Source organism: Felis catus, chromosome D1 (genome assembly GCF_018350175.1).
Source record: "Felis catus isolate Fca126 chromosome D1, F.catus_Fca126_mat1.0, whole genome shotgun sequence".
NCBI classification, from domain to species: Eukaryota; Metazoa; Chordata; class Mammalia; order Carnivora; family Felidae; genus Felis; species Felis catus.
The window spans coordinates 25741741-26318456 of NC_058377.1; the positions used below are offsets into that span (position 1 = coordinate 25741741).

Consider the following 576716-nt stretch of genomic DNA (forward strand, 5'->3'; position numbering starts at 1 on the left):
TAATGCCCTTTACTGGATTCCAGGTGCACTTAGCAATGTTCCAATCATGATATGGCTTCCCATGTAGGTCTCTCCCTGTAGGGAGAAATTTGTTGACCATGCCGTCTGTGAGTTCTTGTTTCTGGTGTTCACTGTGAATTAATAAGTTAGCATTTTTGTCTAGACATTAGGAAGCTAGATTTTAATGGGTGCCCTTGGGAGATGGCTGTGTTTGCAATCAAGTGACTGAATTTGCAAGGACCTTGACAGATGTTCTAAGCTTTGTCATTTTTTGGGGTCTCTGGAAAGGCAGAGAGCTGTCCTCCTCAACGGAGACTCAACCTCACAGGAGACGCCCAACCATCACCATTAGCTGTGTTCTCTTTCCATATACGCTTGTATAACTATTTATTATTTATTTGTTACCATGAGGGTAGGCACCTCTGTAGGCAGAGAATATAGCCTCATTCATCACTGCACATCCAGAACTGGCACAGAGCCTTCTGCATAGCAAGGGGTCAGCAAATGTCTGCAGAATAGATGATTAAAAATGAATGCATGACTTAAGTATAAAGAGGGTGAATTAAAGAAATGCTTCTACTTTTGTTCTCCCCTGAAACCCCAATAAAATAACAATTTTAGAAAAGGCATTAACCCTCAAGGGTAAGAAGACTGGACAAGAGACAATAACAACAACATTTTTGAAAACTAGAAAACAGATGTGTTCTATGCTTGTATAGGAAAAAAAACAGGAACCAGCAAATTCACCCTTTAGAATCCCAAAAGATTTAGCTATCTATAACACTGTCTACCTCCAGAAGTTGGGGTAGGAGATGAACGAAGCAGCTCACACAAGGAGGGTTCATTGACGCTGTTCAGGAAAGACAGTAGTTAGATTTCTAGATCCCCTCCCTGCATAGGCCCAGGCAAAAACAAAAACAAAAACAAACATTTCTCCTGGCCTCTCTTGCACTGGTCTGGAGATTTATTCCCGGAAATGGTAAAGCAAATGGCCCCTAGACAGAGGGACACATGGCACCATTAAGGATGGGCTTATCATACCCTGAAAAAAAGAAGAACTAAGTAAACATATGCATAGTAGATAGTCTCCAGTTCTCTTCCCCAGCCTGACTTCAGAGGCTAGCAGTCAGTATCAGACACTCCAAACAGGAGATTGAAAGAGTTGCTCCTGAAAACTCAGATAATGTCCTAAAGAAAAAACTGCTATCAGGGGTTCCTGCAATGAAATGGCCCAGCCAGAGTTTGTCAACACCATCTTCTGTCCCAGAGCTTCCTCTTAGCAGGTTACCCGATATCCAAGGAGCTAAAACAGACAGACACGTAAAAGCCTCTTGGAGGAAGTGGGGGCCAGGCAGGAAGAAGAAAGCGTCAAGTAGAAAGAATGCTACCCTCAAGAAATGAACCTTAAGGGACACCTGGATGGCTCAGTTGGTTTGGCTCAGGTCATGATCTTACTGTCCGTGAGTTCGAGCTCCACGTCCGGCTCTGTGCTGTCAGCTCAGAGCCTGGAGCCTGCTTCAGATTCTCTGTCTCCCTTTCTCTGCCTCTCCCCTGCTCGTGCTCTCTCTCTCTCTCTTTCTCTCTCTTTCAAAAATAAATAAAGATTTAAAAAAAATTTTTAAAAAGAAAAAGAAATGAATCTTAAGAGAATAAAAATGGGGGGGGGGTCTTGGAAATTAAAATACAAGAGCAAAACCCAAAATCTCAATGGATAGTTCGAAAGACAAAGTTGAGGAAATCTTCCCGAACACAGAGCAAAAAACACAAAGAGATAAAATTGGAAGAGAAAAGATAAGGAAATATGAGGTTTCTGAGGTCCAATATCTAAGTGACAGAAATTTCAGAACAAGAGAATGGGGAAAACAGAAGAAGAAAATCATCAAAGAAGCATTGCAAGAAAATTTCCCAGAATGGAAGGCAATGATGGAACGGTCTGCCTAATGCCCAGGACAATGGATATAAATAGTCCCACCACAAGTCACATCATTGGGACACTTCAGAACACTACAGGCAAGGAGAAGGTCATGCTCATTTTCAGAAAGGAAAAAGAGGACATATAAAAGGATCAAAATGAATCTGGCTTTGGACATCTCAACATCATCAAAAGATGGAAGGAAAATTAAGACATTCCTGTAACATTCTGAAGGAAAATGGTTTCCTTTTTTTTAAGTTTATTTATTTATTTTGAGAGAGAGAAAGAGAGAGAGAGAGAGAGAGAGAGAATCCTAAGCAGGCTCCACATGGGGCTCAAACTCGTGAGCCTTGAGATCATAACCTGAACTGAAACCAAGAGTAAGATGCTGAACTGACTGAGCAACCACCCAGGGGCCCCTCAAGGAAAATGATTTCTGATTTAGAATGCCATACCTGGCCAAGCTGTCAATCGAACAGAATAGAGATATTTCAGATATGCAAAGTCTCCAAAAAAAATGTACCTCACGTGCTCTCTTTCCCAGGACAGAACTGTAGAATATTTTCCTCCAAAGTGAGAGAGTGAACCAAGAAATAAGCAAACAGGAGACTCAGGAAATGGGGTGCAGTAAGAGAGAGTGGAAGGGACAAGAGACACCCCCAGCAGAGAGGGCCACCCATGTAGACCAAAGGGAGCACAAGACTCCAGAGGAGAGTTCCCCAAGGGATGAAACCAACAGAACCTGATGTATCTGGACATTTGTTTTTTAATCTTTTAAAATTTTTTTTATTTTGGGACATCTTGAGAAGAGCTTGAAAGTGTAGGTGGAAATTTTTTCACCGAGGTTGGTGATAAGAGCCAACCAAGAAGAGTTAGTGATGCCAGGGAAACCCAAAACTTGTGCAAGATTGAAAAAGTAGTCTGACTGCATAGATCAGCTACAATCCAACCAGAATTTTATAGACATATGAGTATTAACATGGACTGTCTGATGGAAATTCTGACAAAACTCCACTGGGAAAATGGGAAATGAGAAGGGAGAACATATGTGGTAGAGGTGGGGGAGGAATGGGAGCTAAGTTCCATCTTAGTGTTCCATCCAACACTTCTGGGAAGTTGGAGAGACTCTAAAACAGAAGCATCTAGAAGTATTACTACAAGTGTGTCATTTAGAGATGTGTGGTGAAACCAAGGGGAAAAAATAGCAGAGATGAAAGTAGGAGTGTCTGCAGGTTGGGAGATGGGGGAGGAGGAGGGGGCGGCCTGGCTGTTCTCCTAACTATCCAGAACATATGCACATGTGCTTTGAACATACGCACATATTACTTTAATAAAACAAAACTAAAGATGAAAATGAATGAATGCCTAATTGTTCTAGAGAGAGAGAAAAAAATCTCTTCCAAACACTAGATGGTGCTATTGGCCACTTGTGAAACCGGCCTGGGAAGGGCCCCGCTGGTCAGGCATTTCTAGGGAGTTTTCCATAAAGCAGAATGAGATTTCATCAATAAAATTAGGGAAAAAAATTAAGTTGTTTATCTTCTTTCATCTTCAAATATCACCCTTCTTCATGGACCTGGATGAAAAAATCATTTGCCTTCGGTGGTGTGACAATTGAAAACGCAACGCTGGGGACAAAATCCAGAACCTTCTAGCTTGTTGAGTGCCCCACCTTCTAGGAGGACAGATGCTGATTCAATAAAATCAACTGTGCAGCCAATTGTGGTAAATGTCTCTCTCGGGCCCTGGGGCCTGGACTCATGGATAAGAGGAAATTCAGGAACTGGAAGCTTGTTTTAGGAAAGCCTAAGAGCCAGGTGGTGCTAATGTCAGAAATCAAAGAAATTCAAAGAAAACTGGAGTTGGGATCCTCCAGTGACAGCTGGGATACTTATCTATTCAGGAAGCAGAGACATAGGCATGGAAATCAGGCATGAAGAAAGGCCTATTTGATACATTCTGCAATTACTAATGACACCTTGATAGCCCAATTGATGTCGTTTCCCCCCCCCCTTAGTTCTGTTTCCCTTGTCTCTTCTGGATCCCTGGTCTGCAGGAACTGTGGGTACACATTTCTTACCCTCTGCTGTGCTTGAGCACAAGTCTTCCTAAGATAAGCACCACTAAAGAAATATTTTATTAATGAATGAACCTGATACACGAACCGCAATGTTTTCCTGCCCCTCATCCTTTCAGCGTGGTGCACCCCCCACCCCCACCCCCAGAGCTACCCTCCAGCCATCTTGTCCTGCTCTGGATCCTCCCCCTCCTCCTCCCTCAAGCCGGATGTGAGCCCAGTCACCAGCTCTGGCCTCTTTGTCCTCTCTGCAGATGACAGCCGGAAACCTGCACTTGGGTCCCTGACTCCTTCCTCAACTCAGGCCTTCAGTCCTTCCTCTTCTCAGACAATTTTCCTTAGGAGATTTGTCAGGCTTAAGTTAGCAGGCACCTCATCTACAATCAGACTCTGTGTCTCTTTTTCCCCGGGCCACCTGCGCCTTCCGATCTCCTGATTCCCTTCACGAGCCACACATACATCCAGTAAGCATTTGCTGAATAAAAGGCGTGACGCCGGACACTGGGAATGGAAGGATTTGAAACCCCAAGGTCCCCACCCCCAAGAAACTTGCAGATTGTAGGTAGAGGAAGAAGACAGATAAAGGAACTCCCAGCACCCCGCGATCAGGGCTTTAGCAGAGGGAAGCGGAAGGGGAACGGTGCGCTCGTGATCCCTGGGGAGTCCGGGAAGCCTACTTGGCACAGCTCAGCGACAAGCCATCCAGTTCCACCCTCTCTTCTCCCCGCTCCCCAGATGCTACCAGGCACTGGATCTGCTGAGTCTGCCTCAGCTGTGTTTTCTACCGCGTGTTCTCTCACCGACCCCAGCGCGCGTAGGCATCACTTAGGGATTTTGCTCGAGTGAAGCTGGTCTCTGAGCAAGACTGAGGTGGAGGCTAGAGTTCAGTAGTTCGTACAAGCTCCCCGGAGTGGGGCTCCTACCGCTGATCTGTGAACACCCTACGGGTCGTGGGGTTCTTTCTTGTGACCACCAAAGCCCAAGCGTGCACCCCTGCCTCTGACCCCTAGACAGTGCCATCCGGCAGCCCGCACTCCCCCCCCCCCCAACCATAGTGCCTATTTAAAAGAAATGAGATCAGATTTAAAAGTCATTTTGTGACTCGCAGTAGCCACGTTTCACATGTTCAACGACCACACGTGCCGTGTTATAGAAGAACAGATACGGAATGTTTCCTTCGTCGCAAAAGTTCCGTTGGGTGGCGCTGCTTACTCTCTGTGCACCTAGGCTGGTCACTGGCGGAACTAGTTACATACGGCCTGGTGCCCTCACCAGACCCTAAGCTCCTTGAAGACAAACTCTGTGTTTGTCTTGCCATTTTTCCTATCCCAGAACCTAGCCCGTAACCGTTTTCTCATTTGACAAAACTTGATTCGTCGCCTACTATGCACCAGCAGCTGGGACCTAGCGGAGCTCAGTGGTGAAAAGCACGAACACGACCTCTGCGCCAGCACAGGTCCCAAGATCTGTGCTCAGTCATCATTCGCTGAAACGAATACGCGAATCAGTTATGTACCAAACGCCTCGGGGAAAATCTTCGTGAGAAATGACTTTCCCCTATTTCTCCCCGGCTCAGAAATCTTCTCCGGTCACCTCCCCTCTGCCGAAGCAAGTCCACGCTCCGTGGCTTGGGACACAAGGCGCTTCCGAGAGGCACAGTTGCAGCCAGTATGGCTCGTGTGTTGGTGTGCTAGAACCGCGGTAGCAAAACACCACACACTGAGGGGCCTGAGCAGCAGATTTACTTCTCACGAGTCTGGAGGATGAAGTCCAAGATCATGGGGCCAGCACGGCTGGTTTCTCCTGAGGCCTCTCTCCTCGGCTTGCGGACAGCTGTCTTCTCTCTGCGTCCTCACGTGGCCGTTTCTCTGCGTGCACCCCACCCCCCGCCGGTGTCTGCGTGCCCCAATCTCCTCTTCTTATAAAGACGCCAGGCAGACTGGATCAGGGTCTATCCCAACAGCGTCATTTTAACCTAATCATCTCTTGAAAACATTGTCTCTAAATACAGCACCCCTGGGGGTATACTCGGGGTTCAGGCTCCAACATAGGAATCTGGGGAGTGGGGTGGGGAACACCATTCACCCATAACTGTTAGGAATATGATTTTGGAATCTCACAAAGCTGGGTTATGAAAGTCACTATTAATGACTGTGCCCATAAGAGGACACTTGACTTGTCTGAGCCTCAGTTTCCTCATCGGAGAAATGATGATGATGATACTACCTTCCCCTGGGGTCTTAAGATGAAAGCATCTGCTTATGTGGACCGCTTAGCTGAGCTCAGAGGTAATAGGCACTCAGCTCATTACAGTCACTTGACATCAACCCTCCCTCACACTTTCCCTGCCCTATCCCCTGACACCAGTCCCTCCCTCAGGTCCCTGACACACACACACACACACACACACACACACACACACGTAAGCCTTGCCTTCCCTCGCCTTTCTTCATACAAACCCTACTCCCCTCCATATTCAAAGCCTAGTCTTACTTCAGGGCTCACATCAGATGCTCCTTCAGTCCTTAGGCAGATGTCAGCTCTCAGCTCCAACTCTCCAAGCTTGGTTAGCATTACCCTCTGTTCTACACCATCATCCCATCCAATTAGCACCTATGAAGTAGAACCCAAGTTGTTAATTTGTCTGCTAACTTTTCCTGCATAGAGGCTGACCCTCCCAACTGAATGGTGAGACATCGTAGATCAAAGCCGCCATTATACTTATTAGCTTTTCTCACAGCACATATCAATGTGCTCAGAGGAGTTTATGAGTGCAAAAATACGGATATGTGGGCAATATTCACTGATTGAATAAGAGTGTGTCTGTGTGTGTGTGTGTGTGTGTGTGTGTGTGTGTGTGTGGTCTTAGCATAAAGAAATCATGAGAAAGAAAAACACCAAATTCAGGCTATTGATTCTCTCTTGAGGGATGAGGAGCTAATCCAGGGTGGGTTCACAATCTCGGCAATCTTGTGTTTTGCTGTTTAACTGGGTGGCATCTTCACAATTATCTGTGATACTATTCTCATACCATTTTGAATTCTTAACTATTTCAAGTTAATACTCATTAGTCGACACATGTCTGTTGTTGCTAGGTTGACTTATTAACATATCCAACTAATATGTGAGGAATTCTTCTGCCATGAGTGAAAATACTTACAATATTTGTCTTAGAAGAGTTTTAGTTAGGACTTCAGAGTAGAGCTCTTTTAATTAATATTTTAGCTGGCCGGAAATATTTATGAGACATTACCAGCCTCATAAATGCAAATCGAATTTCTATAAATAGGAGAAAAGATAATTTCCTGTGTGTCATATTCTAAAAAGAAAACTTTAATTGTGATTCACCTCCCGCTCAGTGAAGGCAGGTAAGAGAAGCTGATAAAGGTGGACGGAGGCAGTACTCTAATTAACAGTGATAACACCCTTGAATTCTCAGTGCTTTCAAGTACTGCCTCATCAATTTTTGGACACTGAAAGACGCACCCAGCATCTTCCAAGCCCCCAGAGCCATTCTTCAATTGCATCTCTTATCCTCAGATGTTGCCCGGGCTCTCTGGGAGACTTGGGCATATGGAAAAGTGAAGGCTCACCTAAATTTGCAAAAACCAGTCAGGACGAGAACCCCCATATCTCTGATTTTTCAGATCCAGGCCAAGAACTGGACCCAGGTTTTCTGTCCCCTGGCCCAAGGTCCCATCGCTGTGAGAATATTTACAGAGCAACATTTCCCAGACCACCCTATGTTTTGCCTCAAAGTCAGCCAGTCTCTCCCCATTTGGCAGAAGAAATCCCATAGTTTTTTATGCTGGATCCAAAAGCAACAGTTAGGCTCGTAGGCTCACAGGCTCTCATAGGCTCGGTAAATGTGTATAAAGGATGTCATCCAGGCCACAGGGCTATACAGTCAAGGCTTCTCCCAAGAGCTAGGAAATTAAGGAATTAAGAACTGTCTTCTCAGAGTGTTAAACTATTAGATCAACGTGTAATGAATGAGCAGGAAGACAGGCTAAATCCCCCAAGGGGACTTCGAGATTTCCTACTCAGTGAGGGTTAATTGCAGCCACACTGAATGACCCCGCTACAGACAGAAAGGAGGGGGACGTCCAGCATGTAAACCCCGGCAGGGACCCTCCGTGCTCTAACTCTGGGTAGTGGGCCGTGTGCACGCTGGCTGCTGTATGCCACAACAGGAGCCCCCCGGGGGGGGGGGGGGGTTGCCCTCATGGCTCCCAGTGCCATGTTGCTGTCACGTTGCTGTGCTCTCACTGGAGAGGAATGACTTGGTGCACCCCCCCCCGGCCCCCGCCCAGTCCCACTAACAACCGATTGTTTCCTTGTGATTTAATAAACCCGCTTTCCTGTTGTGCACAGTGTTCACTTGATACATATTCATTGAGCACTCGTGCTAGGTGCTGGGGACACAGCAGAGAACAAGTCAGTCACAGTCATTGCCCCAGCAGAGCCTACAGTCTCATGGACACCGGTCTCACACCCTTGATCAAGTGTGCCTGCTGGCAGAGAGGAGACACGCTCAGGGCCTGGAGCAGGTGTGCCGAACCCCATAGGCTGGGCTGCCCTGAATGGACGGTCCTCAGAGAAGCCTGCCGGCGCCTCCCCAGACAGCAGGCCTCTCTGCAGGGGATGGCCCATCTGCAGTTGCCTTTCCTGCAGCTCCCACTAATTAAAGAATAAACGCATGCAATCAGCCCTCTAGGCAGGGAGAAACCCCAAAGGGCAGGCAGTGGCTCTGCTCGGCCTAGGTGTGCATTCAGCTTGGGCTCTAAGTCGGTGGGAGACTTCTCTGAGCAGAGGGAGCATTTCCCCTTTCCCGCTATCCCTACCCAGGCCCAGGTCACATGTCCCGGGAAAGGCCGGTTAGACGGTGAGCAGAGAGCCCTGGGATCAGAGCAGACCTGTTTCCTGTCTCTGGACGGGACCACTGCCCTCACTGCGCCCACAGGAGCGGGAGGGCGAGGAAGCAACAGCAGCGAGGTGGCTGAGCAGCCCGTCCGGGGCTCTGATCCAAGATTTCTGCCCTTCTAGTTTCTTCCTTTCCTCTGCTCCACCGCACCCACTCAGCACGCGCGCGCTCACACACACGCACAGGCGCGCTCACACACAGGCACACGCGGCGCTCACACATGCACATGCAGGCTAGCTCACGCACATGCACACGCGGGAGGGCGCGCGCGCGCACACACACACACACACACACACACACAGGCTTGCACAAGATCTCCATCCTTTGCCTCTCTGCACGGCCAGAAGCACCCCCAGTACCACCAGCCCGGACGCGGCAGGGAGGGGGCGCGAGGGAGGGGACAGCTGCCCGCCCCCTCTCCTCGGGTGTTCTCCGCACCTCCCAGATCCGATTCATTCAGAACCGCTGCGCCCCGGGCCGCCCGGGAACCCCGCCCCACCCTCCCGCCCCTCCCGCCTTTGCCCGGGGCCCTTTAAGTCGGTTATTACACAATGTTACACAGAGTCCTCCGTCCTGGGGCAGAAGGGGAGGAGAAGCGGGGGAGAGAAGCGGGCGGAGGTAGGAGAGGGGGGAGAGACGGAGGGGAGGGGGGAGCGCGCGCGAGAGAGCGAGAGCGTGAGCAGAGCCTCCGGCTGGGCTGCCGGAGGAAGGGAGTGACTGAGGGGCTGGCGCGGGAAGGGACAGACAGGATGGCTTAGCCTCTGGCCACAGGACCCCACGCCAGGGAGAAGCTCTAGGCGGACTCCGAGGCTGTGGTAATGGCTGGGGCTGGAGAGTCCCCGCGAGGGCCCTGAGCGCCCCTGCACCCAGAAGTTAGCATCAGTGGGACTTGGAAGCTCCCATCTCAACAAGTAAGTTGCCTTCTTTTCCTTCTGCATTTTTAACCCCCGCCACTGGTTCTGGAAGGCGGGATGGGTACCCTCAAGGTGCCCCTTGCCCCTGGCAGTTAGCTTTTGCCAGGCATCTGCCACTTTGGGAGCCCATGGGGACAGTGGAGGGCTGAGGGCCGGTTTAAAGTTCAACCAGGAAATCCGAGCTCCCCAGAGCCGGCAGGTGCCCCAGGCATTGGGAGTTCAGTCTTCAGAGGGTTGTAAACATCTCAGTGCAGGTGCTGCAACAGGGTTACCTGGGGAGGGGGAGGGGGAGGGTCCCCAAACCCCCCCCCCTGCAGTGGAATGAGAAGCCAAGGCAGGGTGGGGGCATCATCTACCCCCCCACCCCCTCCCCGGGGTGAGGGTTCTGCCTTCATACCCGGGTGTAGAGGACTGGGGGGAGGCGGCCAGCTCCCTCAGCTTTTGACTCTCAGCTGACTCTTGCTTTCTTTTAAGTCTGGCCACATTGGAAACGTGGCCTTCCTTGCTCTTTCTGCCTTCCTTGCCGCCTGGTCACTTCCTGGAAGCTGGCAGGGATGGCTCCTGGGACCAGGTCTGGTCCCCAAAGTTCCAGGGCCTACCCTAAACACCAGGTCGGGGAAGGCTAGCCCAGCACCTGTTCTGAGAGCCCTCTGGAACACCAGAAGATCAACAGGCACATGACTGTTTGCTGTGTGTCAGAATGGGCCAAGCGCTTTGCTCTCTTTTGATCCTTTTAATGGAACCAATATTCACATCTGCCTTCTCCGGCTGAGAAGCTGCAGCTACGTGGGGCTGTGTAACTCGCGGGAGGTACCCAGCTCACAAGTGAGATTCTCACCTGGGCCTGACTCCAAAATGTACCTTTTTCTCACCGCTAAGCTAACCACATCATAGGGCTTTCTGGTTCACAAAGCACTTTTCCCAGTGGGAGAGAAGGAGTGAAAAAAAAAGCTAATATTTATGGAACCAAGTACTGAGCCAGACACATTCACATGAGTTCATCTGGATGCCTGTCCCGCGGGGTGGAGGTCATTTGCCGGCTTTACAGATGAGACCACAGCTTTAGAGTTCTGAGCGGGAATAATGGCAGAGCTATTATCCCCTAAACCCTTGTCCTCCGACTTCAAAGCCAGACTCTTTCCACTATTAAACAGTAACCCCGAAAGGTACGCTGGCCTTCCCAATCCGTACCTTTTCCTCAAAGCCGGGTGTAAATCCTGTCAGCTGGCTGATGAGGCTCTGGGGCGCCCTAGAATCTGGTGGAAGAACCAAGCAGGGTGTGGATGGTGTGGAAGTTAGGGGGAGGAGGCCTTCGTTTGGGCTCTGGCACGAAAAGCTTTGTCACCTTGCCTGGGATTTTAAACTATTGATCTGACCCTAGATGGCCTCACGCACTCAGGGTGCATGCTTCTTGGCTGTAATATTAAGGAATTGTCATTTATTGAACGCTGACTACGTGACACTGGGCATTTTGTGTATGCGATGGGGTTGTCTCTTCTTCCATCGGCTGTTTCTCCTACTTTCCCCTTCTCACCTCTTCCCATCCCCTGTACCATCCTGGACCCAGACAATCTGAAACGGAGTTCACAGAGTAGAGACTTACAGCCCGAGGCTGGAAAAAGACAACCTTTTTTTACCTTGGAAGGAGTATGTTGGGCCATTTGTTATGTGTTTATTACTTGTCAGGCTCTGCATATCAATTATGAGATTGATAATATGTTATTACAGCAGCCTAAATTATCAGAACAGCACCAGGGTCACCACCGAAGGGGGAAACATCACATAGAGAGCGTGTCTGCACATTCCACAGTCCTCCCTATCTCCCCGAGCCGTGTTCTAGATACACTATCTAGCTCTCTGGCTGAAAGGGGACCACTCACACAGACTTCTGTCCTCTCCAAAAGCCACTACAGTCTGCCAGTACTCCTCGCAGGCAACATGTCTTACTGAAGTAGCACGCCTGCATTAGACACGGGATGAATGAACTAACTCCATCCAGCAAGCAGTGGGGACAGGATAAGCGATAAGCGTGAGCAAAGAGAAGGGGCTGGTCCGAAAACTCTGCTGCCTTCTCTGGGGATGCAGGCAGATCTCAGCGGGATTCCCCAACATGGGCACCCCTGAGTCCGCGGGCACATGCTGAGCAGAGCCCAGCTCTCCCACTGTGGAAACATCAGCATGGCTCTGTCACAGACATTCTCTCTGCCCCAGTGTCCCCGGCCGGCTGAGTGACAGCATCCCTTTGGGGCTTCCTGCAAATGCCTGCCGGGGTTTCCTGTCCAGAAATTCAGGAGACTCCAACACTGCCGTAGTCCCCTGTGATGGAGTTAACCCCACAGCAGGGAAGAGACAACCAGATCGTCCATTCTCCACTTAGCATTTGCTCTGAAAGTGACCTAGTTCCCCATGCCTTCTGTGGGCAAAGCCACAAATAGGTGTGCTGGGCGCTCACGTACTTGAAAATGGCATCTACTTCAGCTTCTTGTTTTTAAATCAGTTCAACAAGCATTTATTTGATCACTTAGCATGTGCCAGGAACAATTAACCTTTGAGAGCCTTGGAACGTGGTCCTTCGGGCAGGGTTATGCCTTCCACGTCGGAGCATGAGAGCAAAATCTTGCATTTTCTGGGCAATACTGATTATTTTGGCTGGGGGTGGGAGTACCCTGGGGAGAAAGGAGGAGTCCATTCGGTGGTTTGAAGGAGCCATGTTTAGATTCAAATTTTCACTGTGTCTGAGCTACAGGCAGGCCATTGAGAGCTGGCAGCGTTTCTAAGAGAGGGGCCATCATCAGATGTCTCCCGAGATAGCTGTCAGCCATGGAGGAATTTTTCTCTTTTTCCTAAAGAAAAGATAAGAAGCATGGGAGATCAAACACAAAGGAGTGTAGTGAGGCATTTGAAACAAACAAACAAACAAACAAAACCACCTGAATGTATTTCTCTAAGAGACTTGTGGGTGGCTTTCTCTGGGATTATTTGGAAACGGAGGGGACGGCTCCCCCTTCCTGAGACCCTGGCTGCTGAGGAACGGGGCCATGTCCCTGCCAGTGCAGCAAGCTTATCTAGTTCCTCCTACCTTGACATTCTGATAAGTGAGCTATTCTAGTCAACAGAGCCCCGGATGGCAGCAAGCCTTGCCAAAAACCGTGTTAACTTAAATGTCAGAGCCAAACCTTTAACACATGACCCTGGAGATCCTGGCTGGTGCGCAAATGTTAAGCTCCGTTATCATTCCAGGCCAGAGCACGCTGAGGGGCAAAGGTCAGGGATAACCCGACCAGTTGGTCAGGTGGCAACAGCGCTTCCGGGTCACCGAGGGTCAACCCATATGGCGGCCAGAGAGGCTGGTGGCCGGGGGTGGAGAAATAAATGCAGAAGGAGGGAAGGAGAGCCCATGAAGAGCTTTCAAACTCTCATTCTCCCCAAACTCTCATCCTCAAACTTGGTTGTTTGAGGCTGGGTGTGCTGTCCGCCTCTTTGTCCTGTCCCACATCTCAGGCTTCTTCCTGTAATATGAGGTAGGCCCTAATGCCATCTTCCTACATTATTTCTTGCTGCTCAAAACGAACAGTGAGGAAGTAGGGCAGAGAAGTACCATCAGGGGGTTGAACCCGTGTCCTGTGTGTTTTGCCCTCCGAGTCTGTCCCTCCCAAGATCGTGCTGTTGAGCACTGGATGCCCAGAGTCTGTCCAGGAGGAGAGTCATAAGAGCAACAGAGACTAGGTCCCGCCTCCTTTCCAGGAAGCTGGCCATCCAGCAGCGATAACAGACCCCACAGGTGCCCAGGTTTATACGAGCCCCTTACGAACCAAAGTTATGCCAGTCAGCTAACCTGGACTATCACAGAGCAACCCCACTGGACAGTAAGGTATGTAGGCCTTACAGCGCCAGTCAGGGTGCCTGAGTCACTTTGGAAAGTGTCCTTTATTGGACGAACTTAAATGTCACTCACGTATTCCTTTAAAAATGCATATGGAGGGGCCCCTGGGTATCTCAGTCGGTGAAGCGTCCCACTCTTGGTTTCGGCTCAGGTCATGATCTCGCGGTTTCGTGAGTTTGAGCCCCATGTAGGGCTCTGTGCTGACAGTGCGGAGCCTGCTTGGGATTTTTTTCTCTCTCTCTCTCTCTCTTTCTCTCTCTCTCTGCCCTTCCCCTGCTCACTCTGTCTCTGTTTCTCTTAAACTAAATAAATAAACTTAAAAATATAATAAAGATATAAAAATAAAAATGTGTATGGAGCTCCTACCACAGGCCAGACCCTGTGTAGAAACCTTCGCTACAAGATTGGGTCATTGACACACCCTGCCTGCCCGACCTTGGAGTTCTCTCTGTTGACTACCCGAGGAAAGCAGACGTGTCCACGAATACCTCGCGGCATCAGAGCTAAGAGCCATCACAGTGAGGCAAAAGGGCAGAGGAAAGGCCAGGGAGAAGCAGGAAAGCTTTCCAAGGGGGCTCAAAAATTCAGTGAGGTGGAAGAGAGGAGGGAGCCCAAGGAAGGAGCCCAGTTCCAGAGGCCCTGAGACTGACCTGGAGGGGGGCAGGGTGGGGAGGGGCGGGGCTTGCACTTGCACTGGTCCTTCTTCTCATCCATTCAGATTCCCCCTGAATCTTTACCTTAAATGTTCACTCAACAAAACAACATTTCCCTCACAGCCAAGATCTCTCATGCTGCCCCTTTTTATAGCCACGCCTACTTCCCTCTGGTCCCACCTCTTCCTCACCCCCTGGCAGCCATTAACTTGCCCTCATTTCTAGTTTTTATCACCTCAAGAATGTTATATGAATTTAGTCATACGGTATATAGCCGTTTGGTTTTTCTTTTTTAAAATATTTTTTAATGTTTATTTATTTTTGAGAGAGAAAGAGACAGAGAGCACTAGAGCATGAGAGGGGGAGGGGCAGAGAGAGAGGAGGACAGAGGATCTGAAGCAGGCTCTGCCCTGACAGCAGGGCGCCTGATTCTGGACTTGAACCCATGAACTGCGAGATCATGACCTGAGCCGAAGTCAGATGCTTGACCAACTGAGCCACCCAGGTGACCCTACCTTTTGGCTTTTCAATCAGTATAATTCTCTGGAGATTGATCCAGGGATATGTGTGTGTGTGTGTGTGTGTGTGTGTGTGTGTGCATGAGTATATGGGCTGTGTCATATCTCAGTGTGGATGTGGAAGTCATTCAAACATTCACCCCTCGAAGGATATCTGGGTTGTTTCCAGTTTGAGGCTATTATGAATAAAGCTGCTATAAATATTTGTATACAGGTTTTTGCATGAACATAAGTTTACATTTCTTTGGGATAAGTGCCCAGAAGTGCAATTGATGGTTCACATGGTAATTATATGTTTAGTTTTTCAAGAAACTGTCAAATTGTTTTCCATAGTGGCTGTACCATTTTACATTCCCATCCACAGTGTAGGAGTGATCCGTTTTCTCCACATCCTTGCCACTATGTGGTGGTGTCACTATTTTTTATTTTAGCCATCCTCATAGGTGTGCGATGATATCTCACTGTGGTTTTGCATTTCCCTAATGGCTAATGATATTGGCCATCTCTTCATGTGTTTGTTTGCTCCCCATATGTTCTCTTTAGGAAAATGTCCTTTCGTGTCTTAGACCCATTTTCTAATTAGATTGTTTGCTTTACTGTTGGATCTCGAGAGTCCTGTATGCATGCCAGGTACTAACCCTTGCCATATACATGGTTTGCAAACATTTTCTCCTACTCTGGAGCGTGTCTTTTCATCTTAACAAGGTCTTTTTCAGCAAGACGTAAACTTTTTAATTCCGACAAGGTCCCATTTATAGGTGTTTCCTTTTATGGATGAGGTTTTCGGTGTCAAGTCGAAGAATTCTCTGCCTGCTGTAGATCTTGAAGGTTTCCGCAGGTTTTCTTTTGTTTCCTAAAAGTTGTACAGCTGTCTCGTTTATACTTTGTGCGTGATTCATTTTGAGTTACTTTCTGTATAAGGTCTGAGACTCAGTCACGTTCATCTTTCTGTCTGTGGCTATTGTTCTGATACCATTTGTTGTAAAGACAGTCTTTCCTCCATTGAATCCGGTTTGTGCTTTTGTCAAAAACCAGTGGGGTATATTTGTGAAGGTCTATTTCTGGGTTCCGGGTTCTGTTCTATTGATCTATGTGTCTGTCTCTCCTCCGGTTCCACTTAGACTTGATCACTTAGCTAGACAATAAGTTTTAAAATGCACTAGACTGATTTCTTCCACTTTATTCTTTTTCAAACTGTTTTACAAGAATAGTCTAGTTCCTTTAACTTCCAATGAAATTTTAGCATAATCTCTCTACCTATGAAAAATCTGGTGGGATTTTGATAGGAATTGCATTAAGCCTGCACATCAGTCTGGGGAGGATTGACATCTTTACTGTTATTGAGTCTTCCAGTCTATGAACACAGTATATTTCTTCCTTATTTAGATATTCCTTAATGTCTTTCATTGACACTTTTTTTAAAAGTTTATTTGAGAGAGACAGAGAGAAAGGAGAGCGAGGGAGGGGCAGAGAGAGGGAGAGACAGAATCCCAAGCAGGCTCTGTGCTGTCAGCACAGAGCCCGACACAGGGCTCAAACTCAAGGAACTGTGAGATTGTGACTTAAGCTGAAACCAAGAGGAAGGCGCTTAACTGACTGAGCCACCCAGGTGCCCCTCATTGATATTTTGTAATCAACAAAATGTCTGATCTCCCATAAACCAACTGTGTGACCTTGTGTATATCACTTCTCAGACCTTCACTTTGCCTTCTGTAAAATGGGTATAGTAACACCTACCTTGACATGGCATGGAAAAACAAGATAGCAAAGGAAAAGCATCAGACAATAAGCACTTGATGACTTATTCCCCTTGATTGATCATCTCTGTTCTTTCTTTTCTTCTTCTTGCCTGTATTCACTTTCACTGTGTTTTGTCTTTTCATCCTTTGTTTCTTAACCTACTTTCACTCTCAAGTCTTTTATTCTTAGGCTTTTATCTTTGTCATATTCTCGCTGACTTCTCCTGTCTATTCTCCCTTAATATTTGTCATTCCTTGCATTTGGGGCATTCCCTGTTTTTTGTCCTTGGACTCTGAGAATGAGCCTAGAGCCAGTTAGCCTGGGTTTCAGTCCACACAAACACTAGCTTTGGGGCAGTTGGCTTACCCTGCCTTGTGCCTCAGTTTCTTCATCTGTAAAATGGGGGAAACAGTATCTATCTCACACCTGTTCTGAAATGATTACGAGTTAACACATGTAAAGCATTTAGAGTCCAATGTGGGGTATGGTGAGCCCCCAGTAGGTTTCAACTATAATTTTTGGGATTTTACCTGTCATACTGTTTCTCTGGTCTTTTCTCCCCATTCACTTACCCGTCATCATCGTCCCTTCTTTTTCCCTCGTACATCAGTACGTTCATATTCACATGACTCTTTCTCGTGGTTGTCTTCTCTGCACCTCTCCTGCCTCCTAGTCTCTAATCATCATTGATAAATTGGCACCAGCCCAGGAAATCTGTCCCTTGGGCTGTAGACAGGAAACAAGTGGTTTTTCATTTTGATTTAATTATTAATCTCCTTTATTATTTAATGCAGAATGCATACAGTGCAGGGTTACGATGAGGAGAATGTATTATGACCGTGCTGCTCGCTTTCAAAGGGACAGCAGGCTTAAAAAGGAAAAGTACTGGATAGACAGATACAAATGTGGGGGAAATGGAAAATGAATTAATTTGATTTTCATGCCCTTTTATTCATGATTTTTCATACATCATCTGCAGGGGGCTGGGTGGGTGAATCTGCATTGTGGCCGGTAAGCCACGGCTAAGTATTAGGAAAAATAGACCGAAGGGCCCCTCGAGTGGCCCACAGCAGCCTGCCGAGAAAGGCAATGAGATATTCCATCTTAAGCAAATGAGGGCCAAGCGAGTTGGGAACCTCAGTCACAGGCTTCCAGGCCTGCTCCATAGAGGCACTGCTCGATAATTAGGGACATATGAAATGTTCAATTGCTTGAAAAGTACTCACACCGTGATTAAGACTTTCAAATCTATATTCCATACCTTGAAATAGGCAGAATATTGCCCTTTTAAAAATTGCCAGGTGTATTTGGACTCAAATCTACTCAAGGAAACCTTCTCAATACCATCAAAATGATCTTTTTGTCTCTGTATTTTCTCCAAAGAATTGAACTCCACCAGCAAGTGCCAGATCTGCCTGCTCCCGTTTCGGACAAGAACTGTGTCTTCCAAAAAAACAAAACAAAACAAAACAAAACAAAACAAAACAAAACAAAACCTTGAGTGAAACACCCTTTAATCCTCCTCTCCTTGCTTTTTATCTCTATGGTGAAGTGTCAGTATTTTTGTTTCTTTAATGACAAGTAACAGGGGATTAGTCCACAGCACTTCTCATAGAGCACATGTTTCTCTCCAGATACCATAAAATAACGCACAAGTTTTTATTACTTCCTTAGAATGTTGGTGCCGAAGTCTCCAAAGATGCAGTTTGAAAGACAGCTAATTATCTTCCCTTGTCTGGGCTGCCCACGGCTCCGAAGGCCCCAGACTCAACCTTCTGGTGCCCCTTGTGGCATTGACTGGCCCCCTTCACCAGAAGTGCAGCCAGAAGTCAAAGCCACCTGTTAAGCCTTTGTTACGTTTTTCAGTGTTTATACGACATAAAACTTCACACTCAGTGTTGCTGTGTCTACAGTGTCATCATCTTGGGAGGGAGTTAGCCAGCAGTTGTGTGCCCTGTGTAAGCCACAACTATGCAACTAGCAAGTGAGATTAATATTATAGGATTCTCATGAGCCAATCCAAGAGTTCTGAGAGACCCCCAACAGAGATGCCAATTACTATTATTATTCCATCCTGATGACATATACCGATAATACTGGTATTATTTCATAACTTCTTGCCTGCTCTTAGCCTGTAACAATTCAGGTTAGGGAACGAAGTATATTATACTATTATCTGGTGGTGTAGAATTTCCCTGAAACAATGGCAGCTATTTCATTACCATTATGATTCCCTTGGATATTTCCATTTCTTACATAGGAAAGAGACCCCAGATAGGGAGCTATGCAGTAATGTGTAATTCAGAGCCAGATATGCGGCCAGGAAAGTCAGGATTATAATTCAGAACCAAGATCGCACTCTGTTTAGTGCTCTGGACTTGGATGGGCTTCACGTGGGGGAGCAGGAGAGCACCAGCTCTGCAATTCGGCCACGGTCAGTTCAAAACCGGGTTCTGCTGTTTAGGAGCCACGTGACCATCGGCAACTTCTTTACCTTCTCTGACTCTCAGTCTCCTTGTTTGTCTAACAGACACAGTCCTTCGCTCTAAAATGTTGTTGGGATGGTTAAGTGAGCTGATTTACACAAGACACCTATTCGGAGTAGCATACGCATGCACATTTCACTTCGATGGCTGTTCTGCGAAGAAAAACAAGAAGTCAGCGTCACCAGCTACAGGAAATAAATCCAGCACATGTTTTAAACGATAGCAGAACGAGTGGAAAGGGCGGAGGGAAGGTGGGGCGCAGACAGAATAGATGCTCTGAGTGGAAACGAGGCACAGCTGAGTTATTCTAGGAGCAGCCTCAGACCTTGACTTGGCTCTAGATAATAATCACACTCGTGCCGAGGGGCCAGATTCAAGGGCTCCCCTTCCTTGGAAGGGAGAGAGGCTGCCCCAGGATGGAGGCCTGGGATGCCTGGGCAGGGGGAGATGTGTGAGTCTGTGACCGCTCTCCAGGAAGGGGCAGCCTGAGCCAGGCCGATGCCGTCGGGAGGTGGGGGGGCGGGGCCCTCGTCGTCTGAGGCCTCCTCACCTGCCTTCCACAGCGGCTCCCTCGCAGTGGCCTTGGCAGCCGAGCTATCAGGAACATGGCGTGCCAGAACATCCGCAGTGATGAAGTGTCCTGACACAGGCGGTTCCTCCCACCACATTGTCCCTGGCTCCGTGTTTCAGTGAAAGCCCTTCACTCTGCTCCTTCCACATGCAGCCCCCACCCACCCACAAAGCCATGGGAGACCTCTGCACTCCAGAGAGAGGGGTGCCCAAGTTCACTTTGGCAATGGCAGATCTTGGCAGAACCCCCTTTACTGGGCACTCTGCTCGGAGCAGAACCAACAGTAGGCGTTCCCCAAGCCCTTGCGGGCCCACGAGAGCGAGGAGCAGCCTGGGCCTAAGACCAGCACAGGTGGTCGAGCCCTACCCGCGTCAGAGCCTCGCAGTCCCATTGTTCTAGGGTTCTGTCATCGCTGGTGATCAGCATCCATCACCTGGGAGCCAGAAACGAGCTTGGGGGCTGACCTGCCCCATGCTCCTGTCCCTACAGCCCCCCTCTGGAGAGGGAGCTCCCTCCACCTTCTCTGAGGCATTTATAGACATTATAGAACTTTCTCCCCACTGAGAACCACGTCCACCGTGACTGAGATGGCGGCTGCGATGCTTGTCCAAGATTCTGCTCGTGACGGCGTACTTGCAAAGGGTGCAGTCGGAGAGGGAAAGGCAGCTAGACAGAAGATTCACTGTAGGAAGGCGGAGGGGTCGCGACAGTTGCCTGCACAATGGAGGAGACTGGGGAGGACAAGGCTGTCGGTGAGGAGACAGGGCTTGTTAGGACCATAGGAACCGGACCAGTGGGCAGGGAAGGACAACCCATTTACCCCTCTCCTTGCTGTGATGGGAGTCCCAGATGGGCCTTCTGGCTTCCCGTGTACCGAGGGCTGACAGGCCATGTTCACAGAAGACCTGTTAGGGAGAATTTTCTGGTGCCACCACAACTCTTAACACCATGCTCAGCATAACTCAAAGTACAATCCAACGCGCCCATGTGAGGAAAAAGCCTCTCTCCGACTCAGGAGCCCAGGAGTATAAATTGGCAGCTGACAGACTGAATCTGACTCACGGATCTATTTTCTTTGGTTAGCTTGCTGTTTCAAAAATGGTTGAATTCATTGTCAACGTTGAAAAAAAAAATCCCTGTTTAAAAGTCTTCATCTAAAAAAAAAAAGTCTTCATCTCTTGCTTTTCTGGAAAAAGAAAGAGGAAGGTCTTACGGCACCAGCTCCACAGTCTGGCATGGTAACAACCAGCAGCGGCTGAATAACAATTGTTCCCGTTAGGATTGTGTGTGTGTCCTCACCTCACTCCCCACCGCTCCGTATTGTGCTCCCGAAACCCAGAGCAAGTTTTGGTTGCACTTATGTATTCATATAATTGCTTTTCCCAGGATAAAGAGAATTAAATCTTTTAAAATCTTGTCTCTATCAAAAACATGAAAGTGAAGGCCTAAAGAGAGCTTCTATTCAAATGCAAAATGGCAGAAAGTATATTATCTGTACGTGGCCAGTGAGCGCGGAAAGAATTCAGCCGAGCACCTCCGCTCACTGAGCTCCGTGGGCCGCAGAGTCTGGCACCAGCCTCATGGGTTCTGGTTACCGCAGGCTGCACGCCCCACTCAGCTAAGAAATTCAGGAATGGCAAGGTATTCACCCCACTCCTGGCAGAAATAGACACACCTTAGAGGCAGGAGACTTACTCTTAGAGGAATCGGTGACTGCCGGGAAGTTGTGTCTTCCCTGTATGGGGCCATGTTGTGCAAACCCTGACATTTCTGGGAGTGGAAGGGGCGCTCGGTGATTATACCTGAACAGGTGTCAGCTGGGACACACGGACCCCCCCCCCCCCCCGTCTCTTTGGAACAGTTAGGGACCTGTGGGGGCAAGTGTTGCCGTTGTTAGAAAAAGTCAAGGAGCAGCTGTAAGCCTGAGCAGGGGGCCTCTGAGGGCAAGTAGGAGGGTGGATGGAAGGTACAGTCCCCTCGGGGGAAAAAGGAAGGCGGCTCCGGGCAGCCTGGGGACGTGGGGCTGCCCAGCAGCAGATCCTGAAGCGGTTGCATGGCACAGACCAGGCGCGTGTCCGTCTGGCAGTCTCCTGGGCCAGATATTTCAGGGTCGGGTCCCCCCTGAGGCTCAGAGCCACTGAGAGCCTGGTCAAACCCCGAGGGCCGAGGCCGAGTAACCTCAGAGGCAGCGGCAGCCGCTTTTAGAGGTTTTAGAATCAGACACATGCGGTCCAGCCACTTAATAGCTCAGTGACATTCAGCAAGTTACTAAATCATCTGTAAATTAAGGCAGGCTTAATAGATCTATTTGAATATTAAATGAGACAGTGTGTAAACATCACCTGGCACAGAGATGGCTCATGACAGGTGCTTAGCCCACCAGTGTCTCATGGCGAGCAGGCTCACTCCACCTCACTCGCTGGGTACCTTCCTCACCAAGTCGTTCCTGGCCCTTCCTCACTCACCTTGGCCAAGCCAAATTAAGACCTGTCTCTTGGTCTGGCCATCACTCTCTGCTACCCTGACTGTTTGCCATGTGTTCCCCAGCAGGCCGTGACTCCTAGAGGGCAGAAAAGACACTAGTGGTCCTCGATCTTGGTTGCTGTTAGAATCCCCTGGGGTCAGGTTCTCTGGGGGCGGGACGTAGGCATCAGCCTGGTGTCCAGCTCCGGGCTGATTACAATGCGCACCTGCAGGGAAGTCTTGCAACTCCAAGAGGACCAGCAGGGGGCGCATGGGTGGCTCAGCTGGGGAAGCGACCACCCAAGAGCAAGGGACTCTGGATACCCGCTTAGGTTAGGATCTCAGGGTTCCTGAGATCAAGCCGTGAGTCGGGCTCTGCGCTGACAGCATGGAGCTTTGCTTGGAATTCTCACTCTCTCTCACTCTCTCTGACCCTCGCTCACGTGCCCTCTCTCTCTCTCTCTCTCTCTCTCTCTCTCTCAAAATAAATAAACATTAAAAAAAAGAGAGAGAGAGGGGCGCCTGGGTGGCTCAGTCAGTTAAGCGTCCAACTTCAGCTCAGGTCATGATCTCACGGTTCATGAGTTCCAGCCCCATGCCGGGCTCTGTGCTGACAGCTCAGAACCTGGAGCCTGCATCGGATTCTGTTTCCCCTCTCTTTGTCCTTCCCCCGCTGACACTCTGTCTGTCTCTCTCTCTCTCAAAAATAAAATAAACATTAAAAAAAGTTTTTTTTAAAAAAAGAGAGGATCAGCAGCGTTAACATGACTGGAAGCTCGTTGATAAAATGCAGACTCTGGGAGCCCCAGACCAGCCGAATCAGAATCAGAATCTGCATTTTAACAAGATCTCTGGGACTAGAAAGCACAAGAAAGATGGTAAAGTGCTCTTCTACCTCCTCCTACCCCCAGGGCCCAGCACAGTTAAAGCCTGCAGGGGGGGTCAGTGGAGGTCTCACGGATTGGATGAATGACTGAATCTGTGCATTACAGTTTTCGATGGACTTGTACGCCTAGTCTCACACGTGCTATCACCCAGATCGTTTTGAACTTAGGTTCAAAAAATAAAACCATAACACACTAAATTAAAGAATAGGTTTCCATCTAAGTGAACAAGAACAAATAACTGCAAAATGATTGCACTTTAAAATAAAATACCTGATGGGTTTTTAAAGATGTATTACTACTGTGCTCTTTTGCCATTAAACCACAGAATGCGCTGAAGTTTTTCTTTCTTTTTTTTTTTTTCAACGTTTATTTATTATTTTTGGGACAGAGAGAGACAGAGCATGAACGGGGGAGGGGCAGAGAGAGAGGGAGACACAGAATCGGAAACAGGCTCCAGGCTCTGAGCCATCAACCCAGAGCCCGGCGCGGGGCTCGAACTCACAGACCGTGAGATCGTGACCTGGCTGAAGTCGGACGCTTAACCGACTGCGCCACCCAGGCGCCCCTCTTTTTTTTTTTTTTAAGGATGGTAATTTTGAAAGCTGGGAGAGCGGGACTGGCCCCTTGGCAGCAGCCAGCCCATCAGTGTGGTTTGGACACAGGCTCTGGGGGACCCCCTCCTTGGGGAAGCAGGGCTCAGACATGGATTTCTTGGGCCAGCCCCACCCATCCAGGGGACAGGGCCGGTCTTGCTCTCCCTTGCCCCCCGAGCTTCTCCAGCTGCTTGTGCGTCGGTCAGGAAGGGCAGGCCGGGGTGGCCCCGAGGGAGCTATAAAGGCAGAGGCCAGGACTGCAGTTTCCAACCTTTTGTCCTCTGGCAGCCTGCTGAGAAAAGAAGGGTCATGGAAAGCCCCCTGCGTCTCATTCCAAGAGACCAGCAACGGGAGAGTGGCCGGGGTCATGCTGGACACGCCAGGGGACCCCGACCCCATGCTCCAGGGCCCCCCTCTAGGGATTCCCAGATCCCCGCCATGCTCGTGCTTGGGGCTCCCCTGTCCTGGCCACCTTCCCTCCCCCTCTTCGTCCCGCTCTTGCCCCAGGAGGGCAGCTCATCGGGACCCAGGAAGAGAGGAGCAGAAGAGTGAGCCACCCATATCTGAGCCCCAGAACAGCCTCTGCGTCTACGTGCAAGGGCCATGGGCGAGAGAATTCTTAGAAAGTTCTTCAGGCCCAGCCGCTTGGGGACCCCAGAGAGACCAGAGCGAGGTCAGAGCTCCTTTCCAAGCAGCAATGACTCATCCAGCACAACTACTGTGGGTTCTAGAGAGCTTCTCCACAGTTGCTGTGTGACTGGGCAAGTTATTCACGCTCCCCCCCAGTGTCCCTCTTTGGAAAATAAAGACCGTGCTCCCTGTGGAGTGAAAGAAGCTGCTGGAAGCATGATGCTGACACCCAGTAGACACTAGGGGCTGTTGGCTCTTTCTTCTCCTGAATTGCTTGAAGCCCTCCTGCCCCACCCCCACAACTCTACCCTGGATGGAAAATAAGTACTGGCCTCAACCTTCATTCAGTCTTCACGGCAGCCCTCCCTGGTTGGTCCCCTCATCATCCCCATTTTGCAGAAAAAGTAACTGAGGCTCAGAGCAGTAACTTCCCCCAAAGTCCCTCAGCTCCAGGTGAGATCAGAAGCTGGGCAATCTGATGCCAGGGTCAGCTTTCCTAACGACTTATTACCTGGTTCCCCCTTCTAGTCTGTGTTAGTGGGTTTTTTTGGGTTTGTTTATTTTTGTTTTGTTTTGTTTTGTCTTATTTATTTCTGCACAACAAACGACTGTAGACTAAATGGCTTAAAACAACAGCCAGTTTTAGGCTTAGGGTTAAGTAAGAGGTCCAAGCATGACATGACTGTGTTCTTCGCTCTGAGTCTAAGAAGACTGAAATCCACGTGTCAGCAAGCTATGCACTCCTTTGGAACTCAAGCTCCTCTGGTTGTGGCAGAACTTAGTTCTTGATGGTTATTAGGACCGAGGTCCCTGTTTCTTTTTAAAAAAAAAATTTTTTTTTTCAACGTTTATTTATTTTTGGGACAGAGAGAGACAGAGCATGAACGGGGGAGGGGCAGAGAGAGAGGGAGACACAGAATCGGAAACAGGCTCCAGGCTCCGAGCCATCAGCCCAGAGCCGGATGCGGGGCTCGAACTCACGGACCGTGAGATCGTGACCTGGCTGAAGCCGGACGCTTAACCGACTGCGCCACCCAGGCGCCCCGAGGTCCCTGTTTCTTTTTTTTAAAAAAAATTTTTTTCAACGTTTATTTACTTTTGGGACAGAGAGAGACAGAGCATGAACGGGGGAGGGGCAGAGAGAGAGGGAGACACAGAATCGGAAACAGGCTCCAGGCTCTGAGCCATCAGCCCAGAGCCCGACGCGGGGCTCGAACTCACGGACCGCGAGATCGTGACCTGGCTGAAGCCGGACGCTTAACCGACTGCGCCACCCAGGCGCCCCGAGGTCCCTGTTTCTTTGCTGCCTGTCACCAGGGGCTGCTGTCAGCTCCCAGAGGTCACTACTTTCCTTGCCACTTGGCCCCCTCCATGTTCACAGCTAGCCAAGAGCCTCTCCCTCTCATCTAATTCCGCCCATGCCTCTAAGCTTCTGCTTCAGAAAAAGCCCCAGGCCCTTTACGGGCTTACCTGATTAGGTCTGGCTCACCCCAGGTGGTCTCCCTTTCTTAAAGTCAGCTGTGGCATGTCACGGGAGAGAGTATCCCTTCCCCAGATCTGGGGGAATTACAGGGAGTTTCTATGGGGGGGGCAGGAATAATGGGGGCATCTTAGAATTCTGCCCGCCTGCATGTGCCTTCTCTATACCCAGCACATACTCCATTGGTAACACCTTTAATGCTCCCTGCTAATCTTTCTCTCTTTTTTTGGATGTTTATTTATTTTTGAGAGAAAGAGAGACAGAGCACAAGTGGGGCAGGGGCAAAGAGAGATGTAGACACAGAATCTGAAGCAGGCCCCAGGCTCTGAGCGGTCAGCACAGAGCCCGACGTGGGGCTTGAACCCACGAACCTTGAGATTATGACCTGAGCTGAGGTCGACACTTAACCCACTGAGCCACCCAGGGCCCCTACTCCCTGCTAATCTTGAAGGTCCTCAAGAGCATTGGGACAGCCTATTCATCAACCATTTGGAGCATTTTCATATTTCAGTAATAGCCACAGGGATTCATGTAGAACAGTATACAAATATTTAGCCTGAAATAGGAGTATGTTCTTCATGACCCCTCCTCCAGCCTCATCCCATATCTCAAATCTCCGGGAAGACACTGACTCAGCATATGTAAGAGAGAAAGGAAGAAATCGTGAAGGATATCTGCTCTTCTCCTTTTCACAGTAGGGAACCAGTCTGAAACAAGACTCCCAGCCTAGTGCTCCCTTCCGGAAACCCTGCCGACTTCCAAGTGCAGCTTGTATCAAGGTACTGTGTCCGTGGCTCCTGACTTTGTAGAAAAAGCATCCCCATGACACAGGACTTTGTTTACCGTGTGTGTCCAGTGGGGGAGGGGTGGGGGAGAGGTGGGAATTCTTAATACAGAGGCCCCTTTAAAAGAATGTCAGATTCACTCAGGCATCATCTAAACTCACAGTTTGTGAGTTCGAGTCCTGCATTGGGCTCTGTGTTGACAGCTCGGAGCCTGGCGCCTGCTTCGGATTCTGTGTCTCTCCCTCTCTCTGCCCCTCCCCCACTCGCACTCTGTTTGTCTCTCAAAAATAAATGTTAAAAAAAAATTTTTTTTTAAGTACAACTTCCTTTGATTGTGCCTCCTTTCATTCTTTCTCCGTTTGTGCTTTTATATCAAAGAGTTTTCACCACTTTGCTGGACTTCAGGCTCTGTCTTTCCCAAGAGTTTTAATCATGTCTGGGCACAGCTTCCTACTCACAGACACAGGAAAGGATTACAGATGAGTAGCGGCACCAGGCCTGATGGGGTTTAATGGGATTTGCTCAAGTCAGTGCCTTTCCTGGTCCTGCAGAGAGCAGCTCTCTTATTGGCTTGCCTCCTCCAGTCCAAAGCCTCTCCCCAGCCCAGACCCCTGGGTTCAAAGGGGGCAGTGCTAGACTCTAAAGGGCATGGAGGCTGGGTCTGTATCACCTCATTCACTACTTACTCTCCAGCTCTTAGCACAAAAGCTGGACTGGTTCCTCCACTAACGCTTGCTGAATGGGTGCATGAGATCTTGAAAATCTGATTCAAAAGGCTCATCTCCATCGTCCCTAAAAATTCTTTTCATGTTATGGGCCCATAGCATTGGAGGCCAAGATTTCTAGAATGGGCATTTCACTTACTCTTAGGAAGAAATCTGGGTAGGAGAGGTTCCATACGTGTGAGCGTGGTGCCTTGCCCAGCAGATGGCCCACCAGGGCCCTTCAGTCCTTGACTTAGATGCTCTGTGTCTCTTTCTTCATCCTTCAAGTGGGGGTTAATGGGACATTGCATTAAATTTCAATTCAAGGAGCGTTTGTGGATCTATATTTACATTCACACTTCTGTTTGTTTTCATGTAGTCTTTCCCTAGATCCCCATAATGGCCCCCAGAGCTGGAATGGTGGAAAATATTATCTGGGGTTCATAGCAGAGTAAACTGAGGCAAAGAAAGTTAACACTGTTTTTCCTTGGGTCACAGAACAAGTTTCTTGGAAGCTGGGCTAGAACCCAGATCTCAACCTGGGCTGAGCAAGAAATGATTCCGGCAGATGATTTTAGTACACTTGGAGAATGGATGCCAATATCAAGTAAACCCTTTCCCTGTCTGCTGAGCACAACGAATTCTCAGATCTTGACTGAGGGGTCCTAGAAAATCTTTCTCTGTTTCTAGTACAGAGCAAGGCTTTCTCCTACAAGAACATACAAAAGTATGTTTAAAAGTAAAGAAGGAAACAGTGCAGAAAATCAGCAGAAAAGCTGTTTCTCCGGAAGAGCTGGGGCAGGAGAAGGTGCTTCCCCAGGTGCCCTAGCCAGTGACTCATTCTTGCCAGCACTGCACCTGCCCTTGCCCAGAGTCAGTGGCTTGGGGAGTCCATGGACAGCCCTCCTATTAGACCCTTCTCTGCGTTCCAATAGCTGGAGTCCCCAGGAGCACACAAGGCATTGGAATTAGCAGCAATTCTCATTGTTTCTGGGTATCTCTGAGTGAGTCGTCAGTAAACAGTCTCCTACCAAGGGGCAGAGTGACATCACGCTTGGGATTCTGCAAAGCAGCACCAAGCATTTCGCTCCTGGTTTCATTTATCTTTGTAACTGCCATGTGAGGGAGCAGGGAGCAGGTGGCCCTCTGCAGAATGGGAAATGGCCAACGGATGTCTGAGACAAACAGCCTTCCTGATGACCCTTCAATGTGATATTTTAAAGGTTACCTTGAAATTGCTGCAACCACCAAGGCAGCAGAGAAAAAGGTCTGCCAGGATCATCTGACTTTTTTGTGATGGGTGAACTCTTCCTCCATGGTTTATAGAACATGCATCTGGGATTTGCTACCAGGGACCCTGCTTCCTCGGAATGGGGGGGAGCACCTGTGAAATCAAGACAAGTTTACTTGTAAAGGTGAAGGGCTGAGTAACAGCATCTCCTGAGGTGAATTCCCCCAGGATCAGAAGCTCATAGAACTTTCCAGAATAGGCAGCTCATTAGTTGAAGCAGGAGCCATAGAACATCAATGTCTAGAAGCCATTGTATGGTAAGTCCTGTGAGACCCCAGGCTGGAGCTAAATAAACCAAGATTCAAATCCTAACAGCCACTTAACTGAGTTTCATTGTCCTTGCCTGAAAATTGGGAGAATAATAACAGTTCCTGTAATAGCTTTGTTGTGAGAAATGAGCTAATGGATGTAAATTTCTTAGCACATGGCCTGGTTCATGAATGCTCAGAAATTTAAGCTGTGATTATTAACTGTAGAGATTCTCATGGTCGTTCCTAGTTTCAGCAGAGTCTTAAAAGTAGTTGTTTTTTTTTAAGTTTATTTTTTTATTTTGAGAGAGAGAGAGGCAGAGAGAGAGACAGAGAGAGAGAGAAAGAGGGAGCTGGGGAGGAGCAGGGAGAGGGGGAAAGAGAATCCCAAGAAAGCTTCATGTCGTCAGCAACAGAGCCTGATGTGGGGCCCAAACTCACAAACCATGAGATCATGACCTGAGCCAAAACCAAGAGTCAGACGCTTAACTGTGCCACCCAGATGCCCCTTAAAGTATTTTAAATGCAAGGGGACAGAATATCCGAAAAATAGCGGACTATTACAGGTATCTAGATGTTTCTTTAAAGTATGGCATATCTTCCAAAAACATTTCACAGCCCTTTCTGAAAGTTATTTTTTGAGATATTTGAGTAAAATATTGAGATATTTTACTGAGATAATTGGCATGTAACATTGTATTCGTTTCAGGTGTATAACACAATGATTTGATAGATGCATACATTGCAAAACGATCACCACAATTACTTAACATCCATCACCACGTGTAGTTACAATTGTTTTTCTTGACAAAGACTTTGAAGACTCGCCCCCTTAGCATCTTTCTGTTAACTGTAACCGCCATGCTGTACATTACATCCCCAGGACTTATTTTCCGACCAGAAGTTTGTACCTTTTGACCGCCTCACCCATTTCGCTGCCCCTGTATCTGTTCTCTGTATCTGTGAGTTTGGTTTTCATGCATTCTTTTTTGATTCCACATAAAAGTTTGCATCCCTTTTGAAAACCTTAGGGGCATTAATGTCCTGTCCATTTCAGTTTTTTAGAGGCCACAGAATTACTGTGTCAAGATTTTTAATGGTGGGTCTACACTGCAATTTGTCATATTACTAAGTGCTCAGGCAGCACTCCCCACTCAGATGGGAGGAGTGACCACATGGTGAACCCGACACCCACTGCCTTTTCCTTTCTGTCTGCTGCTGAGATCTGAGACAAAAAGAGAGGAGACAGGGAGATAAAAAGAAAAAAACACAGACTTTGGGCCCAGTGATCAAGAATCCAGATTATCAGCTCCCCTACATATATGTTTGGTGGCCCAGGTAGCACTTAATCACTTACTGCTTTGGGACTCTATTTTCTTATTTATTTATTTATTCATTTATCCAATAAGTACTTTTTGAGGATACAGTATGTTCTGGGCTAGCCTCTGGGTATTTGGAATGTATGAGGGAACAAAACAGACACAACTGTGCCCATGCGGAGCTTACATTCTAATGGGGGGGGTACTATTAGAAATAAATAGACGCTTAAGCAAACAGTGAGACCCCACGCTCCAACTCCAACCAGTTGTCGTGATAACAAGTGATGGTCCATGTGTAATGCATGGACTGTAGCAGGCACTTAATAAATTGTTGTGATTTTATTTTTTAAATTGCTCCCACATATCTTTAAATCCCTTCAACACAATGTGCAGTTTGCACCTGCATACTTACTCATCCAACAAACAACTATTCCTTCCTCCCTCCCTCCCACTTCCCTCGCTTACTCCCTTCCTTCCTTCCGCAAGCAACTATTGAGCTGCTACTATATGCTAGAACCTGTAGTGGGCACCAGGGATACAAGCAGGTAATATAAGAAAACATGGTCCCTGCCCTTGAGAACGCCACAGTAGGGTCTACTGTATACCAGATGAGGGGCCTTTGAGAACCCAGAAGCAAGGGTGACCTTGAAGGCTTGTGTTTCTGTGAATCAGAACAGTCCACTTCACTGATGATGTCTTTTTTAACTCCACGCATCCCAGCTATGGCTGGCGATTCTAGGAATGCTATGAACCAGGATATGGAGATTGGAGTCACTCCCAGGGACCCTAAGAAGATTCCCAAACAGGCCCGGGATTACATCCCCATTGCCACAGACCGCACCCGTCTGCTGGCAGAAGGCAAGAAGCCCCGCCAGCGCTACATGGAAAAGAGTGGCAAGTGCAACGTCCACCATGGCAACGTCCAAGAAACCTATCGGTACCTGAGCGACCTCTTCACCACCCTGGTGGACCTCAAATGGCGCTTCAACCTGCTTGTCTTCACGATGGTCTACACCATCACTTGGCTGTTCTTCGGTTTCATTTGGTGGCTGATTGCCTATATCCGAGGTGATCTGGACCACGTTGGTGACCAAGATTGGATTCCTTGTGTTGAAAACCTCAGTGGCTTTGTGTCTGCCTTCCTGTTCTCCATTGAGACTGAAACCACCATCGGGTATGGCTTTCGGGTGATCACAGAGAAGTGTCCAGAGGGGATCATACTCCTCTTGGTCCAGGCCATCCTTGGCTCCATCGTCAATGCATTCATGGTGGGGTGCATGTTTGTCAAGATCAGTCAGCCAAAGAAGAGAGCAGAGACCCTCATGTTTTCCAACAACGCGGTCATCTCCATGCGGGACGAGAAGCTCTGCCTCATGTTCCGGGTGGGTGACCTTCGCAACTCCCACATTGTGGAGGCCTCCATCCGCGCCAAACTCATCAAGTCCCGGCAGACCAAAGAAGGGGAGTTCATCCCCCTGAACCAGACGGACATTAACGTGGGCTTCGACACTGGGGATGACCGTCTCTTCCTGGTGTCTCCGCTCATCATCTCCCACGAGATAAATGAGAAGAGCCCCTTCTGGGAGATGTCTCGGGCCCAGCTGGATCAGGAGGAGTTTGAAGTCGTGGTCATTCTAGAAGGGATGGTGGAGGCAACAGGTAAGACACTTTATCTTCCTCGGCCACGGAACCTTCCAACGTGCCTGGGAGCTTAGGTCACCAGGACTAGAAGGTGGAGGTTGGTGCCTAAGAATCCTGGGATGGCACACTCAGCCAGCCCAGTCTCTAACGGTGTGACCTGAGGGGTGTATTCAAGAGGGAGTATTCAAGAGGGAGTAGCAACAGCTAATGTTCACTGAACCCTCCGATTGCCCCACGCAGTTCTAAACTTTCAACGTATCATATTGCCTTTAATGCCCTCCCACCTCCTGTGAGATGATGGTCCTTAAGTTACAGATAAAGAAACAGAGGCACAGACAGGAAGGCCATTGGTCTACTTTTTGTCCAAGAGCCAGTCAAAGAGCCAGGATGCCTGTGAAGGCAGGGGGCCTCAAAGCTGGCCCTCGCTTTCAGCAGGCCACGCTGCCCCACCCCATCCTGGAGCACATGTCTACCCAAACAGAGTTCTGTGACCAGAGAACTTGAAGAAATACAGTCAAACAGGGTGCCCTGGCTTCTTTACAGCAGGACTTGACGGTGTCTCCCCGTGCTGCAGGTCACTCTGTGAGAAGAGGCTCCGGTGTGGCATTTCCCAAACACAAGGATTCCCAAAGTCACAGGATCCTGTTTTGGGAGAGAGGCCCATGCCCCAGAGCCATGGGAGCAGCTCTTCTGGCTGGCCCCCCTCTGGAGAAGCCTGTCCATAAGCTTCCCTGCGGAAGGCCAGCTGAGTGAACACGGGGCGAGCCGAAAACAGGGTATCTACACCCCACGCAAACGCCCTCTTCGTGGCCAGTCTGGCACCTCCCTGCTCAGCTGTGAACCCTCACAGGCAGCTGGTAGCCCTTCCTCAAAGGCCAAGGCCTCTGTGCGGGGGCTCCAGGGAGCACGAGCCCCCACTCCCACCACCCCTGCCACACCTCCTGGGGTGAGGAGCCCTCCGGCAGAACCCTGCACCCTGCTTCTTCTTTCTTTTCCTCTCCTTGCCTTCTTTTCTCTTCTTTTCACCCAGTAGACGAAGCACTCGGAGAAAACGCACTCAGGCTCGGAATGATAAGTAGTTTTCTAATTGTCGCCACAGCACCCCAGGGTCACTCCAGTCCCGTCTAAGCAGACATTGATGCTGCGTCACACAGCTTCGTGCAGACAGAAGGTGTTCATAGTCAGGTATTCCACTTACAGATCCAGAGTTTTGTCTGCCGCACCACATCGCCTCCCAGAATTTCAGCGGCCTGTCACAAAGATGGCCAGACAAGCCTTCCTCACCTTTCGGAGGCTGGTGGCTGGGTGGGAAACTCAGACGGGGCATTCACAAACCTTCCCATTTGGACGGAGCCTGGGGAAGCTGGCTGGGGGTGCAAACAGGCTCCAGGGACGGGCGCGGGGGGGGCTGCTCGGCCATCTGCTGGGGGCTGGAGCCTGGCCAGACAGCATATGGTGGCAGCCGAGGGAGCCCCTGGGGCCAAGGACAGTCAGGACGCAGGAAGCCTACAGCAGAGCAGGGGGAGGGGGGCTTACAGGCCACACTGCCCTCGGTGCTGGGTTGGGGATCCGAACAGGGGCTGAGCTTCTGGAGGAGGAGCTCCACTCTGGGACCACAAAGGAGGGGCCAGGTCAGAGAGGTGGGGACACATTGGACAGTTATGCCCTACACTGCCCTCATGCCTTTGCTCCCACCTGCCATGGAGGGATCAGGTGTCGACCCAGCCGAACTGGCTCTCCACCCCTCGGGTATCCTTCAGAATCAGTGGCCTGCAGGTGACCTGCCCGACCTGGTTGACCTCCTCCCCTCCCATGAGCACAGGGAGTCCCGGGGAGACCAGGGGAGGACAGCTCCCACCCACACCTGTTCTCCTCTCCGTGACTTTAACGTCTTAGTCGCCACACTCTCGGAGCCAGGCACGGGCCGTGGATTCAGGCGGGTTTTTGACTGGCACAGCTCTGCCACAACCAGCCTGCGTGAGTGTGGGCAAGTTGTTAACTTGTCAGCGAAACGAGTGCCATCCGTCTCACAGGGTGGCCGGGGGGGATGAAGCGATTACACGAGTGTCCTATGTACAGCACCGTGTCTGGCACCTAGAAGGGCGTCTTTTCCTTCCAGATCAGGGACACAGGTGGGCTCTCTAGCTGCAGGGTGGCCCCCCGCCACATCCCAAGGGGAGGGCCCCAGGAGATGCGGCCCAAAGGCCCCCGTGGATGTCCTGTACTGCTGTCTTCTCCAAGGCCCCCCGAGCCTGCGGACATCTGGCCCGGGTCTAGGCTGGTCAGTGCCCAGCTCAGGCCTCTGCCCCTCTTCTGGGCCGTGACAGGGGACGACAGAATGGAAAGGCCCGGCCCAGGCAGCACCCCGGGAGCAGAGAGCGGGCTGCAAGCCCACGGTGTGTGGGGTGCACTGAGGGTACCCAGCACTGGAGTACAAATGGGTGGGAAGCGGCCTTTCACTTGGGTTAGGTGTGCATGAGACCCCGTGAGCTGGAGAGGGCTTCTTCTTCAGTTAAGAGCGCAAGCCACCGGAAGATTAAATGTCAGAAAGCTGCTTTCCTGTGACCCCAAACACAGAGGCTTCCTCATCCATAAACAAAGCTGCTCTCCTCCCTGGAGAAAAAGCGACACCTAAAAATAACATAAGCATGCAAGGGCTGAGCAGACAGGGAATGGAGGCATTGGAGCATGCCAGTCGAGGAGCCAAGGTGTGTGTGTGTGTGTGTGTGTGTGTGTGTGTGTGTGTGCATGAGTGAGAGAGAGAGAGAGAGAGAGAGAGGCTTCTGCCCATATGTGTCTACCCCCAAACAATCCCTGTGTGTCCTACATGCCTGTCAGTCTCTCAACATTCACTCACTCTGTATTTATCTTTGTTCAGACGTTTTTCCTGCCTCTTTTGTAGCTCAGTCTTCTAGACCTTAATGCATGTCACTGGCTCTGTCTGTTCCAGCATTTTCTGCCCCAGTCTCTAGGAACCTACTCCAGAATCTCACATGTTGGTTTCTACTTTTCTGCCTCTACCCGCCCCCACCCGGGGAGCTCCCCCAAGGCGAGGGCTGTGCCTTCTTCGGCTTTACATCTCCAACGTGCTCAGCACAAGTAGAGGTGCACAAATGCTGGCTGGACGATGGATGATGGATGCGGCTAGTCCTCACACCTGTGCCCTCTTTCCCCCCAGGTATGACTTGCCAGGCACGGAGCTCCTACATGGATACAGAGGTGCTCTGGGGCCACCGATTCACACCAGTCCTCACCTTGGAAAAGGGCTTCTACGAGGTGGACTACAACACCTTCCATGACACCTACGAGACCAACACGCCCAGCTGCTGTGCCAAGGAGCTGGCAGAAATGAGGCGGGAAGGCCGGCTCCTCCAGTATCTCCCTAGCCCACCCCTGCCGGGGGGCTGTGCTGAAACGGAGCTCGATACAGAGGCCGAGCAGGAGGGAGAGGATGGGCCCGAGGGCCTGGGTGGGTCCCGGGAGAACACGGGTTCGGTGTGAGGACGGTACCGTCCCCACGACCTCCCCTCGCTGGCCTCTAGGGGCACAGCACCTGCCACGGAGCCGGGGGAGGAGGAGGAATGATGTGACTGTGCTGTTTGGGGGGCCCCGGGGCCATCAAGGCTCCATGGGGAGGAACAGTATGTCCAGGCCCGGCATCTCCCAGCTCAGGCCTTCCTGAGTAGGGGGCCTGTGGCCTGGGCCCCTGTGGCAATGCTGCCTCTTCCCTCCCGGCCTCTGCCAGCCCTGGCGGCAGGATGGGTTTCCCCACAATGATAGTTACAGAGGGCCCTCTGTCTTCACACACACTTCTCTCTGCCGGCTGGCCGGGATCACCCCCCTCTTTGGATCTCACAGACCACCCAGCAGCTCCCCTCGCCCCTCATCCCTACCACCCTGAGGCTTGTTGTGGATTCTGGGCGGGGAGATTCTGCCCCCCTGGAAGCTCACACCCCTGGTCGTGGGCTAGGTTCACAGACCTCATGGGTTAAGGTCCATCCACATCACGCAGGCGATTCCTTCCAACTCCCAGAGCAGTGTCCACCTTCTGAGAGCTACAGAGGACAAGGTCCTTGATGGTCTGTCCTCCTCTGTGTTTCCTCTGCTGTGTTCTGCGTGTCACATGTAGCCTCCCAGATACCTGGTCTCCTGGAAGTAACTCTCAGAAGCTGGCCTGGGCCACCCAGCACACCCACGAGCTCATGTACAGCTGTCACGGGCCACTTCCTGGCCATTCCCCATCGTACTGTGCCCCACAGCTCCCGCCCAAGGCAGAACCCAGTGGCTGGTTCTTTTCTCGCACTCTTGGCCCAAGAATCACAAAGTACCTATCACCTTCACTGTAGTTTTCTTTCACGGTCTCAGCCTGTGGTGAGATCCAGGGAGAGAGTGGAGTTTCCAGCGCAAGATGAGCCAGTCAGGACTGAAACCAGGAGCGGGGAGGAAAACCAGAGAGGCAAGCAATTAAAATTTTAAAATGAGAATCAGCGCCAATCACTGCCAAGACACTCTGACCTCGGGCTCAGCGCCCTTACCTGAGGGGAGGCAGTTGTGAAGCACAAAGAGGGGGAACCCGGGAGGCCTCACCTTCCAGCCCAGCTGAGAAGCCCCTGGGCCTCCTCCCCGTAGGCTGGGCCCAGAGAGCAGGAATGAGGCCCAGGGGGCAGACGGGAAGGGAAGGAAACGTGGGGCGAGGGCAATCAGTGGGAGAATCAGGGAGCCGGGGAACCTGAAGAGAGAAAACAGCAGAGAAGGGCCTTCAAAAGGACAACTTCCGGAGGTTTTCTTTTCCAGTTTAGCGGCACAGGAAGAGGGCGGGCAGACGGGGCAGATGGTCAGGTCCATGAAGCACAGCTGCTGACACGTGTCGAGGCAGACAAGCTCCTGAGAGGCTGCCCTGGACCTGGAGAGAGATTTCAAATGCTCCCTGGCTGCAGAATTATGATTTTCACAGCCCTCAGCTGCCCTTTGAGAATGGAAGCACGTTCCTGCCCACTCTGAGGCACCTTCCCTGGAAGAGAGAGGAGCGCCATGGTGAGGCAGAAAGTTAAGGCGGAGCAAAGGGAACGACTTCTGGGCTCTCAGGCCCACATCCCCTCAGGCTGGGCTGGTGTGCAAGGAGGAGGCAGGCAGCCTGGATGGGGAACTGCCTCTTGTGGGGCCGCCATACTCAGAGGCAGGGGATTCTTGTGCTTGGGTATGTGGACTCCATCTTGAGAGCAGGCACAGGGACAGGGCCGGCAAGGGGTTGGGGGAGTGGGGGGGTCTTCTTGCCAGGGGCATGGTGCCGAATCCCGGTTCCAAGCATTTTTCTGTGGTGAGGCAGGTCTTGGAGGGAATGGGGGAATGCACTAGAATCCTGCCCCCACGGAAAGGGGAAGCACCCCAGCAGGGAACTGCATGCTATCAGGAATCTAAGGCATGCAGTTCGTTACTAAGATGGGATGTCTTGACTCTCGGGTGGGCTCCAGGCCTCACCCCAGGCCTGTCAGGTCCAGGGCTTGCACAGCGGGGCTATTTCCTCAACCCCCCTCACCAGACCTAAAACTGGCCTTAGTCAATACCCATCAGTGCCTGCGTGTTAGAGCCCTCGGTGAGGCAGCTAAGAAGGGGGGCACCGCAGGTGAAGCTAACGCTGCAGCTGGACTGGAGGGGCCCGCTTCACACCTGCCTCCATCTCCAATTCTAAAACCTCCCCCACTGGGCCGAGTGAGCCAGTCTCCTGCTAGCTAACTCTGCATGGCCTCCATGAACCCGGGGCCGTATCATGTCTCAGCCAACTACAGAAGCCGTCGAGGCTGCAGAAGCCAATGAGATCAATGCGGTCCTCTTCCAAAGCTCCCCGATTAGTCAGATACCAATCCCAGTGTGCATATTCGCTGCCTTCTCTCATGAAGATTCAATTGCAGGAAGACTGACTGCCCTTCATATCTCAAGGAAATCCTTCTTCGTGACCACTCAGTACACCTAAGAAACATTCTTCAAATCATTTTCTGGAAGTTCTCGTGTAAGCGTGCACTTACTAAATGTCGAGTCTGGTGGGGGCCAGACCTTCGGTGGATTACTTTATAAACGTTGCACCTGCACACCAGCCATGTGTGGATCACAGCCCTTAGCTACACGGCTCCGAGCCTGCCCATCACTTCTGAAGGGCCACACAGCTGAGTTAAGCCAGTTTGTCAGGCACGCCCACTGGTAATTCCCATAGGCCTCAGCACCTCCCAAATCCCAGAGCGGTATCCCACAGGTCAGACCCTGAGGCATTGGGAGCTAACTTCTTGCCTTAGCTTCCATGACCTTCCTTTCTGAAATCACCCCTTATAAGGGAGGAGCCCCTGAGAACTCAGAGGACGCTACATTCCCACTAATTCTCCTCTCCCCATGAATCTGACACCTGATAGGTGTGGACAGCATTGCCCATTGACCCTGTTCTCAGGCCAGGTAGAATGGGTGTTGCCCGTGACCGTTCCCTGCAGATGCCACCCTTGTGCAGTCAAAGCCCACTTCCTGTCATTCCCTTCCGCTGTCTTTAGATCCTGGCCTGAGCAGTTGACCTGGCTGGAGAGGAAGAAGCCCTTGTCTTGCCTGGCAAGAGCCCTCCTTGCTCACCACCTATAACAACTGGGCACCTAGTTTCACCTTATTTATCCCGTGCCCTGCTTTCCAGCCTGCCTCAACCATGTGTCTCATGTGAGTTGAGAGCCACAGAAACTTGAAATTTTTGTACGGAAATTGCCAAAAGCAAAAACAAAACAAAACACACACAAAAACCATCTGCCTGTTGTCTTCTAAGAATATGCCCTGAACGCATCTCTGCACATACACCATTTACTGAGCACCTACTATGCGCCCAGTGGATGAGGCACTTCACCTGGATGATCGCACTTCATTTGCAAACACTGCAGAGAAGCTCTTAGTAACCCCTTGTTACCAATGAGACAAGTGAGGTGCTGACAGGTTAATTAGTTTGCTCAAGGCCGCAGATAATGATAGGCAGGGGCCTCTGAGCCAAGCCCTCCCAAATACAGAGAGGCCATCATGGTGCGCCTCACCCCCCTCCAGGGCGACTCCTGAGCTGTGGCCACGGCAACAGGAGCATCCCACCTCTTCAGATCACCACTTTTCTGTGCTGTGCTGTAGACCGTCCGCTTCCATCCACCAGCATCGTTCTCCTGTGGCAGGATAATTGGGAGACACCTTTTTCTGATGCCTAGAGAATTAATGAGCTGTGAAAAGAGACTAGACGGGGAATTATTGCTTTCTGGAAGAAGCCACTTAATTCTGCTCAGCTTGTTTTTTGCTAACAACATCTCCTTAAACTGCTGTGTCAAATCTCTTTCCCCCTGTGTAAGATTTGTCAATCTTCTTATTAAAGAGAACACCATTGCACAGCTAAAAATTCATCCAATAAAGTGGATTTGATCTTACAGAGCACTCTTTCCCATTTTAAATAGATGGCCACTGGTTTCCCATTCAAAGTGACTGCCGGTTTAAGCAAACTTGTCCTCTTGTTCTCATCAGTCTAAAAATGCAGCGTCAGTATCTAGCCCAGCGTTGAGGTGAGAATGTGGGCACAGGTGGGAAGGGCACTGGATTGAGGAGAGCCAGACCAGGAGTCAGGGCTGAGCCTGTAGGCAAAGTGCAGAGCAGGGAACCTAAGCAGCGTGGGTTCTCAGATCATTCATTCCCTCTCCCCAAATAATGTTCGCACCTGCTTTAATGTTAACTATTCAGACTCTGCATTACCTAAATAATGAGCATCTTTTATAATATCCACTTTAGGGGCATCTGAGTGGCTCGGTCTGTTAAGCGTTCAACTTCAACTCAGGTCATGATCTCATGATGCGTGAGTTCGAGCCCGGCGTCGGGCTCTGTGCTGACACCTCAGAGCCTGGAACCTGCTTCAGATTCTGTGTCTCCCTCTCCCTCTGCCACTTGCCTGCTCTCTCTCTCTCTTTCTCTCTCTCTCTCTCTCTCTCAAAACTAAATAAACATTAAAAGAAAAATAAGAGAACAAGAAGCAATATGTTCACTTGTGAAAGGCAATGCAGTCCTGGTATGTGTGGGAGCTTCTCCCATGTCTGGCTCAGTGGCTGGCCCATGATTAACCAGCTATGTCTTAGTCTGTCCAGGCTGCTATACCAAAAATAATAAAGACTGAGGCTTAAATAACAAACATTTATTTCTACCGTTCTGGAGTCTAGAAGGTCCAAGATCAAGGCTCTGGCAGATTTGGGGTGTCCTGTGAGGGTCCCATGTCCTAGTTCATAGATGCCTAATCACCTTCAAAGGCCCACCTCCTAACATGATCGCGTCCGGGGTTAGGATTTCAACATGTGAATTTTGGAAGGGACACAAACATTCGCTCTATAGCAAGGTATAAGAAGATCAGTGCGTGTGACTTAGGCCGAGGCAAGAGTGGGGCCTCTACATCAGCACAGGGCCAAAGCACCTGCCAATGTGGAGGGTGACATTGCCTTCGTGGTGGTGAGGGAAAATAAAAACCATGTGCAAAGGTCAGGACACTCTGAGAATGGCTGCCTGTTTGCCTGCAGGAATGCCTCCCGGCTGGGGATTGCACTACCCATACTGTTCAGTATCAGAAGGGAGACACAAGGTCCGGGGGGGAATTGGACCCCTCAATGGGCAATTTGCCATCCAAGCCTAGATGTCCATTTGGGGAAGGAGAACCATACACCCATTGCAGGGAAAAAGCAAAACTCTGAAGACCCACTTTGGCCCAGAAGGTCCAGTCTTGGCTTGTGCTAGGCGAAAGACCAACATGTGCCACATGTGTCCCTGACCATCCCTTTAGACCCTGTTAGATCCCAGCCATAAGGCATGTTGACTTCTCTCTGGCAAATAAGTGTCCAGGGAGGAGTTTCGGAAACAGGAACGTTGTTTGTTCTCTAAGAGGCTACTTACTTTTACTCAGAGGCTGCTACTAAAGTAACCTCGATTTCTCCCCAAATCACGGGGAGGAATTAATGAGAATTTGGGCGCACCAGCGTGTGCTTTGAGCTTCCCTCTTTACCAAGTGGCAATAGCGTAGGTGGAAAAATCTAGGGCGGAGCGGGGTAAGGCTGCTGGTAGTAAGAAAGGAGGTGGCATACACGCTGAATGTCATTGTCACGTTCCAAATCACGTCTTAAATAGACCTGTTCATGGGAGACACTGCAGTCGGACCTGGGGGATTTGAACCCTTGCATGGCAACTGCTTTGTCCCCTAACCCGCAGGAGCACTCAGCCATGGTCATTCAGGCATTCACCCGCCACCTGTTCCCCTCACGGAGGTCCACTGGGTGTGCACATGGAGACAGGAAAGAGAGGAAGGGTGTTAGTGGGACCCAGATTGCTCCCCGATGGATAGAAGCATGGGTGTCCAAGCCACCCCCACCCTCCTTCCTTTTCAGATTAAGCTTCAGACTAGAATTCTGCCCAATGCACACACCCCATCTTCAGGGCCCTCACAGTCTTTTCATATGCAAGGAGAAAATCCTGAGGGTTGGGCGGGAGGGATCTGTTCCTCTTTCTGTGGGTCCCAGAATCCCAGCGGGGCCACGTTGGCAGGAGAGCCTGGACCTTACTCCTGACCATCCCTTCCCTCCAGGCTCGGTGGAGAGCTGTTAGCCATTTTGACCGCCGTCTCGTGGCAGAAAACATGGGGCCGACTCTGCACAATGTCCAAAGGGTCTCTCACTTTCCATCGCTTCGATTTGCCTACACATCCCGTCACGCAACAAAAATTTATGGAGCACCTTCTGTGTGTCAGGAGCAGGAACAGGCACCATGGATTCAGCAGCAGTCAAGACGGACCTGATCCTCTACCCCGGGGAACTTACCATCTGGCAGGGAGCAAGAGAGAGACAGGAAGGGACACAAACAAAAGAAAGACTTAGCTTGCGGTAAGGAAAGAGCAAACTGAAGTCAAGCACAGCGCAGGTGCACCTGGGGAAGGATGCAGGGACCCACCTCCGAGGAGGCGTCCTGGAGCTGAGACTTGCATATGAGGAGGAATGAATTCATCAGGCAAAGTGGTGGGAGTGTCTGATTCTGGACAGAGGTTAGAGCATGTGCGTGAGTCCTGGAGTGGAAGAATCTGAGGGCAAAGACCAGGGAGGTTGTGGCACCGTGGGGGGGAGGGGGAGGAAGCAGAGGTCAGACCCTGCCGGCTGGGAGACAGGGCTGTGAGCGTGGGCTTTATTCCAAGGACAGTGGAGAAGAGCAGAAAGGGTTTTGTCAGAGGGGATACCCGACAGGAAGCGATTCTATTTCGAGATGGCGTGGGCTCGGTTGTGTGGGCTTTCGTTCCCCAGCGGGGCCTCAGGTTATCAGCCACAAGGGGCCGCTTTCTGAGCTGCTTCGTCTGGCTGTACTCAAAAGCCACAGCTGACTTGAAACACTTTATAAACATTTCCAGGTTGTAAATTCTGTGCTATTTCTGAGCTGTTCCGAACAAATTCATCCCAAATATTATTGCACATCCCCTGCGTGTGAGATGCTGATGGGATCGGGTCAGGGCCCCTTAATGCCACAAGCCACGCCCATGTCCACCTGCTGCATTTGCCACCTACGCTGGTTTTCAAGCCGCGTTCCAGCTACTTAAGGATATCGAGAAAGCCTTCCTACTGTATAGCACTGACCTTGACAGCTCATTCCACATTCACTTCAAGTAGATGGCAGGCTCTTTTCATTGCAACACTGCCAGGCAGCATCTGGAAGAGAAAACTGGTCGCTTTTCAAAGGCTTTAAAGTTTTCGCTTTAGAAAAAGGAAATTTCATTCTGTAAGGCACTATGCGTGTGTATGACATGTGTATAACATCTCGAAAATTGGTATTGCTTTGTGTGACACTCAAAGAAATCCAGTGCTCCTGCTGCTCCCAACCCCCTTGGCCCTTTATGACCCCTCTTCCCACCTTCAATCATGGACCCTTTGACTCTCTTGCTCCCACCCTGCCTCCCCCCGCCCACTCCACCTTCCACTGCAAGATGCCTTGTTGCTAGCCAAAGTTTCTCTGCACACACTCTTCCAAGGATATTGGCCCCCAGCCAGGTTCAACTTACCATTTCCTTCCCCCTCTGTATATGAAAATAAGATCGCTTTTAAAAACAAAACAAGTGGAGCCTGGGTGGCTCAGTTGGTGAAGCATCCAACTTAGGCTCAGATCACGATCCCACAATTCATAGGTTTGAGCCCCACATGGGCTCCCTGCAGTCAGCACAGAGCCCGCTTCAGATCCTCTGTCCACCCCCCCAACCGCCATACCTCCCCAGCTCATTCTCTCTCTCTCAGAAATAAACAGTTAACAAAACAAAACAAAAAACAAAATTCACAACATTTTTAAGTGGAAGGGTTCAGTGGAAGGATTTTTACAGAGGAATTAGGTTGTTCCAGAAGTCACTCTAGGCCATTCCTTTAGGCCAGGCTTAACTTGTAATCACTCACTCACATATTCAGCAAATTTCAATGAGCAACCTTCTGTGTTCTGAACATCCTGCCAGGAGCTGGGGGAAGAGAATCGAATGAGACACGGCCCCTGCCCACTGGGAGCCCACAGCCAAGTTGGACAAGGGTTTCAAACTGATGGCTCTGATTTGTCTCATTGACCAACCATCTTACTCTGCTTTATAGACACAGACAAATGCCCATGTTGTTGGTTACCAGAGGACCAGATAAAAATACAAGGATATTTTCATTAAAAAAATTAGTGAACGAAAAGACTCAAAATGCAGGTTTTGTCTATAAAGTCAATGATTTGCCATCGAATTGGTAGTAATGATTTATACATTTAAGATACACCGTTAAAAAACAATGACAATTCCAGGCAAAACCTTCAGACCCTCCACTTTCAACTCATTTGCAAACTCTTCGGCTTAATCTATGGAAAATGGGTCAACCAGCAAATAGTTATTCCAGTTTCCAGGATTTTTTTCATGCTCCACCTTAAAAAAAAAAAAAAAGGAACACAGCTGTTCATCATGGACTTGGAAAATTCTGCCCATCCTGACCCTGACAGGGCCCTGCAGGTCCCCCACGGCCCTCTCCTGTCCATGCAGGTGACCAGGGGGAGGCAGCATTTTCCAACTGGAAACTTGGTCCACAGAAGGAGATTCTGCGGAAGCTGCACTCCAGGCCTCCCATATACCCATCCCCGACCCACCACTGAGCAAACCTCAGCAGAGAGCCCTTGCCAGGGGGTGGGGACACGGTGGCCCTGGCACTGGACTTGGGATAGGAGTTTCAGCAACTGGCAAAAGAGATGTCTCTTGTCTTGGAGGAGCTTAGATTCCAGTGGGGAGGCAAGCATTGATGAAGTAAATTCACACATCGTGCAAACTTAGGCTTTGGCCAGCCATGTCAATGAGAGTTACATGAGGCAATGAAGAATCTACAAAGCACAGAACAGCAGATCTTACCTGGTCTGGAGTCGTGGCATTTGAGCTGAGGTCTGAAGCACGAGAAGGGCTTAGTCAGGAGACGGGGTGAAGAAAACCCTCCCAGTGTGGGCACTGCGGGCGAGGGAGAATGATGTTCTGGATGACAGAGAAATAGCCAGGCTGAGGGGGAAAGTGCCGGAGGCGGGGGCTGGAGGACAGCAGGGTGCCAGGGCTACCTTGGTGGCACAGATTTTGACTCTTAGCTTAAGAGCAATGGAGCACCACCAAAAGATGTACAGTCTTTAGAATACCTCTTTGGTTAAGAGTAGAGAATGGATGGGATGCTTGGGTGGCTCTGTCGGTTGCGTGTCCGACTCCGGCTTGGGTCCCGGTCTCGTGGTTCGTGAGTTCGAGCCCCTGCGTCGGGCTCTGTGCCGACAGTGCAGAGCCTGGAGCCTGTTTTGGGGTTCTGTGTCCTCCTCTTTCTCTGTTCTTCCACTGCTCGTGCTCTGTGTCTCTCTCAAAAATAAATAAGCATTAATAAAAACAAAAGATTCTCTCTCTCTCTCCAACCCCCTCTCCTCACTCTCTAAATAAATAAATAAAGAGTAGGGAATGGATTGGAAAGGGCCAGAGAATGCTTTGGGGAAGCTAGTTGGGTGAGAAATGTTGGTAACTTGGACTAAGGAGGCAGCAGTGGAGTTGAGGAGATGTAGGCAGGTTTGGGAAAATGCAAGATGAGTTTTAGCAGAATGATGGGATCCTGGGGGTGTCACAGAGGACATTCAGCCCTCTGGCTTCCAGAAGCAGACAGGCAGCTGGGTCATCGCCTGAGCCTCGCTGCACTGGAGCAGAGGCCAGTTTTGGTGGTGGGGGTAGAGAGGAGACTGGTACGGGTGTGGTTTCACCAAATCTCTGCATTTGCATGGTTGCGCGTGAGGTATGTCCGAGGACACTCAGTAGCCATTTGAACATAGAAGTCTGGGGCTCAGAGACTGAGAACAGGAAGAGTTCTGAGTTTGAGCGTCATCAGCGGACAAGTGGAAGATGGAGGTGAGTCTGCGGATGAGATCGTCCTTGAAGAAAGCATGGAGGGCGAAGCAGGGACAGGACTGCTTCTTCATTTGGTAGGCAGGCTGGATAGGAGGGGCCTGCGAAGGGGCTCACAAAGGCCCCCCTGCCTTCCAGGACTCTGCGGGATGCTACGTTCGGGGAGACCCTCCCAGAGACAAGCACAACGACTTCTCCTAGAGCCTCTGGGATCCTGAGGAGAGGCCGAACGAGGAGCCCGTGGAAGAGTCATGAGGTGAAAACAGCAGGACTGGGCAGCACGAGGCAGCACTCACTGACCTGCCCCAAGCAGAGCGCACCCTTCAAAGTCCCCCTGCACCAGCCGGCTCGCTTCCAAGCACCCCAGCCCCAAGATGGCCAAACAAGAGGGTCCATCCTCAAACAAGAGGGTTCGAGGGTTTCCCTCCAATAACCATCTCCTCTACCTCCTGAATGTGGCCTATTTTTCTCTCCTTCTCACATGCCACATGATCTACATTGCTCTGAATCTCTCTCCTAATTAGTTCTTTTGACTTTGTAGCTTCGCGCTGTCTTTTGACTTCCACTGCCCATCTAAACGCCTTACGTTCACTTCTGAAGCATTCTTTAAAGTTGATGTCATCTTGTTGGTTTCTATTGGGCTGTCTGACATGTAGCTAGCTTAAAAGAGTGAATTTCCATATTCTCCTTACAGATTTGCATTTTCATATCTGTTGGAGGAAAGGCAGTCGGCTCCTATGACACAGCTGGTGGGCAGAAAGGTATACGGAATGAAGCCACTGGCTTCTTGTCAATGTGAGGTCCCAGGGAGGAAAACTGAAGAAATTACCCAAGGGAGGAGAACTTTGTCACTAGTTAATAGAGTTGATGCCTCCATGACTGCCCCTCACGTCACCCCATCCCCGTGTAATCGATAGAACCTGTGCCTGGGATAGGCTCTTCTGAAAGATAATCCAGAAGCAGCCACCTCAGCTGCAATTCCAACGAAATGTCCTGGATGTTTCCACTGTATTCATTTTACTCACTTAAAGATGGTCTTCGTGTGTCATGAGTTAGTGCCTTTCATTCATTTGCAGGGTGTTTATCCAGCCCAACTGTTTCATTCTTAGGAAGCTATGCTTCAAGTTTCCACAGCAGAATCCTTCAGCCAAGACTCATGAAAAAAATCCAAAATATGGTAATGTTTTCACTCACACGTTTACATCACAAACATACAAGATACACACACCCCTCCAGGATCCGCACTGAGCATTAATTCATAATTCTGGGTTTTAGTTCCAGTAAGTTTTCTGGCCTTTTCTCTCTCTCTTCTTCTGGGACACCTATGCACTTGATGTCATGATATTCTTTTTTCTTCTTTTTCAATTGAAGTGTAATTACCATAGAGTGTTATATTAGTTTCAGGTGTACAAGATAGTGATTCAACAAGTCTCTTTTTTTAATTTTATTTTTTATTTTTTAAAGTGATTCAACAATTCTGTACATTACTTAGCGCTCATCATGATAAGTGTGGTCTGAATCCCCTTTACCTGTTTCACCCATTTCCTCACCCACCTCCTCTCTGGCAACCACCTGTTTGTTCTCTGTATTTAAGAGTGTTTTGGGGGGTTTTGCTCTTTTATTCTTTGTTTGTTCATTTGTTTTGTTTCTTAAATTACACATATGAGTGAAATCACATGGTATTTGTCTTTCTCTGACTTATTTCACTTAGTATTACACCCTATAGGCCCATCCTTGTTGTCACAAATGGCAAGATATCATTCTTTTTTATGGCTGAGTAATATTCCATTATACATACATATTTTTCCCCACGCCTTCTTTATCCATTCATCTATGGATGGACATTTGGGTTGCTTCCATACCTCCACATCTTTGGGTAAATAAATACCCAGTAGAGGAATTACTGGATCATATAGTAATCCCATTTTTAATTTTTTGGGGAAACTCCATACTGTTTCCACAGTGGCTATCTCTTTACTGACCTTTGAATTGGTCATAATAACCGTTGCCTTACCCACTAATTTACAACAAGAGTTATAAATTGAAAACCATGAGCAAACTTTAATGTCCCACAATTGACGTTTCACCATCATCTTCACCATTATCTACCCCACACAGGTAAAGAGCCACAAGTGCTAGTGCAAGAAGTAACTCCATCTGAACTTGGAGTATCCATAACCACCTTGGAAAGAGAAGAGCCCCTCGGTCAGAAAGACCCAGGTTCAACTTCTGAGTCTCTTTTTCTGCTGTAGAACAGTGATAACTACCTCATGGAATGTCATAAAATTAAATGGGATTTCATGGGAAAGCCCCATTCAAGGTGGCATCTCTGTAAATATGGCCTCCTCTCCCTTGTCTTGGCTAACAGGTGACTCCTGTGCACAGGAGGACAGATGAGAGAAAGGGAGTCAGGTGTCATGTGTCGGAAGTCATCGAGAGGCCAAGGTTCCACCAGATCACTCTGATCTTTTTGCCTGCTCAGCTGTCGCCATCTGTTGACCATGGCTGAGGGACAGGGACCCTGCCCTACTACACAGACAGGAAGGACATCAACTGGGCATAGGGTGCAGCCGCAGAACTGGAAACTCAGCTCTGGTCCAAAAGGGAGTGGCCAGGAGCAACATGGTGGCCTGGCTCTGGGAACACAGTGCACCTCTGGGGCAAGGGAGATGGGAAGATGGCACACAGGGGCTGCTGCAGCACTGGGGACCTGGACTCTTTTGAATTGACTGTGGCCACTGATATGAGCATAGGAATTGGGAAAGACCACACTGGGCTCACAGAGCTCTGACATGGTCCTGGTTCAGATGGCTTCTGGTTGCCCATTGCAGGTCCATTCTGGCGCTGACATCTCCTGTGGTTCTCGTCAACCATAGGAGTCAACCTGGCCCCTTTAGGCCATTGGCATTGTCCCAGGGGAAGCCAAGAACTCAAGTATATCCTAACTTCTGCCATTAACAAAAACCCAATCTCATTCTGGTTGCTCATCGTGCCCTCCAATCAAGCCCTGGATCCATAGCTTGCCTCGTGACCTAGTGCCCATTAGTCTCCTCTGCAAAGGTAGATAATGATTTCTCTTGGTGACACAGCCAGCCACAGGAATGCAATTGACTGACAGCCACCAGCAGCGGGTGACTTCGGGCTCTGCCTCAGCCTTCAAAAGCCATTTGTCTTTTACTCTCTATTAATCACATGTCTAACTATGTCTTAGCATATTCTTCCTGGAAGACCCAAATGGCTCACAATTGACCCACCAATGGAAGCTGGAGAATTTACATACCAACTCTTCCCTCCTCAGCTGAGGGTTGCCCTGGAGTTTTTAAATACCTCAAATTTCAGGGTTGAGCTGCCTTGAACACTGGCTGAGCAAGCTCTCACTGCACGGAGAAAAAGCTCTCAAGTGCATGAAGTGAGAACCTGTCAGCAGGATTGGGGACTGTCCACTGCCCCTGTGGGAAACTGAAAGGTAGGCCAAAGGGGTGGCATGCGACCCCAACATCATCTTCTATGAAGCACACCAAACTTGCACTTCTCGAACCCGGGTATTTACATTCCCAGAAGCACGTGGTGGTCATGACAGGAGGGCCCCATGGGCATTATGAGCTTGGAGCATCAGTTTTGTGTGTGTGCATTTTGTGGGGAAGCATGATTTCTATTTTTAGCAAATGGATATTAGAGCTTGGAATGCAGACTTCACATGAGTTTTTAAAAGACAACGTGAAATGTCAGAAAAATGCCATGCTTGACATTGGCTGCTTTGCGTAACCTCCTGGACCTCCTTCACTCAAGTGGAAAAGATTGACAAGCAGAGCTGTGGGCCACTTGGAGCCACTGAAGAGCTTTAAGAAAGTGAGACAGCCAGATTGGTGGCTCCGTGGGGGAAGCCAGCAGCAGGGAGGTTGGGGTGCTTGGGGAATTACTGAGGTCCCAGTGGGCACAGCACATGCCAGGGCACCACAGGCGCAGCAGATGAACAGAAACCCTCGTTCTGGGGTGCAGGGGGGAGGTACCTGAAAACTAATTCTACAATTAATGTTGAATTCGCATTTTGATATCTGCTCTGAACACAGTGCCCCCAAAGAGAACAAGAACTAGGTAAAGGTTTAGCAGAAAAATGTCCTAGACATAGGGAAGGGCTTGGGAAAAAGCCAGGAAGAGGGCATGAGCTTGGGGTGTGGGAGGAAGTGACAGGGCCCACGGGTGAGGGGTGAATGGGGTGGGGAGAAGATGACGTGGCATGTGCCTGGTGGGGTTTTCAGGAGTCAGTCCAGGTGGGCCCCCAGGCCACGGGAAGGACTCTGGTCTGCAGCAAAAAGAGGCTACCGGCAGGTTTTAAATAGAGCAACTGCAAAATGATATTTGCAATTTTCTAAAAAATCAATTTAGCTGCGATGTGGAGAATAAGATGGAAGAAGGTCAGGGACAGATGCGGGGAAACTGGTTAGAAGTGAGTTACTAGTCCGGGGAAGGGATGCTGGCAGCCTGGGCTAGGAGAGTAGAAGTAGATAGATGGTAGGTAGATAGATGAGAGAGAGAGAGAGAGAGAGAGAGAGAGAGAGAGAGAGGGAATAGATAGATAGATGATGGTACATAGTAGATAGATAGTAGATAGATAATAGATGATGGTAGATGGTAGATAGATAGATAGATAGAAGATAATAGATAATAGATACATATAGATGATAGATAAATGGTAGATGATATATATAGATAGATAGATAGAGAGAGATAATAGATAATAGAGAGTAGATAGATAGATAGATACATAATGATAGATAGATGATAGATAGATAGATAGGTGATGGTAAATAGATAGATATATAGATAATAGATGCTGGTAGATAGATGGCAGATAGATAAATATAGATGATAAATGGTAGATAGATAGTAGAGATATAGATAGTAGATAGATAATAGATAGATAGATAATAAATAGATGGTAAATAGATATATAAATAATAGATGATGGTAGATAGATGGTAGATAGATAAATAGTAGATAGATAATAGATAGATAGATAGATATAAATGATAGATAAGTAGTAGATGATAGATAGATAGATAGATATAGATGATAGATATATAATAGGTGATAGATGATGGTACATAGACGGTAGATAGATAGTAGATAGATAATAGATAGATAGATAGATAGATAGATAGATAGATAGATAGATAGATAATAGATGATGGTAGATAGATGATTGATAGATATAGTAGACAGATAGATAAATAATAGATAATAGATAGACATAGATGATAAATGGGAGATGATAGATAGATAGATAGATAGATAGATAGATGATAGATGATAGAGAGATAGATAGACAAATGATAGATGATAGATAGATAGATATAAATAATCAGGGATCTCTAGAGAAACAGAACTTGTAAGATAGATATAGATATATGTATATGTGAATGTGTATGTATGCATGTATACATTATATATAATATGTTGTATTTTATACATATATAAAAGAGAGAAAGAGAGAGATTTAGTATAGGAATTGTCTCACCCAACTACGGAGATGGAGAGGTCCCACAATGTGTCATCTGCGTGCTAGAGACCCAGGAAAGCCAGTGGTCTAATTTAGTCTGAGTCCAAACACTTGCAAACAGGGGGAGCCAGTGGTATAAATCCCAGTCTGAAAGTAGGAGGAAACGAGATGAGATGTTCAGCTCAACAGTGAGGTAGGAAAAAGAGGGGCAAATACCTCCTTCCTCTGCCTTTTGTTCCATTCAGGCCAGCCATGGATTGGATGATGCCCCCCCCCCCCCACCCACATTGGAGAAGCAACCTACTTTATGAAGTCCACTGATTCAAATGCTAACTTCACACCCAGAAACAACATGTCCTCTGAGCCAGTCGAGTTGACACACAAAATTCACTGGTGACATTCAAGAGGGAAAGTGAACAGGACCTGGTAATAGAAAAAGAATGAGGGAAGTGGACAGAGTATGTAAAAGGATATAAAGACTGAACCCCTTGTTTCGGGCTTAGGCAACTGGATATACGGTGATCCCATTGACGAAGACAAAGCTAGTGGAGAACGATCAGGATCGGAAAAAGAATGAGTTTTCTTTTTCACGTGTTGCACGTGAAGGGCCCATGATACGTGCAAGTGGGACGTGCCGGGTGGGAAAGAAGCCTGGATGGGACAGTCAGAAAGGGGACGAACCAGTAGTACCTGTCTGAGACCCCTGGGGACAAAGGCAAGGGCACTTCAACAAGAAGCGAGTGGTGAATACGGTCACATGCTGCTAAGAACCAGACAATAGTAAAGACTGACACAGTGTCCCTTAGCAAGAGCTGTCGCGGGAGACTGTGTGTGCAGAGGGAGGCCAGCTTGGAGGGACCGAGGGGCATGTGAGGCAGAAGACCTAGGCACACCTCCTTCTGGACTATTGGCTTTGAAGTGGAGAAGCAGGGTGGTGGGTGTCTGGAGGGACACTCTGTTAGAGCTTCGACTGTGCACTGTCATTTGAGGACACCGGAGGCTTAGCATGGTGAAATGTTGGTAGGAAATGCCTCCCAGAGAAGAGACAGCAGCAGGTGCACGACAGGGCTGGGGGCATCAGCAAATGATCCCCAAGAAAACGGGAGCAGTGGGATCCGGAGCATGCTGACAAGACCACAGTGGAGAACCCCCGCTCTGTGGGACGTTCCGCCCCTCCCTTGTTGTCCCCAGTGCCTTTCTTCTCCCTTCCCTTCGCTCTTTCAAAGTCCTATTTATTCTCGGGCGCCCGGGGGGCTCAGTCGGTTGAGCGTCCGATGCTTGGCTCAGGTCATGATCCCACAATTTCATGAGTTCAAATCCCACATTGGGCTCTACTCTGGCATCGCAGAGGCTGCTTGGGATTCTCTCTCTCCCTCTCTCTCTGCCCCTCCCCAACTCACACTGTCCCTGTCCCTCTCAAAATAAATATATAACTTTAAGGTTCTACTTATCCTTCATTACCCAGATGAAGTCAACACCCTTTTTTCCTTCTTAGCCAAACCAAGCCTCCGTGTTCCTTGTCCCCCCCGAATGCGCAGTCTTTATAGCACTCACTGCTCACACCAAATGATGACCCGTGTCCTCTAGATGTGCCATCTAGTCAATCAAGGTGACATCTTCTTTCTTTTAATGCGTCTCCCTCAGCACCAGCGCTGGCCTGACGTGAAAGAGAAAAGGGCTTTTACTACAAAGTTATCTCTATCAGGAGTCAGGGTGAGGACAGAGACCTTCCAGCAGCCCTGTGCTCACAGGACTTCAACCCTTGAGTGAACGCTCAGAGACAGACAGATGTCCTGCTAACGAGGTTCACATTTCTCCCGAGGATGGCAGGTCTGAGCTACTGGCAATTAACAAAAGGTGCAAAATGAGAGTGTAGGAGGGTGGATGTAGGAGAGCCTGGGGTGTTGACAGCATCCCTGGTTCCTGTGTGTCCTGTCCTCCTGTCCTCCCTGTCCTCATCAGACGTGTCAAACTAAGAGAGGAGATAATCTCAGAAGCAATTAGAAGGTGCTAAGAACTGATGAGATGTGAACACCACGGAGTGGGCATGTCCACCCCGAGCAGGAATTAATCAGTTGCTCAGTAAAAATAGCAGGGGAGAGGACTGGCAGGACCGCCCAGAGCCCTGGGGTGGGGGGCCAGCCCCAGCGATGTGGACACAGGCACGTCACACTTTCAAGTGACTTGTTTATCACATCTGTCTTCAGAAGGCTGGGGGATGGTTAGGATAGCGAGTTAATTTTTAAAAGTTAATATATGTAAAGTGCTTCGAACAGTGCCTGAAATACAGTACACCTAAGTCAAATACAATAAAACAATATCAACAACGATCATTCGGATCCTTGACAAGCAAGAGCTAATGACAAATGAAGCTGGATTTGAGTAATGCATCCACTAGTTGGTCAGAGATAGCTACTAATAAATCATTTAAATTCTGATTTTTGTTTCTTCATTTGAGAAATAAAGATATTCCTGCCTAATGTGCAGGGTTGTTGGGGGGATAGTAGAAGATACAATTGTAGGGTCTAGCCCAGACCATCAGAAATTCACAGTGGAGTGGGGGTGGTCTCCCCAAGGCAAGAACGGAACACCTTTACTCCAGGCATCTTCTCCATAAGTCACTGTGATGGTGAATTTTTGTGACAACTTAGTTGGGCCAAGATGCCCAGATATTCGGCCAAACATTATTTTGGATGTTTCTGTGACAGTATTTTGAATGGGATGAACATTTAAGTTAGTAGACTTTGAGTAAAGCAGATTGCCTGCCATAGTGTGGGTGGGCCTCACCTAGTCAGTTGAACACCTGCCTAGAACAAAAGATTGACCTCCCCTGAGCATGAAAGAATTCTGCAGCAAACGGTCTTACAGATTTGAACTGCGACACTAGCTCCCTCTTGAGTGTCCAGCCTGCTAACCTATTCTGTAGGTTTTGGACTGCTAATCATATAATTACATGAGTCAATTCTTTTTATATATGTAGTACTTATCCTCTCATCTCTGTTTCTCTGGAGAACTCTTACCAGTGAAGACATAAAACTCCCTCTGATTGTCAGCATGATGCAAAATGAGGCAATGTACCCACCCAACACTGAAAACCCAGCTAAAACATCTGGCTTGATGGCTAAGGAGAAGAAAATGAGATGATCACATATCTAGAATCTGCAGTTCTGGTCTGCATGACAGAACTTCTAGTCTGATCATAATTGAACCCACACTGATGATCACACTGGCAAACCTTTAAGCACTCTGATTCCAGGAGGGGAAGGCCTGGAGAGACACCTGGGAGGGCCAAGTGTCCAGAGAATGTGGTTTTTCCTAAAGTGTATGGAGTCCTCATTATTTACCAGATACTGTGCTGAAGACTGGAGATCATTACAACAACAATAATGAATTTAACTGAACCTAAAATACAATCTACCGTTGGGCACACCATATGTTATATACCAAGAAGATAGAAAAAAAATCTTCAGATTTCAGAGATGTGTTTCAGAATGAATAAAACGGGATAAGGATGGTAATAATAAGACTTCTAGAATTTATTATGGGTAGGTATTTTCTGGGCACTTTTCGTACATTCATTCAATACTCACTGCAAGTCTATGAGATAGAGTCTGTTATCATCCTATTTTATGGATGAGGACACTGAGACTCAGACAGGCAAAGTTCCCTGGTCAGGGTCACACAGCTCCGTCTGTAAGTGGCAGAGCTGGGATCTGAGCCAGGCATCCTGGCTCCAGAGTCTGTGCTCTCACCAGGAGACTGCTTACCCCAAATCTGTCTTCTTGTCCAGGGTCCTGCTGAGCGGGCCCCAGCCCATTCCAGAAAGTTCCATGGCTGTCAATCAGCTTGGCTGTAGGTGACTACTTGTAAGTGTACCATTAGCTTTTTGGAGAAGTTCAAATAAAATGCATCTAGAGCAATTCATGACTCCCTCATGAAGTCATTTTGTCAGGTGGCAAATCTGGGGAGAGGCCAGGACTCAAGGAGCCCTGTGTTGTTATCTGGATTTATTGAGAGGACATCACATTACTTCATGTGCCCGCAGCCACCCCGCTCATGAATCCCTCCGTAAATAATTATCACGCCAACCAGGCACAAGGCATTGCTGGGGACCAAAGATCCAGACGGAGTGGAACCGAGAGCCTCTTCCCCTGCAGCCTCCATGGGCTAACTTAACCCAAACTAAACTAAACACCTACAACCCAGGCGAAAGTGGAAGCAGATTGTAAGCAAGCACCCTTCACCCGTTGGGATGAACACTGGGCATTGTACGGAAACCAATTTGACAATAAATTATATATAAAAATAAAAATAATAAAAACCAAATATGGAAGCGCCCTGAAGGGTAATTTCTGAGATGGTTTATCCTTCTCTGCTAGTCTCTCCCCTAGGTGTTCCTGGCATCCTGGGGGCACAGCACCTCTGCCGAGAGATGAGGCTGCCACTCCGGTTCCCATGGAAACCGAACTGGGACAGGAGGAACAAAAGGTTCTTCAAGGTCATCAGAGCAAAGAGAGCGGAGACAGAGATGGCAAATAACGGGGCTCTGCCTCCCCTTCTCGTTGCCACAGCACGTGGCCTCCAGCAGCCTGACCAGCCCAGCCCCCACCCCGCGAGGTCTGTGCCCTCCCCACGCCCCCGGGGGACAGACCGGGGTGCGCCTGGCTCCTCGGCCGCCAAGGCCCCAGCCCTGCAGTCCGGCGCCCAGGAGACACGAATAAGGGGAAAGCCCGGTGTGCCCTTCCCCTGCTCGGAGCCGCAAAGCTTCCAAGTGCCTTGTGTCCTCCCCTGCCTGGGGAAAAGGCCTCCTGGAGTCAAGGACTGCTGCTCTGCGGGCCACCTGATCGCCAGCCGAGCTGTGACAGAGACCCGGCTCTGGGGACAGATGCAGAGCCCTTCCGCCTCCCCCCCCCCCCCCGCCCACGTTCTCCTGGGGGGCCCTCTCCCCATCGCCGCACTCCCCTGCACGTCCCTCCGTCTGCTGCGTAGGTTACCCCCCCCCCCCCCCCCCCCCCCCCCCCCCCCCCCCCGGGTAGCTCTTCCTTGCTCCGTGCCCAGCCATGAACTTCTTCCTTCCAAAAGCCCAGGCGGCTTCTCAAGAAAAGACCTTTGCACCTTGCAGCCACCCAGGTCTGAGAGGCGGGCCGGCCCTTCCTTGGAGCTGTTTATCCGGCCTGCCCTCTCTAGTCCCCAGAGCTGGAAACGGGTCACCCAAACCTCGAGGACCAGCGCCTGAGTCACAGCGAGGCTGGGAGTCCAGCTACGGGATTCAGGAACAGACCAACTTCCATGAGAACAAAGCCTCCTGCGAAGCTGGCGGGGACAAGTCGTCACAGTCTCTTCCGGTTTGATTAAGACCCACGACACGCGGGGCTTTCGTCCAGCCGGCAGGGGCACCTGGGGCCCTGCTCCTTCTGAGGTGTCCCCGCAGGGCTCTGGGTGTCCCGCCAGCCCAGGCCCTGCCTTCTGGACCCACTGTCGGAAGCTGGAGCACATCTGAGCTCACGGCTGCAGAGAGGCTGTCTGCGGAAAACGGGGAACTGGCTTGTTATTAGGGCCAGTGCTTAAGAGAATTAAAAAAAAAAAGTGCAGGATAGAAAACAAAAGTGGTAGCAGCAGCAGAACTGGAATGATAATAATAATAATAATAATATAAATTATAATAAATTATTATATAATAAATAATATTATATATAACAAATAATTACAATAAATTATGAAATAATAGATTATTATTATTATTGCCAGGATGTATTTATTCCTATTCTAGTTTTCCTGACATCACCAAAGGAGCGGTCTACCAACTCAGAGTGAAATAGTCGGGCTGGGCTATAATCACAACACCTTAGAGATGCTTTTACAAACTCAAACAGAAAGCCCGGGCGGGTGGGGAGGGGTGGGGGGAGGGACATCGTAAGCAACCAGTCATGTGACTCTGGGGAAGGCAACAAGCCCTCTGTTTCCACAACAGTCAAGTGTGGGACACGGAGCTTCTCCGAGGGGTGCGTCTAGCTGTAAGATCTACGGATTCTCCGGGAATAAAATCATGTTAATGACTACGTTCATTCATTCACCAGGGCCCGGACATTGAGCTGGGGGCTGCCTGCCTGACTCTGAACTCCCTGCACATCTGCCCGGAGACTAAGTGCCAGCTGCCCAAATGGAGGCCTTCTCCCCACCCCACCTCCTGGAGGTGAAGGCCTTGGTGGAGCTGGGTACAGAAGAGGCAAGCAGGGGGGCGAAGCAGAGCTGTAGTTCAGGTTCATTGAGCCAGGTCTTTGCCAACATTTGGCACATGCCCCCACATTTAGCTCCTGTAACAAGCCACGGAGGACATAACGTTATTGTGCCCATTTCACATGCAGGGAAAGTGAGGCTTGTGGAAGTGGCATCTTGTGCCCAGAGTCACAGCTGGGGGTGCGGGTGAAGACATGATTCTGATGCCAACAGTCTGGCTTCAGAGTCCATACTTCAAGGAGGGACTGGACCCAAGAAGCCCCTGCGAATTCTGGAGAAAGTTCACCCAGTTATTAGCCTTGGTCCCAGCTGGAAACAGATGGTACCTCCAAACAGGGCAATCGAGGGATTTTAATGTAAGACCCATTAGCAAAGGTGGGGGCTGATTTTAGGGGAAGCCACAGGGAGGACGCAGTCTCTGGGACTGAGGAGCCAAGGCGAAGGAAAATTACCTGAGCCGGGGAAGACAGCGAGATGGAGAGAGAAGTCCACCATCCAGGAGCTATGGCCTCTAGGGGACACAGCCCACCCAAGCCCACAAACAGGGAGCCCAGCAAACAACTACCATGATCTCATTCTACCCCTACCTTCTGGCCTCCTGCCGCTCCTCCCGCGGACCAGACCCCGCTGCTGCTGCCCTGTGTGAGGTCACGTCCTTGGGCACTGAGCTGGAAGAAGTCACCAGTCAGGCAGCTTCCCCAAAGAACTCCTCACGCGGGGGCATCCAGCCCTGCACCTGGCACCCTGCACCAGCGTGGGGTGCTCGCGAGGGGGAGCGGCTGATGTCTCTCCTTTTGGGAGCTCCACGGCGGGCCCAGCAGCAGCAGTGACAGGCGCCACGGGCGAAGTTAGGGGAGCCACGTGACAAGGAAGGGCATGCACAGTCCAAACTGTGCAAATCATTTGCTTGAAGACAGTCCCCCTGTCCCTAACACCAGGGCTGAAAACACTCCTTGAAGTCCAATAGCGCAGCCGCGCTCCCGGCCCTGCTTGTGCCTGCGTCCCCTGACCTCCAGAGGGCGCCCAGGAGCAAGCAGCGCTTCACAGGCAGACTGAGAGGAGAGTCCACCGAAGGCCAGCCGGTTGGACAAAAGCAGCTTCCAGCACAGAAGCTGAAATCAGTAGAATCAGACACCTCGGGTTCAAAAGAACATAGAGGTCATCACCTCCAACCCTCCCTGTTTCCCGTCAAATATGTCAATTCAGCCAATTTGGCGAACACTGCAAGCACTATGCATCTATTATTTCTTAAAATCCTTCCTGCAGTCTTCTGAAGTTCTTCCCCAGTTGTCTCAAGGAATAACCAAACTCACCAGAAGCTTATGCAATTCCACACGTCAGGAAAATGTGAGAGAGCAGGTGTTCGATGCTAGCACTGAGCTCTTTCCTCGAGGGTCCCTCTCCCTCCTGTTTTGGGGGGAGGTACAGCAGCTCTCAACAGTCCCTACACCCTGGGACTTCTGGAGCTCGGCAACCATAAGAAATTCACGTTCCAAAGAGGGCCAGGCCAGTGGCACCTGCCGCCAGGGCCTCACTCCCTGCCGAGGGTGGTGCAGCCACCCCCCCTCCCTGGGTCCACACAGAAGGCCCAGACTGGCCCACCATGATCTGCAGGATAGCAGCTGGGGAGCTAAGATTTTGAGCTGGTGCCTCCATCCCTAGCTTCCGACCACCGAGAACAAGAGTCTCCAGCGTTCATTTTGATTTGTCTGGTTCTCCTCCCGACATTTTGTCAGGTTTCAGCCCGCCAAGACGACCTGGCTCAGGGACCACCACCACCCCCCCTCCCCGCTGATGTGCTTCTTCAGCATCTGGACCCAACTTAGAGGATTCACTTTCCTATCCTGAACTGTCCAGTTCCCTAAGGGGTCCTGCCACAACCCATCCTGCTTCAAGAGGGACAATGAGTCAGACACCCAGGGTAACCTTTCGGACACACGATGCCTCAGTGCAGAGGAAAAGCACCTGCTTCTTTTCAGCCATTGGGCTGTTCTACCGAGAGCTGGGTGCACAGGTGGTTTCCAGCACCTACTCTCACGTACAAATTATAGCTCTTGTGTCAAAACAAGCTTTATTCTTCTATTTCCTGTTTGAAAAGTGAGATTACAGTTCAGAAGGAGGGGTCCCTGCTGTGCTGGTGGTGGGATTGGGCCACACTGGTTTCCCAGGAGATTTGCAGAGGCGCCACCTCTGTTTGTCATGTGTAGTTTATCAGGGTGCTCCTCCTCCCCTGTTCTGGACCTGCCCAGAGGATCCTCAAACATCTGGAGGGCAGTGAAATGATACCCATTTGCCATCCCTGGTCTACTATCATAACGAACCTTGGAGCCTTCTGGAAGGGAACTCATGCTTAACAGGGTGCAAGGGCTACATTTTGGTTAAGAACCTGAGCTGGTGTTGGAGGGAGATGTGACCCTGCTCCCAGGGCCAGGGAGAGCAAGCTGCTTAGGGTCCCCAGTCTCTGCTGCAGACATCAGCCCCTGCCTCAGGCAGAAGCAGCCCTGGACAGGGTGTCAGTGGACACCAGCACCTGCTCGGGCAACAATGGCGGCTACCTGCGGCGTGTTTGCACTGGGGCCCTAGACAGCAGGCCTCTGGAGCTTTGGCACAGCCCTCGTTGGGCACTTGCCGAGGTGGGGGTGCCTCTGGTGGGTGTGGCATTGGCAGCATCAGAAGATTCATCTACAATGAACTACAGCAAGAGAGGAGGGATGTAGTGGAACGAATCACCTCTTATGAAGCCCCTGATCTCATCCTAGAGACTCCAAAGACTACTGGGGAGAAATGTGAAAGAACGGCATTCTCAAAAGGAAGGAGGTGGAGCCAGGAGGGGGCGTGGCTAGAAGAGGTGGAGCTAGGAGGGGTGGGGCTAGAAGAGGTGGAGCTAGGAGGGGTGGGGCTAGAAGAGGTGGAGCTAGGAGGGGTGGGGCTAGAAGAGGTGGAACTAGGTGGGTGGGGCTAGAAGAGGTGGAGCTGGGAGGAGTGGGGCTAGAAGAGGTGGAGCTGGGAGGGGTGGGGCTAGGTGGAGCTAGGAGGGGTGGGGTTGGGGGCGGGACTAAGAGGGTGGGGTTGGGGCGGGGCTAGGGGGTGGGGTTGGGGCGGGGCTAGGAGGGGCAAGCCTAGGAGGAAAGGCAGGAAGTAGGGTGGAAAGCCAGAGGGTCTGTAGGGAGGGGAGATGGAGGAGGGCAGGTGACAAAAGGAGCTGCTCCCTCACATCCATTTTGGTTCAGGGAAGTGAAGTTCTTTGCTTAACTAGCATTTGCTCTTGGGAGGATGAAAAGCTCAATATCTGCCCTTCTCTCTACTCAATGGTTCCTTGGGAAAGTTCATGGTCTTCTCCCCCTATGTGCCTTCAGGAAAACAATTCTTTCTGCCTGCACTGCCTTTCCTGTCGGTCCTCCAGCGAATTTCCATGACGGAATGGAAAGTATTTCAAGGACAACTCCGCTAACCACCCACCGACGTGGGCGAATGCCTCTCTCAGGGCCACCATGCTTCTGGATTCCAAAAGGTCATTCACACTGTAGTTTAAGTTCGTGGATCCCTGGTGGGTACAGTTATCAATTTCTTGCTTCTCAATGCACCTTTCAATGCCTTACTTCCTGATAATGACACTGGACTCTGTGAACGTTTCTCCTTTGCCATCTGGCACGATGTTAAGCTTGTGTGGAGGGTATGGAAGAGACGCTGCAGGAGGAAGGGCCTCTCTCCCTGGTCTGTGCTTTTGTTTCTGCTTCCCCGTGGCTGCCTGGAGCACGTGTGCTGAACCCCCAGTAGTGCTTACCCTGCAGCACGTGTTGTTGCCAGTCCCAGCCTGGATTCCTGGCCCGCTGGCACCCCAGGAGGGTCTGCTGGTCCTGGCCCAGGATTCCCTGTCCACTGGACTTGGCCTACTTGTGACCCAGCGGGAAGCTTACAGCAGGTCCGTCCCCATCTGAGTTTCTTTGCTCTCCAACCATAGTCTCCACCTGTAGACCCACTGGGGCCCATAGCAGCCCAGTCAGCCCCCTCCCCATCCAGCGGGCCCCCTGGGACAAATTTACCACAGCCTTGGGATGTCCTTGAGAGTTGTTTTATTCTCTGAGTGTTTAATCTCCTAGAAATACTTAATACTATTTTAAATTAAACTGTCCCTGTAAAAACATGTGAGGTTTCTGCTTCTGATGGAACCCCAACTGGTATACCTCCAGTAGTTTTGCCCCAAAAGTAGAGCGGAGAGGAGGAGGCGGGGCTGTTTCTGTAATATGACCAGACCCCCTCACCCCAGAAGATGTGTGAAACAGAAGCCCTGCTTGCCTCTCTTCCAGATTCAGGTGGACCTGCACGCATCCCTCTGCCATGCACTTCTCCCAGATCGGTAGCTGTTTACTGTCTGGGACCCCACGAGACTGTGGACACCTCTGTTTCTCAAAGTGTGGACCCCGGACCACCAGCAGCAGCAGCACCTGAGAACGGGTTGGAAATGCAAATTCTTGAGCCCCATCCCAGATCCATTAAATCAGAAACTCAGCATTCTATGTGGTCACAATCCCTTCGGGGGAGTCTCATATATGCAAAGGTTCGAGAACCATTGATGAAGGGTAAAGTAACTTAACTTCTCCGAGCCTCATCTGCAAATGGTAGTAATTATATCTTCCTCACGTTAATTGTTGTGAGTATTTGATAAGACAGCACAAAGAGTGAAATAATGGTGGCTAGGGACAGATCTATTGATACAGAAATATAAGTTATAATAAAAAGCATCAGGGCTACTCCGTTCCCTTCTCTTCTCTCCTCTCCTTCCTAGAATTCGGGGGAACCATGGAACTAGCCTCTTGCACACTGCCCCCACTGGCTGGGGGTGCTAAATGTGCCAGGGTGACCAGGGTAGGTGACCAGGGTTCAGTGTCTCCAGAAATGACTTACAGGCTCTGGAACTCTCCCTAGAGGTGCCTGTGGGCCCTTCACCAAAATGGCCGAAAGCTGGCAGTGGTGGGGGCTGGCTTAGGCATGCAGGTCCCCCAGTCACAGTACTGTGGGGTGGGAGCAATGGTGGGTGAACAGGGAAAAGCATGTTCATTGGCAGGAGGTCTGAAGCCTCGGTCATTCCAGACCATCTGGGCCAGGTTTTCCTGATGCACACATGGTCTTCACGGGTATAATGGAAGTTTCTGGAGTTTCTCCAGAAACCTGATTTTAGCCTTCCTCCGTCTTCTTCCTTAGCTCGAGGGACAAGACGGCACTCCAAAAACTTAAGGCTCATGAAGGCACATGAAGACTAGGCAAGGCAGGTTTCCAATCAGCCTCTGGAATGTGCCTTTAACATATTTACTTGGCCAGTTGGATTTCCAAACTTTTCATTCTCTGCCTTAAACTCTGGCCTTCCTTGGGAGCTGATACCCACCTCTGGCACTCACCATGGGGTTGGTCTCACCCCAATCACCAGGCCTGGCCAAGAGCCACAACTCCCATCCCAGGTAAAATGAAACATGGAAAGATGGCACAATTAAAGGTGAAAAGAGTGTTCTCTGAGAATGGGCTGCCTTGCGTTCATCTGAAGTTTGGGTCGCCTTGAATGGACTTAATGGTTACTGGTGAGTGTCCAGCTTCTACCTGGAAGGGAGATAGGTCTGATTTTGAAGGAAGCGTTATGCACTAAAGATATTACCACAGGCAGAATTTGAATCTTTACCCCTATTCCACATTTCCAACTTTCAAATATATACCTCTTTTTCATACCTCCAAGTTCTCTGGAAGAATCTAGAGCTCTTTATTCCCAGGACTGGATAAATTTTCACTGGCTGCATTTTTATTTTAGAGAAAAGGAAATCTGATGTGATCAATGCTCCCTGAATAGGATTCCTGGGGCTCTTAATTAAGCCAGATAAGGTATCTCACACTGAGAAATACTCCCATTTGCTTCTTGAAAACTCATTTGTATTCTCTAAGAGATGTAATTTGTGTTTCCTTATCTCATTCCCGAATCAAAAGTTACAATTTTGCAAAGAATAATTTTTGCCCAAATATATTTTCTTTCTAGTATTCCAAAGAGTCCGTGATGGCAAGGGGTGTAGAGCTCTGTCCTTGAGTGGCTCTGACTCTGTCCTTCCTCCGGCAGTCCAGGAGCAACAAGTGTCCACTGTCTTTTCCCAGGCTTCCAGCCTCCACCCAACAGTCTACCTCCCAAGACCCCTCCCCTAAAATAAGGGAAGAGAAATTAGTCTCATTTTACAGTGAGCAGTTACTGTGGCTTAAAGATTGTTAGCCATGCATGGTACCTCTCTTAAATTTTGTCCTCCCATGAAATAAGCACACTTTTACCTCTGTCTCCTTAGACGGACTCCACCGACCCTTGTTCCCTGCTCCCAGGTCTCCTGCCTGGCCATAGACCAGCTGTTGATCATCAGTTGGGCAAGTGAACTCAGGCCTGGCTTTGTAGATGTGGACACTCTTGGTCCAAGGGCGGTGTCTTGCTTCCTTCTCTTTATCCTATGCTCAGCCATGTTTAGCATTCCAGTTTTTATAAGATGACCATGAACTCAAGGGTATCGGGCATAGTCTGAGCTATTAACAAGATGGCGTTTTTCTCACTTCTGTTATAGTCTGGGGGTAGACCTCCTTCAGGGAGATCTTCGAAGTAAACATGAGTGAGTGGCAGGTCAAGATGCAGGCATTCCCAGGCTCCTGGTCCTTGGCCTGCGTGCTGGATTTTAGGACACGAAGGGGGGAATAGACAGAGATGAGGTTAGAGAGGTGAGAACATGCCGAAAACCATGGGCATGTGTGCTATCCCCAGGGCGCCGAATTGTCCTGCAGTGCAGTCAATGGGATCCAGCTGCCCATGTCAGAGCTTTGACACGTTTCTTAAAAATGCTGATGCCTGGGGTGCTTGGGTGGCTCAGTTAGTTAAGTGTCCGACTCTTGATTTCAGCTCAGGTCATGATCTCACAGTTGTGAGATCAAGCCCCACATTGGGCTCCATGCTGAGCATGGGGCCAGCTTGGGATCCTCTCTCTCCTTCTCGCTCTGCCCCTCTCTTCCACTCACACACTCTCTCTCAAAATAAATAAATTAACATTTGAAAAACAATGTTGATTTTTGAGCTCCATTCCCAGATCTACTGAATCAGAATTTTTGTAGCCCAGGACCCTACAGATTTACAAGATGCCTGGGTAATGCTTATTCACCCTTTAGTTGGAAAATACTGGCACCATTGACTGAGAGGTTAATTCAAGAACCTAAGCAGAGATATAGCATAATCATATTGGTCACTTTGGTTGCACTTTATCGTTAGTTGCTTTAGACATATTGAGGTTGAGGCGTCTCTGGGATATCCAGATGGGAGCTGTCCAGGAGGAAGTTGGATCGATCTTCAGAACTGAGGACAAATTCTGTGCAAAAGATACAAAGTGGTAGGGAAGGAAATCCTTAACATGGATGTGATTTCAAAAAGAAATGGGAGAGCAAAGAAAAAGCCCTTAGGTCTTAAGAATACCAACATTAGGGGCACCTGAGTGGCTCAGTCTGTTGAGTGTCTGGCTTTTGATTTCAGCTCAGGTCATGCATGGACTCACAGTTTGTGGGTTCAAGCCTTGCATCAGGCTCTGCACTGGCAGCACAGAACTGCTTGGGATGATTCTCTCTCTCCCTCTCTCTCTGCCCCTCTCCCACTTGTGTGTGCATACGTGCTCTCTTTCTCAAAATAAATAAATGAACGTTATTTAAAAAAAGAAAAGAAGAATACAAAACATTAAAAGGCTATGAAGAAGAAAAGTTGTCCAATGAATGGGGCTTTTTATTAGAGAAAGTATATTTTTACTGTTTCAGGTCAATTTAAATTTTAACAAGACAGAATGTTCTCGTGGGTAGTAATTGGTAAATACAGTGCTATTCAAGTTGTCTCCCAGGCTTTTAAGAAATGTACTTGATAATCAAGATTATAGTAATGCAATAGCCAAAGTCAAAAAGTTTGATTTAGAGGCAAAGAGGAGAGAGGATTGAGTTGGGTAGGAGAACAGCTATATTATCAATGAGAGTGTAGGTAATGAGGACATAAGCGAACCGTCTTTACTGAGGCTCCGGTCCCTGCACAATGAGGAAGTAAATATTCTTTCAGTAAAATTGCCTCCAGTAAGAAAAGTCGCTAGCCAATTCTTTCAGGTGTGAGGATAAGAAAAATCAAAAAGATATTCTGGAAGGACAAAGTTAAAACTGCTTTTGTACCATACACATTTGAGAGGGAAAGGAAAGATATTTGTTTAAATGTTTCTTGGCTGGGAACAAAATGGATTTTCCCTTTTCCCTCTTGATTGTGGATGTTGTTCCTAATAATTCACAAAGTATTTTCTAAGTTATTCTTCAATTCCCCCAAGTAGATGTTTAACCATGATTGCACCTGAAGAAAAAAAAAAAAAAAGAATTTACATTGAGTATTTTCTCAGGCCCTACTACTTGTTCTAAGTGCAAGATTGATTTCAGCTCCTTTGTTCTGCACAAACATGTTACAAAGTAGGTGCCCTCATCCTTATTTTACAGAAGAGTAAACAGAGGGGGATGGAGGTTAAATGACCCCATCAAGGTCGCCCAACTCCTAAGAATTCACGCCCCTGCAGTCTAACTCCTGCATCTGCCCCCTTGCCTATTCTTTTATACTACTTTTTAGTGTATAAGTTTTAGGGGCTATTAACAAATGAAGCTTTTTAGATTACACAGGTATTTTTGAATTTCTCAGGGGAAGCCAAAAGTAGTCAACAACTATGAACTGCCATGAGGGTTTGTGATAAATGATCAGTGAAGCAGAATAATTCATAAATGTTCATTCTTGGAATTAGGTTCTGTAATATATGTACATTTCATTATAAGATCTTATGCATATTTATCACTTTAGATGGTTTTCACCTGTCTGGTTTTAGCTAGATTATACATTCTCCAAGGCTGAGAAGTGCATACTCCCAATGTTTGGGGCCCTAGCATAGGAAAACAGGGAAAGTCCAATGATGCATTTTAAATGAATGAGTCAGGTAATGATGGGGAGCTCAGAAGAGCTTCTTTAAGTCACAAAAATATTTTCCGGTTATTTTCCAAATTTCCTGAGATGGGAAATCTAAATCTAAAATACGTTTTAGGGTTTGGTATGTATTTCTTTTTTAGGCGATATTTTAAATATAGTTTTATAACTTCCAGAGAAACATATCTATATAGACATGATTCGTTTTGAAAGGATCCTATGGGTTCTACAGCATTAAGAGCTTTTTTTTTTTTAATTAAAGAAAAGAACAAAATATCTTGGCCAAGCCAATCTCTGAAACAAAGGGCTTCAAATGGAGGCTGACTGTGGTCCAAAATTAGCCCGCACTCTTATGCTACCGTATTATGTTTCTCTCTCTCTCTTTCTCTCTCTCTCCAAAGTTATTCTCAGATACAACTCCTGCTACTGGACAATGCCTGATATTAAATGTTAAAGAGTAACATGGTGGGCAGAGCCCCTCTGCTGAAGAGGACTTCTTGCTCTCGGTGATGGGAGTGCAGTAATTTAGAACAACCTTCCTCGGGGCACCTGGGTGGCTCAGTCAGTTGGGCATCCGACTTCTGCTCAGGTCATGATCTCGCTGTCCGTGAGTTCGAGCCCCGCATCCGGCTCTGTGCTAACAGCTCAGAGCCTGGAGCTTGCTTTGGATCCTGTGTCTCCCTCTTTCTCTGCCCCTTCCCTGCTCACATTCTCTCTCTCTCTCTCTCTCTCTCTCTCCTCAAAAATAATAAGCATTAAAAAAAAAGAACAATTTCCTGCTGAGAACAAATATTAAAAGTATATAAAATCTTTTAAAAACTTCTCTTGAAGGCATTGTTATGTCTTGATAGTGAACTAACAAGGTCATAAAGAATTACGGGAACGATCTAGAAGACAGACCAGAGGCCCAGAGAGGTAAGCCCAGTAGCTGGGCCATCCCTCCTCTGGGAGTGTGTGTTGACCCTAGAGAAGCCGGCTGAAAGGCTGAGCGGCACATTTGTAGGGCGTGGTGTGTCAGGAGAGGAGTGCAGAGCTCACTAACATAGCAGTGAGCTGGTGTACAGGGGTGGCCTGATGAACCCACTTCCTTTTGGGGTCACAGAAAGGCTGTACCCTAAAACTGAACAGCTGCAAATTGCTCTCAAGGAGGCTGCAATTCAGCTCGAAGCTCTCTCAGTGTCGAACCGGATCAGGTAACTCCAAGTGCTGGCAATCCTACATGCACAGCAGAAGCAAGCATATGTCCTATATGTTATTCTAGTCCTCAAATTCTTTCAGCAAACAATTTTTCAAAACTAATGTTCAGCACACGATAAGAAATAACAAGCACACAAGAAGAAAAGAAACTAAAAGAAAAAGTAGGCAACAGAAACAGACTTCCAGAGATTACAGAAGAGTTACTGCACATGAACTTTAAAATATTGATGCATGTGGGGCACCTGGGTGGCTCAGTCGGTTAAGCCTCTGACTTCAGCTCAGGTCATGGTCTCAGGGTGTGTGAGTTCAAGCCCCGCATCAGGCTCTGTGCTGACAGAGCCTGGAGCCTGCTTTGGTTTTTGTGTCTCCCTCTCTCTCTGCCCCTCCCCTGCTTGCTCTCTCTCTCTCAAAAAGAAATAAACATTAAAAAAAATTTAAAATATTGATGCATGTATGTTTAAGATGACCAAAACCAATATGAAGAATTTTGGCAGAGGAGAACTATTTTTTAAAAAAGAATATTCCAGAACTGAAAAATACAAAAGCCTGTTTTTAAAACTCAATGGATGTGATTAATAGTAGATTAAATTAGGGGCACCTGGGTGGCTCAGTTGGTGAGCCTCCAACTCTTGATTTTTGCTCAGGTCAGGATCTCACAGTTCATGAGTTAGAGTTCAGCGCTGGGCTCTGGGCTGACAGTGTGGTGCCTGCTTGGGATTCTCTCTCTCCCTCTCTATCTCTCTGTCTCTCTCAAAATAAGTAAGTAAACTTTTAAAAAAATAATAAATAATAGGGGCGCCTGGGTGGCTCAGTTGGTTAGTGTCTGACTTCAGCTCAGGTCATGATCTCACAGTCCATGAGTTCGAGCCCCGCGCCAGGCTCTGTGCTGACAGCTTGGAGCCCGGAGCCTGCTTTGGATTCTGTGTCTCCCTCTCTGTCTGCCCCTCCCCTGCTCATGCTCTGTCTCTCTCTGTCTCAAAAATAAAAATAAAAACATTTTTAAAAAATTAAAAAATAATAATAATTATTATTATTATATCTATTATAATAGATATAATAATATCAGCTGAGAACTTTACAAAAATCCTGAAAAATATTAAGCCCTAGATTTAAAACGTCCTACACCCATAAGCCAAATGCATTAAGAAATATTTGTGTTATATGCACTTTATATTTTTGTATATATGTGTGTTTCTATCTACACACACATCACGTCGACACCTAAGCACACTATAGTGGAAATACTTACAAAATAAATAAAGACAAAATGCAGATTTTTTTTGAGAGAGAGAGAGCTTGCACAAGCAAGGTGGGGGAGGGGCAGAGGGAGAGCTTGAGAGAGAGAGAGAAAGAGAGAGAGAGAGAGAGAGAGAGAGAGAGAGAGAGAGAGAATCTTAAGCAGGCTCTACGCCCAGCACAGATCTCACAATCTCGAGATCATGACCTGAGCCGAAATCAAGAGTCAAACTCTTACTTAACTGAGTGAGCCACCCACGTGCCCCAAAATGCAGATCTTAAATGCTGTCAGAAGGGGTGAAAAAACAGATTACCTTCTCAGGAGTAGCAATTGAACTTAAAGTGGATTTCTTCATAAAAAACAACAGAGTTAAGTAGTTAATAAAAAGAAAATAAAAGCCAGCCTATATCCAAGGAAAATGTCCTTTAAGAATGCAGGTGAAATGAAAATATTTTGAAATAAAAACTAAGAGAATTAATTAATTAAATAATTAAGAGAATTTATTAATTAATCCAGGCAGAAAAAAGATCCCACATGGAAGTCCAAAGATACAGAAAGAAATGAAGAACAATGAAAATGATAAATTTTAAGTGAATCCAATATCTAAACATTTGATTTATAAAAAATAGGGCATTGATTGACTTTAGGAAAAGGAAACTTCTCAGTAATTGGTGTCAATTAGATATCCACATGGGAAAATAACTAAACTTGATCTCATCTTAAACTACATGGAATAATCAATTCCAGGTAGATTGTAGACCAAAGTGTAAAAGATAAAACAAATGTGGGAATGCAGAGTGGTGCAACAACTGTGGGAAACAGCCAGGAGTTCCTCAAAAAGTTAAAAATAAAACCACCTTACAATCCAGCAATTACACAACTAGGTATTTATCCAAAGGATACTAATTCAAAGGGATACATGCTCCCCGATGTTTAATAGCAGCATTATCAACAATAGCCAAATTATGGAAAGAGCCCAAATGTCCAACTGATGACTAGACAAAGAAGATGCGGTGTATATACACAATGGAACATTACTCAGCCATAGAAAAAGAATGAAATCTTGCCATTTGCAATGACACGGATGGAGCTAGAATGTATTATGCCAAGCGACATAAGTCAGTCAGAGAAAGACACATACCATATGATCTCACTCAAATGTGAAATTTAAGAAACAAAACAAATGAACAAAAGGAAAAAGAGAAAGAGAGAGAAAGAGGCAAAACAAAACACAGACTCTTAATTGTAGAGAACAAACTGATGGTGACCAGAGGGGAGGTGGGTGAGGAGATGGGTGAAATAAGTGATGGGGACTAAGGAGGGCACTTGTGATGGGCACCAGGTGATGTATGGAAGTGCTACACTTTAGTGTACAATCACTAAATTGTACACACGAAACTAATATTTCACCTAAAACTAACATTATGTTAACTAACTGGAATTTATATAAAAACTTTAAAAGAAGAAAAAGAAGGTAAAACAATAACACTTCTATATTCATGACCTCATGGTAGGGAATGACTTTTTTTTTTTTTAATTTTTTTTTTCAATATTTATTTTTGGGACAGAGAGAGACAGAGCATGAACGGGGGAGGGGCAGAGAGAGAGGGAGACACAGAATCCGAAACAGGCTCCAGGCTCTGAGCCATCAGGCCAGAGCCCGACGCGGGGCTCGAACTCACGGACCGCGAGATCGTGACCTGGCCGAAGTCGGACGCTTAACCGACTGCGCCACCCAGGCGCCCCGGGAATGACTTTTTAAATAGGATATGAAATTCACCAAGTAGAAAAAAATGATAAATTGGCCTACAGTAGAATGAAGACTTTGCTTATCAAATGGTATCATGAAGAGAGTGAAAAGATGAGCCATGTAACATGGCCCTTGGCCGTGATCTAGCTGGGCTTGACCACCGCATCTCCACCCGAACTAGTATGAATAATTAAGGAGACTGCACACGGGTCAATTCTAAAATGTCCTTGCTTTTTCCTTCAGAGATAGGGGAGACCTGAGGCAAATCATGACAAAAAAAAAAAAAAAATAGTGGAAAAAGGAGCCAGGTGTGTTCAGGATTGGGTTAGGAAACCCCAAATTCCTGTCCAAGTGAATGCCCTTGGTACTCTTGAGAAGACAGTGGAATTCTCCAGATGGATATAATAGGTGCCATAAATTGAGCTGAACTCCAGAGACCTCTTGTTCCTCCCCTGATGGCAAGTCTCGAAGACATTTTCCTGGCAACTTTAACTCTCTGCTTCCTTAGCTGTAATGTCTGTGGGTACCCCAACTAAGTGGGTGGGTCTTTATATCCGTTTTCTATGGCTGCTATAACAAATTACCAAAAATTCAGTGGCTTCAAAAACACATAGTTATTGTCTTGCAGTTCTAAAGTTAAGTCCTACGTGGGTCTCACTGGACTGAAATCAAGTTGTCAAGCAGGGGGGGCGGGTTCCTTTCTGGAGGCTCTAGGGGAGAATCCATTTTCTTGCTGGTTCCAGCTTTTAGAGGGTTCCTGCATCCCTTGGCTCATGGCTCCTCATGACTCCATCATCAAAGCAGCAATGGTTGGGACACCTGGGTGGCTCAGTTGGTGAAGCATCAGACTTCAGCTCAGGTCATCATCTCACAGTTCGTGAGTTCAAGCCCCGCATCAGGCTCTGTGCTGACAGCTCAGAGCTGGAGCCTGCTTCAGATTCTGTGTCTTCCCCCTCTCTCTGCCCCCCACCCAAATAAATAAACATTAAAAAAAATTTAAACAGCAGCAATGGGGAGTGGAGTCCTTGTCACGTGACATCCCTCCAACCTGGCTTTCATTGTCACATCTTTGCCCGTGACTCTCTTCTTCTGCCCCCACCTTCCACTTTAACGGTTCTTGTGATTACATTGGGACCACAGAGAATCTATCTTGAGATCAGCTGATTTGCAACCTTTAATTCCTCTTTGCCATGTAACCTAACACGTTCCCAAGTTCCAGGGAATAGAAAACAGACATCTTTGGGCGGGGAGCATTATTCTTCCAATTGCATTGCTTCACTAGCCAACCAGCCCCGCCTCCTCACACAACCGCCAATCAGCGTGTGTGTGCAAGGTGCCTGCGCAGGTTCCATTCAGATTCGCATTGGTAACCGCCCATTGTCAGAAATGTAAGGAAAGTTTCTAACATAAGGGACAGAAACAAAACCAAACAGATGAAAGAAAATTAAGGGGGAAAGAAATGGAGGTGACAGAAGAAAAATAATAAAAACTCATTTAGTAATTTCAGGGAGTTAGGTCCTGCCTGGATCCACTAATAAGAACAAAAAGATATAAATGAGAACAAAGAAAAAGAAAGAACTCTTAGGGGAAAAAATATGGAGGTATAAAAATTCAATGTAAGGATTCTTTTTTTAAAATTTTTAAAATGTTTTTATTTATTTTTGAGAGACAGACAGAGCTTGAGTGGGGGAGGGGCAGAGAGAGAGGGAGCTACAGAATCCGAAGCAGGCTCCAGGCTCTGAGCTGTCAGCACAGAGCCTGACACAGGGCTCGAACTCACAAACTGCAAGATCATGACTTGAGCTGAAGTAGGACACTTAACTGACTGAGCCATCCAGGTGCCCTATAATTTTAGTAAGGATTAATTTTTAAATGAGTAAATGTCCCACAAAGTAAGACAAAATGTCACAGATGGACAATAGGAGAACAAAGATAAGAGAAATCAAATCGAAGACCAATCCAGATGTTCCAATATCCAAATCACAGGTGTTTGGAAAATAGCAGAGAAGAAAATAGAAAATATTTTAGATCCCCAGAACTGAAGACCATACATTTCCTATTTGAAAGGGCCACTGAATGCCTAGCAGAATTAGTTTAAAAAGACACCAAGGTACATCATCATTAAAATTCAGGAAAAAGGGGATCCTAAAATCTTCCAAAGAGGAAAATAGTTCACCTATAAGGATCAAGAAACAGAATGGCATCAGACTTCTCAACAGCTAGACTTACCAAAGACAAAAAAAAAAAAAAAAAAAAATGATATTCAAAATATAAGGGCAATTGATTTTCAGTCTAGAAGTCTATATTGATCCAAATCATCAAAAAGGGTAATGGTAGGGAAAAGATATTTTTTTCATACATGCAAAGTTACGAAAAACTATTTCCCTTGCACCTTTCTCCATCACAAAGAGGGAATCAAATAAGACAGGAAGGTGGGATTAAGGAAAGAAGGGATTTCCCACAGAGAGAAGTCAAGGGTATTCCCACAGCAGTCACAGCTGTGAAGCAGGCCCAGAGAAACACCTTCTAGGTTTGAGTGGGAATAGGAAGGGCTCCGGGGGATACCTCTTTATTCTCAACCTCCAAAAAGAAGAACACACAGCAACTGAGAGTATCTGATGTGTCGACCCAAACTGAAAGGAAATTTACAGTTCCACAGCAGAGGCTGAGGGTGGGTTAATCAGTACATAGAAAATATTGGCTATTGGTGAAAGGACTCTGTACATAACTAGAATTAAAAATGTAGATGGAATGTGTACATGTGTGTTGTTGGGGCAGGGGTGGGGCAGTAACCAGGCACAGTACCAGCCAAAGATCACCCTCATACTCCTTAGTGGGAAGTTAATACATGACGTTTAAAATTGAAAAATCAACGGGAATGCAAGCTGGTGCAGCCACTCTGGAAAATAGTATGGAGGTTCCTCAGAAAACTAAACATAGAACTACCCTATGACCCAGCAACTGCACTACTAGGTATTTATCCAAGAGATACAGGTGTGCTGTTTCGAAGGGACACATGCACCACCATGTTTATAGCAGCACTATCAACAATAAGCAAAGTATGGAAACAGCCCAAATGTCCATCGATGGATGAATGGATAAAGAAGATGTGGTATATACATACAATGGAGTATTACTTGGCAATCAGAAAGAATAAAATCTTGCCATTTGCAACTATGTGGATGGAACTGGAGGGTATTACGCTAAGTGAAATTAGTCAAGAGAAAGACAAAAATCATATGACTTCACTCATATGAGGACTTTAAGAGACAAAACAGATGAACATAAGGGAAGGGAAACAAAAATAATATAAAAACCAGGACGGTGACAAAACAGAAGAGACTCATAAATATGGAGAACAAACTGAGGGTTATGGGAGGGGTTGTGGGAGGGAGGATGGGCTAAATGGGTAAGGGGCACTAAGGAATCTACTCCTGAAATCATCGTTGCACTATATGCTAACTAATTTGGATGTAAATATTTAAAAATACAATTAAAAAATAAATAAATGTGAAAAAAAGAAAAAGAAAAAAACCCAAAACTATTCACTTAAAAAAATTTTTAAAAAATTGAAAAATCAAGAAATAGCATGTTATTTAGAAACTGGGTGGTACATAGGAAGAGACACCTAAAAGAGTTGACAAAGGCAGTAGAACCTGGAAAGTAAATGAGAACTTATGTGTTATTCTAAGGCTTTTGATTTTACTTGCATTTTAAAACTAAATCACTTCTGGGGCGCCTGGGTGGCTTGGTTGGTTAAGCGTCCGACTTTGGCTCAGGTCATAATCTCACGGTCTGTGAGTTCGAGCCCCGCGTCGGGCTCTGTGCTGACAGCTCAGAGCCTGGAGCCTGTTTCCGATTCTGTGTCTCCCTCTCTCTCTGCTCCTCCCCTGTTCATGCTCTGTCTCTCTCTGTCTCAAAAATAAATAAACGTTAAAAAAAAAAATTAAAACTAAATCACTTTAAAACTAATCATTGCAGAAAAGTTGTTACAGAGGACAGTTGTTATAGTAAATATTTACAAATTTATATGCTAGCTTGAAAACCTGCATCTCTAGGGAGGCTTTGGACTAATTCTCACATCCCCCTCGACACATCTCCACCCCTCCCTTCCACAATACCTCACTGTTTTAGGAGCATTTTCTCACATATCACTTTGTCCCTCAACACTTCTGAAGCAGTTACTAGCCCATTTTACAGATAAGGCAATGGAGGCTTCAAACGATGGGGTAACTTAGCAAAGTCCCCTGGCCAGTTTCCTCATATGTGCTGTGGAATCAAGTGGGCATAAACAAAGTAGTCACGTTGTTATTCGTCAAGAAGCTGTGACCAAAACCAAAAATTCCTGACACCTAGTCCAGATCCTAATCAACTAGACCATGTTTCCTGTGTCCTGAAGAAATGTTCTGTGAATAAAATGTATCTGTGACCCGACATTAATACCCCTCTTAGAGGCTTTAGTGTATTAACGGTATGGTGTGGATCTAGGGAATTCTACAGCAAAAAGCCCAAACAAATCTATTTGATTTATTATTTGACAACCTTGGGATCATGTGATCTTTTGGGGCTGAGGGCTGGGGAGACTCCCATTAACAATGAAGATCCTGATACAAAACTTGGGTGACACTGGCCTGGGGCCCGGTTAAGCCCAGATAAGCAGAGGAGTGATGGGCAGGACTGGTAGGTTCTAGAAGGGGAACTGGAGGGATGGTTGCTCTTCAGGAACAAGGGCTCCCAAATTACAGATGACACTGAATCTTCTGGAGAGTTCTTTGTGAAAGTACAAGTTCTCTGGCCATCAGAGAGACACCTAATTGAGTGGCACATAGAAATCTGTATTTCAAAAAAAATTTTTTTAATGTTTGTTTATTTTTGAGAGAGAGAGAGAGAGAGAGAGAGAGAGAGAGTCAGAGAGTGTGAGCAGCGGAGGGGCAGAGAGAAAGACACAGAATCTGAAGCAGGCTCTAGGCTCTGAGCTGTTAGCACAGAGCCAGGCATGAGGCTTGAACTCACGAACGGTGAGATCATGACCTGAGCCGAAGTCTGACACTTAACTGACGGAGCCACCCAGGCACCCCGTAGAAATCTGTATTTTAAAAAAGCTCTGCAGGGAACGCCTGTGTGCATCCAGGTTTGGAAACTCTTGAGACTCAGAAGCTTTGCCTGGATTTAGCAGATGAGCACAGAGAAGCCAGGCTCTATGTGGTTTATTCCATTTCCTGAAAATATTTGAAAATTTCAAATCATAAGATCATCCTTACAAATTATGGAATCCATCATGAAGGCACACTCCCACTCGAGTTCTTTGGGCAGATGACATTTTTATCCAAGTCTTGTGTGGCAAATTCAAGTCTTATCCTTCTTTTTCACTGCTGGCTCCAAACAAGCAGGTCCTCGAATCAGCTCCCGGTATTTGCTGCTGGCCTCTGTCCTTACACTGCTCTTGTAAAAGTGGGGCGGAAAGCGATGCGGAAGAAAGCAGCAGCCTATTGAATCACTTCAGTAGGACTGGGGGACCCTTTCAAGAACTGGCAACACTTGTGAATCAAAAGTGTGCCAATGGCACCATCTGGTGGCCTCTTTAATTTCTGGGCAGTAGGCGTGTCAAGGCTCAACAGCACCGAAAGAGACTCCTTGTGGTTACAAAAGATAGTCGGCTCCTGTGGGGCTGAGCTTGGGCAAAATATCAAAGTTTTCTGAAATTGTTTGCATGACCCCTTTCTTTTTAAACGTCATTCAATTATTTGTTCATTCGACAAACCTATTTGCGTATATACTGTGTGCTAAGTGCTCATGAAGCTTACAAATTAGTGATGAGATAATTAATAGATAAATCATTAATTACAAATAATTTCTTTTTAAAATTTTTTTAATGTTTATTTTTGAGGGAGACAGAGAGAGACAGAGCGTGAGTGGGGGAGGTGCAGAGAGAGAGGGAGACACAGAATCTGAAACAGGCTCCAGGCTCTGAGCTATCGGCACAGAGCTCATCGCGGGGCTCAGACCCACCAACTGTGAGATCATGACCTGAGCCGGAGTCGGACACTTAACTGAATGAGCCACCCAGGTGACCCACAGATAATTTCTGAGTGATAAGTGCTACTTAGAGAATTAAGAGGGTGATGTGATCAAGTGGCTACCTCACATTGGGACATTGAGGAAGACCTCTCTGATGACGTGAGATCTCAGTGAAGAGAAGTGGCCTTCCATTAGAAGAACATTCTAGGTAGAGAGAAGAGCATGTACAAGGAACCTGGGGCAGGAAAGGGCTGGCTACGAAAACTTTAAAAGAGGCCAGTGCCTAATTGTAATAGAGAGAGAGAGAGAGAGAGAGAGAGAGAGAGAGAGGCAGAAAAGTCAGAACACCAGATCGTATAGGCCAGAATGGATAGATTGGATCGAGGTGCTATTGAAGTCTTTGAGGGAGCAGATGCCAAGCAGAGGGAGAGGGGAGAAGAGCAGTCCAGGTAGAGACCAGTGCACTCACTGGGCAGCAGAGCGGGCAGCCCACAAACAACCTCCAGGTGGCACAAATACCACAGAGCCTCAGGGTTGGGAAGGGCTCCAAAGGTGCTCCAATTACTGGCCTAATGTTTCTGTCCCTCCTACTCAATGGTTGCTCAATGGTTATCCGTTTCCGATTGCTTCTGCCACCTAGGGTCAATCTGAACAAGTGTAAACCCTTTTCTTCTGAGAGGTGTGCCTACACTTAGGTGGACCCTTATGCTTGTAAGTCTCCCCTCTTTCGCTGTAATGTTGGGTTGCAGGTTCACTGAACACGTAGCTGAGGACCTCAGGAGGAGCCAAGGCAGGTGATCAGGTACCTTCTGGACAATGAGGTCTTTGGACAAACGTCACATTGTCTAAAATAGGGGACAAAAGGTGCCCATTTGTGTAAGGTGGAAACATCCCAGAAAGCCAAGGTTACCTTAAAGTGGAAGAGTGATGGTGTCAGTACCCTGTCCTGGAATACTCATTTGTGATTAGTGTAGCCAAGGACATTTTGAGTCCAACATTGGGTGCTTTTGCTTAATGATAAGGAAGGTTTACCTACATGTTTTAGGTTTGACTTTTTTTTTTAAGTTTATTTATTTATTTAGAGAGAGAAAGAGAGCGAGAGAGAGAGAGCCCCTCCAACCATGGAGGGGCAGAGTGAGGGAGAGACAGAATCCCAAGCAGGCTCCGCAATGTCAGAGCAGAGCCCAATGCCCAGACTCGAACTCACAAACTGTGTGACCTGAGCCGACATCAGGAGTCAGATGCTTAACTGACTGAGTCACCAGGTGCCCCTGGGTTGTTGTTATTGTTCTTGTTGCTGTTGTTGTTTTAAAGAAAACAACCATAAAAATCAAAAAGTCACGATAGCCTTTGACACCCTAATAATCTTAAGCTCTGGTAGGAAGAGAACCACTTCCCACCATTATCAGTGTCATACACTTGCCAAGTGGCATTGAGAGGACGGCTAAGGGAAGGGGTAGCTTCTATATCAGGAGGGGCCAAGCAACAGTGAAATCTAGAGTCCATGGCAACTACTTTCAGAGAGTTCTTGAGGATTCTGAGGCCTCTAAGTCCCAGTAACTTTATCCTGTAGGATCTAGGAAACATAATGAGATGTTTTAGCTGTTCCCTTTAAAACTCATGTAGCTTAGAGAAGGAGGTCATTCAAGGACTAACCCATTTATCTTTCCCTAGATTCTACCACCCCTTGGCACATAGGTTACTACAGAGGCTTGTTGAAAACTGTCCAAGTCTCAATTTTCCCTTCTCTTCCAAGGTTGTCTGGGTTCATTACATCTTCTCGAGCCCACACCCTACAGCAGATGTGAGTATGGGAAGACAGCCCCCCTGGACACTCAGAACATCTCCATTCTTTTCCTCCACATAGTTTCCCTTCAAAACTTTCCCAATGATTTTCAAAACTGACCTCCATTAAACGTATTTTCTGATTAGTTCTTGTTCTAGAGTCTAGTCACCCTGGCAGTTTGAGATCATCTAAACCTCCTTGCTTTCCTTTTGGGGCCATCAGCCCACAACAGTAGTGCAAACGTGCGTGTAGCATATGAAAGTCAACCAAACAAGTGATGTTGGGTTCATTCTTGGTGTTGAGGAAAGACAACCTGTTCTATTCCAGTACCCAAACAAAGGGTTTCTGAGCACCCGCCTTCCGTTACATTACGGTGGAAAACAGAGACCCATCAGTATATCTGTTCAGCAAATAGTGATGCACATATGGCTGTAGCACTGTTTCCAGCACTAGGACGTAATAGTGAACAAGACAAAGTTCTCGTGCTCTTGGTGTTCACAGTCTGGAGGAGGTGCAGCTATCACATAGGTACTACGGGAAAGCAGGATAAGTGGATTGAGATTAATTGGGGATGCTGCGTTACGTAGGGTGGTCAAGGGAAGTCTTTTCCAAGGTGGTGATGAACGGGGCAAGACTTAAAGTGAAGGAACAAGTCACATAAATACCTGGGATCTGAGGATTGCTGGGGGAACAATGTTGGTCTGAGATGGAAGTGAACCTGGCAGGTTTGTGTTAGGAGGAGGGGGGTCAGCGAAGCCAGTGAGAGAGTAGTGGAGGAAACACAACTGGTGGTCATATCTGACTCTCACACGGCATCCACAGAGCACAACGCTCCCCTTTACAAGCCTTCCTCTGTTCCTCTGGGACTGGGGCGAGACACTGCATCTCTTTACTTCCAGAAGGTTTTCTTCACTATGATCAGAAACCTGTGGCTGCAGGGCCAATTTCTTGCTGCCATCTTGGGACCTCCAAAAGTGACGTCTCACCAGGGGACCTGCCAACCCTACACTGCCCCTCAATTTCTTGTGTCCAAAGGACTGTTATTCTTTGAGCAATATTTCCCATACTAGGACATGGCTGTCTGTCCTTAATGCAAGCGGAAGAATCCGAGAGGGGAGCCAGGTGGTGTGGCAGACTCTGTTAATACACACCGCTGCCCCGTTGGGCTCTCCATCCAGGTACATGGCAGACTCTCCTGAACTTGCCCCCTTCCCTGTGTTGAGGCAGGGCCTTGAAACTAGCTCTGGCTCACGAGCTCTGAGCAGGAACAACCTGCAGTATTTCTGGGCCACATGCTAACTACTTGTGCAGGAACCTCTGGTGCTCTCTTCGCTGCCACGGTTTCTCCGGAGCATGTTTAGATGATGTAGGGAAAGCACGGGGGGAGCCAGCCTCACCCCCAGTGGCTGAGTGGCCACACAGAGGACTGTTACCCAGGAGAATCATCTGGGCCTGCAGCAGATTTTGCTCGAGCAGGACATACACCTGTTTTTTGTGTTAAGGTATTGAGATTCTGGTGATGTTATTACAGCATAATCCTCTTCTGTCCTGGAGGGCTTGATTTCCCTGCAAATTCGTAGCATGGTGTCTTCACCACTTCTGTGTTATGGTGTTCATAATCTTCTTCAAAATGTTTATTTATTTTTGAAAGAGTGCGAGAAGGGGAGGGGCAGGGGGGGCACAGAGAATCTGAAACGGGCTCCACGCTGACAGCAGAGTCCAGTGTGGGGCTCAAACTCACCAACCACAAGATCACAACCTGAGCTGTAGTTGGACACCTAACCGACTGAGCCACCCAGGCATCCCAGGGTGTTCATAATTTTTGAAGATCCTCTTTGGGCAGGTAGCATAGAAGCGTGAGAAAAACTACGTGGCTCCAGTCAGAGAGCTTGAATCCAAATCCCACTTAACCTCAGACGTATGAACTCCAGCACGTCACCTAAACTTTCTGGGCCTCAGTTTCATTATCGGTAAAGTGGCAATAAAATAATGCTACTTCATGTAATTGTTAGGAAGATGGAGCTATAGTAATATGTTTTTAAAAACCTAGAATAGCCTGGTACCTGATAACTGATTAATAAGTTGTTAGTTACTATCGGTACAGTCACTCTCTTCTCTTCTCTGGATAGGCATTTTGCTTTAGTAGATTTTGAACCAGGGAAACCATGTGTTTAAGAATGAGGGAAAGGCCCTTATTAACTTACCAAGTGTTACCACTCAAAACTGGAGGGACAGTCAAAGCCACCTGTGTTCAGCAACTCTTGTAACATGCCACACCGTTTTCTCCCTACTATTCTTCTGAAGCAGCAATCCAGAGTACCGCTTCTGTTGGTGCCCCGTGTGGATTGATGGGCCCACCAGCAGGTAGGGCAGTACAACAAGGTGAAGCCTGCAGAAAGGAACTCCATTGGCAGAGAAGGCACAGCTCACAGCTGTTCCTAGGACCATCTCCCTGAACTGCATAATTATCAGATTTAATGGGATGGCATGGAGATAACATAGCTCTGCTCCAGAACGCAGACATTATTCAGTCATCACCAGCACTGTCTATCTACATCAAGAGTTCTGCTGAATTATCTCGCGGTCTGTGAGTTCGAGCCCCGCGTCGGGCTCTGGGCTGATGGCTCAGAGCCTGGAGCCTGTTTCCGATTCTGTGTCTCCCTCTCTCTCTGCCCCTCCCCCGTTCATGCTCTGTCTCTCTCTGTCCCAAAAATAAATAAATGTTGAAAAAAAAATTTAAAAGAGTTCTGCTGAATAAATGCAAAATATTTTCAAACAAGGGCTTTCTCCACTTCCGTGTCATGCTCCAAGCTTCGCTGTGAAGTTTCATATTAACCACTAAGTTATGTCTCATGTATCTACTTGCTAAAACTCTTCCTGCACAATGTCAACTACGTGAAACCTGATTAAATTCTTAATAACGTAATGATAGAGGCATAATAGAACCCTCTCTTCTTTAACTGCGGCAGGGCCTTCCTTGCCCTATTCAGTCAGTATCCTGGATAACTTCCGCTGGGTGTCTGCTCCCCTGCTAACCCCTCTCGAGACATCCATCATCTAATTCAGTCCTCCCGGCAACCGTAAGCACTATTCCCATTTCAGAGATGAGAAAGCCAGGGCTTAGCAAGAGTTTCAGAAATAGTTTTAGAAGGGCTTAGTAGTTCCGTGAGGGCTTTAGAATTAGTAAGTAGCTGTCAGGGTTCAACTAGATGGCTTCAAAGTCTGCCTTTATTAGAGCATAAACTGATGCTGAGAGTGTCTGGGTCTGAACTGTAGGTTCACCCCTCACTAGCTGTCTGACAGCAGGCAAAGAGTTCAACCACGTGTCATGGTTTCACCTAGAAACTGACAGGCCCTGAGGAACAAATGAGCTGATGGGTATAAAACACAACAGTGACTGGCACCGTAGTATAGTCAAGCACGGTGTTCGTTGTCATTAGCTGTTAAAAATTGCTCTTATATTATTGCCCACAATCGATAAAAATACATAAAACTAAAAAACTAAAACAAATAAGCTAATCGTGTGTCAGTTGTGCTTGTAAAAGCTTTGGTGAGAAAGGAGAGCACAAGTAACAAGCATTATTTGTTTTCCAGGAATACAGTGTTTGAAACAATTGCCTGCCTGAACAATAAATATGCATCAACTGTACTTCCTGACCAGCCTAAACGTCTCGCACCTAAAAGAACTATGTATGTAATTGGAATCAATGCTGTAGTGATCGGTATTGTTTTTACCAGTTTTAGAGAATGTTGAACTGTCTTCTATGTTGTCAGCTCAATTGGTCCTAATATCTCTGTGTCGTGGTTATAAATCATTTAATCTAGGCTTAGTATTTAAACACTGGGGACCAAAAAAAAAAAAAAAGATAAATTTGTGTCCTAGTAATACAAAAGTGATAGGTAACCAAAGGAAATGAGAAAAAATGAGAAAAAGAGGTGAAGCTAAATGAAGTAGAAAGTGGTTTTTTCAAAGAAGGCTATTAAATATGCTGTCCAGATCACTACTTAACCACCTGTACCAGAATCACAAGTAGCAGATGCTAAAATTGTGGATTCCTGAGTCCAGGCCGGACCTACTGAATTGGACTATGTGGTGATGGCTCAAGAAATTGAATGTTTAACTGGCTTTCCAGATGCTTTATATACATTGTAAGTTTAAGAATCACTTGCCCAGTTTAAAACATGAACAAGTGGCTGAGGCGCCTGGATGGCTCAGTCAGTTGAGTGTTTGACATCAGCTCAGGTCATGAGTTCGAGCCCCGCATCGGGCTCTGCACTGACAGCTCAGAGCCTGGAGCCTGCTTCGGATTCTGTGTCTCCCTCTCTCTCTGCTCCTCCCTCACTCATGCCCTGTCTGTCTCTCTCTCTCTCTCTCAAAAATAGACATTAAACAAATATAAATAAATAAAAATTAAGCATCACGATTGTGTTTTTAAGATGTACACTCTCAACTGCGTGACAAACATGACCAGCTAAAAGGTCTTACTTCCAGTGCTTGCAGATGCCCAAGGTTTCACTGCGTCAGGGTCAGTATTACATTAAAATGTGCCTTTTCCCGTAGAACCACAAGTAGTCTCAAACACCACACTAATGTGTCTGCCACTGATTCTTCAATGATAAACACACATTTTAAGAAGCACTAGATTTTCATCCGTGTGAAGGAAATTTGGTGATGAAATTATTGGTAAAGAAATGAGAATCCCAGAAAATTAAGAAGACCCACAGGGAATGCCATACCGGTCTTTTCTTTAATCCCATCAGAGCCATTTCCATGGGAACACGTGTTCAGGTCTGGAATGCTTACCTAGAGCAGACGTTGTACGTTTGCTGACAGCGTGTAGTGCGGTAGGCAGGTATACGGAAAACGGCTGGCTCACCGGGGCCATTGGTACTAAACAGGCAACTTTTTCTACTGCAGGCAAAGAGGGAGAGGCCCTAATAATTTAGGATAAAGAAGTATTTGTAATTTATGACTCCCAAAAGGAAAACTAAGCTTTCAAAAGCTGAATATCGTGTTTTTCAACAAACACCGGTTGATAGGGAAATATTTTTGAGAAGAATTCTGGCACAGGCATCCGCTCTCGACCCCCGGTCAGGCAGCCAGGCTAAGTTCAGTACCTGCCTCAGTCAAGTACTGTCTTCATCTGGGTTTGCCACAAACCAGTTTGCCACAGAGTGTAGGAGCTGACTCCTTTCTGGTCATTTCTCTCTGAAAAGTCAACAGGATGTCCAAGATGCTTTGAGGGAATCTTTGGAAATGTGGTGGTTATTTCGAATCCCCTTGTGGAGGGCTCCTGAGCTCAGAAGCCAATTCAGTTTCCTTGAAACTGGCAGCTTGGGAGTCAGGTCACAGCAGACGGTGGGGGCTCCTTGGGGCAGCCCTAGATGGGGCAAGGCAAGTCTGTCTACACCTTCCAGCACAGTGCGACAGGTCTCTGCCTTTCTAAGTGACTGTTTGACCTGGGAAAAACCTGGCCAGGTGGCCCACTTTGGCAAGTAGATATAAAAACAGGAGACGTTAAATCTCTTCCCTCAAATATATTCCATTTGGTATCATAATGTGTCATATACTCAGATTTGAATGTTGTTGAATATCCCCAATTACCCCATTCTGTTATAGCCATATTAGGTTGAAAAGGAAACACATACACAAACAAGTCTGTTTTAACCTGAAATAATTTTGTTGATATTTGAATTGCTTTCAGTGGGACATTTGCTTTCAACCACAAGATATCTCCATCTGGATTATCGGAGTACAAAATCTCTTCTCTCCCCCCTCCCCCAACCAAAACAAAGAAACAAACAAAACCCCAAACCCACAACTCAGCTTCAAATAAGTTTTGAAGAAATGAGACTCTAAATATTTACATATGGGTCGAGAAATAAATCACAAAACTATTTACAAAAATACACAAGCTTATATGCATTAACAATTTACACCAGTTCACAAAAATATTAAAACATAAAAAAAACACTATATAAATTAAAGTTAAGAACTCAAAAGTATGATCTAAGACTTCCTAGGATGCTTCTCTCATGCAGGTCATGGCTGAAAAAATCAGGTTTTGCTACCTTAGAATCTAAACTGTGAAACAACCATTTTTAGTCTTTGAACGCTAACAGTACTAATCAGAAAAGGAAAAAAGACCCTCTGTGCACACCAACATTAAAGTATACCATTCCTGACATTTCCGTAACACACAGTACTGAAAATCACATGCCTCTAACCATTTGGAAAGTAACTTTCTGACATACTTCTGCTTTCCTTATTATTTCCTTACACACACTGCTCAGACGATACTTGGCCAACATAATGAATGGATGACTGACAAACGGGGCTGGGAACGGGTATTTGGACTTTGCAGGCTCCGTTTTTAACTCAAAGGGCACATTCCAAATTTATGCCATATGTGTCTATTGCTGTTTCCCATGTGGTCACCCAGTCTTCTATCTCCACTCATATTAATGGTCCCTCTTCTTTACATAGTCCTAGAATTTTTCAACCTGACTCTAACTTTAAAAAAAAAATGCTCTGCCATTATAAAAGTGTACAGGCCCTATCCGTGGGACCATCCCGGAGACTTGCATGTTTTAAAGGAAACTGAATACAATAAGCAGTAAGACTCGGATGAAATTAATAAGAAAATGGCACCTCTGGGGCGGTCAGCAAAGTCTCCGGCCAGACGTCTAGGGCGTATTCGTTTCAGTCAAACCAAACTGGGACATTGGAATTTTGCCAAAAAGATACAATCTGGAGACATGGCGAAGAAAATACCAATCGAATTCAATTATGGGTTTGATGCACAAAGGCAGCTCCATTTCCTTGATCACAATGTTCCGTATCAAAGCTCGAACATTTAATTACTGCTTGTGAAGCCGCACACAAGGTGAACTACGCTGAGGTAACCTGGCTCACAGTGATTTGCCGTGCACTTTCTACCCTACAAGACCAGAAAGGGAAAGATACAGGCAAAGTCCCTCAAAGAACTGACTCCAAAGTTAAGGCTGTATCTACATCAAGTGACACAACTCTAGATTTTACCTAAAGTTTGTGTTTCACGATTATACCAGTAATTTGGGTCATTCTTCTGTATTCAAAATATTCACCTGATATTCCTAAGCCCATAGGACATTAATAAAGTAATTGCTTTGAGGAATTAACCTTAGTATTCATAAAATAGATTTAGGTTCAGGAGTAAACAATGTGTGTGACAACAGATCCACAAATATTAAGACTGGACAGGACTCCTTCAGCCACCTCCTTCTGGGCTCTCCGTTACTAACACCATCTGTACCTCGTCATACCGGCTCCTTTCTAACGCTCCGTGCTGCTGGTGAGAACTTACAGGGCATGTGTGACCTCAGAGGGGTAATGCATTGCCTACTTGACAAAAAGATGGTTAAGGTTAAAAAAAAAAAAAAAGTTAATGCTGCATACTCACCAAAGATCAAAATCCTGTATGTAGCACCTGACATGTTTGTGTGCTAGAAGAAAGTGTCCTATCAGGTTTCCTAACACTGTGACTATATTCCCATTGTGTCTACATGTTTAATCTAGAGACCTCCGTTTCCACAGACCTTTCACAGGTCAGCATTTCAGGATTGCTACCATGATCTTTATTGACTGAATTCCTCTCATCAATTCTGGGGAAACAAAAGAAAACCTTATAGAGTATCTCCACATATAAATAAATGTGTTCTTAAAACTTTATTTTTTTCTAAATATAAACCCTTAAAATGCAATCACATGATTTTCTTTTAAATAAAAAAAAGAACTGGCAGGAATCCTAATCTTTATACAATTTCACAGCAATAATAGCAGCATGTATTTAGCCTCGTAAAAGATTTCTTCCTTTGCTCTAAATAAAAGTTAATTCCAAGTTTTAAAAAGCCAGAGCAGCAATCATCCAGTAAACGGAATGAAATTCTCCTAGTGTCTTCTACAAACTGAGCTTTTAAAACATGTGCATGGACAAAACTCAAGTATTACTGAGAGTTATGGAATGCCACGACAATCTAAACTCGTTTGTAAGTATAGGACTGCCTTGTCAGTCTGGCGTATGTGCTCGGGGGGCAGGGGGTGTTGAGAAGATGGAGTGGAGTGGCCGGCCAGACAGTGGTCTGCTCCTGCTCCAACCGGGAACGTGACTTTCAAAAGAAAGTCCTGGGTACTCAACATGTTTAACATGCCCGCAGAGTTGTAAGAGCTATTCCTGCGATGCTGGTGTAAATGGTAATTAAGGACGACTGTGGTTGCACAAGTACAGTGTGAACAAACAGCACGTGAATCCTTTAGGATGTAAACAGTGAACTGCCCAGAATTCTGGTGCAATGGGGCTGTGCACTAAGTGTAATTATTGCAGGGGCTTGCAGTTTACTAACAGGTAATTCGTAGCTACTTTAAGAGTTCCCAAGAAACTTGTACTCTGGTTTAGAAACAGAAATTAACATGTAAATTTGTAATCATGATAAACGATGTGTATTTATCCACCAGTCAAGTCATGCTGGGTTTGTTTTTTTTTCTCCCAATGGTGGGGGGCGGTGGGGGGGGAGTGGCTTTGGAGAACAAATGGTGTGAGATGTTTTACTAGGATTACAATTTATCAAATATTATTGAGAGAAAAAAAATTACTGAAGGCAGGCAACACATCAGAAGCACTGATGGGGTTCTGTGGTGCTAACAAAGTTCACTGAGTTCTGCCTACGAAGCTTCTTCTCACTTTAGAATCCCTTCTGCAGTGGACATCAGCCTGCTCGCCGAACTGCACGGAACAACTCTGAGAAGGATGAAAAGGACGTGGTTCAGCTTGGGTCTAAATGGCCTGACATTTTATGATGACTCTTTCTTAAATGCTTCAAGTCTTAATTCCTTTATTGTTTTTTGTAATTATAATGTGCTAGTGCTAATTTTCTGACAGAATCATCTGAAGGATCGGGGAGAAGTTTTTCTCTGTTCGAATTTAACACACCAGACCCTTCCAAGTCAGGGAGAAGGAAGTGAGGGTAACTGAGTGTCAGTCTGGGCACCTGCATGGCTACTGAAAAAGTACGGAGGAATGCCACAGAAAATGCAAAAGCCTACCAGGAAATAGACAGAAACTGCTCTGCGCTATATAGCAAACACTAAGAAGGACAAAGTTAAATTCAAATTCGGTGAAAGGCAGTCCTCAGGCTCTTACAAAATTAGCCCCATATGGCAAGTATGGTCTGTGACAAATTTCTTCACTAGGTTTTCAACACAGTGCTTTACAATCATTCAGATTTCTTTTAATGACAAAAATCAGTCTATAGATGGAAGAGGTGGTGATGAAGCAGGAAAGGGGGAAAAATGGTAATTTTTCTTTTTTGTTGTTGTTTTTAATGTGGTGGGGGGAATTGTAGCTTTTTTTTTTTTTTTTAATCTTTTTGGTTACTGAAAAAAATAGAACAGTCCACTGTCCAGCAGAGGCTGCTTCAACTCTATTGCTCCGGGGCTCATTCTGCATGGATCTGTGTTTCGGGGTGCTGCAAGGACAACTCTGTGGGCAGGAAGGCCCCCTGACCCAGAGCGGTAGCATATGTCCTGTTTTGTGGGTGGGGGAAGCCAGAGGGCACATAGGTCCCCATCGCTCCTCCTGCAAAGCCTCCTCGCTGGTGCTGGGGTGGGGAGTGGTAACCCTCCAGGTTGTCATACTGGGACACAACAGTCATACCGCCCTGGCGCTTGCCGTGTGTTTGGTATTGGTACAGCACAGTGGGGTCCCTCTCCGAATGCTGAGTATGGTGGAGCTTCAGGCTATGACTCCGCTCTGGTTTCGGGGGTGGGACTACTGACTGGCCCAGGTGTTCCTCCTCTTTGTAGCAGTCTCTGGAGTGTTTCTCTGGGGCGGGAGGCTGCCTAGCCCGAGGCCTCTCCAGCTCTTTGGAGAGCCTCACCTCTTTGTGGTTCAGTCTCAGAGACTCCTGCCCCGATGTCATGTATGTCCCTCCAGAGTTATGGTAGCTGACTGGCTCAGAAGTGTCTGGAATCCCTTTGGGCCCATAATCTAACTGGCCAGCCCCTTGGGGGTAAGGTGGCCCATTTTTTGATTCACATAACTGCCTATGGCTTGCTTCCTGATGTGCCCTGTGCTCAGGGAGACTACAACCCATGTCGTGAAGCTTCCTGTTCCTGAGGCTACTCTGCTTCTGAGGGAGGGATGGTTTCTCCGACTGTCCGTTGCCATATCCTCCGTGGTGGTGGGCTCTATCAAACTCTGGCTCTGGATGCTTCCTGTAGAAGCGCTCCTCTCCCTCGGGACTGACGGCCTTGGCTGCGTGCCGCCCCTCCTTGCCCTCTGCCACTGAGAGAAGTCCAGTTTTCCCAGGATCTGATTTACTACGCAGGTGGATGACATAGATCCCACCCAGGTCATCCTGCACGGCCGGGGTCATGTTATCATACTGGGACATGACAGGCCCTTTCACCTTCTGCCGAGCGCGGCTCTCTCTCCGGATAGACTGCATGCGGTATTTTTCCATGTCCTCAAGATCCCATGAGGTGTAAGTGTGCTTTACCTCAGCAGTTGGAGGCATGTTGACTACATTATGGTCATTACCAGAGAAATAGCCGGTCATGTTGGCCCGGGGACGTGGGAGCAAACCAGCGTAACTGTAGAAGTTCTTTCCTTGCAGCCTCGGATTGTAGAAGGCAAAATCGCGATTGGGTAGGCGGTGAAGGGGCCTCAGCTGTACTGTGCTGTAGGCGTCCACATCACACAGGGCTCCTTCTGGACTGTAATAGGAGCTAGAAGAACTGGAGTATGGGCTATACCGGTAGTGGACCCGGCCATTCTCAAAGTAAGGCTGAAGCTGAGTGACGTGATAATCTGAGCGGGCCTGGGAGGACTGATATGGCTTATACTGGTACAGGGGTCTTGGGCAATAGGCTGCTTCATCGTCTGGGGGAACTTCCGTCCGTGAAATGGGAACCGAGCGAATCATGGAAGATGGAGGGGCATGGAGAGACTGTACCCTCCGGATGGTAGGGTACGGAGGAATATCTTCAGGGTAACAACTACTCCTAACGGAGGAGCCCAAAGAAGATACATACTCAACTCGGCCGCATGGCTTGGAGTGATGTCCAGACGCGTTTCTTCCTGGGGCCACATATGTGTTGTAACGAGGTCCCATGGAGGCTGGTGGCTCTGATCTGGCACCATACACCTGGTGCTGCTCCAATTTATTGTGGTGTGGAGGTACGCTCTGGGGACGGTACTGGCAGTTGGGGATCATACTGAAATGCAGACAGTTTTCTGGACCAAAGGGTTCAGTGGTGACATCAGGCCTCGCGAAGGCGGAATAAGTCGTCTTCTGAGAAGCATGCTTAGGTTGTGGGACAGGAAGTGGTAAAGGCAGAACATCGTCCACAGGAGCTGAGGAAGCAGTGACAAAGGGGTGATAGCTGGCGCTGCTGGCAGGATCTGCACTATTGGAGTGGATGGCAGCGGCCATTTTACTCTCCAGCGTCCTGGTGGGGGGCACCGGTGCGGTAAAGCCACAGGACGAGTACACGGGGACAGACTCGGCGCGCAGGTGCAGTGGCGGGGCCCTGGCACCTTCCCGCACCTTGTCAGGAAGGCCCGGCTGGAGAGCAGGAGCAGACATGGGACACTGAACGGCTGTGCTGCCATCACCGACCAGGACATGTGCGGGGTCATCGGTGGCTCTGGGTTCAGGTGGTCTCTCTGGAGCTGGAACTGCTTGAACCTATTGAAAGATGACCACATTATGAGCTTGTTTTTTATGCTCCCCTCTGTGGAATCAAACACTGTTCGATTTGTAACCCACACTCTGAGGCTATTTGGAGTAGCAGCATGAAATTTCCCAAGCCATGTGGTGGCACTGGTCAAGACGGCAAGCCAGTCCGTCCTCACTGCCAGGAAAAGAAGGTCTGTGCTGCAGCTGCCACAGCAGCCATTACCATCCTTGGAAAACTGTTCTAACTTACGATCGGTCTTCAATGTGAGACAAGGCTGCTTATGACGTGACCTTAATGTGCAGACCAAAACACACAGTCAAGCTCAGGGGCACCTGAGTGGCTCAGTCGGTTAAGCATCCGACTTCAGCTCAGGTCATGATCTCATGATCTCGCAGTCTGTGGGTTCGAGCCCCATGTAAGGCTCTGTGCTGACAGCTCAGAGCCTGGAGCCTGCTTCGGATTCTGTGTCTCCCTCTTTCTCTGCCTGTGCCCTGCTCATGCTCTGTCTCTGTCTCTCAAAAATAAGTAAACATTAAAAACATTTTTTAAAACATAGTCAAGCTCAAAAATATACACCCATCTAGCTAGTCTATCCATCTAGCTCAGCCTCCATGCCAAGAACATTTTGTTAAACAAGGAGAGTTGATCCCAGCTGGAGAGATTTGTGAAGTGAATCACAGTGACAGGTAGTGAGCAGTTTAAGCCCCCGAATCCAGGGAAGGGTAAGGAAGTGACCTGTCTGATGTGCTATTCAAATCAGTTACTGTCTGTCCCCACCTTCTATTCCACCCTGGTCTGTAGCAGCTGAAGCCAAACGGGACCCCCACTGCAACAGTGCTTCCTGAGAAGCAGTTGCTAGAAACAGCATCCTCCACTAAAGACTAGATATTGAAGTCCTTTTAGTTCACGGTGACCACAAAATGCATGGACTACTTTTCTAAAGTACGAGAAAATTTGAAAGAAACTTCAGCATTCTGCATACAACATTCTCTCATCACAACAGATGTCTGGCTGCAGAACAACCTGCTGGCTTATGCTAGGAACTAACAAAAGACCTAAAATGATGTAATCGCTTACATTTCTAAAACCTCTGTAAGGCAGAAAGGCAGAATAAAGCACGGTCATTGTGCACATGTGAATAATTGGCACAGGGTGGTTAAATGACTTGCCCACAGTCACAGTGAATCACTGGTGGAGTTGGGCAAAAAACAAAAAACAAAAAACAAAAAATACCAACCTGCAGCCCCGAGAGCTGCAGCCCAATGTGACTTACTTGATCATGACCTCTCTGTATTACAAGAAGAAACCACCTAGATGCTTTAGGAAGAGAAGATAGCAGGCAGAGTTCAACAACAATCATTGAGTAACTGCTCCTTCCTCAGAGAACCACCAGCATCAGGGTAAAGACAGGGTCCAACGTCAGATAGGAAACGTTTCATGGAAACCTGCCACAGGACTTAAAATAAATGTCGTATCTGACTCACCCTGCTGACAAACGACATACCTTTGGAAAGCATTTCTTTCATCTCCCTGAATCCCTCCCCTTCTTACCTTGTGGGAATTATTTAATCCTGTGCTGGCCGCTGCTTGTACCTGCCCCGTGACGGGCAGCTGCTCCGCTGGCCTCTGGGAGGGAGGGGGGGGAAGGGGGCGGCTAGTTCTGTGCGGACGCTGGAGGGTGGCGGCAGCAAAATCAGCTGCGGTGGGTTGCTGGACCACATCCCAGCTGGCTTCCCTGGTGCTTATCTCAGCCGCCACCGCCGGAGCGGTTGTCAGGTAAGCCATGGTGGCTGTGCTGGTATTGTCTTCAGGGGACCCAGAAGGAGGGTAGATTTTGTCCTTCGGCAAACTAGAAGGTGTGGGAGATTTGTCTGCAAGTTCTGAAGGGTGAAGGGGTTTATCTACACTGGCACCAAGATAAGGAGGCTGATCTCCGCTATAGAAATGAAGCTGAGGCTGGTCCTGATCCATAAAGGAGACAGTTGGCATACTGGTCTTCCCAGAATGGTCTTCAGAGAAGCTTATGTGATCATCAGACTTAGAGTCTGTTAAGGGAACTGATGGGATTCTGGCCTTTTCTGGGTCCCCAGATAAATAGGTTTGATGTGGATGATTCCCTGGTAAGTCTGCCTGGTGGAGCTGCTCTCCGGATTCAGTTGCACTGGAATGAGCGTGATTCCCAACTGCTGTGTCTGCTACAGGCTGGCCACAGTTCCCAGAAACCTCGTTCTGGAGGCGGGATTCCTCTGCTGGCCTATCAGTTTGGTAATAGGCTTTATCTAGAGTGATGTTAGAGTAGGAACTAGGCAGTTTATCTTCATTTGCAGCCACTGCTAGGTCTCCGTAATTCGTATAAGCAGCCTGGGCAGGCCCTGGTCTCTTCAATGACTGAGTTGAAGCTTGCTGTGCAGACTCAGCCAGTGCTAGCGCCAACAGGCGGGCCACATTTTTCGGAGGCGGTGGTGGTGGGATAAGAGAGACTGAACTGACGGGAACGGAATCCTGAGGGGGGTCATGGGTAACTGCTCCTGGTGGGAAATTGGGAAAGAAAATGAGAGTGAAAAGGTAGCTTGTGTTATCCTGTACTGGAAATCCAAACACTCCCCATCTGATCACTACCAAATAGGTGCCTTCCATATTTCAAAATGGCAATCCATGACTTCCATCCCACATGCAAATGTTGTAGAGAACACATCTGGTTCAGGAGGAAAACTAAAACAAATTGTTTAGAGATTGCAATCTCCTCTTGAACTGCTACAGAGACGAGGGGGAAAAAAAAGCGGGTCCCTCATCTGGCTCAGAAAAGATTGCTTAGAAAACAAGCTTCAAGTGCCTGAAGACTGTTATTAAGAATAGTTTTTTTTTGTTTGTTTTTGTTTTTTACATTTGATGGTGTAGGCTGGCTGGTTAACTTGTAAGGCTATAATATAGGTATTTTTATTAGAAGAGAAAACAGAATCAAGAGCTACGAAGTTGTGCAAAAATTATCCATGAATTCTGACTGTCCAAAGACTTTAAAAGGGGACTTTATGAAGGTCTGGAGCAGGACCATCGGTCCTTTGGGAGACTTTTGTTTGAATGATTTTAATTTAGGGCTTTGAGCCATCAGCACCTCCCAGAAAAAACAAAAAAACATTCTCTTTGATTAAAGGCTAGGTGTGGAGCAAATTTCTCTCTTAAAAGGCACAGATGGCAAACAGGATTGATGATCCCTCTTAGCTTAAAGAAAGAATGGAGAAAAACAAATGGTACCTGTCTGAGTCTGTCCAGAAGGTACAGCCTTACTCTGACTGCTTAAGACGGCCTGTTCCTCTTTCCCTGGTGACTCTACTTCTGCAGCAGCCACCTGGTCTAGGGGCTGGACTTCAGACTCACATCCTTCTTGGGACTCTCTCTCTTTTGTTTTCATCTTTACTACCTGGGTGGGGGATCTATTTATGACATCACTTTCTTCAATGCTTTTGTTCCAAGTTGGAGAAGACGCATTCGGAGCTGCTGTATTTGAAACCGTACCAATGACTTCAGATACCCGAGTGGGAAGAGTCACTGAAATTGGCTCAGATATGTTCATTGAAGGCGATTTGCTTAGTTTCCGTCCAATCTTTGGAGAGAAAGCATAGACAACCTTTTCAGTGAATGAGGATGGCTTGGATGACTTCTCTTCAGTTGGGCTCAAGTCCAGGGTAAAGAATGGACTCAGTTTCTCCTGCAGAGGAGAGACGGCTTCAGAACTTGCCGTGCTTCCTGGAGTCTGCGACTGGCTACCACCTGCTTCTGTATCCTTTTTATTGGTACTTGGTTTATCCTTGGAGTATCCTAATGAATCTAAAAAGGAGGCACCGCTCTCCAGACATTCTGATTCAGCCTTAGGGGGACTACACTGAAATGACATGGGATCAAAATCCAGGCTGGCTACTCCAATGTCTGGTGGGCTCAAGTCAACATCTTCAGCTGCGTGAGGAGACATAAGAGCTGGAATATGGAGCAGCCCTACTTCCTCCTCACTTTCATTGTCATGGGGCAGATTATCATAGGAATTACAGCGGTTCCCCAGCATTTCTCCATTAAAAGAGGCACTCAGTGCATCACTGCTAGATCTGGGTCTTCGGGGTCGGAACAGCTTGGAATCGCCTGGCAAAAATGGATAACAGTATCAACATCTGAATGCATATGATACACAATACACAACACCATGAAAGTCACCTAGTCAGTAGACTAGTAATGCACTACGTAGGGTAAGAAAATGTTAATGTCTCAGTTTCTTTCCAGAAATTGTCTCTTGGGCGTACGGTTGGAACTCCCAAACCAAAAGCTAAATAACAAAAACATCTGATAATATTCAGAGAGAGAATGCAGCCTTTGATAGTTTCAACAGGAAAAAGGACTCAGAACTATTATTATTAGTCCAACGTTGACTCCTGTGGTGACTTTGGGCAAGATTTCATTTCTTTTGGTCTTAGTTTATCACTCATCTCACACATGACTTCTAAGAATCAACCACTAAAAGAGTACTTTGGATATATAATAGCAAACGGGATTTTTCGTTTTTGTTTTTGTTTCTTTGGCAGGAAAAATCCTCATAATAACCACATTTTTAAAAAGCAAACATCTCAACTAAAAACTCCCTACAATTCCATAAAGTATTTACATATACTTAGTACAGGATTCTTTTCAGATACTTAAGCAAAAACAATTTCATTTTTTTTTCTTTAATGAGTATAGGCTTTGAGTTTCTCAGGCAGAGTCCTTCCACAGTAGACTGTTACATGATTTTATGATATTGCTAAATATCCACTGGTAAAAGAAATCTTCTATCCCACCATTCTATTACAATTATTAGAATCACCATGTTGAAAATGTACTATAAAGAACTAGATAAGTGCATTCAAAATGTGTTAACCACTTATAAAATTAATCTCTACTAAAATGTTATTTTCTGCTTAATACTGGCATCTACTCAGGGGTGCCTGGGTGACTCAGTTGGTTGAGTGTCTGACTTAGGCTCAGGTCATGATCTCATGGTTCGTAAATTCGAGTCCCGCATCGGGCTCTGTGCTGAAAGCTTGGAGGCTGGAGCCTGCTTCGGATTCTGTGTCTCCCTCTCTCTCTCTCTGCCCCTCCCTTGCTTGCTCTCAGTCTCTCTGTATCTCTCTCAAAAATAAATAAACATTAAAAATATTTTTAAAAAAATACTGGCATCTACCCAGTCCAGTTCATTATATCTGTGAGTCATTCTCTTAACTACAGAGAAATGGAAAATCTTGGAACCCTTAAGATGTCAGACACCCAACTAAGGGATGTGTGAGGGTTTCTTGAATCACAAGCAGAGCCACGGGTCTATGAGGATCTGGCAGTTAGAAGAGTTAATAAATGAAGATGAGAAATCTGACCAGCATGACGACACCCAAGATACCTCAAAAACATGATTTTAATATCAACAGATTAAGAAAGCCCTTGGGAAATCAATGTAGCTTCTGATTATTTTTGTAAAAAGGGCCTTTTTTTTTTTTTTGAGAGAGAGAGCCAGAGCAAGTGAGTGAGTGCAAGTGGGGGAGGGGTAGAGGGAGGGAACAAGAGAGAATCTTAAGCAGCCTCCACAGTGAGCACGGAGCCTAACATAGGGCTCAATCTCAGGATCCCAAAACCATGAGATCATGACCTAAGCCAAAATCAAGAGTCTGACGCTTAACTGACTGAACCACCCAGGAGCCCCCAAAAGGGCCTTCTTTACAATCCTGCTGCATATGCCAAACATGAAGTAAAGGATGTCTTATTTGCTATTATATGGTTTTGTCAAAATAGTTGTACGTCCTTCTAATATTGCAGTTCATTGTTCAGTCTAAAACATAGTACATAACTGCAACTATAACCTGACTTTCGCCAAGTAGGGGCTTAAAAAACTTACTTTCCTGATTTTTAGTTTTGTCAAGTTGCAGTGAAACCATTTTGTACTCTTTACTAGAATTTGGGTCGCCATTTTAAGAGGATTCACTTGCAAGTTTTCTTCTCCTCATACTGAGGAGGATATATCTTCAGATAATGAGGACTGCCTATAATCAATCTGATCTATGAAATTTAATGTCAGGTTAAGCCATTTACAAGACAAAAGACTACTAGTCTGAAAGCTGCTTCATTTTATACTTTGTGAGACTGTGCTTTCATGAAATCTAAAGCAAGAAATACTAATAACATCATTTCCCACTGGGCATTAATAAATATAAATGGTTAACTTAAAACATTTCACCTATTTTTATGTAAACTGAATAGCAATCATGTCAAAGTGAGGAAATGAGAGACTGGTACTATATGAAAATATCAATGGACAATGCTAGATATTAGGATTCTTTGGAAATGATAGTCTATAGCCTATTTATTAAGCATGTACTTATTAAATATCCTCAATTGTGTTTTTTAATGAAATAAAGAATAAAACAATTGATGCTTTTCGTCTTACCATCGACTGCATGGAGAGAAGTAAGAGATTCTTCACTCTTAGCTGAACGGAGGGTTCCTTCCGCCCTGCCACCTGAAGAAGGAAATCCAAATAGCGTGAAGTTTTATTCACTGCTACAGATGTAGAGGAAAGGAACACTGTTCGTCTCTACACACATTTAAACTGCCAAGAGTGAACAGCTTTACATTTTGACAATCACATTCAATTTAAGCATTATATTATATAAGGTGCTGTCTTGTTTTCAGATGGTTTCCTATGTGAAAAATCTCTTCTAAAAGATTATGAACTTGAGAATACAAATGAATTTTAAAACTTCTTTCCGTTGTATTTCCTAAAGACTAGCATGATACCTTAAGATGACATCATACTAGACTTAGGGTAAGCCCTAAATCTAATGACTGGTGTCCTTCTAAGCAGAGAGGACACAGAGACCGAGGAGGCCATGCAAAGACAGGCAGGGAGTGGAGTGACACCACCAAGAGCCAGCAGAAGCTGGAAGAGGTGAGGGAAGATTCATCCAGGGTATATGGCCTTGCTGACACCTCAGTTTCAGACTTTTAGCCTACAGAACTATGAGGGGATAAACTTCTGTTGGTTTAAGTCACCCAATTTGTAGCAACTTGTTATGACAGCCCTAGGAAACTAACACAGTGCCTTGATTACGTAGGTTGGATCTTATTTGTTAAATATCATCATCCTCATTTACCTCTTGGCCACGCTCAACACTGGTGACACTTTCTGTTTAAACCCCTCCTCCATGATTTCTGGTGATCACAGAAATGAGAGTAAGGTGTGTCCACTGCCTATCCTTCTGTAAGCATTTCCTCTTACTCTTTTCATAACAACTCTCCTTTTTCCAGTCCTTTAAACACTGCTTTTCTCCAGATTCAGTTCCCAATCTGCTTCTCTCACTCAACAGGCTCTCCCATAAAATCTCTCTCCAGAGTTTTCATCCTTGAGCGTTTGCTGATGACTTCCAAATCCATATTTCTACTAATATTAAGCCCCTTTACTGAATTCCAGATCCATACTACTAATCATCTCTTGGCCATGTCCAACTCACCGTGTCCAAAATAAACACATCGTTTTTCTTTTTTTTTTTTAATTTTTTTTCAACGTTTATTTATTTTTGGGACAGAGAGAGACAGAGCATGAACGGGGGAGGGGCAGAGAGAGAGGGAGACACAGAATCGGAAACAGGCTCCAGGCTCCGAGCCATCAGCCCAGAGCCTGACGCGGGGCTCGAACTCACGGACCGCGAGATCGTGACCTGGCTAAAGTCGGACGCTTAACCGACTGCGCCACCCAGGCGCCCCAAACACATCGTTTTTCTTACCCAGACTACTACTCCCTACATGAATAATGCCATCTCCCTAATCATTTAATGAGAACTGAAAATGATCTTTGCTCCTCTTTTTTTCTCATCCTTCACAATCCTTTGGTCACTCAGCCTTGTAGATTCTGCTTCCTAAATATCTCAAATCTATTTCCCACTTCTACTGTCACTGCTTACTCCAGACACTCACTGTTTGTTTCTTGGTTGTACAATTGTAACTGTCTCCTAATTACTGTCCAGTCTCCAGTCTTCTTCTCTCCCCATATATTCCCTATACTGCTGCTGAAGTCATCTTTCTTCAATGCAAGTGTGATCGTGTTACATTATTAAAGCCACTTGATAACCCCCAAAGGAACGGAAGACGAAACCAAAACTCTGACAAGCACACAAGGCCCCTAGGGACTGAAACCTCTTTTTGTACCATAATGTACCCAGCCAAGTTCCCTGCTCCACACATGAGCACACACCTTACTCTCATTTCCTGAAATACCTTCCTCAGCCTCTTGGTGATCACATGAATCCCTACTTACCTTTCAAAAAACCAAGCCAAAGGGTGTATTTCTGACCACTAGTCCCTTTCCCTATACAAATTGGCATGTCCTACCATAAATACCTCACACAAACATCTACCTCAATTGCTATGATTCTGAATGAAACTTATCTTCTTACACATATGATTTCCCAAGTAAGTCTCCGAAGGTAGGGGCAGTATCTTAATTTTCTTTTTATCTGGGAGGCTGCTATCAATATATCTAGTATATGCTTACTTAGTACATGACGGCAAACCGAATGATGAATTAAATGAACTGAATGTTGTATTTCTAACATTCAAGCACTACTATCCTTCCTAGATTCAGAAGCTGTCGATGAGATGATGGATTTTAAACTATTGTTACGAGTAGTATTTTCAACAACAGGAAGCGATTTCTTAATATAATAAGATACTCTCATCAACGAATTACCCAGGAAAAAGATAGATTCCTTGGTTGTAAGAGTCATAAACTTAAAAGGCATGTTGAAACATGGTTTTATCACATTTTAAATCTATATAAATGTACATGAATAAACTTAAACACCACGGCAGTTATTTTGTATTAACAGCAATATACAAAACTATGTTATGAGTATGCTGTGAATTTTAACCACATTCTCACTCTATATAATCTACACAGTTTCCACAAGAAACTGGGTACTTCTACGTGTTTATGTATGTGTCTGCACATAAAAGAAGACAATTCAGGGGTAGCACCACAACCGTGGACACACCATACAGAAACACAGCATAACAATACACTGACTACAGACCCAGAGTGCGCCACGGGACGGGCAGTGCGGAGCGGCCGTGTGGGCTGCTGTCCCGGCAGCAGAGCACAGGAAGGGCAGGAGAGCACCAACCTTTCAGAGCCATGGCTTTCATCTCAGAAGGCTCACTCTCATTCCGCTGCAACTTCCGCTTAGAAACAGATGATGATTTCCCCAAGTTGAAAAAGGAACGCCAGCTGCCCACGGGAGATTTTTTCATTTTATTTTGAGGCCTCCTCCTGTAAGAGAGAAAATAACCTGTGTTAAGATATCCCAGGGACTATCCTTACTTACAGGAAATGTACAAATGATGGAAAGAACCAAAGAGCCTAGAGAGGCACAGCTGAAAACATACACATACACATACATATGTGTATGTGCACCTAAACTGTGCAGCTAAAGCACGAAATGGAAATAAAATGTATAGGTTTGTTTTTTGTTTTGGAGAGAGAGAGAGAGAGGGGGAGACAGAGAGAGGGAGACAGAGAGAGAGAGGGAGAGAGAGACCACAAGTCAGGGGTAGGGGCAGAGGGGGAGAGAGAGAGAATCTCAAGCAGGCTCCACTCTAGCGCAAAGCCTGATGTGGGGCTCGATCCCTCAACCCTGAGATCACGACCTAAGCCGAAATCAAGAGCTAGACACTCAACCGACTGACCCAACCAGGCACCCCTCAATTTTAATATTAATAACTAGTCATAAAGGTAATTTTTATACAGGTTTTTATATTTAGATCTAACCTCACAGTAAGTGAAATAAGTTGAGAATAAGAAATATTTGGACGTAGAAATTATTAAAACTCTAAAAATAAAAGAGTTAAAGAAAATTATTTTACATGTAAGTAAATAGAATTCAACCAAAAAGAGGGGCGCCTGGGTGGCTCAGCTGGTTAAGTGTCCAACTTTGGCTCAGGTCATGATTTCATGGCTCATGAGTTTGAGCCCCGCATCGGGCTCTGTGCTGACTACTCAGAGCCTAGAGCCTGGTTTAGATTCTGTGTCTCCCTCTCTCTCTGCCCCTCCCCCCACTTATGTTCTGTCTCACTCTTCTCCCTCTCTCTCAAAAATAAATAAACATTTTTTAAAAATTAGAAAAAAAAATACACCAAAAAGAAAAGTATTACAAACGATAACTAGCATATATTGAAAGGCAGGCACTGTGCTAACTGCCTTATATGTAATAGCTCATCTAAATTAAAAATAACCATATGAGGAAAGTACTAATATTCTCATTGTAAGGCTGAGGAAACTATGACACTAATTTTAAGTAACTTCCTTAATGTTATAAAACTAGTAAATAATGGAGGCAGGGTTGGAACCCAGTATCTACTCTCTTGACTACTATTCTAGAAAGAAATTTTTGAAGAGATTATGGAAAATGCTGGTAGGCATCTTCCCCGCCCCCCCCCCCCCCCCCCCTTCAGTCTCGCTGGCCCAGCACTGGCAGAAGCCAGTTCTGACACTATCCATCTACCTTGCTAACACTATGCCCAGTAGTATTCCCTTCAGACTAGTCCCACCCAACCCACCTGTCCCTGCTGGCACTCCTCCAAAGTGGCTCCTGCTGCACCTAGCAGGCAGCCTTGGTCAGGATGGGGCCCATCCAAATCCAAAGCAATTCCTGCCCCAGGGAGGGAGGGAGCCACCCCGGCCACCAGCACACCGGCAGTAGCTACAGAGGCCTCTTAACCAGCTGCACCAAAGGTCGCCCTTCACCAAGCATTCCCACAGCAGCTACAGCCAGGCCTCTCAGACCACCACACTGAAGTCCAGCTGTGCCCACCAGTGTGCCCACAGTGGTCATGGCTGGTCACTGTAGGCAGCTGGACTGAGGGCCAGCCCCGGCCACCAGCACATCCACAGCAGTCCCCACCCACTCACAACAGCAGAGCACACACAACCCACAGAGGGGACACCCCAGAGCACGTGGTTCTGGTGACCAGGAGGGATTGCAATACTGGGCTCCACAAGACGTCTTCTAATAACGCTACTACCTTAGGCCCGGGAGACAGCTGACTACCCAATACAGAGAAAGAATAATGAGGAGACAGAGGAATATGTTCCAAATGAGATAACAGGACAAAACCTCAGAAAAAGAACTAAACAAAACAGAAATAAGTAATCTACCTAATAAACAATGCAAAGTAATGGTCACAGATGCTCACTGGACTTCGAAGGAGAGTGGATGAAGTCAGTGAGAACTGCAACAAAGAGATAAAAAATTGAAAAGAGAACCAAAAATGCTGAAAAAACAGAATAACTGAAATGAAAAATACGCTCGAGGGGATCAACAGCAGATCAGAGGACGCAGAAGAATGGATCAGCAATTTGGAAGACGGGGTGGCAGAAACCACATAAGCCGAACAGCAAAAAGAAAAAAATTTTAAAATGACAGTAGGCAAAAGGGCCTCTGGAAAACATCAAGCATCTTAACATTTGCATTATGGGGGTCCCCAAAGGAGAAAAGCAGGGGGGCAGAAAATGTATTTGAAGAAGTAATAGCTGAAAACTTCCCTAACGCAGGGAATAAAACACACATCCAGGTCCAGGAAGCCCAAAAGCCTCCCAAGGTGGTCCGCACAAAGACACATAATAGTTAAAATAGGAAAAATTAAAGGTAAGGAGAGAATCTTAAAAGCAGCAACAGAAAAACAAATAGTTACATACAAGGGAAACCCCATAAGGCTATCAGCTGATTTTTTAGCAGACATTTTTCAGGCCAGAAAGAAGTGAAATGATATATTCAGAGTGCTGAAAGGAAAAAATCTACAGCCAAGAACACTCTACCTGACAAGGCTCATTCAGAAGAGATAGACTTTCCCAGACAAACAAAAGTTAAAGAAGTTCCCTACAAAACTAGCCATACAAGAAATGATACAAAGCCTTTTTTTTTTAAGAAGAAAAGGCCATAACTAGAACAGAAATGATTAAAGGAAAAAATTTCACAGGTAAAAGCAAACATAAAGATCAATCATTTATAAAGCTAGTGTGAAGGTTGAAAGAAAAAAGTAGCAAAATTAAGTATACTTAAAAAATTAGTTAAGAGACTCACAAATAGAAAGATGTAAAATATGATGTCATATACATAAAATGTAGAGGAAGGAGTAAAAATGTGGTGTTTTAACTTAAGTGACCATCCACTCAATATGAACTGCTATATACATAGGGTATTATATATGAACCTCAAGCCTACAAACCAAGATCCCATAATAGATGAACACACACAAAAGAGAAAGGAATCCAAGCACAACACTAAAGAGTCATTAAATCACAAGGAAAGAGAGCAAGAGAAAAAGAAAGAAACAAAGAACTAAGAAAATAACCAGAAAACAATGAACAAAATGGCAATAAGTACAACCTACCAGTAACTGCTTTAAACGTAAATAGACTAAATGCTCCAATCAAAAGACAAAGGGTTATTGAATGGATAAAAAAAAACAAACAAGATCTATTTCTGTGCTGCCTACAAGACAGTCACTTCACATGTTAAAACAGACAGACAGAAAGTGAAAAAAATGGAGAAAGATATCCCATGTAAATGGAAGTGAAAAAAAAAGTTGGGGTTGCAAAATTTACATAAAAAACATACTTTAAAACAAAGACTGTAACAGGAGACAGAGGGCATTCCATAATAATAAAGGAATCAATCCAACTCAGACGCTATAACAATTGTAAGTATCTATGCAACCAACACAGAAGTACCTAAATACACAAAGCAAATATTAACAAACATAAAGGGAGAAAATGACAGCAATACAATAACAGTCAGGGACTTCTAACACTCTACGTACATTAATGAATAGATCCATCCAGACAGAAAATAAAAAAACTACCTATCCTTCTCCAACTATTCCAAACAAATAAATGAGGAAATGTTTCCAAATCTATTCTACAAGGCCAGCACTACTATAAAACCAGGTGAAGACACTGCAAAAAAAAAAAGAAAATCATAGACCAATATCCCTGATGACCACAGAAGCAAAAATCCTCAACAAAATATTAGCAAATTGAGTTCAACAACACAGTAAAAGGATCAATGAGCAAGATAAAGTGAGATTTATTTCAGCAATGAAAGGATGACTCAGCTGCAAATCAATCAACATGATAGACCACATTAACAAAATGAAAAATAAAAATCACATGCACATCTCAACAGATGCAACAAAAGCATATGACAAAACTCAACATCTGTTCATGATAATAACTCTCAAGAAAGTGGGTTTGGAGGGAACATATCTCATCATAACAAAGGCCATACACAGCAAACCCACAGATAACATCACACTTGATGGTGAAAAGCTGAAAGTTTCTCCTGTAAGATCAGGAACAAGACAAGGATGCACTTACCACTTTTATTCAACACAGTACTGGAAGTGCTAGCTATAAGCACTCACACAAGAAGGAAAGGAAAGGAAGGGGAAAAGGAAGGAAAGGAAGAAGGAGAGAAAGAGAGAGAGAAAAAAAGAAAAAAGAGAGAAAGAGAAAGAGAGAAAGAGAGAGAGAAAGAAAGAAAGACAGGAGGCAGGCAGGCATCCAAATTGGCAAGGAAGAAGTAAAACTGTCATTGTTTGCAGATGAAATGATAGCATACATAGAAAACCCTAGATTCCACCAAAAAACTAGTAGAGCTAATGAATGAATTCAGTAAGTTGCAGATACAAAATTAATATACAGAAATCTTCAGCTGTTTTTTTTTACATTAGTAACAAACTGGCAGAAAAATAAATTTAAAAAAACCATCAAAAAGAATAGAATGCCTAGGAATAAATTTACCAAGGACGTGAAACACCTATACTTTGGAAATTATAAGACGTTAGTGAAAAAAATTAAAGATGACACCAACAAATAAGAAGACACACCATGCTTATGATTGGAAGAATTAATGCTGTTAAAATGTGTATACTACCTAAAGCAAACTACAGATTTAACATAATCCCAATCAAAATACCAATAGTATTCATCACACAAGAACAAAAAAAAAAATCCTAAACTTTGTAAGGAACCACAAAAGACCTGATCAGCCACAGCAATCTTGAGGAAGAACAGAGCTGGAGGTATCACAGTCCCTGATATCAAAATTGTATGGTATACTGGCAGCAAAAGCAACACACAGTTCAACAGGACAGCAGGCAGCCCAGAAAGAAATTTATGCATATACGGTCAATTCATCCATGACAAAGGTGGCAAGAAACACAATGGAGAAATGACAGTCTCTTCAACAAATGGTGCTGGGAAAACTGGACAGCTACATGTGAAAGACTGAAACTAGACCATTTTCTATCACCACACACAAAAATAAACTCAAAATAGATTAAAGATCTAAATGTATGGCCTGAAGCCATAAAACTCCTAAAAGAAAATATAGGCAGTAATCTCCTGGACATCAGCCTTAACAGTACTTTTCTGAGTATTTCCTCAGGCAAGGGCATCAACAGCAAAAATAAGCAATTGAGACCACATCAAACTTAAGAACTTGCTCAGTGAAGGAAACCATCAACAAGACAAAAAGATAACCTACTAAATGGGAGAAGATATTTGCAAATGATATATCCAATAAGGGATTAACATTCAAAATATATTTCAAAATCCTACAAGTCAACACCCAAAAGACAATCCAATTAAAAAATAGGCAGAGGACCTGAAAAGACCTTTCCCCCCAAAAGACATCCAGATGGCCAACAGACACCTGAAAATATGCTCAACATCACTCATCACCAGGGAAATGCAAATCAAAAGCACAATGAGATACAACCTCATACCAGTCAGAATGGCGAGTGTCAAAAAGAGAATAAATGACCAGTGTTGGCAAGGCAGTGGAGAAAAGGGACCCCTCATTGCGCTGCTGGTGGGAATATAAATTAGTGCAGCCATTGTGGGAAATGGTATGAGGGTTCCTCAAAAAATTAAAAATAGAAGCACCATATGATCTAGTAATTCCACCTCTGGATAATTACCCAAAGAAAACAAAAACACTAATTTGAAAGACATGTGCACTCTTAGGTTTACTGCAGCATTATTTACAATAGCCAAGATGTGGAAGCAGCCCAAGTGTCCATCAAGAGATGAATGCATAAAGAAGATGTGGTGTGTACACACGCACACACACACACACACACACACACACACACACACAGAGGAATATTATGCATTCATCTCTTCATGCTGGTTGGGAGGTCACACTATGAGAAGTTCTGCCTATTCTAAACTTAATGTCAAACAAGTCATTATCCGTCCATTATTTCCTGAGTAATCTGTTCCAATCCAGTTTATGTCTAAATAAGTATCTCAGAGAGAAAATCAAACCCTACATAGTAGAAGTGTATTACTTTTCCTAACAGTTCACCGTCTATGATTAACTTTCATCTTTAAAATGACATGATGTTGTCATGCTTTTCGAGAATCATTTGTGTCATTCCCTATGAAATATCATCTGTAATCAAATGAATGGGTTTTTCTGGGACTAGCTCAACATTGATACAATAATACTAAAATACAAAAGTTAAAAAAAGAAGAACACTTGGCCATGAAAATCACATTATTAAAGAGGATTCAATGAATTTTACCTTTCAAGTGGAAACTCAATTATGGTATGAAACTTTCCCTGAAGCGCAGCGGGTCCTTCTCCTACTTCAATATATTTATTTTCAGTCACAATTGGAGAAGTGACCTGAGCTTGCGTTCGTGCCTGGGCTTCCTCCAATGTCAGCAGCTTGGTGGATGGAGAGGAAACCAGCAGGGACTTGGGTCTCGACAGAGAAGCTTTGGAAAGAAAGAAAAGCAATGAAAAGAGTAAAGATTTTTGGCATAGATAAAAAAATATAAATATGTGTGACTGTCTGTACATCAGTCTCCATCTATCTACCTATCTGTGTTGTTTTAAATTTTCTTCATTAAGTTTTTTAAATGGCAAAAATAATAGGGCATTATACTGAATGAGGAAAAGAAGGTGACATAGCAGGTTGTTAACAATGACATATAAATATATATAAATATAGATATTTTAATTCCTTAAATAATTTAACTGTTTTCCTTTCTGAAAAGATACCAAGCAAGACCGGGTATCAGTGAGATCTCTTTGGTTTTGGAAAAAATTGTTCTTTTGCTGCTCCATAGCATATCTTTATATACATCAATAAATGACATATTTTTTAGTGTGTCATGAACTTACATAATAGGTCTAATATGTAGTACTCACTAAGTACACACAAAATAACTATTAAGCTATGCATTTTGAGAAGTGGACATAAATTAGCTGCTTTCTACCAAAGACAGATTTATTACTACACTGAGATAAGAAATGCAGTTTTCCATCCCTTTATAAGAACAGATACATGTTCCTTGTAGTAAACAAAATCCGTGTGAGCCGTACCTGCTCCATCCTGAATGACAGCACTGATTTTCCCACTGAAGAGGACGTCTACGTGATTCAGGATGAATTCAACCACCACAGACTGAATTCTCACTTCCATAAAAGCTGCTGTCCCACTGAAGCAGGCAGATTCTATCTGTTTCGATCTGGGGGGTAACCAACATTACCATCAGAGAACCCCAAAGATAGCAGTCTCAAAGAGCATTATTTTTTTTAAATGTGTAAACCACAGAGGAAGAAAGCATACTTTTAGCACCTTGGTTAAGCTCCGCTTGCCTCTTTTAAGGAGATGCTCATAAGAACAGCATATGGGTTTTACTTTTAAAAACTGTCCTCATGGAACACTGAAGGAACACTTTCATTTAAGATGACAAATTCTACTTAAGGTCATAAGTCAAATGCATCTTACCTTAGCAGGTTTGGAGCCCAAACAATTGCTAGGTTTTTTGCATGCATATTTGTGATGGAACAATAGTCAGCTAGAAGAGACAAGTGTCTCATCAGGAACTCCAGCGTTCTGGAAAATGCAATAGAACGTATTAACAAAAAGAAAACAGTATGTAGCAGTTTAGAGACTGAAAGTGCTAATTAATTTTTAAGATTTCAATAGAAAAATAGAAAAAGAAACCATACAAACTCCAGCAAATTTTTTTGTTGCTGTTTAGGTTTGAATATTATTATTACCACAGAAATGTCAGAAGAATATTATGAATTACATACTCTGCATACAGTAATCACATCTACAGAATTCTAAGAAAAAAGTGTAAGGCAGATGCAGTAAGAAATGAACATTTCTGACAGGACTGGTTCTAAAAAACAGTCTTAGTTTTTAAAAGTCTTGAGGAGGGGCGCCTGCGTGGCTCTGTCAGTTAAGCGTCCAACTTCAGCTCAGGTCATGATCTCACTCCTCGTGGGTTCCAGTCCGGCGTTGGGCTCTGTGCTGACAGCTCAGAGTCTGGAATCTGCTTTAGACTCAGTGTTTCTCTCCCTCCCCCGGTCACACTCTGTCTCTCTCTCTTGCTCTCAAAAATACATATTTTTAAAAAACAAAAAAATGAATGAATGAAAATCTTTAGGAATATTTGCTCCTGGCTGTCGGACATCTAGTTTCTTTTTTTTTTTTCAATATATGAAATTTATTGTCAAATTGGTTTCCATACAACACCCAGTGCTCATCCCAAAAGGTGCCCTCCTCAATATCAGACATCTAGTTTCAAGGACACCAGTGAAGTAAGTCCTCCATAAAAGCTAATTTCTCAACACATGATATCATGAACTTATGATATTCTACTTGTAACAGACACGCTAACAGGAGAGGACTTAAACTTTTCTTTTATAAAAGAAAACAGTATTTCACAAGCCTAAACAGTTAAAAGAAGAATTGCAGTGGGCACCAAGGACAAATATTTGAGTAAAAATGTGCTTTTAGAAGAGAAAGCCTATTCCAAATCCTAATATCCTGGGTTATCTTATTTGCTTTACTTAATTCTATGCATATATAGAGAGATTAAAATAACAGGGCAGAACAGTTTTGGAAAGAAAACATGATCAGCTTAGATGCAAGTGAGATCAGATAAACACACAGAGGTATTACCTACATTTCTCAAAGTGCCCCTACCTACAGTGTATAGGGACTGAAGCCATTAAAGACAATAAATAGGAGACAGACGTTTAAGACTGTTATATGAAACAGTAATGATAGTTAAACTGTGGTCGGCATATGAGCCCAAGAGACCAATGTGAATCTGAGAAGAAAGAGGCTGGCAGCTAGAAGCACTGTTGAAGATGCTTGTTTGCTTTCTTTCTTTCTTTCTTTCTTTCTTTCTTTCTTTCTTTCTTTCTTTCTTTCTTTCTTTCTTTCTAAATGTTTTATTTATTTATTTTGAGAAAGAGAGTGTGAGAGAGTGAACAGGGGAGGGGCAGAGAGAGAGAGAGATACAGAGAAAGACAAAGAATCCCAAGCAGGTTCCTTGCTGTCAGCGCAGAGACCCATGCGGGGCTTGAACTCAGGAACCATGAGATCATCATCTGAGTCGAAATCAAGAGTCAGCCGAGTTCAACCGACTGAGCCACCCAGGAGCCCTGAACATGCTTCTACAGGGATCTCATCAAGTTCCCCTAATAGCCCTACCCAGCACAGTGTTGCCACTCCCCACTTTATGGAGGAGAGAGCCAAGGTGTGCCCAGGTTACAAAGACAAGAAGTGCTTGTCTCAAATCAAGGTCGGCATGGCTCCAAAGTCCCTGCTCCTTCAACCGCAGGTGGAACTTTCGTTCCCTCCTAACATTCTTAAGTAGGAAAGGCAGACACACAGACAGAAGTGGGGCTGGTCTGGAGACCATGTACAGGTGGGAAGCTTGATAAATGTGTTCAGAAAACATGTAAAATCTTACAATTTTGGGTGGTGGGTAGATGAAGGAAGGGAAATATTAAAGTACTTCACAAATATACTTTATAGGAAATGCCAATCAAAACAACCAAAGATTCCATTTTATTCACATATCTAATTGTAAAAATGTTTTTAAAAGCTAAAGGAGAATTTTAGTTAGCAGTGCCATGAGGTGAGTGAGCACTGTCGTATTCAGCAGAGCACATACTGCATAAATCTTCACAGCTTAGAAATTTTGGCATATCGGGAAGAAAATTTTAGTGCCCTTTGATTTCCAAGAATTCCACTGTCAGGTCTTTATCCAAAAAAAAAAATCTAGATTTTCACAAAGATTCATGTAAATGGGTGGTCCTCACAGTAATGTTCAAAATTGGGGGGAAAAATTCCACCAAGGAATGCAAACTGGTGGAACTGTATAATGCCACTGTGGAACTGTATGGAGGTTCCTCAAAAAGTTAAAAATACAACTACCTTACAATCCAATAATCAAACTACTGGATATTGACCCTAAAATACAAAACACAAATTCAAAGGGATACATGCACCCCTATGTTTATTGAAGCATTATGTATAATAGCCAAATTATGGAAGCAGCACAAGTATCCATCTGTAGATGAATGGATAAACAAGATGTGGTATGTATACACACACACACACACACACACACACACACACACACACACACAAGAATATTATTCATCCATTAGAAAGAATGAAATCTTGTCATTTGGAACAATACAGATGTAGCTAGAGAGTATAACGCTAAGCAAAATAAGTCAGAAAGACAAATACCATGATTTCACTCAAATGTGGAATTTGTAAAACAAAATAAACAAGTGAAGGAAAAAAAAAACAACAAGAGAGAAACAAACCAAGAAAGAGGGTCTTAACTATGGAGAACTGATGGTTACTAGAGAGGTGGGTGGGGGGATGAGTGAAATAGGTGATGGGGACTAAAGAGTACACTTATCATAACAAGCACTGAGTAAGTGGGTACAGAATTGTTGAATTGCTATATTGTACACCTGAAACTAATATAACACTGTATGCCTAACTATACTGGAATTAAACTAAAAACTTAAAAACACCATAAAACACATCAAATAGGTAAATTAGGGAAAAGGTTAAATAACATAAGAGAACACTATCAAAAATCATGTTTTTCAAGAATTTAAGGAATTAGGAAATGTGAATGTTAAAATCTTAAAAAGTCTGGATGGAGAGAGATACATAACAGGAGATTAACACTCAAATTATGTAGAGGACGCTAGAATATAAAAACACATTAGATAGCAGGAGATCTATCACAAGGAATTATATATTATATAGAATGGGAAATATGTATATAGTAAACAATATATGTAAAACATGTGGGCATGCATTGTAGGTAATATATATTAGGAATAAAGAAAATAATATTAGGATATACATTCTATATATGTATACATATACCAGCAAGCTATAAAATACATGGTGCATAAAATATATAATATATATATTCAATATATATTATTGAACATTTACTATTAGCAAGGTTCTATTCTGAGAATACAGTGATAAACAAGACAGAATTCATGGCCTCAAGGAACTTGTGTTTATAAAACAAACAATACATATATATCCATATAAATATATATAGATATATATTCTATACAGATATATGGTACAATACATGTACAATATATAATATATAGCAGGTAAAAGTATATAATGTTCAACAGGGAAGATTAAATAACTAAGGGAGCTACATATGTAATTAGTAAGGGAAATATCTATATATTGTTGAAAAATATCTATATCTGTATAATAAAGGAAAATATATACTGTGTAGGAAAAATATGAATATAGTTAGAGGAGATAAACATAATATATAGAAGTTATATATGAATATATATTGTAAGCTTTACCTAAAGCCAATTTTAAGTGTTTTTGTAAAGTTTATGCAAGGCTATTTTAATTCATAATGAAGTTAAATGGTATAAACACTTTATTTAAACATGATTTAAAAAATAATTTGTTTCTTGCTTCTACAGAAGATACATATGTATGTGAATGTATATACACACATACACACATTATAGATAAAACATAAAAAAGCAAATGCACAGATATACATAATAACAATAACAATAAGGGTAATTACACATATAAATAGCACTTATGGAACAGGCCTTGTCCTAAGTTCTATTCCTTTAATATTCATAATAATCCTACTAGAAAAGTACTATTATTGTCTATTTTAGACACAATGAAACTGAGCCTAAGAGGCAAAGGAACTTGCCCAAGGTCACAAGGTCACATAGCTAATATAGGCAGTTTGGCTTCAAGGTCCCTACATTATCATGAGACATTATATATAACAGGTGACATAAATGTACTACACAACAGGGGATAAATATGTAAGGGATATAAATAAAACTTATGTTGGGAGATTTATTTATATAAAATATAAAAAATAAAAAATATAGGAGGCATACATACTTTACCAGATGAGAAATATATACATATATACTGTCTATTATATATATTTATATGGATATATATACAGTATTGCCTATTTTATACATAACCCCTCTAAAACTTCAGTTCCTTGAGGTAATGAGTTCTATCTTGTTTATCATTGTATTCTAAGAATAGCACCTTGCCAATAGTGTTTAATTATATTGAATATATGTTTTATATATTTTATGTACCATATATTTTAGTTTGCTGACATAATTATTCACATATACCATATATACAGTATATATACATACATATATTAGTATGTATACATATATATGCTAGACATGCTGTATACATACTATACCAATATATGTATACATGTGTATACAGTATATATGTATACATACATAAAATATATATACACATATAGTATATCTCATATATGTATACATATATACATATATACACACACATAATACACACTGTCCATATATATTACTGATGTTCTCTTAATTCACCCACAATATTAACCAATACTCTCGATTCCCTCTGTAAAATGTACAGATTGGTGTCTACAGCACTATTAAGTTTTTTTGTTTAATAGGTTTCTTTCCCTGCACCACTTTGACTAAATATCATTTAAACTGTAAGCTTACCTAAAGCCAATCTTAAGTGTTTCTATAACTGTTCATGGCAGATTATTTTAAATCATAATGAAGTTAAATGCTATCACACTTATAAAACATGATTTTTTAAAAAAGAATTTTTGTTTCTTGCTTCCATAAATCTGTTGAATATTTTGCAGTCTTGATAAGGGTGAGCTGCCAAATGAGGAAGGAACAAATACTGTGACAAGCAGAGAACAATTTAAAACAAAACAAAACCTGTAATTACCAGTAATATTCTCCTAGAGAGCAGATATTATATCCATGAGATTGAGAACAGGATGCTGTAAAGTAGAACAAGAAAGGACAGGAGGAAGGTACGGGGGAAGGACAGAAGGAAGGAAGAAAGTTTAGTTTGTTTGTTCCTGGAAATAACTTTCTTGTAAATCAAGAGATGGAGGAAATCCGTATGTGGAAACTGACACAGGAAGGTGAGAAAATGAAAGAGTTAGTTCAAGAGCTACAATAAACCCAGAAAGAGAATAAAGAAAAAAGAAGGGATTTCAGCTGCAATGAGAACCATCAAGGAAATAATAACAAGAAAATTTCCCAGAAGTTTCCAGATGGAGAAAGCCTACCAAGTGTCCACAGCAAAGAATGAAAAAGAACCCACTCCAAGATGGGTCAATGTGAAAACTGAACACTAGGTAGGTTCTAAATTCAAAAGCATCCAGAAAGGATACAAACAAAACAAAATATGTCATATGGCTGCAGCATTTTTGCTTAGATGACAATGGTGTGATACCATCAAAATTATGGGGAAAAATTATTTACAGGCTAACATTCTGCAGTCAACTACCAATCAAATACAAGAGTAGAATAGGAGCATTTTCATATCAAAGTCTCAACACATTTACCTCCCGTTCGACTTTCCTGGAGAAGCTTCCAAAGATGTCTACTACAAAGCAGGGAGTAAAAACAAGGGAGATGACAACAAGAGATCCTGCAGGAGGCAATGAATAGAACTTCCAAAATGAGAGTTAAGAGTCCACAGTGTTGCACATCTAGAGAGCAAACAGCCTGGACTGAGGTACTGAGTAGTGGGGCATAAGGCTCCAGCAGGGATATTTTCACGGGACCAAAAAAACAAACAAACATGTTGCCTGATAAGTCTGAACACACTGACAGAACATTTATAGTCCTGTGAAAGAGTTTCAGGGATAAACTAGCGATGAACAGAAACTTAGCAAGCCAAAAATGGGCATCTGCTACACACACACACACACACACACACACACACACACACACACACACAGTTATTCCAGAAAGGAAATAAAGTCTAGTATCTATTATGTACAGTCATGAATAACAGTTACATGGTTGTAATACTACAATATAGACTGTGAATACTGGTTTAACTCCAAATGCTGACATAACCAGACTCTGAACATGAAAGAAGGGGAAGTGTGAGTTTGTGTGGTACTGGGGTGGGGGTGATAAGAAAGCTAAATTTTATTCACCACAAAAGGAAGGTAAAAATAATTATCTAAAAATGAAAAATCAAGAAATAAAAGCATACGCATGCTATTCAGAAATAGAGAATAAGGAGAAATCAGGAAGGGGGGTTGTGGAGCATTTTTCATTTTACAGTGAAAAATAGTCATCTGTACACACCATTTGACTTTTTAAAACCATGTACATATATATTATATTGATCTTTTTTTTAAGTTAGAGAAAAAAGATATACTTATATGGTACCTCCTATAAAACTAAGTCAAGAAGTCTTGGCCTAATTCTAATCATCTGTCTTGCTATGTTTTACATTAAAAAAAAAATACTCAGGGCCAGACTCATTCGCAGATTGGATCTCATTATAACATCAAAAAAATCCTCTTAAGAAGGGATTATTAGTATTCTTTTCACACACATGGATATTAGTGCTTGGAGAGGTCACATAGGAAGTGATGAACATGCAAATAAAAACTCCCATCTATCAAAGCTAATATTCATTATATTGCACTAGGTTTCTTTTTCTGGCAAGTACAAAAAAAAAAGTTGTCTTCCTCCTTAAATATTCTTCAATAACTGTGTATTATCAGATTTGTCTCCTCAGTTTTCTTTTTCAGGTTTGAAGACCTCATTTCTTGACCTTCCTTCACAAAAGCTCTTGTGTTGTTGGGTTTTTTTTTTCACTCTTCAATGGGTCATTAAGAACCTCTAATTCCCTCACATTCCTCTTAACACAGGCTACGTTAACAGGATGAGTCAGGGCCAAGTTACCTTCTGGCTCTTGATTATCATGATTTACAACTATAGTGCTAACTAAAAAAAACTATGCTAATTTTTAATGTTGATTAAAAATTTTAGTGTTGAGTGCCAAATTTAGTGCTGAGTTTTCAAATACATATATGACCAATGTTATTCTTTAAAAAAAGCATTAAATTACTTAATTCGTGTATTACTAAAACATCTACTGCATTTACTTTTTGTCAATGACTGAAATTTAAAAATTTTACCTTTTGCTTTTTTGCATATTACCACCTATGGTTCATACTGTTTTCTTTCTCTCACTAAATGGCAGTCATCTTTAATTTTATTCTGGTCTTCTCTGATATGACCAAAACTATTTCTTAGAGTCCAAACTAACATACAAATTAAATTGGGTCTTAAAAAGTAGCAATGGCAACAAAAACAATAAACAAGAACAAGACCTAAAAGAAAACACAGGTTTATAGATCATCTGAGAGTCTCCTGAGGAGGAATTCTGAGACCCCTGTTAGGTTTTGTGGTTCTACGTAGCTTGGACACCTTTTGAAAAAGGTAAGAGGGTTGGAAGTAAACAGGCACTCAGCACTGTATCCTACTTTGGATTCAAGCAATCACAAGTATTCACACTTGTGATCATACACCAGTATTTCTCAGGGTATCAAAAGACAAAAACCAAAACAACCCCCCCCCAAAAAAAACAGGTTTAGTCAACTATCAACAATCTGTTCATTTATTTTTGTTCATTAATTCAACTTTTATTAAGTGCCTACTGGATGCCAAGCACTGTGCCAGGCCTTGGGATACAGAAACATAAATGTATGAACAAACGGAAGTTTAAACAGAACTCCATGGAAGTTTTAGTAGTTAGAAAACCAAAGAAAAACACCACTCTTCGCATCAACTGACTTGTACTCTTGGGTGATATCTGCAACACGTGATTTACCTGTAGTGAGGAGGGGGCAGTTGTTGGATGACGTCATGAATTTTGATCAGCCTTTCTTCATCTGTTGCTGCTGAAACAGCATCCTGCAACAATCACAATGAGAAACAGACCAGTAGGCTTTGTTGGTAGAAACTTAAGCTATTCACTTACAATTCAGTTCTCACTCTACTGAACGACAAGGAACTATATAGTATCAAGAAAGTAAACTTTGTTTCCATACTGTATGGACATTGAAATCTATTAAAGAATAATTTTTTAAAACTTTATGGTAACCAATTTGAGGATGATAAGATTAGTGGGCCAAAGTCAGAAACTAAATGTATGCACATGTGAAAACAGTGAAGACTATGGACTAGCTATCAATAACAGTTTTCTGTTTTCTTTGAAGGAGATATTTTAGTCACAGAACTATTTCTTACATGACCAAACCAATCATTGCACGTTTGGCATAAAATCACAGCACAACTCCAAAGAGAACTTAATTAGCAGTGACTTGTACTCACAGAAAATTTCTCATACAGCTGGTAGGTGAGCAGAGGGTTTGGGAGCTCTCGAAAATACAGCTTACAGAGGGAGCCCACGGAATGGATGTCTTGAACATAAGGTTCTTTAGTCAGGTCGGGGACATGTTCAGAGTCAAATTCATGGCTAACAAACGAGAGACAAAATACAATTATTTTATTGAAGGAAAAGCAAATATAGGACTTAAAACAGAAAGCATAGTTAATGTTTTATTCAAGTGATTGTATTTTATGTAGGTTACGTTTGGACTTCAGCAGTAACTGGATGTCTGATCATAAGAGAAGTGTTTTTCTAAGTGGAAATTATGGGCATAGCTCTAATATTACAAAGGACAACAACCTCTGAAATATATATGGATGAGCAGCTCTTAACACATAGATCTGAAAACAGAACTCCCAATTTCCAGTGCTTTGAATAGCTAACATTTTGGCAATTCTGGACAGTAGGGCTGAGTGGCAGCTGGTCCATGAACAACTCTGTACAGAAATCCCTCAGGAGTATATAGTTCAGGAATACTTTATTGAAGGAGGATAAGGAAGCCAGAACAATATAAAGCAATTTCTAGCTAACTGAATTTGAATAGCCAGTAAGATCTATAGTGTAAAGTGAGTGAAATGTAAGTTGTGCTTAGAATACTATGGCAAGTTAGGCTCACTCTCCAGGAGGTTGATTAATATTAATCGACAGGCATGGGACTACTTATCAACCTAGAGGATTAGTGTATGTGGACAATGGATCTGCTCCATCTGACACTGAAGACTGAAACTATCTTCAGTACAAGAATCAGTTTAAGAACTTTACAAACGTGTATTCCTGAAAATAGAGAGGAGCTCTGTGGTCAACTGGAATATTAAAATCTGTGTAGAATAATGGCAATCACTGTGCAGCACAGTGAAAAATGAAGGATAAGAGCATATTAAGAACAGACTAGAATCTAAGAGATTAAGAGAAAATAAAATTTATATTGCTGGTATAATGGATACCACTATTTTTGTCTCTGAGAAGATAATGGGAGAGGACGTAGAATACGTAACATGTATATGTGCTACAAAACTAGTGTTAAAGGGGATTAGAGGAAGTTTCACCACAGAAATGCAAACAATTATAATAGAACATTATGAAAAACTGTATGCCAACAAAGTGGACAACATGGAAGAAATGGGTAAATTCCTAGAAACATATAAACTACCCAAACTGAAACAGGAAGAAACAGAAAACTTGAACAGACTGATAACCAGCAAAGAAATAGAATCAGTCATCAAAAACCTCCCAACAAACAAAAGTCCAGGGCCTGATGGCTTCCCAGGGGAATTCTACCAAACATTTAAAGAAGAGTTAATACCAATCTTTTCATCCAAAAAAACAGAAAGGAAGGAAAACTTCTAAACTCATTCTATGAAGCCAGAACTACCCTGAGAGCAAAACCAAATAAGGACTCCACTAAAAAACAGAACTACAGGCCAATATCTCTGATGAACATGGATGCAAAAATTCTCAATACTAGCAAACCAATCCAACAGCTCACTGAAAGAATCATTCACCACGATCGAGTGTGATTGATTCCTGGGCTGCAAGAGTGCTTCAACAGAAGAAGTTTCACTCGTCAGTTTTAATTAAAAAGAATAATTCTATTACAATGGAAATTGTCGTCTCATTTTTTTCATGGATGCAAACTTTGAAATTTGCTCAAATCTCCAAATATAGAAATGAGAAAAAATATAAAATTGAAGAGATTAAGGAGACATGGTTTTCTGATAGAACAAATGAAGAAATGGCATTTAGGAAAACATTTACAAAAATCAATATGGATATTATTTCCCACTTCATCCAGACTATATTACTGAAAGTTATGGTTATCAATGTGCCTTAATTTTGAAATAATTTAATTTTAAGAAATTACAACAGAAACGAAAAAGAAAATGCCAAATAAGTTTTTACCGTAGTCTCTGGATATTAGAGGCAACGCCAGAGAGACGATATATTCCATCCACAATGCCATATCTCTCAATGAATGCTGTACAGCTTTGAAGAACCTGGGGGACTAAAGACAGGGTTTTAAAAACAGAGGTTAAATTGGGAGTATTCTGTCAAAACAAAGTTGACAAAAAATCAGAATGTCCTAGTTTTCATAAGCAAAAAAAAAAATCTGTAAATTAAAATTATAAGGCGCAGAGATTAGTCTACTACAAAAATTGATGAAGACACGTTTACTTATTTTCACATGTAAACTAGACAACTGGTACCTGAATATCAAGACCAACTCTCTCCCATTACATTTAAGTGTTAACAGTAAGTGAAAGAATTCATATATTAGGATAGTTACATGTAAGTGTAATGGTAAGTAACAGAATTCATGTTACCAGGAGAGTTGTAACAGTTTTGCTGAACCTCACACATAGAAAATGGATATAACAAAGCTAGTGCTTATCCCAACATTAGGCAATTATCACTGCCTGTAAGTGTTCCAATTTCCTACTTAAAAAAAAAAAAATTTTTTTTTACATTTATTTTTGAGAGACAGAGAGAGACAGAGCACAAGTGGGGGAGGGGCAGAGAGAGAAGGAGACACAAAATTGGAAGCAGGTTCCAGGCTCTGAGCTGTCAGCACAGAGCCTGATGTGGGTTTTGAACTCACAAACTGTGAGATCATGACCTGAGCCGAACTCGGCCACTTAACCCACTGAGCCACCTAGGCGCCCCCCAGTTTCCCACTTTTAAAAGTTTCTTTCATCTGGGGCACCTGGGTGGCTCAGTTGGGTAAGAATCTGACTCTTGATTTTGGCTCAGGTCATGAATGATCTAATGGCTTGTGAGTTTGAGCCCCACACCAGCTTCTGTGCCGACAGTACGGAGCCTGCTTGGTATTCTCTCTCTGCCCCTTTCCTGCTCTCTCTCTAAATAAATAAAAATAAACTTTAAAAAATAAAAAAAATAAAAGTTTCTCTCATCTTTTCACAGTTAATGCTAATTCTGAATTTTATCCAATAAACAAAACACCAACATAAGGCAAAGGTCAACCTGACTTCAGGTAGAGGGAATCTTTTAATTCCCTGCCTGTCTTTACATTAAAATTGCTGATGTTTTGACTTAATATTATCAGTTAATCATAAAGGACACTGTAGCAATAAGCAAAAAAAAAAAAAAAGAAGGGGTACTCTCTCTGGTTACCTCACTAAAGACCTGATACAAACTGACAGCTAGTCCGGCCTATAGTCTAGAAAAGACCATTCAAAGTACATAATTTAAAAGTTTTTATACTCATTCAAAAATGTACAGTAGCTGAAATTTGAACTTTGTCTTAATGTCTTAATTGTCTTACTGACGACTGATGAGTTTACAGGCTTTAGCATAACAATGTTCATTCGATAGTGTTAGTTAAAAGAATCCATGAAAGGAAGGTTGGGAGAGCATTATTTGGTCTGCAAAAAACTGCTATACAAAGGATGAAACATTCAGATTGGCAAATGAAACAACTGAGATATTTTAATTAGGTAATTATAGCTAATGTATTTCATTTACTGTACATAACATTATTATAACAGACCTTTTTAAAAATTTTTTAATGTTTATTTACATTTGAGATAGAGACAGAGCATGAGCAGGGGAGAGGCAGAGAGAGAGACACACGCAGAGAATCTGAAGCAGGGTCCAGGCTCTGAGCTGTCAGCACAGAGCCCAATGCGAGGCTCGAACCCACAAACCGTGAGATCATGACATGAGCCAAAGTTGGAAGCTTAACCAAGTGAGCTACCCAGGTGCCCCTATATCAGACTTTTCATCGGTTCTCCTGCCTTTTTTTTGTCCTTCCTGCATTCCATCTTTTAAATTCTACCAGATCCTATAATTTAATTTAAAATTTAAACTTTTTAGCTTTGAATAATTTTTTTAAAGCAGCTATATTATTGAGCATGTAATAAGTGCCAAGCTAAGTTTTTTACAATAGATGCCTCAATTAGTTCTCACAAAAATCCATAGGAAAAGCTCTGTCACTATTTTGAGAGGAAACTGAGTCTTACAGACATGAAGTTTTACCCAAGGGCAAACAGGAAACAACGGACGAAATGAGATTCTAATTTAAACAGTCCAAGTACAAAGCCAATTTTTAACTAAGGCAAAATACTGCCTAGAACATAAGGTCCTTCATGGTTTGCACTTACATTATTGATTTCACAACTCTAGGCCAACTCAAGTCTCTCCTCTTTTGCCACACAAAGCAGCCATTTTATAAGTCCCTCAATTTCCTAGTAGAGAAAAACCAATTTCCTCTTCTGGGATTCTCTTCGTACTATCATCTTCTTATAGAAAACTCTTGGCTGTTGTTGAAAACCCAACTGAATTTTCACTCTTAAGCAAGCCTTCTTTGAATATTCCCAAGGAGAGCTAGCTGCACTATGTTCTAGGTGCCCAAAGAACTATGTCATTTTGAAATATTTGCTTGTTTATACAACTATTACCCTTTACTAGTCAAGCTCTTAAGGAGCAAAAAGCATGTTTCATCCATCTTTGTATATTCAAAGTCTGTGTTTGGAAACAACGTACAAATTTAGCAAATGAATTAATCTATAACTGCCCTTGTGAGCCTGAGAAAGTCATATGATCAAGTCAGCAGAGCAGGGCCATCTTAGTTTCCATAAGAAACTGTATTCATTTTCAACTGTATGCTTTCTATCATCTTAGTAACAAGAAAAATATCTTTACGAACTGGAGCTCTAGTACTAATACTGCTCCGTCAATGATAATCTCAATACCTTAGGTTTCTATCCTTACAAACTAGAAGTAAAATAATAAACTGGGACCTGGAAAATTTCTACCACCTACTTCAAAGGAAATATATTTAGAGATTATTGGGATAACCAATATAATTACTTAAAGAAAGGAAGGAAAACAAAGCTGTAATTTTTTTTCTTAAAAGACACTTCTCATTATGCATTCTCCAAATTAGCATGCTAACTGACCCAGGTACTCAAAGCCCTTCAGAACACAGGGTTTTATTTGTGTATTATCAGGCTCTCTTAGGATGCATTATAGAATTTTCATAAAAATAAGCTACCATCTCTTAAAAAGTATAGATTACTTTCTTGGGACTCTCACAACCATGTGATAGTAGATGCATACTTGCTTATATTCTCCTAAATAAGTAGGCAAACTTTGAATTAAAGGTCTTTCCCTGATAATATATGGCTGAGGCTCCACAGACATAATACATCATGGAAAACATCTGAACTGTTTAACATTTTATGTTCCCTAGGCAAAAAGACTGAGTGTTCCCAAAACAATCACATAGTGGGGCTTCATAAATAAAATTACATAACTGAACAGTGCTATTACTTAGAATTTTAAGACAGATGAATGAGAAAGTTATTTAAAATACGTAGTAAAATGAAAGAGAAAAGCATAAACTGATTTTAAAGAAGATAGTAGAAACTGAAGAACAGGGTCAGAAGATAAAAAGAGAAAAGATCTGGTTTCTCTTTTCATGAACATATAAGAAAGCAATATGGGAACCCGTTACATTATTAGAAGAAATCCTAGTTTTAAAAAAGGCATCTTAATAACCATCTTTTCCCCCAACACCATCTAACAAACCAGCAAAGTGCACGTTAAACAATGACCCAGTCAAAACGTAGCATTAGAAAACCTCCACACCGGTTCTACCAAAAGAGGGCAGGACTTTAAGAATTATTCCCACACTTTCCAACAGCATTCTTCTGATCCATTTTTATTTAGTATTTTTAGTAGTTTTGATGTCATCATGACAATATAATAAGTACATGTCTAAATTAAAACTGATGACATTTAAGATTAGAACCACAGCTAAAAGAAGTGTGTGGTAAGTAAGTAGGACACGGACTGGTCTTTGATTTTTCTTGACAGCTGTGGTTTCGTGTCTCTTCTCTTCATTTACTCACTCACTCGCTCATTCATCAACCATTTATTACAACCCTTCTATATGCCAGGCATCAAGCATGCATTCTGTGATACAGATGAAAGAGTCAAATTCCACTCTCTGAGGGGTGGCTTCTAGGCCAGGAGGACACTGGTACAGCCTTACTTGTTAGAACGTGTGTCATCGTTTTTGGTTATGAAAATAGGATTATCAAAAGGGATACTTTCATGGGTTATTTGGCCTTGTTATTCCCCTCCAGTGTGCTCTGATTATAAGATCTCTGTATATTTACAATAGGGTTTTTGGGTTTTTTTTGTTTTTAAGCCTCTTGCTCAGGGACACCTGGGTTGCTCAGTGGGTTGAGCGTCCAACTCTTAATTTGGGTTCAGGTCATGATCTCACGGTTTGTGAGAATGAGCCCCATGTCAGGCTCTGCACTGATCCTCTCTTCTCTCTGCCTCCCCACCAAGCCACCAAAGTAAATAAATAAATGTTAAACAAAAAAGCCTCTTCCTCAAACACAGAAATGTGCTCAGGCAACAGCTTCCTCATCTTGAATTTTAAAATTTTTGTATTTTGCAGCAACTCTAATTTTTTTTGGTAGAAAACCAAGTTTTCTACAAAGTTCTCACTTTTTTTGCAATTTCATTTCAAATCTCATTTTTAAGGAAATTTGGTTTCAAGTACGTGCAGTAGACAACACAAATCCTGTAAAAAAATCCGTGACACCTGAAAACTTTGTTCCACTAGAATAAATTTATCATAGTTTAGGGAATGTATGAACACTCTAGTTATTAAATCTGTTGTTTTTCAGAAAGAAATGATATATTGGTACCTGTCTTCTACTATCATACTTACTAAGAATGGAAACACACCTGAAACTTCTAAGTACAACTAAAATGTGCTGAATTGATGTGTGAAAGCTAAAAAGCATGATAGACCAAACGAGAAAACATTCCTCATATTAATATCACATCCAAGCAGGGTTGAAAAAAATGAGACACAAAAGAAATAAAAATTAAAAAGAGATAAAAAAGAATAAAGAAATATAACAAAAGAACATCTGACTCCATAATTAAGGATGCCTATGTAAATGACAAATTACCCACACAAAAAGTACTATATGAGATTTAAAAAGAAATCAGTTCTTTAGAGAACTGTGATACAATCTTTAAGCAACTCAATTACAAGCATTGTGTTTTGTGGTAGCTGAAATGCTGTTAAGATCATTCTGAGTGAATCCTGGTACTAAAGGATTTTTTTAATGCCTTGTCAGGTTCCTACAAGATTTCTTACAACACTTTGTATGGAAGAAACAGGTCAGGTTTGTCACTTTCTCCAACAGGGAGGTGTTCAAAAGTTTAGAAAGTGTTAACAGCATAATCTTTCTATAAAGTTAATTATTCATTAGGAATACAGTTGAGAGAATGAATCACTTAGCAAAACAGTACTCCAAAATGAGCTTTCTTATTAGAAAATCTGGTACAAAATCTATTTTATATAGAATAAGAACACTATTTTACAGTCCAAACTAAAACAGAATAAATATGAGGAAGAATGATTATACACATTTTAAATTATATCTATCTAGCCATCCATATTTATATCTCATGTCTTCTCACAATTATGTATATACTATATAAATATATCATTCTTCCTTGTGATTATTCCTTTTGACTTGAAAATACTATTATATATATTCAATTCTATCTTTTAATTTAGACTTTAAAATAATCGTTCTCTCCTACACAAATGCACACATGATTGTAGTTATAGACTATGTACAGTATATATGAAGTCTCAAAATCCTAAAAAGCTTCTTTTTAATGTTTATTTTTGAGAGAAAGACAGTGAGTGGGGGAGGGACAGAGAGAGAGAGACAGAATGAGAGTGAGAGAGTGAGAGAGAGAGAGAGAGAGAGAGAGAGAGAGAGAGAGAGAGAATCTAAAGTAGGCTCCAGGCTCTGAGCTGTCAGCACAGAGCTCAACATGGGGCTTGAACTCATGAACTGGAGATTATGACCTGAGCTGAAATTGGATGCTTAACCACATGAGCTACTCAGGTGTCCCTCAAAATCTTAAAAAGCTTTAATTCCTCCACATTTATTAAATAAAAGACAAACTAATAAACTATTTTACTATTAAAAACCATCTTCTTTCCAAAAATTTTAGTTAATACATTTCAAAGTTTTCCCTTTTCTGGTTAGCCCTTATTTGAACATTCAAATGCATATACTTCATATGGATACTTATTCTTCATTTTCCACTATCCCTGATCAAACAGGAAGTAACTTTAGTATGTTAACTACAATATACCTTACCTCAGTCTTCAAGGTTTCTGCCTTTTAAATTTCACCAAATTACCATTACATTCTAATGGTACAAATTAATTTTTGCTTCTCTAATCATTTGAATACAGACTTTTCCTCTGGACAGGCCTTTAGCGGAGTTTTTTCTTCTCAGATTATTAATTTCATTTCTAATACTCTTCTAGTGCGTTTTTCTTCTTTTTTAATTGAAAAAAGGACAACTAAGAAAAAAGTTATGAAGATATTCCTATCTACATCGAATACTGTACCATAATTGTATTCAATTTTACATCACCTGAATATACACACTTTCAAAAGGGTGTATATAGGTGTATATAGAACATTTTTCAAATTTCTACATTATATTCAAACTACAATTTCGATAGCCTCATAATTTATAGAATAATTTCCCTAAAAGTTGAGGATTCAATTTTTTTGCTCTTATATCTAATGCTATAATGAATATTTTTGCTCCTATTGAAATGCAACTTTAGTATAAATCCCTAAGGAAAACTGCTACATAAAAGGAACACTATAAAGTCTCTTGCTATAAAGTGCCAAAATGTTTTTCAAAAAAGCAGTAATTCACAGTAATTCACAAATTTCCCTTATTGGTAAAAATCACTGCTATTTTTAATAGCACTGAATATCATATTTTAGAAAAACAGTTGTGATATTAATAATGTTTACCAATATAAAATGGCATTATCAAATTTACACAAAGATACATTTATGATTATGAATAAGCAGAAATACGTTTTGTATTTTAGATACCATCTATCTTCCCTGTGAAAATTATATGTTTTATCTTTTCTCAGTTCTTCTACTCAGGGGCTTAATTTTCTCACAAATCTGAATGATGTTTTCATACACTTTATTAGGAACATTTTATCATATCCAAAAACAGATTACTTTCTGTCTGAGGTACCTTTCCTTTGCATTTGTCATTTTCATCATATGGAAATTAGGTACTTGAGACGACCACTTCCTTTATGTTTTTTTTTTAACCTGAGAAAAGCTTCATCCCTCTTTGATTGCAAAAAGAAATCACTTCATGTTAGCATTTCTATGAGTTTAAGATACTTTTATACACTTGGAATTTTCAGTGTTATAAAGTAAGAATTTTTTCAAAATTCCTATTTCATATTCTCTCCCTCTCTTTCTCTCCATATACACATACATAGTTAATAAGTCACCCCCACCCCGTGACCTGGTTTTAAGACCATACTTTATCACAGTGGATTCTTATCTATAGTAAGAACTTCTGAACATTCCAAGCTATTTCATTCATATCTCATTCTCTACACTAATAACATTCTATTTTTGCATATTGTTTTAATGTTTGGTAAAGCTAGATGCCTCCCATTCTATCACTGATTTTTTTCTACCACAGTGCTGCTTGATATTCCCCAATGGTTTATTTTTCCATGTGCATTTTGACTAGTTAAAATAATAATCCTCAGATTGTTTTTTCAGAAACTGCATTAAGTTGACATTAGTTTGGGAACAGCACCTTTTTAAAATTTTATTTTAGGGGCGCCAGGGTGGCTCAGTCAGTTCAGCGTCTGACTTTGGCTCAGGTCATGATCTCAGGGCTTGTGAGTTTGAGCCCCGTGTCGGGCTCTGTGCTGACAGCTCAGAGCCTGGAGCCTGCTTCTGATTCTGTGTCTCCCTCTCTCTCTGCTCCTCCCCTACTTGTTCTCTCAAAAATAAATAAAAACATTAAAAAAATAAAAAATAAAATAGTATTTTACCTTCTCCTTCAAGAAACATGGTATAGTCTGTATTAAATTCATATTATAAACACACTGTTATTCTTTTTTTTTTTTTTTTAATGTTTTGAGACAAGAGTGTGTACGTGCGGGGCAAGGGCAGAGAGAGAGAGGGACAGAAGATCTGATGCAGGCTCTGTGCTGATGTGGGGCTTGAACTCAGGAACTGTGAGATCATGACCTGAGCCAAAGCCGAAGTCAGACACTTAACCAAAGAAGCCACCCGGATGCCCCAATACACTGCTATTCTTTAAGCAATGAGTAAGGCCTTAATTTGAACTTGATGTTTATTGGTACTTAACACTAGTTTTCACTAGTGGCCTTTTAAAAATGTACAATGGGTATTTCCCAACAGGATTCAGAATTTCACGAATTATCTATTTCTGCAGGTAGATACTTCTTTAATACAGGATCTCTAAAGGAGATGGTAGAGGAAAGAATTATTTAAAAAATTTTTTTAACTTTTTCCTTTCTTGCTATCCATTCATCCCCTGCATCCATTTAGCCAATTACTGAATTCTTGAATCAGAGTTTAATTTAGAAAGAAATTTAGGGGTTCCTGGATGGCTCAGTTGGTTAAGCTGCCGACTCTTGGTTTTGGCTCAGGTCATGATCTCATGGTTCATGACTTCGAGCCCCACATCAGGCTCTACGCTGACAGTGTGGAGCCTGCTTGGGATTCTCTGTCTCCATCCCCTCTCTACCCCTCTCTCTCTTGCTCTGTCTCTATCAAAAATAAATACATAAACTTAAGAAAAATTTTAAAAATAAAAAAAAATTAATTTTCAGCTACACCAGTGGGAGACTGGTCTTGGTATTTTATAGTCTCAAGAATTTGACTTTTTTTTTCAAAATAGAAATTAAATAAATAAGTTACAAACAAGTGAGAGGAAACACTGGCTGAGAAAGCAGTCTGGACAGATATAAAAATAATGCAGACTAACAGTGCTAGTGTACCCTTTGTGTGAACGTCTTACTTACCCATCCCAGGCAGATCACAAGCACCTGTGAGGCCCAAAGTGCATTCTTAGACCTTCTCTATTCTCAGTTATCTCACAACTCAAAGGAGTATGTGAAAAAGTTCAATACATGCTGCGGAGCTTAAATGGAATAAATGGTGCTTGCTTAATCTGCTTCCAAACTGATTATCGACAAGCAACATGGAGAGGTCAGATGCTGAATTTATGAGGTTATAAGTTCTATTTTTACCTTCAAAACCAGAATTCAGAAGGTGCTCCCCCAGGTCACAACCAAACACCCTCTCTTTCAAGATCCCCCGCTGCTTCAGCTTCTGTTTTGTGGGACGAGACTTCATGAATGTGCGCAGGAAAGTGATGAGCTTCCCGTGCTTTTTGGACACTGAAAAATAATAAAGAGGAAATCCCTCAGTTGTGGCAAGTGGTTACATTTTTATTTGGTGTGAAAAAAAAAACAGCAGAGCTCTCAACAGGCTGACTGCAAAATCATCTATTACATGCACATTTTATATTCTGTAGGAAATTTTCAGTACAAGTTTAGGCAACAGTTGCATTATAAATGGCATAATTTTACATCTTCTTCTCACCAACCTTTGATCTTACCTGATGCAATTGTCAATATATTTAAGTATTTAAATATATTTAAGTATTTACTTAATACATTTATTATAATATATAAATATATAAATATATAAATATATAAATATAATATATAAATATAACAATATATTTAAGTATTATAATCTGTGACCTATAAACCAAGCTTAGTAAACGAGCTATCTTCCCAATGCATATACCCAAGGATGCTACAGGATTATGGCTGGGACCCGAGTTTTACTCTGATATATTGCTTTGGAAATCTTTATAATAAGTAAGACCTTCAATGATGTAAACGTGGTTCGCATTTCTAGTCTATTTCTAAAATGTTTTACTTGATGGTTAGAATTTTTAATATATTTATAACCTGGAAAGTAAAACAAAAAAGAAAGAATTCCTTCTTTCTTATTTTATAAAGAGGACAATGTCATGATATAGAATACACTTGTCAAACAGCTATATAAAACACATACATTAAAAAAACCCATGAACTCTTCTATTAACATCCATCTATAGTATACTAAATATATCACCTTAATTCCTTTTAGGTAAAGGTGAGAAATAAGTAGATTAATAAGAAGTAAAATATTTCCACTGATCAATATAGAAAGACAACAGCAATAAAACTGAAAGCAAACAAACAAATCCCCCAGAAAAATGACTTCTGAAAAGTACAGCCTACAGGAAAATCTACTCTAAAAGTCAGCATACCACAACTACCATAAACTCAGAGATTAGCTGTGGAATAGAAGACTAATAAGCCACATGGCCTCAATCCTACTCAGTTTGCAGATGGTTACTGGGAGTCTTACTGAATCCTACTATGTATAGATTCTTGAATGAACCCAAATCTTAAATCCCCTGAACTGATGAAGCCTCCTGTAGGAATTCTGTGCACAGACAGAACGTGTGGCCTGGGGACCACAAGATGGCCTTAGATGGGTTCCTACAGATTGAACCAGCCACTTGTCCTCCATGTGTTTCTGTTTTATAAGAAATATTTATTTCTATTTCCAAACATCATCTTTTCTATGAACTGCGCAAGGGTGATCAACCACACTGGTTTGCCCATAACCAAGAGGTTTCCTGGAACATGAGACTTTAAGTGTTAAAACGAGGAAATTCTAGGCAAACTGGAACAAGGTAGTCATCTTAGATTGTACACAGATTACACGGGGAATTTATTTTTTCGATATCAATTATTTGAAATTTACTTGGAATTGTCAGAAAAATTTTGATGCTATCTCTTCTGACATGTCCTAACACTCTAGGTAAATTACAACCTCTCTTGTATCCTAGATTCCTTGCTGTAAATTAAATGATACACTCTCTTACCTGCTAGTGAGACATTGATAGCACTCTTGGGTAACTTCAGAAGTACGTCGCACGTATCATAGCATTACTGTATTAAAAAAGTCACTGGACTTGTAGGAGCTCTATTCTCCCTAGTTGTTAGCACAGAGTGTGCTACGAATCTTTGTTAAAGAGTGGCCATCAAACGATTTCTATTCATTTTCAGACATTTTCTACATAAGCTTTAAAATAATTCTGACAAGATTTATCTAAAAATACAAATGAGTTTGGTTTGCAATAATTTAACATTGGATTTCTATATGTACTTTATGTATTTTTATACATTAACATTATAGTGATAAAATTCTACAATATTTTCACTATTACTACCCAGAAACTGGGTGTATCATCATTTTTATGAACCTCTTATCTCAGTAAAATTTTCTAATTTCTTTATGAAAAGATACACTCCACATAAATCTCCGGTTAGAAATACTGTAAGGTATTTTACATTTTTTTTTGCTGCTCTTGTAGAATAACACTTTTCTTCAATTATGGCTTTAACTGGTAATTACTGGTATGTCAGAAAACAATTTCTTTATGTATAGTTCAAATCTGATCATTTACCATACTCTCAACAATTAAAAAAAATTTTTAATGTTTATTTTTGACAGAGAGAGAGAGACAGAGAGACAGAGAGACAGAGAGAGAGAGAGAGAGAGAGAGAGAGAGAGAGACAGAGTGTGAGCAGGGGAGGGGCAGAGAGAAAGGGAGACACAGAATCCGAAGCAAGCACCAGGTTCTGAGCTGTCAGCACAGAGCCTGATGCAGGGCTCGAACTCACGAACTGTGAGATTATGACCTGAGCCGAAGTCACCTGCTCAGCCAACTGAGCCACCCAGGCGCCCCTCAACAATTTTAAGAAGAATGTACTTGATCCTTTTGGATTTCATGGATATATCATTGCATCAAAGAAAATATGATCATTCTATCCTTTTTCTGATAGAAATAAGTTTTTATTTCTGTTTCAGATTTTAATAATTGGCCAGAATTCCAAGATACAATGTTAACAGTGGGCATTCGTATTTTGGTAACAAATTTGATGAAAATGTCTGTTGAATATGACAACTGTATATGTATATGATGTATACGAGACAGCATTCTTTTAGTCTCAGATCTCCAAGAATGTTTCCTAGGAATGGGAACTGAACTTTAAGTATAATTCATTCAGCAACAAACCTCTAAATGCCTACTATATCTTAGGAACTGTTCTGAGTCCTGAGATTACACTGGGGAACAACTCAGGTGAGCTCCCTGCTGTCACAGAGCTTACCGAGAGAAGAAAGACAATGGAACAATTAAATACAAACCCCAACATAGCGAGCATTTATTTTATATTAGTAAGAGCTAGCAATTGCACAAGTGTTTATATTTACTAACCATTCACTTCTCATAGAGCCCTGTAGGGAAAATACTACTACTATTCCCATTTTCAGATGAAGAAACTAAGACACAGAGTGCTAAGTAACAGGTCGAAGGTCATATAACCAGGATTCAAAATCAGGTGGCCTGGCTCAAAACCCAAGCTCTAAGCCACTGTGTGGTACTGCCTAAATTAAGATAACCAGGTAATTTCAGACTGCTTTTAACTGCCCATAAGGAAATGGAGTCAAGTGACAATGTGACTCTTCAAGAGAAAAGAAAGTACACTGGATAGGGTGGCCAGGGAAGGTGTGAAGAAGTCACATCTGATCTGTAAGGCGCTGGGTGTAGAGGGCAAGGAAGACAGTATGGTCTGAAATGAGGAAGAAGAGGTATGCAAAGGCGAGGTACTAGAGGCCACGTTATCAAGTTTGGAATGTATGCAACGAGAACACACTCAACAGCTTAAACACTTTAGGAAAGTTACATTAAAAATAACCCAATATGTGTATTAGGGACACAAATGTGCATTAATAGGGAATTGGTTGAATTACGATACATCTGCACAGAGAATTACTGCTTGTTTTTTTTTTTTAAAGGAGATACCACCTCACACCTGTCAGAATGGCTAAAATTAACAACTCAGGAAACAACAGGTGTTGGTGAGAATGCAGAGAAAGGGAACCTCTTTACGCTGCTGGTGGGAATGCAAACTGGTGCAGCCACTCTGGAAAACAGCATGGAAGTTCCTCAAAAAATTAAAAATAGAACTACCCTATCTATGACCCCACAATTCCACTACTAGGTATTTATTCAAAGGATACAAAAATGCTGATCAGAAGGTATGTTAGAAAACATGCACCCAAATGTTTATAGCAGCACTATCAACAATAGCCAAATTATGGAAAGAGCCCAAATGTCCATCAACAGACGAATGGATAAAGAAGATGTGGTATATATATATACAATGGAGTATTACTCACCAATCCAAAAGAATGAAATCTTGCCATTTGCAACAATGTGGATGGAAGTAGAATGTATTATGGTAAGTGAAATAAGTCAGAGAAAGACAAATATTCACTCATATGTGGAATTTAAGAAACACAACTGATGAAACAGGGCAAGGGAAGAAAAGATAAAAACAGACGAGGCAAACCATAAGAGACCTTAAATGCAGAGAACTGAGGGTTGCTGGAGGAGTGTTGGGGTTGGGTATGGGTTAAATGGTCAGTGGGCATGAAGGAGGGCACTTGTTGTGATGATCACTGGATGTTATATGTAAATGATGACTCACTGGGTTCTACTCCTGAAACCAAAACTACACCACATGTTAACTAACTTGAATTTAAATAAAAAATAAATAAATAAATAAAAGGAGGCTCTCTACCTACACTATGGCGTAATCTCCAGGATACATTCTGTCAAAAAGGAACATAGAGAATAGTATATTTTGTATAAGAATGGATGGGGAATACATATATCACACACAAATTCATACAAATCCATACAAATACATGTATGTGTGTACCTAAGGGTTTATTTTTGCAAAGAGGAACACTTTAACGATAAACCAGAAATTAATAAAAATGGGTAAAGAAAATGGGTGGGGAGAGAAAGTAAAACTGCTCTGAATTTACCTTTTCATATAGTTTGATTTTAAAATTATGTTAACAATCTTTCTACATGTTCAAAAATAAAATTTAGAACATTAAAAAAGCAAATCCTAATTTTGGAAATAGCCTGAAACAATGTATCTCATACATCAATACACTGTCAACAGAGAGAAATTATTTTAAATGACCTGTAAATAGTAAACTGACCATGCTTACTTAGTGGGATATATTCTAGTAACAAAAAAAAACCGTACAAAGTAATATTTAATCTCATTCAACTGTTTTACTATTGGTAGTAATATCAGTAGTATAATTCGTAAACAATTTTATACATATTGTGGGACAAAACAAATAAATACGTTAATGTTGTTAGGACCCAAGATTTTCGGTGTGAGAGAAAGGAGATACAACAATAAAATCAAAGTCATCAAGGAAAAACCCCAGTAATGTTAACTTGAGTTGGAAATCTGAACATGAACTTAAAATATACACATATTTCCCCTAAGCTCTAGCCACTGAAAGGGTTAAGAAACAATGACACTCCTCTTGCAGTGAACGCCTTTGGTCTCAGGTGTGGGTTTCTAAATATCATTCCTTAATCAAATAAACCAAGACTCCCTGGAGAAATGGTTGTTTGCAGGTTGACAGCAGGGAAAGCACAAGGTGAGAGGGTAAAATTCTGTCGTGGCCAAAAGCAAGGGAAACAACCACACCCGGCAGGAGCGGTGCCAAAAAGACAGGTGAACATGCTGCCACTGGCCAGCTCTGGGACACAATGAAGACTCGCATATCACAACGAATGACTATGACTTAGTGTAAAACACCAAACAAATAAAAATTCATGTGTCCACAGTAATACTCCCCAGAAGAAAGGAAGGAAGAGAATGGCAATTTTCAGCACAAATGGAGCTAGAACATTTAAAAAACTGCATGAATAGTTTGCCACCCTGCACTGGCTAGTGGCAAACTAGTAGAGAAAGGAACGTATTTACTTCTTTCGCATCAATTAGCAACAGCCTGTCTAGAATGACTAGAATTACTTCTATGTTAACCAGGAAATGCACACGTTCACAATTCAGTGATAGCTATATGGAAATAAGTTATAATCATGATCCTCCAACCAAATTCTCATACACAGTAAAATTACACTAGTCAGAGGGCAGCCGATGTAGAACTGGACTTTCCAGGACACTAGATAGCTCTGACTCTGCTTTTGGTGTGCTAAGTTTGGCTCGTGAACAAGGAAACTTGGCCATCTCTCCCTGCTAGGGTAAAGACTGTTCGTGTGTATTTTTCCTAAATAGTGACATAAGCCTCAATTAAAGTTAAGGGTTGCAACAGGACACAAAATTAAGACAAGAGGAGAGTGTCTTCAGCGACTCCACTCCCATGTGGCACTTGAGGGTTCTGGGAAACTGTGCCGGCATACGTACAACCTGGCTTCTACGATGCGTGGCCAGGCCCCTTGCTTCTGTTACCTTTCCAAAACACATTAAAATAAATTGGCAACTTTAAATCTAAATTTGTAACGGGCCGGGAGGGGTCAGTGTGGTCTCCACCTACCAATCTGTAGTCCAACCTGAGACACCGAAATAACCAGTGTTCATAATGATGACTAGACATAGAGTCTAAAATGACTTCTCAGTCTTCAACGTAAGATTAAACTATGTCTATGTAGTTTCAGTGTTGCTGCTATTGTTAATCTAACTGGCATTCTAGTATATGTGCTGCCGAAGTGAGCACAATCTAATTGGCATTCTAATCCACCACGGTAGAGGCAGTTGGGTAAAGGGCTCTGGCATCCATAATTAAATAATCGGTTGCCCATCAAGATAGATAAATTTCATTACATAGGAAATTTAAACTAATAAAAACACTCAATTTAGTTATACTTAAATTTGAAGATTTCACAACACTTCCAGACATAAATGTCTCTTCATTAATTTGTTCTTTGTATTTTCATTCCATTTCTTAGACAAAAAAATGACCAGAAAAAGCTTACTATGGACACTGACACTATCCCCGACCCATTGTTTTATAACAAACCAGAATACTAAGTCAGCAAATCTGCGTTTTGAGGAACAGGAATATGGAATACTGTCAGTTACATCATAAGATTTCTTTTTTTTTTAATTTTATTTTTTATTTTTAAAAATTTACATCCAAATTAGTTAGCAGGGCACCTGGGTGGCTCAGTAAGTTAAGCATCCGACTTCGGCTCAGGTCATGATCTCGCAGTTCGTGAGTTCAAGCCCCACATCGGGCTTTCTGATGACAGCTTTGAGCCCGGATAGAGCCTGCTTCAGAGTCTGTGTCTCCCTCTCTCTCTACCCCTCACCCACTACACTCTGTCTCTCTCTCTGTCTCAAAAATAAATACACATTAAAAAAAAAAACAAATTAGCATATAATGCAACAAAGATTTCAGGAGTAGATTCCTTAGTGCCCCTTACCCATTTAGCCCATCCCCCCTCCCACCATCACAAGATTTCTACTGAGGAAGGCAGAGTGGGTTTACGTTTAGACACATTTCAACAAAGGAACATTGGAGGTAGTAGTAAGGGTGACAGGGTTAAGGTTCACCAAACATGCTGAATTAGAGAAACGAAAATGATAACAATGGCATTTCCACAGATAAAATACGTCAAAAGTAAAACACATACAATATTTAGACAAAAGCAAATCATACCATTTTATATCCGAATTCCCTATTCCAGAGTTAAAATGCAACATGCGCCACAATGCTAACTTCTTCCTCGTTACTTACACATGGTAGATTTTACATCTGCAGTCTTTTTTCAAACCTGAGACAAACCCAACCAGACCAGTCTTTCCAGTAGTTAAAAGCTTCAGCACTATGACACACAACTCAGCATCTCCAAGGTAAATCTTTACGATGTCGATAACCAGTTTACAGGGCACACTAAAAACAGACGGTTCCGTAAGCCACAGTGAACCCTGACACAGAGACATGGGGCACTGGGTGTTACCAATTACACAAGTGTAATATTTCTCTAGCAAAACTGAAGAATTCTTACTTTCTCAACACTCAAACTAGAGTTCTCTAAATTGTGTCTCAGAAATCTTACAGATTGATTTTAGACAGGTTGAGGCTTTGGATTAATTTCTCAGGAAATTAAAAGATGACTTTGCACCAGATAATGGCCTCAGCATTACATTTACCTGATTATATGCACTGAGCTCTAAGATCTGTGATAAATTCATAGTCAAGGAGACAAGTGAAAGGGTAGAAGTGGGATGCATAATACCTGAGGAGGCTACCATTATTGAACCTAATAAAATAGGAGTATGACATTTAACATGTCCAATGGATTTTCATGACTGTACCTAATATCCTTTTGCTCAGTTTTCAAACGTATTAGATGCTAATTGGTGGAAATTTAACAGAGGGGAACAGAAATGTAGGCAACTGGACTACATGGATATTTAAGGATCTCGTAACTTCCCAGAATCCAAGCCTCCGTTACAGACTTTGAAATATTTTATGCTAATATGAAAACATTTAAGTTGAAAAAATGAAATTCCATAAACTTGCTTTTATTTAAGGCTAAACAATAGATCTATTTGTACCAATAAACATGAAGAAAGATTTTCCTCTAAGCAGTGTCAAATGGACTTTCTTACCTTGTTATTATATACATAGACTAATAAGTTCTAAGAACTGCTCTTCAAAAGAGTATCTTAAAAATGAATTTTAAGAAAAAACTGTTGAGAGAAATAAAGTCCACCATATTATGCTTGTTTTTAATCTCACTATTATTTAAAAGCCTACTGGTCTAAAACTTGCTTAGACAGTTTTCAGGGCAAATTGATTGGAAAAAAGCAGAAGACTAGGTCTGGGGTAAGGATGGTCCTGGGTAATCAAGAGCTATGGAACTATTAGAAGTATTAGAGTCCCGTGTAGGTGTGTTTATTTTTTAAAAAATGGGGTGTGTGGGTGGTTCAGTCAGTTGAGCGTCCAACTTCGGCTCAGGTCTTGTGGTCTGCAAGTTCAAACCCTGCATCGGGCTCTGAGCTGACAGCTCAGGGCCTGGAGTCTGCTTTGGATTCTGTGTCTCCCTCTCTCTCTGCCCCTCCCCTTGCCCGTGCTGTCTCTCTGTCTCTCTCTGTCTCTCTCTGTCTCAAAAATAAGTAAACATTAAAAAAACTTTTAAATACTTTGATTATACAGAAAAGTTTAAGAGAATATGACAATATCAATGTACACATCATCTAGCTTTTTCACGCTGTTGACATTTAGCCATATTATTTCCTCAGATTTTCCTTTTTTAAATTAAAAAAAAATTAAGTGATACAGACATAGTTGAACCCACGTAACTCCTCCAATCCTGTTTTTTGTACAGAGAGAACTTTTATCCTGAATTTAGTATTATCATTACCATACATGTTTTTATACTTGACACATGTATGTAACCATAAAGAATATATACTACCATTTTAAATGTTTTTAAAATCTGCAGAAATGAAATCATACTATGTTAAACCTTCTCCAAAATCATGTATTCTCAGAATGTATAACTGTGATTCCGTATATTCATTTTAACTACATTATAGTATTCCCTTGTAAGTATACACCACCACTTAGACTTCTATTCTCCTACTATCATTGTGAGATTTCCCCAATTTTTGTTATTACAACCAATATTGCACTGAGCAATCTGCTAAGTGTCTCCCTGGGCACCTGTGAGACAACTTCTCTGAAACTCATGTTTAGGCATGGGATTGTTGGATTGTGGAGTGTGTTATTTTTCAATCATATTTCAACTTTGCTAAAATATTCTCTAAAATGATTTACCAACATAGGATGTATTTTGGTGTTTCCATTCTTCATTTCTTTGTCTTATTTAGTTCTTTCAGACTTCTTCATTTTTGCCAAACTGAAATTTTATTCCACTTCAATATGCATTTCTGTGCATGATTTCATATGTTTCTTGGCCATTCAGTTTTCTTCTTTAGTGAGAAAACTGTTCATACCCTTTACCCATTTTAATGTTTGGTTATCTTCTTACTGATGAGCAAGAATTCTTTAAATAATCTGGAGACAAATCCTTTGTTAATTATTCATGTTACAAACATCTTCTTCCAGTACAAATTTTAAAATGTCTTTAAGTATGGTGTCCATGCTTTAAGATATCTTTCCAGCAAGGAAACACTTAAGGTCAGAAACATATTGTACTATTTCCTATAAACCTTTTTTCCTAAAACTTTTTCACTTTCTTGTTTTATTTTATTTTAGACACAGAGAGAGGGAGAGAGAGAGGGAGGGAGAGGGGGAGAGAGAGAGAGAGAGAGAAGGAGAAGGGCAGAGGGAGAGAAAGAATCTTAAGCAGACTCCACGCTCAGTGTGGAGCCCAATGTGGGGCTCAATGCCACATCCCAAGGGTCATGACCTGAGCCAAAACCAAGAGTCTGAAGCTCAACCAATTGAACCACCCAGGCACCCCTGCTTTTTTTGTTTTCTTTTGTTTTTTCACTATTTTGTATGGCTGGAATGAGGTTGAGATATAATCATATTACTTTTTTCCTTATGCATAACCAATGGTATTTCATCACCTTTTATTGAGTAATCATTTCTCTACTAACTTTTGATTCATTTTCTTTTAATGTTTATTTATTTTTGAGAGAGAGAGAAGAGGACAGAGGATCTGAAGCAGGCTATGCGCTGACAGCAGAGAGTCCGATGAGGGGCTCGAACTCACGAACAATGAGATCATAGCCTGAGGTGAAGTCGGATACTTAACTGAATGAGCCACCCAGGTGCCCCTAATACTGATTCTTATATGAAAATGCGTATAGTGTGTGAGGGGTCTCTTCCTCAGTTCTCTTAATTCTGTCAGTCTCTTCTCTCCATTAATACCTTACTTTCTTAAGTTCTAGCACTTTATAAGTCTTAATATCTAGAAAGATGAGACCCTTCTACTTACTCTTCAAAACTGCCTTTATATTTTTAGCCCTTTACTCTTTCATATGAATTTTAGAATCATCTTGTCAAATTAAAGGAGGAAAAAATTGGGGGGAATCTGACTAAAGCTGTACTGAATTATAGATTATTTTCAATGAGAATGGATTTATGATACTGAGCCTTCCTGCACACAAACAGAAAATCTCTGCTCTTAAGATTCTTTATGTCCTTCAGTAAATTTTTCTAACTCTTCCCCATAAAGGTCTTATGTATTTTTTTTTTTGTTATAGCTGTTCTTAGGAACTTTATGGTTTTTACTGCTACTGTAAATGGTACTATTTTCTAAACTACATTTTCTAATTGTTACTGGTGCATAAAAACTCAATTAGCATGCTGTGATGAACTGTTTCCTTCCAACTATGCCCCTACAACTTCTAGCTGTATGTTTGTGGACAAAGTGTGTAACTCTCAGTCCTTCATTTTCATCATCTACGAAAAAGTTAAAAACAGTAACTACCTAATGGGATTGTGACATTGTGAGGATTAAACAAGAGTATAAGGCACTTAGTGCTAGACAGAAAAAATTAATGTTGAGTGCTATTTCACTGAATAATTTTTGTTCAGCAACCTTGCTCAATTCTCTTCTAATAATTTGACTGTAGACTCTTCTGGATTTGTAGACAATTAACAACAAAGATCTGCTGATTTGCTTTTCTTCCTTTCCAATCTTTTAACTTCTTCTTGTCTAATATCACTGACCCTCTAAAGAACAATTATCTTGTTCTTGACTTTAAATAGATTGTTTCTTAAGTCTCACCATTAAGAATAAAATTTTCATGGGGGATTTTGGATGGAATCCTTAAATATATTAAAGAAATTCCCTACTCTTAATTGCTAAGATAAAAAAAAAAATGAACAAGTGTTGACCTTTATCACATGATTACTTTGCATCTATTAAGAGATTAGTTTCTCTTAATTTTTAAGTTTTGAATGTGGCAAACTAAATTTATACCCACTTTTATACTTATGTAAGTTCCCTTTACTCCCACTTCCCTTGTATCTTTGTAAGGATAGAAATGAATACAGGAGACTAAAGAAGGAAATGGAAGGAAATGGTAATTAAAAAAAAAAAAAGTCTTAAGCCAAAGTTCCATCTCAGGAACTCTAATAAACAAGGGAGTATTGTAAACATATTAGAAGTGACTTTCATTAAAGGAACACAAGCAAAATAATTCTATAGGGTACAAGTATAGACAAAGAATTCTAAAAGCAAAAACTAATAGGTTGCTGATGCATTTTTAGCGACAAACTATATGACATAGATTTACATTTGCAGTCTTAAGTAAAGAGCTGAAGTGAACTGTGTTACTTAGTATTTTCAAATTTATTAATGGGGCTATTGACAAGAGATATAAAAATTAACTTATTTTTAGTATGCACTGTCATATGTCTTGAAAGGATCTTTGGGCAACCAACAAACATAGCTTTGGAATCATTTAGTAAATAATCATGCCAGGGGAAAATGTAATATAATTCTTCTTTAGTTTATAGCTTTGAGTATCAATTAAATTGGTTCAAACTAACCAACAAAGCTTTTATTTGACATTAAGTGAACTCAGAAATTGAGCTGTGATTCACTAGAATAATAATTCTACAAACCTTTTAAAGAAAAATTTCTGGATAGTTGAGCAAGATTCTAACACGTGACTCAAATATAAATTAAGCAGACTGAACCAAAAACACATTTTTCCAATACTACAGAACCTTTGGAACTTTCCCTTTTGCAAAAAAAAACTTCAACATAAATAAAGCTTTTAGGATGAATAATGATATAAAGGAAGTTCTTTAAGTCAATAACTGAAAACACACATAAATAATTTTGATGTTGTGGTTTTTTTGATCTTATAAAAAAACACCCTCCAAATCAGAGTGAAGAAGTTTCTTGCACACCAAACTTATAGTAAGTTTTTACTTGCTGGAATAAGGACATGTCCAAGAAGTTAAGTCTCTGACTCTATTTTTATCTCTGAAAATCTTCTGGTCTAGCTTGTATTAGTTCTCCCTCAACCTAGCTCTACCCATGGCCTGGTTCCAACTCCTATGATGAAAAAGATAAATTTAGTCCTAAACCAGATATCCAACAAAAACTGAGGGAAAAGTCTAGAAATGGTAATAGCCATGAAACAGTAATATCATGACAATAACTACAGTAGAGCTAATATTTATTGAGTGCTTACTATGTGCCAGTGCTTTCCATGTCTTAACCAACTAAAACTCAGTTTGTGTTAGCATCACACTCTAAATGAATTGAACTCAAAATATAAACCAGTATCTGATCACTAGAATCTTCTTCTTAAAAGTTTATGTCACAAAAACAGGTATATTAAGTAAAATCTAATTCATCTCCCATTACATTCAATGTGATGACTTTTAAATGTAATAAAGGTTATAAGAATAATAATACTTTCATGCTTTTCCTTTCTTCAATGTACCCAGCTCTAATTATCAAAATGACCTATGACTCATATTCCTTTTCTCCAGTTTATTTCATGCTATCCTATAATATCTAAATATGTGGTAAAAATATTCAATAGGCACAAAATTCTAGCAACTCTATTTGAAGATTTACAAATACATGAACCAACAGCCTAGTAATTGAATGTTTTTATGCCTTTCCAATAATAAAACAAATAGTCCAATGAAGGTCATCCACTCAATCAAGCCTATTATTGGCCAGGCATGAGCAGGTGAAAATGAACTGGATGGACTAAGCATATGCAGATACAGTGTTAGTCCTGATTCTGCCAATAACTTGCTCTCAGATTTTAGATGAGATAAATAACCATGTCTAGATGTCAGTTTAATAACATGAAAAATGAGAAGTTTAACCAATTTACAAATTTGAAATTTCAGTGAAAATACCTGCGAAATCATGAAATACTCTGACAAAATATAACGTTAGAACAGCATGGGAAGCTCCGAAGTCTGTGGAAAACATCTTTGCTGTAGGAAAATTTATCAGAAGGAAAAAAAGACATCATTTAAAACTTCACTGAAGACCTAGTAAGAAAATAAATTAGGCTTTGTAAATCATCTTGGAAAAGGCTGGTATAAAAATTTAGGATAGAAAGATCACTGTTAAATGTTACTGGTTTTATGCATACTAAATCAGGGTTATTAGCACTTTTTAAGTAAAATTAATTTTAATTAAATCACTGGATTTATTTTTCTCCATGAAAACCTAAAATAGTAGTTAGTAATTATACTGGCTTTAATGTGAAAGGCATTCACAGCTGTTGATTATATCATATGATACACTACTGCTATTTCTTTGCTAGCAAATCCTTGGTAAATGGTACGATGGCCATTTATAATATTATTTTTACCAGAAAATGCTATATACTTTATAAAGATTGATTTTTGAATTAGGTTTCATGAATTTACTGCAGTAATACAATTATGCATCAAGTTCTGGAAATAGTTATATAAGCATGTTGTATAAATTAGTTATATAAGAACTCCTTACTACTATTTTAAGTAATAGAAAAAAGGGAAATATTATGTATAGGCTCTGAACTTCTGAAAATTTATATTCTATCCGATTTATACTCAGGATGCAAAATTCTCACTGTCTCCTTAGGAAGTACTTCTAATTTTTAAAGCAGGAATATAGCAGTTTTAGCCTTGAATTTCATGCCTCTCCCTCTCCACCCACCACCAAAATAGATGTCCAAGAAAACCTTTAGATAAATATGAGTATTAAATCTTAATAAGCTGTTGAAGTTGTTGTGGGTCAAGAAAGTACAGAATCATTTTTGATTAATACATCATAAACAATTTTGGAAGTTAAGAGAAAAAAACACAGTTCTCTAAATGATGCATGTAACAGCTGCAAGGGACTACCACAGAGAAAACATATGAGACCAGCTCAGGGATGAGGCTCTGGAATGTGGACGACCGTAACAGTTTTGATATCTGTACATTCCAACCTCAAAGGGAGGAAACCAGGTATTCAAGAAATGCCATGTACAATGCTAACATAAAAATAGCATTGACAGTGAGGGCTCTTGACTGAAAAACTGGAAAGCTACTAACAGTTACATAAGTCAAGAATGCTTCCATTTACTTATGAGAGAGAGGAGCAAGCATTTCAAAAGGCATTACCTTCTGGAATGCAAAGGGATGACACTAAGGCATCTAGAAGATAAATCTACAGTAAATTTTAGAGAAGAATCTTTCAGACACAGAAGAGATAAGAGCAATGCGCTTGGAAAAAGAGAAGCAGAAAACAGGCAACGAATGGCTTCTTCAGAATATCCAGCACAACCCTTATGTGCAATGGCATGCCTATGCCTAACCAAAGTATTTGGGTATTTGAATAAAAATGTTTCTCTTTTCCAGAGTTGAGAATGAAACCAAAGCAACAGCATGCTGCCGCCCTTCCTCAAGGAGCACACACACAGTTATAAGTTAGAAAGGGCACGGTATGTAGCTCTTTAAAAGTCACAGTTCCCTTGGGAAAATAGTCATCAGGTTACGATAAGGCACTCTCATTATTTACATTATACATTTACCTTTCCAGGAGCTATACATTTCAGAAATATCAGAGGAGGCTCAAATTTAGCCTATGTGATTTTAGGGTGACATAAATAAGCTCTACATGCTTCTTGCTAAAATTGATACTGGTTATTTTAAAATTTAAACTACAAATTAAAATAAATGTGATTAGCTTTGTTCCCCAACTCTGTACAAAAAAGAAGCAAAAAAAATTTTTTTAACTTGGTGACTTTACCACCTCAGTTATTATATAAAAGACTCTGACTAATTGCATTTCTAAATACAGAACAAAATGATTTGCATTTTAGCAGAGAAGAGGAGGAAGAAACATGGGGTGGATATAAATCCCTGACACTAAAGGATTCTAACACAGGAATGACATGTTATATACAGATTAGAGAAGTGTCTCTAATAAGGATTTTAAAATAATCCAAAGGAACTGCTACTATTTGACATGAAGCTTAAAAATGAGTACAATTTCAGGAAGACATTTATTTGTATACTCTCTCTTAGAAAAATTAAAATATAATAACTACATATTCTTAGGGATTCAGTAACATCAAAGGTAGGAGGGCTATCATAAAAACTACATGAAGTTCTAGAAACCTGAAAATTTAGAAGCTTAACAGTGTGAAAATTGTTTTCTTGAAATTAAATTTTTATTAGATTAAAAACAGATTAAATGTAGATTGAAGTGTCATCATATTCACTTTGATGTCATATAATCCTCTGGGCTTTATTAAGCCATGAAGTTTGCTGTTGAACACTGATGTGATCATAGGTCGTTTTTTGTTTGTTTTTGTGGGTTGGGTTTTTTTTTTTTCCTTTTTGCAGGAGCCAGAGGGGGAAGGTTCTATATTTGGAAAGCACAGAACTGATAATGAGGACGCTTTATTTAAAGACAAAAGTCTTAAAAGCCTGCCCTACAAAAAAACCCTGACCATTAGCATGGAGAATAAGACATAGATTTTGGAATCAGACAGACCTGAGGATTTGAGCCCCCTCTCTTACTACTTCCCAATCTGCAAGCTCTTGAGCAAATTACCTATTTAAGTTTCCATTCCCACAAATACACAATGAGGATGACAGTAATAATACCTACCTGTTAGGGCTACTAGAATACTTACAGGAAATTGTATATGCCAAGTACTTAACTCAGTAAGTGTCTATAAGCTATTTTTACTACTATAATTTCTCTTTACGTTGGTCTACAAACATTTAGAGTCCTCCACAGCACAGGGCTGACCAGAACCTGAGTCAGCTTTCCAAAGCAGGCTTAATCACATGTGGTTGTGCCTCCTCAATTCAGAGCTGAAGTCACTATGGAAGGACACACACAAACATGGAAGCACTTTCCAGTCCTTCTGCCTACACTCGTCTTACATGTTAAGTTTACATGCAGAAACTTTAGATTTCTGCTCTCTTCTACTGAGTACCATAGAGTATTACCTAATACTTAAAAAAACAAGTTATGGTCTCAAACCATTATCACATGAGCAACAGGTGCTTTAAAAAAAAATTGACAATGAAAATGAGCTCTAAATTCTGCAATTCCCCCACTTAATTTTCAAACCCCCGGTTTTGAAAATTAAAATATTGATTCATTTAAATGGTAGTGGAACACTCCTGAGAAGAAAATGTTCAGCTGCTTAACAGGGCTGATCTGTGATTCTGAGAAAATTGCAAATTCCATGCTATAAAGAAGGCATTTCTTATCAATGTCTAAAGAAACACCATAAATACAGAATTCTACCCTAGTGCTAAAAAAAAAAAAAAAAAACAAAAAAAACAAAAAACAAAAAACAAAAACCTCTGCAAAAGGAAAGAGTTAATACACATATTTTATAAACAAAGATGGTTATCCTTAATAACACCAATAAGGAAAAAAAAAACACGGCATACTTAAAGGTAAAAGGGCAGAAGGGTTACTTTCTTATGCCAATTTGAAGAGACTTTTTATACAATGTGCTCAATTCATTTTGGTAAGTCAGTGCTGCCTATTTTCAACTAGTCGATAATTGAAATATTATTAACCCACCAGGAAAAACAGTTTTTTAATGAGATATACTGACTGTTTATTAAGCAAAGTTATGTTCTTTGAGTCACAAAGACTTTTGTGCATTAACCTAAAGTACAGAAAACATTAAGAAATAAGCTGATTTGAAATAGAAAAATGGGTAGTTCCTGAAACTAACTAGGAAAGTAAGAACTACAGTGCCCAATACCTATGTGGTACAATCTACTTGAAAATAATTAACTTCAATAATCTACTTTAATAATCGCCTCTCTACAGACATGACAAATACTAAAGCTCACTTACTCAATTTCTGAGTAATTAAAAAATTAACCATCCACTTCAAAGCAACCAAGGAAACCTGTGCCCAAATAAAATGTAATATTTCAGACTCCGTGAAATATTCTGTTGCTGGAGTCAAACATCTGAATAACCGAGATATCCTTACCTCCTGCTGTGGCACAGGTTTTAGGATATTTAAAATGATTCCCAGGGACTGTGCTCAGCAGTGGATCCGACAGCACACAGCAGCTCTACATTCCGTGCAAAAGCATGCAGAATGAACCACAGTCCCACGGCTCGGACCGCATCCACCACAGGGTAACTCTGAGTCAGGTCTCCACAGCACTTTTAGGTTCCAGCTCTGCTTTGGGGCGCCCCTTTCAAGCACTTTCCTTTGCTGGTTTTGGTCCCTACCCAAGGCGAACCGGCTTGTGTGTGGGCACGAGGCTCGCCTTCAGGAGCTCACTCCTTCTCTCTGCACACGTACTGCTCCTGCAGCACACAGAAAGGGCCCTGCCCAAACCCACACTCGCAGAACAAGCTTTGCCAGAATAGCTCCACCCATCAGCCTCACACAGGTGAGCACTCCTGCTCAGAAAAACACCAGTAGGAGAGTGGCATTTATTACGTTTTTAGTCTTGGAGAAAGTTACTTATTCTTTGGTTGTTTATATTTGCCATCTAGATGGGAGACAATGTATCCAAAAAAATGACAGGTGTTTTAGGCCCAAATAAAATATGAATAATAATTAATCAAGCAGGAAATATTCCCAGTAAAAGGCTGAATCACTAAAGTAGCAGCAACAAGCTAGGAAAACATACATTTTTAACATCTTTGCTGGTAATGACCTCTAACTGTGCTTCAACTAACACGTAAAAAAGGAAAAAGTATCAGTTTACACTGCCTCTGTGTGAACAACTCTGAGGAACAACACTGTGTTAACCAGAAGAATTGAAAATCCAGAATTAAATTTTCCAGAGTATGACCTCCTCCTTTATAAGGTACCCAAGTGTAAAATTCTTTTTTTCTTAAATGTTTTAATGTTTTATTCATGTTAGAGAGAGAGAGAGAGACAGAGAGAGAGAGAGACAGAGAGAGAGACAGAGAGAGAGAGAAAGGGAGAGAGAGAGAGAGAGAGAGAGAGAGAGAGAGACCGAGACCACAAGCAGGGGAGGGGCAGAGAGAGAGAGGGAGACATAGAATCCAAAGCAGGCTCCAGGCTCTGAGCTGTCAGCATAGAGCCTGACATGAGGCTCGAATCCACAAACCATGAGATCCTGACCTGAGCCAAAGTCAGACACTTAACTGTCTGAGCCACCCAGGTGCCCCCAAGGGTTAAAATTCTAACTCCCCTTATATATTCAAGAGATTCAATATTTATACTAAATAACAGTGCACATAAAATTATTTGAATACATCAATTGTAAGAGACTAACATATTTTGCTACAAATGACTTTTTTACTAATACAAATGTAAATCCACATTCAGATATTTGTTTCTAGTAAACAAAATAATGCTACTATGTGCTAGACACAATTCTAAGTATTTCACAGATAAGTCTCCATTATGACCTTATGAAGTTGATTCTAATGTTATTTCCATCTTAGACAGGAGGAAACCAAGGCAGAGGGGTTAAGCAAAAGCCAAGGTCACACAATAGGGAATGTCAGATTCAAGATACCCAGAGTGTAGCTACCATGCCAAAATCTTCTGCTGTTGATCAAATTTATTCTCTCCTTCCTTTCTAAACACAGCTCTGAATATAAAATTATTGATAAATGGTAGGCCATAGTAAGAAAAACAATGAATTGATGTAATTTTAAAATATGAAAAGCCCCAGAGAATTCCAATATGTAGCAGGAACAAAACATGTTAATTTTTACCAGTGGAACAGCTGTGGATTTATGGATTGTTTTGTTGTTGTTGTTGTTGTTGTTGTTGTTGTTGTCGAATAGGAAATGAGGCTTTCAAAGTTTATTCATAGTGGAGAAGGCAAAGCCACTCTTTAAAAAATTGTTTTAACTAATAAACATCCTTCCTCCCACCCTTTCAGAGGTTAGTACTAAAGACAAAGGGGCTGGGTGGGGGAGCAGAGAATAGGAAAGAGAGGAAGAAAAAAGAGAAAGAAGGGGGAGGGGAGGGCCATGCTATAGAAAAGCCATCTGGGGATACTCAGTAGGACTCATAGACCCCTTGTGTTACCTAACATCTAAGCACAGATGGGAATGCATAAATTCGACAACTGTTTGCCGGAGTGCAGGGGAAGTCCATAATTAATAACAGTAACTCTCACCTGAAACCAAAAAGGCCGCCATGTATGCTCTATAAAAATACACGGTAGGAAAAGGAGAGTAGGCAGAAACTGCTGAGCACAGAGTAAGGTCTGTTGTAATCTCATTCACTGCGGTGTGACAGCATCAATTTCCTGGTTTGGATAACGTGCCATTATGTTACATAAGACGTTAAAACTGGGGGAAGTTGGCTTTTGAGTATATGGGAGTTCTCTGTACTATTTTTGCAACTTCTTCTGACATGAGAAGTATTCAAAATTAAAAATTAAAAAATATGGCTGACTGAAAGCATCACGTGTTTTTCGTTTTTTTTTTTTTTTTTAAGTGTATTTATTTGTTTAGAGAGAACGAGAGAGCATTAGCAGGGGAAGGATAGAGAGAGGGAGAGAGAATCCCAAGCAGGCTCTATGCTGTCAGCGCAGAGCCCAACTCAGGGCTAGATCCCACGAACCATGAGATCACGACCTGAGCTGAAATCAAGAGTTGGAAGCTTAACCGATGGAGCCACCCAGGCACCCAGAAAGCACCATGTTTTGTCTTCCAATGACGGTTTATGGCACAGGAGAGGTCACTTGTTATTTTTCTCTCATATTTAACAAAGTGTCTGGAGGCTCTCCTGTGAAGGGCTAACATGAATCTGTGCAGTTGGTGGGGTTAACAAGGAACTCAATGGAAAGGAACAGCTACACTGTAATCATTCTATCGTAAGAATTACCTGTGTTACTCAAACTCTTCACAGTATGTCTGAAAATTCTGCAGGTTTCATGGCCTGAAATATACCCAGAATCCAATCACCTCTGCCCACTTTTACTGCTACCACATTGATCTGAGCCACCATCATCTCTTGCCAGACTCCCTACAAACAGCTGCTGCCCGTCTCCCTTCTTCTACCCAGGTCTCCTATCCTTAACGTGGCAACCAAAGTGATCCTCCAAATAAGGCCAAGTAACAGCTCTGCTCAAAAGCTTCTAATGTCATCCCATCTAATTTTAAATGAAAGCCAAAATCCATACCGTGGTGCCCAGGCCCCAAAGAGAACTTGACTCCTTTCACCTCCAGACCTCACCTCACGTCACTCACTGTTGTGGTCAAACTGCCTTCCAGCAAATCCTTAGCAAGCCAGGCATATGTCCAGCTCAGCAGCCCCACATTTGCAGTTCTTGGTCTGGAAAGCACCCCCCAGGTAAGTGCTTTGCTCCCCTCCTCATCTCCCTTCAGGCACTCAAAAGTAACCTTCTAATGAGCCCTTCCCAACCACTCTACCCACCTTTGGAATGATAAGCCCACGTGGGCCACATCCCAGCACTTCCTAACCCCTACACCCCTTTCCAGACTTTTCTGCATAACACTTATCATACTATATATATTTTACCACACTATACCTTTTACTTCTTTGTTTACCTTTTTCTCTCCTTCGCATCACACTTGAATACAAAACCCCAAAATGACAATACTTGTCTGCTGTGTTTGCTGTTTTGGTCCTAGTACTTAGTATGTACTTCATAAATTCTGATCAATGAATGAGTACTGGAAATGACCAAAAATGGGAACAGCTGCTTTACTTAAGGAGAAGACTGATTAGGGGCCTACACCTAGCACTGGCTAATGGGCATTCGGGAGGTCAGGAAACATTTTTGATTACTCTAGTAGAAATTGTTCATATTTTTAATTATCAATCAACTGTTTTAGAGCAAACATTATATATAAAGGATGCAAACTGGTATAAAATAAAATATCCACCAGTAACCAAAACAATTTAGGTGAGGAAAAAGACATAAAAAGTGAAGAATCAAATTCAAAATAAGATGGCTCATTACTATACACTATTTCCAAATGACGGATACAAATAATAGCTACTGACAGCTAAAATGGAGTCCCTTTTTATTCAAAATATAGTCTTAGGATGAGGATCGTTAGGTCACCTGGGAGTTCATTGGAAATGCAGAGTCCCAGGTCCCACCCCAGACCCACTGAATCGCAATCCACAGTTTTTAATACCACCTCTCAGGCACACTGAACGCACATGAACGTTTTCGAAGCAGTGGTCTAAAGAACCTTCATGAAGAACATAGTAAACATTTCAGCGAGGAGAAAGATCAGAGTCAGAGTAAGTGGGAAACCCAAAGTATACTGCAAGGTAAAGAAACATGTTCCTGACACTAAAGTATAGATAAGGGAAACATTTGGTTACAAAGACGAGATAGTTCCAGTTATTTATGGAGCACCTCAAATTCTAGACTAAAGATTTTGTACATAATTCTGGAGCAGAGGGACATTACTGAAGTTTTCTGAAGCTAGGGATTATGAGATAAAAGTTGTATTCTAGGGGTGCCTGACTGACTCAGTCACTAGAGCATGCGACTCTTTTCTTTTTTAAGGTTATTTATTTATTTATGGGGGGGGAGGGGCAGAGAGAAAGGGAGACAGAGATTCTTCATGCTGTCAGCACTGAGCCCAACATGGAGCTTGATCCCAACCTGAGCCGATATCAAGAGTCAGACGCTTAACCAACTGAGCCACCCAGGCGCCCTGAGTGTGGGACTCCTGATATCAGGGTTGTGAGCTTGAGCCCCACGATGGGTGTAGAAAATAGAGTTTTACATAAAACTCTAAAAACAAGAAGTTATGGGGGCACCTGGGTGGCTCAGGCTCAGATCATGATCTGGAGGATCGTGAGGTCAAGCCCCACACTGGGTTAACTGCTGTCAGCACAGAGCCCACTTCGGATCCTCTGTGCCCCTCTCTCTGCCCCTACCCCACCTGCGTTCTCTCAAAAATAAACATTTAAAAAAAAAGTTTGATTCTAGAAATTCATTTTAGCAGTATTAAGAGAGAGGAAATAATCATGTGTCCACTGTATGAACGTCCTGTGAGAGAGGTAAAGATGAATGAGACACGCTTGCCCTTTGTGAGGAGACAGCACTTTGGGAGCAAGTGGCAGAGGTGCCGTTAGACTTGGCCAGGGGTAAACAGGAGATGGGGGTAGGGAGAGAGGGGTTAGCAAGCTCTCACAGAGGAAGCAGGTCATGGCCTGAAGCCTGAAACACAAGGAGGATTTCAAGTGGCCAAAATGGGGAGGAGGGCACTTCACACTCTGGGCACAGTGGGAGCACTTTGAGTGCACGTATGTTCACAGCACACAGAAGCAACACCCAGCAGAGCGCACTGGGAGAGAGACACGATCAGGAGAGCAGAGGAGGAGGATGCCTACAAACGCTGTTACAGAACAGAGTGTGGAGTGAGGGTTTATATGTAGTGAGGAAAGACTGAAGGATACTGTTTGGGTTAATTAGTCATGAGAGAGGATGAAGGCTGACTGAAATTAGCCCATTAAGCAAGGTCCTAGAAGCACTTCCTTCATCCTCCATTAAACCCATCTTTGCCCCAACTTCTGTTCTGTTAGTATAAGCCTTGTGAAAATCCAAATATGTTTTTATTCATGCCTATTGTAATAAAAGCTAAACATATTAAATAAATATTTGTTTTGAGAGAGAGAACAATAAACTTTATCTCTACCCAATGTTCTACAGTGGGACAAATTCTGGATTTTGAGTGAATCAACCACAAATGAGTTCATTTATGTCTTGGTACACCACACAGTGAGAGCTACGTTAAGTATTGGCCATGGTTACCACCAGACATCAGAAAATTTCAGCAAATCCCAGTTGTGAACCCTCAGGCAAGCTGCTTAACCTCCCTGAGTTTCCTGCGCTCCATTTGTTAACACAAGGTGTGGCAGGATACAGGAATATACCCCCTACCCCCAAACCTCACAGGACTGCATCAAGAGTCAAATTCCAATTGACAGAAGGGAAATAAAAGTATCCATAAACTCTAAAGCACTTGACAGATATGTGCCATTATGAATCTTCTACCTGTTTTTCCCTAATGCAGAGTATGAAAATATTATCTTAATCTGTCACTTGCAATGTATTCAGAAAGAAACTTCCCAGGGCATTCTAGCATTTTGGTACAAATCTGTATCTTACATCAATGCCTTCCAGGGTGCTGATTTTAATACCCAATTCTTGAAGTACTGGTCTCCAGAATATAAGGAAGCATATGTTCAATACAATGCTGCACACAGGATAAAAACCTGTACCTACTTTACTTGATACAAAATGTCTGGTCAGTGACATGTTAAGGAAACATGGTTACAGAAGAGGAAAGTGCTACAAACTCTAAGAAAGAAAACAAATAATCCAGGAGACAACAAATGAAAATAAAGGAAAAAACTATAATTAGGCAAAGTTGCAAGTAAAACAAAGAAAGCAAGACACTAAAGGACCAATTCCCTAAAAGGAGAAAATAAAGAACTTTTTTTAATTTCAAAATTATGCTACAAATTCAGACTAACTTGTTACCTTATAAACTACTTCTTACCATAAGGATTTCATCAGTATTATATCTAATTACTAAGTTTTTTCTTGAAATGAAAGCCTCAGCTACTTTTATGTCTGCTAATCAAAAAATTCAGCTGTTACCCCCCCCCCCCAAAAAGCCAAATATTTATAATGCAAACTCCATTCAAGTGGCATCCAAAGAGGCTCCTTCTCTCATCATGGTCCCATGAAAACTACTATAATTCATTTGTCTTAGTGGTATACTGTGAGATGTTTTAGCATATAGATTTTACCAACAAATATTAATTTTGTATCTACATAAATCTAGTTTTTGATACTCTGGAATTTAAATGACATAAGAGTGGATAAATATAAATCAATAAATACTACAGCTGACATTTATTAAGTATCCAAGGGCTTTAGATGCCTTATCCCTAATCTTCAAAGGGATGTTGCCTCACTTTTTTAAATAAGGGAATTAAAAGTCAGAGAAGCCAAATGTAAAATGTGGCACAGGGATTAAAACTTGAGGTTCGAAGCCTATGCTCTTATCCCTTCAACCGTGTTGTTTTCACACGTGTATATAAATTAAATATCTAAATTAAACCTACTGTCAGAAAATATCTATGTTATGGGATGGTTGCATTAAGAAGGACCCTTGGAAATCACCTATTTCGAAAGGATGGAGTTAAGGAGAGATATACTCTATTTTTTCATATTTTATAAAGTAATACTTTTTTATTGTAAAGGGGTTGAATAATACAGAAGCAAACAGAGAAAAAAATTAAATTTCTTTTGCTGATGTCTACAATCTCATTCCCCTTTCTAGTTGGTATATATCCTTCCAGATCATTTTCTATGAATTTACAATGAGATTATTCTATGTTGTGATTTGCTTTTTCATTTAACAATAAATCACAGCAAACAATTCCATATGACTTTCTTTTTAAGGGCTGCAGAATATTTCACACACATAAATAGATAAGGAAGTATCTATTTTGAAACTGTGATTTCCAACATTTGAATATTAAAGCAATACTGCAAAGAATATTTATCTGGATGGGAGATATATTTAAAGAATGAAAAGTGACCAATTCAAAAATGACAAAGGACTTGAACTGGCATTTCTCCAAAGAAGATATACAAATGGCCAATAAACACATGAAAAGATGTTCAACATCATTCCATTTCTGTATAATCACCACCTGGATCCACAGAACACTGCTAGCACTCCAGAATCCTCTCTCCTACCCATCCCAGTCACCTATCCCCTTCCTCCCGTCCAAAGTTAACTGCTATTCTGAATTCTAACACCACAGAACCATCTTAAACTCTGTGATTCTGAACTCTCTCCTCATCTATGTGGAATTATACGGCGTATGTATGCATGTACGTATAGCACGCTTCTCTCACTCAACACTTATTTTTGTGAGATTCACCCATATTGTGGCAGACAGCCAGAACTCATTTCATTTTCATTGGTGTAGAAGAATCTGTTCAATGAATGTGCCTTTATTTATCCATCCCATTACGAATATACCTCTGGTTTTTCAAGTTTTTTGACAATTAGGACTAAGGTTGCTATAAACATTCTATATTTACCTAAGAGTGAACCTGCTGGACCCCAGGGTATGTGTCAACTTCAGTATGTAATACCAAACAATGATTGTCCCACATTATCTCCCATCAGCAGTGTGAGAGAATTCCTACTGATGTATATCCTTGCCAACCTTTGGTATTATTATTCTTAAATTTTAACCTCTGGTGGGTATGTATTAAAGAGTCAATGAGATTTCAGTTTGCATTTCCCTAAAGACTGATGACGTTTACCATCTTGTCATACACTTATGAGCATTTTGGATATTTGTTGTAAAGTACCTATTCAAGTTTTCACTTAATTAAACAAATCATTTTATCGGTCCCTTTCTTACTGATTCTTTACACACTTTAGTTATGTGACCTTTGTCAAATATCTTTCTCATTTTGTGATTTGCTTTCTTCATTATCTTAATAGCATTTAAGATCAAGTTCTGATCTTTAATTAAATTTAATTATTAAGCTTTTCAGTTAAGATTACTGCTTATGTTTATCCCGAGATCATGAAAATAGGTCATGAAGATACTCTACTGTATTATCTTCTAAGAGTTTTATTGTTTTACCTTTCACATACAGATCTGTAATTCTCCCATAAATGATTCTGTATACAGGGTTAAATAAGAATTTTATACACTCGTACACACACACACCCCTCAAGGTGACCTAGCACCATTTATTGAATAACTGTCCTTTTGACATTGCTCTGCAAAAAAGTATCTATATATTCACAGGTTTGTTTCTGGACTCTATTCTGTTCCACTAATCTATTTGTCTGTCTACCCTTGAATTAATATCAGTACCTTAAGTGAAGTTTTAACAATAAATCTTGATATTTAAAATAGTAAGTTTCCCACTTTATTGTTCTTCAAAATTGTCTTGGGATTTAGGTCTCTGCATTTCCATAATTATTTTAGAATCAGTTTAGAACCAGTTGTCAATTTCCACAAAAATTCTAACTCAAAACTTGGGGCATTCATCAGTAACTCTGCCCTACTGGGCTCTGAGCTCCAATTTTTGTTCTCCTAGGACTACTGTGCCTTTCTCTACTCTATCAGTAGATACCCTAGGGGAATAAGGTCTCCATATACTGAAGTCTGTCTTCAGGATGTTCTTTTTCTGCTTAACCTCAGCTCAGTAATTGTTTACTGCCTTATTAACTCTCCAATGCTTCAAAGAGATATTTTTTTATTCCTGTCCAAATCTTCTGTTTTCAGAGCAAAGGCTTTATCTAAATTCCCTTGTCCTTCATTTTAAGAAGAAAATAAGCATTGCCCTGCTTTTCTCTTACCCTCTCTCCCTACTTCCCTTTCTCTCCCCTCTTCCTCCCCCAACCCTTTTTCTTTCTTTCTAGACAAAGAGGTGGATAACGGAAGAAATGAGGAATCCCACTATGGAAATTACAAAAAAGACAAAATGTTGATCCAAGAAATAAAATAAGGGGCACCTCGGTGGCTCAGTCAGTTAAGCGTCCGACTTCAGCTCAGGTCATGATCTCACAGTTTGTGAGTTTGAGCCCCGCGTTGGGCTCTGTGCTGACAGCTCAGAGCCTGGAGCCTGCTTCGGATTCTGTGCCTCCCTCTCTCTGCCCCTCCCCTGCTCGCACTCTATCTTTCTCAAAAATAAATAAACCTTAAAAAATGTTTTTTAAAAAAGAAATAAAATAAGAATTGAAGAATTTATCAGGTGGGCTTAAAAGAAGCCTACACAGAAGAATAACTGAACTTTAAGAGAGGTCAATAAAAGTAAACTGGAAAGAGAGGGTGTGCAAGACAGTATCAAAGAGTGTAACCAATCTGTAAAGGAAAAGAGAGAGCAACGATTGCACAGAAGAAATACTGTGAAGATAATAGCTGAGAAAACTAAAAACTTGAAGAAAGATATCAATGAATAAATCCAACTGCTCCATAAGCTACAAGCAGGATAAACACACACAAAAAACTACGTATGCTTTCCCTTCTTCTTCCCCCCACCTCAACCTCACCTTCTCCCATCAAACTGTAACTGTGATGATTCAACTGCCAATTTCTTATGGACAAGCTTCTATCTTTCTTCCTCTTTTCTTTCCTCTTCTTTTCTACCTTCCTCTCCCACCTACTCCCTCCCCCACCACACCTTCTTTTTCTTAAGGCAACACGGATACTTGTTTTCTTGATCAGGACATGGTGACTCAATGATTTTATTTTTACATACACAAATAATTGAACATATTGAGAACATTAAGAAGAACTCCGAAGGGAAAAATTTTCCTATTGCCCTTGTTGTGTAATAATATAGGGAGCTTTAAATTTCAGCCTCAAACTATAGCTGCATCTTTCAGATTTGGCATCTAACAGTAACAGATGGCAATGTTAAAAATAAATAGAACATTCAAGTTGTTTATACTGTAGGCAAAGACAGTTTTAAAGTGTGAAACAAGCCTGAGGCTAACAGAATTCACATCATCCTTTTCGAAATATATTAAGAATCCACATTTCCTTATGCCAATCCTGCAATGCTGCTCACAGAAGATAAAATACTAGCTTTTAAAGGTGTGCTGGCATTATAAGTCGTCACCAATTTAGAATTAACATTGTCCTACAGGTCTATTAATAGACACTTGTTTTCCAGAACTATCAATACCTGATTAACTTTCTCAAGTTTTAACGCTTCTGGAGCTTATCGCTATTAGAAATGTCACTTTCTTGCTCAAAACATGAGAAAGTATTCAATTGACAAAATTGAATACCAATATTAAGCTAATTTTTAAAACTAAGTTTGCAAGATATCTCTGAGGCAGAATATCAAAGATGATATTTAATACCTAATAAGTTAAGTGTATACAGAAGAAATGCATACAAAAATAATGCATAAGAGACAACAATAAATTTTTGATGTTGAATTTAATAACTTCAAAATAATGATACAAAAAACCATGGTCATCTTAACAGATCGATAAAAAGTACTTGACAAAGCCAACATCCTTTCATGACAAAATCATTCAAGAAATTAAGAACTGAAGGGTACTTCCCCAATCTGATAAAGGGCATCTATGAAAACCCAACAACTAACATCTTACTTAATGGTTAGTTAAGAAATGGATGTTTTCTCCTAAGGTCAGAAATAAGACAAGGATGGCCATAGTCTTGCCAGGGAAATTGGACAAGAAGAAGAAATAAAAAGCATCCAGATTGCAAAGGAAGAAATAAAAATATATTCACAGATGATTTGATCTTGTATATAGAATATCCAAAGGAATCCACTAAAAAAAAAAAAAAACTATTAGAATAAACATTTCAACAAGATTTCATGATTTCATGACTAATATACAAAATTAATTGTATTTCTATGCATTTGCAATGAAAAAGAAAATGAAGTCAAGAAAGTAATTCCATTTACAGTAGCATCAAAAATAATAAAAATAAATTTAACAAAAAAATGCAAATGTACACTCTGAATACTAAAAACATTGAACAAAATTAAACAAGCTCTAAATAAATGGAAGAACATCCCATGTTCATGAACTGAAAGACTTAATAAATACTGGTAAGAGGATAATACTTCCCAAATTGATATACAGATTTAATATAATCCCTATCAAAATCCAGCTGACTTCTTTGTAGAAACTGACAAGCTGATTCTAAAATTCATATGGAATTGCAAGGAACCCAGAAGAGCCAAGTCAATCCTGAGAAAGAATAAAGTATTAAGAGCAAAATTTGCCACAAAACAAACACATGCTGACAGCATGGAGCCTGCTTGGGATTCTCTCTCTCCCTCTCTCTCTGCCCTTACCCTGCTCATGCTCTCTATCTCTCAAACTTAAAAAAACAAAGAACAGACATATAGATCAGTGGAACAGAACTAAAAGTCTAAAAATAAACTTATATGTCCAAGGTCAATTTTCTGCAAGGGAGTCAAGACAATTCAAAAAATAGTGCTGAGACACCTAGATGTCCAATGGAGTTGAACCTTATACCAGACACAAAAATTAACTCAAAATTTACTAAAATCTAAAACCTAAAACCATAAACTTCTTAGGAGAAGATATATGAGTAAATCTTGACCTTGGGTTAGGCAAAGTCTTCCTACATAAGACATCAAAAGCATAAGGAATAAAAAAAGATAAACTGAACTTAATCAAAATTAAAAAAATTTATACTTCCATGGACAGAATAAAGACAAGCAAAGACAACCCACACAATGTGAGAAAACATATGCAAATCATATTGTCTGATAAAGCACTTGTATCTAGAATATACATAGAATACTTAAAGAATATATAAAGAATGTATATAAAGAATACTTGCCAATTAAAAAATGGGAAAAGGATGTGAATAGACATTTCTCCAAAAACATGCAAATGGCTAATAAGCACATAAAAAGATACTCAACATGATTAGTCATCAGGAAAATGAAATCAAACTCCCAAAGATACAACACTTTGTAACTACTACGATAGCAATAATCAAAAACACACTAACAAGGATATGGAACAACTGAAACTCTCATACACACTGCCAGGAGGTATTGTAAAAACTACTTTGTAAAGCAGTCTGGCAGTTCTTCAAAGGTTAAACATACAGCTACCATATGACCCAGCAGTTTTACTCCTAGATATATACTTGAGAGATGAAAATATATATATCCACACAAAAACTTATACACCGATGTTCATAACTGCATTAGACATAATAGTCAAAAATGGAAACAACTCAAAATGAGTAGATAAAATATGGCCTCTCCATACAATGGAATATTACTTTAGCCATAAAAAAGAATGAGATTCTGATACATGGATGAACCCTGAAAACACTGTGCTAAGTCAAAGAAGCTAATTACAAAAGACCACTATTGTATGATCATTAAAGGTCTGGAATAGGGAAATCTATAGAGACAGAAAGTAGACTAATAGCTGCTTAGGGCTGGAGAAGAGGGATGGGGTTGAGGCACCTCTCTGCTAAAGGGTATGGGATTTTCTTTTAAGTTAATGACACCATGTTTAAAAAAAAGAAAAAAAAAACCCTACAGTCATCACAACCACAAATTAACATCTACTGAGCAAGTACCCACTGAGAAAGTTTTTTAGTAAGTTTACCCAAAGAAGGGGAATTTAACAGAGGATAAAATGTCTTGAAAAGAGACTGAGAGGAGAAAGCCGGAAAAGATCTCTCTGACCTCAGCCATAGCAATTTCTTACTTGACACATCCCCAAAGGCAAGGGAATTAAAAGCAAAAATGAACTACTGGGACCTTATGAAGATAAAAAGCTTCTGCACAGCAAAGGAAACAACCAACAAAACTAAAAGGCAACCAACGGAATGGGAAAAGATATTTGCAAATGACATATCGGACAAAGGGCTAGTATCCAAAATCTGTAAAGAGCTCACCAAACTCCACACCCAAAAAACAAATAATCCAGTGAAGAAATGGGCAGAAAACACGAATAGACAATTCTCTAAAGAAGACATCCAGATGGCCAACAGGCACATGAAAAGATGCTCAACGTCGCTCCTCATCAGGGAAATACAAATTAAAACCACACTCAGATATCACCTCACGCCAGTCAGAGTGGCCAAAATGAACAAATCAGGAGACTATAGATGCTGGAGAGGATGTGGAGAAACGGGAACCCTCTTGCACTGTTGGTGGGAATGCAAATTGGTGCAGCCTCTCTGGAAAACAGTGTGGAGGTTCCTCAGAAAATTAAAAATAGACCCACCCTATGACCCAGCAATAGCACTGCTAGGAATTTACCCAAGGGATACAGGAGTACTGATGCATAGGGGCACTTGTACCCCAATCTTTATAGCAGCACTCTCAACAATAGCCAAATTATGGAAAGAGCCTAAATGTCCATCAACTGATGAATGGATAAAGAAATTGTGGTTTACATACACAATGGAATACTACGTGGCAATGAGAAAAAATGAAATATGGCCTTTTGTAGCAACGTGGATGGAACTGGAGAGTGTGATGCTAAGTGAAATAAGCCATACAGAGAAAGACAGATACCATATGGTTTCACTCTTACGTGGATCCTGAGAAACTTAACAGAAACCCATGGGGGAGGGGAAGGAAAAAAAAAAGAGGTTAGAGTGGAAGAGAGCCAAAGCATAAGAGACTCTTAAAAACTGAGAACAAACTGAGGGTTCATGGGGGGTGGGAGGGAGGGGAGGGTGGGTGACGGGTATTGAGGAAGGCACCTTTTGGGATGAGCACTGGGGGTTGTATGGAAACCAATTTGACAATAAACTTCATATACTGAAAAAAAAAAAAAGAAAAGAGACTGAGCATCCTGTCTCAGGTAGAACTGTAGAGAACAATGTTTTGAAGTATTTTTCTCTACTAAACAGTAAAAGTAGTCTGCCTAAAAATTTAAAATTCCTATGAGAATTCTTAATCTTCTGTGAAGAAACAAGCTTCAAAAGCATATTACCTTTACCTGAATACTATAAGCAAATATGATTTGATGTATGCTTGGGGGGCAGAGGTGGGGAAATACTAAATAAGCTTTTCCCCCCCTAATTTTTATATATAGGTCCTAACCCTAAAAGATACTTTAAGGAAAATATTACAAATAAATTCTGAGGCCCAGCAAATTTTTCTTTTTCTTTTACTGCGGGCAGAGTATGGAGAAGGGCAAAGAATGGTGAAGGGAATATAATACAAGTAGGAGACGTAAATCTGATTACTTCCTCTTCCTTCCAAAATCTTTGTCTTTGTTTTTGTTTTCCTTTAAAAATTTCATATAACATTAAAAACTTCCAAGCTAAGTATTCTGTACAATCTACCTAGATTAAATCACCCCAATAAAAACAAGTTTCCATTTTGATTTTCACCCCCTGTAACACTGCTTTATTCATTAAATAATCCACATATTTATATAGCACTGTAAATATACTATTAAGTAATGAGAAATGCTGTTTAAAATAGTTTTGATGTTCACAATCATTGATAAAATATACATTCCCTTCATTTATTAGTTTCCAGCTAATCACATCATTTGTGTGAGTTCTTTAAACCTGTTATTTTCATCATTGTGTTCATTAATAAGCTATATCCCAACTCTATAATTATAAAAACAAATAATGACAAAGATTAATGGAACAAACAGTTCTTTGAAATTATCTAAAATGTTGATGTATCTTTGTGAAATGATCAATAAAGAAATACGAATATTTTAAAACTCAAAACCACCTAAAATTAAGAATGCATACATATCATGTCAATAAATGGCAACAGCAGCAAAACAAGCTGGGTGCTTGACTGCAAGAGAAAACCTGTTTCTTTAAGCAGTTGATAAAATCATCACCCTGATGAAAAAGTGTACTCACCTGGTTTTGGCACTGAGTTGGTCACTGACTGGGGGACTTTCTGATTAATTAACTCCACGCAGTGTCCAGGAAAGAGACCCACCTAAGGGAGAAAAGCAGCAGAGAGAGGATTCTAAACCAGAGAGCAGACCAGTGTGTGAACAGTGCCAATTCAATTCCAGTAATATACTCCACAGTCCCTCCCAAAGGATTCTATTATTCCAAGACTCTAAATCACAGATGATACCAATTACACAAACAAATAATAAAACAATCTGTTGCTATGTGTGTACAGGGTTGTGTTTTATTCGTCCAAATATCTAAGTCTGCTTTTTTAGTTTTAGCTTTTAATTTACCAAACTTTTTTTTTTACACCATTCAAATATGCAGTCTGAAACCAAGCTAAGCATGCAGTACCTATAACTTTTACCTCTTAATAACTTACTTTGCTGAAATTTCAACCTAGTTGTGTTGGTATCTCCACAGCCAACTTTTATATTTGTCTTCTCTATAATTAAAAAAAAAATCAACACTAAACCACATTCAAATTTTTTTTGTGAATTTTCTGCTCATTTCTCCCACAGGTTTCATGAAAAATGACAGGACTAAAATAAATTGGTGAAACAACACTCATTTCACATCCTGCTGTTGTGAAAGAGCTAGTAGTGTGTGAATACGTGGGAAAGCAAAAGAGAAGAAAACAACCAAACTCAGCAGTAGTGACAGACTCTGGCTTTGACAAACACACCACTTTGACCTAATCGCAGAACTGCTCATGGTGTTAGATACAGACTCCTAAGAAGTTATATTAGGAAAATACTGAGATCACCCACAGACCACCCAGATCACACAGAGATACTGGATAGCCAATAGAATAAATACAGAGATAAATAGCTTGGAAACAAAAGTAAAAAGAAGATCTTTGCCAATATTTATAGATGTTTCCTTAGATAGGAATATAATCAGGCTACCATGCAACAGATGTTAAAGCTGAACATGAAAACTACATCACTTTTACATCCCTCTGTTGACAGACTCGGGAAGAATGGAATGGTCTTCCAAGAGTTATGACTCATCATGAAGTTCTGAGCTGTATAATTTCCATCTGTGTGGGATTATTTTCACATATGCATTTGCTGCATTCTTATTTCGATTTCTGGATCAATATTCCATGGTAGTTCTTAAGAGTATGAAGATGTAACCAGTTATCATGAGTTGAAAAGGGGTTTTTAACAAGTTATCAGTTTTGTTTAAAAGCTCTCTGATTTGGGGATTCTTAAAGTCCCTATGCATTGCCTTCCAAAACAATGCTTTGTTTGTTTTACTGGTGAAATTTCATACAATATTTTATTCAACTTCCTATTTAGCCAAACAAGTAGAAATTCTTCCAAAATCGATTAGAACCAGATAAGACTCACCTTGAAAAACCCTTCTCATTCTTTCTTACATAAATCCATTTGGAGAGGTTAACAGTGCAGCCTCAAAGGTAAGAGTGCTTGGGTTCAATTCTAGGTCTGCTTACAAGATCAGGTTCGCAACCTAGCCTCTGTTTCAGTTTCTTCATCTAAACAATGTAATAGTACCTAGCTCCTAAGTGTTGTTATGAGAACTAAATGGATCAGCATAAGCAAAATGCATATAGTTAGCACCCATTAAATGTCAGTATCCAATATGTTGGTTACCAGAAGACCTTGAAGGCTCCAGCTCCTCCATTAAATGGATGACACATAATACTTACCACCTTCTGCACAAACTTAAGTTTGTTTCCTGCCTATGAAATATCATTCTTTCCATAAAATTAGAATTCATTTCAACTTATAAACATTTTCTGCAATTTTCTAGAGAGAAAAGACCAGGATCTAAATAAACTTGGCCCACCTACTTACTAGGCTCTGTGATCTGGAGCAAATTAGTTAACATCTGTTTTAGTTTCTTAATTTGTGAAAATGGGGATAACAGGAGTGCCTGGGTGACTCAGTCTGTTGAGTGTCCAACTTCAGCTTGGGTCATAATCTCAGGGTCGTGAGATCGAGCCCCACAGCAGGTTCCACACTAAGTGTGCAGACTGCTTAAGATTCTCTCTCTCTCTCTCTCTCTCTCTCTCTCTCTCTCTCTGTCCCACCCTCTCCCCTGCCCTCACATGCTCTCTCTGCCACATAAAAAAAAAATTTAATAAAAAACAGGATAATATTAGCTACCACAATAATTTGTATGAAAGCACCTAGCCGAGTTTCTAAACATGAATATCTTTCAGCAAATACAAACTAGTTTTTTGTCACTTCCTAACAAAAACTGAACAAAGTTTAATGAACTTCTTTGGGGAACTATATAATATATATCAGTTACATTCGTACCTTTTAAATTTGTCTCCATGCATTAGCTTTAAATATATGAGTGAGCATGCTACTGTGTGCTATGTAAAGGTCCATGGTATGTTCCTTTACTGCCTATCTCCAATCCCTGCTCACTTGTCTCCCTTTAAAATAAAGTATATTACCATCAGCTAAATTATATATTCAGTGCCCACACTCCTTGCATGCAGGTGTAGCCACAGCACGTGTAAATACAGCCCTATTACCACTATTCTGTTTCCTTCCTCCTGTTTTGAATCCAGGTATCAAGATTGGATCTGTAGTGGCCATCATTTGACCTTAAAAGAAAAGCCAAGAGAATCTTAGAGATTTCTGCTTAGCATCAGTTAGCTGCTAACTCAACAGCCATCAGTCACTTTTTCTGTTCACTTTTCTGTTTCTTGAAACCAAAAGCATTCCTAGTTAATAAGTCTTTTAATTAGAAGAGTTGACTCTATAAATTTGTGAAAGGCAAATAGATTCTATTTTCCTATTATAAAATTTCCATCATAAAAAATGAAGTTGTGTTCTATTGAAAATATACACAATAACGTAACCTTAAGAAAGAACGTAAGTAAAACTAAAAATATACTTAATGAACATTTACTTTTCTGATTCATACTGAAACTAATATTTTACCAAATATCAACAATTCTGGCAAACTCAAAATGTCAAATGTTAAAAGCGACTGGAACTGTGATAATATGATTTGTGTATGAACTATGTCATCCTGTGTCATAGATTATTCTTTCTGCAGCAGTGACAATTTCTAAAGCTCTAATTTATAGGACTGAGATGGGTGAGGAAAATTGGGTATGTTGGGAGGGGCCAAGATGAGTTTCAACTCCAGGAATAAGAAGGAAGAGAGAGAAAAGACCAATCTATCTAGAGATAGTCCCCCCACCGTATCCACAGTTTTGCTTTGTTTCAGTTACCCGCAGTAAACCATGGTCTGGAAGCAGATGATTCTCCTTCTCACGACGTCACAATGCCTACGTAATTCACGTCACTTCATCTCATCACATAGGCATTTATCATCTCACATCATCACAAGGAGAAGGAGTACAGTACAATAAGAGATTTGGAGAGCGAGACAGACCACATTCGCATAACTTTTAGTATATTTTTAGAACTGTTTTATTTTATTATTTTTGTCAATCTCTTACTGTGCCTAATTTACAAATTAAACTTTGCCATAGATACATATATATGTATAGGAAAAACCTAGTATTTACAGGGTTCAGTACTATCCATAGTTTCAGGCATTCTCTGGGGGAAAAGGGAGGACTACTGTATATCCCAAAGTGTGCTGATAAAGTTAAACAACTGGCTCTCCAAGAGGAAGGGTCTTGATTTATAGTGTTTTCCAGAGTCCATGGCTGGTGTCAAGACCCGGTGGGTGTCAAGCTACCAACAAGACGCAACCAAACGCAATTGCAAAGAGATGCACAGTAGCCTGTTAGGTCGTATTTATACCACACAGAACACGAGGCAGAAGTACCCTCAAGAGCATAGGTAACAGTCAAATATAGTGAAATAATTATAAATAAAGTTTTAAGTATTTATTACCTTTGTTTTTAATACAATTCATTTAACTAAAAATTCATAGGCTTTAATTTTTAAAAGCAGCTGTGTTTCACAGTTGTACCACCAAATTCCTAAAAATTTCATGACTTGCTCTGGCTCACCACTAATCTATACCTACACACTGGGTCCTGTGCCTGTCGTAACCCTAATAGCTCCTGGGAATAGGTTTCAGGCAGCTTGACCAATACATGGCTTCCTCTCCAACTGCAAGTGAATAAGGAAAGACCTAAATGCAACACACTGCAATCTGAATCTTCTGACCTTCTTCTACATTGAGGATGGGCTCACACAGTAAAGGAAATAGGCTTGGTGACAAAAGTCAATGTACTGAAAAAAATATTCTGGTACAACTTAGAGGGAATGTTGGATAAGAAACTACTGTCTTAAAATAAGGCTGGAGCTTTGGTAACAGTGAGAATAGAATGAAATCACTGCTTACCAATGGAGCCTAATCCTAACTATAGTCTCTCTGAGGCAACTAATCAAAATCTAACAGGAATTGCAACATAACAATGTGCTTATCACTGATTTTTTTTAAAAAATCCTATTCTAATGGTTGATTTATGTAATTAATGGCTAGTGAAAGTTTAGGACTTAGCATAACAAAATATTTTTTGTATTAAGCATAGTGAATGAAGTCATGCTCTTACTTCCAGAGATATACCACAGATTTTTCATCAATGTAACTATGTGGCCTCAGAGAGTTTCTAATTTTTCATTTTAAGACTACAACTTCCTATCTTCCCAGGTCTCTAGTGTTCATATATTCCATGACAAGAGAAGTTCAAATTCAGAGATACTGCACCCCTTTCTTCCCTGTATTTCCCCACTAGGGTACCATCTCCCCTTCCAATCATTTGTTTTTACTACTCAGTATGAATCTGTGATTGATCATTTGAACTTTAAAATATATCAGTATTTGGGGCGCCTGGGTGGCTCAGTCGGTTGAGTGTCTGACTTCAGCTCAGGTCACAGCTCTGTGAGTTCGAGCCCCACATTGGGCTCTATGCTGACGGCTCGGAGCCTGGAGCCTGCTTCGGATTCTGCGCCTCCCTCTCTCTCTGACCCTTCCCCGCTCACACTCTGTCTCTGTCTCTCTCTCTCAAAAATAAATAAAATCATTTAAAAAGTTTATTTAAAAATTTAATAAATAAAAAGTATACCTTTATTTCTTTTATATGTGAAAAATACTGACTTCTTTGAAATTGTTTGTAGGTATTGTTTGTATATTTCATTTCAGAAATCACATGGAAGGATTTTAGAAAATATTTATTATAATGAGGGGGTGTAAGTTTGAGGAGTTTAAGAACTACTGCTCTAAACCATTTTGTTAATAATTTCCATGAAATTGAACGTTTAAATATCATTTGGTAGGACATATTCTGATGCTATAAATTATCAAAAGGCTATGAAGAAACAAATTTATGGTATCAATGGCAGTTGCACTAATAAGAAAAATAAAAATAGGAACAATACAGAAGATAATTTAAGAAAATTTACATATTTTTATGATCCAAGGGGGAAAAATGCAAATTGGAACTCACCAAGCTTGTGAACTGGTCCTGGCTATACCATTATGTACTGTCTTGGTGAATCAGAATCAGCACAATTTATCTAAATCTTTTGTCTCTAGATTTCTGTAATTTTTAAATGACAGGTTAGGACGAGACAACCCACTATCATTTTTTCTACAAGGAGACAAGTAGAAGCCACTACCAGTTCGTTAAATTACTATTGTGATCTATTCGTTGCCCAGAATACCTAGGATTTGATCTAAGCTCGGATATGAAACAGCAGAATAACAATGGGCAAGTTGTTTAAACCCACATGCTTTAGTTCTGTCATCAGCAAAAGATGATAATAGTACCTTCTTCACAGAGTTATAAGAACTAGAGATTAATGGAAAGCACTTAGTACAGCACATTTAAGAAGTACTTTATTTGTAGTATAATATATTCCCTCTTTACTTGAAATTATTTAACATTACCAATGAAAATTTATAGTATATGATTTCCTGAAACTTAACTAGAGAGGAAATGTTGTGCCTCATTTAATAGTGAGTAATGAAAAGGCGTAGCTTTGGATGCCATATATAAATAATATGATCTTTTTGTAAAGGAACAGGTAAACTTTGCCCCTCTGTTAAACTAGTATGGGGGACAATGTTCCCAAATATCTTCCTTTAGAATAAAGAATACTTTTTTGAAATAAGTTACCTAGAACCATATTAAACTCCTGAGCTAAGAGACCTTTTTATTGTCCATGAACTGCTTCTCTGATATTTGTACACAAAAACACTAACATGACATTTGGGGTAACTATGAAAAATAAAACAGCTGATCCTTTACCATGTTGTAGAGAGCTAAGGGAACGCAAGCTGTATAAAATTCTGTCTATCTCTAAGTGGTATTCTTTCCAGTAGGTTAACTATGTCCCAAATGTGTTTTAAGGAAGATTTCCTGGGGGGTAAAGAGAGTATTTGCTAAACTGTGTTTAATTTCTTCTTTTATCTGTGCATAGGATAAACAACGGGAGGCCACTTGGTGATTCTCACATTTTGTGCTGAATAACTACCTGAAGAACTTGGTAAAATTCAGATTCCTGTCCCCATTCCCCCAGATTCTGATTGGTAATACCTCACTTTAACATGTTTCTCAAGTCATTCTGATGCTAGCTACTCCCAGATAAAACTCTGAGAAACTGCCTAAACAAATACTTCTCAAAGATATTGACATTTTGTATTTGTGTTACGTCTTTTACCTAAGAAAAAAGGCTCCCCAGATACCTCACCTCTTATTTCCAAGAAAACTCCACAGCCAGGCACAAAAGCTGATGCCATTTAGTTTTTAAAATAAGGGAAAAAAAATAGTTGGGTTGGGTTTTTTTTTTTTTTTTTGCTTTTGTTTAAGTACATTCTTTGATGAAACACTTCAGAAAACAAAGGTAAAAGATGATACACTTTAGGAAACAAAGTAAAAACAGATTTCAGAATTTCTATAGTTAATATAATTTCACACTTCCTACTCTGAGAAGTTTAAGAAAAGAAACAGAGTCACGGTATAATTTAAACACATGGATGAACTAATCCTTCTGTTCCCACAGCTAAATTATGGTCTAAAACAATACATGGACCAGAACTTGGAAAAATGCTCAACTTTATCAACCACTGGCTGAGTAGCAGCTTACCTACTACCTACAGCACACAGCGAGCACTGTTTCTGGGCAACACCTGAACCAGAATCACATAGATAAAAATATGGTCTTACGCCTCATCCCACCATCACTGAAACAGAATTTTTGGGCTTCGGTCCTGGGACTTTATATTTTAACAAGTTCCCCCGGTGATTTTCAAGTACACTAAGGTTTGAAAATCAGTGGTGAAGGAAAAGTAGAAGCAATTACTGGTAACAGAAGAATGAAGAGAGCAACATAACACCCTTAAGTATATTAATAAATCCTATAACTTGGACTTTATTTGCAAATTATGACAACAATTTAATACCACTACGCACCTATTAAAATGGCCAAAATCCCAAAAAACCTGAGAACCATCAAATGTTAGTGAGAATGCTGAGAACAGCATCACCTGCTGGTTGGAATGCAGAACGGGACAACCACTTTGAAAGACAGTTGGTGGCTTCTTAACAGAGCTAAACACAGGCTTACCATATGATCCAGCAACTGCACTCCTTCATATTTACCCAAAGGAGCTGAGGTCTTATATCCACACAAAAACCTGCACGTGGATGTTTATAGCAGCTTTATTAATAACTGCCAAAAACTGGAAACGGCCAAGATGTCCTGTAATAATTGAACGGAAAAATAAACTCTGGCACATCCATAACAATGAATATTAGTGACAGAAAAGGAATTCTCGAACCACGGAAACACACAGAAGAACTTTAAAGGCACACTGCTAAGTGAGAGAAGCCAGTCTGACTACATACTGTATGACTCCAACCGTATGATATTTTGAAAAAGCCAAAACTGTGGAGACAGTAAATGATTAGTAGTTCTCAGGGGTTATGAGCAGAGAAGGATAAAAAGGTAGAGCACAAGGGTTAGGGCAGTGAAACTACTCTGTATGAAGCTGTAATGTTCATACATGTAATTAGGCATTCACTAAAACGCACGGAACTATACATCACAAAGAGTGAACCTTAGTGTAAACAATGGGCTACAGTTAATAATAATGTACAAAATTTGGTTCATTAATTATAACAAAAAGGCAAGCCCCCAAACTATTTTAATCATTGTGGGGCAGGATGTGAAACTGACATTCTGTATTATATATATCCAAATATTCTGTATCCATGTGATTCTGGCCCAGGATTTAATCATCCTCAGACAACTCTTTTAGAAACAGTACTTATTCTATGCTATCTGTAATCTTTGCAAATCAGCTGCTGGTCAGTAAAGATCAGCATTTTGCCAATGCTATACAATGAATTTGTAAAGCAAGATGTTAATAATAGGAGAAGCTGTGTACGTGTCTGTGTGGGGGCGGTGGAAGGGATTACATGAAACTCTATACTACCTGCTCAATTATTCTGTAAATCTGTACTAAAAATGAGGTCTAATTATTCTCTTAATAATAAAGTCACAACCCAGCAATGCACAGCATCAGTTCACAGCAATACACAGGAAAGGCTACCATACTGATGCCTGTACCTTGTCATGCCTTGAGAGCTGGCCAGAGAGGAGACAACAAACACACGTGACTGTAACAAAAGAAAAGCAGAATCCATGTAACAAGGCATGAACACTTCAAGTTGAGCAGACACGCAAGTGGAGATGCACAGGGCCTGCATACTGACAGCACACTTCCAGAAAGCTTTCCAGCAGTGCTCAGAGCATGATACTACAGAGTTGGCATCCATCCTGGGAAGCAGTGGCCCACATCCTTGTTCCCCTTTACTCTCTCTTCTGGGAACAGTCATCTCTAAATGGCCTTGATCCCCAGGAAAACTACTAGAACCTACCTCAAGGTCAAGCCCAGCCCCTACACATTATTAGTGCAGGCTTCCTGCCTTGGTGGCTCCTCCCCGCATGGTCCACTGACAAAGCCCAGCTTACAATGTCCATCTGTATGTCCAGGATCAGTCAAGTTAGCTAACTGAGGTGCTGGCCGTTTCAGTCTGATCTGTCTGCCCCGCTGGACATCCCGCCCTCAGAAGAAACACACAAGACTCTGCATTCCAAAGTCACATTGTCCAGGAAAACTTCCTAGAACTCCCAGGGAATCTTGCTGGGCTCTGAACCTACCATGCATCTAAGAGACCCTGAGGGGAGCACTGAGGTCATACCAGACATGCTCCCTGCGGCATAAGGGCCCAGGGTGCCTGACTTAAACTAAGTTTAAGGGTGCCCCTTAAACTAACGAGGGCAGCTCTATTGTTGCCTTTTCTCACACTCAGGTGTAAGACTCTAATTAACAATTCCATGGAGTTAAAATATATACATGTAGAGCGCCTGGGTGGCTCAGTGGTTAAGCGTCTGACTCTTGAGTTTCGGCTCAGGTCATGATCTTACAGTTCATGAGTTCAAGCCCTGCATTGGGCTCTGCGCTGAAAGTGCAGGAGCCTGCTTGGGATTTCTCTCTCCCTCTCTCTCTGCCCCTCCCCAGCTTGCTCTCTTTCTCGCTCAAAATAAATTAAAAAATAAACAAACATGAAATACATATATGGGAAAACCAATGGGCTAAGCCATTATTCCGGTTCTTTCAAACTTAAAAATCAGCGATCTCATCTATAATTATCATATTCATGGAATAAATTCTAATTATCTTCCTCTCTCAACGAAATATTTGAGTAAGGAAGGGCATATGTTTGCCATTTAAAAATACCTAACAAGGGTAGAGAACATCACAAATAGCTTGAAGAGGAGTTTTTTCCTAGATACAATATATTAATCATCACATAAAAACAACACATGGTAACAGAAATGTTTCCACCAGTGAAACCTATAGGCTTTACAGTCCTTAGTTGGTTCATCTTTACAGCATTTTTTGCTGGCTGGGAAGGAAAGATGTTCTTTTTCATAGGGCTGAAAACTGAGGTGGATGAAGTTAATAATGAGACTTAAATGCAGAAATCCCACTTAGTGCTCCTCAGGCAATGGGATGGGCCAGATGTGAATTTGAGACCCTACTCCATCGCTTACAATTAGGTATCTTGGCTGTTTATTAAGCCTCTCATATTGTTTCCCCTCCATAAAAGGAGTTAATAGCTTTGTGAAGATTAAAGAAAATATTGTGTATAAAGTGCCCAGCAATACGTTGCACCTAACAGATGCTCAATACATGCCTCCCCATTCAACTTCCCCCTGCAATAAGCCATGAGGCATTCTTACAAATGGACGAGTGTTTAGGAACAGCAAAGAAGAGTGGATTGTGTGGATTATTTCCTTACAGTACTGGGCTCATTTTATAAATGAAGTTTTGACAGTGACATTTAAAAACCAGTCCTGGTTTTATAGGTGACCCCCCACAATGCCCACAATCAACTCCCCTTTTCAAATGCATATCCTAACATGATCTAAACAGAAATGACTCCCCTTCCAAGACTAATTAGGATGAAAAAAATTTTCAGTACTATATAAAAAAACTTTCACTATCATTTACAAATAAACCCTTTAAGTTTAAAAATCTGTTTTTATTTTAAATAAGTTGTTTGGCAATAAGCTAATTTTAACAATTGTTAATTTATATACTAATTTTTAACGAATAATCTGTTTAGGCTAGAAATTAATTTATGTGACTCTAGATAAAAGAGTTAGGAAGAGGGTGCCTGGGTGGCTCAGTCAGTGTCCGACTCATGATTTCAGTTCAGGTCATGATCTCACAGTTCATAAGTTAGAGCCCAATGTCGGGCTCTGTGCTGACAGTGCGGAGCCTGCTTGGGATTTTCTCTTTCCCTCTCTCTCTACCCCTTCCCCTACTCATGCTCTCTCTCTCCCTCTCTCTCAAAAATAAATAAACATTTATTTTTTAAAGTTAGGAATCTATACCTAGCACAAAGTCAGATCTCAATAAATATGTCACATGAAAGAAGGAGAAACCTGCTACCATTTTTACAATAATAGAATTAAAATGTTGAGAGGGACTAGAAGGATTATAAGTGGAACTTTCTAATTAAGAATAAACTAAAGTACAAAGAAAGCAAATGACTTGTCTAAGATTATAAGAAAGGTAGCTATACCAAGAAAACAATATAACTGCCATTTAAAATCCAAATTTATTTTTTTATCATCTTTTAGAGCCTAAAGTTTATATATAGCTCATTTCCATGAACATGAAAAATTGACTCCTCAATAGAAAAAAGGACACCCCAGTCTTTTATTTAGTTTTATACTTAATCAAAAGCAACAATTATGCATAGCAATTAAGATAAATGACCCCAATTATTTTGTGATATAATATGGATATGATTTTTCTAGTCTTAATCATCAAATTAAATTGCCATGGATACTTTTATAATAAAGGAATCAATAAAATTAAATTTGTAAAAAAACCAATTAAAACTTAAAAATCAATATTTTTTGAGTGAAAAGTATGCATCGGGTCTGTTCTATGTACTTTACAAATTTTATCCTCACACCTTTAATCTTTACTATAATCTTATGAAACAAAAAATAGTCCTACTATCCCCATTTTACACAGTTCACGAGCTGGAGTCCTGAATCAGGCTCTGCCCTAACAGCCTGCTTGGGATTCTCTCTTTCTCCCTCTCTCTCTGCTCCTCCCCCACTTGTGCTCTGTCTCTCTCTGTCTCTCAAAGAATAAATAAAGGTTAAAAAAAATTTTTTTAAATACATGTGAATCCTGATTCCAAATCAATATTAAAAGCAAGGCAGAGTCAGGGGGGTGCCTGGGTGACTCAGTTGGTTAAGCCAGACATCTGACTTCAGCTCAAGTCATGATCTCACGGTTTATGAGTTCGAGCCTCACGTCAGGCTCTGTGCTGACAGCTCACAGCCTGGAGCCTGCTTTGGATTCTGTGTCTCCCTCTCTGTCTGCCCCTCCCCTGCTCACACACTCTCTCTCTCTCAAAAACAAATAAACATTAAAATTTTTTTTTTTTAAAGCAAGGCAGAATCACAGGCCTGATAATCTAAAAGTGGTACTCAGACCTGTGATTCTGTTCCTACTATGTTCCTACTGTTTCCATTTAAAGAAGAAGGAGATAAGACAACCACAAGAGTAACTACAAAAGGAAATCCAAGTCTAATATCGTCTATATTTTTCTACCTCCGCTGACAAGGTCCACTGCCAGTACATGCTGCAAAGAGAAATAAATATTACTAAAGAATAAAGAAAAACTGTTTTGTTTTGTTTTGTCTTGTTTTTTACTCCTTCACACCTTATTTGTTGCCTACCTGAAATCCATGCTTGCCTCTCCACCATGTGCTTAACACTTTCGGGGGCATGTCAATAACAGAAACAATGTCTCCCACCTACAAGAAAAAATTTTAAGTGAAATATTTTTAGTTAAATTTTAAACCCATTATTATGTCTAGAATTTAAATGTGAACCATAACAAAAAGTTAAGTTCCACTCTCATTCTGTGGCTAATTATTTCTGGAAAAATGTAACACTTACTTCTGTAAAGAATTTAATAATCTTAATGATCGGTAAAGAAGAGGTCTAAAAAAGGTAAGTGGTTAACCTACGTGTAGTAACTTCAGAAAGTCAGACTTACAGAATAGGATTTTTGAATGTCAGGTTTCACACCATCACCACCACTTCCGTTAAAATAGTCACTACTGTTACTAAAAGTAAAAGTGATCAGATCACTACAAGGGATAGTTTAAAATACTCATACTTAGAACCACCATAACTTTTATTCATAGACATTTAGTGAGCATTGACCATGTGTCATGTACTGTGCTGAGTACATATCTTATTAAATCATATATCAAAGGCCTAAGATATCTACAATTACTTGGTTATTCTTAGTAAGTATAAAATTTGACAAACTAGTAAGTTTATACAAACTTTTACAAAATTATAAATATAAAATCATAATAATAGTTCTTAATAATATATTTAATGGAGATCACATTCTTCAATCAAAATAAGTGGTGGTCTCTGTGACAAAACATAGTTAAGTGCTTCACAGCAATATTACTGTGGTATACATATTGCTTTTAAGAATTTTTCTTTGTAGGGGTGCCTGGGTGGCTCAGTCAGTGAAGCGTCCAACTTCAGCTCAGGTCGTGATCTCACAGTCCATGAATTCGAGCCCCATGTCGGGCTCTGTGCTGACAGCTCAGAGCCTGGAGCCTGTTTCAGATTCTGTGTCTCCCTCTCTCTCTGACCCTCTCCCACTCATACTCTGTCTCTCTCTGTCTCAAAAATAAATTAAAAAAAAACATTAAAAATTTTTTTTAAATAAAAAAGAATTTTTCTTTGTATATTTACAACTAATTTCCACATCATGAAAGAATCAACTTCACAAAGCTGTATTTGCTCACAGGCATGGCATCTTTTAAGACATACATTCCTCTGTGTATGGAACCTAAAAATCTATACTGTGTTTCTTAAACTGAATAACTGTAAGCAGTTTTTTGTCTCTCATCATCCAGTATTAGAGGAAGAAACTTAATTCCCCTCCTTTTGCATCTGATTGCAAGCAATGCTCATTTCACGTTTCATCTGTTCTTTACCTCAATCTTTGAACAAACAATGAGAAGAAGGTATCACTGGGTATCATATTTAGGTACTAAAAACACAAAACAAAAAGATTGAAACCTGGCTTTCAAGAAGGTCATGGAGACAAACAGGAGAACAATTATGACTGAGTGTAATAAATGAAAGGTCAGATATAAGCCATGAGAACAGTTCAGAATAACATTCAATCCAGGCTCTTTGGGGATAGGTATTTGCATGGAGTAGGAAGAAGATCAAGGATGACTTCCTAGAAGAAATGGGAGACATTTAAGCTGAATTTTCAAGGATGAGTAGAGTCGTTAAATAAAAACAGATGGCATCCTAGGCTGAAAGACAATAGAGTATGGGGAAAGGGCCTGAGCTGACAGAGTCTTTAGTCATTTACCTCTAAAGTCAATTCATCAGGGGCCCGAGCAGTGTACCTCTTGATAACGTGGGCAGCACCAACAGCAGGAGTGTTAATGGATGATTCCTCATGAACTAGAAGATGATTTCCCTTATTATCAATCTATGACAAAGAAAATGAACTATGAGATAAAGACAGGGGACTTGTAAAAGTTTCTCTATCTATAAAAGTGTTCAATTTGATTTAGAGAAACCATAACCCAAAGAATCTTAAAAAAAAAAACAAAACCTAATATTTACTGAGTACTTATTATATGCCAGTCATTGTGCTGTGCATATAACATATGATTCAGTGTAATCCTCATAAATCTAAAAGGTACTCAGCATGATTATCAACACTTAAAGATGAAGATGCTTGGGGCGCCTAGGTGGCTCAGTCCCTTAAGCAACCAACTTCGGCTTAGGTCACGATCTCACAGTTCATGGGTTTGAGCCACCCATCAGGCTCTGCGCTGACAGCTCAGAGTCTGGAGCCTGCTTCAGATTCTGTGTCTCCCTCTCTTTGTGCCCCTACCCTGCTTGCGCTCTGTCTCTCTTTCTCTCTCTCAAAAATAAACATTTAAAAAAAACCTAAAGATGAAGATGCTAAAGCTAAAAGAGCTTATGTAATTTATGAGAAATTAAATACAGTGAAACCTTTGTTTGTGTGCATAATTCATTCTGGAAACATGCTTGTAATCCAAAGCGAATTACTTGTATATCAAAGTAATCACTTGTGTATCAAAGCAAATTCCAAGGACCACTGGCTCAGTTGTAATCACGTGATGTTCAGCGTCACGTACCACTCATATTGCAAGACATTGCTCCTTTAGTAAGTTAAAATACATTAGAAATGTTTGGTCGTCTTGTGAAACACTCTCAGAACAAGTTACTTGTAATCTGAAGTTTCACTGTAATTTTCCAAGATCACACAGCCAATAATGGAAAAACCAATATCTCAATGCAAGTTGGCCTGGTGCTAAATTCCATATTCTTTCTACTTCCCATTCTGACTTGCCAATTTCCACTGGAAGGAGAGAATAAGTCTGCAAATTAAGGAGAAATACTTAACATATTTTCTGGATACTGTGTAACACTCAATACTTAAAATGGACTCTTTAAAAGGTTAATTGTCATTCATAAATAATTGAAAAATATTTTCAATTACTAAGTCAATTAAATATATATATCTTGCTAAATGTACACTTAATACATTAAACACCAAAATAAGAGGTGTCACTGCAATTCCCAAGATACATTAAAATTAGTTTCTTGGATTCTCAAAGAAAGATTTGAGATAAAAAAAATACTCAGTGTAAGACATATCTATCCTTCCAAAAGATGAGCATTAATTCTATTTCTTTGATTCCTGAAACTCAATAGCTATACAAATTAAATTAACATTAAATTTCTTCAGTAGACAATTCAAAAATAAATTTTGATAAAAAGTGAATTAGAAAATACCTCCATCCAAGTAAGGGCAGGTCCACAATTGATCTTGTTGCCAGCAATAGCTGAAAGGCGGGAGAGGTAAGCCATAAGCATCTGAGTGATGGACTAAAGAGAAAGAGAAGATTCAGTGGTAACTCCAAGTCAAGATACTGCACTCCCTGTCCAGGTAACTGGTATAAATTAGTTGTTTTTGGGGAAAAAATTCTGTAGATTTTTAGGCATTTTAATAGTTACAGAGGATTCTTCACAGAGGCTTAAGAGTTCCGTGAAGTGAAACCATCAGCACTTACATAGAAATCCCCTGTCTTGTGAAGAACTTGAACTGCTAGCTCCTCATCATCAGGGGGTCATACTATTATATAGCTTCTAATTTTATTGCTGTCTCTATCTCATACTGAAAATGTAAAAAAATAATCACAGCAGAGGCATACTTGGCTTTTCTGCCAGCTTCCCCCTGGCTACTCTGAAACTCTCCAAGACCTGCTGTAAACTTCCAGGCATGCAGCTGCGGCAGGACAGCCATGTTCATATGTGATCCCACACCACGGGTCCGTGGATTGGTCCAGAAATGGGACCAAACATTAGCTGGCGTAACAAGAGTTACTGCAGGAATTAGGAATTAAGTTGAAAATGTTTAATTCATTCTAGCAGCTGTCTTAAAAAAAGAGATTAAAAACCTGGGGCCTTTTAGTAGTGGCCATGTTCTGAGACAGCTTGAGAAAGAGAAATGGAACAAAGAGACAGAGATAGGAAACAGAGACAGACTTCTAGATTTTCGGTGATACAAAAGAAGCTGTGGTTTTAGAATATTCCTGAGACCCTGTTCCTGTGTCAGTTCTTGCATGACTGATGATGCCTCTACTTTGTCCTACCTACTTAGTTGTCTTGGAATTAATTACAGATTTGAAATGGCTTCCCATCAGGACTTGAAAGATATCTGCACGGTTTTCAAGCTGCTGTTGAGTCTACTGTCAATACAATTCTTGTTCTTTTTTTTTTGTTAAGCATGTTTTTTTGCTCTCTGGAAGCTTTTGGTGTTCTCTGTTTTGGCTGTTGAAATTTCACTACACTGTTTCTACATGCATGTCTTTTCAGTCATTATATTTAGTACTTACTGGGCCCATGTGATCTGAAACATGGCTTTCTTTAGCTTTAGGGCATTTTCTTATATTAACTTTTAGTTACTTCCATCTCCTGTATCCTGCTAGAACTCCTAGGAGAGGGAAGTAGGAACTTCAGGATCTTTTCTCCATGATTCCCACTGTTCTCACACAACTTTTTATCTTTCATTCCCTTCTGGGGCTGTATTATTATAAAGTTTGCTCTCCCAGCTCACTAATGCTCTCTTCATCTGTGTCCATTCTGCACACAGTCCAGCTCTTCAGGTTTGCTATAACTAAAATTAATTTAAATAAGTACATGTTCATTTCTAAGATCTCTTATTTTTTATTTTTCTAAAAATACATTCTCATTCCATGACTGCGATTGCCTCCTGTCTCTCTGAGGATAGTAACCATGCTTCTGAAAGCCCTCTGTTTGCTCTTCTCAATTATTTTATTTATTTTGTTTTTACGATTAAGATTTCTAGTTGATCTGTCTTCTTCAATTCTCCTGTACCTGTTTGTATTCTGTATTTGCTCACCCCCATAAATCTTATCCTATCTACTTTCAAAGATTCCTCACATCGTGATCTCATGGTTGTGAGACCGAGCCCTGCGTCAGGCTCTGTGCTAGGCATGGAGCCTGCTTAGGATTCTCTCTCTCCCTCTCCCTCCCTCTCAAAAAAATAAAAAATAAAGAAGATTCCTCATAATTTTGATGGTTTTTATATTCTGATGTTATAAAGAATCTTTTCCCATTTAATTTTTTTAAAATCTTTTATATTTTTACTAGAAATTTGGCAGGAGTAAAGATAAGGGCACAGATATGGCATGCCATCATAAGCTATGCCTTTCTTTAATTATTAGTGAGGTCAACATTTTTCCATGTTTTTGCCTCCATATTTTATATTCTCTTTGAAGAATGGTCTCATATATGTAGCCCATTATATATTATGAATCTTTTTAATAAAATTACACACCAAACCTACTTTAATTCTAAACATTCTACATAGCACTACAACTTTTTCAGTTATGAAATAAATAATCCCAAGAATCATCCTGAGTGTTTGATATAAGCTTTTATTTAGTATATAGGCAACACTTTCTGCTAATTTATATACAGCGATTAAAGCTGCAAAGAACTAAATGCTTACCTCTGGACTATCCTTCAGAGCATCAGAACGGGGAAGCTCTGAGAGTTGGGAGAATCGTCGGTCATAAATACATAAATGAAGATGTTTATCAAGTACCCGAAAATCTTCATAACTTCTTTTAACAATCCAACTTTTACCCTATGGGTAAGAAAAAAAAGACACTTATAATCTGCCTCTTAGAAAATGCTTATGAATCAGGCCTTATTCTATAATGGCATTATGAGATTTTATATTTTCTAGTGAAAAACTTCTATCAACTTGTTAGTAAATAGGTAAATACTCAAACTCCAAAACAATCTAATGAGTTACACTACATCAAAAGGTCAATAATGAAAATAAGATAAAACTCTCCACTCTCTCTACTGCTCATCAAAGTCCACTGGCTCTCTGGGAGCAGTAACTGCTACATGGTAAGACAGCATGTGGCCTTAAACCCACAAAAATAACCATAAAATAATTTGGGGTGGGAGAATATAATCAAAAATTAAAAAAAAATAAAACCAAGTATTGATAGGTATCACCAACATTTTCTATGACTAAGACTGGAAAATCAAAACCACTAAAGTCCTCATCAATACACATTCAATATGCAAATATTATCCAGAACTCATTATCCTTCCCAACATCTCAGGCTTTCTTCCTTGCCTTGCCCAATCTCACAAGCTCATCAAAAATGAAAATCCAGGGTGCCTGTTGGCTCAGTAGGTTGAACATCCAACTCTTTATTTCGACTCAAGTCATGATCCCAGGCAGGGGTGTGAAATCGAGCTCCACATCGGGCTCCGTGCTGAGCATGGAACCTGCTCTCTCTGACATCCTCTTTCTCTCAATCTTTCCCTCTGCCTCTCTCCCCCACTTGCTCTCACTCTCTAAAATAATTTTTTAAAAAAACAATGAAAATCTACTCCCAGAGCGTATTTATTATTACATTCTACCTTCTAATTTTCTCTTGACTCTATCACTTCCCCTAGCCCAAGCTTTAGTAGGGATGAATATCATTTCTTACCGAGAATACTGCTAATTGTCCTCACCTTTGATCTCCCCTGCTCCCCTTCCCACCACTACAAAATACAAAGCTTATCAGGTGACATTATCAAAAATCCATCGAGAGCTCCCATGAGTCAGCACTGCTGCAGAGCATTTAGTCTGGCAATTTTATCTAATTTTATACAGAGGCTCTCATCTCATAAAATTCTAGAAGGACTGCAAGAAAGGCCTGAGAGCAACCATCTCAGAACTGAAGAAACACTTTTAGTGGAAGTGTTCTCCATGTGCCCCAGCCAAATGGTGCAGAGGCAGAATGCACCACTTCATAAGGCAGAGATGTGAATTCTACACAGAGGTATATTAAAACTAACATGATCAGGAGCGCCTAGGTGGCTCAGTCGGTTGAACATCTGACTTTGGCTCAGGTCATGATCTCAGAGCTCATGAGTTCGAGCCCTGCATCAGGCTCTGTGCTGACAGCTCAGAGCCTGGAGCCTGCTTCGGATTCTGTGCCTCCCTCTCTCTCTGCCCCAACCCACTCGCATTCTGTCTCTTTCTCTCTCAAAAATAAATGCTAAAAAAATTTTTTTAAATAAAACTACCATGATCAACTTGCATAATCCTACTCTGGACTGAAATTCTCTATCATGTAGATGGAGAACAATACCAACTCCTTGTCTGAGAGGGTTTTTAGAATGAATTAAGACAATAACACATGGCAGAGCCTTTTAAAGAAAAGTGTCCTGGTCACTATTCTAAGAAACGCTAGTTCCATGAGTCTGAAATGGGATCCAGTTAATTCTGATGATCAGCCTGAACTGGGAACCACTGATCCATAGGATGAAGTCCAAACATATTTGCATATATCATGGCTTTCATCATCTAGGTTCTGTCTGAATTTATACTCTGATCTCAGTCATTACTCCTCCATGCCCTTTCTCTGCCTCCAGTTATGCTCAATTAGTTACATTTATTCAGTTTATGAGACATTTGTTCCCTTTCTTGCCTCCATGATCTTTAACTGCTGCTTCTTTGGCTATGGAAAGTCACTCTTTTACTCTTTGCTGAAGTAAGCTCCTTTGTTTCCTCAGTTCTAACACTGCCTTCTAACCCAAATATTTCCTAAATAACCATAGGGAGTTAAATACTTGATCCTTTGGGATGGCAAAAATAAAAACTAAAAACAAACAAAGGCAGAAATAAAAGGAAAAACTTAGCCTACAGTTGCAATTATTTTCTCTTTCATACACACATTTTTTAAAACTATGCAACACTTCAAATACCAGAAAAGTAAACAAAATAATTTATCACATACTCATGTCTCTATCACAGAGATTAAACAGATGTTGACTTTTTTGTTTCAAAGCTCTGGATGTTATTTTAAAGAACCAATTATTATAGATACAAAGCACCATTCTTTGTATCCCTTCTAAAAGTAAAGACAGGAGTTGATGTGTATTGTTATCATGCATAAATGCATTTTATACCTTTACCATATATGCATGTATACAGTACATTGTCCAAAACAAGTAACAAGATTTTACTTCCTTCTCTATGAACCTAATCACAAATTAAGTAATTTGCTTAAAGCCTCACATATGTGAGAGAACAGAAATTAAAACGCAGTCAAAAAAAATAAATTTTCATCTGAACAAGGTTTTACGTCCATCATCCATAGTATTTTAAATTTATCCATTCTATCTTCTGATTTGGATTAGGCCTAAAGTGTGTGTGTGTGTGTGTGTGTGTGTGTGTGTGTGTGTGTGTGTGCGTGTGTGTGTGTGTGTGTGTTTTAAATGTATATGGGGAGAGCACCTGGGTAGCTCAGTTGCTTATGCGACCGAATTTGGCTCAGGTCATGATCTAGTGGTTTGAGTTTGAGCCCCACATAGGGCTCTCCACTGTCAGCACAGATCCCTCTATGGAGGCACTGTCTCCCTTTCTCTGCCCTTCTCTTACTTGTGTTCACTTGCATGCACGTGCTTTCTCTCTCGCTCTCTCAAAAATAAACATTAAAAAAATGTATATGGAGGTGCCTGGGTGGCTCAGTCGGTTGAGGGTCCAACTTCGGCTCAGATCATGATCTCACGGTTCGTGAGTTCCAGCCCCACATCGGGCTTGCTGCTGTCAGAACAGAGACTGCTTCCGATCTTCTGTCCCCCTCTTCCTCTGTCCCTCCCTGCTCATGCTCACTCTTTCTCGCTCCCTCCCAAAAATAAATAAAAACATCTAAAAAATAAAATAAAATAAAAATGTATATGAATACTTTAGGTATAGCACAACAAGATCTAATTTGCCCAAGTGACCACACCTTATTTACATTACCTGCATAGATCCTAAAAATATATACCTGAAATCAAGAAATAGCTAAAAACTTGATTATGGGATCAGAATGTCCTAATTGTGAATCCTGGCTGTTTAAGAACTAAATGATGTAAATTAATGTAAAATGATTAGTAGAGTATCAGTTAACAGAAATGGCTCAGTACACGCTGGCTATTACTATTCTTTACTGATTTAGAGAACTTGTTCTCAGTCAAACATTTAGAATTAGAGAACAGAGTTTCCAAACAAAACCCCATGGTATTTAGCAGAACAAATGACTGGTCACCAAAAGCTCAGCAACTCAAAGGAAAAAGAACATTTTTACTGATTACTTTCAAGTACATCAGGTTGTCAACTAGAGAAGTTAATCCATCTTTAGAGGGCAAAGGTTGTTTTCCATACTGGCTGAATTTCCAGCTTTAATATTGGAAAGTAAATCTTAAATTTAATATCGTTATTTGAAGATAACCCATAGATCCGGTGACATTTTGTTTTTGTTTTGTTTTCCTGCTTTCTTTTAGAAAAAAATGTAACATCAGGATTTTAAGTCACTAGTACAAAGGCCAAGCAATCAATCAGGATCAACTTTAAACATGCGTATAGTCATCCCACTGTCTGGGAAGGAGAGAAATAAGCTGACAACTTGGTACATTCACATCTATTACTCCTTTCAAGCCAACAGACTATGGGAAGTGGTCAATATAAAGAAAATGTAGTCCTGCATTTATTGTTACCTGGTGCTTTTAGAATAGAAATTGGCTCTGCTTTTAATCCCGTTTTCATTAAGCATTTCTCACTAAATGAAGAATATTCTGACATAATTGTAAGGTATTAGGGACTGAGTATCTGCATCTCCCCAAAATTCGTATGTGGAAACCAAAGCCTCCCATATGATGGCATTAGGAAATGGAGCCTTTGGGAAATAATTAGATGAGATGAGGTCATGAGGGTGGAACCCTCATGAATGAGATTAGTGCCCTTACAGGAGCCCTAAGAGAGCTTGCTTCTCCTTCTCTGTGCTCTGCTACATGAAGTTATAAGAAGCTAGCTGTTTGCAATCTGAGAAACAGCTCTCACCAGAACTTTGCCATTCTGACCTCCTGATCTCAGACTTCCAGCTTCCAGAACTGTTGGAAATAAATTTGTATTGTTTATAAGGTACCCAGTTTATGGTACTTTGTGGAAAGCACCCCAAACTAAGACATAAGGTAACATTTGGCCCTTGGCATATCACTTTCCCCTTGGCATACAAAACAGATATCTAGATCAACATGACTGTGAAACACAGAAGGAAGAGAGAAGAAAGAAAACAATGAGGAAAGCAGTAATCAGTAATGCAGGATTTAAATTTAAACTACTATGGGCTACCTTAGGTGGTAGACCTTAGGTAACTTCTAAACCTCAGTTTACTCATCTATAAAATGGGGAAGTTAACAGTACCTGGAAGTTGAAAGATTAAATGAAATAATGCATGTGAGTTACTGAGCACACTGCCTGCCGATCATTCATTGAACATTCTTATCACTACTGACATTTTTGTCACTGGTATAGCGGTCTGGCCCAGAAATACCTTCTGAATGTTGTATTAGTCATATACTTGTCATACATGGGGTATAACAGACAAATAGTTTGGTTGAAACTGTTAACATGCATGGACGATATTAACGATACCTTCACTAACCTAGACTGATTTTGGAAAAGCTGTTAAATCGTGCAAATTGATAGAATTGGGAAGTTCCCAGGTTAAAAGCTCAATAATTGAAAACAAGATTGTTTATGTGCTGCTGAAGCGAGCACAAAAAACAGGATTGTAATAACAGGATGTAATAATTGTATCTAAGTCTATGCTCCAATTTCTTATACTTCTTTAGAATAAATTCCTGGGTCGCCTGGGTGGCTCAGTGGGTTGAGTGTCAGACTTCAGCTCAGGTCATGATCTCATGGCTACTGAGTTTGAGTCCCACCTTGGGATCTGTGTTGACAGCTCTCGGTGCCTGCTTTGGATTCTGCCCCTCACTGTTCATGCTCTCTCTCTCTTTCTCTCTTGCTCTCAAAAAGAAACATTAAAATTCTTTTAGAAGAATAAATTACTAAAAATTGTGACATCATCTAAACCTAAGTGCAGAGTATACTGAATCTCTCTGCACTATTTTTGCAAATTTTTATAATACTAAATTTATTTTTAATTTAAAAAGTTAAAATACACAATTTCTAAAAATGGAAAGGTTGTACCAATTTTTACTGTTTGCGCCTATTTTACTGCATCTACACTAATATTTATTTATAAAAGCATTTAAATTTTCCAAAAGGTGAAAATGTTATCTTTATTCTTTTAGGAATTATCTATTTACATCTTTGACAATTTTTCTACTAAAATATAGTGTATACTCCTATAATTATCGCTTATCAAACTTATCAAACCCTATTACACTGAATGTCTAGCCAAAGTATTTCATGTAACTATTAGCCCTTTGAAAGCTTAACACTTTTACTCAAATAGTTTGTTAGTCAAGAAATTTCCTTGGTCTCTCAAAAAATTAAAAATAGAACTACCCTGTAACCCAGCAATTTCACTACTAGGTATTTTTCCAAAGGATACAAAAATGCTGATTCAAAGGAGCCCATGCACCCCAATATTTACAGCAGCACTATCAACAATAGCCAAATTATGGGAAGAGCCCAAATGTCCATCAACTGATGAATGGATAAAGAAGATGTGATACACACACACACACACACACACACACAGGAATATTACTCGGTGATCAAAAAGAATGAAATCATGCCAGGTGCCAACAATGTGGATGCAACTAGAGGGTATTATGCTAAACGAAGTCAGTCAGAGAAAGACAAATATCACATCACTTTATTCATATGTGGAATTTGAGAAACTCAACAGATGAACATAGGGGAGAGGAAGGAAAAATAAGATAAAAAGAGAAAGGAAGGCAAACCATAAGAGATTCTTAAATACAGAGAGCATACTGAGGGTTGCTGGATGCGTTTTGGGTGGGGGGATGGACTGCATGGGTGATAGGCATTGGGGAGGGCATCTGTTGGGATGAGCACTGGGGTGTTGTATGTGGGTGATGGGTCACTGGATTCTACTGAAATCATTATTGTACTGTATGTTAACTGACTTGGATTTAAATAAAACTTAAAAATTTTTTTTAAAAAGGAAAGAAATTTCCTTGAATGCATTCTGAAGTGATATATTAAGTGGATTAATACACTAAAATACTAATTTTTTGTTTAAAAAAAGTGGAAAAGAAGTCAGCAGGTCTTTCTTACTCAAGACTTCTTCCTATAGAAGTATAGTAAAACCTTGGTTTGTGAGCAGAATTCATTCCAGAAACATGCTTGTAATCCAAAGCACTTGCACATCAAAGAGAATTTCAAGAACCACTGACTCAGTTTGATCACGTGACATCTGGCATCATGTACTACTTGTATTGCAAGAAACTGCTTGTTTATCAAGTTAAAATTTATTAGAAACGTTTGCTCGTCTTGCAGAACACTTGCAGAACAAGTTACTCACAATCCCACAATCCAAGGTTTTATGTATTTAAAATATATTTTTTAAAGAGGCATTTAAAAATATATTGTTTTGTGTCTTACATTTGGTAGTTGCAGGAGATTTTTAGACAATTCTTTTATACTGTTTACCTAGATGATCATGTCATCTGTGTACAAAGGCTGTTTAATTTCTTCCTTTCCCATTTGTATATCTTTTATTTCCTTTTCTTGCCTTAATGGCATTAGCTAGGAATTCCAGCACAGTGTTGAAAAGCAGTGGAAAGAGGGGACGTCCTTACCTTGTTCCTGATCTTATTTACAGAATGAGTTTCTCACTATTACAGTTATAGATTTTTTATAGATACTCTTTATCAAGTTGAGGACATTTCCCACTAATCTTAGTTTACTGAGAATTTTTAATCATGAATGATTAAATTTAATGACCAAAATAGCAGAATACAAAGTTAATATACAAAAGCCAATTGCTTTTCAATGCACCAACAATGATTAAGTTCAATTTGAAATTAAAAGCACAATAGTATTTATATCAGCACATCCCCCCCAAAAAGAAAGAATTAAATACAAATCTAAAAAAACATGGGGGTGCCTGGGTGCCTCAGTCAGTTGAGCGTCCAACTTCAGCTCAGGTCATGACCTCATGGTTCATGAATTCAAGCCCTGCATCAGGCTCTGTGCTGACAACTCAGAGCCTAGAGCCTGCTTCAGATACTGTGTCTCCCTCTCTCTCTGTCTCTCCCCCACTCAAGAGTCTCTCTCTCTCTCTCTCTCTCTGAAAAATAAACATTAAAAGAATTTTTTTAACTATGTACAAGATCTGTATGAGGAAACCTACAATATTCTGGTAAAAAAATTTGAGAGATATACCATGTTCCTGGATAGAAGGGTCAATATATGGTCAAGGTATCAATTCTTCCAAACTTGATCTATAGATTCACAATGCTATGCCAATCAAAACCAAAGCAAGTTATTTTTTATTTTAAAGTTATAGAGAGAGGTAAAAGATTAGAACAGCTAACACAATATTAAAGGAGAAGAACAAAGTTGGGGGACTGACACCAAGTGACTTAAAGACATACCATAAAGCTATAATCATCAATACAGTGTGGTATTGGCAAAAAAAAAAAAAAATTAACAAATACATCAATGAAACAGAACAGAGAGCCCAGAAATAGACCCACATAAATACTGTCAATTGATCTTTGACAAAAGAGAAAAGTCAACACAGTGGATTTAAAAAAAATTCTTTTCAACAAATAGTGCTGGAAGAATTGGCAAAATCCACAGTCAAAAATATAAACCTAGATACAGACCTTACAGCTTTCAAAAAATTACTCAAAATGAATCACAGACCTTAATGTAAAATGCAAAATGATAAAACTCATAGAAGGTAACACAGGAGAAAATACAAATCATCTTGGGTTTGGTGATAAACTTTTTTAGATACATTAGAGTCACTATCCATGAAAGAACTGATGAGCTGGACTTCACTGAAATTAAAATTTTCTGCTGTGTCAAGACACTATCAATAAAATGAAAAGACAAGTAGTAGACTTGGGTGAAAATACTGGCAAAAGATTTATTTGATAAAAGACTGTTATCCAAAATGTATAAAGAACTCTTAAAAATCAACAATAAGAAAACAAACAGCTGATTTAAAAAGTCCAAAGACCTAAGCAGACACCTCACCAAAAAGATATGCAAATAATAGATAAGTATATGAAAAAATGCTCCACATAATACGTCATCAAGGAAATGCAAATTAAAACGAGATAACACCACACACCTATTAGAATGGCAAAAACCCAGAACAAAATGCTGACAAAGATGTGAAATAATAGGATATGTCTTCCATTGCTAGTAGGAATACAAAATGGTAAACACACTTTGGAAGACAACTTGTCAGTTTCTGATAAAACTAAAAATACCTTACCACAGGTTCCAGCAATTAGACTCCTTGGTGTTCATCCAAATGAGCTAAAAAGTTATGTCCACACAAAAGCCTGTACATGCATGTTCATAGCAGCTTTATTCAGAAATGCTGAAACTTAGGGGTGCCTGGGTGGCTCAGTCGGTTAAGGGTACCACTTTGGCTCACATCATCATCTCATGATTTGTGAGTTTGAGCCCCGCATCAAGCTCTGTGCTGAGCTCAGAACCTGGAGCCTGCTTCAGATTCTGTGTCTCCCTCTCTCTCTGCCCCTCCACTGCTTGTGCTCTGTGTCTGTCTCTCAAAAAAAAAAAAATTTTTTTTTAAATGCTGAAACTTGGAAGCAATCAAGATATCCTTCAGCTGGTGAGTGTATATATAAACTGTGATACATCCAGAAAATTCAGTATTAATCAGCACCAAAAAAAAAAAAAAAGAAAGAAAGAAAGAAACTATCAAGCCATTAGAAGACATGGAGGAAATTTAAATGCACACTACTAAGTGAAAGAAGCCAAGCTGAAAAGTCTATGTACTGTATAACTCGAACTATATGACATTTTCAAAAAGGCAAAACTACAGAGACAGTAAAAATATCTGTGGTCGCCACTGGTTAGGGAGAAGTGAGAAATAAACAGAGCACAGAATTTTTAGGGCAGTGAAATAATTCTGTATGATACCTTAATGGTGGGTACATATAATTATAAATTTGTCCAAACCCACAGAACACATACAACACCATGACTGAACCCTTGCTGACAAAGCTATGTCAGTGTAGGTTCATCACTGTCACAAATGTATCATGTTGGGGAAAGACATCCATAGTGGAGTTGGGCATGTGTGGGGATAAAACATATGCAGGAACCTCATACTTTCTACTCAAGTTTGCTGTGAACCTAAAACTAATCTAAAAAATCAACTATATTAACTGTTAAAAATAAATCATGTTTTCTTCCATCCAAACAGTCTTACTCAAGGAAATAAATATCAACCAACCACATAAATGCAAATGAGCCTAAAAATGGTGAGGGACTGGATTTCAAAATTCATTTCCCCATATATCAGTGAACTGATTTCTTTCAATTTTTTTTAAAAATGTTCTTGTGCCAGCAAAAAATCTGTCCTTTTATACAGAATGTCATTCACCAAATGAAAACCTTAATTTGCAAATCATCTGAAACTTAGATTCAGTGAGAAAATTCTAAAAATAGTAAAATACCTACCGTTCTGGCAGAAATTCATCCAATTTCTAAAAGTAAATAAAGTACAACTGACCCTTGAACAACATGAGAAGGGGCACTGAGTCCCCTTCACAGTCGAAAATCCACATGTAAGTTTGCTTCTCCAAAACATAACTGCTAATAGCTTACTCTTGACTGGAAACCTTGCCAATAATATAAACAGGCAACAAACATTTTTATGTTATATTATGTAATATTCTTACAATAAAGTAAGATAGAGAAAAAATGTATTAAGAAAATCATAAAGAAGAGAAATACATTTACAGTAATGTACTCTATTTAGCGAAAAACATCTATGTATAAGTGGAACCATGCTACTCAAACCAATGTTGTTCAAGGTTCAACTACAAATGATCAGAATAACTTAGAAATTCACTTCTTTTATAAATATATCAACACAAAAACAATACAAAAAACTCCTTATGGGGCACCTGGGTGGCTCAGCTGATTAAGCATCCGACTCTTGATTTCAGCTCAGGTTTGTGGGTTCAAGCCCCATGTTGGGCTTAGGATTCTCTCTCTCTCTCTGCCCCTCTCCCACTCATATTCACTCTCTTTCTGTCTCTCTCCCTCTTCCTCTCTCTCCCTCACTGTCTAAAATAAATAAAAACTTTTAAAAAATAAAATAAAAGTAAAAAACAGAAAAGAAATAAAAAATGGAATGAAAGCTAGCATAATCAGAACACAGGAATGGGCACACTGTCATGAGATGATATGAAAGAGGTAGCAAGGTCCTGGTCAGGTGGGGCCCTCACAGTCCTTGATTAGCAGTTTGGGCTCAGTTTTAAACACAGTGAAAATCTATTGGAGTGTTAACCACGAAGGCAACATGTTTCAAATCACATTTTACATCACTCCAGCAGTTAAATGCTAGATGCAATTTGATGCAAATACAAATGCTAATCACAACATCCCAACAAGATAAAGCTTGGTAATAACAGAGTTGGTAAAAGACAAATTCTAGATACATTTGCTGTTCTTTCGGAGAACAGTCCTCACCCATGTCCTTGGAAATTCCTTTACCATGGGAAAGTTAACTGAAAAAGAATGAACAAATTCTCTCTTTAATGGTATGATGAATTTCAGTGAAAAGAGAATGACCTAATTTAAATCTCAGCTGGGCCTTATCCTAGATATAGAAATTTACATAAGTTACTTAAACCTATCAGCCATTTTTACTCACCTATAAAATGAAAATAGTAACATCTACATTTCACAGAAGAGTTACAGGTTTGGATGTTTACAATCTCTACACGTTTTGTTCATACACAGATGCTCTACAAATGTGAATAGTCAACCCCACCCCTTAGTAACAGCATTTTTTAAAAGGACTAAGTGGAGGAGATACTTAACACCAAGGAATGCATTTCTGATGGTGGAATTTCAAGCAGGGTAGCAGGAGATATTTTGAGGCAGGAAAGCATTCCCCTAAAACCAACTGTTTACCCCACCTACCAGGACATAAAGGAGCCTTCAGAGTATTATAAATATTTATGAAAAAGTTGATCCTCAGAAAAAATAAAGTATTATATACTGATGAATTCTCGTTAAAATACAAAGGTGGTTAATATACTCCAAATACAATGAAATGATTGATTTTAATTGGTCTAAAGCTTACAATCAAACAATGAAATAGTAAGTACTTTATTAAGTACTTTATAAAGCAGCAATTTCTTACACTAACAAACCTATACTCACAGAAAAGAAAAATCCTGAAGGATTTTCATTGGAGTACATGTTAGAATAAATTCTTGAAACAGCTAGGTTTAAATTTGCCATTTTAAAAGTAACACTTAAAAACTGAGAGGCACCTGGGTGGATCAGTCGGTTAAGCATCCAACTCTTGATTTCATTGCAAGTCATGATCTCACAGGTTTGTGAATTCAAGTCCCACATTGGGCTCCTTGCACTGACAGTGCAGAGACTGCTTGGGATTCTCTCTCTCTCCTCCCTCTCTGCCCCTCCCACACATATACTCTCTCTCAAAATAAATAAATAAACTTAAATAAGTAAGTAAGTAAATGCTGATGTTCACTTACTTGCTAAAGAATAAAACAATTGAATATAGAGTGGTACTGAGACATATTACCATTGACATTATACTCATAAATGATTTATTCCACATAGTGGGGTTCAATTACTGTGAGTGCTTATCTCATCTGGGGCTTTTTAAAGTTAGTGAATGTTCAACACTTAAGACAGTAAAGGTTTTTCTAGTATCTTCTGACATATAACAATTTTTTAGAATTTCTATTAATTTTTATTAAATTCAAAGTAAACACATTATGTTTTCTGAAAAGTAGGGGATAGACAGAGGAAAAATTAGTATGATTTTCAGAAAAGATAAAGTATTACCATTCAGATTCAATATTATGACACAAGAGTGTTTTTTCATCCACACAAGCTAATCTGTTTGTTCTACTCAATACATTTTTTCAGTTTGTTTACTTAAAGAACAGAATAAAACGATAATGGAGGGAACATCTGAAAAACAATATGCCTATATTGGTTAAGACAACTTACTCTAAATTTTTTTTAATGTTTATTTAGTTTTGAGACAGAGAGAGAGAGAGAGAGAGAGACAGAGCGTGAGTGGGGGAGGGGCAGAAAGTGAGGGAGACACAGAACCAACCATCTGTGTCAGCACAGAGCCTGATACGGGGCTCAGACCCATCAACCATGAGATCATGACCTGAGCTGAAGTCAGACACTTAACTGACTGAGCCACCTAGGCACCCCAAGACAACTTATTCTAAATTGGGATTAGTATGAGAGGCAGGGAGTTGGGGGCTTGGGCAGGGCATTAAAGATCTATTTTCCAAGCATCTGAGAGAGTCACTTTATTTGTTTTTTAATGTTTATTTTATTTTTGAGGGAGAGCAAGTGAAGAAGGGGCAGAGAGAGAGGGAGAACGAGGATTCGAAGTCAGCACAGAGCCCGATGTGGGGCTTGAACTCATGAACTGTGAGATCATGACCTGAGCTGAAGTTGAATGCTCAACCGACTAAACCATCCAGGTGCCTCAAGAGAATATCACTTTAAAAATGCTTAATATTCTCCTCAGACACACCAATGTGGCTAAATGAGAGCTGTCTGACAGGTATCTGTTCCAGGACCATGTTATACTAGATTTTAATATTGTAACAAGCACTCGGACTATATAATGACTTGTCATTGTAACCAGATGGCCTGGACTACTTCCCACAGAGGCTCTAAATTTGAGGCTTCCACTTAAAGAGCCTCTGAAGACTTCCTCGATCTGAAAGAAAATAGACATCCAGGTCCAGGAAGTAAAGAGAGCCCCAAGCAAGCTGAATTCAGGGAGAACCACACCAAGACACATAATTTAAATGTCAAAAATTAAAGATAAAGAGAGAATCTTAAGAGCAACAAGAGAAAAGCCAGTAGTAAGTATAGGGACCGCCCATAAGACTGTCAGCTGATTTTTCAGCAGCAAGTTTTCAGGCCAGAAGGAATACGCATGATATATTTAAACTGCTGAAAGGAGAACACCTACAACCAAGAACAGTCTACCAGCAAATTTTTCATTCAGAATTGAAGGAAATATAAAGAGTTTCCCAGACAAGCAAAATTTTAAATTTTCACCACTAAACTGGCATTTTAAGAGAGTTAAAAGGATTTCTTTAAGCCTAAAAGAAAGGGCCATACCTAAAGTAAGAAAATTATGAAAGAAAAATTTCACTGGTAAAAGCTAACATGTAGTAAAGGTGGTCGATCAACCACTCATAAAGCTGGTATGAAGATTAAAAGACAAATGTAGTAAAATCAACAATATCTACAATAACTAGTTAAGGGACACATTGAGTAAAAAGCTGTAAAATATGAATTCAAATACATAAAAACATGGGGATGGGGAGTAAAAATGTAGTATGTTCAGAATGGGTTCTAACCTAAGAGACCATAAACTTAAAAGAGTGTTACATATGACTTCATACTGACTGCAAAAATCTATACTAGATACATAAAAAATAAATAGAAAGGAATCGAAACATAACATTAAATAAAGTCATCAAGTTATGAGGTAAGAGAACAAGAAGAGAAGACATACAAAAACAATTAGAAAACAATGAACAAAATGGCAATGAGTACAAAACTACCCATAATTGCTTTAAATGTAAATGGACTAAATGCTCCAGTCAAAAGACAATAGACAACTTAAATGGATAAAAATATAAGACCCATCTATATGCTGCCTACAAGAGATTCACTTCAAACATAAAGATACATACCGACTGAAAGTAAAAAAGATGAAAAATAATACTCTATGCAAATGTAGCAAAAAGAAAGCTGGAGTAGCAATACACCTATCAGACAAAATAGACTTTAAGACAAAGATTATGAGAAGAGACAAAGAAAAACATTACATAATGATAGACATCAATCCAACAAGATAATGTAACAATTGTAAATATCTCTATACTCAACACAGAAGCCCCTAAATATATAAGGCGAATATTAACAGACAAAAAGCAAAAAAACAGACAGTAGTATAGCAATAGTAGGAGACTTTAACACCCCATTTACATCAGTGGATACAGTGTCCATACAGAAAAATCAATAAGGAAACAGTGACCTGAAACAGTGTTTAAGACAAACCTGACATACATATATGTACAGAACATTACCAAAACAGCATAATACACATTCTTTTCTTTTTTTTTAATTTTTTTTATTTTTTAAATTTTTTTCTTTTTAACGTTTATTTATTTTTGAGACAGAGAGAGACAGAGCATGAATGGGGGAGGGTCAGAGAGAGAGGGAGACACAGAATCTGAAACAGGCTCCAGGCTCTGAGCCGTCGGCACAGAGCCTGACGCAGGGCTCGAACTCACGGACCGCGAGATCATGACCTGAGCTGAAGTCGGACGCTCAACCGACTGAGCCACCCAGGCGCCCCATACACATTCTTTTCAAGTGCACATGCAACATTTTCCTTGACATATCACATGTTAGGCCACAAGACAAGTCTCAATAAATTTTAAAAGACTGATATCATATCAAGCACCTTTTCCCACAACAACAGTATGAAACCAGAAATCAATTACAAGGCAAAAACTAGAAAAAACACAATCATTTGGAGCCTAAATAACCAACTGGTCAATAAAGAAATAAAAATAGAAATAAAAAAAGTATCTGGACAAAAATGAAAATGGAAACACAACAGTTCAAAATCTTAAGGGAATAGCAAAAGCAGTCCCAAGAGGGAAAGTTAGAACAATACAGGCCTCCCTCAAGAAAAAAGAAAAATCTCTAACAATCTAAACTTACACCCACAGAAATTGGAAAAAGAAGAAGAAACAAAACCAAAGTTAGTAGGAGACACAAAATAATAAAGATCAGAGCAGATAAATGAAGTAAAAACTAAAAAACATCAGAAAAGATCAATGAAACTAAGAGTTGATAAACCTTTAGACAGTGGTGCCTGGCTGGCTTAGTCAGTGGAGCTTGTGACTCTTGATCTTGGAGTTGTGAGTTTGAGCCCCACAATGGATGTAGAGACTACTTAAAAAATAAAATCTGTAAAAATACAAACATATTTTGGGGCACCTGGGTGGCGCAGTCGGTTAAGCGTCCGACTTCAGCCAGGTCACGATCTCGCGGTCCGTGAGTTCGAGCCCCGCGTCGGGCTCTGGGCTGATGGCTCGGAGCCTGGAACCTGTTTCCGATTCTGTGTCTCCCTCTCTCTGCCCCTCCCCCGTTCATGCTCTGTCTCTCTCTGTCCCAAAAATAAATAAACGTTGAAAAAAAAAATTAAAAAAAAAAATACAAACATATTTAGCCAGACTAATCAAGGAAAAAAAAGAAGGGAGTCAAGTAAATAAAATCAGAAATGAAGAGAACTTACAACTCACATCCCAGATATACAAAAAGTCATTAGACTACTACAATTACACATCAACAAATTAGACAACCTACAAAAAACAGATAAATCCCTAAAAACATAAAATCTTCTAGGACTTGATCAAGAAGAAAAAGAACATCTGAACAGACCAAGTACTAGTAATACAATTCAATCCGTAATGAAAAACCTCCCAACAAACAAAAGTCTAGGGCCAGATGGCTTCACAGGTGAAACTGGAGAAAAAAAAAAGTAAAGAAAACTGAATACCTAGCATGCTTAATCTATTCCAAATAACTGAAAAGGAAAGACTCCTTCCAAATTCATTCTATGAACTAGCATTACTCTGATATCAAAACCAGACAAAGACACTACAAAGAAAGAAAACTGCAGACCAATATCCCTAATGAATGGAACTATAAAAATCCTCAACAAAATATTAGAAGAATAAATTCAACAGTACAAGGATCACACATCATGGTCAAGTGGGATTTGACAGGGATGCAGAGATGGTTCAATATCCACAAATCAATCAAAATGATACACCACATTAACAAAATGGAGAATAAAAAAAAACACATCATTTCAATAGATGCAGAAAAAGCATTTGATAAAATTCGACATCCACTCATGATAAAAACTCTCAACAAAGTGGTAATAGAGGAAGCATACCTCAACATAATAAAGGTCATATGTAACACAACTACAGATAGAATCATACTCAATGACAAAAAGCTGAAGGCTTTGCCTCTAGGATCAGGAACATGTCAAGGATGAGGTCTCACCACTTTTATTCAACAAAGTACTGGAAGTCTTTGCTATAACAATCAGATATGAAAAAGAAGTAAAAGGAATGTAAACTGGTAAGGAAGAAATAAAAACTGTCACTATTTGCAGACAACATGACACTATATATAGAAAACCCAGACTTCACAGAAAAACTCTATCAGAACTAATGAATGAGTTAAGTTGCAGATACAAAATTAATATAATTAATATTAGATAATATAATGAATTTGATAATTAATTTATATAAGAAATCTGTTGATTTCCATATACTAATAACAAACAGAAAGAGAAATTAAGAAAAAAATATCACTAGCAATTGCATTAAAAATAATAAAATAGCTAGAAATAAATTTAACCAAGGAGGTGAAACTCCTATACTCTGAAAACTGTAAGACATTAATGAAAGAAAGATGGCAAAAATAAATGTAAAGATATACCATGCTCATGACTAGATTTAAAATTGTTTCACAGTCTATACTACTCAAAGCAATCTATAGATTCAATGTAATCCCTATCAAAACACCAACAGTACTTTTCATAGAACTAGAACCCTATCAAAACACCAACAGTACTTTTCATAGAACGAGAACAAAAAAATTCTAACATTTGTATGCAACCTCAGAAGATCCAGACAAAACAATCTTGAGGAAGAAGAACAAAGCTGGAGGTATCATGCTCCTAGATTTCAAACTACACCTTTAAGCTACAGTAATCAAAACAGTATAGTACTGGCACAAAAAGAGACACATAGATCAACAGAACAAAGTAGAGAGCCCAGAAATAAACTCACGCTTATATGGTCAATTAACCTATGACAAAGGAGGCAAAATATACAACGGTCTCTTCAATAAATGGTGTTTGGAAAATTGAAGAGCTACATGCAAAAGAATGAAACTGAACCATTTCCTTACACCATATATGAAAACAAACTCAAAATAGATTCAAGACCTGGGGCGCCTGGGTGGCTCAGTAAGTTAAGTGTCTGACTTCAGCTCAGGTCACGATCTCACAGTTCATGAGTTTGAGCCCCACCACAGGCTCTGTGCTGACCACTCAGAGCCTAGACCCTACTTCAGATTCTTGCCTCCCTCTCTCTCTGCCCCACCCCCACTCATGCTCTGTCTCTTTCTCTCTCTCAGATAAATGTTACAAAAAAAATTTTTAATGGATTCAAAACCTAAATGTAAGACCTGAAACCATAAAGCTTCCCAAAGAAAACACAGACAATAAACTCTTTGACATTGGTCTTAGCAATATTATTTTTTGGATTTGTCTCAAGCAAGGGCAACAAAAACAAATATAAAAAATTGAGACTACATCAAACTAAAAAGCTTTTTTTTTTTTCCCCAGAGAAGGAAACCATCAACAAAATGAAAAGGCAACCTCCTAAATGGGAGAAGATATTTACAAGTGATATATCAAGTAAGATATATATATACAAAGAACTCAAATAACCCAACACACACACACAGAAAAACAATCTTATTTTAAAAATGGGCACAAGACCTGAAGAGACATTTTTCCAAAGAAAATGGAAGAAAATGACCATACGGATGATCATGAGACATATGAAAAAATGTTCAACATTGCTAATCACAGGAAAATGCAACTCAAAACCACAATGAGATGTTACTCCCACCTGTCAGAAGGGATAGTATCAGAAAGACAAGAAATAACAATTGTTGGCACAAGGATATAGAGAAAAGGAAACCCTTATGTACTGTTGGTGGGCATGTAAATTGGCGCAAACACTAAAAAAAAATAGTGTAGAGGTTCCTCAAAAATTTAAAAACAGAAATACCCTATGATGCAGCAATTCCTCTTCGGGCTATTTACCCCCCCCCGCCAAAACACAAAACACTCATTCAAAGAGATAATGCATGCACTACTGTGTTCACTGCAGCATCATTTACTATAGATGTGATAAGGAAACAACCTAAGTGTCAACTGAAAGGTGAATGAATAAAGAAGTTATGGAATATAGGTACATGGAATATTACTCAGCCATTAAAAAAAGAATGGGATCTTGTCATTTGTGACAACACAGACAGACGTTGAGGGGGTCATGCTAACTGGAATAAGTCAGACACAGGAAGACAAACACCTTATCATTTAATTTATATGTGGACTCTAAAAAACAAAACAAATGAACAAACAACAAAACAGAAACAAACTCATAAATACAAAGAACTGGCTGCCAGAGGGGAGAAGGGTGGGGGATGCATGAAATAGGTGAAGGGGATTAAGAGATATAAAATTCCAGTTATAAAATAACTAAGAGGGATGTAAAGTATATCATAAAGAACAGAGTCAATAATATTGTAATAACTATGTATGGTAACAGATGGTAAGTATACGTATAATGGTGAACATTTTGTACCACGTGTAAATGTCAAATCATTATGTTGGTACACCTAAAACAATATAACACTGTATGTCAACTATACTTCAGTATATTAATTAATGAATGTTTACAGGGAGATTATAACCAACGGAGGAATGCTTTATAAATAATTACATAAAATTGTATATATATCTCTGTATCCAATCCTAAAATACAACTATGGAAAACAAAGCAAGAATATACAAAAGTGTAAGCAGAGACTATATCAGGGTAGTAGTGTTACAGCAATTTTATTCTTTTTTTCTCCATTTCCCATATTTTCCAAAATTTCTAAAAGTATTTTTATCCTAAAAACCCATAAACCCACACTTCTAAATGAGAAAAAAAAAGACACATATATATGTCCTAAAATATGTACATATGAACTCTCTCCACTGAAGTCATACAAAGAAACTTGACTGTCACTCTCAGTGCATTTCTGTAATTATTTACTACCATTTACAAAATGCTTGCAGATTTCAGGGGCGCCTGGGTGGCGCAGTCGGTTAAGCGTCCGACTTCAGCCAGGTCACGATCTTGCGGTCCGTGAGTTCGAGCCCCGCGTCAGGCTCTGGGCTGATGGCTCAGAGCCTGGAGCCTGTTTCCGATTCTGTGTCTCCCTCTCTCTCTGCCCCTCCCCCGTTCATGCTCTGTCTCTCTCTGTCCCCCAAAAAATAAATAAACGTTGAAAAAAAAATTAAAAAAAAAATGCTTGCAGATTTCAGAGTAGCTAACCGAGTATAAATCTTACTAGACAACAACAGTAAAACAAACAAATAAACAAACAAACAAACAAAAACACTAGACTGAGGTTCAAATCCTGGTCTTTCTCTTTAATTTTATGACCCTGGGGAAGTTATTAACATTCCTGAGTCTTCATCATGTGTAAAATGAAACACAGACTATTTACCTCACACGGTTGTTGTAAGAATTAAATGTTGTACTGTATGTCGCAGTATCTGTGTACTTATATAAACACATAGATAATCAAAATGCCTACTGAATTTGGATCAATTCAGTATGAAAGACATGGTTTACATTTCTGAATTCACAATTTAACAAGAAATAAAAACTTGAAAGGCAGAGATGAAAGCACAATTAAAGTTTCAAAGATAAGACCTAAGAGAATCAGTATTATTTAACCTCCAAAAAGCGGGGAAAAAAAAAATCCAGAGTTTTTTCAGAATTTTCACAGAAAATTGGCCATTTTCTAGGATAAAAGAACAGGAGAAGAGTGGGTTCAGATGAAAGACAAATACTTTGGTTAAATAAAAAGAATTCCAAGTTTACTTTAATTAAAAATTAGAAATTAGCAAAAATATGCAATATGTGAAAAAGTGGTTTCTCGTACAGATTACATCAGCATGTAATGGTGATCATATCCTATCTGAAGACCAGGCAATATCTTAAGTCTGTTCTAGATTGTAAATTCCACCGACATGCAGGAAAAACTGATCATCAGGAAACTGAAGTCCCTAGAAGTTAGTGCTAAGATTTTACAGAACTTAGGAAAGCCACATCAGTAATTTGGGCTTCAATTCCCTCACTGGCAAAAATGAGAGGGTTTGATTATGAGTCTTTATAATTTTAGTTATTAAAAAATATATATGATTCTAATTTAACATGATTTATGGCCAACACATATGGCAAGAATACAGAAAGTGAGCCGGGAGGGGAGGGGGTGTGCATCAATGATTACTTTCAGTGCTACAGAGAGGTACGATGGCATTATTATATTGCAGTAACTTTGATGTAATGAATAGCGTACCAAGTAGTCTGAATTTTTTTAAGCAGCTTGACAAGATACTTGCAACCAGGAAATAGTCTAAGTAGCTAGGTAACTAGTTCACTAAGCATAATCAAGTGACAATTATACATTCTGGCATATGGTTCCAAAATACCATGCTTACCTTTTCAAGTTCACTTAAAAATATGGTACCAGTATTTATAACATTTTGATTTGCTTATGAGAAAACTATTTGCATTGTCAGAACATATGAAAATTAATGGTGAGAAGGAAAGGTGCTAAAAGATGTTAGGTCATAGAGGGATTAATAAATTCATTATTGACATGCCAATCATGTACTCTACATAAAGAGGATATGATTTACACTAATGTGTGAGTAATGGTTCACCATAGAACATGTGAAACTTTCACTTAAAAATTAAGTCATGAAATAGAAGCATTTTTTGAAACAGGACACAAAACAGTGATTCAGAGCTGCCTACTTCCTCAAAGGAACCAAGATGACACACAATAAAACATATTTAAACAATATGAAACTTTGGCCATCTTATTTCTATACAAGCTAAAGTCAATTTCCAATCTCATATTCTTACATCTATAAATAAAGCACTAAATTCTGAAAGGTTCTCCTTAAAGTCACGAAGACTAAGAAGTCAGGGATTTCCCATATGAGATAAGCATTAGATTTTTCAAGATCATATAATTTTTAACTTCAGGTGAAGGAATAACACTTTTTGAGGAAAAAAAAAAACATAAATGCCCTTATCTAACTCTTTCCCAAAGAAAACTAAAAACTTTGCACAAAAGAAAGCCTCCCTCAAAAACACTTACTTTACAATTATGAACTTAAAACTAGACATAAGGCTTAATGAATGTAAAGTAAATTAACAGGAACTAAACTACTTAGTTGACGGAGGAAATAATGCTACAATGACCCTTTTTAAATCTCATTAAGAGAAGTCACAGTACTTACACTCACAACAGTTTTATTTTTTAAATTAAAAAAAATTGGAATGTTCATTTATTTTGAGAGAGACACACACACACACCGTGTGAGAATGGGGGAGGGGCAGAGAGAGAAGGAGACACAGAATCCAAAGCAGGCTCCAGGCTCTGAGCTGTCAGCACAGAGCCTGATGTGGGACTCAAACTCATGAACCATGAGATCTGATCCGAGCAGAGTCAGACACTTGACTGAGTCACCCAGGCACCCCCATCACAAAAGTTTCAATACTAAGAGTCAAGAAACAGTGCCCTTCTAAAACACCCCCCCCCCCCGCCCATATACACCACATACACTACAGACACTATAGTGAAATGTACTGTCTTGGTTAGAAAAGTGAGCATCTCAGGCAGAACTTCATCTGCTCTTTTACTGTGATAGGGGACCAGTAGCTGATTCATTTAATCTAATTGTCAATAAACGATGTATTTCCTTAACTCTTACAAGAAGAGCTTTCAATTACGTCTGTAAATTAAGTATCTGTAAGACTGATTCTATTAATTGTTTCAACCCTGAGTACATGCAGAACTGCCAATATGATGGGGACAAAGAATAAAACAAAACATTTGTGTTGCCATTGTCACTGGTATTCATCCACAAATGTCTAAAACCTTAAAAACTTTCTAAAGATGCAGATAGAAGATATGCAAGTTACAATACTAAACTGTGCCCTCCATGTAATATTGTACGAACACATTAATCTCTTTTTTAAAGGATACCATTTATTTTCTTAACAATAGTCATGCAGTGTCCAATTCCACTTCAGTATCACACAGGTATCTTTCTGCGAATTCTATTAGCCATTGAAGAAATGCACTAAAAGGAGCCTCCACATCCACAAAATTACCTGACAAGCAATGTGCACGAGGTAGACCAGCTCTTTAGATTCACAGCCGTTTTTCGTTACTTCATTCTGTTCTTCTGAAAGCGAAAGCTATGTCAAAAAAAAAAGGGGGGGCAGAAGAGAGGGAGAGTCGTGATTAATGACGAATAAACGAGGCATTCAGTAATACTTGAACCCTCACGTTAACTCGCTGTAAGATAGGCCTTTTAATGGAAATCTATTGCTTACGGAAGACAAAATGAAGAATTCAGGATTTTTCAAAAACTACGTTTCTAAGAATTGTCTTTGTAACTTAAATCTAAACTAGCACAACTGCATAACAGAAAGAAATAAAATACATTCATTCATGAGTAGGTCTTCACTTCCTTATTTAGCACATATGTGAAAGGAAGGCAGTAAGGCAGGCACTGAGAGACAGCATGCCCAAGTGGTTAGAGAGGGCTCAGGCTTTATTACACAGACTGGAAACTGACTTCCCAGAGAATAGTCCGGGCCTGCAGACACATGTCACTTCAGAATTATGTATGTCTGTACATTGGATTTTATGTCTTTTTAAACCAGCACCTCAAATTTAGAAATGGGGTGGTTTCATAGGAAAAATACACATTTTGACTTCTTTGAAAAATCAGAAAATCTGAAATATCGGACCCATATTCTCATATGAGCAACAACCGGCTGGAACGGAAAAGTGACCAAACCCTTTAAAGGAGGCATGTATTCTCCAGAAGACTTTGCCACAGAATTAATTGCTCTTCATTTGTTCCCCAGTATTTAGGCTGAATGTTCACTGTCATTCATCATGCCACTTGCTTTGTGACTTTTTTCACATACAGCTCTCTTCTCACATTTATATTACGTTTACAAACTCTGCTCCAGAGATACACAGCCCTGAGTTCAAAAGTGTCACTATCTAGCTGTACAATATTGAGCAACCCATATAATCTCACATCAGGAAAATGGGAATGAAATAATAATGCTTATTCTCAAGTTTGTGAGGATCAAATGAGATAATGCACAGAAAGTATTCACCAAGACGCCTGGTACTCAGTAAGTACTTAATGTTACCTATCATTATAGCTAATATTATAAAAATAAAATATGAGGACATAGTCTCTATTTTTGAAAGCAGGATCACTGAGGTATTAAAAAAAACATTCTGGTCTTAAGTAGAAGTTCGCAGGATAATGATTATTCTCACACCAGTCAAAATAAGGCAGATTCACTACAAAATCATACTTTAAAAAAAGGATTAAGGGTGAGAAAAAACCTAAATGAACTAAGTTGTAGAAAGTGACAAGACATTCATGGGACAGAAGAGACTCATGGACGTGCTCAGAAGCCTGGTAAAGATGCAGGAGGAGAAAGAACCTGCATTAGACAGGGTTAAGCAGAAACCAGCCAAACCATGAAGACCGCATATGGACTAGAGTTTATGAACTAAAATTCCAACGAAAACCTTGTAACAGAGAGTCAATACCCACCCCCCTCCCCAGGTATATAGACAGGGTCAATGCACCAACAGCTCGGGCAAGAGCAGGAGAACAGAGACAGATAAACCAGGAGAACGGAGAGAGATGAACCTGTGCAGTGTGTGAAGTCTCCCCGAGCACACGGCAGCTAACCAGTGTAGACAGGGACAGGGCAAGAAAGCGCAGAGGGCCCTCTGCCCTCTGAGGCACTCAAGACTGAGACAGAGAATGAGCGCATGCTCTCCCTTAGGTCAGAAAACTGGTGGCTTGGCAGTAAAGCATAAATAGATCGTCAGATATCTCATCAATTTTCACTTTCCCCACAATGGGAAAAAAAACACACAAGATTTCCAAACATCCAAACCATAAGGGAGAATATAAAACTTTAAAATGACAGCAACTACAGACGTCGGTTAAACGTCTGACTCTTGATTTCAGCTCAGGTCATGATCTCACGATTCCTGGGATCGAGCCCCATGTTGGGCTCCACACTGACAGGACAGAGCCTGCTTGGGATTGTCTTTCTCCCTCTCTCTCTGCACCTCGTCCACTCATGCTCACTCTCTCTCTCTGCAAATAAACTTAAAAAAAAAAAATTAAAAATAAAAATAAATTAAAATGTCAGTAACTACAAAATAAGTAAAGACTAGAAATAAAATCAATCTTCCTAAACAGAACTGGGGGGAGGAGAGGGTCAGGAAGAAGAGAAGAAACTTCCCCCAAAAGGCAAAAAGATGGATGTGGAGGAACGAACAGCAAAGACAGATGGTCCAATGATGTCAGTAAAATGGCAGAGTAGGCAACTGCAAATCCCAGTCCCTTCACAGAAACATGAACAAACAAGCAAAAACTCTCCCAACCAACTTTCGCAGTATGCTAGAATACAGTAAAGGTTTACAATCACCATGAGAACGCTGAATCAAGAAAAAGCCAACTTAAAAACTCTGTGGCATTTTCACCCACCCTCGCTCCACTCCTCCCCATCTTGGCAGCACTCCTGTGGATAGCAGCCCTGGCCCCAAGTACAGGACCCCGTTTCCCTGGGTCCAGAAGGAGGAGAGACATCATTGACAAACGACTGCATGTCCCTTCTAATCTGTCTGGCAGCTACATGAAGAACTGACACACGGCACACATCTCTTTTTCACCTAACTTGGAACTCATTCAGGGATTTAAAAAAGCAGCGTTGCTAAGATATTGTAAAATAAACTAAAAGTCTTCAGTCATATGAAGCAAAAGATTATAGTCAGCTTAAAGCCCAGGAGAAAGAGCTGAGGAGAGAGGCTCCTTGGGAAACGAGAGCACTCTAGAAACCCATGAACATGTCCAGGCTGGGACACATGCACGGAAGATGGGAGAAGACCTAAGCTTTCACCTCTACTCTCCAGGCTGTCAGAGCTGTAAAAAGCCCGGTTCATTGCTGAATGAGTGCCCCAACACAAAGGAAGTATGCAAAGACTGGAGGAAGTGGCTTTTTCTTTATTTTATTTTTTATTTTTAGTTCTTGGCTTTCAGGGAATTCCCTGACAAAATACTACCTGAACACAAGTAAAAGAAGAAAGACTTCAGTGAGCACATATGACATGGAACACGATCTTTTCAAAAATAGTCTGTTAAAGTCACTAAAAACATAGACTGCAGCCCTCAGTATGAAAAACAGCAAACCTGTGGTGAGGGATAGAATCCAGTTCCCAGGGTTACCACATTATAATATCCAATGTCCAGTATACAACAACAAAATCACAAGATATACAAAGAAACCAGAAGGCATGAGTCATTGACATGAAAAAAAAAAAAACAAAACAATAGAAGCTATCCCTGAGAAGTCCAGATAGAGGACTTAACACATATTAAATGTACCACACGAAATGCACTCAAAGAAGTCAAAGAAACCACAAAGAACTAAAGGAAACCTGAAAAACAATTTATAAATAAATGAAAATATCAAGAAGAAACAGAAAGTAAAAAAGGGAACAAAAAACGAATCTGGGGAATGGCTAAAAATTCTAACTAAAGGGATCTAAATACTAACTAAAACTAAAAAATGCACTAAAGGGATCAACAGCAGATTTGGGCAAGAAAAATCAGCTTACTGAAAGACAGAATAAGTCAAAACACAGGTTTCCCCCACTATCCAAAAAGTAGAGCATTCCTTTAACCTTTAAATTTTTTTTTTAATGTTTATTTACTTTTGAGAGAGACACAGAGCACGAGCAGGGGAGGGGCAGAGAGAGAGGGAGACACAGAATCCGAAACAGGCTCCAGGCTCTGAGCTGTCAGCACAGCTGAGACACGGGGCTCGAACTCACAAACCGTGAAATCATGACCTGAGCCAAAGTCCTATACTTAACCAACTGAGCCATACCCGGGCACCCCCCACCTTTTTTTTTTAATCTTTTAATGTTTACTTATTTTTGAGAGAGAGCCTTTGAAACCTTTTAAAAGCCAAAATGGTATAAAGCAAAGAGTATCCCCTGCCTTTCAAAAGTCTACATTACACCACCTTACTTTTACGAAAGACCTCTGTTAGTTGGTACCTGGTTTTGCTACTGAAAGAAATCCAAAAAGGGTTTTCACTTTTATGAAAAAAAGCCGTTACTCTACTAATGTAGGTCTTCATCAAAGCAAAGTGGTAAAACGAAAAGTTTCAGAAAGCAGCATAAACCTATACACAGTCCAAAGAACAGAAAGAAAAAGTTTTTAAAAAGGGAAATGTAGGGCACCTGGTGGACTCAGTCAGTTAAGTATCTGACTTTGGCTCAAGTCATAATCTCGCCATTCTTGAGTTTGAGCCCCGCACCAGGCTCGCTGTTGTCAGCACAGAGCCCACTTTGGATCCTCTGTCCCTCTCTCTCTACCCCTCCCCTGTAATAAATGAACATTTTTTTTAAAAAGGTGAAATGTTACTCAGGAACCAGTAGGACACCTTCGAGAAGACCAACACATGCATTATGAAAATCCCAGAAGGAAAAAGAGAAAGACATAAAGAGATTATAGAAGTCATATCAGGAAAAAGGAAGAATATGGGGCTCCTGGGCAGCTCAATCAGTTAAGCATTCAAGTTCAGCTCAGGTCATAATCTTATGGTTGTGGAGTTCAAGTCCCCATCGGGCTCTCTGCTGTCAGCACAAAGCCCACTTCAGATGCTCTGCCGCCTTCTCTCTCTGCCCCTCCCCCACTCGTGCTCAGGCTCGTTCTCTTTCTCTCTCTCAAAAATAAATATAAAAAAACAGGGGCGCCTGGGTGGCTCGGTCAGTTGGGTGTCCGACTTCGGTTCAGGTCACGATCTCGCGGTACGTGAGTTCGAGCCCCGCGTCGGGCTCTGTGCTGACTGTTCAGAGCCTGGAGCCTGTTTCAGATTCTGTGTCTCCCTCTCTCTCTGACCCTCCCCCGTTCATGCTCTGTCTCTCTCTGTCTCAAAAATAAATAAACGTTAAAAAAAAAAATTAAAAAAAAAAAAAACAATCTAAGGGGCACCTGGGTGGTTCAGTCGCTTAAGCATCTGACTCTTGGTTTTGGCTCAGGTCATGATCTCGCAGTTTGTGAGTTCAAGCCCCGCATCAAGCTTAACAGTGACAGTGTGGAGCCTGCTTGGGATTCTCTCTCTCTCTCTCTCTCTCTCTCTCTCTCTCCTCTCTTTCTGCCCCTCTCCCACTCATGTGCTATGTCTCTCCCCCAAAATAAATAAATAAACATTAAAAAATAAATAAAGAAGATGGAAGAATAGGATGAGGCACCTGGGTGGCTTAGTCGGTTGACTGTCTGAGTCTTGATTTCGGCTTAGGTCATGACCTCACAGTCGTGAGATCCAACCCTGCATCAGGCTCCACACTGGGAATGGAGCCTGCTTAAGATTCTCTCTCTCCTTCTCCTTCTGCCCCTCCCATGCCTGCTTGCCAAGTGCATATTCTGTCTCAAAAAAAAAAAAAAATTAAAAAGGAAGATGGAAGGAAGAACAGGAGAGCCCAGACTCTAGACCCCCACACAAAAACAGGCATTAGCAACTATCAACACACAAGAATACCTTTCTGAAAATCCCAGAACTTGGGAGGTGAGGTCAACACAAAACTTAGACCACAAAAATTAAGAAAGTCACATCAGAAGGTAAAGAGGAGTGGTTTCACGATGACTATCACCCCTTTCCCAGGCCAGCATAGCACCACACTGAAAGGATTCCCTAGGACTGTGACCTTCCTTTGGGAGAAAAGAGCCCATTAGAGATATCCAACTTCCCCAATGCTCAGACGTGATCTTCAGGAGGCCCATTCCTGTCTTTCCTCACAGGGAACACTGAAGGAATTGGCAGAGGGAGACCACCTAGGGTCACTTAGTAACAAAAAAGGGGGGTGCGACACAGAGCAACCAGCCAATGGATACTGGTACCATGACATCGTGGCACCATGCCCCTGCTGGCAACGTTGCCTGGTAAGAAAGCCCCACCAGGAGCTCTGCCCATCTACAGAGCCAAAATGCAGGTCAGCCCAGGGGCCACAGTTATCAGTTTTGCCTGGTTGGGGTCTCACCCATACAATTTGTTTTTTAATTCCAATAAACATAAATTTTTATTTTAGTTTCAGGTATACAATACAGTGGTTTGATAACTCCATGTATTATTCAGGACTCATAAATTCCCTTCTCTTAATCCCCTTCGCCTACTTCACCCACCCACCCTGACCTCACTTCTGGTAACCATCAGTTTCTTCCCTTAAAGTAAAAGCTCATTTTTTTGCTTTGTCTCCTTTTTTCTTTTTCCTCCTCATTTGTTTTTTGTTTCTTAAGTTCCACATATGAGTGAAATCACATGGTATTTGTTCTTCTATGACTGGCTTAGTTCAGGTAGCCTTATATTCTCTAGCATTATACAATAATCCATGATATTGCAAATGGCAAGATTCCATCCTTTTGATGGTTGAATAATATTCTCTTGTATATATATACCACTTCTTTTTTATCCATTCATCTATTAATGGATACACGCTGCTTCCATAATTTGGCTATTGTAAATAATGCTGCAATATCGCTTCTCAGCCTTTGGCTAAGATCAAGGGTAAATAATACTGCAATAAATACAGGGGCGCATGTATCACTTCAAATTAGTGTCTTTGTATTCTTTGGATAAATACCCAGTGCTGTGATTACTGGATCCTAGGGTAGTCCTATTTTTAATTTATTGAGGAACCTCCACACAGTGTTCTACAACAGCCATACCAGTTTGTATTCCCACCAACAGTACACAAAGGTTCCTCTTCCTCCACATCTTTACTAACACTTGTCTCTTCAGTTTTTGATTTTAGCCATTCTGACAGGTGTGTGGTGATTATCTTATTGTGGTTTTTGATTTGCATTTCTTGCCGATGAGCAGTGTTGAGCATCTTTCCATGTGTCTGTTGACCCTCTGGATGTCTTCTTTGGAGAAATCTTTGTTCGTGTCTTCTGCCCATTTTTAACTGGATTAACTGGTGTGGTTTTGTTTGGTTGGTTGGTTGGTTTTGTTTTTGGTGTTCAGTTCTATAAGTTCTCATATATTTTGGATACTAACACTTGACTGGATATGTAATTTGCAAATACCTTCTCCCATTCAGTAGGTTGTCTTTTAGTTTTGTTGGTTGTTTCCTTTGCTGTGCAAAAAGCTTATTTTGATATAGTCCCAATAGCTTCTTTTTTATTTTGTTTCCCTTGCCTCCAGAAACATATCAAAAAAGATGTTGTTATAGCTGATGTCAGAGAAATTACTACCTGTGCTCTCTTCAGGGATTTTTATGGTTTCAGGTCTCACATTTAGGTCCTGAATTCATTCTGAGTTTGTTTTTCTGTATAGTGAAAGAACATGTTCCAGTTTCATTCTTTTCCATGTAGCTGTCCAGTTTTCCCAACATCATTTGTTGAAGAGACTTTTTTTCCCCATTGCCTAGTTAGTCTTCTTCATCAAAGATTAATTGACCATACAATTGTGGGCTTATTTCTGAGCTTTCTACTCTGCTCCATTGATCTATGTGTCTCTTTTTGTACCAGTACCATACTTTTTTGATTACTACAGCTTGAAGTCTGGAATTGTGATTCTCCAGTTTTGTTTTTCTTTTACAAGACTGCTTTGGCTATTCGGAGTCTTTTGTGGTTCCAAATTTTTTAATTGTTCTAGTTCTGTGAAAAATGCTGCTGGCATTTTGATAGGGACTGAATTAAAATGTTTTGTGTAGACTGTTGGGGATAGTATAGACATTTTAACCATATTTTTTCTTCCAATATATGAGCATGGAATGTCTTTCTATTTCTTTGTTTTGTCATCAATTTCTTTCATCTGTGTTTTATAGTTTTCAGAGTACAGGTCTTTCACCTCCTTGGTAAAGCTTACTCCTAGGTAGTTTAATATTTTTGGTGCAAGTATAAATGGGATTGTTTTCTTAATTTCTCTTTCTGTTGCTTCATTATTAGTATATAGAAATCCAACAGATTGCTCTACATTGATTTTGTATCCTGCGACTTAACTGGAATCATTTATCAGTTCTACTAATTTTGTGGAGTCTTTCAGGTTTTCTATATATAGTATCATGTCATCTGCAAAAAGTGAAAGTTTTACTTCTTCCTTAACAAAATGAATGCCTTTTATTTTGTTGTTGTTGTTGTTGTTGTCTCATTGCTGTGGCTAGGACTTCCAGTACCATGTTGAATAAAAGGGGTGAAAATGGACATCCCTGTCTTGTTCCTTAAAGGAAAAGTTCTGTTTTCCCCATTGAAGATGTGTGGGTTTTTCATATATGGCCTTCATTATTAGACATATGTTCCCTCTAAACCTACTTTGTTGAGGGCTTTTATCATGAATGGATATTGTATTCTGTCAGATGCTTTTTCTGTACCAATGGAAATGATCATAAGGTTTTTATCCTTTACCTTATTGATGTGATGTATCAAGCTGATTGATTTGCAAATACTGAACCCAGGAATAAATCGCACTTGATTGTGGTGAATGATCTTTTTTTAATGTATTGTTGGGCTCAGTTTGCTAATATTTTGGTGAGAATTTTTGTATCTATATTCATCAGAGCTATTGGCCTGTAGTTCCCTTTTTTGTGGTGCTTTTATCTGGTTTTGGTATCAGGGTAATGCTGGCTTTATAGGAATTTGGAAGATTTCCTTCCTCTTTCATTTTTTGGAAAAGCTTGAGAAAAATAGGTATTCACTCTTCTTTAAATGTTTGACAGAATTATGTGAAGCAGTCTGGTCCTGGACTTTGTTCATTGGTAGTTGTGTGATTATGGATTCAATTTCATTGCTGGTATTCTGTTCAAATTTTCTATTTCTTCCTGCTTCAGTTTGGTAGGTTGTATGTTTCTAGGAATTTACCCATTTCTAGGTTGTCCTATTTGTTGGCTTATACTTTTTCATAATATTCTCTTACAACTGTTTGATTTCTGTAGCGTCAGTTGTTATCTTTCATTTGTGATTTTATTTGAGTCCTCTCTATTTTTGATGAGTCTGGCTAGATTGATTTTATTGATCTTTTCAAAGAATCAACTCCTGTTTTCATTGCTCTATTGTTTTTTGTTTTTTAGTTTCTATATCATTTATTTCTGCTCTAATCTTTATTATTTCCTTCCTTCTGCTGGTTTGGGGTTTTGTTTCTTCTATTCCTAGTTTGTAAAGGTGTAAGGTTAGGTTTTTTATTTGAGACTTTTCTTGCTTCTTGAAGTAGACCTGTATTGCTATAAACTTCCCTCTTAGAACAGCTTTTCCTGCATCCCAAAGGAATTTTGGAACTTTGCATTTTCATTTTCATTTCTCTATATATAATTTTTTATTTCCTCTTTGATTTCTTGGTTGACCTATTTATTGTTTAGTAGTATATTATTTAAACCCTATGTTTCTGTGCTCTTTCCATATTTTTTCTTGTGGTTGATTTCTAGTTTCATAGCATTGTAGTCAAAAAACATACATGTATGACTTTGATCTTTTTGAATTTGTTGAGACTTGTTTTGTAGTTTAATATGTGATCTATTCTGGAGACTGTTCTGTGTACACTTGAAAAGAATGTATATTTTGTTGTTTTAGGATGGAATGTTCTGAACATATCTGTTAAGTCCATCTGGTACAGTGTGCCATTAAAAAACAGTTTCCTTATTGATTTTTTTTTTATTTGGATCATCTGTCCATTGTTGTAAATGTAGTGATAAAGACCCCCACTATTACTGTATTACTATCAACTACTTCCTTTATGTTGGTTACTGTGTTATGATTTGTGTGTTTCCAAAGTGGGTGCAGAAATATTTATAATTGTTATATCTTCTTACTGGATGGTTCCCTTTAATTATTATTTGGTGTCCTTCTTTGTCTGTTACAGTCTTTGTTTTAAAGTCTATTTTGTCCAATAAAAGTATTGCTATCCTGGCTTTCTGTTCTTTTCACTTTCACATCATTTGCATAATAAATGTTTCTCCATCTCTTCACTTTCAATTTGCATGTATCTTTAGGTCTAAAATGAGTCTCTTGGAGGCAGCATATAAATAGGTCTTGTTTTTTTTTTTTTTTTATCCATTCCATCACCCTGTGTCTTTTGATTGAAGCATTTTGTTCATTTACTTATAAAGTAATTACTGATAGGTGTGTATTTATTGCTATTTGTTACTTGTTTTGTGGTTTTTGTAGTTCTTCTCTGATCTTTTCTTCTATTGCTCTCTTCTCTCATAGTTTGCTGGCTTTCTTTTGTGATATACTTGGATTCCTTTCTCTTTGTTTTTTGCATATCTATTACTGGTTTTTGGTTTGTGGTTTCTATGAGGTTTGTATATAACACCTTCTGCATACAGCACTCTATATTAAGTTGATGGTCACTTCAGTTTGAACTTATTCTTTACTTCTCTTCCACCCCCCAACCTTCATGTTTTTGGTATATGGTGTTATACTTTACATCCTTTTATTTTGTGAATCGCTTGACTGATTTTTACGTACATATTTCTTTTTACTGCTTTTGTGCTTCCCACTTTTCTTACTCTTACTTATGGTCTTTCCTTTCCACTCAAAGAGTCCCCTTTCAATGTTTCTTGTAGGGTTGGGTTAATGGTCATAAATTCCTCTAACTTTTGCTTGCCTGGCAAACTTATCTTCTTCTATTCTGAATAGACAGTCCTGCAGGATACAGTATTCTTGGCTGCAGGCTTTTTGCTTCCAGCACTTTGAATATATCATGCCACTCCCTTTCTAGCCTGCAAAGTTCCTGCTAAAAAATCCAGTGATAGCCTTACGGAGTTTCCCTTGTATGTACTGATCTTCTTTTCTCTTGCTGCTTTTAAAATTCTCTCTACATCACTCCTTTTTGCCATTTTAATTATTATGTGTTTTGGTGTGGACTTCCTTGGGTTAATTCTGTTGGGGGATCTCTGTGCCTCCTGGATCTGGATTTCTGTTTCCTTCTCCAGATTCAAGAAGTTTTCAGCTATTACATTATCAAATAAATTTTCTGCCCACTTTTCTCTCTTCTTCTAGGATTCCTATAATATAAATGTTATTTTGTTTGTTGGAGTCATGAAGTTCCCTAAGTGTATTCTCATTTTGCATAATTTTACTTTCTCTCACCTGTTCAGCTTGATTACTTTCCATTACTCTGTCCCCAGTCACTGATTCATTTTTCTGCTTCCTCTAGTCTGCCATTTATTCCATCTGGTGTATTTTTAATTTCATTTATTGTGTTTTTCATCTCTAACTGGTTTTTTTTTATGTCTTTGTTAAGAGTCTCACTGATGTCCTCCACTCTTTTCTCAAGTCCAGTAAATACCTTTATGACTGTTGTTTTAAATTCTCTATCAGGCACATTACTTATCTCCATTTCACTTATATCCTCTGCTGTAGTTTCGTCCTATTGTTTCATTTGGGACATCTCTGTCTCGTTTTGTCTAACTCTCTGTGTCTGTTTCTGTGTGTCAGAAAAGTCAGCTACAGGGTGCCTAGATGGCTCAGTCAGTCAAAGTCCGACTTCAGCTCAGGTCGTGATCTCGCAGTTGACGAGTTCAAGCCTCACATCAGGCTGTGTGCTGACAGCTCAGAGCCTGGAGCCTGCTTCAGATTCTGTCTGTCTCTCTCTGCCCCTCCCCCTCTCATGCTCTCTCTCTCAAAAAAAAAATAAACATTAAAAAAATAAAAAAAAAATTAAAAAAGTCAGCTACATCTCCTGCTCCTGAAAGTGATGGCCTCATGAAGAAGAGATCCCCTAGTGCCCTGCAGTGCAGTGTTCCATGTTTACTGGGAAAGTGTCTCCTATTTGTGTTGCGTGCACCCTGCTGTTGTGGCTGAGCCCCTTTTTCCTTCAGTCCAGTCGTCAGCTGTGGCTCTCTTTGCCTGTCGTGGGCAGTGTTTGCTATCGATGTCAGTGGACCAGTCTGGGGACACCTTGGGCTTGAGTTTAGTCAAACCAGGCATTTGCCAGACATACAGTAGCACCAAACTGTTGCATACCCCTATCTTGTCCCCTGAGATGCTTTGTTGCTGGGTGGGCCCTGAATCAGACCAACTGTCTGCAGCCAGCCCACTGCTGGGGCCACAGTCTGACTCCCAAGGAGAGGAGCTACTTTGGTTTGGTGCTGCCCCATGTTGGGACTGCTTGCACCCTGCCAGACTTATGGCCTCAGTTTGACTGGGCTCTTGCAAACAGTGTATTAGAGAGGACTAATCGTACAGTGCCCAAAAGGTTTGTGTCCCAGCAAGAGGGCACATGTTGACTGCCTGGACCTGGTGGCCAGGCAGAGTATGTAGTTTTAACAAGATGCCTGCCAATCTGCTTGTAAAATGAGACCTGCTGCCAGTGCCAAACCAAGACCAGCTGGGGGGATCACAGAGTTAACGTGGGATTCACAATTTTAACAACAGGCACCTATTCTTCTGCGGGAAGGGGCCTACCATCACTTCTGCCACCATCTAAACCAAGGCCCTATAAAGCATACAGGTTAAAGACACAGTGTTAGCAAGATATGCACTGGTCTTATTGGGGAGGGAACCCACAGCAGTGGGACTGAATCAAGCATGACTGGAAAGGGCAGATTCACCAAAGGGCAGGGGGGTGTAGGTAGCAAGTGTTTGCTGTTTCTCGAAGGTGGCCAGTGTAGTTACCTTGGGGGAGGAGGAGTGAAATGGCACCTACCAGATCCTTTGTTCCTGGAGGAGTCTCCCAGCCATCTCTGTCTATGGCACAGGCTGAGATTAGTAAATAACTCTCCCATATGCCCCAGGTGTTTTGCAAACTAGTGTTTCTATGTTGTATCTCTCCTGGCTTTTTGTTGTGCTTGCCTCTTAAGGGCAGGGACTCAATTCCTATTGCCCTGCAGCTCTCTCAGAGCTTTAAGTCCTGCTATCTGTAAGAACTCACAAAATTCAGCCCCTCTAGTTTTCAAAGCCAAATGTTATGAGGATTTGGCTTCCCCGCACAGGCTCCTCACTGTGAGAGTCTGTTTCTGTCCCTTCTCTGCATCCACAGATCCCATTCTCCCACAGATGGCCTGCAGGTCTGTTTAGCTCCCCACCCTTCTTACCCTCTTCAGTGTGGCCCCTTCTCTACCTTAAGTTGTGATGTTTATTCTGCCAGTCTTCAAGCTGTTTTCTGGATTGTTTACACTGATGTGAGTGTTATCAAGTGGGATCTGGGGCACAAAGTGGGCTTAGAATCCTCCTACTGTACCATCTTCTCAGCTTCTATCTGTGATTATTTTACATGCAAATGGATTAAATTTCCCAGTAGACTAACAGATAGTAGGTAAATGGATATAAAGTGAGATTCAACTACAATGTGCCTAAAAGAGATTCATTTTAGCTTTAAAGACTAAAATTGAAGAGATTTATAAACTAAAAGTGAAGGATTAGGGAAAAAATACTTCTTGCAAATGGAAACCAAAAGACAAGAGGGATGACTACACTTATGTCACACCAAGTAAACCAACCTTTAGTCAAAAAGTGTCACAAAAGAGGCGCCTGGGTGGCTCAGTCGGTGAAGCGTGCAACTCTGGATTTCAGCTTAGGTCATAATCTCACGGTTTGTGAGATCAAACCCCATGTGGGCTAACAGCACAGAGCTTGTGTGGGATTTTCTCTTTCCTCTCTCTCTGCCCCTCCCCACTCACACACTCTCTCATGCTCTCTCTCAAAATAAACTTTAAAATAAGTGTTACACACAAAGGTCATTAAATAAAGACAAAGGGGTCAATTCATAAGTAGATATAACAAGTGTAAATATTTATGTACTCAACACTAGAGCTCTTAAATATATTAAGCAAATATTTATAGAAAAAAAAGGAAGAGTAAAGAGCAATACAACAATAGTGAGGGACGTTAATATCTGACACTCAACATGGACAGATCATCCAGACAGAAAATCAGTACGGAGACATTAGACTTAAACTATATTTTAAAAGAAAAAAGACGTAACAGACATATTCAAAATACTCCATCCAACAGCAGTAGAATACGTGTTCTTCCTAAAAATGCACACGAAACATTCTCCGGGACGGATCGCACGTTATATCACAAAATAGGTCTTTGGAAATTTAAGAAGACTGAAATCATGCCAAGTATCTTTTCCAATTGTTATGAAATTAAAAATCAATAACAGCAAGCAAACTGGAAAATTCACAAATATGTGTAAATAATATTCTCCTGAACAACCAACAGGTGTCAAAAGAAATCAAAAATGAAGTCAAAAAAATATCTTGAGAAAAACAAAATGGAAGTACAATATAACAAAACCTGTGAGATGCAACAAAAATTGTTCTGAGAGAAGCTTATAGTGATAAATGCCCATATTAAGTAAAAGAAGATCTCAAATAAACAGCCTATCTTCACACTTCAAGGAACTAGAAAAAGATGAAAACACTAAGCCCAAAGTTAACAGAAATAAATAATAAAACTCAAAAAACAAATGAAATAGAAATAAATGAAAAGAAAAACAAAAGAAAAGAAAAACAACATAAAAGATCAACAAAATGGGGCACCTAGGTGGCTTAGTCGGTTAAACATCTGACTTCGGCTTGGGTCATGAGCTCACAGTTTGTGAGTCTGAGCCCTGCGCAGGCTCTGTGCTGACAGCATGGAGCCTGCTTGAATCCTCTGTCTCCCTCTCTCTCTGCTCCTCCCTCTGTCCCTCTCTCCCTCCCTCTCTCTCTCTGTCAAGAATAAACATTTAAAAAAAAAGATCAATAAAACTAAGAGGTGGTTTTTTGAAAAGATAAACAAAATTGAAAAACTTTTAGCTAGACTATGAAAAAAAGAGAAGACTCACATAAAATTACATATGAAAGAGACATTATAACTGACAGCACAGAAATACAAAGAATCCCAAGAAACTCCTACCAACAATATGTCAACAAATTGGATAACCTAGAAGATATGAATAAACTCTTAGAAACCTATGCCTACCAAGACTGAACTGTGAAGAAAAAAATTTTAATAGACTGATAACAAGGAGATTGAATCCATAACCAAAAACCTTCTAACAAAGAAAAGACCGGGGCCTAATGACATCAATGGTGAATTCTGTCAAACATTTAAAGCAGAATTAACACCAACCCTACTCAAACTCTTCCATAAAACTGAAGAAGAGGGAATACTCCCAAATTTATTTTATGAAGGTAACCATTACATCCTGATACCAAAAGCCAGATAGGGACATTATAAGAAAAGTAAGTTATACACCAATATCCCCGATGAACATGCATATAAAATTTCTGAACAAAATACTAGCAAACCAAATTCAACAGCACATTAAAAGGCCATGATCAAGAGGGATTTCTCCCTGGCATTCAAGGAGAGTTCAACATACACAATCAATAAATGTGATATACTACATTAATGGGAGGAAAGAGTAAAGCACTTGATCAACTCAACAGAGGCATAAGAAGTATTTGAAAAAGAATCCAACATCCTTGGGGCGCCTGGGTGGCGCAGTCGGTTAAGCGTCCGACTTCAGCCAGGTCATGATCTCGCGGTCCGTGGGTTCGAGCCCCACGTCAGGCTCTGGGCTGATGGCTCAGAGCCTGGAGCCTGTTTCCGATTCTGTGTCTCCCTCTCTCTCTGCCCCTCCCCCGTTCATGCTCTGTCTCTCTCTGTCCCACAAATAAATAAACGTTGAAAAAAAAAAAAAGAATCCAACATCCTTTTATGATAAAGATGCTCAATAAATTAAACACAGAAGGAATGTACCTCAATAATGAAAGCCATATGTGAAAAACCCACAGCTAACATCATACTCAACAATGAAAAGCTGAAAGCCTTTCCTCTAGGATGAGAAACTAGACAGGAGAACCCCTCTTGTGAATTCCATTCATCATAGTACTGGAAGTCCTAGCCAGAGCAATTAGGCCAGAAAAAGAAATAAAAGGCATTGAAATCAGAAAGGAAAAAATAAAACTGTTTGCAGATGACATGATCTTATACTTAAAAAAAAAAAACCATAAACTCTACCAAAAAATATTGAAACTAATAAATGAATTCAGTAAAGTTGCAGGATACCAAATTGACACACAAAAATTGGTTGCAATTCAATATGTTAATAGTGAAATATGCGAAAAAATTTTTTAATTCCATTTACAATAGCATCAAAAAAGAGTAAAATACCTAGCAATGAATTTCACAAAGGAGGTGAAAGATCTGCACATAGAAAACTGTAACACACTGCTGAAAGAAACTGAAGATACAATTAAATGTAAAGAATTGATATTGTTAAAGTGTCCATTCTACCCAAAGTAATCTACAGGTTATATCCAGTTGCTATCAATATTCCAGGGGCATTTTTTACAGAAATAAAATAAAATGTGTAAAATTTACATACAACCACAGAAGACCCAGAATAGCTAAAACAATCTTGAGCAACAAAAGCAGAGCTAGAGGCATCACACTTCCTGATTTCAAACTGTATGACAAAACTATGGTAATCAAAGAAATACAGTACTGGCATAAAAGCAGATACTGGAGCTAAATCGGGACCAACAGAAATGAATCAAGAGCCTCGAAATTGACCCATGCACATATAGTCAACCAATTTTCAACAAATGTACCAAAAGTACACAATCAGAAAAGGATGGTCTCTTCAATAAATTGTAGGAAAACTGGGTATCTACCTGCAAAGGAATAAAATTGGATCCTTATAGCACACACAAAAACCAACTCAAAATGGATTAAAGGCTAAAACATAAGACTTGAAACCCAAAACTCATGTAAAAAAACAGGAGAAACTCCTTGGCATTGATCTTGGCAATAATTTTTTGAATTTGACTTTATCAAAAGCACAGGCAATAAAAGCAAAAATAAACAACTGGAACTATGTCAAACTAAGAAGTTGTTGTACAGCAAAGATACAATCAACAAAATGAAAAGCAATCTATAGAATGGGAGAAAATATTTGCAAACCACATATTTGATATGAAGTTATTATCCAAAATATATAAAGAACTCCTACAACTCAACAACAACACAAAAAACCTGATCAAAAAATAAGCAAAGATCATATATAAAAATTTTTCCAAAGGAAAATGGCAAATGGGTATATGAAAAAATGCTCAACATTTCTAATCATCCAGGAAATGAAAATCAAAGCCACAATGAGATACAGTCCACACCTGTTAGGATACCTATTATTAAAAAATCAAAAGAATGTGGACAAAAGGTATTCTTGTGAATTCTTACCTTTTGATTGCAAAGTAGTTGCGGGTATGTAAATTGGTACAAGCATTATGGCAGAAAGTATGAGGGTTCCTCAAAAATTAAAAATAGAGCTATCATATAACTTAACAATCCCACTCGTGTATATATCCAAAGGAAATAAAATCATTATCTCAAAGAGATACCGGCATGCCATACTCACTGCAGCATTTTCACAGTAGCCAAGATATGAAAACCACCTAAAGGTACATCTACACTTGGATAAAGAAAATGTGGTATATGCATAGACATACACACGTGTGCATGCACTCACACACTACACACAATGAAATATCGTGCAGCCATAAAAAAGGACATCTTGCAATTCGTGACAACATGGATGAACCTGACGAACATTATGTTATACAGGCTTATAAAATAAGCCTGACACAGAAAGACAGAACTTCATGATGTCACTTATAGGCAGAATCTTTAAATCTTTAGGAAAAAAGAAAAACAAAGGATGGGGAGCCTGGGTGGATCAGTCAGTTAAGCATCCGACTTTGGCTCAGGTCATGACCTCAGAGTTCGTGAGTTCGAGCCCCACGTAAGGCTCTGTGCTGACAGCTCAGAGCCTGGAGCCTGCTTCAGATTCTGTGTCTCCCTCTCTCTCTGCCCCTCCCCTGCTCACGCTTTGTCTCTCTCTCTTTCTCTCTCTCTCAAAAATAAATACTAAAAAAAAATTTTTTTTTTAAAAGGCTAGGGACACCTGGGTGGCTCAGTCAGTTAAGCATCTGACTTCAGCTCAGGTCATGATCTCACAGTTTGTGAGTTTGAGCCCCATGTCAGGCTCTGTGCTGACAGCTCGGAGCCTGGAGCTGTGTTTCCCTCTCTCTCTGCCCCTCCCTGCTCATGCTCTCTCTCTCTCTCTCGCTCTCTCTCTCTCTCTCTCTCTCTCTCAAATATAAATAAATATTTTTTAAAAAGTTGAATTCAGAGAAACAGAGTTGTGCTGTAGTTACAAGATGTTGAGGGGCAGGGGAAAAAGGACAAACTTCCAGTGGTAAAGTGAGTAAGTTCTAGAGAACTAATACACAGCACGGTGACTACAGTTAAAAATAATGTACTGTACACTTGAAATTTGCTTGCAATAGATTTCAAGCATTCTCAATACCAAAAAATAGTAACTATGTGGAGTGATGGATAGTTAATTAGCTTGATTGTGGTAATCATTTCACAATGTATACGTATATCAAAACATCACATTATACACCTTAAGTGTATACAACTTATATTTGTCAATCATACCTCAATAAAGCTGGAAAAAATATGTATGCACCATGTAAAAGAGCCCCAAATTATATAAACACTGACAGAATCAAAGGAAAAAACAGTTCTACAGTAATAACAGACTTCAATACACTACTTTAAGTAACGGTTAAATTAGCTTCTTTTCATATGCTTATAGGCTATCTGTATAACTTCTTTGGGGAAATGTCTATTCAAGTTCTTTGCCCACTTGTGAATTAGTCCATTTTATTGTTTTGAGTTGTAAGAGTTCTTTACTTTGGATATTAGTCCCATATCAGATACAAGATTTGCAAGTGTTTTCTCCCATTCCGTGGGTTACCTTTTAACTCTCTTGATAATGTCCTTTGAAATACAAGTTTCTACTTTTGATGAAATACAATTTATCTACTGGGTTTTTTGTTGGGCTTTTTTTTTTTTTTGCCTTTAGTTTTGGTGTCATATCCAAGAAATCATTGCCAAATTCAATGTCATAAAGATTTTCCTGTATGTTTTCTTGTAAGTTTTAAAGTTTTCATTCTCACATTTAGGTCTTAGATTTATTTTAAGCTCATAAGGTAAAGAGTCCAACTTCATTCTTTTGCATGTAGATATCTAGTTTTACCAGCACTGTTTCTGAAAACGCTGTCCTTTCCTCCACTGAATGGATTTGATGATCTTGCTTAAAATCAATAGACCGTAAAAATGAAGGTTTCTCTATTCTATTCCATTGGTCTGTATGTCTGTCTTTACGCCAGTACCACACTGTTTGGATTCCTTTAGATTTGCAGTAAGGATTGAAATTAGGAAGTGTGAGTTCTTCAACTGCATTCTTCTTCAAGACTGTTCTGCATATTGAGTCACTTGAGAATTCCATATAAATTTTAAGATGGGTTTTTCTATTTCTACAAAAAAAAATGCCATTGGGGTTTTGATAGGATTACTATGAAGATGTAGATCACTTTGGGTAGTATTGTCATCTTAAAAACATTAAGTATTCCAACCCACAAACTAGGGATGTCTTTACATTTGTTAGGCTTTCTTTATATTCTTTCAAGCAACATTTCGTAGCTCTCTGTATATAAGAGAGCTTGTTAAGTGTATTCTTAAGTGTTTTATTGATTTTGATGCTACTGTAAATGGAATTATTTTCTTAATTTCCTTTAGCAGATTATTCACTTTTAGCGTATAGAAATACAACTGATATGGGATTGATGATTTTATATTTGGAAACTACTGAACTAAGAGTTTTCTTATGGAATCTTTATGATTTTCTACATATAAGACCATTTCATTTGCAAACAGATAATTTTACTTCTTTCTTTCCAACTTGGATGCCTTTTATTTCTCTTGCCTAATTGCTCTGAATCATACTGAGCAGAAGTGTTGAGAGCAGACATGCTTGTTCTTGATGTTAGGAGAAACGCTTTCAGTTTTTCACCATGGGTATGTTAGTTGTGGGTTTTTCATAGTTGGTCTTTATTCTGTCAGAGTTTCCTTCTGTTCCTAGTTTGTTGAGTGTTTTTATCATGAAAGGAGGCTAAATTTGTCAAATGCTTTTTATGCATCAACTGAGATGATCACATGGGTGTTTTTTCATTCATTCAGTTAATGTGCTATATTACATTGACTGATTTTGATATGTTGAACCATCCTGGATTTGTGTTTGTGTTGATGAAAGCTTCTGGAGATGGATAGTGGTGATTTTACATAACAATGTGAATGCATTTAATGCCAATGAATTGTATAAAATGGTTGAAATGGCTAAAAAACAAAAAAACACAGAAAACTCATCACTATCTATTCCATCTTCCCACAGGCAGAAGTCTCCCAGCAGTATTAAATTTAAAATGCAAAATTAAAAATGTATAAAATGTGGTATGTATCCATAGGTTGGAACATTATTTAATGATAAAAACAATTAAGTACTGATACATGCTATGCCTTACATGGACTTTGAAAACATGCTAAGTGAAAAAAGCCAGTCCCCAAAAGATGGCATAGTATATGATACCATGTATACAAAATTTCCAGAAGAGGCAAATCCCTGGAGACAGAAAGTAGATTACCAGGGTTAGGGGCAGAAATGTCAGGGAGGGGAGGGCTCACAGGTTGAGGAGGCAATGGGAATGATTGATAACGAGCACACGATTTCTTTTGGAACTAATAAAAATGTTCTAAAATTAGACTGTGGCAATGGTTGCACACACTGTGAATATACCAAAAACCAGTGAGTTGTATACTTTAAGTCGATGCATTATATGGTATATGCATTCTATCTCAATAAATGTGTTTTAAAAGTAGATTTTTAAAGGTCAAAAATCAATAGAATTTCAATAATCAATAGTATCTCATTTTAAAATGAACCTGAAAAAATATTCCATTCACGTTAACAATAAAAACTGTGTCGCCTAAAAATAATCCAAACTGATTTAAAAATTCAGCATGATAAACACAGTAACTATCCTCAATTAACCTATAGATTTAAGTGCAATTCTTATCAAAATATCAATAGTTTAGGCGCCTGAGTGGCTCAATTGGTTAAACGGTTAAACATCCAACTTTGGCTCAGGTCATGACCTCATGGTTGAGTTCGAGCCTCTGCTGTTAGCATGGTTCCACTTGGATCCTTTGTCCCCTTCTCTCTGCCCTTCCCCCACTTGGGCGAGTGTGCTCTCGAACATAAACATTTAAAATATATATATATTTAAAAAAATCAATAAAAATAAATTCAATAATAAAATAAAAAATATAAATTAAAAGTTAAAAAATAAAATAAATAAAAAATTAAAAGTTGCAATAGTTTGATTTTTTCCTCCCAGGATTTTTCAAGGGAAATGCAAAATGTATATGGGAAAACAATGAGCTAAAAAGAACCAAGACAACTTTGATTAAGTCAAGAGACTTACCCTACTGGATATCAAGATTTATTGTGAAGCTACAATTCAGTGTCTCTCTGTATGTACTTGTTTTTCATCTCATCAAGAGATAGGGCGTCCCTCTCCAGTTCTGAATTTATGTTACACTTGGACTGTTTGAACCAAAAAAATGTGGAAAAAACAATGTTCCAGAACTTCCAAGACTAGTCATTAAAAAGTCTAACCATCTCTGCTTTCTTACTGTAAGCCTCCAAACCTCGATGTCAAAGGACCATAGTACACTACTAAAGAGTTCACAGAAAAACCCTTGATGGATGAAACACCGTGTGGACAGAGAGACGACATGAAGAATCACTGGGGTACTAGATATCCAGCCCCAGCCACTGTCACCACATGACAATTACATAAGAGAATCCAAGTAAGACCAACAGAGAATTTCCCACCTATGTCAACCCAAGGAATCAAGAATCATAAAACATGACAAAAGCATTGTCATGTTATGTCTCTAAGTTTTTGAGGTGACCCTTATACAGTAAGAAGTAACAGTAACCTATTAATTAAGAGGGATACTTATCCCAGCACAAGGATAGAGCATGGACCAATGGATCACAGAAGATAGCCAGATAACTAACACATATATTTGGACATTGATATATGACCAATTAGGACTTAAAAATTACTGGGGAAAAGAATTACTATTTACTCAATATACTAAGATAACTAGAAAAAAAAAAAAAAAGATCCCTACCTTATACCATAGTCAATGAGTAACTCCAGGTAAATTAAATGCCTAAATATGAAAAGCAATACATAAAATAATACAAATAAAAGTAAAAAAATTAATAATGGAGATAGAGGAAAATGCTTTTATGCCCACAGGGCAGGGAAGAATTTCTTAGCTAAAACACAAAAGGGTCAAAACAAAAGACTGATAAAACTGACTACTAATCACAAAAGGTACACCATAAACCAAGTGAAAAGATGAGTCACAAACTGGTATAAAAATATTTATAACATGCATTTGACAGATTTTTAACCATAATACATAATGAAAAAATGAGATACACACACACCTATCTTAGCATCTTGACAAGTACCTGGAATTTTAGTGAGGATCACTGAATATTTGATGAATGACTGAATAAACAAATTGTCTCACTGGAATATAGTACTCATTTCCATAACTGAATTCACTACCTTTCCTTACAGATCCTCTCCTTCCTCCTGAATTCCTTAAGTAAAAAAATAGCATAACCATTCATCTAGTTGACCAACCCAATCATCCTAGATTTCTCTACTACTCTTCCTCTCCACACATCCTGTCTTCTTAGATTCCCATTGTCAAGATCTAACTTCAACCTCCAATTCCTTAATCTCCCCTGTCTCCCAAAACTTGTCTCTCACACCTGTCCCTTTTCCCCCATTCTCCACTGCTACTGCCCTGGTTCTAGGCCTCGCAGGATCTAGTCTACTTGACTGTAGAATTGATGATTACTATAGTTTTCTAAACCGGTGTCTACCCATTTCTCATTATACACGAACCATGGTACTCTCTTCTCAAAATCCTGCAACACCTTCTCTGTTCCTAATAAGAAAATAATTTAAACATAAAGTCCAAATACCATAGATGAGCCTTGAAGGAAGGTCATTTCTCCACATATCTTCTAAGTCATGTCTTCCCACAATCATTCTACTCCATCCATTCCCTTCCCTTCCAGGTATCTTTGTTTATGTTATTTTCCTTGCCTAAATGTTCCGTCACTTCTGCATATCTAAAATCTATTTAATCTTCAATAAAGTCTTTTTTAAATGCCACAGGAATAACCTCTCTCACCTCTGAATACCTATAAGAACTCTTACAACATGCATTACATTTTTCTTATCTTTCTATGTTTACTGGTATATTGCTTGTTACCCCAAGGGAAGAATCTCTTATCTATTTCATCAGTGATATTCATATAAGTATCTAGCACATACAAGGTTTTTCAGTAAAACCATTTGGAATTGTGGGTTTTAAGACATCTTACGCACTAATCGGAACATCAATGGATTTATACAGTACCTGAACCACATGTATACTAAGAGTATACGCTATGAAAAAATTAGGCAACATTTATTTGCCTGGAGAAACTTACAACATGAATGTGATGATTTAAATTATGTTTACTTCTTCAAGTTAATGATATGTCAATCCTTTGTTTATAAGGAATGGAAAACAGAATTTCTAAGTCCCATACTTCTGGATTCTTTACAAATCTATTTTTGGAGTTATTTTTCCTATATTGAATTCACTTTTCTATCACCATGGAAACCAATCTGCAATTAGTGTTGTTAGAATATTTAAAAATACAACTCTATTCAGAAAGCATTCAAATGTTCAGAAAAGTCTTTTCTTTGCATGGAGGGTGGGAATTATTAGAGTAAGACAGGGTAAAAATCACCCCACCTACATAAAAAAATTATTCATCAAAGTCTAATCAACAGCTTGCAAATGGGGCACATGAAGACTTCTTGTATTCATCTTTTATAGAACTATTATGGTTGTAATTTCACTGTGTCATACCTATACAATTTATAAACATTTTCCTTCACCTCTGTAGCCTGTAGTAGATGTGGAAAACAGAAAATAATTTGTTGCACAATATTATGTGCTCTACTCACACCTATTGTCAACATCCTAATATGCAATATGGAAAATACTACTTCAAAACTACTGAGCTGGGATATGCCAAGTGGACAAATAACTCTATGTTAGAGTTATATCTTAGGTGGGTAATAAGTGAAATAAGTTCTAAGTTTAGCACATAAGGCAAAAATCAGTAACAGACAAAACTGTTCTTCAAATTTCTCAGGAAAAACTAGAGACCTAAATGCATCTTAATAAACCTAACAATCTGTTTCTCCTTCCAGATTGGAATACAGCACTGTTCCCTCAGCTAAGTACCAGATATAGTAACTGGTTTGCTCATCTTTATTTTTTTTTAAGATTTTATTCAAATTCCAGTTAGTTAACATACAGTGTAATATTAGTTTCAGGTGTACAATATAGTCATTCAACACTTCCATGCAACACCTGGTGCTCATCACAACACACTCCTTAATCACCATTACCTATTTCCCCAACCTCCCTCCAATCCCCCGCCTCTGGTAACCATCAGTTTGTTCTCTATAGTTACCAGCCTGCTTCTTGGTATCCTTCTCTTTCTCTCCCTTCCTTTTTCCCTTTGCTCATTTGATTTGTTTCTTAAGTTCCACATATGAGTGAAATCATACGGCATTTGTCTTTCTCTTACTGACTTCTTTCACTTAGCATAATACTCCCCAGCTCCAGCCAAGTCATTGCAAATGACAAGATTTCATTCTTTTTTATGGCTGAATAATATTCCTGTGTGTGTGTGTGTGTGTGTGTGTGTGTGTGTGTGTATCACATCTTCCTTATCCATTCATCAGTCTTTAAATACCAGAATCACCCTCAGTTCAAGATACTGAAAGCAGCACTGATAACTCACTATGTGAATTTTTCATTTCAAATCCTCCCCTTAAATGATAATGATTTCACAGCATAAGAACAGGTACTAGTATGGAACGTGCAAAACAGTAGGGCTGAAAGTTCTACTTGCTTTGGTTTGAGGAAAAATAAATTCTTTGGTGGAGTGGCAACAGTAAAATTATAAAATTATAATAGCTTTGGTTTCAAAAGGCTATGCCCACACCATATGTACTTTTACATAAGTATATTTTAACTAGAAATATATACTAGTCTGGAAACTATACATAGTGTTGACAAGATGAGGGAACTAACCTTTTCATTAGTTTAATTCATTTTTATTAATAACTGCAAGTCCCTCGGATAGGTACCAAAACTTGCTGCCGGTACATATCTCTATAAACATTAATGCTTACATTTAGATAAACTCTTATTATTATTATTTTACAGAAACTGACAGTGCAAGTGGGGGAGAGGGGCAGAGGGAGAGAGACAGAGAATCCTCAAGCAGGCTCCATGCTTAGCAAAGAGCCCAGTGAGGAGCTCAATCCAAGACCTGAGCCAAAATCAAGAGTCGGACACTCAACCAGCCGAGCCACCCAGGCAGGCACCCCTAGATAAATTCTTACTCAGGAAGAAAAACCCAGTCTGTTTCCTAAAAGACACCACACTTAGTTAATAATCAACTGAACTGGTAAATACCAGATATTTAAAATATACCAGGTTATTTTTTAAAAATTTTTAATGTTTATTTATTTTTGAGAGAGAGAGAGAAAGAGCATGAGCAGAGGAGGGGCAGAGAGAGAGAGAGAGACACAGAATCTGAAGCAGGCTCCAGGTCTAAGCTGTCAGCATAGAGCCTGACACGGGGCTCGAACCCGTGAACCAGGAGATCATGACCTGAGCTTAAGTAGGATGCTTAGCCAACTGAGTCATCCAGGAGCCCCTATACCAGGTATTTAAAATACTGGAATCGAAAATGTAGAATCCCTGTGTATGATACCTTACCCATTAACAATCTATTAACAAAGGATTCTCAATTTCTATTCAAAGGGGGAAAATGCAATGATGTGTTTTCTCTGGTTTACTTTATAGTTATCTTTAAACCCTAAACATTCTAAATACATTACAATTTCAATATTCTAACCCATAGATTTAATTCTTTCTGAAACTGAAGCTAAATTTTTAAGTTAATTGCAATTACTGAAAATTCATGTTATTTTAACTTACTCTCTTCATTTCACAATTTTATATAAGGTTAGGAGGGTTTTTTTTTTTAATTTTTAATGTTTATTTATTTATTTTGAGAGAGAGTGCAAGCAGGAGAGGGTCAGAGAGAAGGAAAGACAGAATCCCAAGCAGGTCCCACACCATCAGCATCGAGCCCAATGCAGGGCCTGAACTCACAAACTGTGAGATTCTGGCCTGAGCTGAGATCAAGAGTTGAACGATAACCGACTGCACCACCCAGGTGTCCCATAAGGTCAGTTTCTGTGTTAAAAGGTATATTACAGGGGTGCTTGGGTGGCTTAGTCGGTTAAACATCCAATTCTTGATTTCAGCTCACAGATTGTGGGATCAAGCCTCGCGTCAGGCTCTGTGCAGACAGTGCACAGCCTGCTTGGGATTCTCTCTCTCTCCCTCTGCCCCCTCCCTCACGTGCACACACACACACACACTCTCTCTCTCTCTCTCTCTCTCTCTCAAGTTCTTTAAAATTTGAGCAATCTGGTTTGTTTTTTAGTTATCACCTTACATACTTCCCACAGAACTCTGTAATATATATTTGAAATAGACATATTTATTCCTATTTTACCAATGAGGAAACTGAGGACCAGAGAAATTAAGGAGTTTACATGAGATCACACAGGTAACACTGCACTACTATGCATTATACTTTTTTTACCTTTAACTACATTAAAGATGTAGGATATTTCAAATCTGTGGTTTGTTCCTTCTTATTAAAACAGGAGTCTTGTCATTTTATCCTTTCCTAGCACTTTTGGAACAGAATGACTGTATGGCCTTGACTTAAACACAGGCTGTACCAGTTACCAAAGCTGTGATCTTGGGTAAGTTCTTGAAACTTTTTTTTACTTCAATTCCCTCATCTGAATCTACTGTGAAGAGTAAATGAGACAACATACAAAGAGTATTTAGCATAATGTCTGGCTCACAAAAAGCATTCAATAAATACTGGCCCGTATTTTTATTATAATTCTGATTAATTCATTTAAAATGAAATTTCAGGAGGGGGAGCTTATTTTATATTACTTGTCAACGTTGTTACACTCAGGTCAAACTTTACTACCTCTTTCCGTATTTCTCAATATCAAGGCAAGAATGCACCTGATAATACAAGGCCGTAGTAGCACTTCCGAATTCCCTGCACAGAAGCTTTAGTAGAGAATGCCTGAGACACGGGTACGCAATTCCATACTTTCCGAATGCCGTATTTCAGGTAAAACCTGAGCTCTTGCATTCAGGTTCATTTAACGGAATGCCTTGTTTTATATAAAATCAGATAAAAAGAAACAGTAATTCACAGCTTCTGATAACCAAATGATAAAAGAAAATGTAAACCACACATACCCATTTGAGTATCCTCTACACTAGATGGCAGTACCACATAAAGCAAACAGGAAGAGATTAATTCCTCAAGTGGGTAAATGAGAATAAAGGGATTGTATCTTTGCATATTACAAGAGATTTTTTCCTTGTTACTGAAAAATACTTCACGAAATGTGATAAATCTTTGTGTTTGGACAGCTCAGTTGCTACAACAGGGAGAAATGCAATTAGGATAATAAATTTACAGAACTTAAAGCTACATGTAGCTTTACCTAAAACAAGAAGCCATTTCTAAAACTTATTTATCTTCATCTTCTTTTCTTTTTTTTTTTTTTTTTGACATTTCAATTGCTCTAAAGAAAACATAATACGACACTTATGTGCCAAAACCTGCAACATTCATTCAAAGTACTATTTAGGTGGAAAATGTCCAAACTTCAATGCGCTTATTTAATTTTTTTTTCAACGTTTATTTATTTTTGGGACAGAGAGAGACAGAGCATGAACGGGGGAGGGGCAGAGAGAGACGGAGACACAGAATCGGAAACAGGCTCCAGGCTCCGAGCCATCAGCCCAGAGCCTGACGCGGGGCTCGAACTCACGGACCGCGAGATCGTGACCTGGCTGAAGTCGGACGCTTAACCGACTGCGCCACCCAGGCGCCCCTCAATGCGCTTATTTAAAAACCAATGGCTGAAAATGAATAAAATATCAACAATACCTACAGAATTATATTTCTCTAAAGAAAAGCACATACAGAATAATATTAATATCTGACAAAGTTGATTTATGATAATACTAGTTTTCCACCATCAAATAGGTGCATGCATACTGGTTATTCACAACCCTTTTCCAGGGAAAAATATAAGGAACTGAACTTTGAATTCAAGAAACAAGAAAAATGACAAAATAACAAACCCCAAAAAATGTGGAATAGAAAAAAAAAATAGACTTAGGAATTAATAGTAAGAAAGGAAGGAAGAGTGTGAGGGAGGAAAGGAATAAAGGAAGAATGGAGAAAGGAAGGAAGAGAGAAAGAAGGAAGCAAAAAAAGAGAGACAGGAGAAGGGAGGGAGGGAGGCTCAAACTGATCAAACCATAAGCTTGTTTCTTAACAAGACCAAACTTTAAGAATACCTTGTGTACAACATATACCCATAAATTTGAAAACCTACATCAAATGTACATTTTTCTAAGAACATATAAATGCTAAAAATTGGCCTAACAAGACACAAAAGAACCTGTCTAGACCAATAATCAAATCATAAATTAAAATGGTAATTAAGGATTAGGCCCTTGAGGCCAAAAAAGGCTTTAATAGGAAAATTCTACTAAACCTTCAAAAAACTGATAATTTCCACTTCTACAAACTTCCTGGGTATTGATTTTTAAAATGAGATACGGCAGTGAAGTTCCCCAAAACTCAGGCTACTGGACAAGTACAATATATAGATCAACATCACTAAAAAACATAGACACAAAAATCATCAACTCTTAATGGAGTAAAAAATGGAATTTATTTTTAAAATATTTAAGCTGGGGCACCTGGGTGCTCAGTCGGTAAGTGACCGACTTTGGCTCAGGTCATGATCTCATGGTTCATGGGTTTGAGCCCTACATCGGCTCTGTGCTGACAGCCTGGAGCCTGCTTCGGATTCTGTATCTCCCTCTCTCTCTGCCCTTCCCCCATTCTCTCTCTCTCTCTCTCTCAAAAATAAATGTTAAAAAAAAATTTAAAAATTTAAGCCAGTAGAGTGTGTCCCAAAAATATAAAGACATTTCAACAATCTGTTTTTATGACCAGAGTAATTCTTTGTACTAATTTTTAAAGACTGTTCATTCATACTCTATAAAAGTAGACTAAAGGAAGAACATGACATGATAAACACCCTCTGTTGCCCCTGTGTTATTATATCCTTTTTCCTCTTTACCTTGTCACACCCCCGTTCATTTAAATCAGAGCTCACAGTTCATCTACAACATATTAGCTAGAAGACGGGAAACAAGGCGAAGATTGACTGACAATCTCCCTAGTGGTCAAGACAGCATGACACAATGAGAACATACCACCAGCTGGCCACACCCATTATACACCACACCAGGATAATTTCTCCTCAACATGGCAGTGCCACCTTACACCACAAGTTACAACTGAACATACTGGACTGAGACTTCAACAGGAAAGTCAGATAATTTGGCTACAGTCTACTAAAAACGACTTGAAACAGGATTTGAACACATCCATGCAATCTAAAGCATATGTCTTACCAATCTACCAGGAAAAATACACATGGGACTGAGAATTATTTCATCTGGTACAAATTATATCAGAAACAAAGGAATGTCTGGGGATGCTCGATGTCTACTGTGCTCTCAAAAGGTAGAACACATGATTTAAGAACCACCCTATCTTTCAGAATGAGGGAGAAACTTTTCTAAGACATTCCATTTTATAAAAAACATGTATGAGAAAAAAATCACACCACTCTGCTCTAAGCTTCAAACATAGAAATCATTTTTCTATAGCCAAAGCATTCTTTCAAGAAATATAAACATTACATTTTCCTACAAGTTCTTCCAATTTATTTTATACTTACGTCTACATTTTTTTCTTACAAAAACAGTATGCTCTGTTGAAACTCTTTAATTTATCAATATAACAAGAATATTGTTTCCACTTCAGTAAATATTCTACATGATTTTAAGTAAGTACATAGACTTTCCCCATACGAATAATCCATAATTTATGTAACCCATTCTGATTTCTGAGCATTTATATTACTTCTTACTTTTTATTATAAATGATGATGAGATGAATACATGGATAATCTTTTGAGACTTGGTCTTTATTTATCATGCCCTCGTCTCTACTAAAAGAACTTCTACTCTCCTTTAAAATATCACCAAATGTCATCACCTCTGCATAGCATTTTCTGATGCTTCAAAAAGTTAATTTATCAGTATTTACTGAATATATATGTATGCATAAATAAATGAAGACATGAAATTAACTTCAAGGTAACATATCTTGATTCTAATGTATGTTAGAATTATCCTTTAATATTTCAGTCTTCCCATTTAAGTTTAAACATTTCAAAAGAATGAATACTGTTGTCCTATTTTTTTTTCTTCCAACATACAGTATGGTGTCTGGAATACTGCCAATACACAATAAGTGTTTGTTAAATGACAGACTCCTCAGCATATCTAACAGGAAACATCACAAAGATATATCTTCAAGAGCACTACTGAGCCCCCTACTACTGAAAGATTGTGCTGAGTTCTACAGAAATAAAAAGTGTGACATATCAGCCCAAAGAGTTTATAACTGGGAATACCAAAAAATAAATAAAAATAAATAAAAGTGCAAACGGCGGATGATGTAAAAATATACAACTTGCATAAATCAGCACATTTCAAAAATAAACTTAGCAATAACTGTCAACTTTCTAAATGTATATACCCTTGACCCAACAAATCATCTAATAGGATTTTAATGCATATACTCACATCAATAAAACCTAGAACATCCATCAGTAGGGAACAAATCAAATAAATTATGGTATAATAACAAAAAGAAATGAAATATAACTGAAATAATCAGCTAAATCCAAATCTCTGAAAAAATATATCCAAGATGTCATTCCAAGTAAAAAAGCAACTTTCAAGGCAGTATGTATGGTAGCAAACTATCTGTATTTTTAAAAAGTTATAGACAGCTGGATAGAAGGTTATGGCTAGAGAAATACGGAGACATTGCTATATATTTTATAAAGAATTCTAAACAGGCACATAATAGTTAACAGGAGAGCGTGTAAAGGGAATTTTCACTCGCTCTTGTAAATGTCATCATTCATTATACTTGATATATATATATGTATATATATATATACAAACACACACACACACACACACACACACACACACTCATAAAGAATATATTCTTTTTTTCAATGTTTATTTATTTTTGAGAGAAAGACACACACACAGAGTGCGAGCGGGCGAGGGGCAGAGAGAGAGGGAGACACAGAATCAGAAGCAGGCTCCAGGCTCCGAGCTGTCAGCACAGAGCCCAACACGGGGCTCGAACTCACAAACAGCCAGATCATGACCTGAGCCAAAGTGGGAGGCTTACCTGACTGAGCCACCCAGGCACCCCAAGAATACATTCTTATCATGTAAGGGGAATATTTAAATGTTGAAAAACCCAAAATATTTTAAAAAGTATTTTTGAAGCATATTTTATTTTTCAAACATAAATTCATTTACCCATACATTCAACAAATATTCACCAAATGATTTTTACGTGTCAGGCACTGTTCTAGATGCTGAGGTAGAAAAAAATAGAATAAATAATAATAGTTCACATGCCAGAGAGTGGCGTTACAGAGAAAAATAAATTATGGGAGAGATGGGGAATGTTGGTGACCAGGAGTTGCAATTTTATGTAGAGAAAGTACACTCTTTCTGAGAAGGTAACTTTTCAGCAAGTATTTAAAGAAGCGAAGGTAGTAAGTTATGTGGTTATCCAGCGAGAAGAGTTTTCCAAGTAGAGGAAACAAAAAAGTCCAAAGGTCGTAAGAAGGGAGCTGAGCAATGGTGGCCAGAACACTTGTGTCTTAGGGAAGGAGAAATAAATGAAGTAAGAGATGAGGTCAGACACGTTGAGGGCAGATCTGGTAAATCCTTTTCAGAAATTTTAAGAAATTTGACTTTTTACCATGAAGAATACGAGAAGTAACTGGAGTGGTTTTGAAAAAGTGACATGATCTGACTTATATTTAAAAGACTCCCCCTTGCAGTTGTCCCAAACAAGGTTATTGAATTAATGGCCCCACAATGACGACAGCAGGTAGGAGAGAAAGAGGTGAGCGTAGTCAGATCCTGTGTTTATTTTAAAGAAAGAGCCAAGAATTTTGCCGATGGACTTGGATTAGAGACGTCCAAGATGGTTCTGAGGTTTCGTCTAGCCTCAGGAACTGGAAACATAGGTTTTAGAAACATAGGTTTACTATTTACCAACATGGACAGGACAGCAAGAGGAGCAGGTTTGAGGGGAGACTGCTAAATGTGCGACGCTGACAAGTCATCCAAGTGAAGTTGCGATGCAGTCAGCTAGATAGACAATGCTAGAATTCAAAGGAGAGACCGTGAGCATTTCCTCTGTATGTTATATGATAATAAAATTACTGGCCCAGGAATTTCTATCTCAATTATTTTATAAGCGACTGTGTCTTCAAGTCTCCATAAAATTGAAAATCTGAATTTGCAACATCAGATCAAAAAAACTTATTTTCATTTTATCACTGAAAGTCTAGAAGTTAAACATAATTTTCTCTGGATTTAAAAAATTTAGTGCTCAGTGACATCTTCTAGGGTACTATGGCCTACTGCAGTCACATATTTTTAATATGTGAGGAAGAGAAAGAGCTACAAATACAAGAAATCCAGAAGTCTAAGAGAAATTCCTAAGATCAGAGTGAAAAAAAGTAGGTATGCAAACGACAGAATGTCCCACATTTGGGACATATTAAAAAGCAACAATGGAGTCAACTGGCAGTGTGAATAACCTACTGGGATATACAGAGCTACCAAGCATAAGGCTGATGACCTATTCCAATCACATTTAATAAAGTTTTCATACTTATTTTCTCCTCAGAACATACTGTCAATCTGATATTAAAAATAAGTAAAGAGGGGTGCCTACATGGCTCAGTCGGTTAAGTGTCTGACTCTTGATTTCGGCTCATGTCATGATCTCACAGTCGTGACATCCAGCCCCACATCAAGCTCCACACACAGTGTGGAGCCTGCTTAAGATTCTCTCTCTCCCTCTCCCTCTGCTCCTCTCTACCACTCATGCTCACTCTATCTCACTCTTAAAAAAATTAAAAAATTAAAAAATTTATAAAAAAAATAAGGAAGGATTCTAGGAAGATGGTAGAGTAGGAAAGCACTAGTAATCTCCCATCTAGGCAACAGATATGCTGGCAGAATCTGTCTGATATAATTATTTTGTAATTCTGGAGTCTGTGGAAGACTTGCAACTTCCAGGGAAAAGCTAGGATAGTAAGTTGCAGCTCATTTCAGTCTATTTCGGCTCTCGAACACAGTAAGAGCTACCCAGTCCCTCAGCATCCAAGGCAACCGTGCAGGAACTACATCTTGTGAGCAGCTTGTGAACAGCTTGGGGGAGACTGAGGAGGCAAAAAGACCTCTTCCTATAAATATCAAAGGGTCTGTGCTCTGGTCCCTAATTGCTGTTTCTGATCTCAGAGATGCAAGTAATTCGATGGATGGACATTGTTGTTACACCTCCCCATACTGTTGCAAGCATCTACCAGCTGATGCCACTTCTAAGAAATTTAAAAGGCCTGTACTCTTTCCTCCTTCATTTTTCTGTCTCCCTCCTGAGAAGCCAGACATTAGACCAGATCATTAGAAAGGAACTGCATATATGCAAAAAATTAGAAAGTGACCAATTATGACCAGGGAAAGGCACAAGCTCAAGAAGACTTTAAAACAAGTGTCTTAAAGGTGCCAAAAAAACTAAAGAAATATATGGAGAATGCCAGGAAAGTGATGTATGAACAACATGAACAAAATAGAAATATTAACAAAGAGACATAAGATCTAAAAAGGCACTATGGGGGGCACCTCGCTGGCTCAGTCGGTGGAGTGTGTGACTCTTATCTCAGGGTCATGACTTCAAGCCCCATGTTGGGTGTAGAGATTACTTAAAAATTTTTTTTAACATTTATTTATTTTTGAGAGACAGAACATGAGCAGGGGAGAGGCAGAGAGAGGGGGAGACACAGAATCCGAAGCAGGCTTCAGGCTCCAAGCTATCAGCACAGAGCCTGATGTGGGGCTCGAACTTACAAACCATGAGATCATGACCTGAGCCGAAGTCAGATGCTTAACCGAACCGACTGAGCCACCCAGGCACCCCTGTAGAGACTACTTTAAAAAAAAAAGAATTAAAAAGTATTGTGTGCTTTAAAGTAGAATCACTACAATTCTCATTTCATAAGAGAAAATTAAGGGGAAATCTGAACACACAGAAGAAACAGTCAGCCAACTTGAAGATATGACAATGGGAATTACTGATCTGAAGAACAGAATCGAGAGTGAAGACATGTGAACAGAGTCTCAGGAAGCTATGTGACACCATGAAAGAACCTAACAGAACTATGGGAGTCCATCCTGTATACATTATGAAAGTCTCGGAATGAAAACAGAGAGACAAAGGAGCAGAGATAACATGTGAAGAAATAATGGCTGAAACTTCCCAAATTTGATTAAAGACATGAACATAAACATCCAAGAAGCTAATAACCTCCAAATAAGATGAACTCAAAGAGACTCACACTGACACACATTATAATCAAACTTTCTAAAGCCAAATACGGGCAGACCCCATTTTATCGTGCTTCACAGATACTGTGATTTTCACAAATTGAAGGTTTGTGGCAACCCTGCATTAAGTAAGTCTTTTGGTGCCATTTTTGGAAGAGCATTAGCTCATTTTGTGTCTCTGGGTCACATTTTGTTAATTCATGCAATATTTCAAAATTTTACATTATTATTACATTCGTTATGGTGATCTCTGATCCATGATTAAGACCTGTTGAGGGGTGCCTGGGTGGCCCAGTTGCTTGAGCATTTGACTCTTGATTTCAGCTTGGGTCATGAGATCAAGCCCTGTGTCAGACTCCATGCTGAGTGTAGAGCCTACTTAAAATATTCTCTCTCTCTTTCTACCCCACCACCCCATCCCTGCTCATGCACTCTCTGCAAAAAAAAAAAAAAAAAAAGAAACCACAAAAAAAAAAACCTGTTGAAATTTCAGATGATGGTTAGCATTTTTAGCAATAAAGTAGTTTATACACTAGGAAACAAAAAATTCATCTGACTTACTTTATTGCAATAATCATTTTATTGTGGTGGTCTGAGACCAAGCCTGCAATATTTGTGAGGTATACCTGTACAATGACAGAATCTTAAAAGCAGCAAGAGAGAAGCAACTAGTCACATACAAGGGTTCCTCAATAAGATTATCAGATTTCTTACCAGAAACTTTGGAGACCAGAAGGCAGTAGTCCAATATATTCAAATTACAAACAGAATGAAAGTGTCAACCAAGAATACTATCTCCAGCAAAACCATCCTTCAAAAGTGAGAGACAAATTAAGACATTCCCAGTTAAACAAAAGCCGAGGAAGCACCCTGTCAATAGACCCAGTCTGCAAGGAGGGCTAAAAGGAGTCCTGCAAGCTGAAGTGAAAAGACACTTGACAGTAACTCGACCTCAGTAAAGGTGAATACATGTGCAATTATAAAAACCAGTTATCACTGTAACAATGGTTTGTAACTATGGGTCTTTTCTACATGATTTAAGAAACTAATACTTTTTCTTTAAATTTTACACATAAAAGCTAGTATTGTAACTTGTGCTTATTACTACACACTTTGTTTTCAATATAGTTTAAGAGGCATTAAGTGAATTATTAGTTTATGTTTCTGGACACACAATACATAAAGATGTAATTGTAAGATATTTAAAACCAAAAAGGATGGGGACCAAGCTATAAAAGGAGCAGAATTTTTGTATGTTATTGCAGTTAAACTGGTACAATTTCAAATTAGAGTATTGTAACTTTAGGATGTTAAATGTAATCCCATGGTAACAACAAAGAAAACAGCTATACAATATACGCAAAAAGAATTGAGAAAAGAATTTAAACATTTCACTACAAAAAAAAATCCAATTAAATCAACATACATTGTATTACAGAAAGAAATCTATAATACATACAGAAAAAAAAAAGATAGTAAACTGACAGAAATAAGTCCTCCCTTTTCAGTAATTAAATAGAATTGATTAAACTCTATCATCAAAAAACAGAGATGGCAGCCAAAGCAATCTTGAAGCTGGAGGCATCACAATCCCAGATTTCAAGGTATACTATAAAGCTGTAGTAATCAAAACAGTATGGCACTGGAACAAAAATAGCCACAAATAGACAACCCAGAAATACACTTACACTTTTATGGCCAATTAATCTATGACAAAGGAGACAATAAATGGAAAACTAAATAGCCACATATGAAAGAGTGAAACTGGACCACTTTCTTATATCATACACAAAAATAAACTCAAAATGGATTAAAGACCTAAACGTGAAACCTGAAATCATAAAACTAGAAGAAAATAACGGGCAGCGATTTCTTTGACATAGGCCTTAGCAACAATTTTCTAGATATCTCCTCAGGCAAGGGAAACAAAAGCGAAAACAAACTATTGGGACTACACCAAAATAAAAAGATTTTGCACAGCAAAGGAAACAATCAACAAAACAAAAGGGCACTTACTGAATGGGAGAAGGTATTTGCAAAGGATACATCCAGTAAAGGATTAACACCCAAAGTATATAAAGAATTTATACAACTTAACACCAAAACAGTAACTAATCAATTACAAAATGGGCAGACCTGAATAGACATTTTTTCAAAAAAGACATATAGATGGCAAACAGACACATAAAAGATGCTCAACATCACTAATGATGCCACTCAAATGAGTGAAATGCAACTCAAAACTACAATGACCTATTACGTTACACCTGTCAGAATAGCTAGAATCAAAAAGACAAGAAGTAACAATGGTTGGTGAGAATATGGGAAAAAAGGAACATTTATATACTGTTAGTGGGAATGCAAACTGATGTAGCCGCTGTGGAAAACAGTGCAGGGGCTCTTCAAAAAATTAAAAATAGAAATACCATATGATCCAGTAATTCCACTACTGTGTATTTATCCAATGAAAACAAAAACACTAATTCAAAAAGATACATGTAACCCTATGTCAATTGCAGCATTATTTACAATAGCCAAGATATGGAAGCAACCCAAGTGTCCATCAACAGATGAATAAAGATGTGGTAGTATATATACACACATACATACATACATACAATGGAATATCATCAGTCATAAAAAGAATGAGATCTTGCCATTTGCAAAAATATGGATGGACCTAGAGGGTGTTACGCTAAGTGAAATAAGTCACACAGAGAAAGGCAAATACCATGTCATTTCACTTATGTGTGGAATCTAAAAACCAAAAGAAATGAATAAACAGACTCTTAAATACAGAGAACAAACTGGTGGTTGCCAGAGGGGAGGATGTAGATGGGAGGATGGGTGAAATAGATAAAGGCTATTAAGAAGTACAAACCTTCAGTTATAAATATGTCAAACAAAAAGTACAGCATAGGAAATATAGTCAATCATGTTATAATAAGGTTGTTGGATGAACAGAAGGTGACTACACTTACTGTGGTGAACACTGAGTGATTGTTTAACCAACATGTTGGACACCTGAAACTAACATAACACTGTATGTTAATTATACTTCAATTAAAAATGATAGAGATAAAAGGCTAAATTAAAAAAAAACATATTCCACCAATATGCTCACTTTAGATCAAAAGACACAAATAGGTTATATAGATAAGTCCTAAAACTCAAATCAAAAACAAACAAACAAACAAATCAGTTAAAAAATGGGCAAAGCATTTGAATATAGACATCTTTCCAAAGGAGATACACAAATGGACAATAAACACATGAAAAAATGTTCAACATCACTAATCATGAGTGAAATGAAAATTTCAATTTACTCATCAGTATGGAAAAATACTCCAAGATACCAAATAAATGGTTACCCAGAACTTTGTGGCTTACAAGTATTTGATTCTAAGTATATAATGGTGATATTTTGTGTATCTCTATTGCCCCATCACACCATTGACTATCCATGCTCTCTTTACTGTTAGAAATGGAGTCATTACGGGGCTCCTGGGTGGCTCAGTCGGTTAAGAATCCGACTTCAGCTCAGGTCATGATCTCACAGTTCGTGAATTCAAGCCCCGTGTCGGGCTCTGTGCTGACAGCTCAGACCCTTGAGCCTGCTTCAGATTTTGTGTGTGTGTCTCTCTCTCTCTGCCCCTCCCCTACTCATGCTCTCTCGCTCTGTCTCTCTCTCTCAAAATAAATAAACAATGAAAAAATATATTTAAAAAAATGGAGTCATCAGTGTCTCTAAATCTAATCAGATTGGAGAAACAGGAATCAACGGGTGGCAATGGGAGTGGGACCACTCAATATTACTCATAGGGACTCACTAGCAAAATTTATGCTTCCTGTCCCTACAATCATATATTCTCTGCTAACCTAGAAGTCTTAGTTCCAAAAGGAGGAATGCTTCCACCAGAAGACAAAATAACGAGTCCACTGACTTGGAAGTAAGCCTACCACCCAGCCACTTTGGGCTCCTAATGCTTCTAACTCAGCAGGCAAAGAAGGGAGTTTTGGTGTTAGCTGGGATGACTGTTCTTGACTACCCAGGGGAAATTGGACTGCTACTCTACAACAGAGGTAAAAATAAAAATAAAAATAAAAATAAAAATAAAAATAAATACATCTGGAATATTGAAGCTCCCTTAGAGCATCCCTTGGTATCACATGCCCTGCCACTGAACTGAATGGGAAATTAGCAGAACCCAATTCAGGCAGGGCTATTAATGGCCAGACCCAAAATGAAGGTATGGGTCACCCAACCAGGGAAAGAACCACAATCAACTGAGATTACTGCTTAGGGCAAAGGGAATACAGAACGAGAAGCAGAAGAAAGTAGTTATAATACCAGCTACAACCACATGACCAGCTACAGAAGCCAGCACAATAAATGCCATGAGTATTACCTTCTTATTTTACTCTGAAAGCGCGCGTGTGTGTGTGTGTGTGTGTGTGTGTGCATGTGTGTGTGTGTGTGTGTCATAGCAAACATCTTTGGTTTCTTTTCTCTTGTTACTTTAAAGATTTATATCATGGTACTTAATATATTTTAATTTTTCGTCATAGTATTTAAGTTGCAGGATGCCAAGAAGAGTAAACATTACTCAAGACCTTTGTGTTCTCTTCTGGGAAAATGGTCAAAATGTTTTTGGTTGTATAAAAAACAATTGATCATGCTGTTAGGCGAAGCAGGACCCTATTATTGTCTTTATTAGAGATTAAGTACAGTTTAAGGAATGCCTAGTTGGCAGAGAGGACTGTGATTGTTAATTTTATACATTAACTTCAGATCAAACATTATTCCAAACAATTCTGTGAAGTTATTTTTTACACGCAGATTACTCTCCATGATGTGGGTGGGCCTCATCCAATCCACTGTAACTCTTTAACAGAAAAAGAAAGCGACCTCCCCTGAAGAGGTATCTCAGCCAGCAGACTGTCCTTGCACTCAAACTGCAACCTGAACCCTTCCCTCGGTTTTCAGCCTATCCTGAGATTTTTCAACTTAACCAAGTCTCCACAATCACAGGAGCCAACTCTTTAAAATAAATCTCTCTCTCTCTCTCTTTCTCTCTCTTTACACACACACACACACACACACACACACACACACACACACACACACACAAACGTGTTGGTTCTGTATCACTGGAGAACTCTAATATAATCATATTTTAAAATAATAATAAAACAGACTTTCAGAAATGATTGGTGGGTACCACAGTAAAATACTGAAATAACGGACCACCAATGATCCATACAACTAGAGGGGCAATGCACTACGCAAGAGAAGGCCATTAGCACTCCACTCCAGGGCTATGGTTAATATCCATTCTGTCTGGTTGTCATACCAGGGATTTTTAATATCACCCTTTTTCACACTATAAATATAAATTCCAAGCAACCTCAATGTCCAAGTCAAAATTATGAAACTTATACAAAAAGGAAAAGGACAATAATTTCATAACTTCAGGGCAGGAGAGAACGTCTTAAATGTGACAGGAAAAGTACAAGTCAGGCTTATGCATACATACAACTACATAAAATGCATAAAATAAAGAATAAAATAAATGATACCTGTACAACGAGAGCAGCATAAAGAGAGTCAAATAACATGCCACAATGTGGGAGAAAGTGTTTTTATTACACATGCAAAAACAATAAAGGACTGGATGCAACATGAAAGAACACCCAAAATATGTAAAGCATTCCCATGGTTGAGTAAGAAAAGTATAAGCAAATCTGTAAAACAAAATGAACAAAAGATCTGATCTAGAGTTTTAAAAAAACAGAAATCTCAAATGCGCAACAAATATTTGAAAAGATGTTCAACTGCATTACAAACCAGGAGACTACAAATACATACAGTGAGAGAGAATTACATCCTCATCAGATGAGTAAAAATTAACAAGTAGCAAACAACCAAGAGTTCCCAAGGATGCAGAACAGCAACTCACAATTACTGTTTATGAAAGTACACATTTGTCAACCACTTTTGGAAGTAGCTTGGCTTTACTCAGTAAAGCTGGACACGTGGGTATTGTAGAACTCTGAAATTCTACTGTGAGAAACTCCTGCATATGTGCGTGAGGATTTGTGCACAATAACGTTCACAGACAGCAAAAACTGACAACCCAAATTTCAAACAAACGAAAAAGAAGATAAATTACTTGTAACATAATGCATGCTATCGATTAATATACAGTAGTGAACAAATTGAACCAACATAACTACGTACATCTACAGGGATCAATTTCACAATGGTAAATGAAAGCAGAAAGAATACATTCAATAATGAAGCCCACCCAGGTTTGATATTTCAACCTACCCCTGATCCTTCTTATCCTGTTCTACTTTTTTACCATAGCTCTATTCTTGGCCATCCTCTGTGTGCTTTAAGAATGGGTATTCAGATGGTGTGCCTGGGTGGCTCAGTCGGTTAAGTGTCCGACTTTGGCTCAGGACATGATCTCATGGCTCGTGGATTCAAGCCCCATGTAGGGTTCTGTGCTGACAGCTCAGAGCCTGGAGCCTGCTTTGGATTTTGTGTCTTCCTCTCTCTCTCTGTCCCTCCCCTGCTTGTGCTCTGTCTCTGTCTCTCAAAAATAAATGTTAAAAAAAATAAAAAAAATAAAAAAAAGAATGGGTATCCGGTTTTTGTTGTGGTTGTTGCTCACTGATATAGCCAAAGCACCTAAAACAGTGCCTGGTACACAGTTCTTGCTCAGTAAGTATTTGCTGAATGGATTAGAATAATTCTAAGTACATAAAGTTCAAAAATAGGGAAACTAAACACCCATACTGATTAGGAATGCATACAGATAATAAAACAAAAAATTATAACAAACACTATAAAAGTCATGGTAGAAGTAATCTTTAGGGTAGAGAAGGCAAGTGCAACATAGGAGGGACACCCAGGTAATTTCTCTCTTAGCCTGGGCTTTAAAATATACATATATATATATATATATATATATGTATGCAACATATATGTATACATGCACATGCTCTATAAACATATATATTTACACACACAATATACCTCAAAATAAGAAAAAAATACTAAAAAATAAAATAAAATAATAAAACTCTATTAGCACATCTGCCCCGTACTCCACTTCACTCCAACTCTCATTTAATCATCATTACTATGACCCAATGTTAGTCAGGGAACAACTAGAATACTTCATGCTATAAAACAATGACAAATTATAAGGAATCTAATAGAAGTTCTAAGATTTATAGTGATTCGATTACACTACTTCCACCTAAAATAGGAGTTATAGGGCATCAAGTATTTGCCAACAGAAGGAAATAAAAGTTTCCCCATCAACCAACAAGACATCAATAGAAAAAACTACTTCTAAGTGTCACCTCTCATATATAGATAAAAATAGAGACCAAGAAAAAAATACAGATATAGATATATCTTAATTCAGTATATAGGAAATATTTCAAATATACCTGTATGCTGCCAAACTCAACGTTCTCATAATGGAAATGTGCACATTCAGCCATCTTCGGAAAGTGACCTTTAGTGAAGGGTAACCTGAAGTACATGAAATAACTAAGTGAGACGCAAGATACTGAAACAGTCAGAATAACTAAGCCCAAGGGAAAAATAAAATGTGTCGAAGAGCTCTTGCAAGCAGAACTATTTAATAAGCGCATGCGCATGAGCACACAAATAGCCACACAAACCTTCCCAGAAATACAGTGGATCAAATGAAAATTACATTCAGTGCACAGGTCAAAAACAAAAACAACAACAGAAAAAATTAAAAAGCACCACTACACTCTCCTAATCTTGACCCAAGGCAATGTCCATAGAAAATCTATGTTTTCAGTGAATGTTATAAAAACTGTGAAGAGCCAACTTCTGATCAGAAGCAGCATTCCCGATGAAATATACAACCAGATTTTACCTGTGAATGTTGTCGCAGCCCATCAGTCCTGGATTGGTGGGTCTGGATGCAGAATGAATATTTTTATCTTTGTCTTTTCTCTATTTACAACGAAAACATAGCTATCTAACACTCTACTGGGTGAAAAGATGGTTTTTCTGGTTTTTGTTCTTTAATGCCAACTTCATGGGATGGGGAAGGAGGTAGGTAAGGCTTCAGTGGGAAAGTATGAAATGGTTTTTCGGTTAAAGACTGAAATGGATACCTTCAGATATTTGACATAAGAGCCAACTACTGGCATCAAATTCAGGCTTTCTCAAAGGCAGAACTGAGATACAGCAATCTCATACCTCAAATGACAAAGCTGATTTTTCTAAATGAATGAGAACATGTATTAAGGGCACTGAGACAGACACACTTGGATTGTTCCCATTGAACAAATGCACCCTAACAGACAATGACATAAAGCTGTTGCGAGGACAAAATTAAAGTCTATTTTTAAACAAGCAGATAATCTTCAGACCTATTCCACTAATTGTTGAGTCATAATTTAGGCTTATAGTATAATTTAATGTGTGGACAGTAAGAGCATATTTACCAAGAAATCTAAATAAAAGTTGTAAGAGAACTAAAAAACTGACTGTCATTTATACAAATTCACTGAAAACCCACTGTAAAATCATACTCACTTTTTCACCTGTTTAACCTTCATACTGGCTGTGCTGCCACATGTCTTAAGACCAAGATCTCCAGGAATCTCTGGGACATCTGCTCCTCTTGCCTTAAAAAAAAAATAATAAACAAATAAAAACAAAGGATTTAGGACTATTCCTTTAATATAAATATTTTAAAAAGCAGATCATAATTTTAACAGTTCTGCTGACTCTGTACCAACAGCAATGCATACTGATTTAATAATCTTTTCTTAAAATTGTAACTCACTTGAGTTTTAATTACTAAGAATAAGAAAAAAAATATTTACCTAATTTAAAAACTGTACTGCATAAGGAAAAATTTTCTGTGAATCTTAAGAATTATCATACTCTTACAATCAAGTTTCAAAAGCAGCTATTATGTCATCTGTCTCAACACAAACTAAAATCTCCCCTAGGGAACTGGAAAAAAAAAAAATAACCTAGCTTACAATGATTAAGAAAAGTTGAAATGGCAATCTGAACATAATCAGGAGATCACAACATGCATTTTTCACACCAAGATCTGAAGGTGACATGTATGTCATACTTCCAGTTTAACCCCTGGTCTACCAGTTTTCACAGTCATGATTTCTTAATTCTAGTGGCACATTCAGCTGCATCATTTTAAAACCAGAAACTGGAAAATCAAATGGTTCTCCATATTCTGGACAAAATAAACAGCAAATCCAAATACCTATCGTAAAGAAACAAATTTACAATATATCATCTATGATTTATAACAGAAAAATTGAGTTATTAGAGCCAGTGCCACAGGATGCAATAGGTTAGAATAATATGGGATGAGCAGTTACAATGAATTAAGAAGAGACTCACAAAGAAGATGTGTATACTCAGCCATGAAAAAGAATGAAATCCTGCCACCGGCAACAACATGGGTGGACCTTGAGGGCATTGTGTTATGTGAAATAAGTCAGAGAAAGACAAATACCATATGATCTCACTTACATGTAAAATCTAAAAAATGAAACCGACAAAAACCAAGTTCATAGATACAGAGAACAGACTGGTTGTTTGGGGTGCTGAGGCAAGGGGTAACTCTAGCTCTAGATTTTAAAAATTTGGTGACGTTGATCATGTAAACAACAACTCAGATTGAGGGTATTTATCCTAGATGAATACTATATAACTTAAAAATTATGAGTGAACAACATACTTCTAAGGACAAAAAAGAAAATATGGTATTTTCCTCTAGTCATTCATTCAACTGAAAAGACTTTATCACACGGTCTTTTGCAACAACAACGTAGATCACCTTATTTTGCTAAAATAATGTGCAACAATATTCTTTCATTTTTTATGAAGTTTGTGCACCAAAATTTACTTGACATAAAGAGGTTTGCTGTGCTTAAATTCTTATTAAAATTTCTAATAAAGTGGGTTTTCACTATTCTGTAAATTATTCATTAACAGACTTAAAAATATAAAAGTAAAAAAGAGTAACTGGACATAGTTGGTAAATGGTGATGATTTTATCTGGTAGACTGAAAACTAAAATATTAACTCAATTTTGAATATAGGCTCTCTGTGCTAGAAAGGCCATCATCCCCTAACACACATCAAAGGAGCATTTTTAGCAATAAAATATTTCTTAAATTAAGGTATGAATATTATTTTTTTAGACATAATGCTATTGTGCACTTAATAGAGTGCAGTACAGTGTAAACATAGCTTTTACATGCACTGGGAAATGAAAAAATTCATTTGACTCGCGTTATTGCAATATTCACTTTACTGCAATTGTCTGGGGCCAAACTAGCAATATCTCCAAGGTATGCCTGTATTAGACACAGCAGAAGAAAAGATCAGTGAACTTAAAGAAACAGCAAGATAACTATCCACAAACAATTTTTATTTGGTTTTTAGTTTGTGTGTGTGAGAGAAAAAGACAGGAAAAAAAGTCTCAGTTACATATAGAACAATATAAAGCCATTTAACATACATGTAATGGATGGTAAATAAAGGAGAGGAAAATGCCTTCCCTTGGGATGGTGGGAGGGGGATTAAGGAGAAGAAGAATAGAAAAAACAATTGAAAAAATAATTGATAAAAAATTATAAATTTTATGACGATTATAAACACACTGATCCAGAAAACTCCATAAATTCAGAGTCTGATAAACACATAGAAAATTACACAGGGCATATCATAATCAGATGGCTGAAAAGCACTGATAAAGATAAAATCTGAGTAGCTGCCAAAGGAAAAAAAAAAGAATACACATCACATTCACAGGAATAAACAGAAGAAAACCAAAATTTGGACTGAGTACTTTCAGTTGCTTTTTTAAACAACTGTCAACATAGAATTCTATATCCAGCAAAATTTATTTCAAAAAAAGAATGTGAGGTTTCCAGCCTTTTCCAGTGTTTACGGTAAAAACTCTAAAGATAACAAAATGAAATAAAATATACGCATGCAACTACCTAAGAGCTCTAAAAATTTTAATGACAGCAGGTAGATTCGGAAACAAAGTCAAAACTTGCAGAGTGGCTAATGTAGTGGCAGTGTGCTTCCTGGCTTTTCCCATGTTACCTCCTAGACTGACCCAAGGACAGGCTAATCAGGATGTGAGTAACAGGCAGAGTCAGCAAAACTCTTAGAGAAGTCCAACTTTCTGGCCAAAAGATGTGAACACTGCCCCGTGTGGGGAAAAGGGCAGAGAGATTCTTTTCTTCCCCTTTTATCTCTTCCAACCTGGCCCAAGGACAGACCTGAGGGTACCACTTCAGTTGTAGAGTGAAAACCCATTCTTCTAAATAGAAAAACAATGAAAAAGGACTCTTATATAAAGATTGTGGAGATAATCCTTGTTATTTTTTTTCTTTTTTCTCTCACTATTTACACCTAACAGTAGCTTAGTCAGAAAAAAATGTGTATTATACCAGAGGCTAAAGCTCTTGGAGAATTCCACCCTTCCAATCAGAGAAACCAGGGAAAGCATCCTTTGGGAACAGTGTGTGCAAAATCCCTAACAAAAGTAAGAGTACAGCAAAGACTATAAAACTGAACTGATGCTAAAACCACCACCTAAAGAATAAATAAGTCCAGAGAGAAAGTTCAATCTGAATCCAACCAGGCTGAAGTCTGATAAGACAAAAAAAAAAAAAAAAGAAAAAAGTCAGCACTCTATACAGGACATTAGTGGAGTCAGTCTCACAACACAATATTCCAAATATCCATGACACAATCCAAAATTACTAGATACACCACAACCAGTAAAATATGAGCAATTTCCAAAGGAAAAGACAATCAAGAAAGGCCAAATGTGAAATGAAACAGATGTTGGACTTATCAAAGACTTTAAAACACATATATTACAATAAACACACTGCATTAGATATTGAAACCAATGGAAAGACAAAAATTCCTTGATGAAAAATGTAAAAAAAGATCAAATAAAAATTTCAACATGGAAAAATATAGTATCTGAAATAAGAAAATACTGACTTGGCTCAACAGCAGAATAGAAATCATAGAGGAAAAGAGTCAGTGAACCAACCTAACAATAGACTAAAAGAAATTAATTATGTACTCTGAAGGACAATATTCAAAATTGTTTTAAAAGACTGAAAAATACAGGGGTGCCTGGGTGGCTCAGTCAGTTAAGCATCTGACTTCGGCTCTGGTCATAATCTCATGATTTGTGGGTCAAGCCCGGCATTGGGCCCTGTGTTGACAGCTCAGAGCCTGGAGCCTACTTTTGATTCTGTGTCTCCCTCTCTCTGCCCCTCCCCCCCACTTGCGCTCGCGCGCGCGCGCGCGCGCTCTCTCTCTCTCTCTCTCTCTCTCTCTCAGGAATAAACACTAAAAAAAAATTATTAAAGACTGAAAAATATGAACAGACTCACAGATACCCATGGAAGAGAAATATTGTCACAGAAAACAAAAATTTTGATGTAATAATTCATGAAAACATAACAAATTTGTTGAAAGATACATATTTACAGATTCAAGATCAGCAAAAATAAAACAGAATAAAATCAAAGAAAACCACAAAACAATCCATCATAATCAAGCTGTTGATAACCTATATAAAATAAGTATCCTGACAGCCACCAGAGAAAAAAGACATACTACATTACATAGAGAGAAATAAGGATTTAAATGACAGGATTTCTCATTAGAAACTAAGAAGACCAAAGGATAGTGGAACCACATTTATAAAATGCTGAAAGAACGTTCAATCCGGAAAACTATATCAAGTGAAAATATCCTTCAGAAATGACATAAAAATAAGATCGTACTCAGATTTTCAAAAATTGAGAGCATTTGTCACCAGTAGATGGATTCTACAAGAAATGCTAAAGAAAGCTCTTCATATAGAAGGAAAATGGCATCAGAATAAAACATGGACCTTCTGGTAAAAAGGGAGAGCAACAGAAATAATAAATAATTAGGTAAATGTAATAGATCAGTAATCTCCTCTTAAGTTCTTTAAAATATATGTGCCAATTGAAACCAAAAATTGTAATAACACTGATGCATGTAAATGTAATACTTACAGAAACTAGAATAATAAAGGGAAAAGATAAAGGGAACTACATGGTGGCGAGTTTCCTGCATTCTGCTTGAAGTGTAAAATAATTTTAATATAAAGTTAGATTACAAAAAGTTAGAAAAAATGAGACCAACAAGGAAAAAAAAGAAAACACCATGACAAGATAGATCTTGAGAATGCAAGACTGGTTTAACACCTGGAAAGATATTCAGTGTTTTGATTTGTTTGAGTTCCTAAATAAAATAACAAACCACATCCATCACTGTATGAATTTTTAAAAATACTTCAGAACCAAACTGAATTTATCCCAGAAATGCAAGATTGGTTCAACAATAGAAAAAAGTCTATCATTATAATTCAATCTTAATTATAACTAAAAATTATAAGGAAAAAATGCTAGATTGTTGCCATAAGTCCAAAAAAATTATCTGATAAAACTCCACACCCATTCAAGACAATAACATCCAACAAGACTGCTCAACTGACAACAGTAAACTGAACAAGCTGAAGACATATTTATCTCTGCTCTCTCTCACATCTTACCAAAATAATACATAAATTTCTTTACGATTTTCTTCTTATATTGGCAAAAGTACAAAGTACCATATTCATAAGGTTATTCTTTGCAGGACTATCTCGATTAACTAAAGGGTGGAAACAACCTAGATGTCCATCCATAAGGGAATGGTAAACTATCTTGCAGCAACACAAGTGAATAACAGCTATAAGAGGAATGAGGAATATTTTAATGTATTGCTATAAAATAATCTTCTGCATAGGTCATGGCAGGGAGAAGCATGCTATAAAAACAAGCTACCTTTTAACTAAAAATAAATACAAAAATATGTGTATTTTCTTATACTTAGACAGGATAAACCAAAAGTCAATTAAAATGTTTGTCTATGGAGGAACAAAGAGACAGGGGATAGAAGCTAGATTTTCTGAATGCCTTGTTTTGTAGTTCAGATGTAAATGTTTTAAATATTTGTAAAACTAAATTAAATTAAACTGGGGCAAAGAAAAAAAAGGCAATCCCTTAAAATCCAAAGCCAAATAAAACAAATGAACCTTATTGTTTTAAATTGGAGGCTTAAGCACACAGAGAGAAATTACTTCAAATGACAGTAATGTGAAGTAATAGACCTCAAATAGGATATATCCTCCTAGAGATAAAAGGAAACAAAGTATTCTCAGTAATGTTTGCATTATTATTTTGAAACTGTTAAAAGTAGAAAATTAAAGCAAATAAGTAATTGTTAATGTCATTAAAAACTAAAGTTTTCAGAATAAGAGATACAAATACAAATCAAAGAAATTAAGCAGAAACCCGTATCATTTCCCCATTTTTTGACGGTGAGGGGTTTTAACTAAGGCTGCTAGAATAACGGAACAGGTAAATGCAAAAGGTCCACTGAATAACACAGTCAGCATGTAGCTGAGTCTTCTGTGATATACCCACGAACAGAATTTTAAAATGAAATTTAAAATTTTTAAATGATAAAATACTCAAAATATGTTAAATGTCAATTACATAATAAATCACCATGCAGCAAAAAAGAAGGCAGCAGACCATAAGGCTCTTTCATTCCTAAATTTCTCAGGATATTTATAAAAGATAAATGAAAACGAATGACATACTTATCAAATTTATAGACAGAAGAAAACTAAAAGGGATTCTAGCACTCTGAGTGACAGAAGTTGAAGAGACTTTAACAGGCTGCAAAGACAAACTAACATGATTATAAAGTGCATCAAGAACAAAAATTCAATTATATAAGTATGGGGGGGCACACTCTGTTTGATAAAAATTCACATAACGAGATCTAAGGCTTATACTTAACCACAAGCCAACTATAAAAGTATATCCTCACTGGTAAAAAGCTAATGCAGTCTGAAAAAATGCGGCATCTATAAAAAGGACAGTATCTGTTTCTCTATAATCTGAACCAGTTAAACCACATACGAGAATAGTTCATCCATTTCAGGAAATTATTTGATACTGAAAACTTAACAAAAACAGGAATGGGTAATGTTTTATCCTTTCTGCTTCACTGCTCCCTAACCCAGAAAAATATTCCACCATTCCTGCCACTGGTACAGATCTTTAAAGAATCTTGCAAATAACTATTTTCCAGCTCCCATGTAAAGCTCTCCCATGGCTGGGTAACAGAAGTGATTTAACAGTCTTGTAACACACTGTGTTCGGATACAGAACCATTAAAGCTGGCTACTTCTACAGTCAGCCCGAACACAAGGCACACCCCTTTTATGTTATCTATGTGTGTGACTATCTTCTCCCAAAGTCTATAAAGTCCATCTTAATAAATACTAGCAAAATGCTAATGGGTATTACAGATTTTTAAGGAAAAAAGAGGGTATGGAAAGGTGTTTAACACATAATCAGAGTGCTGAAAGAAATCTCATTCAGCCATTTCACTGCAAGGAGGAAACTGAGACCAATAAAGAAACAACGTGCCATAGTGCATTAGACACAGTATTTAAACTGAGTTTCTATTACAAAATCTGCTACATCTAATATAGGCACAGGGAAGAAAAAAGGTTCAAAGACAATATCTTTTTTAAATAAAAAATTACAATGAGAAACAGCTTTTCTTCTATCAAAATATGAAAGACCAAAACTTTGTAAGGCTGAAAAGATATGGCACAAAACATTACTGCTTAGAATACAAATTAACAAAACTCTTCATAAGTAATGTGGGATCTTCATACTCTTTAGATTTAGTTCCCCATAAAGTAACAATAAAAAGAATAGACAAAATTCATCATAAAGATATTCATCAATGTGAAAAATATAAAACAAATTCAGTTGAGCATCTGACTCTTGATTTTGGCTCAGGTCATTATCCTACGACTCGCGATATCGAGCCCCGCATTGGGCTCATGCTGACAGCACAGAGACTGCTTAGGATTCTATTCTTCCCTCTACCGCTCTCCCACATGCGCGCGCACACACACACGTGTGTGTGTGTGTGTGTGTGTGTGTGTGTGTGTGTGTGTGTGTGTGTTAAAATAAATACATAAACTTTAAAAATAAATAAATAAAGCAAATTCAAGATCCTACTAATTGATGAAGTATCAATAATACATTCTATATTATAGGATATTGTGTAGTCCTTAAATTTCTTTATTAAGAGTTTTCATTTAACACCAATTACAACACACAGTATACATAAATTTCTCCCAGGCAAACATAAAAAAGTTACAATTTTATAAAGTATTAGTGGTTTTAAATCTCCTGGAATATTTGTGATTTCTATCAACTAATATTATCACATGAGTTAAATACATTAAAGCACATATAACAGAGAAAAACTATATAACAATGTGGTAAGCAACATTCTAAGGAAGGCAGCCCACCCTCCCCCCACAAACACCTGCCAAGAGGCCTACCTCCTGGTTATTCAAACACTAACCTAGGTAATAATGGGAAGAGACCTTGTGGATGTAATTCCATTCCCAGGTCAGTTGATCTTAAAATACGATAACCGTCTGGATGGGCCTAATCTAATCACAAAAGCACTTCGAAAGCAGCTTTCTCCAGCCAGTAGCAAAAGGGAAAATCAAAGATTTAATGCATGATAAGGATTCAAGGTGCTGCTGCTGGCTTTGAAGACTGAAGTGTCCAAGTAAGAAGGAATTCAGGTAGCCTCTAATAGTAGAAAACAGTCCCCACTGACAGCCAGCAAGGAAACTGGGACCCCAGACCCAGGAACTAGAAGAAACCACAAGGAAGCAGATATGGCCCATAACTTAAATGAGGTGGGAGGCAGATTCTTCAGTCCTCCGATGAGAGCCCAATCCAGCCAACACCCTGATTTCGGCCTTACAAGACCCCGAGCAGAAAACCCAGTTCAGCTTGCCCAAACTTGTGGCCTACAGAACTGTAAGACAACAAATGAGTATTGTCTTAAGTCTCTACATATGTGATAATTTCTCATACAGCTATAGAAAATAAATACTAATAATGTGTATATTTAAGACCCTAGAAATTCCTGAGTGATCTCAGGCTTTAAGTGCTCCTTTATTTCTCATGCAATTAAAACTCTCTCTTCCCAGAACTGGGACGCAAAGCCCCAGGAGCTCTAGCTTTCCAGCACTCCCAGACTCCACCGAAAGCACTGACTTCAGTACTCTCCAAACACTCCTGCTGAAGTCTCACAGGAGTCTGTTCATGTGAAGGCAAGCCCTGGAAGCAAGTGCAATTTCTGCAGGTGGGGTTGGTAGCCAGCAGGAGGGACACAGATCTGACTCGGGGCAACAGCCACCTCTACTTTCTCCCTTGCAACCCATATTTCAATGTGCATGCTACAATCTGTCCCATACCCATTTTGCCGCTCTCAAGACCCTCACTCTTTTCCCCTACAAGGAGGAAAACTTAATTCCTTTCCCTCTCCATGGCAATATTTTTTATTCCCCTTTCACAGCGGTTCCCTACACTATGTCTACCAGCCAGTCTTTTCCAGAGATCTCTTCCTTCCAGTGAACCAGCCAACTCCTTTACCTATGACACTTTCCATAATGTACAATGGGGAATATTCAGTTTTCTCTTCACTGCAGCACCTTAATAATAAGGCAGAATGCATATGTTAAATGGGGAGAAAAAGATAGAAAACTGTATATGGTTTACAAGTATAAAACTATATTCCCAGACATGACGGGGAAAAGAATATATTAACAAAGCAGTATTCTTTGCAAGTAACAATTTGGAGAAATTTGTATAAGAAAAATGTGTTCATATGGGTGTTAAAGTTTCTCTGCATTGTAAGAGTCACGAAGGAAATATACCAAAATAATCTCACCAGTATGGAAAATAGGACTATGGGTGAGTCTTTTTTTTCTCACTTTTCTGCATTTTCTATATAAGTATGTTTTATTTTTATAAAGGAAGAAGGCTTCACTGAGAGAAAGAGAGAAAGCAAGCTAGTTAGCTACCTTCTTCCACCTCTGCATATTACCTACATATTACAGCTATCATATGCAAATGCATAACAACCTGTCATAACTAAAGGAGGTTAGATACTCAATATAATTCCAAGAGACAAAACTAGGTATTCATATTTATAGGCAACTTAGGAAAGAAAAAGAGAAAAGCATATTTATGATGAGATATACCCATGTTGTCATAATAAAATGGAATTTTTTGTTCACTGAGCCAAGTCATGAGTTAATGTGGTAGGAGCTAGAACCACAATGGAGATGTATCTCAAACCAGATAAAAAGAGAAGGAGAAATGACCTATTTTCTCCCCTTTTCCTGCCCTCCAATCTTCTACCAGTACCTCCCACTGGCCAAACCTTGCCAGAAGTCTGCTGGCAAGAGAGCATGTAGTTTGCAGGGATTAGCCTCCTGCAAAACAGAACAAAGCAGAGGGGCAGGAAATCCCAAACCCAGCTCCATTACATTCATTACTAAATTATGAAGATGTAATTGTATTTATATGTAATTCCAGTAATTTGAAATATAAGTGATTTTATATAAAATCTCCTATTTTCAAAAGGTACAGCAACCAAATAACACCCATACTGACACAAAGGTACATATACATACATACACATCTATAATCAACTGAAAAAGCAAGATTGTAATATTAAATGTGTAACTGGGCATAAAGGCAAATTATTCAAAATGAGTAGTTAATACTTAAGAACAACAAAGATGGTTCTGAAACTGTTATAGAAAATTAACAATAATATCACCAAATAAGCATTCAAAAAGAACATCAAAATGCAACCAAGTGTAAGAATATGCTGTTACCAAAATGGCCTTTTCTTCAAAGAACAAAAAATCCAAACACAAGATATGTGAGTAAAGGAAGCCTAGATCAAGATTCTCTTTACGCACAAGGCTAGCAAAAGAGCATGTGAAAATAATTCAGGGGAAAAAATGGTAACTTTATGTTACTTCTTACTTTTTTCCTTTAACAGATTCAAATCTTATTTAATATATTCTTTTTATTTGCACTCAGAATTTGAGAGAAGGCACAACAGCTTTAGAATAATATTATAAATAATGTTTCTTGATATGATGATGAAAAATAGCATTTCTGCTTAAAATATAGTAGTAAAGGGAAGGATCTTTGGCCTGTTAAACAGGAAAAAAAAAAAAAACAAAAAAAAACGTAGGAGCTCTTTGTTGGTAGAACTGCATACATATACAGACAGTCCCTGACTTAAGATGGCTCGACTTACAACTTTTTGACTTTACGATGGTGTGAAAGCAATTCACATTCAGTACAAACTGTACTTTAAGTTTTGAGTTTTTTTCTCCTGAGCTAGCAATATGCAGTGGCATACTTTTAGTGACCCTCGACAGCAGCAGTAGTGAATCACAGCTCCTAGTCAACAGTAGGATCATGAGGATAGGCACTGGCTCTGTACCTATACAATCATTCCGCTTTTCACTTTCCATACAATATACAATAAATCCACTGAGATATTCAACACTTTATTATAAAACAGGCTTTGGGTTAAATGATTTTGCCCAACTGTAGACTAACGTAAGCGTTCTGAGCACATTTAAGATAGGCTAGGGTAAGCGATGATGTTCAGTGGGTTAGATGTACCAACTGCATTTTCAACTTAGAATATTTTTGACTTACAATGAGTTTGTCAGGACATGACCCCATCATCAGTCAAGGGAAAATCTGTACATAATACATACGCATTAACATATACACGGCTAACTAAAAAAACAAGACCTGAATATGAAATCTGTTCTGTCAAGAAAGGCAAACAGGACTGTCAGTTTCTGTACTCGACTGTAGTTTAACTGTAAGACGTACATGGAATAAATCTCTGAAATGAAGTATGTTTATAGAAACTTTAAATTTTAATCGGTCTAAGTATTGTTCCCTTTCTTACAAAGAAGCAAGAGACAAAGAGGGGAAATGTGATAATAATTATCCCAATACTACAGAAAAGCTAAATCTATTAAATCTACAGTATACTGTGTTGAACAACAGTATCACTGAAATGATTTTTAAAGTATATTACCAAAAAATTTAATGAACTGAGTTATCTGTGTGAATATCTTCAAAAGAATTTTTGATACAACAAAATACCCTCAATGTTAAAAACAAATTACATAATTTTCTTCACTTATTTCCTTCAATATGGTATTTAGAACTGAACTCCTAAATGTGCAAATGCTAAAAAACACTCTGAAATCAAAGGAGGCAGGTAGATTTATGTACAAGGATAACTCCCCTCCAAAAGCATACAAACAACCATCAAATAAGCCCCAGGAGTAAACTATATAATTATCCTACTTAATTTTCTATTTTGACTGGTAACAATTGAGTGAGATTACTAGAGCAAAAAAATCTATGATTCCTAAGAGTGATTATAAAACCAGTTCCTTCACAGGGAAGAAGTTGCCTTTAAGTTCAATTCTACTGCAAAATAATGTCTCTTCAGAGAGAACCAATTAACACCAAGAAAAAAAAATATTCAGGGCAATGTTTAAAATAATTTAGGAAAAGTTATTACCAAGTACCCTTGCTATAATAATCACAAAGCCCCTACCAGGCAACATCTGGAATCAACGTAAAAATTAACACACTGACATATCAGCAAAATCATTAGATATTCTGAAATTTATACTTCTCTATAATGGAGATTCATCTCTCCTTCATCTGACTCCTGTTTGTTCCAATCATTACAAGATAATCCTCCTTATTCAGCAGGTATTTAATCGACTGAACATCCAGGGTTCCATCGTTGTACATAAACTTGCCAGATATTTTATATTAAGCTTCTTAGGAAAATTTAAAAACAGTATAACATTGCCTTTATAGGGACTTTATTCAGGTAAATTATTGCCAGTCTTCATTGCTGCTAGAAACTGATACTAATCTGTTTCTACATTTGAATTTTGTACAACAGATCTACTAATAAAAATTTGCATGTAATATTTAAATACAGAATATAGAATAAAAAATACAAATTCTTTCTGAAATAAGGTAGGGTATAAACAAAAGAATGGCAGAAGGGAAGAAAGAACCACAAATGCGGAAGATACTTCACTGGAAATTTTCTATTAAAGAAAGACATAGCAAGATTCTAGACTACCCATGACACTCCTGTTCAGATCTACAAGAATCACTATTCCTCTAACTGTATGTTTTATGTACTTTCTCCCTGAATGTTTCGTAAGTTTGATAATTTTTTTGGAAAGCTATATAACAAATTCTATCATTAAAAGTAACATCTAGATCACTTAACCCCTTAAAAAGCACAATATTTGGCATGTACAACTGACCCTTAAACAACATGGGGATTAAGGATGATGACTCCTGGCACAGTCAAAAATTTAAGCTTGCAGCTTAACTTCTGACTCCCAAAAACTTAACTGCTGATAGCCTACTGTTGGCCAGAAGCCTTATGATAAAATAAATAATTAGTATATATTTTGTATTTATATGTATTATGTACTGTATTCTTACAATAAGCTGGGAGGGGGAATGTTATTAAGAAAATCACACTGAAGAGAAAATAGATTTACAGTACCATACTGTATTTATCAAAGAAAATGCAAGTACATGTGGACCTGTGCAGTTCAAACCCGTGTTGATCAAGGGTGAACTGTAGTTTTCAGTTTAATAATTAACAATAAAATACTGGGTTTGAGATCAGCTCAACAATTCAAAAGATTTTACGCTTAACCTTGTGAAACTTCCAATTTTGAGCTTCTTTAATGTATAAAACTAACAATTTCATATGGTTCACCCAATACATATCTCAGAACACTCAGCAGACCATTAATTATCTTCAATAATTAATGCCACTTGATTCATGCCAGAGAATTCCCACAATCTTCAGCCAGAAAAGGATGCACTGTGGAATGGGGTGGGTTTGGGGTTGTTTATTGAAGAGCTCTGAATATACTGGCACAAATTCAAAACCTGGGCTTTGCATATTAATCAATGGTTGCATTTGTGATTATTCAGAAAGCAAAACTAAACAAAACATTCAGCTTTTAAAGGCTGTGAAATGATAAACATCACTGGTTTCTCTAGTTAGAACTAAAATTCAGTCAAAACTAAACTGTTAAACATCACACTGTAATAAAGGAGCTAAAGACATTGACCTAAAGAACATTTGCAAAGACTTTTTTTTTCTTTTACTCAAACTGCAATTTTTTACAGCTCTATGGGTAAAAGGAACCAGTGTAAGTATCGAACAGAGTGGACAACTATTAATATAAGGAGCAATAAACAAAATACAGACCTCCTCCAAAATTACCTCTTGCTCAAGATTATTCAGGAAGAAATAATCCAGCTGTTTTCACCAATCCTCATTCCTCTTTAGAAAGCAGGCAACAGACGGAGGAAATGCTCCAGATACATAGGGTACTTTCGAAAAGTTAAGAAAAATGTACCAATGGTCTCAACTTTTGTCTTAAAAAAAAAGGAAGGAGAGAAGAGAAAAAAAGAGAGAGAATAGAAAATAAAAGAACAGAAAATAAAAAAGAAAAGAAAGAAGATATTAACATCTGACAAGTGAGATAATGAAGCAGGAAAATTTAAGGCATTTTCAAGGAAAAACAAGTGTTTCTACTTGTCCAGGAATGAGAGTTTCATTCATTCAAAAAGTATTTTACTAAGAGTTTACTCAGAGTTACACAGATGATGAAACAGTTAACAAAAGTGACAGTCCCTGTACTCAAGGAGCTTAAAATCTAACGGAAAAGAGAGATAATAATGATACAAATTACATTTGCAAGTACTACAGAGAAAATTCAAGCTGAGTACAAAAAAAGAGGAAGGCTGGGCTATTATTTTCTCTAAGAGGGTGAGTAAAGGCAGCACTTAACTGTAACATTCGAGGAAACCAGACAGAAGGAAAAGAGCAAGCTTTGCAGATCGTGTAGAGAAAGCACCTTCCAGGAGAAGAGAACACAAATACAAAGGCCCTGAAGTGAGAGAATACTTGACATATTTGAGAAAGAGCAAGGAGGCCATGTGACTAGAGCAAAATGATTTATAACAAATGCAAGGATTCTGAACTGGAGTGACTGGAATAAAGTTAGTGTTCTTACCATAAACCGTCAAGTTAAAAGGAAGAAACTCATTTCTGGGAGAAGGAAAACAGAGATTTAGTGAAAATCTATAACTCACAGTTTCTCTAGGACCTTCCAGTGGGGAATGAATTCTTACAGAGCTAGAGATATGGGACATGAAGTCATCTGTAGAGAGATGACAGTCAAATCTGCAGGAATAGTAAAGAAGTGGGAAGAAACAAGCATAAAGAAACAAAATACAGACCCCTGTGAATGCCTGCATTTAGCAGGTGGGAAGAAGAGATACAGAGGGGAAAAAGCCAACCAACCCTTCAGGAGTGAGTGACTGGGACTGTGATTGTCTGTGTGTGTGTGTGAGAGAGAGGGAGTATGTGCACACGGGAGAGAACATGTGTGCGCACACACACACACAGGAGCCAAGCACACATGTGTTTGTGTATGAGAAAGGGAAAGGGGATGGCATTTGTAGGGGCACACATACAATGTTAACAACACTGAGCATTAACTTGTTATCTTCCTTCATAAAATTTTAGGTATTTTGGAAGTTCAAAATTTATAACTTGTTTTAATTTTCATGGCTCTGGTTGTTAGCATCTATGAGTATTTTCACCAAGGACCGTTTTTATTTTGTCAATAACAACTTCTTTACTACAACATGACCTGCTTTAGCCATTAGCCTTGAACACATTGATTAGAAACAGACCCTCAAGTGAGAAACTGTTCCTAAAAACACCACCACCAAAACAAACAAAACAAAACAAAACAAAAAGACAAACAAAAAAAAAAACAAAAAAAAGAAAACAAAAACAAAAACCTTGAGAATTAACAGGATCCATTCTGAGATTACAGATATAATTAAAACTAAAAATAAAATAAATAATGAAACACTAAGAAGTATAATATAAGGTGGTTTTAGTTAGAATATTCAAAACTACTTAAAGATTCTCCCTCTTTTTGGGTTTTTTATCTCATTTTTTTAAGATCCTAATTTTTTTCACTAAATGATTTTATTGTTAAATAATTGCAAATAAATATTTCACTTACTAATTTAGAAAAACTATAGTTTTTTATTAGATTTTTTACAATACTTATAGCTATTTATTTAATTATAAATTTATTAAGAGTAATAAATAAATTATACACCATAAACCATAAGCCATAAACCACAGGATAGGGAGCTACTTTAGGTTTGTTGTCTTAATTATTTTTTTAATTTAATTTTTTTTAATTTTTTTTTTTTTTTTGAGAAAGAAACAGAATGCAAGTGGGGTTGAGGCAGGGAGAGAGGGAGACACAGAATCTGAAGCAGGCTCCAGGCCCTGAGCTGTCAGCACAGAGCCCGATGCGGGGCTTGAACCCATGAACTGTGAGATCATGACTTGAGCCACAGTTGTCTGCTTAACTGACTGAGCCACCCAGGCACCCCTGTTGTTGTCTTAATTTTAAAAATGATTTAGAACAGATCAAGTATTAGTAAGGAGATTGAATCAGTAATCAAAAACCTCCCAGCAAATAAAAGTCTGGGATCAGATAGCTTCACTAGCACATTTGACCAAACATTTAAAGAAGAATTAATACCAATTCTTCTCAAAAAGTATGAGGGAACACTCTCAAACTGATTATACAGGGCCATCATTACTTTGATATCAAAAGCAGACAAGAACACCACGAGAAAGTAAATTACAGGACAATATCCCTGATGAACATAGATGCAAACTGAATCCAACAGTGTATTATAAGGATCATACACTATAATCAGGTGTGATTTATTTCAGGGATCATAGGTTAATTCAACATCCACAAATCAATCAACATGACACACCACCTTAACAAATGAAAGATAAAAATCAAATCAGCATCTCAATAGATGTAGAAAAAGCTTTTGAAAAAATTCAACATCCATTTATGACACAAACTCTCAATACAGATGATATAAATGACATAATAAGGGCCATATATGACAAGCCCAGAGCTAATATCATACTCAGTGACAAGGAAGACAAAAATGTCCACTCTCATCATGTCTATTCAAAACAGTAGTGGAAATCCTAGCCAGAGCTATTAAGCAAGAAAAAGAAATAAAAGACCTCCAAATCAGAAAGGAAGAAGTAAAATTGTAACTATTTCTAGATTACATATTATATCCAAAACCCTAAAGATTCCAACAAAAAACTGTTAGAACTAATAAGCTCAGTAAAGTTTCAGAATACAAAGTCATTAAAACAGTTGTGTTTCCATATACTATTAGCAAACCAAATTATTGAATATCTTTTCAGTGGAAGTCCAGTACCTCTAGGAATTCCTTGACTTAAATAGGGGTGTGGGACTTGTCTTTGCTGAGGCTATTTTCCATCCCTGCAGAGAAGTTAACTTGCAGAAAACTAATAGTACAAGTAATTCCTGTCCATAGAAATGCAAATTGTGTCCAGTGGAACTAAGCAGTTTTGCCAGTTTTTGCATCCATTTGCATCTATTTTAGCATGATTAATCTCTTAACAGTAAGGCACTTTGAATTCTCCTTTGAACCAAATCTCCTTTGAATCAAGTTATAACACTTGACTGGTTCCTTCATTAATTAATGAGTTAAATATCTCAGGCATGTGTTCATTTTATATTTGTAAGCAAGTCATGATTATATCCTCTTTTAAAGTTTATCCTTCAATAAAATGAATACAAGATTATCTTTATCCCTTCTCAAAAAACTCACAATATAATAAAAGGAGGTAACAACCATAAATAACTAGAATGAGATTAAGTATTCAGACACAGATATGAACAACATACTGTGAGAATTAAAATAGAATCCTTTTCTATCTGGAATATTTCAGAGAGCCTTACATCTTACGTTATAATTATATAAGGCAGGACCCAAAACTAGGGCCAACCCAAGGCAGCCCAGGTGGCTCGGTCGGTTAAGCATCTGATTCTTGATTTCAGCTCAGGTCATGATCTCACAGTTCATCAGACTGAGCCACACATCTGCATCATCTGGGCAGAGCCTGCTTGCCCCTTTCTGCCCCTCCCTGACTCATGCATGCACATGTGTGCTGTCTGTCTTAAAATAAATAAGTACACATTAAAAAAAAAAATTAGAGCCAACCCAGCCCGATGCCTGTTTTTGTACAGCCCATAAGCTAGAGGTGACTTTTATACTTTTAAATGTTTGGGGGGAAAAAAATCAAAAGAAGGAGGATCATCCAGTGACATACGAAAATTACATGAAACTCCAATGTGTCCATAAATAGTTTTATCGGAACACGGCCATGCTCACGTATGTGTTGTCTATGGCTGCTTTCATATTACAATGACAGAACTGAGTAGCTATGAAAGAGACCTTATGAGGCACTCTCACTGATTCATACTGCTGCTCATCACACCCTAAACTGCACTACTGAGTTATAACTCCACAGCATTTCTAGTTCCACGTTATCACCATACCACATTTTTTAAATTACCTATCTATACACATGTAAAAAATAAGCAAAGAGATAAGTGGACTCTGAATGTCATGCTTTTAAGGCAAAGGAGAACGTGGGTTTCATTATAAAATAAGATGGCAAAACACTGTGTTTCTTATGCACTGGCACTACAGCTGTGCAGAAAGACTACAAATCAAACATTACCAAACTATGCACTCATCACAATATTCTCAACTCATAGGAAAACAACAATCTGAAAAGTCAGAAAACTCTAAAACAGAGTAAATGAGCAAAGCCTCACACAGAATTCCTTCATAAAAATAAAAACAAGACTGCATCCAGAGTAAATTCCCAAGTAGATCATTTGTTGGCAGACCAAGGAAAGCCAGAGACCAATGGTGAATCACTTAAATCATGTTTGACTACAGCAAAGAAATCCAGAGAAAACAAAAGCCTTTTGGTAAGTACAGGCTTGAAGAGTTGAGGTCATTGAAAGCGAAATCAAGAGTCAGTTTACAAAGAATGCAAATGATTTCAACTGGTTTTCCTTAACTCTTGATGAGTCAACAAATGCAGCCAATACTGCTCAGTTGTTGAGGAGGAGTCAATGCTGAGTTCCAAGTGAGTGAAGAATTAGTCCCTATGTACAGTCTTCATGGGACAATCAAAGCCAACCATATTCTCAAATAAAGTCAACAAACATTGATTCAGTACAACCTGAAGTGGAATCCACTAAGATACATTATACAGATTTTTGGTAATTAATTAATTAATTAATTAATTAATAAGAAACAGAAAAGGTTCAGTTGGACATATTTTCAACCTCTGTTAGTGAATGCTAAATGGCTTTCATAATTAGTTTTTGCTGTAGATTTTATGCTATTTCTTGATCAATTTAACCTAAAATCGCAAAGAAAACATAGCTTATGAGAAATTTACACTGTGATAAATGTCAGAGTCACAATCATGAGCTGCCATATATTTTTATCAAGCTATCAAACATTAAAACAAGAAGAAAGATCTCTATTACCACATAAATTTGCAGTGCATATATTTTCAGAGCTCAAACTACAGTTCCAGTACAGTTTTTCTGACCACAATACAAGCGCAAAGTATATTTCCATACTGCAAAATCCATTTAACTTTGCAAATGAGGAGCTTCACCCTAACCTTCCACCGGAAGTTTGTAATATAATGTTATGCTAAAAGGTAAATAACAAGAGAAGAATCTAATAGAATTCTATAAATGCCCTTTAAGCAATAAATATGCTCAATTAAAATCATATGCTCACGAACGGATGTCAGCATTTGGCAGTACCTGATTGAAAGGCATTTTCAAAAATAAAATTGTAAAATCTTATTATAGACCAGCATTGACAGATGAGTATCTGCATTCAATTTTGATGATAAAAAACACTAACTTTTAACTACAATTAAGTAAAATGTTATTCTCCATAAAAAAAAAAAAATGTCACTGTTCACAGACCTGAGCTGCAAAAAGTTATAATAGATTAAACATGTATCTCAAACTTATCATGTGGAAAACTACATTGCATAGGATTTTCCTAATCAGACCCCAACAAAAACTGCTTTTCCAGTATCTCAGGAAATGTAAACTCCAGTCTTCAGGTTGATCAAGCCAAAACACCTGACACCATCTTTGATATATCTGTAGCTCACTCTATATCCCATTCATCAGCAAAAACAGTAGGCTTTGTAAAACTCTCTCCAGAATCTAACCATTTTCCACCGTATCTACCAGCATGGTTCAAGCTATCATTACTGTTCACCTATTATAATAACCTTCTAGTTGGTCTCCTTATTTCTTCTTTTGCCTCCCCCTTTAGCCTATAAACAAAAACCAGAGATTTCCTTTAAAAGTTCAAGCCAGATCATGTGACTTCTCAACCAAAAATCCTCCAATGGGGTTTCCCATCTCACTCAGCATAAGAAACCTAAGTCTTTATAATGGACCACAAGAAACTACATGATCAGCTCTCCATCCATCCAAACCATTTCTCTGTAAATGGTTTTCCAATCCTCCTACTCTGTAACCCCACTACTCTACAATTAATTGTCTACAATAGCACTTCCCATCACTTGACATATTATATATTTAATTGTTTCCTTCTCGTCCTACCCCATTAAAATATAAGCACCACAAAGGTAGGAAATTGGTATGTTTTTTTCAAGACTCTGCCCACAGAGTTTTAAACATTGCTTGGAATAGATTATCTGCTCAATAGATATTTCCTGAATAAATTAACAAAGTAACAAAAAACAACTTTTTTTAAAGATTCATCAGGCCCTTCTCCTTATGTAAGTAAAATATACACAGATACATATGCATAAAATTGATTTACCATTGTGCTAAGTGTTTCTTCCCAATCAGGCCGCTCCCGAGGGTGAACATTTCTATGTAGTTCTGGAACAAAATCATCCTCTTCAGAATGTACTGAGGACTTCATCTTCCTGGAGATAAAAACATGAGAAACTATGATAAGAACTCCCAATTCTATGAAAACCTTCCAATGACTATAATTCAAAAAATAGAAGCTTATGTCAGTATGAAGTTTAATTAAGACCTTTAATGGTTAGTATTGATTCCCCATTTGTACTCTGGCTTTCAGAGATCTTTCCTGATGTACTAAACACCTTCTTTTATTCCAAAAGATAAAAGTAAAGTTAATAAGTAGCTAACCTTCATGGTCTATGGTAACTATTATATAAGAACTGATTTTATCCGTTTAACACAGTAGGAACCTGGCAAAGATTTGCATCAGCCACCAATATTAATGGAAAGGTGTTAAGCATTAGTAAAATTCCAGTATTACCACAATTCCAGAATATGGTACTTCTGGCTCCAATTTATGAAGCACAAGTGCATTGAACTAGCACTCTTGAGAACAGCTATGAATGCTAAATAAAACATATAAAATAACTGTCTAAAGGCGCAGGAAAGCAATCAATACAGGTAAGAGTTCTGGGGCTACATTCTTTGAGAACCCATCAAGCAAATTCCACATTTAATCATTACTTTTGTATAAGAGATTGTCTAAATCAATAATGGGAAATAAAGCCCAAACATAACATTGTGGTCTAACTGGACTAAGCTGGCAGAGGTTGGAGGTTGCAGGTGCCAAAGCAGGGTGGGGCTTCAGGGTGAAAAATGACCCCTAAGAAAACGTGCAGAAACAGAACCCATAAATCTACATAGAAATTCCCCCCCGGAAACTGTTAACTGATTCCTAAGTCTACAAATATGTAGGAAAACATGCTGAGAAACCCATTCAAAATCAGGTGATGGGCAACTAAAGAACCAACAGGGGATCTCAGCAGCCCAGTCATACTGTAGAGACAGAGGCTGGCAAACAAGCTGTGTCAAGATGGAGGAGTGCTGAAAAAAGAAAAGGCACCTCAGTTCTTGAGACTCCAGAAAAGTCATGCCTTAGGAGTAAGGTCAAACTGCCAATGGATGAACTCTAACAAAGCCAAAAACCAAGACTTTATAGCATCAGAACTGCCAGAAAAAAAAAATTAACTCTCTTCAGAGGAAAATAACATTCAACAAGCCTTCTGAAAATATTTTAACCACTCTAATACCCAATAAACATTACAAGGCATGCTTTAAAAAGTGAAAAATAATTATAAAAACAGGAACAAATGACTAAAAATTAGGAGGAAAATGTAAAAAAACAAAGACTCACATTTGATTCAGATTTTAGAATTTCCAGAATGGGCTTTAAAATTATTATGATGGAGTTCTGGCTTCTGCTTATAATGTAGAGGAAGCTGTAAGAGGCACTGTTCCCAGCCAAACAAGACAAAAAGAAAGCCTAAAAAATCATAACTTTTCTTGAATCCATCAGAAAACTAAGCAACTATGGGGCACCTGAGTAGCTCAGTCAGTTAAGCATCCAACTTCAGCTCAGGTCATGATCTTGGGGTTCATGAGTGTGAGCCCCACATTGGGCTCTGTGCTGACAGCTCAGAGCCTGGAGCCTGCTTCGGATTCTGTGTCTCCCTCTCTCTCTACCCCCTCCCCCCCCCACTCATGCTCGCTCTCTCTCTCTCTCTCTCTCTCTCTCAAAAATAAATAAACATTTTAAAAAAACTGAGGCAACTAGATAAACTCTAAAGAAAGACAGGAAACTCTAAGATGAGCTGGATCGCAAGCAATTGCTTATTTAGAGCAAAGCAGAAAAGAAGAAAGCTGCTAAGAAGAAATCAGTTAAATCCTTACCAGGTTTTATCAAGTTTTTAATCATATGCTAAAAAAAAATTCATGATTAATATATTCAATATTAATACATTCAATAAAATGTTTTAAACCTGTATGAAACAATGAAGAATTTTAAGACACAACTGGAATCTGAAAAACAATCAAATGCTTATCCTAAAATTGAAAAATGCAGTATCTGAAATTAAGAACTCATTAGATGGGTTTAATAAAATAATTGACATGGCTAAAGAGAAAATTGGTAAACTGGAAGACAGTTCAATAGAAAACATCCACATTGAAGCACACAGAGAAAAAGGAAATACACAACACAAAACATGAGACTTGGTTAAAAAGGTCTCAAATATGTCTAAATTGCCAACTTAGACATAAGGGAGATGATGAAAGAGAAAACAAGGCAAAAGCAATATCTGAAACAGAATAGCTAGCTAAAAACTTATAAAATTCATCAAAATAGAGATTCAAGAAGTCCCACATACCTCAAGCAGGATAAAAAAACAAGTTAGGCATATTTTACTCAAAGTGCTAAAAAAGTAACTAAACACTTAATAGAAAAAGCAGCCAGAGAACAAAAGACAAGTTGACTTCAAAGATGCAACAAAAATGTGGGAGGACATTTCAATGAAAATGAAAAGATAAAGGAGTAAACCTTCAACATAGCAAGAGGAAAAAATACTGCCCAAGAAGAATCCTCTAAAATCACCCATTATAAAAGCAGGGAAAATAAATTATTTTCAAAGAAAAGCTGAACAAATTTACCACCAGGAGGGGTGCCTGGGTGGCTTAGTTGGTTAAGCATCCAACTCTTGGTTTTGACTCAGGTCATGATTTTCGTGCTGAGTTCAAGCCCCTCATGGGGCTCTGCACTGACAGTATAGAGACTGCTTGGGATTCTCTCTCTCCCTCTCGCTGCATCTCCCCTACTTGTGTGCTCACTTGTGCGCTCTCTCTCTCTCTCTCTCTCTCGATAAATAAACTTTTTAAAAAATTCTAAAAAAAAAAAATAAAAAATTTACCACCGGGAGACCTGCAGTAAAAGAAACAGAGTTCTTCTGACTGAAGGAAACTGATCACAGAACTACAAAAATTCACGAAGAGAACAATGAAGGAAAAAGTTGGAAAATGTAAGTAATGTTTTAAACTGACATAACACAATCATACCCTATGTATGAGATTTACAACACACATAAAAAAGCACATAGGAGAGACATGTGCAGTCGATCAGTATAGAAGTTCTCTACTGGCTGGGAAATAAAATAAGCCCTAGTTTAGAAAAGAATGCAGTAAGTCAGATATATGTTGCAATCTTTACAATAATCAGTAAAAGAACAGTAAATAAATGTGTAACTAGAAAGTTGATAGAGGAGAAATCTGTTAAAATAAAACATACTTGGGGCACCTGAGTGGCTCAGTCGGTTAAGCATCCAACTTCAGCTCAGGTCATGATCTCGCAGTTTCATGAGTTCAAGCCCCACATTGGGTTCAACATACTGATTGCTTGGAACCTGCTTGGGATTCTCCCTCTCTCCCTGCCCCTCCCTTGCTCATGCGTGTGCAGTCTCTCTGGGTCAGTCTCTCTCTCCCTCTCTCTCTCTCTCTCAAAATAAGTAAATACATAAAACAATAATAAAATAAAACATATTTGGGGTACCTGGTGCCTCAGTCGTTTAAGCATCCAACTCTTGATTTTAGCTCAGGTCATGAGATTGAGCCTCATATCAGGCTCTGTGCTGAGCATGAAGCCTCCTTAAGATTCTCCCTCTCCCTGTCTCTGCCCCCCTCCCCTGCTTGCTCACTCTCTCTCTCTGTCTCAATTAAAAAACAAAACAAAACAAAACATACTTGATTAATCCAAAAGAAAGCAGAGAAAGGAAAAATAAAGGCACAACTAAAAAGACAAATAAGAAAATATTTGCTGGTAGGAATTTAAATGACGCAGTCACTGTAGAAAACAGTTTGGCAGTTTCCCAAAATATTAAACAGAAATACCATATAATTCAGCAATTTTGTTCCTAGATAATGTACCCAAGAGAAATAAAAACATATGTCCACCATGAATTTATACATGAGTATTCGTACCAGTATTACTTATAATAGTCAGAAAATAGAAACAACCAAAATGCTCATTGCCCAAAGAATGAACAAAATCACCAAACCCACACAATAAAATATTATTCAACCACAAAACCAAAAAAGAATAAAGTGCTGATTCATGCTACACAAGAATGAACGGTTAGAACATGCTAAGTGAAAGAAGGCACAAAAGAACATCTACTGTATGACTGCATATATGCAAAATATCCAGAACAGTCAAATTCACAGGGGCACAGAAAGTATATCTGGTAGTTGCCAGGGGCTAGGGAGAGGAAGACATCACAAATTACTCCAAGTATACCTCATTTCACTACCCTTCACTTTATTACACTGCACAGAAACTGTATTTTTTACAAATTGAAAGCTTGTGGCAACCCTGTGTGGAGCAAGTACATAGGCACCATGGTTCCAACAGCATTTGCTCACTTCATGTCTCTGTTACGTTTTAGTAATTCTCTGTATTTCAAACTTTTCATTATTATTATACTTGTTATGGTGATCTGTGGTCTGTTATCTCTGATGTTACCACTGTAATTGTTTTGGGGTGCCATGAACCCCAAAGGTGGCAAACGTAATACGTGTATGTTTTTTGGTCCCTCCACCAACTGGCCATCGTGTTGACTGCTCCACCAACCAGCCATCCCCCATTTCTCCCTCTCCTCTTGTCTCCCTATCCTGAGACACAACAATATTCAAATTAAGCCAATCAACAACTCTAAAGCAGCCTATAAGTGTTCGAGTGAAAGACAGTCGAATGTCTCACACTTTAAATCAAAAGTCAGAAATGATAACGCTTGGTGAGGAAGACATATCAAAAGCCACGCCAAGCCAAAAGGTAGATCTCTTGTGCTAACCAACCAAGTTGTGGATGCAAAGGAAAAGTTCTTGCATTTCCTACTCAAGTGAACACATGGATGATAAAAAATCAAAACAGTCTTATCGCTCATAAGGGGGAAATTTTAGTGGTCTGGATAGAAGACCACACCAGCCACAGCAATCTCTTAAAGCCAAAGCCTAATGCAAAGGAAAGCCCTAACTCTCAATTCTGTGAAAGCTGAGAGAGGTGAGGAAGATGCAGAAGAAAAGTTTGAAGCTGGCAGAAGTTAATTCATCTTACAGCCATCTCTGTAACAGTAAAAAGTGAAGCAGCAAGTGCTGATGTAGAAGCTATATATATAGCAAGTTCTCCAGAAGATTTAGCTAAGATAATTAATGAAGGTAGCTTCACGAAACAACAGACTTTCAATGTGGACAAAACACCCTCAAATTGAAAGAAGATGAGGGGCGTCTGGGTGGCTCAGTCGGTTAAGCGGCCGACTTCAGCTCAGGTCATGATCTCGCGGTCCGTGAGTTCGAGCCCCGCGTCGGGCTCTGTGCTGACAGCTCAGAGCCTGGAGCCTGTTTCAGATTCTGTGTCTCCCTCTCTCTGACCCTCCCCTGTTCATGCTTTGTCTCTCTCTGTCTCAAAAATAAATAAAATGTTAAAAAAAAATTTTTTTTTTAAATTGAAAGAAGATGCCATCTAGGACTTTCACAGCCAGAAGAGAGAGGTTAGTGCTTTGCTTCAAAGGACAGGCTAACATACCTAATGACTTTAAGTTGAAGCCAGTGCTAATTTACCATTCCGAAAATGCTAACGCCCTTAGGAGTTATGCTAAATCTACTCTGCCCTGTGCTCTACAAATGGGACAACAAAGCCTGGATGACAGCACATCTGAAAATACGGCAGATAAAACATGGGATACTACTAAAACAGAGCAAATTTCAGGCCTCTAAATGCACGTTACCAGAAATAAGACCAGTTGAAAACAAACGTACTAAGCTTCCATTACAAAAAGCTAGAAAAAAAGGAAATTATTCCAAGCAAAGTAGAAACTAGAAAAAACTATTTAAACAAAAAAATCAGTGAAACAGAAATCAGGTGGATAATAGAGAAAAATCAAGGCCAAAAGCCAATTCTTTGAAAGATTAACAAAATGGACAATCTGTAGGAAGATTCACCAAGAAAAAAACAGGACATACGATATAAACAATGAAAAGAGAGTTATAACTAGAAAGTCTACAGACAAAATGGTGCTGAGGATATTACAAACAACTATATTCCAACATATTTGTGAACTTCATTGAAATGAACAAATTCCCTCAAAAACACAACTTACTAAAACTGAAACAAGAAACCAAATCATTTGAATAGTCTTATAGCTATTAAAAAAGCTGAATCTGTAAGAAAACTCCAAGTCCAAATGGATTCACTGGTGAATTCTTTCAAATATTCAAGGAATAAATAATAGCAATATTACATTCTTCCAGAGTATAAAAATAAAAAGAAGACCCCTTTCCAACCTGTTTCATGAGGCCAGGACAGTCTTCATAACAATAGCTGATAAAGACATTAATAGAAAAGAAAATTGTAGGTCATGATCGTGAAAATAGCTGGAGAACCCCTAAATAAAGCAACAAATCAAAACCACCGGTTTACAAAAAGGATATACACACAGTGTCCAAGTAAGTTTAGTCCAAAAAGGAAACTGTTTTAGCATTCTAAAATCAATTGCTATAATGACCATATGATTAAAATAAAGGAATACAAACATCTATATCATTTCAACAGGTAAAATTTAATACCTCTTCACAGGTTTTCTGTGAATATAAATATAGATAGGTAGGTAGGTAGGTAGAGATGAAGGTTATTAAAATACACACACAGATAACATCATATTTAATGGTGAAATACTGATGCTTTCCTGATGACAAGCAAGGTCAAGAAGGTCGTGAACAAGACAAGAATGTCTTCTATACTTGATGTCTTAGTTTTTAAAACAAGCAAGAAAAGTCAATAAAAGGTAAAAAATTAGACGGGAACAAATAGAATTCTCGTTATTTGAAGATGACACAATGTGTTCAGCAATTAGAGTAAGATAATTCAGCAAAATCACAGGAAACAAGGTCAAAGGCAAAAATCAAATGTATGTATATAGTAGTATCATACAGTAAGGCAAAAAGAAGCCAAATGTAAGTGTACTATTTTCCACATAACAGGCTACACAGAACTGAAAAATAATTACTGTTGCCATGTGCAACAAATGGATGAACCTCATAAATGCTGAGAAACAGAAGCCAGACAAAAGTACACACTATTCTCAATAAATAAGTGTATCAAATCATCATGCTGAATATCCTAAACAATATTAAATGACAATTGTAGCTCTATAAAGCTAAGGGGAAAAGAGTACATTGTATAACTTTATTTATATTTATATATTATAATACATATTATATATTTATTATACGTATAATTTTATTTATATAAAGTTCAAGGACAAGCAAAACCTACTGTGACAGAAGTCAGAATAATGGTTACCTTTGGGGCTAAAGTAATATATATTTTGACTGGTTTGTGTTTACATGGGTGTATACATTTATATAAGTTCTTCAAGCTATACACTCATTATTTGTGAATTATATGCAAGTTATACCGTAATAAAATTATAAAATAAGAAGTTTATTGGTAAATATTACATATTTTAAAAGGTATAAAAATTGTTTACATTATACATTTTGTGTTATATAACAATGAATCAACTCCATAAAAACTTAATATCTATTTATTCAATTGATCCTTTTGTTCCATGCTTTTTAAATTATGGACAAATTTTACCTTTAAAGTGATTCATTATAGTTCCATATCGAACAGAAAAGATAGAATGTTAAGATTACCAACCATAAAACCTAAAGAATCTAATGTTTTATTTACAAGAGTTTTCTGTAAAACCTCGGATTTGGACCTGCAGTATTTTCAAGCAAAAGGAAAAAGAGGAAAAAAACCCACTTTCCTCAAATTGTAGGAACCAGCCTTACCATCTCCCTCATCTAAAAACTATTTATATCTTTGACATATACTCACTTTATCTTTGTATGAGTCTTACTGATGGCTTATGAAAAATTATACTTGACAGTGTTAAATTCCACAGAGAAGTCCACACGACACATTGCCTGAGAAGTGTTCCCTAAGGGACTGCTTACACTCAGGCATAGCTTTTCTTGATCCCTGGAGTAAATTCCAAGGAGCAACAGAATTCTACCTTTCTCCTTCTATTCCCTTAATCTTTGTTTTTGTTTATTAATGGTTCTTTGCTAAGTTTGGTTCTGGTTCTGTGACACTTACGGCCAATAAATTGTTCCCCAATGGTATGGGAAATGATCGAGAAGTCTTTTTTATGGCCTGAGCATGCGGTGATATTTGACTGATACAGACAGGCATCTCTACTCTATTGCAGACAACAGAGAATTTGGTCACTCAATTTATATCTGTTTGTGAAAGAACAGGCTTCAATTCCACTGCAGAGAAGAGCTCCTTCATATACCTAAAGTGGTGAGTTTGGTGTTCTTTTACCCATGGCTGAAGTAAGACTGAAGTTGCAAGGTGTCTGGGTATGTCTGTAACTGATAGTCATTACCTGTCATCATAAAGAGTAATATATTTTCTTATTTTCAGGGGATATTAATAATTAGATTATAAAGCTCCTTAAAATATAGAAGCTCTGTTCTGGTTAGTTTATATACACTATTAAGAGCTTACATAAACCCAAAATTCCCAGAATTCCCAGAAAATAAAGAAACTGAATATATAAGACTAATAGGGTCAGCTGTTTTGATGGTGAAAACAGAACAGAGATTTGCTGAAGCCAGTGGAATTGAGATGTGGTCACTTCCAACTGAAAATGCCAGATATGCTATAATTCTTGATACTGTAATTTTATCAGACAAAAATCCTGTCCAATTCCTGTCCACTACACTCCCCACCTTATATATTCTTCCAAACTTTATGAATGTATCTATTCATATATATAAATGTTTTCATATTATATTAAGAATACATCCACACTAAGTATAAAAGCAATGTGTAAATATGCTACTTTGTGTACAAAAATGGAAGAATACATTTATTCCTCTATTACAACCCACTTTTTGCATAAAAAAGTATCATATCTACACACCACTATGTAGTTGTCTAGTATTTCCTGCAGCATACTTCAAATTTCCATGAGTTCACAAAGAGTTTCTTTGCTGTTTTTACACTGTATGATACTCCACTGTGTAGATGTTCCACAATTTATTTAACCAGTCCCCTACTGATGGGATTCTTGCATGATTTCCAATCTTTTGCTATTACAAACAATGCTACGATAAGCTTCTAAATATGCCATTAATACATATGTGCAAGTATATCTGAGAGGCAAATTCTCCATAATGAAAAAATTCTTTTTATACATAAGCTGTTGTTTCTAGCGGGTTACTGGTCTTTTCTTACCTATTTTTAGGTCTTTATATATTAAAGAGATCAGTCCCTCATCTGTAATATGAGTTCCAAGTATTTTTCCCAGATTGTCATTTGTCCTTTTTTTGTAATGCCGATGTTTTCTATTTTATGTGGTTGAATTTCACAACTCTTTCCTTTGTGGGTTTTGCGTTTTAAAGAATAGCTCTAAAGCCTTCCTTGACCCCCCAAATGTTTTTTTCCCACCTATTCTTTTAAAATTTTTGTGATTTCATTTAATAAACATATCTTTGGTCATTTTGGAATTTATTCTTGGTATGAGGTATGACTTCAATTTTTTTTTATTTTCCACTGATGCACACCAAGTTTCCCCCAAGGTACTTACTGAATAGCACACACTGTCCCTATGGGTTTTTGAGAGGCCATCTTCACCATATCTAAGTCTTCCTATGTGTCTGAATATATTTCTAGGCTTTCCATTCTATCCCATTATGCCTTCTATTCAGGTACCAGCACCACAAAGTTTTAATTATTGAGACTTTATAGTATAATATCTGGTTGTATTTAGTCCTTGCTTCTTTTCTTCTTCCCAAAGTTCCTTGGTGAATTTATTTAGCCAAGATCAACTTATTTTCAAGATCAATGTGTCTAGGTTTTAAAAAATCGTTATTATTACATATATTTATAATAAACTGATAATTTTTTAATGTTTATTTATTTTTCAGAGAGCATGAGCAGGGGAGGGGCAGAGAGAGAAGGGGACAGAGGATCCAAAGTGGGCTGTGCTCTGACAACCTGAGTCCGATGTGGGGCTCGAACTCACAAACCATAAGATCATGACCTGAGCCAAAGTCAGACACTCAACCAGCTAAGCCAGCCAGGCAGCCCAATAAACTCACATCTTCATGATGTTGAATATCTCCAGCTACGAACAACATGTATCTTTTCATTTCTTCCAAATGTCTTTTATGTCTTTCAGTAATGTTTTATTTTTAATTCAAATATGTCAAACGTTAAATTTATTTCTGGGTATTTTATTTCCGTTGTTCTTAAAATTGGCACTTTTTCTTCCATTACATCTTCTAACTAGTTACTATCTGATACACTATGATTAGCCCTGTTGTGCAGATAGGAAAACTGAAATGCACTAACACATCTCAGTCATTCCAGATGTGGCGAGCTGTTTTCTCCTCGAAGTTTCCACTTTACATCCTGAGGAAGACACTGAAATAAACCATTCACATCTCTAGAGACACACTAGACTGCCTAACAGACACCACAACACTGCCTCACTGAATGTTCTCTTCAGAAGTTTCCTCTCTAAAGCCATGGGAAAAAGTACCAGTAGACTTCCAATTCAAGACTGCACATATGTTAAGAAAGAGATCTCTCTTTTCTCTCCAAGTCTCTGAAAAGTCTCTGAAAGCTAAATAAAAGGAAACAAATCCCTAACAGAATGGTATGGGTGGAAGCAGCAGGACAGAGGTCTTGATAAGCAAGTGGGACCACAGTGAATGGTAAACCCAAAGAGGAAAACAGGCCTAAGGAGGCTATACTCCCACTTCTCTCCACAACAAAAGAGGTATTTGCCCCTAAGGAATTAATAAAAACTGGAAAATCACTCTGTAAAGAAATTTAACCATCAATTAGAAGGACCAGGGCTCCTAATGTGGGTGTCTGCACCTACGAGAAACTAGATGCATCATGGGACTACTAAAGAAAACAGCTAAGGGAAAGAGGCAAAGAAGGGCAGACATCTAGCTTAGTAGTTAAAAGCATAAATTCCATTCAGTCAGAAAAAATACCACAGGTACACTAAATAAATAGTCACAAAGCTAAAGAAGACAATAACACAAATGTATTATTTACAGGTACCAGTGCATATGCTATATCTATATAAAAAAAAAAAAAAACCTTAAGAACTATTTCCCTACTCAGATTGAATTTGGAAGATTAAAGATTTTACTGGTGGCCTAAATAAACAGTATAAGGAATACATCAAATAAAAAAAATAAAAATGTAAAGAGAAATATATCATGATTAAAGGACAGATTAGGAAGACTTGATATGTAATAAATAGGTCCCACAATGAGACACTTATTGTAGATAGAAGAGAGGGGAAAATTAAATAAATAATAAGTAATAATAAAAAGTTCTGTTCTAACATGAAAACTTCAATCTATGGATTGAAAGTCACTGAGCTCCAAGCTGAAGAACTAAGGATAAAATACATGTAACTAAGGATAAAAAGACTGTGTTACAAGCATTCAGACAGAAAGTACAAAAAAAAAAAAAAAAGGCATGAGTACAGGCAAGAAATCAGAGTACATCATTCATGGAACCTATGTGAACAAAATACTCAAGAAAATACCAACAAAAAGCCAAATGTACCAGAACAGACACATGAAGACGGAAGAGGATAAAAAGGAAACAACATTGGTCCTGACCAATAATACATATAATTAGATGTGAATAAATGACAAAAAGTATTAAAACATCTGAGCAAAAAACTGGGGTTTGGGGTGGGGTAAGATGCTGGTAAGTTTAAAAGAGTATCCAAAGGGGACTGAGAGAAAGAGGATGGAAAAGTATTCTAAAGATCTTGTCTTAAGAGGAAGAGAAGTAGAAAAGAGAACCATGGTGGAAAAAGACAGCACACCTGAGTGGAAGAAATTATTTGATTCTCTAATAATAAAGAAAATACATATCTGAATATAAGAGCATGGGAAGAGAAGCTAATCATTAATGGAAAGTAAAACTATAGCATATCTTCTAAAATTAAATGTCCAGAAAGGTTTTGCTTGTTCTCATTTTAATCTTGCTAGGCTATTACTTGATTGTTTTTTAAGGAAATTGACTATATTACATTTACAAACAATACTTTATATGTTCCAGGGGTTTTCATTTACGGAGTTTGAACATGCAAATGACTGTTTAAGGGAGTTTTCATGTTTCAGTAAAATGCAAAGGTTAAGGAAAAATTGGTTTTTAAGGTTTAAATAAACAACCTAATAGCCAGGAACTTTGACATACTTTTCTATCGTTTCTGTACTCTAAGGCCCTTCTTGAACATCAAAAAACTCATACAGGCAGGTAGAAGAAAGGTTTACCTTGGATTCCATCCCAAAGAGTTTAATTACTGAAATACCAAGAAAGCCCTGTACTAGCATGCCTCATGGTTAAGACAGATTTATTTCACAGATTATAAAGACAGCCCAAAGGCTAGACTCCAATACTGCATAAAATTTTCTGAGATTAAGTGATGTTCATATCAGACTTTGCTGATCATAATTAAATTTATTATCCTTGTGACACTGGTAAGAGTATGTTAGGTGAAAATTATACTTTATGTTGAAAGAATATTTTAAGGACTCACCTGTATTCTAGATCACACATTCAGGGTTATGGAGTAATACTCATCTTTTTTGGTAAGATACATTATTTTTGGTATCATACATAACAGATTATTAAGGGCGAGATGCCTATGAGAAGTCACAGAGTATAAAACAGACCTGGGTTGTAATATAGGTATACATGTCATTGGTTAATTATTAATGCTACCTCTCTATCCTTCCAGGCTCATAAAAACTGAGGAACCCAAAATCAAAAAAATTTCTGCAGACGACTTAAGAACAGCCATGGAATTAAAAGCAAGGAATTGTGAAATAGCTTTATAGGCTTCCAGAGAAATTTAGCCATCAAAAGAAATCATTCTAAATCTAAAAGAAAAGTAAGAGCCTAGAAGAAATAGAATACCATATTCCAAAGCCATTGTTACCTATTAGGATTGCTGCAGTTATCTTCTAACTCACAGTATCATTTCCAATAAGGCCGAGAATTAATGAAGCAACCAACAAATCGAGTGCATTAGTCATATGATGCTATAAACCAATGAAGACACTGCAAAATAAATTAAAACATGTTCACCAAACTATCTGGTTTAACTAAAGTTACAAGTTTCTCTTTTCACCTAAAATCACCTTATTACGGAGTTAAAGCAAAGATCTTATTGAAAGATCTGGGCATCTACAAACGGATTTTAAAAGCACACAGTTCTAGGGCCACCTGGGTGGCTCACTCAATTGGGCATCCAACTCTTGATACATGCTCAGATCATGATCTCGTGGTTCTGTGCGGCCCGCACTGGGCTCTGCACTGATGGCCCAGAGCCTGCTTGAGATTCTTCCTCTCTCTCTGCTCTTACCCTGCTCGCACTTTCTCTTTCTCAAAAATAAATAATAAACTTTTTAAAAAATGTATTACAAACACATAGTTCTGAAGATGTGGTTCATTTATGCACTATATCATCTCTGTGTTTCGAACTATTATATCATACTTGCCAGGCTATGTATCTGCCAGTAACATAATACTACAGAAGACTAAACTAGATTATATGACAAACATTTCTAATCTTAAATGCCAAAGAACCAGAACCCTTATGATAATGAATTAGTAATAACTGCTAGGTGTTCTAGAGGTCATTACTTAAAAAAAAAATTTTTTAATGTTTATTTTTGAGAGACAGAGACAGAGTGAGAGCAGGGGAGTAGAAAGAGAGAGGGACACAGAATCTGAGGTAGGCTCCAGGCTCAGAGTTGTCAGCAGCACAGAGCCCCATGTGGGGCTCAAAACCACAAACCATGGGATTGTGACCTAAGCCAAAGTCGGACCGGACCCTCAACCGACTGAGCCACCCAGGCACCCCATAGAGGTCATCACATTTAAAAGATCACATTATTATATGCATTAGTTCACTTTTATGTTCACTGAATAAACTATACACATCACCATTGCTCAAAATCCCTCAAAGAAAGAATTTCAGAACTAAGATGTCAGCTTTAAAGTCTCTTAAAAGTTATCACTTACCAGAAAATAACCTTTAGCAGCTAAATGTTTCACTAAAGTCTTTCACTTTCAAGATCAATCACACCTGGGTTCAAAATTTTGCTCTACCATATACTACAATGTGGACTATGTGTGACTTTCTGAGCGATAATTTCCTCATCTGGAAAATGGGGAAAATAGTACCTATTTTATAGGCTTGATACACAGATAATTGACATCTTATACATAACATATTTGGCATATATTACATATAACAACTCCAAAATTAAATTTTTCTGTCTTAAAATAATTAAAACATCTCTGCTTTTCCTTTTTTGCCTCATATTCCTTATTTGTAAATAAGGAATTTGTAAATAAGGGCTCTTCCAATGATGTTTAAGGACTACTGAATTCTAAGGACTGTGACAATCTTTAAATATTCTAGTTGAATTACTATTTTACCATAGTGATAATGGTAGAAAATGACTTCACTCTACAAATAAGAAATCAGAAAATGAGACATTTGTGAGTCAGCGGTACAAGTTTGAACTACTGCTAAGAAGGAGACTGGGCAACTCCCCACAGGGCTAGAATATAAGAAAAAGTATCCTTTCTTCCAACCAAGTCTAAAAATAAATGCTATTCTAAAAGCTACTGGGACAGACATGAACACCCCTCCATGAGTACTTCCTCCTAACGCAGATGACAGCTGGGCAGCACCAGGAACCTACATTGTAGGTATGGTAGAACTTTATACTCTTATCAGTCACGGTGTCTCAAATAACACAATGCTATTTTTCTAAGAACGAATTTACAACGTAGCTTAGAATCTATTCAGAGAAAAAGAACAGCACACAATCTTTTGCCCTTGCTGTGTGTGTGTATGCGACTGAGTGTGTAAGTGGAAATTAACTAGAATGTAAACAATAAGGACAGTTTGATTTAATGTAAGATTTTAAAGAAACACATGAAGACTCTTCTGTATATTTTCTTAATGATTAAATTGCTTTTACTGAAACAACTCTAACATTAAGTCTACTATTTGGTTCTCCCAAGGCTACAGCTGCAACTCCTACCATCCAACCCTTCACCTCCGACACCCACACACATTTTTTTCTGCTAGGCATTTTAGCTGGAACGCGGCTGTGAATGTTGTAAAGGCACCGTGCCGCCGCATTTCCTCATGTCTTACTGCTGAATAGGTGAGAAACACTACATGAAATATGGCCTTACTCAGATCTCTCTGTTGCGCTTACAAATAAAAATAAAGTAAGATCAAACCCCAAAGACCTATTTGGTCTGGGAGAGCCATGAAGCTATTCAGATATGAAATATCATTATAAAAAGGATCAATGCTTTGTGGTGTATCATGGTTTCCTAAAACAAAGCAAGTACTAACACAGCTCAGCTTCTCAGGATGAAAATGCTATCACATAGGCTTGAGGAAAAGAAAAGTTCCATCTTGCACAGATTTGCTCTCAAATTTAACAATCAAAAGAAAATCCCAGATAGTCTCCTGTTGTCTAACAAGTAAATTGAGAATGACATCACCAAATCTATTACAACCAAGTCCTGTTTCTTCCTTTGACTAATATCCCAAAATAACTTTTATAGTTTTAATACCAAGTCAAACAGTTTTAACACAGACAAAATAAATACTTTATTTCTTCTAATTGTTCATGAGACACTGCCATATTGTAAGGAATTTGTGTAACATCAGCATATCTCGGGAGAGAAGCAGCTTACTCAAATAAGAAAGGACAAATAAAATTATGGGAAGAATGAGAAAGTTGATACAAAAATAAGAACTTCATATGCTAATAATTCATTTTCATACTTTGAACATTAAATTTTTCTTCAAAATTTAAAACATACTTGTTCATTATAACCACTGAGTGACAAATTTAATGTAGCTTATCAGGACTTCCTTATATTCAATCCCTTCTGTCCTCTATCCTAGATGTTATTTTTAAGTTTATTTATTTATTTTGAGACAGAGAGACACTGTAAGCAGGGGAGGGGCAGAGAGAGAGGGGGAGAGAGAATTGTAAGCAGGCTCCGAAGGGTCAGCACACAGCCTGACATGGGGCTCTATCTGACAAACCATGAGATCATGACCTGAGCTGAAATCAAGTCAGATGCTTAACTGACTGAGCCACCTAAGTAGCCCTATCCTAGGCTTTAAAGATAAAGAAATTCTTTAACTTCAGAGAGACTCTTCTTGAACATTAAACATAAAGACAAGCTCTGGTGTAAATAATGGTATGTTCACCTACCCAAGTATGCACAGGTAAAATTATTAAAAGATGTTTAATTGCTCATGTGAGTGACAGTGATAATACGTAGAACAAACTTCTTCAAGAGGTGTTTTAGTAACTCCAAAAGAATGAATCTGCTAACCATGTTCGGGGGAAAAAATGACTTCTAAAATCTGTAACAGCATGAATAAACCAATGGTCTGTCTCCACAAGCTGGGGAAGATCTTTACCAGTACCACCAAACTTTGAGAACTGCTTAATGGGGAAGCATTTCCTAAAAATTTCAATTATGAAGTTACAACTAGAGATTGAAAACCAAGAAAGATTCGCAAGGGAGGAGGGAGGGGGGAAGGGGAATGAGATAGAAGATCAGAGACAAGAGTAAGGATCAAACCCATGAAATAATTTGTACTTATAGTCAAAATGTTTTACTTGCGTGAATAATGCAGCAAAAGCATCCATGCACATGCACACACACAAACATTCCAAGAAAAAGAGGAAGAAAAAATCTTATTACATTCAAATTCAGATCAAATCTACTAGGTACAAATCAGATACAGGAAGGAGTGGTAGTTCATTCATTATGAGTCTCTACTTGAAATTCCTGAAATGCTACTACAAAACCTGTCTAACACCTTCTCTTCCTGGTGTTCTAACAAGTCATTTAAAATGCATTTTATAAGCTCAGGGCATGTTGTGGAATGAAGAGAGCTATGTACAACTAGAAACTTTTTCTTTTCAGCTCCAAACCTTCCCCCCACAGAAAAGACAGTCCTACTAGAAAAGAGATTAAAACAGAAAAAATGGGAAAGGGGTGTGGGGTGGAGGGAGTGGCGGGAGGAACAAAGATGAGAGAGAGAGAGGAGAGAGAGAGAGAACTGCGAATTCCACAATTACCTGAAGTTGTCTTCCCTTTCTCCCTCTTCACTTCCAGACACCTGAGTTAGAATTTCAGAATCCAACCAGAAGACACTATCATCTCCTGAAGTGCTACTCTCACTTTCAGTCTCCATCTTGTATTCGAAAAATGTAAACCTCAAGGCATGGATAAAGAACACCACCAATGTTCAAGTTGTTCAGCTCTGTTTATGTACACTCAGGTGTGTGGCTGATACACAGTGATATGTGATCATGCCGGGCCACAGTCTATTACGTGCTCGCTTAATTACAGTTGGGGTAAAGACAGGAAATCACATATTGCACACTCACCGCCTCTGAGTGCTGCACCTGTGACACTAGAGTCCCTCCCACTGCCTCAGGCTCTGTGACCTACATAACCAAACGCAAAACCCAAATGAAGGTGGTTTTTCCCTAATTTATTTAGTCTTCTCAAAGTTTCCAGTTAATAAGTTAAAAATAGACATTTTCAAAGTGCAGGATGCTCTTATTTTGCTATTTCAGACTTAAGAAAGGTAAACAAAAAAGTAGAAAGGATAACATTTTATGTAAAAGTCTCCTGGGCCAACCACAATGAGAGACACACTTACAGACCTCACAGTTAAAAAGGATCACAATTCAGAGAGAAGGTAAGCCTGCCGTAGGGACCTGCAGGCCTTCTAATATTACATCCATCTTTCCTTCCCCTCAGTAATAACTGCCAGATACACCTTGCTCAGGTATCCAAAATGGGACATAACAGTTGGGCTTGTCCATAGCCTTTTAAAGAAAAATGAATAAATACCGTAAGTTAAAAAACATTGACTATTACATCAAATAAAGGCATGCGACACTTTTACACATCATTTAAACTGCAGATGCCCACAGGAGCAATACAATGACCTGCTGGGAAATGAGTGAAAAGTATAGCATCTGTAACACTGGCAACGACAACTGTTACTTAGAAAACAGCCATGTTGTTACCAACCACCGACATGTCAGATATTCATCTTTTGGCCCAGCAATTCCCTTTCTAGGAAATTGCCTTATTTTCACAGGTGGAAATAAGAACTGAACTGAAATATTCATGGCAGTCAACTTTATAACAGCAAAATAGAATAGCAAAAACAATCTAACTTGCTCATTAACAGAAAACTGGATAACCAAATTATGGAATACCCATCAAAGGGAGTGCTATACAGTTGGGTAAATGAGAAACACAAGGCAGCCCTATTGGTCATGATATGAAACAAACCCTAAGGCCGACCATTAAGGCAAAGAAGAGAGAGGTAAAGGTGTAGAACAGTATATATGATTTGTTCCCATTCACATTTTAAAACAGGAAGGGGAAACACACATGGCTAACACGTGCAGAATATGCAGAGAAGGACGGCATGCGATCTCCGAGAGAAAACACAGCTAGACAAGAAGAATGAGAGGGAGACAGGTTTTCACTGTACCATGTGCACACAATGCTTGGAAAATAATAACTAATTTTAATATAGTCTTTATATCCCTCAGCAAACAATCCAATTTTTAAGTATTATTTTAAATCAGGTCTTTTTTTTTCCTCCTAAGCAGTCCTAACTCCTTGAATCTGTTTCATGAATCCAACTTATTTTTCCTTTTAATCATTTATTTTGTTTTCATTACTGTCATTGATTTGCCTCACTTCCTCAAGTCCTTTTAAACATGAAAACATGAACTGGAAGCAGTATTTTTACACAGAATAGTGAGGGCAGTCTGAGCAATACAAGCTCACTCAGGAAATCTTTTCTAGTCCTGCTGCCACTGCAGAACCTCCCCCAGACACCCCTGCTGCAGCGAGCCTTCGATCCCACCAACCTGACCTATGCACCAAGGCCAACCTTCCACAGGCCTCACAGGTTTTAAGTTGATTTATTTACTTACCTCTCTCTGAAAGAGAGAGAGAGAGAGAGAGAGCAAGAGAGAGAGAGAGAGAGAGAGAGAGAGAGAGAGAGAAAGCAGGGGGAGGGGCAGAAAGAGAGGAGGACAGAGGATCTGAAGCGGGCTCTGCGTTGACAGCCAAGAGCCCAAAGCAGGGCTTGAACTCACCAACCTAGAGATCATGACCTGAGCTGAAGTCAGACACTTAACCAACTGAACCCCCCAGCACCCCAGGCCTCACGGTTTTGCCTCTACTATCAGGAGTCTTTAAAAAATGGTTTTAACTTCAAAATCAACATGTGTTCTGTTCCCTTCGGTAGCTAATGGAAATCTAGCAGAAACCTAAGGTAGCAGGGGGCATGCAAGGAACAAAGTGGAGTCAATCACTGGGGCTACCAGAAGCTGAGGAGGAGCCACCTTCCTGAAGACTACAATTGCTTTAACCCTTTTTCCCCTGATCGGCTTAAAACCTGAAACCTTATCAGGCTTCACTTTCCCAACAAATTTTAGTGGGGCACAAGTCTCTGACCTACACCACAGGAGTCACCATCAATAGTTTAGGCTGAGTTGACTCTCTATCTTCTACTGACCAAGAGGTAAGGAAGAAAAGGGAAAGGGGAGCTCCTAAACCCACTGCAACAAGAGAAAAAGCAATTCTAGCCACAGTTTAAGAGTCTGAAATTAGAATGCGTTTTATGCAAGAAAAAAATTTTAAAGTGGCTTATTTTTCTAGCAGCAGTTAAGTAGTAATAATAACAGCAAACATATACCAAGTACTTTCATGTGCCAAGCAATGTGCTACGGTTCTTAGAAACTTAGTTATAATTAGTTATGTAATTCTCACAGAAGAAGCTATTTATAATCCTTATAGGTGAAGAAACTGAAGGTTAGGGTAATAATTCATCTAGGGTTACTCAGTTTATAAGTGTGCATTAAAAATACTTTTTAAAATCTAACCACCAAGGGGCACCACGGTGGCTCAGTCAGTTAAACATCCAACTCTTGGTTTTGGCTGAAGTCCCAAGTTTGAGCCCCACGTCGGGCTTCATGCTAACAGTGCAGGGCCTGCTTGGATTCTCTCTCCATCTCTCTGCCCCTCCCCTGCTCACTCTCTCTCTCTCTGTATAAAAATAAAAATAAAATAAATAAAATAAATCTAACCTCCATGTAAAATGTTATTTGTATGGGAAGAATATGTGGTTTTCCTTCTGGTCCACATTCAGCTCATTAGCCTGGCTGGCTTTAATCTCATAGGTTATTTTTGCTCTTTCTTTTCTTTCTCTCTTCTTTCTTTCTCTCTCCCTCTCTCTCTCTCTCTCTCTCTCTCTCTCTCTCTCTCTCCCTCTCTCTCTCTCTCTCTCCACCTTTCTCTCTCCCTCTCTCTCTCTCTCTCTCTCTTTCTTTCTTTCTTTGGGGGTGGGGGGAGACACTGACCTGCATTCATTTCTACACAGCATCCCCCACACATTTGGGCTGACTACTAAAAAAGAGTGCAGGTAGGAGATCACACAAAACGGCAGCAGAGCAGCAAGAGAACTGAGGTCTTGATTTCAGTGCTCCTTTTCCCACTCTTTAAGTTAAAGTTGTTTTTCTCAAATCGCTTCAAAACAGCACACAGTGGGGTGCCTGGGTGGCTCAGTGGGTTGGGCATCTGACTTTGGCTCAGGCCATGAGCTGGAGCCCTGCGTCAGGCTCTGTGCTGACAGCTCAGAGACCAGAGCCTGCTTCAGATTCTGTGTCTCCCTCTCTCTCTGCCCCTCCCCCACTCATGCGCGCGCGCGCGCTCGCTCTCTCTCTCTCTCTCTCTCTCTCTCTCAAAAATACACAAACATTAAAAAAAAAATTTTAAAAAAAACCACAAAACAGCACACAGCACATAGCCAGAAGGTCAATATCCCCTAAACTGGGCACCAAGCTTTGTCCACAGAATGGTTCACAATTATGACTCTAAACACAAATATACCGAACAGACTCCAGAAAACTATATATTCTCAATGTGAATAGCATGTGTCTAGGTATTATCTACATCAACATATATATATATATATATATATATATATATATATATGTATGTATCAAATAATTCTTTGGAAAGAAAAGTTAAGCAAGTATCTTCCTAAAATATTTGCGATTGAAGATTTTCTTCCAAATATAAGAAGCACAATCCATAATAGACAAATGTCATCCATCATTAATCATTATTATACTAGGTATTCATTCAAAATTTCAGATTACTTATATATTTAAATTGTTTTTCTAACCAATTGTAGGTGGTTTGTAGGTTTCCTACATTGAAATAATTAACTTCAAAAGAATAACTATTTTCTTACTTATTACAGAATATTCATGTATTCTGGATCATCATACAGAGACATCTGCTTCAGTTTATAATATATCTAAAGGGCAAACAATTATGAATTTTATTTTATTAAAATTTATTTAAATAGAATAAATGTTATTTGTTTATAAATAAATTCATTTCATTAAAATAGCTAAAGAATACAATTAATTTAATATGATCCTCAATTGGTCACTTGAAACATAACAGAAAAAGTCTATTTGGCTGGAAAATGAAACATACCATGTCAGAGCAGGTTTTGCCTCATCAGAAATATATATTCAGAGATCTGTGAACAACTCTCCAACACAAGCTAAATAAAATTTCCAAAAAATGGATACCTTAACAATATATCATCCCTATTACAAGAATATATGCATTTAAAAGTATATGTTCTATTTCAAAAAGCTGTTTTATGAAGCTAAAAATATTTTTCAGTAGAAATGTAAATCAGACATTGGTTCAAATCTCAACATGTCACTTATAAATAGTGTGGTTTGAGGTTAAGTAGCTTAAATTGAGTCTCAGTTTGGTTTGGTAATCTCTAAAAAAGAAATAATAACATTGTAAGGTTGTGTGGATCAGAAATAATGCATGTGATGAAACTATCATACTGTACAGTGAAGATAAGATCCTCTGTAAATGACAGCCATCAAGCTCATCATCACTGACACCATTTAGATGTTTTTATTGTTGTAATTATAAAAACTGAGAAATAAGATATTTAATCTGCAAATATTTGGCTTTTTTTAGTTTTATCACTTTGTAATCACCCTTATTTAAAAGAGTAGTAATCTCATAAATAAAAGGAAACAAGTCTCAACTAAGATATAATTTTCTACTTATCTGAACCCCTTTCATGAATGTGAAGGATGGAAAATCAAAAAATAGAACAGAAAGCTCATATACTCCCTTCATCACATTAAAACAAAGATTACAAAGTACATATAAAATTAGATCAAAGACAATTCAGCATGACATTTCCAATCTTCTTAACAAGTGATGTTAAGTGGAAATTTCCCAAGTGTATGCACAAATTCTCTCGAAATTTAACTAAAATCATATACTGTTTTTAAATTACGTTCTGTATCTTTAGCTAAACAAGCAAAGATTAAAAGCATAATTTTGGGGGCGCCTGGATGGCTCAGTAAGTTAAGCATCAGACTGGCTCAGGTCACGATCTCATGGTTCCTGAGTTCAAGGCCCACGATGGTCTCTCTGCTGTCAGTGTAGAGCCCACCTCGGATCCTCTGTCTCCCACCCTCTCCCTCTGCACACTCTTGCTCTCTCTCAAAACTAAACTTTTAAAAATAAATAAATATTGAAAACATACTTTGTGGTATTAAAGTTTAAAAATGTGTAATATTTCTTACAATGTATAACTCTACCTTCAATAAATATATAATCTCAGACTACATTTTCACTGGATCAGTAACTGCCATCAATTGTTACATGATCTAGAATCTTCATCTTGTGTAAATACTGGTTAAAGAAATATACTATGACAGTCTACTTAATCAGACTTCTTCAACATAATTTTTAACCACAGTGCTATATATAGTCTGTTTGGTATCAGTAACTTGAAAAAAAAAAATCTAGAAACACTATATACAGTAGATTCCATTATTATAAGAAAAATTGTGTGTGTGTGTGTATGTGTGTGTGTGGCATAACATTATATACATATAGCTTGGGAGACCATATCACAAAAATACTGTGTGATTTTTACTTTCTTTATCTACAATTTTGCTAATTTTTAACACAAAAGTGTGTTAGCTGTTTTGGTTAACTCATAAGTTAAAAGATCCATTCCATAGTTTCTTCTCTTGAATACTTGAGAATTATTACCCTAGAATATACCTCATCTACCCAAGAAATCAACAACAAAATTTTAAAAATGCTTATTGAATACATATTAGTGAATGACAGAAAAATTTACATCCCAAGCATAGGAAATATAAAGTTCAAAAATAAATAAAGTCAGTGTGAATAAATAAGGCAATCTTTTTATACAGACCAAGGCAAATCTAAAATGAAGAGAAAGATACATAGGTTTATATTCAAGTTTGAATGACACATTAATTAGGGATTGAGTATCTGCCAATTTCTTCCAATTTGGCTGGAACCAGACAGTAATATTATAATCTGTGGTGCTTTTCATGTGATGTGTTCAAAAGATGTAGTGAATGCAAAGTATATCTTATGATGTCTCAAAAAGTACTTCAAAATAATAAAATTGTTTCTTAAGTGTCAATTCAGAATCTTCAAATTATATCACTGTTCCCTTGAGGTAAGATAAGCATGTTTAGAAACTGAACTAACTTGTTATTTACTGATATGCAATTTATTAAGCTGTTTCACAGTTATAAGTAGCATTCAAGTTAAATATACAAAGCAACTGAAAACAATTGCTAAGTACAATTTCTGAGTACCCATGGTTTCCATTTAGGAAATCATGTTGGAATTTTATTAATTTAATGAAGTTCAGATGATCCAAATTCCTCTGTGCTTATCACGTATGTGAACTCAGGAGTTCTATTTCCTCATCTGATCAGAATAACCATGCCCAATCGTATCGCAATTGAAGTGATTATATGAAACAATATATATAAAGTATCTACCAAAACATTTGTGAATAATAGGTGCTAAACAAAACCGAGAGGTATAATAAAAGAAAGATGTTTCATGAATCTATGTTTTAGGTCTACTAAAAAATGTTAAACTGCTTCAGAAGAATTAAAATTCTCATGAGACAAGGACTCTTTTTTAAATTAGTAAAATATCATCATCTCACCAAAAGTGATTAGCCAATAATCCATTAATATCTTCAATATGTAGTCAATGTACAAGGCTTTCCAATTGCCATGAACCTTTTTTTAAAAAACAGTTGTTTTTTGAATCAGAAAGTCCACACATGGTATTTTAGTTAATAAGTCTCTTGAGTCCCTGGTGATTTAAAGGTTCCCCCCCCCCCCCGCCTTTATTTTTGTTGTACATCTGTTGAAGAAACCAGGTCCTGTATATTCTCTAACACTCAGGATTTTGCTGATTATATGCCAACAGTCTGGTTCTACAGGCTCCTCTAGCTCTCATATTTCCTTTACAGGCATTAATTCTTAAAAGCTATGTGGAATGCTTTAGTTTGATATTTTCTGCCTTATTTGCCAATCTTCTAAAATAAGTATTAATCAAATGAACAAATACTAAACAAACAAAATGATAAAATGATAGAAATGCAAAGACAAAAGTAACCAAAGGCCATTGATCATACACTCTTGCAATAAGGTATTAGTGGAACAGCTACCCAAGGCAATGCACATTAAGAGGTTTCAAGCGTTGGTTGACTTTTACCTAAATGGGCCCTTGCATCTTCTACTGGCATCTATGATATTTCTATGTCTCCTGCGACATGATCTACTGAATTCACTTGGCAATACCTGTACACATCTGAACCTATGACTACTAAAACTCAACCCAGTATGTTTACCATTAGTCCCTATCATTTTTTTTAAGTTTCATTTTTATTTTTTCTTATTTTTTAATGTTTTTTTATTTATTTTTGAGACAGAGACAGAGCATGATTAGGGGAGGGGCAGAGAGAGAGGCAGACACAGAATCTGAAGCAGCCCCAGGCTCTGAGCTGTCAGCACAGAGCCCAACTCGGGGCTTGAACTCAAGGACTGTGAGCTGACCTGAAGTCTGATGCCCAACCGGCTGAGCCACCCAGGCGCCACGTCATTTTTATTTATTTTGAGAGAGACAGAGACAGCACAAGTGAGGGAAGGGCAGAGAGAGGGAGAGAGAGAGAATTCCAAGCAGGCTCTGCACTGTGGGGCTCAAACTCACAAACTGTGAGACATGACCTGAGCCAAAACCAAGAGTGGGACACTTAATTAAGCAGACTGAGCCACCCAGGCACTCCAGTCCTAATTACATAACATAACAGCTGTTATGGACTACCCTTAAAAGAGAGCACAGAAACATTATCATTACTCCTATCTGGGCTGTAACTAAAAACAACAGATACCCTAGAATAAACTATCAATTAGATGAATAAAGTTGAAATATGGAAATGCACCATTACCTAGTATACTAAATCTAGTTCATTAACTTTGAAACATTTGAAATTAAATAATTACTAGGAATCAAGAAGTCAAAGATTTACCTATAACAGGCTGCACATCTTAGAAAACACTAATTCATAACAGAGATAAACAATAAACCTTCATGAGCTTGGAAATCTCACATGTTAGTACAAAATAACATAGTTTGTGGAGAACTAGACCATCTCCTCTCCACCAACCCCAAGAAAACACTGTTACTATTTGGCCAGTGTATCAGAATCTAAGCATCAAAGAACAGTTAAGACAGAGAGAGAGAGAGAGAGAGAGAGAGAGCGAGCAAGCAAGCAGGGGAAGGGCAGAGAGAGAGGGAGACACAGAATCAAAAGCAGGCTCCAGGCTCTGAGCTGTCAGCACAGAGCCCGACGTGGGGCTTGAACCCACAAAGCGTGAGATCATGACCTGAGCCAAAGGCAGACACTTAACTGACTGAACCACCGAGCTGCTTGAAACTAACAAGTTCTTAAGTGAAAAAATGGAAAAGACAATTCATCATGCACTGGTTTTTCAGCCAGCATCAAACAACCAGCCAATGATTACCATCCACTCAGTCATTTTTCAAATATAAAATACAAAACAGATACCAGCACCAAAAAAAAAAAAAAAAAAAAAAAAAGATCACTTTAGTACAGCAGTCTACTATTTTCAAAGCATTCTGACATATTTCAAAGCAAATGGCAAAGAGGAATTAAGCCAAGGGAAGGGTGGAAATTTTATATTTAAAACACAGATTTTAGGGAACTTTTAAAAGAAAAAGCATTGAGAATTGAATTCACTATAATTTCCCCATAACTACACAGTCAAATATTAAAGAACTTAATAATATATAAAGGTGTAACACATTCCAGGAAATTAATATGCAACAAGAAAATATGGTCATAGCATTGTTTTAAAACTAAGGATGTTCCCTTCAACTGCGTCTTTAAGACAGAAATTTTCAATCCTTTTTTCTACCCCCAAAGAGTTCAAAAATATGTGTACATCCATTAACAAAGCTGACTCATAACCTATTTAGAGATTTATTTTGATCAACAACAATTTAAAAGCAAATTATCTTTGAGAGTGTCACGCTTGTTGAGCATTCGAACCGTAAGGTGAAAATCATTTTAATTAGAACTGAATTTCATTGAAATTGGCAGCACAAAAGAAGTTAGTTTTAAAGAGGGATGGGGAGGGAGCAAGGGCTAGATGAAATGCAATCTCTGGTCAGCTAAGGGCAAAATATGAGGGTAAAAAGGAGAACGGCAAACATACAACTCCTTAAAAATTCACAGATGAAACTGGCATAAAACATTAACCAGATTACCTGGGGATAATATAGTAAGGGTACTCAAAACGTTCTGGAAGTAACACGAAGGTGTCAGGATGCTGAACTGCACAGACCCAAGCTATGAGTCAGTACGGGAAGTAAGCCTTATGTTGACTAACACTTGTGTTAGGCAGTCATTTCTGAATCAGGAACATTCACCCAACTGAATATCCAGTGTGACAGTAAAGTAGAATTTGGCCAGAGGCTACTTTCTGCTGAAAAGAATGAAGGACCAGAGAGACATCTGTGTCAGGCAACACACACAACTTGAAATAACTATTAGCACGTATAAAAAATGTCAGAGATTCATTCCACTATTTTCAAAGTTAGGAGAAATCTTAAAGACTACCTAACCTGAAGTTTAGTAAACTCTAGAAATTCATGCTTCCTTTTCTCCCTTACAACTGTATAATAAATTTTCACACACATACCATTTTAATTCTGGTACCAAAAACCTACTGGTGTGATCAAGAAAACAACACTGTCTCTGTATATTACATGTGAGAAAACTGAGGCTCGTCCAAGTCAAATAATTTATAAGTGGTATTTCTCTTAGGTTTTTTGTGAAGGAACAGCTAAAATGTCTCCTCCGCTAAAAAAATTTTCAAATTGTGTCCCAGTCCAAAGTATTTTCCTTTCTGCTGCCCTGCAATATTTTCAAAAACACTTTCAAATTACAGGAGAACTTTCTAAAATACAAGAGAGGGGCGCCTGGGTGGCGCAGTCGGTTAAGCGTCCAACTTCAGCCAGGTCACGATCTTGCGGTCCGTGAGTTCGAGCCCCGCGTCGGGCTCTGGGCTGATGGCTCGGAGTCTGGAGCCTGTTCCCGATTCTGTGTCTCCCTCTCTCTCTGCCCCTCCCCCGTTCATGCTCTGTCTCTCTCTGTCCCAAAAATAAATAAAGTCGAAAAAAAAATTTTTTTTAAATAAAATACAAGAGAAATGGGCAAAGAAAAAGTGAATTGTCCCAGGGATGGAGGTAGGAGTCTGACTCCACAGATTATCACTACACTGTTCCCCAAAATGATCACTAGATACGGTCTCTTCTGCTAGAACACATTTCTGTAACATGAATTAGATCATAGCCAGATTATACGTAACACTTTTTTTCCCACACATTAATGTTTTCAGTCAGGTACACGGAGTTTAACAGCAAGTTCACTACCATACGGTGGATGTAACCAAATGCAGGGGATGACTGCACTGTGCATAACGCCCGTGTCCATTCACACCACTCTGCTGCTAGTTCGACTTAGTCCTATGCTACCTCTGGTATGCACAGTACTTCCTCATTTTTGCATGCTGTGTCCTCATCTCTGTAATTCAGCAGCCTCAACACTTCATTACACCTCTTTCCATCAAGCAATCATCACCTTTCTCTAAAGATAAAATCCTATACTTATGGTAGTATTTCTTAACTTACAAGCAGTTTGACATTATCTTTTTAACTATGCTTTTATTATGAGAATTATCGTTGCTTTTATTAGTACTCTGGATACAAAGCTGTACAGATTTTGAATGATTTGTACAACTCTATTTTTACCAGACCTTTTTAGTGCATGATTTGTAAAACCACAAGATTTTTCAGAAACACATATATCACATTATAGCAAAACTTGTATAAAAATATTTTAAAGCCAATATCATCGTTTACTGTATACTCCTCTGTGGCCAGTCAGATCTCCCACGTCTTACTGCAGAATAAAACTGCTGCCATCAAAAATACTGAACATCTAACAGAACAACAGAACAGCTAGCTATTCCCTATGCATCTCAATGTCTTCTATGCAAACCAAGAGCCAGGAGCTCCTCAGTGATGTAAGAGAACTACACACGCATACTATGGCTGGCCCCTACATTTGACTGGACATCAGAATCACCTGAGTTGCTTAAAAAAAACCAGGTTCCCCCACCCCCATACAGACCCACTGGATTTCCAGACACCAGATCCTAGAATCTGTACTCCTGTAAGTGCAGAAACCCTTCAGTTGATTCTATTTATCTGACAGCCCAGTTGCTTATGATCAGGTATTTACAGAAGAAAGAAACAAGCATAAAAATTACACACCCCCTTGGGGCGTCTGGATGACTCAGTGGGTTGAGCTCGGGTCATGATCTCAGGGTTCATGAGTTCAGGCCCCACACTGGGCTTGCTACTCTCAGTGCAGAGCCCGGATCTTCTGTCTCCCTCTCTCTCCACCCCTCCCCTGCTTGCACTCTCCCTCTCAAAAATAAATAAACATTTTTTAAAAATTACACATCCCCAGAGGCGCCTGGGTGGCGCAGTCGGTTAAGCATCCGACTTCAGCCAGGTCACGATCTCGCGGTCCGTGAGTTCGAGCCCCGTGTCAGGCTCTGGGATGATGGCTCGGAGCCTGGAGCCTGTTTCCGATTCTGTGTCTCCCTCTCTCTCTCTGCCCCTCCCCCGTTCATGCTCTGTCTCTCTCTGTCCCAAAAATAAATAAACGTTGAAAAAAAATTAAAAAAAAAAATTACACATCCCCAAAGTGATATATGCGTTTACTTTCTGAAGCGATCAATAATTCAAGCAAAAGAAATACCATTCCTAAATAAAGAGTATTAAAACTGTATAAACGGCCATTTTTAACCCTGTAACTTAGAATTAATTCAAACTGATCAATTCAAATACTGCTGCTCATTAGTTGTGATTATGAAAAGGCTAAATGAGTGGTACTACTAACGTAACCACCAACTACATATACCCCCTTGCCGTCTGCCTCATAAGCAAATCAGGTCCTCACAGCAGGAAATGGAAGCAAAATCATGGGGTTAATAACATGTAGCAAGTTTTATTTTCTTGGCACAGAGCTCCAGCAACCTGCAGGAAACAAAGTCACCACCTTCTGACTCTTTTATTTTGAAATTCGTGGGTCTACTGGGGCAAATTGTTCTCAGTAAGGCTGTACCAATAACACTTAGGCTATTCTAACCATACCACTTAACTTCCCTTAATTTATACTTATTTCTCCATTAACATTTCTTAAATGCTTGCATGAATCTACCTCAACTGGTATAGTACAACAGGAGGCAACGTGGTACAAATGTAAACACTCTAGGTGACAATTAGAACAAAGTGAGCTTGTATAAAATGCTCTAGGAAAGTTCCTGTCATGCTATATACTTAAATTTATGTTCTTAAATATCTGTGACCCAAAATACTTACACAAAGGCAACAAAGTTTTAATTTGGTGGCTAAAAGAAATTGTTCATTTTACAAATAAAGAAACCTTATTTGTACTACCAGACATGATTAACTTGGATTTCAAATTTTATTTTTATTTGGTCTTTACCTAGTTGTTCCCCAAAATACATGTCTTATTTTATTTTACAAATAGTACATTTCAAACAAAATAGAGTCCACCTAAAGAATCCATGAATTTTCATTTGTTTAAGCCTCAAGTGTTTTGACTCATTGATAGTTCTGCTATTTGAAATTTAAATGATGAAAACTGAGATACAGGGTAATCAAGAGATGCCCCTCAGGCACTAACATGCTGCTATGCTCAATGAAATTCACATTTCACTGAAAATGGACAAAATCACTGCTTCAGTTAAACCAGAAAAATACCCCAGGAGGTATTTTATCTGTCACAAAGGATGTGGTTTACCACCTATAGCAGCTCAATTTTAATCTTCCATTTGTCAGAACTACTTGCCACAGGCAAATGACAGTATCCAATATACTGAAATTTCTTGCAACCGACAGATGCTGTAACAACAACGGAGAAAAGCAACTGATGCAAGAGTCCAAAGTGTGTCCTCACAACACACAAAACCCTGACTAAATAATGTATTGCAGGACATGTCAAAAATAATATGCCCTACCTCAGTTGCATTAAATGGATTCTGCATTATTAAAACATAAATATTAGATTAAAACTCGTGAAAATGTTCCCTTATCTTGAATTAAATTTTTGTGTTGCAGGTAACATTTTTTTAATAGTGTCACATTTTCATAATGCTACATGAGCCATTTACAAACAGATTCACTTCAAACAGATACAGTGCTCTGTAACAGCCAAAATATCAAAGCTTACATAAGGACCCCATAGGGATGATAAATTGAGGTGGTCAATGAGGACAGGAAGAGACAGAGTTTGGCGGGGGGGAGGGGGGCTGTTAAATGACTTCTTTAAATAAAAATTATAAAAGTCCTTAAGATGAAAATCTCTCTCTTATGTATCTTGTCCATGCTTGTTGCTCAAGAAGCAATTTTTAAAAGAAAACTATAGTAGTACTCTTCCCTGTAATCCATAACCTCAGGCTAACCGTGAGAAAAAAAAAGTCAGACAAACTCAAATTGAGGGACATTCTACAAAATAACCTACAAATACTAATCAAAACTGTCACAGTCGTCAAAACTATGGGTAGTCTGAGAAATTGTCACAACCAAGAACTGCCTAAGGAAAAATGATGACTAAGGGTAATCTGGTATCCTGGAACAGGGGGGGAAAATTAGGTAGAAACTAAAGATTCAAATAAAGTATGGACCACAGATAATAATTATGTAGCAATATTGATTCATTACATATAACAAACGTACCATACTAATGTAAGATGTTAGCAAAAGGATATGCAGTTATTGGGAACTCTGTATTACGTGTAACTTTTTGGTATATCTAAAACTGTTCTAAAAATTTTTTTTGTAAGAATTCTGCTGTAAGTGATAGAAAACATAACAAACTGGACTGAACATAAAAGAAATGTACTGGCTCATGTAACTGAAAATGCCTAAGGAATGGTCTCACTTTAAGTACAGAAAGATTCAGAGGATTCCAATGTTTTCAGGAAAGTGTCTTCACTTGTTGACTTTGCCCTGTTCTCCAAATGTTGGCTATAATATTAGGTTTCAGATACAGTTTTGCTATAACATTTGTTTTGAAAATACAAATTTGCTCCAAAGTGATCGATATATTACGAAACAATTTGAACACAGCGTGAATTTTGCATTTGTTCACACATGCTTTCATCTGCTAAAAGAACTAGGTCAGGAGTTGGCAAACTTTTTCTGTAAAGGTCCAAATAATACTTTAGGCTTTGTGAAGCATATGTTCCGTCACAACTCTCCCTCGGTAGAAGGAAAGCAGTCCACAGGCACCAGCACGAGGGCATGGATGTCTTCAATAAAACTTTATTTACCAAAACAGCAAGGGCCTTACTTAGCCTGTCAACCAGGGTTCGGGTTAGGTGAGGGCAGAAGGCTGCACTCAGCGGAACCTAGCCCTTTTGGAACACAGAAAACGCATCTGACCAGGAGGACATGCCACACCTACCCACATGCGGTACTGCACCTTTTCAACCAATTATTGATCTGCCTACTCCCACCATTTCACAGCTCCCAAATTGCAGCCCTTCCAATCATATGGTAGCCGCTGTCACCACAGATTCAGTTTAAGTGAGCTATCTAAGATTATTTACCTACACTGTGTCCAAAAAAGTGTACTCGTGCCATCTGCTCATGGACTTTAACCTCGCAACAGGAAGATGGAATCCCTATTTGATACCTAAGTAACTAAGACTGGGGTGAGGATTCCCAAAAACTCAAGGGCTATTATAAAAAAATAATAATTGGGGCGCCTGGGTGGCTCAGTAGGTTGAGCGTCCGACTTCGGCTCAGGTCACGATCTCGCGGTATGTGGGTTCGAGCCCTGAGTCGGGCTCTGTGCTAACAGCTCAGAGTCTGGAGCCTGTTTCAGATTCTGTGTCTCCCTCTCTCTGACCCTCCCCCATTCATGCTCTGTCTCAAAAATAAATAAACGTTAAATAATAATAATAATAATAATAACTTAAAAAAAACACTTGAGAAAGAGAAAAACAAGTACAATAGCTACAGAATAGCACAGCTTAGTATGTGATTAATTTATGCAAACTCAGTAATATTTATGCAGCACTGGATAGGATTTCAAAGAGTTGAAAGACATGCATTTTAACAAAACAAGCTTCCAAAAAAATCTGTCTCAGTGTATGTCACCTGGTACTCACTTGAAAAACAGCAAATCTGTTCCATTACTAGGAAAAAAACTGTGATGAATTTAGTGAAGATAGTATGCTTTTATTCTGTTCTTTAGAGTAAACTTAAAGGGTTTTCAAGGATAGTTTTAATCAAGTATTACTTTCACCTTGTGCACTGACTTCAAAACTAACCTATGGATTAAGTGCAGCTCACGGATATTGAAGTAAACAAAGGTTTCCAAAGTATACACTCCCAGAGTTTATAAATCCAATTGCAACTTGCTTAAGTCCGATCAGGTAGATAATACTTTTTCTCATCAAGACTATATATTGATTTTAAATGTCAATATGCGGGGCATCTGAGTGGCTCAATCAGTTGAGCATCCAACTTCGGCTCAGGTTGGTGGGTTCAAGCCCCGAGTCGGGCTCTGTGCTGACAGCTCAGAGCCTGGAGCCTGCTTCGGATTCTGTGTCTCCTTCTCTCTCTGTTCTCCCCCATTCATGCACGCGTACTTTCTCTCTCTCTGTCTCTCTCTCTCTCCCTCTTTCTCTCTCAAAAATAAAATAAACATGAAAAAAAAAATTTTTAAGTCAATATGAAATGCTTTTTAAAAATTGCCTGCCTTGGGGCGCTTGGGTAGCTCAGTCATTTAAGCATCAGATTTCGGCTCAGGTCATGATCTTGAGGTTTGTGGGTTCCAGCTTCACGTTGGGCTCAGAGTCTGGAGCCTGCTTCAGATTCTGTGTCTCCCTCTCTCTCTGCCCCTCCCCCACTTGTGCGCGCGCTCTCTCTCTCTCTCTCTCTCTCTCTCAAAAATAAACATTAAAAAAATAATAAATAAATAAAATAAAAATTGCCTGCCTTTATGAATTCCACTCAAGTCTTATCTATAAATTACCTCCCCAAACTCAACAACTTTTTTCACATTGCTATGCCTTTGTATGTAATATTTAGCCCCTCTCCTTTGAATAGCCTTTCACCCATTTGCTTGGTAAACAAGGACTCATCCTTCAAGACTCAAGCAACACTCCTGTGTGAAGTCCTTCTTCCCACTGATTATCATTGTTTGTTTTTTTTTAATGTTTAATTATTTTTGACAGAGAGAGAGAGACAGAGCATGAATGGGGGAGGGGCAGAGAGAGAGGGACACACAGAACCCGAAGCAGGCTCCAGGCTCTGAGCTGTCAGCACAGAGCCTGACGCAGGCCTTGAACTCATGGACTGTGAGATCATGACCTGAACCGAAGTCGGATGCTTAACCGACTGAGCCACCCAGGCGCCCCTGATTATCATTGTTTTATTCTGATTAATGATAATCTTTCCAGCATGTGCTCAGTAATCATGATGCTTGTGGAAACAGACAGACACACATACACATACAGACTTTATCAGGTTAAAGCAACAGCCATACTATTCCTTTTATAAAGACTGGATGTTGAATTTTAACAAATGGTTTTTCAAAATGAGATTTTTCATTTGATTTATTTATATGGTGATCTACAAAAGGAAGGATTTTTGCTTTCAAGGATGGGAGGAGGGGATAATCACATCTTGATCATAGTGTATTTTTCTTTAATGAGTGTTGGATTCTACTAATATTTAAAGGATTTTTACACTGGTAGGCATTTGTGAGACTAATTCTTTGTGCAATCTTTGCCAAGTTTGCTAGATCTTTTAAAGACTGTTAAACTCTCCCTTCTTTTTCTCTTCTCTGCCAGCATTCTATTTGAATGGCCCTGGTATTACCCCTTTAGTAAAGGTGTAGTGGACTTCCTCTCCAGTACCATCCAAGTCTGCTGGCTTAGAGTGGCAAGTTTTTCTATTTCCTCTGTAATCGCTCTGCTTCAATTTTCTCTCTTCCAAAGTCGGCTTGGTAATTAAAACTTTCCTAGAAATATCATCCAATTCATTCAGTTTCTTGTATCTATCTCATCAGAGCTAAACAAATCTTACCGGTCCTTTACGTTTTTTTATGTGTCCATGTCGCTTTCCAAATGAAACTTAACAGATTAATTATTTCATTGTTTTCTAAAATAAAACCGCTCTTTAACTTCTCTAATTAGATCATCACCTACTGAACATGTTACTTAACTTCTCAGGGCCTATAGTTCAGGAATAACAGCTCCTGTTTCACAAGGCCACTGGGAGAAAGAACTAAACGAGCTCACATATGTAAAGTGCTTAGAACACATCCTCGCATTCAGGGCACTCTATTAATTTCTGCCCTGATCTCTGAATTCATTTCCAATTGCTACTGTAACAAATCACCCCAGACTTAGTGGCTTAAAGGAACACAGGTTTATCTGATAGTTCTGGAAGTCAGAAATCCAAAATCAGTCTCACTGAACTAAAAGTCGGCAGGGCCACTCCCTTGAGGAGCGAAGAGAATCTGTTTCTTGCCTTTTACAGCTTCTACAGGCCATCTGCATTCCCTGGCTCATGGCCTTTCCAAAGATCACTCTAACCTCATGCTTCCATCACATCTACTACTCGCGCAGATACTGCTGCTTCTGTCTTATAAGAGCCCCTGAGAAAACCTCGGGCCCACCCAGATAACCAGGATAATCTCCCCACGTTAAGATCCTTAACTGAATCACATCTGCAAAGTCCCTTTTGCCGCATGTAGTCATGTGATACAGGTTCCAAAGACCTATCCCTGTCCTAGTCCCTAGAATTTGTGAATGTTATTTTACTTGAAAAAAAGGATCTTTGCAGATTATGATTAAGGATCTTGAGATGAGGAAATAACCCTGGAGGGGCATCTGGGTGGCTCAGTTACGTGTCTGACTCTCGATTTCAGCTCTGGTCATGATCTTGCAGTTCGTGGGTTTGAGCCCCGCACAGGGCTCTGCACTGGTGACACAGAGCCTGTCTGAGATTTTCTCTCCCTCTCTCTCTCTGCCTCTCCCTCGTTCACTGGCACATGCATGCCCTCTCTCAAAATAAATGAATAAACATTAAAGAAAAATAACCCTGGCTTATTAGGTGGTCCCTAAATACCACTGAAGAGAGAGAGATTAGACACACAAGACAGGAAAAAGTGATGGGACGACAGAGGCAGAAGCAGCCACCAGGACCAAGAAAAGATGAGGAACCAGTCCTCCCCCAGAGCCTCTGGAGGGAGCATGGTTCTGCCCATACCTTGATTTCTGAGAGAATAAATTTCTGTTACATCACCCAGTTTGTGGTTATTTGCTGCAGCAGCCACAGTAAACTAACACATTCACGGGACACATCTGAGAGGCTAATATTTAGCCTTTATTAAAACCCCTTCCTTTACTGTCTTTGGATATATTTTTAGTATTTTCCCTCTCAAGTTAGGTGGATAATTCACTTATTCTAATTATTTCTTGCTTATTAATATGGATATGTGAGACAAATAATCCTCCCTTATATGCAGGTTTAGCTAAACCCCATCAGTTCTAGTACATTTTGTTTCCACTGTCCTTTTTTCTTTTTCCTTCCTCTTTGTAGAGCTGTTAATTTACAAGTAATAGTGTTTTTGTGTCTAATATGTTTTTGATTGTTAATTTCTTTTATTGCAATGTGATCAGAGACTACTAGTCAATTATTTCTATTTGGGGGGATTTCTTGAGGGTTTTTAAATGACCCAGTATATGGTCAGTTTTGAACAAAGTATATTGATTGAACAAAGTTCAATAAATTTCAATTAGATTTACCTTATGTTAATTGCACTTTCCTAAATCTCTCTTTTTTTTGTCCACTGTTACCTCCAACATGTTTCCATTTTTCCTTAATTCATAGCTTTGGTTTTATGTTTTGTTAATGCTGTTATTTGAAGCATAAATAATCAATGTGTACACTTTATCATTACAAACCTTCTTTGTCTGTTTTAATACTTTCTGCATGGAATTCTACCGTCTTACACCAAAACCTATATTGTTCTCATCCTTTCTTGTTAGCTACTGCTTCAAGTAATCCAGAAAATTTTCTTCTCTGCTCTGAAAACAAAGCAGCCATGAGGAAGTAACACTTGCCATACTTAAGTTTAATGAAGACACTGATATAAAACAGTGGTAAAAGTAGGTCACCTTTAAAGCCATGTCATACCCAGAGTTACACCATGCCAAAATCTAACATTGCATGAGCAGTAAGAAAACATTAAATGTTAAATCCATTAACATTTTTAAAGTTCAGTATAAAAGACATTTCCATGGCACCTGGGTGGCTCAGTCAGCTGAACATCCAACTCTTGATTTCAGCTCAGATCATAATTTCACGATTGGTGAGAACGAGCTCCACATAGAGCTCCTTGCTGTCAGTGTGGAGCCTGCTTGGGATTCTCTCTCTCTCCCTCTCTCTGTCCCTCCCCAGCTCATGTTCTCTCTCTCAAAATAAACTTGAAAAAAAAAAAAAGACATCTCCTTTCTACAAGCATTTCTAAAGCTATCTTCTTTTATAACCATGTGTAAATATGCTCTGCAATTTATATACTGTGAATCATATAACAGTTACTTCTGAGATATCTATCTTCACTAGAAATATAAGACTCAAAAACAAAGAAAAAGGTAAAAACCTTCAGTGCTACTTCCCATTTCTGATTTCTAACTAATTTCAATGAAATAAAAAAGATTAAGAAAACAAATACCATACAGTCCTTAAGGATTATCTGACATTTAGTTATTCATTTTCTTTTTTTTTAAGTTTATTTATTTATTTTGAGAGAAAGAGAGAGAGCAAGCATGAGTGCAGGAGGGGGCAGAGAGAGGCTGGGGAGAGACAGAATCTTAAGCAGACTCCATTCTGCAGTGAGGAGCCCGATGTAGGGCTCAAACCCACAAACCGTCAGACACTTAACCAACTGAGCCACCCAGGAGCCCCGAATTATTCTGACCTTTTAAGTAAATACTCCAGTCACAGAAACAGTGATATACTTATCACCAGGGTCATCTTTGCAAAGTGGTCAAAACTATTAGCTTGGGAGTCAAATCTGAATTCAAATCCCAGCCCTGCCGATTATCATGGGACCTCGGGCAAGCTGTTTAGCTTAAACTTCAATTTCCTTATATAAAAAATTGGATTAATACCACCTACTTGATAAAGACACTGGGAGAATTAAATAAACTGTTGTTGTGAAACTCTCAAGTAAAACATCAAGACCGATTCTGACATCTACTTCTAAAGTCTTCTGACATTTACAAAGTATTAACTTTATGTCCGTTCAAATTCATATTACATGACTTTAAACACACTGTGAAGAATTAAATATATTAAATAATATCTACTTACTATAAATCTGGTACTGAAAATATAGGCAAACTTATCCATGGTATCCCACTGCTATAGAGCGGAGCGCAAACTTCTTTACGTGGTATACATGACCTGGCCTTTGTATATCTGTCCAACATGGCATCTTCTGTCAATCAACCATAGCAATGATTTATAGTTCTCCACCCTTACCATGCTGTTTCTAGTTCTTTACAGAAGTGGTTCCCTATACTTTATACACTCCATTCTCTATCTCAACCACACACACACATACACACACACTCACACATACCTCTACACACCTGGCATAATTCTATGTGTTCTAAATGAACTCAAGTATCACCTCCTTTAAGAAGCGAGGCTTCTTTTACCTGACTTCCTCAGATAAAAATTTATATAAACATAAATGGTGATAACAGAACTATAAATGGTGGCAAGACAGATAAGATAGAAAGGGGAAGGATAAATACATACCAAAGTAAAGACAGAGTGAGGGAGAAAGGGCTCAAAGAAAAGTTTCGGAACGCATGCGTCTGAAGCACAGAAAGAACCCTTCACCTAATGCCATGTAACAAACACTATTCAGGATTACAACTCCTAGCTAATTTAAAGGTAAGGCCTAATAATAACACGAGGTGGATATTGTACCAGGAAGCACACTCCAATATATTTGGCATCTAGCATGTTTACTAGAAAGTGCTAGTGGGATCAACATCTGTAGCAAGGAAAAGGAGCCCAAATTAAAAGGGAGAGGTTAAGAAAGAGAGGTTGACTTTCACGGAAGACCCAATGAAAGCTGCAGCCAACCCCTGGGGAGCACTAATGTGACTCTTCAGAACTGAGGAGGGTCAACAGGGACAACTCTTTATACCCTGTATCAATCAGTCTTTTGGCCACAATAGTAAGCATTACTGAAATTCACAAACATACACAAACCAAACTGCAAACTCAGATAATGCTCTTAATAATTTGATAACTGGATTTTAAAATTTCTTTTCAGGGACGCCTGGGTGGCTCAGTTGGTTAAGCGTCTGACTCTTGATTTCGGCTCAGGTCATGATCTCAGTTTTTGAGTTCAAGCCCCACATCAGTCTCCATGCTGTCAGCGTGGAGCCTGCTGGGAATTCTCTCTCTCCCTCTCTCTCTGCCCCTCCCCTGCTGGTGCTCTCTCTCTCAAAATAAACTGTAAAATAAAAATAAAAATTCTTTTCACCTTTTAGGTGGAGCATTATTTCAAATAGAAATGCCTTATTTTGGGGCTCCTGGGGGGTCAGTCAGTTAAGTGTCTGATTTCAGCTCAGGTCACGATCTCATGGTTCATGGGTTCGAGCCTGGCATCGAGCTCCAAGCTGACAGCTTAGAGTCTGGAGCCTGCTTCAGATTCTGTGTCTCCCTCTCTCTCTGCCCCTATCTCACTCACGCTCTGTCTCTCTTCTTCAAAAATAAATAAACATTTATAAAAATAGAAAAAAAAAGAAATGCTTTATTTTGAAAGCTGTATACTTTCCTACCAGAAATAAATATAAATCTCAGTTATATATGTACAGAGAACTATATATAAAATTGTTTTATCATAGTTGTTATGATTAGCTAGTTGTTATTAATTATCAAATATAAAACTGGTTAAAGATTTACAAACAAAACCTATCTTTTATTTCTAGTCTTATTGTTTTGAGTTCAAACTGAGACACCCTTCCTGAAACTTTTCTAGTATTCCTGTCCTCCAAATGGTAAATAAGAAAACTTAAACCTATTTTCCAGCTACATGTTTCTGAAGTCTGTTATGCAATCTAAGCTCTACTTAGGAAGCACAAAGGAATGGAGAATTAAAGTCACACACACCAGCAGAGATTATGTTCTTAGGCAATTTCTCAGACACTTAATCTCTATTCTTTCAGGCCAGAAATACAATTTCTCCAGTAATTTTCAAACTTTTCTGATATTTTGATAATCTCAATAACATTAACATATTATTTATAAATTATTAAGACTTGTCTCAAACTTTCTCAGGCCAGACCACAACTTTATTTTTCTGCCATGTAACTAATAATATTCTGTCTCCCAAAGGGAAAAAGGAAGGTGAGAGATATGCTCCTACTTACAAATAAAAATACTGAAAATCCCAAAGCTATTACTATTCCCATTAACTACCCATCCACACACACAACGCTTATACTGAATCCCACCAAAATTTAATCTGCTGCAAACACAGGGACGCATAACCACTTTGTCACGAAAAAACAAATCCTAACAATCCCATTTTCAAACACAGTTCTTCACCATCCTAAAGCTCATGGACAAACAGTGAAAAGGAATTATACTGTGGGCAAATGAGGTTTTTGAAACCACAGCACTTGCATAAATTGCTTAAGAAAACTAGATTGGGCAGAGCAGATAATTTCATGGTAAATATGTTTTTCCTTTAACGAACATTCCCTAGAATAAATTACCTTTTTTAAAACCAGAGTTATCATTAACCAAGATAATGTGGCTTAAACCCCTTTAACATACTTATTCACCATGTGGTGGGTCCAGGAGAGGACAGGGTGGACAAAACACAGGAAAAAAAAAATGCAGAAGATCAATTTTAGGGCAACAGAAAGGCTCTGTATATGGCACAAGTTAGAAGTAAAAGAGAACAGCAAATGGGACTACCAATAAAAATATGTGTATAAGCTCTGGGACCCAGGGCAAACGGAAAAAAATTATTTTCACCTTGGTGCCACAGTAACAACAGAAAATAAAAGGTCACCTTTCCCTTCTGGAGAAAACAGAAAATGACTATTTTTATCACGAGGTTATTAACTCAAAAATATACACAGCTTGCCAAACAGAAAAGCCTAAATGTTACTCTTAGTACTTTTTGCTTATAAGCAGAGTAATGTAGCTTATGCTCAATAATGGGTTAAAACTGAGTATTAGGGTAGAGTTCTGGAGTGTCCCTTTCAAAAGCAACACAGACAGGAGTAGGTATAGAGAAAAGCTTCAGTGAAGTTACTCCCTAGTCCAAACAAGCCTCCTGCAGGTATTCAATTAAAATGAAATTGTGAACTGTGGTCAATAATTAACCACCCCCCCCCAAGAATTTCATATTCAACTCTTTTGTTTTTAATGCAAATAGTACAAATGTTATCAAATTTCTCCAACAGCTGCACATTTTTTAATAATCATATACTTATAATTGATCCTTGAACAACACAGGTTTGAATTTCATGGGTCCACTTACATGTGGATTTTTTTTCAATAATTGTAGCACAGTATCATAAATGTATTTCTTCTTCCTTATGGTATTTTAAATAAGATTTTTTCTCCAGCTTACTAATACAGTATATAATACATATAACGTACAAAACATGTGTTTACTGACTGTTTATGCTATTGGTAAGGCTTTCAGTCAACAGTAGACTATTAGCAGTTAAGTTTTGGTGAAGTCAAAAGTTATCTGTGGTTTTCGACTCCGTGGGGTTGATGCCCCTAAACCCCCGCGACGTTCAAGGATCAACCTAGAACTGCCCAACACTGCCCAACACTGAAAAGGTGAGAGGAGAGGAGAATATTGATTTTACCTTGCCAGAGTCAAGTTTTCTCAACATGAAAAGATGTAAATTTCACATTAAACATATATCCTCTCCTCAGATTCTAGTTTGCCTTAATGCAATGGACCATGAACCACCTGCATCACAATCATCTAAAAGGCCTCTAAAAATGCTGGTTTGTACGACCAATTCTACAGCTATTAAATGGAGACCACAAAATCTGCATTGCTGGGGTGCCTGTGTGGCTCAATCAGCTAAGCGTCCGACTCTTGATTTTGGCTCAGGTCATGATGCCAGGGTCCTGGGATCGAGCCCTGCATTGGGCTCCACATTCCACATGGAGCCTGCTTAAGATTCTCTCCTCCCTCTCCCCGCCTCTGCTGATCCCCAGCCCCTCCTCCCCTGTTTGCGTACGCTCTGCTCTCACTATCACTCTCTAAAAAAATTTTTAATTTTTTTTAAATCTGCATCATTAACAACTTCTAGATGATTCCTTTACAGTCTGATCACTGTTTCTGCCTAGAATCCATAATGGTAATATACTGAGCCAAGTTATATTTATTCATGCCTACAATTATTTAACACAAAACTGAACTAAAGAGTACAACAGTTCTCAAACCTAACTACACATTAGAATTATCTAGGAGCTTTTAATGCCTGAGACCCATCAACTAAACCAGATTCTCTAAGGACAGGGTGAGAGGACCAGTATTTATTAAAAGCCTCTTACCTGATTTTGTTGCAAGGTCATCTTTAAAATCCACTGACTCAAATAATACTATACATTCTCACTAGGGGGAGAAAGGTATATATAAAATAACTGAGGACCCTGATGCTTCAGACGCATACTTTCCCCAATCTCATATAAATAAAATTTTAAAATTACATTACTTACCAAAAAAAGTCTACGCAAAACCTCTATTATTTTAAGGAGTCAAACGCTTCTGGATGAGAACAGTTTTTAAAAGGCTTTCCAGGGACACCTGGGTGGTTCAGTCGGTTCAGCGTCCCAACTCTAATTGGGCTCAGGTAAGATAGAGCCCTGCTCTGTTCTGACAACACAGAGCCTGCTTGGGATTCTCCTTCTCCCTCTCTTTCTGCCCCTCCCCTGCTCACACACGCCCTTTCTCTCTCAAAAATAAATAAAAAATAATTTTTTAAAAGGATTTCCAGAGAAAATCATCATATATATTGAAGAAAGCATGATTTTAATGTCAATAATACATCATATACTTCATGTATTAGTGAACAAGAATAAATTTTAAAGACCTACATTTTAACTTTGCTCCCCTACTAAAACCAAAATAAATACATTTTGTGATTGTCATTACTGTGTGTGTGCTTGTTTTTAAAAGTCACAGGCAGCAGAGATGAGAAGAACAGACCCCTGTTTCAAGCTAAGTCCCGGAAGCTAGGGCGCTCTGTGCATTCCATCCGCAAATCTATTCACGCTTTAACAATATCTAGTAGTGTGCTGCTTCTTCTTTGCAAAATTTAATACACAAACATATCACCTGGGTATTTCGTTAAAGTGCACATTCTGGAAAATAAATAAATAAAAATGAAGATGCAGATTCTGATTCAGTACAGCCAGAGTGAGGAGATTCTGTACTTCGAATGGATGTACCCCTTGATTAGCAAGGGTCTAATGCAATGATGCCCTGTCCTATCAAAATAATAAAAATAGGTCAAATTAGTTTACATAATACTTTTTATTTAATCTAAAATATCCAAACTATTACCAGTTCCACTAGTATTCCGTATTTTTAAATTAATAATGATATAACTTTTTTCTTCTAGCTATAATAATTATAAATCTGTGTTGAAAGACACACAATGAATAAAGAATAATTTGTATGAAATAACAGCACAAAGGAAGGGGAGAAACAGAAGCTGTACAGAAGCAAAGTTTTGCTTATTAATACCAATTAAGTTGGTATTAATTCAAACTAGATTGTTATAAATTAAGACACTTAATTATAATCCCTAAAGCAACCACTAACAGAATAACTCAAAAAATACTGTAAAATAAAAGACAAGTAAATTCAAATGGTGCACTAGAAAACACCTAACAGAAAAGAATGTCAGAATGGAGGAAGAGGAATAGAAAAAGACATATACAGAAAATAAGTAGCAAAATGGCAGATGTAAATTCTTAGTAAAATACGTTAAATATACATAAATTAAAAACTTCAAGGGTGCCCGGGTGGCACGGTCGGCTCAAGTCATGATCTCGTGGTTCATGAGTTCGAGCCCTGCGTCGTGCTTCTGTGATGACAGCTCAGAGCCTGAAGCCTGTTTCGGATTCTGTGTCTCCCTCTCTCGCAGCCCCCTCCCCCAATCACACTCTGTCTCTGTCTCTGTCTCTGTCTCTCTCTCTCTCAAAAGTAAATACACATAAAAAAAAAAAAAAAACTTCAACTAACCATTCCATTGGCAGAATGTTTTTTTAAAAAACATGATCCAACTATATACTTTCTACAAGAGACACACTTCAAATATAAAGTGAAAAGATGGAAAAAATATTTCATAAAAACAGAGCTGGAACAGCTATACTAACAAATTAATATTTTAAGAGAAAAAAATTGTTACTAGAGACAATACGTTATAACGATAATAGAGTCCATCTGTCAATAAGGTGAAACAATCACAAACATACATGCACACAAAATTCAGGAAGTAAAAACTGACAGAATTGAGAGGACAAACAGGGAACACAACAATACCAGTGGAGAGTTCAATGCCCCACTGTAAGTAAGTGTCAAAACAACACTTACAAGATCAAGAAAGAACAGAAGGCTTAAACAACATAAACCACCCTGACCTAACAGACATCTATCTCTGGGATATTTCACCATTTAACACCGGAATACTTGAATGCACATGAACATTCCACAGGATAAACCATATGTTACGCCATGAAACAAGTCTTGATTAATTAAACCCAATGGAACGAAACTAGAAATTAAGAACAGAAAGAAATGGGAGAAATTCACATATAAGTGAACATTAACACAATCGTAAATGACAAGTAGGTCAAAGAAGGGAAATTAGAAAATAACTGAAAGTAAATGAAAATGAAAACACAACAAACCAAAACCAATGGAATGCAGTGAAAGCAGGAGTCACAGAAATTTACAGCCATAAATGCCTGTATTTTAAGAAGTAGAAAAATTCATGGGATGCCTGAGTGGCTCAGTCGTTGAGCATCCAACTTCAGCTCAGGTCACAATCTCACGGTTCCTGGGTTCAAGCCCCATGTCAGGCTCTGTGCTGACAGCTCGGAGCCTAGAGCTTGCTTTGGATTCTGTGTCCCCCTCTCTCTCTGCCTCTCCCCTGCTCGCACTCTGTCTCTCCCTCAAAAATAAACATTTAAAAAATATATTTTTTAAGTAGAAAAATCCCTGATCAATAACCTAACCACCTACCTTCAAAAACAATGAAAGAACAAACTAAATCCAAAACAAGCAGACAAGATATAGTCTTAGATACCAAACAGAAAAAAAAAAAATGAAATAGGGATGCCTGGGTGGCTCAGTGGGTTCATCGCCCAACTCTTGATTTCAGCTCAGGTCATGATCTCACAGTTCATGAGTTTGTGCCCCACATTGGGCCCTGGCTAACAGTGCCCAGCCTGCGTGGGATTCTCTCTCAGCCTCTCTCCTTCTCTCTGTCTCTCCGTCACTTGCTCATGTGCGCTCTCTCTCTCTCTCAAAGTAAATAAACTAAAAACAAAAAAATTTTTTAATGAAATAGCAGAAAAACTGACAAAACCAAAAGTTATCCTCTGAAATAACCAACAAAATTGATAAACCTTAAGCCACTATTGGCTATAAACCATTAAGTACTACACATAATTTTACTCAATAGTCACAGGCACAAAGGTACATGTGGCTACTCCTACTTCACACAAAAGTAAAGTCAGGTTGTTTAATTATTACATCATTTACCCTGGGACAAAGAACCAGGAAATAGAGAAGTCAAAATTTAAGCCATGTGTTCTTTTCATAATGCTGTACTGCCTGAACTAGTTTTTAGATTTCTGAAAATCTATAATCTAAAAGCATTTAAAAAAAATACAGTTGTATTAAGTTCTTACTTTTGTCAAATATAAGCTTTGAATTATAATGTTCTTTTGGCTTAAACTGGGCATTACTACAAAAATGGTCTTCAATAACAGTATGACTTCCCATCCTTAGAAAAAGTGTGTCCTGAAAGAAGGCCTTAGAGATCAGTATAAATGAACAGGCGCAAATTAGTTAAGGCATCAATCACATGTAAGTGGGTATTTGGGAAAAGACTATCACTCTTACTTTAAATAGTTCTTCTCAAATCATGTTTATAGTAATTTGATTCATAAATCTTTTAAGACAAATTCGTTCCTAATTAAACCTTACACTATTGGCTCAATTATCAAACATTCTGAATTACCAAAGAGCTAATTAATACTGTTTTCACATTGTGTTATGATAAAATCTGTCCCCACCAACACCACAAAGCAACCCCAATGACTACTGCATTAACTACAAACTGAGAGTTGACGTCTGCAGAAAGATAGCAAGGACACAAAAGGTAGTGTCGTGGACATGCTATCAGCAAGGTTTGGGGCCACAAGAAAAAAGTCATGTATCTGAATCCCCTAAAATAAGTCAATTTTTAAAAATTAAGTCACTAAAGGATTTTAATTTTTATCACCTTGACTAGACAGAACACAGTCTGCATGTTAAGAGACATGTATTGTAACATTAATACGGCGAGATAACAAACAACTAAAATATCTTAATCTGCTACATGAAATATGCAACTAGCTGCTACTAAAGCAGTAGAACATCAGGTGGCACTCTTGTAAAAGAAATAATTACTATAACACACAAGCTGAGAACATGGGCCTAAGATATAACGTTACTGGTTGGTTGGCCCATCCAGATTATTTTATAAACCATACATCGACAAAACTACTTAATTTTTTCCCCAAATGTATATCTTTGAGGAAATGCTTCAAATGCTACTGAAAAAAAATCACTGTTTGGGAAACTGGATAAACGTCTCTCTTCTTCACTCTCCCTAATGTCTCTCATTTGAGTTTATAGTTAGGATGCATGTAAAACATACAACGAATATGCAACTGTACTCCATAATGCATTTACTGGTCATTCTGATTACCTTTTTTTAATTTGGGTTACAAAACATCTTAGGGAAAAACATTTTTGTTAGGCTATGGGCAGGAAAGCAAATAATCATTTAACATAGACATTTCCGTCTTCCCCAAACTGAATTTGTGACATCAAATTAAACTAGAATATACTTTTTCAAAATAACATTTCTCATGAGTAATATTTCACAAGTGTGTGCCTGAGAGTAAAACTTTTTGAAAAACAAGATTAAGATATCTTTGAACTAAATGATTTCAACAGAAACTATCACATACTCCATATCCAATCAATTTGATGACTGGCTAATTTGTAAAATATAAAAATCTATCAAATAAGAGATTAGAACTTAATATGGTGTTCAACATTATGAATTTTTCATAGTTATATAGCACATAAACGCTTTCTAGCTCTTGTGCAAATATTTACTCTTCCGAGTTGATGCTATTTTATGTGAGAAAATCCTCCTAATATGTTTGTTCATTTTTGAGAGACAGAGAGACAGAGTGCAAGTGGGGGCGGGGCAGAGAGAGAGGGAGAGACAGAATCCGAAGCAGGCTCCAGGCTCTGAGCTGTCAGCACACAGCCCTACGCAGCTGACAGCTCACAGCCTAGAGCCAGCTTCGGATTCTGTGCCTCCCCCTCTCTGCCCCGCCCATGTTCATGCTCTGTCTCTCAACAATAAATAAATGTTAAAAAAAATTATATAAAACTTTCCATTTTAAAAACTTAGAAAAGTCCTGGTTCTGATAGTGGAGTAGCTTGAATATCCCCAACAGGTTAAAAACTTATCAACTGTGGGGGCTCCTGGGTGGCTCAGTAGCTTGAGCATCCAACTTCAGCTCAGGTCATTATCTCCCAGTCAGTGAGTTCAAACCCTGCATCAGGCTATCTGCTGTCAACATAGATCCTGCTTTGGATCCTCTGTCCCCCTCTCTCTCCGCCCCCCCCCCCAACTCTCTCTCTCTCTCTCTCTCAAAAATAAACGTTTTTAAAAAAAGAACTTTCAGGGGCACATGGGTGGCTCAGTCAGTTATGTGTCCAACTTCAGCTCAGGTTATGTGTTCAAGCCCTGTATCAGGCTCCATGCTGACGGTGCAAAGCCTGCTTGGGATTGTCTCTCCCTCTCTCTGCCCTTTCCATGCTCTCTCTCTCTCAAAATAAACAAAAAAGTTAAAGAATAAATAAAATGAATTTTAAAAAAGAACTATCAACTGTGGACAAAATTCAAGACAAGTACTTTTTAAAAAAGACTGGATAGGGATTACAGAAGAACATTTAATGGAGGGATATATGGGTTTGGCCCAGTCATCCCAACTAGAAACAACATTGAAGGATTATCCCGTTTCAGAACCCCCCACAGGGTCAGCTCAAGCCTTTCTAAAGACCACCTTGGCCTAACTTCTCCCTCTACCCGTTTCTTCCTTTCCTTCCTCAGGTGTTGATACTAATAATATTCTAATAAACTTCCTTCCCATTAATCTCTGTCCCATAAAGTTTGCTTCCCAAAAGAACCCGACCTGCAACAGTAACTGAAAGTCAGCAAAACTAGCAGGGATTCAACCATTTAAAAAACAACCGTACTCACAGGTGAGATCACATAGATGGGCTTTTCCCCTGAGAGCATGTCCCAGTTCCCATGATATGGGAGTGTGTAGAGTTAAAGCAGAAAGCCACAGTCTTATTTGTTTGACATATTAAGTGACAGTTTGGGGTCACCAAAGTGAGTGTAAATTTGAGGACGGAAACTCCAGAAAAAAAGAGTGCTACAGAGGAAACCTACACTCTAAAAATAAGCTCAATTCACATTCTTGGCTGACTCTTTAACTCACATGTGCAAGAAAAACTAGAAGGCTAAAAGAGGCTGACTAAGGTATCTCAGCTGCTGCCCACCATAGGAAAAACAGAATTTTCTAATTGAGCCAAGCCAAGCCAAGCCAAGTTAACTACTGGGTAAACACCTCAGGCTTTATAATGCGTATGTTAACAGCAAAGACAATGTCCCAGGATTAAAGAAGTTCCCTCAGACTAAGGCAAAACCAGTCCAGGCTGGCACAGTATAAAACCAAGGTACTGAATGTTCAATGTGATCAGCCAGTAATTCAAATGCCTACTAGAAGCAAAATTAATACTCAGGAAAAGATAACAAAAGACAGGCCATCTATGATGCATCATCCATAATGACTAGTATATAACAAAAAAAAAAAAAATGACTAAGCCATAGTAAAGAGAAAAGCTGTCAACAGAAAAAAACATGCAATCACACAGATATTGGAATTAGCAGGTAGGTTAAATATAAATAGACCAAATACTTTAATTAAAATGAAGAGGTGCCTGACTGGATAAAAATGCAAGACCCAACTGTACATTGCTGAAAAGTAATACACTTTATTAATAAAAGCAAAGTGTTGGAAAAGGTCATCAAAAAGACATGAATACCGATTGACCCATGAGCTGGGCCTAGGCACTCAGATGCTCCTCCCCCCTCCCTCCTCCTTGGAATGTGGGAACCACTTGGCCTTCCCACTTCCTCAGGCTGCTCCAAGGACACAGCCTGGAGACAGTGATGTGGTACTCAGAACACCTACATGCATGATATATTTGACTAAACCTAGTTAAGTCTTCTTTATAAACTTTTAAAATTTGGCAGGCAAGTGCCAGGATCTATTTATCTTACCGCTGCCCAACTCAAGCCTTGTATGTAAATTCTCTTTGCTCATTAAAACTGTCACCTCCCAGGGCACCTGGGTGGCTCAGTCGGTTGAGCGTCCTGACTTTGGCCCAGGTCATGATCTCCCTGTCCGTGAGTTCAAGCCCCGCACTGGACTCTGTGCTGACAGCTCAGATCCTGGAGCCTCAGATTCTGTGTCTCCCTCTCTCTCTGCCCCTCCCCTACTCATGCTCTGACTCTCTCTCTGTCAAAAATAAATAAAACATTTAAAAAAAAATTTTTTTCTTAAACTGTCACCTCCCAACCTGGAGTGGCCTACCTCTTTCTTGGGTCTCTTCCTGCCCTCTGCCTAAGGGGATGGGTTTCAGATTTTGCCTGGGAAGCTCCAAAGAGGGTTGTAAACCAACACAAAGATAGGCTAAGAGTAAAAGTTGACTGGCTGAACAGTCAACATAGCAAGCCAAAGAAAAGCTGGCTAAACTGTTACTACTATAGTCACTATAAGACAAAGTAGACAGACTTCAAGAAAAAGAAGTAGAACCAAAGGTAAAATGGGACATTTGCAAATAATAAAAGTCAACTCATCAGGAAAATACAGCAATCATGGATATATATGTTCCAAATAACATAAATTCAAAACACATGAAGTAAATACCAATGAAAATAAAGGGGAAAACAGACAACCATATAATAACGAGGATTTTTTAATGTCTATTATTTATTTTTGAGAGAGGGAGGGCAGAGAGACAGAGAGAGGGAGACAGAAGCCAAGGCAGGCTCCGAGCTGTCAGCACAGAGCCTGATGTGGGGCTCAAACCACAAGCCAAGAGATCATGACCTGAGCCAAAGTTGGATGCTTAACCAACTGAACTACCCAGGTGCCCCAATAACAAGAAAATTTAACAACTCTCTTCCTCTCTAGAAATCCTGGACAAAAAAACATTAAGGATACAGAAAATCTGAATATTATTAAATCAACTTGCTTTAACTGACAATCAGTAACAATACCTAGAAAAGACTCAAATTTATCTAGAAATTAGGCAACATATAAATAGCAAGTGAGTCAAAGAAAAAATTAACAAGAAATTTGAAAATATTTCATAATAAATGATATTAAAATATACTACATCAAAACTTGTAGGATGCAATAAAAATAGTGTTTAGAGGGAAATTTAGAACTTTAAATGCTTAAAATAGAAAGAAAATGACTTGAAATCATCTGTTGACCCATAACCTAGAATAAGCACAAGTGAATTAAACTCAAAATTAGTAGAAATAAACCATAAACAAAGATAAATGAAATAGTAAACAAAAAATCAGTAAACCTTTAAAAACCAAGATTAATAAAAGTAAAAACCACCTAACTGAACTGATGTTATACTCCAATAAAAAGTTTCAGGGAGCCTGGGTGGCTCAGTTGGTTGAGCATCCAATTCTTGATGGGTCTTGAGTTCCATGCTGGGCACAGATCCTACTTAAAAAAAAAGAGTTCAAGGGGGTGTCTGGGTGGCTCGGTCGGTTAAGCATCCGACTTCGGCTCAGGTCGCGATCTCACACTTTGTGAGTTTGAGCCCCGCTTTGGGCTCTGTGCTGACAGCTCAGAGCCTGGAGCCTGCTTCGGATTCTGTGCCTCCCTCACTCTCTGCCCCTCCTCTGCTCACACCGTCCATCTCTCTCTCTCAAAAATGAATAAACGTTAAAAAAAAAATTTTTTTTAACGTTTAAGGGGCGCCGGGTGGCTCAGTGGGTTAAGCATCTGACTCTCGATTCAGTTCAGGACATGATCCCAGGGTTGTGGGATGAAGTCCCAAGTCAGGTTCCGTGCTGAGCATGGAACGTGCCTGAGATTCTCTCTCTCTCTCCCTCTGCCCCTCTCCCTGGCTCATACTCTCTAAAATTTAGAAAGACATTTTTTTTTTTTTTTAAGTTTCAAAAGCAAAGACAACTACTAGCTATGTGGTAAATGACATTTTTTCCTAACTGACTTAAGTGCACTGGGTCTAAAAAACTGGGTCTTCTAAGGCTGTCTACTTCCATCAAGAGTGTAAGTGTCCTTTTAGGCCCACTACAAAGAAGATATCCTTAACGGCCCCTAAACATATAAAAAGGTGCTCAATTCTCATTAGCCTTGAGAAAATGACAACAAAAAACATAAGATACACCCATTAGTTAAAGATACACCCATTGGTTAAAACATAATAAGATACACCCATTGGTTAAAACTGAAAAACAATACAAATGCTGGTAATGATGTAGGACAGCAGTTCTCAAAGGACAGCTGAGGATCCCCAAGAACTTTTCAGGGGTGTATCAAAAGAAAACAATTTTCATAGTAACTTATTACCTCTCCACTGTGTTACCATGATGGGTAACAAAGGCGGTACAACCATGAACAAAGGCAATGCAATAAACTGTAGTATTAAGTCATTGTATTCTTCACCAATGTGCACTCACAATTTCAAATTGCAAAGTCTACCTTCCTTTAAAATTCTTTTTAAAATTTTTTTAATGTTGATTTATTATTGGGAGAGAGAGAGAGAGAGAGAGAGCAGGGGAGGGGAGGGGCAGAGAGAAAGAGAGACAGAATCTGAAGCAGGCTCCAGGCTCCAACTGTTAGCACAGAGCCCAACATGGAGCTTGAACTCAGGAACCATGAGATTATGACCTGAGCTGAAGTAGGATGCTTCATTGACTAAGCCACGCAGGTACCCCTAAAAATCCTTTTTTGTTTAATGTTTATTTGTTTTGTGAGAGAGAGCATGTGCGGGGGAGGGGTAGAGAGAGAGGGAGAGAGAGAATCCCAAGGAGGCCCCACTTTCAGCACAGAGCTCGACAAGGGGGCTTGATTTTATGAACCATGAGATCATGACCTAAGCTGAAATCAAGAGTCAGACATTTAATTAACTGAGCCACCCAGGTGCCCCATACTTTCATTTAAAATTCTTAAAGAAAACAGCAAAAATTATTAATTTTACTCAGTCTTGACCCTGAATCCATATCTCTCTATATAATATTCTATGTGATGAAATGGAAAGTGTGTATAAAGCATTTTAGACTTCAAAATACAACAGATGATTATGTTTAGGAAATCATTATAGTGATTAAGATACAAGATGAACTAGCCCCATTTTTTCATTGAACACCATTTTTATTTGAAAGAACAGAGGACAAATTACAGTTACTCAAACTATGTTATCTAGCAGATATTTTCTCAATAATGAAGTAAGCCTGTCACTTCAAGGAAAACAACTGCCAGCATTCGTGGCAAATGATAAAATTTGAACTTTCAAGTAGCCAGATTTGGGGAAAATCTGTACCTGATATCGTGAGCCTGACAGCTTTTCTGATGAGATTAATGACTATATGAATAAATGGTCTCATGAGACCAAAATCAAGGTGTCAACCAGGCTTAATCCCATCTGTCAGCTCTGGGAAGATTCTTCTTCCAAGTGCATTCAGGTTGTTGCCCAAATCCAGTTCCTTGCAGTTGTAGGACTGAGGTTCCCATTTCTTTGCTGGAAGTCACCCAAGGGCCACTCTCAGCTTCTAGAGGACACTCACATTCCTCATCACATGTCCCCTCGCTTTTATTTCTGAGCCTGCAATGATGCACCTAATCCTTCTCATGCTCTGAAATCTCTCTTGGCATCCCCTTCTGCCACCAGTCTGAGAAAACTCTTTCTAGAAGGGCCTGTGTCAGGGGCACCTGGGCGGCTCAATCGGTTAAGTGTCCAACTTTGGCTCAGGTCATGATCTCGCAGTCCGTGGGTTCGAGCCCTGCACTAGGCTCTGTGCTGACAGTTCAGAACCTGGAACTTGCTTCAGATTCTGTGTCTCCCTCTCTCTCTCTCTCAAAAAAAAAAAAAAATTAAAAGGGCCTGTGTCATTAGATCGGGTCCATCCAGATAACATCCATATTTTAAGGGCAATTGACGTGAGACTTTAATCACATCTGCAAATACCCCTCATATGGAAAAAAAAAATGTCTCTTCATAAATCATGCTGGAAAAACTGGAAAGCTACATGCAAAAGAATAAAACTGGACTACTTTATTACACCGTATACAAAACTAAACCCAAATGGACTAAAGATCTAAATGTGAGACCTGAAACCATAAAACTAGAAGAAAACATAAGCAATAATCTTATGGAGACGCTGACTTTAGCAACATATTTATGAATATGTCTCCTCAGGCAAGGGCAAGAAAAGCAAAAGTAAATTTTGGGGACTACACCAAAATAAAATGCTTTTCCACAGCAAAGGAAAGCATCCGCAAAACAAAAAAGGCAGCCTGTTGGGGCGCCTGGGTGGCGCAGTCGGTTAAGCGTCCGACTTCAGCCAGGTCACGATCTCGCGGTCCGTGAGTTCGAGCCCCGCGTCAGGCTCTGGGCTGATGGCTCGGAGCCTGGAGCCTGTTTCCGATTCTGTGTCTCCCTCTCTCTCTGCCCCTCCCCCGTTCATGCTCTGTCTCTCTCTGTCCCAAAAATAAATAAACGTTGAAAAAAAAAAAAAAAAGGCAGCCTGTTGATTGGGAGAAGATATCGGCAAATGATACAACTGATAAGGAATTAATATCCAAAATATATCTAGAACTTACACAATTCAACACCAAAAGGACATTCCAATTAAAAAAAAAAAATGGGCAGAGGACCTTAACAGACATTTTTCCAAAGACATACAGATAGCAAACAAACACATAAAAAATGTGTCTCACACCAGGCAGAATGGCTAGTACCAAAACGACAAGAAACAGGTGTTGGTGAGGATGTGAAGAAAAAGGAATCCTTGTGCTCTGTTGGTGGGAATGTAATTTGGTGCAACCACTGTGGAAACAGTATGGACGCTCCTCAAAAAACTAAACATAGAAATACCATCTGATCCAGTAATTCTACTACTGGGTATTTACCCAAAGAAAATGAAAACACTAATTCAAAAAGATATCAGCACCCCTATGCAGCATTATTTACAAAAGCCAAGATATGGAAACAACCCCAATGTCCATCAACAGATGAATCACAAAGAAAATGTGGTATATAAATATATATACACAATGGATATTAATCAGCCTTAAAAAAAATCATCTTGCCATTGTGACAACATGGATGGGCCTAGGGGGTGTTCTGCTAAGTGAAGTCAGTAGCAGAAAGACAGATACCACATCACTTCACTTATGTGTGGAATCTAAAAAACAAAACAAACAGACTCTTAAATGCAGGGAACAAACTGCCGGCTGCCAGAGTACAGGTGAGTGGGGAGATTGGCAACATAGGTGAAGGGGATTAAGAGGTACAAACCTCCAACTATAAAATAAATAAATCACAGAGATGAGAAGTATAGCATAAGGAATGCAGTCAATAATACGGTAACAATGTTTGGTGACACAGGGTGACTACCCTTATTGTGAGCATTGAGTACATCTGAAATCAATATACACTGTAGGTCAACTATACTTCAATAATAGATTTTTAAAAACTCCCTCTGAACAGTACCTAGATCAGTGTCTGATCGAATCACCAGGGGAAAGGATTCAAGGGTTTGGGGGTGGAAATCATCGTTAGAATGTTGCCTGCCACACTGCTCACAAGCTGCTGCTAGCCAATGACAGAGTGCCACAGGGATATAAAGGCAAGCCTGTCCCTAGGAAGCATGTGGTTCCCCTGAGAAGTGACCTGGGCTCAGTGGTACCCCATCAGCTTTAACAGAACTTTAGAACTGCACCACAGTCCAGGCTTCTCCTACCCACCTTTCTTTTCTTCCCTGTCTCTTCCACAGGGGTCAAATCTGCATAGATCTTTTTCCAGCTGGAGGGATGGAACAGTCCCTGATTGGGGTATGGATTATTCAAACATACAGATTTGTCAAAACGCATCAAATACATACTTAAAATATGTTATGCTTAATATTTTACTATATGTAAGTTATACGAAAGAAAGAAAAAGAAAGAAGAAAGAAAGAAAGAAAGAAAGAAAGAAAGAAAGAAAGAAAGAAAGAAAGAAAGAAAGAAAGAAAGAAGGGAGGAAGGGAGGGAAGAAAGAAAACTATGCTAGGGGCACCACGGTGCCTTAGTTGGTTAAGCATCCAACTTCGGCTCAGGTCATGATCTCATGGTCTGTGGGTTCGAGCCCTGCATTGGGCTCTGTGCTGACAGCTCAGAGCCTGGAACCTGTTTCAGATTCTGTGTCTCCCAGTCTCTCTCTGCCCCTCCCCAACTCACACTCTGTTTCTCTCTCTCAAAAATAAACATAAAAAAAAATTTTTAACTATGCTAAATAATTATCAATACTGTTTAAAAAAAAAAAAAAAGCCCTGAGCCTTTAATCTTTTGTGGAGATATGCATTAAGCATTGAAATAGTTACTGACTGGGGTGCCTGGGTGGCTCAGTCAGTTAAGCCTCTGACTTCAGCTCAAGTCATGATCTCACCGTTTTTGAGTTTGAGCCCCGCATCAGGTTCTATGTTGACAGCTCAGAGCCTGGAGCCTGTTTCAGATTATGTATCTCTCTCTCTCTCTCTCTCTCTCTCTCTCTCTCTCTCTCTCTCTGCCCCCTCCCCAGCTCACACTTTCTCTCTCTCAAAAATAAACACTAAAAATTAAAAAAAGAAAAAAAAGAAAGAAACAGTTACTGATTAAATGATATGATGGCAGAGATTGCTTCAAAATAATCCTGGATGATAGGAATAACTCTGAATAAAACAAAATTGGTCAGGGGCACCTGGGTGGCTCGGTCAGTTAAGCATCTGACTCCAGACTGCAGCTCAGGTCATGATCTCAGAGTTAGTGAGACTGAGCTCCGTGCTGGGCTGTGCATTTACTATACAGAGACTGCTTGGGGTTCACTATCTTCCTCTCTCCCCCCCTCCCCTGCTCTCATGCACTCACACACTCTCTCTCTCTCTCTCAAAAACAAGCATTTTTTTAATGGTCATATAATAGTCTACTGAAGCTAAATGAGAAATAAAAAGTAAAAAGATACCTAACCAACCTAACCAACACTTGGCAGTGAACAAGAATTCTAACACACAATTGGTTTGCGTACAAATTGGTACACCCTCTTTAAAGATAAATCTGTCTAGGGGCGCCTGAGTGGTTCCGTCGGTTAAGCACCGACTTCCGCTCGGGTCATGATCTCGCGATTCACGATCTCGCGATTCGAGCCCCATGTCGGGCTCTGTGCTGACAGCTGAGCCCCGAACCTGCTTCAGATTCTGTGTCTCCCTCTCTCTCTCTCTCTGCTCCTTCCCCACTCGTGCTCTGTCTCTCAAAAATAAACAAACATTAAAAAAAAAATTTTTTTTTAAAGATAAATCTGTCTAAATCTACCAACACTGAAGTTATATGTACTCTTCAACCCAGCAATTTACTTTTAGGATACCCTAAAGAACTCACCCATGTGCACAAGGAAACATGTACAGGGCTGTTTAAGGCAGCACAATCAGCAAAAAATTTGCAACAATCTAAGTATCTTTGAATGAGGTAATGGATGAAGTAACTGTGGAATATTCATACAAAATATAAACAACCAAAATGAACAATATCTTTGTATATTAACATGGATGATATCCAAAAAAATGATGAGGAAAGGGGTGCCTGGTTGGCTCAGCTGGAAGGGCATGTGACTCTTGATCTCAGGAGCATGCCCCATGATGGCCATAAAGCTTACTTAAAAATAAATATTTTTTAAAAAATGGAACACACTCATTTATTTTTTTTAAATGAGAAACATGCACTTGTTACATAGTTTTAATACACACTAAGTAATGCTATATATTATTTTTTTTTAATGTTTATTTACTTTGAGAGTAAGCGCACACACAAAGCAGGGGAGGGGCAGAGAGAGAATCCTTGCAAGCAGGCCCTGTGCTGTAGAAAGAACTCCTCATCACATGAACTTCATGCTTCTCCAAAGGGGAGCCTCTAACAGCATAACTGGGTTCTATAAGGGGAAAAAAGCCAAAGGTAGTTACTCCTAATTGTGATTAACCACCTCACCATTCTCTTAGTTTTCTAGGTTTTCAAGTAGGACTTCACAGGTTCCCATCACTGGAGTGGATTGAATTTCAGCCCCCAAAAAGATATGTCCATGCCCTAATATAATACCCAGACCCAGTGAATATCACATCATTTAGGAAAAAGATCTTTGCAAATGTTAGTTAAGGATCTTGAGATGAAATGATTCTGGAGTTAATTCTAAATGCCATGACAAATGTGCTCATAAGACAGAAGAGGAGACCAGAGCACAAAGGACAAGTCTATGTAAAGACAGAGGTGATGACCAGTTATACAGCCACAAGCCGAGGAGTGCAAAGAGCTACCAAGAGCTAGAAGAGTCAAACAATCTGGGGTACCAGGTGGCTCCGTCGGTTAAGCATCTGACTCTTGGTTTCAACTCAGGTCATGATCTCACAGTTTGTGGGATCATGCTTGGGGTTCTCTCTCTCCCTCTCTCTCTCTCTCTCTCTCCCTGCCCCTCCCTGTGTGCTTGCCCTCTCTCTCTCACTTTCAAAAAAAATGAATAAAGTTTAAAGAAAGGGAAGGGAAGGGAGGGGAAGGGAGGAGAGGGGAGGGGAAGGGAGGGGAGAGGAGGGGAGAGGAGAGGAAGGGAGGGGAGAGGAGGGGAGAGGAGGGGAAGGGAGGGGAGAGGAGGGGAGAGGAGGGGAAGGGAGGGGAGAGGAGGGGAGAGGAGGGGAAGGGAGGGGGAGAGGAGGGGAGAGGAGGGGAGAGGAGGGGAAGGGAGGGGAGAGGAGGGGAGAGGAGGGGAGAGGTGGGGAGAGGTGGGGAGAGGAGGGGAGGGGAGGGGAAGGGAGAGGAAGGGAGGGGAGGGGAGGGGAAGGGAGAGGAAGGGAGGGGAGGGGAGGGGAAGGGAGGGGAATCAGTAAGCATCAGGTCATGATCTCATGTTTCTTGAGTTCAAGCCCCACATCAGGTTCCATGCTGACAATGTGGAACCTGCTTGGGATTCTCTTTCCCTCTGTCTCTGTCCCTCCCCTGCTCACATTCTCTCCCTCGCTCTCTCTCAAAATAAATAAATAAACTAAATTAAAAAAATAGTAAAACCAGGAATAAGTGATATTATTGGGGTACTGAGTCTCTGGTCACAAGAAATTACAGACATCTGAGCGTATGTACAACAGGATGTGATTTGCAAAAGCTAATCTGGTTAAAATGCTACATTAAAAGATGTGTTTAAACCTAACGTCAATTTATGAATAAGTTGTATCTTATCGATTCTAATTACACAGAAGCAAAAGTAACTGGATTACGCAGAAATTCTGACAGTTAAGCTCAACTACTCTTCCTCAACCCACATCTCCAAGGCCTCAGGCTGTTCTGACCAGCTCACCCCCAGTTTCAGCGGGGATGGCATGGCTTTGACCCCACTGATGCAGACTATGTTTTGGAAATTCCAAGCCTGTATCCCCCTAAAAATCCCAACTACTGTATAAGCAAATCCTGTTGCTTTCTCTGCAAAACGTACCCTGAGTTGCACTGTTTCTCTCCCATCCTCTACAAGCTCAGCGGAAGCCATCACCACCCTTCACCTGGACCAGCTGTTGCACCTCATCCACCTGCCTGTTCCCAGTCCTGCCCGGACAGGTCTGGTAATCATTAGCAAAGGGGTAGTGAGAGTGGTATTTCCAAAATCTAAATACTCGCCTCATCACTCATCACTCACCTATTTACATTTCTGATGGCTCTTCACTTCACTGTCAAGCTCCAGCCCTGCCCATCTCTCACTTTCCCCTTGGTCCATTGCCTTCCAACCACAGTGGCTTTTTTGTTCCTGCTGCAGACCACGTTCGTCCCTTTCACAGCGCCTCTGCGCTACGACCCCCAGAGTTCCAGATTGTGACCCAGCTGCCTCTTCACCTAGGCCTCACCTCAGAAGTCCCTCCTGAGGCCATCCGGGACCACACTGACTAAAACAACCCTCCAATAACTTGCCATCACTCTTACCTCTAATAAGTAGAAATTGGCTAATGACCCCATCACCCAACTCACAACACTCTTGTCTATTCTTTACACAACACTACAATATTTCTGAAATTATCTTCTTTTACTTATTTAAGCAGAATGCAGATCCTATAAGAGCAGGAGTCCTGTCTGTATTCACAACACACGGAAGCAGGAATTTGTTTGTTGTGGCACAGGCACTTTGGAAAACAGATTGGCATTGTTTCCTGAAGTGGGACATTCACATATGCTATGATCTAACAGCTCATTTTCCTAAGAGAAACTCTTGCACACGTACAACAGAAACAAGTCTAAGCATATTCTCAGAAGCACAATTCACCAGTAACAAAACAAAAACTGGGAAACAACTAAAATGTCCACAAACAGAAGACCACATAAATAAATTCTGGTTAACAGTCACAGAAGGAAACATACATACAAGATGAATAAATTTTAGTGGCAAGTGAAAACAAGGATAAATTTTAGCAATGTAATATTAAGTGGAAGAAATCCCCAAGATTAGATAGAGCATCATATTCTTTTTATAAAAGTTGACACAATGAGTTTTTTAAAAAATAAAGTATTTTTAGAAATACATAAATGCAACAATATAAATTAAAAAGGAAAGGAGGTGAATAATGTACATAGGAACCACTGCTTCAAATGTTTACAACTAGCTTGGGTTTTTTTTTTCTTTTTTTTAATTACAAAAACAATGTAATGAGGGTAAAGTACAAAAGACACAGTTCAGAATTTCAGGTTTGCCCCCGTCCCAGCACGATGGGAATACAAACCCAGATCACAGGTTCAGTGACACAAGTTTCTCCCAGTAGATGCCAGAATGCTGCCCAGGACAGTTCAAGTTTTTTGCAAGCCCTTTCTGGAAAATGCTATGATGTAACGTGCAGCAATGCATGATAGATTAAAAAACTACATAATTTTAAATAGAAAAAAAAAAAAAAGTCCTGAAATGAACTCTTTACCTCTAGCAATAACACACTGGCTAAAGACTACCCTCCCTACTTAGCTGCCAACATTCTTCTTTACTCTTTTGGAAACTGTACAATATTTCTGCCTGGAAGTTAAGAGACAAATGACTTTCAAGACCAAAGTATTTATGGAATCAAGACAATAATGCAACAACCTAAAAGTGTAACAGGCACTGGTTAAAAAAAAACTGGGATATGGTCACTCAAGAGAATATCAGGCAGTCTTAAAAAAAAAAAAAAAAAAAAAAAGAGGGGCGCCTGGGTGGCTCAGTCAGTTAAGCGGCCGACTTCGGCTCAGGTCGTGATTTCGCAGTCCGTGAGTTCGAGCCCCGCGTCGGGCTCTGTGCTGACAGCTCAGAGCCTGGAGCCTGTTTCAGATTCTGTGTCTCCCTCTCTCTGACCCTCCGCCATTCATGCTCTGTCTCTCTCTGTCTCAAAAATAAATAAACGTTAAAAAAAATTTTTTAAAAAAAAGAAAGAAAGATCAAGGAGACACTTTATATAATGATACAGAATTCTGTATTATGTAAAAAAAAAAATTTCAAGATACAGAAAAACGCATACAGTATAACACTGCTACAATTTCTGTTTAAAGGAGGAAAAAGAAAATATATATACAAAAAATAATTATACTCAAAATATCTAGGATGTATGAGTGACTACTGTAAATTCTTCTATTTCTTTTGAACATCTGATTATTCAAAAAATAAATTCTATATATTTTTAAATAAGACTATAATGCAAACCAAATATATTCCAAAGAGCATTGGTATTTTTCCAAAGAAAAACTACTCCAAGGTAGCTATTCTTACCTTCCTAGTTTTGTATATTCACAAACCTGGATGACAAAAATATTGTCTACTGTTCAGTGGTTCTGATCTTATTTGAAGCTTTTCAAGGATTTTAAATTAGATTTCATCAAGCTAACGTGAACAACTCCTTTCACATTTAAAATGCTATTATCTCTCAACTATATGTAAATTAGGTTGGCTTATTTTTCTTATTAGCCTTTCTTTGTGCTTGAAAAGATTTATATCTATTATTATCAAAACTGTACCAACAACCAGTATCAACTCATGTCCCATCTTTTGATTCAGTAGCAAGACAGTTCATATTTTTAAGTGTAAAAATAATTGGCTTTATTTGGTTTGGGGAAGAACTGTGGGTTTTTTCCCCCCTTAGGTGTTAGGTAAATGAGTATTTATGTCTAAAATGACCTGTCATTTCCTTCATACACCCAACCACATACTTCAAAAGTGGAATGCTGGTTGGGCTTCTTGGTGTGGAACATGTCAAACTGTTAAATTTTAAACCAGATAATGAAGCGCAAAACTGACCATCTTCACATTACTTCTCAAAACGGAAGTAGTACAGCAAGTGCCAAGGAAGAAAAAGTTAAAATGTCACATCTTCCTAGGGGGTCAATTTTAAACACTGTTATATTTATATAAATTTCAACATATTATGGTGTGTTCATTCCAAAAAGTCATGTGGATTTTAAGATAAATATGAGGGGCGATTGGGTGGCTCAGTCGATTGAGCGTCTGACTTCCGCTCAGGTCACGATCTTGCAGTTTTGTGAGTTCGAGCCCCACATCGGGCTCTGTGCCAACAGCTCAGAGCCTGCAGCCTGCTTCAGCTTGTCTGTCTCATCTCCCTCTCTCTCTCAAAAACATAAAAACATTAAAAAAAAATTTTTAAAAGATAAATATGAAATTTGATCTACATCTAACATTAGGTGTACCTCAGTAGAAAGTCTGTGATTAGCCTACCATCAGCTGATTTTATTCTAAATGAGTAAAAATGTACACAAATAAGAAAACAGGATTCTAATCACAAGGTACCTATTTTTTTTTCCAGAAATTTGCATTTAATTTGAAAGCAGTTAAGATAACAAATCAACTAAAATGTCTAGTGTATTTAAAAATAGTCCCTATTTTGGGGGCGCATGGGTGGCTCAGTCGGTCAAGCATCCGACTTTGGCTCAGGTCATGATCTCGTGGTTTGTGGGTTCGAGCCCCGCATCGGGCTCTGTGCTGACAGCTCGGAGCCCGGAGCCTGCTTCGGATTCCCTGTCTCCTTCTCTCTCTGCCCCTCCCCCACTCACACTCCATCTCTCTCTGTCTCTCAAAAATAAATAAATGTAAAAAAAATTTTTTAAAAATATTCCTTATTTTGGCTCTCAGTTTTCATTAAGTCCTTGCTGTCTGGACCACCACTAAATGGCGTAGAAATATTTACTGACTTGACAGCACAGGATACGTGACATTCAGCAGAGGAGTAACGCCAAACTAAAGAAATAACTTTTTCCTGTTCCACTACAGTGGGTAAGTTTTCCTTGTCTCCTACCTCGGAATTCCTTTAAGGACGATGCTTGGTGGCTCCAGCCTTTCATTACGCCATCTCTTCAGTAACTGCTGATGCCTTCTTCAGTGTAGCACATTTAGGCACAATGCTTAACGTGCTTTGTAGAATAGGAACACAAGGTCCTTACTCTTAACACCTTAAAAGCAGTAATGATGACCAACCAGCTCTATATGTGTAAAAGAAGGAAAAATCATTTTCACACAGATGAAGCACACGTTCTGCTTGCAGGCTGCAGATGCAACCTCTATTTCTTTCGGTCAAGTTTTCCCAGATAATTTCCTCTAGGCAAACACTGGTTGTTACCTGCTAGACTGCTTTCCTTGCTACCGCTTTCCAGTAACCTAAGGTTTTTTTGCACAGTACTATGTCTCGAAGGGCACTTTTGTTGAAGCAGCCTCCAGCAGTGCACCCCTGTGCAGCACTTCAAAGAGCAGACCATCAGAAGGACCCAGTACTTGCATTTACCTTTGCACAAGTCTTCATGACAATTTGCACAATTCCAACCCAGCATATCCAGCTTATTCTAAGGCAACTTTCAAGTTAACTGCCCCTTAAATTATTTCTTAAAGGTCTATCCCATTTTCTGACCCACTGACTCTACTTAACCATAAATTTCCACATTTCTCTACAAAGTTAGAGCAGAAAAGGGGGTAGGATATCAAGAAAGAGTCAAAGGAGGTTTCTAAGTATTTTCTACAAGTAATGACCAGAATAGTGCTATTAAGTGCTATATCAAATAAGTGGTAAATAACTGAACATTTTCCGTATCAGTCATTATTGCAGCGTTGTCTTTCTAAGCCCATTATGTACATCTTATTGCCTTCTTAATTCATATTCAGAGGACTCGGGAGAAATAATGTTTTTTCTTATTATTGCCTCTTGGTTCATTAAAATCTATACTTTATAGAATGAAGCTACTTATCTCACCTGAGAGATGCAAGACCATAAAACCATCCGAAGAGTAAAGCCACAAAATGTTAACAACAAACAGCTTGCAGAAGCATAACAAAATTATCTGATAAAGTTGATATCTGTGACTTGAAAACTTCAATATGTGATTTTATTTTACTGAGCCATAGTGTGCACTTTGCTTCCACTAACATCGATGAGATGAGTGAGCACATCCATAGTACAATTTTAGAATGCAATTACAGAGCTTCAAAAATATAGATCTCAAAAAGGTTTCAAGTTTTTATTTCACTTCCAGTTAGTTAACACACACTGTTATATTAGTTTCAGGTGCACAACACAGAATTCAACACTTCCTTTTACACCACCCTGTGCTCATCACATAGATCTTAAAAGTTTTTAATCTTTAGGGGCATCTGGGTGTAGGTTAAGCATCCTACTCTTGGTTTAGCTCAGGTCATGATCTCACAGTTCGTGAGATCAAGCCCCACACTGTCAGCACAGGGCCTGCTTGGGATTCTCTCTCTCCTGCTCTCTCTCTGCCCCTCCCTCACTTGCTCTGCTTCTCTCTCAAAATAAATAAATAAACTTTAATTAAAAGTTTTAATCTTTACAAGCAGAAATTATGGCACTTATTAATAACTTCTAATATTGTTTTTTTATTTTTATTTTTTTAATTTTTTTTTCAACGTTTTTTATTTATTTTTGGGACAGAGCGAGACAGAGCATGAATGGGGGAGGGGCAGAGAGAGAGGGAGACACAGAATCGGAAACAGGCTCCAGGCTCCGAGCCATCAGCCCAGAGCCTGACGCGGGGCTCGAACTCACGGACCGCGAGATCGTGACCTGGCTGAAGTCGGACGCTTAACTGACTGCGCCACCCAGGCGCCCCGTGTTTTTATTTTTTTTTTATTTTTTTTAACGTTTATTTTTTGAGACAGAGAGAGACAGAGCATGAGCGGGGGAGGGTCAGAGAGAGAGGGAGGGAGACACAGAATATGAAACAGGCTCCAGGCTCTGAGCTGTCAGCACAGAGCCCGACGTGGGGCTCGAACTCACGGACTGCGAGATCATGACCTGAGCTGAAGTCGGACACTCAACCGACTGAGCCACCCAGGCGCCCCAAGATTGTATTTTTAAGGAAATTCCATACCCCACGTGGGGCTCGAACTCACAACCCCAAGATTAAGAGCTGCACACTCCACCAACTGACCCAGTGAGGCATGGCAGCCCTCTAATATTATTTGATTAAATAATTCATTAATTCAAAATATATCTGCTTTTTAAAACAAAAAATGCAAAATAAATGGACTAGATTTTATAACAATTGGATGGATTTAAAACATGTTAGGTAATACCATCAAATATCTTTGGAAAACTAGAAACAGTATATCAAAACCATCAAAATACAAAAACATATACACTCAGCAGTCCGTGTACATAAAATTTTAATATAATATTATTTACCATTATGTACCAACTATATTATACAGTATCTTCTTATCTAATTCCTACATCAACCCTGTTCAGTAGCTAAGTAATACTATACCCATTTTACTCATTAGAAAAACAGACTCAAGAAAAGTTACATATTTTCTCTCTCCCTTCCTCTCTCTGTCTCTGCCTCCACCCCCACGCATGCACACATTCTCTCTCTCTCAAAATAAATAAATAAACATTAAAGAAAGAAAGAAAGAAAGAAAGAAAGAAAGAAAGAAAGAAAGAAAGAAAGAAAAAAGAAAGAAAGAAAGAAAAAGAAAGATAGATTAAATAACTTGTCCAAAATCACAATGGCAGTCACAGAGAATTCAAATTTAGGACACATCTAAGATCTTTGTTTTATACACAAGGCATGCTGGGTCTCTTAGGGACACTGAAGATCATTCTGGTATGTGTCATGTTCATTTCTCCCTCAATCATTTAAGTTCAGTATAGTTCTCTGATATCTGGAACTGAGACCTTGAACATTTGTCAGAACTTGGTCTGGAGGTGAAATTTGCTTAAATTGAAATCTTCTAAATACATACCATAGGACTTTAAAAATGAGAGTTACAAAATCAAATAGTAAATAAATTTGTAAGAATCAAACAATTTTTGCCAGCTCTCAAGTTTGGCACAATGTCACAGGAAAGATTAACTTACAGGTAGCGTGAGAAGGAAACTTCTTCCTCTAATGCCACCAAACACTACTTCAAGCAAAAGCTATTTGGATATCATATTACAATTCTATTATTTCCCTAGTTGCTGCTTTTTTTTAATATTTGTATTTTTATTTTGCTTGTTCCAACATGTAGATGAACATAAAATAAATGTTGATGACAACAGCAGATCTCAGATTTAAAGAAATATAAATCTCCTTTTGTTTTTAAAATCATTCATCCACTAAACAAGTATTTACTGGTCACTTATTATATTCTTTTTTTTTTTTTAATGTTTATTTTATTTTTTGAGAGAGAGACAGAGCATGAGCATGAGCAGGGGAGGGCAGAGAGAGAGGGACACACAGAATCCGAAGCAGGCTCCAGCTCTGAGCTGTCAGCACAGAGCCCGACGCAGGGCTCGAACTCACCAGGCTTCAAGCTGTGAGATCATGACCTGAGCTGAAGTTGGCTGCTCAACCGACTGAGCCACCCAGGTGCCCCATACTGGTCATTTATTGTGTTCTAACTAGTGGCAATACAAAAAATACAGTCCTGCTCTCTTGGAGTTTACATTCTAGTGGGGAAGACAAATGTTTTTAAAAGGTATACTTTTGGGGTAGTGATAAAAGCTTTAAGCCTGTTAAAGTGAATGGAGACAACCTAGGACTGCAGCTTCACAGAAAGTAATGAGAGAAACCTCTGTAAGGAGGAAACCTATGTACAGAGACGTGAATTCTTAACTGGGTGAATTATGTAGATATCTGATGGCTCGTGTGCATTGGGTGAATGGAGCGACAAGAAAGAAGGCTCCAAAAACGGGGCCCGACCGTGGAAGGATTTTCGAGCTGTGCTAAGAACTCCTGAAACAGGGAGCTACTGACAGGTTTTGTGTAACAGGAACATGACTTCCTGAATTAGTCAAAAGAATTAATCTGGCTGTTACATAAAGACTAGTCCAGGGCAGGGCGCAAATCAAACATGGAGACCAGTTTCGGATTATCGCCGTGGGCTAGTCAAGAAGATAATGGTGATTTACACCAGAGTGGTAGCAATGGACGAAAGTGAGAAATGGCCTGGTTCAAGATAGATGTTGAAGGTAGGGACAACAGAATTTGTTGATGTAGTGGTGATGAGCTAGGGAAAAAGCAGAGTCACAGTTGACTCCAAGGTTTTGATAACTCAAGGTAATTTTCAATTTTCTCAATTATAGCTCTAACCCTAATTTTTCCTGTAAGTTTGGGTAAAATCTATTCAGCCTGAATCTCCCATCTTAGAGGCCAAACAACCATGGAATTTATTTATAGTCCCTGCAAACTTTGAGGACACAAAACACCTTTATGTTAAAGAATTCTTTCTAAGGGCACTACATGGCTTCGATGGTTGAGTGACTTCAGCTCAGGTCATGATCTCACAGGTTCCTGAGTTTGAGCCCCACATGGGGATCACTGCTGTCAGCACAGAGCCTGCTCCTGATCCTCTGTCCCCCTCTCTCGGCCCCTCTCCCAACTTGCACTCTCTCTCTCTCAAAATAAATAAACATTAAAAAAAAATTCTTCCTTCTGACTCTTATACCATCTCAAGCATAATTCACAACAACCAAACTAAGTAAATAGCACCTTCACCCTTTCATATCCTTTCTTTTCCATCTTCTTATTTCTCAAGACCCCATAAGAAAAGTTACACAGTGAGGAAGCAGTGAGTGAAACTCCAGTGATGGTCATTCTTCAATGATTTCCCAGGCAACTAGGTTTGCTAATCACTCTGTGCTCCAGCACCACCACCACAAGCCCACCAGTGTCACTGACAGGTGCTTTCACACATGTTAAAGATTACTCTGATACACAGACTGATGACATTTAAAATAATCAACTGCCTTTTCATAGAACTTACTTTAAACACACATACACACACACACACACACTTAACAAACACAAGATTTTTCAACGGCACAATAAAATGTTATCTAAAAAAAAAAAAAGAAAAAAGAAAAAAAGCCTCAGCATATCATACACCTTATTAAATAGTAGACTCACTGTGCTTTCCTGTGTGGTCTTTCTACCTCTAGCCTTTGCCCTTTTACAGAATAAAATTCTTATATAGCTAACATTTTTTTGTGAACGCTTACTTTGTGTTAAGACATGTAGTAAATGCTGCCCTGGATAATCTCATTTATTTATCAGGACAGTCTCAAAGTGCTACCATTATCCCCATTTTGTAGGTTAAACTCATGACTGACCGCACTACCAACCAAGAGTGACAGAGCCAGGAGATGTCCCAGGACTGATGCTCATTCTCTTAACTACCATTACACTAACCACCTCTTAGTCCACTTTAGGATAACCTTCCTAAAATACAAGTTGGATGATATCAGTTCCTGCTCAAATAAAACACCACCAAGTGCCTCCAAACACCTACAAAAAAACGTCCACACTCAGCATGTTGTTAGCCTTAACCTCATCTCCAACATCCTCATTCCCCACACTATTGCTGGCCATTTTCCAAATATGTTCAATACTATTCCCCCTGTGTCTATTCTCACATTAATCCATCAAGTCATCCACAATCTGTGGAAACCAAGCCATCTCCCTAAATCAAACTCAAATGCCACACTTCATGAAATTATTTTCCAAAAATCAAGACATACATGCACAATTTTTTTTAAATAATAAATTTTTTCCACTTGGAGATCTCATAGCATTTTGTCACTTCTCACGCGGCTGTGGTTTATTTCTATCTTGTTTATACAAATTTTTTCTCTCACCTCTCAGACTATAAATTCCAAGGGAGGGACTTTTTTTGTAATCTTCATTTCCTACAAATTATCTGCACATAAAATGTTTGCTGAATTAAATCTGGCACAAAACCTTATGTTTTTAAGGATGTGGGTCCCACTTGCCAACTATACTTGTTGCGCAATGATCCCTATCTTAAAATTTGACTTTCAGCTAACCAAAACCCATCAAATGCTCGATCTATTACTTAGCTCCTAAACTCTAAGTACATTCCCCCCCCCCCAATTTACTGCTAACAATGGCTAGTCAACAAATCAAACTCTTCCTTACTAAAAAGGTAAGAAGCATGATACAGACAAAAATAATTGGACACCATTCGGTTTGTGAAATATTCTCTACAGATCTCATTTTATATTCTCTATTTTTCCATATATGAACAACACATTCTTGAAAACACAGCTACGAAATACAGTTTAAAGACAAGAACTGTAATGATAGTGATAGTTTTTTATAAAGCTAAATAACTTTAATATTAGTAATGTAAACTAATACCTTGAAACACCACTTAAATTCATTAAGTGCTATCAGAAGTAACCTTTTTTTTTATTTTTTTAAATGTTTTATTTATTCTTGAGAGACAGAGACAGACAAAGCATGAGTGGGGAGGGGCAGAGAGAGAGGGAGACACAGAATCCGAAGCAGGCTCCCGGCTCTGAACTGTCAGCACAGAGCCCGACGTGGGGCTCGAACTCACGGACCGCGAGATCATGATCTGAGCTGAAGTGGGCCACTCAACTAACTGAGCCACCCAGGCGCCCCAGAAGTAACCTTTTTTTAATGATATAACAGAAAAAAGTTTTTCTCATTATAATTTAAATGCCTCCTTTAAAAACTGGCAAACATAACTCCACTTGGAACCCTGAGGCCAACTATTTCCACCAAGTGGCACACTGCTGTCAAGCTCTCTTGATCACCCCCAAAAGTAAACTCCAGTCTTCTTAGTGCTCCTCTTCATTTCCCCCCACCACGATCTCCCCACAACCCCTACCCCCACCTCTGCTGACTACCTCCTCATCTCTTTCCAGGGATCCTTCAGGAAACTTGCTCCCTTATAAATAATTTCCTTACATTGTAAACCTCTCTGAAGAACACATCCCTACTCTGACAGAAGGGGTTCTTACCAGCAAATTTCCAGCTGAGTATGAAGCATCTAGCACAATAGCTATTACTGCATACTCTGCGGTCAGACTGCCTGGGATTCCATCTCCAATTCAAACATCACTAGCTATGTGAACTTGGGGAAGAAAAGTCTAATCAAAGCACTACTTGCCATTCCACAACATGTCCCCAAATTTCCTGCCTCTGTAAATTTCTACTGAATTGATCACTCCATAATTGTGCCATCCATCCTTCAGTGGGCCCATTCAAGTCATTTCCTTTTCTACAAGTTTTCCTTAGATCTTCAACAAATTCCCATAGTACCTAATTTAGCCTTCTTACAGAATACTTATATTGCCTATAAGTACACGTTTAGATGATAATCCTTAAGGACATAGTCTATGTAATTTATCTCTGAATTTCCTGAGACACAACATATTTGTGAACCAAACAAGATGTAAATAATCTACTTGGTCATATTAATTTCTTCTCTCCCTGTCCCAAACCCCAAATGCTTGAGCATGAGATTTATATTTTCTTTTATGTTTTTTAGTTATTACAATCACGAGAAACCGCTGCGATAAATCCTTCCCATCTTTTTTTTTTTTTAATTTTTTTTTTCAACGTTTATTTATTTTTGGGACAGAGAGAGACAGAGCATGAACGGAGGAGGGGCAGACAGAGAGGGAGACACAGAATCGGAAACAGGCTCCAGGCTCTGAGCCATCAGCCCAGAGCCCGACGCGGGGCTCGAACTCACGGACCGCGAGATCGTGACCTGGCTGAAGTCGGACGCTTAACCGACTGCGCCACCCAGGCGCCCCAAATCCTTCCCATCTTTAATAAAAACTGAAAAAGCTTCGTAGTCTGCAAAAACCCAATTTTGTGTAAATTTTGAACACTATCCTTAAAAGCAACATTTCGGCAGAGGAAGGAGAAAGGAATGTTCCTGAAGAAATCTGGGAAGCCAAAAGAGAGCACAATGCATAGTTCAAGACAGCAGTTAAGAATACAGATTTAAGGGGTACTTTGGTGGCTCAGTTGGTTACGCATCCGACTTCAGCTCAGGTCATGATCTCACGGTTCGTGGGTTTGAGCCCCACGTCAGGCTCTGTACTAACAGCTCAGAGCCTGGAGTCAGCTTCAGATTCTGTGTCTCCCTCTGTCTCTGCCTCTCCCCTGCTCACGCTCTGCCTGTCTCCCTTCCAAGAATAACTAAACATGAAAAAAAAAAATTAAAAAAAAAAAGAATATATATTTAAGAGACATTCCTGAGTCTGAATTCTGGTTCCACTATTTACCACAACTGCAGCTTTAGGCAAATTATTTAACTTCTCTATCTCTTTATTTCCTCAACCATAAAATGTAGCTACTGGCACTACAAGTTATAAGGAATAAATGAAATCATATATACAAAAAACCTAAGTGGGTACCTGGTATACAGTTTACATCAGTAAATGAACATTAGAAGAAAATTTTTGTTTTAATTAAGGGACACAGGTGCACAGGAACTTGCACCTCATTAAAACTTCACTTGATTTTCTTTTGTATAGAAAGGTTAAGAAAAAATGAAATCTGCAGAAAGTGTTAAGATAGTCCATCTTGATGCTATACATTGAACAAATAAACTGGATACTCTACTGGATTTAGCAAAAATAAAGTCTATGTAACAAGCTCTTACAAAGAAGCCCTTCAAAGTCATAGCACAATAATTCTGGCTGAATTATTCAATAATAAAAAGGCCCAGTAACAAACTAAATCCAAGGTACTACCTTTTTAGAAAAAGACAAAATAAAAAAAGTAGTCATTGATACCCAAATGATTTAGATAATGCAGTATGATACATCAAGTACTACCAGTAAAAGCATAATATTTAGAAATACAGTAGGTAAATATTAAGGAGAAAAAAGCCAAAAGAGTTGAAAATCATTGCCTCTATAGAACAGGAAACAGAGGCCAGATGGGGTTAAGTTAAATGGGATGAGACAGTGTCAGGAAACTGCTGTTTTTCTTTAAAAGTCTCATGGTAGTATGGTTTTTTAAAATGATGTTCTTGATTTGGTTAATAAAAATACAAAGTAATTATAAAGGAAATTTTATTATTTAATTGTTTGACAGCAGGACCAGGGATGGGTGAGCAAGCAAGGCACCTATGATGTAAAATTTTAAGAGGCATCACTCTCAGCGTCAAGAACTTGCACATACTTGCTGGTCTCCAAGAGTGAGTACCTCCTTCCTAGCCTTGTCCAGTACTAGCTCAGTATTAGCATTTTAATAACTCAAATATTACAAACAGTTGAGGGAACTGAGGCTGTTACAGTTAGTCATTGTATGAAATAAAATACACTGTGCAATACATAATAGACTTCTGCAATTATTTCTAACTATCTACAAATATGTATTTAAAAAATCTAGAATGATCTTCCTGAATATTAATGACAGTTGCACCTGGGAAGTAAGATTCTTCTGGGTAGTGAGATTTTGGATATATCCTCTATACCACTAGGTTTTGGTTTTTTTTTTTTTTTTTAACAGGCATATGTAATTTTTTTAATAAAATAAAGTGATTCTTTTATGCTTTTAAAATAAAAAAAAGTTCAGGGGCGCCTGAGTGGCACAGTCACTTAAGCGTCCAACTCTTTATCTAGACTCAGGTCATGATCTCAGTTTGTAAGTTCGAGTCCCGCATGGAGCTGGGCGCTCGTGGTATAGAGTCTGCTTGGGATTCTGTCTCTCCTCTCTCTGCCCCTCCCCGCCTGGATGCACGTGCTCCCTCTCCCTCTCTTTTTAAAAAATAAAATAAAATAAAACAAGTTCAGCTCCCTACCCACCCCCACTAACAACACACACGCACGTGCGTGCACACACACACAGACACACACACACACAACACACACACACATTTTCCCATGACAACGTAATTTACTTCAGGCTTCATCTGCCACATCTATGGACATGACTTACAAATCTGTATTTTTAACATCTCTACCGCCCCCAAGTCCCAACCCCCCAACTGCTTCCAAAGGAGCGACTGAATGTTTAACTGGCAACTCAAACAAAATAAATCAAGTAAGACATATCATTTGTCCACATACACTAGCTCACCCTCTTTTTCTCCCAATGTGCCTTAGGAATAAGTACAGTAAGTCCCCAAGTCATTCAGGTTTAAAATCTAAAAGTCATCTTTACCTTTTACCTCTCCCTTACCCCATACAGAAAATTATGACTGTTGTCCCACCACCGTGTTTGACATCTAATCTACCTTCCATTCCTACAAACACATACCAGTTCAAGCTTCATGATCTATGCTCTGAAATACCAGTTAACAATCATTGTTCAAGTAAATATGATACAGTTTACTATCCTCAATACAAAGCACAAAAATGGCAGAGAATAAGTGAGCAACACATGTTTTTTGAATGAATGGGAAACAAACAAAAAAAAAAACTAGTCGTCCCATTTCCCTACTTCCACTTCTCCTACAACCACAAAATCATTTTGCAGTTACCCAATATTCCCAAAACAGAGCTCTTATCAGGTCACAAAAGCCATCATTTACCAGTGTTATGTAAATAAGATAAAAACTCCTCAGTTTGGCACTCAAATCATTCCAACATGGGGACTCTTCCTCCTTCAGAGCCTGGAGCCTGCTTTGGACTCATGTCTCCCTCCGTCTCTGCCCCTTCCTCTCTCTCAAAAATAAATAAAACATTAAAAATTTTTAAAGTTATTTATAATATCTTTATAAGTATATATTAGAATCACTACCAAGTGAATTTTAAGTTCCTTGAAACAAAAACCACAACTTTTATTTACTCATCTCCCACTGTACCTAACAAAATGCCTGGCACAATTACATAAAAGTCCCCAGGAAATGAGAGACCTGTGCATCAATAATAATAAAACACAAACAGTAGCAGCAGAGCCAAATTTGAGTGCTATATATCGGCCAGATACTACTTTAAGCTATATACATACATAGTTTCATTTATTCCTCACAAGGACATGAAGAATATACTATTATTATCTCCATTTTACTGATAAGAAAACTGAGGCAGAGAGATAATCAAGGTTTAACATCATAGTATTCTTCAATTGTATAGATAATTCTGCAGTTAATATCTTTCTATATATAGCTAGCTCCTTATTTGAGACAACTTCATCAGACTCTAAAAGTTATAACATTGAGTCACAAAGTATAGATGTTTAGACGTTTCTCATACTTTTAAAATGTTCTTGTAGGAGCGCCTGGGTGGCTTAGTCAGTTAAGCATCTGACTTCTGCTCAAGTCATGATCTCACAGTTCATGGGTTTGAGCCCCACATCAGGCTCTGTGCTGACAGCTCAGAGCCTGGAACCTGCTTCAGACTGTGTGTCTCCCTCTCTCTCTGCCCATCCCTGCTCACACTCTGTCAGTCTCTCAAAAATGAATAAATGTTTAAAAAAAAAATCTTTAATAAAAAATAAATAAATAAATTTGAAAAATAAAACGTTTTTCTAGGGGTGCCTGGGTGTCTCAGTCGGTTAAGCATCTGACTCTTGGTTTTGGCTCAGGTCATGATCTCATGGTCTATGAGTTCGAGACCCGCATCAGACTCTGTGCTAACAGCACAGAGCCTGCTTGGGATTCTCTCACTCCCTCTCTCTCTGACCCTCTCTCACTCTCAAAATAAATAAATAAACTTAAAATTTTTTTCTAAGAGGATTAACCATTTTATAAAGCCACCAACAATGTATAAGGGCAACAATTTTACTGCTACTTGTCAGCCTAGCAAATCACCATTATTTTCCCATTCTCCTGGTTCAAGTAGGCAAATAATAATACGCATAACTCTTGATCTTAAATAACTGTACCTTTTTGAAAATAAGTTTATTTACTTAAGTAATCTCTACACCCAACATAAGGCTCAGATTCACAACCCCAAGACCAAGAGCCACATGCTTCACTGGCTAAGCCAGCCAATGGCCCCTTAAATAATTATACTCTTAAAGGTTTATGACCAGTGTTTTGGGGTTGTTACTGTTATTGTCATAATTGATGTTTTAAGAGACACTATATGCCTGAATAATTTTTTAGGAGTTACTTAACAGTATTTACATAGATAAAAAGAAATCAAGCACTTACCTCTACTCAAACATTCACTAAAGCTTTCACAATATCCCATTCATTCATTTATTCAACAAACCTTTATTGACAGCCCACCAGGATCAGTACTATACTAGTACCTGGACATAAATCAATACAATCCCTGCCTTCAAAGGGAACACATTTTTTTAAACATCAGAGTCAATGTAAGCTTTGGTGACTTGGTTCACAGATCACAAACTGACTTTAAGAGGGGTCACTCTGAAGTCAGTTTTAGTACTGATTCCAACTGTAAGTGTTTAAATTTCACACAGAGAAACACCCAAATATGGCAGAACTAAAGAAGGGTCAAAGAAGTTCAACTAAAATGTCATCAAATAAAGAAGTCCAAAAATAAGTTTTCAGTTAGAAAAAGTAATGGCTGGGGCAAAACAATCTATAAAAGCATGGCTGGTACACAAATTTGAGTTCATCAAATCTAAAACCATCAAATTAGTAGGATCCTTTGTTGATGAATAAGATAAATAAGAAAAAGGTGTAACTTCTATTTCCTATGATATGAAATTAAATTATGAAAACCAATACCTCAAAATGTAATAAACAGAGGTATAACATGAACCCAAAGGTTCTGGGGGGAAAACTGACACAAAGCTGTAAATCAATCACTGCTCAAAGAAACAGGGCAATACTTAACCTTTAAAGTACTATCAGAGATGAAAGCCATGCTTTCCCACAGCAGAACTATTTTTAACTGTAAATCACTAGTGGCAATCAAACACTAAGATTAAACCTTTGGTCTGATCCATTCTAGCAATTTCTAATTCAACCCTCTGGCCCTACAGGCATTTCAAACTAATTTTTCAGGGTGATCAATCATAACAGTGGAATGGATTTTTAAAGGGGCCTATCCTTTGTCCAGACGGTTCTCTTCTCAAACTCATCTCTATCAACACCATGCTACTAAAATGAGTCTTTTATAAGAAAATATATATCATAACACCAATGTTTGGATTTGGAACTTGATAATGGCTGACTTCATTTTCAGCTCGAAGGGAGCATTTCTCCCCCTAAGTGCCCCCTTTGTTTTCTCCCCAGGTCTATCTTCTATCAAAAATATACTGATATGCTAGGGCTGACTTATTCATCATTCCCCTACAGACCTACCAGTGCTTTGCATCTAGCAAATAGTTAATAAGCTATATGAAATAGATTTAAAAACAGCAATAAAATGCTTATTCCACAAAATCTCAGAAGTGACTAGAAAATTATCACATTCCCATACAAACAATCCATGGTGAAAGACCTAGATTTTGGTACATTAAAAATGTAAATGATCATAGGATCACCCCACCCTTCTTGGGGCATAAGCCTCAGATAACCCTGTCTTCTCTCTCTTCTGCTGCAGACCAGAGGAAAGAGGGTTCCGGTTCAAGATGGTGATGTGAGAAGATCCTGAACTTACCTCCCACAAACACACAGTCTACAGCTACATATGGAACAATTTCCTCCTTAAAAAAAATGAAATCTGGCTAAGTGATGACTACAGATCAAGAAATTAAGAAGAAAACCATACCAAAGCAGGTAAGAGAGACTGAGACACAATCTCACCAAAAATCCCACCTCTAGAGCTGCGGCCCACAGCCAACAGGAATGAAGAGTTCAAACTCCATGTGAGACACCCCAACTTTTTAGACCTGCTCTTGACAAGCCAGCATAACAACTAATTTTGAAAACCAAGAGGGCGCAAATCCTGAGACTCACAAGACAATAGTGATCTGAGAAACTGTTCTTACAGAGCTCATAGTTGTAGACTCACCTGCCCATGGTCCATCTCAAAGGCAGCCAATCCTGATCCGAATGAAAGTGAAGGAGGCTCACGTGCTTATATTAAAAAGCTCAGCCTGAGGGCCAACCTCTAATTTAACACACATCTCGAAACCTGTTGGAACACGTTCTAGAGATGGAGACCAGTGGGTGCCATTTTCACGCTCACCCTTTGCCACACTCTATAACACCAGTACCTCCAGAAAGGAGCCTTTACATGCATCTGGTGCCCTGATTTTCGTGGCTGCTCCCCAGGGGAACCCTCTCAATCACCTGGCTCTAGAGACCCGGGGAGCTTGCATTCCTCATCACATGGGACTTTAATAATCAGTATCACCCAAAAAGGAGCTTATACCCCTGTCTAGCACTCTGATCTTTGCAACCGCTCTCAGGAGACACCTCTACATTGCTGGCTTCGGCAGGAAGTGGAGCTTATGCTCAACAGTCCCCCAGGACAGGGGCGCCTGGATGGCTCAGTCGGTTGAGTGTCTGACTGCGGCTCAGGTCATGATCTCGCAGTCTGTGGGTTTGAGCCCCGTGTCGAGCTCTGTGATGATAGCACAGAGACTGAAGCCTGCTTCGGATTCTATGTCTCCCTCTCTCTCTGCCCTCACTCCCTCACTCTCTCTCTCTCAAAAAATAAACAAACATTACAAAAAAAAAAAAAAAGAGTCCCACAGGACTATAACCAACAGAGTTATTTTTTTTAATGTTTATTTATTTTTGAGAAAGAGAGAGAGAGAGAGAGAGAGAGAGAGAGAGAGAGAGAGAGAGAGAGAATGAATGAGCAGGGGAGGAGCAGAGACAAAAGGTACAGAGGATCCGAAGCAGGCTCCACGCTGACAGCAGAGAGCGCAACGCAGGGCTTGAACTCATGAACCATGAGATTATGACGCTTAACAGACTAAGCACCCAGGGGCCCCCCAACACAGTTCTTAAACAACTACCATCCCAAGGACACAGAAAGAGACAACAAACTCAGGAGCTCTGTCTTTCTGAGGAGACCTATTAGCTAATTATCATGACGGTGGCCCAGGGGATAGGCTTCTAATTAAACACACATCTAGGGGCTTACCATAATCCTTTCCAGAGACCTTGGAAGGAGAACACTATCTTCACACTCACCCTCTACCACGCTCCAGAGCTCCAATGTCTCCTGGAAGGGAGTTACACATGTGCTTTGTACCCAGTTTTTGCGGCTGATGTCCAAGGCACACACCCCTCATCACTTTGGCTCTAGTGGCCAGATGGGCTTGCATTCCTGGATCCCACAGGACTGTGGCAATTGGACGGGGGAAAAAAGAAAAAGATATAAAAGGTCTCCAAAACGAAAAGGAAAAAGTAAAACTCACTATTTGCAGATGGCAAAATACTATATACAGAAAATCCTAAAGACGCCATTAAAAAAACTGTTAGAACTAATAAAATTCAGTAAAACTGCAGGATACAAAATCAACACTCAAAACTCTGTTGTATTTTACACTAATAATGAAGTATCAGAAAAATTAAGAAAACAGTCCCATTTACAATTCTACCAAAAAATATTAAATATCTAGGAATATATTTAACCAAGGAGGTGATGAAAGATGCACATATTAAAAACAAGACATTAATGAAAGAAACTGGAGAAGACACAACAAATAAATGGAAAGATATTCCATGCTTATGGATCAGAAGAATTAATATTGTTAAAATGTCCATACTACTCAAAGCAATATATAGATTCAATGCAATTCTTATTAAGATTCCACTGGCATTCTTCCGAGAAATAGAACAAATAATCCTAAAATTGTATAAAATCACAAAAGATCCCAAATAGGCAAAGCAAACTTGAAAAAGAAGAACAAAGCTGCAGGCATCACACTTCCTGATTTCTAACTATATTACAAAGTAATCGCAATTAAAATGGACACATAGATCAAAGGAGCAGAATAGAGAGCCCAGAAATATACCCATGCATCTCTGGCCAATTAATTCACAACAAAGGTGCCAAGTATATAAAACGGGAAAGGACAGCCTCTTCAATAATTGGAAAAATGGGGTAGCCACATGCAAAAAAAATGAAACAAGACCGTTTTCTTTTGCCATTCACAAAAATTAACTCAAAATGGATTAGAAACTTGAACGTGAGCCCTGAAACCATAAAACTACTAGAAGCAAACACAGGCAGCAAGCTCCCTGACATAGGTCCTGGTGATAATTTTTTGAATCTGAAACCAAAAGTAGCAAAGGCAAAAATAAACAAGTGGGACTAAAGCTAAAAATTCACTTCTGTACCGCAAAGGAAACCATCAACAAAATGAAAAGGCAACCTACTGAATGGGAGAAACTAATTGTAAAACAAATATCTGATAAAAGGATAAAATCCAAAACATACAAAGAACTAATACAACTCAGCAGCAAAAAAAACAAACAATCCAATTTAAAAAAGGGCAGAGGATCTGAACATTTTTCCAAAGACATACATACAGATAACCAACAGGTACGTGAAAAGATGCTCAATATCACTAATCATCAGGGAGATGCAAATCAAAACGACAATGAGATTATCACTTCATATCTGTAAGAAGAGCTATTATCAAAAGGACAAGACGTAACAAGTGTTGGCGAGGATGTGGAGAAAAGGGAACCCTTATACACTGTTGGTGGGAATGTAAATTGGTGTAGTCACTATGGAAAACAGTATGGAGATTCCTCCATAAATTATAAATTGAGGGGTATCTGGGTGGCTCAGTCAGCTGAGCGTCTGACTCTTGATTTTGGCTCAGGTCATGATCCTAGGATCATGGGATCAAGTCCACATCAGGTTAAACCCCTGCTTAAGATTCTATCTCTCCCTCTGCCCCTCTCCCCTTGCTAAAACGCATGTGCACTCTCTAAAATTAAAGAAAATTTTTTAATTAAAAATAGAAATACCACATAACCTGGTAATTCCATTTCTGGATAGTTATCCACAGAAAACAAACACACTAATTCAAAAGGATATATACACCTCCATATTTGTTATAGCACTATTTACAATCACCGAGATATGGACATAACCTAAGTGTCCACTGATGGATGAATGCATAAAGAAATTGTAATACACACTATTTCCATAAAAAAGAATGTAATCCTGCCATTTGTGACAACACGGATGGACCTTGAGGGCATTATGCTAAGTGAAATAAGTCAGAGAAAGGTACTGTATTTTCTCCTTATCTCTTAAAAAAGAGAAAAAAGCCCAAAGATACATAGGACAAATTGGCTGCAAGAGGAGAGGGCTGTGAGGTGAATGGTTTGTTTTTGTTTTTACTTAAAGAAAATGAATAAAACTTTTTTTTTTAATTTAAAAGACATGCAGACATAGTTGTATTCATTATTCAAAGCTGGGTATGTGGCAAGTTGCCAGGAGTCATGAGATTTTAAAGTGATTAAATTCATTCATAGGTTTATCTTCACGTGCATTCATGCTTCCTGTTTGATGACTTCAAAGTAACCTATGGAACTTTTTTTAAAAAACTTTAAAGAGACCTCACAAACAACATACAATAAAGGAGGAGAAAAATACAACTATTCTGACAATATTTCCTCCAAAAGAAAAATGCATCAAATTTTACTGACCTGCCTTCAAAAATATTTATCTTTAAAAATCACTTCATTTCATCTTCCAGTTCTACATTAAGGGAAGAAAAAGACTTTCTTTTACAACATACAAAAGGTATGATATAGCAATTTTCCATCTATCTTCAAAGGTCATTGTTTTAATGTTTATTTATTTGGGGGGGGGGGGGGCGGGTGCACAGAGAGAGAGAGGGAGAGACAGAATCCCAGGCAGGCTCTGCAGAGCCCAACGCTCCCAGTGCAGAAGCCAATGCAGGACTCAAACCCATGAAACGTGAGATCATGACCTGAGCCAAAACCAAGAATCGGACACGTAACCGACTTAGCCACCCAAGTGTCCCTTAAAGGTCATTTTTAACACATTAAAACGCTGCAATATTTCTAAGGACAGCCTTTACCTTCTAATAAAAATGCTTTCAGAAAAATAAAAACTTTTGCAAGAGCAAAACAGGAAGAAAATTACATTTTTTAAAGTATTTCCTACAAATAACTTGGAAAACTAAAAGTATTTGTGGGAAGGAAATGCAAAGGACTAGTTCCTCTGTAGCTCCTAAAGTTAAACTGACCCAATGGAAATTTTCCTTTTAATCATTTATTCTATCTTCACTTTAAATGAACCATAAACATGTTTAATAAAAGGCAAATGAAGAAACCAAACATCCTCCTTCAAAATTATTTACATCCAATCTGATCAAGACATAGAATCCAACTGAAAGGAAACTCTGAAAGCTTATCTCAGCCAGCCCATCTAACCATGTAGAGAAAAACCTATTTTTCTGGAGTCTGTGTAAGCCTAACATCCCATGGTATCTGCCTCACAGTATTTTACACCAAGAACGATTTCTTGGGATGAGATTCAAAGAGCACTTTTATTTATGTCTTGGCCCTCATTATTTTGATTACAGTATTATTTGAAAATTTTTTAATTTACCTCTAACCAAAATCTAATTTATCACTCTACTGGGACGCCTGACTGGCTCAGTCAGTAGAGCATGCAACTCTTGATTGCTACTCTATAACGCATGGGGCATGCGTGAGTTCAAGCCCCATGTTGGGTGTAGAGATTATTTCTAAAAAAAAGAAAAAGAAGGAAAATCATTCTGTGCTCCACCAGTATCGCAACAACTCCTATACAAAACATCGTTATAAATGGTATTCTACACCTAAATCACCCCTCTTACCTAGGCTAACCAGAACACTCATGGCTTCTTTTGTTGTACAGTTGTTGTCTGTACTCTGTACAATCAAATGCTACATATAAAGCTCATAGTACAGCACATGGAATGTGAGTCTTCAAGATACTGTTATCCCTATTACTCATTTCTCCACATACGTCCAAAAACCTGGCTGAATTTTCCCTCTCCTCCTTTTCTTGTGTCTCCACCCCCAGACCCCCTCCCAAACAGTAGCACTGATGACTTATGCTAAACTATAACATGTTTTTTTCTACTCTATCTTCACTTAACCATACCCACCCTGTACTCAGCTTTACTGAGTACCTACTGTGTACCAGGAACTGTGCAACACACATTTAGTGAGTAAAGCTGCCATAGTCTCTGCCCTCCTGGAGCGTGGAGTCCACTTCTTCTCTCACATGGTCATTTAGTAAAACAAAAGAAAAGGATAACACAATACCACTCAGATTAGGTCTTACAACAAATGATGTAGTGCAAGGATGACAATAATATACTGAATTAAACAAGGAGATCAAAAGGACACAGTCAAAAGAAAAACATTAAAAACAAAACAAAATTTTCCAAATGACCTGTAATGAGTCAAGGAAGTCTATGGCAAGTTAAAAACACAAGGACACTATTAAGACAGACACACACACACACACACACACACACACACACACACACACACAAAGAACACTGACCACTGATCAATCTACAAGTTAGAGTATAAGGTTTCACTAAGAAGACAGTATATTCCAGGACATTTTTGGCTTTGTAGGAAAAAAAGTCACATAAAAGAAAAGAAAATATATATACTAGAGTGGAAATTAACTCAAGAGGAAAGGATTCTAAAGAATTTCCCATATTTATAAAAAGCAATGAGTTGGCATTAATATTGAGATTTTTTTATTACTGGTAGATAGATACTCAAGAAAAGAGGTACTCACAGCCAGATCACGACTGCAGACCACTAGCTGAGACCCTGCCGCTGACTCAGAGTCACACAACCAAAGTGGTTTCCCAAAGCATGCTCATTTTCCACCACATGAAAATCTATCCCAAACTGGTTTTCAGTGTGGCATTTTTCAAGGGCTACAATTCAAGACAGAGACCATAAGAAGAAATGTAGCCATAAATGATATCAAATTTATTCATTTGAGAAATGGGACTAAAAAAGGAAACAAACGGAACAGAAACACTTGATATCCACCAAAGCTCTGAGTCCTTTAAAAAAAAAATGCGCTTTTTTAATGAAAACATCTAGAGGCAGAGCTACTAGAGGCGGCCATGTTGGCACTTCTGAAGGCCAATGTGTACCTAGGATTAGATCCCTGATTCTCCACTTCACTAGTCGTTTAATTTCAATCAGTCTTCCTCTTTTAAGCCTGTGATACCTTCTCTGCAAAACAGGACAAAAGCAAATGTTTGTATTTCAACTGTACTTCTAATAAAACATGTGTAAGAATATAATTGTTAGTCGCTTTAAGAATTTTATGGTGTCTATTTTCCCTAATTATCTTATGCCACTGAAATACAACCTCTGAAATTAATGAAGATATCTCATTTTACATATTGAATTACTACTAGAAGACTTTTATTATCCTGAAATCCTGAATACCTTTATTTCTTAATACAGATAGTCATGATGAATAAAAACAATTTATCTACAACACAGCTTTAAAAACTAATCAGGTTGAAGCTGTAGGGAATTATATAAACTCTACTGAGAAAACCATGTTACTGCGGACTAACAACTGGTTCATACAGAACACCGAAGCTCCATACCCGCTTCTTCTTACCATCAGAAGTGAAATACCAAACCCCTTTGTTTTGCTGTAATGAATATTCTCACTTTCTATCCTGTAGCAGAGTTATTTCTAAAACTATCATGTCATAAGCTCTTCAGCTGCCCAATTCTTGGATAACATTTGTGTTTTCGCTAATAGTTTCATGGTATTTTTCTACTGTTTTGAAGAGTTTTAATTATGATGTCATTAAAGAAAAAAACAAGAAGGAAATTAACCTGCGTGTCCACCAAATGTGTGCCAGACACTGTAAAACTACCCTACATAGGTTATATCTCATTTAATCTTCAAAAATAATCCTGTGGGAAAAATAAAGCACACTTCCTCACCCCCCACCCCTGCCAAGGTCACACACCTAGTGGAAGGCAGAGCCAGGATCTGAATCAAGGCAATTTTTACTCCACAGACTATGCTGCTATTACCAGTAATTTCAGCTTCTTAAAAAAAAAAAAAAATCGAACTGCTTTTTCTTATTATTAAAATCCCGCTCATTGCCAAAATTCTGACAAGTGCAGAAAAATGCAAGAAAAGTTAAGAACTGTGTGAACTACCTTCCAGAGATAACCACTGCTTATATCTTAGAGAATTTTTTTTCTTTATAGTATTGAATCTTAAGTTTCAGGGCTTTTCTTAAATTCTTTACTTTAAATTACAAATTAACATACAAATATACTCTCATTGTTAAAATCCACATAGGAGTCAAAGTATGTCTTTTCCTATCTCCAACTGCAGTCACTGCTGTTAATAATTTGATGAACCAGAGTTTTTTTCTATGCCTGTACATGCCTATATATGAATATAAATGATTCATTCAGTGCATTTTTATAAATATCTTAGTTTTTTCTGTGCATGTGTGCATTATTCTACAACTTGCTTTTTTGCATTTAATGATCTTTCCAGGTCTGTATATAAAGGTCTGACTCATGGTTTGTTTTTGTTTTTAAAGTTTATCTATTTGAGAGAAACAGAGACAGCATGACTAGGGGCGGGGCAAAGACAGCGGGAGAGAGAGAGAATCCCAAGCAGGCTCTGCACTGTCAGCACAGAGTCCGATGTGGGGCTCGAACCTACCAAACTGTGAGATCATGACCTGAGCTGAAACCGAGAGCTGGACGCTTAACCAACTGAGCCACCCAGGCACTCCTGACTCATGTTTCTAATTGCTACCATTTGACAGAGCTCAACTTCTTATAGAGTTCTTTATAACTCTCACTTTTATATCATGATTTTCCCTTGCTATTAAATAATCTTCAGAAAGAAATTTTATAAATGGGTAACATTCCTCTATATGGATACATCATAATGAACTATTTCTTTTGTTGGACATTGTGACTTGCTGAATTTTCACCATTAGACGTAATACTACACTGAATATCTTAGGTTAAATCTTTCTACCCCTCAGAAAAATCTCACCATTTAACATACCACCAGCAGCGTATGAATTCTTTTACATTATTTTTGCCTTCTGAAGAGTCACTTATTCAAGAAACAAAGGTTACCAAGTCATACTAAATGCTAAAATCTAACCTCACCTTTGGCTTAGATCCCAAAATACTAGTTTAAACTAGCAAGTTGTGATTTCTTAGATATTGGTAAAGAGGATTCTACAACAGTAGACAAGACAGTTGATCCTATCTTGATGAGGCACCACTAAGTAACTCCAAAGCTGATGGCGATAAGATAATTAAGTGAGCAAAGACACCAATACTTTTATCTGGTTAACAGACTCCTTTTCTCAAGCATCTCTCCTCCCTTAATGAAATATGATATGCTCCAACAGTCCTGACTGTCGAATACAATTCTGTTAAATGAGTCATTTTTCCATCAGCCTACATCACAAAATCTTGGAACAGTTTCACAAAGAAGAAAATGTGCCTCTGAATGTAAAAACCACATGGCACACAAAAGTAAACTTTTAAAAATAAGTGGAATATATGAACACATGAAAATATATTCATGAAAGGACAGATAATGGCGTCTACTCCTCTTAAGCTCAATGTTTAAATGCAACTGCATTTTAAAATTATGTATCTGTTACATATTTGAAATATGTCTAATAATCTTATTGAAACATATCTATAACACATGAATGCCTCATATTTATAACTCAAATATTATCTAAGAAGTAAAGTAGAAAATATTGAAGATTGAAGACAACAACAAAGGAAGTGGTGCCTGGCTGGCTCAGTCGGTAGAGCATACGGACCTTGATCTGAGGGTCGTGAGTTCAACCCCATGTTTGGTGTGGAGCCTACTTAAAGAGAGAGAGAGAGAGAGAGAGAGAGAGAGAGAGAGAGAGAGAGAGAGAGAAACAACGAAGGAACTTTACTGCAAACATACCAGTGTGATTACACGCCTCACCCTTGTATTGTCACCATCACAGAAAAAAAGGGAGACAATTTATAGTTTAGAACCAATGCTAAACTAATAGTAAGCTTACCTCTACAGTATATTTTTACCATCTTTAACACCTTTACCATCCCTTACACTAATCACTCTCTTTTGACCTTAAAAGCTTTACTCTCAGCCGCAGCCATAGCTAGTCTTTGGTCATCAATGGAATAAAGCAAAAAGCTCCACTAGGATCTACTATCAAAAAACTGGCTAAGCAGCGACAACGGTCAGCTAATTAGCAGATGGTACCTGTACTAACTGTACTGTTTTCAGGATGCTGCCTATGCTAATATACTGCTTTCAATTAACAGTTTAACTGGCAATTTCTGCCCTCAACAAGAGATTCCAACTCACCAAAGACATTTGCTGCATTGAGCAAAACACTGATCACCATTACAAACTAGTTATTTCTATCAGACAAAAAAACACAGTAGAGTAAGTCAAATACCCCAGGAAAGTGTTAGCAAGAACAAGTCATTAGACAGAAATGGTCGAACAGGTCTTTCAAATTCAACTGTGTAAGAGAACCAAGATTCAAGTGTATTTGTATTTGAATTAAAGCAAAAATACACCACCATAAAGGAGTATGACTGACTCTGCCAGCATGCCTGTAGGTAAATGGCTATTAGGTTTAAAAGAACTACAATCTTTCTTGGAGGCCGGCTCCTTGATGTAACAATGCTATTCCTTCTACCAGCCATGCTTTAGCCTCTCTCTAGGCCAAACTCTAAACCCAGGAAATATCACCTAGGGAAGCTCCCTGAGTTGCCACAAGCACGACTCAGTGAAATTATTCTGGCTTTAAAATGGAGGAAGAATGGGGGTGCCTGGGTGGCTCAGTCAGTTAAGCATCTGACTCTTGATTTCAGCTCAGGTCATGACCTCACAGTTCGTGAGATAGAGAACCACATCGAGCTCTGTGCTGCTAGCACAGAGCCTGCTTGGGATTCTCTCTCTCTCTCCCTCTCTCTCTCTCTCAAAATAAATAAATAAACTTTTTTAAAAAAGTGGAGGAAGAATGAACTGGAATGTAAAAGTTTTAGATAGAAAGAATAAGGAGGCCACTGCAATAACTGGAAGAGAAAGAGCTGTCTCTCAGAACTAGAGTAGTAGCTGTGAAGACAGACAGAGGCAGACAAACTTGACATTGGTTTAAAAGGTGCAAAAGTAGGGATGCTTCAGTCAGTTAACTATCCTCCACCAGACTGTGTTCAGGTCATGAGCAAGCTCTGCCTCGGGCTCTGCAGAGCCTGCTTGGGATTCTCTATCTCCCACTCTCTCTCTCTGCCCCCTCCACTAGCTCTCAAAATAAATAAACTTAAAATTACATAAAAACTAGGGGGTGCCTGGGTGGCTCAGTCAGTTAAGTGTCTAACTCTTGATTTCGGCTCCGGTCACAATCTTACAGTTTTGTGAGTTCGAACCTCACATCAGGCTCTGCACTGATAGTGTGGAGCCTGCCTGAGATTCTCCCCTTCTCTCTGCCCTTCCCCTGCTTGCATTCTTTCTCAAAAATGAATAAATAAATGATTTTAAGAGAAAAAAACTTTAAAAAAATAATAAAATGAAATAAAAGGTATAAAAGTAGAACTGTCTAGATAAAGTAAGCCCAGGTGTGCCTTAAGGAAGGGACTGGAGAGTCAGGAAGTTAAGAAGGTAGAGGGAAGATCCTGCAAGTTGGCAGAGCCAGAAACAAAGAGAACAAGGATGGAATGGGGCACCAAACCTACTTAACCCTTCTACTCCTAGATGCCTGAGGAGTAATCATCTAAACTTTGTCTGATACAGATCCATCCCTCTCCCTGTTCATTACCTTGCTTTGCTTTGCTTTTTAAACAAGAACTGACTGGGGGAGGCTGGGTGGCTCAGTCGGTTGAGCATCTGACTTCAGTTCAGGTCATGATCTCACAGTCTGAGAGTTTGAGCCCCACGCCGGCTCTGTGCTGATGGCTCAGAGCCTGGAGCCTGCTTCAGATTCTGTGGCTACCTCTCTCTCTGCCCCTCCCCCGCTCACACTCTATCTCTTAAAAATAAATAAATGTTAAAAGAATTTTTTAAAAAGATGCAAGAGGGGCGCCTGGGTGGCTCAGTCAGTTAAGCGTCCGACTTCGGCTCAGGTCATGATCTCACGGTCCGTGAGTTCAAGCCCCGCGTCGGGCTCCGTGCTGACAGCTCAGAGCCTGGAGCCCGTTTCAGATTCTGTGTCTCCCTCTCTCTCTGCCCCTCCCCTGCTCATGCTCTGTCTCTGTCTCAAAAATAAATAAAAACATTTAAACAAGAACTGACTGATATAAGTAAACACATCCCATCTATTCTGGACATACTCTGTGTTACCAAATATGGCCATAGTTTATGGATAGGTAGGTGTACATATTCTCGTTATTTTCCAATGCAAGCAAGTAAAGAGACTACTAGATGAGGAAACATGATATATAAGGACATGCAGTGTACATTCATTCTGGATGCCCATTTCCACACTCAAAAACAGAGGCATGATATTTTCAGATAGAATATGCCCTACACAGAGTATAAAAGGCTAAATCCAGCCAGGTTACAGGCTATTAACTAATTAGCTGAAGAAAAACAGCCCACAATACACAAAAATCTGATGCTAACACAGTGCCCTAGAAATTTTACTCTTAACAGGAGTAGAAACCCTGAATCCTTGAAGGGCAATCAAAAATTATTTACTCACAGAAAGAGAGCAGATTAGTGGTTGCCGGGGACTGGAGAGTGGGGGGAAAGAGATATATTGGCGAAATGGTACAAATCTTCAATATAAGGTAAGTTCTGAGGATCCAATGTATAATATAGTGACTAAGTGACTATAGTTAACAAAACTGTATTGTATACTTGAAAGTTGCTGAGAGGGGCGCCTGGGTGGCACAGTCGGTTAAGCGTCCGACTTCAGCCAGGTCACGATCTCGCAATCCGTGAGTTCAAGCCCCGCATCAGGCTCTGGGCTGATGGCTCAGAGCCTGGAGCCTGTTTCCGATTCTGTGTCTCCCTCTCTCTCTGCCCCTCCCCCGTTCATGCTCTGTCTCTCTCTGTCCCAAAAATAAATAAACGTTGAAAAAAAAAATTTGAAAGTTGCTGAGAGCAGATTATTTTCACCCTAAGAACAACAAATATTTGTAATTATGACAGGTGAAGGATGTGTTAACCAACCTTACCTGGTAAACATTTTGCAATGCCTATGTGTATCAAACCATCACATTAGACTCCTTAAACTTACACAATATTATATCAATTGTATCCAAATAAAACTGGAGAAAAAATTACTTATTATTACCGGTGCACAAATATACCAAGTTATAAGCCTGAGGCACACAACTCTAGTTGGAAAGTCCTATGATGGCAGAAATCACATCTGTTTTGCTCATCTTTATACTCCCAGTGCTTACAAACTATTTGAAAATCAATATGCACTCAATAAATACCTGTTCAATAAATGCTGCCACTGAGATCTTTAGGCAAAAATGTGTGCCTGACCCACTAACACATCAGCACTTCTTCCCACTATACGGCTGTATAAATGGGCTGCTGCCCAGGTATAAAAGCAAATTTAGGTTGGTTAGTATTCCTAACTCAAACAGGATATGATTATATAATTTTTAACTGTTCAAGTCTAATTCCATTAAAATTACATTATAAATGAAACAGTAATTATTTATTTGTAATTTAAAAAAACAGGTGTGGGGCACCTGCAGGGCTCAGTCGGTTAAAAGCATCCAACTCTTGGTTTCAGCTCAGGTCACGAACTCACTGTTTAGTGGGTTTGAGCCCCGCATCGGACTCTGTGCTGGCAGCATGGAACCTGCTTGGGATTTTCTCTCTCCTTTTCTCTCTGCCCCTCCCTCACTTTACTGTCTCTCTCTCTCTCCCTCAAAATAAATAAACTTAAAAAATTTTAAAAAGAAAAGAAAATAGGTGTGATTAGAGCCATATATGCCTAACTCACATTCAGTTCCAATTTCTGAGTCAAACACAAACTCTTACAACTCACTACTTATTAATTCAAAGGGGAAAAGAAACTCAAGCAGTCCATATGCATATAGATCTCCGATTATTCGGCCCCTATTTTAAAAACTAGAAAAAACATTCCCAAAGTTATTGTAATGATCATATATTTTGAATTTCCCAACACAGTCTCAGTTTTAAATAATGTATTCTGCATGAATGCATGTATCATATGGGAACACATAGTTACTGTACCCAGAATATTCCCAACTTACCTTCCTCCTTCCTCTTCCCTACTCCCCGAAGAAAATAAGGAAAATTATGAATGATCAGTTTTGAAGAAAAGTGATTACTATTTTACTTTAAAACCTTGTGATTTCCCCCAACTGAATCAATGTGAAATGGAAGGGGAAAAGAAGGCAGGATATTGAGGAGAAATCTCTTCCAGCTGACAATCTCACATTACTAACAAAGATCAGTGCCTTTAAATGTCATGCACAGATGATTCATTCTTCCAGATGGATTCATCTTATTTTTATTTCACTATTCCTGTTTCATCTTTTTGAAGCGAACTAATTCCTAAACATGGCATCTACAGAGCTGGTCATGATAAACAAAACAGCTGATTACTTACAAATGAGAAAATTAAGCATCAATGCAATTAAATACACACATTTGAACTAAATATCTGATTACTACACAGTGCAGTGATTTATGCTAAAAGTGAACACAGATTTTAAATGTAATGTATTATGTGTGCACCAAGAAATTATTTTCTGTTTACTCAACAAATCTGAAAATCCATTAAGAGGTTAGAGGTCCTAACTGGGTTCTCTAGATAGCTAAATAAATTAAACCAGTATTTCAGTCAGTTGGTTGAGGGATGTGTATGGTAGAAGTGAGAAGGCATACAAAATGAATATTAACTCCACCTGAGTTATCAATCACCAAGGTCAACTAAGGCCATCTTAAAGAAGAATAAAGCTTGAGAACTTAACACTAAAGTTAACAAACCCTGCTATAAAATTATAGTAATTAAGACAGTATGATATTCGCAAAAGAGAAGAAAAACTAACTAATGGAACACAATACAAAAGTTCAGAAACAATCCACATATATTTGGTTATCTGATTTATGACAAGACTGACAATGCGGTGTAGTAAGGAAAGAACATTCTTTTTAATCAATGGTGCTGACTCAACTAAATATCCATATGGAAAACAACTGTATTGTGACTCTCCCCATATTCTACACAAAACTCAGGGAAGATTTAAATATAAAAAGTAAAACAATAAAGCTTTTATAGATGAAAATACAGATCATCTTTGTGACATTAGGTGAAGTTATTTCTTAACAATAGCCAAAGAGCACTAACCATAAAGGATAAGATGACAAACTGGATTATATTAAGACCTATACCTCAAAAAAAGATTCAAGGAATGTAAGAGTAACTCACAGAATAGGACAAGATATTCACAACACACGTATGACAAAGGATTAGTATCCAGAACACAAAAGAAGACTCCCACCAACAATAAGAAAAGGCACACAACTCCCCAGAAAAGTGAGCAAGACTTGAACAGGTGCTTCACAAAATATACACCCACCAGCATGATTAAGTTAAAAACAATGACAACATCCAGTGCAGGTGAAAACAGAAAGGAGCTAAAACTCTCATACACTACTGATATCCTATGATCCAGCAATTCCATTCCAAGGTATATAGCCAATAGAACACTTACAGATGTTTACCAAAAGGTATGTACCAGAATGTTCTTGGCAGCAGTTATTCATAATAGTCAAAACTGGAACAATCCAAATGCTCAGCAACAGTAGATGAGATACACACATTGAAAACAGGCAGCCACATGACAGGATGCTAAAAGCAATGAGAATGAATGGTCTATAATTATACATAATTATAAATGTATAAAAGTATAGAGAAATCTCATGGAGAATGTCAAACAAAATATACCAGACACAAGAATACATTCTGCATGATTCCATGTATGTGAAATACAAATACAGGCAAAAACTACTCTATACTGTTAGAAGTCTGGATAGTAATAATCCTCAAGGGCAATAGAGGAACTTCTTTGTTTCCTGACCAGATGCTGGTTACACAGACATGTTGTTTGTGAAAAGCCACAGAGCTATACATGTATACACGTGTACTCTCCCCTGTATGTATACTACACATAAGTAAGTTTTAAAAAGGGGGTGTGGGAGGACATTCGCCACAATTAATCTTGGTTTGAGGGAGATCAGGTCATCAGTAAGATTCCCAATACTAACCAATCCAGATGACCCAAACTGTACCAAAACTTCCTGAATCCTCTCCATTCAGAGGGAGCTGTAATAGTTTCAATATAGATTATATAGCCAGATGAAGCCAGGGACTTGAAATGAGAGGATAAAATGACAGTGGGAAATGCTTGAACAGTTTGAATACTTCCTTGTATTTCCTTCAAACCTCCAGCAGTAACCACTATCCATACAGTTGGTTATCCAGCTGGTTCAATCAAGTCTAAAAGACAGAAATAATCCCCCAAATCCTATGGTCTTCTGGATTTGGAGTTAGATAAATCCCTTGTTAAATTATAACCAGAAGATTCCAAATCTCCTGAAAGCATGTCATAATGGGCATGTAAGTTATTTTATCAGTTAGGAATAATGTTCTGATGTGTACAACAAAAGTCCAAATTACAGTGGCTTAAACAAGATAGGGGTTTACTCTTCTCATGAAATGGAAATTCTGAAAAAGCCACTGGCTGTTGGCCTGGCAGCTAAAGAATATACAGGCTAAAATCTCTGTAAATCTCTCGGGTTTTCTTTAAAAGTCTCAAGAATACTGGTTCAGCTCCAGTTATCATGTCTAATTTCCAGACAAGAAAAAAAAAAGAAATGGGTAAAAGAGCTTCCCAAAAACTTCATCCAGACATTTCTGCCTACACCTCACTGACCAAGACTATGTCACATGGCTACCTCAGCTGAAAGGGAGACTAAGAAATTTTTTAGCTAGACACACTTCTACTTGAAGTAAAATTTGCATTGATTAGTAAGGAAAAGGGGAGACTGGATATTAGATAGGCATCAGGAATCTTCCCCCTCTAAGGTGAGTACTTAATGTGCTAATAATGAATCCCGTGTATACTTTATCTAGCAATTTACAAGATGTCCAGACTGTTTTCCTTTCATATTTCCATCATAATCTTTTAAAAATCACCAAAAATCTGAACAAAGTTTTCTAAAACAGTCAGTTCTTAGATGTAGTAATAATTAATAAAAAAAAAAAAGTTCTAAAAAAGAAAACCAAGAAAGCAAAAACAAAAACAAAACAGAACTGCTTAAATCCTAAAGACAGCATTTATTTCCTGACAATTTTTTTCAGAATGAACAATGAATTCTCAGTCTGCCCTTTTCTGACCTAAAGCATTATTCACCATTCATCCAAATTAACTTAGCTAACATTTGCAATTTCATAAATTCAAGTAACGTAGCACTTTTCCTCTGATACACAGTTATCAGAACACAAACTTTTCCTCTCACTATACTAGGTGTGAATAATGCTATAATTTAACCAGTATTTCTCATATTCTTCAGCACTCCTTTTTATCTCTTCTTTGCATAAAGTATCCATTTAATGAAATGCGGTGGACTATTCAAAGAAATGCTTACTTTTGTCCAGTATAGTAAATTCACTATTTCGTGGGAGATTTGAAAAAGGGACTGTTCAATTCAGTAAATGTTACAATTCTACCATGTTCTGTCAAATACAGTCTGTTTCATGCAAGGGTTTAGTTGTTCTCAAAAAACTATCACAGTAGGGGTACCCGGGTGGCTCAATCGGTAGAGTGTGCAACTTTTGATCTTGGGGTCGTGAGCCTGAGCCCCACGTTGGATGTTAAAATAAAATATTTTTAAAAAACTATCACATTAAAGTCTGAACTAGGTTCAATACATATCATAGGAAAGACTTTAAAATAAACCAAAGCTAACCTGAATTAAAGATATGTATCAGATAACCTAAGGAAGTTTAATTTTTTTTAATCATAAAAACATTTAAGGATTATCTGATCTACCAGATACAGATCATCTGATGCCTGCAGCTGACTGTTCTGATTCCATTCTCTGGTTTCTTGCAGATTGGGATCTGAAAGAGTGCTCCTGTGCAGCTATCTGTACCTTCTATGTGCCTCCTTTTATCCCCATCCAGCTCCTAGCTCCCATTCTCTACCAACCATCTTCCCTGACAGCCAGTTTCCCTTCACAGAAGCAGTGCCCTCCATTCCACAACTCTACCCCCACGGAAGGACTGGTTTAGTCATCCTAGGCATTTTAGGCCTAAAAAGAGAAGAATTTCTGCCAGTTAACTGCTGTATTCCAGAAGAGTAGCTGATTCAAGCGTCAAGGCTAACCCTCCTAAGTAATTTTTCAGATGGAATATAATGAAGAAACTTCTCCAAGTATCAATCATTAAGAATTTATGTTAAACTTCTCATGAATCAGTGTTTTAATACACAAACACATTTTGAAAAGTTACTTAAAAATTACTTTAAAGGGGCATCTGTGTGGTTCAGTCAGTTAAGCGTGTTACTTTGGCTCAGGTCATGATCATGTGGTTTGCGATTTCATGCCCTGCATCGGGCTCTGTGCTGACAGCTCGGAGCCTGGAGCCTGCTTGGAACTCTGTGTATCCTTCTCTCTCTGCCCCTTCCCCACTCACACTCTGTCTCTCTCTCAAAAATAAACAAACATTAAAAAAAATTTTTAATTACTCTAAAAGTCATTTTTCTTATAACTGCTATACTCATTTTTCACATCTTTCCCCTTCTCACTCACAAAGTCAAAGCTGCTAATGAAGTCAAGACTCCATCTCAGTGACTCCAGTTAAGCAGTATGATCACAGATCTCTGTAACGTATCATAACCTATTAATGTATGGTGCTACATACTGATCAGAAAGAGAGCTATGTAAAAGTATATGAAAAGAAATGCACACATGCTTTATTTATAGGAAGGAGGGACCACCTCAAAGCACATGTACTATTTAATGGTGAATCGGTGCACTGATTTCTTGCTTAATTAATCATGGGCAAAAGAGATATGCAACCATACGAACCAGAGTCAGATTTTCTCCAAAATGATAATAGTAGTACTTATTCCTCAGACTTTTCAAAAACAACAAGTTTGATATAAAACCATGTTGGGCACCTGGGTGGCTCAGCTGGTTAAGCATCCAACTCTTGATTTTGGCTAATGATCATGGGATCAAGGCCCACATTGGGCTCCAAACCCAGCGTGGAGCTTTCTTGAGATTCTCTCTCTCCCTCTCACTGTCCCTCTCCCCATTCACGGTTTCTCTCTCTCTCTCTCTCTCTCTCTCTCTCAAAAATAGATACATAGATAAATAAATAAATACATAAATACATAAATAAATAAAACCGTGTTATTGGAGCCCCAATTTGAACACTAGCTAGTGCAACCAAGAGAAGTAAACTTAAAGGCTGAGGGACTCTATCTGCAAAAGAGATTACTGTATTTATGATATTCTCATACTGAGAGATGTTACTAGATTTTTATTAACCACCTTGGGAGAAAAAAAAAAAGTACTACAAATGCCATTATTCCTACTTTCTGACACAAAAACAACACTTTTCCTGTGCATTTATTCACTCATTCACTTCACAAATATTTATAGGTTTTACTCTCTGAATAATGTCCAACCTTTAAACAATGTAACAGAAAACTAAGGAATCAGTGTGACCCAGATACAGAAAGGACTGTTCCACCAGTAGAGCTGAAGGAGAGGTTTTAAAAAGATAACAACTGCAAAGGAAGGAACCACAAGCATCTACCAGGCTTGTCAATGCGTAAAACAGCAGTAAGTAATGTTGCCGTTTTTGTAAGTGAAGACAGTATTTTTACAGAGACTATCACTTTGAGATATGAATACCTAATCAGATTTAGCTGTGTGGACATAAGATTCTCCTGAGACTAAGAAGAATTTCTTCCAATTAAGTTTTGTTTTGTTTTGTTTTGTTTTTTGGTTTCTGCTTTTTTGTTTTTCTAGAGTAGGGTCATTCAACAATTCTGTAGAAAGCAAGGAGAAAGCATATCCCAAGTCTACTGGCAGCTTTTCCCATCCTCAAACAATTCCTTGTTCAGATGCACAGCCACAGAAGTTCAAAGGTCACTGACGTCTTTGTACTCACTTCCATGGTAGTTACAAACAAACTTTTGTCCCCATTCCTTCAATGACATGAGCTGCAACAACCACACTGACTGAACTTTTACATCTGAGAGGGCTGCATGTGCATTACTTAACTGAAGGGCCACAGTATTTCATTTACGCTTCCACCATAAATTATTAAATCTCTTTTGTGAAACAAAATAATTTATTTACCTGGGCATAAATGATATTGATTCTAGCCAAACACAAAAGACATCACTGGCCATAAATGGTCTTGTGATTTCTTGTCATATTTAACATACTTATTATTTTGTAAAGCTTTCACTGACTTTGCTTTTCAGGATTTTTCTCATCCTTATTGTCCTTCTGTATTTTAAATCATACATGATAAAATGTAAAGAAATATATTATGGGATTTTATAAAGTTATACAGCTAAAAGTTCTTTCTTAAAATCTAACAATAAATATGCTTACATGAGAGATCTCAAAGTTATAAAATTTACTTTAAAATAGAAAAGAGCCTAAAGAATATATTTAGGATAAATAATACAAATATATAATAACTTAGAATAAAAGTAATTTTACCTTTGTTTTTTTTTTTTAATTTTTTTTGACGTTTTTATTTATTTATTGAGACAGAGAGAGACAGAGCATGAACGGGGGAGGGGCAGAGAGAGAGGGAGACACAGAATCGGAAACAGGCTCCAGGCTCTGAGCCATCAGCCCAGAGCCTGACGCAGGGCTCGAACTCACGGACTGCGAGATCGTGACCTGAGCTGAAGTTGGACGCTCAACCGACTGAGCCACCCAGGCGCCCCTATCTTTGTACATTTTAATAACTTTACACTTAAAAATAATATATTTAATTGTTAAAACTGTCCATTTAAGCCACCAATTTTTAAATAAATTCCCATTACTTTCATGTGCTAATAGCAACCTCCAAAACCTATTCTAGGACAACAAAACACTGTTATTTTAGCTGAACAATCAAAAAATAATTACCCCCTCCCCAAAATTAACCAATAAGTAATCAAAAAAGGGACTACATAAGTATCTTTGAAATAAGTTTTTCTACCAGCAGAGCTAAGTACAAGGACACAAACTGAAACAAGATGCAGAGGACTTTGCTGGTACCAAGATAAGAGACTGCGTCCTCCACACAGGAAGCTTTCCAGAATTGTTTCTAACTAAGGCAAATGCTTCCAGAAGGCTCACAATACAACTTAACATTTACTGAGCCACCAAATCTGTGCTAAACATGATACTCTTCAGAGAAAATGGGTCCAATCTCAGATTTTTTATTTTCATGAGCACACAGTGCACAGGAAGACAGCTGAAAGAAGCAAAAAGAAATCACATAGCAAAGATTATAGGAATAGTGTCAAAATTACAGAAATATTGTCAAAATTGAGCATGAGGTGGCTCTGAACAGGGCTAAACAGAAGAAAAAGTCACTCCAGATTTTGCATAAAAGTAACTCAGAAATATTTCTAAACCACTAGTGAAGTGCCTTTATAGGGCTCACTTAACCAAGAGGTTTTTTTTGTCTACTTCTAGCGTCCATATCCCTGAAACACTACGAACATATTTTTCACATCACTAATCTAGCTAAGACTAATCTGAAAATTTTCTAAAACTGTTTTCCTGCTTCTGAACTTCCCTTCCTACCTTCTAGAGATTAATCTATAACAGAATAGCTCTAGCTACCTGAATTTAGTTCTACATGCTAATGCCAGGGCCCTAATTTTGAAGAAACAGTGCTGCTAAAAGAAGAAGCCAGTAATAACCAAACTCTCCTATGCTAAAGAAGCGGGGATGAGCAATTCACCAAATAGTTTTCACGACATAAACAAATAAATGTATGAAAACTGCTTCCTGCCAGAAGCAAATTTTTGACACGGCAATTTGTTCTATTAATCAAGGAATTTAGACTCAAAACATCTCACTAAATGATCCCCAGAATATTAATAGTGCAGTGGGGAAAAAAAGGCAAACTGACTGGGTGACTCAGTCAGTTAAGCGTCTGACTCTTGGTTTCCTCTCAGGTCGTGATTTTATGGATTTGTGGGTTTGAGCCCCCATCAGGCTCTGCACTGACAGTGCAGGGCCTGCTTGGGATTCTCTCTCTTTCCCTCTCTCTCTGCCCCTCCCCAACTTGCACTGTCTCTTTCTCTCTCAAAATAAACAAACAAACAAAAAAAAAGGCAAACTAAATACAGTTGACCCATGAACAGTACAGGGGTTGGGGCACAGGCTGCCCCATGCCCCACAGTTCAAAATCCACACATAACTTTGACTCCCCAAAAACCTAATAGTCTACTGTTGCCCAAAAGCATTACCAATAACGTAAACAGTTGATTAACACATATTTTTGGGGGCACCTGGGGGGCTCAGTCAGTTAAGTGTGTGACTCTTGGTTTCAGCTCAGGTTCTGATCTCATGGTCGGTGAGTTCAAGCCCCATATCGGGCTCCACGCCCACAGTGCAGAGCTTGCTTAGGTCTCTCTCTCTCTCTCTCTCTCTCTCTCTCTCACTCTCACTCTCCCACTCTCTCTGCCCCACCTCTGTTCATGCTCTCTCTCTCAAAAATAAACTTGAAAACAAAAACAATTTTGTACATGTATTATACACTGTATTCTTACAATAAAGTAAGCTAGAGAAAAGAAAATGTCACTAGGAAAATCAAAAGAAGTGGTGCCTAAGTGGCTCAGTTGGTTAGGCGACTGACTTCGGCTCAGGTCATGATCTCACAGTTCATGGGTTTGAGGCCTGCATCAGGCTCCATGCTGATGGTGCAGAGCCTGCTTGGGATTCTTGTTCTCTCCTCTCTCTCTGGCCCTCCCCTGCTCATGCTTTCTCTCTCTCTCAAAATAAATAAATAAATATATATATACACGTATATATATACACACACACACACATATATAATATATATATACAATTTATATTACATACATAAGTAATTTATATTATATACGTATACCTCTTATATGTATTTATGTATACACAAAGAAAATCAAAAGGAAGAGAAAATACATTTACAGTACTGTAGATACCTTTAGTGGACAAAATCTGCCTATAGATGGGCCGGGCAGGGACAGGCAGCAGTAGCAGCAGCAAGGCCAGGCCCTGGGATGGAGATGGTCTGCAGCCTGGTGGCCTCGGGTCAGTGGCAGCCACCTGGTGTGTGTGCTGGCAGCAACAGCATCCTGGAGGTGCAGTACAGCCACCCCATCTGCCTGGAGGTGTACCACTGGCCTGAGGCCATCTGCAGCTCTGGCCACACTTGAGGGTCAGGGACAGCAGGGGCATGACTGCCTGCACAGCACCATCCCTGCCCCCTGGGTATCTTCTCACACTTCAGCCCTGCCCCATGCCTGCCCCCCCAGGGTGCCCCACCCAGCCACCCCTGCAGCAGCATCCTACAGCCCTGTCTGGTCCAGGCCCTGGGAACTGCTAAGGTCTCAGAGGGCATCTCCATATACTTAGAGGCCAAAAGGTACAACCTCCTCTGGGCCAGGCACATTCAAATCCATCCGTGGAGACTGGGGTGGGCAGCTCTAGATGCTGTGGCTTCTGCTATCAACTCTCAAAAAATCCACGTCTAACTGGACCTGCACAGTTCAAACCTACGTTGTTCAAGGGTCAACCATATGTTAGAATCTTACTTACCAGGAAATTACTAGAAATGATATATACAAATTCCTTTTACTATTTTTCTAAAATTTTTTTAAATGTTTATTTTTGAGAGAGAGACAAGAGTGCAAACAGGGAAGGGCAGAGAGAGAGAGGGAGACACAGAATTGGAAGCAGTCTCCAGCTCTGAGCTGTCATTACAGAGCCCTACGCGGGGCTTGAACTCATGAACCATGAGATCATGACCTGAGCCGAGGTCAGACACTTAACCAACTGAGCCACGCAGGTGCCCCTCCTTTTACTATCTTTGTGGGAAGGAAAAACCTTCAAATTCCGATGAGTTTTATAACTAAACTTATGGATATTTATGTTTGGCCATTACCAAATCACCATATGCTAAATGAAAATGGAACTTTATATAAATGGAAAAATAATGTCTGCCCCTCAAACACAAATTAAGAGAAAATATGGATATTGGGCAAAATGTTCAGTAACAATATTTACTAATGAAAGAAGAAATCAGGCATGCTGGACATAAACTACAATAGAATTAAAACATAGGCTCTGAATTTTTCCTCAACCTCTAAAAAAGTTTGTACTATATTATACTTAAAACTATTCTAGCCCTCATGTTCTTTTTTTTTTTTAATTTCTAACAATATGAAGAGCATAACCAAAGGCCCTGCTTTTTATTCTCTACAAATCCACTTCTAATAGGTAACAAATATCTACTAAATTAATGCTATTAATTTAACTCAACTTACAAATAAAGAGCTGTTAAATCTAGCAAAAGCTACTGTTTTAAAATTGTTTCAAAATACGGTTTTAGGGGCACCTGAGTGGCTCAGTCAGATGAGCATCCGGTTCTTAATTTCAGCTCAGGTCATGATCCCAGGGTCACAGGATCAAGCCCCACATCAGGCTCCATGCTGAGCGTAGAGAGCCTACTTAAGATTCTCTCTCCCTCTCACTCTCACACTCTTGAGAAGAGAAGAAAAGAGAAGAGAAGAGAAGAGAAGAGAAGAGAAGAGAAATATAAAATAAAATTAAATTAAAATAAAATAAAATAAAATAAAATCATATGGTTTTATGCACTTTGGTTAAGCTTTTAAAATGTCAGGTCAGAATGTATCCCAAGAGAGAATAAATAGCTAAACATACATGTGGGAACCTGTTTGTTTTCCCAAATGAGTCAACAACAAAGGCAGTTATTGTACACTAAAAAGAAATATACCAAAAAAGTAAATATAAATAGATAATATTCCAAATATATTTTTTTTCTAAAAAAAGAAAAAACATTTTTAAAATCTAATTTAAAAAAGGGCAGAAGGGGATGCCTTGAGCAGAGCTTTAGGCGTTCTGCAAACATCTGATTTCAAGGTGTTCCTGTAAGTACATGATTACCTATTTTTAAAACTATAACAGGCACAAATTAAAAAAAAAATTTTTTTTATTCTTTATTTATTTTGGAGAGAGAGACAGTGAGACAGAGTGTGAGTGGGGGAGGAACAGAGAGGGAGGCACAGAATTTGAAGCGAGATCCAGGCTCTGAGCTGTCAGCACAGAACCCGACATGGGGCTTGAACTCACAAACTGCAAGATCATGACCCCGAGCCAAAGTCAGATGCTTAACCAACTGAGCCACCCAGGTGCCCCTCAGGCACAAATTTTTAAAACCATAACACACACGTTTTCAACACACTGGAAACGACAAATGCATGAACTTGTGTTATCATCCACTAGCTAAAATGGGTAAATATTATACATTTCCAGATGAATATATACTAACAAAATACTAATTAACAGTAGAAACACTGAAGGTCCATCTAAGATTTTGCTTTAGGAAAATAGGAGTTTTGTTGCTAAGAGTTTCAAAATCACTGGTTTAGTGCATAGAGTTGACAACCTATCAGAACTGGGGTGCACAGTTACTGATGCTTATTCTCCTACCACATAAAAAAGACCTCACAACCCTAAAAACCTCTTTCATCTTACTGTACCAAATATAAATTATTTCAGGGTTAATTTAAAAAAATGTGTTAATACTGTATCAGTCACATGTCTATGTCAATCACCTCATCTACAAAAACAGTACAAATACCCACATATTTGGTCAAATGATTTTCAACAACGGTGCCAAGACCATTCAATGCGGAAAGGGCAGTCTTTTCAACATGGTATTGGGAAAACTGGATGTCCATATGCAAAAAAAAAAAAAAAAAAATGAAATTGGACCCTTATACTATACAGAAAAATTAACTCAAACAGGATCAAAGATCCACAGAAAAGAGCTAAAATTATAAAACTCTAGAAGAGCACATAAGGAAAAAGCATCATAACACTTAATTGTTGGTGACTTCTTAGATATGACACCAAAAGGACAAGGCAACAAAACACAAAATCGATAAGCTAGACTTCATCAAAATTAAAAACTTTCTGTGCATCAAAAGACACTATTAACAAAGGCAACCCACAGAATGGTAGAACATATCTGAAATCACGTATCTGGGAGGAGACTGATACCCAGAATGTATTTTAAAAATTCCAACGACTCAACAACAACATAAACCCTTATAAAAAATGGGCCAAGAACCTGAATCGATAGCTCTCCAAAAACTGATACACAAATGGGCAACAAGCATATGAAAAAATAGTATCACTATCATTAGGCAAATGTGAATCAAAACCACAATGAGATACCACTTCATATCCATTAGGATGGCTACTAGCAAAAAAATAAAAATAATAGAAAATAACAAGTGCCAATGAGCATGTGGAAAAAAAACTGCCATGCTGGGTACTGCTGGTAGGAATGTAAAGTGATACAGCTGCTGTAGAAAACGGTATGGCAGTTCCTCAAAAAATTAAAAACCGAATTACCATAGGAACCAGCAATTCTACTTCTTGGTACATATCTCAAGGACTGAAAGCAGAATCTCAGAGATGTCTGCACACTCCTGCTCACAGCAGCGGTGTTCACAATAACCAGGAGGCGGGAGCAACCCAAGTGTCCGTCGATGAACAAGTGCACAAACAAAATGCGGTAGATACATACAGCGTGGTATTACTCGGCCTATAAAAGGAAGGAAATCTTGTCACATGCTACAGTATGGATGAAACTTACGGACGTTATGCTAAGTGAAACAAGTCTGCCATGAAAAGAAAACACTGTATGATTTCACTTATATGAGGCAACTGAAGTAGTCATTATTCATAGAGACAGAAAGTAAAATGGGGGTTTACCAGGGGCTGTGAGGAGGGAGAAATGAGTTGTGGTCTAATGGGCACAGAGAATTAGTTTTGAAAGAGGTAAAAGTTTTGGAGATCTGTTTCACAACAATGAGAATATACTTAACACTACTGAACTGAGCATCTAAAAATGGTTAGGATGGCAAATTTTGTTATGTAAATTTTACAATAAAAAAATTAGTATGAGTAACTAGTTCATGAGGCAACTGTGATGATTAAACCAGTAATACATGCAAGGGGCTTAGGAATAGTTCCTGGCATGTCAATAATACTTAAATAATGTTGGCAGTTGATAACATAAGACAGATATTTACCACTGAGTGAAACCAAATCCTGAACTGAGGATTATAAACAAGAGCTCCTTGAAAAACAAGCAAGAGTAGTATACTAGTCCAGTAGGCATAGGGAACCTCTTATTCCTGGTTGGTGAGAGGTATACAATGAAATTCAAGTGTAAGGAGGTGGGATCAGCAATCTAGATCAAAGGAACACAAACTCAAGTCTGGGAAAGTTACTGGGAAGAAACTGGGAAAAGTGCTATGGTGACATTCTGGTCATATCTTGAAACTCAAAACCCAGCAAAAAGACAGTACTTATATCAGAATGCCAAGCAACCATTCCTTCAAATGTGTGCGTTAAGCCACAAATACAACTCCTCAAAAATTATCCGGGCTAGTGAGTTAGTACACAAAAGTCAGCTTAGTTGCTCATGCTTCTTCACAAGCTTTTTTCTTCCCCCATCAAAAGTTCTAACAGAAATAAGCATTAAAACATAAAAAAAAGAAAAATCTAACCTTCACCACTCAGAAAAGCCTTTTAGATTAAATCTCAGATTTTCTAGAATTGAAATGGATAAACATCATGCTCTCCTCTCACTGACCACCTGCTTCCAAGTAGGGAGGCAGACAGATTAAGAAAATGGGCTGTGAGGGCGTCTGGGTGGCTCAGTTGGTTGAGCATCCAACTTTGGCTCAGGTCATGATCTCAGGATTGGGGGTTCAACCCCCACATTGGGCTCACTGTTGTCAGCACAGAGCCCGCTTAGGATCTTCTGTCCTCCTCTCTCTCTGCCCTTCCCTTGCTTGTGCTCTCTCTCTCAAAAGTAAACATTTTAAAAAAGAAAAAGAATATGGACTGTGGAGGCAGAAGGAGCTTCGTATCACTCATACATCCTAATACCTATCATCATAATAGTCAGCTGAATACAAAAGCACCTACATATTCAAAGTAAAACCTGGACTACTTAAAACACTTAGAGCATGGTTTCTTAACCTCAGCACTATTGACATTTAGACCAGATAATTCTTAGGGTGAGGAGAGAATATGTGCATGAGTAACATTAGAGAATTAGTTATTCTAAATATAAAAACATAAATCTGGGGGGCACCTGACTAGCTCGGCCCGTGGAGCATATAATTCTTGATCTCGGGGTTGTCAGTCTGAGCCCCACATTGGGTGGAGAGATCATTTAAAAAATAAAATCTTTAGGGGTGCCTGGGTGGCTCAGCCAGTTAAGCAGCCAACTTTGGCTCAGGTCACGATCTCATGGTTCGTGAGTTCGAGACTCACATTGGGCTCTGTGCTGACAGCTCAGAGGCTGGAGCCTGCTTTGGATTGTGTATGTGTGCGCCCCTCCCCCACTCACTCTCTCTCAAAAAAAACGAATAAATGTTAAAAAAAAAATTTTTTTTAATAAAATAAAATAAAATCTTTAGGGGCACCTGGGTGACCCAGTCAGTTAAGCATCTGACTCCTGATTTCAGTGCAGGTCATGATCTCACCATCATGGGATCAAGCCCCACATCAGGCTCTGCACTAGGCGTGGAGCCTCCTCAAGATCCTCTCTCTCCCTCTACCAACTTGTGGTCTCTAAGAATCTACCACTTTAAGTAAACCTCTAATATTCAAAACAAAATCTTTAAAAAAATAAAAATAAAATCTTTAAAAAAACAAAGAGTATAATCTGGGAAACATCCCTTTCCCAGCCCAAATTAAATGTTTAGAAGTCATTTCCCAATACACATAGAGTAGCACTGAAGAAAACTTTGAGGTCAAGCACACCTAGACTTGAATTCTGAATCAATCCACCATTTCATCGGGTAACCTGAGCAAATGGCCACGTTTTTTTAAGATTAAAATAACTTTTGTAAAGATCAATACAAAATAGGTGCTAAATAAAAGGAGTAATAAATTTAGTTTTAAGTGCTAGCACTTTTTTTATCATAACTGCTTAATGAAAGAAATATTTCTAAGATGCACTGTACATTTTCCTGCCTTAATGTAATCTAACCTTTTATAAACAACTCATGGCAACCCTTCTGAACAAACATCACTGTAGTAACTGCAGCTGACCCTTGAACAATGCAGGAGTTAAGGGTGCCTTAACTTTTGATTAGATACAACTTTTGACTCCCCAAAAACTTAACTGCTAATGTCCTACTACTGACCAGAAGTCTTACCAATAACACAGAGTCAATTAATATACATTTCGTGTGTTATATGTATTATATGGTGTATTCTTCTAATAAACTTGAAAAAAAATGTTATTAAGAAAATCCTAAGAAAAATATGTTCACAGTATTGCACTGTATTTATTTTTTAAATCTGCACATAAGTGGACCTGCACAGTTCAAACCCATGTGGTCCAAGAGTCAGCCATAAATATGACACTAATTAGGGACAAGAGCTATCAAAATGAATACAGAGAATCAAGATTCAAAATGATGTGATCAATTAAATAGCCAAAGGAAAAACAAAAAACAAACAAACAAAAAAAACTACTTCTTCATGGGATTAAATGTAAAACAGTCTTTAGGTTAAAAAGTATCAACAAAGGCAGATGACCTAACAGAAGTTGGAATAGAAAAACTCTAAAAGAGTGTAATTGCCTGCATGCCCTAAATGAACCAGAAGTGATAGGCTGTCCAAAAAAAATAGATTAAAGCCAATTTGGGTTAGTAGAGAGGATATACCAAAATAAGAGTCAGAAGAATGGAGTCCTATTTTCGACGCCCTACTTGACTGAGAATATGTGGCTAGATTAAGCCATGTAACCTACATCTACAGCCTCCTTAATAAGAAAGGTACAAACCTACTGTGACACCTCCAACATTGTCAAGCAAACCAAATAATGTTATAAAAAATGTTAAAGCTATATGCAAAACACTTTATACTATGAGACCTGCATAGTTACCACCCATCAGTCTAGAGCAGGATTTCCCAATCTTTTTCACTTATGACACATACAGAAAACGATAGGACCAGTACAGACTACTGAGGCAAATGGGCCATGCTGCTAGTGGCCAATAATGACCAGCCTAGAAGCCCTTACCACTCTGTCACTGATCATCCTCTGTAAGGATTCAGGAAATCAGTCTGTCTGACCCATCTGTAACAGATCCAAAGTACTGTCTGGCACACTGGTTAAGAAGTTTTAATTAAAACAACACGTCTAATGTGGAGCACTGTTAAGAGGGAATGCAACACTTTCCACAATAGCCAGCTGTGGCAAACAATAAAGACCAAAGTGGGACTGTGATAGAACAGTACTACCTTGGACCTAAGAAATCAGAACCCCCATTCTAGGCCTGCATCCTTGGAGGGCCATGCACTGGCCTCCTGCTGGCCACACCCTTGACCATGAGGCCAGTTACACTCAGGGCCTAAAAGTATACACAACTGAAGCCGACACACCCCAGCCTCCTCTTACCCAGGACCCCAGAATCTCCTATTTAGTGGTCTGCTCAGGCCTCTTCTCCAAGTTGGTCCTCCCAAGGGCAGATGATTCGACTATTAGTATTTACAGCCCCAGACCCAAGAGATGGTCAAAAGGTTGCTATGTGGGGCGCCTGGCTGGCTCAGTTGGGAGAGCATGTTACTCTCGATCAGGGGTCTTGAGTTTGAGCCCACATTGGGTGTAGAGATTACTATAAATAAATAAATAAACTTTAAAGAAAAAAAGTTGCTGTGTGAAAGGTATGTGGTGATGTATAGGCTGTAAGTCCACACGTGCAAGTACAAAGTCCCTCATGCAAGGAACCTGGGATGAAAAGAGGAGGTCAGGTTAGAAGTTCGTTCTTTACACTTCAGTATGTTACAGAGTGAAACACAGAGGAGTCTGAGAATTCCCTGCTTGACTCTGATTTTAGGTCATTATGAAGTTTTATTTATAAAGGTAGGCAACAGAACGTCTTTATCAGCAAGCTCGATTTGTAACTTGTAAATTTTTAGACATATGGCATATGGACTTTCTTTTGGATTCTTGCCATGAGTCCCAGAAATGTTAGGGATGGGCCTGGAAGAGAATCGGAATCCCTTGTCATATGAGGAATAGTTGAAGAAAAGTAGTACATTTAGCCTGGAAAGAGAAAATGCTGGTGGGAAGATAAAAGAACCATCCATTTTTCACATGACAGCTAAAGAGCTATCACGTGAAAAATAAAGCAGATCTGTGTTGTGTTGAAAATGCAAGGACGTACATTCCATTTTAACATAATGAGTAATTTTTAAACAAGAAAAACTCTTTTTAAAAAGAGTTGGGCAGGGGCGCCTGGGTGGCTCAGTCGGTTGAGCATCCGACTTCAGCTCAGGTCATGATCTCATGGTTCGTGGGTTCGAGCCCCGCGTCGGGCTCTGTGCTGACAGCTCAGAGCCTGGAGCTTGTTTCAGATTCTGTGTCTCCCTCTCTCTCTGCCCCTCCCCCGCTCATGCTTATCTCTCTCTCTGTCAAAAATAAATAAACATTAAAAAAAAAAAAAGAGTTGGGCAGTCATATAACTGAGTTTTCAGACACTACAAACACAGAAGTAGAGGGCAGATGATTATTTTCCAAGGAATTCTGATTTTGGAGAAGGCCAAGACCACATTTTCCCTAGAAGCCTATGTAACTGCAATATTCAATAATCCTATGAACATGGAGCTTATGAAGTATGCAGAGACAACTGGTAAGAAACATTAGGCAACGTGAAAGAAAGCTTAACCTGAGATAACCTTTCTGTCTTAAAAGTCCCTGCTGTCTGCTTACTCTTGTCATGTGCCTCCTCACAAAAAGAGAGGTAAATTCCTCTGTTCTACAAAAGAAGGAACATATCTCAACATAATAAAGGCCATACATGACACACCCACAGTTAACCTCATACTGGAAGTCCTGGCTAGAGCTATCAGGCAAGAAAAAGAAAACAAGGTATCAGAATTGGAAAGAAAGAAGTTATCTCTCGACTTAATCAAAAACCGTTAGATCTAATCAACTAATTCAGTAAAGTTGCAGGATACAAAGTCATTAGACAAAAATCGGTAGCTTTTCTATACACTAACAACAAAATTTCTGAAAAAGAAATAAATCAATTCCACTTATAACAACACCAAAACAATAAAGTACTGGGGCACCTGGGTGGCTCAGTCGGTTTAAGTGTCTGACTTAGGCTCAAGTCATAATCTCATTGTTCGCAAGTTCAAGTGCCACATCGGGCTCTGTGCTGACAGCTCTGAGCCCACAGCCTGCTTCGGATTCTGTGTCTCTCCCTCTCTCTGGCCCTCCCCTGCTTGCGCTCTGTCTCTCTCTCTCTCTGTCTCAAAAATAAATACACATTTTAAAAAAAATTTTTTAACAATGAAATACTTTACACATAAATTTTACTAAGAAGGTGAAAGATCTCTCACTGAAAACTATAAGACACTGATGAAAGAAATCAAAAGACACAAATAAATGGAAAGGTAGCCCATGGACTGGAAGAATACTGTTAAAATATCAATACTACCAAAAGCCATTTTTAGATTCAAAGCAATCCTTATCAAGATTCTAAAGGCATGTTTTACAGTAGCAGGCAAAACACCCCTGAAATTTATATGAAACCACAAAAGATCTCAAAGAGCCAAAGAAATCTCCTACGAAAGAAGAACAAAGAAGGAGGTATCACACTTCCTAATTTCAAGCTATACTGTAAAGCTATAGTCACCATAGTAATCTAAAGCGCAAGCAACAAAATCAAAAATAAACAAATGAGACTACAAAACTAAAAAGCTTCTACACAGCAAAAGAAACGATCAAAGTAAAGACAGAAATGAAAAAATATATTTACAAAGCATATATATGATAAGGGGTAATATCCAAAACATAAAAAACTTGTACAACTCAATAGCAAGCAAGCAAATAAATGACCCAGTTAAAAAATGGGCAAAGTCCCTGAACAGACATTTCTCCAAAGAAGATCTATGAAAGGCCAACAAGTACATGAACATGTTCAACATCAGTAGTCACTAAGGAAATGCAAATTAAAACCACACCTATGAAATCTTACCTCACACCTATTCAAACGGCCACCATCAAATAGATAAGAGATTACAAATGCTGGCCTGGATGTGGAGAAAAGGGAGCCCTTGTACACTGCTGGTGGGACTGCAAGCTGGGATAGCCACTATGAACAACCGTGTGGGATCCTCAAAAAAACTAAAACAGCACTACCATATGATCCAGCAATTCCACTTCTGGGAACAGATCCAAAGGTAACAAAAACACTAGCTGCAAAAGATATCTGTACCCCCACATTCACTGCAGCATTATTTATAATAACCAAGACATGGAAACAACTTAAGTGTCTATCAATAGATGAATGGATAAAAAAGCTGTGGTGTATGTATACAATGCAGTATTATTCAGCCATTTAAAACAACAACAACAACAACAAGGAAACTCACCAGTGGCAACAACATGGATGGACCTCAAGGGCATTATGCTAAGTGAAATAAGTAAGAGAAAGACAAATACTCTAAGATCTCAGCTATATGTAAAATATTCGAAAAATTACATTACATTTAAAAGCCCCAAACTCATAGAAAGAGAAAATTTTTGGTTGCTGGAGGTGGGAATGGGGGGAAAGGAGAAATTGAAGGAAGGTGGTAAAAAGTACAAACTTCTAGTTATAAGATAAATAAGTACTAGGGATGTCACGCAAACAGGACAACAACAGCTGACACTGCTGTGGGATATATCGGGAAGATGTTCCTAAAAGAGAGCTTTTTTTTTCTTTTCTTTTTATTATGTCTATATGAGATGAATGCTAGCTGAACCTATTGTGGTAATCATTTCACAACATCCATAAACCAAAACGTCATGCTGTTATTTAGTTTAAGCCTAAACTAATACAATGATGTCAATTATTTCTCAATAAAACTGGGGGAAAAAAACAATTTCAGTAGAGTGCTCAAATGGATCAGGCCAAAGAAGAGAATATGGGGAGCCTAGGTGGCTCAGTTGATTAAGCGTCTGACTTCGGCTCTGGTCAGGATCTCACAGTTAGTGAGTTCAAGCCCTGCATTGGGCTCTGCACTGGTGATGCAAAGTCTGCTTGGGATTCTCTCTCTCTCTGCCCCTACCCCACTTGCATTCTCTCTCTCTCTCAAAATAAATAAATACACTTAAAAAGAAAAATAAGAGAGTAAGTGGTGAGAAAGTAGACACAGCCAATATAAACAACTGTTGCTGAAAAGCAATCAAAGAAATTGGGCGACAGCTGAAATGAATCATAAGGTGCAGGAGAGGGTAATGTAGAGAAATGATGTATTCAGTTAAGATATTAGTGGCTCAAACAAGATAGAATTTTATTCCTCTCTCACTTAACCATCCGAAGATAAATGAGTAGTTCAAGGCTAGTAGATGGCTCTGCTCCACGAGATCATCCAAAGATTCATTTTATTGATCCTTCTCCCACTAAATGTTGCTCTCACCTGTAATGGTAACATGCATGAGCACCACACTGTCCTCAGCAAAAGGGGGAAAGAGGAAGTAGAAGGAAACTAGCTTCCTAAGGCCATTACCCAGAAATCACACACATCACTTCTGGTCACATCCATTTAGCCAAAACCTAGTCAGATGGCCACACCTAGCTATAAGAGAGGAAATGTAGTCTAGCTGGGCAGTCATGTGCCCAGATAAAACTTGAGGGTCCTGTTACTGAAAGGGAGCCACAAACAATGGCATTTGGTGAATGATTAATCACTGCTACTGCAAGTAATATGAAGCATGCCAGCATACAAAAAGAGATGCTCTAGTAAGGAGAGAATAATTTAGGGAAGAAAATAAGTGCAGAAGTGAAGGCCTTAAGAAGGCAGAAATGAAGGAGATCCAAGGCACAAATTTATTGCCGCAGAAGCAGGGACCCTTGTGTCTTGCCACTTCTCACATGCTTGACTTTTCAGAAGAAAAGCTGTCCCTTGAATGCATTTCCAGGAAGTTTAAGTAATTCTTTCCCAGCGTCTAGTAAATCAAGCTATTACACAGAATGAGCGTAAAAATCTGGCCTGGAATGAGCAATTCACATGGGTTGTCTCCTGACAGGCTGATTCAAACAGTTGCTTCTCTGTCAAAGAGAAGATGACCAAGTTTTAGAGCTGGAGGGAGTCTACAAGACTCATTTTACAAATGTTCAAGACCACAAAGTATCCTCTCCAATAGTACATCCCCAAGTCCTCAAATTGCCACATCAAGGATCATCCCACTGTCTTTCTGCCTAATCTTTTATAATATTCTTCTTCATAATACAGTTATCTTCCCAATGAAATGAACACTTCCTGAGAGACTCAATGCCACCTTTTTTAATATCTATTTTGCACTTTATCTAGCAAGATGCAAAATACATAGTATGCACTCAATGGATACTTTTCAGTTCATTGATAAAAGAGATTTGGTTCCCCTCATCCTACTGGAGCCACCATTGCTACTGAATCTGGAAGACCACCAAATATAAAGCAACTAATAAGGACTGTCATGTTTTACTTGGGTAGGTCAATGCAAACTGGGCAAGTGCAAGAGAATGGGTCCTATTTTTTCAAAAAATTAGAGAATCAAGGAATTTTGAAACAAGAAAGGCTATCAGAGAGACCCCTAGTCTGACCCCTCACTTCAGAAATAAGGAAAATAAGGTTCAGAGACAGGAATTACTTGTCCAGAGTCACAGACTGTTTATAGCAGAGCCAGACAAGAACCCAAGTCCTCTGACTTTGAGTTGAAATCTCCTTCTTTGTTAAAGGTTACTTCACTTTTTGGTCTGTGTTTAATACACTGGGAAATATAGTGAACTTCACATAATACGTTCTTCAAAACTGTTGAAAATGCTACTCATCTTAAAGTCTTTTGGGGCACCCAGGTGGTTCAGTTGGTTGAGCGTCTGACTCTTGATTTGGGCTCAGATCATGATCTCAAGGCCATGGGATCAAGCCCCACATCGGGATCCATGCCCTCTCTTCCCTCTGCCCCTCTCCCCCACTCACACGCTCTTTCTCTCTCTGAAATAATAAATGAATGAATGTGTGAGTGAATGAATGAATGTCTTTTTACCACACATCTCTCCAAAGAGGAACAGGATTTAATATTTCCATCCTACACACACAGTAATAAAAACAGTGAAGATCAAGCCTTGCCCAAGATTACAAGGCTGAACCCCAGATAATAAAGATTTTACTATTTAAAGGCAAAGAAACAGAATACCTGCTTTAGAATTCTTACCCAGGAAAAGGTGCTTTTCTTTTCTGATAGAGACAACATAAACATATCATAACACTTCCATAATGCACGGGTCATGCATGCTTTTCCTCTCGATGCTTTCCAACCTCTACAACCTCCAATACTAATGCACATTATAATCCACAGTATAAAATAAGGTACTAAATGGAAAAATGACTGTAAGTCAAATAATAAGATCTCTCTGAAAACCAGAATTCTACTTCTACTCTGAACACTCTGGTCCATATATTTGTTATGGGAAATGAAACCAAACACCTTATTTATTTCTCATTTCCTTTTACCTTCCTTTTATCTCCTTTCAATACCAAGCCCCCTTGTCCAGGAATACTGTGAAACTGCATCTATTTTATCAGATCTTTATATTTTACTACCTTGGCGAATATTTGCTCTCAAACTTCATCTCTCTAGATAGTCAATCTCTGGTTGTTTTTTCTGTGTTAACCTCAAGAGGAAATACTGAGGTGCTACAAACAGAAGCCTGAACTTCACTTTTCCAGGTACTGCTGCTCTACAGTTTTATCAGAGAGCCCCTCTGCTTCCATCCCCCTTTTCTACCAAGGACAGTGTGGGAATATTAATGTCCTCCCTTATCTCCCTTGGATCATCCCACTGCACTTAAGCATCATTCAAGGCAGAGACTGCACATTTGTAGGAATGCAAGACCACAATGACCCCAATTCTATTTTGTTCAACTCAGTCAGAACAATGACCTTTATTTGCTCACTCTTAATTTGGTATTCATGTTAAATAAACCAGCACTTGAAGTTGAGAAGCACATCCAATTTCTCAATTGTAAGATAATTTAAACCAAATACTTCAAAAAACAGCCTAATATCAAAGCCTTTAGACAGTAAACTAGGTCTACCTTTAGAAAAAAAATATTAAGGGGCACCTGGGTGGCTCAGTCGGTTGAGTGTCCGACTTTGGCTCTGGTCATGTTCTCGCAGTTCATGGGTTTGAGCCCTGCATCGGGCTCTGTGCTGACCGCTCAGAGCCTGGAGCCTGCTTGGGACTCTGTCTCTCCCTCTCTCTCTGCCTCTCCCCCACTCATGTTCTGTCTTTCTCTGTCTCCCAAAAATAAATAAAAGTTAAAAAAATTTAGAATAAAATATTAAGTTTTATTATTTCAACTCTGAACAGGATGTTAATAGGGATGCTAATGCAAACCATAAGGAAAATTTAGAGTGTCGTATACATGTAAGAAAAGTTATCTAACACTGTGCCTCATTAAGATAGGTTTTTCTCACGTATCTCTCTCAAGAGAAAGAAAGAAGAAAGAAAGAAAGAAAGAAAGAAAGAAAGAAAGAAAGAAAGAAAGAAAGAAAGAAAGAAAGAAAGAAAGAATACCAGTACCAAATGAGAAGTGGTATTTAACTTCAGTTTGCAACATAGAACAGTATCAGGGAATGGTCAAAAACCAGGATCTCCAAAAAACAGCTGAACTTTCTTTCCATCCATTCTTAATCATCTAAATAAGCAAGTGATTAATAAAACTACAATACAATATATGGGAAATTTCTCAAGTTATTCCAATTATCAGTCGTGAACTAAACTAATGGTTTCAGTGAAGGAGAAAATTCTGTAACGAGCAGCATACCGCCCAGGAAAACAACTCTACAAAACAGGGGCAAAGGTGGCCTACGATATTTCAGGCATAGTGTTTAGCCACCACCATCATAATCATCGAAAACTCACTGAGCGCTTACTATATGCTTATACTGTGTTAAGCACTGACAAGTGCCACTTCATCTAATCAACAGTACAACTTCTAAGACAGATTCTAGTGTCACTGTGAATCAAGGAGGTAACTGAGGCACCAAGACATTAGTCTGCCCTGGATCAAAGTTTGTAAGTATCGCAGCTGGCATTCGAACATAAGACTACGTGGCTCCAAAGCAGAAATTAGAGTCTTTCAAGGGGTCTTAACCCCTGTAATGCTATGACAGGAAATAAGGCATATGCTAAGTAAAGCAAAAATGTCCAAGTCCTAAATCAGGGGTTGGCAAACTTTTTCAGTAAAGGGCCAGAAGATAAATATTTTAGGCTTTGCCAGCCATACTGTCTCTGCTGCAAGCACTCTGCTGTTGCACTGCCAATGTAGCCACACACAATACATAAACAAATGAGCAAGACTGTGTTCCAATAAAACTGTATTTATGGACACTGATATGTGAATGTCATATAACTTGTACATGTTATGAAATGTCTTTTTTGATTTTTTTCCTATTATTTAAAAGTTTTTAAATCATTCTTAGCTAATAGGCCATACAAAAAACAAACTGTGGGCCACATTTGGCCTACAGACTGAATTCTGCCAACTTCTATAATAAATGAGGCAGACAAATATAAAATATTTTTTTACTCAACCCTCTTCTCACAAATCCTAACTTGTAACTTCTTTCAGAATTTAGGCACCTGGGTGGCTCAGTCAGTGAAGCACCTGACTGTTGACTTCGGCTCAGGCCATGATCTCACGGTTTGTGGGATCGAGCCCCACATCAGGCTCTGCACTGACAGCAAGGAGTCTGCTTGGAATTATCTCATTCCCCCTCTCTCTGTCCCGTGCACACACACTCTTGCTCTCGCTCTCTCTCTCTCTCTCTCAAAATAAACATTTAAAAAAATAAAATAAAGAAGCTTAAGTCTCAATAAGCTTGACATCTGTCCCAGAATAATCAAAATTTCCAAAGAATCCAAAACTATAGGTACTACGTATGGATTTCCTAAGAATGAGAAAGAATCACAAAATTTTGGAAGTGGAAGAAATCTAACACATTCTCATTCCTCATGCACATTTTCTAAAATTGATGTTATCATACTGAAAACAATTAAATAGTAAATTTATACATAATAACAGTAATACCTTACGTGTATAAAATATTTTACAAAGCAGTTTCACATTCTCTCATCTCATCCTTCACAACAACTCTGTAAGGAAGACAATGCGAGCCCCCTCATCTCTGTTTTAAACCTAAGGAAAACAAGCTCGGAAATGTAAATACCTTTCCCAAGGAGGAACCAGGCCACACAGCTACTAAGCGGCAGAATTGCAACCATGACCTGATTTCAAGGCCTGCTGTCTCTTAACTACTTCCATGGACATCAGGTTTCATGTTAACAGGTGAAATCCTAAATTCTCAACAATATTAACCATTATCTATAAACACAACATAATACAACCTTTAAAATACATTGAACAACATTCATCTTGTTCCATTTTTCTTCTGCCACCACAGTCTTCTGAAGAAAACAGGTGCTACTCCTTGACATTTGTTAAATGCATTTACAGTCAACAGTGAATCTATATATACTGTGCAGACAATATACCCAGGCCAGCTGGGAAAGGGGAAACACTGCTGAATAAGACATCTAAAGACAGAATAAGAGAAAGAGAATGGGAGGTGGAGATGAATGTATTGCCATTAAAGTCTCACCCAACTGATGACTGGAATATGATGTGGGGGTTGGGAAAAGAAAATAAAAGGAACATAACAACTGGAATTCAAACCAACATCAAAGACTCTAACGACAGTTGAACCTGCCTGGCTGCTTCCTAGTCACTCCCTCGAAAACAAAACAGTTATATAACCGGGGAAGGTTCTTCCAACTAACATTTCCTCTCTGGCCCACTTACACTTTATCGCCCACCTCAATGTGCAGGACCATACAGTAAACTGGGCCTCCACGCCAGCTATGGCAGGACAAGTCTCTGTCCAAAGTGCTGCTTTATTCCATGGGCTGCTTATAGGGACGATGGTATGAAGAAGACACGGTTCCAAACTCACCCCATTCTAGAGACTTGTTCTATAAAGAATCACCACATATCCAATTTTAGGAATGAAGTAGATACCAGATATTCCTGTAAATGGACATTACAACACCATAATGTCTCATCTTCACGAACAGCCCTAATGAAAAGAATTCATACCAATGAGTACTTGAAAACTCTGAGGTGATGTTGTGGCCGCAGTTAAGCTTCTATTTTCTTCACTCTCAAGTCCAAGGAGCAAATAACAAGACTCCGAGTTAGATGTCAATTTACGCCATAAGGAAAAATATACTAAAGAATTATAACCATCACTCCCCAAACATATTACAACAAATCCTATTACTGAATCAAACTAGCACATTATCTGGACTCTAACAGCCACTGTCCTCCAGTACCATATGCTTTTTCTTCTTCCAATATAAATATGAATGTGGACAACGTTTAGAAAAGCAACCAGTGTATCAGAAGTTATTCCCATTCAGACGGACTTGAAAGGTCTAAATCTGTGCCAAATAAAACTCTGAAAGAATGGAAAATAAAAGAGATGCTGACAACAATGCAATGTGGCTCAGCTGCCAGCTACCCACGTAGCATCACGCACTGCCCCAAGCACTTTAAAAGCAGATTGCAATTCTGCATGGAGATCAAAATTATAATTATCCAAATTCTATTTCCTAAAAGATAACTACTAAACTGCATCCCAAGCATCCTGCTGTGAGTCTTCTCTCCTCCACCTTCTTTAAGCTTCAGCAACAGAAGGTTAAGTTATCAAGGGTCCAGAAGTAGACTAAAGCTACGACATCAGGTTTGACTTTCCCTCGCTACCGATACTTGTGATCTATTTGCGAAAACCTTTCCCATATTTACTCAAGTCAACAAAATGAGAAAGGCCCAATACGGTGAGCTCGGGACGGGGGCTGGGGAGGGCACTAAGTCACCAGTTTCGTCCAATATGTAGCGGCAACTTCAGCCAATTAGAAAGATGAGAGGGAAAACTCCAAGGGAGTCCCTGCGAGCAGAGACGGCTCGCCCAGCCTGCCCCACGCACACCGGGGGGCGGGCAACGCGAGGTCGCCCGTGGGCAGCAGCGGAGGGAAACGCTCCAGCGGCGGCTCCTCTGGGAGCGCCCGTGTCCCCAGAGCCCCCACTCAGCTATTCCCTGGGAGTCACGGCTCCTGCTTGACTTGAGCCTCAGCCGCGAAGCACTGCAGCAGGCCAGAAATCCGTCCGAACCCCTGGTCCGCCCAGGCCGGGGTGGGGGGGGGGGGGGGAGTGGGGGACTGGGGATTCGAGCGCGGGAGGCGGTCGGCCCAAAGCGCGGTCCACGCCGGGACGCTGGGGAAATGAGTCCGGGCAGGGGGGGCGGGGGGGGGGGAGACGTGGGGAGGGGGGGTCCGGGGGAAACCCGAGATGGTCTTCTAAGAACATTCGATCCGGAACCTTTACTTTAAAAAGAATTTATTCTAAAAAGGCAAGCAAGGCCCCCGCAGCTTTCCCTGCGGCGCCTGCCCACGTCACCCGAGCCCCCGGCCCTCCCGCGGCCCCCGCCTTACCGAGCCCCGCGGCCCCGCCGCGCCGCCGCGGCGTCGCTGCGCCCCGCTCGCCGCTCCGTGTCTGCCCTCCGCGGGCGCCGGGCCCGACGCCCTCCTCCTCCTCCTCGCCGCCGCCGCCGCCGAGCACCGCCCGCGCCACGGAGCCTAGCGCCTAGCCGCCGAGGGCAGCCGCCGGGGCTCGGCCGGGCGCCCCCCGCGCCAGCGCCTCATCCCGCCTCGCCGCCCCGTCAGGCTCGGGGGCGGGGACGCCGGGCTCCGGGCCGCGGCCTCAGAGTCCCCACCTCCGACACGCACCGCGCTCGCCCTCCCCCGGCGGAGTCGGCCCCGGGGACGCGGTCCTGAGGTACCCGAGCCCCCCACCCCGACGCCTTCGGGCCGCCCCCGCCCCGTTCGCCGGCGCGCGCCCAGCCGGAGCCCGCCGCCGGCCCAGCCTCCGCCTCCTCCGCTCCGCCTCCTCCTGCACCCGCGACGCCCGCAGCAGGGAGAAGAGGCGCGCCGCCGCGGCCGCGGGCACGAGCACGCGCGAGGAGGGCGGGCGGAGCGCGCGCGCGGCCGAGGGCGGCGGGGGCGCGCCCAGGCCTCGCCTGCTGTTGTCCCGGGAGCGCACGTGCACTGCGGGGGGGCGGCGAGGGGCTCTTGGCTCGCCTTCCCCGGGGGCGCGAGGGCCGGCGGGGAGCTGGAAGGGGGCTGAGATGCTTGCTGCCGTAGGGATTCGGACGTAGTGTGATGCCTCGGCTTCTGCATTGTGCTGCGGTGCAAAAATAAAAAACCTGCCGCAGCAGCAGTAACACCAGGAAGAGCTATCCTGCGAGACTACGGCAGTGGCTCCTCTCCACTCCCAACTGACCCCTGAATACTGTCACCGCTCGGGGGAGGAGAGGGGGCGTTGCCACTAGTCAGGAAGATCCTCGTGGCTCCAGCTCTTGCGCATTTTGTTCCAAAACCAACTCGCATCGGTTATTATTTGGAATCGGAGGCCTAAAAGTTCCTTCAGTTGGTTTCTTCATTCAGAGTTATGGACCAGAAGACTGGAAGCGACATGGCAGGGGAGAGGAAGGACAAGCAAGGGTGAAAGAGTAGCAAACCTGAAGGTGCGCGGCTAGACTGAAAAGCGATTTTGGAGCAAGTGAAGCAGCTCACAGGGAACCCGCTGCCTGTGGATGGCAGTGCCCTTGGTTCTTCCCTATTCCTTTTGTTCAGCCTCCAGACATGAGCAGCGCTTCCTTCCACCTGCAATAACCATCTGTGTAACAGAATAGATCTTGACATTCTACCGTTCTATTTTCGTTGTTTTCTTTTATATATGTACTTTTCACTCCTGATTCATGTGGTATCTAAATGTTGTTGGGAGGTGGTGGTTAACCTACATAATTTAACTTTTTGGTCTTCAAACCTACAGATGCCAAATATACTGCATCATCTAATGTCACTGCAGTGATTTGGGTCCACTCAGCATTCAGTCATTTCAGTGGGTGTCATTGAATATAAAATGTGGCCTTGACCACACTTAGCACAATTTCAAGGGCATGTAGGTGAAGCAGGATTTCAACACATCCTGGGGAGAAATTAGGGAGTGAACATGTTCAGTAATCCCACACTTGCCAGCTCCAGTATAACCAAAGTTTCTTTAAAGACCAAGATTCTGGATGTTTTCTAGCAGAGAACAAGGTCAGGGATAGAATGAGAAGTGTACATAGAGGGACAAACTGGGATAGGAACATTTAAAGAAGCCTACTTCAAATAAATTGGATCCTGGTATCCCAGCCATCTGCTGGAGACAGGTATACTTAGTATCCATAAGTCTTAATGGGTACTTCCTAAGTGCTAGAGAAACAGCAAGATAAATCATGAAGACTGGCCATCTTGATTTCAACACAGCCCGTAGTTTAAAAACTACTCTTCCGGGCGCCTGGGTGGCGCAGTCGGTTAAGCGTCCAACTTCAGCTAGTTCACGATCTCGCGGTCCGTGAGTTCAAGCCCCGTGTCAGGCTCTGAGCCGATGGCTCAGAGCCTGGAGCCTGTTTCCGGTTCTGTGTCTCCCTCTCCCTCTGCCCCTCCCCCGTTCATGCTGGGTCTCTCTCTGTCCCAAAAATAAATAAACGTTGAAAAAAAATATTTTTAAAAAATTACTCTTCCTTCGGGGCGCCTGGGTGGCTCAGTCGGTTAAGGGTCAGACTTCGGTTCAGGTCGTGATCTCACGGTACATGGGTTCAAGCCCTCCTTCGGGCTCTGTGCTGACAGCTCAGAGCCTGGAACCTGCTTCGGATTCTGTGTCTCCCTCTCTCTCTGCTCCTCCCCCACTCATGCTCTGTCTCTCTCTCAAAAATAAATAAACATTTTAAAAAAATTTTAATTACTCTTTCTCCAAACTGCAGCAGTTCCAGGGGGTCACCTTTGGACCACAGGGAGCCATCTCTGGAAAGAGGGACATGTATGTAGAGAGGAATTCAATAGCTTGTGTTGTTCCCAGGATTGGTGAGCATTAAACATAAAACCTCCTGGGATGTCAAAAGGAAGCCAGTACCGGACATTAAACCAAGTCAGCATGGGAAGCAAGTTTTGCCCAAGGCTCCAGTCCCTTGCCTACTCTCAACTACAGTAATGACATTCTGCATGCTTTTTGAAAATCTTCACATCCCAGAGTTTTGCGATCACACCCCGAAATTCAGCTGCAGTGGCTGAATGTTCAAGGGTTATGCCCAACCGGTGGAGAAGGTAAATATAGAAAGGAGCTAGGATTTATGCATTTGTTGGATGACACAGATATTTTACTTCAGAGTCTCAAAACATTTTGGTAACTTTCCCCTTGTTGCTATTATATCTAGTTCAGAGAAAGCACAAATGGATTCCATATGTGTATGCCAAATGTCAGAGGTGTTTGAGCAAGCTTGAGGGTGCTGATGCTCCTTACTCTCTGAGTCAGCACTCCCTCTCCTTGGAAAGAAGCATCCAAATATCCTAGGAATAATAGTTATTATTGCTAAACCTGCAGCTAAACTGAAGGTGGTTATTTCTGGGCAACTCTGCAGCCGTCTGAACTTGGTGTTTCAGATGTTTGTAATCAATTACCTGTGTCCTAATAACTAACACCTTTAGTGATCCAATACATCTAACCTAAAAATTGCAACATTCCGTAAAAGAGAAAAAGCCTGTCAAACTGTAAAATGATGTTAAATATCTGCATTTGTTGTGGGTTGATTCAATACCACAACAGGTGAGGGGCAAGAGAGGGAGCGGAAAAAAGGCTAACCCCTCTCCCTCTGAAGCTGTTGGAGGCCTCAGCCTGGCACTGTCATCTTCCAGACAGTAGCATCTGGGCTCACTCCTGGCATCTCTGATCTGTTGCACTGCAGTCCCCTCCAGGCACTGAAGCAGCGTCATGGTGCAGACAAATAGAGCCAGTGAGAGGGCAGCCACACAGACGACTGCAACACTCACCTAACCTTGAGTTTCAGAGAGAGGCCTGGGAATTGAGCAAGGGAAGGAGGGGAAGCTTATTCATCTCCAAATTGAACGCTCAACAGCTGGCTTGAGAAATATGAGTTGCTGAAAGTGGGCCAGGTTTAATAGAGAATTTCCCCAAAGTGACATTTGACATTACCTTGTTTATTTATTTTTTTCCTGGCCCAAGGGCCAGCTCCATAAAGCGTCCCATAAAACAGGACAACAAAATAGATTTTTGAAAAGACGTGTCCTCTGTGTTGCATTCTCCTGGCTAATACAGATGCCCAAGGAGTAACCTCTCTTAAACTTTGAGCCCTTTACAACAAAAAGCTACTATTGAGCAAAATTTTAGAAAGGGCTCAGCAGTCCTATTCCCTGGGATGTGACACATCCCTGGGGGCACGCATTGAAACAATAAACTCTCTTTTCTCCTGTCCTCCACTGGCCACATTTTGGTTCACATTAGCCTCTATCACAATAATGTAGGACTTCAGGTTGTTCTCCCACACAGATTTCCTTTTTCAGTCTTTAATCCTTTACACCCAGCTATAGCTCTCTACACTTCTGCTTTGAATCATTCAGCCTGATGGTAGCTCCTTTGCTGTCTCTTCACTTAAGTCCTTCTCCTCTTCCAGGATTCTAAATGTTGGCTGGCCCGCAGCTCTGACCTTGGGCCTTTTCTATTCTCTTTCTATACTCCTTCCCAGGGCAGTCTCCTCCAGCCCTTGGCTTTAAATAGCCTCCATCCACTGATGTATATCTTCAACCCCGACCTCTTCCCAGCACTCTGGGCTCATATATCCAGCTGCCTCCATGGCATCTCCATTTGGATATCTCAAACTTAATGTGCCCATAACAGAACTCTTCATTTTCTGTATTAAAAACAAAACTCAAAATTGCTTCCTTCAAGTCTCTCCCATCTCAAGACAAAAACATCTCTCAAACACTGCTTTCATTTTTGCAGCAAATCCTTCCAGTTTTACTTCAAAACATATACTGAATTCAATCTCTTTTGTCCCTCTTTACCACTAGCACCCACATCTGTGCCCCCGTAATCTCTCTCCTGGGTGACTAACTGGTCTCCTGCTTCCATTCTTTCCCCGTCACGGTCTAGCCTCAGTGTAGCAACCTGAGTATTTCTTTCCAAATATTAGTAAGATAATATTATACTCCCTGCCTGAAACTCTCCAGTGCTCTATTCTTCTAATCACACTACAATAAAATCCAAAGCACTTCCCTAGCCTTGCAAGTCCCCCCTTTAGTCCCAATGCACTTCTCCAGTCTTGTCTTCTTTTCTTTTTGCTTTCTTTCTTTCTTTCTTTTTTTTTTAAGTAATCTCTACATCTGACATGGAGCTTGAACTCACAACCCCCGGATCAACAGTCACATTCTCTATGGACTGAGCCCACCAGGTGCCCCACAAAGTCTTGTCTTCTTAACATTCACTTCGCCAGCTAGGAGGCCAGCCTCCAGCTGTTCCTTAAAAGCAGCCAGGGTCACTTCCCTTCTTTTAAATTAACCTTTTTGGGGCACCTGGGTGGCTCAGCTGGTTAAGCATCCAAGTCTGGATTCCAGCTCAGGTCATGATTTCCTGGTCCGTGAGATCAAGCCCCACATCACGCTCTGCACTGACAGTGTGGAGCCTGCTTGGGATCCTCTCTCTCTCTCAGTCTCTCTCTTCCCCTCCTCCACTCTCATGCTCCCTCTCTCTCTCAAAATAAATAAATAAACTTAAAAAAAGTAATTAATTAAACTTTTCAACTGCTGTAAAATAGGTTTGCCTTCTCTGTCCCCTTATTCTGCTCTTTTTTTTCTTTTTCTTTCTTTTTTTTTTCTTCTTTTTTTTTTTTTTTTTTTTTTTTTTTGGACACAGAAATGATCATGTAGATGATTATGTTTTGTAACTGGTTACCTATTTGCCTCTCTTAGTAAAATGAGAGCTCCGTGAGTTCAGATACTTTGTTTTTCACCACTGCATTCATATTGCCAAATAAATGAATAAATTCTGTACTGCCCGAGTACATAATCTGTATGCCCACTTACTTTCTGCTGTTACTTATTGCTATGGATGTATCTTTATACTTATCACAAGTGCAGACAGCTGCAAATTATAAAATTATATAATTTGCAAATTACTGCAAATCAAATCAAAACGAATTATATTGAAAATCTGAGAGGGGCGCCTGGGTGGCGCAGTCGGTTAAGCGTCCGACTTCAGCCAGGTCACGATCTCGCGGTCCGTGAGTTCGAGCCCCGCGTCGGGCTCTGGGCTGATGGCTCAGAGCCTGGAGCCTGTTTCCGATTCTGTGTCTCCCTCTCTCTCTGCCCCTCCCCCGTTCATGCTCTGTCTCTCTCTGTCCCAAAAATAAATAAATGTTGAGAAAAAAAAAAAAAATTGAAAATCTGAGAAAATATCAAGATTCAGTAGTGAAGGGTACATATGAAATGAGTAATTTAATACCTATAAGGCAAAATCATACTCTAACCTTGTAATTAGGTTTTGATCTGTTTAAGTTAAGGGCACAGAAAATTAAAGCCAAGTTATATGAAATGTCTTCTCATTCCCAACAAAAATAATCACCATCTTGGAAAGAAATGTGGTAAATTTTAGCAGATGCTAGTTCTCCTTGTCATTTTTCTATCTTGTCCCACTCTGTGACCTTGAGGAAGTCAATGGCATTTCCCATCTGTGTTCCCATCTGTGAAATGGGCCTGCTCACTTTGTTCATTAGTTCGGGTGTATCAGAAAAAGTAGAATAATTTAATTATCATGAAAAAGCTTTGGAAAGAAAAGGAATTTGGAAATTAACAGTGATTATTATGCCTCCCAAACTTCTTTGCATAATATTTTGAAAACGAGGCAGAAATAAATCTAATTTTGAGAGACAACTAAAGACTTACAAAAAATCTCTCCACATTTCTAAAATGATCAGGAAAAACTGTTCAGAGGTACCAAAGCAATCCACTGTCTGAGCTCTACACTTGGCATCATCCTCAGCAACAGAGATTCCATTTTATAGTCCGATGTGAACTGAGGCCAGGAAATGAAAGGAATCACAATAAAATGTAAGTTGTTGAATAAAGTATTAATTCTGCTTCTTAGCAAGCAAAGTCATGCAGGGGCTCATGAAACAATTAACAAAGAGACAACTATAACATTGATGTATACGAAATCCTTAAGGGGCAACAAAATGTTTGGAAGGGGGAACTTTTTGAAGTTGTATTTCCCCAGCAAACATGCTGCTTTATTTTTAAAACGTATGTTTCATGGAGGTGGCTTGGAGGAAACTAAATCTATCGGTGGCTGTGCAGTGGGGAGGGTGATGAGATGTTGCTACTGCTCAAGAGAACACACACACACACACACACACGCACATACACACACACACACACACACCATTTCACTGTAAACACATTGAGTGCTATACCCCTCCCTCAGAGCTCTGCCTGAATCAGCACTCTACTCAGCTGCTTGGGGATGCTCCCGACCCCAGAGCCTTTTATTAGATCTAAAGAACTGAAACCAGTGTTGAGGAAGCGCATGGGAAAGTGACTTGGGAAAGAGAGAGATCAAAGAGAGGTCATTCAACTCCAAGGCTGCTTCTTTCCCAGGGTGCTTCCTACAATTCCCCTCCCACGACTTTGTCTTTTATGGCTTCTGGTTTCCAGAACTTAATGCATCTCAGAAGGTCTAAAACATCTGTGTTTTCCTGCTGTATTCAAAATTCATGTTGGCTGAGAATTTACCTATGATTCTGAAATTTAGATGCTAGGTTTCCTGGGCAACTTGAGAAGAACTGTAGCAGATAATCCAATGTTCCATTTTATCATTTTTTTTAAATCACTTGCACTTGGCCTTGAAAGTTATTTTGTATTTAACTTGAAGTATGGGCAGTCCCTGGATATAGTGGGGGGTTAGGGGTCACAATATATCTGACAAAACAATAAAACTACCCTATCAAAATATTATTCCCCTGGTCCCCACTCAATTTTTTCTCTTATGTATTTCATGATGAAAACAAACAACAGTACTCCTCAGAGTGGTATAAAAGGCCAGTCTCAGGCAGCTGATAACAGACTCAAACTTACTAGTTCACTCCTTTTCTGGGTCATGATCTAATTTAAAAAGTATTTCTCTTTAGTTCTCGATGGATTTTAACCAAAAAGCAACAGCAACTGTTTTCCTCGTGACTACAGAATACTTTGTTGAAGATTACTACAGTAGTGAGAGAAAAAGTCAAGCAGCTGAGAAAATTATAGTTAGGGTAATTTAGAGTCGTCTATGCTTTGTGGAATACCTTTCAGTTGAGGACCCAAGGCTTTATCAACAAATATGATGCAGTATTAACTTTCAGAGAAACTGAGGCACAGAGATTCAAATTCTTTTTTTTAATGTTTATTTTTGAGAGAGAGAGAGAGAGAGAGCACGAGTGGGGCAGGGGTAGAGAAAGAGACACAGAATCCAAAGCAGGCTCCAGGCTCTGCAGAGCCTGACATGGGACTCGAACTCACAAACTGAGAGATCATGACCTGAGCCAAAGTCGACGCTTAAACAATTGAGCCATCCAGGTGCTCTCAGAGATTCAAATTCTGACTGAAATCCAACCTGTGTACTTTATTATCTTTTTCTTTTCATGAAAGGCATCTCTTTTTTAATAAATATGGGTTGATGGCTAGGTCATACAAAATTGGACAAGAAAGTTATTTAAGAATAAATTAACTGTACGTTGCTGGAAAAAGCCCATCCAACAGAAAAGTCCCACCTCACCCTCTTCCTTTCCCCCCAACTCCTAGAGGGAAGACCAGTGGTCCCTGCATTTGCATGCCACCTACTGCCTTCAGTAATTGTACCTGGTGCAGGTGGCCATGACTCTTCCCACATCTGCAAAGAGACAGCATCAAAAATAAATCCATCTTCAAGAACTGTGTCTCAAGCTAAGCTCTGGAATATTGATTAGCCGAACCATTGGCATTTCACATACTCAGTCAAAATTTTTATTTCTTTTTGAGAGAGAAATAAAGGGAGAGAGAGCATGCATTCAAGCAGGACGCAGAGAGAGAGAGAGAGACAGAGGATCCAAAGCAGGCTCTGCATTGACAGCAGGGTCCGACAACAGGTCTTGAACTCAGGAACCGCAAGAACATGACCTGAGCCAAAGCAGGACACTTAATGGACTGAGCCACCCAGGTGCCCCCTTACTCAGTTTTCTGATGGGCAAGTAAACCTCAATAAGAGAGGAACTGTTCCATCTCTGTCCATTCCTTAATTACTAGCCCTGCTTCTGGGCTAGTTCTCCGAGCCTACATTTCCCCAAATCCTCTGGTGCAGTTGCTTTTTTTTTTTTTTTTTTTTTTTTTTGAGAGACAAACCTCCTCAACATCACCTCGATACTACAATGCATCCTTTTACAAGGAAAACAAAGTCAACCATCATCTTTCCCCAGAACAGATCAGGAAATTTTGACCCTTCGTTTTACCAAGAGAGAAAGATAACTCTAAGGAGATGACTAACCCTCACTCGGAAGCATCCTTTTTAATGAAGTCCTCATCTATATGGTACCAGGCTGGAGGCTGGAGGCTGGAGGCTGGGCAAGGAAGAGTGAGCCGGGAGTCCCCTCCATTTCTCGGTACTTAGAGTTTAAGATAGATCAAATCAGCAAAGGTTAGTCTATGGGTACACAGACATCAAACAGCTGTGCAAACATCGGACAGATGCATAAATTAAATACAAAAGTAAATAGAGTATTTACATTAAGTAAAAGTCGTGCAGCTGCTGTTATTATTCTCTGCCGAAGCTCAGGAGGGAAGGAGGTACATTAGGCTAAACAGATTGTATTTTTCTGTCGGGGATGGTGTCAGCAGGAAGGAGTGGAAAGGTCACCCATGGCCAGAGGAACAAAGACAAACTGTTACGTAAGCGGTTGTCTGCTGATGCGCGACCTCTAAACGTGGTCTTCAGGCTGAAGTGACTTTGTTTCTCAGAAATTACTTTTATATGCCAGACTATGCTTTCAGGAAACTGTGTCAGTAACTAATTTTAAAGTGGCAGAGTGGCCAGCAATAGCAGGAGCCCAATGAGGTGAGCTGACCAATGCAACAAGAACTGTCCTACCTCAAAGAAAATCTTGCTATTTATTCTACGTGTGTCCGGGGCGAAATGAAAGGAGCCGTGCGGTAGCTTGATGCCGTTGGAAAGTGTGCATGCTAGCCCGGCAGCGTGGAAATTTCCTGTCTTTTCGATGGAGGAACTCTGGGATGCAACACAGCTTTATTTAGCCTGGATTCCTATACCCGACACCTGGAACATAGGAGACATGAATGATTGATGAATTCCTAAGCTGCTCACGAATCTCTCCTTACTTTAGGAAGCAGAAACCAGTATGGCATGTTGCACTTGTTTTAAATAAAAATCGAGTTTGTTTTTTTTTTTTTTAATTCAGAAACATTAGTGTTCTATATTTGAAAAAATGAAGATTTCAAAACAGATAAAGTAATCCAAGCTCATTGTTTAAAAATCGGAAATGGCGGTAAAATGAAAAAACAAAAACGGTATTCCTACAGTTGAGAGGTAATTAGTAATTAGTAATTACTGCTAATATTCCAGTACATATCTCCGACATATCTTTCTAACAATGTATACATATATATATATTTTAACAGAAACAGGACCATATTGAAACTAATGTGCGCCATATGCTTTTTCCCTTAACAAGTTTTTTTTTTTCATTTTTCATGTTAATAAATATTTATCTACATCATTTTCATATGATCATATGTCCATACCATACTTCCTTTAATATTCTCCTATTGTTGGACATTTCTAGTGCTGTAAGCGTTTTTTGCTCTAGTTAGTGATGGCTGGTGGGTTACGCTTGTTGCTAAATATGTGTGCATATCATGAACCTTGAAGAATCAGAAGTCTTTCTTCACCTCCAGGCTGATACCTAGAATTCCATGCTCAGTGCCTCAACCCTTTGGCTTAAGGATTTTGTTTACTTAAAAAGTAAGAATCCCCAGTAGGGGTGTTCCCTAAACACTATCCAACACTGATTTCTCATTTTTCCTTGGGAAGTCCTGAGAGGGCCTCAAAGCTTGGTTCTATACTCAAGCTTTGGCAGGTCAAACCACAAAAGTTCCAAAGTCCACACATATTCTGGTAGAATTGTTGTACTTTTATAATTGACTAAAATTCTTGAGTGGTTGGAAACACAGTTAATGCTATCTGGTACTAATTACAGCCTGAATTTAATTTATTAGAAGAAACACGTTCAGCCTTAGCTTATTCCCTCAATACCTGATCCAGATACTCATTAATTTTATTCTCATGTTTCTCGTATTTTATATTTGTTTGATTTTTCTGTAAATATAAATCTAGTTACCTTATAATCTGTCTCGATTCCTGCCTAGTCTGTGAACTAATCTTACTAAGACCTCAATTTTTATTTCATTTCCAAGCAACCTATAATTGGAGGTCTCCAGAATTCCCTTTAATACCAACAGGATAATATAGTTCTTTTTTACTCACATATCCAAGACTTTCTTAATCCCAATAAGTGTGTCTCTGAAGTGTTATCAAACTATACTGGTTACTTTGTAAAAGGCAGAGCCAAAGGAGAAGTGAAGATTCCTGCTTCTATGTGGGAAACAGGTACAGTGTGTGTGTGTGCACACGTGTGCATGAGAGTGAGAGTGAGAGAGAGAGATCCATCTCAAGAGACAGAGGGTCAACAATGTCAAGGGCTGCCAGGTATTTAAGACATGATAATTGCTGCTGGTACTAAAGTTCTGTTTCCACAGAGACTCACAGAGCAACCTTGGGGAAATGACTGAATGATTCCACCCCTCCAATCTCACACCTGAACCCCAAGGACAATGATATTTTCCAACTTCTTCCATTATCAGGGCATAAGAATGAATTAGTTTACAGTTGGTGTTTTGAGATTCAATGGGAACCGTTATGACTTCACGTTCCTTTTATATTGCTTGTATTTTCACCCAACTGTTAAGAAAGGACAATTACACTAGAGATGTTTCTTTTCTATACTGCTCTCTTGGGAAGAGTACCCAATGGCTTAACAAATTTAAGAACTAAGGAGGGGGGGGTTGGGTGCGGAGAGGGAGAGATAGAGAGGGAGAGGAAGAGAGGGAGAGAGAGAGAGGAATCATAACCACCCACTCACACATATTTAGCATTTCAAGCTTTGAGCAGTTAATAACCAGCTCCTTGAGTTGGAAGCTGTCAAGCCCAGAATGCTGTTTTATTGTTCTCAAACACCCTACTGAGCACACCTTCCTTCCTGAAAAGGCTCTGCGCAAACCCACTTTTCAGCTTTGAAAGGCAAAAGAGTGGAATGGAGTTTAAAAGGAAGTACAAAAGCTTTCATAAAATGGAGTAAGGACCAAAGACTCTAACTCCAGGAGGCCGGTATTTTGAAGCAAATACTCCAATTGTTTTCCACCTCTCTGTATGTGTCTATTCACAAAGAGTTTGTGCTTCAAGTGTGGTTTATCTGGATTCTCTTCCTCTGACAAGGGATAGGGTACCTAGTCACACCACTGGGAGAGCCACAGGAAAAAAAATGGATGAAGGAGTCTTTTACAGAAAATTGTGAGTAATGCCAAAATAAAGATAGCATGCAGACTAAAGACAGTCAAGGATCTTGAGTGGTGAAGGAGCCTGAAGAGGCCACCAGGTTGAGCAAAGCAGCACATATGGAAGCCAGAGAACAGAGCCAGGTGGCATAAGATAAGAAGACCAAAGCAGGGAATCGTGGGGTCAAGAGCTACAGGGAAGGCTATCCTGGGCAAACGCTTGGGACAAGGGCTTACACCAGCTGGCTCTTCTTTGCTTACTAAGGCAGCATGTAGAGGAGGCCTGGCTACTGAAGGACTAAGGGGGACAAAGCTGTGAGGTTAAACCAATTGATCTGCAGCCCCTCAGGAGGCTCTGAACTTCACGATTTATCGAGATGATAGCATCGTAATCGCTGGCATACATTGAATGCTTACTCTGCTTCAAGCTAAGCTGTGCACACTAATTAAAAATGTAGCACTTAATGTTTGCAACAACAACATCAAGTAGGTATAATGGTCCCTGCTTTGCAACCCAGAGAACTGAGACAGAGGTTAAACAATTTGCGTAAGATCACATTATAACTGGCAATGCTATGGTTTGTAGTCAGGTCTCTGTCTTCAGGGCCCAATTCTTCTCCAACTTGAGATAATTAAATAGGCACATTCCTCCTCCCTTCCAGATATTCTGATTCAGCAGTTCTGGGGTGGAACCTGGCAGTCTGCATTTTAACACGCATCCCAAGTGTTGGTGATACAGGGGATCACGACTCCATGGCACATATACCAAAATGCTTTCTGGCAAAGGCCAGAAAGAACACTATAGGAAGCAAGGGTAGAAATAAATTGGAGGAAAAAATGTAGAAGAGGTTTCACCTGATGGTCTACGATAGTCTACTTATTTTTCTCCCAAAACATGTGTTTCCTCTCATTTGGAAATAGCCAAGAGTAACCAATCTGGTAACTAGCAGGATCGAGCTTCCTCCCTAGTGTAGGTGCTGCAGACCCTACTTCCTTGTCCAATTACAGGTTCTGCCCTAGACAGGTCTGCCCTAAATGTCCCTGCATTCTACAGGGGCTGTAGAATGTATTCTACAAAGCTGTCAGGGCAGGAACATTCCACACGGCCATTCTCACATGTGAGAATCCCATTTCATTGGTTCCAACCAGAGTAGAAAGGGGGTAAGAACTTGCCTTTCCAGCTATTCCAAAGACAACTTAAACAAAGGGACTAGTTCTCACAAATACCCACCAAACAAAGCACCTTGATAAAAATCACTGCTAGGTTTCCCAACATCATTATCATGCATGAACTGGCATTTCTCTTACTTTGGTTAAACTCTTGAATTCCTGGATCAGACTTCTGGGGAGAAATCCATCTTGTTCACGGGGTGTTTTCTCATCTCCCAGGGTCCCACCTTTAGGGCTGTAACTTCACCTACATTTCCATAAAGAGGTTGGAAGACGAGATACCAGCGAAAACACAGGAGGCTCTAACTAGTTGCTTTGCAATTTTAATTTTTCCAAATGAGAGCAAAGGGGCTATTGGAACATCTCATAATCTACATCAGCTGGAAATGTTCTTGAGGATTTGTTTATTTCTTCTAAAAAGTCTCCTAAGTCTTCTCTCCTCTTTCTTTGCTGCCCTTCCACTGCAGTGTGTCTGTAAGCGCCTTTGTGGCCTCCACTGCAGGCCTCGGGCCAAGGCAAAAACGGATTCTTTTCATCTATTCAAGTGTGATCTGGGCCAGACAAGTCTGCTCCACAGGCTAGAGGCACAGAAAAGTATTCTGTATTCAGCTTTCAGCTCCACAGAGTCTATGGCGGGGGCCCGGCCCTTGCCAGAGCCAAAGCAGTGACTAGGGTCATTTGGCAGAAACGTGAATGCTGTTTGTTTGGCCCTTCCCTTCACCTGAACAGGGCACCCTGGTAGAAAGAGAAGCAGGAATGGTGTGCCCTGTTCCAACTATTTTCCCTAAGTGCACTTCCAAAGATATGTTAAAAAACATATCCTTTGCAGGCGGTGGGGGGAGGGCGCCTGAGTGGCTCAGTCGATTGGGCATCCAACTTCAGCTCCAGGTCATGATCTCACAGTTCGTGGGTTCGAGTCCCACATCGGGCGCTGTGTTGACAGCTTGCAGCCTGGAGCCTGCTTCGGATCCTGTGTCTCCCTCTCTCTGCCTCTTCCCTGTTCTCTCTCTCTCAAAAATAAACAAACGTTAAAAAAAATAATAAAAACACAAACATATCCTTTGGGCACCTGGATGGCTCATTCGGTTAAGCGTGCAACTTTGGCTCAGGTCATGATCTCGCAGTCCGTGAGCCCCGCGTCAGGCTCTGTGCTGACAGCTCAGAGCCTGGAGCCTGCTTCGGATTCTGCCTCCCTCTCTCTCTCCCCCTCCCCTGCTTGTGCTCTCTCAAAAATGAATAGACATTAAAAAAAAAAAATGAAAAAGTAAAAAACATATTCTTTTACCTCTCAAACATGCATTTATTTTTGAGATGCCAGGTAGAGAACATTACAGTAGCTGTATATGGAGTAGATTAATACAGTAGTAATAAGCTGCTATGTTGGTGTTAAATAGTATTAAATGGAGCTCTCTACCTGTCTTTTTTTTTTCATAAGATTTTATTTTTATAAGTAATCTCTATACCCAACGTGGGGCTCACACCTACAACCCCAAGATCGAGTCAACATGCTCCACAGACTAAGCCAACCAGGCGCCCTACTCTACCTGTCTTCAATATACAGAGGATGCAATCCTTGAGATACAGTACCAGGAGAAGGAATCTGGGTGAAAATAGATTGAGCTAGCTGAAGATACCTTTCTTTTGCGTCAGTTTGTAAAAATAGGTTTTTTCTTTAGTGCCTTTTGAAAATTGCACCTCAGACTAAGTGTGATGATGTTATACAAAACAAAGATAGCCACGTTCTAGTATTCAGTGCTGTTCTGGATGTGCTCTACAAGAATAAAATAAGAATTACAAACATTAACAAAGGCACAGAAAAATTATCGTTATTTGATTATATTATTATTGTATAGCAGCAAAAACTGGAAAACTCTCCGAAATAACTCAAGAATTTAGTAAGGTGGCAGGTTGTAGGATAAATACGCATGCACGCAAACACTTTCTGATATTCCAAAATATAACCATTTAGAGAAGAAAAACGGCAACAATTCTCATTAACAACAATAAGAATATAAGTTACCCAAGAATAAACTGAATGAAAACTGTATAGCATCTAAGTGAAGGAAACCATAAAACACTAAGGAAAGTTTTGGAAAAGATTAGCTCCTGAGTACTAAATCTCAGTATTGTAAGGATGTTAATTCTCCCCAAAAAGAATCTATAAATAGAAGGAATTCTAATCAGGGACTCCTGGGTGGCTCAGTCGGTTAAGCTTCTAACTTCAGCTCAGGTCATAATTTTGCAGTTTGTGAGTTCGAGGCCTGTGTCGGGCTCTGTGCTGACAGCTCAGAGCCTGGAACCTGCTTCAGATTGTATCTCCCTCTCTGCCGCTCCCCCACTTGTGCTCTGTCTCTGTCTCTGTCTGGCTCAAAAGTAAATAAACATTAAAAAAATTTTTTAACAGAAGGAATTCCAATGAAAATCTCAACAAGATATTCTTGGGGGGGGGGGGGAATTAGAAAAAAAGTTATTCTGTTAAAGGTTAATTTACAAAAAGTTACCATCATAACTATCTAGCAAATATAAAATGAACAATGATCATTAATGCAGAAACCAGTAAGTTGTTATGATTGGATCAGAGAGCATTTAATAATAATAATAATAATGATTGTATACAATTATATTGTATATAAGATTCAGTGTATATAAGCAAGTTAACAAAGAAATGTTAACGCCAAGTTTGATTTTTAGAAAACTGAGTAATTCCCAACAGGCAAGACAAAAATGATTTGTATCTCTACCAGACAAAAATCCACAACTTAACCAGTAATTTCACCAAGTCTGGAAACTTAATCCGCAGAAAACAATGAGCTAAGTTTATTTCCCTACAATCCTAAAGTGGTATGACCTTAAAAGGATGTGCTGCTCACCCTTGTCCTAGTTCCAGGGTTTGGATATTTTTATGAAAATTCTAAAAATCATTGAAAGGATAAACTTGAAGGTAACTAAGTAATTTTTGAAAAACAAAACAGAACAAAACCAAGGGAATTGTTTTACCTATTAAAATAAGACGTCTAGAGGCACCTGGTTGGCTCAGTCAGTTGAGTGTCTGACTTTGGCTCAGGTTTCATGGGTTTGAGCCCCGCGTGGGGCCCTGTGCTGACAGATCAGAGCCTGGAGCCTGTTTCGGATGCTGTGCCTCCCTCTCTCTGCCCCTCCCCCATTGATGCTCTCTCTTTCTCTCTCAAAAGTAAAATAAACGTTAAAACTAAAAAAAAAAAATAGTAAGATGTCTAATAAACAAGAAAGTGTCTTACCTTAGTGAGATTAGTGAGATTCTAACATCGGTTTTCACCAGCTGTCCCATCTTTGAAACTTGGGCAATGCATGCTTGCTTGTACATAGGGCTCTCTCTCTCTGTCTCTCTCCGTCTCTCTCTGTCTCCCTCAGAACTGCCGCCGTCAAGTAAGCTCACTCTCCCCTCTGCCCGCTTTCCTCCACCCAGCCCTGCCATTACAATCTAGCCCTCACTAAAATCCTAATCATGCATGAGCTCCAGCTCTCATAGCGCAGCTCTGTGTCTTGGCCCACTATCGGCCAGAACTCTGAAGGTGGCGAGATGGCGATGACATCTCTTACCGTGACCATGACGTGTGTAGTAGTCTGTCACACCAAGGTGAGACTGCTATTTGGGGGCTTTTTGGTGACGCCTTTTCTTAGATTTAGAGACCTGTAGCAAATTCCTGCCTATTTTCTTTTCTTTCTTTCTTTTTTTTTTAAATACTTACTTATTGTTGAGAGACAGAGCACGAGCAGGGGAGGGGCAGAGAGAGAGGGAGACAGAATCCGAAGCAGGCTCCAGGCTCTGAGCTGTCAGCACAGAGCCTGACATGGGGCTCGAACCCACGAACTGTGAGATCATGACCTGAGCCAAAGGTGGACGCTTAACCGACTGAGCCACCAGGCGCCCCTCCTTTCTATTTTCTTGTGTCCTTAGGAGAATATTCATATACATCATCGATATACAAAGTTGCAGCATCTTTCTTTCTTTCTTTTTTTCTTTCTTTCTTTCTTTCTTTCTTTCTTTCTTTCTTTCTTTCTTTCTTTCTTTCTTTCTTTCTTTCTTTCTTTCTTTCTTTCTTTCTTTCTTCTTTCTTTCTTTCTTTCTTTTTACCTTTACTCTCTTAATGGCCTGAGATTTCACCCTGAATAAGACCCTGCCTGTGTTTTCTCATTTGTGAAAATTAAGTGATTTGATTCCTCAGCCTCCTTTCTGCTCTGGTTCTGTGACTGCTGCTCTTCAGGCACATGCCTCTCCTGTAGTCAGAGTATTGCCAAGGAGGGCATATCACACTCAAGTCTCAGACCCCTCTTTCTCCTGTAACTCGTGAACCTGCTTAATATTGGCAGTGTCACTACTGGGGGTTATATTTGGGGTACCCATCACTCACCTTCTCCCTAGGGTTCTTGCTAATAGATTAAAAATCAAAGGGTGGGGGGCTCAGTCAGTTCGCGTCAACTCTTGGTTTCAGCTCAGGTCATGGAATCGAGCCCCCTGTGGGGCCCCACACTGGGCGTGGAACCTGCTTGGGATTCTCCCTCTCCCTCTGCTTTTCCCCTGTTCCCATGCTCTCTCTCACTTTATCTCAGGAAAAAAAAAAGTTTGGCAAGAAACAAAAGAGACTAAAAATGCAAAAAAAAAAAAAAAAAAATCAAAGGGTGATCTGAATGGTGGTCAAAGTCCTCTGGTAACAGCTACCTGAGAATTTACCTAATTCATATTTAGATCAGGGTTGGTTTCTGATTGGCCCAGAATTCCCATCTAAAGCATCATGTTCTTACTAAATTAATCTCTTCTAAAAGATAATTCCCAAATCTCTAGTTAGCAGTCTTTCCTTTTGGAATGCCACTTCAACATTCAGGAAGCTTCACATTCTTGGTAACAATGTGTAGTTGTAATACACAGAGATACAGGTTTATTTCCCCTAATTATGACAAATCAGAGCCCTCCTCTTTGACATTTGGTGCCTTCTTTAGGGAAAAAAACAAAGACTATATCTCTAATTTGCCTATATCTATGTAAGAAGTAAAAAGTTCAGTCATTCCAATGCTTTGCCTATAAGTCTGAAACTAGTCAGATGGTTGAAATTTTCACTCTTCATTCAGGTATCTTGTGCAAGTAGACAGAGCTGGAGTTGTTCAGTGTATTTTTTTTTATTTTTTTTAATGTTAATTCATTTTCTGAGAGAGAAAGAGAGAGAGAGCGTGCACGCGCGCAAGTGGGAGAGGGGCAGAGAGAGGGAGACGTAGAATTTGAAGCAGGCTCCAACTCCAAGCACTGAGCTGTCAGCACAGAGCCAGACCCAGGGCTTGAACTCACGAACTGTGAGATCATGACATGAGCCAAAGTCAGAAGCTTAACTGACTGAGCCACCCAGGCACCCCTGGAGTTGTTCAGTTTAGAACTGTCCATCTAAGCGGCTCTTCTGCCATTGTGTACAAAGAGACCAGAGAACAATTTAAAATGTACATGTATCATGAAGGTTTGGATTCAAATGTTAGATATTAGCTTATCTATTCTGCAGTTCCTACCCAATTTAGAACATAAATTAATACCACCAGATTAACTGGAAGCAAATGTTTCATCTGGAGACATATTGGGATGTGCCAATAAAAATATGATAGTACTTATTGTAGCAAATAAATATTTACCTTTTGGTGTCTTATTTGAATGCTATTAATTGTCCCTAAATACTTGCAAATTATTTTCAAATATTTCAATTAGGTGCTAAAAGTTTAGGACTATGTTTGACTCTACACATTTTAATTCACATTTATGGATTCTTTACATAATTCTGATTTTTTAATTTTTTTAATGTTTGTTTATTTTTGAGAGAGAGACACACAGAGCACAAGCAGGGGAGAGGCAGAGAGAGAGGGAGACATAGAATCCGAAGCAGCCTCCAAGCTCTGAGCTGTCAGCACAGAGCCCAACACGGGGCTCAAACCCATGAACTGTGAGATCATGACCTGAGCCGAAGTCAGACGTTTAACCTACTGAGCCACCCAGGTGCCCCTATATAATTCTGATTTTTTATAATTCCCTTATAAATATTTTTTATGAAACATCCAAATTGTTTTACTTTAAGAAAAAATAACAGCATGCCATACAACGGTTATTGTACTAAAAAGTCAAGGATTAGAATGGGGATTGGGGCACCTCGGTGGCTCAGTTGGTTAAGCGTCAGACTTCAGAAGCTCAGGTCATGATCTCACAGTTCGGTTCGTGAGTTCAAGCCCTGCATCCGGCTCCCTGCTGTCAGTGCAGAGCCTGCTTGGGATCCTCTGTCTCCCTCCCCGTCTGCCCTCCCTCTGCTTATACTCTATCAAAGCATAAATAAATTGTAAAAAAAAAAAAAAAGTTAGAATGGGGATTAATGGGGATTACATCAAGCATATAAAGCAGAGCTCTGACACAAAGCCTGAACTATATACTCCTTGCAGATTCAGACTTGTCTGGGCTTGTTTGATCACTAGTCATACAGGTTGTCCAGAGGTCTAAATGGCAAAGGAATGGAGGAGTTTGATTTAAAGAAAGAGACCATGGGGCACCTAGATGGTTCAATTGGTTAAGTGCCCAACTTTGGCTCAGGTCATGATCTCATGGTTCGTGGGTTTGAGCCACACATTGGACTCTGTGCTGACAGCTCGGAGCCTGGAGCCTGCTTTGGATTCTGTGTCTCCCTCTCTCTCTGTCCCTCCCCTGCTCATGTGCTGTCTCTCTCTCTCTCTCTCTCTCTCTCTCTCTCTCTCTCTCAAAAATAAATAAACATCAAAAAAAAATTTAAAGAAAGAGACCTAAGGGGGCACCTGGGTGGCTCAGTTCGTTGAGTGTCTGACTCCTTATTCCAACTCTTGATTTTGGCTCAGGTCCATGATCCCAAGATTGTGGGATTGAACCCTGAGTCAGGCTCTGTGGTGAGTGTGGAGCCTGCTTAAGATTCTCTCTCTCTCCCTCTGCCCCTCTCCCCGACTCCTGCTCTCTCTCAAAAAAAAAAAAAAATTATCATTTTTTTTTTAAAGTAAAGTAAGAGACCTAGAAACTCTGAAGGGGGAGCAGGCCTTACTTTGACACCCCTGTATCACTTTGAGTTCTCTCAAGTGCCAACTAAAGAGCACACTCAAAAGTGATGTTAGTATACGGGACCGGTGCTGTGACATGGAAATATGCCAAGGACCTAAGTTCCCCTTTAATGTCTTTGCCATCCTCCACGTGTCACTGATCAAAAGATGACTCGGCATTTCTAGGCAGTATTTCCCCTGAAGAAGGGACATTTGTTTCCATGTGTCCCTTTTTATTAGAGAAGATTTCCAAGCACGTTCCCTTCCCAGATCTCTTCAGACGAAAGTAGGCCACATGCACTTACCCTTGCTGCAAGGGACACTAGGAAAGCAAGTGTGTGGCATTTGCAGCCTTTCTCGTCGGCAGAATTCTCCACCAGTGAGGAAGAGACTGCCAAAAACAGTTAAACCACTGGGTGATATCACATATCACCTACAGAAAGTTCATGAGATGTCGGAAAGGCAGAGTGCACTTGCTTGATATGTGGTCTGACCTGGAAAACTGCTGGGCTCTCCTTAAGGATAATCAGATTTTTCCTACTAGGTTGCCTTTGAACCTGTGCAAGACTCTTAGAAAGAAGAGATTTGTGGGGGCACCTGGGTGGCCCCGCCGGTTAAGCATCTGACACTTGATTTCGGGTCAGGTCATGATCTCGTGGTTCGTCTCATGAGATCAAGCCCCGCATTGGGCTCTGCGCTGACACTGAGAAGACTGCTTGAGATTCTCTCTCCCTCTCTCTTTGCCCCTCCCCCACTCTCGCGTGCTCTCTCTCTCTCTCAAAATAAATCAATAAAAACTTTAAAAAAAGAAGAAAAGGTTTGTCAAAGACAAACAAATGGCAATCAGGGTTTGAGTTTGACTGCACGTAATAGAAAACACACACAAAAAACAGTGTTTGAACAAGTTGGAGGTTTTATTTTATTTTTTACATTACAAACACCTAGAGGAATAGTCCAGGGTGGGTATGGTAGCTCCATGATGTCATTGGAGACAGATTCCTTTTATCTTTCCACTCAGTAATCCCTTGAGTATGCTGTCTTTATCGTCATGATACCAAGACGGCTCCCTCAGGCATTATGACCACATTCTAGGCAGGAAGAAAAAGAAAGGACAGGGGCAATGGTGAGTGCCATCTGAGTGATTTCTCTTTAAAGAATATTGCTGAAAATCTTAGACGGTAAGTATGCCTTTCGTTTTAATGGCAATAACTGTCACATGAAATTCTAGCTACCAGAGAGACTGGGAAATGTCATTTTATAGCTAGATCTATGCCATCCTGAAAAATGTCAAGGTTCCAATTGTGAGAATAAAGAAACTCAATTTTGGTTAAGAAACTAATAAGGTTTGTACAACGTGGGTTTTTTGTATGAAAACTAAGAATGGGAATAGTGTTGTAACTGTGGGGAGAAAGGGTATTTCTCTTAATTCATTTAATTTGGGGAAAGAGCTGGAAAGACACCATTTTCTGCTAGGAACCCTTGGCCATTCAGGGAATGAGCAGGTGGTTGTTGAAAGATCATTGATGACAGCACACACTGGGACACAGGTGCACCTGGGACCCACCTCATACTCTAACCCACGCACTGAGGCAGTAGGATATATGCAGCTGGTGAGAAAGGGATTTTGCAAGACTTCCCGGATACACACTTTGCAGAAGTAATGCTTGTTACCCATTTCTTCTATTAGTGAAATATTTCTATAATCCCATAGAAGAATGACTGGAGGAGGTAAGCATGACGGCCTGGGAACATCTGATTCGCTCACAGGTTCTGGGAGAGGTTAAGTCAAATGAATGCGGTGGTCCAAAGCTAGTGACCTCCTGGAAGGATGAAACTGATTGAACATCCTGGTTTTATTTGTCTGATCTCTCTTTCTGCAAACGACATATAACACAACAGAGAGTTAAACTGAATATGAACAAGTCCCCCCAAAGAGGGATGTATAGTCAAAATGAAAAGAGATACATGTAGGGGCGCCTGGGTGGCGCAGTCGGTTAAGCGTCCGACTTCAGCCAGGTCACGATCTCGCGGTCCGTGAGTTCGAGCCCCGCGTCGGGCTCTGGGCTGATGGCTCGGAGCCTGGAGCCTGTTTCCGATTCTGTGTCTCCCTCTCTCTCTGCCCCTCCCCCCGTTCATGCTCTGTCTCTCTCTGTCCCAAAAATAAATAAACGTTGAAAAAAAATTAAAAAAAGAAAAGAAAAGAGATACATGTAGACTACGGTGTAGTTAGACAGGGTTTTGTGGAGAAAATAGGTCTTAAATTGGACCTCACAACATGGGAAGAATTTGTATATTTAGAGCTGAGAACAGGGAGAACGTTCTGTTAAGGTGTGATGAAAACTCTGATTTAAAAAAAGGGGGGGGGGAGGTTCAGAGGGAAATTTTCCTCTAAGAGATTTTGGAACAACCTGAAAGGAATAGGAACATGGTGGGGTATAGAAGAACGGGAGAGGTAAATCATTGAGGGAGGGAGCTGGGAGGACCACGACTCATTCAACTCCTCCCTCTCTCTCTCTCTCTCTTTTTTTTTTTTTTTTTGGTGATGTTTCCAATTAATTGCCCGATGATGCAAAAACTTAAGTCAATTCAAATAAAGTCAATTTAAATAAAACTTTGGTGAATGGTGTCAAGAATGGGTATGCACTGCTAGTAAGAGTGCAGACAGGTATCACCACTTGCAAAGCCATCTGATACATATAATACAAATACATATAAAATCACCTTAATGTCCATACTGGAGGAATGGGCCATCAAATGCACACTATGGAATAAAACGCTGCAGTTTGAGGCACTGGACTTAGATGTACATGTAGTAACATGGATGGATATTAAAGCATAATTCTGAGTTGAAAAAGTAAGGACTACATATACATTTAGTAACACAGGTGAATATTGAAACACGGTTTGGGGGATGCCCCGGTGGCTCAGTCCGACTCTTGGTTTTGGCTCAGATCATCTCATGGTTCATGAGATGAAGCCCCACATTGGGAGCCTACTTAGGATCCTCTCCCTGTCCCCCACTCGCACATGAGTGCCCATGCTCGCTCTCCCTCTCTCTCTCTCTCTCTCTCTCTCTCTCAAAGTAAATATAAACACTTTTAAAAAACAGTTATGAGTTGAAAAAGCAAGGAAGAGAATGAGATGTAAGCACAATGTCATGTATGTAAATTACAAACACGTACATACAGAGCACTTCGTATATTATCTACAAGAATTCATGGAGGAAGGGAACGAAAGCAGAGATTGGGGGTGAAGGGGAGAAATCAATCTGTCAATTAAAAGTGGAGTCTTTGTGTGGTGATGATGATGGAATGTGCTATGAACTCACCTCTCTGCACCTAGTTTGCCCCCAGCTCTTCTCCCTACAAAATGAACCTTGAGAAAAAGGACACATGCTTAGACCTCCAAATATTTTTTAAGTTTATTTATTTTGAGAGAGACAAAGACAGTGTGAGTGGGAGAGGGGCAGAGAAAGAGGGAGAACCCCCAAGCACCTTGGTGCTGTCAGTGCAGAGCTCCACGAAGGGCTTGAACCCAAGAAACCGTGAGATAATGACCTGAGCCAAAACCAAGAGCAGGATGCTTAACTGACTGAGCCAGCCAGGTGCAGCTGACCTCCAAATATTTTTAAATGTGTGACTAGCACTAGAACATATGATTCCCTTAAATGTAAACTTGGGATAATAATATGTATCTCATTGGATTGTCAAGAAAATTAAAAGATATCATCAATTAGATGCCCAAATGGAGCCACACCCAGATATCGAGTGGTTGGCCAGGCTCACTAGCGGGTGAAGAGACTCACTGTGAACTATTTTTTTTTTTAAGTTTATTTATTTGGGGGTGGGGGGAGGGGCAGAGAGAATCGCAAGCAGGCTCCGTGCTGTCAGCACAGAGCCAGACACAGGGCTTGATCTCAGGAATCATGAGATCATGACCTTAGCTGAAATCGAGAGTTGGACACTTAACAGACTGAGCCACCCAGACACCCCTCATCGTGAACTTTATATCAAACTCACAAGCTTCCCGCCTCAGCAAAATGATAAATCATTACATCACAGACTTTCAGAGTCAAGCAAATAGTCAAAACCATACCAAGTACATTATATCCTCAAACACAGTGGTGCACAGTCCTGCTCCCTGTTGATTTCAGCCCTGCAGAGAAAACAATACCACTGTTGATTTAAGCTCAGGGAAACTCCTCACCAATATTCTCTGCTACAGTCAGTTTTAGCTCAACTCAGTGCCCGCTTTTGACCATTACACCAGAGAAGGCAGTCCTGCCAATTCAGTGATTAACAGGCAGCGTGAGCTGGGTGGTGAAGGCTAATGTCGCCAACTCACACTGCGGGGAGGAGAAGACTGGCCAAAGTATAATGACCTAAACTGGCATTTGGTCAGATGATGGGGATTTTGCTGGCTGTTGGTCAAAGGTCTGGTATTGTCTTTGGGGGAGCAATGTTGTGCCATGGTGTAAGCTGAAAGAGTAATTTATAGCAGTCTTTTGGAGGTAAGGTATAGTTTGTAGCCAAATTTACAAAGATTAGAGATGGGAGAAGCATTATAATATTTTATTACAAGAACATAAGCAGTTCAGAATGTAATCCAAGGCCTCTTGAAACTGAGGTAAAATGTGACCAAAATATTTGCTACAAGACTACTGTCCATGCAAGAAGAAAGTACTTTACCTTTCTACCCTTTGAAGGAACTTTTGAGATATCCTATCTATCCTGCTGTGGTATATTATTTATAAAATATCTGAATCATCCACTCCTTAGACTCAAAAACGTGGGGCATCGTTATAGACCTGATGAACTGACAGAATTGTCACCTATCTGCTACAGATGAAGCCTGGTTAAAGCCCAGGGCTCCATCAGATTGTCCCTCAAGATCTCTTCCAGACCTAACTTAAAAGATTATTTAGCATGTGAATGGGAAACGAATTTAGAGTTTTAAGGAATCTCAGAGATCTCCCAGTCCAATATCTTTTCTTTATCTTTGTAGAAATCATGCCTTAGAGGACAGCATGCCCAATGACCAGCAGTTAGCTCAATTCCATTCAACACAAATTTAATGAGTATCTACTACATTCCAAGCATCCTATTAAATACTGGGAATGCAGAAAGGGTGAATAATAATAAAGCATGGCATGTTAGTTAAGCATGCACACTAGAGCCAGACTCCCTGGATCTCATTTTAGCTTCCTTACTTACTAGCTGTGTGACCTTGGGCAAGTCACTTAACCTCTCCATTATCTGTGAAACAAGATAATAATGAAAATATAACTCATGGGGTTATTATAAGACTTCAAAGAGTCACTATACACATAGTATGGAATAGTGCTGGCACATAGTAGAGCTCTCTAAGTATGTGTTAATTAAAATACCAACTTTCTGCCCTCAGAAGCTCCCTATCTTTTGTTCAGACAGGCAGCCCAGCACAACGGGGGAAGTGCAACACTAGCCAACCTAACTAGCATTATATGTGGTTGGTGGACACAAACTTGTCTAGTTCACCCATGGCTCCGCTTACCCCGTGTCTAGGACAGTGCCTGGCATGTGCTGAATGGATGAGTGAATTGGCCACAAAACTCAAATGTCAAGGAACAGGCATCCTGAGAAGTAAATATTTGAATAGTATCCTTAAAAATGAGAAAGAAGAAAAACATGAGAAAGAAGAGCAGGATTTTTTCACTTAAGAGAAAGGACAAGGGGTTTTAGGCGGTTGAAGCCACGAGAGCAAAGGCAAAGAAGTGTGAAGGCAACTGGCTTTCTTATCCTATATATATATATATATATATATATATAGAGAGAGAGAGAGAGAGAGAGAGAGAGGCTGGAATGTATGTGTATATATATATATATGTGTATATATATATATATACATATATATATCTACACACGGACTACTCTATACATATATACTATACATAGAGTATATATGATTATATATATATACATTACTTTCTTTATTTGAGGGATTTGGAAATTAGACCTATGTGTGCCATTGAATCTGCAGCTCTCAGCTCCTGCTGTATGATATAGCACCGTTCTGATGAACCCAGGTGCTAATTAAGATGCTCAAGAGGCTATCAGTTCTTCTCTCCTTTAGCACATGTTCATCCAGAAGGAGTTGGCTGATTTCAGAAATCCAGCAGGGATTAAAACACTTGAATGTGTATTTACTTAGCCCATCTGTTCACGGTGAGAGTTCGATTACATCGATTGTTGATGTAATTGATATTTTCCTGGAGTTGGATCCTCCTCTATGAGGGAATGAACTAGTTTTATAGTTACACCCAATTAAACTACCCATGATTGGATTACTTGCTTTAGAAGATTTTTGATACTTATGAATCACCCGGGGGTTCTTATGGCAGAGATGTCTGGTTGTCTCCCAATATCTGATACCCATTTTCACCTTCTTCTATAGTAACAGCACCCTCAATTTTTATCTGGGCACAGAGACACTGAAGATAAACACTACATTTTCCCAGCCTCTCGTGCATCTAAAGTTGGCCAAGTGACTAAGCAGACATGGTATGTTCAATTTCCCAAAAAAGTGCTTTTTCAAAGAGTGGCAATTTCTTCTCCTTCCTTCGTATTTTCTGCTCTGGACAGAATGTAGATGTGATGGCTAGCGTTAAAGCAACCATTTGGACCTTGTGAGATGACCTTGAGGATGGAAAAAAAAGGCTCAGGAGAACAAGTAGAAGTCTGGATCTTTGATGATACCCTGTCGAGTGCCTACCTCCATACTTAAATACAAGAGTGAAATAATAAACTTCTGCTTGTTTAAGCTACTGTTAATTAAAGTTTGTTGTGTTTTTCGTTTCTTGCTGCCAAACCCACTCGTAATTTAAACAGCTTCCTTTTCGTTTGCATCCTGACATCTCCTTGGCTTTCTCCTAGGCAGTTGTTACTACTCAGAGAATAAAAACCAAGATTTCCCAAGCAAATAAGAATAAGAATAACAATAATAATACTTAAGAGGATGAATACATTGCAGAAACTTTGCTTCTTCCTTCCACATCCAAAAATATCACCTTGTGAGTTTCATGGCCAGTCTAATTATTTTTGGATTGTCTCATTTGCATTTTATGAATGTAGATGATTAAGAGCCAGTCTGTGAGTGGGAGGGAAAGTAAGAGATAAAACATGTAGAAAAGGAGCAGAAATGTTACCAAAGCAATTTTAGGCAGAGGAAGATAGTAGACTCTCCAACAAGAAATAAATTGTGATAGAGCCATAATGCAAAGCTAGGCAATGATTAAGGATTGTGTTCTAGAGTAATCTTTATTGCTTTGGGAAAATGTACAGAATAGTTTGTCAAATATTAAAGCAGACTCCAGAATAATATGTAAATATACATTTACATACACTTAGAAAAAAATGCAAGGTATAGACACCAAAATTCTTACAGTTACTTATCTCTAGCTAACAGGATTATAGATGATTTTTACTTTCTTCTTTTTGGTTTATTTGTATTTTGTAATTTTCCATAGTAAACACATATGGTTTGCATAAATTTTGTTATTTAAAAGGCATTTCCTGGGTGGTGGTGGAAGCAGGAATAAACCCCCACTTGGTTAGGGTTTCTAGATTGCTTAGTCAGAGTAGTGTGAAGCAATGCTGTGATGACAAAATCTAAAATCGCAATGACTAAATACACTAGAGGTGTATTTCTTATTCATGTAAAATCCCAAGCGGGTCAGTGGGGTCATTTCTTCATCAGAGACCTCAGAGATCCATCTCAACATGCAGCTATCAAGGTCCATGCAGGCGAAAAGAGGGACGGAGGAGACACTGCCATACATTGGTAAGAATATGAACATAGCCTTCCTCTAGCTGCAAGGGAGGCTGGGAAATATGGAGGAGTATATAGGATATCTGATGTGTCCCTCTCTGCCACATACACATATGGTGAGTATGTTTCCTCACCACAAAATCAAAATCTACAGTTTGACAAGTAAATAATTGACTTTAGGACTGATTTTTTAAAAATTAATGTTTATTTATTTTTGAAAGAGAGACAGAGTGTGAGTGGAGAGGGGGCACAGAAGGAGAGGGAGACACAGAATCCAAAGCAGGCTCCAAGCTCCAGGATCTGAGCTGTCAGCGCAGGGGCCAATGTGGGGTTCCAACTCATGAACCTCGAGATCATGACCTGAGCAGAAATCCAACACTTAACCGACTGAGCCACCCAGGAACCCCAGGACTGATTTTTAAAAACACACACACAACATGAAGCACCTGGATGGCTCAGTTGGTGAAGCGTCTCACTCTTGGTTTCAGCCCAGGTCGTGGTCTCTCAGTTCCATGAGTTCAAGCCCCGTATCAGGCTCTGTCCTGTCAGCACAGAGCCTGCTTGAGTTTCTCTCTGTCCCTCTCTCTGCCCCTCCCCTGCGCACACTGTCTCTATCTCTCTCAAAAATAAATCAATAAACTTAAAACACACACACACACACACACACACACACACACACACACACCCCAGGATATGTGGTTGCATGCTTGCTATGGTTTTTAAAATAGTCCACAATGAACAGACGTGGCTGTGAGGAGAGGGAGGAAACTGGGGGAAAAATGAGGCCAAGATTAAAAGAGTCTTGTTCTCTCTCTAGCTCTTCAATGCATAAAGGCAAGTCAGCCATGGGCTGGGGCCTGAAATGACTGGCCAGGAGAAAGAATGTGTGTTTCTGAGGGACTAAGAAGTACAACACAGACCAAGGAATGGAAATACCAGGCAGAAGGGTGAGCTGGCTAGAAATTGGGGAGGAAAGCCAGGTCCAAATAGGATGAAAAAGTTAGAAAGACTGCCAGATTAGGGCAGTTCCAAAGACAGAAATTAATGTCAGAATAGAAAGCCAAGGCTGGGGGCGGGGGGGTGGATAGAAGTGGGCTTTGAGCAACTTGCTTCAAATGTGTGCTACCATTTGAGTCTTGCTCTCAAGAAATAGCAGGTTATGACGTGTAGTCAGCTGGATCTAAATGGCCACGGATAAGACAGACATGAACTCAGCAGTACCCTGGCCCATAAGAAGAACCCACAGTCTAAATTAGGAACCAGGGCCACGAAGAGAACTTAGGAACCAGGCATCACTCCGGTCATTGACTGGGGCAGACTGTGGAGACACAGTGGGGATGGCTGTTTGCCATCAGGAAGGCCAAAGCTATGCCAGGTGACCTGAATGGTTGGCTCAGGACCCCAGCAGGTAGTTCGGGATAGTACCAGCAGAGGCCAGCTCCTTAACAGGTTCTAGCAAGAGATACCGTGACCGGGGTCCTACTAAAGGACAGGGCTTTACAACGTCACCCCAGAAGGAGGTCTGGAATACATGTGAGGAAAACAAGGAAAATAACCCAGTAGGATAAAAGAGGAGAGGAAATTTGCAGCGCTAGGGTATGAGGTCACCTAGGGTCTCACTTCTGATAAAATGAATACCAGGAAGAGGAGAGCGAGATTTACAGATGATCCAGTTTCTTTCTTGCCTACCTGCGTCTGCACCACCTTGAGAATGGGATTGAGTTGGACCTGGGGATAGAAGGCGTCTGGGCCCAAAGCAAAACTGGTTTGGTGAGGTGGGACCAGATCTAACAGAACTAGTCCATCAGTTCAGAAAGGCTTTTCCAAGATAGCCTTTAAATAGCTACATGAACCTTCCACCCATCCTTCCCTACTGGGCATAGCAGTGTTCAGGTGGGTAGATACCATCAGGGGCTGACATGGGGAGGTTAGGTGGGAGAAAACACCCAGGCTGGCCAAGCCATCATTTCCCAAGCTACTGTTACTGGTTTATTGAGTACCATGGGTGAACACCCAAACCCCCATGTGTTGTCTCCTTGAACGATGTTTTAAAACACGAGAACACTCTTAAGAAGAATTTGAATTTGGGATGCCTGGGTGGCTCAGCCAATTAAGCATCCCACTCTTGATTTCGGCTCAGGTCATGATCTCACAGTTCCTGAGATGGAGTCCCGCGTGGGATTCTCTCTCCCTCTCTGTTCCTCCCCTGTGCTCTCTCTCATAAAATAAACAAACTTTTTCAAAAATGTCAATTTTGTACCTCTTTGGTTAAGTGTATCTCCTATGCACAGACATCTGGGTTTGAGCGTTTGGGGACAGCATGGAATGGAGGGGAAGTTCTGGACTAGGAATCAAAGATTCCAAATTCTAGTGTGGTTCTAATGAGAACCAAATAAAGCAGTGATCAGGATGTGTTTTAAATGCCCCAGAGTAGTTGAAAAGAGAGGAGTGTCTGCATTTCTACCCATCTAGCAACTCTGAATACCTGGGATTAGGGCAACACAAAGGAGGCACCCAGGGCGTGAGGTGTGAAGGGGCGCTCACTCAGGGTTGTGCAAGTACCCTGTTAGCAAGAATTAGAACGGGGTGCAAAAAGTATCTGGTACTCAGGGATTAAAAGGATAAGTGGGCGGGGTTATCTGGACTGGTCAGACTGCTGAAAGTTACCCTTCCGGAAAGCTTCTGAGAAGTGAGGTGATTTTAGAGGCTGAGAGAAGCCCAGTAAGACTGAGTTTGTGTGGTTTGGCCTCCTGGCAGTAGGTAATGCCACGTAAGGACCAGAAGAATCAAGGTGAGAAGGTGAGGTGTCCCTGACCACTCCTGCCCAAGAAACCTCCCTCTGCATCTGAGCTTCGGCCATCCCCATCCTGGCCTTGGGGAGGATCAGCCCCTCTCGCTGCACCTCCCCCTACCCATCTCGTCCCAACGGAAAGGTTTCCTCTGGGTCTGCAAAGAGTTTCCAAAGCTGCTTTGTGCTTAGAAGCTGCTTTGTGCAGATGTGGTAGAAGGGCTGGCCAAACAAGTCAGGCTGGGTCCTTAAGCCTTTATCAGCTCCCACCTTATCAGTGCTGCCTTATCAGTTAACACCTCTGGAGGAATTAATGTCCCCATCTCTGCTGAAAGTAAGAGCAGGTCGGATGAGAAAGAGGAAAGAGTTGGAGAAAGGTCCTTTATAGTGACAAGGAGGAGCATCACAAAGTGCTCATTGCAATCTGGCTTGCCTTGGCCCCGAATCTGCCACTGAAAGTAGTTCATTCTCCCCCTCCCAACCTGGGGGGGGGGGTGGTCATAGGATGCAGCAGCTTAATTATCAAAGGTGCCGTCTCATTGCCTTGTAGTTTGTTGGTGCCCCAAATTACCCATTTGCTAAGGATGCCAGATCCCAAAAGGTATCCAGAAAATCAAGGCATGTCAGTTGGCATTTATTAAATGTCTCCATCCTGGGGCTCCTGGGTGGTTCATTTGAGCGTCCGACTTTGGCTCAGGTCACGATCTCTCAGTTTGTGAGTTCAAGCCCGACATCAGGCTTGCTGCTGTCAGTGTCGAGCCCACTTCAGATCTTCTGTCCCCCTATCTCTGCCCCTCCGCAGCACGCAATGTCTCAAAAACAAATAAAAAACATTTTATTTTACAAAAATTTTTTTTAATGTTTTTTATTTATTTTTGAGAGAGACAGACAGAGCGTGAGCCAGGGAGGGGCAGAAAGGGAGATACAGAATCCCAAGCAGGCTCCAGGCTCTAAGCTGTCAGCACAGAGTTCGACTCCGGGCTTGAACTCATGAACTACGAGATGATGACCTGAGCTGAAGTTGAACGCTTAACTGACTGAGCCACCCAGGCAGCCCCCCCAGTAAAAAACATTTTTAAAAATGTCCCTATCTTGAGAGGACTAGGTGCTGGGGAAAATAGAAAAATGTGTATAGGAGAAGGGGGGATGCCTGGAATTTACATTCTAGGATTCAGATTCAGCTAATATTTACCAAGCTCCTACCCTGTGCCAGGTATACATGATTTCATTTAATCTTATAAAACCCCTGCAATAGAAGCATTATGATCCCAATTTTTATTCCTGGGGCATTCAAGTCCAAGCTCAGTGACGTTTCTAACTGTTACAGGGGCTGGGGGAGTAAATATAGTTGGTACATAGAAGCTCAAAGAGCTGAAATACACAAACATATTCATGAACCACTAACACAGTTTAAGACAGCCATAATTAAGTGCCACATATTTGGGGAGAGGGGTGGCAAAGATAAACGCCGGGGAAGGGGAATCGCTGAAGGGTTGGAAGGACTGAAGCAAGGTGAAGCTCGGCTGGGGTTTCCTGAAGAGGCGAGGGTGGGGCCAATTACCCAGAGGGAAAGGCCGTGGTGTGGTGGAGAGGTGGTGAGGGCGGGAACAGCTGGCCGTCTGAAACAACAGACAGCGAGTCAGTCGATGACATCGTTTTAATATGTGGTTAAGGGTGGGTGCTCCCAGCCTCCTGGACGCAGGTGACCAAGGGCCACAAAACTACAGCTAGAGCTGAGCTGTACCGGCATCAGCCTCCACCAGCAGGGAGGCCGCGTCTCGCAGACACCGGTGTGCTAATTCCAGCCCAGACTGGCAGACAGCAGGGGCTCTGTCTGGGGGAGGAAAGGCACTAGAGCTGGGGACGATACATTGGAAAGGAGGGAAATAATCTCTGAGCTATTTTTAGTGCTGCGTCTCCGTGCAGAGCGGACTTAAGGCATGTGTGTGCCTGCGAATTCATCAGATGGAAATACACGCCTGCATAACCTCCTTTTCACCCCGAAGACTCTTCTCTATAACCTGACCCGTGGTGCCATCATTTCCTGCCCACTGTTGTGTACTGATGCTCTGCTGGTCAGTTTCCTAAGCCCCCCCCCCCCCCCCCCCCCCCCGTCAAAGATGGGGACAGCAAAAGAGCAGACGTTGAGGAATCAGTAGCTTTTGACATCAGAAGGAAAGAAAGTTTCTTGATTTCCCAATTTTTAACGAGTGCCAAATATAAGCTCAGCTTGGTTGGAAATATAAGCACGATGGAATTCAGGAGAACCTTAAATGAAGCCACAGACAATTTTCCCCAAGCTGCAGTGGAATCTCTACACCCTCACAACACCTAAGAGCTTTCCCACCAATAAAACTTGTTTGCAGAGCATTACATCATCAGAAAAAACTCTGATTGGCTGAGTCTATCCTCCAGGAAAGTCCCAGTTCTGGCAGCAAAAACTTTTCCAAAAACCTCTTTGGGCATCAGACACCAGATTTAGTTTCCCTCTTTCGGTGCAATACATTTGTACAACAATTGGCATGCAGGTCCTTTAGGAAGCTGCTTCTATGCCAGCTTTGGCAAAAAAAACTCTGAAGTCGCTTTGCCTTGTCTTAGTACCCAGCCCTGCGCTGTCAGTGCCTTACCTTAGTAAATGGGAAACTAGGAAAAGGTTTACTCCTCCCGCCACCGGCTTCCAGATTAGACATGGCAATGGTGATTGGAAGGATCAACCAAGGAATGTCATAGTAGAAGCTACTGTGAAAACAAATTAAAGGAGCCCAGGGGGAAAGGGAAAATCTTCAAGTTAGAAAAGTTTATTAATTGCTTGTGTGCCTTGTATTAGGCTAGGCAGGTGAACACTTGCCTTCAAGGAAAACACAAACATACATTCAGGGTACATTTCCCGTGATGTGCTGACATTACAGGAAGAAATGTTAAGGAAGCAGTTGCAGCATTAGGACCGGAGAGCAAGTCATATACATTTTATAATATGTGAAAAGGAATCATAAAGGGTTTTACCAATGGGTCTTTGGCTGGGAAATACATAAAATGAAGTATAACCAAACTGCCTCAACCTCATCCCGCCCCCTCTGCTTCCCCATTTTTCTTCTGCCCTATTTAGTTCCTATTCACCTATAACTGACCCTCAAGTGAAAGATACAGCTTGGGAAAAGGTAGACAAGTTGTAATCATGGGGCAGAGCCATTACTGCTACTTCAGTATTCCTTATTCTTCTCCATCACGTGCTTGTCTTTCTTTCCCTTTCTTTCTTCCTCCCTTCCTTCTTTCCTTCCTTCCTTCCTTTCTTTCTTCCTTCCATCCTTCCTTCACTTCTTTCTCTTTCTTTCTTTCTTTCTTTCTTTCTTTCTTTCTTTCTTTCCTTCTTCGTTCCTCCCATCCTTCCTCTCTTTCTTTCTTTCTTTCTTTTCTTTCTTTCTTTCTTTCTTTCTTTCTTTCAATACAAGTAGATCTCCTTGGTTCTCCTTTACAGAACACCCCTCTTTCCTCCAGAGGGATCCCCACCTAACTCCCACTGTGGCCAAAAAAGGGTTTTGCTAAAGGAAATCCCAATTTACCATTCCTGAATTAAAATATCATGGGGGTAGGGATGGGTTGGGTTAGTTTCTAAGAGACCAATCAGCCTGACTCTGATCTGGAAGGCACATTTCTTACAGGTCTGTTTCTTTCTTTCTTTAATGTTTATTCATTTTTTGAAGGGCGGGGGAGACAGAAAGGCAGAAAGAGGGAGTCACAGAATCCAAGACAGGCTCCACAGAGCCTGGCTGTAGGGCTTGAACTCACGAACTGTGAGATCATGACCAGAGCTGAAGTCGGTCACTCAACCGAGCCACTCAGGCGTCCCTACAGGTGTGTTTCTAGGTGACCCCAGCACTGCTGTCGGTTGGCCTTTAATCCAGGTAGTAGCTTCCCTACTATTCAGTGTCCAAAGGGAGGAGAGGGAGGCCATACATCTTCCCCCCTGGAACAGGAGATAGATTGCTTCACTACGGGTAAAATGAGGGCAAAGTGTGGCTTTTAATATGGTTAAACCTTTCTGTCTCTGCAGTTTGGGCTTCAAAGGAGTGAAGATCACATTAGAAGGATGCGAGTTTCCAGCAACAGAGAAGAATAGCCTTTGGAAGGCGGGTAGTGATGAAAGACTTCATGGGGACAAAGTGAGCAGGGGTGATGACAGCCCGTGAATCTCAGGGCATGAGTGTAGGGTGGATTCATCCCCAAATGTCTACAGAGAGGCTGCTAGGTTTCTGTTCAGGTCTCGTTCTTTTAAACTGGCCAATCTGATATGACACCAGGCAGACAGCTTTTGGTCGGAAGAACTGTCACCCAGCCTCCATCCTGGACCATTTTCTACCTTCTGACTTGCTTCCCATCTTTGGACCCATTCCTGATCCCACAAGCTCCTGGCCTCTGTCTTCAGAGCCTGTGATGGACCTCAGGTTCATTGCTACGACCTGCTCCTCCAGGACTGATTTCAGCTTGCCTCTGTGAGCCCAGCAACTGGCCCTTTAAACTCGATCAGCTCAGCAGGCCCAGGCTGGCACAGAAAAGCCTGTGGCAGACAATAGTGTTTATTCTAGGCAATTGTCCCAGACCGGTTACTCCCTGCTTACTCCCCACCTGCTGCTGTGTGCTGTCTTTTTTCCCAGCATCTGAATCACCCTCCCCAAGCATTGACTGAGAGGCTCCCAGTCCTGGTCCCGCCTAGAATAACCCAAGCCCCTCTCTGCAGGAGGAAGGGAATGTAATCGGCTGGGCAGACTGATTTATAGCTGCATTCTGACTGTTCTAGGTGCCGATGTGCCTGAGCCAGGGCAATCTCAGGGCTCCGCCCCAGCACTAACCTGCTCAACCAGGTTTGCCTCGGCCCCTTCAGAATGGACAAAGCACAAGGCTTCCAAGCAGCATGGGCCAGACTCGGGACTTCTGGTGACAGGGGAAGAGAGCCCGTCTCAGAGAGTCTTGCCATTCTCTTGTTTTGCCTGCCCCACAACTTCAGAGTTTCTTGACCCTGGAGAAGGCGCCTGTCAGTGCAAACCCCAAGTACGATCCCTGGAAACCACACTGCATAGTTCGCTCTCAGAACACGGGTGGTGGCCTCACTCTGCCTGCGTTGGACGCCCCAGGGAACGGGGCCTCTGAGCCCCACCCTTAGGATCCCTGGGTCCCCTTCCCTTCTCACCCTTTCCAGCCATCCCTTTCCTTCTGTCTCTCTCATCTCACTGAGATCCCTTCCCAGAGATGATTAGGTTTGAATCGCATGGACTCAGGGACATAAAGGAAGGGTAAAGGCGGAGAAGGTCTGGGGAGTGGGAGTGAAGAGGCAGGGGCCAAAGGGTGGCAGCCATAGAATGGAACATCAGAGTCTGTCATTGAACCTCCAGGACTCAGGGTACTTTTTGAGTGGAGACAGAGAGTCTCACTTCGAGTTTTTCTGTAAATCTGGTTATTTCCAGCTCACCCACAGCAATAGGGGAGCTTCCATCCTATAAGGTGGTGGTGATGGGAAAGGAAAGAATCCATGAAATCCTCGCTACGCTTCAATGACACCCGTGCCTGTCTTACATGGTTATCCCTCTTCGCATCTAAGCTTCCTGCGGGTAAAGCATGTGTCTTGGAGACCCAGGACGTGGTTGCCGTGCGGCGGAACCTGACCGCTCAGTGTCTGCGTGACCGCAAGATAGTCGTTCAGACCCCACTGACTGCAGCCTCTTCTTCTGCAGGACAAATAATAATGACTCTGTTTTATAGTGTTCTGAGGACTGTATTTAAGATCTTTCAAGACCCCACCACATCAGAGACACTAATAAAAAGCAGTTATTATGATCAGGCTTCAGTTTCTCCAGCTGTAAAACAGGGATAATAAAATACCCATCTTGTGGAGTCGTCCTAAACATCAGCCAAGTTGGTATTCATAAAGTTCTCAGAAAGGGGCCTAGCGCATGGTAAGCTCTGTCCGAGGGTAATTAAATAAAATTAACCACCCTGTTGTTTCCCGCACTACCTGGATGTTGCCTTTGCCAGGTAGGTGCTTCTGTGCATACTGCTGACACGGGTCTAATGCACACGCGAGAGTCTGGAAAAGGGATGAGAGACGAAACACCCAGTGGTAGCAGTGGGTCACAGTAGGCAGCATGCTTCTGTTTTCTTCTCCTCCCTGTTCATTCTTCTGTCGCTGATTCCTCCATCTGATCCCCTCTCCACCAGCCTCTTCTCTCTTCCCCCCACCTAGTTACTGCCTCTTTCAAGAAGGAGACAGCACCTGATTCCCAAACCCCCCACAAGAACAGACACCACAGCCCTGCCCACACCTTCCACCACCCACCCCCTCGGCCCAGTGTCCACCTTCCATCCGAATTTGCTTTTGTGGCCTCTAATTCAAAGACCCAGACATTCCAAGGGATGCAGTGTCTAATCCCAATTAGGTACACGTCTATTAAATTGATGTGAGAAACTCAAACGCATGTTCCCGAGTATGAAGTCCAGCAAGGGAACATATTCACCGGAAACAATGTTAGAAAGTCCAGTTAGTGACTCTGTTGGCTTGGTTTCTTCATTCCTTGAGTGCCTGTGTCATTGCTGTTTACTATGTATCAGGTCCCCCCAAACTCTTACACGCATCCCCCATTCCTATTTCAACCTCAAATCACCTCTGCAGGGTAGCTATTCTGATATCTGCTTTACCAATGAAGAAATGAAAGGTTAGAGGGGATAACTAGTAACTCAACCCAGGTCGTATCACTAGAAAGTGGCAGAACCAGTCCTTAAGCTCTGAAGCTCATGCTTACTATGTGTACTGCATTCATAGGCACCAGCAAGTTCCCGTGGAAGCTTGGACTGACTAGTTCTTGGCCTTTCAAATCTGCTCTTTACAAATCTACAAGGTTAGGGGCAGTGCCTGGCTGGCTCAGTGGGTAGAACATGCAACTTCTTTTTTTTTTCTTTAAGTTTGTTTGTTTGTTTGTTTGTTTGTTTGTTTAGAGCATGAGCTGGGGAGGGACAAAGAGAGAAGCAAACAGAGAAGGAGGAGAGAGAATCCCAAGCAGGCCCCACACCGCCAGCACGGAGCCCAACGCGGGGCTTGAACTCATGAACCACAAGATCATGACCTGAGCCAAAATCAAGAGTTGGTCGCTTTTACAGACTGAGCCATCCAGGCACCCCAGCATGCAACTCTTGATCTCGAGGTTGTGAGTTTGAGCCCCACTTTGGGTGTGGAGCCTACCTGAAAAAATTAAATCTATGAGATTAGACTCTTTCCCAGACTGAGAGTTCCCAGTTAAAAAAAAGAAAAGCTAGGGGCGCCTGGGTGGCGCAGTCGGTTAAGCGTCCGACTTCAGCCAGGTCATGATCTCGCGGTCCGTGAGTTCGAGCCCCGTGTCGGGCTCTGGGCTGATGGCTCAGAGCCTGGAGCCTGTTTCCGATTCTGTGTCTCCCTCTCTCTCTGCCCCTCGCCCATTCATGCTCTGTCTCTCTCTGTCCCAAAAATAAATAAACGTTGAAAAAAAAAAAAGAAAAAAAAAAAAGAAAAGCTATAAGGTGTCTTTTCTGACATTTGAAATTTTTGACTGGCAAGTAAAATGTGGATGTAACTTTCTTCTAAACAAGGGGTCCTTCTTTTATTGTTTTTTAATATATGAAATTTATTGTCAAATTGGTTTCCATACAACACCCAGTGCTCATCCCAAAAGATGCCCTCTTCAATACCCATCACCCACCCTCCCCTCCCTCCCACCCCCCCATCAGCCTTCAGTTCTCATTTTTTAAGAGTCTTTTATGCCTTGGCTCTCTCCCACTCTAACCTCTCTCTCTCTTTTTTTTTTTCCTTCCCCTCCCCCATGGGTTCCTGTTAAGTTTCTCAGGATCCACATAAGAGTGAAAACATATGGTATCTGCCTTTCTCTGTATGGCTTATTTCACTTAGCATAACACTCTCCAGTTCCATCCACGTTGCTACAAAAGGCCATATTTCATTCTTTCTCATTGCCACATAGTACTCCATTGTGTATAGAAACCACAATTTCTTTATCCATTCATCAGTTGATGGACATTTAGGCTCTTTCCATAATTTGGCTATTGTTGAGAGTGCTGCTATAAACATTGGGGTACAAGTGCCCCTATGCATCAGTACTCCTGTATCCTAAACAAGGGGTCCTTCATGTCATCCTTCTTTTCACATCCAGAAAGCATCTTTCCTGCTGTATCCCCTCTGTGGGGCCGGACCCCTCCTTCTCTCACTCCACAACCTGTCACTGACTTGAGAGTTTTAACAAAAGAACTGGAACAGGAAGGGTTTTTAAACAGGCTGTCCTTTTCTTTAAATAATTAAAGAAGATGCTATCGGAGAGATCAGGTTTTTATGAGCCCTTCTCAAGTTCACTGTCACTTGCTTTCATCCAAGGCAGGATTGGAGGTGGGGGTGAACGGTCATAGAAAAGCGCCCTAATTTGGACCCAGTGTTGAGGAGCATATTGTAGAGTCTCGCCATTCACCTCCCATCTTGATTCTCTGCCAGTGGAATGGAGGGTGGGCTTGAATGGAAGGTTTTATGGTTCTTTGGAATCAAACTTAGAGGAAATGAATGAACGAAGTAATGAATGAAATAACTGTGGAGCCTGGACAATAGCGGGGGTATCGTGGGCAGTGAGGCTTTATGAACGCTAGCTGCAGGGCCTTGGAGGGTGCAAAGCAACCAGACTAATGGAAAATAAGCGACAGGAAAACAATTTCTAAATGGGGGACTTGGGAAACACAACTCTCATTCAAGCACAGCTTCAAAATCTCAGCCTCAGCAACATGTTCTCTGCAATGTCACTCTCTTGGGGGGATAAGCAGGCTGGGAGCCCACCCCACCCAGCAGGGTGTCTCTCAGTAGCCTGCAGGACAATAAGGAGGAAATTGGTTTTCCGGGAAGCAATTTCTCTATCAGCAGAGCAGTTCCGCATTTGCATAGAGGAGAGGTTAGGCTGACAGTTGGAAGGATTCCATCTGCTACTTGGAGTCCTAATTTGGATGGCTGCAGTGTTAAAAGGACACTATGAAATGCACTTTTTAATATGGGAAAGAGTGTTGATCTAGAGATCAGGGCCTCTAGGCCAAAGGCACTGGCTGGAAACAGACTCACCCTGAGCCCTTGAGCTAATTCTTTTAGTCTCTCTTCTCTTACTAAATATAAAATGAGGTCAAACAGTGCACGAAGCAGGGGTTAGGGGCAAATTGAAGATTTAATAATAAATATTTATAGGGCCTAGCTCATTACGGGGCTTATGTAGATCCTTATTAAGTATCTGTCACTTAGACTTGTTTCCTTGATTTACACTAGCATTTAGAAAACCAGAGAGGTTATTCGTTTATATCTTGTCATTTTAACCTCTGGTTTCTGGGAGAGAAAAAAAAAAAAGGTGCGGGAGGGAACCCTAGAAAATAATGTCTACTTTCTACAGAATTTGACCCTCCTGAAGGAGAAGTATTTTTAGTTCTCCAGATTCCTTTTGCCTGGCTGCCCAGGTCTGAAAAAGCTCAAGACCCTGAGCTCTGTCTGACTTCAAATGTTATTTTTCTGGTGTTTACGGGATTGCCACACCCACTCAGGATTAAAGCAGGCACTGTGGGGTTGGGTCAGTCCACTTGAGGAAAAAAAGTCAGGAACAATGGCCCCTTTTTGTCCTCCCCCACCCACACCCTGTTGACTCAACCTTCTGAGTTGAGAAAACAGAAAACATTGCTGCCCACGACCTCCGGCAAAGTCATTTGGCCTCTCTGGCCTTCAGTTGCCTCGACCAACTACGAAATGAGGGGGCTCCCACTTGATCTCTAAGAACCACAGCCATAAATCCCTTTTTCTGGGGCAGCACCAATTCAAAGAATCTGTTCGTTCACTGTCCCTGTAAGTGCACTTGGGTTTCTCAGGCTGAATGTCCCAGTTTTGGGTACTGAAAATATGGTCACTGTATTTATAAGATCACTTCCAGCACTGACATTCTATGTCACTAGGGTTCTAAGTAGGTAATAGCCTTAAGTGACTGTTCTAATTACTAGCGTTATGACCTTGGGCAAGTCGGTTAACCTCTCTGGGACTCAGGCCCTTATCTGTAAAATTGGGATAATAAATCTTATCTCAAGGCAGAGCGCTGGACTAGATAAGAGATCCACCTCTCTAAAGATTGACGATTCAATGACTTAGGGCCATCTCTTTGGACAAAGGCATAGCTGGCCCCCTGGATATTTAAAAGAGGTCTGCAGACTGCTCCCCAAATAGTTGAACAAAGGCATCAATGGTGTCCCTGAGGACAATGTCCCTTTGCAACCTGGAGAGATACCAGGAAGTTGCTGCGGAGGGTATCGGTGGCCTCGTAAGCAAAGCGTCTTGTGCCATCCTTCGGTATGAGGAAGAGAAGAAAGCCTCTCAGGAATTCACTCGAAGTCCTGGGAATGTTAAAGTATTGTCTCTCCTTCCCTCTGGTATTTCTGTTGTCCAAGAAGATGAGAGAGAGAAAGAGAGAGAGAGAGAGAGAGATCAGGGTAATTCAGGGACTCAAACTCTGGGTCCGGTAAGAAGCAGTGTGATGCTGAACAAACCACAGAATCTCTGAGCTCACTTTTCGCCTGTGAAAAATTAAGTGTCTGCTTATATGAGCTCCAAGCTCTTCTACTTGGAGGTCTGCGGACTCTCAAATGGTGGATTGTGCATCCACAGGGGATATTTAGCGGCAGAGAGAACTCCGGTTCCCTTAAATCTTTAAGTAGGCAACCATGCGTCCCAGTGGCCTTCCAGGCTATCAGTGCAGCAGCTTTTTTTTTTGAAAGACTTATTTTGATGTACCTTTATCCATGTCTCCATCCTCTGTGTCCAATTCCTTGCACTGTGCCTGGTACACAACACATGCTTCCTAGTAAGTTAATATTCCATTGAAAAGAAAAAGAAAAATAGGATGCTTTGTAAATATCTCTAGTTGACTCTTCATTTGGTAAAGAAAAGGCTTTCAGCATGTTGACAATACAGTTTAGGTTGAAGAGCTGGGAGCCGGGCAGCCGGGCCAGGAGACTGGTGGACACATTCCCGCACAGAGCAATGAGAGGTAGGCGCCGCAGCCAATTTTCCAACCTAAACACTGAGTTTGACTCTCTGTTCTTCTTCCTCTGTTCTCAAATCTGTCCACTCAGCTGCCTCTTCCTTGCCTCTGACTTTGTTCAGGATGCCATGAAGGCTCCCCAGGTAGCTTACCTGCAATGGCCTCCTTGATGCTTTGTGCATCTGATCTGCCCCCTTCCAGTCCATTTAAAAACAATTATGGACTATTTTGAGGGCAGCGAAAAGGTTAGAGAATAACACAGGGTTGGTTAAGAGTCCCACTTCAGCTCAGGTCGTGATCTCTTGGTTCATGGGTCCAAGCCCCACGTTGGGCTCTCTACTTTGAGCTTGGAGCCTGCTTCAGATCCCCTGTCCCCCCCAGCCCCTTCTCTCTCTCTCAAAAATAAACATTAAGAAAATAGTATAAAAACGCTCAAGAGAGGCAGTAAGGCTCACTTTTGAAGTATTAAAAGAGTGGCAATTTATATTTTATTGTTTTGTTTTGTTTTTAATTTGAGAGCGCATGAGGGAGAGGGGCAGAGGGGAGAGAGAGACAATGTTGAGCAGCCTCCACACTCAGTGCAGGACCTGACTCAGGGCTCAGTCCCACGACCTTGGGAGCATGAACTGAGCCAAAACCAAGAGGTGGACACTTAACCAACTGAGCCACCCAAGCGCCCCAGGAGATTGTCACTTTAGTAACAACCAGTTTCAGGGGCGCCTGGCTGGCTCAGTCGGTGGGGCATGTGATTCTTGATCTTGGGGCTGTGAGTTCAAGTCCCATGTTGGGTGTAGAGATCACTTAAACATAAAATCTTAAGAAAAATAAGTGGTTTCAGCTCAAATCCTGGTTCTATCACATTCTAGCTAGGTAACATTGGGCAGTTTCCCTGATCTCTCTGTATGTTAGTTTCCTCGTTTATAAGATAGGGGTGATGAGAGAAGTTTACTGACCTCACAGAGTGGTGAGAGTTAAAATAATTCATTGACTTAGGTGCTCTGTGCATTACCCTCATTCCCTGTCCTCTGATTTTGTCAAATTTACCCCCATCTATTTTGCACTGAGTCTTTAGAGAGAGCTATCACCAGCGCAAATCTAATCCTGCACACGCCTTCCTAAATCCTCTAATGGCTCTCCATTGCCCTCAGGGCAAAGTCCGAACTTCTTCACAGGCCTTCCTAGAGTCCCAAGATCTGTCAGTGTCATCACTGTTTCACAGAGGAATGAGGAAGGGACGAGAGGGTATTCTGGGCTGGGAACCTCCATGAGAAAGTAGAAGTAAGGCAGGTGGGAGACTGTCAGAGTGGTGGCCACGAGCCTCAGTTCTGCAGCCAGACAGCAGAACTCCATCGTGTGGCTCAGCTGCTTACTGGCCTTGTGACCTTGGGCTAGTCACTGAACTTCTCTACATCTTGGTTTTTCCATTTGACAAACTGCAAAAGACTGTGCCTACTTCATGAGGTATCGGGTGAGCTAATGATATAAGTGCTGAGAGTAATTCTATACATGTAACTAGCACTCAAGAAACGTTCATTCCTTTGGGTAAGAGTACTGGTAAGGCACATTGGCACAGATTTGGTGTGATCTCAAAGGCAAACAGAGGAGACAGACTGGGTTTGGTAGAGATAAGGCAGTGGGTACTGTGCGGAAGAGAATTCAGGTCGGAGAATCTTACCCTGGACTGCCCAGCCAGGAGGTTGCTGCTGCTCAGATTAGAGCAGTGGGGGTTTGAGTGGAAGGAAAAGAAATCTGAGACAGATCTCAAGACTGAATAACAAATTAGATACAGGGGTAAAAGGTATCTCCAAGGCAGCATTTTCTAGGTCCCGAACGTACTCCATGAGAATTATCCCTTCATCTAAACTTGAGAAATGCCACACATTTCCCTGTTTGGAAAGCTACAGGGTACATCAGCAGGTTAGAGCAGTCCAGAAACCCTACAGCAAGCAAACATTTACAATTTTGATAAATCCAGTATTTGCAAAAATGATTTCATCACAGACATCCCTCCCCCTTGTCCCTCAGCATTAACACATATTAACATCTCAAAGAACAAGAACTAGTATTGGGTAGGATCCCCTTTGGGAAACAGTGCCCTGAGGTTACACGGGGGAACTACCAGAAAGAACACACACACACACACACACACACACACACACACACACTCACTCACCGCACAATGTTCCTATTTTCCTTTCCTCTTTCTCTGGTGGGCTCAAGTAGTGGGAAGTCTGGGAGGACAGTTTAAAATTAAATGCACATTTCCCTCTCCTTGCCTGGTGTGAATGTTGCCTCTCTCACCCTCCCTCCTACCCACTTCCTTCTCAGATAGAGTTTGCCTGCCGTGGAGAGCCATCTGGATATTAATGTTGCAATATTGACTATTTCAAGGGACCTCCTTTTGGCATTCATTCTAGCTCATGGTGTTTTACTTTAGTCTCTCTGTGTTAGAAAGTCATCTGACTCCTTTAAGTGGTTTCTTTGGGGTAGTATCATTATTACAATTTTTCCTTTTCTCTGGAATCAAGGCTGTTTTTCCCCCTCGAGGACTTCTTGGCATTTCCGTGAGGTTTATTAATTCTGCTGTGCTTGAAGTATGTGGCATCCTGTTTGCACTGTAAACAGTAAAATAAAATTCTACCTAAGGATCACGAAGGAACCTCAGGGTCACTTCTGCTGAAGGAATCCCATCTGTACTGGGTCAGCGTCTTGACCCAGGAGACATGCTGGGACTGGAAAGGAAATTGGGCTAGCAGAGGTGATGTTGACCTTTTTGGCTGTTGTTTGAGCTGGGAATGTGAGTAAATGCCAATGAGAGCCACGTGGAGGGGGGCAGGGGTAAGGAGATTGTGTTAACCACTGAGTTCCATGAGCTTAGAATGGGTAGCACAGGCTGGTCCCTCTCCCTAAGTCTCCTCAGTTCTCTCTCATGCATAAAGAAAAGCCTGCAGAGGACTCTCCTGACTTTTCAGCTGTTAACTCATGTGACTGAGCCACCAGGAACAACCTCAAACAGCAGCCTCCCCAGGACTCTGGTCAGTTCTTTTTTTCTTTTTTTAACTTGTTTTATTTTTTATTTTTATAAATTTACATCCAAATTAGTTAGCATATAGTGCAACAATGATTTCAGGAGTAGATTCCTTAGTGCTCCTTACCCATTTAGCCCATCCCCCCTCCCACAACCCCTCCAGTAACCTTCAGTTTGTTCTCCATATTTATGAGTCTCTTTTGTTTTGTCCCCCTCCCTGTTTTTATGTTATTTTTGTTTCCCTTCCATTATGTTCATCTGTTTTGTCTCTTAAAGTCCTCATATGAGAGAAGTCATATGATTTTTGTCTTTCTCTGACTGACTAATTTCACTTAGTGTAATACCCTCCAGTTCCATCCACGTAGTTGCAAATGGCAAGATTTCATTCTTTCTGATTCCCGAGTAATACTCCATTGTATATATATACCACCTCTCCTTTATCCACTCATCCATCGATGGACATTTGGGATCTTTCCATACTTTGGCTATTGTTGATAGTGCTGCTATAACCATGGGGGTGCCTGTGTCCCTTCGAAACAGCACACCTGTATCCCTTGGATAAATGCCTAGTAGTGCAATTGCTGGGTCATAGGGTCATTCTATTTTTAGTTTTTTGAGGAACCTCCATACTGTTTTCCAGAATGGCTGCACCAGTTTGCATTCCCACCAGCAGTGCTAAAGAGATCCTCTTTCTCTGCATCCTCGCCAACATCTGTTGTTGACTGAGTTGTTAATGTTAGCCATTCTGACTAACTGTAATGTGGTATCTCATTGTAGTTTTGATTTGTATTTCCCTGATGATGAGTGATGTTGAGCATTTTTTCATGTGTCCCTCGGCCATCTGGATGTCTTCTTTTGAGAAGTGTCTATTCGTGTCTTTTGTCCATTTCTTCACTGGATGATTTGTTTTTTGGGTGTTGAGTTTGATAAGTTCTTTGTAGATTTTGGATACTAACCCTTTATCTGATATGTCGTTTGCAAATATCTTCTCCCATTCTGTCGATTGCCTTTTAGTTTTGCTGATTGTTTCCTTCACCATGCAGAAGCTTTTTATTTTGATGAGGTCCCAGTAGTTCACTTTTGCTTTTGTTTCCCTTGCCTCCGGAGACGTTGAGTAAGAAATTGCTGCGGCCAAGATCAAAGAGGTTTTGCCTGCTTTCTCCTCAAGGATTTTGATCGCTTCCTGTCTTACATTGAGGTCTTTCATCCATTTTGAGTTTATTTTTGTGTATGGTGTAAGAAAGTGGTCCAGGTTCATTCTTCTGCATGTCGCTGTCCAGTTTTCCCAGTGCCACTTGCTGAAGAGACTGTCTTAATTCCATTGGATATTCTTTCCTGCTTTGTCAAAAATGAGTTGGCCATACATTTGTGGGTCCATTTCTGGATTCTTTATTCTGTTCCATCGATCTGAGTGTCTGTTCTCGTGCCAGTACCACACTGCCTTGATGATTACAGCTTTGTAGTATAGCTTGAAGTCTGGGATTGTGATGCCTCCTGCTTTGGTTTTCTTTTTCAAGATTGCTTTGGCTCTTCAGGGTCTTTTCTGGTTCCATATAAATTTTAGGATTATTTGTTCTAGCTCTGTGAAGAATGCTGGTGTTATTTTGATAGGGATTGCATTGAATATGTAGATTGCTTTGGGTAGTATCGACATTTTAACAATATTTGTTCTTCCTATCCAAGAGCATGGAATCTTTTTCCATTTTTGTGTGTCTTCTTCAAGTTTTTCATAAGCTTTCTATAGTTTTCAGTGTATAGATTTTTCACCTCATTGGTTAGATTTATTCCTAGGTATTTTATGGTTTTTGGTGCAACCGTAAATGGGATCAATTCCTTGATTTCTCTTTCTGTCACTTCATTGTTGGTGTATAGGAATGAAACCAATTTCTGTGCATTGATTTTATAACCTGCAACTTTGCTGAATTCATGAATCAATTCTAGCAGTTTTTTGGTGGACTTTTTTGGGTTTTCCATATGGTCTCTGGTCAGTTCTGCTGCGGTCAGAGCCTGGTCCTCATTACCTTGGGCCTTCAGACAGGGTCTGTTCCTTTCATCTCCTTCTGCAACCCCCACGACCAGCCTGGCATCAGTTTCACGTCAGTTTCTTCCCAGTTGGCTGTTCAGTGCACAAAGGAGGAATCCGAGGATTGAACAGACAGATCAGTGATGGTCATTGGTTTGGAAACAGCCTGCTACACATAGTTTACCACGTCCAGGTGCCTTTCCCACTTCCAAACTTCTTCCCTCAGATTCCAACAGTCTCTGCCCAGTTTTCTACGCAAACCAGGTCCGTTAGGTCTGGGATTTAGGTAGCATGCCCCGTTGCCGGATCAAAACTGTGTGAAACTGGTGGGAGGAAACCTCATTGTACAGGGAGTCATAAGGGCACCTGGGTGGCTCAGGTGCCTGGGTTAAGCATCTGGCTCTTGATCTTAGCTCAGGTCTTGGTCTCAGGATTGTAACAAGTTCAAGGCCCACATTAGGCTCCATGCTGGGCATGTAAGCCTACTTAAAAAAAGAAAAAAGAAAATATTCAGTAAATTTGGGGTGTTTGGGTGGCTCTGTCAGTTGAGCGTCTGACTCTTGAGTTTGGCTCAGGTAATGATCTTGCCATTGTGGGGTTGAGCCCCATACCAGGCTGCATGCTGGGCCTGGAAGGTGCTGAAGATTCTCTCTCTGCCCCTTCCCCTCTTGCACTTGCTCTGGAGTGTGCTCTCTCTCTCAAACAAAAACAAACAAATTAAAAAGGAGTCTGGAGGTCAGAAGGGCGAACCCTCACACTCAACTTGGCAACTGCAGAGCCCAACACAAGAGGTAATGTTATGCCCAGAATTCGTGATCCCCAAAGACCACTAGGGAGCCGAGTCCTATGCAAAAGCAAAGAGCCTTTATTCGAGCTAGCTCGAGCTCAATCCCCTACCTGCACCGACGCAGCGGTGAGATACCAGGGAAAGAGAGCGAGTTTCAAAAGGACAAAGGTTTTATTGGGGCCTGGGGGCAGTTGGTGAGGCAATGGCTATGGCCTCAGCCGATTGGCTGGGGAGGGGTCCTGGGGAAGGGTCTGGCAGGTGAGGGAGGGTTTACTTGAGGGGAGGGGGTGTGGTCAAGGTGAAGGACACAGAACAAGATGGAGTCGGCTGGCGTAGGCCCGCCCTTTCAGTATACCTTGCATTTTTCCAAAAAGAAAATGCTGGGGCGCCTGGGTGGTGCAGTCGGTTAAGCGTCCGACTTCAGCCAGGTCACGATCTCGCGGTCCGTGAGTTCGAGCCCCGCGTCGGGCTCTGGGCTGATGGCTCGGAGCCTGGAGCCTGTTTCCGATTCTGTGTCTCCCTCTCTCTCTGCTCCTCCCCCGTTCATGCTCTGTCTCTCTCTGTCCCAAAAATAAATTAAAAAACGTTGAAAAAAAAATTAAAAAAAAAAAGAAAAAAGAAAATGCTTACTTTGCTACCTCAAGCAGAAGGAAGATTTTTTTCCCATCTGCCCAGCCAATGGGAAGCTGACGCAGCTCAGCCAGTGGGAACCATCACCACCCCGGATTCTCATTTTCCTCCAACAGATTTTCATTGAAAGCAGTGCCTCCCAGCTTCCTCCTTTTCTTTATAACATAGTGTTCCTCTCCTTTGTTCTCCTGACCTGCCTCTGATTTTGCCATAGCTTGCATGTCCCGGATTGCAATTCCTCTGCATTTCCCAAATAAAACCATTTTCTCGGTAAAATAACTGGCTCTTTTAAGTTTAGCAACTGCATCTATTCAGCCACTAAAAGCTGACTCTTTTTTCCAGCCTCCAAGCCTCCTGATTGGCCTCATCCAGTAGCTTCAAATCCTAAACCAAATTCCAAAATGGTTTCCCACTCCCACTGTGATTATAATTCTGTAGCTCCCTCTGTAAATTCTTTTGCCATAGGCTGGTGAGGCAGGTGATATGAAAGTTACTTGCAGTGTTGTTACTTGTTGATATCTTTTTCCTGTCCTGCTAAAACCATACCTTAGTCAGCTTTACAGCCCCAGAACCTAGCCCAGTGCTTAACAGCAGAAAGTGTTTAATGGATGGTCATTGGAAAAATTTCAAGAATAATTCCTCAGGGGGACTAGTTATCCTCGACTTGATTATCTCCAGCAAAGCGCAAGCTTCTGACCTCCCAGACCAATCCTTTCCACTAATAGACACTTCTAACTTTTTAGGAGATTTTTCTCACATGAAGTTTAAATCTGCCTTTCCGTAACTCAAATATTCTTCCTGTGTCACTCTGTGGGGTCAAAACCTCGTGGCAAATACCTCTGCCTGTGTGATATTTGGTTTCTTAAGTCTCTTCTTTTCCACGTTAAACATTTCTAATTCCCTGAATTTTCTCTTAGATGACAGTTTTCTTAATGCTCATTGCCCTGGTGACTCTTTTTAAATATTTGTTCATATTAACGAGCATATGTCAGAGTACTCTGCCCTGAAACCACTCCTGTCTATTAATAACCCTTTAAAGGTGAGCTTGAGGAATTGCCCTCCAAGCTCTCAGGGCAGTCTAGCTGAGACAGAGTAGCTCGGGAGATTTCTTCCTTTGCCACCTGCTTTCTTTTTCTCTTGATACGCAGATGGAACACTTACAGTTTTAGGAGGCCATCACAACAGACTGCAGATTCTCAGGAATGTAGCCCTCGGGAAACGGAGAACACAGCAGAGTTTTGATGAAAGCGGGATGGAGAACTATCTGGGGAGGCTTGGGGGAAGGCAATGTCAAGGTAGGAGTTACAGCAGGTGTCAAAATGAGGAAAGGGCCTCGGGACAAAAGGAGAGCAAGGGGGCCTGGAGAGAGGCACCTCGGTCACCAGGTGATTGAGAGGAAAGGCATGGGGTATGGTAGAGAAGGGAGAGCGTGCAGGAGATGACCTTTCCTTGGCTCGCAATTCTTCTTCAATTGACCCATAATCCGGAGCTCACAAATTCTTTGCAATGGCGGCTTCTACACTAAATCCAAGACTGAAGTTATTGAATTTAGCTGTCAAAGAGAAATGATTCCATTTAAATTTCATTTTCATCTGCTTCTATTCTATGAATTTTGCATCAAAATGTTTTACATTTGCACTTATACAAAATGTATGATTAAATTCAGAATAAAAAATGAGAAATTATAGAGATACATGATAGATCTTTTATTCTAATGTCAGCCTATTAAACAAATTCAGTGGTTAAGCAAATTCAGTCTTCAATTTAATTAAAATAGGCAAGAATTTTCACTCATAAAAAGCTGAAATATAAATAATCGTTTCACATCTATACTTCTTTTCTTAGTCGTTTGGGAGGATAATTTGCTATGAATTTGATCTCTTTTCATCAAGACAAAGTAGTTAGGCTATAATTCCCTACCTAACAGTCATTCCTCTCCTTTCCCTTGAAAATTTCTCTTTCTTCAAAAAAACCTTCCTGGGATGGATTAGCAGAATTGGGCTTCCAAAGTAGATGAGTATCTTTGAGATCATGGAATTCAACCCTTCTTTTGTTGCGGGTTAAAGAACAAGAGAGGTTTCTGATTTGCTTGTGGTCACACAGCTAGTTGCTGGCCAACTGTTAGTCCTTTCGAGAATGTTCTACTGCCTTTTTTTGGGACTTCCGGTGTTGAAGTTTGAGTAATTTTTCTCTTTTGCCAGAACTCGGTTCTTTCCTCCAGAACTTCAGTGTTCCCTTCCCTAATTATAACAAATGTCCACACTGAATGAATAGCCGCTCTGCCTCTTTCCTGAGAAAAGTGAAGACTCCATCGACCCCAGACTTAAGGCCTATTTCTTTTTTTTTTAATGAAATTTATTGTCAAATTGATTTCCATACAACACCCAGTGCTCATCCCAACAGGTGCCCTCCTCTATGTCCACCACCCCCCCACCCCCACCCCCCACCCCCTATCAACCCTCAGTTTGTTCTCAGTTTTTAAGAGTGTCTTATGGTTTGGCCCCCTCTCTCTCTAACTTTTTTTTTTCCTTCCCCTCCCCCATGGTCTTCTGTTAAGTTTCTCAGGATCCACATAGGAGTGAAAACATACGGTATCTGTCTTTCTCTGTGTGACTTATTTCACTTAGCATAACACTCTCCAGTTCCATCCACGTTGCTACAAAAGGCCATATTTCATTCTTGGGCTCATTGTCCAGGCCTCATTGTCATTGTCAAGGCCTATTTCTAACCCATCATCTAAATCAGGTGGGGAATATTGATGTGGAGGATGCTCGAGAGAAAAATATAGGATGAGTATTGAGTAGCCTGGTTTACAACTGGGTATGCTTTATGTCTCTGGCTAGTCTCCAGGTGCATCTGTGGCATACATGCAGGGATAGGAAAGAGCTGAGAGAGGGTGAATGAGACCATTATGGGTTTTTGTTTTTTTTATGTTCATTTATTTTTGAGAGAGACAGAGACAGAGTGAGTGGAGGAGGGGTAGAGAGAGAGAGAGGGAGAGAAAGAGAGAATCCCAAGCAGGCTCTGCACTGTCAGCACAGAGTCCGATGCGGGGCTCCAGCCCACGAAATTGTGAGATCACGACCTGAGCCGAAACTGAGAGTTGGACGCTTACCTGACCAAGCCACCCAGGCGCCCTGAGACCATTATGTTTTTTTTTTTTAATTTTTTTTTCAACCTTTTTTTATTTTATTTTTGGGACAGAGCGAGACAGAGCATGAATGGGGGAGGGGCAGAGAGAGAGGGAGACACAGAATCGGAAACAGGCTCCAGGCTCCGAGCCATCAGCCCAGAGCCTGACGCGGGGCTCGAACTCACGGACTGCGAGATCGTGACCTGGCTGAAGTCGGACGCTTAACCGACTGCGCCACCCAGGCGCCCCGAGACCATTATGTTTTTAATTTGACCTCTGGATGACTGATAATGAATGTAGTGCTGGTCCCATCTACCTACAGGTGTTCTTTGGAGAAGGGGCATTTGGGAATATTGCCCTACCTTTAACGTAACCTCCTTGGCACATTCTGCAGTAAAACAAAGTTAGCCTCTGGGACAGAATGGAAGCATGCAGCTAGGAGTAATAATTTACAGTTCTTTGTGACTGAGGCCAGGTCCTGAGTGGATATATTGCATTGGCCTGGATGTCCTGAGGCTGAGTATAGTTGCTGTTGGGGTTTTGCTAAGTGAATGAATACAGGAGATCTACGAGGAACAACTAAATCAACCTTGCTGGTTGGTATCTCCATCTGGTATTCTAAGAGTCTGGGGTCTCTTATCTGCCCACAGGACATGTCTGGATGGACAGCCTTAGGCTCATCTGGGACACAGCCTTACAGGGCACATTCACAGAATTTCTTTTTAAGTTTTATTTATTTAAGTAAGCTCTACACCCAACATGAGGCTCAAATTCATGACCCTGAGATCCAGTCACACACTGTTCCAACTGAGCCAGTCAGGCACCCCAGAATTTTGTTATTTAAAACAAGTGGGAAAAGACTTGCCCAATGGCTTTATACTTGACATTGAAATTCACTACAAACATGAGATGCAACAATATTCCAGAACTCACCTTCTGTCTCCTCTCCCTCCTACCATGTCTTTCCCCTATCTCCCATTCTTTCTCTTCCATCATAACCAGCTATTCTTTCTTTGACTCTGTTCTCCCCATTCCTCTTTTTCTGTTTCTTTCTGTTTGAGGTGAGATACAGGCAGAAAAGCTGAGAGCCAGGTGAAAACAATAGAGGAAGCTGTGGTGAGGAGTGCTAAGGATTCTGCCTCTGGACTGAGGTTCAAATCCTGGTTTTGACCTTTATCGGCTACAGAATCCTAGGCCAATAATTTAAACTCTCTGAGCTTATGGTTTCTCATTGGCAAAAAGGGAGCCTACATTATTAGTTTTTATGAAAATTAGAGAAGATATTGCATGTGAAGTCCTTAATATAGTGGGTGGCCATTAGTGTATGGTAACTACTTACTAATAGTAAGAGAAACAGACTATGTATTATCAGGTCTCTGTGTAGAAAGATTAGAGCATTTAATTCTTAACAAAACTGAATGTCTCCAATGTGAGCTTTCAGGACTATAGGACAAGTCCTTCCATTTGTGTGGGGTTCTTCCAGTGGAATGGTTCCTTGGATAAGTGTCCCATTTATCTACCTGCTCCCTTCCTCTATTTCCTGAAACTGAGTGGATTGAAGAACAAAGAGAACACAGGAGGAAGGACACCTCTAAACTTGAAGCTGATGTACACGTTAGTTGCTGTAATTATTAGAAGTCATCTGGACCAATCTCTTATGTCATTCAGAATCCCACAGAGAACCTCAACGACCGACAGGTGCACTTAGTAGTTTGTTTGGGCTTGAGGACTACAGGTTGGAGAAGGAATGCAACAGTGGATATAATGGTGAAGAGAGGAATGAAAAGGGGGAAACATTGCTAGAAGGGAGGACGCCAGGGAGTATATGCTCGATACATGGTTAGTGGTTGAATGACAAATATGTTGTTCATGGGCCAAGTCCTGTGTTAGGCTGAAGAAATAAGATGGATAAGAAATGGTCCTTGTTGAGATGCCTTGTTGAGGTGCCCGTGGGGCATGGTCAGCTAAGCATCTGACTCTAGATTTGGGCTCAGGTCATGATCTAGATTTTGGCTCATCTCAGGGATCATGAGATGGAGCCCTGCCTTGGGCTTGATGCTGATGGCATGGGCTTACTCTTGAATGGATGGCATGGAGCCTTTTTGGGATCCTCTCTCCCTCTCTCTCTCCCCTGCCCCCTCTCATGCACTCGCTCTCTCTCAAAATAAATAAATAAACTTACAAAAGAAAGAAAGAAAGAAAAGGTCCTGGTCATCAAGAAGTTTATTATCTAGTGAGACACAGAAATGAAAATAAAACTAATTACAAAACAACGTAGGGTAGAAGTTACGGTGTAATGGTTGGCTCAAGCTCTGCAGTTGGACTGCGTGGCTTTGCATCCTTGTTCTGTCACTTTGAGAGTAAACTCGGACATGTTAATTGACCTCTTTGTGCCTCGGTTTCTTAATCTGCTAAATGGGACTAATAATAGTATCTCTCTCCCTCATAGGGTAGATGTGAGGATTGAATGAGCTGTTATACATAAAGCATGTAGACCTCTGCCTGGCAGAAAGTCAGTGCTATGTAAGCTATGTACATGTTGGCAACTATTACTAGGATTACAGGAAGTACACCATGTGCTCTATAGGCACAGAGGAAAGACCAGATGACTCTCGCTGGGGAGGTCAGGGAAAGGAGGGGACATTTGAGTTGAGCTCTGATATGGTTGTTTGCCCAGAAGAACTAGGGTAGGGTCCAGAAGTAGGGTAAGGGCAAGGGAGTATAATCTACACAGAGAGAATATCACTCGCATAGACAAGGAGTCTTGAAAGAGGATGGGATGAATGGCAAACTAACAGTAGACTTATTACTTGTAGGGTCCTTAAGTAGATTTTTTTTTCTGGGGAGCCTGGGTGGCTCAGTCGGTTGAGCGTCTGACTTCAGCTCAGGTCATGATCTCACAGTTTGTGGGCTCGAGCCCCGCATCAGGCTCCGCGCTGACCGCTTGCTCAGAGCCTGGAGCCTGCTTTGGATTCTGTGCCTCCTTCTCTCTCTGCCCCTCCCCCGCTCATGCTTTGTCTCACTCTGTTTCTCAAAAATAAATAAACGTAAAAAAAGATTTTTTTTTAAAAAGTAGATTTTTTTCTTTCAAAGATGCAATAAAGGGTAAATTACCAACTTGGAGAAAATATATTCTTTTTTTAAAAGGTCTTTATTTGTATTTATTTATTTAATGTTTTAAATGTTTATTCTTGGGAGAGACAGAGTGTGAGTGGGGGAGGAGCAGAGACGGAAGGCTGTCAGCACAGAGCCCGATGCCAGATTCGAACCCACAAACTGCTAGATCGTGACATGAGCCAAAGCTGAACGCTCAACCAACTGAGCCACCCAGGTGTCCCATTATTGATTTATTTTTAATGTTTATTTATTTATTTTGAGAGAGAGAGAGAGAGAGATCGTGTGGGGGGTGGGGAGAGAGGGAGAGAGAGAATCCTAAGCAGGCTCCTGCTGTCAGCTCAGATCTTGGGTCTTGATCTCACCAACTGTGAGATCATGACGTGTCTGCTAAAATCGAGAGTCGGATGCTTAACCAACTGAACCACCCAGGCGCCCTGGAAGAAATATCTTCTTACTGTGTTTTGTTCCAAGATGTCTTGAAAACACCGAGTACATGTGCAGATGTGGAAGGTGGCCTCTATAAGTTAATGAAAGCTGTTTTTATATTTACAAGAGTATACAGAAACACCTGTGTGCATATACATGTTCATTTCCCTGTGTAGACATGATTGTCCTTTGTGGCTGGTTTGGAACTCATCCTGTTCCTAGTCTTGCAAAATTCAAACTTGTATTGGTCATAGTAATCATAGACGTTTAGACCACAGAGATGACATAATTCAACGACTGCATTTTATAGCCGATAAGCCTGAGGTCCAGAGAGCGGCTTGCTTAATGTTACCACATCACTGAGTTAGTGGGAAAACCAGTATAAGAATTTGGGTATGTTACAGGCTGAGTTTTATGCCCCCCAAATTCACATATTGAAGCCTTAACCCCCCGGTACCTCAGAATGTGACCATATTTGGAAAGAAAGTCGTTAAAGAGGTAATTAGATTAAAATGAGGTCTCTAGGGTGGGCCCTAATCCAATCCGACTGATGTCCTTATAAGAAGGGGGCACTGGATACCGATATCTGCAGAGGGAAGACCATGTGAAGATGCAAGGAGAGGATAGCCATCTTTAAAACCAAGCAGAGAGATCTCAGAAGAAATCAACCTGGTGACATCCGGATCTTGGACTTTTAGTCTCCAGGATTGTGAGAAAACTAAATTCTGTTGTTAAAGTCACCTGGCTTGTGGTAGGTTAACAGCAACTCCAGAAAACCACTACAGATGTCCTGACTGCAAGACCCATGCTCTTGTAACTGCCTCCACAGGCTAGTAAGAGGAGGCTGTGATGTCAGGCAGGAGTTCCCTGCAAGTTCTCAGCTGCTGATGGGAGGCTGGGGCTTGCGCTTGGTACGGACAGAGGCCTCTGTCACCACGGCACTTCCCCAGCCCTCTCCTTACTCTTGAATGGATGTTATCCCAGGCTGCGCCTACACAACGCACAGGCTCACCCAGTGAATTAATTTCCATTCACAAGACTCAAAAGTCTTTCACCAGTGTGAGCTCAAAGAAGAGTCGAGACCAATGGTATTTTGTAATTGATAATAATGATGATGACAATTTTTGTATGCAGTGACAATAAATATGGCTGGTTTATTTGCATGTCTTAACTCTCTTGACTGTAGTCTTACTGTGGGCGATGACAATAGTAATGTCCTCATTTTGTGTTCTTTGCTGTGGATGACAAAAATCCTCATTAGATGAGAAGAAAAATTATCAGCAATAGTCCAAACAAACAGTGCCCCTGCTTTGGCATCAACACAAGTTCATTCAATTGGGGCCTCTTAGAAGCGCTCCTGCCGGCTCCCTGTTGACATACTGCCATCTGGTGGAGTGAGGCCTGTGGCTTGGCTTTCACAGTCTGATGTTGCCTGTGTCTTGACATATGTTTGTTCCCATGTCCTGCTGGCGTTCTTGACGGCTGTCCAAATTCAGGGGCGAGAACTACTCAGGCCCAGGTCTTTGCAAACTATCGCAGGAGGCACAGACTGTCTTTGATTTTTCTCCTGCTTTGCCTTCTAATGGTGCTAGTAGCCTGGTATTTCCCCCCTTTCTGGATGACTTCTTGAATTCCAGTCACCAAATTAAAATCTCTCTTCCTCGTCCAAATCTGTTTCATTTGCATAGAATTCACACTTTAGAAATTGCTTCAGAAACTACTCTCTCATTTGATTCTCAAACAACTTTTTGGAGTAGGCCCATCTAGAATATTAACCACATTTAACAAAAATTTATTGAATATTGGTTGTGCTCATACTAGAGAACTAAGGATACAAAAATGGAAAGACTAGGGCCAACTCAATCCACTGGGTAAGGGAAGGCCCAGGTTTAGAGTCCATATTTTTTATGGGACCCACGAAATTTTTAGGGACCCACGAAAATGTTTTAATTTATTGTAATGTCAGAAGAAAAAATACTTTTAGGTGGAAGAAAATGTGTTACTCAGTAATATTAATATATTTGTCATTATGCCAATGCAAATTTTAAATACGATTTCACTACTTGTAAAATAAAATTTTTAGCATTTTTCTGGAGGAAGAAGTCCAAGAAGGCAAAATTGCCTACAACCCCTTATGAGTATATGACCATAGAACCATAATGCAGTCCTAGAAAAGACAGGAATAAAATTAGTCAGTGACACAAACAAAAGTAATATGAGTAGGGAGATTTTAGTTTTTGTCGAAATAGGATTGAAATGTGTTTGACTGAACACAATAAGAAAGCCAGAAAGTAATTTGTATGTGAGTTTACAAAATGCTAGGGAGGGAACCAGAGCTGTGGTGGGGTTCATAAATGCTGAGGGTAGCTGGTGAACAGGTTGTAAGGCCCAGCGGAGATTCATTGTTTTTATTCATTATTATTATTATTTTTATTTTTTAATGTTTATTTATTATTGAGAGACAGAGCAAGACAGAGCATGAGTATGGGAGGGGCAGACAGAGGAGGAGACACAGAATTTGAAGGAGGCTCCAGGCTCTGAGCTGTCTGCACAGAGCCGGACGCGGGGCTCGAACTCACCAACTGCGAGATCACTACCTGAGCCGAAGTCAGACGCTCAACCGACTGAGCCATCCAGGCGCCTCGGAGATTCGTTATTCCAGGGATAACATGCAAGGGAATTATGAGGAGTTCTGGAAAAGAAGTCATCCTGAGACAAGACAACAGGCCACAATGTTCCTGGCCCCACAAGAAAGTCTCACTCACCCTCCTGAAGGGAGAAATGATTGAAAGGATGCCCATCACTTGGATTTCTTGCTTGCCCAGTTCTACGGGGAGAATTAAGGTGACCGGTTTATTGGCGAGCACCTGTGAGACACTGTTAGAGCTCTCAGCAGCACTTTGGATGGGGAGACCACGTAGAGCAGGGCTGCCCTCCTGGTGGGTGTGATGTGATATCTCACTGATTCAAAAAAAAAAAATTAATGTTTGTTTTTGAAAGAAAGAACGACAGAGCGCGAGTAGGGGAGGGGCAGAGAGTGAGGGAGACACAGAATCTGAAGCAGGCTCTGTCAGCTGTGCTGACATCTCAGAGCCGGACATGGGGCTCAAACCCAGTGGCCACGAGATCATGACTGGAGCTGAAGTTGGACACTTAACTGACTGAGCCACCCAGGTGCCCCCCCCCCATTTTTTTTTCTTTTTTCTTTTTTCTTTTTTTTTGAGAGAGAGTGACTGCAAGCTGGGGATGGGGAGAGAGAGAGGGAGAGAGAATCCCAAGCAGGTTCCATGCCCAGTACAGAGCCCGATGAGGGGCTCAATCCCATGTCTGTGAGATCATGACCCAAGCCAAAAACAAGAGTCAGATGCTTAACCAATGGACCCAGCAAGTGCCCCTCACTGTGATTTTAATTTTCATTTTCCTGATGACTAATGATGCTGAGCATCTTTTCACATGGTTGTCATTTGTGTATCTTTCTTGGTGAAATGTCTAGTCCAAACCGTTCCCTATTTTTTTTTTAATTTAGGGTTATTAAATAAAGTATGTACGTAAAAAATTTTTTTTACATACATACATACATACATAAATAAATAAAGTAGTCCTGAGATCAAGACCTGAGCTGAGCCTGAGGCTCCAGGCATTCCTCCTCTGCTCATTTTAAAATCAGATTGTTTGTTACTGCATTGTATTTATATATATATATATATATATATATATATTTATATATTTTGGATATTAACTCCTTATCAGATATATGATTGACAAATATTTTCTAATACCCTGTGAATTGCCTTGTCATTTTGCGGATGGTTTCCTTTGCCGCGCAGAAAGTTTTCAGTTCGATACAGTCCCATTTATTTATTTTTGCTTTTGGTGCCAAATCCAGAAATCATTGCCTTAATTTCTCTTTCTGGTAGTTCCTTGCTAGTGTTGTTAGAGGAGGTCTTTGAAGGGATGTGACCATCCGCTGACCCATGAGTTGGATCCATGCAAACAGAGGATCCTCACTCCCTTCCCTGTCCTTGGAATGTGTGTTTTGCTGGCCTTCCCCACACTAGAAGTTGCCTCAGAGATACAGCCTTGAGATAGTATTGTGTTGTTGAGGTCATGTGGACAGTATACATGAATGAACCCAGTTAAAGATTCTATATAAACTTTTAAGATTCTGGTGGGTGGGGGTGGGGATCTACTCATTTGGTGGCTAAGATAAGTCTCATATTTAAGTTCCCTTGCTTATTAAACCTACTACCTACCAACCTGGAGTGGTCTGTCTTTCTTGGGTCTCTCCTTGCCCTCCATGTAGGGGGACCAGTTTGCAAACCAACAAGTGTTTAGAAATGCAACTGATTTTTCTGTATTGCCTTTATATTCTGTAACATTACTGAACTCATTTAATAGTCTTAAGGATTTTTTGGTGGGGTTTTTATAGTTTTCTATATATAAGATCATGTCATCTGCAAACAGGGACAATTTTACTTTTTCCTTTCTGATTCGGATGCCTTACATTTTTTTTTCTTTTTCTTTTTTTTGTTAATTGGTCTGGCTAGGACTTCAATTTGTATCCTTCAATTTGTTAATATGGTGTCAATTGATTTGAAGGTGTTGAACCATCCTTGCATCCCTGCAATTCATTCCACTTGATTGTGTTGTACAATCATTTTAATGTACTGTTGTAACTGGTTTGCTAATATTTTGTTAAGGATTTTTGCATCTATGTTCATCAGGGATATTGGCCTGTACTTTTCTTGTAGTGTCCTTGTCTGGTTTTGGTGTTATGGTAAATCTGGTTTGTAAAATGAATTGGGTAATATTCTCTCTTGTTCTGTTTTTTTGAAAGAGTTTAAGAAAGATTGGTATTAATTCTTCTTTAAGCATTTGCTAGAATTCATCACTGAAGCCATTGGCGCTGGACTTGTGTTTGTTGGGAGGTTTTTGATTACTTATTCAATCTCCTTACTAGTAACTGGTCTGTTCAGATTTTCTATTTCTTCCTAATTCAGTCTTGGTAGCTTGTGTGTTTCTTGGAGTTTATCCACTTTTTCTAAACTATCTAATATGTTGGCATAGTCTCTTATAATCCTTTGTATTTGTGTTGTACCCGTAGTTATGTCTCCTCTTTCATTTCTAATATTGTTTTTTGAGTTCTTTTTCTTTTTTTCTTGGTAAGTCTAGCTAAAGGCTTGTTTATTTTATCTTTTGGAAGCCAGGTTTTAGGGGTGCCTGGTTGGCTCACTTGGTAGAGCATGCGACTTGATCTCAGGATTGTGAGTTCAAGCCCCATGTTGGATGTAGAGCTTACTTAAAAATAAATTATTAATAAAAAAAATAAAAACCAGCTCTTACTTTCATTGATCTTTTCTATTATCTTGTAAATTTTCATTTAATTTATTTCCTCTCTGATCTTTGTTATTTCTTTCCTTTTACTAACTTTGGGCTTAGTTTTTTGTTTTTTTTAAATTCTTTGAAGTGTAAAGTTAGGTTGTTTATTGAGCTCTTTGTTTCTTTTTTAAAATTTTTTTATCTTTTAGAGAGGGAGAGAGAGTGTGTATGAGTGGGAGAAAGGAGCAGAGGGAGAGAGAAAGAGGATCTTAAAAGCTCCACACTGAGCATGGAGCCTGACATGGGACTTGATCACACGACCCTGGGATCGTGACCTGAGCTGAAATTAAGATGCCACTGACTGAATGGCTGACTGATTCTTTCTTTTTAATTAATGGGATATTTATTGCTATGAACTTCCCTCTTAGAACTTTTTCTGCATCTAATACATTTGTTACGTTGGTATGTTGTATTTCCATTTTCATTTGTCTCAAGGTATTTTTTAATTTCTCTCTTGATTTCTTCTTCGACTCATTGGTTATTTAGTAGCATGTTGTTTCCTCATCACATATTGGTGTTTTTTTCTTCGTCTAGTTTTCTTACTGTAATTGATTTCTAGTTTTATATCACTGTGCTGGAAGAGATGTTTAATATAATATCAATATTCTTAAATTTATTAAGACTTATTTTGTGACCTAACATATAATCTGTTGTTGAAAATGTTCCATGGGCACCTAAGAAGAATGTGATTCTGCTGCTTTTGGATGGAATGCTCTGGAAGTATCTAAGCCCATCTAGTCTAACATGTCATTTAAGTCCACTGCATCCTTGTTAATTTTATGTCTGGATTATCTATCTATTGTTGAAAATGGGATATTGAAGTCCCCTACCATTATTGTGGTGCTGTGAATTTCTCCTTTCAGGCCTGCTAATATTTGGTTTATTTAATTATGTGCTCTTATGCTGGGTGCAAAAGCATTTACAAATATCATATCCTCTTGTTGGATCGACCCCTTTACCATTTTGCAATGACCTTTGTATCTTATTACAGTGTTTTATTACTTTTTGTTTTTTGTTTTTTAAGATTTCATTTTTAAGTAATCTCTACACCCAATGTGGAGCTCAAACTTACAACCCTGAGATCAAGAGTTACGTGCTCTACCAACTGAGCCAGCCAGAGCCCCTACGGTGTATGTTTTAAATTCTATTTTGTCTGATATTAAACATAGCTACCTCTGCTTTCTTGTGGCTTCTATGTGCATGAAATGTCTTTTTCCATCCCTTCACTTTCAATCTGTGTGTGTCTTTAAAGCTGAAATGAGTCTCTGGCAGTATACAGATGATTTCGTTTTTTTTATCCATTCAGGCACTCTATGTGTTTTTATTAGAGAACTTAGTCCCTTTACATTTAAGGTAATTATTGATAGGTATGGACTTAACTGTTGCCATTTTGTTACATGTTTTCTGGCTGTTTTGGAATTCTTTTATTCCTTTTTTCTACTGTTGCTCTGTTGCTTTGTGAATTGATGATTTTCCACAGAGGCATGTTTAGATTCCTTTCTACCTTTTGTGTATCTACCAAGGGTTTTTATTACCAAGGCTATTATGAGGCTTACATAAAACATATTTATATATTTATAACAGTTTATAACAACTTATTTTTTGGTTTTGCTTTTTTTTTTTTTTTTTTTTTTGAGAGAGAGAGAGAGAATGTGCATGTGCATGAGTGGGGTAAAGGCAAAGGGACAGGGAGAGAGAGAATCTTAAGCAGCCTATACATCCAGTGAGTGCAGAGGTTGATGTGGGGCTTGATCTCACAACTGTGAGATCATGACCTGAGCCGAAATCAAGAGTCACTTAACCGACTTAGCCACCCCGGGCGTCCCAACAACTTAACATTGAATGCATACTATAACTCTTCATTTTTACTCTCTCCTCTGAGATTTTACGGTTTTGATGCCACTATTTACATTTTTTACCTTGCATTCATTAACAAATTATTGGTGACATAGTTATTTTTAATACTTCTGTCTTTTAACCTTCATACTAGATTTACAAATGATGTACCCAAGATGAATACACTTAACAGTATTCCAAACTTAACTGTGTCTTTACCTTTATCAGTGAAATTTATACTTTCAGATGTTTTCCTCTTACTAATTAGTGTCCTTTTGTTTCAGCTAGAAGGAGTCTCTTTAACATTTCTTATATTACCAATACTGAACTCCTTTGGTTTTTTGCTTGTCTAGAAAACTCTTCATTTCTCTTTCAGTCCTGAAGGGCAATCTTGCCATGTAGAATTCTGCATAGACGTTTTTCTCTTTCAGCACTTTGAATATATCATGACACTCCCTTCAGGCCTCCAAAATTTCTTCTTTTAAAAAAGAATTTTTTTTTTAACCTTTATTTTCAAGAGACAGAGAGAGACAAAGCAAGAGCAGGGGAGGGGCAGAGAGAGAGGGAGACAGAATCTAAAGTAGGTTCCAGGTTCTGAGCTGTCAACAGAGCCCAACCCAGGGCTTGAACCCATGAACCACAAGATCATGACCGGAGCTGAAGTTGGACGCTTAAACCGACTGAGCTACCCAGGAACCACGGGTCCTCCAAAACTTCTGATGAAACGTCTGCTGATAGACACTATGTTGTCTGCTGATAGACACTGTGTTGGCTTTTGTACATCAGATAATACTAACGCTCAGTCTGATGGAATGGTCGGAATAGGAGATAAACATTATTTAGGTTGGCCTGGGGCAGATGGAGGGAGGGCTCTTTGTTTTCTCTCAAACCCTTGTGATTGTCCAGACTGCTCTCTTTGTTCTCAGCTGAGGCTTCTTAATGTTTATTTATTTTTGAGAGAGACAGAGACAGAATGAGAGTGGGTTGGGACAGAGAGAGAGGGAGACACAGAATCCGAAACAGGCTCTAGGCTCTGAGCTGTCAGCACAGAGCCCGACGCGGGGCTCGAACCCACGAGCTGGGAGATCATGACCTGAGCTGAAGTCGGACGGATGCTCAACTGACTGAGCCACCCAGGCGCCCCTCAGCTGGGGCTTCTAATAGTTGAAGGTGTGTCAACACCTATCAGCCTCCCACAGTGGGGAGGGGGTCTCAGTCAGCACCTGGATGCTAGCTGATTGAAGCCAGACATTTAGGCAACAGCTTTTAAAGTATGCAAATAGGCCTTTTTCAAGGAAAGGCTAAGAGATGGGCATTTCTGTCTGCTCTTTCAGTGCTAATCCCTGGAAGGGAGGAGAGCCAGTTAAGAACTCTTTGTTTGCTAAAGTCCTGTGGAACTTGCAAACACAAACTGCCACTGACCACGGCCTTGCGGGAGCCAGGTGATCAAGGAGTGCTACCCTGGGCAGGAGCCCCCAAGCCCAGCCCAGGGACCAGATGTGTGCACAAGCTCTTTCCAGGGAGGCACCAGCATCCTGGAGCCGGACACAGGGAGAATGTGGTGACAGTACCTACTGACCTCGGGGAAGATCCCAGACAGCTTTTAGATGTGTCCCACTCCCCTCCCCTTTGGCAACTTTCAATTTGTTCTCTGTAGTTATGGGTCTGTTTCTGCTCTTTTGGTTTCTTTGCTTGTTTTGTTTTTTTAGATTCCACATATAAGTAAACCGGTATGATGTTTGTCTTTCTTTGTCTGACTTGTTTCACTTAGTATAATACCTTGTAGGTCCATCCGTGTTGCAAATGGCAAGAGCTCATTCTCTTTTATGGCTGAATAACAGTACATTGTATAGATAAACCACATCTTTATTCATTCACTTATGTTCGCTACTGTAAACAAAGTTGCAATAAACACAGGCCTGCATGTATCTTTTCAAATTAATGTTTTTATTTTCTTTGAGTGAATACACAGTAGTGGAATTAATGGATCATGTGATATTTCTATTTTATTTTAATTTTTTAATTAAAAGAATTTTTTAACGTTTATTTTTGAGAGAGAGAGAGAGACAGAGTGCAAGCTGGGAAGGGACAGAGAGAGAGGGAGACGCAGAATCCGAAGAAGGATCCAGGCTCTGAGCTGTCAGCACAGAGCTCCACGCTGGGCTCAAACTCTTGAACTGCGAGATCATGACCTGAGCCGAAGTCAGATGCTCAACCAACTAAGCTACCTAGGTGCCCCGATAGTCCTATTAAAAGAAAAAAATTTTTAATGTTTATCTTTTTTTTCTTGAGAGAGAGAGCGCAAGCAAGGGAGGGGCAGAGAGAGAGGGAGACAGAGACTCTGAAGCAGTCCCCAGGCTCTGAGCTGTCAGCACAGAGCTGGACGCAGGGTTCGAACACCAACTGTAAGATTATGTACGACGTGGGGCGCCTGGGTGGCTCAGTCGGTTAAGTGTCCGACTTTGGCTCAAGTCATGATCTCACAGTTTGTGGGTTCAAGCCCCGCATTGGGCTCTGTGCTGACAGCTTAGAGCCTGCAGCCTTCTTCGGATTCTGTGTTTCCCTCTCTCTCTGCCCCTCCCCTACTTGTGCTGTCTCTCTCTGTCTTTCAAAAATTAAAAAAAAAATTAAAAAAAAAAAAAAAGAAAAGATCATGACCTGAGCCAAAGTCTGATGCTTAACAACTGAGCCACCCAGGTGCCCCTATTTCTATTTTTAATTTTTTGAAGAAACTCCATACTATTTTACACAGTGGTGGCACCAATATTCTGTGTGTCCTTGAATATTGAGGACAGAAATATCACACACGTCATCGATGCTGTGCTCATCCTACTGTAATTCCATCAGGGGTTGATTTGTTCTATCATTGGTGATGTTACTCTGGTCACTTAACTAAAGTGCTATCTACCAGGTTTCTCCACTGTAAAATCACACTTTCCCCCTTTATAATTAATACTTATTTTGTGGGTAGGTCTTTTGAAACGCTGTAAATATTCCATTACTTATCCAACTTTATTCCAGTAGTTTAGGATATATTCATATTTCTTGCTTGAATTATTACTATGATGTTTTCTAAATAGTGATTTTTCTTATTTCACCATTTCTTATACATTGACTGCTTAGCATTGGCTATAAGGAAAGGTTTTTTTCCTCTCTCCTCATTTATTTATTCATTTCTGTTAACTTCAGTATTGGCTCATAGAATCCTTTTTTTTTTACTCAGTGAAATATAATTGTTTATTTTCATTATTTTGGTTCTTAATTTGCCCCAGGTTTGTCCAGTGGAAGCCGCTTCACACTATCCTCTTTGCCCTTTTGACATGTCCCCATTGGTCCTTTAACTCCCTTACTTTTGGTCACAATAGGATGTTCCAGGCTCATCTTGAATTTTTCTGCTCCAATCCTAGAATTGACTATTTCTCCTTTTACTGGAGAATGGTATTTGGAAACCAAAGTCTGGGTGTACAAGTTACGCTCATTGCTATTCAGACATTGCTGCTCCAAAGCACACTTGGGTCTAGGAATTATACGCACACCTATGCACACACACTGCTGTGGGCTCAATTGTATCCATCCCAAATTCACATGTTGAAGCCCTACTCCCCAAGAAGTCAGTATTTAAAGATGGAGGCTTTGGGAGGTAATTAGGGTTAGATGAAGTCATGAGGGTGGGGCCTGCATTATGAGATCAGCAGTTTTATAAGAAGAGAAGGAGAGAGAGGATCTCTTTGTCCACTAAGAAGACAGTTAGATGTTCGCAAGCCAAGAAGAGGGCTTTCACCAGGAAATGAATTGGCCAGCATTGATCTTAGACTTCCCAGCTCCAGAACTGTGAAAAATAAATATGTGCTTATTAAGACACCTAGCCTATGGTATTTTGTTTTTTTTTTTCTTTTTAATGTTTATTTATTTATTTTGAGAGAGAGAGAAAGAGAGGGAGCACTAGTGGGGGGGTGGGGCAGAGAGAGATGAGAGAGAGAGAGAGAGAGAGAGAGAGAGAGAGAGAGAGAGAATTCCAAGCAGGCTCCATGTGCTGTTAGTGCAGAGTCCAATGCTGGTGCTTGATATCGTAAACCATGAGATCATGACCTGAGCTGAAATCAAGAGTCAGATGCTTAACTGACTGAGCCACCCAGGTGCCCCTATGGTATTTTGTTATAGCAGCTTGAGCAGACTAGTACACACACACACACACACACACACACACACACACACACACACACCTATATTTAATTATTCTTCCCATATGGAAGACCATAAGTTTATATCAACATCTCCAATTCCTTTCCAACAAGAGTGTTCCCTATAGCTTTCCCTCTTTTCAAATTTATGATTCCCTTCTCTCTGACAGTGAAAAACCTGGTTCCTGATGTCTTTGATACTTTTATGTAACTCAATTACCCTATATAACCAATCTTTTGATTCCACTGGATCTCACTTGGCCACCTCTTGCTCTGTCTACAATCTCCTGCCAAGCTGCCTTTCTGCTCAGTCTTCCTCTTTGTTGCTTAATGGCTCTGTGGCTGAATTATTTAAGAAGGAGGAAAGCTTGTGTTATTTTAAAAATGTCTTTTAACTTATTTTGAAATAGAATTTCAGTTCTCTTCTGTGAATTAGATGTTGACATGTTTCATTACCCAGTAAAGATGTTATTTTGTTTCTTGTTCTTTTATTTCTTGTGAGAATTTCCATGGGATTTGACTTTGATGTTCGTTTTTGTTGCTAATTTTTATTGAAATTGGTTTTCCTGAATGTTTAGAAGGCAGCATAGTTCACAGTGGTTCTTGTAACTTCACAGTAGTGTTGAAAAATATAGTGGCTTTCTTTCTAAGGTTTCCTTTCTTTATCTTCATCTGGGTCTTTTCTTCCTTTGTCTTTGTTATCCCTGCCCTATGAAATTTTGATTTCACTCTTAGGACTTTCTCCTCAGTATGGGTCCTATTCTGGAAGGGAGTCTTGGAGGGTCAGTTTTGAGTTACAGAGACCAGGCTCTCCAGACCTTTCTGTCTTTACCTCGGCCTCCTTGCGCTCACTTACCATGGGGTTAGGCCAAACTGCTCAGTTTCAGCTGCTGTTCTCAAGTTAGATCACCACACTTTCCAGGGGATACCGGCTGCTATTTTGGGGTTCACCTGTTGTTGGCTTGTCAGATAAGCCATTACTTCCATTTGCATTCTCTCACACATATACCAACACCCTGCTGGTCTTGTACTGTTGGTAGTTGCCCTCACTGCTTGCATTTTACAGTTCATAGGGACACCCTGTCATTTGGTTTTCCCTGTAAATATCATCCATGGGTCTTTGGTTCTTCTATTAGTTATTTTATTCTATTAGAAAGAGTAAGAAATTATATGATCATTACATACTCTTTTTCTTGTTTCTAATTGTTTTCAAATGTTCCTATTTAGTTTGTGCAGGAACCAGATGAATAGCTGCCAATGATTACAGAGTAGGGTAAACTTAATCAGGTGGTGATGCTTATCACGGCTGCATTTCTGGAAAGAGCATCCTCACTGGAGCACAGTAACAGGGTTTTTGGCTCCTGCTCCGCAACCATTGGCCAAGATATCCCACAGAATATCACACTTGACATTGATGCTGTTTTTCTGTTTGTATCTGGAAGAAGGCATTAGAAAGCACTCCAGGTACCTTAGTATGACCCATATATGCTAGAGAGTGGGAGCTGAAACTTGCTTGCTACATCGATGAAATCACTAGGGTGCTGTGGTCTGAGGCATGTCAGGATATCCACCTCTAGGTGAGGCACAAGTTTCTGCACCTTGCACTGCTCACCACAAGGGAAGGGCAGGCTATGGGCCTCTCTGGATTTTGGAAGATTGTGTATGATGTTTGGCTGTACTGGTCTGACTCACTCATTGGGTAACCCATAACGTTGCATATTTTGGGTGGGGCCCAGTACGAGAAGTCTTGGCAGGGGTCCAGGCTTCATTTCAAACTGCCCCACCAATTTTACTTATAAAACCCAGCAGACCTAAAACTATTATAAGTGTTTCTGGCAGACAGAGATGCTATGAAACTTCTGGAAGGCTCCAGTAGGACACCCCAGGGCATGGCCATGCCCCCTTCTGTGGACAGCTATTCTCTATTTGCCTGCTTGCTACTGGGCCTTAGCAGAGATGGAATGTCTGACTATGGGACACCAAGTAATTATGCAGCCTGAATTGTTCTCCCTGAACTGAATCTTAACTGCTTGACTAAGCTATAACATTGGGCCGACAGAGCAGTATGTCATTGTAGGATGGAAATACGTCCAAGGCCAGGTCTGAACATGTCCAGAAGGCACAAATGCTTCCGTTATTCATTGCTGTGGAACAAACCATCCCAGACCTTAGTGGTTCAGAACAAGGACTCATAGTTTCTAATTCTGTGGCTCAGGAATTCGGGAAGGACTTGGATAGGCAGTTCATCTGCCCCCTGTGGCATCTCCATGTTGTGAGGTCACTGACTTGGCTGGACTGGATCGCCTCACAACACCCGGCTCCTTGGGACTCCTCTTCCTGGTGACTGTCTTCCCACATGGCTGGTTTGGCTTTCCTCACAAAGAGACCTGGTGTGGTCTCTCAGGGAAGCTAGACTTTTTACATGACAGCTGACTCCCAAGAGGAAAAAGTGGAACTGAAGGTTCTCCTGAGTAGCAGGCCCAGGACCATTCTGGTGTCACCGATGCTGCATTTTATTGGTTGAAGTCAGTTAGAAGGCCAAGTCAGAATCAATATCTCTCTCTCTCTCTCTCTCTCTCTCTCTCTCTCTCTCTCTTTTGAGAGGGGAGCGGGGGGGGGGGGGCGGAGCCTGACATGGGGCTCTATCTCAGAACCTCGAGATCATGGCCCAAGCCAAAATCAAGAGCTAGACGCTTAACCAACTCAGCCACCCAGGTGTATTTTGACTCCACTTCTTGATGAGAGAAACAACATAGAATTGTGGCCACTATAGCTAGTACATTCTATGAACAGGTGTCTCAGATTTCCATGTTTTGTTTTGTTTTTTTATCACCAGCCATTGCCTCAAGTAGCTTCAGAAAACTCTGAGGCTGAAAGCAGCAATGGTTTATTGGCAGGTTGGCTGAGGGTTGACTGATTTGGGCTGACCCTGGCTGGAGTGATTTGGTCCTCCTCTGCAGGTCTCCCACCTTCCTTCTGGGGGAAGTGACCCACCGGGTATATTGTTCTCATGGTGACTTCAGCAGTGAAAGAGTATGAGTAGACACAGAAGAGATCTCAAGTCCAGACAGACACAGAACAGACACATCACTTCTGCTTCGTTCTATTGGCCAAATGAGTCACGTTGTTGAGTGAAAAGGTGCTGAAAATGACAAATGGATGGATACAGGGAATGGTGGAGAATTGGGGTAAATAATACAATTTATGACAGCACTTGAAGAGAACGGTAATAGAATGTGAGGTGCAAGATGTAGGTACAAACCAGTTCTTGTAGTTCCAAAGGAGTTTGAATTTTACTCCGTGTAGAGGGTTTACATTTTTTTATATGCCTCAGTTTATCTTTTTTTAATGTTTATTTTTACTTTTGAGAGAGAGACAGAGACAGAGAGAGACAGAGAGAGCACGAGTAGGGGAGGGGCAGAGAGAGGGGGGACAGAGGATCTGAAGCAGGCTCAGTTCTGACAGCAGTGAGCCCAATGTGGGGTTCGAATTCATGAACTATGAAGTCGTGAACTGAGCCAAAGTCAGACGCTCAACCGACTGAAACATCCAGGCATCCCTGCCTCGGTTTATCTTTAAAAACATTTCTTTTGGGGCGCCTGGGTGGCGCAGTCGGTTGGGCGTCCGACTTCAGCCAGGTCACGATCTCGCGGTCCGTGAGTTCGAGCCCCGCGTCAGGCTCTGGGCTGATGGCTCAGAGCCTGGAGCCTGTTTCCAATTCTGTGTCTCCCTCTCTCTCTGCCCCTCCCCCGTTCATGCTCTGTCTCTCTCTGTCCCCAAAATAAATAAACGTTGAAAAAAAATAAAAAAAAAAACCATTTCTTTTAAAGTAATCTCTGTACCAATCGTGGGGCTGGAACTCACAACCCCAAGAATAAGAGTCGCATGCTCTACTGACTGAGCCAGCCAGGCACCCCCCATATGGCAGGTTTTAAGCAGGAAAGAACTGGACCCCGAAGACCTGATCATCTCTATCTCCTACTTGCTCTTCGTTGACAACACTTTTCACTTGATGCTTTATGAACGCGGAGCTCATAGTTCTCTGCTTCTCATGACTCAGGCTGAGGTAACTTACAAACTCATTCATCAGTCGCAACTCAGAGTCTACTCTCTCAGAGGAACTTTTCATGAATCCCTCAGAAAGATTTAGGATTGCCTTCTCCCAGTGCACCTGGTAGAAACATCTTCATTATAGTCATTATCTTGTAATTGTTAGTTTATGCGGTAGTAATAGCCACCATTGGTTGAGTACCTTCACTGTATTGGTGTTCTGTGTATATAATTTCTAAACCTATGACAGCTTTGCTAATTAGTTTTCTTTGGCTGTGCAACAAATTACCACAAACAGCATTCATGTGTTAGCAGCTCACAGTTCTGTAGGTCAGAAGTCTGGTGTGCCAAGGATAGATCATCTACTCAAGGCTAAAATCAAGGTGGCAACTGAATTCTTTTTTTTTTTTTTAAGCTTATGTATATATTTTGAGACAGAAAGAGAGAGAGCATGCATTCCATAAGTGGGGGAGGGGCAGAGAGAGGGAGAGAGAGAATCCTAAGCAGGCTTTGCACCATCAGTGCGCAGAGCCCGATGCAGGGCTTGAACTCACACACTGTGAGATCATGACCTGAGCCAAAGTCTGAGAGTCAGACGATTCTTTTTTCCTTCTTTTTTAAAAGTCTTTATTTATTTATTTTCAGAGCGACCAAGCAAGTCAGGGAGGGGCAGAGAGAGAGGGAGAGAGAAAATCCCAAGCAGGCTCCACACTGTCAGCACAGAGCTTGACGCAGGGCTCCATTTCATGAACCGTGAGATGATGACCTGAGCTGAAACCAAGAATTGGATGCTGAACTGACTGAGCCACCCAAGTGTCCCAGACCTGAATTCTTATCTGAAAGTTCTGATGAACGTTTTGCTCCCAAGCTTAATCTCATCAATGCCAGAATTGAGCTCCTTGCACTTTTAGTGCTGAGGGCCCCAGACTCCCTGCTGGCTATCAGACAGGAGCTGCTTTCCGCCTGCAGAGGCTGCCCACGTTCCTTACCACATGGTCCTTTCAATCTTCCAGCCAGCAATGGTGCACTGAACCCTTTTCTTGTTTTACATCTGTCTCTGACCTCTATGCCCCAATTTAAAGGCTCGTGTGATTAAGCCAGACCCACTCACATTATCTCCTTAAAGTCAGCTGCTTTGAAACTTAATTTCATCTGCAAAATCCCTTTTGCCATATCATCCCAGGAATGATATTCCATCGTAATCACAGTGCATAACATGAACTATATCACTATACAGAACACGTATACCAAGGGACAGGAATCTTGGGACATCTCAGAATTCTCCCACATCTGCTAAAGATTATTTTACTTTTTTGTGTCATCTAGTAAATATTCCTGAATTTATATGAAATGGATCATTGGGTTCTTTCGTTTTTCCTCACGCTGTTTTTAGATTTCTCTAAATTGGGAACCTACCACCACTGCCAAGGACTAAACTGTATTCCCTCTCAAATTCATCTGCTGAAGCCCTAACACCCAATGAGCTGGTATTTGGAGATGGGGCCTTCAGAAGTTAATTAGTTTTAGATGGGGTCATAAGGGCAGGCCCTTAGGGTGAATTAGTGTCCTTATAAGAAGAGACAACCGGGGCGCCTGCGTGGCTCAGTCAGTTAAGTATCTGACTTCAGCTCAGGTCATGATCTTGTGGTTCATGGGTTCGAGCCCCACATCAGGCTCTGTGATGACAGCTCAGAGCCTGGAGCTTGCCTTGGATTCCACGTCTCCCTCTCTCTCTGCCCCTCCTCCACTCATGCTCTATCTCAAAAATAAATAAACATTAAAAAAAAGAAGAAGAGACAACCAAAGGAGACAGCTCTCACCTGCTAACACAGACCCTGCTGGTACCATGATGTTGAACTTCCAGTCTCTAGAATTGTGAGAATAAGTTCCTGTTGTTTAAGTTACCCTGCCTCCAGCCCGAGCTGCCTAAGCCAACAATTTACAGTGAGCATCAGCAAATGTCAACTGTAGATACAATTGGTGCTGCATTCCCTTTCTAGGATATTCTGCTCATTCTATATTTGTCTAAATAATCCAGTCATTAACTTTAAAGGGCATTTAAAAACACTTTTAAAAATTGAGATAAAACACACATAAAGTACACACTTCTTATGTTGACGGCTTCAGGAATTTTTATAAAAGTGTAGCTCCATGTACCTCCCACGTGGGTCAGGCCCTAGAACATTTCCAGCACCTCAGAAGGCCCCCTCAGACACTGCCCAGTCACTACCTTCCGCCAAAGGTAGACCCCATTCTGATTTACTTCACCGTGGATTAGTTTGGCCTGTTCTTAAAAATAATAGACATGGAATCATATTTCATGAATCTATTGTGTCCAGCTTCTAGCCCTCAAAGTTTTTGTCTATGGAATTCATGCACGCTGTGTGTCTAGCAGTTGTAATTTATTTGTAATTGCTGTGGTAGCATTTCATTGTACGGGTGTAACACCATTTATCCCCTCTCTGGCTGGTGAACATTTGGGCTGTTACCGTTATGAAGAATGCTGCTATGAACATTTGTACATACGATTTGGTATGATTGAGTATTTTCAATTCTCTTAGGTATATACTCCGTTTAAACCCCTGTTTTGAATTATTTATGGTATATATCTAAATGAACTGCTGGGCCATATGGGAATGCTATGTTTAGCTTTCTGAGGAGCTGTTTTCCACAGCAGCTGTACTATTGTATATTTGCACCAGCAATGTACAAGGGTCTAATTTCTCTACCTCCCTGCCAACACTTGTTATTTTCCATTTTCTTTGATTATTGCCATCCTAGTAGGTGTGAAGTGATAACTCATGGTGGTTTTGATTTGCATTTTTCTAGTGACTGATGTTGAACATTTTCTCGTGTGCTTCTTAGCCACTTGTACCTTGTCTTTGGAGAAATATCTATTAATGTCCCTTCCCTACTCTTTAACCGGGTCATTTGTGTTTTTGTTGTTGTAGGAGTTCTTTTTATTCTGGATATTAAATGGATCTCACTCTTTACTTTGACTTCCTTATTTTCCCCCATCTAAATAATCCTTGAGTCTCATAGAGTGTATTTTCTGAAAACCACTTCAATCTGTCCTTGTTTCTCCTATCCCCATTACTTTGGAAGTCCACTAGCTCTCACTTGGGTTAATATAGTAACTTCTGACCTGATTTCCCTGCCTCCGGTTGAATGTTCCTGCTCTGCTGTGGTCTACACTCTGCAAACGTTGTGGCCAGGGCTATCAGAAGCACTAATGTGGTTATGTCATTCTCCTGCCATAAACCCTTCCGTGCTTCATTGTTTTCAGAATAAAATGTAAATCAATAACATAGCTTAAGAGATGCTTTATGATCTGGCCCTACTTTTCTTCTCTCACTTCCTCTTAACAGTCTCCCCTCTCAACCTATGCTTCAACCACACTCAGTGCTGCAAATTCCAACAAGACACTTTGTCTTGTTCCTCAGTCTTAGATGTTTTCCCCCATGTGCCTTGCATGCTGTCCCCAATTCCTTTCTTCCCAGCTAAGTCATACTCTACCTTCAAGTCTTAGCTAAGATGACAGTTCCTCTTGAAATCCTTCCCTGATCCCTCTGGACACTGAGCTAGGTAACTCTCTCTCTCTCTTTTTTAATTTTTTTAAAATGTTTTATTTATTTTTTTAAGACAGAGAGAGAGCATGAGTGTGGATGGGACAGAGAGAGAGGGAGACACAGAATCTGAAGCAGGCTCCAGGCTCAGAGCTGTCAGCACAGAGCCTGACGCAGGGCTCGAACCCACGAACTGTGAGATCATGACCCGAGCCAAAGTCGGATGCTCAACTGACTGAGCCACCCAGGCGTCCCTACGTACCTCTCTTTTGTGCTCCCATAGTTCCCAGTACATAATCTTGGGTATCAATCTGTCTCTGTTATGGGTATATTATTCTGAGGACCAGGAACGTGTACTTCTTCCAATTTTAGTATATGTGTTGCTGAAGCAAGCACAAGAAATGTGTATTTCTTTGAACAAACATGGTGCCTGGGGTAAAGCGGGTGCTTAATGAATATCCATAGGATATATGATCTCTATGTTCAATTTGCACACATTAGATATATCACAAAACCACAGTGCACTGCCACAATTAAGACAATGCAGCGCAATGCAAAGAAGGAAATGCTGCCATTTAAGAATGTATTATTAAATATATTGAAATATAACAATATCCTGTCCTTAACTCAGTTATCTGATTGGCTGAACAGTCATTAGGAGCACAGCACCTCAGCCAGCTTCTTAATCACTCTCCATGGTGTCATGGTAATTTAAGCAAGTCACATGAATTGACATTTTGTTTTGAAAATTTTGTTGAGGACAGGGGGAGTTGCTGTAGGTATGTACAAACTCGTTTTTCATGCCAGGCAACATTGATTTGCTCAGGAAGATCCATTCCAAGAAGAGAGAGGATAAGGAAATACGGGTGTTTGTTAATGAGAACATAGCAAAGTCAGCTTTGAATTCACGGTGTATGGGGTCAGGGCTTTCCCTCCTGGCAGGAAATGTTGAGTTCTTTCTATGTCCCTTCTTTCATATTCATCTTGTTATTAATATTTTACTTTTGACATTTTTCCTCCACCAGACCTTCAACTCTCTTTCTTCAAAGAGGGTCTATAACCTGAGTTAAGGGAGACCAGGTGTCATCTATGAATTCAGAGTCCTGTCGGTGCACCCGACCCATAATTAAAATGTAAAAGTAGGAACACATTGCTGAATACACGAGAGATCTACCAACATCAGCTAATTACATCTTGAGACTAACTTGAGAGAGTGAGCCTTTCCTTATGGTTGAGGCCTCCAAACCTATGCCAGAGGAGAGCCGCATCTCTCTTACACGGTGGTATTGCGGGCACAGTCCGGGATCTTGTAACTGCATGCTCCAGCCTTTCTACTTGTACTACGTGCTTTTGTCGTATCCTCCCTTGTTAAATGCCCTTATTAAATAGAAGTAGAATTAAGTTGTATAAGACTATTTAAATTTTTTTTTAACGTTTATTCATTTTTTGAGAGACAGACGGAGCGTGAGTGGGGGAGGGGCAAAGAGAGCGAGAGGAAGACACAGAATCCGAAGCAGGCTCCAGGCTCTTGAACTGACAGCACAGAGCCCGACGTGGGACTCGAACCCACGGACTGTGAGATCACGACTTGAGCCGAAGTCACATGCCCAACCGACTGAGCCACCCAGGCGCCTCGACAATTTAAATCTTTGATAGTGAGACTATCAGGACTAAGACTAGGGTTTAGGGCCAGCAAAGATAAAGAGTGTCTCTTGATCCGCTTCACTATTTTAGGAAAGAATAGCAACTTCTGACACTTCTGTCACAGAACTGGGGTTGAGGAGCCCCCAGATCAGAGAACCGAACTCTGTGCGGCCGCAGAGTTACTTAAATGTCTGCACTGAACACCCATCGAATGATAGCTGCTAAATTCCACCCGAGCTTGTCCGCGCCGAGATAATGTTCGGAAACCGTGGGACCGCGATGGGCGCTGATTCATCACCTCCCTAGCGCGGGTCTTCGGTGTAGTAATTTTCTCTGCCGGTAGGGGGAGACGGGATTCCACAGCACAGACGCTGCGCTTCCTCTTCATCCAGGAGAGGGCAGTGTCAGCCACTCAGCGGCCCTTGATCGAGGCTGCTCCCTTAGAATAGTCCCCTGATTTCAGGCGCGGTGGAAAGCCAAACTTGCTTGGCCCTAAAAGCTCCGTCGGATGCCTCTGGCCAGATAACTAGGAGCTGAAAAACCAGTGAGAACTCAGAGAAACCCCAACAGCGGTCTCCATTCTATATAACTGCCAACTTACTTTCTTGGCTCATGAAATTTCTGTTAACTTGTAACAGGTGACTGGGACTGTCTCTAGAGGATTTCTCGTGTCCTCCGAAACCCGCAGGGCACATGGAAGGGTGAAGGTTTGTATTAAACACCTGACTTTGATATTTTTTGACTTTACTGTTGCCATATCAGGCATATTGGTATTCAACTTTTCTCAGTTTTATCAAGTGCTTAGTATTCTTCTTAATGCAGAGGATAAGAAAAAATACATATTCATAAAACAGAAATCCATTAAAAATGTTTTATTATTATTATTTTAAATTAATTTATTTTTGAAAGAGAGTGCGAGCCAGGGAGGGGCAGAGAGAGAAGGCAATGGAAGATCTGAAGCGGGCTGTGTGCTGAGAGCAAAGAGCCCCATGCAGGGCTCCAACCCACTAACGGGGAGACCACGACCTGAGCTGAAGTCCACGACCTGAGCCGAAATTGGATGCTCAATGAGTGAGCCGCCTAGGTGCCCCCCTCTTTTTAAATATTAACTGGGATCAGTGAGGGAGTATTGTCCCAAAGAAAGTATGCTGTTGGGCTCAAAAGACCTGGGTTTGAGGGCTGCCCGGGTGGCTCAGTTGGTTGAGTGTGGGATTCTTGGTTTTGGTTCTGGTCATGAACCCAGGGTCCTGAGATTAAACCCCATTGGGCTCCGCGCTGGGCATAGAGCTTGCTTAAGATTCTCTCTCTCTCTCTTTCTCTATCTCTAAAAAAAACAAAAACAAAAACAAAAAACACCTGGGTTTGACACTAGGATTTGCAAAGATAGCAGTGTGGGTGTAAGTAAACCACTTACCTTTGGTTTCCTTATCTGTAAAAAGGAAATGAGACATGTCCTTTTTCATTCACAGGACTGTGTGAGGTTCACACAAAGTAACACAATTGGAAATTTTCTGTAAATGGAAGTGTTATACAAATGTAAGATGTTATTGAAGTACAGTTTATTTTTTTGAACTTAATGTAATGTTTTGGGGGGAAGATGATAAGTGTTAATTGTAAAATCGAGCAGTACTCAAAACTACAGAAAGGAAAGTAACTCCCTTGAAATTCCACTATCAAGGAATCGTTAATGTTTGAACAGGCCTTCAGGCACCTTTAGAGACAGAGAGAGAGTGCACGCACAGGGGAGGGGCGGAGAGAGGGAGACAGAGAAACCCAAAGGACCTCACAGTGTCAGCACAGATCCCGATGTGAGGCTGGAGCGCACCAACTGGGAGATCAAGACGTGAGCCAAAATTCAGTCATTCTCTTAACCGACTGAGCCACCCAAGCGCCCTAGAATTTATTGATCCTTAACAATGTGTCAACCATTGTCTGGGGCTTTTATGTGGAATCTTTATTTAATCTCACAGGAATGGCATTGAGTGTTTTTACTGCAAAGACAGAGAACTGAGGTTCAGAGATGTGAAAGAGATTTTCCCATTCTTGCAATTTTAAGATTTTTACAATTAACACATTTGCTTCTGCTTATAGCTTTTCCCGCCTTTATTATTATCTCTTTCACATCTGTTTGTTAGACGGTAACAAAATTAAGAAGGCTGCTTGTTTAAAAATATCAGTTCTCACACCTCCAGATTCCTGTCTGGGGAAAGAGACATAGCACTCCAACCAGGTTGTTGTGTGCAGTCATGTCTGAGAACCACAACCTTGGTTTACATTCCTAGGTTGGGCTTTACTGGATTGATTCTGAATTTGAGACATAATGCCAAACTGCCTTCCAGAAATGTCATACCAGTTTATGTTCCCACAAACAGCGTGTGACTAATTTGGCCGCTTTTGTTTGGATCTCTCTGTATTCCACAATATTACCTTGTAGATTACTTCTTAGTTTGTCATCAGGACAGTAACCTACTTGTAGGCTACTGTGTGTGTGTGTGTGTGTGTGTCCATGCGCGTGCGCACGCACGTGTGTATTCTAAAGTTTGAATTCAAGGTCCAGCCCTACTCTTCAAGCACGTTAATCATTTTGTGGTCCTCAGGAACGTATCTGCACATTCTGTGTTCACGCTACCCAATCTGCGTGTCTCCTCTCTTCAGCACCCTCCCTTCTGTCCTTTCCCTTTTCTGGTCTCCAAGGCAGTAAAACCTACTTTTCCAAAATTATACTAGATAGATGAAGGCATAAACTCTGCATAATTAGTCCTTACAGATGGAAAACAAATTCTGGTTCTTTCCATAAGAAGTCAACTATAATCTACCCTCCTTTCCCTGTTTGGACTTCCTCGTTCATCCCATTCTTAGTTCCAGAGTCTTTCTGCCTAATTCTCCAAAAAGTTTTGATCCTACCAACCTCAGCCTTGGCCACACGAACATCATTCCTTCACTGGACCCCAGATTTTATTAAGCAAGATTCAGGTTGAAGTTCTAAATACAACTTCAGATTAAAGTTCTAAATTCAAGTCTTTTTCTCTCTTTCAAAAATTATCTTCCTCCTACGTGGGAAATTGGATTTCTTTTAATTTCTTTGTCCTTGAAGTAAAGATCTATTTTCTCTCCTAAAGGAGACAGAAAGCCTTTTGTTTGTTTATTTGTTTGTTTGTTTTGTTTTTACTAATTCACTGACAATTAATCCTTAACAATTAAGCTATAGACATTTAACAAATTATACACAGACGTCAGCCTAAGAGATCATGCACTCTGGAATATTCAGTGGGAGGGTGAGTCATCTCAGACAATATAAAGTTTACATTATTCAATTATAACAATAATCATTTCTAATTGTGGCTTTAAAAAGACTTCAAATAAATGCACAGAAAACAAAGCCATATAAAACCGGACATGGGTAGGTTATCTGTACTTAATGTTGCCTGAAATGAACATAAAAGATGTTCTCCCAATGCATTTATTCAAGCAGGACCTTGCATTCTAATACAGATTTCTGAACTAAATCATTCCATAAAACGTTTCAGATCAGAGAATTTTTAGTCCTTAAGTGAGAACTGTAATGTGAAAGGAAAATGGAGTAATATGGGCAGAATGTTGGGCTGGGATCCCGAAGTGAGGTCACATGCTCATAGAAACGCTAGTAAGTTCCAGGGGGAATACACACTATTCTGTGATTTCTAGTATTGCCGCTTTTATTTTTCAACATTTAGGAAACACCAGTCTGGCCTAGTTCTGGCATAGTCCCAACCTTGAGAACATAGAAGTCAAATGAGCACAGAACTGTCTCAGAAATGTGGCTAAGTCATCTTCATATCCATGACATTTTGGACAGAAATTCTGTCAGAATACCTCCCAAACATTTACTTGATAAAAATCACAACCTCCTTCAGGAACTCTGGACTGTATTCTGGTTTCAGAAGCGAAAACCAAAACCTTTTGAGCTGTATCCATTTACTGACTTCCCTGAGAAAATAATCCATTGTTCTGCCTATACAAAGGACTAATTTGACTAATTTTTTCCCCTGGCTTGGCAGAACCTTTTATCGAACTGATTGAAATGACCAGATGTTTTGGCAGCTTATGTAGACATAATCTAAGAGACTCAATAATTGACTTAAGTAAACGTATCAGGATGTAGATTGGCAATAATATCGGGGATTCTCTGTTCTGTGATGACTTCAAATCCCTTTTAAAAGGGCAGGCTGCTTGTGTAATGGCAATGCACAGAGATTGGCATCACCCCATTCATTTACTTCGGTAATTTATAGCTGATTTAGATCTGAGCACCCCTGTAACTTTTGAAAGTAAGCAAGGACCATTTTGCTTGAGCGTATCTGCCGCATTGTAATCTCTCTTGATAATAAAAACATTCACTCTAAATAGCTCACAGAGGTCAATTTTCTCTTACGAGGCCATCTTCATAAGAAATATTTCAAATTGGGGTTTATTTTTTCAAAAAGGAAACGGTCTACATGCTGTTCCATGCATGAAGGCCTGCATTGTAACCTAGGCCGAACCCAGGACAGAAGGGTACTAAAAATGTGAAGTTTTGGCTGGGCAACTTGGCTCCTTTTTCTTTTTTCTCCGCAGATTATGGATTTGTCTTGAATTTGTTTAGCCAACAAGATTTTCAAATGTCTCTCCTTTCCCCCTTAAAAACATTTTTTTTTTTGATGTTTATTTATTTTTGAGAGAAAGAGAGAGAGAGAGAGAGAGAGAGAGCAGGGGAGGGGCAGAGACAGAGGGAGACACAGAACCTGAAGCAGACTCTGGGCTTTGAGCTGTCAGCACAGAGCCAGACAAGGGGCTTGGACTCACCAACCGTGAGATCATGACCTGAGCCAAAGTTGGACGCTTAACCGACTGAGCCACCCAGGTGCCGCACCTCCTTCCCCCTTTTTAAAAGTTCCTCTTTCTTACCCAGTTTTTCATCCCTCTTAAAAAAAAAAAAAAGTCTACAGACCATGAGGCCAGGCATGCATGCACACAAAGGCACACCCCCTCTGCGTAGACCTAAGTGGGTGATTAGCACCTATGTCCACGAGTTTGTACAAGCTTCTTCTTTCTGCGGAAACTAGAACGCAGAAACCATTACATTCTCTGACTGGCACCCGGTGTCCTTGGTAAATGTTCTTCTGTATTCGCAAACGACAATCATACCAGCAAATTTCTTTAATCATTCAAAGCTCTCATGAGTGTTGTTTTACCTTCATGGGTTCGGAAGGCCGACTGGCCCCACGAGTCTTTCCCTGCGCTGGCTGACACAAGAGCCTGCTTGTCCTCGATTACGGGCCATGTGAATGTCCCACTGCTAAGTGCCTGTTCTCTGAGATCCTGCCTTGCTGGGTTGCTGACTAGCCCTGTGTTAGGGAACATGACAAAGAGTTCATGAGAAACCCAACCTGGCCTGCTTGAGGCAAAGGAGAGAATAAAAATATTTTATGAGATGATTTGAATGGGATGTCACCCAGTGGGTGCAGGATCAGGTTTGCTTTGTTTGTTTGTTTGTTTGTTGTTTTTTGGTTTGGTTTTGTTTTTGTGGGGTTTTTTTGTTTTGTTTTTTTTTTTTTTTTGCAGACAAGAAAATGTAACAACTATAAATGAGTCAGTCTCTTGCGAAGTGCTCGTTAGAATGATTGACGCCTGCAGATGTGCTGAGTCTGTGGCTGTAGGTGCCAGATGTTAAGTAGCACTTGGGGACTCTTGGTGGCCAGGCCATTTCCTTTTAGTGAACAACAGTCCTCTGCAACACTCCTCTGCTTCCTCCTTCCCCCACTTTTTATTTCTCGGTGGATCCTGGGTTTTGAACATGGAGCAAAACCCAAACCCAAACACAGCAAAATAGCAAAGGCTCTGATGCTTTTTAAAAAGCAGGTTTTTGGGGTGATGCTTTTTGGTCGCCAATTGAACTCAGGGCAAAGGTGGTGGGAGTGCCGTGCACACGATCTTGCATGGACTCTTTCAGCAAACCTCCAGTTGGCTGCCATCGCCCACATGTTACAGTTGGAGACCAGAGGTCAGGGGAGTTACTAAGTGATTGGCCAGGATGGAACCCAGATTTGCCTGGCTCAAAGGTTTTTTTCCACTTACCCCAGGGCTCTGCCCCACTGCACATTGAGATGTACCTTTTCTGTTTGTAGTTCTCTCCTTGGTGAAGGGTTTTCCTGTGGAGAAAAATGATGTCGAGGCCAGGGATGCTCTAAACACTCATATTTATTTTCACCACATTATGACAAAGATGGGAGAGATCAAATTTTATTTGCCTGGCTATGTCAGTTGAGATAATCAAAGCACACAGGCCATTGGCAGCAATAGGGCTGTCTCAGGTCACGATAACACCAGTAAGAAAGGGAAAGGATTCGCAAAACTAATGATATTATTTGATTTAAAAAATGTTTTTAAAGTTTATCTTGAGACAGAAATAGTACAAATGGGGGAGGTACAGAGAGAGAGAGAGAGAGAGAGAGAGAGAGGAGAGAGAGAGCCCCAAACAGGCTCTGAGCTGCCAGCACAGAGCCCTACTAGGGGCTCATACCCACAAAGCCATAAGATCGTGACCTTAGCCGAAACCAAGAGTCAGACGCTCAACCGACTGAGCCATCCAGGCACCCACAAAACAAATTATTTTAACCTGTATACCAAACTATTAAAAATTTGGAAACATTTGCACAATTAACTGCATTTCCAGTCTTCATAACATTTTAGAGCTCTGCAGATATAGTTAATTGTCTTAGGTTTTTGTGGGTTATTTTTTCAGTTTAAACTTTTCCTCCAGAAAACCGTTTTGAGAAAAGACAGAAAGACTTACTCAGACCTTCCCAAGCTCATTTGTCAAGTGGATTACATTTGTGCCCTCTCTTGAAACGATGTTTTACCGTGTATGAGAGCAGTTCTTGTAAATTAATATCATCATTACAAATAAGCTAGCCTCCTTGTATACCACCTTTAACTTTTTGTTGTGCAAGGCTGCCGTGCTGGGCTCCACAGACGGCAGTGTGGGCATGGCCCTGGGGCCCAGGGGAATATTAACTTACAAGGCTTTCCCTATTTTGCTTTTACGTGTCTGAAACGATTTCAAAACTCAGCAACTGAAATACAAGTTATTAAATACACTTTACTAGAATATAAAAAGTTCTTTTGTCCCCCTTCCCTTCTTTGGAGAAAAGAGATTGGAAATGTATTTATAAGACCTTTGGTGTGGCTGCTTCTGAAGATCTACGTTGACACATAGCCCAAGGTTATAAAAGGATAAACTAAAAATCAAGCTGAGTTCATCTAGGGTGAAAGCCTGCATGCAATTTCAATGCTGCCCTAGAATTTTTAAAAACCACTTTGTTTTATTAAATTTTATGAGTTCTAGTTGAGTGGAGATACCAGGTGTGAACTGAAGTAGGAAAGAGGGATTTCTTGGTGTTTGACTGTCTGAGCCTCCTAACGTTGCAAAGATGTCCTTGTCCCCTTCTTTCTGGCTGGGCTCTGTCCCCAGGAATCAGGTGCCAGATGGAATGGGGGGCTGATTTCCTGAATTTTTATCCCTTTCCATGCCTGCCCAAGCATGGCTCACTGCAGACGGTTCTGTTCCTCTCTGTGTGTGTTCCCCTCCCTGGGCACCAGGGCAGACACTGCCTGGGTAGAGTCACAGGAGGCTGGGAAGTGTCTGTGCGTCTCCAGCAGCTGGAAAAGGTTTGAGTCTCTTTGGCAGATGTTTGCTGTTCCAGCCACTTCATTAATGTTGGAAACTAAACCCCTGACTATTCCTGACCAAAGCCCCACTTCATGATTGACAGCTGGGGTGTGCTTCCTCCCACAGAAGCCCTTTACAGTCTGAGAGAAGGAGAGAGGGAGGGAAAAGAGAGAGATGGGAGCAAAATGGGAATTGGGCTAGATGCCATTGCTAAAAAAACAAAAATATCAAGAAAAGAGAGAGGCAAAGACTCACTTGAGGAGAAAGACCAATTCAGTACAAGATTTCAAGTCCCATTATATGCTTGGGTCTTTCACACACACGTTACAGAATCATCTCAGCTTTCGTGCATTCATTTATTCATGACACGCTTACTGAGAACCTACTATGTGCCAGGTGCCATGCTAGTATTGGTTATACAAGATGAGTAACACACCAGGAGCTCATTGTCCAGTGAGTGAAATAAACATGTAAAAGATAATGCAGCAAAGGAACCACTACCACCGAGGTAGGAATCAACAGCCTTGGGGAGTGGGGAACCGTTTCACAGAGGAGGTGACATTTGAGATGGGTCTTGAACTAGTTTTTCAGGCAGGGATGGAGGGAGGGGGTAGGCTGTGGAGGGCGTTCTCATAAAGGGAAAAGCTTGTGTAAAGGCATGGATTATGAAAGGCCAACCTTGTGAAGTAGGTAGGTATTACGATTACCATTTATAATGAAAAAATGGAGGCTCAGCTTTGATTATAAGCGACAGACAGCTCGAGGCTCCAGACTCCCGGGATCTGGAATCATTCTCTCCCCCCTACATCTGAGTCTTGTGCCCTCAGACCCCCTCTGCGAGGTGGAAAAAGTGGAAAATCCAAGGAGTTGAATAGAAATTCTTTAGCTATTTAAAACGCGTTAGATTTCAAATCGAAGGGCAGTGTGCGGGAGAGTGTGAGCAAATTTTGAGCCCGTGGTCCAGAGGCCAAGCGGTGAGCGGAGGTCCGGGGGTGGGGCGAGGCCAAGAGAGGCGAGAGCGATTGCCTCCCGCAGGGCGGTGAGGACTTTCTCGCTGTTCCCTCCACGCGCTGCCTGCAGCCCCCCGTGTGGCAACGCCGCGACGCAGGGACACAGGAGCGCGGCTGCAGATCCGGGTTTGAAGAGAGGGAAGGAAGAGAGGAAGAGGAGAAGGAGCAAGGGAAGGAAGAGAAGGGGAGAAAGAAAGAGAGAAACCAGGATGGAAGATGGGGTGAAGAAGAGGAGGGTCGAAGAGAAAAGAGAAGGGAGACGTTACACAGGGGAGGGGAGGCCGAAGTGCTGGGAAGGGGGTGGGGGGGCAAAGGGAAGAATGGGAAGGAAGAAGAGGAGAGGAGTTAAGGCGGTTAAAGGGGCGGAGAGAGCCAGCCGGGGAGGAGGAGGGGGAATAAGTCTGGAAAAGGAGACAAGAGGTGCAGGGGAAAAAGAGCCATGCAAAGACTGGCCCGGGAAGAGTAACTCGGAATAAGCGCGTCCCCAAAGCGCCCGGCAGGACCGGACAGTCCACACGGGTAACGCTGAGTCCCTCTCCTGGGTCGCCCGGTAAAAGGAGAGGCTGTCACTCAGGTGCGGCGCCCCAGGCGCTGGAGCACTCCTGGAGGTGCCGGTGGGGTCCTCCCCACGCCGCGCGCTCTCGAATCCCACCAAACACTCGGTTTCTCGGCGCCTGCCAACAGCTCCGCGCTCGTCAGGGAGAAAATATAACCCCCTACCCCAAATTGTCCTCGGCGCGAGCGCCGCGCCCCTGGGACCCGTCCATAGCTCGTGGAGCAGCTGGTCCCCGCTCCGCCCAAGCCCTGGAGAACCCCTCTGGGCTGGCATCGTGCGACGGGGCCCGAGCCGAGCCGGGAGCGGTCCTCTGCCAGGCGCCGGACAGAGGACAGGCGGCGGGGACTACTGGCCACCGGGGCCCGGGGCGCTCCTGGGCCCAGAGCGACGACCTACAGTCCCTGTGGCGGGCGGCGCGCCGCCGCCGGGACACCTAGCCGCAGTCTTCGCGGGCCCTCGAGCCGCCTGTGCGTGGAGAAGGAGAACGAACGAAAACCATTCTAAATGGAGAGGAGGGGACGAGTGGGGACGCTGGCACACGTGAACACTTCGGGAATGAAGCTCCCCAAAGTCTCCCTGCCGGCCCTGTCTGATACTAGGCTCTGATCCGGTTTATTGCTCTCTATGTTCTCTAAGTGCCTACTTATTAGTCCTCCAGGTGTGTCCCTTCCGTTCGACCTGAACCACCCGCCCAGGGGCTCGCGTCCGCTTGCTTCCGCGGCGACTCGGACTCCTAGGCGAGCAGCTCCGCAGCGAGCCCGCCGCGACTCCGGGCCGCTTGCAGGTTCCGAGCGGGATGTCCCCAGCCCCAAACTCGGTCTGGGAGGAGGCCGTCCGCGTCCGTCATTCGACATCTCCCTCTCGTGCATTTTCCTTCTGGCCCCACGCACACCAGTTCGGAGACAAAATCGTGGGAAACCGGTGCCAGCGGGCGGTTTCGGCCGGCCGCCGGGCGGGGTGCTAGGACGCAGGCAGCGGGAGCCGTCCGGGGCGCGGAGACCGGGCGGGACCCCCTCGCCCACCAATTCCAATAGAACGCATAAGTTCCTACAGATATTGATTGGTTGGAACAGACTCGGAGGTTAGGAGCCCAGCAGGAAGAAGGCAAACCCCCCCAGTAAGCACGTGTCCTCGCGGCTCTCCGAAAGCTCAGCGTCTCGAGGGAACCAGGAACTGAAGCCGCGCGGCCGGGAGCGGCCGGCGATGAGCCGCCGCCAGTGGGGCTGACGGCACGAGGGCCCGCAGGCACCGCGGGATCGTGCTGCGCTGGCTCTTCCGGCGGCGAAAACGGTTTAAAACCTTTTGCTAAAACTTAAAAAAAAAAAAAAAAAAAAGAACGCACGCCTTTGGGGGATTACTTTTTATTTTTACAATTCATTATTGGGATAACGGTCAGGGCAAGGGTCATTTACGGTTTGGGATCTCGTGGGGGGCGGTCAGGTTTGCGGCTCCGCTGGGGGCAAGCGCGTGGAGGGAACTCGAGGGAGCGCCGAGGGTCCTTGGGAAACGGGGTAGAAGGACCCGCGGGTCGTCGGGGCGCCGGCCCTGGGGCCCGCAGCCTCGGGAGCCTCAGCAAGGACTCGACTTCTTCCCAGCGGGAGAACTAGGCGCGCCTGCCCGCCCCCCGCCCCGGGTGGCGGGTGGAGAGTACCGGACCTCCAAGGAGGTGCGCGGGGTCGCGTCCCGGAGGAGCGGCCGAGGCCCGGCCCGCGGGCGGGGGCGGCGCGCGCTCCCCGCACGGCGCGCACACCCGCGCGCGCACCCTCGGCACACACACCTGGAGCTCGTCCCAGGAGGGGGGCGGGGTGGAGAGCCAAAGCGAGTGTCTTAAAATAGAGAGGCTGGCAGAGGAGCGCGAGACGCCGCGAGGCGGGAGGAGGCGAGCGAGAGAGGCGGGCTCGAGGCGTGCAGGTCCGCGGCCGGCTCGCACGGGCGGACTGGGTGGGGTGGGCGCCGACGCCCCTCGGCGGCCGGCCCTCGGCGCGGCTCCGCACCAGGCCCCGCAGGAAGCGCGCGCTGATTGACAGCTGCGCTGTCCCAAAAAGGCTCGGCGAAGATGCTGATCTAGACGCGCGGCCGGCGCGCCCGGTGCCCGCTCCCCTCCGCGCGCCTCCCGAGCCCGCCGCCTCCCGGCGGCCGAGGAGCCGGGCTGAGGTCCCCGCCGGCGCGCCAGCCCCCGCGGCCCCGGCCGGCAGGCGCTCTCCCCGGCTCACCATGCACTGCCACGCGGAGCTGAGGCTGAGCTCGCCCGGCCAACTCAAAGCAGCCAGGCGGCGCTACAAGACTTTCATGATCGACGAGATCCTTTCCAAGGAGACCTGCGACTACTTTGAGAAACTTTCCCTCTACTCCGTGTGCCCGTCGCTGGTCGTGCGACCCAAGCCCCTGCATTCCTGTACCGGTAAGACGCGCCGCCTCAGAGCGGGGGTGGTGGTGGTTAGTGGGGTGCGGTAGCTTTCGCGCCGTTGTCGGGAGCTTTCCCGCCTTCGACCTCCCGCGGGAGGGCGAAAGGAAGGGTCGCGGGGATTCTTGTGTTGTGCGCCGGCCCGGGGTGGGGGGCTAAACTAGGCAGCGGCGGGCATCGCACAGGCGTCCGCGACCTGGGAAGGGCCGGGCAAGGTGTCGATCGCGAGCTTGGAAGTGGAGTGGAGGTAGCGGCCCCCTAGGAGCGGCCGCTACTGCAACGCGGGCGATCCTGCTCGCGGGAGAAGAGCTACCCCCTTCCCAGCGCCGCTGTGGTTTTCGGCCGGAAAGTTCAAACACTTGACCCGGTTCAACGCCTGAATCGTTGTTTCAGGACGTGGTGTTGCGGCTCCCCTCGAGTTAACTTGTCCAATCTCCTCTTGTCTCCCCTGGGAGTTTTACAAGTTAATCAGTATCCTGAGGTTCTCCACAAGATCCAGAAATCCTTGAACTTCACTTAAAAGGATCTCCCTCTGTGGCGGTAGTTCTGGAAGACGTCGCGTTGTGGTGCATGCAAGCTGAGGAGGTCACCTCTTTTTGTTTTAAGTGACTAAGAAAACAACAGGCATAACAATAAAAACATTCTTCACGTCTGTTTTCCTCTATCCACAAGACCTAACTCAGGCCAATAGGAAAGATAACATTTAATAAATACATTGAAAAAGTCGTAGGTTTGTGTAGAAAGTAAGTCCAAAGGCATTTTTAAAGCTTTGAGTGCATTAAGAGAAGCTCCAAGTTTCAGAGTGCACCCTGGCATTCAAAGGATTTAGGCTATCGAAAAGCAGGCATAGAAAAAAAAAGTTGAAGCAACTTTTATAAAAAAAAATAAGTTATCAGCTGTGGTTTCAACTGAAGGTAAACATTTAGTATTTCCCAACGAAAAGGAACTTTGAGTTTATGTTTGTGGCATGGGTGCCATGAAATAATTTATATTGAAAAAGTAAAGCAAAGAGCTAGCAGTGTTTTTATTTAATTATTATTATTGCTGGCAGTGTTTTTAAAAGACTTTTTTTTTTTTTTTTTAACTTTCAGGCCTGAAGCATCTAGTACATAGTTCTTGGAATCCTTGGTTTCTTGGATTGTCCCAAATACGTACAGCAAAGTTATTTCAAAACCAAGTTGTTCCTACATGTATTTGGTTCTAAGATGAATACTATATTCAGTTATACCTTCGTAAAATAAATTTTATCTGTAAGGTGGGATTAGGCCTGATAGGCCATCACAAAACTTGCAATCCCGAATTTTAAGAACCGATAAGTATATGAGACAAGAAACAACTAAGACACTTTAGGAACGAGGTAGATATCCTTGATGTGTATATTTTTACATTTTTGTGTCTGCCATGTGCAAACCCTCGAACGAATAGACTACATATATATTGGGTAGGGGAGGTAGGCTGAATCTTGTAATGAGCATAAATTATCATGTGCTATAATAACTCAGACACCTTTGAGGAAAAATAAGATTTAATCACAAATTTCAATGCACCCTGCTAAGACATTGCCCTCCTGCAGGACCCTAGGACAAAACAGAACAAATCTGAACACCTAGGTGTGACGCAGGGCCGGCACAATTTTTAGCGACTTTCTGCTGTGTGTTGTCCTGAAGGCAGTTTTCCTGGCTTTTAGCAGTCACAGAATTGGATCATAGTAATAACATGCTAAAAAAAAAAAAAAAAAAAAAAAAAAAAGAATAAATTGCTCAGAAAACAGAGGTCCAGTCATTAATACGGGCTGAGTAAGTTCTGTATTTCACTAAATCTTGTATGGGAAATCAGTCGGAAGGAAGTAAGTTGATTCATATGTAGTTTTGAGACTGTTAAGGGTGAATTGTACATATATCACGAGCTGAAAGTTTTGCTTAGCCTTGTGCTTTTGAAGTTCATTGATGGTTTGTATGAAAGGGTGGTTGTTGGTAATGGTTTTCTTGCCCTGTCATTTCAGTGTTTACTTTCTTTAGATTGTTCTTTTGAAAGGTCATGATTTTGCTCTCGTTGAGATTTAAAATATAGAAACTGGGATTTGCCAGTGGAATTAAGCCCATAAAAACTGGCTACAATAGTCCATACTTTCGGATCATAAGCCTTTAGTGGGTTTACAATTACAGTTAAAGCCTTACGTGTATTAGATCATGGGAATCCCATTAGTGACTTCTCAAGGGTTTTGCAAATACCACACTTTCAAAGCATTTTTGTTGTTTTTAACAGTTATGTTCAAGATCAAAAATCTTAGACTGGATAAACTTAATCTTTTTTTATTAATTAAAAAACTGGCAATAAGTTGCTGGCATTCATCATACAACTATATATGTAAATATACATTTGCTGGATAAAGATAATTATTTAGCACTTTTCATAGAACTGATGTATAAAAAGTTCAAATCAAGTGAAAGGCACAAATTGGAATTAAAATTACTGAACTTTCTCATCGTTTGGTTTGCTGTTCTTAAGATTTAAATAACTACCAGAAGTGAACCTTGCCTGGTAAAATAATGAAGTAAGAATAAAAAAAGTTACCACCCTGCACAATAAGTATATAAAATTGGTGTGGAACAAAAGCCACAGCATTTAAAAAGCCTCTACATAATTAAGTAGTCCTTGTTGTTTAGATTTAGTAATCCAGATGCCAATTTATGGTACTGAATCTCCTCAGGCAGAGGAACATGTATTCAAGTAAACTGAGAAATGGAAACATTTTTCATCAGGCAGATCATCACCTGACAGTCATTTATTATTAGACACTCTAACCTTGATGGAATACTCACCTCCAAAAAAATTGTTGTTTGTTTTAACAGGCCCTTTCTTATTACAAATGCAGTAATTTTAGGCTTAGGAGGCTGTCTCTAAATTTACTGAAGTTTCCCAAGAGATGTTCTACATCACAAAATAGGCAAGGAGGACGGGAATCCTATCCTTTGAGGCCAAGCTAAAGGAACATTTGTCATTAAATTTAAAATAAAATTAAAAAAAAAAGAAAAAACCAACTAAGCCCAAAGAGAGCCTCCATTTGAAAAAAAAAAAAAAAAAAAGTTTGTTATTCAGACCATCTATGAGGGGTGAAATATGTTTGGAATTTATTTAGTGTGTAACGTGTTTTGTTTGTTTTGTTTTGTTTTGTTTTGTTTAAATCTGGTAACAGCAATCCCCAATTAGAATGGGAATATACTGCCGTTTAGAAATCCGTTAACATTCTCTCATACGTGTTAGAACATTGACAGATTAAAAACCAAAACTGAGGTGCAGTTGAGGATGTCATAAATACTATTAGCTCTTGAGTACATTATTTCACCTTTTTGGTTGTGATTAACGTTTCTTGGGGGGAAGAGTAGCTTGGAGAAATCTGGTTCCTCAGGCTGGAATCCATTGCAAAGATACTGGCAGAGTCGTTTTTGAAGGCTCTCTCTTTCAGTTTGACCTTTAGAAACAGGCGGTTTCTAAATTTGAGGATTGTTTGGAAACGATGAATAGCCTGCTTCACAAAAACAAGGATACAGTTTATCCTACGGGTTTTCATAGGGATGCCGAGAAACCAACCTACTGTGCTAATTACTTAGAGTTTTATTATAATTACTTATACTTATAACCTAGAATTGCCCTAGACTTGCACATGCACATTTTGGGGGAAAGGTGAATTGTAGATATTTGGGACATTTTCAGCCTGTGACCAGCACAGGGCTTTTTTAAATAATCCACCAAAACCTATAGGCTAATTCCTTTCTCCTTCTCCGGTGGAATGGTTCTGTTGGATTTCCCGGTGACCTTCGGTGGCCAGTCGTGTCGAGCTGACTGTTGCGGTTACAGAGCTGGAAGGGATCACAGAGGTCACAGTTAGAATCTAATCTTCCCAGTTAGAATATAGTTTTTTCTTGTGAAGTGCTGGGGTCACATCAGTGCTTAGACACTTTCAGTCCACACTGGGCACTGCTGCCCTTCTCGTTAGGGGACTCAGAAATCGAGAAGACTTTTCCAATTTGGTTACACACCCGGGATAAATCCGTGTACTCACACCCAAGGGACAGTCAACCAGCCAATTAAAAGGGGTATTTGGGGAAGGGTGTTTATCTTAAGAGATGGCATTGAGAACATTTTATCCTTTGGTGGGTCCAAGAGAAACAAGTTCTTTCGGGTGGTGTCCTTGGGTTCATTTTGATCACAAAGATTGGGTGTCATCCCAGTGAAAAATGAAATGAGGTGGGGACATGTGTAATGACTTCTTTGGGAGTTGGACAGCCAGCTATTGCTTTGTGGAGTTGGCTCCCGTGATTCCCCAAATCTCAGCTTGGTCTGTTAGTCTAAGACCAAAACCCACAGGATCTTGGGAACCTGAGCATTGAGGACTGAAATGTTAATGGAAAAATGTAAACTGGGGTTTGGGAGAATGATCATTATCACCAAGCATTTGCATTTCTGCCAGAGGCAAATAGGCTTTTATTAGCAATTACTTATAACTGCTTCTCCTGTTCCCATTCTAAGGGTAAATAAAATGAGGGGTGCGCAGGATATAGGACTCATCCAGGGTCAGAATATATTTGGAGCTGCGCTCTTCTGGGATCCTCAGCTGTTGTCTCATTTACTCCTTAAATTTTGTAACTCCTTTGTTAAACAGGGAGGCTCAGGGGACCCTTCGGAGTCAGTTTGAACTAGTGAATAGAGTTTATTAGCAGCTTCTTCTCCGGTTCTGATTTTCCTAATAACCCATGGGAGAATGTGTAGTTCACATGTTAAAATGCCTCTCCAAATGTCTACAGTCTTTTGTATCATTTAATTTAATAATTTCATTCTACAGCTATTTATACTTGCTTGGTGATGGCACTGTTATAGAGTCCTTGTGTTTAAGTTTATTGTAAATCTTGACTCACAGTTGGGATACTTTAAACATTCCTCTAAACTACCTGTAGACCCACTACTGAGCCCTTCTTTGTTCTTCTCTAGAACATATGATGGGCAGTTTGGAATTGGGATGGGGGAACATTATGACAATTTAATATTTTTGCTTACCATGTAGAATTTTGTCTTTGAACTCCACCTAAAGGGTGTTATCACCAACCAAACTATCATATTAATCCCGTGAAATACAACCAAAATGAAATGGTGTAGACGGTAACTCCTTAATGAAGCCAGTCTGCTCAAGTTCTTGTTGGTTGTACCTCTCTCGATTAAAACTGCATTTGGATACAAGCGTGGATTGCATAAAGTTGCTAGTTTTATTTAACCTACCTAGGGAATCTAAGTGAAAAGATTGTTAGCTTGAATGTATCTATCCCAAGAATCTATAGGAAAGCAGTAAGGATTATAAAAGCTTGTTTAAATTGTAAGGAGAGATTAAAATGAAAAAAAAAAAAAAGAAAAGGGAAGGAGTAGGGAAAAAGTAAAAGAGTGGGTTTCCCTAGAACTCCTGACGCTTCTCCATTCAGCGTTGCACGAAGCCCCTGTCCTTCAGCATGACCTCCCCCCCACTCCCCAGCAGAACTCATGGGGCTTCTGAGATACCTGTCGGTGCATGGATAGTAAATGGCTAAAGTTGATTTTGCTTCCATACGTGCCGGACCCCTTAAAACGAGCCACCCGGAGTCTGGGCCCTGCCCAAGCATTCAGCATTCACTGAGGGGAGACTGAAAAAATGTTAAGCCAAAAGCATTTTTAGGTGTCATTTGCATGTTGTTTTGCAGTCTGGGAGGAACAGAGATGAAAAGCTTAGGTAGGCCATGCGATCTGAGTCTCCCTCATCTGTACTAATCCTGTGAACTTTGGTGGGTGTCCCAGAACCTGCCCCGCCAGCGTGCGGGCTGCGTGAATCCAGCTCCAAATTGAAGTTAACCCAGGGCCTGTGGCCGAACCTGCTGATGAACTTTTCAGTGGAATGTGGGACCGGAGGATTGGAACAGAGGGGCTGTAGGGATTGGGTTGAGATGTACAGATTTAAACCTCCTTTGACATCGTTCTTTGGGGAATGCTGGTTTACACCGCGGCTCATGGAGCTGGTGCTTTCAGTGTGACACCAGAGATGAACCCCACGTTCACAGCTGGATCAGCCTCTTCACCAAGGGCTGCCCAGAGCCTACGGGTGTTCCGAACTGTCAGGAACCACGCCTGTAAGTGGCCCACTTCCCTCGGAAGCAGCATGACAAAGTGGGAAAAAGAGAGGGACTGTGGCTATTCGGGTGAAGGCCCTTGACGCATGTGACAAGCCCTTCTCGGCTGCCTCTCTGGTGCCTGTCTCTGCGTTAGCTGCCTGTGAGATTGGAATGGTTATTTCTTCCTCTACAGCACAGTTGACGGGATTAAAATTGACATCAGAATGTATTAATAATGGGGTTCAATTCAGAACCTTGTATAAACTTGGTGATATTAACAAAACAAACGGTTCCAGAATGAGAAGTTTTTGTTTGCTTGTTTGTTTGTTTGTTTGTTTTTAACCAGAAAACCTTTGCAAACTCTCAGGATTTAATTTATGTTTATTGCAGCTTAATAGCAGTTAGAAAAAAAAAAGTCTTGTGCAAATGAATGCTCTAAATAAAAACACAGTTAATTTTCCATTACAGTGTCTAATTACTCATCATCACCAGGGCATTTTTATATGGCAATTTAACTTCTCGAAAGTGGAAACTTGGCATACGTTTAAGGAAGAAAGCAGTGCTCCTAGATAGGTATCAGAAGATGGTCTAATTATGTTTGGGCTAGAGTTGACTCTTACACATGACTGCCCTGGAGGAGATGCGGGGGGGGGGGGGTGCGGGCGGGGGTGGGGTAGAGGGCCTCACTTTAGTCGCAAAAGAAAGTCTCTGGTTTCTTTAGTGCCAGTTGAAACTGAATACGGAGGGAGATAATTCTGAACGTTAGATGATGTGCAAGTACATCTGAAAAGGGACCCTGCCAGTCACCAGCTGAAGCTGATGTCAGGACTACTTGATAGGCCTGGAGAACAGCTATATATGCTTTCTGACTCCACTGGCAGAGTTCATAAAGATGAACATGGCCTTTCTCCAAGGAAAGGTCAAGATACGACTGAATAGAAGCCAATCTGGGAGGATCTCACCATGAAACTAAATACATTAAGAGTTCAAGCAGACAGGCTTACGTGATTCCTTTTTACTGCATCCTTCTAGCTTACCAACACGTCCTTAGCAGCATGTTCCTGTCGATATTGGGGATAGATAAACATTTTCACAATGTGCATTGAAAAGGATTGCCTGCCACCTCGGCGATGTCAGTGTCACTATTTAAAAAAAAACAAAACAACAAAAACCCTTAGGTGCGATCAGTGATATGATGATGGTCCTTTGGCTTTTCTTATTCAAGGATCGCTTATGAAGTGTGGGAAAATGGAATGTTCTTGGGCTTGGTGCAGTCTCATGAAGTCGTGGCTGTATTTCCACCCCAGGAATACCTGGCGAGTTCCCGATACTGATGAACCTGCCAGCCTCCACCACCCACTTCCCTCTCCTCAGAGTTCTTTTCATTCTGTAACATAACCTTTGTTGAAATTCAGGATTATGGTCATTTCACAGACCGGAGCACAGCCGCTTGTAGACTGAAGGAAGTTCAAGGTAGATGCTTAGTTTAAGCAATGTTTATAGGAAGCGACTTTGTACATTTAACTCATGGTAACTTACAAAGAACAGAGTCCTTGTTTTATCTCTTCTGTGGTGGGGAAATAGCTTGGGCACAGAGAGTTGCCCAGGCTTCTCTTCCTGAATCCTGCTTTATTTATCCCAAAGGCAGCTATAAACTTGAGATATGTTAGAAATACACTGAACCTTCTTATTCACATTCATAACAGTCATAGAAAGAGTGACTGGTTTTTTTGAGTGCCTAACGTGTAATAAGCATGGGACTGAGTGCTCTATGATCAGCTTCAGATCATCTCTAAGAGGTAGGTGTTACTATTGCCACTTTACCAATGGAAAGCCGAGAAGTAATTTTCCCAAAGTCACAGGACACAGAAAGATCTCTTACAAAGCAATGAGAAAAAGGGCAGGTAGAAAAATTCGCCGTTCACAGAAATGAGTACCCAGATGGTAAAGATGAAAGGATGTTCTGCCTCACTGTTAATCAGGAGAACACACATTAAAATGAGATACCATTTCACACCCATCAGATAGGTGGAAATCAAAGAATCTGACTCTATTGATCGATGACAGCGATAGACATTCTCATACACTGGTGGTGGTGGGAATGTTTTTTCGGTACGATTCCTTCGGAGAGCAGTGTAACAATACCCGTAAAGCTATAGATACACATGTACCTTCCAGCCCCCGCTCCCCCTCTGGGCTGATGCCTTGTATGTGTGCAGAGGGACACCTGTTTAAGACTGGTCATTTTTGTGTTGTTTGTGATAGTGACAAATCTAAAGCAAACTGCCCTTCAGAAGGAAAAAGGATAAAAGTACATGTGCTCCCTTTAAGCAGTGAAATTCTATACAACGAAAACGAATGGACCAGATCTATTTGTATGAATATGGATAAGTTTTAGAAATACAGTGTTGAGAAAAAAACAAATTGTAGATTGATACCTACAGCCTGATACCATTTATATGCTGCTTGAAAACATGCAGACTGATACATATTGTTGAGGGAGGCAAAGGTATGGGATTAGGAAGGCGACCCACAGGTTTTTATTGTCCTATGTCATAGTTTATTAAGGAAAAGAAAAGGCCTAATGTAAAATATGGCCAAACATCGAGATTTAACAAAGCTTGGTCGTGGGTATACAGATGTTCATTACATTATTCTTTTCTGTGTGTTTGAAATTTTTCGTAATATAAACATTGAAAAATGATAGTATGGGAGACCCTAGATGTCCATGAAACTCTTAATCTTGTGGACCTTTTGATGGCTTTCTTAATAGCTTTTCTGCCCTGAAACAGGGGAAGCTTTTAAATGCAGACCTTGCTGTACGCAATCTCACAGTGGGGAAATAAAAACACTTTATAATTAGATACATGTGTACAACTCTCACTAAAACAACCACTGTAGCTTCTGTAATTGGCTTTTGGATCTCACTTAACCTCCCCTGGCTGGATGGGGGCACTATTATCACCAGGATAGCTGCCGTTTCCCCAAGTAATACTTTGGCATATGAGTAAGCGCTCTCTGAGCTGGGCACTCGGACTAGGAGGTGATTGCTCCAAGAAGTGTTTGTTTTAAATATACATCCATAATCATGCAAGCAAGAGTCATTAGGTTTTTTTTTTCTCTTCTTAGTGATGTTTAAAATCACAATAACTTTTTTTTTTTTTTTTTTTGCATCTTGCATTTGTATGTATTTGCTGATATGATATACCACCCTTGGCTTTTGAGCAAGGTTTGTCCATTGCTAGTGACAATTTAACTTTAAAAAAAATTGTCTGGGGATAGCTGTGAATACCAAGAATCTAAATTAAAATGTAGCTTATTAGAGGGAAGAATGATGTTGGTGTTGCCATATGAAATGACCGAGTGGTCCTTATATTTTGGAGCTGTGATTTTATTTTTTATTTTTATTTTTTAAAGTTTATTTATTTATTTGGACAGAGAGAGAGAGAGCAAGTGAGCATGGGGAGGGGCAGATAAAGAGGGGAGACAGAGAATCCTAAGCAGACCCTGCACTGTCAGCACAGAGCCCAATGTGAGGCTCGAACCCATGCACCATGAGATCATGACCTGAGCCGCAATCAAGAGCTGGACGCCCAGCCAACTGAACCACCCAAGCACCCTGGACCCATGATTTGATTTTAAAACTTTGATATGTGGTATCAAGGCTTGTTAAGAAGGGATGAGAACTGTTACCATGGAAATCACATAGATAGCTGTGTGTTAGGAATAATAAATGGCCATCCTGTGATTTGGAGAAGTTAACCTAGACCATATTACTCTACAGTGACAACTGTGGTGGCAGGTGCTTTGCTCAGCCTGTCTTAACATCCAAGACCTTTTTTCTTTTCTCTGCAAAATAGTTCCAATTTAGAAATACTGCTGTTAAGATATTTGACAAAAATGTGGCCTTTGGGGGCTTTATCTCTCTGCATCCCTCAAAGGGAAAATATTCGTCAGTGCGGCCCAAACAGGAGTTGGCCAACGTGTTTCCCTTTCTTAGACCACCCCTCTCTGCCTCAGTACAGCTGACTCTTGAACAACACGGGTTTGAACTGCACAGGTCCACTTACACATGGATTTTTTTTTTTTATATATATAAATACAGTACAGCCCTGTGGATGTATTTTTTCTTATGATCTTCTTAATAACATTTTCCTTCCCCCAGCTTCCTTGATTGTAGGAATACAGTACATAATACACATAACATGTAAGATATGTGTTAACTGCTTAGGTTGTGGGTAAAGCTATTAGTAATTAAGTTTTGGGGAGAATCAGAAGTTAGATGGTGATTTTCAGGCACACTGAAAACTCTTTCTTGTCCAAGAGTCAACTGTACGTACAGAGAAGCAAAGAAATCTAAGTACTGTAGGGCCCACATCCCACCCGGACGATCTGTAGACAGTGCCACAGGGCTTTCTTTGGTGCTCAGCAGTGCAGCCACAGTCAGCAGCAGGAATTAATGACCACATCTAGAGGATTGTGGCCAAATTGGACATGACTGAAGGGACAGTGGATCTGTCAGATTTGTTGTCCATGAACAGACTTCCACGAGTTGCAGGAACAAGTTCTGCAATTTATCTTAACCCGTGTAGGCACTTGCAGTGGCCAGAGTAGATCAGACGGGCTGAAATTTTCACAGTGTCTTACTCAGTCAACCTTCTGGATCTTTTCAGTGAAATCTTACTCCTCATAAAATGGACCAGCTGGGCTGGAGGCAGTGAAAGGAGAAAACATTATCAAGAAAAAGTTCCAGAGAGCTGCCGCAGGATGCTCTAAGTAGGATAAAATGCAGAAGGACCTGTTCTTGCCACCCGTGGAAGTCTGTTTGTTGGTAACAAATCCAACAGGTCCACCTTGGATCTTCTGTTTGGAACTCCTTGGGAAAAGACAGGCAAGGATTTAGAATATTTACGGTTACTTTTTAGCAAGTTTCACTGAGAGAGAGAGGTAGGAATCCTCCCAGTTCCAATCCAGCTTCCTTTTCTTCTCATGACTGAACATTTTACTGAAATAATTGGTAAGTCGCCCCAGAGGACATTGTTTTGGAGGACGTTGTTAATTGTGTTATCCCTGGATATCATGGCAACTCATTATTGCTCTTAGCACGTTAGACAGCTGTGTGTTCTGGAAGCATGTTTTCAATCCTCAGTTTAGAGTACAGCATAGAGGAGCATTCTGTGGGAGCTCCGGTTTTTTTTTTTTTTTTCAAACTGGGACATTGAGCCTTGGAAGTTAGAACAATTAGCTGCATAAGCAGAGTGTTTCACTTGTCAGGTAACTGCAAAGTTAAAATAGAAATAATTATAAATGGTAACCGCGTGGCAGACACATTCCTGCATTGAGGCATTTACCTTAAAGGGAGACCCTCTCTGTAATAGTTGTGATCACTGCTTTTCCAGTGAGAAAGATGAGACACAGGGACACTAAGAAATAGATAGTAACAAGGTCACATGAGTAAGTGGCAGAGTTGAGATTGGAACTCAGGTCTGTTTCTTTCAGTACAAAGCTCCGTACTGTATATAATCATATGAAAATGCGTAAATTAGAAGTCACATTTGTCCCTTTCCATGGAATCCATAGAAAGTCTGTACTTTATATAAAGCAAGGCCCAATGAATGTGAAGGAGTTTACTTTGAACGTGGTAACTCCTTTACACATATTGCCAATCACTTAGTGTGTGCCCTCCAGTCTTTCCTTTCCTGAGATTATTTGGGACTCTGAATGATTCTAGACAAATTCTAAGAAGCCATAAGGTCTTTGGAGTAAGATTGTGGACCTACTGCCTTCTGGCTGTGTGATTCTGAACACATCTCCTTGCCCCTGGATACTAGTGTCCTTCTCAGTATGACATTCCCAAGGCTTCTTTCCTTAAAGTGTTTCCATGAGCTATGATTCTTTGAATAAAGCTTTTCTGTGGTGGTCAAAGGTGGAATTCCTATTCATTCATTCATTCATTCATTCATTCATTCTTGTGACCCAGAGAGAAAGAATATGTATGCTCAACCACTAAATGCCAGTCGACTGCCTTGTGAGTTAAGACTTGGAATATTTTTCATGAAATATTCACTATTAAGTTTAGTGGGGAAAAAAAATCTGGCTATTGGTTTGGCATCACTTTAAAAAGAATAAGAGACTAATTTTTTTCACATTATATCTAATTGGGCTGGGGTAGGTTCTGGGAAACTCTGTTTTCAAAAAGAGATTGTAATGATTTTAGTGAAAAGTCAAGTTTGGGAGCCATTGTAGTGTAGATACCAGCTTAAAGGTGAGATTGATATAATTTGTACCCTATGACTCAAATATAGGAAGCCGGTTTAATGGAATGATCCTTGTGGATGGATTTTGAGTCAGCTGGCACTGTTTGACCTTAGGCAAGTTATTTAAACTCCCTGACTCTCAATTTCTTCATCTATAATGGAAAGATAATATTAACTGCCTAATAGGGTTAGTCATGTAGGTTAAATGAGATAATGCATATAAAGCTTTTAGCATAGTTCCTGGAGCGTAAGTGCTCAGTAATTGATAGCTTCGATTAAAAACAATAATCTTATAATCATAACCATGTCTTGGTTGTCTGAAGCACAGTCCTTTAGAGAAAGATCACTATCCTTGATGAATTAAACTCACGAAAAACGAAATATCCTTAAAAAAAACCACTTCACTCTAGGGCATTCTTGTGAATTATGTCATTTCACTAACTGCCTTTTGAGGCCTCTTGCATCCTGGGTGGTCTGGGAGCCAAGTTCAGGTCTTTATGAATAGACATGTTTGATTCCCTCACCTTTCTGTTTTATGATATAAATTCAGAATTTTGTAAATTCCTAAATGAGTGGCACAAACAGGTCAACATGACATCGTCACAAACTGTGCTTTGTTATGTCATTTTTTACAAGAGTTGCTCAGGATTAATTACCTGTAGGAAACGTTTCATCATACAGCTGTGTATCTCAAGAACTGTTTTAGAAAAGTGGCAGAATTTCTCAAGTTTAAATGCTTTTGTTCTTTGAAGAGTACAGTTAGGGATAGTCTTGTACAAGAGAATATGAATATTCTTCTCTTATTTCAGAGTACTGAGAGAGAAAAATAATTCAGTTGTGACCTTTTTTGAGGTGATGTGGGAAAAGGTAGGTTGGGAGACAGTCATTGTCCTAGTATATTGGTCTGTGATTCACAGGGAGTTCCAAATAAAGCCCCTGTTCTACAGCTTTTAAATTGGTAGAGGGGCTAGTTGAAGATTGCATTCTGAATGGTAATGGTGACTGTTGTGTGGATGGGATTGTGTGGACAAGGGCTTTACATGGACTTCTCCTGGAATTGTGTTTCTCAGCTAGCCACTGGTATCTTAGGAGATAAGTAACTGCTAATGAAATACTTTAATCAGTGAATCCCCTCCATAGTGTGAGAAAAATTCTCTTGATGAGGAGTTCTCGCCTTCCATGGTATGAAGGAAGCCCCAGTGAACAGGGTGGTACCTCTCTCCACCCATTTATCATGATGATTCCTACAAACAGTGTCTAATGACATCATTCAGTTTCAGTGGTGGGTTGGGGGCCAAGTGGAAGCAGGTGAAATAGAATGAGTTGATATGTCATTAAGGCCACCATGGAGAGGTAGTGATTGGCATAGAGAAGACTCAACTGGTTCCCTAAATTCCTCAGAACCAATGTTGAAATAGGACTCAGTTGGAGATAGAGATTTTTGGCAGCTTGTTGAGAATTTTCTGGTAAAGCCATGAACTCAGAAAAGCAGTGTGTACATATGTCTATCACAGTAGTAGGGGCATAGGCAGAAATGGGTTGGGGATGAGAAGGAATGTTGGCAAGTGGAGAAAGGAAGAGTCGAGGGTCAGGAAACAGGTTATACTACTGAAGACTGAAGCATGGGTCCTTAGATGCCTGCTCAGCATGTATTGTCCCCAGCAGGAAAACAGATTTAAAAATGAGAATGGAATATTTCATTTTGGAAATTGCCCTGTGAGTACGTGCTTATTACCAGAGGCGTTCCTCATCACTGACAGCCATTGATGGCTTCTGATCGGGCAGTGGCCCGCCCAGCCACTCATGTTGCCTAATTATCATATATAGTAAGGATGCATTAAAGAATTTCATCATCCTGGGTCACAAAACGATCATTATTATTACATGATAATACAGTATGCATGCAGTGCCAGGCAGGAAATCGCACGTACTTGATATAAAGAGGCCGTGTGGGAGCAGAGTTCAAAGTGGAAATCCTGTCAGAAAACCTTTCTTGGGCCCTTCACTGCCTCAGTTTCTGCTATTGATAAAGCAGACCTACTCCCCCATGTGTTGAGGAAGAGTGATAGATTAAGGAGTACTAATTTAATGCTTTGCTAAGATAAAGGTGTGGTGAACATGCACAGACTTCACGCAAGATTAGCCACGCAGTCTCAGGGTAGTAACGTACATGATTACTGTGTTTCTCTAGACCGCTAGGCCAAAGGCGAGCCAAATTTGGCCGGCCACCTGTTTTCCTACTGCTATGAGCTCAGCATGGTTTTTACAGTTGTAAATGGAAGAAGAGAAATCAAAAGAAGAAGACTTATTTTGTGACATGTGGAAATTACCTGAAGTCCCAATACCTCTGTCCATAAAGTTAGATTGGAGCAAAGCCACGCCCACTTGTTTTCATATTGTGTTGGGTGGGCTTTCATACTTCAACAGCAGAGGGAAGCAGTTTCAACAGAGACAGTATGGTCCACAAAACCCAAACTATTTACTGTCTGGCCCTTTACAGGAAAAGTTTGCAGACCCTTGAACTAGACTACTGGAAGTAGGGTTCCTCTGTTGTGTAATAACGGTTATTACTGATCCACAACATGTGATGTCATCTTAGTTATTTCAGGCCACAAAATACCTCCTTTGATTCATCACAGACCAGGGTTCTGTTGTCATCCTGCGATGTGTGAACGGCCTTGGAAGTGGGAGTTTACTGGGAAATTTTACAGGGACGCTTTTAAATTGAGACAAGGCTCTTGGAACTAGGGTTGAGTTTCTGACCCTTTCTAGAAATAACGCAAGATTTTTCTGCACCAAGAGAGGGGTTAACAATATTTACAATAAAGTAGTCAGGATTCAGTTGAATTCTGGGGACTTTTCTTTGCTGTCCTAACCCTCAGTGGGTTTTCCCAAAGGAAATCTGAAGATGAAAACTTTTTAGAGTCTCGGAGTACCAAAATTACTGACATTTTTCAGCTTGAGGTTTGGGTGACATTTTCTTTATTTTCTTTATTTTTTAAAAATATTTTATTTTTAAGTAATGTCTACCCCCAAACATGGGACTCGAACGTACAAGTCCAAGAACAAGAGTCGCACAGCTCAGGGCACCTGGGTGGCTCAGTCTGTTAAGCGACCAACTCTTGGTTTCAGTTCAGGTCACGATCTCACAGTTTGTGAGTTTGAGCCCCTCATTGGTCTCTGTGCTAACAGTGCAGAGCCTGCTTGGGATCCTCTCTCTCCCTCTCTCTTTTCCCCTCCCCCACTCACATGCTCCCACCCGCTTACTCTGTCTCTCAAATAAATAAATAAACTTAAAAAAAAAAAAAAGTCGAAAGCTTTTCCAATAGAGCCAGCCAGGAACCCCTGGGTAAACTTTTACATACTTCTCACTTGACTTTAACTTCTTGTCTGTCCCTGGAAATAATAGCAATAATAATACAAGTTCTGCACTTACATGACCATAGCCCTCGATTGTGGTCACATATCCTGCCTTGGAAATTCACACCTTTCGGAACTTTGAATTATTCAGGGTCAGGGGGCCACCAGACCTTTCAGGAAGAACAAACTGTGAGTCTCTTGGTGCCTCAGTGCACTCTTATTTTGTTTTAGGCACTCGGGTTAGGATGAGGCTTCTAGTGTCTGAGGCAGCCTTTGAGCTAATGGAGCCCTTTCGGAAGTGGGAGATATGAAATAAATTTGATTCATGATAACTTCCTACCCACTATATTTATCCAGTCACGGCGCTGAGAATCCTTCAGACATTGCCCTTACCACTAAAATGGACTTGGAAAGAGGTGTGTATACTGGAAGGTAGGTTAACTTAAGAAGAAGAAATCACCGACGTCAGTAGGCACCGTTTGACCTCATAGAGAAGCATACACGCTACCTCTGATTTTTTTTTTCTCAAAGAGAAGGTACACGCTACCTCTGATTTTTTTTAACTCCAAGTGGAGATGAACTTGATTAAAGGACAGTAATAACAATAATAAACAAAATAAATATAAACACAAAATTAAATATATCAAACACTTATTTAATACTATTATTTCTTGCACTTAAAAATGAGGAAACAGAGAAATAGACCTCTTCTTGGATGGGATAGTATGGCAGAGGAGAGGAAATCACATTTTAGGTGGTATAGAGATTAATTATATTGGGAGATAATCTCTGATTTCTACACTGCTAATATAGAAAGTGGGGGGAAAAAGCCCTACTCAAAATATATGGGTGGAGGAGTAGAGGAGAAATCCCAACTTTGTCACAAATAGGGAACTCTGTTGCTTAATTTGGAGCTTAGCCTCCTGAAGGGTTTCTTATTTTTATTTATTTATTTATTTAAATTAAACATTTTTTAAATGTCTATTTATTTTTGAGACAGAGACAGAGTGAGAGCAGGGGAGGGGCAGAGAGAGAGGGAGACACAGAATCCGAAACAGGCTCCAGGCTCTGAGCTGTCAGCACAGAGCCTGACACGAGGCTCGAACTCACGCACCGTGAGATCATGACCTGAGCCAAAGTTGGACGCCCAGCTGGCTGAGCCACCCAGGTGCACCCCCCGCCCCCAAATTTCTCTTTTTGAAAAGTAGTGCTGCGTGGGTACAGAGTAGATCTGCAGCAGTATTTTAAGAAAATTTCTGATTTTCTCTGATTATAACTCATTTGATTTTCCTTACCTAGTTCTTTATTTCTAGACTATAAAACTCCCCGGAATGATTAGGATATCTTTTTCCCCAAGGAATGGTGAAGTCCTGGCTGAAGTCCTAGGGAATCCATTAGTGTACAAATTTGCCAAGTGAGTGAAGGGTGGGCGCTGTTCAGTATTTTACCCATCATGCTTTACTGCCTTAGGTACTGTTCCAGGATGGGTATAATTTAACTTACCTTATTGTTAAGATTAAAAAAATTAAATGTGAATAGATAAAACTGTTTATACAGTATATATACGGTATAAAGAATAACAATATAGTGAACACCTGTGTGTGACTTCCACTCAGTTTAAAGAAAGGACGTTTATTCTGAGGTTACCCTGTGCCTCTCCCCAACACTGCCCCATTCTCCTCCATTAGAGGTAACCAGTATTTCCATTCTCTGTTCATATCCTGCTTTTCTCTGTAGTTTTACCATATGTTTGTATCTCTAAGTTACAGATTGCTTGACTTTGCTCGTTTTTTAACTTCATATAAACGTAAGTATGCTGTGTGTATTTTTTGTGACTTGTGTTTGCATGTAGCACTGCATTCCCAAGATTCATCTATGTTCTGTGTGGCTGCAGTGTGTTTAGTTTTTTCCTGGCTGTATACTATCCAGCGTATAAATACGCATTTACCCATTATGTTGGCGGACTTTGGGGTTGTGTCCAATTCTTATTAGCAGTATCATTGTTTTGAACATTCTTGTTAAATTCCTTTTCTTAAACCAGTGATCAGGAGTATTCACTTAAATAGTTTTTCTATGAAAAGGATAGTCTTACAGTTTAATGAAAATTGTAATATGTATTTTTTAAACAAATAGGTGTTGTTTTTATTTGGATGCCTGCTGCATATTAAATGGATTTATTTTTGATTGCTTTTTTGGTTAACTTTTTTCCAGAATTGAAAATGATTTGTATGTTTTATTTTCTAATGAATTGAAGCATTTATTGGAAAAAAAAATCCCTGGTAGAGGTTTTATATATTTTAAAAATAATTTTTAAATGTTTATTTTTCAGAGAGAGAGAGTGCGTGAAATCAAGCGGGGGAGGGGTAGAGAGAGAGGGAGACACAGAATCCCAAGCAAGCTCCAGGCTCTGAGAGGTCAGCACAGAGCTTGATGTGGGGCTTGAACCCACGAACAGTGCAATCATCACCTGAGCTGAAGTTGGACACTTAACCGACTGAGCCACCCAGGTGGTTTTAAAATTTTTATTTTTTAATAAACAAGGTTGAAAACAAAGTAATCTTAACTAGAAGGTGAAGTACTTTCTTCTCTAAATGAAACATTAAGTAAGCTTTTTGTCATCCAGAGCAACAGAGAGCAAATACTGCATTATATAGGTAACATGGTCTTTGCTCCACCCGTTTCCTTATAGACTAGAAAAGAAATGTTTAATTTGGACATTTTTCAACCTAAAAAGATAGTCGTTAAAAACTTTCTGAAATAATCTATGGAGTTGTACAAAGGCACAGAGGTTTAAAGCAGGTAGGGATCTATACTCCACCCCGCTGTTTTTGACTGGAAAGAGACCCAAAGCCCAGAGTAATTACGTTACTTAACCAAGACCACAGAGGGGCCTGCCATGCCTTTTAAATACAGCTTTTCTCAAAGAGCTACAGGAACCCACAGTTTCCTTTGTAAGTCATCAGCCGCTTTTCCCAGTCCTATTTTTTGCTTCAGTGCATCTTAACTTATTTAGGATCATTTAAAAAATGAAATCATTAATCAAACCTATCATGACAGTTTAAGGCTTGATTTTTAAAACTGCTTTTCCCCACCCTGTCAAGTGTGCTGACCTTAGAGAGATTTTATTTACTTCCCGGAGCCTGGTTTCTGTCACTGACAATATTTCCATTGTCTTGCAACTCAGCGGCCGCCATCGGTGTTGGAAGACAAGCACTAAGCTTGAAGAATCCTGCTGTAGTGTCAACAAATATTGGCACAGGCATCTCTTCATCAGCTTGTCCACAAACTGTCCTGGGGCTTTCCCTCTTAAGGAAACGGCAGCTTTGCAAGAGAGAGCTTAATGAGGTCATTTGGATTAGAGGGGGGTTAGGGGGCAATGAGTTCCATGCATTTAGGGTTGGGTGTGAGGCTTTTAATGTTCTTGGAATCTCGCCGGGCCCTCCCATCACACCCCTCCGGTGCCCTGTCCAGCCCTCTCCCTCTGCCCCCATCCTGAAATAGCCATGGTTCAGCGTGGAAGAAATTTGCTCCTCTAATCTTCCTGAGCTGGTGAGCTCTGCATTTGCCAGGGGAGGGGCGGGGGGTGGGTTTTGACTTGGTTCCCCTTAAGAACAATCTCTGAAAGCTTAAAATCCGTTTTACGAACGGAACAGGAGCGCAAGAGAGGACTTGGAGGCACACTGTGCAGATGGAGTTGGTGACCGAATAAGCTGCTGTGTGTTTCTCCGCCTCTCCCTTATTGAGTGGGAAATAGATACATCAGTAATCAGATGTAATCAGATGTACCAGTGCTCCTGGGTTTTGATGTAGAGATTGACTGAGCTGCGTCTCCTGAATCTTACGCGGACAAAGGAACTTACCTCTGAAATACATATTTAAAAATAGATATATTCTCCATGGTTCCTTATTTTTTTGCATCAGAAAGCCAGAGAAGGCGTCTACAGAAAGTCGGAGGGAACGGTGATTGCGAGATGTGTGGCATGCCCCGCACTGGGGCACACCAGCTGGCCTCTTCTCCTGCCCTCCAGCAGCACCTGGCTCAGCTACTATACCGCAGTGAAATTTTCTGTTTGTTTGACTGTCTCTGCTGTGGTCCTGTGAGTTTCCATCAGCCGAGCAAAATGCCTTATTCATCTTTGTGCGGCTGGCACCTAGCATAGTTTGGCACTTAGTAGGTACTGAAAACAGTGTGGTTTTGCGCCTTACCGAAACTTGCTAAACCTGCTGCGATTTGTCTCTGCCTGGTGTCGCCTTCCAGCACCTAACTTACTGTAGGCAGTGTAGTCTTTTTTCTGCTCAGCTTCTCCCTGCTTTCTCCCTACTAGGAACCCATCTAGGAACCAGCATGCTCCTACACCTGCAGTTTTCTCATGTTGGTGCTCCTTCCCGGACCCACTTTTTTTTTTTTTTTTTTTTTTGGTCTCAGAATTTATGATATATGCAGCTTGTCACACACGTGGCTAATAGACTTTATTATCTGGAATTGTCTGCTCTGGTGTGAGAATCCTTAAATTTAAGGCCTGTCATTCAATGAAAGTGTCTGGTGCTCTAAGTTCGTATCGCTTGTACTTCCCCATGAGGGATAATGGTTCATTTCCAGTTAATCTACAAGACTAAAGTGTAACTTACTGGGGTGGGGGAGATGGGAGCTAAATGGCAGCTGTTGAACAGTGCATAGCAACTCCTCACAACGGCTTAAACATGAAAAGGGAATTGGAGTAATAGAATATGCTGGAATTTGATGAGGACACCGTGTGCTACAGGACATGGGATTGGAACTTGCAGTTGTAGACAATGACTACGCCTCATGAGACCAGAGCCCCTGAGCCTTTAGCCCCGCGATGCCCCAGAAGAAAGCCTGGTGGAATCACCAGCAAGGTGTCAGTATAGCTCGGGGAGCTTTACCCTCCGTTGGCACGCAGCATCCATTCCTTGCTTCCTTACTTGAAACATCCATGTAATAGACATACAGTTCTTGCCACCTTGGTGTCATGTAAAGTTGATGATCAGAATAATTGCAAAACCTTTTAGAATTTTCAGAGGTTGGTTGAAAAGCACTAAGAAACTGAAAGAATAAGTCACCTACTATATAAGACTGGTATGAAACATCTTTGCATGAAAGAACCTGGCCATTGCTGGCAGTTTTGGGAAGATGCCCTAAAATGTTCACAGCTTCACTTCCGAGTGTGACCCATTTGGAGATGAAATTATTAATGAACTCGCGTGCCTCTCTTTGTGCACAGGAAATTGTACAGACGGCTGTGATTTTATGCAAATCAGATTCTAAGCAAGTTTATCAAAACTTACAATGCCTACATTAAAAACTTTAGTGAGTTAACAATATCACCTCACATCTGTCAGAATGCCTAAATCAAAAACACAAGAAGTAGCAAGCGTTGGCGAGGATGTGGAAGAAAAGGACCCCTCATGCACTGTTGGTGGGAATGCCAAACTGACCCACCACCCACCCACAGACTGGTGTGGCCACTGGAAAACAACATGGAGGCTCCTCAAAAAATTAAAACTAGAAGTACCCTATGATCCAGTAATTCCACGACTGGGTATTTACCCAGAATATAAAAAAATACTAATTCAAAAAGATACATGCACCCCTATGTTTATTGAAGCATTATTTACAATAGCCAAATTATGGGAGCAGCCCAAGTGTCCATCAGTAGATCAGTGGATAAAGAAGATGTGGAGTGTGTGTGTGTGTGTGTGTGTGTGTGTGTGTGTGTGTAAAATGGAATATTACTCAGCCATAAAAAAAACCGAAATCTTGCCATTTGCAAAAACTTGGATAGAGCTAGAGCTTATAATGCCAAGCAAAATAAGTCAGCTAGAGAACGAAAAATACCATATTATTTCACTCATATGTGGAATTTAAGAAACAAAACAAATGAACAAATAAAAGAGACAAACAAAAAGACTCTTAGAATACAGAGAACAAACTGGTAGTTGCCAGAGAGCAGGGGGCGGAGGGGTGGGTGAAGTAGGTGATGGGGATTAAGGGCACACGTATCATGAGGAGCACTGAGTAATGTATAGAATTGTTGAATCACTGTATTGTACCCCTGAAACTGATATGACACTGTACATTAATTATACTGGCATTAAAAAAACAGCCTTAGTGAATAAAATTTAACTCTTATATGATGGAGAGATCCACGTTAAATTTTCTGATTGAAACAAAGAAAAGGTAACAGCCCTTACTGTTTCAACTAGAGTTCATTAATAAAAAAACTATCAAGCACTTGTCCCCCAGGTGTTGTGACAAGACTGGAGATAGGATGGTGACAAAGCATCCAGGTTTCTGCCCGCATTCTTGTGGGAGATGCACTGGAGTAAATACGAGGTCGCCAGTACAGTATCAAATGGCAGATTCCATGATGGGGGTAGGTCAGTGTGCTGAGGGGCACCTAACCCAGACAAGGACATGGGGCAGCAGTTAGGGAAGGCCCAGGGAAGGCAGCCTCTAAGCTGAGGCCATCAGGATAAATAGGCAGACTCAGAGGAATTCTAACTCATTTCTAAAATGAGTTCCTTTTCCTGAATGCTATGGCAAACATGATTGAGCATGATTTTGATGGTTGAAGAACTTGTGACCTTCAGGGTAGTAATTTTTATCACCAGTCTTTATACAGTGTTGTAAATGTAGTTGTATAAAATATTAGTGGAATATTAAAGATACTACTATCTGAAATACATCTTTGGAAGTTGTGTTTTAAACATAAACCCATGTAAACTCAACCTAATATTTGTATAGGAGAAGGACAATGCAGAAGGAGGGTAAATTGTGTGTTGTTGAATCATGACCACTGTTGCCTCAAAAATCCCTCCTTTTTCTTTTTTTAAAATTTATTTATTTATTTTTGAGAGACAGGGAGAGAGAGCACAAGTGGGGGAGGGGTAGAGAGAGAGAGAATCCAAAGCAGGCTCTGCACTGCCAGTGTAGCGCTCAACACGGGGCTAGAACCCGTGAACCACAAGATTGTGACCTGAGTCAAAGTCGGACGCTTAACCAACTGAGCCACTCAGGCGCCCCCCAAAATCCTCCCTTTTTCATCATTACTGCCTTGTAGGGTCAGTATAGTATCCATGTCTCTTGATGAAATTAGGTCTTTGTTTTACCAGAATGGAGGCTGCTTTGATATACTGAGTTTACTTGTAATTGTGTAATGAGTTCCTAGAGTAAGTTGTACTTCTTTCGAACTTTTCTTTTGAACACAGATAGCATGCTCATTGGTGGAGTACTTGGAGGTTCTTAAATACCAAATAGGAAACTTAGGAAAATGCAAACTGTAGTTATGTACATACACATTTGCCTGCTTCAAGCAGATGCTCAATAAATGTTTGCCAAAGTAAATTTAATTGAGATCTTAACCATTCCCGGTTCACTGCAAAGTGTTAGAATCCTAGTTGCAACAGGTGAATTTAAAAAAGTGTGTCCTTCCTGTTGGGATGAGCACTGGGTGTTGTATGGAAACCAATTTGACAATAAATTTCATAAAAAAAAATAATAAAGTGTGTCCTCGTTGTTCCCATTGGAATTTCAGCGCTCCATGTGTATTTCAGATTCTGGTTCCTTCATCATTTGGTTGGCTGAGTTCGTCCAAATCTGCATGGGAGGTCAGGAAACGTGTTAGTTCACTTCGTACAGAACACAGTTTGGCACTCTACTGGCAGAAGCTGTGTTTGATCTCAGTTCCAAATACTTGGCTTATAAAACCTTGACACAGCCAAGTGCCCATGATAGGGTTTGTGAGAGAAGGGGCCTGTGTAGTTCTGAGTCTCCTTGTCCTCAGAAGAGTTGGGATAACTGTGTCCCTTGGTGACAGGGGCTCAGCGAAAATCACGCCAGACTCCTGTACCTAGTGAAGCTACCATTTGGGGATTGTGGTTCCACTGTAGGGATATTTTCAGAAAGAGAAAAAGCATAACAACTTTTGTCAGTAGCTGCTCAAGGAACATTGTGACAGACTACCTATATGACAGTCCATGTAGTCCATGTACTTCTGTGGTCGTCCCTGGGGGCTCCTGTCTGCCCCCTAGATTAGCCCATCAGTATTGCATTTGTAACACGGTGTATCAGCATTGTAATCTCTCCAGGAGTGTAGTTAAATAATCAGTTTATCATTCAGATTACAGTGAAAGCTTGGTTTGGGAGCATAATTTGTTCTGGAAACATGCTTGTAATCCAAAGCACTTGTATATCAAAGCGAATTTCAAAAACTCAGTTGTGATCATGTGATCGTGTGATCTTCAGTGTCACGTGCTACTTGTATTGCAAGACACTGCTTGTTTAGCACGGTAAAATTTATCAGAGATGTTGGCCTGTCTTGCGGAACACTCACAGAACAAGTTACTTGCAATCCAAGATTTTACTGCACTGTTCTCCTGGGAAGACCTTCAGATTGGGGCACAGTGGGAGGGCAAGTGGTCCTGGAGAGCCAAGAGAACAAATTTGACTTGAAGTCAGCTGCTGCTTCTCTTGAATCTAGAGAGATGGTCCTTTGATTAGAACCCTTGACCTTTAAAGCCAGAGGGTACTTGTGGCTGTTCATCAACTAAGCACCTTCATTTGGCACGGGAGAAACAGATTTAAGTCAGCTCAGAAAACATTCATTGAAGGCCTGCTCTTTGCCAGGTTGAGGGAACAGCTACAAAGATGAATTACCCCCTCAGGGCTTACTGAGTAGTGAAGGGATACAAATATAAGTCAATTTAAGTACTCTGGGGAGAGCACTGTGAAAGGTAAGCACAGAGGCACCGTGGGAGCACAGAGGAAGGGATTTAGCTCAGTCTGTGTAGGAGGCAGCAGGAAAAGGCTGGGGAAAGTTTTATGGATGAGAAAGCCCAAGCTGAATCTTAAAGGATGAATGAGAATTAGGCAGGGGAATGAGACTCCTGGGGGTGAAGCCGGGGGCATCCTGAGAAGAGGGAAAATGTGATCAAGGAAAATGTGGCTTGAGACAACATGGTATGTGTCTGGGAACTGCAGGCAGGTCAGTATTAATAAAATGTGAAGTGGTGCTAGGAGGTGAGGTTGGAAAGGAAGGGCCCTAATGCCAATGGAGGTTTTATTCTGTAGGCCCCGGAGAATCACTGCATGAGTCCAAGCAAGGGACTAACGCTTGGGTTTGGTCTGGGGAAGAGTCATTTTGGAGGATGGCTTTGCCAGGCACAAGATCAATGGCAGGAGAACCATTAGGAGGCTTTTGTCATCATGCAGGCGAAAGATGATGAACTAGGGAAGTGGTACGAATGGGCTAAGAAGGGAGCCTTTGGGAATCCCAGTGGGCAGGAGAGAACTAGGAGCCTGAGCAGAACCCCAGTCAGAGAGACAGAAGAAGAATCAGAAAAGAGTGTCAAGAAGAGAATTTCAAAAGGAATACGTGATCGGGGTATTAAGTGCAGCCAAGGGATCCATTTAACTCAAGACTGAGAAATGTCAGGAGCAGCACTCTCCAAATCGTGGTCCGTGGGCCAGCAGCACCAGCGGTATCTGGGAGCTGGTTGGGAATGCAGACTCATGACCCACACTTCAGAGACAGGGTCTGGGTGTGGAAGTGGTTGTTGATGACCTTGACATGCCATTTTCACTCAAATGGTGGGGACAGAATCAACACTGCGGCGAATCTGGGGGTGACTGTGAAATGAGAAGGTGAAGATTATACAGTCTTGCTAGAAACTTGGCGAAGATGGGAAAGGGAGAAATTGCCAGAGACGGGGATAAGTCAAGAAACCACGTTTTCAGCATGGCAGAGACCTGTGCGCCTGTGTTTTGGCTTCAAGGAAAGCAGAAAGATTGAGATTTGTGATTAGGAAGGTGGATAGAGTAAAAACAAATATGTAGGAGGCATAAATACCCTGACACAGAAGCAATCAAACAAATGCAAGGCATTGTCGTGTGTGGGATGGAGTGCTGTGACTGCTGTCCTGAACTCATGAGGCTTGCCTTTCAGTGCCGGTTCTGTGTTTCTGGGGATTCGCTGAGAGGCATCACTGTGTGTGAATAAGAACCCACAGCTTTTTAAGGAACAGACTTGGTTTGAATTCTCAGCCCAGCACCATTAAGTTTGGGCAAATTATTTTAGACACTCTGAGCATTTGTTTCCTCATCTTTAAAAAGGGCGTAATAGGGGCGCCTGGGTGGTTCAGTCAGTTGAGGGTCCGACTCTTGATTTCGGCTCAGGTCATGATCACAGGATCGTGGGATTGAGCCCCGCAAAGATTCTCTTTCTCCCTCTGCCCCTTTCCCCTGCCCATCTCAAATGATAATAATAATGATAAAAGAGTAAGGCCTTTGAGTGGAAGGAGGCGTATATTAAAAAAAAAAAAGGCATAACCATACCCACTAGACAGTATTGTTATGGTAATTACATGAGAAAGTGCATGTGTAAGCTCTCAGGGGTCACATACTAGGGTAGACCAGGTAAGCACCCAACAACTGTTTGAATGAATGATTGAGTTGAGTGCGTAGATGTGAAAATCAGTGCATGACTAGGCAAGCTTTTTCATGCTGGAATATTGCAATTTCCTTATCTGTGAAAAAGGGCCAATAATAGTGCCTTCTGTATACGATTTTATAACGAGAAAAATGAGCTATTTATGAAACACTGTCATGACATGTTAACACTTTTAGAAGCTAAAGGAAACGTTAAACTATGTTTGTAAATACTGAGACTGTAGTGGTCAGAGCATTAGCTGGTGGGTTAACTCCTTTTGTGACAGGTTCCTAGGAGACCCTCTAACGGAGAAATTGGTCAGTTAATCAATCAGGCGACGACCTGCTAACTGAATGTCTGAAGTATGTAAGATAACATTCTAGACACCAAGGGAGATCCAAAACAGACAAACAACAGTGAAAACCAGGAGGAGCGTGAAGTCTCAGAAGAGACTCAAAAGAGGGAAGTGGTTCAGGCCAAAGTGAGGTGCTCAAACAGTGCAGGGTCAGAGGACAAAGAGAGCATTTGCAAATCACTGCTTCTTTTATTATTATTATTTTTTTAATGCTTATTTATTTAGAGAGAGAGAAAGAGAGAGAGCAAGAGAGGGAAGGAGAGAGAAAATCCCAAGCAAGCTCTGTGCTGACCGCGGGGCTCAAACTCACAAACCGGGAGATCGTGACCTGAGCCGAAATCAAGAGTCAGACATTCAACTGACTGAGCCCCCCGGGCGCCCTGCAAATCACTTCTTTATGCACATGTGCAGTACTTGGAGAAATTGGCACATAATAAGAGCAGCCGTGGAATGCCCACGGTGTCCCTGGAATAAAGTGTAGCAGTGCTTGAGGTGAAATGGTCTCCCCTGAAGCTCCACGGCTTTCTACATAGAGCCCGGAGCCGCTGTGGTTCTCTGAGCCTCTTCAAGGTTTCTTAGTATTCCTGTTGGCTGTCTGGAGGGGAAGTCCCTGATGGCCGTGTACTTACAAATGGTTTCTTCCTTTCCATTTCTTCTTGCTTAGAAGCAGGGATAGCACAGCAGTGTCGGAGATGTAATCTTTATCACGGAAATTGGGTGAATTTCGTGCTCCTTCGTGCTGCAAAGTGGAGTAAAATCTGGATCTGTCTCTGGGTGTTATTCCCAGTTCATCCATGCGGCTCCTGTTGGGTTTCTCCACCTTCGGCCTTCCCACAGGCAGCCTCCACTCTTGGGCCCCCATTTCCCCACGTGCCCTACTGCCTTTGGCCACAGTGCTCAGTCAGCGTGAGCGTTTCCCCGGCCAGTGGTGATTGTGCAAGGCGTATCCCTCTACCTCACATGACTGTCCACTTAACGTTTATCATACAACTGAGTGGCATTTTTTGCTGTAGATTTGGTGTCGAACTGAAGGCACCTGGACACGAAAGCAAGAACTTAAGTCCCTCCGCCTTGTTTCCAGCTGGGATGCTCCTTCATTGCTTCTGCCGCAAGTGGATTTTGGGTCAACTGGCAACTGGCACTTTCCTGAAGGCACAGAAATGTCAGCAGGGGTAAGGACAGCACCAGAACAAGGGTTAGGGTGCTGAACCAGGAACCCATCCTAAACAACGATTTGAGCACAGTTCTCTCTGAGAGCTAGTCTAGTGTCCACTTAACCCTGAAATCTCCCGGAAGGAGAAGTATTGAAACCATACGTGAAGTCGCGCGTGCTGCCACACAGCCATTTTTGTTACAGTTTTGACTGGAATTGCCACATCCTGAAGTAAACCCCGGTCAGATTGGACAGGGCTTCACAGGAGGCCACAGGCTGACGTGCTGAACAATGCTCTATTCACAGGTTACAAGGGCAGGCCTGTCTCATGTGCCAACCAAAATGGTGCCGGGAATAGATGTCACTCTATAGTCTTGCTTCAGGTGATTAGACCCAATTAAGAGGGTGACACATCGTGGAGACGGGGAAAGAAAACACAGAGGGTGTTGACTTTTCTCCCCCTCCCCCTCCCCCTCCATGGCCCAAGAGAGAAAGCAAGTGTTTGCCATCTGCTGCTTCCCGAGTCCGTGTATAAGCGCCGGATACCTTTCATTTGCCGGTTGGCCTTTCCTACCTCTTGTCCCCCTTGGTTCATAAAACAACAACGACACTACCTGCCCTGTGAGAGTCATGTTGTCTTAATAAACCTGATGGCAAGTGCTTTTCTCTTTGGAGAGCCTAGCTGTTATTTCACGTTGCATTCCCAGGAAAATCCAAAGCCTGTCCATTTGGTGTGAGCAGGGAAAGGAGGGTTCCAACAGGTGCCATGGCAAGCTTGCCGGTGGAGGAGCCATTCGGAGGGCAGCAGGCTTGTTTTGATCTCTGCTTAGATGGAAGGCTTTAGTGGAATACCCTCTCAGGCCGGGAAGGGGACTCTTTGATCTCCCTTTGTCTAATAGGCAGAGCCCTCTTCTCTGTTTCCTCTAAGGACAAAAATAAACAGAGAAGCTGAGTTTGTGAACAGCTGTATAAACAATGCAATTTGGAAGTATGCAAAAAATATGTGGGTTATATATACATTCATACATATATCCTCTTGATCCGTGTTTTGCTTCCTTGTGACCATCGCACGATCTGAGAGAGATTTCCATCGGATGCAGTGAAATCCAGTCCCTTAATGCTCTGAGGGGTTTGAGGCCTCAGAGCATTTGGGCAGAAGCATTTCTTTCCCCTGGACCTGAAGCAGTTCTGAGACATTCCAACAATAGTATGATAGAACAGCCCTCTTTCATATGCCAAGGCTGTTCACCCTCCAGAGGGCAGGTGACTTGAGTTAACTGTCTCGTGGAGGTGACGAATTTACACTTGTGCTATAGAGTCTGTGAGTCTGAAACCAAATTCATCTTTCTTCCTGTGCCCCATCCTTACAGGGAGGTCTTCCTTTTGACATCTATCACGTATTTAATGGGATCACCATTTGGTCACAGGCAGCAAGCTCTGGCATGAGTCTCCCTGATTGCTCCTTTACCTCCTACCTCAGACCCATGTCCATAAAGTGTGTATGTTTTCTTATTTGCCTGTCTCTTCACTGATGCTCTTAGTTCAGGCCATTATTACCCAGACCAATGTACCAGGCCCCTAACTGATAATATACATTTACATTTAAACATGATAAATAGAAAAAAAAATTAAAAAAAAAATAAACATGGTAAATAGAAACCATTTTGGTAATGTTATAGGGTGGGCATACTTTGTTGGCTTCCAGGAGCACATCCAAAAAACACTGCCTTTCAAAAGACGACAGAGGTTAAGAGTACAGAAACTCTGTTTCGCATTTGAATGCCAGTCTCTCATTCTCCTCCATGACTTTCCCCCCCACAACCTGTCCTGCATGTTTTTGTCTTTTTATCTCAGTCACGTTGTCCCTTCTGCCTAAATGCTTGCATTCCTTCCGTCTGCCGATCAAAATCCTGTTAACTCGGAGTGCACTGCCACTCCCTTCCGTGAACATTCCGGCAGAAGTTTTCACTCCCTCTACCAAGTTTCTAGAGGCCTTCTATTCTTTATTCCACATTTAATCAAATGCCTTGCTTTGTAGATATCTGTGTGTATTACTTACCTGTCTCTTTACTAGATTACAAATTCCTGACAAAAGGCTTCTTTTTTTCTTGACATGTATCTGTTGCTACAGAGCAAAGCATAGTATGTTGCATAAGGTAACTCTTAAATACTTTAAAAAAAGAAATGGAGCATAGTAAACCATGGCAACCACACATTCATCTAATATCCTTAGTGCCTGTTGCTTCCAGCTTTATTGAGGTATAATTGACGAATACAGTTTTCAGATTTTTCAAGTATACATGATGATTTGATATATGTATCCACAGTGAAAGGATTCCTCCCCTCCCCATGGAGTTAATTAACACATTCATCACCTCACATATTTTCCTTCCTTCCTCCCTCCCTCCATTCTGTCTCTCCCCTCCCTCCCTCTTTCCTCTCTCTCTCTCATCTCTGTTTGAGAGAACATTTAAGTTCTATTCCTTTAGCAATTTCAACTATATGATATGGCGTTATCAATTATAGTCATCATGTTCTCCATTAGATCTTCAAAACTTATTCATTTCATAATGATGGTAGCCTTTTACCAACTTCTCTTATTTTCATCACTTTCCAGACCCTGGCAACCAACCATTTTTCTACTCTGTTTCTATGAGTTAGGCCTTTTTTTTTTTTTTTTTTTTAGATTTCATGTGTGAGATACCAGGCAATATTTGTCTTTCTCTGTCTTTGTGTCTGTTACTTAAAAAAAGTTTTTTAATGTTTATTATTTATTTTTGAGAGAGAGAGAGAGAGAGAGAGAGAGAGAGAGAGAGAGAGAGACAGAGCATGAGTGGGAGAGGGTCAGGGAGAGAGGGAGATACAGAATCTGAGGCAGGCTCCAGGCTCTGAGCCATTAGCACAGAGCCCAATGCAGGGCTCAAACCCACGAACCATGAGATCATGACCTGAGCCAAAGTTGAACACTTAACCAACTGAGCCACCCAGGCACCCCTTCTGTGTCTGTTGTTTTAAACAAATGTTTAAGGAGCCCTTCATTAATAAAACTCAGAAAAAAAATGTCATTGAACTCCCACAATAATCCTGTGGCATAATTATTACTTTTGTCCTCATTTCACAGTTTAGAAAAATGGGGCTCAAAGAGGTTAGTGAATTCCATTGGGACCACCCAACTTGGTAGTGGCAGGGTCTGAACTCAAATTTAGGTCTGACTCCAAAAACATACATTTATATTTGGGGGCCATGTTGTCCATCAGGTGTCCCATGCAGATACAAGGCAAATAAAGCCTTGTTCCTGCCTCCTGGGGGCTGGCAGGCTGGTGGAGAGGTGAGTGTGCAAGCCACAGTCTCATTGCAGCAAGATGGCTGCTGGAGGAGAGGCGCCTGCCATCAGGCACTGTGGGGGGCACTGGTAAGGGCACTTCACGAGAATCAGTGGACTGTGTCAGAGGTGGGTTTGTGAAAAGGATGGACACGTGGTTTTTCTCTGGGCTGGGATAACCAGTCTCAACAGGGATTGAATGTATAACTCTTCTTTAAGGTTTTAGTTCTGGTTAGCATGCATTTCCTGGTAAACAAAATTTACCCCCAGTTTTTGGATTTTTATGGCTTCTGAGGTAGTAGATAAGTCTATAAAATGCATAAAATAGATGAAGAGAAAGAGGTGCAGAGAGACCACTGGAGAGACTACAGGAATTTGTTTTAAAAATCAGGTAAATGGGCAAAAATAGGGGAAAGGGATTAAAAGGTACAGATTTGCAGTTATAAAATAAATAAGACATCGGTATACGATGTATATATCATAGGGATTACAGTTAATAGCATGTAACTACTTTGTATGGTGATGGATGGTAGCTGGATTTATCACTTCATAATGTATATAAATGTTGAATCACTGTTGCACACCTGAAACTAATATAAAATTGTATACTAATTGCATTTCAAAAATAAATAAAATAAAACAAGTGTTTAAAGAATTTTTTTAAATCAGGTGAAAAAAATAGAAAAAGCAACTGTGACTTTCTGTCTTTTTCATGCTGTGGAGAGAAGCCAAGGAAGCACTGCGTGGGTATCTCATGAGAAAAACCGACAGTGGTCTACCAAAGGGATATTCTAGGCAGAAGATACATCTTTCTCATGTTCAAGTGTAGACTCTCTGAGTCCTAGAGCCTGTTGAATGGGACCAGAGAGGCCACCTTGTTGACCCCCCCACGTGCTGTAGGGCTTTCCTCCACAGACTGCACAGGTTGCCACAAACTCTGCTTGCACGTCCAGTGGGGAGGAAGACAATTGCTGCTTCCTCGGCAGCTCCTTTCTTTGTTGGTGTTCATAAAGTTAAAGCCACCTACTCAGAATCTTCATTTAACACTCTGGAGCCATGCATTAGAAATCTCATTTTCCAGGTGAAGGCCCCACAAATATTTGTAGGCAGCTTCTTAGTCCTGCTAAGTCACATTTGCGTCAATTTTCTACACCCTCATCTAATATATGCAGAGCATTTATTTTGTGTATTTATTGTGTATAAATATTTGTATAAATAACACAAAATACTTGCTAGGGATACAAAGATGATAAGACACAGCTTTTTGCCCCGTAGGAGCTCATAGTCTAGTTCAACTGGAAATTCCTGATGCGATACTGTTTCCATCACACTATTCTAGAGAGGTAGGTTGCATTTAAAGGGTGGTTTCAACTATTGGACCCAACGCTCTATGCACAGTCTGTGTTTGTACTTCATTAGTGATGCCTTGGCTGGGCTCTCTTTGAACTGTGATCAACTCAAATCCCACTTTCCACCCATCTGCACTCCACAAACAACTGCTCAGTCGGATGGTTTCCAGGTTGTATTTATTTAATTCGTTTATTCATTCCGAAAACGTTGAGTATCTACTGAATATTTGGGACTCTACTAGATCCTGTTTCTCAGATGCAGTTCTGGACCAAGATGTAGTTTCAGAATCAAGCTCAGTCTAGTAGGAAAGACACATAAATAAACGGATATTACCAATATGGTGGGAAAGTGCTTTGATAGAAATGTAGGCAAGATGCTATGCAGTCACAAACGAGGGCCACTGAACCCTCTCTGGGAATGAAAGAGTGCGGGGAGAGGGCCAGAGAAGGACTCCTGGAGGATTTGGTACCTCTGTGAACTCTTGAAACACAAATAAAAGTAAACCAGGTGAAGGAGAACCAGGCAGACAGCACACAATTTGCAGGACTGTTGGGCATGAAAGAGGCCTGAGGGTATTTGGAGGTCTGGCTTGAACAATAGGCTCCCTGATGAGGGCGGAAACTGCAGAGGTGGGGAGGGCTTCTCCTGCCTTGCTAAAGAGATTGAATTTTGTCCTGAATGCCATTGAAGGATGTATTTAGTAGCTGTGATTTTAGCCCCCTCCAAGCTTCAAAAATCCTGGTTGTGTCACGCAACATTATTACTTTTCTGTGACATTAGAGGATTTGGTTAGAACCCCTTTTCTGTTTGTAGCCAAATTTTGGATAATAAAAAGGGATAATAAAATAAGGTCTGAGCACCTTAACCTGCCTTGGAAAGTAGCTGTTAAATAACACTGAACAGGATGGCCAGCAGGCAGTGCACAGGCCTTACAAAGCCCGTTGCACCCTGTCTGACCCGGCCCTTGCCTGTCCCCGTGAACTCCTATTGTGTTTCATCTACATACATCTTCTTTGCTGTTCCTGAAACACGCTAAGCTCTTCCCTGGTCCCCTGCGTATGCTGTTCCGCTACCTGGAAAATTTTCTGTGGCTGGTTCTGAAACCTTCAGATTTCTTCTAAAAGGTCTTAGCCTCCCCATTCCCCAAACCACGCCCATATATTCTCCATCTTTCAACCTGTTTATTTTTCTCATAGTACTTACCATGAGTTATGATTATATATTTGTTTCCTTGTTTATTATTTATTGACGTTCTGTCTCTGTCTACATTGTAAGCTCTTCGAGAGGAGGGAACACGTCTGTTTTGTCTACTATAGGAGCTCAGGTAGGCAATAGTAAATGTGAAGGTTTCTGTGTGATACCAGTTGAATATGGTTGAACATGAACCGTAAGAGAAGTGCAGTGACCTTTGCCTCCCTCAGCTAATCAAAGGGGAGTCTAATACACTGTCCAGAATCCAGAGTAATAGTCACGTTATATACAAGCTTGAATTGTAACAAGATTCCTTTCAAGTACATTCTTGGACAGGCTTGAAACAGGTCTGTAACACAGCAGATTTCACGGTCTTTCTGATTGTGCTCTGGTGACCCTCCCTCTGAAGCTGAGAGTCTATAAAGGCAGAGAGTAGATGTAAATGAGAATAATACGGTCACAATGAAGTTATGCTCAGTAAATAGCACTTAAATCTTTGGGGAGCTGGGCCCATATGGAAATTCTGTAACTCAATTTTGGGCTAACGGGCTAGGTGGAATCAGGAGAACCCAGTGAGAATTGGGATGAGGCTTATGTAGGGCAAAGATCACAGAGCATGGATTTATTAACCTAGGAACAGGAAGACTGGGAGGCCTCATTATAGTCCAGCAAATTTGTTGATGTCCATCAGCAAATCAACAAGAATTTGTTGAACTGTATTTTGTTATTTGGTTTTGAGTAACTCTCAGTGTTGGCCACACAGTAGAATCCCCAGGCTCTACCATGGTCCAGTTAAATCAGAACCTCTGGGGGCACCTGGGTGGTTCAGTTGGTTGAGTGTCCGACTTCGGCTCAGGTCATGATCTCAGACTTCATGGGTTCAAGCCCCGCGGTGGGCTCTGTGCTGACAGCTCGGAGCCTGAAACCTGCTTCGGATTCTGTGCCTCCCTCTCTCTCTGCCTCTCCCGTTTGTGTTCTCTTTTTCTCAAAAATAAATAAATAAGCATTAAAAAAAAATCAGAACCTCTGGGGATGGGGCCTGGGAATTAATATTTTTTAAAAGCTCCCAGTGTCGTTTTAATTTGTAATGGGAATTGATGCTCATAGGAATGGAGTCTCTGTGGAAGACCACCAAGTACAAAATACGACTCCTGTCGTTAAGGTGCTTGATTGGAGCCTGAAATTTAATGCTGAAATTAAAGTGATAATATAAGGTGTGCCAAATAGGTAGTTTATAAAATACAAGATAATATTCCAAGATGAGCTTGGAATAGGGAGATATTTCTGTGCTTGGGCTAGCTGGGGACTCTTAATTAAGTGCCAAGTATGCGCTCAGCCCTGAAAGAAGTTCTCAAGGAGACACAGAGGAGACTAACACACAAGAAACTTCTGTTTTAGGGGAAAACGAAAATAACAAAGATGAGATGGGAATGCAAACTGGTGCAGCCACTCTGGAAAACAGTATGGAGATTCCTCAAAAAACTAAAAATAGAACTACCCTACAACCCAGCAATTGCACTACTAGGCATTTATCCACGGGATACAGGTGTGCTGTTTCGAAGGGGCACATGCACCCCAATGTTTATAACAGCACTATCAACAATAGCCTAAGTATGGAAAGAGCCCAAATGTCCATCGATGGATGAATGGATAAAGGTGTGATGTATATATATAATGGAGTATTAGTCGGCAATCAAAAAGAATGAAATCTTGCCATTTGCAACTACGTGGATGGAACTGGAGGGTATTACGCTAAGTGAAATTAGTCAGAGAAAGACAAAAATCATATGACTTCACTCATATGAGGACTTCAAGAGACAAAACAGATGAACATAAGGGAAGGGAAACAAAAATAATATAAAAACAGGGAGGGAGACAAAACAGAAGAGACTCATAAGTATGGAGAACAAACAGAGGGTTACGGGAGGGGTTGTGGGAGGGGGGATGGGCTAAATGGGTAAGGGGCATTAAGGAATCTACTCCTGAAATCATTGTTGCACTATATGTTAACTAATTTAGATGTAAATTAAAAAAAATTACATTAAAAAAAAAAGATGAAGAGAAACAGAGTCATTTGCTCCTAAATTATGATTGGAAATTTAAGTGCACTAAGAATTCAAAGAGGTATCCTTAGATATATTTGGGACAAGTTTCTAGTTGTAGGTGGAATTTGAGTTTCACCTTAAAGAATTGCAAATAATTAATTTTGTTTTATCATTTATGAAGCAAACAGCAAGAGCATACTTCTCTTCCCAGATACCATGAGAAGCACTTTACGTGGATTATCTTCTCAGTATACTTCGGAGTTACGTGTTGTTACTCTCTGTATTGCAGGTGGAAAAACCAAGGCTAATGAGGTTAAAAAAATTCATCAAAGGCCACGCAAGTTACTATGTGGTGTTGGCTCTTGAGCTGAGCTTGTGACCACCATCTGTGGGACCAGTGAGCAGAGGAGGGAGGCCAGAGTGAGCAAAGTGTGTTTTTTGTACATTGACTAAGTAGCAGGTTGGATTGAGTAGCTATATGATTCTCTGGAAAGTAACCTGGGGACCAGTTCAAGTTGTCAGGGGTTTTGATGGCCATTTCGTGGAATTTAACTTCATCTTCTGGACCCTAGGGAGTCCTTGAAGAATTTGGAGGCAGGAAGTGCAGTGATGAAAAGTAGTTTTTAGGAAGATCTTTGAGCCTGAAGGCACAGACAACAGTTAAACAGATGTCTCAGTGGTCAAGGCATGAAGCGCCTAAACAAAGTCTTTACGATGGGAAAGGGTGGGAACTGTGTCAGGCACTTCAGAGAAGGAGGACTGTCCTTTCTGTGCAGAGCTGGCAAAGCATGTAGGACTGGACAATAAATACCTCAAGGGTAATTTAGGCTTGATGTTAGTTTGAATTTCCTTACATTAGTAGAGAGATTTGGGAGTTGAGAGCGCATATTTTCAAGAGACTATTTAGGGGAAGGCAAATGGTGATTTTTCTGGAATTATAGTCTATCTAAATTAGTGCTAGGTTTTGTGAGGATAGTATGACCTTTGATCTAGTTCAGTTCTGGCTATTACTTAATTTAGGCCCTGTGACTAAGCTACTTTTTATCTATTTATCTATTTATTTATCTGTCAGCAGGCTTCACATCCAGCGCTGAGCTCTGTGCTGAGCTTGAACTCACCACCTTGTGATCCAGAGTCAGATGCTTAACTGACTGAGCCACCCAGGAGCCCCCTAAGCTACTTTATAAGTCTTCTCTAAGAGCTTCTGAGACAAAGGAATTACATGAAGTATAATCTTTGATCCTAATGTAGGACTCTGCTTGGCTGCTTTCTCAGCTTGCCAATCATTTCTCACTCCCCTGCTGTCTTCTCTTTAGTTTTAATTATGGCTACTAGGTACAGATCTTTCTTTTAACGACTTGAGACCTTTCTCCACTGAATGAGATGTTCTCCAAGTCTGGGATGGGAAACTTCTATAGATCCTTTCCTAGGCTTCCATAATGCTCTCTCGATACCTGAATCTTCAGTCATATGTTAGCACTACACCGTAATGCCCGCAGTGGGAAGACAGAACGAGTCCTTGTCAGCTTGTAGCTCTGTTGTGATTGTTGCCGTGCACTGGCTTAAGAAAGACCCTGTGCCTTGATTATGAGTGTCCCAGGTATGTGAAAATACTACCTGAGCTAGGTGTGAGAAATTCAAGTGCGTTATTACTAATGATTTTCATAAGGGCTGAAGAGTTTAGGCCAGAAATAATTAGGGCGAACAATAGAGCTGTCAGCAAATCTCCCAAATAATGAGATAGCAATTAATGAATGGACTCATTGTTCTCTTTGGCTCTAGGGCATTTTAAGTCATGATAAGTAGTACAATATTGCTCCTGTATACCTTTGTTTAAAACTGTTAGTTAATTTTAAATGGTTTTACTATTATTTATAATTTAATATTTAATCTTTTAATTTAAAAATTAGATGATTCCTCCCACCTCAACCCCTTTATACTCCTTATGAGTAAACATGGTTTTTGTGCACTGAGTTCACTCCCTATGATAGGCCCCGTAATTAGGCTCTTAATAAATGTTTTGATGGTATTAATGATGATGATGATGAGTTTTAAGTGTGCTCCCGTTGCCTACTAAGACAGGCTCTTTGATGTTTCCCGTGACTTCATGGTGTGGGGCCAGGCTGGCCAGTTGTTCTCTTCATGGCTCTTTTCCCCTTTTAGACCCAGAAGCATCAGGAAAAGCCGTTCACCTTATTATTATTTATTTATTATTTTAGCAAAACCTGTAGGATGTCGTGGGAAAGTCTTTCACATAACTATTCCAGGCAGAAGCTTTCCTTCCTCCAGCTGTCCAGAGGTTTCAGATAAGCAACATTGGTCACTCTACTGAGCCCATTTTTTATAATTTGTGTCTTAAATGCATCACCCGTCACCTTTAGCACCTCTCTCTTTTCCTCAAGAAAGCCCAAATGTTTACAAACCATTTCCCAGATCATGGACCATTGGATCCTGGAAAGTTTTGACTCCTTCTTGTAACTAAGTTGTTCAAAGTGTCATAAGCTGAGGAATGAACGTATCCTTCATTGCGTAAGATATGTTTAGACATTTATCAAGACTTGGTTTAACAAACTCCTCTCCTCTTACCCCAGTTGTCCCTTGTACCCTTCCTCCTGAAGAAAAGTGGTGACCATAGATGTTTTTGAAGTGTGGGGGTGGCTTAACGTCCCACCGATTTCCCTGTATCTCCAATGATACTGTTTCTGGAGACTTTAGTATGAGGTCTGACATCACCTGGGCTTTTAGCCCCCTCGTTAGGCTTTTCAGAGTCCATGTCCAGAAAGACCCATCCAGTTTCAGAGTTGTGAACTTCCTAAGAATCTCCTGCCCCTTGCTTTATCCTTTTCTTTCATGGGAAGGATTGGATTCCCTGGGCTGGCTCTTCTCCACATGGGCACTTGAAATGCAAGGCTTTCCCGTGGTCTGCAGGTGGGTTCAGGGCCAGGGGTTGGTACAGGAGATAAAGCTGAATGTACTTTTTAAATCCTCACTCCGACTCTGTGAATTCTGCCACTTCGTGGCTCCATGTTTGGGAACCAGGCCAGTGTCTTGGTCCTCGATTGTTTACCCAGCCTTGGCAGATGGGTGATGTTCAGTGGTTGTTGTGGAGAGAGTAGGGTGTGGTTAGGGTGGCGGTGGGAATGTCAGTTAAGAAACACTAGCAAAGGTTAGTGTGTTGAGAAGTGGAAGGAACGCTGCTGGGGAATGGAGACATTTGGCAGGACATCCTCTTTCTACAGAAACTTTCTCAGAAATGGCTCAGGAGAAACGAATTGACTCAGTGTTTCTGATGGATTATCTTTGGCTATAATGCACAAAGCATTGTGAAACTAAGGATTGTTATAGATCCTTGAAATTGTGGAGTCCATCACCTATACTTGGAGTTGGTATGTTGGGGCCGATAATTTCCCCTTGAACTGTGACCAGCCAGGAGCCTTAATCGGTAGGTGGGCGGGTTAACAAGTTGTCACCACTAGTTTATATTTAATTACTGCCTTGGAAAAGTGACGGCTTGAAACTGACTCTAATAACTTCATTATAGGCCTAAAAAACGTAAAAGATCAACTGTGGTTCTTCCTCTCCTCTGTGAGTGGATGGCTTCCATTGAGATGTTGGTATGGCATAATTTGGCTGCTGCCCAAGGCTATTTTTGGAGGCTTTTGGAGTATCCTAGGAGTCTGTCTATCCAATAGATCTATTTATATGGTAAAAGACATTACAACACTCCCGCCTTCCACCAGTCCTTTGCTGAGTTGTGGGATAATGATGTAGACACAGCTGGATCAGAGAGATACACTGCTACATTCTGACTCACTCTCAGCCCCATCCCCCAGGACAGGAAAGACCCTGGAGTGGCCCTCATCTCATGCTCTCAGGCTGTGTGATGGGAGAGGGAAGGCAGGGTCTGGCCTGAAAGGTCCTAAATGGGCAGCTGGATGGAGAGGGCCACTGGAAGAGAGCTAATGCCCCATTAAGGGGGCGTGAGCCTGCAGGGCACATTGCATGTTTAAGCTCCTCTCTTTTTGGGGCCCAAACATTGCTTCGTCAAAAACCCTCTTTTCTATGCGGCATCTAAATAGCAGAGGTGAATACACATTGCAGATAACGGAAGGCTGGAGGCCCTTTGCAGAATCACCCTGTGTCTGTGCTGTTAGCTAAACTTGGTGTGGGAATTGGGTTCTGTAATGTTGACAGCAAGAAGGGAGATATTCTGGGAAGGACTGTGCTAGCCCAGAGGTCCCTGTCAGATGATGACAAGAGCCTACATTTGTATTGCCCCTTTCGGCTTATAATGATAGTGCATATTAAGCACCGACTGTTACATTAGCATTTCTATAATTTTCCATTTTCTGATTACATTTTAAGACCTTGTTCTGGTATCCATCTTATTTAGTAGGCTAAGGGGATCCTAAAATTTTAAATGTATACTTATTTTAAAATTCTGTGCCTGGGGGCGCCTGGGTGGCTCAGTCGGTTAAGTGTCCGACTTCAGCTCAGGTCACGATCTCGCGGTCCGCGAGTTTGAGCCCCGCGTCGGGCTCTGGGCTGATGGCTCAGAGCCTGGAGCCTGCTTCTGATTCTGTGTTTCCCTCTCTCTCTGCCCCTCCCCCGTTCATGCTGTGTCTCTCTCTGTCTCAAAAATAAATAAACGTTAAAAAAAATTTTTTTTTTAAATAAAAAAAAAAATAAAATTCTGTGCCTGGGTCACCAGGGTTGCTCAGTTGGTTAAGCATCTGACTCTTGATGTTTGGCTCTGGTCATGATCACACAGTCGTGAGATCAAGCCCCAAGTTAGGTTCCATGCTGGGTGTGGAGCCTACTTAAGATTCTGTCTTTACCTATCCCTCTGCCCCTCCCCTTGCTCACGTTCTCTCTCTCCCTCTCTCTCAAAAAAAAAAAAAAAATACTGTGCTTTGATGTAATCTTGGTACAATTCTACCCTGCAATTTTTTTACCTTATTTTTTTTCTGTTGATGGAATGACAGTTTTTTAATGTTTGTTTATTTTTGAGAGAGAGAGAGAGAGAGAGAGAGAGAGAGAGAGAGAGAGAATGCACAAGTAGGGGGGAGGAGTAGGGACAGAGCAGGAGATGCAGAATCCAAAGCACGCTCCAGACTCTGAGCTGTCAGCACAGAGCCCGACTCGGGCTGTAACCCACAAAGTGTGAGATCATGACCTGAGCTGAAGTCAGACACTCAACAGACAGACATCCAGGCACCCCTGGAATGATAATTTTTGAGCCTAAAATTCTGAACTCAGAATCTAGTGAGGAAAGGGAACATTTGTTTTTCTCCTTACTTTTCTATAGCATTTGCTGACTTGTTAGCGGCAAAGAAAATAAATTTGACTAATTAAGTGGAACCCAAAGCAATATTGAAACAGATCTCTGGGGATAATGGTTTCAAGTTCTATGAAAAATGCCTCTCTACTTCTCACATGGTCAATGGGGAAATAGCTCATGGAAAATGAGACAATACCTGGGCATCTGGCTACAAATCTGAGTTCTTTGCCCTAGTGTATGGCTTGGCTTACTTCTTTGGTCTTGGTAATAGGATCATTATTGCTATGTTAGATGGATTTCAGAATGTCATATGTTGTTTCAACCCAAGCTGTTCCCCAGGAAACACAACTATTTGTTCTCTTTTCTGGCCCGGGCTAAAACCATGGTACCATCTTTCTTCCACGCAGAGCCTCTCCAAATAGGATCTCCTTTATATTTCAGAAATCTGTGAACTTCACTGGTTTTTCTGTACGTGGGAATATACTTTTTTTGGTGTCTGTATTTCTGTAGATTTAAATTTTATACATTGAAACATGTTGCTTCCTACTGGGAAAAAATTAATGCGATTGAAGAAGAAACAAAAATATATCCTTGCTTGCCTTTTTCTTTTGGGAGTGGGGCACCATGTCATGAAAATTAGGGGGCCCTTGAGAAAGTATTGACTATTCTTATGCAATATGAGCCAACACCAATGCACAACTCATTAGTATCCCTTGGAAGAAGCAGAAGGTTTTAACTGTGTATGCATGTACATGGATTACCTGGACCCCTAGAATACCAGAAAGGAAAATCCCTGGGAAACTGTATTTTAGAATTTTGGAAGACAGTGTGATATAATTAAAAGAACATGGCCGTGAATCACACATATCCATTCAGATTCCAGATATGTACCCAAGTCATTGATGACTTTTGTTGGGACTAAGAGGTAGATACATGCAAAATCTAGCCCACAGTAGTGCTCAGTAAGCTTTCCTTTTGGCTCTTCTGTCCGTTGCCTTTTAGACATGGGTAAAATTTAAGAGGCATGAGACTGATTTAGTGGCTTGTTGACCCTCTATTATTTTAGAGAGATTGATCCTTCCTGTGGCCCTTGACACAAGATGAGTTACTATTTTTTTTTCTTAGTGAGCCAGTCAGTGCCAATGTTGCCATCAAGTTGAAATATACAGATTAAAGGTCTACCTTTACATTCCTCCTCTCTTCCTAAACGTGTATTTGCCCAATTTAAGAGAAATTTCCAAGGAAAGTCTTTCAAATTGGCTTTGTAACATGTCAGATTATTAGCTGTTAATCTCTAAAACACTCAAGCTTTCTTGGGGTGCTTGGCTGGCTCAGTCGGTAGAATATGCACCTCTTGTCCTTGGGGTTGTGAGTTCAAGCCCCATGTTGGGCATAGAGGCCTCTTTCAATGAATGAATGAATGAATGAATGAATACATACATACATACATACATACATACATACATACATACACACACTCAAGCTTCCTTAAAAATAGGCCACATGATTACAGCCACTGTGGAAAACAGTATGGAGGTTTCTCAAGAAATGAAAAATAGGACTACCATATGATCCAGCAGTCTCACAGCTGGGTATACATCCAAAGGAAATAAAGTCATTATCTCAAAGAGAGATCTGCACTGTCGTGTTCATTGCATCATTATTCACAGTAGCAATAACGTGGAAACAACCCAAATGTCTATTGACAGGTGAATGGATAAAGCAAATGTGGTGTACACATACAATGGAATATTATTCAGCCTTAAAAAAGAAGAAAATCCTACCATTTGTGACAGCATGCGTGAACCTGGAGGACATTATGCTGAGTGAAATACGTCAGAATCAGAAGGAGAAATACTGCATGATCTCACTCATATGTGTAGTCTATAAAAGTTGAACTCCTAGAAACAGAGAGTAGGAAATAGTTGGGTTGGGGGCAATGGGAAGATGTTGGTCAAAGAGGACAGACTTTCATTCATGAGACGGATATGTTTTGGGTACCTAATATACAGCATGTGATGACTACAGTTAAAAATAATGTATACTTGAAATTTGGTAAGTATGTTCTTGCCACACACCAAAAAGCAATTATGTGAGGTGATGGCTGTGTTTATTAGCTTGGTTGTGATAATGATTTCACAATGTGTACATAAATCATGTTGCACACTTTATACATATATAATTTCTATTTCACAATCATGTTTCAGTAAAGCTGAAAAAAAAGAAAGGAAATTGCAAAGGCCCAGAAATTTCCAAAGTAGTATTTACCATGTCCTCTCAGATTATTAAAATCACAGTGGTTTGTAACACTAGGTTGCAGAGTGAGAGAGTTAATGATTGAAAAAAAATAAAAATAAAAAAAAAATAAACCAGAACACATGAAGGAAGACATGTTTGAGGCCAACCAGTACTCAGCATTTTGGTAGCTGTTGTCTAGGAAGGCAATACGGTGACATGAACAGAACATTTGTCCTTACCTCTAGGGGTGTGGCTTGGTTCAGACCTCAACCTCCTGTATGACTTTGTTTTATTCCATCTGCCTCACACATCAAAGACTAGGTTAGAAAAAGTAATCCCTGTGTTCTGTTATTCAGTGTCATTAGCTGCAAATCACATGGCTACAAAGTCTTCATTGTACATAGTTAGATTTTACGAAAAGATAGTCTTCTGCCTGTAGTAGTTGCAATCTGGATCACCTGTGGGAAATAGGAGATGAGTTACACAGTTGATCACTCCGCTTCCTTGTGAACTGAGAAGATTTAGTAGTGCTGGAGAGGTTTACCTGCATGCATTAATAGTCTTGTTCTCAGCGTACTTGTTTAATTCAGCTAATACTTGTTCAGTTGGTATCTTGGCAAAGTAGGGAAGTACCACATGGGAGGTAGAGATAGAAGGCAAAGACTTTACAGTCGGGTTGAGAAACCCAGAGACACACTGCCTCTGAGTATCATTAACTGCTGATAAAATGATTGCATCTTGGTACCAAAAAGGGACCTTAAAAACCATCTAACTCCTCCATTTACAAATGAGGACAATTCAGAGAAAGACCTCATTGTGCCCTGAAGACGAAGTAAGCTTAATGGCCTTGTTGAGGGTAGAGTTGGATCTTAATAGGCAGGACTTGACTCCGTGCAGGGAAGGGGGAGGCCTTCTTGCCGTATGGCACAACTCTTTGGTCCTGGTTGGCCAGTTGGGTAACCACAGTCCACATGATTCACGTTCACTGTTTTTATTCCTACTATTATCCCTTATTACTGTTATCCTTTACTGCCTACAAGAGCAAGACTCACACATGAGTAAGTATTGATGTTCTGCTGTATAATATTCTGATTACTGTTTGCTCTTAATGACTTGAGTAAAAGAAAGGGAGAGGAACTCATCCATCCTACCCAACAAGATCCTTCTACAAAATACACTGCTTCTCTTTTGTCCTCTCTTTGATAGGGTGCATCTCTCCAAAGTTTGAGTCCTTTCTGCCACACAGTTCTGTGTTTCCTGACTTCATTCACTGTATAGCCTTTAAGGATACTCCTTTATCAGCAAACAAAGGGATATCAAGGGGAGGAGACTTGACCACAGAAATGGTATGACTGCATAATCCCAAGACATCCTGATGAAAATGCCTGTATTATGCTGGTCATTATGGCAAAGGGAAATATTCTGACCCCTGACTATATTTGGGGGGCCTTCCTAGACCCCAGTTGGCTTGAGAGCACTCTGGTTTGGAGACTTGCCTTGTTGTTCCAGCAGGGAACTCTTCCCACTGGCCCTACTCAGTGGAACCAGTTTCCACATTCAAATCTCTTTAGGTATTCTCTGGTAAGGCCCAAATGCCTTTTCATCCTGTGTTTTTTGTTTTTCTTAAAATTCGTTTTTTCTTTTACAATAAGAGTTTGGCAAATTTGCATCCTTTTACCTATTTCTCGTCTCGGATTAGAATCTCAGCTTATCTCAACCTTACATCTCCGTTTAAACGACAGCCTTCTTGGAGCAGGCTGACCGCCTATATTTGGTTAAATCCTCTTGCTGAATGTTCTTTATAGCACCCTGCATTACTTCTTTCTTAAGTGTCTGCCATCTGGCCAGACCATAAGCTGGGCAAGGACCTGGTCTGTCTTGTGTACCGTTTTATCCCCAGTTCTTGGCACAGTGTCTACGCGAGGTATTCCATAATTTGTTAAATTGAATTGAATTTTATTCTCTTTTATCCCACTTTGCTTCTATTCTTTGCAACCAAAGGCAAGCTATGGAGAATATATTTAAGCCAGGATTAGAATGCATAGGGAGAAGGAGGAAATTAACTTGAATTTAGAAAATTACATTTTGGCATAAGATAGGTACTGAGTCTGGCAGGTGATTTTCCTTCTGGGTAATCAGGAGCTTGCCTGTGGACTCGTGGGGCCACTTGCAGAAAAGTAACCTCCTGTGGCTTTTTCTAGAAACTTCACCTGGGGCCCTGGCGTTACATACATTTTCCCAGCTTGCCTGGTGGAGATTCATATACTATGATGGTAGGTCTGTATGTGTCAGAAGGGGGGACATTTTTAGAACTTAAGGCAATGATTTTTTTTAAATAAATGTTTATTTATTTATTTTTGAGAGAGAGAGGGAGAAAGAGGTAGAGAATCCCAAGCAGGCTCTATGCTGTCAGGGCAGAGCCTGATGCAGGGCTCAAACTCATAAATAGCGAGATCATGACCTGAGCTGAAATCGGGAGGACGCTTAACCAGCTGAGCCACCCAGGCGCCCCAGGTCAAACGATTTCCTAGTGAGTAGACTCACTGAAAGTTAGTCATTCTTACAATTCTCTTTGGCCGTTTTCATGGAGCCTGTGCACGTCTATTGTGCTGCTTGTTTCTTAGGCAAGTTTGTCTTCTTTATTACTTCTTTTTCCTTTTCCAGCCCCATTGATAAAGACACACTTCAGGGCCCTGTCCTTGATCCTCTGTTGTTCTTAAGTGTTACTTTTTGGGAGATGGATTTGACTTTCCATCCTTCAATTCTGGTTCTCTGGACAGTCTCCATACCCACCTCCGGGCACTTCTGGGGAGTACAGTTTGCGACTAACACTGCCTATTAGGTATCATCACTTGGGTGTCTGATCGTCACCACAAACTAAATAAGCCTCTGTAAGCCTTATCTTTCCTACCAGGACATTCTCCCAGAGCAGACGTGCCGCAGTTCCGGCAGGGGCCACTAGAGTCTTTGAGTCTTCCTGTGCCTTCCGTGTGTCCGCACCTGTCTCCCACCCCAGGCTAGTAGTTTTCCAGATCCTATTGGTTTTTCCTTGATGGCGCCTCTGGAATCCATTCCTTCCTTTCTCCCCATAACCCAGCCCTTCCTCTTTCCCGAATCAGCCCTGTACGCTGTAGAACACAGCCATCTGTCCTGAATTCCTAGGGTTTTTATCCCACCCAGCATTTGCTGCATGCTTTTGTTTTCTTGTCTCCTTTTCATTTTAGTGGCTCATTTTCCCAATGAGATAATTGGCTTCTTGAGGGCAGAGGTGAGGAATCGTTTCCCTTCCTGTCTCTAGCAGTTAGTGTAGAGCTGCATAGCTGTTTGGTCAAGTTCACTGATGATAGTGACAGTGAACAAGAGGGATCTTCCTGGTTGGCTTTGTGTAGACCGCATCCATGGGGTGCCAGGACCTTAGGTAGAAATTGCAAAGCACAAGGTATGAAGCAAAGGGTTGGATTAGATTAGCACACGGGAGCAGTGTTGGGACTTCTCATCAATAGAAGTATCTCCAAAAATACGGAACGTTAGTGCCTTTTGAGTGTTTGGAAAAATCAGTGCCTTTTTTGGTATGGTCTTCACTGTTTAAAAATATTTCTTTTCTTGCTCATTATCTAATGTTAACCTTCAGCAAGCCTGTGGAGAAGTATCATTGCCATTTTATGGAAGAGAAAACAGAAGCTTGGGAATTCGGTTTGACCGAGGCCATTAGAGCCCAAAGGTGTCAGGAGCACATCTCCAGCCCTGATTGTCTGATTCCAGGTGAAATCAGTTCAAGTAAGGCATGCAGTTAAACACTAGGAAGATGCACTTGTGATCGTGTCCTAAAGAAGTTTGCAATCTAGTGAGAAATAGATGGGTAAACAAATTAATTCTTACTCCAAGGTTTGAATTAAGTAAGGGTGAATAAGGACACAAACAAAATGCTGTGGGCGCATGAAGGTAGGAGTGATTAATTCAGTCTTTGTACTAAACAACAGCTGCTCTGGGAAGCTTTCCGTCAGTGAGTGATTATGAGGTATGGATGAAAGCAGGTGTGGGTGTATGTAGAAAACAGAATGGCCAGAGGGAGAAAGACAATGCCGTCTCCAGTGTGTTCCTTGGCAGAAGGCAACGGGGGGTGGGGGAGGCTAGAGGGTGGATGGTGACCACATTTGGGTAGTCTGACATTCTAGGCCGGAGGGGAAGGTCCCTAAACCTATCGGCCCCAACCGGCTTTATTGATTTCACTGAGCTCTCAGAGTGGCCCAGTGTTTTTGTGGGCGGCTGCAATTTTGATGACATTGCGGGTTGGCTGTGATAAGACTGAGCCTGTCTCTTTGCAAAATCAAGAATCTGAAAAGATGGAATGATGCAATCAGCCTGCCGGGGTTGCTGTGATGGCCTCTGCTTGTTTTCCCAATTTCCTACATTTCTCTAAAGCCCCCCAAATGTTTTCTCCCTGCTTCCTGTATTTTCCAACCTTTGCAAACCTTCTTAAGTTTTTATTTAGATGCTTATTCCAGAGTCTACAGCATGGCAGTCTCATGTACATTTTGGAATAAATTTATCCTATATGTTTCTTTCTGTTTTTAATGTTTATTTATTTTTGAGAGAGAGAGCGAGAGACCGAGAGTGAGAGCTTGAGCAGGGGAGGAGCACAGAGAGAGGGAGACACAGAATCCGAAGCAGGTTCCAGGCTCTGAGCTGTCAGCACAGAGCCCGACATGGGGCTCGAGCTCACGAGTGGTGAGATCACGACCTGAGCCCGAGTTGGATGCTTAATTGACTGAGCCACCCAGGCACCCCTTATCCCATATGTTTCTAATTCATTTATACTTAACCTATCAAAGCACTCCCCCCACCGCCTTTTTTTTAATGAAGTAGTTCATGGCTAAGACATATTTGTCAGCCTTTGAGTTGGCCTCTTAAAAAAACATTTTCTCTTTTCTTTAGTCGTACAAAACCATAACCTGTAAAGGGGTGCATCTGTTTCATTAGCTCTTGCTGGCCAGAAACGTGGTGGGTCACAAAGTGAAAAGGCCTCTCAGAGCACCTTTATATTTGCTTTCGTCCCTCTCCCCCTTTCCCATGCTTACAGATTATCCATCTAGACACACAGCGACTGAATTTTCATGTCTGGTTACCACTTCCCCTCAGCCCAGCCTTTCTTTAGCCCTCTTTCAGCATAAGAGAAGCCAAATTCATTTTCACCACCCATATCTGCTTTCTCTGCAGTTGTTAGAGATTGACTTTGGCCCATCTTGGGTCTCCCATCTCTGACCCCATCCTTCTTAACCTTGGGAAGAGTTGTGCATTGGGCCCCTTAAGCGTTCTGTGAATTTTTTAATACACATCTGCAAAGCCCGAGTAATGATTTCTGGAGTCTTGATAGTGTTTAGGGGATGTCCAGCCAGGTCAGCCCTCCCACCAATTTCTTTTGCTCCCTTGCTGCTGTCTGTCTCTCTACATAGCTGTAAGGGCAGTTGAAGACCTCCATTTGGCAGATTCTGGAGTTGCGGTCTTGCTTTGCATGTGAAACCGTAGATGACGAGAAGACCCACTTCCGTAGTTCACAGGGAAGTCTGCTTTCTTGGTAAGAACATTTATCTGCTTTCATTTGGCTGACTCACAGAGCATCAGGCAACTCCAGGGAAGGTAGGAAAGGAAAAGGAGGGAACAGCAATTAAATGCCCACTGGGCACTTCACATATGGTAACGCGTTTAAACCTCACAGTAATCTACATGGGTGAACTATTATTAGCCCTGCTTCATGGAAGGGGAAATTGAAACTAAGAAAGGGCTGGTAACCTGTTCAAGATCACTCCACAAGTCAATGGTAGAGACCCTAGTCTTTCCACTACCCCAGGTTACCTGCCAATTGGTAGAAATGTGAGCCTATGGGAATAATTTGATGTGGGTGATTTTATGACTTTTCCCAGGAAGCTCAGCTAGAGCTACCCAGTTGTCCCATTGAGGCTGTCAGGTTATCTGAGTATTTCTGCACCCTGTCTTTGTGTGTGTTGCTTTCGACCCTCGGAAGCTTTCAGCGGATATATAGGTCACACATTCCTGGAACATAAATCAGTCAAGCAGGCAGCTTAGAGATTCTTATCCACTCAGACCTTTGGCCCTCGCCTGTGTCAACCGGAAGCGTGGGTGTGGAAAGTCAATTTGGGGACTGGTATGTTGGAAGCGTGGAAGAGAGAAGCCCACAGGAGATGAGTAGGAACAAAAACTGTTCTTTGGAGATTCTGCTCTCAAGTTCAAGGACAGCTGTAGTTGGAGGAGACGGGCTTCTGCCATGGAAGGGGATTTCCTTTGAGGAGATGTGCCTGGAGTCAGCAGCCTGGCCCAAATGTGTTCACGTGCATGAGTTTACAGTTTTCAGAATCAGCACAACAGAAAATGTTCCGTTTAGCCTGCTGAATGTTCTGTATCATCCCCCAAATCCTGGGATGTCCCATGTCCTACCCACCACTAATGCACTCAGATTTTCTAATCCAAAAACAGATTCTAAAAGTGGCCAACCATTTGGCAGGGAATGACTTCTAGGTATACTGTGCACAGTTATGTGATATCCATCCTCCCGCAAAACATTGGTTAGGGGGATTGTTGGAAGGAAAACAACTATTAGAAAATGCATTCGTTGTGGTCATGTTTACACCCCTTTTGTCAACTAAAAATGTGTTTGTTTAAACAGTGTCTTTGCTTTATTAGTCATTACTCTCTCGGTAGCAGATAACGTGCTTGAATTTCACAAGTGTATGTAAATGGTCCAGCATAGCAAGGCAGCTGTCTTCAGTCAACATTTTCACATAGTGATAATTCTCAGGGAAAGGGAAAGACATACTTAATACATAGCATTCTACATCATCTGACTTCTCAGTAACCGCAGTGCCCCCTAACGTGTGTGTTAATTTTAAATGTTTCCTTGCTATTTTTAAAACCTAAATCTGATTTTTAGCCAAAATGTAAAAATAGGGCCGATGATCCCACAGTAGTTTTGTGGGAATATGAAATGGGAGTTGCAAGTGCTTTGTGAAATTAAAGCTTGGGGCCAGTGGTGTTTTGTTGGAAATCGGGTCATATATTAAAACAAGAAGAGACAGCAAACAGCTGTGGCTCAAGTACGTTGTGTCTCACTTTTCTGCTCCCTGTTGGTTTGCCTTTCAGGAGACTCCATGCTCTGGAGCACACACATTACCCACCCTGACTTCCGTTGCATCTGAGTTTGTGCTTCCCAAGTACCAAAAACTCAGCACAGTGCCTCACTGCAATTATATTATTTACAAGGGTGGTCCTGCTGAAACCCCTGAACATTTATCATCGTCACAGTGGCCTTGTCTGTGCACCTCCAACAACATAAGGTGCTCTCAGCCGGTGAATAGAGTGCAGCTTTCTTGCTGAACTTGCATTAGAACCTCGGGTCAGGCTTCCTGCAGCTATAGGCTTTGGTGAAGGATGTTGCCTTAGGTCACTGTCTTTCACTGGAAGTTTTTTTTGTTTTTTTTTTTTTGTGTGTTTTTTATTTTTTAGGTAAGCTCTGTGCCCAACATGGGGCTTGAACTCATGACCCCAAGGATCAACAGTTACACACTCTACTGACTGAGCCAGCCAGGCGCCCCTGTTTGTTTTGTGTTTAACGAAGGTGTTTTTGTTGTTGGATTTAAGTCTTTTGGAACCAAATTACATCAATTCCCAATTAGTGTCAGGTGTACAGCATAGTGATGTGACAAGTTCATACATTAAGCTGTGCTCACCGCAAGTATAGCTGCCATATGTCCCCATACACGCTATTACAGTATCATTGAGCATATTCCTTATGTTGTGCATTTTATTCCCGTGACCTATTCATTCCCTAACTGAAAGCCTTTATCTCCCCCTCCCCTTCACCCATTTTGTCTATCCCCCACCCCCTCCCCTCTGGCCATCATCAGTTTGTTCTCTGCATTTATAGGTCTGATTCTGCTTTTTGCTTATTTTTTTTTTTTAGATTTTACTCATGAGTGAAATCACACGGTATGTGTTTTTCTCAGTCTGATTTATTTCACTTAGCATAATCCCCTCTCCATCCACCCATGTTGTCTCAAATGGCACGATCTCATCCTTTTTGTGGCTGCAAAATATTCCATTATGTATATAATATGAACACACGCACCCGCACACACCACGTCTTCCTTATCCATTCATCCATTGTCTATTGATGGACATCTAGGTTGTTTCCATATCTCGGCTAGTATAAATACTGCTACAGTAAACGTAGGGATGCGTATATCTTTTTGAATTGATGTTTTTATTTTCTTTGGGTAAATGCCCAATAGTAGAATTACTAGATCATATGTATTTCTATTTTTAATTTTTTGAGGAACCTCCATACTATTTTCCACAGTGACTGTCCCAATTTACATTCCCATCAACAGTGTATGAGCGTTCCTCTAAAAGCCATTTTTAAGTGTTTATTTATTTTGAGAGACCAGAGAGCACGAGTGGGGGAGAGGGGCTGAGGGAGAGAGAGAACATCTTAAACAGGCTCCGGGCTTAGTACAGAGCCTGATGTGGGGCTTGACCTCACAACTGCAGGGTCACAACCTGAGCCGATATCAACAGATGGATGCTTAACTGACTGAGCCACGCAGGTGCCCCTAAAAAGCCATCAACCTGCCAGAGGATAGGGTCACCCAAAGAACAGTTTTTCCCTAAATTAATCTATAAGGTTAGTGTAATTTGAACCAAATTTTTAGTTGGATGCTAAAATTCAGTGGGAAAAAGAAAATTTTGTTAAAAGAATAAAGACTTGTTCTACCAGGTAACAAAACTCCCTTAAAAAACTATGATAATTAAAGTGGAGTGGTTGGCTCATAGATTAGTTCGATAGGTTGGAAGAGTCCAGAAACAGACACATGTGTACATAATACAACCTGTTTTTAGGACCACATATGGCCCAGTGTATGTACAGAATTACATTCAAAGACAATGGAAATCTGACCACAGAAGCGTTGAACATGAAGATCTTTAGTTTTTCTCAACAGGTATATTCATGGATTATACACAGTGTATACCCTGTTTTTCAGAAATCTTCTCTAAATAGCGTTTGCTCTCTCCAAAGTTGCAGACTCATGGCAGCCTCTAGAAATTTACCCATCTCTCTGATTTCCTGCCTCTCCGCCCCGCCACCTCCCCATACTGCCTTCATGTTATACTACCACAGTTGTGTTCTCTGTTTGTGACCACCTCCCCAGAGGGCAGCCCTTGGGAAGGGTAGTGCTGCTTTTCTGGGCAGCAGGAGATTCTCAGGATTCTGGTGACCAAAATTCCCAATTTCATTTCTTTGGGAACTTAGTATGTCTTAAAGCTGGCATTTTAAGTCACTGGACTGGTCAGTATATGGCGTTGACATTGTTGGCTACCCATTTAGAAAAAAATTAAGTGATATATTTATATTTCACAAAATAAACACTTTGTAACTACGTGTCTCAATAGATGAGCCTAGGTATTACTAGATTTGGAGCATTTATCTGTATGTTTGTGCTATATACATAGGAATAGTTATGGAAGTTTCTAAGTTTTAGGTTTCATAGTAATGAGAGGAGACTTGTACTTTATATATTTCTGATTTGTTTTGAATTTCTTTTGTAACAGATTGTGTTACTTTTATAATAAAAATGAAATAGCATTTTCATTTGCTTTGGGTAAATACCTACTAGTGGAATTATTGCATAATAGAGTAGTTCTATTTTTAATTTTTGAGGAGCCTCCATGCTGTTTTCTACAGTGGCTGCACCAGTTTACATTTCCATCAACAGTGCATGGGGGCTCCTTTTTCTCCACATCCTTGCCAACATTTTTTATTTCTTGACTTTTTGATTCTAGCATTTCCCTGCTGAAAGAAGATGTGTTCTCACACACACACACACACACACACACACACACACACACACTGGCAAGATGAGATCTTACCATTTGAGACAACATGGATGTCATGGATATTGCTAAGTGAAATAAGTCAGAAACAGAAAGACAAATACCATGTAATTTCACTTATAGGTTGAATCTAAAAAAAAACTAAACAAGTGAAGAAACAAACAAAAAGTAAAATCAGACCTGTAAGTATGGAGAACAAACCTTTGGTTGACAGAGGGGAGGGGTGTGGGGGGATGGGCAAAATGGGTGAATGGGAGTGGGAGATACAGGCTTCCAGTTACAGAATAAATAAGTCATGGGAATAAAAGGCACAGTATAAGGAATATAGTCAGTGGAATTGTAGTATGTATGGTGACAGATAATAGCTACACTTGTGATGAGCACAGCACAATGTATAAACTTGGCCGATCACTATGTATAAACTTGGCCGATCACTATGTCGTACACTTGGCCGATCACTATGTCGTACACCTGAAACTAATGTAACATTGTGTGTCAACTATACTGAAATAAAAAAAAAATTTTTTTAACCCTAAAAAAACAAAACAGTACCTAAAATATTTATTGACTGTTTTGGGGGCTTTAAATTTTATTTTTAATTTATATTCAGCAAAAATTCACTGTTTTAGTGTATGGTTATGAGTTTTGACAAATGCGGCAATCAAGATACAAAACAGTCCCATCACCAGAAGTAAAGTGTAGTGTAAGGTATAGAGTGGTCCAAGCACTGTGTTGTATACCTGAAACAACTGTATGTCAACTACACTTCAGTAATAATAATAATAATAATAATAATAATAATAAACCCAGCCCTGTCACTTCATCCCTTCACCCCCAATTATTTTGTGTTACCCCTTTATAGTCAAATTCTTCCCTCACCCTTAATCTCTGAAAACCACCGATTTCTAGATGTCTTCTCCATCTCTAGTTCTGCATTCTCCAGAATGTCATGTAAAGCAAATTCCACAGCTTTTGAGTCTGGCTTCTTTCACTTAGGATATTGCATTTGAGATTCATCCACGGTGCTGCCTGTATCAAATAATTTGTTGTTCACTTTTTATTCCTGAATAGTATTCCATTATTCCACTTTATGTATGTATCACAGTTTGTTTATCCATTCCAGTTGAGGGATATTTGGATTATTTCCAATTTTTGGTAAGTAATTACTAATAATGCCACTATAAACGTTTGCATACAGGTTTTTATATTTTCACTTGGGTCAGTACCTAAAAGAGGTGGGATTACTGGGTTATATGGTAACTATCAGTTTAACTGTATAAGAAGATGCCAAAACGCTTTTCAAAGATGCTGTACCATTCTGCATCTCATCAGCAGTGTATGAGAGAGAGTTCCAGGTGCTCCACATCCTTGTCAGCACTTGATATTGTCAGTTTATAAAAATATTTAGACCATCCTAACAGATATGTAGTAGTATCTTATTGTTGTTTTAATATGCATTTCCTTAATGACTAATCATCTTTTCATGTACTTACATGCTGTCTGTGTATCCACTTTGGTGAAGGGTCCAAAACCTTTGTTCATTTTTTTATTGGGTGATTTTTTTTTTAAGTTGTTGAACTTTGAGAGTTTTTTAAAATATATATTCTGGATACACCCTGTCCGGTGATTTGCAAGTATTTTTCTCCCAGTCTATAGCTTATATTTCCATTTTCTTACTATTATCTTTTGCCAAATAAAAGTTGTTAATTTTGATGGAAACCAGTTTTTTGCCTTTTTATTTAATGTGTCATGCTTTGGGTGCCATAGCTAAGAATTCCCTTGCCCAACCCAAAGTCACAAAGATTTTTCTCCTATGTTTTCTTTTAAAAGTTTTATAAGACAGTGTTAACTTTTGGATCTATAATCCATTTTCAGTTGATTTTTTAAATAAGTTATGAGTTCTAGGTTAACATTTTTTTTTTGGCATATAGATATCTAATTGTCCCAGGACCACTTGTTAAAGACTATCACTTCTCCACACTAAATAGTTTTTATTTTAAAAGAAAGAATATGATTCTATCTAGCATGAGAACTCAAACATCTTCTATCATGAAGAGAGAAAATTCTATAGACCCATTGGCTCAGAGGTGGCTAAGAGAGAGTCCCCTTTGCTCAGAATACCACAATATTTGCTTTACTATCAGTATCATAAAACCAGAAATACTTTATACTCTATTGCTGGAGTTTCTAGTTGGTTATTGTTTGCCTAGCTCTTGAGAAGTTTTAATGATTTATGGGTATGAGCACCAATACATGAAAATTCTTTTTTTGACAAATTGAACATATATTAAAACTTTCCAATGAGAACAAAACTGAAAGTTTTGTTTTTAAATTACAGAAGTAATACATGCTTATAGTAGAATGTAAATACAGTTGACCCTTGAATAGTACAGGTTTGAACCGCATGGGTACACTTCTATGCAGATTTTTTTCAACAAATGCAGTACGGTATGGTAAATGTATCTTCTTTTCTTATTATTTTCTTAACATGTTTCCTCAGTTTACTTTATTATAAGTATGGGTGTGTGTGTGTGTGTGTGTGTGTGTGTGTGTGTGTGTGTGTGTGCGTGTGCATGTATAATGTAATGTACAAGATATGTATTAATCAGCTGTTTATCAGTAAGGCTTCTGATCAACGGTAGGCTATTACATTTGGGGGGAGTCATAATATTGTACACAGATTTTCAACTATGGGGTCAGTGGTTTCCTACTTCTGTTTCCTTTCCTTGCTCCTTTGGCAGGCTTCTCATTCTTTTTATGACCTCAGATGTTGGCATACCCCAGGGCTCAATCCTTGGGTCTCTTTACTTCTTTATTCCACTCACTCTCTCGGTCATGACATTTAATCCTGTGGTTCTAAGTGCCACATATACTGCCATGAGTCAGGGTTGTATTCTCCAACCTAACCTCTTCTCTGAACTCGCGACTGGTGTGTGTAGTTACCTTTTCAGCACATCTACCATGTATAACGGCATCTTGTCTAAACTGAAATCTTCGTTTCCCCACCTAATTCTACTCCTCACCCAGTCTTTCCTTTCTTAGTAAATGGCACCATTGTTCCTCTGGGTGCTAAGGCCAGACACCCAGATGTGTCATGGCAACTCCCTGTAGCTCAGACATGACATCCGCCCTTCCACAGGCTCTTTCGCCCCTAACTGTAAGGCACACGCGGAATTGACCACCTCTCACAACCACAGCTGCTACCTCTCTGGCCCATGCCACTGTGGTCTCTGGTCTGGAATGTGGCCTGGCCTCCTGGCTTACTCCTTTGCTTCCCCTCCACCCCTACATTCAGTCCCCGACATGGCAGCCATAGGGATCTTCAGGACACAGATCACATCATGTTCTTCTCCAGCTCGGATCTCACCAATATTTTTATCTCATTCTGAAGAAAATCCTAACTGTTTGGCCTGGGCTTGAAGACCTTATGTGATTGACTGCAGCATATTTCTCCAAATTTTTATCTCCTGTGACTCCCCCCCCCCCCTTTACTCACTCTGCCTTTTTTGCTTGACTTTGAACACAGACCATTCCCACTTTAGGGCTTTGCTCAAGCTGGTTCTGTGCCCCGGTGCTCTTCTCAAGATTCTCCTCTCCCCTGACTCACCTGTCTGCCAAAACTGTCACCTCTTCCTTGCCTTGCCTCCCCTCTCGGATGTATCTGCCTCCTCCTCACCTGCCCCATCTTCATAATCTGCTGTGTTTTTCTTCACAGAATTTATCACTACTTAGCATTATATGTATGCATATCTGTATGTGTATATATATATATATATATATATATATATATATATATATATAGTGGGTATATATTTTTTTAATTAAAAAATTTTTTTTACTTATTTAATATGAGAGAGACAGAGAGAGCAGGGGAGGGGCAGAGACAAAGGGAGAGGATCCTAAGCAGGCTTTGCACCATCAGCACAGAGCCCGATGTGGGGCTCAAACCCATGAACTGTGAGATCATGACCTGAGCTGAAATCAAGAGACTAATGCCACCCAGGTGTTCCTTTAGCATTATATATTTATTTGTTTTCTGTCTACCTCCCTGACTGAAATGTAAGCTTCCTAAAGGTGGGACTTTATGTAATTCACTGCTATCCCCAACCTCTAGAACAGAGTACAGCCCATGGTAGTTGCTCAGTAACCATTTATGGCAGGATTGAATCCAGGATTAGATTAATAAGAAGAGACCACTGTGCACTATGTTCCACTCCCACTCCTTCTGTAGAGGTAATTACTGTTAATAACTTGACGACTAACTTCCTAGGCTTAAAAAAATGCATTTTTAAATACAGATACACATCTGGATTTTTTAATAGAATGCAGATTGTTCCATACCTTTATTTTCTCTCAATAATATATTTCAGAATTTTTTCACTTTATCCATCTTTCCATGTAACCTATCAATGTATCTATCTATTTGTTTATATAGCTCTGTTTAGTGGTTACATCATAGTGCATACTGTAGATGTACCACTAATTATTTTCCTGTTGATACGTGAGTTGTTTCCCTTTTTCACTATTATAAACAAGGCTGCAGTGAATACGCTTGTACATAAATCTTTGTGCTTATGGGCAAATTGGCCTCATTATAGAATTGCCTGGTCAGTAACTTGAGAGGCACTGCTTAGTTTGTCCTTTTATTAAAAAATTTTTTTAGAGAGAGAGAGCAGGGGAGAGGGAAAGAGGGAGAGAGGGAGAGAATCTTAGGCAGGTTCTATGCCCGTTGTGGAGCCCGACATAGGACTCGATTCTATAACCCTGGGATCATGACCTGAGCCGAAATCAAGAGTCAGACACTTAACCAACTGAGCCACCCAGGCACCCCATTTTGTCCTTCTAAAAGACTATACTGGTATATCACCAACAATATATGAGTGCCCATTTCCCCATATCCTTGCCAACACTAGATATTACCACACTTCCAAAATATTTTTTAATGTTAAGGAAAAAAGTTTAACTCTCTTCACAAGAGAAAGCGGAAACTCAGGTGATAAAAGCATTACTGACAGGTAGGTAACTAGGCAGTTGCCATGCTGGTAAGCTCCAGAGTATCTAGAGTATAAGTTAGCCTGTTTAATAAAGACTGTTCCTTTTAAAAGAAATGTCCGAATTAAAGGAATAAAGTGATTTGAGATGAGAAATACCTCATGCCAGTAAAGAAGCTTTCAGATAATTTTTTTCAAGAAGTGACATCTCGTAATGTATACTGGGAGATCCAAAACCAGAGGCCCAGGTGTCCTTATTTTCTTGCTATAATTCATTCCCAGATGCTTTTTTTTTTTTTCCTCAAAAAGAATCCACAACACAAAACCTCAAGTGTTAGCATTGGCTGGAGAGTTCATGGAAGTCATAGCCGTTGGTGATTTATTATTTAACAACTTTGTGGTTTGTACTGGGCCTTTCTAGAAGAACAAGAGAAGTTATCTGCTTTAATAACTGTGACTGGAGTCCAAAACAGAAGCATGGGAATGAATAAGAAGAGAAAAGCCAACCCAGAGGAGGGAGACAGAACACAAGCAGCCCCTGAATGTTTCTTTGAAATTGGTTCGTTTTAACCCAGAACTAGCATGAATGTTGCCTGGCTCACATGCCTGCCTTTGCCTTCGTAATGAGTTGTCAGGGCCAGGCCGAGTCCCCAAGGGCAGTCCCTATGTCTCCTCTGTATTCATCAGATATCAAAATGGGCTTGGGATGAGAGGCACTTTACTGGCATCAGTAAGTTAGAATTTGAAGAATTCTTTGAAATTATCTACTTTTACTCACTATGTGGATGGCAAGACTGAGGCCCAGAAAGATAAAATGACATATAGGTAATGATCATGACATTTGAAACGTAATCCTACTGAATAATGAAAAGGAAGAGCTCTTTTACTTGAACTTTAAAGACGTAAGATTCTTGGACAGAAAAGTACTTCTGCCTTGAAATTCCTGAGGCAGGAGTGGCACATGGCTAGCATATATACCACCTTACGCCCCCGCAGATGCCCACGGCATTTCGGCAGACGTCATCACTCAACGTCAGCTCTCTTTTCTCAGCCAAGCTCTGACCCAGCCTGGCAGTCGTCCTCAACACAGTGCTGTAGGCAGCCGGCCGTAATGGATCCGAGTTTCCATGTGAATTAAAATCTTTCTGCTTGTCCCCCTTCCCTAAATGATGTATGCATGTGGTTCATGATGTGATAAGAGTGGACCTCAAGCCAGAAGAACTTGGTTTGACTCCTGGGCCTTCTTGCTCAAAGCTCTAATCTCTGTGATGTTAGGCACGTCACTTAGCCTTTCACTCAGCCTTGTCTCTGAAATGAAGAAGTTGAATGAAATACTCGTTTTCTTTTTAAAGTTTATTTCTTTATTTTGAGAGAGACAGTGGGGGAGGGGCAGAGAGAGAGAGGAGAGAGAGAGAATCCCAAACAGGCTCTGCAGTGGCAACACACAGAGCCCTAAGCGGGACTCAGACCCACGAAACTGTGAGATCATGACCTGAGCCGAAAACCAAGAGTTGACGTTGAGCCGACTGAGCCACCCAGGAGCCCCTGGATGAAATAATTGTTAAGCATCCTTCCAGCTCTGAAAAATGTTATGATTCAAGGTCTAAAGACCTCTCAGGAGGAATGCACAGTTTCAACTATGTATTTTTACAAAGACCAGAGGTGATTCTCAGGCAGTTTGTATATTACAAACCTATTTGTATTCTCAAGTGTGTGTTTCTAGCTTTTTCTGACAACTACTTTTCATCTGCTCAGATTATTGACCCATAGTTCTGAAACCAGAATTCAGAGGTTTAAAAAAGATGGTGGGTGCTCCTGGGTGGCTTGGTCAGTTACGTATCTGACTCCAGATTTGGGCTCAGGTCACGATCTCACAGTTCATGGGATCAAGTCCTGTGTCGGGCACTGTGCTGACAGTGCAGAGCCTGCTTTGGGTTCTCTCCCTCTCTCTCTTCCTCTCTGTCCCTCTCCTCCCCTTTAAAATAAATAAATAAACTTTAAAAAGAAAAAAGAGAGAGGGGAAACGTCCACTTAACACCAGAGGAATTGCAGGACCCTCTTCCTGGCCGTGGGGACCTCTCATACCTCAGGCTGAGCACAGCTCACCCGCCCACCCAGCAGTTCTAGGTCATGAGTTGCTGCTGCTTCCCCTTCTTCCATTATACCTCCTCGTGATCCAGAGGCCCCACCAGTCAGGTCTCTGCAAGTGGTCCTCCGGGGGCCTCTGGCTTCCTTCCCCCGCTGGCTCCTCTTGTGACCTGCTTCCCTGTTTGTCTTCCAGGCCCTGCTTCCCTCCGGGCATACCCTCTCCTCTCAGTGATCACCCGACAGCCCGCGGTCATCTCCCACCTGGTCCCTGCCACCCCGGGAGCTGCCCAGGCATTGTCCTGCCACCCGGCCTCTGAGGCCACCTCTGCTGAGGTCCCGGGGGGTGAGGCTCTAGGCAGCAGCGAGTCAGAGACGGAGCAGCCCACGCCCCGGCAGAAGAAGCCCCGTCGGAGTCGCACTATCTTCACTGAGCTGCAGCTCATGGGCCTGGAGAAGAAATTCCAGAAGCAGAAGTACTTGTCCACCCCAGACAGGTGAGAAACCAGGGAGAGGACTGTCCGCAGGGAAGAAGACCCCTTTGGCTGTCTGTGGGGGATGGATGGCCACAAAGACTGTTTTAGAGAGGTTCCACACCACGGCAGGAGTCTCGTCCTTGGCTTCTGTAGTTCCCGCTCGTTCAACAGAACCCAGCCCACGTGCACTCCTCACACTTAAGCCCCGGAAGCCTGTGTGTTGCTGAATTTATGCTCCTTGCTGTATTTAGCTTAACTGCTCAAGTATAATAAGCAAGGTCATGTTTAGGAAATGGTTGCCCAGGTTCTGAGCTGGAAAACGGGTTTGGTTTTGAAAAGCCACTTTACATGCAGGCTCAGGTGCAGTGGGGCTAGATGTGGAATTGGGACCCGGGACCTTCTGGGGCTTCTCCCTACCCCGAGACTCCCAGCTGGCTCAGTGTGCTGGCCTGGCTCTTGCATGGAAAGGCCTGGATTAATTCGGTTGAGGAGCTGTTAGATGTCCTGATACATGTGAGAGATACTAAGTCAGAACCACGTGGCTGAGAGGAGGAGGACTTGGATGGGAGGCCCTTCTTTAAACCCTTTTGAGATCCAGATCATTGAGCTATGACCCCTGCTTTACTCAGATTCTCACCTTATTTCTTTAATTTAGTATCTAAACTGCAGACTGTGCAAGAATGTATGTCTTGTCTTGTTTCTTCAAACTCACTCTGGAGATGTGGAAGTGGCTGAGCTAATGAGCAATCTATTTTGGGGGAGGATTTTCCAGGTCCTTTCTGCTCACTTCCTGGTCCGTGCTAGGTTTGGCCCTTAGTCCTAGCAAAGAGAAAGGGAAGGAAACCCCAATGCATCTCTTAAGCTATTAGTAGCTGTTTGATACAAATTTAAGTGAGAGAGGAGTCTATAAACCACTGACCAAAGGGCACACATTCAATTAATAGGGCACCCATCAGGGGTTTGCCATATGCCGGGCACTGTGGCAGGGATTATGAGTCTAGAAAGTCCGGATCAAGGGGAAGGAAATGACAAATGACTACAACACAGTGCGTGGGTACTGGTGCCGGTGTGTTACCAAGGGCTGGAGGAGCACAGAGATATTGCTGAGTGTGTCGGGTGGGGATCGGGAAGGTTTCTCAGAGGAGGCAGCATTTACGAAGAGCTTTGATTCCAGAGGGAATGGCACTCAGAGGCAGAGAGGCACGTCTCCCTGTTGAGGGAAATGCAAGTGGTAGGGACATCTCCAGATGAAGGTGCATGTGTGGGCGTGGCCAGAGATGAGGCCGTGGGGATGGGAAGGCTCGTGGGCCTGGCCCAAGAATGCAGACTTTGTCTAGGCTGTCCATCAGCAGCCACCAAGCACTGCAAATGACATGGCCAGGTTGACATTTTAGACTCCTCACTTTGGTGGCACGGTAAGTGATTGATTTGAGAGGGAAGCGATGGAGCAGGAGAATGGGAGTCCAGGGATAGTCACTGAACACCCGAGTTAAGGTGGTGACAGTGGGAACACAGAGGGGAGAAGAGATTGGAGAACAGTTTTGAAGGTGGAATGGACAGAACTGACACTGGCATGAAGAAGAGAGGAGAGAGTGGGAATTCTGCGCTTCCAGGATCGGGCCACCGTAACTGCAGGTGTGCAAGGCAGAGGACAGACTGGGTTTGGTGGGGAAAGAGTGAGTTCTGTTTGAACTTTAGCATCTGAGGAGCCTTTGGGTGGACAGTGGAGACGTGGCTGTGAACTGGGGATTAACAGAAGGGATCTCTAGGCATCAGCAGCAATTTCGGTACCCCCGGCATGTGATGGAGAGCCTCGGGATGTGGGCAACCAGGTGAGGTGGGCGCATTATTTACCACTTGTGTGGTGGTTTACCAGAAGGGCTTCAACAGGGTAAAACTTTAGGCTTATGTTCTAGAAGCCAGAGGATTCTTTAACAGAAATGTTAGTTCCTAATAAAGCTCCTGGGACTTCCGGATACCTGCCCAGGCACCTCTCAGGTGACCTACGTAGGATTGATTCACTTGCCTGGGGAGAAGGACACCATCTGGTTGGCATGGAAGCTGCCGCCTTAACCCGCCCTCTCCCGTGTTCCTCACCTCCCTATGTACGTGACCAGGGCCATGAGCACTCCCTCCTCCCACAGCTTTCTCCCTCTTCCCCTTTGTTTGTTTCTCCAGTTTCCTAGGTGACCCCATTTAAGCGAATATGCAGGGAAGTGAGAATTTGTAACGGTGGCAGGTAATGAGAGAAAGCTGATGACAGTGAAGCTGTTTCTGTAGCCAGAGTGAGTCAGGGGTGCATTTTTCCCAAGTGAGCTAACCCAATGTGCTAACACAACGCACAGAGCTGCGAACTAAGCCTTCCATTGACTAATGCACCTGATGGCCTCAGGTGAACCGGGCTGGAAGGCGCGGTGGGAGCCTGGGAGACCAGAAGCCTGTGGCATGGCCCCCCGGGTCCTTGGTTCTTCATGAATGACTGCCTGGGAAACAGCTCTCCGTTAGTGGGGGAGACCTAAGTGCTGTTGGCACCGGGGCTTTATTAGCTTCAGTCTGTTAATCACTTTAAATAAAACTGTTAGCTTCCAGGAGCCCTTTTCCTGGGACGGCCAGACATACATGAATGCAGATTTAAGACAGGTTCTGAAGTTCCTCGGAGAAAGACTGTGTTTAGTATTGGAGGTTTAAATTGTGCACACTAGTCAGAGCAGGGGGGCTGGGCAGTGCACCCGGCAGTACCAGGAATTAGCACCTGGAACCTTCGTTGGCGATACCCATTGGCCTTCCTGATGGTGATATGTTGCTCGTCACTCTCACGGGGAAGATAGTTGGAGCTGAGAACTCACACCTGGGAGTCCCTAAGGCTCAGGTTCTTGGCTCTGAAGGTTTATGTGAGATAAGGGACCTTAGATCCACAAATTATGAACCTCAGAATTGTAATCCTCAGGATCCTGGGACCCTTGAAAGTAGTGACCCCTGCTCATTATATCAAGGGTGCTCATCCCAAATTAGTGCTCTAGCTGTCCATACTTCTGCAGTGACCCAGGTTGGAGCCACAGGGAGACAGCTAGGGTTGGCTCAAGGAGGAGGTCCAACCAGTTGATGCTCAGGTAGACCTGGGGTTCTTAACAAAGTAGGTCAACAAAGTAGTTGTAATCTTGAGGACTGGGTTTGGAAGCCTGGTTCTTTTTCACATTTAATATGCTCCAGTGGGTTGTTTGCTACACCTTATGATGTGGCACCCACCCCTGCATTCTTCTCCACAAAAGCCTGAGCAAGGACTTCCCTTTGACAGATCTAACTTGTACAAAAATATGGTGGGTGGAGGGGAGCCCCTATACAGGAGGAGGACTATAAGACAGACGTAAGCAAGTTTGAATTCTGGCTCCACTTCTCACTCTAGGATCATCTACCAAGGGTCAGCAAAGTTTTTCTTGTACAGGGTCAGCGAGAAAATATTTTCAGTTTTGTGGGCCATATAGTCTTTGTCTCCACCATTCAGCTCTCAGGCTGTAGCATGAAAGCCGCCATGGAGAGTACGTAACAAAACTTTATTTACAAAAGCAGGTAGCAGACAGGATTTAGCCATGGTTAACAAGAGATTCTAGTCTCTCCAAGCTTCAAATCTCTCATCCATAAGATGGGGAATAATTATACCTACTTCACAGCACTGTGAATGGAAGAAATAAGACAGCATATGTCAGGGGCTTAGCACGGGGGCCTGGGTACTCAAGAAATAGTTGCTCTGTTGTCAGAAGTAGCTCCAACCTCACACCTCCCAGGAATGGCTTTGACATTCAGGACTTTTCAGAAGGCTACAGAGAAATGCAGAACCGTGGTTAAAAGCAGAATGGGAAACAGGAGGGGCTACTGATTTAATTTCATTTGGAGTCCACCATTATAACAGTTTAGGGCAGCTGCAAGGAATGAATCAATCCATCAGAAGGTATTTTTGAGCAGGAATGAATCAATCCATCAGAAGGTATTTTTGAGCCCTTGGTCTGGCTTTAGAATGTGATAGGCACATTTGTGGACTCTGCCCTTGCAGTTGAGTCAGGGAGGCACAAATTATTCATGTGAAACAGAGAACACTTGAGAATGTGGAGCCACCTCGGTGAGGGCTGACAGTTGGGAAGGTACAGAGCAGATAATCCATGGGAGGTGTCATGGGTGTGGGGAGGCTCACCTGGTGGCGGAGGGGTGGGGGTGGGGGGAAGGAGAGTGGCTTGAGCCAGATCTGGGATGATGAGCAGGATTTTGACAAGGATGATAGGTCTTAACTTTTCCTTTCCAGTATGGATTTGGGGGTCAGAGCCCTTATTTTGTGTAGGATCCCAGTAAAGACTCTGTCAGGTCAGAAAGAGGACTTTGCAGTCAAGGCTGAGAAATCCTCTTTGGGTCCAGCGTAGACAGTGAATGTTTCCGGGATGATTGCCCTAGGTATCTGTGGGTGTGGGCAACTGTTTCCTAGGTTCCCAGAGTTTCATCCATGAGATTCCTGGAAAGTATAGTTTTGGGGGGAAGAACTGGTTTAATGGGGGACGTTCACACATTGATAGTGCCAGAGTTGGTCAAAGGACCCCATCTCTACTGCCCTTTCCCTCCTTCCTCATCCTTCCTCTGTATCTCATGCCTTCTAGGTTGGACTTGGCCCAGTCTCTGGGACTCACTCAACTGCAGGTGAAGACTTGGTATCAGAACCGCAGGATGAAGTGGAAGAAAATGGTAAGAAAGAAGAGAGTGAGTCTCACCGTGTGCCCATCATGATGGGAAAAATTCTTACTACAGGGCTGGTAAGGAGGCAAGAAGGACCATTTGGTGGTTTGGGTTCCAGAGAGTGTGAGTCCTATCATGATGCTGGCTGTGGGGGGAGGCAGTTTGAACAGTCAGATAAGTCATTCCTCCTGACCTGGATTTCCTGACCAGAAGGATATTCTTTTTCACAGTTTCCTTAGAAATAAAAGAAAGCCCACAAGCTTCTCAGTTGCTAGTTTTAACCCCACCTGCTAGCCTTTTCAAAGAACTTCCTTCCCCCTCCCACCAGTAGCTTAGAATAGAAGTCAGTACTCTTTGTTTATAATGACATATAGGACCCATCTGTTGTTCCTGTAGCTCTGTGTCCTGTAATGCAGTGATTCTCAAACTTAAGTGGGTATCAGAGTAACCTGGGTTGAGGGCAAAAACGTAGAACTCCAGGAGCCTCCCAACACCCTGACTGCAGAGATCTGTGACAGGGCTGGGAATGCATGTGCTAACAAGCTCCCAGCTTCCTCTGATGCACTTGATATAAGGACTACGGGGTCCCTAATACTGCTCTACCACCTAGCTAATGCCTCATTCCATCTTTGGTTTTTCAATGGACTGATGAACAGAAACATCTCTCTAAACAAACCCCCCCAAAAAAACAAATCTACATCTCTTATGTTTTGAGGAACTCAGCTTCCTTTAAAAAAAAAAACAGTTTGAAAGATGTGTTAAATCCGAACTTCCCAAGTAGTTGAGTGTTTCATTTCCAGTTTTGTAAACTGCAAGGGGAAAAGGTCAAAGCCCAGAGAACAAAGGTGAGCTGGGAAAAGAGGCTGGGAAGCAGCCTATTTTCTTTAGGGACCAGGAATACTCAGAAACCTCAGAATTGTAATCCTCAGAAACCTGGGACCTGGTCCTTTGTCAATCCTCACTGAATCCTACTGGTCCTTTCTCGTCTCGCATGGACCAGGGGGTCCAGGCCTGCTTGGTTTACATTCTGATTTGCTAACCCATCTGGTCATGCGCCATCTTCTCTGGCATTTCAAAGGCTAGAATCTGATTTTTTTTTTTTTTTTATACAATCACTGGAGAATATTACCTTAGCTATTGGAGAATAGCTAAGGTAATTCTCCATCCCCTAGTTTTCAGGAAAACAAGTAAGCTAATAGATATTTTTAATAGCGAATAGATAGTGAGACATTGTCTCATTTTTTGTGTTTTTGTCCAGTAATTTTTTCTGAAAACTTTAGTTCTTGCTGTTGACTGCTAACAATGAGAAAAATAAATATGTTGTAAATTAATATTAATGGGAAACATTAAAAAAAAAAAAAGCCAACAAGGCAGCATTTATCTTCCCGGAAGGAAATTCCTAGGCAAATCTCATCATTTCCTCTGGAAAGGCCTGAGCCTGAGCGGAAGGGATGTTCATGAAGGTGGAGGCCGTGTGGCTCGCGGAGTGCTTGCGAGGCGAGGCCTAGATGTCACTTGCGTGTACAAAACACACATACGCTGGGTGAATCAGCATGTGTGTTAGCCTCTCTTGTGAGCCATGCCTTGTCCTAGGCATTATGGGAAGTAACGAAATAAGATGTAAGCCTGCCTTCATGGCATTTGTGATCTAGCTGGGGAATCGAGGTCCAGGAAGCAGCCAGGGAGCACATGATGATGAGTTATAATTACTGGGTGGTGTATAAGCCCACAAGAGTTCAGAGGACAGGTATGTGAGAAGGGTGCCGGATAAATGGGATTCAGTTAAATAGTGTTCATCGCAACACCTCAAGAACGCTAACACACACGTGAAAACGATGGCGGAAACCTCCTGGGGGACTGATCTCAGAAAGAACCAGATCTGGGAGTTAGAAACCCTGGGCCAAGTTCCCATGCCTGTCCCTCCCTGACTGATTTTGGGCAAGTCTGCCACCCACCTCCTTCCTCCGTCAATCATCATCGTCGACATCAATGTCTCCTGAGCGGCAGAGGCATTGTTGAAATCGGTTATCAGCAATCTCTTCGTGAGTCAGACGATTAATGAATTGACAGCTCGCCATCCCTGCCAGCACCGCCCGATGCCCGTGGGACGAGCGTGTGCCTTTGCCTCCAACGTCACTTGCTGGTCACCCGCCACTGTGCTACAGGCACAGTGTGAGCTGGTTATCCATGTCGTATAAGGCAAGATGGAAGTAAGTGAGCAGATTGAACCTCAGCGTGCCACAGGCCCACCACATTCAGGTCCCTTTAGGAAGCAAGAGTGCCAAGCTCTCCATTCACCAGTTATTTATTGAGCATATATTGGAGCACCAGGCAATGGAGATGCAAAGGTAGGTCATGAACCCGTCTGTTCCAAAATAAAATTAGAGCTAGATACTCAGTCAAGGAGGAGGAGACCGACCTGTAAAACTAGTAATCATTCAGAGTGATCAGGGCAACAGGGGGATTTACTGGGTTCAGAATCAGGATAGAGAAGGGAGGGCTTCACGTTGGTTTTAGTGGGTGAATAGAAGTGGGCCAAGCAAAGGTGGGAAGAACGTCATGGGCAGAAATCCTTGGAGCACTTGAACTACTTCAGAATGGCCAGAGCTAAAAGGAGAGAGAGGGTCGTTGCTCAGTTTGTGGGTCTGAGTTCCGACTCCCCCAGAACAGCGAGCCATTGTTGGGGGCCTGAGCCTGATTGCCTCATGTTTTCCTGGTAAAACTCTTTCAAGGCTATCTCTTCAAGTACTGGGAGAAAAAGAAAAAGCTAATTGGGTAATAAAGATGTCTCAAGGCTAGTAACCTAATTGGAACTGGAAAAAGATTAGCACTTGATTCTGAGTTATTCACACGGCGGCCAACGATAGTGCTGCCAGAGGCCAGATAGCATCTCTGACTAGTTTTTACCGGTCAGCATTTGTAAGCTATAGCAGGTTGGGTAAATTTAATCTTGCACATTAGATGGGACGCTCACCCTCCACTCCATTTCTCTTTGGCTTTAGTTCCAGGAGGACCCAGAATGTTTTGCAACAGGCTGAAAGTGCCTCATTATTCAGTGATCTCTTTCAGCTCTAACACGCAGTTCTGTTCTGTGAGAGGATCCAAATGTATTCACTACCTTCCTGCCCCGGTCACAGAATTGGGTGGGCCACAGACCATGTACCATCATCAGCAAGTCTCCAGAATAGGCAACAATTCCACACAATGCTACCAGTTACTGTCTATGTAATCTTGAGCAGGTTACTTAACCTCTGTGTGCCTGCTTCCTTGTTAGTACAATGCCTAATATACATGTACCTTATAGGGTTGTGGTGTTGACTGAGCTAATCCCTGTAAAGCTCTTACCACCATGCCTGCTGCATAGTATGCAGCTGAGAAATTTAGCTGCCACCCTCCTCCTCCTCCTCCTCCTCCTCATTTACCTATCCATGCTTTCAGAGGCCAGGAGACACAAGCTGAAATTTCCAGCTGAATGTTTCTTTTGGATGAGAGCGATCCTGGCTGTTTGTTCTTTCTCACTGAGCACTTGCTGGGTCGTCTCCCAGTCGGTGTCTTCGTGTTTGGGGCCCTGCTTGAGGCACCGCTGGGCCTTTAGGACAGAAAGGCTGCTGAACAGGGTGCTGGGAAGAGATTCATGCTGGAGAATCTGAACTTGCCTCTCACTGCTTGGGAACACTCATCAGTTTAGCAGACTCTCACTGCTCCAGAGAGCTGCAAATGAAGACAGAGAAAAAGGAGCAAAAAGCACCCCGGTTAATGAGTCCGTGGCCGAGGGTCTGCTGGGAGACTGCATAACTGCAGATGAATATTAGAAATAACAGGAGCACAGGGCTGCTCAGTGGTTGGCTCAGTTGGTTGGGCGTCCAACTTTGGCTCAGGTTGTGATCCCGCAATTCGTGAGGTCAAGCCCCGCATTGGGTTCGCTGCTGTCAGCGCAAAGCCCCCTTCAGTCCAGTCTTCTCTCTCTCTGCCCCTCCCCTGCTTGTGCTCTTGCTCTCTCTCTCAAAAATAAATAAACCTTAAAAAAAAAAAAAAAGGAAAGAAAAGAAATAACAGCGGCACATTTTAGGTATCCTTCGTACATTATGCACAATGAGCGTTAGAATCAAATGGGCAGGGTTTTGTGTTCAAATCCCAGCCCTGCCCTCGGCTTGCTCTTTGACCACGACAAACCACTTCTGCCTGCTCGGTTTCCTGTCTGAGTAATGGAGGAGGTAGAGGGTTCCTCCCTGCATTGACATTACAGCTGTGCTGTCAAACTGCCTGTCCCTGACCCAAGCGCCTCGGGAAGGGAAGAGAGGCCTGTCCTGACATCTTCAGCAACAGAACATTTGAAAAACAGTTGTAAAACTCTAGTTTTAGAGTTCTGAGGCAGACTGGCAGCAGACACAGCTAATAGACGTAGATGGTGTGCAAGCTGTTTTTCCGAGAGGCATGTGACCTCGAGAGCAGTGGGTTGTCTGACTCTCCCAACCGAGGGAACTAAAATGGCTTTAGGAGTCATTGGGAAGGAGGGATCTGGGGAGGAGGGCCACAGGGTGCATGAGAATGTGCAGCTCCTGGAGTGGGGCGGTTGTGAGATAATGGCACATCTCAGGTGTGCTGGGAGGCAGGGGGCCAGAGGTTGAGTGCGGGAAGCAGCCAAGAGGGTAGTTATCTCCTAATTACTGCTTGTGCTGGAATGTTTTATTCCATTTAGAAAATGGTCTGATTGTTTTTATTATTATTTTTTTTCATGCGGTAGGAAAACAGCCAGGTGGGGTCTATCCAAGCTGTGTGGGTGGTGTTCTCTAATTGCTGGGCTGGACTTTCTTTTGCCAATTAGGTGGCTTCCTTAGACCTGCCCTTTTATAACTTGATTACTATATGGGGCAACTTAATTTTGTATAACCTCTTTTATACCAAGTGGAGCTGCTTTCAACATGTCAATTCCATCTTGGCACATCTGGGTGCTTTCAACAGCCTACACTCAGACTGAATTAAAAATCAGATGCTGACTTATGTGAAAAGGAATATATAGGGACGCCTTCTCCCCAGAGGTGGATTCTGTCAGCATGTATCCCTTGTTAGAGGTCCCCTTCATATCTCTGTGTTTGCTGTTTGCATGGAAAGTACAGTGGCCAAGCAGATTCCTGGCGAGAAGGAGGTGTTTACTGAGAGCTAATGGGTTTCCTCGTGCCATATACAAAAAATAAAGTGAACCCCAGACCTAAATGTAAAAGCTAAGACTGTAAAACTCTTAGAAGAAAATTTAAGAGTAAGTATGCACAGCCTTGGATTTGGCAAAACCTGCTTAGCACACTAAAAGCACAAGCAACAAAAGAGAAAATAAACTGGGCTTCATCAACATTAAAAACCTTTGTGCTGTAAAGGACATCCTCAAGAAAGCAAAAAGACAATACACAGAATGGGAGAATGCATTTGCAAATCTTGTATCTGATAATGGACCTGTATCCAGAATGTATAAAAAGCTATTACAACTCAGTAATAAAAAGACAACCAGATTTTCAAATGGGCAAAGGATTCTTCTTCTAAAGAAGACACAGAGCTGGCCCATAAGCACAGGAAAAGATGCCAAACGTTGTTAGTCATCAGGGAAGTGCAACTTACACGGGAGACCACTTCCTACCCACCGGCATGGCTATAACCACAAAGATAGAATATCAAGTATTGGTGAGCATATGGAGAACTGGAACCTTCATATACTGCTGATTGGCATGGTGCCACTGCTTTAGAAAACAGGTCTGGAAGCTCGTCAAAAAAATGTAGTGACCCTATGACCAGCAATTCCATTTGTAGGTATGTACCCAAAAGAACTGAACAGATACTTCTATACCCATCTTCATGGCAGCACTGTTCACAGCAGCCAAAAGGTAGAAGCAACCCAGGTGCCCATCAATTGACGCATGGGCAGATGGAATGTGGCATATCCATACAGTCTATATTAGTTGGCCATAAAACGGAATTGAAATATCGATATATGCTACAACATGGATGACCCTTGAAAACATTATGCTGACTGAAAAGAAGCCAGTCACAAAGGATGACATATTGTATAACCTAATTCATACGAAATGTCCAGAGTAGGCAAATTTGTGGAAACAGAATCAAGATCAGTGGTTGCCTAGGGTTGGGGAGCAGGGGCTGGGGAGAAATACAGAATGACTGTTAACGAGTGTGGGGTTTCTTTTGGGGGGCAATGAAAATGTTCTAAAATTGGATTCTGGTGATAGTTGTACAATTTTGACTGTACTAAAAATCACAGAATTGTCGATATGAATGGATGAAGTGTATGGTATGTGAATTATATCTCAGTAAAGCTGTTTTAAAAAAAGAACCTATGGTTTATTGAATTCATTCATTCTTACAATTTGGCACTGGAGAGATCCTGTGCTCCTCTCAAAGGAAAGAGTAAGTATTTAGTGACTGCAGAGATGTAGTTAGAAGTTGCTTGCCTAGAGCCTGACGCAAGGGATAGATGTAGGATTCACCTTCAAGGAGCCTCTGTTCAACTACGGAAGGTAAGATTAAGCTAGTTATGTAAGCAGCAAAAATATAGTTCCCTCCTAATTATCTGTGCTAATCCAGGTACTCCTGAAGCCCTTCTCACTAGCTGCTGAGAAAATCAACAACTAAACCACACCAGAGTACAGAGCCAGTGGAAGGACTGTCTGTTATGTTCTAAAGTAACACATAAATATTTTTAGAGTTACCCCTTCGTAAGTCATGGTACCCTTGCGAACATCACACACTGGGATAATAATGTGTGAGATCAGCAAAGGCCATTTGGGATACTGTTATTTTGCTTGCTTTATATCTTTCTTCACCTCTAGGAAAAGCCTTGTTGTTCAATACCAGTTATTGAATGCCTGCTATGTGCAAGGGCTGAGTGGGTGGGACAGGCAAGTAAACATGCAGTGACAGTGGTTTATGAAAAGTGCTCGCATGGAGGGAGTGTAAGAGCTCATAGGGCACATGGTGGAGGGTGTTGGACTTCCACTTGGGAGATCACAGAAGGCTCCCAGGAGGAGCACTATCTAACCTGAGTTAACCAGATGAGGAGGGTGGGAGGCCTATTCTGGACCGAGGAAATCTGCCTTTCAGAAAAAGTTCTTGTTCTTTCCAGTACACTATCTGTTGGTCACCCTGTGAGATAAGGTATTATTATCTCTGTTTTGCAGATAAGGAAACTGAGGCTCAGAGTCTTTAAAGAACTCTGAACTCTCCCAAAGACAAAACAGAGAAGTAACAGAGTTAGCATTTAATCTAGTTATTCTGCTTTCAAAGCGAACTAGAACTTTCTATTCTCTACTACATCCTTGAACACTATAATTCTATATTTCTTTTTTTTTTTCAGTTTTTAAACACGTTTTTGAAATGTACATCCAAGTTAGTTAACATATATAATAGGGTAATAATAATTCAGGAATAGAATTTAGTGATTCATCATTTACATATAACACCCAGTGCTCATCCCAACAAGTGCCCTCCTTAAAGCCCATTGCCCATTTAGCCCATCCCCCCACCCAACACCCTTCCAGCAACCCTCAATTTGTTCTCTGTATTTAAGAGTCTCATGGGGCACCTGTGTGGCTCAGTCGGTTAAGCGTCCAACTTTGGCTCAGGTCATGATCTTGCTGCTCATGGGTTTGAGCCCTGCATTGGGCTCTGTGCTGACATCTCAGAGCCTGGAGCCTGCTTTGGATTCTGCGTCTCCCTCTCTGCCCCTCCCCCACTCACACTCTGTCTTTCTCTCTCAAAAATGAATAAATATTAAAATTTTTTTAAAGAATCTCTTATGGTTTGTCTCCCTCTCTGTATTATTTTTGCTTCCCTTCCCTTATGTTCATCTGTTTTGTATCTTAAATTCCACATATGAATGAAATCATATGATATTTGTCTTTCTCTGACTGACTTTGCTTAGCATAATACATTCTAGTTCCATCCATTTGTTGCAAATGGCAAGATCTCATTCTTTTTGATCACTGAGTGATATTCCATTGTATATATATACCACATCTTCTTTATCTGTTCATTAGTCGATGGACATTTGTTGTCTTTCCACACTTTGGCTATTGTCGATAGTGCTGCTATAAACATTGGGGTGCATGTGCCCCTTTGAAACAGCGCACCTGTATCCTTTGGATAAATATTTAGTGCAATTGCTGGGCCGTAGGGTAGCTCTATTTTTAAGTTTTCGGGGAACCTCCATCCTGTTTTCCAGAGTGGCCACACCAGTTTGCATTCCCACCAGCAGTGCAAAAGGGTTCCTCTTTGTTCACATCCTCGCCAACACCTGTTGTTGCCTGATTTACTCATTTTATCCATTCTGATAGATGTGAGGTAGTATCTCATTGTGGTTTTGATATGGATTTGCCTGATGATGAGTGATGCTGAGCACATTTTCATGTGTCTGTTAGCCATCTGGATATCTTCTTTGGAAAAGTGTCTGTTCATGTCTTTTGCCCATTTCTTCACTGGATTATGTCTTTTGGGTGTTGAGTTTGATAAGTTCTTTATAGATACAATTCTATATTTCTTACACTTTTTTCTGATTACAGAAATATATGATCATTGTTTGAAAAAAATTAGAAAATACAAAAAAAATTTAAAAATGATTGATCATCTTGATACTGCAAACAAGGTGGTATATAGTTATCTGTCCTCTAGTTTGGATTATGCTGGTATAACCTGTTTTCCACAAAAGTATATTAATAATATTTCCCGTATCACTAAACATTCTCCTACATAATAACTGTAATGGTTATCAAGTATTCTCTGTTTGGGATATACTATAATTATCTACCCAATCATATAGCAGAAATTTAGAGTATATTTCCCCCAGTTTTTGCTGTTAAAACCAATTCTTTGATGAACATTTTTTGCAGATCAATCTTTACATCAGTCTTTGATGACTTCCTTAGGCTTAATTACTAGAAGTGGAATTTCTATGTCAGAGTATACACATTTTAAGACTTTTGATTTGAATTCTCAGATTGCCTTTTGAGATGGTTGTACCCTTTACACTTCCATACTGGAGTATGAATATTTCTCTTCCTGCTTGCTATAAATACTGTCTTTTTCTTTTAACTTGTCAACTTGATAGAAATCACAGTAATATTTTAATTTTTTATTTCTTTCCTTACCGTTGAAGTTGGATTTTTTAAATGTGTTTGTGATCATTTTATTTAATGCCAAAATATGTAATATTGACGGAAAATGAGTAATGAACATTTAACGAATGAAAATGTCTTTATACCCTAGAAGTGATGAGTTGAAAATCCTTTTTGCCAGGCCATCACTGCTGGGAATGGATGGTATAGATGCTCTTGACTGGGAAGGAGGAGGGAGGAAGTTCTTTAGTAGATTTAATGACCATCCTTTTTTCCCATATAGGTTCTTAAAGGTGGACAGGAAGCACCCACAAAACCCAAAGGTCGTCCCAAGAAGAACTCCATCCCCACCTCAGAAGAGATTGAAGCTGAAGAGAAGATGAACAGCCAGGCCCAGAGCCAGGAGCGCCTTGCACCCTCCCAGAGACAGGAGGAGCTCTGTGACACACAGGAAGCAAAAGCATGCGATGTCCCCTTAGAGATGCCAGAGCCCCCAGGCCAGCCCCAAGAGTTGCCAGTAGCCTCTTCGGAACCCCCACCATCAAGCTAAAATAAAACTCTTTGGGGGGAAGGGGGAGATGGGGAGGAATGGAAAGAGAAGGCAGGGAGAATAGGGAACCGCTTCCCAAAGCCTGGTAAACTCGGTGGGGGGGAGGGGGACAAGAGATCCGCGTCCCCCTCTCTCCCACGGGTCTCAGTGGTTTTCATCACAAGCATTTGATGAAGACTTGGCTTGCCTTAGGCCTTTCTGTTCCTGAAAGGCTGCTTTAGCCATGGGATGCCCTTGACGAAGGGAAATAGTGCCTTGGAACTGCCTGCCCCCACTGGGGTGGTGGCTTCGGGGCTGGGTGCAAGAGGCCTGCCCATGTTGCGAGCCCCAACCTGGTGTGGTGGAGGACTGCTCTGGCTCTCTCCCTGCCAGCCTCTGGGCAGCCCGGCGTCCAAGCAGAGAGAGATGGAGAAGCTTGGGCAGCACGCCTGGCTTCCTTGCTGACTCAGCACTTAACTTCTGTAGTTTTGAAAGAGAATTTAATGGTTTTGGTTGTTTTTTTGGGGGGGTGGGTGGGGCCGGTGAGGGCGGACAAAGAAAAGTTGGGGGAAGGGAGTTCTGAATTATTAGACTTGTTTCTGAATAAAGTTTGTTTGAAGACTCGTGTGCCTTTGTACCCATTACAAGATGGTCAGGTGACCTGAGAACGGATACGCCTTGTTTTTCTTGCTTTTTTGAGTTGCCATCCCTGAAGCTGCAACGCAGATATGTTAAGAAAACTTTTATTTTTTAATGAAAAATAAATCTTTCAAAAGGATTGGGTGTTTGGTTTCTTCGGGGGAGTATATTTAGCCCTTTCTGAATATGTCTTCTGGAAAGAAAGACCCAGAGAGCTAGCCCGGCTCCCTGGGCTTTAATTTCCCCCGCTGTCAAATAAAAGATTGGGCTCTGCCCACCACCCCTCCCACCGCCTTCTGCCAGAGTCGCTCAGCCATCAGCCACTTTACACTGTAGCCTTCCAACTGTAAACATTCCTTTACTTTTTTGAAGAGATGATAAATGTATTTGTTTCAAAAATCCAAAAAAAAAAGACTTGCTCCCCACCTCCGCCCTGCATAGGTAACCATTTTTATTGGTTTCTTGTTTATCTTTCTTTAAACATGGATGTTTAAAATTGGATCATTTGGATGATGGGCTCCGCCACTTTTAACAAAAGGAGATTTGAGAGCTCCTTGCTAGATGTGCTCTGCGATTCGAAATTTAAAATGATTCCCCAGCTTTCAGTAAGACCAGGAAAGAGGGGACTCCAGACTCGCCGAAGAACTGTGATCATCTCTTTGTCGCGCCCGCTGGCCCAGAGGCCTGACCTCACAGGGGTCCCCTTGATCTGCATTTCCCTGCACGCTCCCTGCTGATGTCCTGCTGGGCAGAGCGCCCACCCTGCACGCTGGCAGCTCATCATCCCACAGTCACTCTGGGCTCGGGAAACGTAAACCAGCTTTTAGTCATGGCCTCCACTAGGGAGCAAAACGTGTTGCTTGTTCTGTGAAACAAATCACGTAATTCTTTTCAAAGGTACGTGGGACCGATCTGCTTGTTTTCGGTAATCCGGCTGCCTGCTTCCCTCCATTAACACCGACAACGAGAGAGACTGCGACTTTGATTTGGCGAAGCAATGCTTTCATCCCCTTCGCTATTGAGATCAGCAAAAAGAAAGCAGTCTTTTTCTTACGTCTTGTGAACAAAGGAGGTAAGGATTTGGCCTCCAAGAACCAGTTTGTGCAGACCACACCCAGCCGTGTGTGAGGTTGCTCGCCCTGTGCATGCAGAAAGCTGCCTCCTGCACCTCTAGCCCACCCCGAGGTACAGCTTTATGATCTGCCTACCATGCGGTGACCCAGGGAGCCAGAGGATACACATGGGCACAGTAAGCGGGTGGGCCTGTGCCAGTCTGGTCTCACTCCTAAGGAACTGCACTGTCCTGTTCAACCCCATCCCAGAAAACTTTTCATTTGGATGCTGTTTTCCTGTGGTGGTTTTCGGGCTCTTGTCCAGGGCTCTCATACTGTCCTTTTCTTTCTTTCTTTTTTTTTTTTAATGTTTATTTATTTTTGAGACAGAGACAGAGCATGAGCTGGGGAGGGTCAGAGAGAGAGGGAGACACAGAGTCCGAAGCAGGCTCCAGGCTCCGAGCTGTCAGCACAGAGCTGGACGCGGGGCTCGAACTCGCGGACCGTGAGATTGTGACCCGAGCCGAAGTCGGAAGCTCAACCGACTGAGCCACCCAGGTGCCCCTCATACTGTCCTTTTCTGACGTGTCTGGTAGTGACGGTCATCACACCAGATATGTGCGCGCGCACACACACACACACACACACACACACAGAGGCACTGTTTCTTTAATTTTTTTTCTTGTTTATTTTTGAGAGAGAGAGAGCACGAGCGGGGAGGGTCAGAGAGAGAGGGAGACACAGACTCTAAAGCAGGCTCCAGGCTCTGAGCTGTCAGCACAGTGCTCCTGGTATGGGGCTTCAACTCATGAACCAAGAGATCATGACCTGAGTCGAGGTTGGAAGCTTAACCGAGCCACCCAGATGCCCCACATAGGCACTGTTTCTGACTTGAGGTCCTTAGTCCTGGGCCTGTCATCTGTATTGTTTCTAGGGGTTGGAGGTATTTCAGTGGAGGGTTTAAGACCTCTGATGATCTTCCTGGTATTTTGGAAGCCTTGAGCCCAGTGTCACCTCCACTTGGGAGCCCTGGGTTTGTCCTCTGGCCTCAGCTCTGTGTAGTCTTGCCCTGTGACTCCAAGATGGGTCAGGGCTGGGCCTTGAGAAGAGTGGGCATTGATTCCACACCAAGCCCTGCTCTCCCTCCATCTTTCCCTTTTCCTTCTAGTCTTTTCCATATTACCTCTACTTCCCAAGATATGTGATGGTACCCAGAAACCAACTCCGTAAGTTGTCTGAGGTGTGGTGACTAGGAGGCCGTGTGGCCTTTGCTAAACGAAAGCATTCTCTCCCTTGTCTGGTGTGCAGGATGGTGACACCATGAGGGTTCAGGGTCTTATTCTAGGGTCTGGCCACCTGATGCTTTCTGAGAATTTCCAGAGGAAGGGAGAGAGCTGAGGCCAACTGCCCACACAAGGAAGCAGACCACAGAGACCTTGGCTCTTACTTCTCAGTGTCTCTGAGCATCGGAGAATGCTTTCACAAGCACTTTTAGCTGATGCCACCCCTCAGGCTGTGAAATGGGCTATTTCTTCCAGTTTTATAGGAAGCCTATTAACCAGAGAGAGGTTACCTTGTATCTCTGTCCCTGGGTCACAGAGCTGGTCAAGAGCCATGCTGAGAACCAGCCCAGGGGCCAGATTCCCTGCTGGGACCTTAGAGGTTAGCACTCCCTCCCAAGGCCACAAGGGGCTGTCAGGGGGGAGGGGGTGGGGGTGGGGTTCAGCAGCAGAGTGCCCCACAAGTCAGCCTCGTCCTAGGCAGGGAGGGGCTGGGGGCTTTCCTGGCTACCTAAGGTGAGACTGCCAGAAGCCACCGCCTCTGCTCCCAAACCCTTGCATCTTTTATGTTAGAGAGCAAGGATTCCTGGAGCAGGTTCTAGACTCTCAGTAAGTGTCCCAAGTGTGTGTACCTAACAACGGGTTGGGGTTCTGGGTCACCGTACCCTCTGATTTGCTTCTACGTAGTCTACAAAGGTTGGCTGAGACATAAGGCTCAGACCTGGCCTGACTCAAACAATAACCAAATGGGTTCCATGCTGTGAGCCTGTGGTCCTTAAATTAGTCCAAAGAGATATATCAGAAACCAGCCCTCACTAGGCTGGTTTTAAGTTTTCCTCAGAGACTAGTCCGGTCTAGAGCTGTCTTAGAGATGGGGTCTGGGGACCTCTGTGACCTCCTCTTCCCTTCCTCAGGTGGTTCAAGTTCCCTGTCCCTTTCATGACCTTTCAACTTGGTTCCACCCGGCCTTGCCCCACGCCCTGGGCTGGGCTGGGCTGGGCTGGGCTGGACTTACAGGGTATGAAGCTCTTTCCTCAACAGATTGTGCTTTGTCAGCCAGGTCACATGCTGTCCACTCAGCAGAAAATGAGCAGGGACTTTGCAGGACCGGAGTAAAGACTGTCCAAAGGGGTCCTCCCCCATCTCTCTCCTGCCTGGGCCAGCCTCTTAGGTTAGGTGACTGCCTGATCCTCCCAGCAATTTCTGTAGATGCCGCCTAAATCTTAACCCCTATCATGTCATGCCCATCTTTGAAGGGCAGGAGCTATTGGGTTAGAGGGCTGAAATTTGCCTTGTACCAAAAAAAAAAAAAAAAAAAAAAAGGCAAACTTGTTCCTCAGGATTTCTGTTCACTGAATTGCTCTTATGTTTGCCTAAAGCCCTGAGGGGCTGCTGTGGCTCTTTGTCTGGGTAGGTACCCCCTTCACTCCTCTCTTCTCCGTTGCATCTTCCAGAGAGAGGCCACCCTCCTCTCTCTTTCTCTCTTTCAGTCCCACTCTGAGGGACTGTACCCAAGCTGCTCTGTGCCCAGGAGACAATGTCCTCTCTCTGACCTGCCTTGGCTCCCCTCTCCCTTACCCTTCTCAGTCATGTCTTCTTGCTCCTTATTTACCTCACCTCTTCTCCAGTCTAACCTGTTCATTCCTTTCCACCTCTTCCTCTTCATGCACCTGTTGTCATCAACACCATGGTCCTGCCATATTTCCAAAGAGGACATGGATTAGCCTAAATTCCTTGTTCTGAGTTCCTTTTCCTGTGCTGAGGGTCCCAAGGCCCGTGGGTACATAATGAGAGGATCTGGAGGCTCCTGGTATCCTGTCGACATCTTCCTTCGATGTCCAGAGGCTTTGGGTTTTTAGTGGTCTGGTGGGCACAACTCGCTGTCACAAAGCCTTGTGGTCCCAAATCATGAAGCAACTCTCCTGGTCATTGGCCATTGTTAGAGCCACACTCATTGGCTTTAGGGCTGAGGGATGCCAGCACTTTTCCGACACAAGAGAGAAGGCAGAGGAAAAGATCTTTGGTGTCCATGGAAACATTCCCATCACCCAAGGGAAGCAATGCTTGGCCCATTTCCCCAGGACCAAAGAGGGCAAAGAATGATCAGGAGCCCATACTTGGCCCATGGTCAAAGGTCAATCTATCCCCTCCCTCCCCCATTTTGCTAATTCTTTTAGAAGAAGTATTGACAGGGCTCTGAGGAAAATACCCTCAGAAGAATTTTCCTCAAGGAGATCACAGGCAGTGTTGCAGGGGGCAGTCTGAGAGGAAGAGAATGCCTACTGAGACATTGGTCTAAAACAAAAATTAAAATCCCGTCTATACCAAAATCAAATCTAGTAGCTGGTGGTGGGTTGGTGAAGTTGTTTGACCTGATGATTCATTCACAAGGTAATATGGAGAAATGGCTAAAGGAAGGTGAGTGCATCCTAAAGTATGCCTGGGAGGGCTATGGTGGGAAGTTTGCAGTGTACCCAGGGACTCAGCTTTGAGGACTGCAGCCAAATCTAAAACTTTGGGATGGGCAGTATCCAGAGACATCCTTTCCGCCCACAGAGGGAGAAACTGAGAAAGACAGCAGTCATTTGAGAGAGGGCCCCGAGCCAGCCGGATGGGAGGCCAGTGCTGGGGTCCTCCGCCCTCTGGAAGCAGAGTGCTCTGGGCTTCTGTCTCCTTAAGTAGCACTAGCCACAGTTCAGATGCTTGCTCAGCATCTATCCTGTGCCTAATACTGTGCTAATGTGGGGTCGGCGGGGGGTGGGGGGGTGGGTTGGGGGACAGGGTACAAAGGAACAGGGACCTACCCTCAAATAAGTTAAAATCCTGTTGGACAAACTCCTACTTTACTGGGTTTGGAAAAGCAGCAGGGATTCCAAAAAGAGTTTTGAGGTATTTACACCTGCCCTTCCCTGCGAGATGGCATTCTTCCAGGGCAAGAAAGGTGATTTAGTGTCCTCACCAGGCTAGTTCCACTAAGGGTGGTGGGGGGGGGGGGTGTTAATATTTTAAGTAGGCCCCTTGTTCACCTGGAAGGGTGATTAGCACTGGAACAACAGGTGTTTGCTAGATTCACCTGAATGTGCCTCTAATCCTGGACTGTCACCCAAATCCTGGGTGGTTTGGGGCTGGTCATTCCATCTGTAATCCGGGCGCAGATGCTGAAAAGAAGGCGCTTGACTCCAGCCTGCCTTCATCTCCTTGCCTTCCACACTTGCCTCCCCAGTGGGCAGTGGATGCCAGTGGCCTTTCCTGTGTCTTCTCCCACCCACCTGGCTGTGCCCACCCGGCCGTGCCCTGGAGTGGCCTCTACCCAGGGCTCCCAGTCAGCCTCTCATATCTCCAAGTCCACAGTGGCTGGGTGGGGACGAGGCCGCCACTGACTGCTGAGGGGGTGGTGGTAAATCACTGTGACAGGCTCCTTTCATACCTGACCTCCTTTCTTTCCCAAACCCGCTTCCCTTCTGTTTATTTTTGTTGCAGATTTATTAGACACGCAGTTAAGTGCCCATTTAGCTCTGCAAACTGTCATCACGCCTGCTTTATGAATAAGATCATTCACTGACAAAACCCTTTAAGCCTTTTTTTAAAAGAAGGTGGGGAGGAATGGGGCCGAGGAGAGGAGGAGGAAATAGTGCCCCAGGTCAGTGAGGAGGCCAAGAACAACCGAAACCCAAGCCGCGGCCTCTCCTGGAGCTCAAGAATGTAACAAGGGCCCTCAGAGTTGCCTTGAGTTCACCCTATCCATCAAGACGTGTGTCGTCTCTCCTGCGGGACTCAGGGGTCTAGAGTTCATTCTTTGTCCCCGCTGCCCAGGAGCAGACCGCTTGGGGCGGCTGCATGGTGGCTGTGCACCTGCTCAAAATGGTTGCCAGGAACCTCCAGGCATGTTGGGCTGAGTCCCTGCCGTTTGGGGATCCTTCGACAATGTCCTTGATCCGAGCCCTCCTGGTTCCGCCAGGGTTTCTTCCCCAGCACCTGGCTCCTGAAACACGCGTAGCTTTGCTGAACGTAGCGAGACTCTGGCCTGGCGTCTTTATGCACCCTGACTATTCGCCAGGCCCTGTCACCAGGACATTTGCATCATCACATTGGATCATCTCAGTAGTCCCGTGAAGCAGGCACTATTACCAGCTCCACTTCAGAGATGGGAAAGCCGAGACAATGTGGGGAACACTTCAGGCAGCTGCCTGACACCCCTGGGAGTGTACTTCTCAGCCCTGAACCGGGCCTGCCTTACTTAGACCAATGCTGAGTTGACTGAGCCTGATCTCAGGGCAAAGCAGGGAGGTAGGCAGACTCCTTTGTCTCCCAGCTTCCCCTACAGGTGCCTTGGCCCTGTTCTCATCCTGCTGTAACCTGGGTTTTCTTTCACAGCATGGCCTCGCGTTTGGGGTGCAGACAACAGATCTTAACTGTGAATGGTCAAGCCCTCCATCTACCCACTCACACCAGCAATAAGTCCAGCCCCCCTCCCACCTTTTCTGTTACGTATCCACAGCCTTGGGTATAGTCGTTGTACTGCATTGTCATTTGCAGTGACCTGGGAAAGGGATGCTGGCACCAGGAGGAGGCTCAGAGGAAGGGGTCACGTCTGAGGCACAATAACCGGGCAGCATCCTCACTCTGGAATGCCAAAGAGTGCTAGCTGACATTGGCTTCCAACCCAGAATGGGAGCTTTACAAGTAGAAGCTTGAAGATGCTTGGTAGAAGCTGCTTAGAAGACTGAGTCCTCTGTTCTAGCTCTGAATGCGGCTGCCGCTCTTTCTCAGCAGCTCTTGGAGTGACCTCTGAGGTCAAAGCCAGGCTTGGAGCCTCGGCCATGGACCCAGATCATCACGCTCCCGCCCCTCCAAGACCCTAGAACCAGTCTTCCTTTTCCTGCTTCCTGCCACCCTCCTCTTCTTCTTCTTGGTTTCTCTTTCAGCCAATTATTGTTTTTTAATTTGAAGTTTGTGTTCAATGTAAATCAGTTCCGTATGAGAAAGTCACTATGACCCTCCCATAGTTACACAGATACAATGTACAATCAAAGCAGATGTTCAGCATGCAAACATGAAGAGGCGGTGTTCATTTACACATACAAAAGCTTGAGATGTGTTGGAGCTGGTTGTTTTGTATCCCTTTCTAAGGATGGCAAACATTTCCTTTTATTATCAAGGCTGCTCTGCCTATTTGCACCCTGGAACACGTGTGTGTGGTCATGACCGTCAAAGAATTCAGTGAGTGTATATTCCTAAAAAAGGCTTCTGCATACTGAAGGTGCTGTACAAGATTTCCTTTCCAGAATCCAGTTGGTTTTACACCGGTAAGTTGTAATTATTTAAAACACAGGCTGATACATAGGGCGCCTGGGTCGCTCTGTTGAGTGGGCATCCAACTTCAGTTCAGGTCGATCTTGTGGTTTGTCGGTTCGAGCCCCGTGTTGGGCTCTGTGCTGACAGCTCAGAGCCTAGAGCCTACTTCAGATTCTGTGTCTCCCTCTATCTCTACCCTTCCCCCACTCATTCTCTCTCTCTCTCTCTCTCTCTCTCTCTCTCTCTCTCTCTAGAATAAACATTTACAGTATTTACAGTAATAGCATAAGAGAATTTTTGTGAGTTTAACTCACATGAGTCTCCAGTGTTCAATTTACCTTGTATTTTACATCTTTTGAAATTTATAAATATGTGCTCAAAAGGGGTCTTTAAAATTTTTACATATTATTTTACGTATGCTGGAAAAAAAAGTACTAGTTTAAAGTTATTTGGGGCCATATTCTTGGAGCTAAAAGAATCTGACTCTCTTTTGGGGAATAGGAGTATATGAAGGGAAATGCCCAGCTTTTAACCTTTTTAACATATAAATAGGGGTCTGAGTTTAAGAGCTGGTGTGTCCCTTAAGCTCTTTTTTTGTCTGTAGATTTCTCTTCCATTTCTTTTTCCCTCACCTGCAATTTATTTGCAAATTGGATATATTGTTGCTAGCAATGTATTGACATCAGAGTGAACTCATGATGTATATTAACTTAAAAAAAAAAAAAGTGTTTCCTAGCTGCTTTTGGAAAAGACCGAGAACGATGGTTTAGCTCAGTAGCAGTGGAAACTTCTGGCACCAAATGATGATCTCAAAATTTTATTTTCCACTAAAAGGAACTAGGAATCCCTGGAAATGACTCATTCTAGGTCTGGGGCAGAAATTGCATAAGATTGGTTTAGAATGTCTTGTACTAGAAGGCAGTGAAGCTTTCAAACATCACTGGGTCATGTCAAAAGGATCTAGCGGGTGGGGCACCTGGGTGACACAATTGGTTAAGCATCCAACTCTTGATCATGGCTCAGGTCATGATCTCAGGGTTCCTGAGATCCAGCCCCACGTCGGGATCTGTGCTGACAGTGCGGAGCCTGCTTGGGATTCTCTCTCCCTCTCTCTGCCCCTCTCCCACTTGTGCTCGCACTCTCTCTCTAAATAAATAAATAAACATTAAAAAAGAAAAAGGATATGGGGGCTAACTTGAGACTTCCACTGACTCCAAGTGGGGCCATGCGAGTGTCAGTAAGAATAATAACTGCAATGGATTGAAGTACATCAGATACATATAAATCCATGTGTTCAGAAGTTAAAAAATAAAACCACTTCATCACCTTTGAAGGGCTACCAGGAAACCAACTCATGCTTTTGAAAACTGGTAAATAGGGGCGCCTGGGTGGCTTAGTCGGTTAAGCGTCCGGCTTCAGCTCAGGTCATGATCTCATGGTTCGTGAGTTCGAGCCCCACGTCAGGCTCTGTGCTGACAGCTCGGAGCCTGGAGCCTGCTTCGGATTCTGTGTCTCCCTCTCTCTCTGCCCCTCCCCTGTTCATGCTCTGTCTCAAAAATAAATTAAAAAAAAAAAACAAAAAAAAAAAACCCTGGTAAATAAAGGGAAAGCATCGAGCATTTACCCTATATGAACTGTGCCTCTAGGTAATGAAATAATTGGTGAGGGAAGTTTCTCTTTAGAGAAAATAGTAAGTAAACAAGGAATGACTGATTTCGAATGTCACCATACTCGCCATATTCAGAACCCCCTGGAATGAATGAATCTGGATGAAGTTCACCAAAGTATGCTAGTATTGCAGAATGAGACACAAGCAGATATGTGTATCCTGATAAAAGCCACTATCTACGAGGGAATCTTGCAAAAGACAAAAAAAAAAAAAAAAAAAAATCGAATCTGAACCCGATCGAGCTCCTACCTCAAAACATTAATTTATAGGAAATCAAGGGACAGAGAAATGATGCTCCAGTGAGGCAATCAGCAAAATCCAGAAAATTTCCCCAATAACACATCCAAATGGACTTTCTTAACTCCCCCCACCAAGCATCCTCACTGTCCTACCTCAACAGTCACATTGTGGGGCACCCGGGTGGCTCAGTAGGTTAAGCATTCAACTCTTGATTTCGGCTCACATCAGGATCTCACAGTTCATGAGTTCAAGCCCCACCTCCGGCTCTGTGAGGAGCCTTCTTGGGATTCTCTCTCTCCCTCTCTTTCTGCCCATCTCCTGTTTGTGCTCTCATGCTTGCTCTCTTTCTTTTTTTGTCTCTCAAAATAAATAAATAAAACTTAAAAAAAAAAATCCAGTCACATCATGAACCTTGTCACCATCCCAAGCTTACCTACCTTGAAAGTGACTAATTCAAACATTTTACTCTGCACTTTCTGGTCACGACTTTCCATGCTTCCCATTCTTGTTTCGACTGTTTCCCCTACAACTATTCTCAGATGCCAGCAGACTTCCATTTTGTAGGTTTATTTTCTCACAAACTATTAGCTTTCTTCTTTCCTCCTTTTACTCCTTATTCACCATAAGTTTCGTGCTGCATTTCCTGAATATCCTGAACCCCCTTATCTTTCTATCATCACTGTTTAGCAAAATCTGCAACCCCGTGTGACTAAGCTCTCTCTACTTCCCTGATGTCTGCATGAGAGCCTCAGATGCTGTAGGAAGAAATCCTGTGGAAAGGCAGAGGGGTGCTACTATTCACTTGTGCTGAGCAACCTCGGCGGTGCTCTCAACACTTTCCAGAACCCATTCTCCTTTTTATTAGACACACTGTGTTGCATCTGCAATGATGCAACTTTCCACTAAAAAAAGAAGCCATTTAGGGATGTCTGGGTGGCTCAGTCGGTTAAGCCTCTGACTTCATCTCAGGTCATGATGTCACTGTTCATGGGTTCGAGCCCTATGTCAGGCTCTGTGCTGACAGCTCAGAGCCTTGAGCCTGCTTCGGATTCTGGGTCTCCCTCTCTCTCTGCCCCTCCTCCTCTCTCTCTCTCTCTCTCTCTCTCTCTCTCTCTCTGTCTCTCTCTCTCTCTCTCTCTCTGTCTCTCTCACTCAAAAATAAATAAACATTAAAAAAATTTTTTAAAAAGGCTATTAGATGGGACTCCCTCAACACCCTGCTCCCAAAGGCACAAACCTCTGTCTCTGTCCCCAGCCTCTCCTTTCTTTCTCTTGTTACTGAAGAAGTGTCCCTACCCTTATGCACAATTACTTCTTTGACCTGTGTTTCGGATGCCCACCTCACACTTCTGGAAACTTTTCCTGTAGCTTATACCTTCTCATTCTCAGCTCTTCCAACTGTGCATCTATTATTAAATGGTTTTACTGAGGCACAATTGACAAATAATAAGTTTCACATAAAGTGTATAATTTGACAAGTTTGACATATGCATATACATGTAAAACCATTAGCACAATCAAGATAGTAACCATATCCACCACCCAAAAGATTTCCACACGCCCCTTGCTAATCCTTTGCTCCTGCCCCACTTCCCCAGGCAACCACTGATCTGCCTTGTGTCACTTGAGATTAGTCTGTGTTTTCTAAAGATTTATATAGATGGTATCAACCAACAAATACTCAGATGCTTTTGCCTGGCTTTCATTCAGCATACTTATTTTGCGATTCATTCATGTCGTATATAAATAATTCATTATTTTTAATTGCCAAGCAGTATTCCAATGTGATTCAAAACCAAAATTTGTTTATCCGTTCACTAGTTGCTAGACATTTGGGTTGTTTTGAGGTTTTGGCCGTTATAAATACAGCTGAAAAGAACATTAATGTACAAGTCTTTGTGTGGATGTCTGCTCCCTTTTCTCGTGAGTAAGTACCTAGGAAAGGCTCGATCGTAAGGAAGGCTTATGTTTAATTTTTTAAGAAACTGTCAGACTGTTTTCCAAAGTGGTTGTACCATTTTACATTCCCACCAGCAATGAGTGAGAGTTCCAATTCCTCCACATCCTCACCAACACTTAGGATGCTCACCGATGTGGAGAACAAAGTCAAAAGAAAAAAAAAATTAAACTTCCTTATAAGTTAGCCCATTGGCAAGGACTTGGGACAGGCAGGGTGACCTTCTTCCTAGGAGCTCAATTGCCCCCATGTTAATACTTTGTTAAAGGCAAAAGGCAACCTTAGCTTGACATTAGCCTGACCTCCAGGATCCCATAAAAATCTCTTTGGAAACTTCCTTTATCTCTACCTTTGCAAGATACATGTTAGCAATCATCCTCCAAGCATATGGACCACTGATATACATCTGAAGGATCTTGTGACTAAGGTTTTACCAGACAGTGGTGGATGACCTTTCCCCAACAACAGCTAGCCCCTCAAGGTCCTGGAAACCTTGCCTCCAAATTCTTTAGAGACTTACACTATCCCTACCCCCCCACCCCCGCTTTGAAAGTATATAATCCACCGCTCCTCGTAACCCCAATGCAGCTCTTGCTGCCCACAAGTCTTGTCCCTGTGCTTTAAAAAGTCACTCTTTTTGCACTGAAGACATCTCAAGAATTCTTTCTTGATTGTTCATTCTTGTTAATTTTAGTGATTCTCTTTTTTTTTCTTTTTTGAATAGACTTCACACATAGTGTGGAGCTTGAACTCAAGATCCTGAGGAGATCAAGACCTGAGCCAAGATCAAGAGTTGGATGCTTAACCCACTGAGCCACCCAGGTGCCCCCTACTTTTAGTGATTCTGATAGATGTGTTGTGGTTTTTCACAGTGGTTTTCATATGCATTTCACTAATGTCTAATGATGCTGTGCATCTTTTCCTGAGCTTATCTGTGATCTGTGTATCTCCTTTTGTGGAATGTCTGTGTAAACCTTTTGCCCATTTGAATTGGGTTGTTTCCATTTTTCAATATACCATTGTCTCCAGCTCCTGACCTTTTTCCTCTTCCAGCCACAGTTCCTGTGCTTACTCTCCCCACCCCCCACTACTCAGTTGACTCCAATCCGGCTTCTGTTCTCTCACTTCACTCAAGACATTTTTGGGTTTGTTTGTTTGTTTTTTAAGTTTATTTAAGTAATCTCTATGCCCAACTTGAGGCTCGAACTCACAGCCCAGAGATCAAGAACCGCACACTCTATCTACTGAACCAGCCGGGTGCCCCCAGTTTTTTAATTAAGAATAGCTAAAACTTGGGGTGCCTGATGGCTCAGTTGGCTAAGCTTCATGGTTGGTTCATGAGTTCGAGCCCTGCATCAGGCTCTGAGCTGACTGCTTGGAATTCTCTCTCTCCCTCTCTGCCCCTACCCCCACTCTTGCTCTCAAAAATAAATAAATAAACATTAAAAAAAGAATAGCTAAGACCTTTATGTTTCTAAAGCCAGTGGACAATTCTAAGCATTCATCTTACTTGGCCTTTCCACATATTTGACCATTCCCTCATTCTTGGATCCTCTCTCTCTGAATTTGATGACACCATGCTCTCCCACTCTCCCTCTTTTGACATGCCTTTCATGAGTTCCTTTTAGACTCATCTTCATCTATCAAAGCCATTACATTCTTGCATCTTTAGGTTCTACATAGACCCCCTATTTTCTCTGTAATCTGTATTGCCTCCTTGATCCTTAAAGAGAAGACTTTGGCTGTTTCCATTTTGACCTTAAGCTTTCTAGTTGGGTTCTTCTTTCCAGGGGATCTCTTGGCTCAGGTGGAAGATCCTGAGGGCACAACATCCCCTGATGGGAACCAAAATCGCCTCCTCTGACAACTGTCCTGACATGGCAAGACCTCCTGTGACTGACCCCAAGACAATGGTCGACCTGACCTTTCCTGCCCACATGCACGTGCCCGCCCACCTTTGCCCCACATTTTCCTTCTATAAACCTGGAAGTATTCTCGGCACTTTGGAGGCAGTCTTTAAGACACCTGTCTGCTGTCTTCCCAGTATTGGCCTCATTGACATAACTTCCTTTCTTATTTCCCCACCACTCCTCTCTCTGCCTTTGGATTTTGTCAGTGGTGAGCCCTGGAACTCTTCTGGGACCCCCTCCCCACGTGCTCTGGCAACACTGTGTCCTGGCTAAAGTCCATCTCATAAAAATCCACAACTTCAAATATAATTCAGTTGTCTACTTAACATCTACACTTAGTTGCTGAAAAATGCATCGTAAACTCAACATATTAAAATTAAACTCATGGGATTCTCCCAAACTTGGTCTTCCTTTCCTTCTTGAAAAACCAAAACCAAAACAAACAAACAAAAAACAAACAAACAAAAAAAACCAGTAAAGGGTAGATTATGCTGTGTCTCTGTGAGTGGCGTTATCATCCACCAGTCATACAGGTCAGAAACCCAGAGAGCATTCTGGAGCCTTTCTACCCCTCATGCTTCTTATTTCTTTTTTTTTTTTAATTTTTTTAAAAAAATTTCTTTAACGTTTATTTATTTTTGAGACAGAGAGAGACAGAGCATGAACGGGGGAGGGTCAGAGAGAGGGAGACACAGAATCTGAAACAGGCTCCAGGCTCTGAGCTTGTCAGCACAGAGCCCGACGCGGGGCTCGAACTCACGGACCGTGAGATCATGACCTGAGCTGAAGTCGGCCGCTTAACCGACTAAGCCACCCAGGCGCCCCTCATGCTTCTTATTTCATATATTACCTCTATGCTATCACTTTGTGGCAAACACCATTTCTTATTAGCTAATTGTACTCACCCATTACTGAGGGGGTTAATTTTGCTATCTCTCATGAGGGTGTTTGATTTGATGTGGCTTGAAAATAATATAACAACAGTACAATAAGGTATTTTGAGGGAAAGAAAGAAAACCCATTACATAACTTTTATTTCAGTATATTGGAATTATTTTTATTACTTATTGTTAATCTCTTTCGGTGCCTAATTCATAAGTTAAAATTTACCATAGGTATTACACATAAGAAAAAACATAGTGTATATCGGATTTGGTGCTATTTGGGGTTTCAGGAAGCCACCGGAAGTTTTGAAATATATCTCCTGCAGGAAAGCGGGGACTACTGTACAGAACTCAAATTTTATTTACTTATTTATTTTTAAAAAAATGTTTATTTATTTTGAGAGAGAGAGAGAGAGAGAGCACATGCAAATGGGGTAGAGGCAGAGAGAGAAGGAGAGAATCCAAGGAGGCTCTGCACTCTCAGGGCAGAGCCTGACACAGGGCTCGATGTTATGAACAGCCAGATCCTGACCTGAACCAAAATCAAAAGCTGGACGCTTAACTGACTGAGCCACTCAGGGGCCCCAGAACTCAAATTTTATATGTTCCCGGGAAAGGGGGAAAGGGAAGGAAATAAGTAGAAGGCAAATAATTCCTTTTATTCAAGTGACACAGAAGTGGTGACATCACTTCACTTGCATTTTTCACTGGTGGGAATGTAGCCATATGGCCATTCCTAGCTGTAAGGGAGACTGGGAACTGTGGCCACAGTCTGATAAGCTTTGTGCTCAACTGAAAGTGTATTAAATTATGGAAGAAGTGGAAAAGAGATTTTGGAAGACAGCTAACCCTCTGATATTCCTGCTACCAACCGCTTTGCTCTTTACCTGTGTATACTACAGTTTCTTGACTACTCAGAGCACTGAATAACTTAAGAATCATATCTGTTGGTTGGGGGATGTGACGTACTTGCAAAAGAATCAACCCAAGCTTCTTCAGGGCATCTTCGAGAGCTAACATAATTATATTCGTCCAAAGCTTGTATGCTGTTTTGTCCAAACAGTGTCTCAGTTTTTGTTTCAATTTGACTAGGAGGATGGCAGTTAACCTACAGGTATTTTTCCAAATGGAAATAAAGAGGGTAAAATCATAAAGTGATCTTTTGAGAGGAGGTTTTATGTAACCGAAATTTCATGGAGCCATTTAAAAACATTCTAGCCGGACCCAAAGAATCTGTTCTCAAATTCATAGGGGAAGGAATATTTAAAACACGAAGAATGAAAAAAAAAAAGATGAAAGAATATTTGATATTAAACCTGGAAAAGGAAAGTCAATGGGCAGGGCTATGACAGTTGTCTTCCGTGAGTTGCCAGCTTGGAAGATTTATTGTTTTCTGTGTAACTCAGTAAGGCTTGGTGCATGGAAGGAAAAGGGATGCTAGTATGATAGGAGTGAGTTAATCAAGGGGCACCTGGATGGCTCGGTCAGTTAAGCATCCGACTCTTGGTTTCAGCTCAGGTCATGATCTCGTGGTTGTGAGTTCGAGCCCCACATTGGGCTCCGTGGGGCAGTTCAGAGTTTGCTTGGGATTCTCTCTCTGCCCCCCTCACTGCATCACTCCTGCCCATGCTCTCTCTCTCTCTCTCTCTCTCTCTCTCTGTCAGAATAAGTAAACTTAAAAAAAAAAAAAGAAGTAGGTCAACTTATATAACAAACTCCTAAATTTTGATAGCTTAATTGTAAATAAAAACTGTGATTTCTTGGTATGGCAACAATTCAATGGGGTGTTCCTGGTTGGACCACCATTGTAGCCCTCGTCCAGTGGTGATGCAGGGACCCAGGCCCCTAAGTGGACTGCATCCCTTAAGGCTCCACAGCCCTCTCCTGCATGCCCTGTGCTTGGGCAGCAAAACCAGGAAGAGGGACAGCTGCGGGAGATTGCAAGTTTAATGGACCAGCCTTGAAAATGGCGTGTATCAGTTCTAACCACATTTTATGGGCTAGAACTCAACCATAAGGCCAAAACTGATTGTAAGGAAGATGGCAGAATACAGTCTAGTTCAGTAATAAGAGGAAATATGTTTGTTCATTATTGACCCCATCTCTGCCATGGACTGCCCTTATAGTCACCAAATACTCTTTCATTCTTCTTCCCATATACAGATTTTCTCCTATCTCCTCAAAGAAAACAACCCCAAATCTAACTCAGCTACTGCATTCTGCTCCAATCCACTGTTCCCAAATATTGCATAGATCTCTCTGGCAGATCCAGTTGAGATGTCTTGTGGTGTGGACATCTATGAACTAAATAGATGAGTTGTCTGCCTGCCCTCAGTCTCCAAGCATCCATGTATCCCTAACAGACTATGATGGAATGGTGACTGGGTAGCCTCAGTAAGTTACCCTATTTACAGAAGGGAGAGTAGGAGACACACAATAATCACCGATCTACAATAATGGTAAAAGCACGCTGGGGAGCCATTATGAAGTCCCCCTACTAAGGCAGGGGATTTGGAGAGGGAGAAATGTTCCTTAGGTGAGACTTGATCTACTTTGAGAGGGTCTCTTTTGTCCATTGTTTTCTATAGCCTCTGAATCCACCCCCGGTAAGGTTCTTCTGTGTCCGCTTAAGTACATCTGAAGTGGATATTTTGGAGGACGCTTCCCTGGGGCTGTACAGCCTTCATGTACATTCATTCTTGTGTAAGTTTTGAGGCTCAAGGACTGTTTTGAGTCAGAATACAGTTAAAGATTTTTTAGTATGTTTTGTGGCCTCTTTGGTAATACAACAGCCTTAAAACGTTATTGGGATTCCTTTCTATTTGCTTCTAGTCAGTGCTATGTGCCAGTAACTGTACCTAAATTTCTTCCCCAAGCTTAATGCTCAACCTTGATTAGTTACTTTACATCCTCACCAAGTTTATTTGTTTCTTTGAAGCTAGCTGTGCTAATAGGCTTGGGTGAGAAGCCCCATGGCCCTCAATCTCGCCTTTACTAAAGGTCCATTTCTTTCCGGAACTTATCTCTTTCTTACAATATTTATTGAAGGCAGCCCATAGTAGCCAATGCAGACTAACACTTGGATGGATTGTTTTGGGCCATCACCCCTGGAGCTGTGCCCTTAGAACCTACAGGCCTGCTTTCTGAGTTAGCACAGGCCAGTTTATACCAAATATTTTGCCATTGTAAATACCTTTCCCAGCCTTTATTACTAGTTCTCTTGTCACCTCACTGCTAAGCCAATGTCACATATCATAGTGGTTTTTGGGGGGAGGAAATGGCAGCACTCTATTTCAAGGTACAAAGTTTTATGCAAGTTAAGTTATGCTAGTTGCTCTACAAGGCAGTCCCCAAATTTCTATTCCATAGCACAGTGAAATTCACTTCTTGCTCCGACAGTGGTCCAATGTGCATATTCCTAGTCAGGTGCTTCTCCTGGGGAGCTTTCCTCCAAACTGAGCATCAGGGACCTCATTTTAGGGGCTCTGCCATTTCTCCCTCTCTTTTTTAAAAATTTTTGCTTGGTTTTATTGTCTTATTCAAACAGATTTTTTAAAATCTTTTTTTTTTTATTTTTTTTAACGTTTATTTTTGAGACAGAGAGAGACAGAGCTGAACGGGGGAGGTTCAGAGAGAGAGGGAGACACAGAATCTGAAACAAGCTCCAGGCTCTGAGCCGTCAGCACAGAGCCCGATGCAGGGCTCAAACCCACGAACTGCGAGATCGTGACCTGAGCTGAAGTCGGACGCTTAGCTGACTGAGCCACCCAGGCGCCCCCAAATAGATTTTTAAAAATTTTGTTTTCGGGGCGCCTGGGTGGCGCAGTCGGTTAAGTGTCCGACTTCAGCCAGGTCACGATCTCGCGGTCCGGGAGTTTGAGCCCCGCGTCGGGCTCTGGGCTGATGGCTCAGAGCCTGGAGCCTGTTTCCGATTCTGTGTGTCTCCTTCTCTCTCTGCCCCTCCCCCGTTCATGCTCTGTCTCTCTCTGTCCCAAAAATAAATAAACGTTGAAAAAAAAAATTAAAAAAAATTTTTTTCTTTTCATCATGATAAGCATACTCTTTAGTCCCTATCACCTATTTCACCCATCCCCCCATCCCTCCCCGCTCTGGTAACCATCAGTTTGTTCTCTATACTTCTGAGTCTATTTCTTGGTTTGTTTCTATTTTTCCTTTGCCCTTTTGTTATGTTTCTTAAATTCCACACAAATGAAATTATGGCATTTGTCTTTCTCTGACTTATTTATTGACTGTCTTATTTCACTTAGCATTATACTCCCTACCTCTCTCCATGTTGTTGCAAGTGGCAAGATTTCATTCTTTTTATGGCTGAGTAATATTCCATTATGTATATATACTATATACCACATCTTTTTGATCCATTCATCTATCAATAGACACTTGGGCTGCTTCTATAATTTAGCTATTCTAAATAATGTTGCAATAAACATAGTGGCACATGTATTCTTTCTTTTTAAAGTTTTTTTTTAATGTTTATTTATTTTTGAGACAGAGAGAGACAGAGTGCAAGTGGGGGAGGGGCAGAGAGAGAGGGAGACACAGAATCTGAAACAGGCTCCAGGCTCTGAGCTGTCAGCACAGAGCCCGACGCCGGGCTAGAACCCACAAACCGTGAGATTATGACCTGAGCCGAAGTCGGACGCTTAACCGACTGAGCCGCCCAGACGCCCCATGTATTCTTTTGAATTAGTGTTTTTATATTTTGGTGGCAAATACCCAGTAGTGCAATTACTGAATCCTAGGGGTACTTCTATTTTTAACTTTTGAGAAACTTCCATAACCATTTTCTATAGTGGCTACACGAGTGTGCATTGGCACCAATAGTGCATGAAGGTTTCTTTTTCTCCACATCCTGGCCAACACCTGTTGTTTCTTGTGTTGTTGATTTTAGCTATTTTGACAGGTGTGAGGTGCTATCTGACTATAGTTTTGATTTGTATCTCCCTGATGATGAGTGATGTTGAGCATCTTTCCAGCTGTCTGTTGGCCCTCTGGATGTCTTCTTTGAAGAAGTGTATGCTCATGTCTCCTAGGGCTCTCCCATCTCTTAATGCCTCTCTCCATCCTCTACATCCAGCTGGCAGAAGAGGGGCAGAGAACAGAATAGAGGTTTCAGTGGCCCAGACCCAGAAGTAGGATATAAGCTTCTTCCAAGAGTGGCTAGAACTTAGTCACGTTCTGCATCGTATTGAAAGAAACCCAGGATATATAGTCTTGCTGTGTTCCCAGGAAGAGGAAGAAATGGGTTTTCTGCACATCTAGCTAGAATCTGCCAAATCAAGAACAATTTTCATAATTATTACAATGATCTGGAAATGAGAGCACGCTGTCGCCGACATTTCTCCATGGCAGATAACCATCTATCTGAGAGCAGAGATAATTACGTGTTGGGAACAAGTTGGACTAGATTCTCTGGGAGGTCTCTACCAGCATTGTGGTCAGAGAAGACTAAGAGTCAACTAATAACCACAGCAACAAAATAATTAATTAATTAATTAATTAATATGTTCACAGGGGTGGCTCAGTTGGTTAAGTGTCCGACTTCAGCTCAGGTCATGATCTCATGGCTCCGAGTTCGAGCCCTGCATCAGGCTGTCTGCTGTCAGTGAAGAGCCCACTTGGGATCCTCTGTCCCCCCCTCTCTCTCTGCCTCTCCCCCTCTCATGCACGCTCTCTCACTCTCTCAGAAATATATTGAGTTTTTAGCTGTGCTGAGAGTGCAGTAGGCACTGGAACTTAACATGAGTAAGATACAGTTCTTTTCTCAAGGAGCTCTTAGTCTGGTAGAGGGATATAAGCTTGGGAAAAATGTGTTGTAAATCTCTACAAAGCACAATAGGGCGTAAAACATGAAGTGATTGTTTCCAACTATGGGATCAGGAGACTGAGAACGGAGAAGTTTCATAGAAAGGATAATGGTGGAGCTGCATCACTCATCCTACCTAATTAGAACAACACCCAGGCAGGCAGATGTTACTCCCATCATTCAGATGAAAAAACTGAGGCTCCATGTAGTCATGTAATCTGTGCAAGAAGAGTTGGGAGGTGAATCCAGGCCCCTGCTCTTTCTGCTCTGTTACACTTATGCAGACTATACATGGGTTGCTAAATTATAGATGCAGCAGTCATCGAGCCCAGTTTTTTAAAGCTCAGCTAATCACACTGATGTTTGCCTTCATTTCCCTTCTAATTGGTTTATTTGGATGGGGGGCAAGGCCAGTGAAGTTCTCTCTTGAGGAGACAAAATTCTTCTGGGCTCGAGGTTCTCATGCAGGCTGCCCCTCACCATCGCATCCTTCTCCTTCCTCCCTTCGGTTCCTTCGGCTGCGTTCCACCCTTGCTGTGAAGTCCTCCCCTGTGGCCCTGGCTTCACGGAGCCAGCTCCAGCTCCGACCTTCTCTAGCACTGATGGAAATGGACTTGAATTGTTCTTCAGTTTGATGACTCTTACCCTCTTCCTCCCCCCGCAACCCTCCCAGGCTATAGGCCCCTCAGGTAGGGACCATCCTATAATTTCCCACACCCCCAAGTACCTGGGCAAGGGCTGAGCCCATGCTCAGGTCCCACCAGGTAATGCTTATGGGCTGACGGCTTTATTCAGGAGACATGAAAAGCGATGTGCTTTTCTCCCGATGTTTTATAATATCCTACCGAACAAAATATAAAGTCGGCAGCCTAGTCTGAGTCCTTTGTTGCGTTTGTGTGTGCGTGCACACATGCATGTGCAAATCTTGTTGGTCTGTGAAATCTAAGAGTTTAGGATCCATAGCCCTAGTGGGTGGTTCCCTAAATCTGTGGGATGTAAGGATCATTTGGGACAATAAAAAATAGATTCTTGGGCTTTGTCCCAGAACTGAGCAACTAGAAAATGAGGGCCTGGGGAATCCATGTTTTCATTTTTTTAAATTATTTTTTAAATGTTTTATTTACTTTTGAGAGAGTGTGAGCGGGTGAGGGGCGGAGAAAGGGGGACAGAGGATCTGAAGAGGCTCTGTGCTGACAGCAGTGAGCTCGATGTGGGGCTCAGACTCATGAATCGTGAGATCATGACCTGAGCTGAAGTCGGATGTTTAACCAACTGACCCATCCAGATGCCCCAGGGAATCCATGTTTTTTAAAAAAAGACCTGCAGGTTATTCTGATAGTAGGTGGCATTTAAATTATACCTCAAACAATTGAGAGGGTTTGGGCAGATGATGGGGGGGGGAGAGGGGTAGGAAAAGGCCTTCAGGGCAAGAAAAGTGTGAGCAAAGGTGTGGAAGTAGAGAAGCAAGTGTTTGGAATGACAGGTGGATGAAATGGGATAAATGGCCCATAAAATGGAGTAATGGGCTTTCTGCTCAGAAAGGTAGGTGGTGGCTACATTGTGACAAACTTGAACCTTCTACTGAAAACAGTAGAACTTTCAAGGAAGCACGGAGCAGGAAAAGGAGAATTACTGAAATCCTAATATGCAGTAATAATTGTCTTTGGGCAGAACAAATAATGTCTCACCTAAATATGTGTTATTTTGAATCGATGTGGATGCTGTTTGGGTTACTAAAATATAACTTCATACACAAGATTTCCTGACTCTTACATAAGTAGCTTTTGGCTATTTTAAGCAGATCGCACAGTACAACTTCCATGTTGTAGAAGGCTGTAAATTTTTTTTTTTTTTTTTTTACAAAAAGATTGAGAAGGGCTTATGGGAACAAGGGGAGCCCCTGGAGGTTTTTGAGAAGAGTTACAGGTGCTCAGAGTGGGTGGAGGAAGGGAGCCTTGGAAGGCAAAGAGAGCAGGGAGGAGGCTGCTCACATAGCTCCAGGGTGAGGTAATGAGGACCTGCACGGAGGTGGACAGCAGTGGGTTTGATGTCAGCACCATATTTTGTGGCCTGGCTGTGAGTCAGCAGCTCCTTGCTCTTTCTGCCATGTGTCTGTCCTTTACAGACCCATCTGAGCCCCCATGTCTGTGCTGAGTTATATGCCCTCGAAGCAGGGGATGTGCCCCCTTTTTCAGCAGAATCCAGGCAGAGCAGCTGGTAATCAGGTTTTTGATGAATGTGTCTACTTAATGATGATCTTCCCACATAGCTCTCCTGGCTTGAAACGATCCCCCTGAACCCAGACATCTATTCCTCTGGATCAAATTATTGTCCTGAATGAACGACGACAGAGAAATGGGGCCAGAGAACAGCCTACTAATAATTCTGAGAGAGATCAGATTTAAAGAGGCGGCAATCCTTTAATCCCAGGTGATATCGCTTCCGCTGCGAACCGTGGAGTCCACATCACCATACAGAAGAACCTTGGCTGCAGTCCTCAGCCACCTGATCCCCAGAAGAGGCAGGGAACATTATTCCAAAAGTGGGCATGATGGGCTGTCTGCTGGGGGTCAGGTGGGGCTGAACACTTAATTTTAGCCACAGCCTGCCTATGTCTCTTCTGGGAGTGATTGGTGTGACCAAGATGCAGAGAACCCTAATCCTATCCTGGCACAGAGGCAACCTGACATTCGCCAAGGCTCTTCTACCCAGAAATTCTACTTTATAAATAGAGGGACCAGTACGCAAGATTGCAGCAAGGGTCACTGAAGCATGTTGCACGGTGATAGAGTGTTGGAATTTCCAGGAGGGAGGGGCATTCTTGGCACTAGATCTAGCCTTCTTGTCTTAGGCAAGATTGCATTGTGGGCTAATTTGGCTTCTTTCTAGATCACACGAACTTCCATTTTAGTGGCAGAAAGTCCTATATGGATACAAGATCTAGATTGAGGTTTTTACTGATCCTTAAATCTCAGAGATCTCTGGGCAACTGAAATTGTGTATCGTGTGCATTAACTCATAATTGTGCACTCTGGATATAAATGGCTATAAATTACAATCTTGTGTAGTGAACATTAATTATTTATTTGTGGTCATCCTATAACTCTCAATTCCTTCTTACATTTTGGTAACTTACTGTATTCTGAATCCTCTCTCCCCAAGGTAGAAGCTGGAAAATTCACAACTGCAGACCTCACCCAGCTATGGTGCAATCATATGGTCTAGATTCTGGCAATCAAACACACCCTCATGAGACTTTGATTCAGAAGTAACAAATATGAGGAGAGAGCTATACATGAGTGATCAATCCTCAAGCAGCCATGGTAGCAGAAGTCTCCAGATCTTCAGGAGTGGCAATGGTGGAATTTCTGGCTGTAAACTGTTGGGAGACTAAGCAGATGGACATTGTTTTGGCTGCTTACCTTCAGGATCTAGATCTCTTGACCTCCAGGAGATTTGATGAGCTACCTGGTATTCTTAAAACTTTTTTTTTTAGCTTAAAGTGCCAGAATTACTTCTACTGTTTGCATTTAAAGACCCTGACAGAAAGGGCTAGTATCCAAAATCTATAAAGAGCTCACCAAACTCCACAACCAAAAAACAACCCAGTGAAGAAATGGGCAGAAAACATGAATAGACACTTCTCTAAAGAAGACATCTGGACGGCCAACAGGCACATGAAAAGATGCTCAACGTCACTCCTCATCAGGGAACTACAAATCAAAACCACACTCAGATATCACCTCACGCCAGAGTGGCCAAATCAAATCAGGAGACTATAGATGCTGGAGAGGATGTGGAGAAACGGGAACCCTCTTGCACTGTTGGTGGGAATGCAAATTGGTGCAGCCACTCTGGAAAACAGTGTGGAGATTCCTCAAAAAATTAAAAATAGACCTACCCTATGACCCAGCAATAGCACTGCTAGGAATTTACCCAAGGGATACAGGAGTACTGATGCATAGGGGCACTTGTACCCCAATGTTTATAGCAGGACTCTCAACAATAGCCAAATTATGGAAAGAGCCTAAATGTCGATCAACTGATGAATGGATAAAGAAATTGTGGTTTATATACACAGTGGAGTACTACGTGGCAATGAGAAAGAATGAAATATGGCCGTTTGTAGCAACACAGATGGAACTGGAGAGTGTTATGCTAGGTGAAATAAGCCATACAGAGAAAGACAGATACCATATGGTTTCACTCTTATGTGGATCCTGAGAAACTTAACAGAAACCCATGGGGGAGGGGAAGGAAAAAAAAAAAAAGAGGTTAGAGTGGAAGAGAGCCAAAGCATAAGAGACTCTTAAAAACTGAGAACAAACTGAGGGTTGATGGGGGGTGGGAGGGAGGGGGGGGTGGGTGATGGGTATTAAGGAGGGCACCTGTTGGGATGAGCACTGGGTGTTGTATGGAAACCAGTTTGACAATAAACTTCATATATTGAAAAAAATAAAATAAAATAAAATAAAGACCCTGACAGATGCACTGATTGGTACTTGGAATGGTTACCAGCAATAAACGTTCAAGGAAATGGGGACTTGACAGTTGGTTATCTGAAGTGGTTGCATTTGAATGCAAGGCAATGATTGTTTAGTTGGTGTTAGAGGAGGGGATTCTGGTAGCCTAGGAGGAACAGTGATGAAACAATTATGTAAACTGTCCCATAACCTACCAACCCAAGGCTTTGGTGGCCTTCATGTTGGAGGGCCTGAGAAATGTAAGTACTGTGGACTGAGCTTGATGCTTCTAACTCTGTTGGATGTTTTAAAGAAAGTGTTAAGTCAAAAGTGAAAAGTTTTAGCATATGGGACTATCCTGTAATCAGTTTCTATGCTATCTCTTGCAGCCACAGCATTGAAGTAGCTGAAAATAAAATTCACAATGGAACACTGAATTCTAAAATAGGTTGAATTCATTGCTTTAAGCGGATTCTTATGTGGAAGTTAGGACACTGACTGGGAAAGAGTGAGGCATGAATTGGTATGGGGAAAAGTTTTAGCATATGGGACTATCCTGTAATCAGTTTCTATGCTATCTCTTGCAGCCACAGCATTGAAGTAGCTGAAAATAAAATTCACAATGGAACACTGATTTCTAAAATAGGTTGAATTCATTGCTTTAAGCGGATTCTTATGTGGAAGTTAGGACACTGACTGGGAAAGAGTGAGGCATGAATTGGTATGGGGATATTTGAGAGCATCTCAATTCCCAAAGTTTCAGCAGCAGGAGGGACTTTTTCCCTTCTTCATTGAGTCTGTTCCTGCATGATGTTACCTTAGAGGTAACATTTTGTCTTCATGGGCTATACTAACCGCCTTGTATTGTCTTCAGATCTGTAATTAAAGTCAAATCCTTGGGTATGGCGGGGAGGCAATTACAAACTCAATCCGTGGAAGTAACAAAAATAATGACAAGATTTTGCTAATTTATATGGTTAAAAACTGGGAAATATACTTGGTAATAAATGATAAGAGGCTGCGTGGGATAGGAGTAGAAATATAATTTTAGATAAGGCCAAGCTGATTAATATGGGTTCACTTAGTGGAGATTTTGAACTGAATATGTTAGCTCAAATAATTGAGAGTAATTTTAATGGTTTCTCATTTGGCTGGTTAAAATTTAGTCTCAGTGAGGATCGATGTCAAATAAAACTTGAGATGCTAGACATCGTTAGGGGAAATATAGGAAGAAAGAACTCCCAAGACTTCAGAAAGAAAAAGAATGTTAGAGTGGATTTATCATGTGACCCACTCACTAACCCTCAACCTTGAAAGTTCCCAGAAGACAATTCATTCTCTAAGACCCTGCAATATAACATTAGTGAAGAGAGCACCAATGGATTGGTGTATGTAGATACTGTTTTCTGCAGGCTGGGGATACATATGGAAGATGTTTCTGTTGAAATCATCTCTTTGAATGAGGATTATGGGGTAGTAAGGTAGCGGAGGTAGCAGGATTTATCCAATGAGAGGCAAGGCAAGGTTGATATATGTATTAGTCAAGGTTCAATGGTAGATAGCAAGGACTTTGGTTGCTGGCCCAGATAAAAGAGCCAGAACCAGATTTTCCCTTCCACATGAAATATCAAAAAAAAAAAAAAAAAAAAAAAAAAAAAAGAGAGAGAGAAAATTTAAAAAACAATGGTTTAAAAAATTAAAAATCAGATAAGGGAAATTATTTCTGAGAAATGAGAAACCAATAAAAGAACTCCTATGATAGCATCAATTAACATTCTGGAGACAGTTTCTTGATAACTCTCCTTTGGTGCACAGGGAAGGAGACCCAGGCAGAATTTGGTACTGTCCATGAATTGAGGACACAAACCTGGGAGTGTAGAAAGAACAAAAATGATTAGCATTTGCAGAGCGAAGGACCAAGAGGAAACACTTGAATAGAGAGAGAGCTCTGCAGAGCTGCAGAAGATCCCTTTTGAGTCTAAATATGAGTAAAGATTAACAAACGCATGTGAGGAAACTCCCCAAGGCCAGGAAAGAACCACATTAAAGAATTAGGATGAAGAATGTTTAGAATTCACACAGGGCTGAGAATAGTTCCTGTTCTCACCTGTCAAGAGTACAAAACTTCATAATTCATGAAGCATCAGATAGAGTCTTGAGTAGTGGGAAAGTATTAGTCCTTAATGCTGTTCTAACACCAACACACTAAACATAAACACAAGATGTGAGAGGATCAGAGTATTTCCAAGCGATTGAACTGGATAGAAAAACAAAGCTACCAACTACTTAATAGAAATATAAAATTTTCAGAGGTACCTGCATGACTCAGTTGGTTAAATATCTGACTCTCACTCTCAGCTCAGGTCTTGATCTCAGGGTCATGAGTTCAAACCCTACATTGTACTCCATGTTGGGCATGGAACTTACTTTAAGAAAAAAAAGAACTATAAAATATTTAGCAACCAAACATAGTAAAATATACAGTGGCTAGCATCCAATCAAAACTTATCAAACATGCAGAGAAGCAGGAAAATATAACTTGTAATGAGGGAAGCAAAATTAATGAAATGAAACTGACTCAGAAATGACACAGATGATGGAATTAGAAAACAAAGTTATCAAAACAGTTGCCCTAACAGTTATGATGTCTGAGATGAAAAATTTGCTGGACCAGATTAACAGCAGATTAGATATTACAGAAGAAAATATTAGTGAATTCTTAGACTAGAAACAAAATTTCATTTCCAAAATGAAACATTTAGAAGAAAAAGATTAAACAAACCCATTGAGCATCAGTGAGCTGTAGAGAAATTTCAAGCAGTGCAATATACATGTAATTAGAGCCCGAGAAGGAAAGAAGGAGTGGGTGGCAGAAAAAATATTTGAAGAAATAATGACTGGATATTCTCCAAATTTGATGAAAACTTTAAGTTCACAGATTCCACAAGTTCAATAAATCTTAAACACAAAATACATGAAGGAAACTACACCAAGGCATATCATAATCACTTGCTTAAAATATGTGATAAAGGGAAAGTCTTAAAAGTAACCAGAAAAAAAAAATCATGTACCGAAGAACAAAAATAACAATGCCTGCAAATTTCTTGTTGTAAACAACACAAGCCAAAGACAGGGGAGTAACATCATTGAAATACCGAAAGGGGAAAAAAAATTCAACCTAGAAATCCATAGTCAGTAGTTTTCCACAAATGAAAGTGAAAGAGACTTTTTCAGACATTCAAAAGCTGAAAGAATTTATCACCAGGAGACCTATCTTGCAATAAATGTTTAAAAAAACTCCTATAGGCAAAAGGAACATGAAACTTGTTGGAAATTAGGACCTACACAAAAGAATGAAGGACACCAGAAATGGCATCTATACGGATCAATAACAAATATTTTTGTCTATTATTTAAACCTCCTGAAAAGATCATTGACAGTGCACACAAAATGAATAACAGTGTACTATGGAGCTTAAAATATGTGTATAAATAAAAATATGGGTGAAAAATTGAATCTATACAAATGATTAAAGAGGACTGAAAATGGTAACTAGGTGGGTAAATATAAAAGACCTGATTTCTCTTTGTAAAAACCTTTTTAAAAGTAACCGATTAAACAAAAATAATAACAGTGCATTGTGGAATTTATAACATATGTAGAGGGAAAGTATATGACAACAATAGTACAAAGGCCAAGAGGAAAGAAAAAGAAGTATATTATAGTAAGGCTGCTATACTTCACATAAAGTACTGTAATATTATTTGAAGATAGATTGTGATAACTTAAAGATTTATACTATAAGCCTTAAAGCAACCTTTAAAATGTTAATAAATTGTTATATATAACAATTGTTTTATATGTACATATATGAGTTATATATATACACACACACGTATATCTATCTAGATATCTATATCTATCTACATGTTGTCTACATTAAAGAATTACATATATATATCTATAGATAGATATAAATATAGATATAGATAGAGAGAGAGAGATTGAGGGAGAGAGAGAGAGAGACCAGCTATGTTACTAGGTACGTGAACATATGGGATTGTCATGTCCTCTGATGAACTGACCTTTTTATCACTATGAGATGACTCTCAAATGAAATTATAAAGATACTCAATCTAAAATTGGCATCAAAAGAGGAAAAATGAACCAAAGAACAAGTGCAACAAATAGAAAACATATAGGAAGATAAAAGACTTAATTAAATGTAAATGGTCTCAGCATTCCAATTAGAAAGCAGAGATTGGGGCACTTGGGTGGCTCAGTCAGTTAAGCATCTGACTTTGGCTCAGGTCATGATCTGGTGGTTCGTGGGTTCAAGCCCCACGTCAGGCTCTGTGCTGACAGCTCAGAGCCTGGATGCTGCTTCAGATTCTTTGTCTCGTCTCCCTCTCTCTCTGCCCCTCCCCTTCTCGTGCTCTGTCTCTCTCTCTCTCAAAAATGAATAAATGTTAAAAATTTTTTTTTAAGAAAGCAGAGATTTTTGGCAAGGAAGAAGTCAAACTTTCACTCTTCATAGACAACATGATATGTGGAAAACCTGAAAGACTCCACCAAAATACTGTCAGAACTGACACATGAATTTAGCAAAAGTTGCAGGATATAAAATCAATGTATAAAATCAGTTGTATTTCTATACACCAATAATGAACAACAGAAAGAGAAATCAAGGAATTGATGCCATTTACAATTGCACCAAAAACCATAAAATACGTAGGAATAAAACTAACCAAAGAAGTAAAAGATGTGTACACTAAAAACTATAGAAAGCTTATGAATGAAATTGAAGAAGATACAAAGAAATGGAAAAATATTTCATACTCATGAATTGGAAGAAAAAATATTGTTAAAATGTCGATACTACCCAAAGCAATCTACATATTCAATGCGATCCCTACCAAAATAACACCAGCATTCTTCACAAAGCTAGAACAAACAATTCTAAAATTTGTATGGAACCAGAAAAGACCCCAAATAGCCAAAGTGATGTTGAAAAAGAGAACCAAAGCTGGAGGCATCACAATTCCGGACTTCAAGCTGTGTTACAAAGCTGTAATCATCAAGACAGTATGGTACTGGCACAAGAACAGACACATAGATCAATGGAACAGAAAAGAGAACCCATAAATGGACCCAACTAATCTTTGACAAAGCAGGAAAGAATATCCAATGGGAAAAAGACAGTCTCTTCAGCAAATGGTGTTGGGGAAATTGGACAGCGACGGCAAAAGACTGAATCTGGACCGCTTTCTTACACCATACACAAAAATAAATTCAAAATGGATGAAAGACTTAAATGTAAAATAGGAAACTATCAAAATCCTAGAGGAGAAAATAGGGAACAACCTCTTTGACTTCGGCCACAGCAATTTCTTACTAGACATGTCTCCTGAGGCAAGGGAAACAAAAGCAAAAAATGAACTATTGGCATCTCATCAAGATAAAAAGCTTCTACATGGTGAAGGAAACAATCAACAAAACTATAAGGTAAACGACGGAATGGGAGAAGATATTTGCAAATGTCATATCTAATAAAGGGTTAGTATCCAAAATCTATAAAGAACTTATCAAACTCAACACCCAAAGAACAAATAATCCAGTGAAGAAATGAGCAAAAGACATGAACAGACACTTTTCTAAAGAAGACATCCAGATGGCTAACAGACACATGAAAAGTTCAACATCATTCATCATCAGGGGAAGACAAATCAAAACCACAATGAGCTACCGCCTCACACCTGTCAATATGGCTAAAATTAACAACTCAGACAACAACAGATGTTGGTGATGATGCAGAGAAAGGGGAACCCTTCTGCACTGCTTGTGGGAATGCAAACTGGTGCAGCCACTCTGAAAAACATTATGGAGGTTCCTCAAAAAATTAAAAATAGAACTACCCTATGACTCAGCAATTACACTACTAGGTATTTATCCAAAGGATACAGGAGTGCTATTTCAAAGGGGCACATGCACCCCAATGTTTCTAGCAGTACTATCAACAATAGCCAAAGTATGGAAAGAGCCCAAATGTCCATCCACTGATGAATGGATAAAGATGTGGTATATATATATATATATATATATATATATATATATAACGGAATATTACTTGACAATCAAAAAGAATGAAATCTTGCTATTTGCCACAACATGGATGGAACTAGAATGTATTATGCTGAGTGGAATAAGTCAATCAGAGAAAGATAAATAACCTGATTTCACTCATATGTAGAATTTAAGAAACAAAACAGATGAACATAAGAGCAGGGAAGGAAAAATAAGATAAAAACAGAGAGAGGCAAACCATAAGAGACTCTTAAATATAGAGAACAAACTGAGAGTTCCTGGATGGCCGGCAGGAGAATGGGACAAATGGGTGATGAGCATTAAGAAGGTCACTTGTTGGGATGAGCGCTGGGTATTGTATGTATGTGATGAATCACTAAATTCTACTCCTGAAGCCATGATTACACTATATGTTAACTAACTTGGATTTAAAGAAAAAAAATAATAAAACAAACAAAAGAAAGCAGAGATTGTGAGACTGGATAAAATAGCAAGATCCAACTAGATGCTGACTTCAAGAAACCCACTTCAAATACAAAGACACAACTAGGTTAAAAGTAAAAAGGTGGATAAAAATATACCATTCTAACACTAGTTAAAAAAAAAGCTACAGTGGGTATTTTAATATCAGACAAAGGAGATGTCAGAAAAAAAGAATAAAAAGAAAGTATGTTCATAGTGATAAAGGAGTCATTTTATCAGAGGTTGTGACAATCCTCAATGTTCATGCACCTAATAACATGGCTTTAAAATCTATGAAGCAGGGGCCCCTGGGTGGCTCAGTCAAGCGTCTGACTCTTTGTTTCGACTCAGGTCATGATCTCACGGTTCCTGGATTTGAGCCCCACATTGGGCTCTGTGCTGATGGTGCAGAGACTGCCTAGGATTCTTTCTGTCTCCCTCTCTCTCTCCCCCTCCCCTGCTTGTGTGAGCACGCTCTCTCTCTTAAAATACATAAACATAAAAAAAAAGTCAGATGATGCCTGCTAGATTCATACTAGCAAAACATAAATGCTCCCCCAATCCTGCCTCGTAACAACCATAAATGTAAGGATTGGATACTGGGAATCCAGCCAACCTGGCAAAGAAAAACTCAGTACAGCCATAACTACGCTTACTGGGCGAATCAACAGAAGCAGCAAAAACATGATTTCTACCTTCCAGATCTTATGGAAAAACATCAGGTTGGTGGAGCCTAACGCACATCCAGAGTCATAGCTGCAAAGGGTCCAAGAAAGGTGACTTTCAGTTTTCCTGCCTCTGTTGTGCAAGGATGCAGGTGAAATGGATGGCCACTGTAATAACTATTGTGATTTAGCAGGACTAAAGTGGTAACTAGACTGATTATTAGCATTACTAACTGCTCATAGGTGCTCAAGGACTGAAATAGATGGTCAGTCCATTAGTGTTTTATTTGAACTCTAGAAAAGAGAAAAAAAAAATCCTAGGTCTGGTGAACGGAGATGTGTCTCTAGTAACTACAACAGAGCATCATGGGTGCTCACTAAATTCCCAGTCCTCACGGTTCGAAATCCTACAAGCAATTCTACAAGCCCAAGGAAATTACAGGGATTTGTGTAACTTTAAAGACTTAGAAGATGCAGGTGGCGTGATTCCTATCCATGTCCCCCATTTAACATTTAACTCATCTGTTTGGTGGGTATAGAGAAGATTATCCTGGAAGCCAACATTTTTTATTATCCTACTAATGTCTTGCTAATTTTATTTATTTATTTATTTATTTGTTTGTTTGTTTGTTTGTTTAAAGTAGGCTCCATGCCCAATGCAGGGCTTGCACTCATGACCCTGAGGTCAAGACCTGAGCTAAGATGGAGAATCAGATGAATAACCCATTGAAAAACCCACAGGCACCCCTGTGGGTATAATTTTTTAGATACACGTGCTTTACTAACATCTTCTCCTATCCTGTGGCTTGATTATTCATTTTCTACATGGTATCATTTGTTGAGGGAATTTTTAAATTTTGGTGAAGTCTAATTTATCAAGTATTTCTTTGATGGTTATTCTTTTTTTTTTTAATTTTTTTTTTCAACATTTATTTATTTTTGGGACAGAGAGAGACAGAGCATGAACGGGGGAGGGGCAGAGAGAGAGGGAGACACAGAATCCGAAACAGGCTCCAGGCTCTGAGCCATCAGCCCAGAGCCCGACGCGGGGCTCGAACTCACGGACCGCGAGATCGTGACCTGGCTGAAGTCGGACGCTTAACCGACTGCGCCACCCAGGCGCCCCAATGGTTTTTCTTTGTGAACCTTGCTGAAAAAATCCTCGCCTACCTTTGGTC

At 41.0% G+C, this 576716-nt stretch overlaps 5 protein-coding genes and 1 long non-coding RNA gene across 16 annotated transcripts; 4 read left to right on the top strand and 2 right to left on the bottom strand.

The window, feature by feature from the left end:
- Positions 1–9560: 9560 nt before the first annotated feature.
- On the top strand, positions 9561–39146 carry KCNJ5 (potassium inwardly rectifying channel subfamily J member 5). Of its 3 annotated transcripts, XM_006936792.4 has the most exons (4): positions 9561–9824; positions 26427–26510; positions 30799–31737; positions 34898–39146. In XM_006936792.4, exons 3-4 carry the CDS (start codon positions 30801–30803, stop codon positions 35218–35220), a joined length of 1260 nt encoding a protein of 419 aa, XP_006936854.1. In that variant the 5' UTR covers positions 9561–9824; positions 26427–26510; positions 30799–30800; the 3' UTR covers positions 35221–39146. The 3 variants fall into 3 exon arrangements, with proteins under 3 accessions (XP_006936854.1, XP_019667112.1, XP_044894455.1); XM_019811553.3 differs by lacking the exon at positions 26427–26510 and having other exon boundaries at positions 9562–9824; XM_045038520.1 differs by lacking the exons at positions 9561–9824; positions 26427–26510 and adding an exon at positions 28629–28768.
- Positions 23507–28587, bottom strand: LOC123380405. The gene is made up of 3 exons (XR_006586124.1): positions 28449–28587; positions 27381–27501; positions 23507–23910 (listed from the first exon to the last, which is right to left on the bottom strand). It is a non-coding gene; the product is annotated as an uncharacterized LOC123380405 (long non-coding RNA).
- Positions 39147–58788: 19642 nt separating the features above from the next.
- LOC109492330 lies at positions 58789–61636 on the top strand. The gene is made up of 4 exons (XM_045038080.1): positions 58789–58923; positions 59356–59702; positions 60242–60396; positions 61193–61636. The coding sequence occupies exons 1-4, from the start codon at positions 58789–58791 to the stop codon at positions 61477–61479; spliced, it is 924 nt and encodes a 307-aa protein (XP_044894015.1). The 3' UTR covers positions 61480–61636.
- A 21881-nt stretch (positions 61637–83517) lies between these two features.
- ARHGAP32 (Rho GTPase activating protein 32) lies at positions 83518–380859 on the bottom strand. Of its 9 annotated transcripts, XM_045038522.1 has the most exons (24): positions 341043–341159; positions 326050–326233; positions 263318–263426; positions 242970–243061; positions 242302–242343; positions 241841–241925; positions 199716–199802; positions 177073–177210; positions 174831–174923; positions 173368–173490; positions 171689–171766; positions 159396–159477; positions 126384–126533; positions 117146–117248; positions 115189–115333; positions 114686–114768; positions 106445–106552; positions 106036–106181; positions 105230–105425; positions 98764–98909; positions 96033–96104; positions 92831–93709; positions 91130–92106; positions 83518–89586 (listed from the first exon to the last, which is right to left on the bottom strand). In XM_045038522.1, exons 3-24 carry the CDS (start codon positions 263420–263422, stop codon positions 87334–87336), a joined length of 6183 nt encoding a protein of 2060 aa, XP_044894457.1. In that variant the 5' UTR covers positions 263423–263426; positions 326050–326233; positions 341043–341159; the 3' UTR covers positions 83518–87333. The 9 variants fall into 9 exon arrangements, with proteins under 9 accessions (XP_044894457.1, XP_023095068.1, XP_019667115.1 ...); XM_023239300.2 differs by lacking the exons at positions 326050–326233; positions 341043–341159 and adding an exon at positions 380774–380859; XM_019811556.3 differs by lacking the exon at positions 341043–341159 and having other exon boundaries at positions 326050–327416.
- LOC111556643 (oleosin-B6-like) lies at positions 365531–380928 on the top strand. Its single transcript, XM_023239700.2, has 3 exons — positions 365531–365728; positions 380199–380345; positions 380692–380928. The coding sequence occupies exons 1-3, from the start codon at positions 365531–365533 to the stop codon at positions 380926–380928; spliced, it is 582 nt and encodes a 193-aa protein (XP_023095468.2).
- Positions 380929–467609: 86681 nt separating this feature from the next.
- BARX2 (BARX homeobox 2) lies at positions 467610–543646 on the top strand. Its single transcript, XM_003992585.6, has 4 exons — positions 467610–468164; positions 528474–528774; positions 533394–533478; positions 542866–543646. The coding sequence occupies exons 1-4, from the start codon at positions 467978–467980 to the stop codon at positions 543130–543132; spliced, it is 840 nt and encodes a 279-aa protein (XP_003992634.5). The 5' UTR covers positions 467610–467977; the 3' UTR covers positions 543133–543646.
- The last annotated feature ends 33070 nt before the right edge of the window (positions 543647–576716 follow it).

Bases quoted from the DNA above. Each gene is read 5' to 3' on its own strand.
- BARX2 (XM_003992585.6), top strand. From the start codon at position 467,978: ATGCACTGCCACGCGGAGCTGAGGCTGAGCTCGCCCGGCCAACTCAAA. The intron at 468,165-528,473 runs GTAAGACGCGCC...TTTGTCTTCCAG, and splicing joins GCCCCTGCATTCCTGTACCG to GCCCTGCTTCCCTCCGGGCA. The intron at 528,775-533,393 runs GTGAGAAACCAG...CATGCCTTCTAG, and splicing joins TACTTGTCCACCCCAGACAG to GTTGGACTTGGCCCAGTCTC.
- ARHGAP32 (XM_019811554.3), bottom strand. From the start codon at position 280,661: ATGGAGACTGAAAGTGAGAGTAGCACTTCAGGAGATGATAGTGTCTTC. The intron at 177,211-199,715 runs GTAATTTTGTGG...TCTTACCCATAG, and splicing joins TCGTGCACATTGCTTGTCAG to GGTAAAAGTTGGATTGTTAA. The intron at 159,478-171,688 runs GTAGGCAACAAA...TTTCTCCCTTAG, and splicing joins GAGGCAAGCATGGATTTCAG to GTGGGTCTCTTTCCTGGACA.
- LOC111556643 (XM_023239700.2), top strand. From the start codon at position 365,531: ATGGCAGTTCCTCAAAAAATTAAAAACCGAATTACCATAGGAACCAGC. The intron at 365,729-380,198 runs GTAGATACATAC...TCAGCCAATTAG, and splicing joins AAGTGCACAAACAAAATGCG to AAAGATGAGAGGGAAAACTC. The intron at 380,346-380,691 runs GCCCGTGTCCCC...TATTCTAAAAAG, and splicing joins GCGGCGGCTCCTCTGGGAGC to GCAAGCAAGGCCCCCGCAGC.
- KCNJ5 (XM_006936792.4), top strand. From the start codon at position 30,801: ATGGCTGGCGATTCTAGGAATGCTATGAACCAGGATATGGAGATTGGA. The intron at 31,738-34,897 runs GTAAGACACTTT...CTTTCCCCCCAG, and splicing joins AGGGATGGTGGAGGCAACAG to GTATGACTTGCCAGGCACGG.
- LOC109492330 (XM_045038080.1), top strand. From the start codon at position 58,789: ATGAGTCAGACACCCAGGGTAACCTTTCGGACACACGATGCCTCAGTG. The intron at 59,703-60,241 runs GTGGAGCCAGGA...ATGTGCCTTCAG, and splicing joins GCATTCTCAAAAGGAAGGAG to GAAAACAATTCTTTCTGCCT. The intron at 60,397-61,192 runs GTCATTCACACT...CCTCTCTTCCAG, and splicing joins ATGCTTCTGGATTCCAAAAG to ATTCAGGTGGACCTGCACGC.